This window comes from Equus quagga, chromosome 14 (assembly GCF_021613505.1).
Source record: "Equus quagga isolate Etosha38 chromosome 14, UCLA_HA_Equagga_1.0, whole genome shotgun sequence".
NCBI lineage: Eukaryota > Metazoa > Chordata > Mammalia > Perissodactyla > Equidae > Equus > Equus quagga.
Genome location: NC_060280.1, coordinates 61,197,585 through 61,718,750, shown reverse-complemented (window position 1 = coordinate 61,718,750; position 521,166 = coordinate 61,197,585). Strand labels below are relative to the sequence as shown.

Here is a 521,166-nt window from a genome sequence, read left to right as displayed (position 1 = left end):
AATGCATTTTGCATTTATTTGTCTCTGAATAAGCTTTCTCTTTGGGAAAGCTGGGGGGAATTGCTTCCCCAAAGCTTTTCATTGCATTTACTTATTTTTATCCACATTCTTAACGTGATTCTCCAGAACTAATCAAAGTGCTGCTTAAACTTGAGTACAGTAAAAATGTATCTAATTTAAATGAATCAGGTTAGAGATTGTCTCAATTAGACATAATTCTGAATTATATAACATTTTAAAAGCAATTCAATTTTACTGCTTTCAAATAACTTCAGAGCAACAAGCATCCGTAGGTAAATGTTTTGCAGACCAAATTTGGTGATAAATAAAAATTTGTTTTCATTCAAATGTTTCTTTTGAAGTGTCAACAGAAACTTAATTCCCTTAATTGGACTTATGTGCCTCCAGTGTTATATAATTCAACAAGGATTTATTGAACATCTGTTATAAATAAAGTATTAGGGGGAAAAGTATATGGCAGATTTTGCCCTCAAACAGTTTCTAATCTTGTTAGGGTGATAAAATGTACACTGTTAAATCAACCTCTGTCCATTTTATTTACCAATTCACGTCCTTATAACAATTTTTCTCCACAGTTGGGGTCAGGTAAGTGACACCTCAACTTCAGTCTGACTGATCCAAACTGCTGAACTAAGGAGGTTACACCGTGCTGGGATTTATTTATCATTAAATCACTGTCACTTCCCAGGCTTTTTGACTTCCTAATGTCCTGTGCCTTCCATTCAACACTCGTCCTCCACGTACCACAGTGGGACGTTCTTAATTGTAAGTTACAGAAACTGGAGCTGATGAGAGCTCTGCTGCATCTTCACCCTCTTGTGAATGACAGGGCACCCAGTTCATTTCACACAGGTCCGGCTGACACATCCTGACCATCAATCACGTCTGCCAATCTGCCAATTTTTCAGGCCTGAGCAACAGAGAGCTCCACCACACACAAACCCAAGTACTTTTCAAAGAAAAGGTCAGAGGTGACATTTTTGTTTCAAGTGAAGAACTATCAACCTTGTCCTTTCATTAAGTAGTAGATAATAAACATCTGGGTGATGGTTTTTACCTGGCGTTCCAGGAAACTAAGCTCGTCTGTGATACAAAACTGAGGTATTAGGGATTTCACAAACTCAAAATTTCTAGGCCCATGAGCTATCCAATCTACCAGTCATAGAATCTTAATCAAACAGAGATTGATACAAGAAGTAAGAAATTAACAGGAGAGTAACCCTGACGAGTTCAGACTACCATCCAAAAGCAGGCTGGACAAATCCAGTGGTGGCAGAATCCCAAGGTCTCATGGGTCACTTCATTCCACTAGTTTTCTCCTTTATACACAGAGAAAAGTGCCCAGTTACCATCAGTGATGTTCTGGAGCTGACTTACACTATGGAGAGAACTGACTGTGTGTAGCTCTTCTCAAGTCTCCCTTCAATCATTTCAAGTTGGTAGCTTGAAATTGGGCCATGGTGAGCGCACTTACACCATGGAATTGGCAAATGCTCCATACGGATCAGCTTCCCCCACACCCCGACCAGAGCCAGTTGTCAGACATTTACCAGCACACCACTGGTACCATGTAGTTTCATCTTATTCTGATTTCACAAGGTTAGTGGCTACCGTTTCCTGAGAAAACCCCAAGGACACAGTCTTGGCTCACTGACCTGGGCTCGGTTGGTGTACAGCACCTTCATGTCCTTCAGCTTCTCCAGACCCTCACTGTAGAGCAGGATGGCCGTTTCATAATCACCTCTGACAAACGCTTCATTCCCCTTTTCTTTTAGGGCTGTGAGAATAAAAGCCATACAGGTGAGCTCTCACCACACAATGGAAAATTCTTTCAGACTTTATTCCCCTGATTTTCCAACTCTAAAGGTCATAGCTTCCATTTATCCTAAGGGAACGTGTCACTTGTTTCTCTCTGCAGATATTTCAGGATCGGTTATTTTTTCTCCAAATCCACCCAAGTCTTCTAAGTAGCTTCTCAGAAAAAGTAAATGTTTCTGCCTAAAGGCTCAGAACCACTCCAAGCCACAAAGATTAAGTCTACACATTCAACGTCTCATGGGGTAGGCCAAGCAACTGACTTTCTAGCAAATAGGGAATCATTCAGATCTGCAGCACACGTACCACCGGGTAGTACAAACCAGGTGCTGAAAGCATCCTCTGTCCTATATGTCCCCCGCCACACACACAACCCTGTCCTTTTAGTTTACGTCTCCTCTCCCTTCTCACATTTTTGTTTTCCTGTTTCATTTTCTTTTTTTACTTCTTCAACTATGCCTCAGGCTAGCCAGGGGTACCTCACTCCCATCCCTGCCTACTTGTATTATTTAGTACTGCTCAATCTGATATGCTAAAGCTATCTACATGCTTGAGAAAGAGGTTTGACCATGGAGGCTGACCGAGGGCACGGCCGACTCCCTGTCTGTTGTAGCAGAAACAGAGAACAGCTCACCAATGGCTCCTACCTGGCTGGGTCCCACTGCCTCAGGCCCATCATGAACCCACCGTCGTTTTAAAAATCTCTCTTGGTAACAAACGGGAAGCTTGATATCCTCAAACATCAGCACATAGACTCCTGTGCACTTTCTAGTACAAATCAGCCCAGCTCTTGCAAAGTGAAGGCTGACAATTACCATCTGCTAAGACTTTGTTTTCCCTTCTTCTCTTGGCACGTTCCTTTGCATCCTTCTCCATCGATGCCAAGAAGGCCTCTGACAGCAGAGTAATTTCAAATATTAAAAAGAAAAATCCAAATACTATAATCAGTTCTTTAGCTCAAATTCAGAAGAAAGCTACCTTAGAGCTTTAGAGCCACACTTCTCATGCATACACATGAAGGTACGTGCACACACGGGCACACACACAGAGATTCTGAGGCAACTAAAATGACATTTTCTTAATTTGACATAAAATGGTAATCTGTGTGATGTATTATTATATATGATGGCTATGTCTGTGCTTCAAATATGAATTACACCTTTTAAAAGAGGTTTTCTTTGAAGACAGACTTTTTTGTTCCATTTAGCATAATGAGCTTCTGAGCCGAGCAACAGAGAAACTATCTGGATCCCTTGAGCAGCTGAGAGTAAATTGGATGATACAGAATAACAGTTCAGTTTACAAAAGATTGGCCAGGAGAAAAGAGAGAAAAACCTCTGAGTGCCATCCCTTCTGACCACTAGGAACAGAACTGGGTGATGGGTAGGTTCTTGTTCATGGGGTGTTTCTAAGCCTAAAGACTATAATTGAAGCGTCTGGAAGCTACAATCAATAAACACTGATCCTAAATAAATTAATACACTTTAGAAAGCGAGTTATTGTCCTTACCTGAGTTTATTTCATCTGCACTCTGCAGGGCACAGGTCATCATAAAAACAAAGAAACAAATTTCAAAAACCGCTCTCGGATTTACACATATACAAACCAAGAATGCAGATCAATTACAATTGTGGAGGGGGGTCATTTCCTTTCACTATCAATTCTGAAGGGCTCAAAATGCAGGGGGCTTGCTTTATCAGGACATTTAATCATGGGCACAATTGTTACAGGGCTAAGTCTGTAGAAATAAAGGTGAGTAGGTCAAGGGATACCAACTGTGCTGTATGAGTGGAAAATATGAGTTAGTAGAATATATTATTTTAATAGCTTAAATGTGGCCACAAGCTCAGAAGGTGGAGAGGCCAGATTTTCATTAAAACAAACCCAAAGAGTTGTTTAAAGATGACCCAGAAGGACCAAAACAACCAAAAAATAGAATTTGTACTTCCTTGTGCAAAATAAATCTAGCGAATCTAAAATACAAAAGACTATTTCAGCCTCACCAGATATTTTGAGATTAAACTACTACTCCCTCTGCTTCAATAAGGACCTCCTCACTGTATCCACTTATACAACTCCAACACAGAAAAAGGAAACCTTTGTAGGAGCTTTTGGAGGACTGATCATGGTCTTGTTCAAGGTGGTCCTGCATTCGTCCTCCTCTTGGTCTTCCCCTGTAAACAGCAGTCTCTTTTCTGTCTCAAGAACAGCTTTCTCTCGTACAGCTGGGTCATCAGAATTCATCTCCTGGATTAAATTGGCTAGAGGAGAAATTAGATGTGAATCATTCAAACAAGATCTTAAAAAGGAAGGACAGTTCACTGGAACTTTTATTTTTCCAGTTTTATTGAGATATAATTGACATATGACATTGTGTAAGTTTAAGGTGTACAATGTGCTGATTTGATACATGTATATATTGTGAAATGATTCCCACAATGAGGTTAGTTAACACATCCCTCTCCTCATATAATTACAATTTTGTGTGTATGTGAGAACATTTAAGATTTACTCTCTTAGCAAATTTCAAGTATGTAACACAGAATTGTTAACTATAGTCACCATGCTGTACGTTACATCCCCAGAACTTATTAACCTTATAATTGGGAGTTTGTATTCTTTGACTATCTCCCCATTTCTTAAAGAAGATTCTGAATAGAAAGCAAAAATTAGAGCAATTAGAACCAACGAGAAAAAAATTAAGAATAAGGTTTGCTTTGCCTGGAAAAGGCTGCAGAAAAATTTAACTATGGCCTTCAATGAACAGAGTTTTAAGCCATTTATTTAATTCCACAATTTATGCAGAGCTTATCATGAGTTAGATATTATGCTGAATGCTATAGACAACAACGATGAGCAAAAAGGACCCTTATATTTGAAGAACTTAGTTTTGTGCGAGAGACAAACAGGTCAATACAGGCAGCTCTGAGATCACAAAACTACAGCCCTTTAACTCTGCCCTTACCTGTCTTCCCTTCCTGCCCAACCAGCTTCGATCATAAGGCCATCACTTGGCTGCCATCCCACCTACATGCTTAATTCCCTTGTCCTCACACCCCCACCTACCAGACAAAACTCCATCTCTAGATGAATCCAACTCGTCACTTCTCCAGGCCTCTGTTAGGGACGCTGAAAACTGACAGAGAAAGACAGACGGATGCCCAGGGGAAATGGTCCTAACTCAGCTGGACTGTCAATGATGCTCAGCAATCCTACTATGTTATCCTAGGCAAGTCATCCTATCATCCTCCCAAAGACTTTTACAAAATTGTCTCCAATCTAAACCTGACCATCTCAAAAAGATGACCTTGCTTATTAATGTAGGGAGGAAAGAGATGCCATCAAAAAGGAACTCCTTCAACTATCCACCATCAAAACTAAAAATCTACATCCATCTTTACTTCCTACTACTATAAGAAAAAAATGTCTCTCTATGTGAAGTTAATCAATCACCCTATGCTCAGGACACCATCATCCCATTTTGCACAATCATAACCTTGCATTAACAATTAATTACCCCATTTTTGCAATACTTTCAACCTCTCCCATTCTACCAGTTTCTTCTCATTCTTATTTATACACTTTAAATCTCTCCAATGCCCTACCTCTCCTCCTCACAACTAAACTTCTTAAAGGCATTTTCTGGTTCCTATTTCTTCATTTCCCACTGAGTCTTCAAGGAAATTCGCTTTCACATTTTTTAGTTGACAAATATTTCAAAACATACAGAAAATAATATCACAGACATTTTTGGTTTCCACACCATCTGTAAGGTAATATGTATCCTTCTCCAGTATGTTTAACGCTTAGTATTTGTATCATTTAGCTTTTGCTGCATTTGGAGCTTTTGCTCCAAAACTCAGTGGCTTAAAACAACTGCGATCTATTTAGTTCACAATTCTCTAGGTCAGCAATTCAGCCTGGGCTTAGCTGGCCAGTTCTTCTGGTTTCAGCTGGGCTCATACACATGTCTATGGTCAGCTGTCAGTCAGATAAGTGGCTGTGACTTCTGAAGGTTGGCTGGCTTTTGGCTGGGTAACGGGAGAACTCGGGAAAGTGTGTCTCATCTTGCAGCACGAGAGCAAGCCCTGACGCACATGCGCTTTTCAGTCTCCGCTGGTGTCATCTTTGCAAACATCCCTTCAGCCAAAGCAAGTTACACGGCCAACCCAGATAGAACGGATGGATGGAGAAACAGACTCCACTCTTGATGAGAAGCAGGGAATTTGTGACTACTTTTGCAATCTACTGGAGCATTTGTGTATGTATATGTATTTAAACATCTTAAATAAATGGTTTTATAAAATGTATTCTTTTGCAACCTACTTTTTTTCTTAATATACTTTAGAGATTTGTCCTTGATAGATGTAGTTCCAACTGATTCATTTCAGTCACTGTATATCCCATAGTTAATCCATCCTCTTATTGACAAACATTCAGGTATTTTTTCATTTTTTGCTAGAGCAAATAAGAGAATATGTGTGTACATATTTCCTTGTGCAAATTCTTCAGGATGTGGCTGCCCTAATTTTTGCTTCCTCAAGCAGTATTCAAGAGTTCCCATTCCTCCACTTCCTTGTCAACACTCGCTATTATCAACCTTTAAAATTGTTGCCACTATAATGGATGGGAATGGTATCTCATTAATGTTTTGATTTGCATTTTCCTGAATATGATTGGGATTGAGCATGCTTTTATTGGATTGTAGGCCATTTGGATTTCCTCTTCTGCAAACTGCCTGCTCCTATTCTTGGCCAATTTTCTATTGGATTCTTTGTCTTTTTCTTGTCATGATTTCTTTATGTATTCTGAACTGTTGCGTGTATTTGCAAACATCTTCTCCTTGGGTATGGTTTGTTTTTTCATCTGTTTTTATGGAATGTGTTATTGAAGATATTTTCTTTTTAATTTGTTAAATATACTAATCTTTTCCTTTATGATTTATCTTGTTTGTGTATTTTATGGTTAAAAATATATTCTCTTGTATTGTTTCCTAAAAGTTATAAAGTTTCACTTTTCTCACCACAGTATTTAACACACGTGGAATGGACTTTTGTGTAGTGCACAAGCGCCATTTATTGAAGAGCCCTTGACTTCCCCACTGATGTGACCTGTTGTCCTTGTTAAGCGTGTGAATCTGCTCCAGGCTCTGCACTCCATTCTGCTGGATTACTCGTCTTTTCCAGCACCAAAACTCCCATGCATGTTCCTGTAGCTTTATAACAAACCTTGAACATCCAGTAGGGAGAGTTGTCTCATCTTCTTATGTTTCTTCAAAATTGTCTTGATTATACTTGGTTCTTTGCTTTTCTCTGTGAATTCTGGAATAAGCTTGTTGAATTCTAAGCAAAACACTTTTGGAATTTTGATCTAAATTATACTGAATAATCTGAGAACTGACATCTTTACCAAATGAGACTTCTCATCCATGATAAAATATATGACTCCATTTATTTAGATCTTTTATATTTTTTAATGAAATTTTTTTATTAACTAAACTCCATATTTTATTCTTATTTCATTACTTTCTCCCTAATGTCCTTTTTCTTTTCTGGAATCTCATCCAGGATATCAGATTACATTTAGTCTTGTCACATTGGGCTGTGACAATTTCTCAGTTTTTGATGACCTTGACAGTCTTAAGGAGTACTGGTCAGGTATTTTTTGTAGAATGTCCTTCAACTCAGGTTTATCGGATGTTTTTCTCACAGACTGGAGTTAACAGGATTTTGGAAAGAAGACCATAGCACATTATGTCAGGGGCACATGCTGTCAACATGATCTATCGTGATGTTAACCTTGATCACCTATCTAAGGTAGAGCTTGTCAGCTTTTCCCACCTCAAAGTTACCTTTCCCCCTCCCTTTGCAGACTGTACTCTTGGAAAGTAAGTCACTAAATGTATCTCACATTTAAGGGGTGAAGAGTTATGTTCTACCTCCCAGAGGGGGTAATATCTACATAAACTATTCAGATTTCTGTATGGGAGATTTGCCTTTTGTATATATGTATGTATGTATTTAGTCATCATTAATATTGGTACGGACTCGTAGATATTTATTTTATACTTTGGATTATGATCCAATACTATGTTGTTTATTTTGTTGCTCAAATTCTTCCAGCATTGACCATTGGGAGCTCTTTCAACTAAATCTTATAATTTTCTCCATAAAGATTTTGTATATATTTTGTTGGATTTATTTTGGCCTGATAAATGAAGTCTAACTTGAAATTACCTCTTTTCACCGTTGCCAGTATATAGGAAGTATGTAAGAATACAACTGAATTTTATATATTAATTTTGTATCCAACAATCTTCCTGAATTTCCTTTTTTACTTTAATAACTTATTTGTAAATTTTCTTGAATTTTGCTCTGTAGACTCTCACATTGTTCAGGGATAATGATAGTTTCATCCTCTCAAATTTTTCTAATGTTTATTCATTTTTCTTGTCTTATGTCCAGAACATCCAGTAAAACATTACATAAAGGCAATGATAGTGAGTATTTTTGTCTTGTTCCCGACTTGTAAAAGAATCCTTCTGTTTTACCACTAGTATGATGTTTTCAAAGGAGTTTCAATCAGTATTCTGTAAGTTCCTTTCTATTCTCAGGTAGGTATGGATTTTTATCATAAGTGGGTTATGAATTCTATCAAATGTTTTATTTTTAATTTTTGTATCTGTTAAGATGATCACATGGCTTTTCTCTTTTTGCTTGAGGAAGATTGTTGCTGAGCTAACATCTGTTGCCAATCTTCCTCTATCTTTTTTGTATGTGGGACACCACCACAGCACAGCTTGATGAGCAGTGTGTAGGTCCATGCCTGGGATCCAAACCCATGAACCCTGGACCACCGAAGCAGAGAGTGCGAACTTAACCACTGTGCCACTGAGCCAGCTCCTGTCTTTGCTCTTTTAAAATGTTAAAATAAAATATCATATTAGTAAATTTTCTAGTGTTAAGCCATTCTTCAGACGAATCAACTTGATCATAATAAATTATGTTTTATTTCATCATTGGATTTGGTTTTCTAACGTATTTAAGACTCTTTAACTATATTCATAAATAATATTGCTGTGTACTTTCTTCTAGTAAACACATTTTTCCTTTTGCTGTCAAAGGGGTCTAGCTTCATATAATGATTGGGGAGTATTCTCTGTTTTCTATTCTTTGGAAAAATTAGTGTAAGATCAGAATTATCTGTTTTTTGACTATTTGGAGGGACTTGGCTGTAAAACTATATGGCTCTAGTGCTTTTTTGTTTTTTAAAACAATTTCAAACACAAAAAAGTTGAAAGTACAGTACAAGGGCCTTTTTTTCCCCTCTGAATCATTTGAGGGTAAGTTGCTAACACCCTCAAATGCTTTAGTGGGCATTTCCTCCAAATAAGGACATTCTTGTTTTCCTCTATAACTACAATACTACCATCTAAACCAGCAAGTTCATACTGATACATTACTCATCCTCAGTTCCCATTCAAATTTCATCTCTTGTCCTAAAAACTCCTTTACAATAAACAGACCCATTCAGAATCATGAGACTGCTATTAGTTGCCCTGTCCCTTTAGTCTCCTGTAGGCTGGGACAGTCCCTCAGTCTTTCCTTAATGTCCTTGGCCTTGACACTTTAATATGGGCCAGCTATTTTGTACAAAGTCCCCAATGTGGGGTTGTCAGATCTTTCCTCGAGATTAGACTGAGGATTTGCATCTTTGGCAGGAATATCACAGAAGTGATGCTGAGCCCTTCTCATTGTTCTACTCTCTCTATTGGTGGCTCACGATTTCTATTGTCTCATTATTGCTAATGTTCACCTTGATCACTAAATTAATGTGATATTGGTCAGACTTCTCTACTGTAAAGTTACCATTTTTTCCTTTGTAACCAACATATATTTTGTGGGGAGATACTTTGAGACTAAGTAAAAATCCCATTCCTCATCAAACTTTTACATACTTCTTAATTTATATCAGTATGGACTTACGGTTTTCCAGAGATTTGTCTATTTAATTACTAATTTCTTAGAACCAGCTTTTAGCTTTGTCCATCTTTTCATTTTATTTTTTTCCATTTCATTAATTTGTTGCCTTTATTATTTCCTTTCTTTAGGTTTATTCTCTTTGTTCTTTTTCAAACTTTCTGAGGTGGATAATTTGCTCATTAATTATGTGTGTCTTTATTTCTACACAATCATTTATGGTATACATTTCAATTATTATCACATCCCATAAGTTCAGATACCATTCAATTCTAGACATTTGATATTTGATAAAACAAAGTATGTTTTATCTTTGACTCATGTGTGACTTAGTTATTTAAATTTTACATTTGACCCACATCTAATACAGAGGGTGGAGGAGAGGAAAAGGTTGCTTATCTTTTTCTAATTGATTTCTAACTCAGTTGATTCATGGTCAGAGAACATGGTCCATATGATACAGATTCTTCAGTATATGTTGCTTTGTGGCCAAGTTCACACTTTTTGTGAACGCTCCATGGTTTTTGAAAAGGGAAATCGATGGATAGAGGGCTATTTATCCAATAACAAAGCTTATTACTTGTGTTGCCTAAATCTTCTAAAATTCTATTGTTCTTTGGCTGCTCAGTATTTTAATCTCCCATTATTCTGTGGATTTTTCCTTTCTTCCTTATAATTTTGCCAAGTTTTGCTCTTAGATTTTCTTTTTTAATTTATTTGTGCTGTATAGATTTTAAAGCTATTTATCAGAAGGTTGCAAATTTAGAATTTTTGTATCTTCCTGGTGAATTTTTCCTTTTAAATTATAGCCTCCGCTTTAAAGTCTATTGTGTCTGATGCTAATATTTAACATCTCCTTTCTTTGGACAGTATTTGCCTTGTGAATACTTTTCCATTTGTAAAGTTTTGACTTTCCTGAGTCCTTAAGTTTAGGAGTGTCTGTTTTATATAGCACAATAACTGGATTTTTAAAAAGCTATCTGACAATCTGGAAACTAGTTTATTTTATTATGGTTACTGATATAGTATTTGCACTAATCTCTACCATGTTTCATGCCTTTCACTCCTGTGATTCTCTCCTTCCTTTCCTGTCTTCATTGGATTCATGGAGCTTCTTTGTTCCCTTTTTACTTTACAAGTTTAGATCTTACACTTTATTTCTATTCTTATAATGGTAACCTCTATCATTTTAGCAAACATACTTAACAAAATTGAAAGTTTGACGTCTATGATGTTTTACCCAGCCTTTCTAGATGTTTGCAGGGGGAGAGTTTTTAGATTCTATCATAAGTAATATTGCTGGAAATGGTAGGCCCCACTTACTCTTCAACTCACTAAAATTTGGTTTCTCTTGCTCCAGTACGGCTCCCACCAAAGTTACAAATGATCGCCATGTCACTACACTTAGTGAAGCTTGGTTGGATCCAGCTCTCCGAAACAACCAACAATGCTGACCACTTCCTTCTCTATGAAATTATCTTTTCCCTCTGCTTCTAGAACACAAAATTCTCCCCATTTTTCTCTTGCCCATTGCTTTTTGGTCTCCTTTGCTTGCTCCTGCTCTCCCTTTCCTACCTACGTACCTCTTAAATTATGTGATCCTCAGGGCTCGCCTGAGCCATCATCTCTTTTCTATACCCCTTTTCCAGGCATTCCTGTTCTCTCTCATGGCTCCAAACACCATCTATATGCCAGCTCCTCCTAAATTGACATCCCCAGCTATAGTCTCTCTCCTAGGCTCAGATTCACAAAGCCAACTTCCTTCTGGACATCTTCACTGGGATGTCTTACTCACCAAACCTGACCTGCTCATCTTCTTCCCCCAAAAACTGTTCTTCCTTCAAATGCCCCTTCTCTCAGCAGACGGCCCAACCTGTCCTTTGACCCAAAACCTTCAGGACTCATTCTTGAGTCTTTGCTCTCCCTCTGCCTTCACAGCCATCAAATGCTAAGTCTTGCCAAGGAAAACTGCTAAATATATCTCGAGTCTGTCTACTTGTGTCCATTCCTACTGCTACAACTCTAAACCCAGCCAGCCTCTCTCCCTGGAGCACTGTGAGCCCCTCCTAACTGGCCTCTCCTCCCCTCCAGTCTACATCCACCCCATGGACAGACTTTCTAAGGTATAGACCTCATCATGTCCCTGCTCTGAGTAAACCCTCCACACGATTCCCATTGCTCTCTGGGTAAACACAAATTCCTAATCATACCTTCCAAAGTCTCCCAGTTCTGGCCTTTCTGGACTCAGATGGGACCCTTCGCTCATTGATCTCTTCTCTCCAACCATATGGAACTTTTTATTCTTTCAGTTCTCAAAAGCACCACACTCTCTCTTAACTCCCAGCTTTCCTACCTCCCTCTTCCCACTTAGAAAACTCCTCTGCCCCTTCCCCGAGGGCCAGCTCCTACTCCGGCTTCAGACTTCTGTTTAAATCTCATTCTTCAGGGAAGCCTTAGTTGACTCCTGTTATGCACTGAATTATGCTCCCTCCCCGAGTTATACACTGAAGCCCTAACCCCCAATGTGACTGTATTTGAAGAAGGGGCCCTCGAAGGGGTAATTAAGGTTAAATGAGGTCATTAGAGTGGGGCACTAGACCAATCGCACTTGTGTCCTTATAAGAGGAGGAAGAGACACCAGGACTACACACACACAAAGAAGACTACGTGAGGACACAGTGAGAAGGCTGCCTGCAAGCCAAGGAGAGAGGGCTGGAGACATCTTGATCTTGGGACATCTGGCCTCCAGAACTATGAGAAAATAAATTTCTGTTGCCTAAGCCACCCAGTGTGTGGTACTTTGTTGCAGCATCCCAAAGAGACTAATACAACTTCTTAACCTGAGTTAGAGCCTCTGGCACTTTGCAAGTCTCTCTTTGTATCATACATCACACTGGAAATTGCTGGTTTAGTATCTGTTTTGCCCACTGGACTGTAGATATCATGAAGGAAGGTAACTCTTGTTTATTGTTACTGTACTCTCCAGTGCCTAGCAATACTCAAAACGTAACAAGAGCTCAAAAAATGAATGTATAGACTCTATACGCATGTGGCTATAGAAATTTAAATTAATTATAAATGAAATAAAATTAGAAATTCAGTTCCTCAGTGGTACTAGCTACGTTTCAAATGCTCCATAGCCACATGTGGCTATTGCATACCAAAGTGGACACTATAGATTATAGAACATCTCCATCATCACAGAACATTCTGTTGGACAGCACTGGTATAAATGACACCTGAATGAACTCTGAGTATGAATGAAAGTTAGCCAGGTAAAGAAAGATGGGGAGGCGGAGGGAATGACAAGGGCAACACGCAGAGATGAACCACCGGGGTATGTGTGGGCAACTGGAAGCAGTGTGTTGCTGCTCAAGTGTGAGTTAGGGAGAGGCGAGAGGTAAGGACAAGGTCACGGGAGGACTTAAGTCCTGATGAGAGCTTGAAATTTATTGTGACTGCGGAGAGAATCCAAGCAGAGAAGTGTCTGGGTCAGATTTGCATTTTAGATACATTACTCTGTGGGGAGTGTAAGCCTGGAGGCAGGAAAAACAATCAGGGGGTTGTTGAAAAAGTCTGGGTAAGAGAACCAGAACAAAGGCAGGGTTGGAGAGGACAGAGCCGGAGAAATAAGCCAAAGTCGATGGCTGATTGAATGTAGGGCTGAGAGATGGGAAGAGTCCCATGTGACCTGTAAATTTCTGGATGGTGGTGCTACCAACTGAGACTAGACTGAAGAGGAAGGTAGGAGAAGTGGGTTTTATTTGAGAGGAGGAGGACAGAGGGGGAAAAGATGATCAACACCATTTTGGACACATGAAGTTTGCAGTGTTTGTGGGATACAGTGGATGTGATGTTGGCACAGAGGCTGAGGCTCAGAAAAGAAGGCTGGGTGGCAACTGAGCTGTGGGGATCATCAGCAAATAGTTGTGAAAATCATGTGCTTGGACTATATCACCTGAAGGGAAAAGCAAGCAGTGGACCAAGTCCAGAACTCCAGGGAATAGCATTTAGGGATGAGCAGAGGAGAGGCCCATGATAAGCACAAAGAACACATTATGGATATATCATTTATGAAGTTACCCAAACGATTTTTCTTTTTGAGGAAGATTAGCCCTGAGCTAACATCTGCTGCCAATCCTCCTCTTTTTGCTGAGGAAGACTGGCCCTGAGCTAACATCCATGCCCATCTTCCTCCACTTTATATGTGGGACGCCTGCCACAGCATGGCTTGACAAGCAGTACATAGGTCTGCACCTGGGATCCGAACCGGCAAACCCCGGGCCGCCGACGCAGTACGTGCAAACTTAACCGCTGCACCACCGGGCCTGCCCCTACCTAACTATTTTAAAACTGTTCTATTCTTTGGACCCCTCAGTCTTCTGGAAGCAGCAGTTTCAACATATTTCTAACTGGTATGTAAGGTTTGTTTGATGTTTGGTTGGCTTGTTTCCATCCCCGAACAAGGTCCCTGAAGTGTGATCAGGAACTGACTGCTCTGGAATCTCCTGAATGTGATCTGTGGGATCAGAGAATGTCCTCTGAGAGCCCACCTGTCTGAGCTGGGGAAGGAGTCTTCTTGCCCAGAGGACGAGAGACAAGGGTATGACAACCAGGAGCCACCCATAGAATCTATGGAGCCGGAGGGAAAGTCGTTTGGTTTTGCAGCTCAAAACCAGAAATGGTTCTGCCCTAAAACAAGAGGGATCCCAGACTGATCAGGGGCTCCTGAGTGATCCCCTTGAAGAGAACAGCTAGGCTGACTGGCGATGGGGAAACTGCAGCTCCTTTTGACCTGATTCTACACGGAAGGGGACAAAATATGGAAGAGAGCTGTCAGCCTGAATTCCAATCAGAATGTTAGCAGTTCTCTGATAGCCATTAACAGCCAGACAATACTACCCCCAGGCTCTAATATTACTTGACTCTCAATACCCTTTCTGTTTAATTTCGATTACATTTTTTCTTGAGTCATAAATCTGTCAGGCAACCCAGGAGTTAACTTGGAATAATGCTTTCTCTTTAGTCACTCCACCTCTCTAAAAATTTAAATTTAATTTAAGAATTTAATTTGTTTATGATTTACTGGTACTTACTGATTTCATCCACATTTTTAAGAAATTTCTGCAAGTCTTTCTCTTGATTGTCAGCCATTGTGAAACAGAACCCCTGAGGGAGGCAGCATAAATGATGAAAATTAATAATAATAAAGCACTAAACAGAATTTGTCAGGCTGATTACCCTTCTAAAACTAAGAGCCAAGTGATTATTTTTAAGATGGATTTGTGTTTACAAATGTCATGAAAAGCAGCAGGGTGATCTATCTCACTCCAAGTGCTGGTGAGGCCAAGGGACACTCATTATTTGTGGTGATACTTCCGGAAAGCTGCCAGCCCTCCCTCCACTGGGGAAGCTGCTCTGCAAAATGTTCCTCCGAAGCCGACATCAACCATTGTGATTCAGGGACCCAGCGTGAAGGAGCCCAGGAGGAGAGCAGCCGACAGGCCACCAGGGATGGAAGAGGATGCTAGCGCCTGACTTTGATCATGACAGGCTGTCCCAGACAGAAGCTGGGAGCTGGCTGTGCAACAGATAACCAGAAACGGGACAATTTACATCTAAATGTCCATACTTGTTTAAAATATAAGCTTCTGGCTTGTTTCTGAGGACTGGAGAGAAGCTACAAATTGCCTGAAGGGATGAGAACTTGACGGCAGCCGCATCTGCGTCTCTTCTCCTCTCCAGGTCCTTTAGATTTACTACCTCTCAGCTGTTTTTAAGTGAAAAGCCCTCAGGGTGTACCCAGTGGTTCCCAAAAGTTCATCCATAGACCATAAAAATCATCCGGAAACTTGTAAAATATACAGGGTCCTCAGTCTTAGTGCCAGAGCTTCTCAGTCGGTAAGCCTGAGAGTAGCCAGAAACGCAGTTTTAAATACCCTCCAGCTGATTCTGATTTACAGCTAGGTTTAGTAGCACTGTAGTCGTGAAATGCACCTATCACTGGGAATTTGACATCTGCCGCAAACAAGCTGTGAGTTATTTGATCTCTCTGGGGTGCCACCAATTACAAGCTGTGTGACCCTGGCTGAAGTCACAACCTCTCTGAGCCTTAGAGTCCTCATTCATTCTATGGAAAGGTAGTAGAAACCAGGAGGGCTATTCTGGGGATTAATTTAAAGGGCCAGGCACCACGCAATGAGTAGTAAATGCGAGGCACCCTTATCTATAAAACGGGGTGGGGTTATGTGGCTTAAATAAAAGACCACTAGGGTTCTTCCCAGCTCTAACATTCTACACTCCCCTCCTACACTAGGAGGCCTAGTGAAGTGAGTTAACTCGCCCAAACTTACACGGGCAGAGGGCAGGCGCAGAACTTCCAGGGCAGGCGCCAACCCCTCTGCTCCCAGAACAGGGGTCTAAGGGCGCGCACTGCCTGGGCAGGGAGCCCACGACAGGACAAGAGGCCAAGGCAGAGGGATGCCCAAGGCGTCCGGCGCTCCGAGGCTCACTGAACAGCAGCCTGCAGCCGGCCAGGACCAGGGCGGGAGCCCGCCGACACGCTCGCCACGACGCCCCTCCCCGCCCGGCGCAGAGGGGCGGGGCCGATGGCACCGTTGCCCGGCAACCACTCCTCAGCGTCCACCGGCCCCCCTGCCCGCCAGGGAGGGACCAGCCCGCAGCCCGCAGCCGATACCGTCCTGTCTGCTGGGGCCCAGCCCAGCGTCCTCTGCTGAGCTCTGACGGCCAGATCAGGACCAGGTCCCAGGGCAGACCCCGGGCCACCCCGCTGCACTGACCTGACGCGCCCAGGGTTGCACCGGAAATGGCGGCTGTGGGCGGGCGGGGACTGACCTGGGCTGGGGTGGGCAGTGTTCAGGGCCTAGGGGCGGGGCCAAGGGCCAGGGGTGGGCGTGGCCCACGCTCAGACGCACAACCCTCGCACTCTAGATTCGGAGAGCTCAGCCGAGTTCAAGGCCCAGCTGGGGTCTAGGATACCCGGTGGGGGCCCGGGAACGAGGAGGAAGCGAAAGAAGCTCAGACTGATCCGCCCTGGTCCCTAAATCAGCGCCAGGTTTTCGCCTCCTTTTCGTCTAAGGAGTGCCGTCTCACTCCCATAATATCCATAGAATCCATGGCCCAAAAGGATGAAAATCTCAAATGTACTTGAGAGAGCCAGGCTTGGGTGTGAGTCGGTTTTGCTTCTTGGGAAATGTGAGGCTTTCGGAGAGCTGTGCAACCTCTGTGATCTTCCGTTTCCTCATCTTTAAAATGGAGAAATGGCACTTTCTCCTAAGTTTTATGGTTGAAGCACCAGGCACCTAGTCAGTAGGAATAAGTGGTAGTTACTATCCAGAAAATCATAGAATTTAGAGCAGAATGAGACAATGGTCACACTTTGAATACTCACACACACCCTTAAAGAGGTTGCAGTCTACTTTTTTTTAATGAAAGTTCAGTATTATATGCCGGATTAAAAGGGAGAAAAGCAGTTTTGGGAGAAAGTCCCATCTTGAGTTTAAGCTGATGTTCAGAAACACCTGGGACTTCTTGGCAAGTTTGTGGGTTTTTTACAAAAACCTGTTTGGTAGGGCCTGAGGGGCCCCTTGGGGATGGATCTTACTAAGAGGGGAGTGGGGCCGGGCATAGCCAGCTAGATCAACATTGATTCTGAGTACAGACTGTGGCTGTGTCCTGTGGCCTAGGCCCGGTCAGATGCATGTCTGAGCCCCGTGGAGAAGAGGGGCCTGTTTGACTGACTCCCCACAGGTGCTGGTGCTCGTGCAGTCCCGCGTGGGTCCTCCCCCAGGGGACTCCAGCACAAGGTGGCCAGGGCATTCTCCTGGCAGCAGACCAGGTGCAGCTTCGGCAGAGTGAGTCTTTTAGCACATCAGCTGCAGCAGGAGGCCATGCGGCCTGGGGGACCCAGCAGTGCAGTCGCAGCAGCTGTCCTGAGGGACTGAGATGCCTCATGAGAAGAAGCAGAGAGTGGTGGTGTCTGGCAGAGCAGCATTGTTAGTGCCTTCTGCACCCTGGAATTCTCAGGAAGACACGGGGTACTTTACGGTGACCTTATAGCCGGTGGGAATTGATGGAGACAAGAACCAGCGACAGGTTATTACTGTTAGTATCACCTCATTTTCCTTTCAGGCATAGAGAGGCCTTGAGCACACACAGGCATAGTCTCCAACCTCAGGGTCTTTCTTGTCACTTTGGGGCTGACAGTCTTAGTTCCAGATCACTTACTTCCTATTCCGCTACTCTTTTTACCAAACTCCTGCACCTGGACTCCAGAGAGGCCTGCCCACAACTGACTACACCACACAACCATTCATTCATCAAACGTGGATGGTCTGCCGTGCACCAGGTGCTGTAGGAATTCCCCGGGGTGCATGACACATATTCATCATACGCTGAGTGGCTAAGAGCTGGGGCTCGGGAACCGTTCTGTCTGGGTTCACACAGCGGTCATTAAAATATTGCTAAGCACCTCCCAAGCTTCTTTTACTGAGCTAGGTGCTGGAGGCCTTTTTTTCTTCTTTACTTTCTTCTCCTATTCCTAGCTGTGGACCTTGACAGATTATTTAATCTTCCTGTGCCTTGGTTTCCTCATCTGAAAAAATGAAGATGGAATAGGGTTGATCTCATAGGGTTGCTGTGAGAGGTAGATGAGTTAATATAGGTCAGGTGCCTAGAAAACGCCTGGAGCGTGATCAAGACTCAGTAAATGTTATTAACTATTACTCCCGCTACTGTGATTAATACGCATTAGACCACTGCTTTGGAACCTGGATTGTGCATAAGAATTCCCTGGGGAGCTTGTTAAATTGCAGATGCTGGTTCAGCGGGACTGGGGACAGAGATTCTGTAGTGATAGCTCTTTGTGGACTGTGGGCCACAGTGAGCAGTAAAGGGCAGACACTTTACTAAATGCTGGGGATGCAATGGAGTACAAGTGGTACCGTCTTAGTCTGGGGTCTCCAGAGAAACAGGACCAGTAGGAGATATATCTATAGATATAGATAAAGAGATTTACTGTAAGGAATTGGCTCACATGATTATGGAGGCTGAGAAGTCCACGATCTGCAGTCCGCAAGCTGCTGGAGACCCAGTGAGCCAGGGGGGTAAGGTCTAGCCCGAATCCAAAGGCCTGAGAACCAGGAGAGCTGATGGTGGAAATTCCAGTCTGAGTCTGAGACTGAAAGCAGAAGACTGACGTCCTAGCTGAATGCAGCCAGGCGGAGAGAGTGAATTCCTTCTCATTCAGCTTTTTATTCTATTCAGGCCTTCAACGGATTGGATGAGGCCCACCCACATTGGGGAGGGCAGTCGGCTTTACTCAGTCTACTGATTCAGATGTTAATCTCACCCAAAAACGCCCTCACAGACACACCCAGAATAATGTTTAAACCAAATATCTGAGCACCCCGTGGCCCAGTCAAGTTGACACATAAAATGAAACATCCCGAGTACCCAGTCACCAGACCCAAGGAGCTTATCACCTAAGGGGGTGAAAGGTAAGTAAACAAATAATCATTGAAATGCTCACTGCAATAAGTGCTATGAAAAGTAAAGGTTGCAAACAAAAGTAGCAAAGGATGCTATGAAGGCCGAGTGTCAAACCTGGGAGATTTTCCCTCCCGACATGGTGTTTAAGCTGAGTGTAAGGGGCAAGCAGGCATCGCCCAGTTGAAGAGGGAGGTGGAAGCAGAGGGGACAGCACGGGCGGTCAGGAAGGAGCCTGGCATGGACGAGGAGCCACAGGAGGCCAAGCTTGGCTGCTGCTTAGAGAGCAGAAAGCAAGCAGTGCAAGAGGAAGCACGGCCCAGATCACACAGGGCCTTTGGAAGGTTCTCGGTCTTTATCCTAAGTGCCACGCGCAGCTTTTGAGGGGTTTAAGCAGAAGAGTGACATGCTCAGACTTTTTTTCTTTTTAGAAAATCATTCTGGTTGTAATGTGGAGAATGATCAGAAGAGGGCAAGGAGGACACTGGGAGACAAGTTAGGAGGTTGCTGACAGTGGGGACTGGGAGAGGGGATGGAGAGGATTAGATGAATTTGAGATGTATTTTGGAGGGAGAATTGACAGCAGAGAAATATCAGCAATGACATTAGTCTTCTGGCTTGAGCCGGAATGGGGCTGTCTATTGGCTGAGATAGAGAAGACTGGAGGAGAGCCAGGTTTGGAGAAAAGATAATGAGTTCAGATTTGGCATATGCAGTTCAAGATGCCTATGAGTTATTCAAGTGTAGATGTCGAATAAATTGAAAATTGTCCCTTAATATTTATTCTCTTCTTCAGATCCTCCAATTTTTAGCAAAGCACAAGGTACCTAAAATAGACTGTATTTCTCACCTTGCCTTCCACATGACTAAGTTCTGATCAATTAGATATAAGCAGAAATGGTGGGTGCTACTTCTAGGAAGTGTCCTAAAAAAGGATTCCCTTCTCCTTACCTTTCCTTCTCTTGTTGGTTAGAGTGTGGACACAATGGCTGGAGCTGGATCAGCCATTTTGGACCATGAGGTAGAAGCAGTATGTTGAGGATGGAAAGTGACAAAGTAGAAGGAGCCTGGGTTCTGATGGTCATAGGGTTATCGTCCTGGTTTTGGACTGCCTAACTCCAAATTTCTTTATGTAAGAGCCATTTAACCCCAACAGTATGTCAGGCTCTGAGAATATAAAGACTTCTGTCTTAAGTCCCTGTTATGTTGAGTTTTCTGACACTCCCAGCCAAACCTAATGTTAACTGATATCGAAGGCACTATTCATTCATTCAACTAATACTTTTTAGGTTGATGTCAAATTTTTTTCATCACAAGTCCAAATAGTCCAAATGATGTTATGCTGGCCTAATGGAAATATTTAATAATAAAACATATCAATTTTTAAATAAATTGTGTCCAGTGGACTCTAAATACCAGTGCAATTTGCCACTGAGATCATGTAATTAAGAAGCATATGAATAATGTCTTCTTTATGTTAGAAGTTATTTTTATGGTTAGAGGTTATTTTTTTCTCCTTGAAGTCATATTTCTATTTTATACTCCCCCCCACACACACACACTCAGAATACTATTGTAATATAGGATATTTTTATGCTTGAATCTCTTTCACGGATCATCCCATCCATAATTCTCTGCCACAGAAATATCAGTACACATTGCTGGAGTGTCTGCTTTAACCAGACACCATGCTACAGGTCAGGGGAACAGCCTCTGTCCTCAGAGAATCCGCAGTCCAGTGAGGAAGATAGTAGATGCATAAACAAACTATTATCGAACAGTGTGGTGATGGCAGTGACAGTCTAGTGCTTAAGGAAGCAGGAAGGAGGAGGAAATGGTGTCAGGCAAGGCCCCACAGGAATAGGAATTTACGCAGTGAGTATAGAAGCTGAGCATGCATGGTGTGCTCCTGGCAGAGGGGACAGAATGAGCGGAAGTTTAGAGGCAGGAAACATCCTTCTGTGTGGGAGAAAACGGGAAAGTTTAAGGCAAGAGTGGTGAGGGGTGAGCCCAGAGACGTGGGTAGGGCACAGGGTATCAGGGAAGGAAGCAAGGAAGAGATGATGTGAGAGACAGGGCAGGGGATGCAAACAGGGGGCAGGTGTGTTTGCTCCTCGGTGAAGCTGGAATAACAATTCTCAGCAGCCACAAATGCTTGTGGCTTCTTCAGAAGTCACTTCCATCTTGATGACTCCTGCGTGAATCTCTGTCGAGCCCAGACCCCACTCCCAGCCCCAGCCCTAGCAATCCCACAGGATAACTAGACTATGCCCCTCTTGGGAGTAGGGATTTTGTTTTATTTTGTCTTAGTATTCTCCGCACTGGTGCTTAGTTGGAGCTAAATAAAGATTTGTTGAATAAGTGAGTTAATCCCTTGCTCTGAATGGAGGAAGGCTCAAATCTAAGTTACTCTAATGCAATAGGAGCAAGGGTATTTATAGTTTCTCTACCTCGGGCTTCCCAGAGAGGTCCATCCCGGAGGACAGACATTGTTACACAAAATATGTTTTAGGACAAATCTCATACTTGACAGGTTGGTCACTTTAAAATGTCAGAAGCCTTGTAAGCCCCAGGTGGTCACTGGGCTATCTGCAAAGATTGCGGTTTTCCTCCATCCAGGCACGTGGTAGGATCTCGCTTCCCTGTGGCCACGTGGCTTGCTTGTTCAATACCGTGTGGGAGGAAGTGAAGTGGGCAGAGCCTGTGGGAGCCAGTGTGTGACTCACCATACTCAGCCAGCCCTGCCCTCTGCCGCAGCAAGCAGATGGTGGGGGCTGTGTCTGCCTCAGTGCTCGAGTCCTCACGTGGACCAGAGACGCCTGATAACTTTTGATGGAGATGTAGCACGAGTGCGCCATAGTCCTTTCTTGTTATAATCCACAGAAATTTTGGACCTGTTTGTTATGCAGCATGACATACCCTTTCATGTCTAACATGGCCACTCAGACCGTTGTTCTTCCCTTGCCACAATGAGAAAATCTAGGGACCTGGTGCATGAATGTACCTCGATTATGATCTTTGTGATTGACCTTTTAAGTGTCGTCTGCATTTTCATACATATTCGAACACACAGAGGAAAACAGACGTTTAAAATGCGTGTGACTCGCATTTCCAATATATCCCTCCTAGACAACCTTTATGAGTCATACTTTCACAACTGCTACTTCTGCCCAGCCTACATCCCTCGTGTGGTACTTAAGGTTTACTTTTTGTTTATGTCCTCAATAAAAATTGGAGAACATTTGGTAACCTTCCACTGTGCAGTAAATCTGAGATGTAGAGATTATTAAAAGCCATCTCTCCTCTCTTTTACTCTGCTCTCCCTTTTGTGTAAACAATTCTAACTCTTTGCCTTTTCTTATCAATCATACTTGATGAACTTAGGAGAGACAAAGAAAACGAATTTTTTTCTCTGAGGACAACTGTGTGAGGAATAAAGGCATCTTACCTTTGGCAGTAAAGGGTGTAGATGAGGTCAGCCTGGAGCCAGGAGCCAGACTACAAGATGTCCTGTTGGACAAAACCCCTCACCATGGATGCTGGGACCACAATTCACTTGCTAACTTTGACTTCAAGATTTAGAGGGAGGGGAAGCTGAAGGAATTTAGCACTGTCTCTCACCTTAAAGAAAATTAAAAAATCACAGTGAATTTTCTCCCCGAATGGATTTTCTTCACTAAAAAGAAAAAAGTAGTTAAAATTCTTGCCTCTCGGACCCACTCTTTGCTCTTTCAGTTCCCATCTTATTATAGATGAAGAAATAATTTCAAGATCTAGTCACAGACTCGGTCTGTGTGTCCACCCGGGGCAAGAATCTTCCTTGGGATCTCTATACATAATTAATAACACCCCAGTTGTTACCAACAGCAACAATAACAACAAGAATGATAGCAACTAACACTCACTGAGCTGCCATGTGCCCGGCATCATGCTCCATCCTTGACACACATTGTCTAACTTAGATCTCTCAATGGCCCTACAAGGTCTCGCTCCCATTTCACAGATAAGAAAATGGAGCTGGCGAGGTTACTTGCCAGAGGCTGAGTCACGATGTGAACCCTGGTCTGAGAGTTCCCTGCAGCTCACACTACGCCATCTCGCCACACTGCCTCCCCTGCCCCGGAGAGCTCTGTTTTAAACTACTGTGGCCAGTGACCACCCCGGCAGCCTCTGGCCCTAGCTTGGCCTCATGGATGTATAAACCTCCATACAGGGTGCTCCGTCTACCTCACAGACTGGACTAAACCTCCAAAGGTGATGGATGCATCTTTCCTATAGCCAGAGGGCCATGTCTCCTACTCCGATAAGAAAGACGGGGTGACTACAACGATGCCCTCCTTTGGAGCCTTTCTGTGCATCACAGGACTTCTCCACTTGAGAAGGAAGGGGCAGTTGGGCATCTATCTAGTGCCAGGTAGAAACTGGGCCTACCCAACTCTACCTAGTGTGGAGCAGCACTGCCACCGTGTGGGCAGACTGGCTGCACCTGGACAACCGTGGAGGCAGAGAGGCGGGGACTACATAAGCTGTCGGCCAGAGGCCAGGTATTTATTTAAGGTTTGTTGAGCACCTACTGTGTGTCACGTACTTGGCCAGGCTCCTTCTGTTGCTGCTGCTGAGATTCCGTCTCTGGCTAGTGAATTAAATGATGTCAACAATTTAGGCTCTAGTGAATGTTTATTTATTTGTAATTTATTTGAGGCCCTTTCATCTAGGGGTGACTTAGACCACTCAGAAATTATACAGATGCATCAACTTTGTGTAGTGGGATTTTCTTTGCCTCCAAGGTTTAGGGGACAAAAGGACACAGAGAGAAATATAGGACTCCAGAGTTAAGTACTGTCCTGATATGGGCTCCATCTCCATTGTTACGAAAGAGTGGGGATGTGTGTTCCTAGCAAAAGCCTTTGCTTCTTTTTGTATTAACAGCTTAATAGTATATTAAAAGCATATCATAGAAAATTAGAAAATAGAGAAAAACAGAAAATCATTTATAATCTTTTTTTACCCCAACACCATCACTATGAGCATTTTGAAGTATTTCCTTTCTATCTAGTTCCTGCATGTTTTGGCAAAGATGTATCCATGCTTACATTTGACTTATGTTTTACTCGATTGGTACAGCACAGTATCATCATAAAGATAACAGCCGATACATTCTGAGCACCTGTGATGTCCCAGGCCCTTTACTAGGGGTTTTAAATGTCATCTCATGAAGCCACATAACAATCTTAGGAGATGGTATTATTCCCCCATTTATAGACAAGGCAACTGAGGCTCAGAGGGAGTCCCTCCATCTCTCACCTCTCGTAAGTCTGTGCCGCATTATTGCCTTCTTCTAGAAGCTATCATTTAGTATCTGCATCCATTCCATTGATCCATGCACAGCACTTCACCTGACTATTTGCCATCATTTTAGATCTTTAGTTGCTGCTAATATTTTTTGCTTATGTAAGTATTGCTGTGACAGGCATCTCTAAATATGACTTTTATATATCTAGGATTAATTTCTTAGGGTCCCTTCTCGGAAGTGGGTTTCTCAATCAAGAGTTTGAATTTTTATGCTTGTTAATATTTCCTAATTGCTTCTCCATCGGGTTGCATCAATTTGCACACATTAGCCTGGCAACCAGTAAGGTAGGAGACTGTCAGTTTCACAACATCCTCACCAGCACTGAGTGTTAAATTTTTCTAATCTCAAAGATGATAAGTGGAATGATAAATAAATCTGTGATATGAAAAATAGATTTGGCTTGTTTTGCATGTCTTTTGTTATTAGTGAGGGTGAAGTCTCTTTACTGCTCCCCACCTGCTGTGGTACTTTCCACCTCCTTTTGCACAGTCGTAGAACACCTCTGCTGTCTTGGCCTCTAAATCAGGGGTTCTTAATTGAGAGCCCAGGGACCCTCCCAGGGGCCCATGCATAGACTTCAGGGGGTCTGTGAACATGTTTTGGAAAAAAATTATATCTTAATTTTGCAAACCTGTCACTGAAGTAGCACTCCTTTCATTGTTAATGTGGGCGGCAAGCCACAGTGGCATTAGCAGTAGCTGTGACACCATTTATGCTCAGCAACACTTTGAAACTACAATCAGTATTAGACATGCTGCTAGAACTTGTGTTTTGTTGTGTTAATGAACAAACACATTTATTACCATATCACAAATTTATTTATAAAATATTTTGATAATTGTATTTCAATATAAATTGTTTTCTTTTGTAACCCCTTGTTTTTTTAAATAAATACATTAAATTTTAAAACACTATTTTGATAAGAGGTCCATAGGCTTCACCAGTGGGGTGATAGCAAAAATAAAGTTCAAAATTTCTGTCCTACAAATCTTCATTCTAGAAGAATTTCAAATAATGAATGTAGATACTACCATTCCAGGGGATAGAAGTCAATTGTGCTCCCTTTGAGTGTTCAGTGGACTTAGTGATGCACTTCTAAAGAACAGCACATGGAAAGGGAAAGAGTCACTCCACAGTGGGGAACCCTTCAGACACTACCTGAACCCGGTGACCAAGGTCAACATGACCAGTGAGAAGTGTTGATGGCACGCATCCCTGATATGATGCAATGAGAAGGCACTTTATCTTTGTGACATTCTTTCTGCCAAATCCACAACCCTAGTCTAATCATGAGGAAACATCAGGCAACCCAAATTCAAGGACACTCTCCAAATTACCTAACCTGTACTCTTCAAAGGCGTCAAGGTCATGAAAAACAAGGAAAGACTGAGAAACTGTATAGACCTGAGAAGACTAAGGAGAAATAATGGCCAAAAGCAACATGGTAGCCTGGATTAGATCCTACACAGAAAAAGACATTATTAGAAAAACCGGTGAAATCTAAAGTCTATAGTTTAGTCAGCAGTATTGTAGCAATGCTAATTCCCTGGTTTTGATAAACCTACTGTGGTTGTGTAAGATGCTAATGTTAGAGGAAGCCAGATGAAGGATATACAGAAATTCTCTGTATTATCTTTACAATTGTTCTGTAAATCAATTTTTAAAAACCTCCTGTCCCAAATCAGTCTCTCCTCCCAGTTTCCATTTTACCCATCCATTCATTCATCCACTCAACAAACACGTATTGAACAGCTACTCTGTGGCATGGAGATTGGGCGGAAGTGTGAAGATAATGATGAGAAGACAGGAACTTACAGTCTTTCATGCAAACTGACAAGACCTGCAGGCAGCTAAGATGCAATGTGTTGAATGCGTCAGTGGAGATGTGTGCAGTGTGCAACACAAGCTTAGGAGAGGAAAGAGAAGTAGAAAGCTGCCAGGCGAACAAGTCACTGTGTGTAGAGTGGAGAGCAGGTGTAAGGATGGAGGTGTGAGAGCATAGTGTCATCAGGAAACCATGACTAGTTCAGTCTTGTAGGAGGATGTAGTGCAAGGGGCAGTTGTGCTCAGTGAACCAGGGAGGAAGGCAGGTGCAAACATTCCAGGGATTTAAATTTTATCCTGTGGGTAAAGGGGACCAACTGGAGGATCCTGAGCAAGTCAGGCAGAGATTTGCACCACAGAGGGATAAGTTGTCATGTGCACAAAGGAGTGGACCAAGGTGGGGGCTCCCTGGCCACGGGATAAAGAATGAGCCCAGGCTCTTCTGCTGTGAGTCCTCTCTCCTGTTATGTCCCTCTGGTCTGGGCCCTATTGCCTGCACACCCTTATTCTCCTCTCTCTCTACCTCAGAGCATCTACACAGCCTCAGATCGAGCACTTTCCTGTGGAGATGGCTCTGCAGATGTACACTCATGCCCTTTACTCAACTCTCACTTCCTGACTTCTTAGTCCTGTGGCCAGTGCTCAGCCCCCTGGCCTTTGCCTGTGCGTAAGGAGGTACAAACAATTGCAAAACCACATTTGGATAAGTGATGAGGGCCTAACCAGGTCAGCAGTTGTGTGGATTGAGAGGAGGAAATGGATACAAGAGATGTTTAGTTGGGCAAATCAATAGAAAACATTGACTAGTTGGAAGTGGGAAGGGAGAGAGGGGAAGGATTTGGGAGTGATGCAAGCTATCTAGCTTAGGAAGTGAGTGCATGGCCATGTCCTTCTCTGCAGTTGGGAACAGGAAGAGAAGGAGGAGAGATGAGGGAAGGGATGATGAGGAGCTTCAATGTGGGATGCAGGGGAAACAGTTATCTGTCCACATGTGGGCTTTGGAAGAAAAGTTTGAGATGGAGATAAAGATGGGAGGTTGTCAGCATATTTCTAGCATCCTGTCACAAGAGGATACATGTAGGCATCCTATACATATGCATGACTGTTTCTCTCAAGCCAGCTTTAATTGTGAAAAGTAAAGAGCGCTGGACTTGGAGCCAGATCGATCAGGATCCAAGTTTCAGTTCTACCACTTACCCTCCGTGTCAGGGTTCTCCAGAAAAACAGAACCGATAGGAGACAGACATATATAGATACAGATAGATACATAGATATATAGATACGATTATAGGTATAGATAAATGATAGATAGATAGATAGGTAGGTAGATAGATGATAGCGATAGATAGGTAGATTCGTTTTAAGGAATTGTGGGGGCTTACAAGTCCAAAATCCATGGGGCAGGCCAGCAGACTGGAAACTCAAGTTGATGCTGAAGTCTTGAGGCAAAATTTCTTTTCTTCAGGAAACCTCAGTTTTTGCTCTAAGGTCTTTCAACTGTTTGGGTCAGGATACTGTCCTTTACTTAACGTTGGGTGATTATAGGTGTTCACCACATCGACAAAATACCTTCACAGCAATGCCTAGGTTAGTGTTAGGTTAAACAACTGGGTACTGGAACCTAACCAAGTTGACACATAAGACTCACATCACACCATTTATGTGACCTCAGGCAAGTTACTCAAGTTCTCTGAGTCTCAGCTTCCCCATCTGTAAAATATGGTGAAAAATTGCTCCCCAAGGAATATGTCTTAAGCCCTCCTTTAATGAAAGTATCAGAAAGCCATTTTGAACTCAGACTAAGAAAGGAATTTACTGGCTCATTAGTGAAAACTCTAGAGCAATATCTGGCTTTGATCACAGTTCAATTCTGGGTCTCAAATGACAACCTTAGGGCTCAGGTTGTGTTCCCATTTTGGCCCTGCTTTTCTCTGCTGGCTTCATTCCCAGTCATGTTCTTCCCACACAATTCAAGTCCCAGATATCCAGCATCCTCTCCACCTGGCAACCTCAATGGAAAGAAACCTTTCTTTCCTAGGAGTTCCAGAAAAAAAAAAAAAATCAGAATTGTCTTTCATTGGCTTAATCGGGTCATCTGCCCATATCTAAATAATCATAAGGCCAGGAATGGAAATAGGCTGACTGGCCAGGCTTGGGTTGCATGGCCACCCCTAGAGCCTGGGTCAGCCCTACTCAACCCAGACGGACTGAAAGTGGGGAAGGGTGAATTCCCCAGAGGAAAACCAGAGTGTTATTACCCCAAGAAAGGGAAACACATGCTGAGCAGGAAAAAGCAATTCCACTAGAGTTCATCGCTTGGCTGCCCAACCCTCTATACACCTTTCTTCCCAAGTAATAATTGGAAAAATGCTTCACCCTTATACCACTAAACACTCACTCATTGTCTGCCCAAAGGGAGATGGTCCAAAGCCACCTATTCTTGGATGTCAAAGCTCCAGGTCCGGGGTCTCTGGGTGATGTGTGCTTTCCTGATCAGGTCCAGGTGTGAGTCCTCATAGTCCTGCGGCCTGTAGCCAAGTGATACATGTAATCAGCCCTGGATGCTCCGTGTGTAACAATGGTGGGAAGGTTGGACAACTGCAAATGAAAATTCTCATTGATAAAATGTGAGCCATTGAGTCACTGGTCCATAAGATATATCCCATCCTGCAGTTTGGGAACGTGAAGTAGTCCCTGCCTGGAGAATGGAGTGTGTTACTTGACCAGCCAATCCAGCTGCCCCTAGTCACACTCTCTGGAAAGCTATCGCTTGTCAACTCTGCTCCTTGATCTCATCTAAGAAGGACATTGGAGGACTTTTCCTTCCTGGGGTCTGTGCACTACATTAACAGCTCATTCGTCTTTGGTATGGTGGGGGCAGGGATGGGGATAGGGTGGGCGGATCTAGAATTAGCCTAGGGCTTCAGCAATCACCAGATTTTACTTTTTCTAGACTTGAACTTTCTCTAGCAAAACAGCACCCTTAAAACTTTAATATGGCTTTTACCCTCCCCACCCCTGTTCCTGAGCAATTGAGGGCTAAAGCCATTACAGGAAGGCCAGCCACAGTGGCCCAGAGTAGGGTGTCTGAGCCCAAGTAGTGTGAGGAAGGCATTCCTGGGAAGAGCCAGGCTGGAGCAGTGAATGTGCACCTGAGTGAGGAAGGTGTGGGTGAGGCGGGTGGGAGGGAGGACAGCCTGGCCTGGGAATCGCAGCATATGGCATGCAAAGGGCATCTCTCCGAGGAGGTGGAGTGGCCTGGCACGGAGTGTCAGAGCAGAAGTAGGATGGAGAAGTAGGGTCCATGCAGCATTGGGGATGTGGTTTGGCATGGGTGTCAGAGCCCGGGTGAGGTAAAAGGGCATTCTGGCAGCGGGGTGGGCCAGTGCAAGCTATCAGAGCTTGTGCGGAGTGAAGAGGGTATGGTGAGGAGTGGCCTGTCCTGGGGAGCAGGGTGTCCCCATAGAGGAGTCGCCTGGCCTGGCAGGGTGTGTTAAATTCCAAGCAGGATGAGGAGGGTGTCCTCTTGGGGAGATGGCCGGGAATGGGGAGTTGGTGCTGGAGAAGGGACAGGAAGGTATCCATGTGTGTGTGTTTGTGTGTATGTGTGTGTGTACACATGTGTATGTGTGTGTGCACTGAGAAGCCCTGGGAGCAGCCTCACCTCTTGCCTGCAGATCTTAGAACCAGGGCTCCTTGGAGAAATGGTTGCTTCCAATGCTGAGGTGGAGAAAGTACAAGATGAGCCTAGAACATCTTATCTTGTGCCAGAAAGCAATGAAGTATTCAAAAAATGGTGGGCTTCCACTGAGTGGCCAGACAAGGGACAATTTGAGCCTCAAAATAAATAATGAGAGTAACAACTCACTGAAAAAAACAGAAAACTGTTAGTCTATACTGATACAAACAAAGAACAAACCAATGGAAAGTTTAATGAGATATGGGATATTTACAAATTTAAGTACCTCCCCGCATATTAAGCCCTCAATTAATGATGTTTACTTCAACGATGAGCAAATACTTATTAACTGTAAAGGGAGAAAAGAGGAATTTACGGGGGAGAAGCTTGGCAGACACCACCCTAATCAAACGATCAAAGTGAACCTGATCAGATACAGGAGAAAGGAAACTGTCCACCTTATGGGATGCAATGAGAAAAACCCATTACCACTCGTGATACCCCAATTAAAGAGGCTGTGCCTGAATTTTACTGTGAGAAAATTTCAGACAAACAAAAATCAAGAAACATTCTACCCAAAATAAGCAGACTGTACTCTTCAAAAATGTCAAGATCATAGTAAACAATAAAGAACACATCTTCTAGATTGAAGGACGTTAGAGTCATGAAACTAAATGAAACACGTGTTCCTGGAGTGAATGGTGGACACAAAAATTATTTTTCTATAGCTTTAAAGATCATTAGTGAAACAACTAGAGAAATAGGAATAAGGACTGCAGATTAAATAATAGTATTTTATCATCATTAATTTCTTGATTTTGATTCTGAGTGCGGTTAGGTAGGGGAGGAAATGTTCTTGATTGTAGGAAATAGTAAAATGTTTGCTCATAATGGGGCATGAGGTCAGAAACTGATCTTCAAATGGTTCAGTAAAAAGAAAGTTCTTTGTACTGTACTTGCAACTTTTATGTAAGTTTATGATTATGATTGGGAGGGGCTATGGCCAGTTTTTTCAATCTAATAAAAATATTGTGGCTATTTTTTTTTCAATCTACTACAGTGTCCAAAATAGAACTCTTGCTTCCAACACTAGATATGCTTCTTCTTGTCTCAGAAAATGGCCCCCAACATCCACTCTCTTGTTTAGGGCAAAATCCTGGGAGTCATCCTGATTCCCCTCTGTCTTTCACTCTCCATCCAACCTACCAGCACGTTCTACCAAGTCCATCTCCAAAACAGATCTTGAACCTATTCCCTTTCCATTGCTGCTACCACCTCTTTTTAAAGGCCACCACCTCCGTGGGGCTGTGAAGGAGACATTCATAGAGAGGTCCGTGGGAGGCTGCTCCCTGTGTCTGTTCTACAGCCAGGTGGCAGAGGGCCTGAGGCTGTGGTTGATCAGAAGGATGCTGATGGTCAGTTGGATTTGCGTGAAGGAGAGCAAAGGTGTGATGAACTCACTGAGTCCCAATGCATTTGCCCACCCCTGCGTGCGACTGCAAAGAGTCCTTAAGAGAGTAATGGACACTGGACCACTTCTGCCTTCAAATCTCACACAAGTTCTTCTTTCGGCCAACTCTAATTGGAACCATGCAAGGAAGGGGGTTCTGGGGAATGTAGGTCCCGGGGTAACCAAGCTGACAGAGTGCATTTCCATCACACCAGTCCTTGACCACCCAATCTAAAGAAACCCCCTGGTCATACTCTATCACAGCACAGAGATGTTTTAATGTTTTCACTCTCTGCATGGCACTTCCCGCCCCTGCTATTGTCTGATTTGTTTGCTGTGGCATTCCCCACGAGAAAGCCAGCTCAGGAGAGCGTGGATCTTGTCTGTCCTGGTGCCCACGTTCTATCCAGTGCCCAAAACAGGCAGCAGCAAAGGGTGTTGAAAAAATGTCCCCCGCCGCCTTGACTTTGACAATTCCCTATTTTGGGATTTGTTACTTACAATGCCCAACTTCCACATGCTAATCTCTTTTACTAAATAAGAATTAATAGCATTCTTTTGGTTATGAGTTAAAAAAAAAAACCTCCCACCCAAATAGACTTAAGTAAAGGGGAATATGTTGGTTCACGAAATGGAAAAGCCCAGAGACTTTTTCAGGCACGGCTGAATCCAGGGGGCTCCAAAGCCACCGAGGTTTGTTCTGCTCCTTGTGCATTCGTTTCAGTCTTGGACAGGGGATGCTCAAAACTTCTATTCTCATGGGTTCAGTGAGAATAGAGCTTCTTTTTGCCAGTAGTTTCAACAAAAGTCCTAGGAGCAGAAGGGGAATCCCCCTCCAAAAAACTGAGGTTCTGTGGAGAGAAAAAGGAAAACTGGAAGCCGGCTGGGGAAATATGTTTGTTCACTATGGATTTGTTGTGAGGATTAAAGTTTCTGGCACATAGTAAGCCCTCCATTAATGATAGTTTCTATAATAATAATAATTAATATTGTCGTGTAATTATTATCACTGCTTGAAAGCATTTTGTACACTGCAGGGTACCAAACCAATGTTGGCTAGCATTCTCTCATTCCGAGGTCAGCAGATCGGACCCAGTTCAGGAGCAGAGAGGAGAAGGAGCGCTCACCTCCCAAGCGCGGGGAGGCCGGGCTTTCTGCCTGGGCGGCTTGGTTGAAGTCCTGGCCCCCATGTAGTTCTCGAGATGGCCACTTGGTGGCAGGCTTAGTCCACTCTGCGCCTCCCCAGCCAGGTCCTAGTCCGCTCCCCGGCTTTCCCAGGAGCCTCAGGGTCCCCACTCCTCCTCCAACCTCCTGCCTGAGACTCGCCCTCGTGCTGGAGATGGAGGGTCACGTGTGGACGGACGCACACCACGGACTTCACAGAGGTGTCGGGGTGGCAGGGTCTGGGCTGGGAGGCTTTGGCGAGTCTGGGACATCTCCACCGGGAGTTTTCAGGGCTGGCGAAAGACTGGCTGTGTATTTGGTGAACAACCTGGGTGACGGATTCCAGTGGACATTTGTCATGTTCTGGTGCATAGCATTTGTGGAACATCCTTGCTTTGTCTTTGTCAGGGGGCGGGGACTGGGGTGAGGGTGGGGGTGGGGCGAGTTCCAGCCTTCTGAGTCCTCCCTCCCCAAAGTTGGAACCTGAGCGCTCCACTCCCAGGATTCTTTGCAGCTACCCTACGGAGCCGAGGTGAGACCCAGGCCCCTCCGACCAGACTCACGGGTGTGAGACCTCAATCTGGACATGGGGCAGCTTGAGGAGAGAGGTTCTGTCCGGAACCCATGTAGCGAGGCGTTGGCGTTCTCTTGGCGGTGGGGGTGCGGAGGGTAGGTGGTAGCAGTCGGAAGGTCTGTTGCCTGACCCAAACGTGGCATTCCCGGGGAAGAGCGGGCAGTGGTGGCTTTCTCATCAGGCGATTTTGGCAGTATTGTTATGGGCATTGCTTTTAGGAGCTTGGTCTAAAGCCTTGTTCTCCATGCCTCTCACAACTGTGTGAACGACCTGATATCCTTTTAGTAAAATCCTATTTTGGTTTAATCTGCCAGAATCAGCGTTGGTTGCTTGCAGCTAAGAACCCAGACTAATATAAGTACGAACCCTGATTTATCACATGCCAAGTCCTAGGCCTCTTTTAAATTTCAAACATTTCTCTGAGGTAGAAATTCTCATTTTGTAGATGAGGCAAACACACTCAGAGAGGTTAAGTACTTTGCCCATGGTCACACAGCTTGGAAGTACCAGGGCCTCAAGTCCAATGCAAGGTATGTTGCTCTCTGGAGTCCATGATCTTTCCAATGTGCTGGACTCTGTGCCGTCAGGACAGGGACATTATCTGTACCCCCATTACCCAGGTTGGGGCCTGACACATAGTAGGTGCTTGATAAATATTTGACCTTAATAAATACTGAACAAGTGAATAAATGAAAATACCGCAATCTTTTTGTTCTCAGACTGTGGGTGGACTTGAAGCGTTCCTGGGATGGGGTAAGCCCTGGTAAGATGTCAGGTGAAATCCGTCTTTGGAAGGTCTGCCCCCTCTCTTTAGATCCCCTTCTCAGCTCCCAGGTCGTGCTTGCTGGCCCAGCTCCAGCCCCTCTGCTCCACCTGGATCTCAGCTAACTGCTGTCCCCGGAAGGTGAATTCGAACGATGGCTGTGATCACGTTGACAGTTGGCTTCTTCTATAGTCAGTGTTCCGGACTTTGGTGGGAGCTCAGTTGTTGCTATCAAAGGAATCCAGAATCTGAACAGAATCCTCTATGCATCCATCTCCTCTCCCTGTGCCCAAGGAGTGGCCACCTAGCCTTTAGGACTGTCTGCCTTTAGGGCTGTGCTCCCTGAGACAACAATCTCCCTTTGGCGTGTGTGACGCCAGCTTCCCTATGACGTTGGTTCTCCTTGTGCCCTCGGGACTCTTACATATTAAGCCCTCCCTTTTGTAGTTGATAACCCTTCAATTGTGTGCGGGCAATCATTTGAAGTCTCCAGTATTCTGCCCCAGGGCCCCCCTACTCTGCTGCCGGGTAAATGTACGCACTGCCTCCCCCTGCTCCTCCTGGTCTTGAGTCCCTTCACCCTCCAGTGGTTCACACCCAAGTGGCCAGTGCTGCTTCTTAAGTGTGGTCTGCTCAGGGCAGAGCGAGCATTGGTTCACATTTTCCTTGCTGTGGATAACCCATAACTGGGTTCAAATTCTGGCTCTGCTTCCAACTGGCTGTGTGACGTTGGGCAAATTATGAAACCTGTCTGCCTCAGTTTCTTCGTCTGTAAAATGGGGCTAATAATGATATCTACCTCATGGAATTATTACAAGGGCTTACAGAGTGAATATTTGTTAAGTGCTTAGAACAGTGTCTGAGATGGTGTTATAGAAGTGTTAAGTAAAAATAAATAAGCTGTCAATGTCAGTGTCACATGTTTTTGAATGTCTACACTGCATCTTCTCATACTGAGTTTATAGTCAATTTAAAACTCATAGTCTTTTTTCTTTCTTTTTCCCATGTGCTCTGCTGCTAAGCCCCAGCCCTGGGAACACACGTTTCAGCAGCTGGATTTTTCGAGTGCGTACAGGAGTTTACATGGGTCCCTCTGACATTACATCATCTCAGTGGCTCATTGCTTCAAATGGCTGGGCTCATTTGGATGCTAACTCTGCCTTCCAGCGTGTGTGGTGAAGAGTGCTGAGTCTTAGGAAGTGTCTTGCTGACATCCACACCCTCCACTTCGTCTACACCACTTCCTGTCTGTCCGTGTGGTACCGCAGAGCCTCCTGCAGGAGCATTTCCCCAGCCCTCAGCTGGACGGGGCTGGGTCCTCAGGCCAGGCTCCACATGGCAGAGATGTTGAAGTGAGATGCTCCCTAGCCACCTGCCTGCCAGTGTTTCTCCACGCGTGGTCTGAGGACCACCTGGATGGCATCCCACTGCCCCAGACCTGCAGCCTCAAGATCTGTGGGGCTGGAATCCAGGAATGCGCAGTTTATGTAAGTGTCTCAGGACACTCAGGAGCCCGGTGTCGGGGACGATGGGGAGCTTGGCCAAGTGTGACTGAGGACCAGGGCTGCCGCTCACTTCCCAGCCTGGGCCACGTGGTGCGCTGGTGGCTGCCCACGAGAGACCTTCTGCTTGTCTTAAAGGACCCACTTTCTTTCCTCCTTCAGCATCAGGACACGGAACTATGGAGTGTGGTGGGACTTGAGTGCTGGATCCGTGGGCTCCGAGTTGTGGCTCCCTGGGAGAGTTTCATCCCCTCTCAGCCTGGGAGACCTGCCCAGCTTTGTTCCTCATGCTCACCGCCCTGTTTCCAATAGGCTGTTGACGGCCATCCTGACGGGAAGAACTCCAACTGGCCAGACCCCTGTGGGTTGTCTTGTTCTGAGCTGGGGTTGACAGCCAAGTGGCTGGGCTCACCTGCTCAGGAAGAGGACTTAGCATTGTGCTGTCCCCTGGAAGCCAAACCACCGGCACCTAGACCTGGGGACCAGCAGACGCTTCACAGGTCACACTGCGCTGTTCTCCTTCCGTTTGCTCTTCCCCAGCCTCACAGCCCAGAGTTTTGTCCCCGTCGAGGAAACTCCATGGAAGCTTTCCTGGTTTTGCTTGGTCAGCCTCGTCCATCCGATAACCGTGGCTTTGAGTAACGGTGAGGGGTAGAGCCAGCGGCAATGTTCCTGGCTTTCAGAGTCTCCAAACCCAAGTCTTCCCAGCCTGCCCCCGTCACACAGGTGCTGCTCACTGCCTGGGCATTGTCACCAGCCTGGAGGAAGGTGGGGGCCATGATGACCCATGATCAGGGCCTGGGGCAGGCAGCGCAGACCCTCTCCAGCCACATATGAGCCCTGTGATGGGACCCCACCCTGGTCCCCCGTGTAGACTTCCTCCAGGATACTGGGCAGTGGGCACTGCTGGGGGGCTCAAGTTCAAAGGCATCTTCTTGGCCGGGTATAGACCCTGTTTGCATTCACACACACACACACACATGCACACACATACACCGATGAACATGGGCAGGTAACCACGGCTGGTGTCTATATATATGATCACTCCACCCGTGCATTCATTCACTCAGTCATTCACTCAGTCAGCACTATCAAGTTCCTCCTTTGGGTCGTCGCTGTCTGAGGTGCCGGGATAAAGGAGTGAATGAGACAGACACAGAGCCTGCTCTGGAGGAGTTCAGAGCCGGTGGGAAAGAGAAGCACTAAATCAGAGATTAAACAAAGTGCCTGGTCTTGGAAGATAACCAGAGGGTATGTTAAAATATTTTACTGATTGTGTGCGTGGATGCCAGCTCTGGCAGCCGAGCAGAACGCTGGGGATACTCCTCTGGGTCAGGTGCTACCATCTGAGAGGCGAGATCTTGGGGCCATCTGAAGGACCCTATGAGGGGCGGGCTGACAGCAGCTACTTACAGCACTGAAGAAGCGTTTCAATATTTTAACAAGCTGGTATGACTGCACCTGCGGGCGCCAGCTGTAGACTGGCCCTGGGCAGAACAGCGGGATAGGCAACCTGGATCGGGTGTCGGGAAGGGCTTATCTGATCAGGAAATAGTTAAGCTGAGACCCGAGGATGGGGTAAGAGTCAAGAATGAGTGTGGCCATTAGGGGGTGCTGGAGGGGGTTCCAGGGAAAGCGAGAAGCACTTGGGCACACAGGGACCCAGAAGGGAGGAAGAGCATGGCGAGTTAAGGAAATACATGCACAGACTGTGAAGGGAGAGTAATGTGAGACGGGCACGGAGAGTAATTAGCGGTCTCATCAGCAAGAGTGAGAGGGTGAGAGGTGGGACCTTAATTTGATAGAAATTAAATTTCTACCACCCCACGGAATGGTAGATTGAAGGAGAAATTAAGTTCAATATTAGAAAAAAAATTTCATATTTGCCTGGGAGTCTTACCTACCATACAAGCTTGGGAGAGCGAGGCCCTCAGTACTTGGAACACACTCTCTCTCATGTTTTTAGGTCCCTGCTTAAATGCCACCTCCTCAGAGAAATCTTCCCTGATTACCCTATGTGCAATAGCAGTTCCTCCTTCATCACTTGCTAGCCCCCTTACCTCACTGTGTGTTTCTTACAGCACTGTCGTCACTGGCTTATTGGATATATTTCTTTAGAATGTAAGGTCTGTAAGAGTAGGGTCTTTGTTTCCGCAGCAACTAGAACAGTCCCTGGCCTTGGTAGGTGTTCGAAGAACGTTTGTTGAGTGCATATTAAGTGGATGAAGAATGATCCCGTGAAAGCATGAGAGTGAGGGCCGTGCCAAGGAAAGAGATTGGCTTTGTTGTACAGGAGTGAAGGTGGGAGGGATGATAAGGACGCAGGCGGCTTTGTAGATTTGGGGGTGGGGGGGCTTGCGAATGTTCCTTTCTGCCAGCTTCTTTTTTCCCTTAGAAGGAGGAAGCCAGACCACTGGCTGAGATGAAAGGAGCGGCTGAGGGTGGGGGTGGTTTGGGGAAAGTGAAGACATTTTTGCAGAGGAGAATATGAACAGTTGTTGAGGCATATTAGGCTTGTCGGGCAGAGCTGGTGTCCGAGCCTCGTTGAGGGGGACTGTCATTAGCTGTTGGTACTAATGTGCGTGGTTGTGTTTTTTTCTTGAACAGCACCCAGCTGTCCAGGGGTGAGCAAAGAGACAGCAGCCAGGTGATTTTCTGGGGCTAGAGTTATACAAAACAGCTGCAAAGTGAGAACATTGAGGCAGAGGAGTTTTTCGTACTGGTGAATGAGTGGTTGATGTGCTGGGCAGGGGATTGAAGTTAAGGGAGGGGAAGTATGTGGCAAATTAGAGAAAATCTGGGACTTGTTAAAGCCCCAGCAAGGACATAGAACTGATATATTGGGAGTAGCTGAGTGAGTGAGTTGGATGGGTCAAAGTATGTGCTGGAGAGCAGGAATCTGCATTTCTGATTCAGGCTGGATGGCTGGGGTGATAATCGGGTCTCGGGTTTGGTTAAGGGATAAGGTGGCTTAAGTGATGTTAAAGGAGAAGGTCCCTGGAGAGGAGGAGGTCAAACTTAGGGGCCTGTGTGTTGGAGGGGTTGTCCACATAAAGCACCAGAGTCACCCAGGGTGTTGGTGGAACTTCAGGAGAGAGGAGGACCGTGAACCGAAAGCCAAGGTCTTCTCAAATGAGGGGCACCGTCAGGAGTCTGCACAAGGTGATGACCGCCTGAGGACTCCAGGGAACAAGCCTCAGAGAACACCAGCCTTGCCGGGCGGTGAGGGAATGGTCATTTGGAGGGGACAATCAGGAGCAAGAAAGCCGTGCCCCTGCCCCCAGATCCTAAGGTACAGGCTCCAGGAATTAATCTCCAGGGGAGAACCAGTAACGATGGGCGGCGTAGACACTCTTCGATGGAGAAGGTGAAAGTGTAGGGAAGTTTGCTAATCGTCTTATGGGAATTCCAGAGGCTAGGAGAAGAATTTGGGAGGGAGCAGAGAAGTATAATCTGAATGTTTTCTCTGCCCAGTTCTTCCATCCTTTAGAATTACTCTTAATCATTACTCCACCGCATCTAGTCGGGAAGGCAGCCATGCTCTCACCCTTCTTTCTTTCCTTAGTTTTGTTTGAGAATAAGTCAGACTTGTAGGGAGACAGCAAAGAGAAATAAACCCTAATGCATAGCTTTGCATACAATTTACCCCACGACAATTGCCCCAGCACATGGGTACATGCCGCCACACTGCAGAACTTCTACAAGTAAGCTTTCTAGAATATTCATTGAATCAAGAACCTAGCACAAAGCACTAGACCATGTGCTGCCCTGCCTTGGAGAGAAAGTCTTTTCCTGAATAGTGTGCAAAGTACTAGCCTGGTCTCCCTAATATCCTCTGCTGCCATCACTACTGGGCCCACCACCCGCCATCATCATCCTGCCCCGTTCAAGACCATGAGACCCCTTTCCCAAGAGCCCGGTGCTCAGCTGGAGGCCTCTGGCTCGCCCCCTGGGCCAACAGCAGACGTGGGCCCCCATGAAAATGTGCAGGGAACGTGACAGGCTCCATGCCCTCCTGGGTCTCCGTGGTCGTATGGAATGCCTGTGCTGCCTTTATCCCAACCTCGCCTGGACCCAGGCAACTGAGCTATGCTTAGGAAACTCTGTTAAAGCCACCATAAGCTGTGTGTTCACTTTCTAAATATAGGTAAAAAGTGTTTAACAATTCCAGGCATTGCAGGGAAATGAAATACAATTTGTGTAAGTTCTTAGAAGTAGGAGAAAAGATGGATCATTTTAGGACCCACAAGTAGGGCAGCGGGGCTAGAGCAAAGAATACAGTTTGGAGATGTGCTAAGAATGGGCTGAAGCAGTAAGCAGGGCGCGGAGCCGTGACCAAGATGGGTTTTGTTAGCCTTGTTAAGGGTTCTGCATTTTCTCCTGAGGGTAGTTGGGAGCTATTGAAGATCTTGTTGGGAGGAGGGGGGAGTGGCATCATGAAATTCACATTCTGCACAAGTCATTCTGTCCAGGGTGAGGCCAATGCATTGGAGGCCACCAGAAAAAATCCAATAAGACCCCTTCATTATCCAGCTTCTGCCATCCAAGCTCAGAGGTCCTGGGGCAGAGATGTACATGGGAGCCTTGCTTTCACTGGCCATGTTGAACATGACTCTCATCACTCAGAGGCACCCTACTCTGCCTGCCCCAAGCACCAGGAATGAGGCTGGGGCTCTACTCATGCATGGCAGTCCTTGCAGGTGACCGCATCAGAGTGTTTCTGAAGACCGTTTGGGAGGAAGCAGGGGTGGAGGGCCTGGACAGCAATGGAGGGCACCCACTGGAGTGGAGGTGGGCATGCAACTACCCAGGGGAACAAGGATCCCAGGACATCTTTTTCTAGCCACAAGTCAAAATCTAGACTCTAGAGCAGTGACCATGTGTGCCAGCCAGCAGGACAGATGGAGGCAAATCCTGTTAGGAGAATAAGAAGAGGAGGCCACTGTGGGAAGAAGACACTGAGTCACTGTCTCTCCTCCCCTTGTCCCCTGAGCTGAGGCTGCACATGGTGTAGCAGGATTTTCTGACGGTTCTCCTTGACCTAGAGCTGCCTGTGAATTTTTTTTTTCTGGGTTCCCTGCTTAGTTCTCTCTTCTTTTTAATCTGTATTCATTTCCTTGGTGATGTCACCAAGTGCCAGGGTTTCAAATACAGGCTCTATGCTGACAGCTCCTACATGTGTCTCCAGACTGGACCTCTGGAACTTCCGCCTATTCAGAGTGTCCACTGGGGTGTTCACAGGATCCGGACTGAGAGCGTCCAGAGCAGACTGTACATCCTCCAAGTCTGCTGCGCCTTCACTCCTTTTAGAAAGCAAGTGGCAACTCCATCCTTTCAGTTGTTTAGGCCCCAAATCTGAAAGACATCCTTGATGCCTCTCTCAGACCCCGCTTCCAGTCCATTATCCAATCTTGCTGGCTTTACCTTCAGTAGGTAGCCCGAACCTGGCCATTGCCACCCTCCACTGGAACCAGCTTGCTCCAAGGCCACCATCTTGTCCCATCTAGATTATTGCCTCCTAATTCGTATTCTTCCTTCCTCTCTTGGTCTGTTCTCCACCCAGCAGCCAGAGTGATCATTTCAAAAATAAAGTCACGTCAGGCTTCTGCTGAAACTTTGTCTTTGGCTTTCATCTCACTTGAAGGAAAAGCCAAAATTCTGATAACAGCCCAGAGATCCTGTGCAATCTAACTCAGAATCCCTCTGACTTGTCTCCTACCACTTCTGTCTCTGCCCCACCCCATCCTTTGCTCTCCAGCCACACTGGCCTCCTTTCTCTACCTCAAACTCATGGAGAAAGTCCCCACCTCAGGATCTTTGCACTTGCTGTTCTCTCTGCCTATCTTCATTCAGATATTTGTAAAGTTCAGGCCCTCACTTCTTTTAGGTGACTGCTCAAATGTCACCTTTTCAGAGAGTACTCTGATCTCCCCTGCACCTGGATTTACTGTTATCCATAGCACTTACTGCCCCCTTATTTAACCATGATAGGGTAAATAATGCTATGTTAACAGATCCTAAGGTCAAAGGACTTATAACATAAAGGGTTACCCAGCTTATACTGGCTCAGGAGAGCCAACTGTTAAATTTTGAGGAAATTTGTGAGCTAGTTGTTAACACAGTCATTAAAAGTTAAATTACATACTTACAATTAACAAAATTGTATTAAAAATAAAGGCCTTGGGGCTGGCCTGATGGCACAGCGGTTAAGTTCGCACGCTCCACTTTGGTGGCCCAGGGTTCGCCAGTTCAGATCCCAGATGCGGACCTATGCACCAATGATCAAGCCATGCTATGGCAGGCGTCCCACATGTAAAACAGAGGAAGATGGGCATGGATGTTAGCTCAGGGCCAATCTGCCTCAGCAAAAAAAAATAAATAAATAAAAATAGAGGAGAATCACGGCTGATGTTAGCTCAGGGTTAATCTTCCTCAAAAAATAAAAATAAAATAAATAATAAAAATAAAGGCCCTAAATACTCAAAATACATCACTTCTCAATTATTTTACTATTAATCTATATTAATAGTTTATCATTACTACATAGCTATTATCTCTCTGCTTGAGGTTATTTGTATCTCTTTTATCCGTGTGGTGGAAATACTATATAATGATGTGCTGCTGTGCATCTCTGCCTAACTCCTTGTCCAGTCACGACATGTTCAAATCAGCCACATTGGGAATATTTGCATACCACTGAAATCAGTAAATGCTACAAATCAGGGCTTGATTGTTTTTTTGTGTGTGTTTGTCTAGACTTAAGGAAATTATGCGGAAAATATTTATGATGCAGATTAAACTTAAAAATGTGCCATGCCTGCAGCCATTACACTGTGAATAGCACAAAAAGCTGAGGCACTATTCTAGTATTCAACAACTAACACCCAGCAATGAGGCCGCTCACACCATTGAGGAATGAGTGAAGTTCCGACACATACATCTTCATCGTTTCACTTTCATCGTACTTGTTAACATAAATGAAAATATCAACCAAATTCTTGGAACTACGCTCACTCATCACTTGTAACGCTAGGTTGATTATGGGTGCAAGACTTCAGCAAAAATGAACCAGAGCATTCTGTGAGTATCAATTGGATATACGGAATTTCATTATAGAGTACTGTATCTTTTATTATTTGTCAATTGCATTCTTTATATCAGTAAAGTTTATAATAAACATTCACACACACCATACATATATACATCCCCTTTCCCTCCCACCTTAGAGAGCTGGTTGTTAAACATTTACCAGACCACCCCTGGGTTTATCCCTCATGCAGACTCTGTGTCCATCATGGGTCATCTGTTCCCATCCCTCACGCTGGGCCCGGGCAATGGACTTCCACTACTTGCAGCACTGCTGGTCGTTGTGGCAGAGGATGAGGGCCAAGTCAGACACACACTGGCTTCTAAGGGCTCTGCCTAGAAGTGACATGCACCACTCTGCTCATATTCCATTGACCGAAGCAAGTCACATGGCCACACCTACTTTAAGTGATCAGAGAAATGACATCCTATCACGTGCCTGGAAGGAGGAAAAGGAGAAGTGGAATACCGGGGAACAGTCCGAAGGACCAGCACAACATATTAGGCACTATGCACTTATTGTGTGCCCCACCCTCACACTTGAACTAACATTCCCTGAGAGTTTTGTTCCCTGCTATATCCCAAGCACCTTGGAGAGGCTCAATAAATACTTACTGAGTGAATCTGAGAGGAGACTAGCCTGAAGGAAGAAGGCTCTGGAAGCAAGCCCTCATGGATCAATGGAGAGGGTCATCATTTCATGATTTCTCCAAATCTGGGTAAGCAATGTGTTTCTATCATCCCCCACCCCACCATATGCAGCTGGAAATTTGTGGCCCAGGAAATCACATAGATGCATGTGGCTCTGTGTCATCGGAATAGGCCCTAGGGCTAAGGAGTGGATGACTCCTGGGAATGGGTGCGGACAAAACCCCTGAGGGAGGCCACTGACCCAGCCTGGGACCAGGGAGAGGCACACAGGACACAAGAGAAGGAGATGCCTGAGACTAGTGTAGGTGCAGGGTCGGTCCTGAGAGGGCCTCCTTGCCCCAGGCCTTGTCTTGCTCTCAGGTGCCTAGCTTGCCTCACCCTAGTCCTGGCCCCGTGGCCAGGTCTTCTCCAGGAACTCCCGATTCTACGGTTTAATAGGTAAGTTCAATGCCATCAGCTATTTCTTCCCAACACAGCCGGACAGAGCATATGCAAGAGAATTCTGAGCTGAGGCAAAGTTTCCTTCACTCGTTGTCTAGATCCAAGACTTTAATAAACTCCAAGGGCTGAATTAAGGCTCTGAGTGGTGAGAGGTTTGGCCAAGTCATAAGGAGAGGCATCATGTATTCTAGAATAAGCCTCAGGTGTCTACGTCAGTGTTGGAACCTTGAAGCTCAGGTGTAGATTGTTGTTCCATTTGGGTTTGCTGATATCACACACCTGGGATGCCAACAGCACTAACTCGCACTAGTTGGTGATAAAGACAGTACTACACTAGGCTTTCATACATAGCCATGCATTGCTTTAGGACGGGTGTACATTCTGAGAAATGCATTGTTAGGTAACTTTGTCATTGTGTGAACGTCATAGAGTGCACTTACACAAACCTATATGGTAGAGCCTACTACACAGCTAGGCTCTATGGTACTGATCTTATGGGACCACTGTCATACGGGCTGTCCATTTTTGACAGAAACGTCGTTATGTGGCGAATGCCTGGCTTCATTCGTTAACTAGTACCTCAACTCTGTTAGCTCGGTATTTCCTGTTTGTCAAAAGAGCAAACTGAGTCTTGGAGAGATTAAATAACTCTTCCGAGGTCAACAAGGAAGGGGGAGAAATCGGGATTTGAAGGAAATCTTTCCGATTCTGATGTCCGGCCCTTCTAAACGAGGACTCCTCTATCAACCTGAGAGAAAAAATTAGACACCATCAGCCAGGCAACGTGAACTCAAGACACGGGGTTTAACTGACCTTGTTCACAAGGTTGAAAAAACACCACTAGCATTTCCACATTTCATTCATACGACAGGCTCTCACTGAATTGAAATAAATCCCAGTTGGACCATAACAGCTTTTTTTTTCTTTCAATTTTTATTGAACACAAGTATTCTGACAGAATGCAAAGTCAAAATTCTCAGTTAGTACTCAGTATTTACACCAGTGAGAATGGAAACAAAGGTGGTATTGATGTTTCACTTGGTAAAAAGTTTATAACAAGAGAGAAGGCCCCCGAAGTAGGGAATGCTGGGTAGGGATGTTAATGGAGGTCTGAAAACCTCCATCCAGACAGACAGCCTAGGGTGAAAACCTGGGATTTGGAAGGCTCCATAGAAAAGTGTGAAAAGAGAGTTCCACTTCAAAAGCTGCACTAGATACACTACAGCCCTTCAGGATTTGGAGACCCCGCGCACGGCACTCGAGCGCCCCTCCAGCAGAACTTGGCCATGCCAGCATTTATGTGAATACATATGTACGGCACATACACATATAGACACATAGACGTGGGAAACTGGTAGAGTTGATCTTGCCTTCAAAAAATTAAAAAAGGAAAACTATAAGCTTTTATCTCTTAACATAAAAGATAGAACATCTTGAAAATAAAGTGACTCCCTCTTTGATTTTAGAGAAAGCATTGCTCTGTTTTTTTTCGGCTTTTTTTTTTTTTTTTTTTTTAAAGAAAGGGAAGCTCATGCATGCAGAGACGAATCTATGTATAACTGGGCAGGGGCAGACCAAAAGGTGGGCAGAATCTTGGGTTCCAGCTAATGGCGGAGCCAGGTTTCTGGGCGGGTCAGGGGCTCGGCTGCCCTGGGCCAGGTTATCTGAGGGTTGACTATACCTCTTTCTCTTCCTAAGCATCAGAAGCAAAATCAGTTTGCCTAACCACAACCACTCGGAGTGAAACGCACAGTCTCGATGAGGTATGGTGTGAGCTTGGCCTAGGTAGTCAAAGCCGTTAACATCACAAGATGCAGAACTGATTCCACTGACATCCTGGAGACGGGATGTGCCCACCACGCCCCACTGGGTCCTCTCCGTCTCAGACCCCCACGGCTCCCATTCCGCCGTGTGCTCTAAGAGCCATCCTCACGTGGCTTGTTCCTGAGGGCCTGGGCATTTGAACCATAGATTTGTGCCAGCCCTAGAATCAAAGGAGCCAGAACTGGGTACAGTGGGATCCTCCATCTCCATCCCCAGGAGCTGAGAAAATGCAAAATAACCCGACACTGAGCAAATGACAAGACCATTATTTTTTCACAGTTTGAAATGAAAATCTAGCATATTGCCACTGATCAGACTGCAGAAGTGTGAGAACATGGGGGAGCGAGGCCCACACAATGGACTCGGGGCAGGCCTTCCCCTCGCCTCTTGCTGCTTTGAACCTTAGGAAAGGAACACGTGCCAGGGGGCTGGCTTCTGTTGACCTAGCATCATCTTTATCCTCATCATCACTTTTATTCCATTTTCTTTGTTTAAAGGCTTCAATTCCTTTGAAGAGTTATTTTTGTTTCCTGAATAGTTTTTTTTCTGAACTATCTGCTATACCTTCCACAACCAAACTATGTTGAAGTTTTATTTCAATACTATGACAAAAACACGTTTCACACTAAAATATTCACGCATCCACAGTGCACAAGCTTGCAGGTCTAAAGTAGAATGAGAAAAAAAAGCAAAATTTCTATACAAAGGGCTGGCTTTTCCCTTTTCCCCCCTCCCATCCCCCTTAAAGTTTCTGTATTTTTTTCTCCCACTTGGTTTCCAATCCAGGAAAGTTGTGTTATGACTCCAGACAGCAGGTCGTTTTTTTCTCTTTTTCTTTTGTTTCTACAAATGCTGCCTAAGGGAACAGAAGGCTGATGTTACTTGACTTCAACAGATTTCCAAAAAATGACACTAATTCCCTGAAGCGCACATCCTCTTTGCTCAAATCTAGATTCTGGGCTCAAAAGGAAACTGTATGTATATATTTTATTTGGCTTTCTACAAAAAGGGGATGTTGGGGGTAAAAATGTGTGTTCACCAAGACCAGCCCCAACTATACAATCTTCTCTGCTTCATTCAACAAAGCCTAAGAAGTCCTTCAAAAGGAAGGACTTGGATGCCTGGGGAGCAGATCCTTTTCACAGATACAGGCCAGGTGGTGGCTAATCAGAAAGTGGTCTAACCCCCGAGGAAACACACAAAGAACCGAGAACGAAAAAGCAAAACCATTCCAGAACGAGATGGATTTTCACCTGAGTTGCACACAGGCAAAAATTTCCAATGAGACTGGGGGGAAAGAGCCACTGTAAACAATCATATTTTGTAAAGTTGTCCTGTGCTAAAGCAAGCCTGTGAGGATCCTGCCCGCCTCTAGGCAGTATGTGTAACTTTAAAAAAAAAAAAAAAAAAAGGCAGCTATTTTACACGGATATTTAAACACAACCAAAGTCAAACATTTGTCAATTTGTAAACACTGGAAAACAAAGTTGGCAGAAAGGGGGAAAAAAAACAGGAGTGAAAAAGAAAAGGAAAGAAAAAGAAATCCAAATACTGCAAATTGAGATCTACCCCCAGAAGCTGCAATTTGGCATTTTTCCTACAAAACGAGAGTCTACGTGGGAACTGAATTCAGCTAGAAAGGGTGACACACTTTGCATACTGAACAAATTACAAAGTGAACAGAAATTATAACTTATTTATGAGGTTTTACAGAGTTCAAACTCGACTGAAAGTATAAAAATAAACTTGGACTTTGTTCATTCGGTTAGTCTTAGTGCCTGGAAGTATTTCTCTGCAACTGGTCTGTGCCAATCGGGCAACACCACGTGTGGTCTTCCTGAACCTAGATTTTTTTTTTTTTTCTGAGCTTCCTAGATTCTTAATTTGGGGTCCTTTTGTTTGATTTTTAAATGGTTTCAGGGAACGGAGTGTCCTAGTTTGGCTGTGGGTTTAACCTTTTTGTCTCATTTTCTTACAAGTGAGTGGGCAACAAAGGAACCCTTTCTATAAACCTACAAAAAGGAGATTCCATGTTTATCTGTTTAGTTTTTTTTTTAAAGGCAAAAGACACTAGAGGAATGAGATGTGTTTGTGTGTGTGCGTGTGTGTGTGTGTGATATTGGAAATGCTCTGGTGAAGCTGTTGTGTCACTTTTTCTTTTTGATCTTTGCTCGTTTCTCATCACCCATCATGCTTTGCTCTCGTTCTCCTTTGTTTGCGTGGCGTCGTTGGGGACCGTCTTGACTTCGGCTGGCGCTGGCTTCGTTTCTGTCTCCTGGGACTCCGACTTTGCTTCTACGGGGCCCTTCCTGCAGAGAATCAGAAAAACAGCACTGAGACCAGCGTCTGCAGTAACTCACCCTTCAGCCAGTCCCTCGGGAGGGGCTCCAGTCGGAGCGCTGGTCTCCAGCCTTGGCTGCACGTTGAATCACCTGGGAGCTCTAAATATCACTGACACCTGGGCTGTACCGCCAGAAATCCTGATTTAATTGGTCTGGACATGGTGACTTTTAAAAGCACCCAAATGATTCTCATGTGCAGCCAAAGTTGAGAGCCACTGACTCAGAGGAATGAGACCTTTCTTGTTCTAGCCCTAATGCAAAGCCAGGGGCTTGGTCTTTACCTGGGTTGGTGGAAGGGGGTATAAGATGACATCTTTTCCTCACGCTCATTGGCTGCAGCAGCCCAGCTTGGTATAAATGAGGCATGCTGGGCTGGGCTCCCCAGGACTGATTCCAGGGGACCCCTCTGTAAACCACCTGCTCTGCCTGTCCCCACCCTCACCTCACTCTGTGCTCTGTGTTTCATGGTGACGCCTCAGTGGCTTGCCTGGGCAGGGTGAGAAAATGCTCTTTGTTACTGGGAGTCTGGTGAGAGGCTAGAGTGGGCTCCATGCTATGGGGGGAGATGACTGGGGTGGAGTGGGCAGGGCTATCGGAATCCTTTTACTTCCTGACTGAGATTCAGGGCTCCTGGTGAGGGTCCCCTTGCAGCTCTTGGGGGCAGCACCACAGCTTATCTGGTGGCAGACACAGGAGCCTCTATAAAAACCCAGGCCTGACTCTGTCTGGATCAGACCCAGGAGCAAGAGTCTGGTCTAAGGACGCACTGGTGCAGGCTCAGACCCCAGCCCCAGCTGGTGCCGCAGCATTTTGGCATCGCACTTAAGAAACCTGTAAGCTTAAGGATCTTCCTTGAACTTGGAACTCCAACAATCATTCGGTGTTCAGGAGTTCTGAGTCTTCCCGGTTGCCCAAGATCAGGAGAAGCAAGAGAAGGTGGTGTGAGTGTGAGGGGCATCTGGTGGGAGTGTGACAGAGCCTCCTGGACCAGATCTTCTCCCCATGGGCCTTGGGGTCTGCCTTTTCTTCCTGCATAACGGTGCCATTCCAATGGGGACTCAGCCTGGCTCTGGATAACACACTGACTGTCTGTGGGCCCCAGGGTGGCCGATAAGGGCACCTTGGCCTCCTTAGCTCACTACCCAAGCTATGCTCATCAGTGGCCCGACTGCAAGGGCTCCCCCAGGGAAAACAGAAGCCACCACTAGGATGATAAGGATAAGACATAATTAACATGGCCTAATTAGTGAGCAGGCGGCTGCTTGCTGGGCCCTGCTGCTGTCCCCGCTCTCTCTGCCTTATCCCAGCCCCTTGGTTGACAGTCGCCTCAGAGAAGCCCTGGATTAGGCTGAAGACGCATCTAACAAGGAGGACACAGCACAGCACAAACGCACACCACCACGGGACACAACCCGACGACAGCAGACAAAGAGAGGCCGTACTCGGTCTTTGCTGGTGCAGGCGAAACAGAGCTGTCTGCAGTGGAAGGAGCAAGCTCAGGGGCTTGTCCACTGGCCCCAGCGGCGGGAGCAGGAGAGCCCAGGGCTGCAAAAACATCCTTTGCAAGGTCAATATCTGGGGTCTTGAAGTTCCCTTCGTCCATTTTAAAGTCCTCGCCCTGGGCAGGGTTTGTGGGGCTGACGGAGGCAGCCTCCTCCCTCTTTGGGCTAGTGAGGGCTGTGGCCGCCTCGGTCGGGCTCTTCACCACGCCTGGCTGGGTGGGCTCGGGGTCCGGGCCTTTGGTGCTGGGAGCCTCCTGCTTGGCCTGGGGGGCTTCTGTGGCAGGAGCAGCTGCTGCTGCTAGGGGACTGGCTGTCCCTGTGGAGGCAGGGCCTGGTGCAGGAGCCGGCTTGCTTGCCGGAGGGGCCTTGGAGGCCTCCCCGACACCGGCAGGGGTGCTTGGGCTGAGCACAGCCCCCTGGTTAGCCAGGACACTAGAAGACAAATTGCTGGCAGCAGGGGCTGAGGTCGGGGTGTCGCTCAGGTCAACGAGGGGGGCAACCTTGGGGGCTGATGCCGGGGGTGGGGAGGAGGCAGTGATGCCGGGCCCCTTGGAAGGGGTGGCCTGGCCAGCGGGCACAGAGTTTGAGTCAGGTGTGGCCGTGGCTGGGGGGGCAATACTGGAAGTCAGGGTGGTGGTCTCACTGGTGGGGCTGTTCTGAGCAGTGGCAAAAGTTTCGGTGATAGTGTCAGAGTTAGCGGTGACGGTGGTGACAGAAGGCAGCATGTCCTCGACAGTGGCTGTGGTGTCAGCAGGCAGCCTGTGGGGAGGACAGGAAGTAGAAGAGAATAGACAATGAAGCTGAGACGACACAGAGAAGCAGGGGGAAGGAGTGGGCCATGGGCAGAGCATGCAGTTATGCACAGGCACAGACACAGGCCCACAGAGAAACAAGGATGCGAGAGGAAGCACATGCCCAGGCGGGCAGAAGAGGAGACAGGAGACGACAGAGAACGCGGGAGTCTAAGAGGGACCTGCTAGCCCTTCCTCCCTGCTGACTCCCCTTCAGCTCTCTGCACAAGGCTCCCTTTCCCTACAGCCCCGTCGGGGTCTTTCTGATCCCTGCCTGCATCTCGACTCAAGGAGAGGCAAGCTTCCGTTCAGCATCCATCACTGCAGGCGTCCTAGGTCCCTGAGGAATTGGGCCCAGCTGCCCTGCAGGGCTCCACAGGCAGTGATGGGGAAAGTCAGGAATAAGGCAGCCACTGAGTGCTCCAAATGGCCCCTAACAGCCATGGGTTCTCCAGCCAGAGATTTTGTGCTTCCATTAAACTCCATTCCCTTCAAACTAATGGTACCCATGACAGCCAGGCAGTCATTACAACCACAGCTGGACATTGTCTCTGACTGCAGGTCCCCGACGTTTCCCAGAATAGGAGGGCCAGGGAGCTTGACCAGGTCCCCAACTTCCCTCACTCTTTTAGAAGGAATGCAGAAAACCTAGAATTCTTGGGAATTCTCCTAAATAGACTCTGCTAAGCCTTGCAAAGCTCAGCCTCTCTCATTGAAGTTCAGCCACCTGAAGCCATTTTCAGGATGTGTGTGTAACTTGGTAACAGGGTTTAGGGACCCCACTTATCCAAGGAGCCCTTTAAGGGCACCCACAGCCATCCAGATAGAACCAAGAATGCCTTCTCTCTAGGGAGAGAGTGGGGTCAGGCATTTCTCAGCCAAGGCATTTCTGGCCAAGGGCTCCAGAACTCTGGCCTGCAATGTCTGGCTGGGAGCTGCGGGTGGGAAGAACGAGAGGTTTGGGTAGGATGGTGAGGTGGGTGTGGGGCTCTGCTGAGGAGGTGCCAGCCCCTCCCGCCCACGTACTCGGGCTCCGTCAGCGGTGTGGTCTCGTTGGGCTCTGTGTGTTTCCCTCCATCGTGGTTTGGGGTCCGCTCCTCCTCAGTTCGCACCTCCACAATGGGCTCCTTGGATTCATCTTTCCTGTGGAGAGAGTTCTGTTGGTTTGATCCCAGGGAGCCGGGGAGGAAGGGGGCTCCCAGAGAAGCCAGCTGCTACTGAGGCACCAAGGCCTGACCCAAGGCTGGCAGGGTGGGCATCTGGGGCCAGATCCAAGTGCTTGAGCCTCAGTCTCCACTCTTACAACTCTGTGACCTTGAGCATCTGATGGGTTCATCCTTGCCTCCATTTCCTCATCTGTAAAATGAGGCAAATAATAGTCTCTAGCTCACCTGGCTGTTATGCACATTAACTAAGATAATGAATGTACAGTGTGTAGGATGGTGCCTGGCACAGATAAGTGCTCAAATCATCTATATTGATATACACGTAAGCACGTACGTGTGCATGTACACATACGTATATGTATATATGATGCTGGCACGTGCAGTGCTAACAACTTATTTCCTTGCTCTATCCCTTCTCACCTTGTTCCAGCTCAGCCCCACCCAGTGATAGTCTGTGAAGGCGCCTGCTAATTGGGATCTGTTCTCCAGAGATGCTGGAGGCGATGGCCCCTGGATCATCAGCTCCGGGAGGACAGCAATTTTCTCTTTCATTCCCTGCTGTACCCTGTGCCTGGGAAGAGTGCCTTGCCCACTGTAGCGGCACGATAAATATTTGTGGAGTGATGTATGAATGAATGAGTGAATACATGAATGAATGACAGCAAGGCAAATGTGTCTCTCAGATGCCGGTCCCTCCATGGCAACTCCCCTCCAGGTTTAGCTCTGACAATTCCCCTCATTTTGACCTGTGCAGGTATTTTCAAACTTCTGTGGGATTCTAATACACTAGATGTGGGGTTGGGCCCGAGAGTCTGCTTTTCAAACAGGCACTCCCAAAGACCATGCTTTGAGAAACATTTCTTTTTCCCCCTTGGGGTTTCCAAATGGGGAAACAGAAGGGGCTCAGTTGCAGGGGCCCCCGGGCTGGGGCAGATCCTGGACCTCAGCAGTGGTGGGTGGGTCTCTACTCACGAGAAGGCGGCTTTGCCCTCCTCCATGTCCTTGCCCTTGGCTCCGGGCCCAGCTTTTCCGCACAGGTTGACGGCGATGCACATGAGCAGGCCACACTTGTTCAGGAAGTAGCAGGTGATGTCCACAACCACAAGGAGCAGGACAAAGATGACGATGAGGATGCCCACGATGGCCCCGGTGCTCAGGCCTGACGTGGGGCTGCCATTGGCTTGAGTGGGAGGGGGAGAGAGAGATGGCCGGTGGTTAATACGCTGAGATGCAGACCCCTGGACTCTGCAGAGCAACAGCCCCTGGGGGTGGGGTAGAGCCCACAGGACAAAGTCATGGCATTTGTGTCCAGGGTGGCACCTTCCCTGGGGCCTTTCTATGCCCAGGTGTTGAGACGACGGGGTCTCTTTCTATCTTCAATAGGAAGGGATGGCAGCCTCACCTCATAGACTAGGGGACAGAGGCATGAGAGCAGGGGCTGGGAGCCATGTCTCCATCCCCGTCCTCAACTTCTGAGCCTCCTCCAGACTCACACTCAGCTAATCTCTGCGTGAGCCCTGGGAGCAGCTGGTCACTCATTTCAGGCTGAGCTATGGCTCCTGGGAGTAGTAAGGGACAGGGTCCCAGATGGGAGTGGGAGAGGGTTCCCAGGGCTTAATTTGGGCATGTGGTGACATCAGATACAACAGGATGCCCAATACCTACCCCGCTCCCTTTCCCCCTCTTTAGGAACAGCTCCAGAGGATCCCGATAGGGGACCACATCAGCTGCCTGGCTTACCCTTCTTCACTGCACCCAGGAGGACACATGAAGCCCGTTTATTTTGGAGACATGGAGGCCTCCCCAGACCCGGTGGGTGAGGTGAAAGGTTCTGGAAATACTCACCATCTGGGAGTCAGGCACACTTGGATCAGACTTCGGGAAAACCAGCAGACTCACCCAGAGATGCATACCCACATGGACAGGCACACTCACACTCAGGACAAATGCCCACCACTGATGGACACACATTCTCACATTCAAGCAGTACCTAGCACCCTCGCTCTGTCTGGGCTCACTTTGAATGACTCAACCCCTGTGTCTTACTCTCCTGGTGTAAGGAGAATACACCCACAATCCCCCTCAGGGCCTGGGCTATTGATGGTATCACAGAAGGACCCCAGGCTCAGCTGCCAGGGCCCCCTCATGATGAATGTTAGTTGGCTGAGTTGGACTCACTGGCCACTTGGTGATTCTCACCAGTGTCTGGGAGATGATCAGGCATGCTACAGGAAGCGAGAACCCCTGTGGAGCTCTGCCTAGAAGCCAATGTGGAAACAATGACCCCAGACTGAAATGTGGGCCCCTCTTCTTTGTTTCTGCTCTTCTGGGAGGATAGGGTTCCAGAAATGGTAGCCCCACTCCACCACCAGAACTTGTCTGAAGCTTCCTGTGCCCACAGGACCTACTGGGATTACCCAGGTCTGTTGACTGGAGGCAGGAACTGTGGCCAACACTACCTGGGGCTCTCTATGCTTTTGCTGAGTGCCAGGCCAAGCCCAGTGGCCTGCCAGCCACATATCATGCCAGATAATGGAAGGACCATGTAACCCAAGGTAACGGGTGCCATAGATGGGCCACATGTTCTTTTTTCCTGCAGTCTGTTCCAGGGGGCACTCCTCTGTCTGCCCCAGGGGTCCCCGCTCAGGCATTGCAGAGCTTCTTCAGTGGCAGTCCCACTCTGCTGGTCCATATTTCAAACTTCAGTTCCGGGTACAGGCCACCAGCCCAGTTGGCCAGAGATGACCACTCACAACCTAATTTCCAGCACCCAGGGAGCAGCTGGGCCTGAGCTGGTGGAGATACCCAAGCTCTTGAATATTTTTGGTCCCTTTGGGACCTGGGTCTTGCTTCCCAGTCTTTCCTCCTCAGGCTCTCTTGCTGGCCTTTCCACCTCTGCACTGAAGATCCCAGCCTTCCCAGGAACACCCTGAGACTGGCAAAGGGCCCTGTGCTTGGAGGCCCCAGCTCTAGCCCCCTTGTCTCTGGGCTTCGGCAGCAGGAAACTGGTCCCCAGCCTGCGAGGTCAGCTAGAGCTGGTCTTTTTCCTGGTAGCTCACTAAAGCAGCAACAAAGCCATCCACTCTACTTCCCCGCAGTCCTCGTACATTCCACCCAAATAAGCAAAGAAAGCAAGGCACGCCTTCCTGATCGTCACAATCCCAAAGCTGTTTCCCAAAATAGAGAACAAGTATCAGCTTTGGGCTTTCTCTCCATCCCATGACACTGGGCTGGGAGTCACTGCAGTCTCTGACATCAGCACCCAATAGGGGTTAAGTGCCTACTTCCTGAAGAAGGAGCCTACAATATTTTTGTTGGGGAGAATGTCTGTATTTTTGGATTCAATGACACTAACTCTACATTCGGAAATTTATTCACAAATATGGTTTTAGGGGACTAATCATATCTCTAAAGAGGAAAAATAAACCACTGCAAGGCTGCTCTGTGTGTGAGAGGCAGCGGCAGGGCTCACCTGGCCCAGCTGGGAGGCTATACTGGTTCTGAAGGCCAACACCTCGAGCATGTTCTGGGAAGGGCCAGGATGGCAAAGATGCTGACTGTGACGTAAAACAGAAAGTAGGGCATTGTCTTCCCTTTCATTGGATATAAAATTCCAGTTCTTCCTCCTGGCCTAAAAGGCCCCGCGTTTGCTGTGGCTCTCCCACTCTGACCATCATAACTCGTGGCACTGACCTCCTACCCCATCCCTGTGTCTCAGCCAGGTGGGCCTCCATTCTACCTGCTGAGCACACCTAGCCCGATCCTGCCTCAGGGCCTTGCTGATCCCTTGCCTGGAACACTCCATCCCCATCTTCCCATGGGGAGCTCTCTGTTGTCGTGCAGGCCTCAGCTCAGATGTCGTGTTCTTGGAGAGGGCCCCCAGGCCCTGCTCTCTTATCTGGTGAGGAACCTCTACTCCAAATCTACCACATTACCTGTTTTATTCTCTTCTTACCACTATCTGCCATTTTCTGTTCATTTACATGCTTTTTATCTGGCTGCTCCCTCTAGCCTATCCCAGCCGGTATTCCATCTATCTTATGTCTCCCCAGCATCTAGGACAATCCAACTTATAGGAAATGTTAAAAGAATATTTGTTGAACAAATGAATAGGTGTTTCAACTGGAGATGAGAACACTGTCTCCAGATATTTAAAGAGATGTCACAAGAGGAAAGTAGTCTTGTTCAGTATCACCAATGGATGGAAACCGTGGGAGAGGGAGGTGGATTTCAGCTTTATACAAGAAAGAGGTAACAAACAGAGCTACCCAAATGTAGTGTGGGCTCCCTGTGGCTGCAGCAGAGGCTGGACAGCCCCTTGGCAGGGATGTTGTAACACCATGGATGAGGTTCCTGCTCTGGGCAGGGCCTAGGATGGAGGGTGTCTTCTTCAGCCATAGAGCCTGTCATCCTACAGTGCCCACCATGTGGCACGGATTCCCTAATATCAACCTCCTCCAGAGCGGGTACTGAGAAGGACTTTTTCCCAGAAGACGAGTGCTCGGCAGGTCCCATCTTTATTGTGATTTTATTTTTACAAGAAAAATAAATACCTTGTAGTGTAAGCTTTTTCCATTTGCAGCAGAATTCCTGGGGTGCTTTGTTAAAAATTCAGATTCTAGGGCTCCCCAGTTCTATTGAATCAGAATCTCTGGAGGTGAGGCTCAGGAGTCAGGATTTGATCAAGCACCTGAAGTGATCCTTATGCATCCTAGAGTTTGAGGACCAACGTTTCCAGGACTTCTTGTCCCTGCATTATAATGAATAACAGCTGTTCCTACGACGCATCACCCAAGGATGAGCTGTGGATTCTCACCTGGTGACCTTGACCTAACTGATGTACTGGATGGATGAAGAGAAAGCAAAGATTATCTCCAAAGGCAAAGGGACCACTCAGTTCTAGACTTCAGACAAAGTCTAAGAGTCCAGACTGTAGCGGAAGTGAAGTGCTCCTCAAGCTGGGGAAAGAGTGTGCGTAGCTTTTACAAAAAAAGCTGTAAATAAGGGAAACAACAGGATACCAAGAAAAGGGTATTCAAGTCAAGCCAACACTCATCATCTCTCGGTGGATGTTACAGAAATGTTTAGTCCAGGAAGGTGAGAGGGACGAAGGGTATCTCCTGCATTTTATGTAGCACTTTACAAAAGGAAGAAGTAAAAGCCTTCTGGGGTCTATCTTTGCATGATCTTCCCCCGACCTCCCTTGTCTAACGTGCCTGCACACCTGCGCGCAAAGAATGCTTCTGGGGAGCAGTTCCTCCATAACTTCTGGGGTCAGAGCCGCCCCGAACAGTGAGGCAACGAAACCGGGGCTGTCCATCTTCTGTGGTTCCTGGCATGGGAGGGGCTGGCACTGACTAGGGAACTGGCTTGCCCCATGACTGAGACCCACATATGCCTACTGTCTTAACTGGCTCAAAATGGGAAGATGGGTCCAGATGCGCAGGTGGGCCTGAGTCATTGTGCCATGGATCTCGGTGCAGCAGGAGTGCCCCCCACCCCCGACTCAGAACCGCTGAGCTGGGGTTCTGTTTCACTCAGAAACCCCTTACACGGCTGCTGGCTCCTTCCTGGAATATGCTCAACAGATGGCTGGTGTCCAATTAAGTGTGATTAGAAACAGCATAGGGTTTGCCAAGAGAACCTTCTCTCAGGTTCTCTCTATCACAAGGTCACTCTGTGCAGCCTCTGTTAGGGGATTTTAAAGGGAGCTGCAAAATTGGGAGACCTTGCTAGAGTTGTGTATCTTGTGGCCCAGAGTGTGCCTCTGACCCCAAAGTGATCACCTCCCAGTTCTGTAAAGGAAGGTCCCCCTCCCCCGCCTGCTGGGGACTAGGAAAGTCCAAGGAGGCAATGACCCACAACAGCTCTTAGGATCCCGAGAAAAACAGATAGCTCTCCATTAGGAAAGTATTTCTTTTGCTAGAACTTCACTCAGCAGGCTACAAGTTTGGGATACAATTTAAATGCTCTCTCGGGTAATCAAAGCCAGCCCTGGTGGTCTGGTGGTTAAGATTTGGGGCTCTTATCACGGCAGCCTGGGTTCATCTCCTGGTCAGGGAACCACACCACCTGTCTGTCGATTGTCACACCGTGGTGGCTGTGTGTTGCTGTGATGCTGAAAGCTATGCCACCAGTATTTCAAACACCAGCAGGGTCACCCCCGGTGGACAGGTTTCAGCGGAGCTTCCAGACTAAGAGAGACTAGGAAGAAGGACCTGGCCACCCACTTCTGAAAAAACTGGCTATGAAAACCCTATGAATAGCAGCAGAGCATCATCTGATATAGTGATAGAAGGTGAGAGGACGGTGCAAAGAGACTGGGCAGGGCTCTGCTCTGCTGTACACAGGGTCCTAGGAGTCGGAATGGACTCAAGGGCACTAACGACAAGTGGGGTAACCAAAGTTATCCAGCTACACATGAGGCGGAGGGAGAGGACTTTTGACACTTTGTAGGACACACACTATCAAATAAAATCAGAACACGCCAGTGAGTTCACATGAAATGTTATTTCCTTTAATAATGCAAAGGTGTAAACTTCATAAAGGCCTCGCTGATTATCTACACAACAATGTTAGCATTCTTATTAGTAGAAAAACGTGATCCAAACCTGCCATATAAATATTCCAAAATGAGCAGAGAAACCCTGTGGCGCGTGGAGCCTGGGCAGCGCGGATACAGAGCACAGGGGCAGCTGAGCTGGGTGGCGAGCGCTCACTCCTGCAGGGGTCTCTAAAGGCCACTCTCAGGGATTCCTGGAGCGTTGGAGGCTGCAGCCATCACTGAGAAGTCAGTGTCCAGTGGGAGAGGGTGTGCCCCAGTGCTGTCTCCTGAAGGGATCCCATTACAAACCATGGGCCCGCTGTCTGAACAGGCCCCCTGCAATGAGCCCTAAGTTGCTTCAGCTGAGGTCTGCTTGGCCCCAGGGACAGGGTCATGTCAAACCTCCCCATACTTTGGGCCAGATCTCCAAAGACTTCCTTCAGAAACACTGACACTGTCCCTCACCTATGGGTAAGACTGGGACCAGGGTAGGGCAGACCTCTTTGATGGGCCCTCCTGGGGGAACATATGACTTCTGCCCAAGATGATATAAAGAGCATGCCGGGAGCCAGGAGGACAGGGACGGGTCGCCTGCGTGAGGACCGATCTCTAACTCTCTTGGCCTCCCTCCAGCTCTCACTAATTGACCTGGGACTCTTACACCATGTGCCTCTCCTCATCGCTCTTGTGCCTGAGAACCAAGGCTGCTTCTGCTGCCCTGATGAGGACGGAGGTCAGGGAGCCAGGAGGCGAGGTTTAGGAGCCAGGAGGCGAGGTTTGCAGCGGGGCTGGAGGCAGATGGGGCTGGGACGAGAGGCACCACCCCACCTGAGCTGTTGGGCCGCTTGCAGCCTCCAGGGTCTGCACTTGAGCCTCTAACTGTGAGTGCTGGGGATGTGGGCCTATACTAACCCACACAGGCAGCCCTGCCCCACAGACCATGGGATCCTCTGGATTCCCAAAGGGAAAGGCTAGTCTTTGAACATTAAAAAATAACAGCAGAACTGAAAAATGAAGAAACTGAAAAGAACAAAAATCAAACTTCCGTGAAGATGCTCAGAGATGAGATATGTAGAATGATATGTGACTACAATGGAGGGAGGGAGTTTTTATTCAGTGGAAGGTCCGTCTGCAAGCACACACCCTGACGTTACTGAGCGTGACTCCCCGACTTTCCATGTGGGACTTTAGCAACACTTCCTCTCCTGGGCACATGGGAGGTATACTCCCCAAGAGCAGAGAGGAGTAGCTGGCTTTCGCCAGAGTTTTAAAAATGCCACTAAAGCCACTGACCAACAGGGAGGTTGGGGGCATTTGGGAAGTCTGACAGGCTGATTGAGTCTCAATTGATCGACACTCCTGGCTGGCCAGTCCGGGAGTGGCCTGTCTCCCGACATCTGCCCTGCTGAGCAGGTATGGGGAGAGTGCAGGACTCACGCCTGATTCACAGTGGATGCTTCCAAGCGGGGGGAGAGAGGCTTATATGATAACAGGGTCCATGTTGGACCACAAGCCCCGAGACGAGAGGCTCTGTGCTGATCTGCAGGCATGCAGCAGTTGTCACTCTGTCTGGGAGACACGACCTTGGAGGCTGACAGGTGTTGGGCATATTACAGGAGGGCCCTGTTCACAGAGCCAGCGTAAGGTGCCGGTTATCATATAGGACCAAAGCGCCTCCCGGAACGTTTGATCAGCCCCAGAAAATACCCAACAAATCCAATTTCCTTCACTGTAGGGGCAACAGAGTGACTTAATTTGCCCATTGTGTCAGCAAAATGCTCAGGGGAATCACAGTGGTCTGGCTCCCTGACATGGGACACTTAAATGTAAGCAATGCCAACTACTTATTGAAGGGCGGAGGAAGAGCATGGGGTTAGACTGGGCGGCACGTGGTGATTTTAACCATCTGATGCAAGCTTTAGAAGGTACTTAGAAGTCCTCTTCTGCTACATCGTTGTCAGGTAAAGACAAAAAAAATGCCACAAGTAGCAGATATGCAGAAACTTCTCCGTAAATCTAGCCTAACACGTTTTTTTATAGTGTTTAAAGAAAAGAGCTCTCAAATATTTTTGTACTGCCAAGAGAAAGGGGGCAAACTCCTTATGAAGTGGCACAAAGGTATCTGTGAATGGTAGAATGTCTGGAGGTCCAGCTTTTTCCAATTGCCAAGCCTTCCTGGTTCACATACAGTGCTCGGTGGCACGGCCGTGGCAGTCCTGACAGGTTCTTCCAAAGGGGGGCACTGATCATTCTCATAGGAGCTGAGCTGGGCTTTTAAGCAAATTTAATTTTTTTTGTGTGCTCAAGTTCCTAACAGAGCAAGAGGAGAGTCACTGCGGAGAAAAGCAATGAGACAAAGGTGTAGGACGCGGAGGAGGCTCCCAAGGTCGCTGCAGGCGCCAAGCAATGGGTCCCCAGAGAGAATGTGGTTGTTTAAAAACAAATGTGGCAGTGGGGATGTCCCAGTGACGTCCAAGGTGATATGTGTGACGACAGACACAGGAAGGGGAGGGGGAGAAGGAAAGAGAAGGTAGAGACAGAAACAGAGAAAGAAATAGATAAAAAGAAAAAAAATTAGGTCAAATATAGAAAACGCGAGAATCAAAGGTTAATTCAACTTAGTAAATTAAACTGACAAAGGTTAGAGAAGAGTTCAGTGCGGGCTTATTGCCATCAGGCCAGTTCCGAAGCTCAGCAAGGCCAGAAGCAGCACAGCAGGGTGAATTGGGGGGTTAGGGGTGAGCGAGCAGATGAAATTAAAGTGAGAGAACAGAAGCCTCCACAGTGGAATACAAGACTTTGATTAGGAGAGTGTTACTTTGGACTAAGGTGAGGCCTCGTAGATAGAGTCCATGAGTCTACCCATAGCCTTCTGGTCTCTAGAGCAGTTTACACATAGTGGTAGAGATTCATTTGATCCCTGCACTATGTGTAGCAAACGGGGCAGGGATGGGGACTGCCCTCTTAGCGCTAAGTCAGACTCCTCTTCCTATTGCACATCCACATCCCCATCCACAGTGCTCTTAAAGAGAATCTACTTCTGCGCCCCTCACCTTCTACCACCCCACTGACCACAGAATTCCACCAGGAACGTACATCTTGTAATTCAGATGTTTTATTCTTGGGTTCCAATACAATGGCCAGGAAATCCAACCAAGCACAGAGCCACCATATTCTAAGACCTGGCCAGTAGAACCCCAGAGCTCTCCTGGGCGAGATGAGCAGACCCTCCAACCTTCTCCTGGCTAACGGGGCACCTGGGAGATTAACAAGAAGAACCCTGACATCTCCAGCGGGTACGACTCTGGAGGACAAGGTCTTCCCAGAATTTGTGTATCTGATACACAGTGCCCCCAACTCCTCCCATCCCAGAAGCTGATGCTGCTGGCAGTACCCAGCATGCGAACACGGCATGTCCAAGCCACCTGTCTATGGAGTCTTACTCCAGGAAACACATGCCATCAGGAATCTGTCTCATTGCAAAGAGATTACTCAAGCTTCTCACTTTCCCACCTCCTAAGAGTCCCACAAAGGCTGGCAGATCTGGACACTCACACCAGACTGTTGATTTCAAGGAAAAACTGACCAAAGAATGCAGAGAAAGAAGGGGCAGAGGATAGACAGGGCCACTGCTATTTGGAGATTCAATCAAGCAGTAATGAGAACATTTCTTGCAGCCACACCCAGGTGCCTTGCCTTCATCACTGACCATTTGACCAGTGTCTGCGGAGACATGCCCATCCCCGCACGAGCTAAGGGGCTCCCTGACGATGCAGAGGGGAGGACCAATCGACGCTTCTGATCACTGGCTTCAAACCCAACTGCCAACTCCCTGGAGGCCCCCACATGTCTCTCAGACACACATTCATGCACGACCAACCATCGGGAACCACACACTGTCTCATATTTTTGCTTGACTAACCCACATTCACACTAACCCACTTTCACAGCCCTGTGTTGCAGGCAGTCCTTGTCCTTTCTGGCCTCTCTCCCGCGGGGAGGAGCAATTGTGACAACTGAGCTGAGAACCAGGGCAAGCACTACAGCCGGGACAGGGATGTCGGGGGCCAGACCAAGGCTACCAGAGATCGGACATTTCCATCCATACTCGAACACGGCAGGGAGTTTAGGCGAGCCCCTCAAACAGGCTGCAGCTAATTGTTCTATGCCCACCTCTCCTGCCCATGGTTGGCATTGGCCAGTCTGGGAAATCAGAGAGTAGGCTGAAGATCTCTTTCTGCTCTGAGGGATTTGGTCAATGAGGAGACTGGCCTTGAGCAGCAAGGTGGCTGGGGGCCAGAAAGCAGAACTCTCACTTTATTCCCACACTTGACTTGGTGCTGGATCCCGAGAGATGGGTCTGCATCTCCTAGGAGAACTGCTCCCATCATGGTCTCTAGCAGACCCGAGTGTCTTTCATGGATGGGGTTTTCCAGCATCCACTTTCGCCACTTGTTCTGTTTCAAGTGGTTCAATTTAATCTTTGTTTCAATTGAGAGGCTCTTGGCAGATAGGATTTTTAACTAACTGGGCACCATCTCTTCCTTCTCTTGGGGGGCCCCACAGAGAAGAGATTTGGACCATGGCTGTGCAGGTAAGCAAGCATCAGATAGAAAGCGCTTAAAAACATTTATGTGGTCCTTGTATGAAATGGTAGACGGCAGATAAGGTCTCAAAAAGGATCCTTACTCAACCAGCTTCCAAGGCTTTGCTGGAGCTGGGGCTTTTCCCATCTGACAGTCCCATGGACTGGCTTAGCATCAGTCCTTCAAGGCCAAATGACACAGGACCTTCTCCCCAGGATGCTTGGCCAAGCCTTCCTGGGGGTCCAGTACATCTCAACCTACTGCACAAATAGGTACAAAGCAAAACTAAGCTTTGCATGGGCAACCAATCATGAGGATGGCTGTAAGCAAGCAAGTTGTCAGGGGTTGTTCAGGCACATTAGGAGGTGCAGCACTGTGCATTAATTCAAAGCGGGAAACTCACAGAAAGCAGAGGCGCTCATACCTGGGATGGCCGTGGGCTGGGCCGAGGTCCTGAACACAAAATGAGCCGCCTTGGACTTTCCCTGTTGGTTCTCAGCCACCACGTAGACCTCATACTCAGCATTCCAGTCCAGGGACTTGAGCATGACGTGGTCACTGCCAGATGGAAGCCTGATCTCTGGTTTCCACTCGGAGGACGGCTTCTGGGAGAAATCGGCAAGAAGGACATGAGACACCAGGAAACTTTAGATGAAAATGCTGCTAAGACAAGCTAACAGTAAGAACTTAAGGGAGTCAATAACTACTGGTGCAAAAGAATAAAACTAAAAACCAATGACGGGACATGGTCTTTATTCTTTGCCAGCCTGAAAAACCCTAAGGACTACGCAGGTCAGGAGATCAACCTTGCATGTTTGCAGAGAGAAATGGCGGCAGATGCCAGTGTGGCATGGGGTCAACCCTTCAATGTCCTGTCCTATCATCTTGAGGACATGCAGGGACTCAAGTGCCAACCTGTGTCCCCCAAGCTACACTCTGGAATGCCAGGCAAATAACATAAGGACGCCCTGGAAGAGTAATAAAACAGCAGTGTTTCTTGTCCTACTTCAGAGTGGTGCTCACACTCAGGGGTGTGACTCACCTCTCTGCCACAGGGACACTGCATGGATTCCACTTTTATGAAAAATAAAAACTAGCATTTATTGAGCACTGATGAGGCACTGGACTAAAGGCTTTCCACATTTTCTCACTGTATCCCTACAACAAGCCTACGAGTGGTGTTGTCAGGCCCTTACTAAACCTGATGATGGGGAAGACAGAGAGGGCAGGTGACTTTCTAAAGTCACACGGGGAGTCGAGGTGGGAGCCAAGTGCATCTGGGCCCTGAGCTGTGATCTTTCTTTTTCATAGCAGGGAACTCAGCAAACATCTGTTGAACTGAACTGGATTTTTCTATTGCATGCAGTGTAACCTGGTTTCTACGACTGGGGCTGGTGGCATCTCGGGTGTAAATTCTGCTGTCAGGTCCAATGTTGGATGCTCAGAATGCCCACAGGGAATGGTACACTCCCCTTGGCATAGCTCCACCCCGTGCCTAATTCAGGCATGAAGCCGGACTTACAGGTGCCCCCTTTTGCTCATTGAATGTTCTTTCCAGTTACATCCTACACATTTGCCAATGAGTTTGCTCTGGGTGGAATTTTCAATGTTAGGTGACCACTTCCCTAACTCAACAGTTGCGGAAGGAGGTTTGAAGACTTCCTGAGAAATCTTCAGATAGTTTCATAATTGCACAGCCCATCTCTTCACAATCTTTGGTCTTCTCACAAGCCATATGAGAGGTGTATGCTGGGCACACAAGAAGGCTTGACAAATCTTTACTGGATGATGGGCTGCTGCTCTGAAGAGCAGAACATGCTGACAATGTCACCTGGATGGTGGCTAACCCATGGTGAGGCTGGAGGAAGAGTTCTATTACTATAAAGCCAGCCACCTTCTTATGCAAAATTATTTGCTCCAGCCAAAGACATGCCTTTAGGAATGTGACAGCGCTCACGTCATGGCCGTGATTATTGTGGAGAAATGCTAGAAGGGGAAAGTCAGTTTCCTCAGAGTCTAACCAGGAAGCCAGGACATGCTATAAGTTAGCCTGCCTATGTCACCATGTGGCCCTGTTTTAATTTAAAACTACAAAATTCAGCTCTCTTTTCCCTTCTTTCTCTGAAAGGCTTCTTTCCTTGGCAAACATCATTACAAAAGAGACAACCAGAATATAAAGCAACTATTTAATAAAACTAACATTAGGTTATGTAACACATTAATAATATATAGTAATAATATCTACAGAACATTCAGTTTTTGAAGTGGAAGAGACAGAACAGTTAAGGCTGTTGAAATCTAACACATCTCAGCATCTTGTGACAGCTGTCTTTTTATTTTTTTTCCTTCTTCTTCTCCCCAAAGCCCCCTGGTACATAGTTGTATATTCTAGTTGTGAGTGCCTCTGGTTGTGCTATGTGGGATGCTGCCTCAGCATGGCCTGATGAGCAGTGCCATGTCTGCACTGGGGATCTGAACCAGTGAAACCCTGGGCCGCTGAAGTGGAGCACATGAACTTAACCACTTGGCCACAGGGCCGGCCCAGACAGTTGTTTTTTTAATGCAGACCTGCCTGGCATAGGAAAACTTCTGGAAAACTGACATCTGAGGTGGCCTCGCACAGGAGGGATTTCCAGCCCTAGCTGGCTTCTCAGCAGAATTATTATAATTACCATGGATATAGGTTTCCAAGTGTCAGGAACATTTCAAGTTATTTGCATATATTATGACTAATCTTTACAATCATTTGACAAGCTATTTTACAGACGGAGAATGGAGGTCTTAGAAGTTTGGTCAACCTATTCAGGTCCCATGCTGGTAAGTGGTAAAGGTGGAATTGGATCCCATGTCTGTCTGGGCCACATCAGCGTATCAACGGCCAGAGGCATCCCTCTCTGCATGCCACCCACTTCCAGTGGGCTATGCGGGCCACCTGCCCAGCCCTTGCATCTTCCTCCTCTCACACAGCGATGCCTCTGGGCTGGCCCTTAGAGAAGTCAACTGAGGTTCTTCCTCCATAGCAGGCTCATGTCTGGCCTCACAATTAAGTAGGAAAGGCCAGAGTGGAATGACACACCTGCTGAGCAGCGTGCCCCGTAGGACTCTGCTGTATGGAATCTCCTTAAGCCTAACCAGGTAAGGGCTCACCTAGCACTTTGATGGTGGCTGATCAAAAGGGAGAGAGGGAGGAAGTCAGCTTCCTGGAGAAAGCCTATCTTGGGGGCTACTGGAAGAAAGAAAACTGCTCTCCGGTTCACTATTTTCTACTGATAAGAAACCCTAGCAAGAGGCTATTCCCAGTGCTCAGACACTGCCTCTAAATCTCTCAGCAATTGATAGTGCTTGGCAATGGCCAAGTGTCATTCTAAAACCAAAAAAGGAGAGAGTGATTCTCAATTTGGGGGGTTGGGAATGAAAGGTGGAATGACAGAAATCTTAGATGGGTGGTGAGCAAACCAGGAAGAAAAGGCATAGGGCCAAATTCATTGTTGCAGGGTTAGAACAGCTCAGGAGGGGTGAAGAGCAGGTGAGGGAACTGGCATGCTTCTGGCATGCTTTAGGATCTTAGAGCAGCTTGGGGCAGGGGCTGAGAGCCCAGTGTCTTCAGTCAGACAGACCCGGATTCAAACTCTGCTCCCCCAGCTATGTGAGGTCAGGCAGTTATTGGCTGCGTAAACTCAAGGTACTTCCTCTGTAAAGTGGGGATACTCCTAAGACCAACTTCATAGGGTTCTTGTGGGGAAAAATGCATGTGATCACAATGCCTGGCCCGTAAAACCCACTTTATCAAAGATAGTCATTATTAGATATCAGTGCATTATTTGCAAAAAGTACCGGGTAATGGCAAAATAACTTTGTAGAAATGTTCAAGAAGCAGAAAAATCAAGCATGGTTTGAGTCTGTCACCACCATGATCATTTTAGAGGTTTTAAAATGGTCCCAAGGTGGACATGGCCTGACAGCTGCCTTGGGATTTAAAACCCTGACCAGGGCCCATGAGCCACCTGCAAGGCACAAGGTGACTGTCTTGCTCCTGCCCAGCCTGGGCTTTGCTTGTTGTTGCCCCATCAAGGTGGGTGCGAGGGTTGCAGGGCATGGGGCGAGGACTGGGGGAGGACGCCACTCACCGCTCGGTACTTGACCAGATAGTGTCTGATGGGGGAGCCGCCGTCGTCCTGCTTGATCAGGTTCACCTTAATTGAGTTTCCGTCCTCTCCCATCTGCCCTTCGAGCTTAGGTGCGCTGGGTTCCCCTGAAACAGCCAGTTAATTCACATGACATTTTCATCCACAGAACGAAAATCCAATCCGTCAGAATGGGATGTAGTGATGGGGTGGGGCTGGACCCTTTTCTGGCTTTCTCAGAAATTCAAATGGTTAAAAAGCAATAAATATACAACTACAAATTCCAGTAGGATGCCTCAGACTTGGCCCAAACAGAGAGACCCTTTCTGGAATGTTCTGGGCAACACTCTCCCTGTGAGCACAGTCCTTTTACTATTTTAGAAATAGGCTTTTTTCTGTCTCTCGCTGGTGCTTGCATTTCCTTTTAGCTGCTCTTACAACTGCAGATTTAACTTTTATGAACATGATATATCTTGAGGAATAGCCTGAAATATGGGAAAATGTAAGTGTTTAAGGAGAAAACTTACACCCATAAAATAATTTTTCAAAGCGGCTGAGTTTCTTCCCTGGATATATGATTTATACCGAGGGTCCGGGGGCTGATGCCTAACGGAGGGCGGACGGATGATGCTGCATTCTTGTGACCAGTTTTTCGTGAGTTAAATTTTATTACTTAGATTCACTAAAAAAAATAACAAGTTTCCAGTGACTAAATAAAGCCCCATTTGCCATAGGCAAGTGTCCTGCAAGTATCCTGCATTGACGGCTCCACTGCCTGAGTGATAACCCTGGGCACCTTGTCTGATAGTAGCAATCGTGACAGTCTTTTTCTTTGTGAGAAGAGAAGGGAAAAAAAATGTCTTTAGTATTTCTTAATGGAAAAAACGTTGATGTTTCTTTTTATTTGCTGTACGTGCCCAGCTTGGAGCACGGTGGATCCAAGGTCAGAAAGGAAAGCGAGCGTGTGTTTGACAAACTGTGAGGCTGGGATGGTTCTTCGGTGAGCAAGGTACTGATTGACTTTAGGAGAAACTATTTCATGAGCACATGCCAAAAGCCATGAGGTGGGATAAAAGCTATGATCTGATATAAAAAGTTAAAATGAAAATTTAAAACTCTTGGGAATCTGGCACTTCCTGTGAGGAACTGTCTCTGGATCTATTTCATGACCGCAGACAGAAAATTCAGAGAGCCTATGCAACAGTTACCGTCTGGGTGGTTAGTCTTGGCTTGTTCTCTAAAAGACAGAATCACGGACTTGTGACAGAAGAACCAGGAAAGGTGGTCACTAGGTTTTGGACCTTATCACCGGAGGTGTACCTCTGGCCATTTATGAGAAGGCTGCTGGAAAAGCCAGTCCGGCCTGCCCTCCTCATTCAGCTACTTTGGGAACCTAACAACGGCCCGAGGGTCTGGCTTCTCCCTTCGAGACAAGGAAGAACCAGAGAAAGAAAGCTAATGGAGGGTCCTGCTCCTCAGCCTGGGCCGGCAGCGGCACATCACCGGGGAGCTCGTCAGAAACACACGCTCTTGTAACAAGATCCCAAGGTGATCCGTGTGCACATTTAGGTTTGAGAAGTAGCGGTAATGGGGACACACAAACGCTGCAACAGGGAGGATGCGTAATCTTAACGTCTGAGGGACACAGTATTTAGGACAAGTTGTGCTTGTGATTTGTTTTCTTCAATCAGTAATTAAGGAAAAAGAAAAACCAGAATAAGACGATAAATGGGCTTCCGGCAAAAACTTGTCCTGTTTTTACACCACTCTCTAGCTACTGGCCCCAACTATTTAGTGGAAAATATTTAGAAATTTGGTTTAGATAATGTCAAGGCATGCACGTTTTTTTGAGTTCTTTTGGACTGTTCTAGGTCTTAGACAATAATTCCATTATGTCTTATATCGTTATAAATATCAAGCGCTAAAAAGGAAGTGCACGTGGAGCGTATTATAGAGTAGGGCGGTTTGTGTAGATTCACCATGCTGAACAGATGGAAGGAGGAGTGCAGAAGGACTTTACAAATGCTGGTCCCTGACTGAATTAGGGTGACTAACTCATGCTGCTTAGACGGGGACTTCCCAGGTGTTAGCACTGCAAGTCCTACACTGGACAGTTAGTCCCAGGCAAAACGAGATGGTGGATGACTCTAGACTCAACGGAGGTGGATTTTAATCATTATAACTTTCTGTATTTAGAATTGCAACACTGACTCTGTGATGGACAGTCTATTTGCCTTAAGAAGGAGGGAAGGAGTTGGTGTCAGTGGCCCTCCCAACACACCCACCAGGCAAGGACCCAGTCCTTCCCCCAAGGCCTCTTTGGAAGGGAAATAGAGATGAATCCACTGCGGCTGCTCTGGCTACACCTTCCTTATTACTTCCTCTCAGATGTGAGCAGCGTGGGTTTCCAAGGCTGAATCGGTGCTGCAAAACACGGAATTCTGCTTTGGGAAGTATCTATTTAGAGGAGGTGCTCTCTCTCATGTTTGTGAAGATCCCTTTAAAACTGAGCACTAAGGATGCTGCAGGAGAGCCCAGAGGGTCTGTTGCCTCAGACAGGTCACTGCCTCAGTCTCCACATTTGCAAAATACGGGCACTGGACCATCGGGTGCTCTCTACAGCTCCTTCTCACTCTGCCATCACTAAGACACAGTGACAGTCACTGCGCTAGGATGGACCATCAAGCTCACCCTGGCTATTTTCATGACACTGTAAAAAGACAGAACACAAAATATAGGATGTCCAGACAATTTTAGGGAGATGGAGCCCAAGATCAACAATTCCATATCTCTAAGGCACAGAGTTGTCAATTTTTGTTTTTTTTTCACAATTTTTAAAAAGTTATCTCAAAACTTTTTTTGAGAAAAGTCTCATCTTTGAAATCTCTTCAAAGACATATGAACAAAAATCTCTCCAGGGAGTCCCTGCAGAAACCAACAGCCCTGATGAGGGCACGCTCCTGTCTTTGCATATGTTTCAGAAAAAATATAATTGGAATCACAGAGAAACCACTAAAAACTGTACTATTGTTAGCACATAGTTCTAACATTTACCAAAGTTTGAACACTATAATTGCTATCATTTTATCTACTTGATGATCATGTTACTCTGATAGGTGTGTATTATTTTCTTACAGAATTCAGAGCATTTTATGTCATATAATATTCAGGTGTACCTTTTTGAGTGCTTTAAATATGATTTATTCAACAAATGTATATTGAGTACCTACTAGATACCAGGTAATCGATTAGGTATTGGAGTTTCAAAGGTGAATAAGGCATGGTTTTGTTTGCCAAATGAAAACAGTTATGATCAATTCTTTTAAAAAAATGGTGGGGTCCTCGTACAGAAACACAACCCTTCCTATGACAGTATAACCTACGACAGTATTTGTAAAGAAAGATCATATTCAACTAACATCATAAGGATTCTGATCAACTTTGTGGCTATGGAACTGACTGTAAGTACACAGAGAAGTAGAAGGTGCAATATTTGTTTAATCAATTGTGTGATTCATCCTCAAATGTTTACTGTCGGCCAACTGTTTTAAAGACTAGAAATGGGGTTAAAGAAACTATTTCTTAAGCTCTCTGCAAAAAGAAGGCTCCAGCCACGCCTGACGAGGGAGGGGCTGACACCAAAGAAATGGGGCCTTGGCATTCCAGGGGCTCACTGCTTTGCTGAGCACATTAGGAAGGAAATGATTCAGAGGGTCCCAATGTGCACTCCGCTCTGAGATGGCTGCTCTGATTGAAATCATTACGGGTAATTTTCACAAAACCAATATTGTAATTATTGGTAAATGTTGGTTTGTGATTCAGCAGCAATCGGCAGTTGCTCCAGGAAAACCCCTGGGGTTAATTATACCCTCTGAGTTTAGCTTCAGCTATGAAGTCAAATTTCGCCCCCAAAATATTTGACGTAAAGACCAAAACAGTACTCTAAAAAATAAACCTTCCCAGTAACAACTATGAAATATTAGGCAGTTCTGCTATTTTTCTAGAAGAATGTAAATCACGGATGCAAGGAAAAAGAATGTACCATAGAGACCACATATAGCCAGAAATATAGGCAGGCCCTATAAATTCCCCTGGGAAACCATAATTGAAATGTGTATTTCTGGCCATGCACATCGTAGGTTCTTCTTTGTAATTATTGTGCTACTGGGCCCTAACATTGAAGTCGGCATCATGTCTTTCCCCCCGTCACCCGAAACCCTGGGATCAGAAAACTACTGCTGGATATCTGAATTTCACAACAAAAGTTAAAGCAAGCCCAGGGTGTTGGGACAACAATTGTGAATTTTAGAAGGAAAACAATATTCTACATCTCACTCAAAAAAGCCCAAGGACCCAGAGTCTGCATTCTGAATGATGCACTGAGGTGCCGATGGGCATCCTGAGACAGGCTTGACCTGGGTCCATCTTCATCCACTTTGCTTTCTCTCCCTTAGGGATCCACACAGAGTCTCGGGCATCTGAGTGTAAACCGATGATGGATGGAAGGCCTGCATTAGAGCCTTTTACATTTGCTGTCACATAAGATTGTCTGGCATTAAAGGTGCTGTTCATTGGTTTATCCTAATTCCTGTTCCCGTTTATTGATTATTTCTCATAAGCAATTTGAAACTTGTATATTTCTTTCTATTATTTGTTTGAAACAGTCCAAAATGTATGATTTAGCTGTTCAAATATGAAGTCTATTTGATTTTTCAAACTCAGGAACATTCAAAATTACATCAAAGGTTTGAAGTTTGACCGGTCCTTAGAGGATCAGCAAACAACTTAAGGGAATTAGGATTTAGAGTTATTAGACCACAAACTTGCCTTCCTGAGACCAAGCTCTTCGCCCTGGACGTCAAACAAACTAATGTGATTTATGCTGCATCCATTCTTGGACCCTCAAAATCTCCCTGATGCCTCCTTTGGCAACCTACATGCTATTCTGTTCTGAGATGGTTTTTGGACAGTCGCAAGAGCAGCCGACAGTGCACGGATGACAGTCAATTTGTCTTAAGCACAGCTCCCCCGCATCAGGCCTTTGGAGTAAAGTGTTCTTTTATCTCCTGAACGCTTTTCTCTTAATTGTTAAGGATTTGCTTGTGCTGGTGCCCCCTGACTCTTGGCCATCCTAGTCTCTGGCTCCAGGGAATGCTGGGGTACAGAATGAGCAGGTATGGCATGGCTTTTACAGAGAAGGATGCTCAGCTCTCTGCGGCCAAGCTCACAGAGGCATCTAGTCCAAAAATCCTCTCCAGCATCAGTTTTCTCAGGAATCATGAAGGTGACTGTGTGCAGGGGGTGGGGTGGGGAGGGCAAATGGGAGCATGGAGCACAAATTAAACAGCAACAAATGAACTCTGACAGACTGAACCACAAAAACACCAATTCCCTTCTCGTGGGTGTCATGAAAACATCAACAGATTAATTGATCAATTATCTTTGTTTCATCATCCTAAAAAGAAAATACGACCACAAAGGTATGGCTTGTGGTTATGGGGCTGATCCAGGCTGAGGAAGTTATGACAGAAATAACTGCTATCACCAACAATTAACTCAGCTCCTGCCTCCAAGGCCACAATGGGGGTTTGCGCACACCTTCAACATTATTTCATGGACGTTAGATTACTTATTAAGAAGTATGAGGCTTCTGGGAGGTTTCAGCCCTCATCCTGGTAAACCCTAGGGAAATGGGCACTTTCCAAAGCCCCCGATCCCTGCCCACAGGCTTCGGGCTGATACACACCACTGCCTCACTCTTCAGTCTTTTCAAGCTAGCTCTCTACCCTGGGAACCACCAGTGCAGGGAATCCTTAGGAATAAAGGCAATTAGAACAGAGCCCCTGGTGCAAGACTATGTCGACCTGCCAGAGACTGTGGCAATCCAGACACACAGCTGTAAAAAATAAAGGAGGGAGTGGAAGGGGTGGTTAGTGATGTTTTCAATCTAAGGAGGAAGAGTGGGTGTTAAAGAGTTTAGTTCATCAGAATCAGCATGTCCTAGCACGAGTCAGTGTCAGTAGCTAAAGAAAAAAAGATCATTATGAATGGGTGGGGAGGGAGTCATGCTCAAACATGCAACACGCTGACAGGGGGGTGCAGGGGGCTTCTCATCACACACATGCTGCTCGTGGGGAGGGGGCAGGGGAGTTCCCATTTGCACAGAGTCCTCAATAGCTTTTGGAGCCAGTGGAGGAAGCAGGCCCTGCAGTTACCGGATGCCATGCTATCAGAAATAACTTTTGCAACGGGGGGCATTTTAGCTGGCCACAGCAAACCCACTCCTGCACTCCTGGGACACGTGCCTGAGCTTCCCTGTCGTGAATCCCTATATGCAAAGCTCTGTAAGCTGGGGAGCCACGTGACCCTGGGGCGTGGTGCTCAATGTCTGTCTTTGCCTCCCTTCTTCTTCTGAATCAGTACTGCTGGACTGAGCAAACGCTGTGGACGGGAACCTCAGGCGCATGGAACATCAGCATGTGTTAAGCGCATCCCGGGTAATTTTGGGGAGGAGGTGGTGGTGGACAGGGACACTGGATCTCATCAACTGTGGGTGTATGACCCACTGCCAGGAGGAAGACTCCTTGCTCACTTAAACCTTCCTCGTTTAGGCCTAACTCACCTTAAACCTTGACCAACACCCAGAGAAGGGAGGCAGGAAATAACTCTCCTTAACGAAGCTCTTATTTCTCTCCCTTGTAAATTCTATTTGTTCTGAACTCTCCATACCCTTAAATTTTATTATGAAAGGACAATTCCTGCTGCTTGCTGCTTATCTGAATAACAAGTCCTCTGCCTGTCCCTTTGCCAATGGCAGGAGAGCGTCTGTCACAGACAGGATAGCAGTTTGTTGAGGGGGTAGTCATGCTTAGGAATTCCATCGGCTCTCAGCGATTTTTTTAGTACTGGCCACATTTTTCTCTGACAGCCAAGACCACAGCTCAGGTATGCTTCCAGGGCAACTGCAGGAAGCATCTTCCAACCTTTCTTGCCTTGCTTGAAATGTCTGGGAGAGAGCTCTCCTTCGAGGTGTGAATTCGTTTCTACCTTGATAACACTGCACTTTGCTTCATTCTGACTTACAGCATTGCACAGAAATGAACAAATTTGTTTTTAAAAAAGAAACTAACGGGTTTCAACCTAACATCTGCTCATGCTTAACATTTCCAGGGGAAAGTTCAGGCCTTTGCCCAGAATATCACCCTCCCAGCAGTCACCACAAGCCTGAAAGAGCCTGGTCCCTCTTAGGGAAATAACAAAACCACAATATTTTGGGTGGGGCTTGGGGTTTAGAAAGTTTTCAGCTCCCAATATTCTCTGCCTTAAGACTCACAGATTAAGACAGTCTTTTAAGGCAGGTCAAAATTCCTAGCACTCAGATGTTCCCCTGCTTGCGGGATATTTCTACTTTATTTCATACAACGTCAATAGCAAACATCTTTTCGGAAACGAGGGCAGCTCTGATCTAAGCTTCTGTCCAGGAGTCTGGTTGTAAATGGGACTAGACTGGGGCACAGTGGCCGCACCCAGAAGTCCTGAGAAGTGACCAATGGGGAGGGTGAGCGAAAGGGAACATTCGCGAGGCTCATACACGTGGGGAGCACGAAACAAAAGGACAGACCAGGAACAAGAACATGCGAGACGAGCTGTGGATGGTTTTGTTTGCGTGGATGTCGCCCATCAGTTCTCAGAGAAGTGAGGTCAACCGGGGGAGCCCTTGCATGCACGGGCACCCAGGGCGGTTACTGGTGTTAGTTCTGCTTTCGTGATCAATGCAGCCTCTACGTGTCTCAGGGTGTAAACATTGAAGTAAACATTTTCAGTTAGAAGAGAAAGGGATGCATATGACTCCCAGGGCAGGTTCTGAAGAGGTGTTTGATTTTACTGGGGGACGCTGTGAGCAGAGGCTTCCTTTTCTCTTTATGGGAAGCGAGAAATGTTTGCACAAGGTTGTGACAGTCGCCATATTAACTAATTATTTTGTCACTGCTATGCGCTTAATTAGGCTATAATTTTATTTCCTTTGCTGCAAGGGTCAGTCATAAGCTTCTTGATTCCAGGGAGATCTCCAGTCGTGGTAATTGCCAAGTGACTTTTGCTTTGATTTTCTTTCCTCTCTGTCTGGGGGAGGGTCACTCTGGAAAAGTGACACCTCAGCAACCACAGCCAAACTGCTCTAAATCCAAAGTCTTACATGTCATTTCAGAAGGTCCTCGATTGGCATGAACCTTTTGAAGCATTCTCACTGGTTTTGAGCAAATACAACCTTCGCAATTGATACATTTCAATGTTGTAAACAGATACATTTTCACCGAAATCGACTCATTTTAGAGCAACTGTGGCTTTTAGAACTACGGGATAAAGTTAAACAACAATGCTGTAAAGCTAATTTACAAAACTGCTTTCTGGGAAATAATTTTTATGAATTATCTGGTAAAAATTCAAGTTTGCAAACTGTGTTGTGGCGAAAGTGGCTTTTACTGTAGACAGCAGTTTGCGTGGCCAACTTTCTTGAAGCAGAATATTAAACCAAAGGCTTTCATGGTATCAAATTGTCATGTCAGGGCTGCAAAGAATGATGAATTCTGGTGGTGAATTGAGAGCAAGAGAAAACCTCTCAAATGGTTTCGCTTAGGCAATCTGAGACAGGAAGAAATGAGTGGGCCCTAGGTGCCAGGCTGTGGTCCCAGATTTATTGCACTAATCAGAACAAAGAGTTTTACCTTCTGTTCACCAGCGTGGACGACATCGTCAGCACCATGCAAGCCACATGACAAAGTCACATGATACGCACGCACATGATTGGTTGAAAGGAAAGTGGAGGAGGTCACATGGAAAATACAAAAAAATTAAAAACTGATGTAAACAATGGGCAGGGAGAAAAATCAACAACCAAATCACAGACTAAATAAAAGGAGAAATCAAATTAAATTAGCAGCATATATAGGAAACATTGGGAGGACAGTAAAACTGCCCGGAAATAGAAGAATAATAAATCAGAAAGAGCAACTGGTTAACAACACCAATAAGCATTAGATACGGCTGCAACACTGCACATTAATACCACAGCAAGGAGCACGTAAACTTGTTTTGAAATAGGGAGGTGTTTCTGTCAGGACCCAGATGTCAAAGTCATTCCAGGAGACTGTTGAACGAAAAGAAAAAAGCAAGTTACTATTCACAGATTCCAGAAATGTCTCGGCATCCTTGGGAAACAAGCGCGATGAAAGAGAATACCGGTCATGAAGGAAAAGTTGCAAGAGTTTTAAGGCGTAGACTCTGTGCCCTGTAAGAATAAAATATTACGTCACATCAAGAAAAGTCATTTCATGTTTCCTTTGGTGCAACGAGGAGAGGGGGCATGGGCTGCATGAGCTTGGTGGATGCGGGCCAGAGAAGGAGCCCTGGGGATCTTTCCTCGCTTCCCTATTCATCTGCCCACATTATCCTGGAGTCCCCAGTGAGATACCCTGGTGGAGATACAAACGAAGGAAGAGGCCAGTGCACAAAGGGACTAGGTTCCCTCTGGAGGTTGAGACACCGGCTCAGTCAACAATAAACAGTAGAAACTGAACCCACGGCCCAACGAGCTGAGAATCCGACATTAAACTAAGGCTTGGGCATTAGTGGATACAGCTCTCTCTTTAGATGTGTGGCTACACCGATAAGACACGAATTTGATTTTTACGATGAAAAAAAAAACAGTTTTCTTCTTTGGATTTATCTACATTTCTTTTTGTTCCTATGCTGCATTTACATTCCAATTTGCTGGATTGACCTTGCCTCGTTAAAAGGCATTCTGGGTCTCCAGCCTCAGCCTTCACAGGCCAAAGGAGGGAAGTTTTGGCTATTGCCAGTTGAGGCTAAGAGAGAAGAAAGGCAAAGAAGGGAGGTGGGGATACATTTCTGCCCAAAGCACACCACTGTTTAAAAACAATTCGAAAGAACCTCTTTAACCAAGTTACCTATTCCCTTGCCACTGTGAGCTGACAGAACATATGCTTTTTATTATCTGACATTACACAGGTTCTGGCACATTCCAACCAAGGGTGCCCTGCAGGGACTATATACAACTGAGCAGTTTCTCCTTTGATTTTTACTTAGGATAGCTTCATTCATTCATAATTATAAATGCATCAAAATAGACACACACAAGTGAAAAGAGGAGACATTATTTATTTTCAACCCTACTGACTGACAGAGGATCGACTTTTCATATGCTTATAGCTGCTCGGCTATTATTTCCACTGCAATTCACAGTTGCTACATTTTCCCTTGCTGTTGAGGAAAGTGCTCAGGCTAAATACAAGGGGCTGCCCAACTGTGACCGTCTTTCCTTTATCCCAGTATCCACTGAGACCTACAATTTGGGTCAGTAGTCAAGTTGTTCAAAATAAAACAGACTCAAACTTTCTTCTCTTTGGACGGCACTACTAAGCATTTTATCTGTGGGCAGAAATGTCTGATATTTAAAAATTAAACATACGTCAAGGGTGAAACACCTAATTCCTTAGGGAAAAATCTGGACCCAAGATTGTGTTTTACTTGCAGAGAAGACCAACCTACAGTGAGACACCGTAAATAGGACACGATTTGTGCAAGTGCATGATGCAGCCTTCTCCTACTATGCCTGGCACACACACTGCACCCAAGCTGGAAAGGACAGGAGCATGGCTGTTAGAAGAAGAAAGGGTGCTGTTTGTTGCATTCCTTTTCCAAATGCAAGAAAACCCAACATCCACATTAAATCCACGTGAGCACAGTTCATTGTCACCCGCTCGGCTCTGCTGACAAAATGAAACCTCAAAAGCATCAGGAATTAAAATTCATTGCAGCATGCACACACACACACACACACACACACACACACACACACAGAACACCAAGAAAGCAGACCCTTAGCTATGCTCCGCAGTAGAGAAAAGAACCATTTCACACAGCACGCAGAACGGGGAAAGTCTTTTCTTCTCTGTTCAATTATGTATCAGAAACCCTGGCCCTGGGAGCAGGAGCTGTACTTCGCATACCTGCTTTCTGCCTGCTCATCCTGACTACCGCTCAAAGGAACACAATTTTATTATTATTATTTCTTTTCTTGCTGAGGAAGATTGTCCCTGAGCTAACATCTGTGCCAATCTGCCTCTATTTTGTATGCGGGATGCCACCACAGCATGGCTTGATGAACAGTACATAGGTCCCGCCTGGGATGTGAACTTGTGAACCCTGGGCCCCCAGAGCTGAGTGCACGAACTTAACCTCTATGCTACTGGGCCGGCCCTGGGGATGGGTGTTATTTTTTCTGTGTACTCCAAAATGCTATAAAATCTAAAACTCCCACACAGCTGTGGACACACACTGTAAACATACACACACAGTTGACTTGTCAGGGGATTTAAGGCCACGACACACAAGCTCACTTCATTAGAGCATTATAAAGACTAGCTTGGAATGTGTTACCCTTGTGATGAAGTGTGATGTTTCCACAGTAGAAAAGATGATACAGTCTGGCCCTGACTCTATCATCAGGAGATGAATGCCAGAACTTTCATCTGGACTCAGCAGACAAACTGGAGAGAGCCTGGTTAGGCTTTTTCCGGCCTTATTTTTCTACCCTGAGGAGGAGGCTTTTAAGGATTGGAAATACCTCTGCTTCCCACGTGTGCTCTGTCTGCATGCCTGCTCCATGACGCGGCCAGCGAGACAAAGGAGGGCATGCTGTCAGGAAGCAGCCACTCCTTCCTACTTTGCATGACCCTCTACCTTTCCCCAAGCAGCCATTTTTTCCTATTCTTTCCCGTGTTCTCAGTCGTTCAGCTACTTCTGTATTACCGTGCATGTGTGAGCGTGTGTGTGTGTGTGTGCCTACGTATTTCAGAGGGGAGAGACAACAAAAGCTGGGAAGAGATTCTGTTCTTTTGTCTCCTCAGCATTTCTCTAAGCCTTTTCTATTTTTAACTTGAGAGTAAATTTGGAAAGGCTGCCTCTGTGCACATAGTAGTCTTCAAATAACCACCCTAGTTCTTTTGGTGACGCTGGGGCTGCTCTCTCAGCCAAGTGGACAGCATGCTCAGGAAACCACACCAGGCGAGGAGGCTCCATGCATTCACAACTATTGCTTTTAATACAAGAGAAAACCCCGGGCAGCGCTGGGACCCAGAAGTCAGCTCTGCAACAAGCGGCAATCTGGCCAAGAGCAGCTCAGCTCTGTACTCACTAGATGGTTCTGTGGTTGTAAGAGCAGGAAAAGGCCAGGTTGCTATGGAAACATGACAGACAGAAAGGGCACAGAAAGGTGAAGGAGAGAACGGAGAGAAATTCATAAATAAATATATATGTACTTTTAAGGCATTATCATAAAGAAAAGAGAGATGGTGAAGAAGACATTCTCTCACTCCCTTCTTCCCTGATTTATCAATATAAATATAGAAATTTTAAAGAGATTATCAGAGATTTGCTGACAAATTACTCTCCTGCAGCAAATAATGACATCACTCATTTATTCTTACCAAGAATCCCAGCTATTATGTGCTGGGCACTGTTTTGTGCTTTTTGTGTTTAATGGTTCAGTTTCAAAAACACCTAGAAAGCAGGTAGAATCTATCCTTCATTTGAGAAATAAGAAATCTGAGGTTCGGGGAGGCTGAGCGACTCATTCAAGGTCGTGGAGCTGTATACAGAAGTAGTGGAGCTGAGACTGGAACCCAGGGCTGCCTGGTTCCCAAGCCTGAGCTCCTGCTGCTACAGTCCACTGCCTGGAAGCACTGTGCTGGGTGGTGTGCCTGTTTCTGAGTTATATAGATGCAGCAGAGGGCTCCTGAGCTCGGGGCTCCAGTTGCCTCCTGAGGCTGCACTCAAAGTGCAGGGGCTTCTGATGGACTGAGGGAACATGCCAGCCTCGCCACCGTCTGCTGCTCTGACCACATGTTGGCATGACACACTGGCCTCACTCAGCTGCGGTCTCACTTTGCTCCTTCCCCCAGAAAGCTAGGTTCAAAACTCCAAATCGTGGCAGGCCTGGGGCTCTCTGGACTCCCGAGGACTCAGGAAACAAAAGGACAGGCAGCCAAATGGAATGAGATGGTAAATGAGCGAGGCTCAGTCAGGATGACAAAGCCTGAGACTGACCAGGGGATGTCACCGTGAGGCTCAGTGACACTGCTCTGGGAGGGCAAACACAGCTTGAGAAATGCTATAATGTTTGCTGGGTTTTGGGGGGATGGGAGCGGGGGAGGAGGGTGACTACTCACCCTATTTCGTAGAGGAGAAAAAGGCTCAGTGTGAAGGGTTAAAAACTTGCCCAAGTGCAATATTGCCAGGCACATCTGCAAGCAGACACTGTTGATTTCCCCACAAATATTTATGAGAAATGTATGCATTTATGGAGAAAGCAAAAGCTGCAGGCCTCGCTATCTAATTTCAACGTCTGAATCCAACTGTGCCAATTAAAAAGAAGGGCAAACACACAACACCCAGAGCATTTCTTACGACCCTGCGGAATAGGTATGTGCCTCGGCAAATTCCTTTGGCTTCTCCAAATATCAGCTTTGGTCTGGCCCACTAAAAATCCTGAGGACAAGGCTGCGCTGCTGCGGCCTCAGGCAGCCTGCCTGCAGGCATTTCTGTCCAGAGCAACGCTTTTCACTTGCCTCCCATTCGGGGAGTGCTGCTTCCCAGGAATCTGAGAGGCCCTGTGCTTATTTCTCCTTTCATTTGCTTCTCTAAAACCCGGCGCTGTCTTCCACCAACAGAGTTGAATGATCACCTGGTGAAGGAGATAACATTAAGCAGACCCACTGAGGCTGGTGGAAAGCAACCTGCAGGGAGATGGATGAAGAAAAAGATACTCACTATCTGGATGAGACAATGGAACAGGGGTGGAAGAGCTAGCAGGAGCCGCTGAGGAAAGAAAAATGAGGGTGACCAAAAGAAAGGGAAAAAAGATCACCCAGGCGCATAGATATCGAAGGACAAAATGGATGAGCCAATCCTGGGATGTCAGTACAAGGAGCTGAAGCAAGTTAAAGTGGGGAAGAAGAACACCATGCATGAGAACAGGTGGCCGGAGGACTGCACAGAGCAGGGCTCTCGCACTTCAAACCATAAGCCTGTGCGCCTGCCAAGCCCTCTGGTGCAGGTTAGGGATTGGGCCAGGAACAGCTGCAGAGGCCTCCAACCCTGTCTAAAACAAATAGCCAATTCAGCAGGACCAGCTGTCTCCATAGGATCAGATGTATGGGAGGAAAGGGAACCTGGACCTCAGCTAAAGGTGAGCAAGTAAAGGAGAAAAAGACTTTGGCTTTTCGTGTTCCATAAATGTGTTTGCATATAGGCATATATTTACACTTATGGCACATATTCGTAGCAAAACTTGTATGTCTTACTCTCTAATTTCAATATCCAAATGAAATGGAAATGATCCTCCCACTTACTAATGTTTACTATTTGGTGAGGTTCACGATTGTCTGGCATCTTGATGATAAACGACCACTGCTGCCCTCCAAAGAAACCCTAAGAATGTGGTTCTCTGGATGCTGCAGTGTGTATGGAGAGCGATGCAAATAATACTGAGTGCTATTCTAGCTAAACAAGTAACATTATCCAACTTTCTGCATGGAGAACGATTAGAAACGGTGCATCCAGGACATTTTGGACAGTGAATGGATCTTTAGCTTTTCATTGGCAAATATTCAGAAGTTGTCCCATTAATGATCACAAAACGAAATCCCCTTGGAGAGTTAGAGGAACATTTGGGAAAACATCACCATTATCTCCATCACTGCCTTGACACACCTGGGTTCCGTCTTCCCTTTATGTCCCAGATGAGAGCACCTCATTAAACCGTGTGAGTACATTGTCACTGGCATCAGAGCATGATAGGCCACTAACTCATCCTGACTTGATGGTCTGGTTAATTCAGGTAAAATGTATCTCTCTCTCTTTCTCTTTTATTTTTTTGGCTTGAACTGTCTGCATAATTGTCCATAATATTCTGGTGAAGGGATGGAGTTTTCTGTGCTTTAACCACAATGTATTACAATGCATTTAACTTATACTTGCAATGTGCCATCTAGGGGGCAAAATGGGAATAGAAAAATCTCAAGATGCTTCTTTTAAAAAGCAGAGACTCACACGTAATCTTTATACCCTGAAACAAATCATCCATTTCGCTTGATGGTTCAGAAGCAAATTAAGAGGTAATATTCAGGCCACGAAATTCTGAAGGTGTGTGGCTCAATCATGGGGGAAAAGATTCATAATCAATTATCACACCATCTCTTTAGGGCCTCAGCAGCTCTGAGAGCAAAGCAGCCCTTCCCAAGGCAAACAGGTCGTCAGCTTTCCACCTAAGAGCATCCTGACAGCATGAAGACACTTGGCTTAAATATACATGAAACAGGAACATTTTCCCAGGTTGAAGCTCTGTTTGTTTGAGTCACAGCTTCCTCGTTACCGTCACACACATTGATGAACCACACACAAAGAACCTCCAGACAGGTGAGCCAGGCCTGCTAATCTGGCAGCTCCAAAGCAGGAGTCCTTGAGGTATTTGTGGCTTTGCTAGTTTCACCTGCTCATCCCTGCTTTGACATATTCATGTTAATGAACGTGGTGAAGTCTATTCAGGAGCCAAGGAGGCAGTCCCATGATTGAGACATCTCAACAAACTTCAAGTGATGAGCTAATGCAAGATGCACTGGCTGTCACCTTTACCTCCTAAACCCAGGGTCTGGCAGCAATGACTCTCTGTCCGGTATGCCAGCTCCCGTTGATCCTGGGTGAGGGAGCACCCAGGGCCTAACTCCAGTGTCACAGGATCAGGCGGTGCATCTGCACCCCAACATTACAGGATGGGAATGTACCGTCAGTGGCCAAGATGAGCCAGTGACAGAAACCAACGCCGCTGGTTGTTGGGCTTGGTGTAAGCGTGCAGCTGAACTGATGACTGATTTTGTTTACCTGAGTTCAGGTAACCTTTGTGCCTTCCAAGGAATGGGAGTGAGAACTCCGAGAAGGTCCTTCCTAAAACGCGTCCTCGCTTCCTAGCAGCAGTGAGTGGGTTTCATCACGGTAGTGGTAAAAGCTGGCATCTTCCTTCCAGCTGTATCCTTTTTTGGGCCGGGTCTGGGACAACAGGATACTCCCAGGGCTAGGCCCTCACTTCAGCGACTCTAGGAAGGCTAGGAGGGCACAAGGCCTGACCATCATAACCAACTTTAGTGAGAGTGTGACGTTGCTGCATATTTCCCATGCACGCTGTCTCTTATCCTGCTCAGTTCTTGAAAGAGGCACTCCACTCTAAGGATGCGCCATGGTTCTCCTTAGCTAAAAGGAGTCTGCTTTTTAATACTTTAAACGACAACTTTATTGGATGACCAAGATGATCATGCCACTAGCAACGCCTGCTACGGCTGTCATTCATGATCTACTTAGAATGGAGAGCTGAACTCACCATTTTCCAAATGGCTTCTTGGAATCTTAGTTATCGGTTTTCATACTAGCAGACAACAAACAAAAACGTCTAGAGGTATCCCCTACCTTTTTTTTTAAATTAAATATTGACTTTTAAAACATAGCATCTGCTATAAAAAGTCTCACCTTTACAAGGGCTGAGCTGGCAATGAACGAAAACCACTGTGGCCTTTGAAGTCCAAGACCCAGTTACTCTGCTTCAGTACTCAAGCCCCAGTTACGGGTTAGAAACTCGCAAGAAGGCCTCATGCCAGCCTTCCCCTCTGGAATGTAACAGAGCCAGCATTCATTTACTGATAAAATCCCCAAGCGAGGAAACCCAAAGACTCAGGTTAAGGATCCAGGAGGAAGATGCTCTCACGCCCAGAGCTGCTCCCACTGAATTCACGCAGGGTGAATTCAGAGCTGCAGCCCAGAGCAGACAGCTGTCAGTGCTACCTGACAACTCCACCCTCCCAGGCTGACTCCTTCCAGAACCAGTTCATTCAGGAACCAACTCTGCTGAGATAGTGGATTTAGCACTTGCTCAAAATCTCAGAACGCCTACACTGAGCTACTTGTTTTCTGCTGTTGCTGCAATATTTCTGAATAAATTTTAAAAAGATAAGCTTCCCTGAGTGCCTTTCAGGAGCTAGGAGCTTTTTATGAAAAGAGTGTGCAGCTTTCTGAATACCTTTTCTTCTGAGTCTCTTCCCTCCACTTCCCACTACCCACAAGGGTAACACTTCCCTCCACTATTCTGAGCTCAGCCCAGGAAGAAAGAGCCACACTTCAGCAGAAGTGAAGTCCGGGGGCCTCTAGGCAGGCTGAGGAGATCAGACCACAGTTCTGCTCCCAGAGCAGCAGACCAGCTTCCTGTCACCTTTGCTCCCTATGTCCGCTATTTACAGCTCACACGATTAGAGTGTCTTTCCCAGGGAGGATGAGCCTGTCTCCACATGCTTGGCAGGAGAGTTACTAAGTAGCTGGTCAGTTTTCCCAAATGTGGAAATGCACATTGCAAGGAACCTAGTGCTACAGAACAGAGTTGACTGAAATTGGAAGTTTAACTCCCCAGCAGCCCTGCAGGATGGCCCCATCCGTGACTTGGAACCAAAGTTCACGCTACTCCTCACAATGGCATCTGCTGCAGGGGCTCCCTCCCAGGCCTCCTTGTGCCCTCCACCTGCCACCCTGACGGACACAGAAGGAGCAATGAGCTTGATTCTTTTATCTTCTAAAATCAAATGTGATTTCCTGTCAGGCTTTTTTCCCCATGAAGGGATTCTGAACAGAGAGGTCTGTTGAGGCTGTGGTCCCTTTCCTGGCATCCTGGCTAAGGTGAGCAGGTGCTATACAGTGCTCCTGAGAGACCACCTGCAGACCCCCACCATGCTTGGCGCAGCAAACATCATCTCTGCCACAGGGCAATCATCACACACACAAATTAATAAATAAACACAATTCCAAAAGACACAAAAGTTGCATGCTCTAAAACAGGACGAGTGTTAGCCTCTTGAAGTAACCTACGGACATTAACAAGTGCACAGCTAGACTAAAGGTCAGTGTGGTTAGGGCCCGGACGGTATCATCTACTTCAGCCTCTAGGGGACAAAAAAGGGACTGAACTAAATTAAGAACTAGGACTAGCGGATGTTAACACTATGGAAACAGGTGACGAGGTAGCAAGAGGCACTTACGTGGAAGAGGGCTATCTGCATTTCCCATGGGTGGAACACAGACGAAAGGAAAAGACAAGAGACAGACCCAAGAAAAAAAAACACAAGATGTAAAAGAAATGAATAGGATCCGCAGAGCACACGGAGCTGGAAACTCAAATTATCAAATTACTTCAAATCCAGAAAGAAGCAATTCCTGCAGGAGGAAGATGAGACAGGCTTTCTATTTCTGGGCGGAGGGAAAGGGAGCACTTTGCAGGTCTGTGGCTTCAAAGAGAAGGAGGCACAAGATTCCTCTGTGTGTTTTTTAATTCCAGGAATCAGAGCGGGCCCAGGGAGCTCTGTGACCACTCAAGGAGTCGGTTCTACAGCATCTTCTTCAGCTGGGGGGACTCCCAATCCTCCCAGGGCAGGAACCCAGGTCTGTGGAGGGATGTTGCTAGAACAGGGCTCGCCCAGAGCCTGGCTCTTTGTGGGAACGCTGGGAAAAGCAGAGCCAGCATAGTTTAAGGAAAGGGGATGACGGAGGAGAACAGAGATGCAACCTGAATGGAATCAGGAAGAAGCAACTCTTGAAAGAGGCGGTGAGGGAGGGAGACCCTGACATGTGCTCGTGGTGTGGGAGGGAGAAGGAGCAGAAGAGTCAAAGGCCTCGGCCATCCTTTTCCCTTTTGTATTGCTGGCATTTTGTTCCTGCTCACATATCCTACGGCAGCCTCTGTTTTTCTGTAACTTCGTATCTCTGCTGCATCAAAAATCCCACAACTAATTATATGAACTGTCACTGCCGGTACCCGCTTCCTTCAAGTCACAGGGTGCTTAGGGCCTTTGTGACCTGTGTCAAAATGCAAACCTCCCACATCCCTCCACGATACGCTGCTGTGTTTCTCCCCATTCCCTCTGATAATGTGTGGGTGGGTCTCCTTCCTGGCTATTATTCTAATAAGCTGGACCATCTACTCTGACAGTCACCAAGCCCTTCGAGAAAGAGAGGATAAAGGGAGTGGGTATCAGCCATGACTGAGGGCCAGAGAACTAGGAGCTGGGACCACCTTGACCAGAGGGATCTGAAAGACAAAAAGCTGTCATCTGAACAATGGACCGGGCCAGCTCAGGATCCCCCACTGCCCCCAAGGAGAAGAGGGTGGGTGGGGAAGAGGCAGGGCAGCTGGCTTTACTTACGGACTGGCTGTGTCTTGAACTCGGAGGCTGCGCTGATCTCGCCCAGACCCTTGCCATTGAGGGCTGCCAGTCGCACGGCGTACCTCGTCTCAGGCTTTAGGCCCACGATGGTGACGATGCCCTCCATGTTGGCTGTTGTGAGAATATGGGAAGGATCACAAAGGATGAAAAGTCTATTGGTAAAATGGTGCAGCCGCTGTGGAAAACAACATGGCAGGCCCTCAAAAAATTAAACACAGAATTATCACTTAATCCAGCAATTCCACTTCTGGGTATATACACAGAAGAATTGAAAGGAAGGACTAGAACATATATTCGTACACCCATGTTCACAGCAGCATTGATCACAATAGCCAGAAGGTGGAAACAACCCAAGTGTCCATTAATGGATGAACAGATAAACAAACTGTGGTATATACACACAATGGAATATTATTCAGCTTTAAAAAGGAGGGACATTCTGATATACACTACAATGTGGATGAACCTTGAGGACACTACACTAAGTGAAATAAGCCAGACATAAAAGGACATATACTGTATGATTCCACTTATATAAAGTACCTAGAATAGGCAATTGCAGAGAGACAGAAAATAGAATGGTGGTTGCCACGGCCTGGGGCGAGGAGAGAATGGGGAGTTATCATTTAATGGGTACTGAGTTTAGGATGACGACAAAGTTCTGGAGGTGGATAGTGGTGATGGTCACACAATAACGTGAATGTACTTAATGCCACTGAACCGTACACTTAAAAATGGTTACAATGGTAAACTTCACGTTATGTATATTTTACCACAATAAAAAAATAATTAGAAGTGATGTTAAAAAAAAAAGCGTGTTGGACAAACTGTAATATGGGATCAACCTGCCATAAAGTTGGTATGAGGTTCCAGAGGGAAGTTGGGAAGGTAAAGGGATTGTCTTCTTCATGCTCTGTTTCTGATTATACGGAAATTCCTCTCGGCCCCCTCCAACCCTCCCCAAAGCTGAAGGAGTGATGCAAGCTTTGCAGCAGAACACATTTGCAGTAAGACTGGGTTGGAAGCTGTCTTTGAATGGCTATGACACTGCGCCCCAGCCCATTCCCACTTCCACCCTCGTTACCACATATCGGGCCAGGATTAAAGATTTCTACAGAAACAAAGCATACTTCACTGAGTTAGTCCAACTACACCCCAAAGGGAGAGTTAGACATTAAATATACTCAACCCTCAGGGAAAGATAGTCTGGGCTCAGAAGTTTCAAATTGCAGTCATCCAAGGGTCATTTTTTAAATCTTTAGTTTGGAAATATATCACAGGATTGATTTAAGGGCAGACTTGTCTGGCTGGCTCTGCTTATTTGGCTAATATCATAATTACACGACAGTCCTTGAATATAACCAAGTAGGATGGATGGGTGACGTCAGAGAACCCACAGCACACGTAACCCAAGTGTGCAGGGTGTGCTCATCCAATTGTGCTCGACACCTAAGCAGGGCTTCTGCTCTGGAATGTGCTTGACACGGTCTCATCCATCCTGGCAGATGAGAACCAGGTCCTGAAGCACAAGGGGCAGAAGGACGACCACTCTACATGAGATGTGACCATGTCCCAATTCTGGGAGGACAGTGATGGTGCTGCAGCAGAGGGACATGAACAGGATGGCAGGTGCTGGCACCTGGCATCCCCCAGTAGGTGAGAGTGATATGCCACCCTACCCAAAAAGGCAGCCAGGGTGCAAGGATCTGGAGAACGCAGGGGTGAGTGTGTGCCCAACATGGAGTAACCCTTCCTTCTAAAGGAAATGATGACTCTTCCCGACTTACCTTCTTTGGCATCATACCACTTGAAATGCCACACTTCCTCACCCATGGCTCTCCACTCAGCCTTGTATTTGAGGATGGGCACCCCGCCTGTGGCCTCTGGCTCATCAAATTGCACCTGTGCCGTGCTGGAGTATGGCTCCACCTGGTCGATGGATGGTGAGGATGGGGTGTCTGTGGAGAGGACACATAGGGAGACCCAGGTGAGCCCAATTTGGCCCAGGACACAACTCCCAATGATGAAGCATGTCTCTCTCCTTTCTGCTCACTCTTGGGAATCTTGTTGCCTGTATACTGTCCTCCTGGCCCACCCCCCTATATAATTCTCTCCCAACATGCTCCATGCCCAGATCCTCAAGCCTCCATTGGCTCCCTGCTCCCTGATCCTCTGGCTTTGCTGGCTCTGGCCCTCTCTACTTCCTGCTCTCTTGGCATCATCAATGGACACAGAATGGGCCAGCAAGGGTAAGGGTGGTGCAGCTGTAATGGGCGCTCACCTGCTTGGACAAGGATGAATTCTAAGGACTCCTGTCCAATGCGGTTCACTGCAGTACAGTTGTAGTTTCCAAAATCATTTTCAGAGTCCGGGGTCACCTTTAGAAAGAAGGAGTTCTTGGGTTACAAGTATCCCATGGAATGCCCACCAACTCAGATCCTTACTTGTTGGGTTAAATTAGCAAAGAATAGAACCAATATTACATGAATCATTAGCTCTAGCCTAGCCTCAAACCAGAGAGAACAGAAAAGGGCTGTTGGGAGAGACATACTCTGCCTCCCAGGCCCTGATGGGGACACAGGAAGAGTGAGGTGGCTGTGCTGAGGCTCAGTTTCTTCTCCAGCCATGGTTCTCCTGCTCAGGACATGCCAGAGAAGCAACAGAGAAGATTACAGCTGCATACAGGAGCCTATCCATTGTCACACTGTGCCTTCTCCACCCTGTGCCTGTCCCCACCCCGACTCACCTCCAGGTAGCTGGCGGAGGGGGAGTTGTAGATCTTGATATTGCTGTAGTTGGAGCTTGGCAGCAGTTGGCCATCTCGGAACCATGAGATTGTGGCACTGGGGTAGGCGAATACCTCGCACGTGATGTTCACCTGGTTCCCCTCCCAAGTGTACACAGCCACGGGGCCCTGCAGCTTGGGGGCATCTGCAATGAATGGCGATGACTATCAGGAAGACTGCCATGATCATGGGGCCCCATAGATCCTGCCTCCTGGCACTGGGAAGGTGAGTGTACACAGAAGCAGAGCTAGCGCTGGCACACAATAGAGGTCGGCCTGTGAGCTACATGAGAAGACTGAAGAGCATGCAGGCTTGTAGGAAGCCTGGGAATGGTGTGAGGGGGGTGACCCTGGGATACAGTGCTGAAATGCCCTAGGGCCAACCAACACAGGGAATGTGAGCAGAGCTCACAGGGTGCAGCTCAGGTCCTAGCTGCTGCTCCTCCCTTTCATGCCAACCCTGCCCGGCCCTTCTTCCCCTCATCTTTCCGCAGTTATTCCTCACATTGCACTTCGAGGTACATGGACTGGGAGTCCTGGCCGATGGTGTTGCTGGCGGTGCAGATGTATTCTCCAGCGTCTGTGTACTGGATGCTCTTCAGGGTCAGGGACGACACGCGGGCATGGCTGCGCACTACCATGTGCCCGTCCAGAGTCTGCCGGGGGGAAAGGGAGAGTGTCAGAGCCCGAGGCAGGGCAGGGGCTAGGAGACCAGGCCATCTCTTGTCTGTGACCAGTCTCACATCCTCTCTCCTCTCTGTGCCAATGTCTATGTCTTACTTTAAGTACCAACTAGCAGGGGAGGCTCTGGAGAGCACCATGGGAACTTGGGTGTATCCAAAACAGAAAATGGGACTCAGTTTACGGCAAGCAGCCTAGACTATGTGCCAAGATTGGTTTGGGGCAAGGACAACCAAGGTCCCCCAAGACGACTTTGTTTAGTATGTCTAAAATGGAAGCAAAAGCCCTGGGCAGTAGATATTCTAGCAGCAACAGCCTTGCCCCATGAGATTCTGGGAAACCTGCACCCTCCATCCTCTCCTTCCGGCAGTCTGCTCCTCTGCCAGTTCCACGGTGCCTGCACATGTAATGGGAAATCCGAATGTACTCAAATATAAGAAATTATACAAGAAAAGTGTATTTCTGCAGATGCCTCACTTTCCTGGATGCTTCCTTCAAAAAAAAAGTCCAAGAACTGAGAGTTCAGGAGCTGTTGAGCTGGGAGGCGCCCTCCAGGGACAGTGGTATCGACTCACAGGCAGATCTGGGATCCTTGACACCACAGTCACCACCATTTTCTAGCCCTTGATACTACGAGTGGCTTCCTGAGTGTCTAGAATTACAGGGATCGGTCAAGAAGGGAATAAACACATGATCCCTAAGCAATGGGAACTGAAATATTTCCAAGGGGTTTCCCCCCTTGACACTCTAAGTAAAATGATTGATGGCCTAGGAAAAGTCTGAGCATGTGGCCCCAGTTCAGAGCCTTAAGAAAGTTGGTAATCCGAAGAAGGAGTCTTGGTTCTGGTAGGCTGGGCCACACTCTTATCTCTAGCATATGATACTCTGTAGAGACGAACAAGTGAGTGCTCTGCATTTGGCATCTGTCATCCCATGGGGCTGGGCCTTTAAAGAGTGAAAGAACACTCGGCTTCAGCTTCTTTTGATCTGCTGGTTTGGAAGCCTGAAATGTATAATTGCAGTGTCACACAGCAGCCAGGATGGGAAGCCCAAAAGTAGGCACCACTGGCCTTGAGTGCAGTCTCAGCAGATCTATCACAAGAAGTCCCTTTTGCTGTCCTTGATAGATCTAATCCACTTAAGCTCCATCACATTTCACTTCTGGAAGCTAGAACATAAGTGCTCGCAAGGAGGCAGAATGGTCAAGCACAGTCATCACTGCCTGCTGCTGCTGGGAGGGCCACTCCTCTCTGAGAGGAATGCCCGGATGCCTGTGGTTCTCAGCTCCCATTTGACCTGTAAATCTGTGAGGCTGATGGGTCAAGAAGTTCCAACCCAGGAGATGCTACACCTTAATGAGAGATGACAACATACAGGTGTGGAGGACTCCGTCAGAAAGCCTTAAGACATCCAGTTTGTTAAAGAAACTAGAGCCTGGGACTCCTTTGCTCATGGGCTGACAGGGTTGTGCTGGTACATCCCAGGGGCGATTCTCATGTGCCGTACAAAATCTTTACCCATCAGTCTAAACTAGTGGCATTGAGAGTGTGAAGCCATCCCTGCAATTATCTCTAAACGGCTGACCTGCCCTGCTTGTCACTCCTATTTGCCCAAAACACAGCAGGACAAAGGCAGAGGGGGTTCAAGTCCACACCTAGCCTTTCTGGTTATCTCAGTGAGAACACAGGTTCTGCTGACAGTGACACCAGCCAGTGACTGAACTATTGTGATTCTTTGTCACACGGACAGGACTTGTCCTGGGGCCACCACGCACAAACATGGAAAACTGACCAGAATCTTTGGGAAGTCAAGAGAATATTTCTGTAAGGAAGAGATATTGCAGCAAAAGAAGCGAAGAAAGTCATGTAGGTAAGAGGAGAACATTAACAGATAACAACAAAGTGGGGCATGAGCAGTCTTGACTCAGAATAATCTAGAAAATGGTTGAAGAGAAGCTCAAGAAATGGTTGCATTGACAGCACACTTTTTTTTTTCCTTCTGTCTAGTCTCTTTTTCTAAATTTCTCTATGTGGAAATTTTTCTCATTTAATGATGCCAACAGACCAGTAGGCAGCCCTCTGTAGAGAATTCTTGTTTTGCAGTGGCTCATGACAGGACTGATGACCGGATTATGCGCCAGATGCCTGGTTCTCCCTCTGAGGGACAAAGATACACTCCAGTGTGACCAGACTATGTCTCTCTGAAATGCTTTATTCTGGCACCAGGACAAGTGCCACCTACAAACCATCTAGACCCAAAGTCATGTGGATGGTCCAGGCTCATGGAGGAAGCAGATAAACTCTGGGCAAGAAGGCAAAGATCATTATGGCAAGAAGACCCCATTTTGCAAAATAGCATGGAGGGAAATTATGATTATTCTTCTCATCAAAACATTTTTGTCTCCTTTCTTCCAGACCAAGTACTAAGGCTTTTCAGAGCTTACAAAGTAAAATTAGCCATAACCCAAGTCTTCTTTTGAGCTCCTCTGGACTCATGGTCTTCATCTCTGAATGAGACAAGTAGGAGGGAATGGAACTTCTGAGCCCCAGGGGTGGCACTCACTTGAAAGTCAATTATGTCCAGAGTGAGCTACTCAAGATTTAAGGATACTTCTGGAAAATGGAGTGAGGAGTCTGCTTTCCTGGGAGTAAACCTATTACTTCTGCTTATAATAACAATTCTCTTAACATCTCCTTAATACTCCTAATAAATCTTACCCTCTCCTCTAGCCAGGTCTAAATCACAATGACAGGGGGAAGATGTACAAGGCCAAGCAGAATGAGATGTGTAGCTGCTCAGGGGTGGCTGATAATTAACCTTCGTTCCCTCCCTCCCCCAAGCCCAGTGGGTCCGTGACTTTGGGGCAGTAGGACACCAGCCTGTGATGGCAGTAAGCGATTCCTGTGCCCTAGGAGGAAAACATTTCAGCAAGGATGTGCACTGAACTCCAGTCCCATGACATGGAGGAAGGTAGGACCCAAAGAGAGCTTATAATGAACTAGATTTGACGACAGCAGTGTTTTCATGTGGAGAAACTAATGTCAGTGCTTGGGGACAGGCAGTCAACTTTTAAATGTTAAACAGCGTTAAATATTTATAGCTATGACCTGAACACATGACTTATGTGTGCTGAAGAATTATAATTTCTAAGACTAAGAGGATAAATTTACCTAATTAAAATACAGTCTATAGGACTGTCATATTCTGCATTTATGGTATCACATAATATCAAAGTTCCATCTGGAGAAGAGACAAAACCCACTTCTTTAAAAAGTATTTATAGATCAGATCCTTGAAGCTCATCTAAGGCATTCTGTTTTTTATTTCACTCTCTGTCAATCACACACATCAGGTAACAAATGGCAGGCATGATCATAAGTAGGGTCTTGGTGTAGGAACAAAAATCTAAAGATTAATATTTAGCTTCAGTTTTCAAGCTAAGTCCCACATTACCTAAACTGAAGAAAGCAGTCTGAGAAATTTCAAAGGTTAATTGCTACTGACTTAAAAAAAACCAGAACCATTTGTGCCAAATCATTTTAATCTCATAAATTTAATGCTCTATAAAAGTAACATAGATATGTTTAGCAATTTGGGAAAACCAACGAGAGATGTCATCTGCATTGCTTCAAGATGAAATGTGATGTGAAAATTTGCCAAGGCCAATCATTATAAAATAAGCGAGCAACAAGATGAGTTGAGCTGGAAAGAAAAGGTCTGAGTGGGTTTTTAGATCACTAACACTGTGACTTTATGATCCAAAGCCACATCAACCAGGGGAGAGTCAAAAAATTGCATCATTTCCAAATGTCTGGCCTGGGAATTGGGGCAATTTATTGCTAGAAGTATAATTACCTGGATGTGATTTTACCAGCACCAGCAAGAGAATAAGATCCAGTTTTAAGAAATAATAAAGATTTGTTCATCCACTCCCAACACAGCTTGCTTGCTCATCCTAAAATGACACTATTACTAAGTAATGTCTACCACTATTGACCTATTCTGTATTCTAACTAAATTACTAATTAGTTTAGCATGTCTGGTTATTAAAGCGTAAGGGTGAGTTAAACTGTAATGCTTTCAAAACTAGAGACTGGCTAGTGGTCAGGTAAGCTATACCTCTTGCTTCTCGGGTCGAGTCCACGAAGCCTGGAGAGAACAAGATATAAAACACAACAAGAAAGCAGTAAAATTTTACAACATGTTGCTTTAGAGAATTGATGTATCACACTGCATTCCGTGCACATGCAGCTTCTTTTTAATTCAGAACTTTTTCCAAGGCCCACTTTCAATGGTGTGTTTATTACCCAATTTAATTCAGGACTTAGCTCACATTCAGCTTTTCCCCCCTTATGCACATTATGATGTACAATTTAAAGGTAAAAGCTTTCCTAATCTTTGGTGGACATATGTATGGATACCAGCTGACATATTAGACTGCTCCTCTCCCAAAACATCTTGAATATTCCTCGTAGTATTAGGTGACACTACTAATTCTAATCACATAATCTAGAGATACTTATAGAGTAGGTTTCCTCCTTTGGATTTTATTAGATGGCTTATCACAAATATACTAATGCCATTTTGTGCTCATGCATTTTATAACTGCATGCATCCTATTCAAAATCAAATTTTTATTTTAAAAAAAGGAACAAAGAAAGGAGCAGAGAGGCACATTAGGAATGAGAAGCACGAAGTCCTTCAGATTATGAGTCAGGAAGTTTTGAGGATACCAAATTGTGAGTGTTGTGGTAGGGCCCCGGTCATTCTCAAAGGCAGAGGATGTGCAGACGGCATGCGGACTCAAGCGTGCACCCTCGTCATCAAATGCGGCATTCACAAAGGAGTGAGCCAACTCAGGAACACAGAGGTTTGGGAATTTTCCTACCCACATCTAGATTTTTTATTTATCTGGCACTGGGGAATCTATTTTGCTTACAGTTTTTCTGTTTTCATACCGGGAGTCAAAAACATCCTACCTGCATTGTTCTTTTATGAGATGGCATGGCTGCCTGATTGTTCCTGACGTTCAGATGGAAAAAGGATAGAAAAAATGCCAGAGACACAGCAATGCAATCCCGGGAATGCAAATGAGTTAGCAAACATTTAGTAAGAATCCACTAAATGCAAGTAGCTTTTGTGGGAAATGAAGATGGAAATGGTGGATGATGTCACATGATGATGAAAAGAAGAAGAAAGTGAGAACAGAGGAACATGCACAGACAAAAGTAACAGTGGGCCAATGTGTCAAAGTGGTTCCCAGTTCCAAATCACTTAGAAGCTTGTCTGTCACATGCCAGGGCTGCATGAATCAAGATATTTTGTTTTAGGGGCTATATCATATGGAGTTGTTTGTTTTTCAGATAGGATTCTTCTTCTGTCTCTCCCAAATCATTATGGTTTTGTGGCTTTTAGAATAAGTAGTTGCTAGTAACACGATGTTTCTAGTAGCCTGACCTCCTGCCTGCGCTCGGTGGAATGATAGGATGTGCTTTGACCCTGACAATTTGGTGAGGGTGTGTGGCCTACTTTAAGACAACCTGACGTGCAATTATACACGCATAAAATAAATTAGGATATAATTAGTACCGCTCCAAAGATTGTTAGTGCCAGGTTCTTTTAATAGCCCCATGTTTTATTATCTTACGTAAGTCTGCAGGAATATGTACATAAACTAAAGGGAAGCATCTAGATACTAACCGTAGAGCATTCCTTGTTAGACTTTTGCCCACATCCTGGATAAGCCAGACCCTTGATTGCTAATGCAGGCATCTTTTCCAACGTTTAAAAGCAGGCACCTGGTTTGTATTGAATGAGGAATTCTTCCAGGTGACAAAAAGCTCCAGTTTTCAGAGAATCTGTCTTAATTGTGGGATACTCTGTCAGCTCAAGATTGAAGGCTCATGAAATGCATTTCATTTTTTCTATCTCTTTTGGTCTCAACACTTCACCCCTCTCCTTTTCCTTAGACGTTAAGGCTTCATGTGCTTTCCTTTACCAGTCATTTCAAAGGCACAGTGATGTTCAAATAAGCATACAATAGATTCATTCTGCCAGCGAGAGAGTATGCAAATCACCATCCAGGGGTCTCACTCAGTATGTAAATGGTCCCAGGAATTTAGCACTGCTCACTCAAATACCTGGCAATATGTAAAACGAGTCTGGGTAAGACGAGTAATGAAATGATATGGATGCACAAACCATCTTTGCAAAGTCTGCAATGACCTCCATAAACATTGATCAAACTGACCCATTATGACATTCAGTTTTTTTTTGGTCCACATAATAGTGACCACTAAGAAATGCATTAACTTTCAGACAGATGGTCTACGCTAATGACTTCAATGATTCAAACTTAGCCTAGCTATTATCAGTTGTTGATGGAAACCAACTCACCTAGCTGACGCTTAACAGATTGATAAAAATCAGTCTCAAACGAGGGACTGGACTGAACCTAGAGACATGATCAAAGATAGGGGGTGACATCCAGGCTCACTGCACTGGTTTTTGTTTGTTTGTTTTCTTTTACTTTTAATGAAGAAGAGCATCAATATTCCATTAGAAAGTCATTAATATGTGTCTATGATTGAAAGCCTTTTCTCCCTTCTTTTCTTTCTTTCTTTTTTTTCTCTGAGGAAGATTCGCCCTCAGCTAACATCTGTTGCAAATCCTCCTCTTTTTGATTAAAGAAGACCGGCTCTTAGCTAACATCTGTGCCAATCTTCCCCTATTTTGTATGTAGGACACCACCACAGCGTGGCCACTGATGATTGGTGTGGGTCCGTGCCCGGGAACCCATGAACCCATGTCGCTGAAGCAGAATGCACTGAGCTTAACCACTATGCCACCAGGCCAGCCCCTCTCTTCTTTTCTTAAGAAGGTTAATACTTGACTCAACTAAGCAGTGAAGCACAAGACAAAGCTGCTTTCATTAGCTTATATTGTAACTAACTTCATTAAAGAAATCACTGAGCCTTCCATGAAAGTCATCAAAATCATGACAGGGCATCTGGCATTAGGTGCTCTGTCTTCTGAGCCAGTGTCCCAGAGGGAAGCCTTGGTGGCATTCTAAGGGCTCTGTACTTGACTTTGTCCCAGTCAACATTTTTACCAGGGACTTGGACAAAGATATTTCACATAAGTGTTCATATACGTTTGGAAGCAATAGCAAATATAAACGTTAGATGACAGTTGCATAGGAAAGGCTACTAATTTGCCTGCCCTTTGGCCTTGTGCTTAGGCTGGGGTCACCGCTGACTGCTAGACCTCATTACTTTTAATATACGTAAATAAAATAGGGGGGGCATGTAGGTTGAAATGCTCTGGACCCACAGACCTCTAAGGACAGTTCTGATGAAAGTCAGTCTTGACTGGTTGGAAAGACAGTTGCTTTCAAGCCAGGGGGTATTTGTCCATGTGGCATTTTTTATAATCACGATGATTAGAGGTGGCTACTGGCATTTAGGGGGAAGGAGAATAGTGGTGCTAAATATCTTGCAATGTACAGGATGCTTCCAGTGTGACCCCAAAGAGAAAGACTGGGTTGCAACAAACAAAATCCAAGTTTTAACAGAAATAAATATAAAATTCTGCATGATTGGTTAAGCAATCAATTGCATAAAGAATAGGATAGGGGCTATGTGGCTTAAATGCAGTTCATGTGGAAAAGACCTGAGCATTTTAGTTGACCACAAGCGCAATATGAGGCCACAGAATGAGGAAGCTGCTGAAGGGCTGATGTAACTTTAACTGCAGGATAATGTCCAGATCAAGGGAGCAATTACCGCAGGGAAGTCTGCATTAGTTTCACTGGGCACCACAAAATTTTAGGGCAGCACTAGTGAACTAAAGCTATCTAGTACAGGACAACTAGGTAAGGGGTGTGGGAACCATGATATAGGAGAAACAGGGAAAACAACTGGGTGTGTGAAAGGGAAGAAGAGTAGACTGACAAAAGGAAAATCACGTAGGATTCGAAATTATTTAGTGGCTCTCCTACAAAGGACAGAGTGGCAGAGATGGGAAGACAGAGAAGTGAAAGGGGCGGGGAAACAGATCTCCCTGACTGTCAGCATTGGCCAAGGCCCTGCTGAGGACTGACACTATCACCCTTCAGGGAGGGGCAGAGTGACTTTCTAGTTGATGTGCTTGAAATGGGTGACAGACGGGGCCAGGTAATCTCAAAGGGAGCCTTCCTTCCAACCTTCTAGGATTCTGGCATTTTATGAGATCAAATTCTCAGGAGGCCACTTTGCCTTAGCAGATAGATACAACTGTCTATCCTTATCTGCTTAGCGTATCATCCTGATTTCAAAAAGAAAACTGTTTTCTTCCACTGCCACAATTCAGCGACTCTGATCCCTAATTCTATATAATGCAACTTCAGGTGGAGGAGAACACGAGGCGCGGCTGACAAAGTAAAGGGGAAATTTATTATCTGGAGTCCGCCCCACCCACGAATAGCCCCCTTTGTTTTCTGAGTTATTAGCTATCCACTGTATAAGATGGACATCATGCCTCTTTGATGTCAATATTTAATTCATGAAAATGGCAATTTTTCTATACAGGGTTTCATTTTGGCAAATATGTTAATCTGGTGTCACATCACCGGCTGATTTGGAGGACTTGTTCTAACATTGATTCACTCATGTTCCAGTCACGTCACTTCAAGTGACGTGAAGGCCGTCCACAGTAAAAGGAACCACAACACAACCTTGTGGCTGGGCTTAAATAAGTATCTCCAATTGAGACAAATGGTCTACACTGATACCTGCATTATACAAAAAGCGAGTCAGTCCTACTTGGCTTGAGACAGTCTCCACTGGAGACCTTCGGTCTCAATATTTAGTAAATATGAGTGTGTATTAGTGCCTGGTTATTTGATCTCATTCTGCAAAAGCGAACTCACAGATACAAGCCAGAAGTGCCAACCCATTAAAGGACCTGAGGCAGGCACAAATCTTAATAACCCTTCTAGTCTAGCTTGGTTGTTGAGCTATTCCTAGAAAAGATATAGAATTTAAAAGCATCATTCACCTGGGATAGATATTATTTCTGTCCTTTGCTGTAGGTCATAGATATACACTGGGCCATTCTGGACAAATCTACTCTCAAGCATGATGTGGAAACATCTGTCAAGCAGCAGCCCTGTGGTTTAAGCCCTGAAATGTACATTCAATCCAAGTAGCACACACAATGGGAGCTGAAATCTGAGCTGAGGGTTTAATCCCAATGTTGATAAAGTATCCAAGTCAACACCACATTTCTTAATCCAGTTGGTTTTCACAATATCAAACAGCATATGCAAGTTTCAAAAATACTTAGCAGTTCCTCAGTTGGTCTTTCATTAAGTTGAATTCAACTCAGGAGGTAAAACTTGCAAAAAAATAATGGGCTTTTTGGAAGAGCAATTTCTGTTCCTTTTGTTTGACTTTTCTTTCCTATTAGTGGGACAGAAATCAGTTCCTCAAATGCAGATCCCAAATTGGGTTCTGGTATTTCACACTATCCCTTTTTGGCTTCATTTGAGTTTACCCTCTCTATGGATTTTCTTTAGGCAGGCAGAAGAGTGAAGATCCATCATTTTTGACATTCTGGTCAATAAACGATCCATTATAAATGTTCTTTAAGGCTAAGGCCATTACTCCTGAATAGGTGACAAAGCTTTGGCCAACTAAAATGAGGCCCATCACTACAGGATACACGAGATGAAATTGGAGAAGTGCCACAAGAGAACCAGTTAAGTTGCTTTAAAACCAAACTGCTTCCTCCTCCTGCTTTTGGCCCACTTAAGAGCAAAGGGCTGCCTGGTGTGGGGTCACCTCAATTTTTATATATTGTCAATAATAAAGATGGCTTTCCGGTGCCCTATAAATCAATGTGCTTTAAAGCTAAATCTTCCCAGTCATTTTAATTCGCCAGGAAGGTTGCTAGAATGTTCTTAAACTCTCAGTGGACATACTGTAGAATTCAGTGTAATCATCATCATATCGAAACTGCTAATTATTTTTGCCTTTAGAACAAAATGATACCCAAATGTGACTGAGAATACAGGCAGACACAAAGGCAACCAAGCTTTTGTGCATATAGTGCATGTATAGCATGAGTATACAAAACACAGGAAAAGAATTAATAGGGTCGTTCTGATCCCTACTATTTCCGGGAGACACTTTCTTGGGTGCTCCTGAGATGATGATAATATCTCCTGGTGCACCAGGATCTTGGCTTCTCCCTTGTTCCTCACAGCTTCATAACCCTGGGTTTGAAAATCACCATCTCCTTCCTCCCCAGAACGTCTAACTTGACCATGCCCATTAACATCACACCCCTGCAAATCTATGCAAGGAATTGTGCCCCTTCCATTGCCAGGGGATGCTGACCAGGCTACATCCAGGAAGGCTAGGGGAGAGAGGCCATAGGACCAGGCTGTGGCCTATGGTGACCACATCCCATGTTCTGGCTCACCAAAGAGAACCGGGCATGATACAGACTCAATTCGCTTTGAGTCTGCGTTCCATTGCCCTGAAACTCTTGGGCGACATTATACCTTTTCTGCGCTGCTGATGTTTCGGGTGGAAGTTCTCCAGGTGATAGAGGGAATGGGGTCTCCCGAGGCTTCGCAGGTAAGAGTGACTTGTTCCTCCAGTTCCATAGCCGTCTGGTTCTCTACATACGTGATTTTGGGTTTTGCTGAAAAGGCAAAATATTTCTATGAGTTTATCTGATTTTTTTTAGCTTTCTTGGTTTATATTATAACATGCACCCATTTAACAAAGGTTATCTACTTACTAAGTAAGTATAAGGCCTACTCTAGGTGTTGTATGAGATAAAGAGCTGAACCCCAAGGAGCTTACAATGGAGCAGGCATATGAAAACATCTAAGTGATGGTAATAAAAACAACATCCTATATAATAAAAGTGCTAAGGGCAGTGGATGCAGGAGGCACCGAGCAGAGGATGAGCACTCCTCTGGCTGGAGTCTTCATGAGGAGACAGCTTTTGGGCTGGGCCATGAGGTTTTCGGTAGGAGGAACTTTAGGTTGGAGATGGAGTTATTCCAAGTGCAGAAACTTTTGAATAAAAGCAAAGAAGCAAGAACATGTGAGGAGAGGGTTGGGGAGAGAGCAGCGTGGCACAAGTTGCGTGTTTGTGCATCAGAGCAGAGGGAAACAATGCTGGACCAGGCACAGAGAGCCCTGACCGCCTGGTTAAAGTGCTTGCTTCAATTCTATACTGTGGCTGGTGGAGCCCCACCGACCGCGCTGGATCAGAGGAATGAAACGATCATTTGTATTTCAAGAAGGTTAATCCGGGAAAAATTCAAGATGACGAAGCATGGAGAAAACCTTGAGGTGGGAAAACCAATTTGGAAGCTCTGGCAATGTCCCAGATGTGGTGTGATACAGTCCTGAATGAGGTGGTTGGGGGTGGGGTGAACAGAAAGGAAAGGGCAGCTGAGAGAGAGAAGCTAAAGGAAGGTTTTATAGGATGTGGCAAGTGAACGGAGGGCAAGTAGGGATGGCAAGAATCAAAAGAAGGAATGAGAAGGGGTGCAGATGATTCTGAGATTCTTAATGACTAGAAGAGTTGTGTTAGCATGAACTCAAGTAAGGAAATGCGGTGAGTAACTCTCTGGGGGCTTGGGGTGGGCTGGGACCGGGAAGGGATGAGTGGAGATGAGTTCATTTTCCAAATGTTTTAGGTAATGTAAGAAAACACGAGCGTTCAAAAGCTGAGTTAAATGTTAAAACATTAGAGAAAATTGAATTTTCCCAATTTAAAACAATTATACTCTGAAATTGCCAAACCTTCCAGAGAAGAGAAAAGATAATGCTGCACAAATGTAACTTATTTCACTAATAGAGAAAAAGGCCAGGCTAGATAAACAAACAAAAAAATAAATAAATCAGAATTATAGATAATTTGTGAAAGAATTGCATTTCTTTTGTATTCAAAGTCATACAGTAATGCCCAGTGGGCTCATAATCTACTGACTGTAGACATCCTCCAAGTTGGGGCCCTTGATTCTTTAATAAACAGAAAACAATGATAGGGCTGTGCACTTTCTGTAGCAAGTATCTGCTTCTATATAAAATTACCCAAATAGTTCAAAGATTCTCCTAAAGTTAATCTGTCCTAACAGCCTGCTGAGCAAATCCTTTTTTTGGCAGCTAGCACATGGGCACATCTCAATCCACTCTGGCCACACGATCATGAATTTGAATTGATGAAGTCCGCATGCCCATTGGAAGGCTTTGTTCCTCTCTTGATAAACAGGAGGAGGTCACAGCTCCCACTGGATGGAGGAAGTGCTCTTGAACGGGACGTTTTAGAGAGGTAAAATAAAAGTTGAATTTCTATACTGTTAAAATCATAGATTGAAAAGTAGAAAAAAAAAATCAGCCAAACAACTGAATTCACTAAACTGAACAGCTGTCTTGGGGTCTGGAGGCAATCATAGGAAGGCTGAATTTCTGGCCTCCTGAAATCTAGTCAGATGTTCTAATCTAGACAGCGAGTGCTGACCTTCTCCTGACCCACAGCACTTTGTCCCTGCAGTGAGAGGTTAACAGAAGACAGACAAGGGACAGTTAACATCTGTTAATATTTGGTCTTGGTGGCTCCATTTCCCAGATGGTGACAAAGGGTGCATTGTGCAAGCCTTTAGAAAAAGGCAAACTATATTCTTATTAAAAACATTATTAACAATGGCTAATTTTGTATGGTCTCCAGAAGGCTGTGGAAGGAAGGCAGGCTTCTCACTGATGACTTAACCTCTCTGCACTCCAGAAGCAAGGCTATTGTCAGAACTAACTGAAGGCTTAGAGGACGGCCTTGGAAATTGGATAGCGATATAATTTATGGTCCAAATCAGGGCACTCTTGAGAGTGAAAAGGGATGCTCTGAATAATTACCCTGGGACAATGGGCATCATGGGACAAACAGGGACAGATGCAAGGTCAATTCCCTCTGCAAACCAGCATGTAGAGGAAGCTGTCCAGGTTTTATCTGCAGATGGTACTTGCACCATCTTAATTAGCCTGTGTTGTGGGCCCCTGACTTTGGATCCCTGTTCTAGTCTCCACTGCCACTATGGGACTTAATGTCTCAGATTGCTCCATCGTGTCTCTCCCTATGTACTACCCTGTGAGCACAGCCATCCTAGTGAGTTTTCCAAGCACGCCTGTTCTCCTCTTTGGTACGTCCATGGTGCTGCACCCCGCCACTTACAGCCAGCCTTGTCTACTCTCACCCCAATCCAGGCTCCTGCAACCCTGGCCCAAGGAGGGCTCTGGAGCCCTGCTTCCCTGGACTGAGAGGTTGGACACGACCAGGTGCACCTTCCTTCAGGCCCCCATTTGTCCTCTGCTGTAACTCGCAAGGGCTGCTGTGGTCCTAAGGGGTCAGCTAAACAAAGCTTCTGCCCATTGGTGAACTTGCCTCAGCCCACAGCAGCATGAGACCTCACGAGCATTATAGAGCATAATAAGCATCTGTGGAGACAAAAATACTTCTTCAGAAGGGCCCATGGGGAGCAACGGAAATTCACTCCCAAATTTAAAGGAAGACAGGATGCAAGTACTTAGTCAAAAGAGATTCTAGCAGATAACTAGGGCAATGCATGCCAGAATGTGTCCCTTTCTTAGGAAAAAATGATGTCAGTTAGGTACAACTATAGCAGTCTCTAATTTAGATATGTCCCTTTCTTACTAATTGCCATCTCCCTTTTTTTCCTCCAAAGATTGGCACCTGAGCTAACAACTGTGGCCACTCTTCTTTCTTTTTTTTTTCCTGCTTTTTCTCCCCAAGTCCCCCAAGTATATAATTGTATATTTTAGTTGTGGGTCCTTCTAGCTGTGGCATGTGGGGTGCCACCTCAGCGTGGCCTGACTAGCGGTGCCACGTCTGCACCCAGGATCCAAACCAGCGAAACCGTGGGCTGCAGAAGAGGAGGATGCGAACTCAACCACTTGGCCACGGGGCCGGCCCCCTGCCATCCCTTCTTGAAGCCACAGGAGTTTGGAGCGCTTCCTCACTATCTAAGCTACAGGTTTCTTTCCCCCTATACCTCACTGCTACAGACTGCTGGGGAACCTGCCGCATTTCTCACCCTAGTGCTGGTGTCTAGTGGCAAGTCAGAAGGGGAAGGAGAGGGAGAGAAAGGGCGGAAGAAAGATGAAGCCTTAACTAGCAAGCCCCTCCTCACCTGGTTCTCTGGCCCTCATATCCATGTCTTAAACCAATGGGGGAGGCAGGCCAGAAAGAGGAGGAGAGAAAAGAGGTCAAGAAGGTGAAATGGAGAGGGGAAGGAGACCGTATATGGGGTGCCAGGCTACTTCGAGGAGGCTGTGTGAACTCTCCTTGGGATGCTACAGAGGAAGATTCTCATTCTGGATGGGGGCTGGATTAGACATGGTCCCTGTGAGTCTAGGATTTTCTTACCTGTCTCTGCAGGAGTCTGCCCACCCCTCCTCTTTTCTCTCCTGGCTGTCTAACGTACAGTCTCCCAGTGGCAGTCTTGGGAAAGAAACTGTGGTAATAGAGTGTGAGTGTGTGTGTGTGTGTGATGCAGGAGTGGATACATGCAAGGGAGGAGGTCAGAAGACAAATCCTTGCCACCATTCCTGCATCCTGCTTTCCCTGCCTTGTCAGCTCCTCCCCTGGACCTCACCCATTCTCTTCACTTTAGCATAGCCCCACACGTCTCCTGACTCACTATCCACACCTCCTGCCTGGGGCAGCCATCACCACTAGAGAGGCTTGGAAGAGAAGGCGAGATCTGTTTTTGACCAGCTAAGTTAGAACTGAGTGTACTTCCACAGAGGAACCAAGTCATCCATGGTGCTAAAGGTCGAGCACACAAATTTCAGAGTATTACTAGTCACTCCATATGTAATTCAGATATAGGATGTGTTCAATTGGGTTTCATGGAGTAGTAACTACCATTGCTAGCTCAGGGAATAGACTTAAAAGCCAACAGCCTGGGTTTGAATCCTGGCTCCTTGGGTGGGGCACTCAACTCTGTGCCCATTTTCCTCATTTATAAAATAAGGATAATGAAATCTACCTCATAGGGTTGTGCTGAGAATTAAAAGAGCTAACTGATAGATATCATTTCACACAGTGCTTGGCACATTTTAAGCGCTCACTTCAGGCTGGCCATCATTATTATTACTTTATGGAGCTAATATCTAAAAGAATTTCCTGAGACAAGCGATGATTACACATTTCTAGGCTCGTCTCCCTGCCATATACCTATGCTTCATTCCCATAAAACTAACTGCTATTCACTCATTTATTCAAATACTAGTGCCTATGATATGCCAGGCGCTGTTGTAGGAGCTGGGGGGACATGTGTGAGTAGAACAGACACAAGTCCCCGTCCACAAGGAGCTCACATTTAGCACAACATGGGCTCTTCCTGTGTCTGTCCCTGTGCATGTGCGGCCTGAAATGCTCACCCACCCTTCTCCATCTGGGAAACTCCTACTTGTGAAACAGCACATGGTTTGTGAACACTTATCTAACTTCTGAGCCACAGGACCAGAGGTCTTCTTTTCCTATAAAGCACTGTGCATACTGCTATTATGAAGTTATTATAATGGGTTGTCATTAAACATTTCAGTGTTGGTCATCTACATTAGCCTGTGAACCCACTGATGAGAAGAGAGTACAAGTTATTCATCTTTGTAAACTTGACAATGGCTGAGCCCATAGCAGGCACTCAAACATTGCTGACTTGACACTATCTATTATAACTCATATGCTTATATGTTTATCTCCCTCTTTGTGCTTCTTAGGGTCAATGGACCATCTCCTACTCATCTCTGTAGCCCCTTGGTCCAGCAACAATGGTGCTCGAGAAATATTTGTTAAATGAAGGAATACATTAACAAACGCATCTGTCTTTCTCTATAATATGGAAAAACTTAAAATCAGAGAGATTGGGGAAGACCAGTCTGAATTAGAGAAAAGACTGTCAAGAATATTTCCCAAGAAGGTTAGCTTTCACTCTCAAGTATATACAATTAATTTGAACCAAACTGATAACCTGTTTCTAAATCCAATAGTCATTAATGAATAAATAGGATCTGTCTGTGATTAGCAGGTCCAATTGCACACAAAAGCTTGCTTTTCAAAGGTCTGTGTTTACAAACATAGATCACTTCTCCTGATCAGGCTCAACAAGCAGGTCCCGAGCAGGTTCCCCAGGCCCACTGTAACCACCTGAGAGCTGCACGCACCACAGCTGCCCCTCCGGCCTCTGTCCTCCAGTAGCCCTGTCAACGGTGTACCAGCTTATCTGTGTTTTTTAAAATGAGCAGAGAGAGTTGAAATCCACTAGGTTAAACATTTCTCCACCATAATTTCTTTTTCCAAGGTCAGATCAAAATGCATTTCAGTTCTAAATGAATGGAAGTTAACTGAGTTTATCAAGATGAAGTGAGTAGAGATGTGGGGGCTCTTTTCAGGACCTCTATATCACTGTTTCATGCAAGCCAGGGAAAGAAGCAATGGGAGACAGAGACAGCCAGCCAGTGTGTCACTAATATTTACCAAGGGCCTATTATGAGTCTGGTGTTGTTTAAAGAGCCAGAGATAAAACAATGTATCACTCGGCCAGTACTCTGCCATCTTGGAGTTTACATACTTAGTGAAGGAGGAAGGCAAACAACCCCCCAAACCAATGTGTAAATGAGATCGGTGCAGCTCCTGATGAGTGCAATGAAGAAGATGCAGTAAGATGAATGCAAGAGATTAGTGGAGGTGGATGGGGGTGGTAGTGGTGATAAGGGAGCTGCATTAGCCAGGCAGTGAAGGAAGGATTCATTGAGAAGGCGAGTTGCGTTGAGATCTGAATGATGGATGAGAAGGCAGCTCGGAGTGGATCTGGGGGAATAATATTCTAAGCAGAGGAAACAGTAAGTACAACGTCCCTGAGATAGGGAACAAGCTTGGAATGTGTGAGGGACAGAAAGAAGGTCTGAGGGGTTGGCGAGCTTTGAACGTGGAGGAAAAATGAGGTTGTAAAGGAAGGCAGGTGCTAGCTCAGGTTTGGTCTTGTGGGCCATGGTAGGGAGTCTGGATTTTATTCTGGTTGCAATAGGAAGCCATTTAAAAGAGGAGTGATTTAGGTCATTCTGGCTACTGTAAGTAGCAGAGGCTAAAGGGGACCAATGAGGAGGCAGAGCGATCGGCTAGGAGGCTGTCTCATTGACCAGGAGAGGAGGAAGATGGCTCAGACTAGGCCTTAGGTGGTGAAGACGGCAAGAAGTGGTTGCATTTGGGAAAGATTCCGAGGCAGAGCAGACAGGGCCCTGCTGTTGGAACGAGTGTGTAGGGTAAGAGGAATTGTGGCAGAACAGAGACCTTGACCCCCAGTGTCCTCACCAAAGACTTTGAGGTGGATGGACGCATCCTGCTCTCCAGCCTTGTTCTCGGCAATGCAGATGTACTCCGCCTCGTCATTCTTATCCACCCTCCTGATGGTGAGCTCCGAACTGTCGTCGCTGAATAGGTACTTCTCGTCTTCCTCATTCTCTATCTGTTCTCCATCCCTACAGGGTGCAGAAATGAAAGGCACCATGATTTTGACCACAGAGGTAAGATGTTTATTTTTAATTTGTTTCTGTAAAATGCAGACTGAGCCCATGGGAAAGCCTCAGTCTTCATAGAAAGTGAAGAGCCAAGCTGTGCTTCCACATACAGAAGACCTCTGATTCCTCTACCCGAACCTCTGACTCTGTCCACAGGCTCTAAACCACACCCACAAAACTTCCAAAGAGGGCCTCCACTGCCACGACCTTGGTTCTGCCCCACAAACTGAAAATGAAGGAATTCAATGCACAAGGCAAGAGAACCTCAGAAAAGAATCCATTGTGCACCAGAGTTGATATTCCCCAGCAGGCCATACCCTTTCCATTGAAATGCCAACATGGAGCAGGCCCGATGATGTCCCCTTCTCTGCTAGTTAGTGACAAAAGGCACGAACAGTTTCTTACTTTGTCCAGCTCATGGTGGGCTCTGGGAAGCCTTCAGCATCGCATACCAGGGTGACGGACTGGCCAAGGTTGGCGGTGGCATTCACTATGCTCTGCCTGGCCTGGACGGTGGGTGGCACTGAGGGAAAGAAGGACAGTCAGGGGTGGTTGTGAAAACTTGAAAGAACCCAGTGGCCTAGAGAACAGGCACTTCTAGGGGACCCCAGGTCAGAGGGTCACGGTCTGGGAGTCAAAAGTCCTGAGCAACTGCAGAGTTAGTGTAAGGGATCTAAATGGAGGTGTATACTAAATAATTACTGTACACTGACTAAATAATTCACACACAAACATGCATTAGTGTTTTTCAACAATACATAACATTGTTATATGTATAACAATATATAACAATAATGTTTTTCAATAGCACAGCTTTGAAGCTATATTAATACATTTTATTCATTCTAAAATGGTATTCAATTTATAGTAGCTATTTATCATTGTATATTTTCTCAATGAACGCATACTAAACTTACAACTACCATAGTTGGTGGAAGTTGACGTTCAAAGGGGCTCTTGATACTGTAAAAAGTTGAAAACTCCCACTCACGGTGGTTAAATGGTTAATACCAATTTGAAATGTACTAGCTCACCAAAGAGTGACATTTCTCTGGAACTGTCATAAACAGTCCTGTGCACAAAATGTTTTTACCAAAGGAATGAGAGGGGGAGAGTTTGGCAAAAAATATGTATCAATTGCCAAACAATTCAACCATGATTTACTTATTTTCTTAGTACTGACATTATAATTTCCTGTAAACAGCTTGTAAATGTCAGATCGATTCCACGAGTGTGTTTATTTGACACTGCAAATTAAGATTAATAAGCCCATGGACCATGATTCTGACTATTCTGAGGCCTGAATTGATTATAATATTTTCTTTGAACATTGAACCAGGGGACTAACTTCACAATTACGGTAACATCAAGGACAATGAAGGATGAATAAGAATTTATTGGTAAGCACGGGGACAGTTTCTAGTGCTGCAAGACAATGAAGGACATTCCAGAACTTCCCCCAGAGTTGAGGGAGACCCAAAATGCAACTATATTTAAAACAAACAAACAAGCCAGAGCCCACAGAGGGTCTTGGGGATTCAGGTGAGATGGATGAGTGCGTCAGGACAGGATATATTCTATAGAGCAAAGAGAAAATTACAGAGAATGTTTTTGGGGACCCAAGTTGTAGCAACAGAGAGAGCAGGAAGAACGAATCGCCTCACCATTCACAATGACCTGAATGTCCTTGAAGTTGATCTCCCCCCGTGCCAGGATCCTGCCCTCACAGCGGTAAGTGCCTTCATCTGTTTTCTTGATGCCCCGGATCTGCAGGTAGTTGTTGGACAGGACTATGAATCGGACTAGAAGAGACAAGAGGCAGGTTCATCCAAGGATCAGTCAGACAACTCTGGAATCTGCAGGCAGGTGGCTGAGCCCTTCCTTTTTCCTAGCTTCAGTCTTACGGGGTGGGGATTTAAGCTGAAATAGAAAATGTGTCCCTGGCTCTCACACAGAGCCAAGAGCAAAAGTCTATTGGAAATCTGTCTTTTTCTTTCGAGAGAAAGTCAAGCGACTGAATATACAAGTCATAGACATACACCCATTCAGGACCTGGGAATTGCATGTGGTTCTGGGACACTGGAACCTGAGTTTGGATGAGATGCCTGAGAGGCTGGCAGAGGTGGAAACCCTAGGGGACCTGGTGGCCCAGGGGAAAAGGCAGCTGCCAGGGAATTCGGGTCTCACCGTCTTTTTTCAGGATGACATCTCGGCCTTTGTGTTTCCAGATGATGGTTGGTGGGAGGGAGCTGACCACATCACACACGATTACGGCATCTTCCCCCTCCCTGAACTCCTGCGGGGTTGGTGCATTCTTGAACATGAGCTTCTCTGGAAAATGAGCAAGAGAAAAGTGAGGGAAAACAGCTGGTTCTCCTACAAAGATCCCTTTTCACTGGAGCCATGCTGCCTGGATTTGAGTTGAGGGCAATTCAATCCATATATACAGTGGTACAAAAGGGGGCCCCACCCAGTACTTGGCCAAAGATGCCAGGCGGAGCAGCTGGCACAAGTAAGAAAATATGTTGTTAATGTTTGGCAATCAATGTCTATTCACTGACTGCTAAATTTATCACACTTTGTGCAGAAAAGGGTCTATGAAGGGAAAGGAGTGTCTTTACCAAGGGTCCCTTGCTGTGTGGGATGGTGCCAGTGAAATCCAACACACGGGTGGGATGAATTGGTAGAATACCTATTCTACAATGAATATAGGAGTCATCAGTCCTTTCTTGTCTCCCACTCTGTCTGGTACCCCAACCCCAACTTTCCTACAGCAGAGAGAATTTTGAAGAACAGAACAGAAGTAAAGCAGGCTTAATGGCAACAAATACTGTGGCAATCAATACCGTTCCATTAGCTGTCATCCACCATTACATTGGCCAATGAGACAGATGCAAGATAACAAGGTAATGAGATGCCACCTCCAGACTGGGTTTCAGTGGCAATGGGAACTGCCTGCTCTGAGTGGCACAGTGTTCAGATAATAATCCCTCACTCAACTGAGCCTTTGGGCTCCATTACCAGCAGGGGAGAGTGAAATAGTAAGGGAAAAGCTGAATTGTGTCACAGTCAGTCAACACTCAGGGAAGGGATAGGGGAACCCATAATAGCCCTGTGGGAGCTATGCAATTTCAACTTACAGATTGGTGGCCAGTGGGGAGGTAGCTGTGACCAGCATGAACTGGGGTTGTGAGTTCTGAGATGGACAAGGATCATTTAAGAATATACTGAAGCTCTCAGCTCAATTCGGAGAAGACTTAGGGAGAGGAAAGGAGAAAAGGGGCCCTGTCAAGCCCTCAGCCTGTCCTCTACTGCCATCCCACTCTGTCTGCCACCCGTATGTCTTCCTGGCCAGAGGAGAGGACAGAAAATGGAGAAGGAGAAGGCTCTTACGGAAGATCTTCACGTTGACTGTGGCCTCTGACTCACTGCCATCCTCGCCAGTGACCACACACTTGTAAATGCCGGCGTCGTCAATGTTGGCATTGTAGATGGTGAGAGTAGAAGAAAAGTCATCGTTCCACACCACTGAGATCCGCTGCTGGTTCGGGGTGAGCTTTTCTCCATTGGGGGAGAACCAGGAGATGTCTTTATCTTTGGCATCTCCTGCCACTAAAGAGGAAGAGATTGTTTTCAAAGAACTGAAGTTGAAAAAGACAAAGTCCCCTCCAGGTTGTCAGTGACTACTCAGGAAGAGCTACTGAACAAGAGATCATCAGACTTGATGATCAGAGAGGGATGACCATTTGCACTAGAACGTGACGCAGCCCCTATTGTGGCTTCTGTGTTTAATTGTTATATGTATAACACCACTTAGAGTACTAGGAGAGAACTCAAGGCCCACTTGTCTTGGCATTTCTAATAGTGGTTCTATCCTTAATGAGGGAAGAGAAGATATGCTTGTTGAAGCCAGGCACCAAGCTAGGAGTTTACAGTCTCACAGCCTGAGGGACAAAGGAGTTAGTGTATCTAGGACCTGTGCTCCAGGTCCTCGCTGATCTGAGCCAACTGAGCAGCTCGTTTTTGAGGGCTTAGATTATGGTCTCCTGAGCAGAAGATGAGACATCGGCTAGTCTAGGAGTGTGGATTCCACCCACTTTTATTCTAGCATCTGCCCGCACACACTGGCATGACTGTCATTTCAGCACCCCCTGCCTCAGACCGACAAATTCGTCTCCTTAAATGCCGTAAAGGAGATGCATCCTAGGACGGGCAGATGCTGCTGCTTAGCTGTCCCAGACACTGAGCTAGAACAGGCTGCAGGGCTCTTGGATCCGGCGGACGTGGCTTCGCCCTGCCTCTCTGCACGGCGCCCTTCCCTGGCCCACACCACCCAGCCCTGCACAGATGCTTAGTATGGAAATGAAGCAGTCTTCCTTTCAGGGCCCATCATGCTTTCATAAATATTGCTATTTGCAAGATGTGCTGTGGGCTCCACGGCTGCATCTCCAGATCATTTAAACTGTGGTAATGAAGGCAGAGCTGGAGGGAACACATCCAGCGACCACAAGCCACCTCATCCAACGCAAATCATAATAGCGTTTAAAGGCCCCTCCTTGCCAAAAGCGGCTTGCTAAATGTCACAGTTCACACCTAGCTCAGCTCTTTCCTGGTTCTTCCATGTTCCAAACCCCAGTCACGTCACATACAGGGAATCCAAAGTCTAATTTGAAGCCTTTTCCTCCACAGGACATTTCCTGATAATTACCCGAGCTGTGGAAATGGGGCATATTTTCTAAACAAAAAACAAGGACACTAGGTCCGACAAATCCCGGAGCTGTGGGGCTGGGGGAGAGGGGAAATGGGACAGAATATTGGTATTCACAACAGACCCTGAAAGCCCAGGATACCAGCAAAAGAGATATCAGCACTCAATTTTCTTGCAGGCAAGTTTTAGACCTTCTTGGACTTTCCTGCTCCGGGGGACTCTAAGAAATAAGCCTCACGTGGACCCACTGATGTATTATTTCTGAACCAGCACTGCTCTCCATCGTCATTTACAGAACTCTGGATGCACACAGAGTGGGGAATCTGGGGGCGATTCACTTTTCTTGGAGTTTTGCTGACTTGCCTAAGAAAGTCCCTAGAGCTCCTCCATCCCCCAGCGGAAGTCCAGATGATAGACTTCACTGTGTTGGGGCAGCCTGTGAGGGGAGAAGGAAGAGGGCCTGGGAGATTCCCTGGTCTCAGGTCACGCTATTGACCCTGAGGTTGGGCAACCGCAAGAATCCCAGGTGCCGTGTGATCGGCCCGCACACACAGCCCCACTGGCTTCTGCTCCGCTGGGTGGGTTTCCTGAAACGCAGTGGGACCCGGGGAACTCGCCTTGGCATAAGAAGAATTTGGACTCTCCAACGCTGATCTCCCCTTGGCTGGGAACAATATCCACCTGCAGAGAAACTGGAAAAGACAATGTCCAGTGTAAAGACGCGTTCGAAGTTTTGAGAATGAAACCCACAGCTTTCATTCAAAAGCGGAGTCCCTGCGCTCACTTGAAGAAAGGGAAGGGAGGAGGTTGTTTGGATTTTGAGAACTTGTCACCACCAAAGTACCCACGGTTGTGCAAGCCAAAGCCAGAGTGGACAAGGTGCAGACTATTCCTTGCGGAACTGCCACCCCCCTATCAGATAGTGTGAGGGCCCCTGGAAGATCTGGGGTGACCTCTGCCCTAAATGTTTCTGACCCGTTGAGAAGGTCCTGCCCGAAGCAGTCACACTTCTGGGATTCACGGAGATAGCAGCCCAACCAGTTACATTTGGATATCAACCTGAAGTGTGCCCATGGCTATGTTAAGAGGGAAGCCTGCCACTCCAGAACCCTGCACAGGGGTCTCCTGGCAATTCCCTCAAGCCACCATGCTTAATAAGGACGGAGAAGGACTCAATATGAAGATGCAAACTGATTTTGAAGAAGGGGATGCCAAATGCTCAATGCTCACCTCATCTCCTGACTTAGGACCAACACACCTCTTTCTGTAATGGGAGACAGCATCAAACATCCTCATCCCAATTAGTCAGACTCTTCTGAAATGCTGTAGTCCATGCCCTGAGGAACTCCCTGTGTCCCTTGGCTACTTGCACTGCATTTTTATTTGAATATCCACATGCTCTGTCATTCCATTCCACCGATAAGACAAAACACATTGCACCAGATTCACAGATTCCTGTATTCATTCAGTTCCTCATTTATCTGCTTGGAGTAGATAACTGTTTCTCATAAAAATACAGTTTTAGGGTAGAAAAAACAGCTTTTATTCATTTGGATTCAACTTCCTTCTGCCTCTGCTCTTCTAAGGTGAAGTAAATCTAAAAGCTAAAGGCTAACGGATGTTTGGTTCAATGCATGTAGCTTCTCAAAGCCGATAGGAAGGAGGGGCCTGCACAAAACAGGCTAGGTATAGAGCCTCAGAGCCCTTGCCCAGAACAGCCATTTTCTTTTCACAGTGGAACGAGGGAATGCTGGTTGCCATGGCGACTGACTTGCAGGCAGAGCTGCTGCAGGTCTCAGTCTGTGCTCATTTGATGAAGGGACCACAGTTGTGCTCAGTGGAACAGAGGGATCAAAGGGCCTGCTTGGGGCTGGGAAGGGGGAGCATGGGGGCAACCCAGTTATTGGGGGTGCAGCCTTCCTAACCACCCTACCAACAGACAAAGCAGATCATGGAAAAATCCAGCAGAGGCTGCAGAGAGAAACGGATGGCTGGGTGGAGACAGGAATGGAAAAGGGAAACAGTGAGAATTCGGGTGAGGAATCAGGCATGGGGGAGAGGCTGGGAGATGATGCTGACCACTCCACTGTGAGAATAAGAGGTGGGAACCCAGAGACTTCCAAATGCTGGTTTGGAAGAAATATTATAGTAGTCGAGGGGCAGCCAGGTTCTCCCTAATTCAATTTGCTGTTGAGTACACATTTGGGGCCCAGGACTGAATTCTTCCTGAGAGCAATGAAAGGTCTTCCCCTACCTTTTCTGAATTTCGCCTGTAGCACCAGAACCACAATGGAATATAACGCCGTGGGGGGCGGGGTGGGGGGGGGGCGGGGGGGGGGGCATGCATCCACTGTGTGAGTTGTGACTAGCCGAGGCTGAGTCTCCCCTCCCTCTCTCTCCTCCAGCTAAGTTAGGTGCCACTCAATTCTAAACTGAGGGAGTGGAAGGGGTCTCAACCACCACCATGTCCCTCCTCCTCATTTTTCTTATGAGAAAAGAGAGGTAAAGTGACTTCCCCAAGGTCACTTCTAGCTAGCGCCAACATGGCCCCAAGAGCCCAAGCCACCTAGCTCCCAGGTAAGTGTTCTTTTCATTTTTCATTGCTGCCTCTGCGAGTAGAGGCTAAAATGTTTGCATTCAGTCTAACAGACAATCTGGCCTACCTGAGGAACAACCGTCAGATTCATCATCCCCTAACAGGACAGAGCAAGCCCGGAGCTGATAAGGCCCCATAGGATTTTGGGGAGCACAAGGCCTTACAGAGAGGGCTACAGGCCAGTGCCATCCATCCTAAGGCCAACCAGGATCTTTTCTATCCCTTTCTGTGGCGCACATTCTGCGAACAACGGGCCTGTGAAGCCTGGAAGCTGTGTCTGTGCCATCCGTCACCTAAGCAATGGTCCTTTCTGGAGTTTACTGGGGCATTTTTAGAGAATGAGAGGCATATTTCTGCCTGAAAAGTTCACTGGCCCATATGCTGAGCATTAGCAGCCGGCTTCAACATATGGATCCTGTTACTCTCACAGAGCCCTGACTGCTTTGAGAAAAACAGTCTTATCCCAAGCGAAAAAACAGCCTTCATTTTTCCAGCTCTTTTCAAACAGAACACGACTCTCAGGGGACAAGAGAAGATGGCGGGGCTGAAGCGTTTTCATACCCAAATGTGGCCAGTATCCTTCTCTGGGCGATGGAGAGACACAAGCAACAAGACTTTCAAAGGAGTTCCCAGCTTCGCCAGACCCCACGCACACATTCATCATCATGGAAGTTTTTTAAAGAAGAGCTATCTATCCATGTAGAAGCCTGACCTTTTGCACATATGGAAAACACAGCGAACAAGGGACAAAGCTGGGCCAGAGGAAGCCCAGGCTCTCTGCAAGTCAGCGCGCGGAGGTTTTCCACCGTAGTACAATGGCTGGTTATTCTTCCCCCAACGCTAAACCTTGAATTATTAGGTTTAATAGTGGTAAGTGGAAATCCTGCTCCAAACTCAAAACTCCTTCCCAACACTTCTTGGGCTCTTTCCTTTCTCGTTCTGTTAGTCCTTTCATTGTTTCCAATAAAAATTCCTACCTCACCTGTCACCTTTCTCCAGTTGCAAATTTCCTAACCAGGCGTGACCCATACCTTTAAAGAAACTTATGAAAACAGTTCCCCCAGAAAAAGTACCTCATCTCCTGCTTTGAATAAACACTCTGCATAAACACTGCTTGTCATCCTAGCCTCAGACGCATCGAGAGATGCATCTTACAAGCACAGGGGTTTGGACCCTGTGGGACCCAGAGGCATGGCTGAGAGCAACTCCATTCCCATAAGTACTGGTTCCCCAAGGCCTCTGGCAGCTTGTTCACACTTTCTGGTTTACAAAAGACACTCCTTATTTAATCTGATGCTCACAATAGTTCTGAGATATAAAAAGGTCAATAATGTCTCCATTCTACAAAAGAGGAAATTAAAACTCAAAGAAATGAAACAAGTTGCCCAGGGTCACTCAGCTAATGACGAAAAGTCACCTAATTATAAGGCTTCAGCTCTTCCCCCTACACTCCACAACTACCACTAGCCTTCTGTTGGCCTCCCAATAATTATTACCTATTAGTTACCACTGGCTCTCTTCCCAAGTTATGGGCTAGAAAGAGCAGAGCATACAAACATCTTATAATCAACTTGCTGCCGTGATTTCTACCTTGGTTAACTATAAAGGGCCTCTTTGCTCACAGATAATCATAGCTTATAACTCCCATTTTACAGAGGGAGAAGTAGAGGCTCAGAGCCATAAGTAACAGTCACGGTGGAATCAAGATTCAAACCCAGGGGAAATGGAGTCCAAAGCCCCAGCTATTTTCTCCCACACTATTCCATCCCTTGGGAACAGACAGAAAAAAAGGTTCTCTTGAGCATGGAAGGCTCTCCCTCTCTTCATCTCATTTAAAAAGTAAAATAACCCAGTGGGAGATTTATATGTTTTAACATGAGTTTTCTGTTTAAATGTCTTTTTAAAAAATTGATGTTATGTTCTGAAAGATATGCCTACTTGTTTAGCAAACAGCTTCAGGTATAGACAGAAGTTTTCTAACTCCCAACTTCCCGGCATAACAAGCTGTAAAGTCTTAGCTGCTAAAGAAAAGTGAATCAAAATTTCTGGTCCTAAAAGACGCCAAGGCACTTATCAGAAGAGGTGGAAATCTTACCACGGCAAAGCAATGGAGAAAAAGTATTCTGATTTCAAAAATTAGATTATAGATTTCACTGGAATCAGCAACTTCTGCAGCAGTTTAATTTTACTGGCGTTCTTCTCAGATTCTAATGTGCTTGAGGAGGTAGGAGCTGAAAGCAGAAAGTGAACCCAGCTCTCTCCATGGCTGATTGAAAATACTTTCTTGTTAAGAGGTCATACAGACACTGGCTGATGAGGAAGACAGACTGCAGGTGGGCAGCAGGCCCTGGGAGATGCCTGGTCACCAATCTAAGAGAAGGGTGGGCACAGTGGATTAAGCTCATCAGTGACTATGCATCCCATGAGGGAATTTCCTAGAAGCCATTTAATAATGGCTAAGGATGTTTGAAAAAGGCATCAAAGTGTAGCTAGACATTTATTTTGTTAGCCATTGTTCTAGAGATGAGCCTTAAATATCACTATACTTAACCACTTTAATGGAGAGTTGTTTTTTTTTAATAAAGTACACCTGCATGCTAAAGTCTCTTTCCTTTGACATACCTGTGGGAAATCCCAATGTCTGACCTAAGGTCATCCGCACTGAGGCACCCCCACTTGCCCGTGACAGTTTGTTCTCACTATTAGCAAAGGACTCGAAGGGAAATAAAGGACAATCAAACTCAGTGAAAGTAAAACCCAAACTAATGTGGCAGTACTACAGAATGGTTAGGGCCAAGGACTCTGGGCCAGATTGTTGAGTTTGAATGTCAGCTTGCCATGTACTAGCTATTTAATCTTAGCCAAGTTATTTACTCTCTGGGTGCCTGTTTTCTTATCTGGAAAATGGGGAAAAACAGAACCCTCCACATAGGGCTGGTGGAAAAATGAAATGAATTAATATACGTAAAGCACTTAATGTCTGGCACACGACAAACATTTTATCCTTGTTGTGTATTATTGTTCCTAATAAACCTATATTAACAACCCTTCCCGAAGAAATGATTTCAGTTACTATTTTCGTGGGAAGCAATGTTTCCCTTTATGGTTTAAGATAAAGCAACTTTCCCAAATGATCCAACTGGCAGTCAGGTGGCCTGATTCCACTCTGCAGTCATTTATGACATTTTACTTGCCAGGCAGAACTTTATTGGTGTAAAAGATGACTTAATCCAATCAAAGCCAAAGAACAATAACGCGGGTGCTCTAGACAAGTCACTCCCCTTGGCCTCGGTTTTCTTATCTGTAAAATGGGGATGATAACAGAACTGAATTCGTGTGGTTGGATTGTCATGAGAATTCAACAGTCAGGAGTGAGTCATAGTTAAGAGTCAAAGGGGCCTGGGTCAGGGTTCCAGCTGTGACACTTGGTGCCTCTGAGTTCCCAGGAGAATCTCAGAGCCTGTTTTCCACATTTGTGAATGACCATAACCACCCTATCGATCTCACAGGGATGCTGAGATGATTTAGGAAGGTAATGTATGTAACGCACCAAACACGAGGACAGGCTGTGTTGGCTGTTTTTTAAATGACAGTACATAGATGATAAGACTTTGAACTTACGCAGACACACACATACACACTCTCTCACACACACCCCAAACAAAATCCCCAATAATGCTTGTGATGAGAATGAGACAGCAGGAACCTCTCGTAGACTACTAGATTCAACCTGTCTGAAATCTATCAAGGGGGACGTGTGTGTGCATTTATGTCTATGTGTATGTATGGGAACATCCACTGAGAGCCTGGATAAACATGCATGTGCGTGTATGAAAAGAATAATGCAAATTGTCAGATTGCTATGGTTGCAGGAAGCAGCTGGACAGAGGTCTATCTATCTCATTTTGGGGGAGAAAAATGAATAAACAATTCAGGATGACAAAGGAGTCTCGTTCACGCCTGACAGATGAGGCCTATAGTTCTGGCTTGAGCTACTGTTGACAGCAGCTGAGTAGAAGAAGAAAATGAGGTAGACTGTTTTACTTTCAAATATTAACCCACAAGTTAAATGTCATTTTAAAGGAACTATAAAATACTTGTTCTTACAGATTTCGGCTTCAGGTTCTGCATAATGGCATCATAATGGTAGACATATTCTAATTGCCCCTGGAAGCATCCTCATTGCTTGAAGCTGGCTCACAGCAGCAAGTGAAATCACCTAGAAGTCATATTTAGGGCTGCCAATCTTTTGATCAGCCTGGTTAGGCCCCATCTGTATAAATGCTGAGAATTCTATCTAACTCCCATCTAAACCTAAATATCCAGAAGTAATCTAGCCAGGGTTTCCAAGCCAACCGAGCTAAGTGTACAATCAGACCCTTGGGAAATACTCTGTGTGAAGTCCCCACTGGACCCTGGGCCCCTGGCTTCCCCTGATGTGTCAGCCAGCCTAGAGAGCAAAGAAAGGCCTCGGGAAAGCTGTGGTCCTCCCTGGTTGAGAACACGAGCACACAGCAGATGTGTGAACGCACAATTCAAGACTGGAGGAGGAAGGAAAGATGACTCTCGGTGGTGGTGGTGGTAGCTTCATTTTTTATAGAGAAAACAGAACTTCCTGTGTGAAGACAAACTACACAGACAAGCCAGAGATAGTACACAGACATTTCAAAACCAAATTCACTTGAAAGAGATGCTGGGGTCATATACCAAGCTGGTTTCCAAAGTCTTTCATTTTAATAAAGCCACCAAAACTGAGCAATATTTCATTACACAAGTGATGTACCGAGTAGTCCTGGTGAAAATTCTATTTACTCTCCTCAAATCCCATGACTCTTCCAAACAGAGCGATGGGGGAGGTATGGACAAGGGGAGTATGGCTTCAGAATCTTCAGCTTTCTATGCCATAAGATACCATAATATGATAGTAAGGAAGAAAAAGTATTAAGTACCACTGCACAACTGAGGCCTAGATGATTAATCTGATATCCCATTACCCCAGACAGTCTATCCTATGGAATTCTGGTAGCCAAACAACAGAAACCAACTTGCCAGAAGCAGGAGGCTCTATTTCTTAGCAACATAAACTATATGAGCTGCTGAGAATGAGGAATAATTGGGTACTGGCTCTGGTTCCATGGCGCTGGCTTCAAATCAGGACACAGAGCCAAGGCAGATCACAGCTTCAGTTCCCTTGGCCTCACAAGTTCCCTGGGTCAAATTAGCATTTCATTAGGTCTAATCAGATGGTTTAGTTTTATAGAAAAAAAAACTCAGTGGTTTCACACCATGGTTGTTGTCTCCACAAACCACCTAGAACTTGACTAATGTCGCATCACACAGGGTCCTGCGCTTCTGGTTATAGGGCAAGAAGATCTACATGTTGGTTTCATCTGCTCAGAAGTAATAGATTCATGCTGTTCTCCAGGCCCTCACTGCCATTGCCAATCCGCCTCCCCAGAAAGTACACAGCTCCTACCAGGAGCACTCTGGAGCATCTTTAACGGGTAGTCAGAAGAAATGACTCAAAGGAATACTAAGCAGGGGCATGACCCTAACAAGTGCCACAGCACCCCCACAGATCAGATGTAGGAAGAAGCCAGCCTGACGCTGACGAAAAGGAGTTTGTTTATTTGTTCGTTTGCTTGTTTTAATAGAGGATCATACAAGGAAGGAGATGCATTGAAGAATTTACTATATTTTTTTTCCAAAGCAGCAATAAATCAGAAGTATCTCCATAAAGCCACAAAAGTCTCAGATTCCAGGCCAGAAGTGAAATCCGTTTCGAGCGGGGATCAGCCCAGTCTCTTACAGTCCACAAGTGAAGGCGAAGGCAGGAACGTTCCACAGCCCCTCACACTGCGGAGCACACCGGTGAGGGCACGAGCATGTGCCGAGAGGTGGCAGATGTGGTCTAGTTATACCACGACTTCTCAGTCTTCTACTACACTGGATTCACGGCCAGGATTGCAGAGCCATTTAGTAACAAAGAAGGTTAGAGACAGAAAGGACCCGACACATCGTCTCCAACCCCTTCATTTTACAGACAGGAAACTCCAGGAGCACAAGCCCAGGGTCCCTGCAGCAAAGCTCGGGAGCCATGGGACTGGCCCCACGTGCTGACTCTTGACATGAGGCCTCTTCTTGTTTCTGTGTCTCATTTTATTTGTTAGTCCTCAGTAGCTATTTGGCCAACTGTCTTCTCTTATCTGGTTTGCCCTAGTCTCACCTCTGTCCCCAAAAAGCAAGAGTCATCAGATAGAGAGAACTGCTCTCTTAAGTGCAGGTAAGAAAATTGGACAAATGGTAGGTGCTCTACTAGTGCTGCACAAAGCCAATCAAAATGTCTGGTACTTCCAACACCAGGGGCCCTTTCTAACAGCTCAGGTTCCCTGCTTCCTTCTCAGACTGCCCTTCCTGTTTCCGTTTTCCGGGCAGACCCTGACGGCGGGCCAACAGCACGGAAGAAGCTGAATTACCGAAATGCAGAGCGAGGACGGAAATAGATGTTTGGATCTCAGCCAATAAAGTTCTCCAAATAAACAATGAAAAATCTATCAATCTGCCCCGATAACCAGGCCTTCTTAATCAATTGCTGCATATTATGTGACAGCTTCCAGGACGCCCCTGACAATGTTTTCTTAGGTCTGCTCTCCTGAAGCCTCGCCTTGACAAAATGACTCATCGAACTTCTTTCTTCCAGCTGTAAAAAGGTACTGATCCAAGGCAAATCGTTCCCCTCCCTCTCACAGCTTTTGCCAACACGGCGAGAAGTTGGAATTCTATCTTTCAATGTTTGTCCAGCTGTTGTTTGCAGATGTTGCATTCTTTACACCCAGAAAATAGAAATTTAGAGAATGCCAGCATGCAACTTCATCTTGAGAATTTTAGATCGTGCCCATGTCTTTCAAAAGTGTCCTTATGTGCTCATAGCTTTAAGCACATCTGGGCTATTGAGGGTACAAAGGCTTATAATCTCTCAAACAACCAGTGCAAAGAATTGTTAAATTTGGTTTCTCTCAAGTGAAAAATTCACACTCTCAAAGACACACACACACACACACACACACACACATATATATATATATACATACAATGATTATTACGTGCCAGTCACCACACAAAGCACTTTATTGAATTCATGTAATCCTGCTAACAATCCTATGAGATAGGTACTGTTACTGTCCTATTTGACAAATGAGGAAATTTAGGAACTGAGAGGTTAAGTAAGTGACCCAGGATCACAAAGCTGGTTAAGTGGTAGAGCCAAGATTTGAGCCCAGGCTCCATAGTCCTTGATCTTAGGTATGTATTACTTAAAGTTGGTCTCAATCAAAGTCAACTTTCATGGAAAAGGGGTTGATTTTGTGCTGGATGAGCTGAGAGACGAGCATATAAGTAGAGAAAAACACTATCTACTCAGAGGTATACTGACTCAGACCCTGGGATATACTGATTCTGAACAGGGGCTGGAAACTGAGGTTCCCTGAATTCTGAGTCCACCAGGCCACACTCCTCTCCCTGCTGTAGCCCTGCCTTCATCTTGGGACTGCATCCCCTGTACCCCATCTCCTCACCACCAACCGGTCTGGCCTCCATTCCCACCTGCAGCCCTTCTCTGCTGCCACTAACGCTCAGCACTGGTGGCAGCCACCAACAGGGATCAGGCCAGAGGCTGCAAGTCTCATCTTCCCATCAATAGATTACTAGTTATCCCCTAACTTGGATTCTGGATAAGCCATATGATCCCTTATTAAAATGTTAATCTTAGGGGCCGGCCCCGTGGCTGAGTGGTTAAGTTCGTACGCTCAGCTGCAGCGGCCCAGGGTTTCGCCGGTTCAGATCCTGGGTGTGGACATGGCACTGCTCGTCAGACCACGTTGAGGCAGCGTCCCACATGCCACAACTAGAAGGACCTGCAACTAAGATATACAACTATGTACTGGGGGCATTTGGGGAGAAAAAGCAGAAAAAAAACAAAAACAGAACGTTAATCTTAAAATTATTCTTTGGTAACACATAAGTTGTGACTGGTTCTTCACTGCTCTGCAGGGTAGACATCTGAAATGGATTTTTCACATGTCTACTCAGCTGGTGCTTTCTCAGAGTAGTCATTCTCCCTAAGAGGTCGTCTGCAGAGTGTCCATGGAAAGAGAGTCCTATCAGAGGTCACACTCTTCTCTGCTGGGTGGAGACTCCATTCCCTCCCTCTCAGCCACTGTCAGCCCTAATCAGATGGAGCCTGACCTGCTGGATAATACATGGAACCACATTACACGAAATTTTGAAGGGGACAGAATAGAAGAATACCCAGCCATTTAAATAATAATAGTTTTACAAATAGTATACCCATTATTCTGGGAAATAAAAAATGGTATTGCTTTCTTCAGTTAGGGAACAAATAAGAAAGCTGTTGCTGGCCCCAAGAATTAGGGTCAGGGCTGCAATACCATGTCCATCACTCAGTGCCATGTCCATCACTATGGCTTATCAGGAACTTCGACCTAAGAGCAGCCACAGCCCAGGTGGGTGGTGGAGAGGGGAGAGGAGAAGAGGCAGTGGCAGATGGTGGCCGTGTGGTGGTCCAGGCACACCTGAAGCACATCCTTGCTCCTAGTCTGCAGTATTACTTCCGCCAACCTTATGATCCATCCATCCATAGAATTACCCGTAACATCACTTTCTGATTCTCAGTTAAAAGTTCTTTGGCTGCACTTATGGCCTCCTCTGTCTTCACACAGTGTGATTTCAGGGACCAGAGGAGTCCCACACGCTTGCTCCAAGCCCCAGGCTGGTTATCTGTATTCTATCTTCATTCTCGGTACTCTGACCTTAGGATTTGTATGCCGGATCACAGGAAGGGCCTCAGGCTGCACCCTAGGTGACAATCAGTCTTTTTGACTTAGAATTAATCAAAGATTTGGGTAGAGTTTGTTAAAGGGGCTGGGAAAATGGTCCACTGGGGAGGAGTAGGGAGGCTGGGAGAAGACAACCAAACATACAATGTTGTTCCCCTCGTCTTGGTAGCTGGGACCTCGCCACGGGCTAAGTGTGCTCCCTTCTCTCCCAGAATAATGCCACAACCCTGAAGGATGGATAGTCAGTCAGAAAAACTAAATGTGGAATGAGATCCTTATGACAGCCTTTATAGTTTTTTGTTTGGGTAGGGTTTCTGTAGTAGGGTTTTTATTTAAGCAACCACAACTTTCTTTCATTCTTCTCTCAGACGCCTTCCCTCCCCAATCCAAACCCAACTGTCCTTGACAAACTCACTTTGCTTTATCCAATAGGCAGGAGAGCCTTTGAATCCCAGTCTGTGAAATCAAAGACAGAAACATTAAAGAAAGTCCCCCCATGGCACCGTGTCGTAATGGGCTTTGATGTTTCAAGGACTAAAATGAGTGGGATCCCAAAGAGCCACTGCAAAGGTCAGGGGCAGACACGAGGCTCACCCACGATAAACAAACACACGCCAAACCCCTCTGAGGGGGGCAGAATCTTCTTTTAGGAAGGATTTCACAGAGGCAATGCTTCTTTCCCCTCAAGGTGACCAACTCTAGTCAGGAGCCTCTTTAAAACCAAGTAACTAAACTTTCTTAGTCCTGGGTCCTCATCTCAATAAGAAGGAAAAGCTGCCATGAGACAAATTTTCTCTTTAGGGGAGGTTTGTGGAAAACCGCTGGTCAGCTTCAGGAGACAAACCCCTTTCCTGGCCACGGGAGCTCACAGTGCACGCTGGGATCCGGCCTGGCAGTTCCTGCACCGAGTCTGCGTAAGGGATTGGGTGGGTCACAGGGGAGGAAAAACACACACACACGCACGCACGCACACACACACGTTTCTTCCTCACCCTGTCTGCCTGGACAGTGAATTCTCCTCTGGGAACTACCTTTTGAACTTTCAAAATGGTGTCAAGTCACAGTGACCAGGCAAAACTGGATTCTTTAAAAAGAACTCAGGTCACTGGTCACTGAATTTTCCTTCTTTCAAAATAGAATCAGCCTCAACAGTAGCTAAACTTGGGAGTGCAGTAACTGGTTTCTATTCCAAACTGGACTGGTAGCTACCAACTTAAGACCAGCGGCGATCTGAACATATTTAAATGCATGGAGCTCACACATGACAGTGTTCTCTTGTGTTGCGTTTCACTTTCAGTTTTCTTACACCCCCATCAAAAACTCCCCAAACAGACTGCAAGACAAACGGAGCCAACAACCAGTGCAGCAATCACTCCTGCCTTAGAAGCAGTCGTGCATCTGTCTGCTTTCAGGGTGACTGTGTTATCCTGGGGGTAACTCAGTAGGTCTCTTCGAAGCATGGATCATGACAGAAGGGGCCACTTGTTTCACATGGGCTGGGGTCTCCCAGACAGGCCTGTCTTTGTCTAATGGTGTCCCTGCATTTATCCTCCTTCAGCCACCTCTCTCTCCACCCCACCCCACCCCACCCCACCCCACCCCAATTCTCAGGGTCGGCCTTCTGAATATTCCATACGACAGAAGTCCTACACACTCAATAACAACAGCAACAAACTTTGGCCAAAAAAGAGAAAGCACTGATACATATGAATAGATGCCCCCCGTTCACACATCATACCTTATTTTGTAACAAGGCAAGCTGCTTTTATTTCTATAAACAAGTCGTAGCTGTAAGCATCACTGTCTGACCTTTAAAGACGCCAGTATCTTACAGAAAGCTATTAAACACTGACAGTCTACTAATGGGCCAGAATTGCCCAGTAAATGGCTAGAGTGAAAAAAGAGCACACAGCCCCAGCAGCAGCTCTTCAACTCCTGGGGGCAACGAATTTGCCTCGGCATTTCATCTCACTCTCTGGAGGGATAATAAGCCACGACTCTCTCTTCCTCTTTTTCATTATGGGATCTACACGTAGGTTTACATTTCAAGAAGCATTTGAGTTCATTCAGGCAAGATGACACATTTTGAATAGCCCACGCAGATATCACCAAAACTCAGTCTAAGATCCCCAACTACAGAATCTCAGCCTCAAAAGTCACTGGACTGTGAGTTCAGCGCCTGCTTCCTAGGGAAGGAGAGGATATGGTGAAACCCAAGCTGTTCCCCAAAACATCTAGGTAGGTTATAAAGCTGAAAACAAACAAACAAACAAACAAAAACAACTATCACCCTCTCACCCTCTATGTTCTGTCCTTTTTCCCTGAACCCTTGGGGTAAGGCTATTAAATGATCCAAATGGGCTCAAATCCCAGGTTGGCCTTATCTTGGACCAAGACCCTTTTGTAATGTCACAAGAAGAGAATGACTCAGAGACCAAAGCCTGAAGTCAAGAGGGCTGGGTCTAGTTTCCCCACAGAGCAAAATCTGCTGGAGTCAAAACAGAGTTGGACTCATTCTTGCCTCTTAGCCAAAGGCCTTGCTCTCCTGCCCAGAGCTGAGGCCTCCTCTCACAGAAGGGAACTCCCTTAGACACCAGTTGCAAGAGGCAAATCTGCAAAGGTGGGACTGGGTCAAGAAAGAGAGCTGACAACCGCAGTGTAGAAGGAAAGCCTCATTAGGGTAAAGAAAAGAGACGCAACTAACCAGATGACATACTGGTGCCGCGTGCCTGATGGCATCTAAAGAAGCTGGGTAAGGAGCCACCGTATATGCTACTGCTATGGTTTCTCACAGCCTTCTAGAAACTACCAACTATGACATCAGCTTAACCCCCATGCTACGTGTGAACAGCCTCTGCCCTCCGATTGTGTGCTCTAGACTCAGAGGCTATCGCTGGGACCTTCCATGAGACCTTGGCTGTCTGCACAGAGGGTTGGCACAGCCTAGACCGAACAGAGTACAGGGTGTTTCCTTATAATCTTCAAATAGGGACACTTCTGGATTCTTTCTTCCATGGAAAATCAACCTGGACTACTGGAGAGCTGATCTGGGGCAAGGCTATGAAATGACCAAAATGGGCTCAAATCTTGGGTTGGCCCTGTCTTAGACCATGATCCTTTTGTAATGTCACAAGAGAGAATGACCCAGAGACCAAAACCTGAAGTCAAGAGGGCTGGGTCTAGTTTGCTGGTCTTAACTATCAAAATCTGACCCCATGATCCTCTAAGGTCATGGGAAGGCATTAACGGGAAGGCATTAACAGGAAGGGACTTGGAGGTAAAGAGATAGAAAGGTCACTTCCTCCTCTGTGCCTCCATAGCAATTAGCTTGCACTTCCATCACAGCGCCACTGGGTTAAAATGTAGTGCATCAGAATCCGTTTAAATGACTCAACTCTGTAAGGACTGAGCCTCTGCATTCTCAGTGCTCAACACAGTGCTTGGCCCACAGTATGCCCTAAAACATATGTGCTGAACTAACCTGAAGATTCTTTTTGGACTATTCTTTTCTGAGGTTCAGGCCAGGCTAAAGGTTCCCAAATGCATGAGATGCAGGGGTTCAGGCCATGGAATAGTATCAGCCTACCTGCTTAAGAATTACCTGGAGAGCTTAGGAAGAATCAACTTTCTTGCAGTATCGCTGAAGATTCTGATTTGCCACCTCTGCAATGGAGCCCTGTGAGTCTAAGTTTAAAACGCTCCTCAGACAATTCTGATATGCAGCCAAGTTAGGGGTCACTGGCCTACTTGGGGTAACTGATGAATTGCAAACAATATCAAACTCATTTCAACTCTTCAAGCTCATGCTTGAAGTGTTTGATTTTTGCAATCATTCTTATGTTGCCCTGCTACTTTGCCATTTATCACCTTAAGCAATGTGACAGTTCTATAGAAACTCCTATTTCATTCATTCATTTTCAAGTTTGTCACACTAGCACTTTAGGAAGTATAACCCTACACTCAAAACCCGTATACATGTAAATATCTTGTTTTTCTAAAACAGATATGTCCTGCAAACAAAATGGATATAATACTAAAGGACAGGAAGTTACGACCAGGCACCACTGCCCTTAACACACAGTTTGACATCCTTGGTCCATCTAGCTCAGGATGACAACTTGTGTGCTACAAATGGAAGGTCTCAATAAGTGTCAGCTGATCAGTTCAGCAACCTTTCTCTTGCTTTACTAAGCAGGTAAGCCCGAAATGTTCCCTGTATAAGCCACATTTAAAGCTCCTACAGATGAATGTGCTGATCACTAAGTGGATGTGATGTGAGAAATCTATCCCGGATGCTCAGTGTAGACCCTCATTACCCATAAGAGAAAAGAAAGGTATGAGGCATCCGACACTATCTGCCTAAAATGAGTCTTCGAGGTTCTAACTAAAAAGTCTTTAGAAATTTTGAATTAGCTATAAGTCATAAAACAAGATGAATCACTGTATAGTATCTTCAAAATGGCGGTTAAAAAGGATACCCAGAACTAAATGGCAATCTTTTAGTCTGGGAAGCTTTCTGGCCCATGGCATAAGGAACTACCTCCCTCTTACCTTTATTCTGTTATAGTGATGAATTTCAAACCTCTCCAGGAACATTAACCAGGCCTCTCAATCCCCTGCTGAACCTGATAAAAGAAAACTCGCAATTGTTTCAGACAATTCCTTGATGAATTCATCTTGCTTTCAAAGCTGCACAATCCCAAGGACAAATGCCCCTCTTATATGCAAAAGATTATTATTTATTCTTAATATCTCTATGCTTGCTCATTCCTTTTCCCCCTCCCTATAGCATACGCCTCACTTTAAAAGAAAAAGCCATTTGATGATTCATTAGCTCTTCTCTGAATGGAGGAACACATAACCACCACACAAATGCAGATGCCTTTTCCACAGAAGTTATAGATCTTTCTGACCACTCAATGCAGATCTCCGTGTCTTACAGACTCCCTACAAATCGCCTACACATAGGAAATAGAGAAGAAAGCATATAATTACATTTTCCTATAAACTCATTTGTTTCCTCTATTTTAAACTATCAAGAGAAATTCAAATGACCCAGAAGAGACCGTCACCACAGCTTGCTCTCCTGATGACACTGATCCACAGGACCAAAAAGGACACCCTGTGTACCACATGGGGACCTTACTTGCTTTTCAAGTGGCACATGAGCACAGGAGAGCCCCCAATACTCAACTTCTGGCTGGTTAAATAATTTGTAGCTGAAAGTTTCTTGGTCTTAAGATTAGAAGTTAATAACACTATTTAAGAGATGACTCAAGTAATAGACTGGAGGAAAAAAGGGAAGAAGAGGATCATTCGAAGCTGCTAGACTATGAGCTACCTAGAGTGAGGTCAGGTCTTTGCTGTAATTTCAAAGCATCTCCTACTTGGTTTTATACCTAGCAGGTTCCAAATAAATGCTCTCCACTGCCTGCGAGCAATCTCCTTTCATTTAGGTTTTATCTCCCGAGGTGAATATTGTTTCTTAAACTACTTGGTTAAAAGAATGTATTTTAAAATTGTTTTGAATGGAAATGCCTGGGTCGGTCCCTAAGAGTGAGGCCATGAGGTCCAGTGGGAAGAGAATGACTGCTCCCACATGGCAGGAGATCCGGATTCTGGTTCTCATCGCCTTGTGTGTGCTGTGGCACTGGTGCCCCAGCTGTAAAATTAGGATAAAAAAAGAGGCAGAGGGTAGCAAAGTGGGGAGAAGCTGATGAAAAGGAACCAGAGAAACCAGGGTTTTCATTCTGGCCATGCCCCTAAGACACCCACAGAAGTTGAGGCATGTCATTTCATCTTGCCAGGTCTCAGTTTATTCACTTAGAAAGGAAGAGGTGGCACCAACTGATTTTTAAGGTCCTTTCCACCTCCATAGTCATACGACTGGGCCCAAGTTGGCAATTCATCCAGGGGTTTCCCAATGTTCACATCTCCCCGCCAAGGCTGGGTTGTCCCAGTGCTGCCAGGTGGGGTGGGGGCGCTCTGACCCGCAGGCACAAGTCTGTTTAGTTCCCGGGCCAATCAATCCTTGCTGACCCCGGCAGCTCAGCGGACGCCCCAGCCCCACCTGGGGAGAGGGTCTAAAGCCAGTGTTGCCACGGTAAGCCTGGGATCCTGCAGTGCCTAGGAGGTGCTGGCCTCTTGCCAGCCCCCTCCTGAAGTGGGGCCCTTGTCCCTTACTCTGCTCCTAGCTGAAGTTCTGGTCCAAACCAGACAGACCACCCAGAACACGATGCTGCCTCCCACGGAGCCAGAAATATGCTCCTACTCCAAGCTCCTCCCGCTGCTGTTCCCACCCCAGTCACCCCCAGATCCTCCTCTTTAGGGAAAAGAGATGGCAACACTATCTGTTCCGTAGAGCAAGTGAAACGACCCACGAAGTGCCTTGTGTGTAGTAGACACTCTACAAATCGTAATCATTACTATTAATAACCCCAACACAAGGCAGAATAAAGCAAGTGCCAGGTTGCTGTCAATGACACCATGGGAGAGCCCAGAAAGGAAGCCTCAGGGTCAGCCGATGGGTGAAGGAGCAGACCCACCTCCCGCACCCCTTGTTTGACCAACATTGAGAGCTGGACAAGCTGCGCCTGGGGCACTTCTCCAGTGCATTTCCAGTCGTCCCTGGAGGTATTACCATCTGGTAGGAGAGAGAGCTGGAGAAACCCAGAACAAGACAGACTAGTCTTCCATCAAGGCTTTCACTCCCCTTGGGGCACAGGCAAAAAGCTGGATGCTTCTTCAAGTGCTAAGCAATCCCTATGGGCTTCAGGGAAGACATATGAATAACTCCGAGGACAGTAAGCTGTGTTTTGCCAAATAACATCATTACAATGAGGGCTATAAGAAAAACAAGGAGCTAGAAAGAAACTGCTGTCTCCATTTGTCTTTTTCCCTTCTTCTTCTTGGGTTTACGTAGTAGTCAGCTACTTAGACACGTGTATTCCAGAGGTACCCCTGGGGCCTATTTCAAGCAATACTTTTTGAAGCTAAAGTGGCTAAGTGGTCTCGTTCAAAGAATTTTAAACTCTGGAGGCTAGTATGTCAAAAATGGAGTGGAGTCCCTTAGTCTAATCCCAGGTGGTTTCTGTCAATATAATGAAATCATGAGAGAAACAGAGAAGCTGAAGCAGCCAAGCACCGTCACGCCCTCCGGATGGCTTCTGAGGTCCAGCCCCGTTTGTGGCCAGGAGAGGGAAGGTCACCCGGGTTAAAACAAAGCGGTAGGCCCCACCCCAAGGAAAATCTGGGCATGTCAGTGTAGGCCTACCCACATTCAAAGCAGGTACCCGGGCCTCAGAACCTGCGTCTGCCAAAGCCAGACAGTCTAAATCCCATGAGACAGAGCTCAGGGCGCCACGCTGACTTGGGCAGGGTGGAATCACGAGGCTGAGGGTGCCTGAGAGGCCGCCCAGGACTCCCACAACACCCATGCTCACACCAGAACTCACAAAATCCTCCGTGTGGACGCTCCCAGCCTCAGCTCTAGGAATCTCTCTCTAAGGTATTAGTGAAAGCGAGAAAATGACAAGGAAGCTCCGGCAGGAGAATCAGCATTGTTGTTCCAGGTCAGGGGTCTTTTCATTCTTGTTTGAAAATGTGCCAAGTAGTAAAGAGAAGCTGCAGTAGGGATCCTAGACAAGGCACTCACAGCGGCCATCAGGTGTTTGAACTCTGGGCCAGACACTTGACGCCCATCCTCCCTGGGAACCAGCACAGACCCTGCATGCTAAGAGTGACGGAACCTCGCCTCCACCCTCCATGGAAGGGCACTGTTACCCGACTTGACAGCTGAGGACACTGAGGCTTCTAGAGGTTAAGTAACTTGCCCAACATCACATGGGATCTGAGATCTCAGGGTTGTTCTGCTCCAAAGTCCATCTCCTTTCTAACACCATGCTGCCTCCAGTGATGCAGCGGGGCTTCAAAGGGGAGGCTGATCTCTTCTACTTCCTCTCCTCTAAGTCCAGGTCCTCTCTGTTTATAGCCTTAGGTGTAGAGAGAAGAAAGCAGGCTTACAATGCTCCAAGGAAGGCTGTCCCCTGCAATGGGCATTCACACATCATGCCCGTACTTCCCAGAGATCCGGGGTTTCCTTAAGCATGCTCTGCTCAGGGCCAGGCTCCCAGACATTAGGCTTTTGTAAAGATCATTCCAGAGAATGCCTCGTAATTCTTTTAGTAACAAGTCTAAGAAGAACGCCACCCTATAGCCTTTATCTCTAGAGGTTTATTTTCTTCTTTTAGCTACTGCTTCCCAAAGAAGCTTTCTGCTGCCTTTCAACCCCAAAGCATTTAACACACTCTTTTTAATGGGGGATTTCTTATCTGCAGGATGAGACTGTAAGCCTCTTCAGGACAGAGGTAATCCCATGTTGTTCCCTTCATCCTCCAAGTGCTCAGCCCTACCTGTGCCCAGCAGACGTCCAGTGCACATCAGAGGAAGCGAGACGCATGGAGGACGTTCAGCACAGCCCCTGCGATAGTCAGTGTTCCACAAACACACACACACGCACACACACACACACACACACACACACACGGTGGGAGGGAGAGAAGAGGGACAGCAGATGTTGCTGCTGCTCCTGTGTCACCTGGGAATTCAGGGTCCTGTTCTGCATGCTGACCTCGGGGAAGTCACATAACCTCCAGCTCTCCCGTTTCTTCATTTATAAGATCACAAAGATTGAGTGTGAACATTCTTTGACTCTAGAATATTAATGAGTTGGATTCCTCCCCATCTAATTTCTCCTATTTCCCAAGATGCCGCTTAAAGACACCCTGTCACAAAAGCCATGTGTCTCCATATTTTAAGAGAGACAATTTAAAAGCAAAGGAAATCTCGGCATTTCATGCTAAGGAGGTTTCAGACATCCTTATATTTCTAGCAATTTCCATGTGGTTTGTTGTAAGCTCTTTCTAAAATCTTATTGGTAATTGTCTATACTCTATCATATTCCCCCGAGGGATGGGAGAGAAGAAATGACCCAAGTGTTGATAGAAAAGCCACACAAAGGCTGCCTGGCAGCATCCTTATTAGGCAGAGAGAGGAGGAGATGGCTAAGTCATGTACCTGCCTCTCCCTCCTCACCGTGCCGCTGAGGACCACACAATAGCTGCTTTGGAAGCAGCTCGCTTGTCAGCATCATTCCTTTGCACAGCGGGTGAGCTGAGGCAAAGATAATTTTCCAGGCTGTTTGGCTATCAACAGACACCAAATTGTCTAGCTGGGCAGACGTGATTTCCTTCAACTTGTTGCAAAATTCTTAAACAAACCTTGAAAATAGAAATGTGTTGTCTTTTTACTTCATAACTAAAGGATGGTGAATTCTTTACTTAGAAATCAAGTTGAGGGTTACGCATATAAACATACTCTCACACAGAAAACAAGACTAGGCTTTAAACCCATTAAAAATGGGTAATTATATATAATTTAAAAATATATGATGCACTCTCATCACACTGACCTCCTGCCCAGTGGCATGCATGTAAATATTTATCAAGTGGCTCTTGGTGGTCAGGGAGCCCTAATTTGTAGCACTTGCAGATTTCTGTGGTGTAAAAACTCCCACTATGAAACTTTGAGCTACCAATGTGATGTTTCTGAATGTGAGTTTGGAAAAAATGCATACAATTGGCTCTTGGAAGCCAGCGGAACGGCGTTGGCGTACTGCTGTCTGTCTTGCCTGACATGCAAACTCTGATCTTGGGCTACAGGAGTGGGTTGCTAAGAGCCTGTTTCTTCCTGCCCAGCATTAACAAGCAGGTGAGTGAGCTGATGCAAATCAGACGAACGCACCTCAGTGCTTCACAGGTCAGCCACGCGGAACACTGAGGTCTCACTGAAATCTTCCACATAGTTATCGCTCTCTGAACCCATGCCCAGGTTCTTCATTCTTTAGAAATCCAGCAAACACGTTCTGTCCTGAGGTCAATCAGAGAGCGACATGCCTTCTACTCAGGAAGAAATTAGCCTTCTTTCTTTTGTACTGAGCTCTTTCTCCTGATCCCAGGAGGCAGCCTTGCTCTGGTTATCCTGCATCTGCCAAAAACCAGGCTGCTTGTCAGGAATTGCAAAAAAGCAGAGTATTAAAAAGTTTGCTAATTGGCCCCCAGGATGAAGGAGCTTCCTCAGAGCCCCATGGATACGAGGCAGGGCCAGCCTGGATGCACTGTGACAATTTCCAGGCAGTTGGCTGATTCCCCAGGTTTCGTCATCCTTATAATGAAATATACATCAAACTCCAGATCGTTTCTAAGGGCGAGAAGCTGGCCTGGTGATGGGAGGTAAGCCCTGCAGCCCTGTTCAAGTCAACATGTTGATTCACTAGCTATGTGGAGTGCCGCGAGGGTCTCCAGGTTATTTCACTCCTCTCCTACGCCTTTCTTTCCATTTGACTCCTTTTTTTCTGTCTCCCTAACTCCTTCTCCTCTTTCTGTCTCTCCTCTTTCATTTTTCTCTTCTAAGATGGAGGCGTGGAGAGAATGGGATGAAGAAGAATGAAGAAAATTCATCATGCAAGGACTGTGTTTGCATTTATTTCATCTGGACGGTCTAACTCATGCGTATTGCTTGGATTTTAAATCGCACACAGTGTGTAAGGAACTTCTTTGCAGAGCTCGACTATCCATTTATATAGTTGCTTTTCTGAAATAGCATTCCTCCCACCCAGTCTCCTCTAGTACGTTCTTCTTTCACTGTACTGCAGGCTTCCTTTTTGAGAGAGGAAGGGGAAGACCCATGGAAGGAAGACTATGAAGGTAACAAGCAAGAGCGACAGATAAAAGAGAAAAAGCAGAAATGGAGAGACGGCGGGGCAGTCCCAAGTGGGCTGCCGCTGTGCCCCTCTCAAGTTGGAGCCTGCCCACGGTGGCTCCCCATTTCCCAGGTTGGCCTCATCTACCCACTGACACCGGCTCCCTTCGCTCCCCACCACAGGGTCTGACCCGCACTCTCCCTGCTCCCCTCAGGTTTGTATTGGGTTACAAACTATACAAAAAACGTGGGGCTCCCTCTCCCAGATATCTTGTAACTGTGGCTTTTTGAGGACAATGTACCCTGTCTCACTTCCCAGGGGAATTTCAGGCCCCATAAGGTGGTTCTGGGGAAGACAGGGGCCTGAAGAGCTGTTGACCTTCAAGCCACCCCACGTAGGCAGCTTAAGCCGGGCGTACTCCACCCTGAGTGTGATAAACACCAGCATCATAAACATTCCAACTGGAGATATGTTTAAATATGCAATCTGTGAATCTGCAGCAGCCAGGAAAACATATCCCAGGATGTGCTTGAGATAACATTTTATGATCTTGCCAATGGCCTCCCACCACATTGTCAGATAAGAAAGTCTACTGAGAAGTTCGGAGAAGATGAAGCAGGACTATAAATTCCAACTTTCCAAAGCCAAGTTTATCATTCCCGGGGAACCCAACGCAGCATATCACTTTCATGCCCTCCCACATGTTAATTTTTCACCGAGGATGCAACCCTCATATGAGGTTGACGGACAAGCCTTCCTCAACAGGCTGGGAAATAAATGGTGTATTTTTTTTATGGTACAATGGAAACATTTGGAAAGCATTTGTTGCATTTGTCTTGAGGAATTTGTTAAGCTAAATTTGGCCCCATCCCAATGACCACAGAGAAAAATCACATAAATTAAATATACAGAAAACAAACAATGGGGAGATTTACAGATGTCTCATATCTTAAGATGTAACTCAAATAAGAAAATTAATCTTTGCAAAAACCCATAACATCTCCCTTAAAAACCATGGAGGGTTTTGTGTTTATCCTTCCCAGACCAGTGGGTGTTCTCAGAGGTGGGGTGGGGATGTGACCTCAGAATACACCAGATGGTTTTTCAAGATGCCAGAGAATTGGATGGTGGTCAAATAGGGCTTTACCTACGCTCCTGTAAAAAATAACAATTCAATCAATAGTGGATGAAATAGTTTTGAGGAGCTGTAGGATACATACCATCCTTTCTGACCTTGAGCCACTTCCTTATACTAACTCTCCAGCATGATCAAAGCAGAATCCAATTTAGAGTAACATAAGGAATCTTTACTACACACTTTCACTTTTAAAAAGCTACCAAGCACGCTGCCTAAACCTATAAGCCTCGCAAGGGCCAGCCCTGTCTTTGATTTCTGTGTTCCAGGACCAGCTCCATTCTTGGCACACAGCTGGAGCTACACACACTTGAGGAAGGGACTTGAATGAACCCACCATGGTCTCTGGATTCCCAGCTCTGTGTTCTTGCCATTAAAGTTTCTGATGATTAGATCCTCTTCTACTAAGACATAGTATTTTATCAAAAACACCAGCATCTGGTGGTTGTTTGAAAGACCACTCACATTCTTATCATCCTCTTTTCTTTAGGCACTCATCATTTCCTTTTCTACCCACTCACCAATGTCTGCATTGCCTCCAATTTACTTAAATAGCATTCTCATTTTCATTATTCTTGCCTTTTTCTTCTTTATATGTATAAAAATACATATATTTTTATATACGTATATTTATATACATGTATAATGTGTTAGGTTTTAAATATAGGGACATAAATTTGTGTACAGATATGTAAGGAATATGACTGATGCTTTTTCACAATGGCAAATGGTATAAGAAACACGAAAACAAAGATATTCTGTTATTTCTCCATATGAAGACAAAGAGAAAAGCTCAAGGACTCATCCTTTTCAGCGTCATAACTACCTCACTAGCAACACACTATCCCTAGATCCTGGGGGCTTACAGGCTAAGTCTCTAGAAGCTTAGGCCTGGCCTAGGTCTAAAACCAAACAGATACATGCAGTATATTGAAATATACCACACCTCTTATTGAGGAACGGAACTGATGTGCAAAACTCCTAAATCAAAAGAGCTTTCTACAAGGTGCATACATGGTGAATAAATCAATGACATACATGTGACCAGTGGGGCAAAGTTTCCCAACTAGGGTTGACGTACACAATTCAAGCACTTTCCAAATTGTTACAAAATGCACGACTCACGTTCTACTCCTTGCCACCTTCATTCAAACAGTACACATAGCCTCCATCTCTTGGGCCAAGGGTTATTGTGGTGCTGTCATTCACAAATCAGCACAACTGGTAAACTCTATTAAACTTCCATCAACATCTCTTGTTGCATTAGAGACCTCAGTCAACCTTTTCACAACAACTGTAAATGTGTCCAGATGGTTAACATAGCACATCAAAGTTAGTATTCAAAGGCTTCAGTCAATCTAAGAAATACAGATCTCCCACAAAGGCATGACATCACCCAGCAACCCCAGTTGCCAAGGCACCTCTGGATACTTTTATTTTGTAGGGGCTGCACAGAGGAAGCCTTTTGGCCCCAATCGATGTGCAAACACAACACACACACACAACCTTCTCTTGTGGATGCATTAGTTCTGTTCCCTGAGGATGGAGACATAGTTGTTGGTGGGCCTGGAGTGGGTGCAAATGTGAGAATAACAATCGCACTTCTACCTTTGATGCGATCCACACAGGGAAAGCTTTCTTGCTGGGATCCCCGCTACCCTCATCCACCTTCCATGTTGTTTCCTTCCCTTCACCATTTCTTTACCTTATTGCTATTTCTGTACCTTAATGAAAATATGACTGGCACCTGGTTTCTCTATGCTATGTGGAAGTGAAAAATACTAAGCCGAATGTGAAATTTTTCACATTCCCAAATTTCCAACATCTTTAAAATCTGTGCCAGCCAAGGGTGGTTAGAAGAGCCAGGTGGGGACTATTCCGTGCCTCTGGGCTCATGAGGACCAGACAGGCTGCAGCATGAGCTGGCGGGACCAACGTGCTGGGTGACTGGCTTCTGTGCGCCTGAGACCCGCACACCAGGAGTCATACCCTACCTGTCGGCAACATTTACCAAAACAAATCACTACTACAGATCTTTTGTTTTTTGCTATATTTTTTCTATTTTCACTTAACCTCGCAAATTTATTTTCAGATGCAAAGAACCTTTCTACACAACCTGTGCTCCTGGGCATAATCATTACTAAACAAAACTGAGGTTGCTCAGAAATACCTGGTGTGTGATGGGGAAATGGAGTCAGCTCTGAAAGAGAGATCTCAGTACAACGCGTGAAACACAGCAATCAGTCCAGAAGTCCTGAGGGGGCTGGCAGCTGGCAGAACCACAGCAGGGAAACGAAATCCTCCCATTAGGGTCTTCTCAGTTCCTCTGGTTATGTTAAAAAGGATAGGACTGCCAGGAAATCTTCAGAAGGGGATATATATTCATATTTATATATATGTTTAGGATTTTCAATTTCTCATCTCCTAGATCAAAGCAGACCATAATAAGAACTCCATTGTCTAGTTAAAGGCATTATTTTGCTACACGGGGCACAGAGCATTTACACTAAAGACACACTGACAAAGGTAACTTGCCACAGAGATATTTTTTAACATCAAGTACCTTCACTGGAGATAAAGGATGATTTGGGAAAAGTGGCCTCTGGCATTGAGCTAGTCAGAGGCAACAAAAATTCTAGTTCGGAGATCGACCCTTCTGCACCATCTCTACTCATAACCTACAGTAATCCCCTGCCCCAGACCAGGGCAGCAGCACTGACCCCCAGGACTGCTGGATTCCTTCCACGGGCCCTGCACATCCTATTTTCTGCTATTCTGGAGATAAACGAGCAGAAACTCTGAAGGTAAATCCAAGAACACAAGCCTTGAACTAGGAAGGAACCAACCTAGAGGGAGATTTTGTTTCCTCCCTCCATAGCTTTCCCAGCATATCATGCTGCCCCTAAAACGTTTATGTTTCTAGAAATGTGCACTGTTGGCCATGCATTTTCCACCCCCATAACTAAGTGCTCACAAGCCTGAAAAATGTGCCTGGACAAAATGCCGCTATTAAAACAGTGGAGGCCACGCACACAGCAGGCTCCGCATCCAGATTCCCATTCCAGCCCACGGTGCCGGCAATTTGCACCATCACGCAGTCCCTTCTTATTGTACTGCTGGGGCTGGCGTCCAGGGAAGTAATTCCAATTAGACCCCAGGTTTATGGAGATTCTTAACATAGTTATAAATATTCAAATCAGGGCTGGATCTTGGCAGAATTTTTCTAATTAAAATTTCATTCAAATTAAATCAGCCACATTTTGATAGACATGGGAGACAAAAAGCTTTGTGGTTTTCTGAGGGATTTTTTTTTTCCCCAACTAATCAAAAACACGGCTAATGCAATAAGAGCGGGGAAGGGACTCTGTCCACGCTGATGGCAGTTACGCGTGAGCAACGAAGTGAAGTTGCAACCAGAAGCCATTGTCTTCCCAAGTTAACACTGTTTTAAAATTGCCTATTACTTAAAAATCTAAAACTCGACAGACCTGAGGTGAAGGCTGGAGCTGCCACGAGCAGTATTTTTAAAAAGTAAAACTTGACAGCATCACGGGAAAACGATTCGACATCATTTGCATCTCAGTTCGATCCCAGATTAAGCCTTCAAAACACAGCTGCCAGGCTCAAATTTGCAAATACAGACACAAATTTCCTTTTTATAACAGTCAGACTTGTAAAAGGCAAACAAAATAGACAATGCAGCACTTAGAACATTTCCAGCTAGGAAGGAAAAAAAAAATCCATTCCAGTATCCAAGGCAAAATATCTACTTTTCATGGTAAAACAGCTTTATTCATTTCCACTTCCTTCACCGAACACCATTTAAACTCCACATAATTTTTGCTATCAAGCCCTCTCCCACAGACTAACAGCTAAAATGCCAGGCTGTCTCCAACGTAATTAAACAAAATGTGCAATCTTCTAAAATCTGTGAATAAACAATATAAGGCAAAATAAAAGACCCAGACAAAAGAACATACCGAGATCAATCCTCAAGCTGTAATATCCTGACATCCCGCCACGGAGTCCTCACGGAATCCACTGTGGCATGGAAAATAATAATTCCAGAGCACAATGAGGACAAGGCTGTTGGGAGGAGGGGGGTCGCTCGGAGCACAGGTGAGGACACTCACTGGGAATGCAGAGGGATGAGCTTTATTTTGTACATGAGACAAGATGGTTTTGATGACAGCGCCTAGAATCTGCCGTAAGTCCAAGACAGCTTGGAAGAAGTTCCACCAGCCCAGCCTGGAGTGAAGGGGACGAGACTAAGGACCTCATGGAAGAGATGAGCTATACCGTGTGAGTTTGCTAGTGCTGCCAGAAGAAGGTAGTGTAAACCGAGTGGCTGAAACAATAGTAATTCTTTGCCTCTCAGTTCTGGAGGCCAGAAGTCCAAGATCGAGGTGTGGGTAGGGCCATGCTCCCTCGGAAGGAGCTAGGGAAGCGTCTGTCCCAGATGCCTCAGCTTATTTCTGGTAGTTCCTTGCCTTGTGGTAGCATAGCTCCAAGCTTCGCATGGCGCTCTCCCTGGGTACATGTCTGTCTCTCAATTTCCCCTTTTCATAAGGACAGCAGTCATATTGAATTAGGGACCCATCGTATTCCGGTACAATCTCACTTTAACTGAACTAATTACATCTACAATAACCCTATTTTCGAATAAAGTCTGAGGTATTGGGGGTTAGGACTCCAACATATGAATTTTGGGCAGGACACAATTCAACACATAACGTGTACCAAGGAGATGAATTACCAAATTGGACAGTAAGCGATTGTTAAATCTAATTCACTGTTAGCCCTGCGAGGGCAATAAGAGATCCCTTTTCATGATGCATCTCAAGCCACCTGTCTTCCCCAACTCCCCTTTGGGAAACAGTGTGGGCGGATGGATGGAGCACGGTCTTTGCAGCTAGAGAGACCTGGGTTCAAACTCTGCCTCTGCCACATAAGAGCTGTGTGCTTTGGGAGAAATTGCTCAACCTCTCTGAACATGTTTCCACCTCTGTAAAACCGAGATAATAATATCTACCTGACAGGTTTATAGTGGGGATTGCATGAAATAGCATAAATAAAGTGTCACATCTTACGGCACCAGGGGCAACCTGCACTCATTAATTCACCTTCTCTTTCCCTCCCCTGCTTCTCGAATCCTGCACTCCCTACAGAAAGCAGGGATTCTGAAAATCAAGCCACTGTATTTTACTTTTAATGACCCTACTGCAGATTTTCTAAACACAAACACAATGCAACACCACCATCAGCTCAGATTACCTGGCCCTTATTTACAGCATAAATAATTATTTTACTGTAATTAGCTTTTAGCAGTGTTGGAAGACAGGCTTAATGATTTTTTTCCACCCACGAGAGCTCTGATTCACGACTTCCAATGTCTATGCAGTGTAGTATGAAAGGAAAATGCCTGCTTTTCCCCTTAGTTCTCTTAGTCCCTTTCCTTTATGAGCAAATGGGCCAGGGAGATATGAAAATAAAACCCAAAGAAGCAGCCCGAAGATGAAGAGGTAAAACGAAGCAAAACAAAACAACAACAAAAACAATAATTCCGCCATCCTTCCTCACTGTCCTCCCCTCCCACCGAGACTAATTTCTCAAAATGATCCTACACGTTGTTTTGATCCTTGGACATTTTTTCAAATAACGAGAACATAAGGTTGCATTTTTATACCCTCTTAACATCTGGCCAGTGCATTTCTTATACATTATCCTTTAAGGTTAAATAAGTATTAGACATTAAGTTCCACATCACATGCAGAAATATCTCTGTGGACAGGCCTGCCTTACAGTTTTGGGCTCTAGAAGTGTCCTAGATGTAAAGAAAGAAGGACATCATCTGTCCTCTCTCCCTTCCAATATTTCTGTGCTTTTTTGCTCACTTGTTGTCACATATGTACTGCATCCTCTGTCACAGGGAACCAGAGAGGATGAGCAGGCCGAAGGACAGCAATCCTATTTTAAGAGTGGGTAGAATTTTAATAGGGGGGAGAAATTGTTTGAAAAAAACAAATTCAATAGCAAACTGCTGTGAGACTCATGGGGAAAAGGTTGGGGTCTAGGGGCTGTGGACCTGGTGTGATGTCCGGCCCCCTCTCCCTCAGGTGGCCACGGAGCACTGGGTAGATCCTTGTGACTTCAGCCTTCTCCTCCACGAAAGGAGAATGCCGGCATCTGCCCTTGCTGATTTCAGGCTGCTATGAGTTCCCAATGAGACAGCAAATGTTCAAATGCTTTGAAAAACACCATGAAAATATAATTTTCAAGAAAAAAAGCAGCTTTTGGTCTACAAAAGAGGGGAAGGAATGGAGACACATAAAAATGAAGACACTTGGGAATCAGAGAAAGGTTCTAGACATGTTATTTCATGCCTCTTGGAAAAAACAGTCAATCAGACAAACAAACTAATGAAACAAGGTTGTGAAAAATATTTCCCAACCTACTCTGAAGCAGCCATGCAAAATGACCAGGACCAATGTCTTCACAGAAACCATGTCATCTTACTCACACCTAAGATCTAAAGGAAAATCAGGGAACTTACGACAAGTGAAAATGTGTATCATCTGTTCTCCTGGTCAGGGGGAGGTAAAACTCAAAACAATATACTTTTAAGGACTGTCACAGAGACAGAAGAAGGAAAGTTTTAGCTTTTTCCAAGCAAACAGCTTTTCTCTCCGCATTATTAACGTGAAGCCCAGCTGTACACCTGATGTTACACTGGGGGAGAGTTCAACCCTAATTGTTCCACCATTCAAGGCAAGTTGAAATGATCTGCTAGCATCATAACATGAGTAAACAGGTCTGTCTAGTTGCCCATTAAGCCACATAAATAATTGTCCCCCGTTTGTGTTTTTGGTATATGGTTGGCATCAACTCAGTCAGTCTTGTCCTGGGTTTCCCAAGCTGGTTGTTATTTCTGCAAAGCAATCTAGAGATGGGCAAAAAACAAAAAAAAAGAGAGAGAGAGAGGCAATCTTTGCTCTCCTCTTTAATAGGCACACGAGTACATTTACATTCCGTCTCCAAGTTCATGCAATAAAGGCCTCTTTAGTATCCCGTAATAACTCCATTAAAAAGCTTATACTTAATCACACAGTTAACATTTTCATGTGGAATTGGTTCCCTGGCCTCCCCCCATCTGGATTCCCAGCTCCCCACCTCACACAAGCTAAACATTTCCCATTGATTAAAAAATGCTGTTAGCGCAACTTTACTATCATCTGTGGTTAAATATAATTAACTCAGCGTTTCAACAAAGAAACTGGATCAAATGGCCCTGCAATTTTTGGTAAGAAACAGGATTTCTTCCCACTGTGTACAGACTAAACCAGGAGCAGCAGGACAGATCCGAGAAGTTAATAACACACCTCCAACAGAAGTGGGGGAAAGTACATTAATTACTGGGTAATGGATATCAACGCTGCAACTAACTACAATTACACATGCTTAAGTGACGCTGGGTGTAAAGTGATCTTGGAGAACAGAGGCTGTCCCCTCTTTTTCATAAGGCACATGAAGTGGGAATGCACTGAACCTCAGAGACAAGCTAGTCATGGTGGCCGTTAGCATGGAGGCTGCCACCACTGGGGAGTAACCGTCCAGGGTCCCTCCCAGAATAACAGTTGTGAGCTGGAATTACAAACCAGTGTTTATAAAGCAATAGAAGTGAACTGGGCAAAAGCACCAGAGAGCAAATACAAACAGAACCCAGACCACAAGATTTGGGTTCTCGAAACGCAGACGGATACATTGTGTATACAGCACCTTCACATGAGGCAACAGTTTCCAAAGAAAATCCTTCAAATGGATTTGAATTAACTTGATTACCCAGCCTGTCCTGGAAGAAGCCTTATTTATCTGATTCAATTTTAAACAGAATTCTGAATTCAACTCCCTTTCCTTTTAGATATGGAAAAATGAGTACTATGAAATTCTGGTTTCGGAATCCAGCCACAATCCAACTTGTCTATATAGTTTCTAAAGAAGTCATATAACAAGTGCCTCAAGATTTGGTTCAACTTTTCAAAGAGTGAAGAAAAAAACCAAGCTGTCGGATAAGAACCACACACACACACACACACACACACACACACACACACGCACACACACGCACCCCTAGCTATCATATTATATCATGAAACCACAGCAAACTGGTCACACTAGATCAGTTCCAGAAAAGTCTGTTTATAACCCTGGCAGAATGCTGAGAATTAATGCGCACGCACATTCTGAGCTCACATTATGTGAACCCTGGGTAGACGCTGATCCCGACATGGTACGAAGGCAGGAAGGCCTGTTCTAGGCTGAAGACAGACCCAGCCTCCCCTCAGGGAGCCGCCCGCAGACTCCTGCTCTCCTCTAGCTCAGCCCTCACACCCCTAGGGGCCTGGCTCCAGCTGTGAAGTTTGAAATTGAGGCTTTTGAGTAACTGCTGAATGTTGAGTAAGGGTTTGCTGAAAACAGTTTTTAAAAATTAAAAAATCACTTTACCACTCTGAAATACCAGGTGGTAGCCGCCATAGTAAAGTGGCACCCTCCCTCGCAGGGCAGCCTTCGGAGAAGTGGCTGGGCCACTGTGCACGATGAGGTCAACCCCACATCAGGGGACTTTGGGAGGGCAGACTCTGGAAGGTGGTTCCCCTCGTGGCACCTCAGATGGTGGGATTTTATAACGCTGCCCCTAAACCATTCAGAAACACAGCATTTTTTCCAAGAATGGAAGTGAGGAAGCTTAGAAAGATATATACACATACCAAGGACACTTAAGCCTTTTCCAGAAGTGAGGCAAATCTGAGGCCAACGACTAACAGGAAAAGCTCAGAGTTCTGGCTTCTTTACACCGATAGGTCTGTGTACCTGACAGCTCCTCTGATTACAGAAGGATCGAGACTGTGTACTTAGCACGTCCTATGTGTTCCTCAACGCAGTCATCAATACTGCAGCCCTCTTGTCACACAAGTCAAAACCCATCACATCAAATTCCGAAGAGCCAGAAATCTAATTTGTGTTGACTGAATGAAGGAGGGAACGAGTGAGCGAATCCTAAAGAAGCCATTTTTAAATTTGAAATCTGATCTAACCCAGCTGAATTTGCATATTACTAATTTTTTTTTTTTTTGGCCTACGTGGAGACCTATATTGTAAAGATTGCCCACAGTAAGCAAAACAGAGTCAACTTTTTTGTCCGACGATGACTGTATTTTCCAGAGATAAGAGTTCAGGATTTCCCTCTATGACAAGTCATGTGTCATGAATCCGAGGATCTGAAAGGCTGCCTCGTTACCTAACAAGGTCATATTTGTTATCATCACTCAGTAAAGTACAGGCATAATAACAACCTCCACCCGTGCTTTATACTGTTCTGTGTATCTTGTCATAACCTCTCATATACATCATCTCACTTCACCTTAAAACAATCTGCACTTCAGGTAAAATGCACCTGCTTTATAAGTGAGGAAATAGAGCTTATAAAAGTTTAAAATGACCCACCCAAGGTTGTACAGTGATTCCATGGGTTTGCAATGGTCCAGCCGCACTTCAGCCGGCTCACTGATGTGGAGACAGGCAGTACCCACTGGTGGGCCCTTCATTTTATTAACTGTGTTTTCTTATGGCTTTTCAGGGTCCCTCATCTGCAAATTCCTTTCCCATGTCTCGCCCCTAGCAACCAGGCTGCCGGCCTTGGAAGGCCAGGATCATGGCCATGATCCAGGCCCTGTGCTCCTCCTCCTTGCTCCCCGCTGCTGCCTCTCTGCTAGTTTTCTGATCATTATCACCTCTCCCAGGGAGAAGGCGGGGAATATGAAAAGGCATGGAACTGACTCAGTCAATTTTGCTACTTAGGAGCAACAGACGCAGGGGAGCGGGCAAGAAGCCAGTAGAGCGAATGGTGGTCTTCTCCACACTGGAGTGACCACGGAGAAGCCAGACAGCTGGGCACCTCGCAAGTGGCCGACAGTGGAGGCTACCTTATTCACTCAGTGGCGGAGGAGAGGCTCCTAAAGATGTGCAAAAATATTCCAAATAGCTAACAGTCCAGTCAGGGGCTGGGAGACGAAGTCTTCACAGATCCCAGCCCTGGCCAGATGTCTCAGGGGTTTAAACGTCATTCATTCTCTGGAAAGCTGTTTGTTAAATTAACGACAGGTCTAAAAAGTGGTGGTGTTTAGTACTTCGCAGTCTCCACCGCCTATGAAACAGGCAGAGAGCCTGTGGCTGAATCAACATGGAGTCAATGCGGCTACTACGAGCCCAGAGACCACATCTGAGATGCTGGATCTTAGAAATCATCTTTCTGAACTAGCGCTTCTGAAAGCTCCTGGCCTGACCCAAATCCATCGAAGTGGACAGAGGTGGTTTTGCTTAACTTTCCTCTTCTTTCTTTCTTTTTTAAACAAGGTAAAAGTATAAATTACTGTTTATCATTCTAATTTTAATATCTAATTCTGGTTTTTTTCTTCAGACTATTGATTGAAGCTTTCTCTCCCCTTTTGGTTTTTCTCTCTCTTTTTTCTCCCCTCATGATGGTAAAATGTAAAACTAGCTTCTCTGTCTATATTTAAAGGAAACATATAATCAAGTTATTGGTAGTTATTTTGTGAAAGATCAAATGTATAAATTTTAGAAGTTATAAAAGCAACAGTAAAGAAAGTACTGCCATTTGCATTGCATTTATTGGCTGACCAAGGATAAATGAAAGGGTGCTGTAAGTGGGAAGGAAATAAATGTCCTCTATGGGGCCCTAATGATCTTAGGGACCATTCTAATAGCTGTCCAGCTGGTCTTCCTGTCTCTGGTTTCTTCTTGCTTCACTCTGGGCTACAGATGCCTGTGGCATTGATCTTTATGAGAAACCATGCTGGTTTCCATCTAACAATTATCCATTATCCTCCACCCCCTTAAGAAAATAAATAAGTAAATAAAGAAATAAAACAAAACACTAAAAGCCTTGTAAATTCCCAGACCATCTTCAATCTGGCTACATTGAATCTTTCTGACTTGATTTTCCTCCGTAAATCCTCCATGCCAACCAGATTCCAAATCACTGTGACCTCTAAAGTCTTCTGCTTTCCTACTGATGAGTTTTGGTTTATTCACTTATTTCCATTTGTCTTTTCATCAATCTGATCCTCTCATTTCTAAGTCACTCCGTCTTGTGGAACGTGGGTCCCTGGTGGTGCTAAGGTGGGGCTGACAATGGCAGAGGTTAATTCACGGCTGCCTTTCTCTAGCATCTGTCCTCTCCTCCGAGAGACTTGCAGTGACACGCTGGGCCCTTGTCAATGAGTAAGCAGCGGGGCCCATTCTCCACCATCAATGCACAGTGCAGGTGCTCAGCGCAGACAGCAGATCTCACACACCAGAGGCATCCGCTCAAAGGCAACAATATCTCCACGTGGAGAGTAACGAGTGCTGCATTCAGCCACATCCACTCTGCTGACTTGATACCGAGGTCCACCACAGCCAGGATCAGGTCCATGACGGCCCCAGGGGGCAGCAGGGTGCTCTGTGACCCTACCCAGAGCCCACATGGGAACATACCAATTGGAGGGCCCCACAGGTGGCTTTCCCCATAGCACCCTGCACTTCCCTTTGGAAACACTTCTCAAACTTTTCTTTGTCTTCACCTCCTGACTGTACACTTTAGGATGCCAAGGTCAGCAAACTTTTGCACAGCTGTAGATCCCCAGCACTTGGCACAGTGTGCGGCATATTAATGGAACCTATGACTGCAGGGCAACTGAACCCTGACATTTTGTTCCTTAAATCTTAGCCAGGTCTGAGCAAAACCTTTCTTTAACTCTATTCTAGATTTTCACTTCTTCTTCTTCTTCTTTTTTTTCTTTGGTGAGGAAGATTGGCCCTGAGTTAACATCTGTTGCCAACCTTCCTCTTTTTGCTTGAGGAAGATTGTCCCCGAGATAACATCTGTGCCAATCTTTCTCTATTTTCTATGTGGGACACTGCCACAGAATGGCTTGATGAGCGGTGTGTAGGTCTGCACCCAGGATCCAAACCCATGAACCCCTGGCCACCAAAGTGGAGTGTGAGAACTTATCGACTAGGCCACTGGGCCAGCCCCAAGATTTTCACTTCTTATTCAGCCTGTGGCCCACAAGAAGCAGAATGCTCAAAACATGGTCTTCCCTCCTGGCAAGCAAGCGGCATTCCCTACTGGCCTCTCTGAGACGGGACAGGATACATCCTTCCTTGTAGAATACTGCCTCTCATAGGAGAGAGGCTTTGTCTCCCACAAGCTACTTTCTATAAGGCTCTTGACAGATTCCAAGAGCAGAACCTCAGACCCAACTCAGAATATTCTAGCTTTGAGGACCAGTTCAATAGAGAAACATGCAGAGTTTCTCTAAAGCTGCAACATCCTATTTTCATGGGGGGAACAAAAAGGTGCTGGAGTAACAAAAGCATTAAATCTGCATGGTAGACCAGGCGGCTGAGCCCAGACTGACGAAAACAGCAGCATGAGTGGGTTTTTTCTAGACTCTTCCAGCACTTTCATGGTGTTTATTTTACAAAAAGAAAAAGATGTGCCACAGACTTAGAAAACTGCATCCCTGACTTCAATCCCCAGGGGTCCCTTCTGCTTTTCTTCTGGGAGGCAAGAAGATTTCTCTCCAGCAGAAGAACGTGGGCAGGGCAGTGAGGGTGCAGGATGAGGCTGCACGCGAGTTCTAAAGCGGCGCTTCTCCACCCTGGCTGCATGTTAGACCACACGGGGAGCGTGGAAAATACCGACGCCTGGGCCCCACCCCTGGCCCGCAGAATCCGAGTGTGCAGGGATGGGAGGGGTGTTAGTAACTGTTCATGCTCCCAGGTGATCTTCACATGCAGCCTGGGTTAAGAGCATCTCTCCCAGAGAGCCCAGGCAACCAACTGCAGGGCCATTCGAATCTACATGAGCGGCCACTAGGGTGGCTTGTCGAATCATTAATGAGCTTGTGTCTCCGTTGCCTCGGCCTTGCGTGCTGCCTGCGGAGAATATGTCCTGTGACTGTAGCAACAAAGGAAGAACAAACAGGGCAGAATCCAATAACGTTTCTGGTGGAGACAAACATTTGGACAGTCCCACATTCATTTTTCCCTTTCCCCATCACATTACGGCTATCTCTACAAAGCAACTCATCTTTATTTTGAAAAGCCATTAAAACAATTTTTTTCAGTGGTATTTGTTCAAGGAGAGTGATGTCATGGGCTTGCTTTCTTTGTAATTTAGAAAAGAAAAATGGATTCTTCCATTTTCAGCCTCCGGAGTAGTTACTAGGCCAGGATGGGCACAGAGAAAACAATCTCTACAGATAACAGCAAGCACCCCGCTCCTCTCACTTCCCCGTGAGCAGCCAGCAAAGGCTGCTTGTCATGCAGGTGCCTCTGTTCCTATGACGTGGCACATGGGCGTCAATCCTGAGCTGGAATTTTTGTTTTTTAACAAATAAATGGCGAGACAAGGGATATGCTTCGAATGACTGGAAACCAAGTAGACAAAGGGGTTGCTCTGGGATGCTGTTTTGATATTTTTCACTCTGTTTGCAAAGGCTAAATTACGGTAGGAATCTGGACCCGTTCCTTTAGCAATTGCCTTGGAACACACCATAACCATCTAGGGCTGCTCCCCCTCCCCAAGGAACTACCACTCAAAATTACAGATCCTACTGCAGTAAAACCCCCTAACTGCTTGTTTGTTTGTTTTACTTAAACGATCCTGACTTCCTACCATAACACCCTTGAATTCTGAAAATATCTTGAACAGCAGTTCACCTGGCACACACGCAGATTTCACGTTGTTTGCAGGAAACAATCCAAGCCAAGGTGTCAGGGAAAAGATCAGTTCAGGGGATACACAAATATGACCAGCTGCTCCCTGGCATGGTAAACTGCAGAAACCAAGCCTACAGTATGGAGCCAAGCCACAGGCCTGCTGCTCCCCTCTCCTCTCCTCCAGTTCTGCCACGAGCCATGTAATATCATAAGACTCCAGTTTCTGTTAAATGCTGAGCAAGGGAGGAGGGGAAAAAAGCCAAACAAAGAAGAGTTTCTTTTACAATATCCTCATGTTTAACAGAAAAGGTGGTGACCTTCTTTACTTGCCTAACATACTGACTGAACTCAACAGGCAGACAGATTCCATGTATATTTATCTATGATAAACGCACTCAATCTTTTTTTTTTAAAGAGCTTTAACCTGATTACAAGATTGATCAGTCTCAGAAATGAGCTGTGCAGGGATGATAACAGAATCAAGACAAGGAAGCCCAAATATTTTTGATAACTCAGCAACCACACATGTGGCAGTAAGAACACACTCCAGCAGCCTCTGATGATACCTGGGTCTCTTTTGGTCGCATAGACTTTAGTGATAACAGCAAGAAAAACAAGGGATTCTGACTCCAAGGTATGAGGTCCAGCAGCTTAAAAATGCCATGTAGGGATAAGGGGCAGGAATGAAACATTCTGAACCAGGGAATAAAATGTTTTGAATTAAGACTTCAAAAACTGACAAAGAACTGCCTTGTAGTATACAACCTCCACTGTGGAAGATGAAAGTGATCACCTATTCCGGGGCCACTTTGATTCCCTGTCCTCTTTTCCCCTTGGTAGCACAGATTTTCATTTTCTATGGACTGGAGACCGAGATCAAGCATAATTCAACGATCTCGTCCCTCAGTTCTCTCCTGTCTGAGAAGAAAGGGACAGCAGAGCACACCTGCCAGGCTCCCTCCGTCTTCCAGCGATGGAGCTTACACAGATACACACACAGGACGCGGGAGCCACATATCTCAATGGATAAGAACACAGAGCTTAATCCAAACTCTCAGAAAAGCCTTTAGGAGCCATCAGGGAAGCAGACAAGGCCCAGACAGAATTTATGGTTGATTTAACCTTGTAAAAATTCCCTGGGTCAGCAGAGTCCAGCGTGCTTCATCATACAATCTGGAGTGAATTCCTTCCAGAAACCACCCCGTACAAGCAGCACCCTCCATGACCCTCTTTGTTTGGAGGTGGTATCGCATCTGCAACGGCAAAAGCAATCATTTTAAATATTCATGATGAACACCTAGGGCAAGCACTGGCACAGGACCACGAGCAATTTCCAAGAAAAAAATGCCGAATTCCACCTGGGGTTGAGGCTGTGCACTGGCGGCTGTTGGCAGAAAATAAAGCCAGTTCAGGGGAAGAAATGTTCTGGAGTTTCTCCTCATTGAAGATCAATGAGAGTGGCTGTGTCTGATGCTTTCATAATTCCTGCACAACTCTACAGTTCCAAGTTCACTCCCACCGCGCAAGATTTGGGATATTGTACTGGTGCCAGGAAAACTGGGCAACATCACAAGGGCCCTCGGACTTCATGTCTTGCAGCTGGAACAGCCCCATGGAAACAGGGGCAGTTGGTGACCTGGAGTGAAGCAGAACTAAGGAGGAGGTGCAATCTCATTCTCTGAAACACCGTTTAGCTCCATGACCACATTCAGACTGTCAACTCCAATGTGGGGAGAGATTGTCCAAGGCCACGTCTCTAAGCTTGGTGTTCAAAGGCTGCCTGAGGGGACTCAGCAGGGTCTGTCTCTGTGTGCGACCTCAGGGGCTGAGAGAAATCACATCAGCTGTAAACCAGAGCCTTCTGGCTGGCCACAGTCTCTCCAGGCATCGCGCACTCATGGCACCGTCGACACGCGATTAGCAGGTACAAGTGGGGCATGTGTCAGGCACAGTGGGAAGGGGAAGCTACATGCATTAATGAACAAAAACCCACTACTGTTGGGGGCATTTAAGATATTAAAAAAATCAGATTGCTAAAAGCTTTGACTGAATTTTCTCTTCTGAAATGCATTTAGTAGAAATAACTCTCTCTCTGTATGTGTTTATATAGTATATAGGAAAACTCTAAAAGGACAGTTAAATTCTTAACTGTGAAGGCCACACCACAGACTTCTCTATTGTCTTCACAGCATCTAGTACATTTTACCCAGATGTATGGTAGATGCTCAGGGCAGTGGTACCAGATAGGTGATTTGAAAACAGACACTACCATAAACATCTCTGCAACGGGATATTTCCCAATTATCAAGTATTATTTTATTTCTCATGGATGCCTACACACATAAGAAGTGAGCTATTAAATTATATAAACAATTAATTTAAGAAATATATCAAATTTGAATATATGAAATACAGATTGTAACTTCTAATTACAAAATGCAACATTCTTGACCATCAAATTTGAGGAAATACACTATTGTAAGTTTTTAAAAGTTATCTTGTTACATTTGACAAATAAGCTGCAACAAGCCTCTGATTATATTAGAGCCTTAATCTTACGAAGCTCCCACAGGCATCTATATATAATTAGAAAGATTAACTACATCACTCTATTCAATAGAGGCCCATGCTCTATCTAAAAAATACCACATTGCATTGAAAGAGACGCTGAGTTTTAGTTTTCAATTGGTGGTGTTGGTCTCTAGAGATAACTATTGTTAGAAATAGCATGTTGCTGTTTACTATTGAAGAAACACACTCCAAATACAAACTGGCTATTTTAGATAAGTAAAGTCATTAAGATGTTTACTGTTTTGGGTGAGGTGGCTTGTCCTAATAATCAACTAGGCAAAAATATGCTCTAAGTAACCATAATTAACCCAATAGATAGGAAAGGCTCTCAGCAATTTCATCCACCCAGTGTTCACTTGACAACCAAATACTGTGTATCTACTACACATTTAGGGACAATGTACTAAGTACTGAGAAGTCGCAAGAAGTCTAACGTGTGGCCCTCAGAGGATGCCATAATTTGGCTAGTAAAACCATGCCTTAAAGAGACTATTTTACAAAACAAGCAAGATAATGTACTATCTTGGATTGTCTTATAGTAAGGATAAAGACAGGGCACAGGGAGAGAAGAATGAAAGGACATGCACATCTTCTTAATGTTCTGTGTGACAAAACGGGACAAGTGTATAAGGCACCTCTGAGGTGAACTGAAGTATGATGGTTGCTTGAGGAAAATCACTTGTGCAATGGCGTCGTGAGCTCAACTAGCCCCATTTTTCATGGATCATCATTTTCACTTGAAATAACTACTCACAGACAAACTAAGGTTATTCAGACTTGGGTATCTGGAAGACTTTCCTCAAAAATGAATGAAGTGAGCCTGTACTTGACAGTATTTGTGGCCAATGATAAAATTCAAGCTTTCAAGTGAAAATTAGCATTTTGGAAAACCTATATCTACCAACGTGAGCTTAACAGATTTCCAACACTTAAAGGCTTTTCTGATAAAATCTTGGGGATATCAACGCATACAATTTTTAAATATTATATAATAAAATGCACCATATTTGGAAGGTCTGCATAACTAACTCAGTGAACCAGTATTTTCTAAATTACCAACGGATGTTAAAAATCTCATGCATGAGTAAATGATACATTCAAAGTGCAAGATGAACCAAAGGATTTAATGTCACAGAGTGCAAAAAGCCCACTGATAGCGGGGCTGGCCTGGTGGCCTAGTGGTTAAGTTCACGTGCTCCACTTCAGTGGCCTGGGTTAAGTTCATGCGCTCCATTTGGTGGGTTTGGATCCTGGGCACGGACCTACATACTGCTTGTCAAGCCAAGCTGTGGCAGCATCTCACATATAAAATAGATGAAGACTGGCACAGATGTTAGCTCAGGGACAATCTTCCTCACCAAAATAAAAAGCCAATTGATACGAATTCAGATTCCACACTGCAACTAACATTAAGAAGCTGCCACGTGTCAAGTTTTGGTATAGTGTTAAAGGATATCCACAATTATCTTAAAAGTCTATTGAAGTACTCCTCCATACATAGCTGTGTGATGCTGGATTTTCTTCGTATACTCCAACCAGAACAGTACATTACAACAGATTGAATGCAGAAGCAGGATATAAGAATCCAGCTGTCTTTTATTAAGGCAGATACTCAAGAGATTTGCAAAAATGTAAAACGATGCTGCTCTTCTTAATTGTTTTTGTTTTGGAAAATTCAGTTATTTTTCATAAAATATATTACTTATGACAACATATAATGACTTATTACTGCTATTTTTAAATAAGTTAATAAATAAATATTTAATTTTTTCAATTTTATTTTTTATTACCGTAAGTATGGATTTGTATAGCCAATATAAACAAAAGAGCTTGGGGGAGTGTCATAATTTGCAGGAGTGTAAAGGAGCCTGAGACCAAAAAGATGGAGAGTTGATGATCTAGACGGAGGTAAAAACAAAAAAGCAGACTTCCAAACAACAAAATGCTACTAAATGTCAGGTTAGTAGGAGCATTATGTACCAAGGAAGGAGGAGAAAAGAGGATGAAAGGATGCATTGGCAACTGCTCCCAATATAACCAATATGAATACGAAATTGTCATTTATTTGGTTGTTTAGGTGCTCCAGCCCTTGGAGCCAAGCATTGCTCTATAGGACCCCCCAGCGCACGTTAACGTGCTGCATGCCTCAGGCAGTTAAGCAGAATAGGCACGTGGCTCTTTGATTCGTGTTTGTTTTCCTAATTAGGGAATCCTCTTTCATCTTTAAGTCTTCATTGCTTCCCTCTCTCAACACTGCCCTGTCTGATGGACCCCCTTTCCCACTCCCCAGAGCCTCTGCTCTCTCTGGAAATGACTGTTTCTCTTTTACCAAGAACACTGAAGACCACCACACTGCATGTTTCTCCACCTCAACATTTCCCTCTTCGCCAGTATTTCTCCTTCTCTTCCATCTTCTCTTATTCTTAGAGGAATAAGGATGCAAGGCAACATCAATGACTGAATAAATTACTAATGTCTTAAGGTAGATCCTCTTATGCCCATTTAATTTATGAGAAAGCAAAGCTCGGCGTGGTTAAACAACTTCCTCAACATCACATAGCCAGCATAGTGTTAGGGCCAGGCCTCGATCCAGAGCTGATAAGCTGTGTTCTTCACCTCCCCCTGCTACCATCCCTGCTCCATTACCCTCAATGCCGCCTGTGCACACGAGACACACTCCCACATTTACATGTCTAGCTCAGGCTTTTCTTCTTAGCCCCAGATTCATGCCTATACTGTCCACTTTAAATTTCCACCTGAAAGGCACCTCCAACCAAACTACTCATTGTCTTTCCCAAAGCTGCTCTTTCACTCATATTCTTAATGTTGTCACCATCTACCTGATGTCCAAGCCAGAATCCCGGGAAACACCCTCTCCATCACAGCCTCTATACACACCGCCCCCCCCCTCCCCAGTAACAACATTCTGTCACTTCTCCCTAGAGACCTCTTCCATCCACCCTTTCTTCTAAAGCACTGTACTGCTGTAGCTCAGGCTCTCCCAGAGCTCACCTGGACTACCGGCAATTGGATCTGTCTGGCTTCCTCGCTGCTGGCTCGACCCTCTAGAAATCACTCTTCTCACTTAAATCAGAGTCATCTTTATAAAGCACAAATATGATGATATCACTTCCTTTCCTAACACTTTGCAATGACTTGTTGTCCCAGCCAGTGAGATAATCAAGTAAAAGCTCCTAATATGGGATATAAGGAGCTCCATGGGTTCATTGCACCTGTGTCCCCAGCCACTCGTCACGCATGCTCCCTGCCCAGACATCCTGAGTTGCTGACAGTTCCCTGCAGCCATCACGCTGCTTCAGATCACTGCTGCCTCTGCACACGCTTTCTTTTCTGGAAGGAACACCTTTCTTCACTGTAGTCTTCCGCATGAGCTCCTACACATACTGCAAAATCCACTCTCCATAACAAATTCTTCCCAGATCTTTAAAATCCTCTTTCAAGCTTCCCCAGGCACTTTGTAGTTTCTACATAGAATATGTCACACTATGTGTCAATTATTTGTTTACATGCCTCTTTCCTTGCTATATTGTAAGTTCCTTGAGAGAGGCACCAAAATTTTTTATCTTTCTATGCTCAGTACCTAGTAGCAATGGGTGTTCAATACAGTTTTTCTGGTTGAATAAATAGAGTTACAACTGCTCCATGTTCCTATAACTGAGAACCAGTGTCACAGAGAACATGAGCAAAAGGAAAATCAACTTGGCTACAGATGGGCCTGTTACATAAAGACCAAAAGCATGTAAAGGTAACGCTTGTCTGCCAAGGCCAAGTGCTCTGAATGAGAACACATCAGAAATATGCATTTTAAAGCATTACACGAATAATTTTAGAACCCATTAGACTGACTTGTTTCATATGTTGGCTTGGAGAAGAGAAGATGCCAAAGGGACGTGTGGCACTTGTAGTTTCCGTTTGTTAAAAAAATAAATGGAAACCATAATGCCAAAAGCAGAAATGCACAAATGCAGTATGGAGGAAATGCAGCCAGTCCACAGCGAGATTTCTGCAGCCTTTGCATCTGGACTTCGTTTACCACAGCAGGGCTGTCACCCATGCATGGGGTATGTCAAGGAGAGAGACCTGAGCTCTGATCCTGAAGCTCAGACAGCAACTTTGCTGTTTCCAGACACAAATGAGGGATGTCTTCCTATAGCTCATTAAAAAGATTCTTAAATTTTTGGAAGCTTCCAACCATTTCTTATCTTTCTCTTGAACTGACTCCAAAGCGGCCCTCAGATGATCCAGTCCTAGTGCGTATCCTCTGCTGGAAGGCAACATGTTCCAGAGTTAGAGGTGATCAAACACCCAGTGCATCTCCTCTGTCCCCTTCACCTCCCACTCTCTGAGCCTGTGGTCCTGCTGAGGATCCTCATGCTGCATGGATGCCTCTCAAAATCCATTTTCCATCCTTCCCAAGTCAGCTGCTGAGCCCAGTAAGGTTCTGGATGGTGGGCTCAGGGGATCTAGCTGCACACTCACTGCACCCTGGGGGATAAGAATAGACCACAGTGACTGACGAGAGTGACGAAGTTAAGTAAAACCAAAGGCTGAGAGCCGCTGGTGTGGGCCTGGGTCTTCCAGCAAAACCTTGGCCCTACTTGAAGAGCCTTCCACAAAAGCTGACGACAGAAGTGGAAGATAAGGATGAAAGCGACAGGTACAGATTCCCTTTTTCCATCATTTCACCTTTATTCAATAGAGGGCTGAGTGTGGGCTCTCAGAACATGTGCCCCAATCAGGTAATTCTATAGCTTTTTCTACCCAATGCCAAGCTGGCTTAAAAGTGAAAAATTCACTGAATTTGTCAAGCAGTGGAATGTCTCCTGACCATATCCAATTGACTAGTCACTTTCAGCCTCCCCAGCAGAAGACATCTTCACTTACAAAGAATGATTTCAGGATCATGAAAACGGTCAATTCGATTTGGCTATATTTTCTCTCTCTTGAGCTCCCACGTGTACTGCCTGACTGGGCTGTGGCTTCTGCACATTGAGAAGGGGCCCTCAGCTTCAGTCTCTCTTTCGCAAGAGCTTGTCTAGATGGACCCTATATTTCTCTCAATTTGCTTTCAGCTGGCATTTTCAGGCAAAGTCCATTTCCCCTGTACATTCAGGATTGGTTCTTAAAGAGCCAGTCGGAGGCACATCAAAGTAATTATGCTTAAGCTTGCCATCTCAGAACATCAATGTAGCTAACGATGTCCCAGTGAGGAGCACCAGCACCCTACCTGGCTTTGCTTCTACATCTAAAATTTTGTGCTTAATACCACACTGTCTTATCAGTCATATGCTACTCCTATTATTTCTTAGATCCAGACTAGATCCCTTCACCAGGCATTCAAGGCCTTCAAACCATCTCAACTATCTAAACTTTCTCTGCTATAATGCCTGATGTGGACACTCCATCTGCAAGCCTCATTCAGTCTCCGGTCTGAGCCTTGGATCATCCTTTCCGCCCCACACACAACATCCTTTCCCATATTCCTAGTCTGATGACATTCTACCCTGAATCCATTCCAACTCATTCCAAATACTTCTTCCTTCACAAGGTCTCCTTTAGTTCACAGAGATCTCTCTCTTTTCTGGTGTCCCCAGAGTAAAAACTGCCTGACAATTTGGGAACAGATCATACTCTATCTTTTACCTTCTCTGATTGACTTATACATGTTAACCTTGCCTCCCCAACTGAATGACAAATTCTTTAATGGCAGAGTAAGTCATATGCTTCTTATCCCTCCCAATGCCTAGACTGGTCCTGGCATATGAGAGATGCTTAATAAACACCCACTGACTTAACCCAATATAGCAACTTAGATCATAAATGATACTCTCAACAGGAAATACCACGTGAGCAGGCTGGTGTCATACCTCACGAACTCCCGAGTGACTCATTCAGTTTCCATATTGACAGGGCCACACATGCCACCAATCATTTGCTGCAGCCAAATGGATTGATTTTCAATCAATTTAAACTACTATGTGCAACTCAATCCATTTTTTTCTAAAAAGTGCATTTACGTTGCTTGATATCTTAATTCACACTTTCACAACTAGAGATATATTCATTTACATTGGTCCTTCCTAAAATAGTGATTTACTTTCATATTTTTAAATTAATTTTTACCATTGCACAGTTGATTCAGGTTTTGCATTCTTTATTTTCAGTGAAGCAGACCTTGTATTGTCTTTCCTTTCAGTGCTAAACTATCTGCACAAATGGTATACACTGTTGCCTCAATTTTTCCCACTGCCCACTTTCAATCATTCCCATCCTTTTAAATTCTGACCTTTATGCAATTGACTCCCAAACATATGCTTCTCAACTTCACCTTTCTTCTGAGAGTCAATTCCACATCTACTACCAGAATACCTCTTTTTCAAATAAAACGCAATAAAGGATGTCGGCAACTCTGTTTGCATTCCAAAATTCTATTTGCAAGCCTGTTTGAAATTTTTAATTCATTTTCCATAGAAACTGCATTATAAATAGTAATTCAGTTAGTTCTCTGGCTGGGAACAAAGCTTAGCTAATCCATCTGCAATGAAAAGTAACAGAAAGCAATATGGTAACAATATGAGTAATTAAATGAAGCACTAAAAAGTGAATGTAGAAAGATAAGTTTATCTCGGTTTAATATTTGAAGAAAAGCACTTTTCCTTACAGGACAGAGAGACAGAGATTGCGGAGACCTAGAAGACTTCTTTTATGTCCTGTCACCCAATTCTAAAACTTTGCAGATTTCAGACCCACCTCGTCAACCCAGTTACCAGTCCTTCTGATTCTACCTTCATCTTACCTCTTCCTTTTATCCATTCTCTTCCATTCCTTCTGGCCCTGTGCTCAACCACACATCATCCTACCCTACCTGGATTATTATAATGGCTTCCTAGTTGGTTTCTCTGAGTCCAATCTCTTCTTTAAAATCTATTTTGCCTATGGCATTCAGATTAATCCTTTCTGAACTATCTTTCACTCTATCACTGTTCTGCTCAACAGTGTTTTATACCATCCACCCCCATCAAGTCAGAAAGACATAGACCTGACCAACCTTTCCATGGGGATGTGCATTCCAGTCTTGGAGAAGAGCCCCTGTACTGGAAGGGCCCATGCAAAGTCCAGTGGAGTACCGATTCCCATAGTCTAGGCACCCAAAATGACTTCTAGGATTCTTGGTGAGGAGAGAGCACAGGCTCTTTCCCTTTAGAAGTCTCTGAATAGTCGATCTGCTCTGGAAGACCAGAAAGTGATGGCCCCATTTGGTTACTACATAATTATTTTAGAGAGGAACTAGAATGCTGAAGCTCTTAGCCAAAAGTGAGAGGATGGGGAAGTGAGACTGTCACCCACTGGCTTCTGTTTGATCTCGGTTACCAGATCCATCACTACGACCATACAGAGGAGCAGCATAGTAGTGAAAGAGGCTTGCACTGGGGCAAAGGTCCTTTTCTGAGACTCTGCAGTGTCTTCATTTTGCACAAAAGGGACAGTAATACCCACCACCCACAGCTGCCATAAACATTGAGGGAGCGTGCTTGAAAGGACCTATAATGGTGCCTGATAAATGCGTACATACAGACAGGGATGCATTAATTAAATCAGAGATAGGGAGATAAACAAAAGCCTTTGCTCAGAGCCTCTGACTCCTGATGAACCTCCAGCAAATGTTTTCATTTGGACGAATGCTCACTTCATCAACTTTGGGCTGGAATTCAAGCAGAATCTTCCATGTTGTTCTACATGCCATCCTGACTCACTAAGAAATATCTGGGTAAAGCAGAATTACTGGCTTACAATTCAGATCCAAGAAATACTCAGGAATTAAGACGATAGCAAATCCAAATGAGACATGGAGTCTGCTCTGGTTAATTAAAAAACAAAACAAAACAACACCTCCTGCCTCAAAACAAAAGCCAAACAGACCAACAAAAAATAACCGGGCCAGAGCTGGCCCAGGCCCTGATCTGGCCAGCAGGAGCAGAGCGGCTGCCTGTTGTCATGACAACGCAGGCACTGTAATCCAGGGCCTCAGAGAGCAAAGACTGGGGCTGCAGCGTGGAGCCACGCCCAGGGCTCTGTGGTCTCTAACTCAGGCTTCTCCTCTCAGATTCCAGCAAGAAGAGTGAAAGGAGGGTTGGGAAGATATTCATTTGTTTTCATTCTTTGTGTGGTACTCACAGAAATACTAGGACTAATTGTTATGAGGCTTTATATTTGTAGAGGATTTATCCATGTTCAAAGCTCTTTTACACACAAAATTCTAACAGCAGTTGAGGTATGATGGTGTTAGTCCCATTATGTAGGTGATGGAGCCTAGAGTAGCAGCCACAGGACAGGTCAGTTAAACCCTCTGAACCGGGGGTTTTTGTCAGCATAATGTGGATAATGTGACTTACCCTGACCACATGAAACTGTAAATGACATAGCTCTAATTCTTACAGAAACGTCACCAGGTGAACTCCTGGCCAGTGCTGTTCCCATATGCCCCCATCTTTGCTCCTAAGAAAAGGCAGCATCAAGTAGCGTCAGGCACTTAAGCGATACTCAATAAAGGATGTGTCCTATCCAGCTCTGTTATATACTTGTAGACAAGTTGTCCCTGTTTCTAGTTCCTTGGGCTGTTTGGAAACTATGGGGATATCTGGAAACAAAGACTGTAATTGCAATCTGCGTTTCTGAATCTCCCATTAGCAGAGTCATTCCACCTACTGTGCTGAGAGGTGACCTCATTAGAGAAGAGGGACCATCACTAGCAAACTGAAAGCCTCCTGAACCCTCTGGCAGTTGCGCCCGCGCTTGGGGAAGGCGTCCAGCAGCTGCCGCTGACAATGGGCTTCTGTACCCCACTCCTGCAAAAGCTTTTTTTTGCAGGCCTTTGCTCCTCCCATGAGCTCACCAGTTTTGTTTTGGCTTATCCTCAAGCAAGATGGCTGCTGATTGCAATGAGCTCAGAATAGCAGAAAGTAATTAAAAATTCATTTTAAAATCTATCGCGCATGTTAACATCTACATTAAGAACACTGCTGGGGTAAATAAACTGACATCCTCTTTAGTAAGGCAAGAAAAAAGAATTCAGGCAGTCTGTGGCACACAGTTTAGGAACAGTAGATAACATGAACTGGATTTCAGCTGGCCTTTGCACAAGTTTTGTCCAAATGCAAGTGGTCACGTCAGAAATCAGCATTTTTTGAGAGAATCTGGTAGCAATCTCATGGCCCAACCAGGATACTTGTTGATTGAGATAATTCTTCAGGAAAATGGATCTCATGCTTTCAATGAGCAGTTCTCTTTAGAGGCCAGTGACAAATAGTGGTGGAGAGCTGACATTTTAATAAGCCCTTTTTTCCCAATGATGTGGACCCATTGTTTATTACATGGTATTAGGAATTTATCTGTATTATTATCTAGAGTGTACACCCGCCCCTGACATGCAGACTGAACTGCCAAGGTAGTAAGAGAGGTGCATCTGAACGCTTGGCTTTCCTCCACCCTGCCACGCCCTCCTTGTGCCGTCTGCAGTCCCAGACCTGCCTGTGCCCAGCAACACGGCCACTGACTCCATCACTGCCCCTGTCCCCAAACCTCACTATTATTAACAACTAGAAGCAAATTCCACTGGAACATGGACAGGTATTCTCATTAAGGAAGTCCACATTCAAAGACATTTTTCGAAGAGTTTTTGTTTAACTCTAGCAGCAAAAGCGAAACTGAAGCACACTACTGACAAGAAGTTCACTTCCACTAAGAGGTCTGTATTTTCACCCATGAGCTATGTTTTCTGAGTCCAAACATTACTTTACATTAATTTTGAAGAGTATCTAGGTGGCAATAGGAATCTGATAATGAATACAATAAAACAGGTTCATTTAGCAATCAAATTACATTATTAACATGACCACATTACCCATTGTATTATAAAATTTATGTTCATTTTCAGAACCAACAACCCATTCGGCTCATTGCAGTCGAAGGCAGTGCACATATTTTATATTTAAAGTAACTTGTCGTATTCCAACCTAGGAAATAAATACCAAATCAATTTACTTTCTTCTTCTTCCCCCAACACTGAAAGCAAATGTCAAGTGTTATAAAGCTCTTCAATGATGCCAATAGTTTTATTAAAAATTGAGATTTAATATCTCTTCTCATATTCTTGATAGAGGCATTGAAGTAGGTTGGGCTATAAAACTAATAACCTATTTTTCACTGCAAATATTTTCATTCACCTGGGGCAGAGTAAACCAAGGCCTTTATGGCATCGTTAAGCCAGATTATGAGCAATTTTGATTAAAACCAAAGACACTGACATTTTCCAACCAAAAACAGAGTGTCTCCAGAGTCAAAGTCTTTGCCAATGCTTGTATCCAGACGAATCCTGAAGCTGGTGCAGGGGAAACTGCCTCCAGAGGGTTGGGGGCCTCTGCCTTTCCTTTAGCTGTGCCTAAATTATCACAAGCTCTGAGCACTTCCCGCCCTGATTCTAAGGGGGTGGAGGTTGGGGAGACTGGGGGAGGCGTGATGACAAGGAGGGACTCTATCCTCCTAGTCACACAGGATAATGCCATTCTGACCTCAATGAACATACACATGAAGCAGAAACAGAGACATTTCTTTATAGGGACCTGGAAAATACTAAAAGTTAAACTTTTTCCAATTGTAAAGCAACAAAGAAGACAATAGATAGGTCTTTAAAGAGAAGGGGAGGAAAGCAACAAGACAGAGTAATGATGTTCACCTTTCTCACTATTAGCAGTGTTGGAGTTGTCATCATGAAGATAGTTAAGGATATTTTCAAGTTTCTAGGATGAAAAATCGAGTTGAAGATTCTGATTTTTTTTTCTCATAACTGTTTCAGAAACAGATGCTAAATCACTTATAATCTCCTGTAAAATTATAAGTGATTGTATTGAAATGCTAGTGTTGGGCATGCCTCCTGAATTTTACCAGGTTTTCACCATTGGCAGTTTTTATATTTAGGGCAATATGCTTTGATCCAGTCCAGGTTCAAATATAAAGAATAATCATAAGATTTTACAACAAAGGTCTGTTTTGTGGATTCTTTGTTCATGTTATTACATGTTTACATTTGAAGACGAGACAGCTGCTGTTGGTATTCTCGGGGCTAGTAAAATTGAAAGAGTTAATGACTGGATGTCAGTCTTTTCAAGGCGGAATATTCGTGTAGCTTGAATTAGAGTATTCATATTTTTGATAATTAACTCAAAGGAGGTTTCTACTTTTCTTAGGTTATGAGTTAGTTAAGCGCTGCAAAGTCAATCTGGCGTTGTGAGGCATTTAAGACGATGAACACCACGTACTAAGTCTTGTTTTTTCATCATGCACACTGGTTAAGGACCTTCTACTCAGAAGGGAATTGCCAAGGATTCAGTGACACTCCAACGTCTATGATCATTAACAATTGTCAACACAACACCTACTATGCAGTAGGCACTTTACATATGTGATTTCTTTGCATCCTCACTACTCTTTGACATAGGTATTATTTCTATCATATGGAGGAAAAAACATAGCTTAAAAATTCTAAGAAACTTGTTAAAGGCTACACAGGACATATTCTGCTGACTCGCAAAATAAAAATACTGATCCAATCTTTATAATTAAAATTGAACACAACTTTACCTTGGGTAATGAGTAGGGTCAGCTCTTTTTCTCTTAGGTTGCTGAATTACCATGAATTAAGGGTTTTAAGCCGTAACTGTAATGCATTAGTGGTTCTACCATTTTTAAAATATGTAAATCTTTTTCTAATTACAATAAAATTTACCTTATTCTATCTGAACCCAGATTGGACTCTTCTGATTAATACAACATTTGGCTAACAAAGTGTTAGGGTCAGACTACTAATCTTTAAGACGTAGAACAAAACCGTATGAGCTTAATATAAACTAAGCGCACCCTTGGAAACTCAGGAAACACATGGGAGCCTGTAATGCTGTAGGGTCATCATGACAAAAGCCAGCTACAATTTCACAAGGGAAGTAGCACAGCACTGCTTCATAGAGACTTCTAGCTGCTAGAATCTTAGATTTGAAGTGGCATAAGGCACCTCAGAGACGCTCCGTCCAAGCCTTTCATTCACAGATAAGCAATCGGAGACTCAGACAGCCCAACCTCATCCAGGGTTCCACGGCAGCCACATAGTGACCAGAACACATGGTGACCAGTTTTGCAATGCTAAGCTGCTTCGTCAAAGTCATATTGACCCTCCTTATCTCATCGTAATTTAGAACAAAAGACAAAAGAAAAAGATGTGCTGTCGCTTGTCTTCTAAATTTGTTGATTTCCAAGTGACCATATATCTACTTTTTTTATGTTTTCTGTGACAGCTATTTCCTGGATCTTCATTTTCTTACCACGAATTCCATGGCACAACGAACACACCTGACGTCATGCTGTAAATGAGACACAGCAAGGGGCATGCCCTTTCTCTGAGTAGTTCCTGATTTTTCTCTCTTCTTTAGTGCAGTTTTTATTAGGATTGAAATGTGGAGAGGAGCTTCTACACAGCATTCAATTCCAGCCCTACTATTTAACTTGCAGGTTTAACTGGGAGATGATTAATCAATTATTTACTTTAGCTGGCACCGTTTTCCTGTCACTTAAATCATATTTAATTTCAATCTATTATAATCCATTATCAGTGCTGAGCCAAAACCCTTGATGCACTGTTTTCTTATGGGATGGTTTCACACTTACAGCATCAAAGCGCGAAGCATCCCATGCACATATACAGATGATGGACCGCCTCTGCTAAGCTGTGGTTCGTGTGCACACTTTAGAGATTTCTATATTTTACAACTTCAACATAGCCGGCGCCATTTACTACCAAGTGAAAAACCACCGGAACAACCTAGATCAATAGTCTATTTAATCTGAAAAGTCATCATTCGTGTAAAACGGGACTTAAATGTTTTTTTGAAAATCATCCAGATCTTTTATTTCTGCCTCCTTCGCAACAAAAAGTCTAAACTCTAAAATTACTTGATATATAAAGGCCAAATGCGACGTGTGAAATTTAATTGAATCTCAGTTTGGGGAAAAAAAATATATAAGACATTTTGGAGGAATAATTGCACTGGGTATTACATGATACTAGAGAATTAGTGTTAATTTTCTTATGTATGAAAATGGCACAGCAGTTATATCAGAAAAAGACCTTATTTTGAGGGTAAAATTCTTATTTTTAGGAGATGAAATAGTGAAATATTTGGGAATTAAATGGGATAGTATCTCAAGATTTTAAATAGTTCAGAAAAAATATATAGATGAAGCAAATATGACAAATATTAGTTTAAATTTATGTGGTTGGTATATAGGCATCCATTGTACTAGTTTTTACATTTTTTGTGATTTGTTAGAAAATTTACAATAAAATTTGGAAATCACTCAAATATCACTTCAGAAAAATGACTCAAAATTGCTTAGTTTATGCCCCCCATCCCACCGCTAGAGAAGAAGAAGCACTGTTTGGGGCAGATGGTGGGATGGTAACAGATGACAGAGAAAACAACTATTTCCTAGAATGATTCTCCAAACAGCAAACATAACATAGTGAAAAGAGGACAAAGCCAAAGGCAGGTGAGGATACAGCTACTTTACATGAGCTCCTGCTTCCAGGCTCTGGCAAATTCCACCTGGGTTGCTCAAGGCGCACGCATGTGCCAGTGTGGATACACTGATATCCAGCTCTTAGACACCATGATAAAAGGAAGAGCGAGGCACTATGATAGTGTAGACATGCAAATGACCCAAATCTCAAAAGGGGTAAAGTGTTATGTACTTGGAGAACACAGTGGTTTAAAACCCGTGCTTCATATATACAAATATTGAATCATTACGCTGTATACCTGAAACTAATATCATGTTATATGTCCATTGTGTATCAATTAAAGACAAACAAACAAAACAAGGAAAAAGACATGTTTCGCATCCGTTGAAGTCATCTTGCTGTTCACCCTAGAGACTTAGGTGGGAGACACACCCAAGTACATTTTCCTAATGACAAACAGTAATGTGGAAAAGTCTGCTTATTTCCTGCTTGGAGCTGCCCCCAACTTAACCCTTCTGGGCTTCCGTTTCCTAATTTGTAAGACAGAAATAAAATGCCTATCTCATCGGTTTCCCACAAGAATCAAATGAAATAACATTTGTAAAGAGCCCAGTACTGATCCTGTCACCGAGTTGTTATTACCACATGTGTGTCTAGAACCGCATGTCTTACCACAATCTTCTAGCCAACATGGAAAACTAGGGGCCGGTTGTCAACATAACTAGGCTGATGCATGTCTAGTTAAAAAACTGCACCTCAAGAGGGTTGATGAATGGATCAATGTCAACCTAGAGAGAAGACTTACATGTTCCAAGAATTCATCTTTATCTTTTTTTACTTCTCTTTTTATATGAGACTGGGATGAATTACCAAAATATAGATGACAGAAATATCATAGAGACAACTGCAGCACCGGAGAGAAGATGACTAAAATAGAGTGAGTACACCCCAAGAGGTACATGAGATTGTTCATTAGGGTGTGAGAAGGCACTGTTAGAGCTATTTCTGTCTATTTTTAAATTAAAAGCCAACAGTTAAGCTTCACTAATAATCTAAATGCCCCGACTGACCGTGATACTGTTGCGGGTCTACCATTGAGAGGACTGTCTGTCATGTGGGGCACACAAGAAGTCTGAAGGTTTCCAATACAACAAATGATTGAAGGGCCTTCTCTGATTTGTTCGCTCTCTTTCACTGTATTACCACACACAGCTGCTTAGTTGAGCTCTGTTAAGTGGATTTATGGATTACATTATCTAGTTTTAACTAAACCAATCTTCCCCAAATGGACAGCTGGCTTAAAAAAAAAAAAAGCTTCTGACAAAGAAATCGCAGATTGAAGATAATACCAATAAAGAAGGCAGACACGAAAATAAGAAAATGGCAGAGCAGACAGTCTACTGTTCTTAGTATGAGCTCTACGCCAGCCATACGAGATAAAAACAACAGTGATCTAATGAGATCTGATCAGAAATCAATAAAAAATTTGAAATCATCAAAATGACTCGAGATATCGATTTTGATTCACCATCTGAACCTCACCATAAGCAGATATTATGGCTTGAGATACTAACTAATGACACATGCATATAATTTATAAAATAGTAAATACACATATATTGAAGATGAATGCTCAAAAGTTGTTTACAGGTAGAATAAGCAATCAAAAATGCTTAGGGAAAATAATCAGGTCTCATAAAGTTCAAAACAAGCTGGAACATGGGTCAATTTTAACCATCACGAAATATAAATGAGATGAATGCAAAAAAAGTCCTACATTTCAGGTCAAAAAATCCAATATCCAAGTACGGGAGGTGGGAGACTTGGCCCCAAAGCCATTCATGTTCAAAAGGCCTAAGGTTTGCAGCTGAGCATCAGCTTCATGCCAGGTAGCAGTGTGCGGTGGCTAGCAAAAGATTGCACCAAATCTCAGGCTGCCTCCCTCGGGGGAACTCCAGTGTCTAGAAACAGGGAGGCAGCAGCTTCATTATATTCTGTTGGCCCACAGGTGGAAGACTGTGCAATTTTACCGGAAACATACAGGCTTCCATAGAGAGACTTCCGGCATTGGTAGGAGGCTGGAAGAGAAAACCTCTAAAGCAATCCCAACTCAATTCCCAGTCTGTGATGACACAGGGGCAGGATCCGGATAAGAAGAGGAGCGGAATTGAAACAGTTTAGCTTGCCATATGTAGTAGGTAGTGCTCTCAAGTGTAACCCTCTGAGAGTAGGATCTGTTTTTTTGTCTTTGTCCCATTCAATATTGCATTCCAACATCCGGGACAGTGCCTGGCGTCTAATTTGTGTTCAAAGTTTGTTCTCATGGGAGGGAACGTCTCATCACTTGATGTGTTCATGAAGAGGCTGCGTGGGTTTTTATCGCCAAGGAATTTCCACCTCTAAGGTGCTACAATTTTATGCTCACATACAACCTTTTCCTCGGAAAATTAAAATATCATTAGCAAAGATCTCCTCTGAGCCTCTTTACAAATTTTTAATTGAGCACTCCATATTTCTATGGGTGATTCTCTACTCAGACCAATTTTGATTCTTTTCCAAATAATTTGGAATTTTCTTTTAATCTTTTTTTTTTCTTTCTTTCTTTTTCACAGCCTCTTCTTTACTGAAAATGTACAGAGAGATTTTTGAAGTAAATTTGGCCAGGAATCTGTAAACAGTAATACTTTGTCTTATCTCTGTCTACCCAAAAGGCTGCATATAAACACAAAAGCGAATGTGGAACAACAAGCCTCTAAATATTCTAGCTAAGGTTTAAAGAAGAAAAAATAATTAAGGGCCATGAAAATACGTATGCAAGAAGAGATAGCAGACCTTGCCACATATCAAACTGATGATAGCATAAGGTCAATATCTGATGTTTCCTGCAACTTGACAGGACAATAAAGAATAATTCCTTAAACCATTTCAGCTTATTAGAAATTAGATTCTTTAAAAAAAGAACCTTCAAGTGGAAACAATTGGGAGAGAAAATCACTGCCCAAATTAAAAATATAAAACATACACATGAGCTGAATAGTTCAGTGGTAATACCGTGAAGTCACACTGAATATAGTATCTGTGCTGTATTTGAACTTCAAACAATTCTGCTCATCTCCTTTAAAATAAATATCAAAGATCTGATTTCCAGTCTGCTAGCAATAATCAGTCAAGATTTCCTGCAGAACATTTTTAAATGACACTAGTAATTGTGACTTTATTTTGAAGATAAGATCTGTCCAAGGAAATGCCTAACAAAGATGGCAGTCTGGCTGTTCTTTCAAGAAAGGCTTGGAGAAACATCACCCCCGACTATTACTCAAGAAAGGTAGGCTGAGCGTTATTGGGACAACGCCCCAGTGAGGAAGTGCTGTCAGAGAGGCATCTGCCATTTGTCGGGATACCACAGTAAACCTCACCATCCCCACGAGAGAGGCTGGGTGGTCATCTGTGATGGGTGGGGCAGGGGAAGAGTTGAGAAGACGACCTCTAAAGGTTATGCCCAACGCTAAAACTCTATGATGTTAGGCAATGCTGAAAATGTGGGTCTGCCCGATGATTTAATTCCACAGAGATTTCCGCAGCGTGTGGAAAACACATTGTTCCTTCAAGACTTAATCAAAAGGGCAAGAAAGCTGGTCATTTTTTATCGCTGTGTACCATCACCGAGATTAAAATGCAAAGAAAAGCACATTCAAACATAAGCATTTTATTTATATAATACAATCAAGTCAGGAGGTATTGTAAAAGAGCCCGGATGATGCCATACCCAGATTGGAAGTGGAGTAGAAGGCAGTGTCTATACCAACAGAAGTATCAAAATGAGATACAAAAAAATACCCAGCTCAACTTTGTCAGTTCCTGCTAATAGCGATGAGGCTGTCATTCTTGCTGTTTCCTATTCCAGGGCGTTGAGCTGTCAGGAGACACAGGCAACACCGTGGCTCCCCAGGCCTGGGATGACAGAAGCCCGGGAGTCCTCAGTGACAGATGCTGGACCGTGATAACCAAAAAGAATAGGAAATGCAAGAAACAGCAGCTGGGCCAGACAAATTCCACTTCCCACCTGCTGCTGATTTACACATTCATCTCTCAAACCCGATCCCCATCCATGGAAAAATCTGCCAGCACGTTGAGAAATTAATCAGTTTGGGGAAAGGGAGGGAGTTATCCACGGTCGATTTTATATTCTTTCTGTAAACACATTTGTGTAGCACAGAGGCAGCTGAGGGGAACAGCAGTGGCTCTTTCTGCTCTCTGCTGTAATCACCCATACACCTGGGACTCACACAGCTCTCACTGCTGTTTTCTTAGATGAGAATTTTTTTTTTCCTAGGGTAAAGCTGGCTTTGGAAACTAATTAGATACGTCTGTATTTTTTTGTTTGGCTTCTGAGGACACTACGGACATCTAATTTGCATTTCTGTCTTGTCCCTCCCTTGCTGCCTTTGCGGCTTTTCCTTTTGTCTGAATGGAGAACAAGAATGATTTCCAAACACGGCTGGTCAAACAGGCCACTCTTTAGAGTGTGTGTCTATATACGCGTGGAAAATTCGAGTGCCTCGTTCGCTGCAAAACAACCTTTATTCTGAAGAACATTTCAGCTCAAGGAAATGCTTTCTTAAAATGTGTAATTCCCTACTGTGATTTCCTTTAAAGTTCTAATTAGTTGTGCACAGTAATGAATTCCGTAAATTGCAGTGTTTCATTTAAAGCTTTTAAGGTACAGAAGGCTCTAATAATGAGTTTTGCCACGATAGGTCTTTGAAGAAAGTAGTTTTGAAATGTAGGTTTCACATTTTTAGAGATGTCATGCATCTTAGAAACAATCACAATGTTGAGTCTTGAATTAATATTTGTTGCTTACTGCCATCAAAATGTCAGATTAACGAGTAATTAACAATGCTTGCACATAACCTTATGTATGTACGTTCTTTCCACAAAGGCCAAAAGCATAATGGAGAATTCAAGCCATGAGACATCTTTCAACAAATACATTTTCAGAGTTTCCATTTTAAATAACTTACTACCAGGTCTATAATTGTCTTCGTTAATGGTCAGCAAACAGCTGGGTTTCTAGATAACGCAGTGAACATAAAATATTCATATTATTTAAGCTATTTCCACATTTCACTAATATTCTTTGATTTGCTGGTCTTGAAAGGAAAGAAATCATCACCATTGCTACCCCCTCGTGCACGCTTTGTTTTTTTTTAAAGGAAGGGTTTATTGGAACCAACTACCTCTTTCTGTTATGCCCTGTTTTAGGACAACTAAGCTACTTTTTATCCAATATCTGTTTACCAGTCTTTCCTTCTCTTCTTGGATTTAATTGACACGACTCTCTCTGAGTCCACTCCCCACTCGCTCACCCTTCCTGGGACAGGCCAGGAGCTGTCTTCCGCCTGGTCAGCATTAGCCCAGGCCTCCCCCTAGGCACCCTCTCTCCATGTCACTTCACACTGTACTCTATGTCCTCAGTCTGACCACATAGCCCTTTGGCCATTCAACTCCATAGAATCTGTTATCCGTCTTTTGTCTATACTGGCTTCCCCTTTCCCTTCCACAACTTGGGATTAATGATTTGGAAACCACCCCCTCTGGTAGCCCAGCCTCCTGCACTGCCCTGACATCTTCCTAAACCCCTCCAGTCAATTCCCAGGCCAAGACCATCCCCACCACCCATTCTGCCCCTTCCTGCGCCTGGGCCACAGATGACTGAGACAGACAGAAGACAAATCCTCGCAAACCTAGAGAGTTACAGATTCAAACACAGCCAACTTGGGAAGCATCAAGGCTGCTCATTAATCACTTCCTGCGCGTCTCGTGGTCTCCCTAACCCAGACCCCACAGGAACTATTCCAGCCTCTTTCCCACCTGCTTATACTCCCAGCTCCTCCTCACTCACCAGCCCAGGTCTCAGTGGAGGCTTCAGTGCCGATACCACAGGGAAGACCGAACCCACTGGTGTGCACACACCATTCACTCGCCCCACAACGCCCCTCCATTCTTCACTAAAGAGAGAAGATCCTCTCTGGACTCCTTTCCCCAAGAACTCAATGTCCTACCCCAGCCCACTCTTACAGTTATATCTTTCTACCCCTACCCTCCCTCTCTCTATTGAGCAGTTTTTCTGACACCTTATCTTTTAAAACAAAAACAAAACCCTTATTTGACCTACCATTATCCCTCTGACTTGTCAGTCTCTCACCTTCCATTTTTTGCCAAATCCCTTGACTATGTGCCCCCCACTCATAGGCTCCGTGGCTTTTATTCATTCCTCTCTTAACCTTCTTCCAGCTTCACTATTCTACTGAAAACGACACTGAAAGTTTACCGAGCACCTCCTTCTTCACAAGTTCATTAGCATCTCTTTCCTTCCCTCTTGATCAGTGGTTCTCAACACTGCCTGGACAAAAGGATCATTTATGAAGTTTTTAAAAAATATAACGTCTGGATTGGGTCCCACCCGTAGAAATTCAGATTTAATTGCTGTGGGGTGGGGCTCAGTCATTGGTATGTTTTTAAAAAATGCCCTAGGTGATCTACCGTGTACTAAGCTTGAGCCCCATTCTCAAGACTATCGCGATGTACACCCGGAAAGCTCTCTGTCTGTGCTCCAGGCACTGGGCCTGTCTTTGCTCATCCTGACTCCCTCTGGTCATCTCTTCTGATTCCTATGCTTTAGCCGTCCCCTGTGCATTTTCTCCAAGGAATACTCTCCCATCCCACATATCTGTTCCTTTTTCCCCTCTTGTAGGTCATTTATAATTCCTAATATGAATAATGCCACATCCTGTCTAAAACCTAACACTCAGTTCCGCAGTATGACTGCTGTGCGTTTCTACTGCACATTTTGCAGTGATCTGATGACTAAAACGACCTGATGTCTAAAAACATCTCCTTTCTCATCAGTCCCATTCCTACCTCTAGTACTATTATGTCTTACTTTTTTATTTCACTTTGTACTAAAATTAAATAAGTTAAGTGTCCACTGTAGAAGCTCGCCTACTTTCAAATTAATGTGAAAGTAAATGAAACCACAATGGAGATTCATTGTATTGTATCAACTACGTTAATTGTTGGACAGAACAAAAAAGACGTACTCCCCAGACCCACATAACATACACGAAAACCTGCTTTCAAATCTCCTCATTACCGGTCATCAAGAAATAGTTAGCCCTGGGACTCCCATCAAACATGCTGGTCATTACATTGATTCGTGAGCATTAAATCGCCTTACCTCCACGACATAGCAGGTGGACTAGGTACTTTGCATAGTCCAGCGTGGCCCTAATTTCCCACACAGAGCACAGAGGAATATACACAGAACATCTGGCAAGAAAAATAGTTCCTACACTGCTCTCAGTGGCTCAAAGTACCAATGACAAGAGACATCCTGGATTAGGAGCCCCAAGGGGCAGGACCTCTGCCTGGCCAGGGCAGATACCACCCAGCTGGTGCATGTGATGAAGACAAGCTGAGTTTCTTTCTCTTGCTCTGCAGACTCAAGTGGGTTCAACAGACTACACTTCTCGTACCCACTCTCTGGAGACCCCAGTGCCCAAGTTTGTTTTACGTCTCAAGAATCGATGTGCTCTCAAAACTGCTAATGATGGGGGCCGGCCCAGCAGCACAGTGGTTAAGTTCGCACGTTCCGCTTTGGTGGCCTGGGGATCACCGGTTTGGATCCCAGGTGCAGACCTAAGCACAGCTTGGCAAGCCATGCTGTGGCAGGCATCCCACATATAAACTAGAGGAAGATGGCACGGATATTAGCTCAGGACCAATCTTCCTCAACAAAAAAAAAGGAAAAGAAAAGAAAAAAAGAGGAGGATTGGCAGCAGATGTTAGCTCAGGGCTAATATTCCTAAAAAAAATGAATAAATAAAATCTATAAAAAAGAAAAACTGCTAATGATGCCCATTCCCTTGTCTTCTCAAATAATGATATGGCTACCATAAGTCATGAAAATCACATTAAGTAATAACATTTGATGCATATTCTTGATGTTTTCTTACAGACATAATATCTGTTTTTTAAAAATCAGAAAATGGTTATTTTTTTCTCAACTTGCCCATCCAAACGTGAGCCCCACCTCTGCCTACAGATGCTGCTCCAGCAGAATATCTGGGCCTGTAGTTAAACCAGGTTGGCTGACAAGAGAAGAGAATTCACCCTGCCAACTCACCTCCTTAGCTCCCACCCTTTCCACTGTTCTCACACACTGATGAGCACCCAAGAGAACTTTTGGAAAACAGTCATTTTTTGCCATCAGAACTTCAAGCCCAGAATGGGCAAGGTTTCACGCCTGCAGCTCTAAGAGAAAACAAGGTCAGGTGACATTCGCCGTTGCTGGACCCAACGTGCCCCAGCAGGGAACTGGCAGGAAAAGGCAGAAATTATCCGCCCCTTAGAATCCACAGGGCTCTCCCCTCCCTCTGTAAGAATTACTACAACAGAACAAGCTTTCTTCCATGTCGCAAGGCAACAAGACTGGTTTCATAACTAACGCTCAGCTCACATCATTTCCGTGAGATGACATACATTACCTGGAAAAGACTTGCAACTGTATGTTATAAACGGACAAGCATGCCAATGTGAAGGCTATGGGGGGTGTGGGAGAATATGTGCTTCCATAGCCTTCTGCCCAGAATTTATAGGAAAAGGAAGTAGGGGAGAAAAGGTAGTGTGAGTTATCTTCATTAGGTATTTATTAGGTAACTAGGGGATAAGAATTGGCCAGTCTCTAAGCCTCAAGATGAATGTTCAGCCAGAGGAGACACTAATGCTAGGTTTGGCTAGAGTTTGGCTAGGGTTTGGCTAGGCTGAAAATTTAATAATACGAGAGATGGTGAAAATTCACTTTGGGAATGGACATATACACTAGCGGAATTCATCTAATCGAAAGATATGGTGGGAGAGTTGTACACCCATGCTCAGAGAAGCACTATTCACAATAGCAGAGAAGGGAAAAAAATCCAAAAGTCCAACAATGGATGAACAAAAGGTGGCATGTGTACACAACGCAGTATTATTCAGAGTTAAAAAGTAAGGAAATCTTGTCACATGCTACAACATGGACAAAACTTGAGAACATTCTGCTAAGTGAAATAAGTCAGTCACAAAAAGACAAATATAATTATGATGCCATTTGTATTCCAAGTAGTCAAATTCATAGAAACAGAAAGTAGAATGGTGGTTACCAAGGGCTGGAGAAAGGTGGAAAAGGGGAGTTATTGTTTAATGGGTACGGAGTTTCAGTTTTGCAAGATAAAAAAGTTCTGGAAATTGGTTGCACAACAATGTGTACATACTGCACACTGCTGAACTGGACATTTAAAAATGATTAAGATGGTAAATGTTATGTTACCTGTTTTATACCACAATAAAAACATGCAAAAAATTATGATGAGTGTGTGTTTCTGACAGCTACAAAACTCTAAGTGTCCCCATTTGGCAGAGAATCTGAATGGTCCCTCCCCTATAATGCCACAAGTTTAAGAAAACCCCAAACCAGACTCATTATTGGCTGGATTAATCTTGCTTCAAAGGGTGAAGCTAAAGTGATATTAACACTCCTCTCACCTCCTTGTTACTGAATATTTCAGTCTTAATAGAGCTTAAGTGTGAAATGTCTGTGAATTGCTCTCCTGTTTGTGAGTCATTGACAAAAACTCACAAAGACCCACACACACCTGTGCCTGGTTCAACACCAGCGCCCAGGAGATAGGAAATCAACCAGCCAAACTTTGATACTAGAATGGAGGGCCTCACAATCAATCACTTTTTCTCTTAAAGTAAAACAATTCTCAGTGATCAAAATGCAATTCTTTTTGCTTGTTATATGAGTTGCTGCTGTTTTAGCAAATTAATACCATTCGCAGTTCCTTACCTTTTCGTTTTGATGTGGAATAGATGAAGGAATTTCATTGCAACGGGACACAGCAGCAGATCACCAGGTTGGCAAGCAAAGCAATAAAGAAAAAGGAGAAAACTGTTATTTTACGTCCTTGGAAAGAAGGACAAAGTCTGCTCCAAAGCAACATCTATCACACGAAGAACATAGCGATAACACAACACACAGCTATTTTGAAACACAGCGACGCGCTTCACAACAGCAACCTCTCTTTCCATCGTAATTAGAAACCTAATGCTTCCGGCACAAAGAACAAAAAGGAGTCTCTTAGCATCTACCGAGGACTTCCTCCCCGAGCTTGTCTTTTCTTAGCTGTTGATTCTGTTACTAAAAACACATAGGACATAATTCCTCCTTCAATAGCACAGAACAACAGGGCTCTCTGGGCACAAACTTCTGTCCTTCTAACACCTTCTCCGGAACCCAAGAAAGGAATTCTGCTCCCTAAACCCGTACCCAACATTTTGGCATCAACATTTCTATATTCCTCAACGTTTCTGGGAAGTGACCTGTGAAATAATCAGGACACACAGCCACAGCATTAGAGGCCTCAGGTGCAGGAAGGCGGCTACTAGTCTCCAGTCCCAACAGACGTGGAGCGGCCCTCTACGGGGTGTTTCTCTCATCCCAGTAATAGCTGTGCTATCACAAACATGGAGCAGGGAGAACGGACAGTGGTACTTACTCCCCAGCAGTGCCTAAAGACACACACACACACACACACACAACTTCCTAATATGCTGATCCCAAACTCATCTGCACCCTCCTGAGAGTTGCTGGCTAAGTTCAGGAGCAGGGAGTTGTGCGGACTGCCATATTGGGAAGAAACTGCATTGTAGAAACCATGAAAGGAGAGAAGGTAAAGCTTCATTCCCCCCAGGGATTAAGGAACACACATTGCCTAGTGCTGAGAGAGACTGAACAGATGTGATTTGGGGAGCCTGTCTTTTCTTCATCTTTTTCTTGTTAAAAAAGGCAAATTCTCACAGCCTGGCTCAAAATTTAGGTCAGAGTCTCCTGGGAACACTGCCTTTCCTTGCATATCTTACAGACATTATTTCAGTGCCTATTGTTAACTGTATGAGGTGAGCCCTGAACAGAATATGCTTGCCACTCAGTTGACCTTTCACCCTTGGAAAAGGGCAAGGGGCAATGATGGGCAACAGCTCTCAAACCAGCCCGATGGATGTTCCAGCAAGCTCAAACGGTGTCCAGACAGTAGGACTACAGGATTCAGACGAAGATGGAAAGGATGTGTGTCTCCTCTCTCACAAAGAAGCATCATCGGTCCCCTTCTCATCCTAACTAAATCCAATATAAAAGGACACACAGTTCTCTGTCAGGACGAAGGACATCGTTAACCTGGTTCCAGATGGATATGGAGACCCTGGTTGTGGCAGAGATTACTAACTCCCACAAACCCACATCCCTTTCCTCCTGGGCATACAGCTGGACTGCATTTCCCTGTCTCCCTTGAAGTAAGCCATGGCCATATGGCTCGGTTTTGGTGGATGGACTGTGGTGGAAGTGATATATGCCACCTCCAAGACTGGCCCACAAAACCTCCTGGGCAATCCTCCACTCTCCCTTCCCCTGGCTTCTGGCAGGACGGTAATGTCCAGGGTGAAGATGGTGGAGCTCTGTCATCCTGGAGCCCTGAATGACTGTGTGGCGCACAGCCTACCCCACCCAGCTACTGAAGTACATGAACATGAGAAACAAACTTCTACTATGCTAAGCCACTGGGGTCTGGGGGTTTACCTGTCACGCAGGTCCACGTCACTCTTAACTAATACACCAGTTCTAGTCCCTCATGAGGGACTAGAGACCAGATCTGAGCTTCTATTAGATGCCTCTGTGCTTCCAACGCATCCCTTCCTTTTCCTTTAGGCTGTTCTGAACATGAGTTGTTTCTCACAATCAATGAATCTCTGAGTAAACCATGGGCTTGAAGAGAATGCTGGAAGCTCAGGGAGAGGCACAGTTGGTGTCTCTGGTGGTGGGGAAGATGGCTTTGTGTCCTCCCTCATGTAGCCCAGAGGGACTGAAACCATCAAAAGAAGGGCTATTGACGGGTACTGTCAGGGCTCACTACTGATGACACCAACTAAGTTACTGGCCTCTACCACGGTCCACCTTGAAAAAGACAAATAGGCTTAAATTAATTTAGAAGACACATAAAAAAGAATTTCCTGCCAGCAACTGGAATATCTTGGGGCAGACCACAGGGTGTGACGCTCTTCAGAGCTAAATATGAATAGAGTGACAACTGCTCCCAGTTGGTTTAGGTCAAGCCTTTACTGACTGTTCCTCCTATGACTTTAATACTAAGGAAGCAAACTTTTCCAGAGGAAGAAAAAAGGAAAAACTCTCTGGTGGTTCTCCTCATAGTCCATGCTATGTGGCAAGGAGACAGTTACGAGGAACTGTTCATTCAGCAAAGGGGTGCAGCAATGCCACCATTACACCTCAGGAAACATAGGCACAATTACACACATCGCCATAACACACTCGATAGAGGCTACAACAGCCACACCCGAGGTCACATGTCCCTTGCTGATGGAGATGTATAAATTCACTTAATATATATGTATGGAGAGCCTATAATGTGTATAACACTGGAATTGGTGCTGTAGGGGAAGCCAGGACTTATAATTTATAGTTCCCGTCTTCAAGTTACTTACAAACTACTAACAGAAGCAGGCTATGAGCATGAGAGGTCAAATAAAATAACAAGACAATAGTATAAACGCTGTCACAAAGATCTCTACAGCCCCATCATCAGTCAGAATTCAGCCCATTATTTGTATCCAATTTGTTTTTCAAACCCATTTAATTTGCCAACACCACTGTTCCCGGGACTCCCAATTCCATTGCCCTGTTTGATTTATTTCTCCACTAATATATATCACTCTATGACACACTATTTAATTGACTCGTTCAATGTATTTACTAAGCTTCATGGAGGCAAGGATGTTCTCCACTCTGTCCGCCGTGGTACCCTAGTGCTTCACACAGCGCTAGGCACAGAGTGGATGCCTAATAAATACCGATGAATGAAAACTCCAAGTTTCTGAATACAGAAATTAACAATAGACAATCACTTTATTATTAAAAATATTCTTTAGCCCCACACAAAATATCCCAGTTTCTTCAGACCCTCTGTCGATAACTAGAGCCCCCAAGTCTGCTCACGGATGGAAATACAGAACAAGGCTACAACCTGATAAGGATCTCAAGTGTGAAACACAAGATGCTGCTACTTGGAAGAGGTGGTGGGCAAAACCTGTGTTTCACATGGCCATCCTGTTATTTGAATTCATCAGAGTATAACCAGGAAGGTGGTCCTTAGTCACCCCCTTGTCCAGAGGGCCATTAGGGCTATTAATGCCATTAAAAATATGGCAATAATATAATAAAGGCAAGAATGTATGCCTCAGATAAAATGCACATACGGATACAGCAGAATCTGAAGCTACCATAGCAATATGCTAAATCAGCAGCCTATTTACTCAGCTATCAAGGGGCTGGAAAGAATCTCAGGGGCAGAAGGAGTTGCGGCTGCTCACCCTTGCCACTTAGCACATCTTCTTTATTCAGGATGCCCACAATATTGTGCAGGCTCAGAAGGAATCCTGACATTCAAATTCTTGCCTCTCTCCTAGCAATCTCAGTGCCAGGTATTTATTCTACATTTTGTGCTCCCAAGGCAGGCATGGGGAAAAGTGGGTTTTAAGAAGTTCTTCCAGAATCACACTATTTAATCACTTGATGTAATGAACGGGATTGGCCTTGCTGACTCCCTGTGTTCATCTCACAGCTGTGACTGAGCGGGCATTTCAGAGAGTGAATGATCGATGCTCATGTATTTTGGTCACTGTAGCTGGCATAAAAAAAAATTCAGATCATTGTCTATAGAGTACCCGAGAAACAAACCAAAAAGGAATCTCATTATAGTGAAGACCAAGCCAACGGATATGGACGGAGCCAGTTCCACACGCACGGACAATTATGTAGAAACCAACCCTGCCAGGACAACAGTTTAATTTTCAAAAGCAAAACTTGGCCCTAAGATACCAAGCTAAGAATAGATTTTTATTAAAACTATCTTCATTTGTCAGGCAAAAGGGTCCTCTCTGGCAAATGAGAGGCCCTGCATCGAGCAGAACTGAAAGGAGAAAGTTGTCATCCTCCGGTAGACTCCCTCTACGGATTGAGTCTAACGAGAAGACCAAAAGTCTGCCCCCAACTGTGTGGCTCCCAGACAGAGGATTGGTTTAATGATTCTGCCCTCTTTTTTTGCTCTACATAATCTCCCCCAGGGTTTAATTTTTAATAAATTGTGTGTGCATGAGTGTTGGAGAGCATGTGTGAGCATGCACATACACAGAAACACACACACACACACATACACATATGCACACTTAGAGAAAGTATGACTTCATTAACTCTCCAATTGCTGGTCGCAAAGCATCAATGATCACAGACTACCCCCAATTACAAGCACTGCATTTACAAACCCCACAGCCACACAAACGTGGCAGCCACCCCAACCTGCCTCTTCATTCACTCCTTTCTCTTTGGAGGCCATGCTGACCGTGCTGAAGAGAAGCTCTAATGAAACCTGGGATACAAAGCCAAGTTTTCAGCTTGGAAGGCCAGGCAGCAGAGATATGAGCAAATCATCTGTAGGAATACAGAAGTCCAAAGGAGTGGGGCAGGCCCTCTGAAGAGGGCAAAGGATAAAGGACACTGTCACGGGAAGTGACAAAAGCAGAGGTCTTTATCACTATTTTCATCATGGGGTACAGCATCTTGTATCGTGACTTTTCTTTCTACACAAATGCCTCTCTCACTAGACTGTGAACACTTTGAGGGGAGGGACTCTCATAGCCAAAGCTCCTGGAGAAGAACGTATGTGCGGGATACCTTCACATATCCTATCTCACTGGTTGATAACTCATGGGTTGCTTTTATTCCCATACTGCAGAAGAACAAATCGAGGCATGCAGATCTGAAGTTGCTTGCCCAAGCTCACACAGCTAATAAGTGACAGACCTGGGACACAAAGCTAAGATTGCTTGGTTCCCAAATCTTTCTGTTAGGCCTCTCTGTTCCTGCATGCAGAACCTGTGCAATGAATAGTCACTGAATAAATGGGCAATGCCATGAGTAGTAGATGCTGTTGGAAGGCTGCCGAAAGTCTGGAGTGAACGGCACATGGATTAAGTCACGGAGCAGACATGAGACGAGGAAAACACAAGACCATCCCAGTGACAGAGAGACCACACTTCAGTGCTGGGCAGTTTGTGCACATGCCACAGGGTGTACACGGGGAAAATGACAGCTCAGCCACACCCAGTGTGATAAGCACCCCGCACACCACCGAAATCACTTCTGCCCAGCCCTTTGTGGTACAGGTGCCCAGCACAAAGGTGAAATTATCTTGTACCTAAGGGCAAAGATAGCGCATGTTCTAAACAATCAACCAACAACTGATGTGTTGAAATGCAACCCATCTCTAAATTGGGAACCACCCGAATCCTTCTTGCTTCCCATATGAAGGGATGCAACTCATCACCTGCTTGGGTTTGGTTACTGGGCACTAATCTAACTTAGCCTTTTATTGTTATAATTACTTTTTGGGTAGAGACTGAATTACCACATTTCAATGCCTTGCAACTCTTAATATTGATTTTTTTTTTTATTTCTATCCTGCCTGATTCCCAAATACCATCCCTGGAGATTCCGGGGTAGAACCCTGGAATATGCATTTAACAAGCACTCAGGTGAACCTATTAGGGAATAAGGCTCAGGAATCACTGTTCTAACTAATACACAAGACGAAGTGGAATAGAGACATTGTGTAATTCGCACAACCTGCAAAAATCCCCACCTCCTTTGAGTTTAACACTGGTGGAAAGGTAGTTAGCAGGTATCTGTATGCACCAGGACGTCACTGAAGGAGGCAGGAGGGAGGCACAGACAGCACACGGGAGGATGGCTTTCTCCTGGAGAGGAGGTTACACCCAGCCGTGTCCCTTGCATCCAGATCTGTCTGGTTGGTCTGGAATGAGGCCCGTGCTGTGAGGAAACATGGTGGATGTCCTGGGAGACACGCAACTATGGCAGGTCAGCCTGAGTGTGCCCCGGAGAGTAGCTGAAGTTTTCCACTGTGAATTTGCTTATTCTCTGTGCTGTAGGCAAATCTGCACTGTGTTTGCAGTGGGGGCTGGGGAGCTGAGCAGATTCTTATTGAAAAGTAACAATGTTGGCTTTTAGGAGAGAAATTTTCATCTAAAATGCATTTCAAAACTACATAAGAATGTCAGGGAGACAAGAGAGGCTCGATAATTTGTCAATCGCGTCCGCTAAGAACACAATTATGAGAAAAATGAACTGTAATGATATAATAGATCTTTCCGTGTTACTTAAAAGACTAAGCAATAAAAGAGGAGGGTGACAAGCATAAGAAGAATATGGCTATAAACACATCTGAATTGGTTTCATGACCATGCAAGGCGACGCTCACCCCATCTTCAGCTCCACCCTGGGACTGAGACAGCACAGAACTCTGTGTTTTGGAGTCATGACAACCTGGATTCAAATTCCACTTCACCAGCTGGATGAGCTGGCTGACCTTGAGTGAGCCTTGCATAAGCTCACTGAGCCCTCTCTTGTAAGAATGGTGTAAAGATTAGAGCTAATATTGAAAAGCACACAGCACAGGGTCTGCCACATAGCAGGCAACGGATAAAGAGCAGCTATGCACTATTATTATTACTTTTGTTGTTAAGGGTAGTTTAGGGACAGAGAGACTTGGAAAGATCCAGGATCAAGCTTTGCCATGGAGGACAAAAGCCAGCTTCACCGATTTCACAGATGATCTCAATGTATATTCTAATTTTGAAGGATGGGTTGGACCATTTGAAGCTCTGCCCCCACATCCAGCCTGGTGGCCCAGTGTCCTGTGATCTGCACAGGTGGTTGCCAGCAGGTCTCCACCTCTGCCAGACTCAAACATCAGTTTCCAGACCAACGTGGTGCAAGCTGCTGCTGCCCGGGAGACCCACTAACAATTCTGTCTGCCCAAACCCAACAGGGGGCAAAAGGCCGCTGTCATCACCCCCAAGCCTAAGTCTCTGCTGCAATTTGGATACAATCAAGAAGTAGGAAAAAGAAAAGTTAATCCAATGTAACTCCTTCCATTAATCAAGATAATTGAGATTTCTCTTGATCTGTTTACAACAATTTTTCTACTCTTTTATAAATGGAATACGCTGTCATTTTGCAGCATGAAATGGTGACAGGGATTGGAATTTCTAAGATGCTGCATACTCTGGATTCTCTTCAGATCGTATAAATCTTTCGCCTTTTCCTAAGATGCTGCAATAGTCGTTACAGGTGAAATGTGGTCTATTAGTTAATAGATGTAACAGCGAAAAAAACCACCTTGCCTGGAATCTTTGGAGGACATCAGTAAAGCCTGCTTTATCAGATTCCTTATTCAACCGTTGAAACACGCACTTATCGAGCAAAGTCATCCATTCAGCAAAATGTTACCAGTAAGTTACCATCCGACTAAGTGCTTTAGACGTCTGAGGGCTGCATTCTACTCTGCTCTAATCATATTACTTAAGATTTTCTAAGTTGTCTGATTAGAAGGCTGATTTAATTAGAGCGCTAACAGAAATGACAAACCCTACATATGCTCATCTAAAACCTTTCTCAATCATATTTGAGGTACCACAGTGTGATGGCTAATGCTGGGCATCCAGGCCTTTAACGACACAGGGCCTCAGCAATCTGCACTTACTTTTACGACACACGTTAAACATCAAACATACATTGGAAGCACTGCTGAGAAATTTAATAGAAGGATCGATTCATGCTCTTTTGCCAGACCCCAGGTTACCCAGCTGTCAGTAAACATGTTTTATACCAACTTTAATTCTGTAGTGAAAGCCAGATGAACACATGCAGGAGTAACAGGGAGATAAAAAAAAAATTTCCAAGTATTATATACCTCCCCACTCCTGTGTTTTCAGGTAAGATATTATCAAGGTAAGTTCTTCAAAAATAAATTATCATCAGAAGCTACCCTGAAGAATGCAATAATCTGCTATTTCTCACATATAATGAGCTTCAAGATAACAATAAGACTAAAACTGCACAAAGAATTTTGAAATATCTTGTGACTCTACAGTTTGCAATCTGAAGAACACACAACAGCTGCTTTACTGCACAGAGCTTTTGCCCATGCTTGGCAGAGTACAGCCAAGAGAGGCAGGGGCTGCATATGTCACTGTGTGGCAGAATGCTGAGCCGGCCTCAAGCCGCCGTCCCATACTGGTGACCAAGGAAGCGAAACCAAAGCAGAGTTGGCCCAGCACTCTCCATTCTAAAGAGTACAAATGGTTGGGAAAGACCCCTCCCTTCGAGGCTTAGGGAGATGGCAGAGTCACTCTGCCATCCCCACTCCTCCCTTGTCCCATCCTTCCCCCTCCTCAGTCTAGAGAAGACACAGGAAAAGAGAGCAGGAGGAGTCGTTAGTTCTGGACTTCTATCTGCCTAGTGAGAGCAGATATGGCTTCTCCCTTCATCCCCCTGGAATCATTATCCTCTCTTTCTCTCTCTCTTTCCCTCAAAGATAGGACTTTTACTTTGGAAGGGCCTGTGTGAAAGGGTACCCGGCATCTTGGTCCCCAGTTAGATGACTGCTAGGTCAGCAGACTTGCTGACCTGCCCTGAGCCTACCTGAGCAGGTGAAAAGAGAATTGGAGAGAAATGGCAGGGCAAAGAGGGGTAGCAGCCTCCTAGTGGAGGCAAGGAGGTGTGAGCCTCCCATGGGTCAAGTTGGCCTAAGTCCTCTTGCCAGGACGCTGTCAAAGAGGGCGGCCTGCAAGGAAAGGGACCTCAGGAAGGAAAGGCTGTGGGTTATGTCACCAGGTGGCTGGCTGGAGCAGAGTTGACACTGGATGTCCCACATCTGGAAACCATGCAATGGGGAGTCCCCTAACAGGGTTCTGCAGAACGCTCCCTTGGGTACCACAAGAAGGCCAGTATTTCGATGTCTGCCACCAGGCAGGCACCCACCATAAACCAGGGGTACCCACCATAAACTAGGGGTATCAGAGCCACATGTACCGAGAGAGGACTGCAGCCACAACCTGTGATATAAGGGACACTTGTCTCTCCTCCCCACCCTAGAATAAGGGAAGAGATGGAAGATGAGACAGGGGACGGTAAGAGTGTCCCAGAGCTAGAGTACATTCTTCTACCTTTCTCCAAGGTGTGTGTCGGGGGTGGGGCTGCAGGGGGCTGGAGAAGCAGCCCTGCTGCTCCCCCACTTCAAGTCCCTTAAGCCTAAAGAGGGCATGTGCTGGAGGGAAGGGGAAGAGGGCAGACTGACAAAGGATATGGAGCTGGTGCTTTAAACTGACCATCCTGAGTTTACTTTGTTGGTTATTTTGGTTTTTTTTTTAAAGGTTTTATTTTTCCATTTTTCTCCCCAAAGCCCCCCCCCGGAACATAGTTGTGTATTTTTAGTTGTGGGTCCTTCTAGTTGTGGTATGGGGGATGCTGCCTCAGCATGGCTTGATGAGCGGTGCCACGTCCATGCCCAGGATCCGAAACCAGCGAAACCGGGCCGCTGAAGCGGAGCAGCGAACTTAACCACTCGGCCACGGGGCTGGCCCCCACTTTGTTTTTTTAAAGATTGGCGCCTGAACTAACATCTGTTGCCAATCTTCTTTTTTTTCCCTTTCTTCTTCTTCTCCCCAAAGGCCCCCAGTACATAGTTGTATATTCTAGCTGTAGGTCCTTCTGGTTTTGCTGTGTGGGATGCCACCTCAACATGGCCTGATGAGCGGTGCCATGTCCGTGCCCAGGATCCAAACCAGGGAAACCCTCGGTCACTAAAGCAGAGTATGTGAACTTAACCACTTAGCCATGGGCCCAGCCCCCCTGAGTTTACTTTTAATTAATGAAAACAACTGGGATTCCATCAAAGAGGTTCAATTTCACGCATCTTTTCTGAGGTTCTGCTATGTGCCAGGCACTTTTAGGCACTTGGGTGACAATGACACGAATGAACAAAATAGACAAGATCCCTGCCCTTCCAGCTACCAGTGGGGAAGGGAGATTTAGCACAGGACAGGGAACGACAGTGAGCAGAGAAAAATAAAACCGCTGAACCACTACCGAGTTCAGGCCAGTCAATAAACCAGCTTCAACAGCTTTCAAAGATGAAGCAATTTCTTTCCGAAAGTTTTGCTTTCAGGAAAAACACTGCCTTCTGCACAAGTGCTCAGAGATTGAAGAGTGGCCTAAGAGGAGGAGAGGAGGGTTGAAGGGAGAAAATGACTAATAAAACAATGTATGAGTGCACAGAAATTAAATGTTCTAAGTGTCCTCAGGGAAGATCATGGTGAGCTTTCACAAGACAAGACGGTGGCTGTAATGTTGATGGATATTTGGTCCCATTTCTTCTGTGAAGACTCTCCGGAGGGGTCGGGCTCAGAAGGCGAGCTGGTGACACCCAGGAAACTATGGGTTTAGAGAGATGCTTCAGGACACTTGGGATCAGCTGAAATAGACTAGAAGGACCAGAAAAGAGTTTAAGATCTGCTTTAAATTACACTGAGGCAAGCACAAATGTGTTTTCTAAATAACTCCTCTTAGAAAGACATTATTTATACAGATCTAAGTCCACATTTATGAACAGCTCAAAAATCTTTGAAAAGGCACCTAAAGCTTCCTCCTTCCCTTCCCCTTCCTTTCTTTGCCTCCTTTCCTAGTTTCTGAGTTGATTCTACCTTCCCCGGGAAGGACTCTGTTTCCCCAGAATGACCAGACAGTCCCATCTGAGAGATCTGACAGGCGTGAGACCCATGGAGCCTGATGGAGACAAGCAACCTCCGGGCTCTTAGGGATGATGACTCTGAATTCCGCAGTAAATTCTGCTCCCCATTCTCCTTCCTGAAGCGGATCACCCCAGTTCTTCTCAAAAGCCCCTTTCTGAAGTGGAGTGCCTCTTTTTCTTGTAAAGTTGGTGTTTACTTCCTTGGCTGATTCCACCCAAGGCGCAGCTGTGTCTGGGCCAAGCTTTATCTCCTCAGGATAATAAAATCATCTTAAGAGGTGAGTCAGTACAAAGCATGACAACAGCAATGTCACAGGGAGCCTGTGGTGTTCCTAATGAGCCCGGGTTATAGTTTTATTTAATGGCGGATTATTACCCCGAATGACGCTAAAGGTTGTCCACTAAGGCCTCCATTCTCGGCTGTTTACAAGGCAGAGTGGTAGAGATGATGGTAGTTACTTTTAAATGGCTGAGTACTAAAAAAGATGAGGACACTTCTCCCCTGAAACCTTCCACCTTTCTGAAATGAGTTCCACTCTTAACACTGCCCGTGGATAATGTCAGTCCACAGGGTGCTAATGGCCCAGCGAAGCTGTAACACTACAAATTCTGCATCAGGGAAAAAGCACCAGCATAGCTCAAAATCCTTTAGTGAGGTTTCTATAAAATGCCTTCTCTTAATAAACCAGTAAATTTTCCAACCTGGCAGTCAAGGCTGGCTAATTCTTTTTAGATCACCAAGAGAACACTGTAGATTGAGTTCTTTTAGGAAACTGTGGGGCCTAATTAAGTCCAACAGCCGGGATGTTAAATGCAAATCTTCATCCTCCAGCAATTTAGTTTAAGCAGCAAAGCTATTTTCCTTTTTCTGTGTTCCAACTAAGTATTTTATCATGATGAATTGAGAAGAAGAAGAATAAACCAAGTCTAGGAAATGTAACTCCAGACAGGGTACTGAGTTGTATGTAGATGGATGGGCCTGACATTAATAAAATCCTGTTTATCTCTAATACATTAAAATAGCATTTTATAGGAAAATTTCAATGTGTGGCACAGAGAGGAGACATGCTGAACCCATTGACATTTAGCTAACAGAATTTTTAATAGAATTGAGCTGGCCCAGGAAGGAAGAAAAATAGGAAAGAAATGCCAACCAGACGACTCCCCAGAGAATAATTCATTTCGGCTTTATGTGACATTAAATATCACTTCCTCCACCAAGGTTAGACCCTGTATTAGTCTTAACAAAGCAAATTTCATCCATCCCAAAACTCCGTGACGATGGCCCCTAGATCAATCCAAGGGTTGAGGGCACAGCTATCAGCCAGTCTAACAAAAACAAGACAATTCACTGTGACTGGTGCCATTTTCCATTTCACTGTGCAGATGACGGGAGGGCCTCTAGACCACAAGGACCAGTGGCTTAGAAAATACTGTTTGGAATTTCTGTCCTCTTGGCCGAGTCTGACTTCTGGCTTGATTTCACCTGGTCCGTGGCGATCATCGGCTATTGCTCTGGACAGATGCTCTGCAGCTCTGAAAGCAGTTTCCCTCCTCTGGGACAGGTCCAGAGCCTGAACGGTGGTCACTCAACTGATGATATTTCACAGGGCAGGGAGAAGTCTCTCCAACCCCAGGAGGACCAGCCTTCAGAGCATCTTTCTTTCCTTTCCTCTCTCTCTCGGCCTTATCCTGCTTCCCCATCCCTTCTCCCTATTTACCTTCCAACTCTTCCTCTTCCTCCCATTTTCCTTCTCTTAAAAGTCGCCATAAAGAGATGCCTTAGCATTTTCCCAATATTTTAACTTTGTTCTCTTAATTTTAAGGTGATTTGAACATTTTATATTTGTCTCAAAAAAACATTTTTTAAAAGGAACTATTTTCAGTTGTGCTCTGTAATCACGAGATTTTAATATTTTAAACTTTTACTATTCTTGACTTGCTTTAAATACAAAAGTCCTTTTCTTCTCTCTTTTCTTTTTGTTTTTTAACAGCTTATTTTCATTCTCAATGCCTCAAATGAACACTAAAATTCAGTAGTCGAGACTCCAGCTGTTTTTCTTTGCAGATTCCTTTCACTCCCATAGACTCACAAGTTCAGTGCTTCAGTTCAGAACTCAAAATCTTTTTATTGAGCACCTACATAGGCCAGGAATAAGGCGAGGCACTGAGGAGTCATCATTCAACAAGACATTCAGCTTACGTTCCGGAAGGAGAGACGGACAGTAAAGGAGTACAGAATAAATACACAGAACAACCAGGGATGATGATATGTGTTACAAAGAAAATGACTAGCAAGCCACGAGAGAATACGCAGGAGGCCTGTTTGAGGTGGGTGGTCAGAGAATGTCTCTCCAAGGAGCTGGTTTTTAAGGGAGCCAGCTGTGCAAAGAGCTGGGAAAGAGAATTTCAGGGGAGGGAACAGCAAGCACAGAAGCCCTGCGGCAGGAGGGAGCTTGGGTCTTCTAGGAACCTGGAAAGAATGCGTGTGTGACTGGGGCCAGTGAAAGGGGAGAAAGCGACGTAGACAAGATAGTAGACACAGCAGGTACAAGCTCACAGGATGCTTCTGAAGAGCCTGGATTTTATTCTTAAGCGTACAAGGAAGTTGCTGAAAGGTTTTAAGCAGGGGAATGGCTTGACCTGATTTTTACAATATTTCTCTTTACACATCACTCTAGGAGAACTTGAACTCCTGACTTCTGACTCCAGGTGCAGAGCACTTTCCGTCAAGTTTCCAAGACCAAATTACTAGTAACATCTTCAAAACACACCAAAATGCTGAATCTACCCCCCAAATGAACACCACTCAAAAGAAAGCAGGACAATATGTGACTTTATGAACTCAAAGAGTTTTGAAGACATATAATCAACAGGACTATAAAATGACAGATCCGCCTAGTTTCTGAAAATTAGGATTAACAGCTCCCTGCCTGGACGTGTTTGTTTTTGTTTTATTTTTTTCTACATGGTCTCCTTAGAAATCACTAATGAGAATTTAAAATAATGAAATGCGTACAATAATTTCCCAAAATATTTCACTGAAATGATGAGGTAGTTATTTTTAAAAAATAAGAAGAATGAGAACACGAGACGTAAATAGTAACTAACCGCTACATATCTAAAATCAGTGTAACTACTGAATTTCAGGTGATAAGTAAGAAGGAAATGAAAAGAAAGTTAATCTTCTTTGGGAAACAATCAGTAACGTAAGGCCCCTTCCTCGCCTTTTATCCGACCCAATCAATCACACATTTATTGAGAATCACTCCATCTACCATTGATATGAACATCTTCTACCACTTTTTCTGCCACTGTTTCTTTATGCTATTGCTCCAACTCTGCCTGTCTGTCTGTCTCTTCTCTTTCAATCCCAGCCCTCGCCTTAGCCCTTGACTCAGAGCCCGGCTTTCCCTCAGGAAGGCTCTGGAATGGAGCAGGCCCGGTTCTGGCTTTTGAAAGCAACGGGGGCTATAAATGAGGCAGTGTCAGGACACTGAATGGATCTGGCCCAGCGAAAACCTCTCCCTACACCCAAGAAAATCTTTCCCAGCAAAGGCAGTGATTTTTTCTGAGGCATTTAACAGGTATAATTGTTCACTACAGGAGAATCATTTGGGCTCATTTAGGTTTTTCCTCTACCCATCAGGGCTAAACTGATAGCTGAACAAAGCCAGACTCCGCTCCAACACTGACACAGCTGAAGAACAAATGCTTAAGAAATAAGATTAATGTCCTCTGAGAGTACAAAGAGAGCAAAAAGATTTAACAACTTATTTTTAGATTCTAAGTACCTAGATACAATGATAAAAAGAAACCTCAGAGAAAGAAAGACAGTTGGAAAAATACAACAGTCTTATTTGCAGCGAGTTATTTGAAGAATAACACTAAGTATCCGAGTTATTTGAAGAATAACACTAAGTATCATTGTAACCTCATGATACCAAAATGGAAAATAAGAGATCATAATGCACTTAAAAAAATACATTCTCACAATTATTGCTATTAATCACTCAGTGTGAGTGGTCTAGGATGATCTTGCAAATGTGAAGTAAACAACTTCCTGAGATGCTTTATTTACAATATTTTATGTATTTAAAAATCTATCATCTTTCTTCCTTACCTCCCAAAATTTTAGACAAGTGGTTTGCTGTGATGACAAAAAGATGCATAATTACTCAACTTGCATGATCAGTTTATCCATATTATTTTCTGACTATAAACTAAAAGCTAAGAAGTCTCACACATTTATAAGCGTTATGAAATTTACCAGGATTTAGGTTGTTCTGCCAATTGAAATTCACAGACACAATTTGGTTTTCCCTCAATAAAGTTGGATAAAGTTTCTGACAAAATCAATTCATTTCATTATCCCCAAATTCTAAAATCCACAGGGAGAAATTTCTGGATGGTTACCAAGATTTTCGCAGTCCTTTTGGTTGGTTTCAAAGCAAACACGCCAATAAGACCTTTGACATGACAGGTAGATGGTCTGGGTTGGGGGAATTGGAGGAGGGGGCGCAGAAGGTACGGGTGCAGAAGGCCAATGGGAGAGGAGAGCTTTGTTCATCAATAATAGTGTAACTCACCTGAGGGCAGGACATCACATTCTCAAGTTAGGTTTCCTAGAACACTGTCGGAATATCTCTGGTTGTGGAAAGGAGACCAAAATGGAAATAATTTAGATCTGAGCACTAGATACATCTTGAGTTTTATCTCTAGCATATTAGTTTACTCCCTCGGTTTTTGCTAGCCACCAAATGGCTTACGCAGATGAGAAGAAATACAAAACACTATGTTTAGAGAGCATTAGGCAAAAGATATTAATGCTGCCCTAATTTTGTCACATTTTCTTGGCACGTGAAATATTGAAGGCCAATTTGCAAAGAGAAACATGTAATTTACGTATTCTCCCTCATTCTCACAAGGATTTGAGGCAGAAAATATAGAATTCATTTTACAGGGAGTGCCCACTTGAACTCACCAAATACAGAAAATGTAATCTTCTATCTTCATGAAGAGGCATATTTTTATAAACATTTTGCTATGAAATCTTACCTTATTAAGAAGGTTCCAGTCATAATACTAGATTTTAATCTGTTTTTTGGCCCCTTTCCTAAAACACAGTGGTACCTTTCCAAACAGGAAAGCCATCACAAGACCCTGAATGAAGAATTCTACGTGCATGGCCAACTGCATGGAGAGCAGAAGCGCTGAAGAGTATCACACTCTGCCAGCCAGCCTCGTCTGGGCTCAGCTTCCCCAGCACCTCCTTGAATAATATCTTTATTGATTGGTCTTGCTCTTTGAAATGAGCAGACTGATGTCTGACACGCTGAACCCAGAGGGAAACCAGAAGCTTTTCTCTCCCTGAGTCGATAAGTTTAAACAACTCCAAGTCTAAAATGATGCTAATCATTTGATGCAGACGGAAGTTTTCTTTTGGAATCACCTGAAAATATGTGCTAGCTGACCTGGCCTGGCTCTGATTTAAAGTCCACCGTATCTGCTGTGCTGTCATTTCTGCTAGTTGGTGGCTCTGCAAGGTTGCCAAGAGGTTCCTTGCAGAAGGGGTGCAGCTGTGGGCCCTGGTGCTGTCAGCCTATCACCTTTCTTTTCCCCCTCCATAATAAAGGCACAAAGCAGGAACTTTTCAGAGTAGTAGCACTGAATGGACAAAAGATTATTTACCAAAAAAAAAAAAGAAATGTAATGCTCAAGCAACAAATAATTTTTAAGCACTTTAGATTAAGGTACTGTGCTAAGTGCTACAAAGGACATGAGTTTCTGTCAAAACACTGACCCCCTGGAAGAAGAAGATGATCAGATATTAACTACATATAAGAAGATATTTATTACGTCCACGAATTTTTACAGAAGCTGTCTATTTCCAGTTTGTCACTTCAAACCTAGGTTTTTGTATTTTCTCCACACCCATGGCTACCTGGGAATTAGAGAAGTCGGTTTAAGTTTATGAAGGGAAGAAGAAATATTTTATTTTCTTAGCAGCATAATTCCTCTTTAAAAGAGATCCATCTACTAAAGTGTATGCTTAAAACTGGTTAGGATGGTAGATTTTACGTTATGTGTATTTTATCACAATCAAAAAGAGAGAGAGAGAGAGATCCACAGTGGTTCCTCTCCTATTGGGGAACACCTACCTCCTCAAGCTGTTTGCTCACTTCTTGGTTTCCTCCACCCTTGATCTTCATCCACTGTTTGGCTGAGCAGAATCTTAAGTCCAAGCTTGACCAGGTTCTTGTTATTTGTTTTTGTTGTTATTTATTTATTTTCCCCAGCTTTATTGAGGTATGATTGACAAAAAAATATTGTATGTATTTAGGTTGTATGTGGTATTTTTTTTTTTTTTTTTTTGGTGAGGAAGATGGGCCCTGAGCTAACATCTGTTGCCAATCCTCCTCTTTTTGCTTGAGGAAGATGGTTCCTGAGCTAATATGTGTGCCAGTCTTCCTCTACTTTGTATATGGGATGCCTCCATAGCATGGCTTGATGAGCAGTGTGTAGGTCTGCACCTGGGATCCGAACATGCAAACTCCAGGCCACCAAAGTGGAGTGCACAAACTTAACCACTATGCCACCAGGCCAGCCCCTTGTACATGATTTTTTTAAAGGTATTCAACATGATGATTTAACATATGCATACAATATGAAATGACTACCACAATCAAGTTAATTAACATATCCATCACCTCACATACTTGTATCAAACTAAAAAGCTTCTGTACAACACAGAAAACCATCAGTAAAATGAAAAGGCAACCTATGGAATGGGAGAAAATATTTGCAAACCACATATCTGATAACAAGTTAATATCCAAAATCAACAAGGAACTCATACAGCTCAATAGCAAAAAAACAAATAACCTGATTAAAAACTGGGCAAAGGATCTGAATAGACATTTTTCCAAAGAAGACATACAAATGGCCAACAGGTACATGAAAAGATGCTTAGCATCACTAATCATCAGGGAAATGCAAATCAAAACCATAATGAGAGATCACCTCATACCTATCAGGATGGCAAAAAGATAAGAGACAAATATAGGCGAGGATGTGGAGAAAGGGAACCCTTGTGTACTGTTGGTGTGAATGTAAATTGGTGCACCCACTATGGAAAACAATATGGAGGTTCCTCAAAAAATTAAAAATAGAACTACCACATTGTTATTTGTTTTAAAGAAAGACTGTTTCTCAGCTAACACATGCTAATAAAGCCTTCTTCAGAGCATCCACAAAACGGAAGAAGGATCCCTAAGTGTATGCGTGTAACAGAGATCTCATTGTTGTAGTTTCTGTTCTTCTGCTCTTACTTCTAGAACAATCAGGAAACTCACTTTGTTAGAATTAATTAATCCTGACTTTCTGGTCACCGTGTCCCTTACAGAATCTAAGACATTGCTAGCATCTTGGCAGTTGGGTGAGGTGGGTATCTTCCTTCTTGATTCTCTGTGGGGACGCCCATAAACTATAAAAAGTAAAGCCGATGGTAGGTGTTTTGAAACACAGAATTAGGAATAAGATACCTCACATTTGGTAATTCTTTGCCGGCATATTTTGAATGTTTACCAGGAATGTGGAGGCAAAATATGTTGGTCTAACCTTTGGCTTTCCATTGGTAATATTATCATAAGAAGAAAGCTTTATTTGCATGGTACCTATTTCCAGCCTGTTTTGTATGCTTTATGATAGACATCAAGATTAAAATAACTTTTTGTATGCATTTCCTCTGTACTTTAATCGGGTAGTAAGAGCAATAAACAAAATACCGAGATAATGGCAACTCAGAAACTCAGAAGATATAGAAGGTGGACCTTTGGCAGCTCTGCCCCAACCACTTCTCTTCCAGGATGACACCAGCTGTGGGGTGCTCATTGCACAGGAGCATCCTTTCAAGGTGTCCATTTATCTTTGTCTTGTGAAAAATAAGCTAAACTTTAAAACTATCTGCTATGGTCTGAATGTTTGTGTTCCCTCAAAATTCATACGTTGAAATCCTAACCCCCAAGGTGATATTAGGAGATGGGTCCTTTGGGACGTGATTAGGTCATGAGTGTGGAGCCATCATGGTTAGGATTCGTGTCCTATAAAAGAGACCCCAGAGAGCTCCCTCACTCCTTCCAACATGCAAGGTTACAATAAGAAGACAGCTGCCAATGAGGAAGTGGGCGCTAACCAGACACCCACACACGCACCATGATCTTAGACTTCTCAGCCTCCAGAACTGTGAGAAATAAAAGTTTATAAGCCACCCAGTCTATGGTATTTTGTTATAATAGCCGGAACAGAGTAAGACACTATCTTTTCTGAATTTTTAATTCCCTAATACTAAAAGGAGACATTGGTGGGTTGGGTACAATTCTCCTAATATCAAGTAAGATTTTCTTTTTTTTTCTTAATGAGGAGAGGGAAACTTATCTTAATTTGTTTCTTGATACTTGCACTACAGATAGAAAATTTCATGCACCACTGAAACACAAGTTCCACGAGGCAGGGACTTTGTTTAGCTCCCTGTTGATTCTCCATCCTTGACCAGTCAAGAAATACCTGTTACTGACTGACTGACCCAATGGTTAGGACTTCAAAATGGAAAGCTGAACAACTTGAGTGCACTTCCTAGCCTGGATCTTCTGCGTCCCTGACGTGAGGTGCTCTTGGAGCACTGTGGACCAAGTCTTCCACCAGAGGGAGCAGGGACACCACCACGGTGCTGAGGACACTTGGTGAAAAACCAAGGGAGGTGTCTGAAGAAGAAAACGGGACAGTCCCCAACCACAGCAAAAAAGAATCAAAACCAAAGTGAAGAAAAATAAAACTTAAGGTCCATGCAAATAAATGCAATGACTAGATAAAACTAAAACAGACTCTCCTTTTCCTGTTAGCTAGGGGGACCACCCAACCAGCTACATCTTTGATGGTTGCCCATCTCCTGGTTACTAGCATGGAGTTAGCCTTGGCACAAGGCACCTCATCTTAAAAGCAGAAAGGAGAATGACCACAGCCAAACCACTCTGAAATTCCCCACAGCAAAGCTCTGAAACATTTCTATTTCTGCCTCTCACTCCGGGGAAAAGATCCATTCTATGGGCTGTTTTTGACCTGGCACAAGTGGCTACGATGACTTCATTCCAAATTCTGGGCTGTGATTCCACCTAAGAACAAGTAATTCTCCACAAAACCACCATCAAATAACATAAAGGACAACTGAAGTTTAATATTCAACGTCTTCACTTTCTTCTCCAGACAAACTTAACCTAAAACAGGGCAACAGTTTGAAGCACTGGGCATCAAAACACATAGCTGGTTTAAAAGCAGATAGTTAGCGCTTTCTTGGTCTCTCAGCGCAGACGAGAAGGCTTTGCAGTGGACAACAATGTGCAGGGGGATTCAAAAGGACGGACATGGGCGACCAAGTTACCTCATGGATCACCATCCATAGATCATATGATTACAAGGTCTATTTCAAAGCCCTATACCATCCAAAAGGAAAGATAATCCATGGCAGGATCGAAAATGCACGATAATTAGAAAAAAAAAAAAGACATCAAACTAAAGAAGCAAGACATAAGTTTCATTTAGCTAACGAAGCTGTGGAGAGTAAATTATCCTTCCATGGCTGCTGAAAGAAGCAACAACAACAAAAGACACTCTCCATTTGCTAAGTGGTTCCACCCTATCCAACTCTAGATGGGACCTGCCAGTCCACAGACGGCCAATATCGGACGTTCCTGGGACCCTACTGATGGAAGAGACTGCTGAGCAGTCATAAACCAGAACATCCCAAGGAGTGAACGTGATACTATTTCAGGTTTGTTTTAAGGTGACAATCAGAGTAAACAGAAAATTATATATAACTCAAGAGAGAAATAAAGTCAACAAATTCAAACAAACATCATCAAGTTTCTACACAGCAAGATACTGGTGTATTTCTTTCCATTGCTTCTTGCCAGGCATATTGCCCAGTCTATAGCAAGTGGTCAACAGGGACTTACTGATTATCTAATTAAAACAAAAAAATTCTAAGGGCTTATCTAAAAAGAAATGAGAGGCCCAGCCCCTTTCTACAAAGCTACTAGATCAGAGAATAGCTACAGAAAGATATGAAAGACAGTGGCTAATCTAACGCACAAAGAATCAAAAATGCTTTTCAAAAGTTGAGGGATCCTGCATATGAAGAAAGTGGCTTCTTGTTCTAATCCTACTCCCCTGATATAAAGGCTTTCATGAAACTAACACGTACTTAAAGAAATCCACAAGGGAGAGGGGGAGGCAGAGAGTGTGCTTTTTGGGAGGAGCAGAGAAGGCTGGCCACACTCAGCAAGACCCATGAAAAAGCTCTCCCAACATTTGTGGGGAGATCTTTCTCTACATTAACAGTAAACAATGAGCCTTGTCAAATTTTTTCTTATTTTTCATTATAGGAAACGTTAAGTGTCACAATACTTCAAGCGTGTAGCGTGAATGGAAAACAAGATGGCATAGTGACTTCGCGACAATGGTAAATCAAGTGTTCTGTCTGGCAGGAAAAATGTCATTACCCTGTGAGGTGATCTAGCCGATGTCAGTTTTGAATCAGAGGGAATACGCCTGTTTGAATTGATGAGAGAAACAATCGATTTTATTTTGGCCAGCAACTTTTAGAGGTCAGAAGGAAAATATTTATTGTACCTTTTAAAAGAAATAACATTCATTATACTCTCTAAAAAGTAAGTTCAAATAAGGTACATATTTCCAAAGGCAAAATGTGAAAAACAGGAGTTTGTTCTTAAAAAATCAGGTTAGGAAAGACTAACATCAACCCTACTCCCAAATGGAGCATTAAAGCAAAACAGCTTATCACTCCTGCTCGCTCGCACAGGTTGGTCCTGCCTTAGCAGCACCTCCAATTCAAGGTCTGGGAAAATGCACCGAAAGTAAAGTCCACAGCCACCTAATGACTAGCAATCTAACAACAGACAGAATGTCCCCAACGAGGTTATCTAGGCAATTTACCACTTTCACTATTTTTCAGTCAAAGCAACTGCGTTCTGGGAGAAAGATTCTCTTTTTCGCTTAGTAAAGATGCACAGTAAAGCTTAAAAACAAGGTCTGCTATAAGAAAATTCAGACAAAAGCTAATTTAAATAATTCATAAGCTTTTTCACATGACCACGCTCATTTTTAATGATAGAGAAGAATTATTATTGATTATAAAAGATGCTTTTGACATATTTTTGAGTGAAAAAATAGGTTACAAGACATACAAGAGTACAGCAGTCCCCCTAGTCTGCAGTTTCACTTTCCACGGTTTCGGTTCCCCACAGTTGACACTGGTCCAGAAGCAGAGACCTTCCTTCTGACGCATGGTCACCGTGCCATGTCATTCACCTCACCTCATTTCATCACTTGGGCAATATTCTCTCACATCATCACAAGAAAGGTGAGTACAGTACAGTAAGACATTTGGAGGAAGAGAGAGAGACCACATTCACGTAACTTTTATTACAGTATGTTGTTAGAATTGTTCTATTTTGTCATTAGTTATTGTTCTTAATCTCCTACTGTGCCTAACTTATAAATTAAACTTTATCACAGATATGTATGTATAGGAAAAAACAGTACGTATGCGGTTTGGCACCATCCACGGTTTCAGGCATCCACTGGGGGTCTCAGAACATATCCCCCGTGGATAACGGGGGACTACTGTATAACCTATTTTTATAATGGGAATGCATAGGAAAATGTGTGGAAGGATACCCAACAGGGTGGTAATATTGGATTATACTTTCAGTTATGTTTACTGAGGAATAATTTACCTACAGTAAAATTCACTGTTTTTGTATACAGTTCTATGAGTTTTGACAAATGCACACAATCATATAACCACCACCTCAATCAAGATATAGAACACTTCCATCACTCCAGAAAGTCCTTTTGTGTCCTTCTGTGGTCCATCGCTCTCCCCAGCCCAGCCCCTGGCCACCAGGGATCTGTTTTCTTTCCTTACCATATTGCCTATTCCAGAACATCGTACAAATGGGCTCATACAGTAAGTAGCCTTCTGATTAACACTCTGTTTTTTTTCTCTAGAATATGGGATGTAGGTGGTGATTTCTTTATTCTTGTTAGCTTGTTTTTCTATATTTTCTAATTATTCCTTAAAAACACAATTACTTCTGCAATTTAGAAAAGTGGAAGTAAAAATTAATTAATTGTGATAGGTATTATGGTCAGTAGATAAAGCCAAGAGAAGGCACATGAGGACAAATGTTGTATAAGATACATAAATTGTGGGGTCTGGCCCAGTGGCATAGTGATTAAGTTTGCATGCTCTGCTTCGGTGGCCTGGGGTTCACTGGTTTGGATCCCAGGTGCGGACCTATGCACTGCTTATCAAGCATACTGTGGTGGCATCCCACATATAAAATAGAGGACGATGGGCACAGATGTTAACTCAGGGCCAATCTTCCTCAGCAAAAAGAGAAGCATGTCAGCAGATGTTAGTTCAGGGTTAATCTTCCTCAGGAAAAAAAAAAAAAAGATATCTAAATTGTGGGATTACTTCACCAGAGAGTTAACTTTGAGAGCAATAGATAGCCAGTTAGAGCGAGGCAGAAACCCTAGCTGGGCTGCCTACTAGTTGTGTGGCTCTGGGCAGGTTATTTACCATCTTTTAGCTTCATTGGCCTCATTTTTACAATAGGGATCCAAAAAGTGCCTCTCTCATAGAATTGTTACAAAGATTAAATGAGATCGTGCATGTGGGCTACTGGCACTTGGTAAAAATTTAGCACTAAAATTATATTTATTATTTATTTGGCTATTCTTATCACTATTACTATCATCATGGAAATCTTGGGAAGTGTCCTGGTATGAAAGGACATTCTAGGCCCCAGAGTAGAGACACGAAGAGAGAGAATGGCAAGTAGGGCAGAAGGAAGGGGGCCAGGTCACAGGCTCACGTCTTAACTCTCAAAACTAAATTCTAGATATTTCACTTGAGAAAACTTAAAACTTCTGCTTCTTCAAAACAAAGTTCTCATCATTTTGTTGTGATTTCTGAGTGAATTCACACACCTGTGGTCTTCTATTCTTGGAATTTTAAAAGTGATGGCTCATTATTCAAGGCACCTTGGCAAATGTAATATTAATAGTAAAGACCAACCACCCTTACAACTTTAATCCATCTTTTCTTACTGTTTAGAACACAACGGTCCTTTCGTGAAAACGTACATTTGTGTTTGTCTAACTCTCCCCCACAACTCCTTGAGAATGGCCCAAACCCTCTAACCTTTCTCCCAGCCACTACATGACTTGAATTGAGGGGCGATGAGGGGAGCCAATGATAAAGATAGCAATCTAAACAAGAACATGAAATTTAAGATCAGTGCACAGTGAAGCGAAGCAATTGTAAGATGTTTATCTCTGCAAGGTTTTTGTTTATCAGAGACTCTGGGGTGAGAACGAGTTCATAAAAAACAAATATGATCCACCTTTATCTTCCCAAGACCGTAACACACGCCAGGAAGTGAGTAAATCTGTCTCCATTGGGAAGCTCCCAAATGTTTTGATTGAAATAGAACATCTCATTTAATTCTCATCCTCGGGAAGAATTCATAATTTATGAACCGATCCAGGCTTTTCATAATAAACGGCAACTGAATTAAAAACATGTCTGCTGTCTTTGGCCAAACATATACATATGTTAAAAGCAGGACTATTGGCTTCATGCACTTTGGCCAAAAAACAATTATAACCACATTACAGTTAAGTTCATACACATACATTAATATATGTATGTCTCTTTGTCTACGCATGTGTGAACATACATGTTTATGTACGTACATATATGTATATGTAAGTAAGTGTGTATTTGTGTAAGAAAACGTTCATTGAACATTCATTATTGAGAAACCTCACAGGCCAAGGAATGATCTCCCCAGCTCCAGGCCCACTCTGTCGGTTGCCTGCTTAATAACAGGAGATGCTCCCTTTGACTAGAAAATCTGACCAGCTCCACATCCGACCTGGCATTTAAGACCCAGCTCAAGTACCACTTCTTCCTCAAGCCCTTCCCAGTACCCCTACACCAGAAACAACCATCTTCTCCTTTCCACCTTAGATTCATTATTTATATATACGTCTTCTCCCCATGACAAAACAAAAGGCTCCTTGAGAGCAGGGCCCACGGGTAATTCTTATTCGGAGCATCCTCCAGGCCCCCAGTGCCTAGCATAGCACTTTGTACAAAATAGAGGCTCGAGATAAATTTTCTGAATGAAATGAATGAATGATATTTTATTCCATTTTAATACAATAATCAATGTTTGCTCTCATAGGTTAGTAATAGCTGAACAGTTCAGAAAAGAGGACTCAAGAATATGGCTTTGGTAATATTTGAATTTCCAATTCCTGACAACTCCTGGTTCCTCTGGAAACCTTGCTAATATTTCAATGGACACATTGGATAGTCCACGGATCTCTGGACCCAATCTCAGTAAAACAGAAAGAATTTGCGTGTTGAGGGTTTAAGAAGAAACTCGTTTTGGGTGGCACAGAGTACATGGATTGGCATTTATGAGGGCATTAAGAAATGATTTGTCTTCCCTGTGCTTTCAGGTTAACAAAGAAGTTTTTAACCAGATATCAATACACTAATCACAGGTAGCTCCCCATTGTTAATCAATTAAATGACTTGCATGAGAGAGGAGTCAAGAAAGAGAACACGCATGCTCCCCTTTTCCCAAATCAAGTACGATGCTGGAAGGATAACTTCCTCCCCAAATCTGATAAAGCAATTACCCAGGAAGTCAGAGAGTTTGAACAATACTCATTCCAATTTAGCATCTCTCTTCTTTTTCAAAGTGTCAAAAATTTAAAACTTAGGGGAATAAACATGTGGTATCCTCTGGTGCCCCACTCCAAGGTGACATTCACTGACCACCTGATGTGCGGCTTTGCCTGCCTGTGCTCCCTCAGTCCTCATAACAAGGTACATTCCCACTTAACCCACTTTACAGATGACAATAGTGAGGCTTATAGTATTAAAAATTATGCATACGCTAGAGTCTATACAGCAGAAAACATTCCTCAAGGCAGAGCTTACGTCCTATAAGTTCATCTGTAAAGTCCAATATTAAAATTTGGGGGCTTATGGACAATGTTGGCCAATTCATTTTCTACTGACTCAAATGAACACAACCTATTTTCTAATTGCTTAAGAGTCTGGGGGAACTTATCTCCAAGTGGCCATAGAATTTCCAGAAAATTCTGAATTTCACCTCTGAGAAAAGGATAACACAGATTTAATATCACAAAAGCTGTGCTTACTTGTGGACTTCTCCTGGTTATGTCCCTAGGATCGCTCCTGAGGACTCCACTCCCTGAATTTACGCCATTTGGTCAACAGGAGGGGTCTAAGATTTCTAGGACTGGTCTTTTCTTTCTTCAAGTTAAACCTCAAAAGAATCTATTAAACGCTTACTCAAAAAGTCTGGAGCTTTGCACATATTATTCCATTTAATTCTTGCCACCTGATCAAATTGGTATTTTAAATCTCTTCAGGACCCTCAATGTCCATACAGAGAGGTTAATTTTCTTGGCTATGAGCACACAGCTAGTAAGCCAGAAGGGGAACTCAGATGTTCCTAACCTTAAAACCTAGGCTTTTTCAACTGCACCATGTAAACCACGCTCTCCACTTCCCCAAGCATTTCTGCCTTCTATACATCTGAGCTCAAAAGATCAAGTCCATCCAGCTTCTTTTCGGGACACAATCATTTTCTTTTGTTTTTTTCCGGGAAAAATTGGCCCTGAGCTAACATCTGTCGCCAATCTTCCTTTCTCCCTTTTTTTTTCCTCCCCGTAGTTGTATATTCTAGTTGTAAGTCATTCCAGTTCTTCTATGTGAGCTGCTGGCCACAGCATGGCTATTGACAGATGGGTGGTGTTCCACACCCAGGATCTGAACCCAGGCCGCTGAAGAGAGCACGCTGAACTTTATCCACTAGGCCATCAGGGCTGGCTCCACAATCACTTTCTTAATGCTCGTCTTTATCATTAAATAATTTACCAGACTGAACTGAAAGTTGCAAATACTTTAAGAAATCATTGTGTAAAACAAACTGACCGAACCCTGATTCCGATGCCATTACTTAGAGAACTGGGGGGAGGAACCACAAATAACTGTGATTGTGTATCTGAGGCCACACCAACAACTGCCTCTGCTCTGACTGCCATTTTTACATTTTTCTTTGGATTTTTTTAGAAACAGATGGGCTAGTGACTGGAGTATTATCAGTTCCAATTTATACAGCTGGAGCATCCCAGAATTGCAGAAATAGCAATCTTCTGAATAATTTCTCTTGCCACCAACAACTGCAGCTTCTGCTATTATCATGCCCTTCCTGGGCCTAGACAGCATTCTTCCCATTCCAAGAGCCGTGGCTGTTTATTTTAACCCACAATGTCCTTTTGTATTTCGGCTAAGAAATGCTTCAAACATGTGAATCACCTGATCTTTGTTTTGTCTTTCCTGAGGCGGAGAAACTAGATGATAATATTCGGGTTAAAGGACATTTTATCTTCAGCTGTCATAAGAAAAGAAAACCAAGATTGGAGGCAACTCAACTGTTTTTTTCTCTTCCTCATCAAGTCCAGGAGCCTCATGTGTAGGATTTCACACTGAACTGCCCACTTTATGACACCAACTCTTAGACTCCCAACAAGACAAACTGGTACAAACCACAAAGTCTGTGGACCATAGTTTGCCCCTGATGCCACGCATTCAGGAGTTTTCAGAGTTAAGATGTTTATCGTTCTGGGAGGAAAACTCTAGCTCTCTAACCAAAAATTTTCTTTTTCATTTGAGTGTTTTATAACCACAAAGTACTCATCTGATAAAATGGGACCTGACAATATTTAGAAATGACTGGAATCACAATATAAAGAATAATAAACTCACTTTGCTATTCATGGGACAAGACTTAGTTTTCTCAGATAATCTTTTCCCCGCAGTGGCAAAGACTATGCCAATCAGCCAAATAAATAAATAATTATTAAAACTATTAGATTCTTATTGAAGTTATACAGAGTGTATAATGCTGAAGAAACTAGTTAGTTTTCATGGATGACAAAGCTACATTAACACATAATTTTTCTATTTTTCAAATGCATCTTTTTTTTTTTTTAGGAAGATTAGCCCTGAGCTAACATCTGTCACCAATCTTCCTCTTTTTGCTGAGGAAGAATGGCCCTGAGCTAACATCCGTGCCCATCTTCCTCTATTTTATGTGGGAAGCCTGCCACAGCATGGCGTGACAAGTGGTGCCTAGGTCTGTACCCAGGATCCAAACCAGTGAACCCTGGGCCACCGAAGCAGAAAGTACGAACCTAACTGCCGTGCCACCGGGCCAGCCCCTCAAATGCATCATTTTTATAACAGCTTTTTATTTAAATAAAATATAATTCACATACCAAATAATTCAGCCTTTTAACGTTCAGTGGTTTTTAGTATATTCATAGAATTGTGCGCCCATCACCATCATCTAATTTTAGAACACTTGCATCACCCCCAAAACATACCCATGAGCAGTCACTCCCTCTTCTCTTTCCCTGGTCCCTAACAATCACTAATCAACTTCCTACCTGTACAGATTTGCCTTTTCTGGACATTTCATATGAATGGAATCATATAATATGTGGTGTTTTGTATCTGGCTTCTTTCACTTAGCATGATGTTTTCAAGGTTTATCCATGTGGTAGCAGTGTTTCAGTACTTCATTCTTCTTAAAGGCCAAAGAACACTTCACTGTATGAATGCACACCTTTTTATTTATCCACTCATTAGCCGATGGAAATTTGAGTTGTTTCCACTTTTTGGCTATCATGAGTAATGCTGCTATGAACACTGTATACAAGTTTTTGCATGGATATATATCAAGCATCTTATTTTTAATGAAAATTGCAATCAGTGCCAAAGAAAGAAATGTAAGTTATTTTATGCCAGTGATTGGAAAGGTTTTAGCAGTAAGAACTGTGAGAAAGCAGGATAAGTAGGCAGAACCTGAGTAAGCCAGACATGGGAATGCAATGGGAGGCCCATCCCCAGCCTGGTCTCATCCTGCCAGCATAGCAGCAAACAGTAGAGGCATCTCTCTGGGCATCCTCGACACTGCTGTTGAGAAAACGGGCCCTCCAACCTCTAGTGCACATTGCAGAGAGTGAGCAAATCTTGCCCACCCCACTCACATCCTCACAACCTGGCCTCATTTCCTAGATTGTGAAGTGGAAAGGGATGTTTGAGCCAAACCCTGATGACATTCTTCTGCAACATATGCTGATGAGGACTAAAGTGATCTCAAAATGTATTCTCACTAATGACTGAAGCAGGTCAACAGGCAAATCAGACTTTTATTAACAATTCCCTTCCATCATGATGTACCATCTCCTCCAAATGAAAAGAGCTCATTCAAGTAAACAGATAAGTTAACGAAAGAATAAGTCAACCTGTTTGATTAAAATATTCCTAGAAAAGGACCTCAACAGTTAAAATGTACTTTGTTTCTATGTTGATTAAATATCAAGGGTGTTTCCCAAGCGTCTGAAGTACTAGCCAAAAAGGTTATACATTAACTTCTTCACTCTCAAGGAAAATAATATTACAGGACTCAGGTGCAGGAGACTCAATTTATTCCCAAACTAGTGGTTCAAAAGATCAGTAATTACGAGGCTGTGTAGAACAAAGAAATGTTTTGCGTCCTCCAAACGACCAGAGGTAGTTTGCTAACTAACACCCACAGACAATGAGAGATTACCCCCAGTTCGGCTTTGTTCTCACTAGAAAGGACTTCAACCAAGCTAAAAGGCAGCCAGAGCCCAATAACACCAGAGCCAACCCCTGTTGTCTTTTCACAACTGGATCTGCATTTTTTCAAAGGAATACAAATCTCAAATAGACGAGTCTCAAATGCAATTATGCTCATTCACACATATATCATCACGGTCATTTCCATTAGCAAAATACAGTGTCTGAATTTCTTGTAATAATAATTTTTAAAAATTGCCACAAAAGCAGCATCAGATTCTATGTGTCTAAACTATTAACCCTTTTAATAGGGTGGTATAAATCACTGTTGCTCTTCTCCTCACTCCCACAAACAAAGCAGCTTCGCCCAGCCCTCCTCCCATCCCCCCACCGGGAAACGAAACCAAACAAAAACCTAGCTGGGGCCTCCACGCAGTCACAGAACCCACCACCGAAAGATATTGGGGACAGTACTGGGTTTGTGTTTAGAAAGCTGAGAAGAAAAGAGATCAGAAGGGGAAATGGACACACACAGAACAAAAGAAGAGTCTAACTCGGGGGTTGGCAAACTATGGTTCGTGAGCCAAATCTGCCCACTGCCTTTTTTTGAAAGGCCCTCAAGCTACAAATAAGTTAAAATTATCCAGAAAATATTTTTGAATTATTAGAAGAAAGTCAAAAGAAGAAGAATATTTTGTGACATGAAAATTACATAAAAATCTAATTTCAATGTCTATAAATAAAGTTTTATTGGAACACATCCCCACTTATTCTGTAACATATTGTGTAAGGTTATTTTCGGGCTACAAAGGCAGAGCTGAGTAGTCGTGGCAGAGAGCAGATGGCCTGCAAAGCCAAAACAAATTATTATCTGGCCCTTTATAGAAAAAGTTTGCAGATCCCTTGTCTAACCCAGCCGAAGAGTACATTTCATCCCAAATCTCTCAAATGGATCTCAAGAAAGACATGAGTCCAATCCACCCATAGTGACTGGATGAGTGGGTGGGTAGGTGGGACATTTGTGGAGGGAGGTAACTTAAGTGGGATCCCTGTTGCACCTAAGCAAAAAAAAAAAAAAAAAAAATCAGACATACCAAGTTTACTGGGTTGAGAGTTTTTGCCAAAAAACTACTTTTCTCTTTTTATAAATTTGTTTCAAGCAATACAGCTTATCAGTGAACACAAGAACACATTAGTTGCCCACAAATTAGCATTTAATACAATTATCTACAAAAGGGACAAGGAATCCATTTACATTTCAAATCTTCTTCACTCCATTTAGCTTGAAGCTTTTTTCAAGTAACAAATGCATCCAGGAACACTAGATAACTACTTCTTATCAATTTGGATGCCATTTTAATCCACCCTTTAATAATGCTCCCCTTGTGCGAAGGTGGAGGAGTGAAGCAACTAGGGAAACGGGTAACTGATGAATAGAAACTGGAAGGCTGGCGAGCTCGCTGACAATAGCCAAAGTGTTATGATGTCAAAGTTTCATTAATTGGATGTGTTAATCGACCACTCCCTATGTACTCATCTTTCCTTAACTCTATCCAGTGCTGACCAAAGAATGCAAGGAAGGTATCTTCTGCCTAATTCAAAAATAACATGCAGAAAAACGTCTGTAACCAAATTTCATACTCTAAACATCATCCAGTTTACTTTGTGTCTGATAATCAAGCAAATGTGTGTCTGTCCTTACGAGGGAAGAAAGGAAATAATCAAAATGCAAGACTCTAAATGCTTTCAAATTCTGGAACAGGAATTAAAAGACTTTCAATAGCTGATCTTGCCTTAAAAATTTTGCTCCAAAAATCTTAGCTATACTCTTCACCTTCCTCATGAAACTGCTAATCTCTGGTCTGCCTTTGGTGGCTCATTTATGTGCAATACTAGAATGATGGTCTAATTTTTAATCAAAATTTGCTCATGTTTAAACTCTTCGGTTCTTTTTTTACTTTTTTAATCATTCAAAGTAAATAAGTAAATACCAAGTTGCAGAGAGGCACAGACGGCTGGGGAATCTATGGGAAGACCAGATGGTGTATCAACATGCCCAGGAGCCAGCCATCCTATCGGCGGCTTCCAATCTGACAGTGGCTGGGATTAATATAACCTCCCCAGTCTCCATGCCAGCCGAGGGGCTCACAAGACTGGTGTTTGGGCCAGAAAAGATGCTGACTAAAGACACCCCGGGCTCACCTCACTGTCTGCAGCAAATTTGACCTCAAGTTTCATACGGACTGAAATGGCCCAACTTTCTTTGTAGCTGTTACAGGTCAACCTTGCTTCTAACACCACGTATGTGTTGTATGTGGGAACACATGTGCCCAGGTGTGCCCTCGTGTGGATTATAACCTCCAATTTTTCTTTAAGACAATCCCTATCACAGCTACAATTCATATTTCAGGGGAAAAAAATACTCTTGAAAAATTAAATACAGAGAGAATAATATTCCTAAGGAACTTTTTCATGTGACTAAAAAAATGCAAGTATTATTCCTGACATTATACAAGGGTAGACTTTATTACAATACTCTGAACAAATAATGAATTTGCAGAATTAGGAAATAATCACATTTCCTTTCATTTTTATCAGGTACTAATCTATACTTAGGGGAAAATAAAAGCAAACACACCAGTGTTCTTAATCTATTTGTAGAGAAGACTAACAGAACACCATGTAAATAGGCTGTGTACAAACACAGGAGGAATGCCCAGTGTTTGAAAATCAGCTTATTCATGTTATAAAATAATACAAATTATTTAGGAAGTATATCCCGGGAAACAGCAAATCCAAATTTATTAAGTTCTATAACCTGCTGAGCCTCAGTTTCCCAACAGGGAAAATGATCTCAAAGAGGAGACTGTGGGCACTAAATGAGTTAATACACTAAGGCGCCTGGCATGTTGTTAGTACTCAAAGCGTTAACTATTATGACTTAATTATTAAAATTATTCCTATAGTTTCAATCGCATTTTCTTTCAAAGAATTTTACTTTTCTTCATATATAAGGAGACAGAAAATAAATGGTCCATTCAATGAGCATAAACGCAGGCAAAAGAAGTGGGGAAATCAGAAAAAAAGAGGGGAGGAGGAAACAGGGGAAAGTGTGACGGTAGGATTTATAATTAAGGAACAATATACAATGCAACCACCACTTAGAACAGATTATACGTGGAGGAGCAAAGTTAAATATGGAAAGAAGTAGATAAGAAAATAACAAAGGAAAATAACGAAGCCATTAAAAACAAGGTCACACCTTTGGCGGTGCTAACAACTAACGAGGGAATTCAAGCCATTATGGAAGAATCCGCTGGCTCTTTCATATTTCATTTTAAGGCTTTTAATAATTATTCTAACTTCCTGGCACTGCCACAACAGCAGAGATCATAGGAGCTCTGGGATCATCACCAAAGAAAACTGTAGAAGTAGGTAAGTGCGCCACGGCAGAGTGACAGCAATTATAATGACTTCTTACCAGGTCAAAGGCAAACCTGGTAAATCTTTCCTTAAATCTCCCAAGAAAGTGGAGGTTCACGCCTCCAGGTACAACCTGAGTTAGACCCTACTAATTTGAATACAATCAGGTTCCTCTTGGGACAAAGAGAACAAGACAGAAAGGGAGGAAGTGATCTCTTTTATTACTTTCCCTTTTATCATCTGGAAGCAGTGAAGGCCCAGAAGCAATCTAGGGAAGCCATATTATAGTTGCCATAGCAACCCCCAAGGATGAGTTTAGAGAGTAAAAAGACAGGAAAGGGCACTGCTGGGTGGCTTCTACCAGGCACAAGAGGCAAAATTTAGGGTGGTGAGCTCTGGTTGATGAGAAGTTAGGATTTTTCCATAGACAGGACATCAAATAGCCTGTCTGTTCTCTAAAAATAAAAATCACTTGAAGCAAGAGTCCTATAACCAGCCAGGGAAGCCAGTGCTTTCCCTCTCTGCTGATGTGGGTTCGGGTGGCCATTTGCTTCTGCTGCTGCTCATCGTTTTCAACGCCTTTTGTCTTTTCTGGTTTGTTTGTTTGTTCACTCACATTGCTGTCAGTCAGTTGAAGAGGTTATTATAAACAGAATTAATTTATTCCAGCTACTGGTACAGGAAAGCATATGGTGAATGTGACAGGACAATAGTTATCTGCAACATGCAGTGATGAACTCAAGAGAAACAAATCAAAACGGGATGCCCCACCCGCTCACAGCAGACAATGAATTCATGACTTTACTCAACACCCTCCCATCTTCTCATTATGCTTTCTAGTACTCTCTTCAAGATTTCTCCAAGGTCTTATTTATCCTTTCTTGATAGACAATCCATTAGGCAGAATAACATAGTACTTAAGATCACGGACTCCACAACCAAGCTACTTAGATTTGTCTCTAAGCTCCACTAAATACATGTGATCTTGGGAAAATTAACGTCTCTGGGTCTCAGTTTTCTTATCTGAAAAACGGGAGGAAAATAATAGTGCCTACCTTCTAGTGTTGCTTTGAGGGTTAAATGAGTTTATATCTGTAATGTGTTGGAAATACACCCCACTGGTATTTATCATCGTTGGGGGATGTGTCAAGGAAGAGAAGCAACTTCCATAATGGTTTTTCTAAACAATGGTCCTATTCAATAGTTTTAATTATCTCCAGGACCCTGATGAAGTCCAATCTTCATCTCCTATGTCATCACTCTCCCACGCTCCTGATTCCTAAGCCCAACTGCCTGCTGAGCGTATATTCTTGAAATTCTCACGAGCCCTTCAGACCCAACAAATTAACTCAAATTGGAACACACTATGTTGCCACTCATGTCAGGCCCTTCACTCTAATCCACTTCTTCAGATGATTGTCATTATTCTGGTCTCAGAACCAATGCTACTTCCTTAGGGAAGCCCTACCTGATCACTCCATTTATAGGGGCCTCTCTCCCCTTTTCCTCACCCCTGAAATGGTTCCCTTTCTTAGTATACCCTGTTGTGGTTTCTTCATAGCTCTGGACCCTATATCTGACATGATCTTTCTCTTTTATTTCCTTACTTGTTGATTACATGTCCCCTCCATTAGAATAAAGCTCCATGAGATCAGGCATCTTGTTTTGTTCAATGCTGCATCCTTGGAACCTAGAGCAATATCTGGTACTTAGTACATGCCCAGTGTTTACCAAATGAATTTGTTGAATAAATTTCATGTCATGAATTTCATGACACTGCCTGAATTTCAGAAAATTTTGGTCTCATATACTTGCTTAAGAAATGTTTTCATCAATTATGTTTAAAATAAAAGGCCTTGGCACCTGGTAGGGCAAGCTTCAGCTATTTGAAATATTTAGATATGTAGAAAGCCCCATTGCCCCCGAAACAGAAAGTAAATGAAGTCTCTATAGTTTTCTTTCGTGTACACTTAACACTTCTACACAACACAGAAGCTTACACAAGTTCAACTTAAATGCATCTTGATGATGATAGCGATCCTACTGTTATATTAGGTATTTATGTCAAAATAAATGTGCATAAATAAGTAAATTTATTTTGACAGAAATCCCCTCTGTCCTTTAAGGACCACTCAATTGTTTTCACTAACAACTATCAAAAACGTGTTCTTAAAATAACAGTTACTAGTCTTGAGGACAAAAAGTAAAAATAAGCCCAAATCATTCCTTTGTCAGTTTCAACAAATGACAAGTTGATATGCTAACAGCTCCAATGAAACTGGCAGTCACCAACAGGTAAGCGGATCACTCCGCTAACGGGGGAACACATTTGTTGACTCCTCATTTGATAATCACTCTTTATATTAGCTCTATTCATTTCAGTTGAACTCAACAAACATTTACTGAATTTCTACCTGTGTTCCATCTCTCAGTTAAGTCCTGGACAGAACACTGCCTTCAGACGAGTTAATATTTGCACAGGTGCCTGGCATACAGTAGATATTCAATAAAAGTTTGCTGAATCCGCTAAATCAGAAGACAATTGAGATAAGAACATTAGAAAGATTCACAATGCGCTCCAAAGCTTGGATTTGGACTCACAGTGAGCCATGCTGGAATCCCAACTCTAAGGCTTCCTAGGCAAGTGATCTTCAGCAAACTTCTTAACCCATCGGACTCAATTTATCCCAAGTGAAATGGGGTAAGAAGTCCTACGCCTTGCAGGATTTTCCATTGGAGCACTGGATATGACATTTGTAAAGCACTGGGGTTGGCGCGCGCACGCGCGCGCGTGTGTGTGTGTGTGTGTGTGTGTGTGTATAAAACTCTATAAGGAAGCAAAGAGACAAACCCAGAAAGTGGGACGTTCTACAGGACAGTTGTAAGAAGCTCAACAAAGCAATGGCATGAAAAATACAAAGCAGGGGTTTGCTCTAGAGTAAAAGAGACCGAGGAGACATAACTAACAAATGCAACACGTGAGCCTTGCTTGGATCAGGACTTTAAAAAAAGGAAAAGGTAGCTGTAAAAAGACAGTTCTGAGACAGAGAAATGTGAACAAGGAGCAAGATATTAGATGAGACCAAGGAATACTATTAATGTTCCATGTGATAGTGACATGGTAGCTATGTAGGGAAATGTCAGTATTTTTAGAGATTACTAAAATATGTAGTGGTGAAATTATGAGATGTCTGAGATTTGCTTTAAAATACTTCAAGCAAATAACGAGGGGCAGATGAAAAAAGTAGGGCAAAATTTTGATAACTGTTAAATCAGGGAAATGGGTATATGGGGGTTGATTGTGTTATTTTACTTTTGGGTATTCGAACTTTTATTGATAAAAAGTGGGATTTTATTCCCTCAAAAAACAAAACCAATCAACCAACCAACAAGACCTTAACCACATCTTTTGCATCAAAAAGCCGTGCCAGTCTTGTATTCCAGTCACTGGCATTGTGGTTCACCCAACTGTGCTTAAACATCGGGATCCTCCCCAGGCCCTCGTCCCTTCTCACCCTCCCTCACCTCTCTGGGCTGCACCCACGTCTTCAATTACTATTCAGAAATGTACCCTTTGCCCCAGCCCTGACCTCTGGGCTGGGCTGCAGCTGGCATTTCTAATTACCCACTATACACATTCACCCGAATACAACACACTCTCCTGTGTGCAGATTTACCAGAGCGAACACGTTAACCTCCCACCTCTCACACTCACCCCAAGTGATTCCTCCAACTTTCTTCCTCCTCTTAGGCAAAGGTACCACCATTTCCCTAGGATAGAAATCTCCCATTCTCATCAGTTCCTCCCTGTCCCTCATTCCCTACTTATAGCTGATAACATGTTTCGTCAGTTCTGTTTCATAAAGGTTTCTCAGATTCATCCCCACCTTGGTATCCCACTGCCTGAGATTCAGCTGGGGCCTAGACTCCTCTGACAAGTGCCCACTTCTCTCCCAGCCAGCAGCCATCCCCATGCTCGGTCACCCCCCATCCTGGCATCCCAGTGCACTTCCTGAAGTCCCACCAGGCCCTGCCAGAGCTACATACAGACCCCCTGTAACTGCCTACCCCTTCAGGGCCCGATAGGTCTGCATCTGAATTCCTGTGGCTCTAAGAGCAGTAATTAATTATAATAAAAGTATTGAATATTCACCCTGTGACAGGCATCATACTAGGTACGTCATTGACATTATTTTATTTAATCCTTACAACAGATTTTTAAAAAAACAGATGTTATCCATTCTATAGATAAGGAAACCAAGACACAGACAGATCACAGAATCTGCTGAGGGTCACACAGTCAGTAAGCGGCAAGGCACAGTCTGTGAACCTGGATGGTCCAGCTCTAAAGCACGGGCACCGGCCCTCAAGGCTCACCTCACTGATTCCCGACTTAAAGTCAGCCTCCCTCAGACTCGTGTCTTCACCTGCAAAATGGGATTACAAAATCTGCCTCATAAGATCGTTGCAAGAATTCAATGAAATAACAACTCCAAAAAATCAGCTATTAATTGGATTGTTTCCAGTTTTTTGAGAAAGGATTTGGAGATTCTCAGCCCAGCGTGGTCCCCCACCCTCAGTTTCCCTAGTACGTTTCAGGACTGCTGGGAAAGAGCCCGTGTCTTCTCACTGGGTCGGCCTGGGTGTGGTGGGTTCCCCAGGTTAACAGAACCACATGTAAAATATCATTCACCTGTGTAGACATTTATGTGCTCAGCAGTGACTGAGTATGCTCCACTGTGCTGAGAATCAGGTGACTGGACAAGACCCCTGATCTTAGACGCTCAGTCTGTGAGTAAGATAAACACACACACACATAATTCTATGACAGCAGGGTAAGCACCGTATCAGAGGATGGGAGACGGGAAAAAGGAATGCTGAGAATGCAGTTATTAGCTCTGCTTAGGGGGAAATCAATGACATTGCAAATTCATCATGAGCACTTAACAAATATTAATTTATAATGAATCAGTTATACTGTTCTTCTCCAATCACATTCTCTTTACAAAATGATTGGGTTTGGGGGCCAGCCCAGTGGGACAGTGGTTAAGTTCAAGCGCTCCATTTTGGTGGCTTGGGGTTCCAGGGTCCTGATCCTGGGCATGGACCTATATACAGCTCATCAACAGCTACACTTTGGAGGAGTCCCACATACAAAATAGAGGAAGACTACCACAGATGTTAGCTCAGGGACAATCTTCCTCAAGCAAAAAGAGGAAGATTGGCACAGATGTTAGCAGAAGGCCAATCTTCCTCACCAGAAAAAAAAAGAAAAGAAAAGGAAAAAAAAAGAAAGATTGGGTTTTGACAAGACCCTAGCTAAACATCAAAGTTTAGTCCCTTTCTGTGCTCAAGGTTGTCAGGAAATCTTCACAGTGAAACCTCAAAGGCCCCATTTACTGTAAACAACCTAGTAGCCCAAAGAAGAGAAATATAAAATATATTTCTTTTTTCAAAAAAAATTCTTAGATTATTTAACAATTCAAAACGAGATACTATTTTCCTTTTTTATAAAAGCAGTCATATAAAAATATATCTATGGTTTTCTGCATATGAAATAAATATAACTTAATATTAAAGACTTCCTCTTTACAGTTCTCTTTATTTAAAAAGCATGCCAGAGATGTTCTTGTCAGGGTGATTTAGAAAAGACCAGGCCACAGCTAACAGAGCTGTTGGAGAGCCAATAAAAAAATCTCTCTTCTCCCTTCATTCCAGTTCAAATGGCCCAGACACAGTTGCTGACATGCCTGCCATGAGCCCATCAGGTATGAGCACGGTGGAGTTAGCAGGGCTAAAAAAGAACCGCCCAGTGCATCTCAGGCCCTAACTGCTTGTGAAAGATGGGAATGTCATCCAAATGTGGGCCACAAAGAACCTGTGGCTGAAGGAGGAATGGGATGTGCCCAAATGGGGGGCGGGAGCTGGGAGCAGAGCAGTGTAAAAGCCCTGGTCCCTTACATTCGCATGAAGATTCCCAAAGCCCAGCCAACGAGAAACCTCTCCACTCTAGTACAAAGAAGACTCAGGGAGCTAGTTAGTTCGAGCTTTGAAGACAAAACGGTCCAGTGGGTAGAGGTCCATACAGTACCCAAAAGCTGAAAATACCAAAATACAAAATCCATCATCTCAGCAATGACTTTAATCAAGCTTTCAGTCTGACGTCTATGGTGCCAAATGACAGAATTTTTTTCCCTACTGTAACATCCAAATCCATTTAACATTTTTTTCCTCGATGCTGTCCTTGTTCAACCCGGTTGGTCCACCACTAGCTATGGGCCAAATGGTTAGCTGTAGGACCGGTCTCTCCCCGAACCCCCTCCCAAGTCATCCCTCTTTGTTTTCGTAGTTTTTGTCTTAACCGCCTAAAGAAGACTCTGTTTTGCTCCCTGTGTTTGAAGCAGCATGATAGGACTTATCTGCTATTGATTGTTTTATCTATTCTTAACCCCCACAGAGGCAGCAGCAACCACAGCGGCCTGCAGGTGTGTTTGTGTGGGGGCTGGGGGCTGGGGGGTCTCCTGCAGAGAAACACAGCACACAGCAGCTTCCAGTTGGGCAGGAAGACTGTAGAGGGAGGGAGGACCCTCAGGAGAATGCAATGACTTGGTGGCCCATTGAGGTGGGGAGGCCATTCCTGAGTGCTTCCTCCGTCTGCAGAGTGCCCTTTACAATCATCTCTTTGCTCCAATCCGTCTACTTATTTGCTTTTAAGTAAAAGGATGTGAAACAATCCCTCCAGTCAGAAATGGAAGGACTTTCGTGTACCTGATTATGTTGGGTAGCTACCGAGCGAGCGTGCCTCACTTCCATAAAAGTCTGCTCCCAACATTCCTACCCAGAGAAAAGAGATGGGGCGTTCTTAAACTTTCAAAGGGAAGCCTTCCAAAGGCTTAAGAATAAAGAATCTCTATCCAGCTGTGCTCCGTAAGACCATAAATCTTAGGCTGCAGAACCTTCAGGAGGGAGCTGCGTTACAGTTATGGGGTGGGGGGAGGGAGGAGGACCAGGATGGAAACTAAGTCTGAGAATGAAATGAAAAAAAATTTCTCTTATTCCACTTGGTGCAATCAAACAGCCAAAATTCTGCAAAGCCTGCTGGATGGTTTTTCTCTGAAACAAGCTTTTCCCTAAGTGGCCTTCTCTGTGCTAAACGAGATGCCAAAAAGAAAAGCTATGTGTGCAGCGTGTGACCTGTTTTCCATCAAATGTCCTGTTCTGCGATGGCAGCTGGAATTAAGAGGGCTCCATCTGGGAGTTCAGTCGCTCCTTGAGGAACACCAAATAATAGTGATCTGCGTTATGGCTGCAAAAGAAAACTACAACCCTGAGCGTCTACAAAAAGATAACTGGGGCAGACCAGAGACTTTCCAAGTATTTTGTGTTTGGTATTCATTCACATTGTCACTCACTAACAAGCCAGGTTGCAGAGGCTCCAGAAGAATTTACAATGAAGAAATATTCAGTCGAGAAAATTGTATCCATACAGTCATTTTCTGAAAATTAAGATTGCCGTTATCTGTTTTTGCATTTAGTATTTTAGTATTGAATGTTTTAGTATTTTAGCATTTAGCATTTCATTACTAGTATTTTGTGCACACCTAGTTTGAGGACCAGTGCTGAGAAAACGTAATTGTAGGACCGCGTCAGTTCCTGCCGCTAAACAAAGACAGGATTCTTTAGTGACAGTTACAAGAGATGTTATATAACCCCACTTCTTTCTTCCAGTAGCGAGTGCAATTACTTATTTGTCTAAGATGAAAAGCATTTTCCACCTGGACCATTCTATTTAGATTTTATACTCCTCCACTAACAACCAGACAGGATGGGAGGGAGATGGTCAGACTTTCCTGACCCTCCATGTTCTCCAACAGGTAATTATCTTTAGAATTTAAAGACTATAAACAGACTTTTACATAATTGCAATTTTATCTGAGAATGGATTCAGTTCTGCCTGGATTTGAATCCTGATTGTACCACTTGATAGTAGCGTGCCCTTGGGCAAATTAGTTTAACCTCCCCATGCCTCAGTTTCCCCACCTGTAAATGAAATCCTCATCCTAGAAGCACCTGCCTCACAGTCCTGCTTCTATTTCCTTCCCTGTGAACATCTTCCTCCACGGTGTGCTGGAGCAAAGAGGCTCTACAGCCAGAGAATGCAGGTTTGAATTCTTACCCTGCCTTTGTAATTGTTAGCCAGAGAAGCCATCTCATCTTAAATCCATGAAATGGGGAGAATAAAACTCACTTTATAGGATTCAAGGACTGAATGAGATACTGCGTATGAGCTCTAAAGAACCAGCAGCACCAACGATTCAAGTTACTTCACTTCCTTTATGATTTATGACTTATTTACTGTCCTCAGTACCAACCCTGGACACAATTTTCTTGTTAAGTAATTATCTGCCGTAACCTCTGCTACAGTTCTGCCCTCTAACCTCCTTTCTTCATCTTAACATTTCCATCCTAGCCTTCTTATCCTCTCAGGCATGTCTAATTTCCAGTTATTATAAGCTGCTATTCCCGAGGATATAACTACAGCAATGAACTGTGTCCTGGCACTGGAACCTTGAGTGGCCTAGAAAAAGCGCGAGCCCAGTAAAACATCTGCAGCCCGCCATCCTGAAATCAACCATTTGGGCCAAAGAGATGCCTGGCAGAAAGCAACAGAAATAGGAGCAGTGAGCCGGCTGCGCTGGGAGGCAGTGGGGTATGATAAAGATGTTGTAGGGTCGACGGATTTCTCTCTTACCAATTGTTTGATCCGGGGCAGTTACTTAACCTTTTTGAGAAGCAGTTAATGTATAACTTAAAACAGATTTATTCTACGTAGTGTGTGTGTGCGTGTGTGTGTGTGCATGTGTGTGTGCCCGTGTGTGCGCGCGCGTGCACGTTGTGGGGGCTTCCATTATATGGGTTGGATCTTTTGGGAAATCAAACTTGTGGCAACTACCCACACGCTGTCCACCCCCACACGCACGCCAAATCACTCTTATTCTGTTCTACTCTTTCTTTTCTCATAGCTATTATAATTTTCTAACGTACTATGTAATTTACTCATTTATTATGTTTACTGCCTATTGTCCATTTCAATCCCCACTAGAATGTGAGCCCGAGAGAAGGAATCTTTGCTGTTGCTTTTGTTGATGTATTTCAAGGGCCTAAAACAAAACCTGCCTCACAGTAGGTGCTTAGTGAGCATTTGTCGAATGAATGAATGAATGAATGAATGAATGAATGAGTGAAGGAATGGCAATCAAAATGGAACACGGGCCAAAATACGTCGAGAAGTGCTAACTTTTTAGGAGTCGCATTTTGGATATAATTTAAGTTGGTATAAAGTTCTCATTATTTCTTCCAATTTTAATTGGAAACAATGTTAACTCTCCCTTTTCTCCTTTCCCTCTAGTGCACTGGAGCCACCGAGTTTAGGCTTTGTGGATATAATCCATAAGTAAGACATGCAGACTCCAGCTTTCCCCATTATTCTTCCAGCTATGTGACAACAGCGCGGCAACTGGGCACTGCATTTCGGTTAGGAGGACGGGGAGGAAAATAGCTCAACCATCATCCCCCACAATTACTTCCTTGCCCTTTATGTCTCACGCATTCCCTACAAGTTCAAGAGTTCATTCGTTGTATTTCACTACAAATTATGTTGCAGAAAGTGAAATAATGTGCGGTGTAGTTCTAAATCTTCTCCACAAACTATGCTGTCTTGCTTTATTGTTCAGTGATGCAAAACTTCTCCTTTACAGAAGATGTATTAGTCTTGATCCCATTAATATGGGTCAGTAATACTCTAAGTAATAATCCATGCAAGGCAAAGTCATCGTGAATGTTAACTAAAACATACAACCAACAATGTTTTTTCCTGTCAGAGCCTTTGAATTTATCAACTAATAGTCCATAGCATAACGTAATATTAATGAGGTCAGAGAGAACAGTTAAAATTTTTTTTCTCATAACTACTTGTTGAGATTATGAAACAAAAACAATTGGAAACATCGCAGTTTACTGATAACTAGAAAACCTCCAATTATTCAGTGCACAGAAATCCCCATAAATTCTGAAGATGTTCTTTTCATCAATCTAATACGTATATTTCACTCTGCATAATATTAAGTTGGATGTACTGAAAAATCAATTTCTTTCTCCTGTACCATAATCAAGCCTTACAGACAAGAACCCTGCAAGTTACTTTTGGGAGGAAAAATGCATCCAAATCCTTGGTTATGCTTTTTTGGGTTTAGTTAATCAAAAGAGCGAGCATTATAATCTTCCTTTGGAAACACACTTTCCTCATGTTATGATTATCATTATTATGTATCCTCATTTCTTCCTTTCTGAAATGTCTCCCCCATTGTTTTTTTTGTGAAACATTCTGTTTTCTTTCCCCAACACACAGTTATCTTCACTTCTCCAAACTCTTCCACAGGCTGGTTCTGCAGACTGCTGAATTACATGGCACTCCGAAATCAGGAAAGAGGAAAGAGGCTCAGCGCTTCTAAGCATATCACTATCTGGACCCACGGTGGCTCGTTTAGTAAATTTAAACCTAATTAATAGCTTTTACGCACTGATTAAAAAGAAAACCTAAATCAACTCTATTTTTTAAACTTTTAAGAGAAGAACCCAAAGCCTAATGAATTTTTAAGCCAAATGTGAGGTTTTAATGAAATGCATAGATTTGGCACATTCTGATTCTGATTTCTCAACTGCTTTGTTAGTTTTACATTTTTAATACACGCAGGGCCTAATTATAGCTATCTTAGCCCAAAGCAAAAAAAAAAAAAATTAACAATATTCTCCAACTCCTCCAAAGATGCTAAAATTCAACTGATTAGTCTTCTCCCTCAATTCCCATCCTCTAATCTGCCTGCCATTGACTGAGGAATAAACAGCATTCCCTGGAGATTTACTAATTTTACTACGATCTCGAGTTAAAGACAGGATTTCAATCCACTTAATGTTTACATTTAAAGCTTGAGGTGCTTCTCTCCTCAGTTCTACTCATTTCCAGCGAAGCAATTTCTAACAAACAAACTCAAGACTAACACTAAACGCCGATTCTTCCGTGTATAGTGCCCCTCCAGAAATATTTATTTTGCTAAAATAATTAGTCACAACATGGAAACAAAGTCACCACTTGTCAAGGTGGTTAAAGGTAAGCTTTCTTTTCAAATGCCATAGAAGGAAATTGCTATGACACCTGAAAAGCAGACTGGATGCAAGTGCTACCTGGCTGGCGACAGTCGTGCCGAGGATACACTGTTATGTCAGCAGCTAGGAACAGGTCATGTCCTTTGACATCCATAATGCCACAAGTCAATGGTAGGTGCAGAGACTGAGCTCCTTAAAGGAGGAGTAAATCTGCTTTCTGTCCAAAGGCCAGAAGAGCAATGCACAGACATTTTTATACAAAGCCAGTTCACGGTGATGATAAAGCCAACTATGCTACGAAGCCCTGTAAGTGATCAAGAGGAACAAACCGAGAGCTATTCACTCCTCATATTCATGCTCTCCAGGGGGTCAAGTCCAACAGCTCCTAGGAATAGGGAGTTCTGCACCCTCAAATTAGCTGCATCCCGTCAGGCAGGGCATTGCTGGACTCACTAACGTGTGGGTAACCTCAGAAGGGGACAGACAGAATGGGCCTGAATGACAAGCTGCTAAGATCTGTAACAACTATGAAGCAGAGGAGACAAATAACTTTGGATGTAAAAGTTTACTTTCAACTAAAAAAGCAAAAAGCCCAAGTCAGCCCAGGGCATCTGTGGAGGGTACTTTAGACTCTTCTGCCTTTTGGTCTTTCCATTGTTAGCCCAGAACACGAATGCTACAAACGTTGTGACGTATAGAGAAAGGTCAGGAAGCAGGAGATACATCCACGACCTGTCCAGCTCTGGTTGCAAAGGACTAAACAAAAGTCCTCTGGCCTCTGATAAATGATTCTCTCTCTTCTCACACGCACCGCCAGCAATGCACCTAGTTGATCTGTTTCCGAAGAACAACTCTCTCGAGAAAGACGACTGAAATACAAGTATGTGCTTTCCTTCTGGATAAAATTTTTATGTATAAGTCTTAGAAAAATAGACTCTAAGGTCTCAGTCAAAAAAAATATGTCTGTGGGCTTGGGCTAATCTGCAAGGTTTCTATGTTTTAATTATTTACACACCCTGTTGCTACAAAGTGGACTGAAGTATATTCAACTTATAATTACCCTTTAAAATATAAGGGAAGCTGTTCAGATATTCTAACTTAACACCTTACCGTTATTTTTCTTACATTGTATTGGGATTAGGATTTGTACCTAATAAAGACTCGACCAGAAGCTAGAAATTTGTCTAGTTTCCTCAATCCACTATTCTATTCACTCCTCTTCGCAACTTTCCACGTTAGAAATAACCCCTTTCACCTTAAATTGATGCAAAGTATCAGCCTGAACTGAAATGTGTGGCTCACACTTTCTGATGGGAAAGAGATAAATAAGAAAGTGCTGTACTTCAGTGACGAAGGAACTGTTAACACCGTCTTCCTTAAGAATGTTAATAGGACTCAGAAGGAGGACACATTCCTGAGAATCTGAACTGAGTCACTGCAAAGAGAAAGACCTGTCCGATTTTAAATATCAGATTGCTCTGCCCTTCCCAACATATGTCAACTGATCAATGAAACGTGTATTTAAGAATATTGATCCATTACAAACTTAGTAAGTGTTATGTGAAGACTAGCATGAAGTCAGGGGTGCCTTTTAGAGCATTCGTCACAAAATGTTCACCGAAAGTGTTCCCTACTTTGCCAATTCTGAAAAAACCAAAATTCTGTTTGTGGGATCTGTTGGAATCCAGGGCCCAGAGCCCTGCCCTGCCCGCTCCTGGTTTACAGCTGCAGCTGTGTGACGGAGGCTTCTCCCTCAACTTCTCTTCCAGGGTTCCTGTACCCCACTGCCCAGAACAGATTTTCTCACTGGTGATGAGGGTAGTGCAATGTGAGGTGTGTTATATGGAATCTGGGGTTAAAAACAAATTTCTCTGAACTCATCTATTATCATTTATCAAGGTATACCATTATTCCTATTACTGATATGTAATGCAGCTTAGAGAAATTAGATGTAATTTGCTTAACTGTGAGAGAACATCTTCCCCAGGTTTTGGAAGAGATAATCAGGAGACTGGCGCAACCCCAGATGAGCTATTATCTATCTATATGGTATATGTGAGCCAGTGAAATAAACCTACCCCAGCTCTAAGACTTGAAAAGTATTATGCCGGATGTGGCAGGATGACAAAAAAGAGTAAGCCAAGATCCCTTCTGGAAGAGTCCTCATAACCAAGCAGGAGACAAAGCAAGTAAACACATAAACAACCGTAATGCAGCCTGCAATCAATGTTGTAAGACAGCTACAAAGCACTCTGGGAGTCCAGCAGGAGAAACTATTTCCTGCCAGGTGAAGAGAGGAGGTCTGTGAAAGGCTTAACCCAGATTCCCAATTCACCTAGATAAACACAATGATGGTAAGAGGAGAAAGGAAAAATGGGGGGAAAATCTTAAGAATAAGTGTGAAAAACAATAGCGTTGTCCATATCCACCACATTCAAGACGACTGTGTTAGGCAATCACAGGACAGAACAGGCATGAGTGATAATTGCAGAGCGGGAGGAAAGGCAAGGGAGGCGTCGAGGTCACCGTGCCTCACTCCATGAAGTCTCACAACAAACCCACTCTAGTCAGAGCTCCGCAGCATCCTGTCGCAGGATTAGTGCTAACAGAATCGCGGGTCTAACCTAACAGGAAATCACAGAACTGTCACAGATTTCACCCGGTACAGCTCTGTTTGCAGACAGGCCAACATCTGTATCAGTCAAGACAAATCTTTGTCAATTTACACTTTGAACCTTTATGGATGGAAATTTTACAGTTTCCCTGGGTAGTCAGACTAAGGATTTAATCACGCTGTTACCCAGAAATCCGGTCCACCGTCTAACAGGACGCCCAGTACAGTGAAATTCACACTGCGCGCATGGAGCAACACCTGTGCAGTCACCATCGGGGTTCCAGGATGATTCAGTCAGCGCGACTGTCGTCAGCAACAACAGCACGTTTCCTGAGAGCTGACTGTGTGCTGCAACTGTTCTGAGTGGTTTGCATGGGTTAATTCCCTGCGTCCTGGCCAGGACACAACCAGGCAGTTAACACTTTTGTCATCCTCATGTCACAGAGCAGTAAGGTGAATGGACAGAAGTTATGCAGCCGGTACGTGGTAGAGCAGTCAAGGTCTGGAGCCCAGGCCCTTAACCACTACGCTAAGCTGCCTCTAAGAGCGTCAAGATAACCACCTGGACATCAGGATAGCCACGTCAGCATCAGGATAACCACATCACAAGGTACGCAGAATACAGAGGCAGGAGACCTGGTTCTCTGCTCCTGCGTTTCATAGTATATAAGAACCCATCAATTATAAGATACACCATTAATATTTTTTATACCACTAAAACTTTGTCAATCAAGTTATAACACAGTGATCAAAACCCACCAATTATAGGCAATCCTGATTTCAGAGATGTTGAAATGTGAGAGGAAATGTGCATTTTACAATCTATAAAATACTGTTACACTATTAATGAAGAAATCATTTAACCTGGGGCTCACTTTTCTACATCTGTAAAATAGGAGGCTGATGATTATTAAGGTCCCTTCTAACCTGACAACTCTACGTACCACCTATGTGAAGAACAGGGCTAGCACTAAGCCAGGGGAGCCAGGTGCTTAGGGGCCTGAAATTTAAGGAGGCATTCACCCTCAGGGTGCTGCAAGTCCAGGGTGAGCACCCGAGAGTGAGCGCCTCCTTAAAGCATGAGCCCTAGCACCCTGGCTTGCCCCTTCCTAATGGGGATCTGATGAAGAAAGCGATGTCAGAGCCGGACAATTTGTGTCCGGAGGTTTCCCATCAAGATCTTTCTAGAATGACCTGTTCCCACTTAAGAGCAACTTTTTCCAACTCTGTTCATCTTTCCTTGCCTTGGAGCATCTCTTTGTATTTCCATTCCCTCTCCAGCTTCTCCCCACTTCTATTAAAAAGCCTGATTCCAAGTTTATTCAGCTGGCTCTGCACTGTTTTACTGAGACCGAGGACAGATGTGTGAGCTCCTCTGGGCTGATGACTTCACAGTATCCCTCAGTTATAAACGGCACCCCATTTCATGGGAAACTCATTGCTGATCTCAAGGCACGGAGAGAGACTAGGCCCTTGCTATTCTGCCCACCAGTACCATCTTGCCTGTGAGCATCTCAGAAAAGCAGAATCTCATGCCCCACTCTGGACTTGCAGAATCTACATGTCATCAAGGTTCCTGGGGGACTCATAAGCACAATAGCTTTCAGAAGCATGAGACTAGGCAAAATCATGCCAGATACACAGAAAAGCAACTCCAATGCTATTAACTACTATTTATGAAGCACCTAATATGTGTCAAGCATTTTCCATACAGCAACTCCATTAGATGCAACAATGTCAATACATAAATGATTCATTTAAACTCGACAGCCCAAATGGAAATCCTTCCGAAAGTACGGTACACCAACCACGTCGGGCCCATAAGGCAATGTTTTGTAAACTTTTTTCTGCAAATAGCAGTATACTCACCTCCCATTCTTTCAGGACTTTCACTTTGCACAGGCTGATATTAACTGTGTGCCTTTGAGCTAACTATTAACTTCTCTGAAATTCACTCTCTTTATCAATAAAATAAGAGATGCGGGAGTATAAGGATGAAATTATATAAAGCATGTAAATCACTTAGCAGTGTATGGAATGCAGGAAAAGCTCAAAAAATAAAACATACTACCCCACGTGGACAGTAGCAAAGTCTGGTCAAACTAAACAAGCATAAATCATTGGCCTAACAATTTGCCCTATGTTTCAGTTTCTTCAGGAAAAATATATGCTCGCTGTGTTTTAGGATTATCCAACTATCTGCACAGCTTCTAGGAGACGACAGGCAAAGATACCCTTGTTGCTTTGAAAAACCTCTCTTCCAAGTAAAGATAGCTGGTGTAACTTTAACCATGACCGAAAACTCAAGCAGCAGCAAGTGTCCTCCTTGCACAACTGCAGATGTGCATAATGTGACAGCACAAAAGGCACCTTGCTCACTTATTGAACTCTGCGGAGGGAGTGGGTTGCTTTTGACAGAGTTCTTCAGCAAATAAGGATACTCATCGTTGCTGAATAAATTAAGCTATTCTTATGTGACCTTGCCAAACTAGGTTTGAGTGACCGACATGATCAGTATTGTCTCGTATTCATTCATATGATGTGTCAGGCATGCTCACCATGTCCAGACTCTTCTTGCCTTTGTGGCTTTTATAAAAGGTTTCATTGAATTGCTTATTAAATCGGCTGTATATAAAACTACTCCTTTGAAAGATTTCTCTGGCTTGGCTCCAGCTCAATTAGCAGACTACTTCCAGCTGATGAAAAGTAACAGTCAATATCAGATTATAGTTAGCAACTATTCACAAGAGTAATCAAATTAGATTTTGGTATCTATGGTGACACAATAAAAATTTCTACTAAGCCCTGTGGTTTTACAATAAGACTACCACAGCTTTATATTAAATTATTGTTAAAAATATTTTCTCAAAATTGAATCTGCACCTCAGGAGATACACATTCAAGTCTATGGGCATATCAAAAAATGTACAATCAGAGCTTTTCCAATTTAAATACTAAGTAGCCTTAAGGGTATATGGAAACAATATGCATGGATCTTAGTCTGTTTGCTCTTTCAACAACTTCTTCTCAATTATCAGTTGCACTTGGCCCTTGTCAAGCTGAAGTACCAACTGGTCTTTCAATAAAATTTACCAAACCTATATTCCAGAACTGGACCAAGTGGGAGGATAATAGGAAAAAAGAAAAGACAATCACAGCTTTTGATGTGTATATAATCTAAATAGGATATTAAACATATAAATTAAGACAATATAGCAGATTTCAATTCACACGCATATGGAGTAAAAATGTATATATTTATGTATGTGACATACAAATTATGTGGAAATTGAATATAATTGCAAGTAGGCAGAGTAAGGCCTCTATTGCAGTTTACTGTGTTTACTTCATTAAAAACAAACAACAACAACAAAAACCTTAGATGAGATTTTCCTTTACTAAAAAAAAAAGTCTCTGGTGCCTTGTGAGATGGTGTGCATCTTCTGGCGGACTTCTAGCTAGAGACATCACACAGCACCTCAGGAAGTGAGTGCCTCTTTGCCCACCATGCTGCAGATGCCCCAGCAAGACTGTAGGTCTCATCGTCTATGGTCCACGTCCAACTCCTTGACCTGCAACCATGGGTGGAATCCACCCTCTGTATTTCCTGGGAACTCAGATCTAGTTGATGGAAGCTGGGAGGCTGTCTTAGATCTTTTTTGCCCACAGACTCCCCCATCCTGCCATCATTCCAGAAATCTCTTTCCCCTGCTCTGACAGACAGGGTAGTAAACATTCTGGCTAAGCAGTCATCCAATGTGGGAACAAAGTGGCAGTCTGTTCTCTAACAGGCACCCCCAACCTTTACCAAGGATATCCCCTAACCCCTCATTAATTTCTGGAAGAGAAATCAGCACCTTTCGGTGTTGGGAGAATTAAATGAAATAGCAAAAGTAATTTCTAAAATGCAAAGGCTAAATAAATGTAAGAAACCATTATTGCAAGACAGTAAATGATTTTTTTTTAACACATGTACAGTGCTTATCTTCACTCAAATGCCAATCATCTTCTTCTGGATCCCAAGCAATATGCAAAGCAAAGTGAAAAATAGCATAGCAGAAGCCACTCCACTCTGTTCCCTTAATGACTTACATTTACCTTGGCAACTAAACACACAATGACTTGGCACTTAAGGCCCCCTTCAAGCACCAGGAAAACAAAGCCAGCATTGATACGACTCTACTGATGATTCTGTCTATACAATCCAATGTTTTGGCAATTTACAGTCACAGCCGTGTCTCTTTTCCTCTTGTCACTACAAAAATACTGTTATATGATCTAGCGCTTTAGAATTATATCAGTTATAGCCTCCATTCAAACAATTAACTTAATAATCCATGATCACCAATTAGATGCTCAATTGGACAGATGCTTGCTCTTATATACAAAAGCCGTGCTGCATATGAATACCACCCACAGCAAACTTGACTGGCAGGTCTTTTTCTTTTTTCTAAGTTAAAAAAAAGTCTTTTCAGAGCATTTAATTTCCAGAGTTTTGTGTGTCTGATTTGACAACCTGTATGTGATTTAGATGGAATACTTTGTATTTTTATTTTGCAAACCCAAATTTTCATCAGGAAACAGTGTTTCTTTAAGGACATTTCAGGCTTTGGGGAAACGTGCTTACCTGAGAGACCTGTTTCAAATTATCAGGTAAAGCACATTTCTGTAGTGGGCACTTGAAAATCACACCATATATTACTAACTCAATAGGCTGTATCATCTTCTGCCAGCCTCCCTTTCATTATTATATAAACGGATGAGAGAAAAAAAATGATAACCTATAATTCCACCCGCCTTATTCAACCTCAAATGTATTCTCTTTTCCAGAAACACAATCAGATATCTGAGAGTGTTCTCTGTAGAATGTCAGAATCTGAATCTCTGGTATCCTTGAATAATATACTGCAATATTATTATGATTTTAAATCTTTAAAGATACCTTTGTGCACAAAGTTTCCCAAAGAATGAAGACCATTCCTTTAGAAGAAAAAGAAAGCTGAAACAAGAGCTCATTTCTCTAATATGTCAATCTTGAAATACTTTTGTTATAATATAGCGGCCATGTCTTCCCAGTAAAGGAAAATGGCTGGAGAAATAGTCAACCCAGTGTTTCTAGCCACTGTGAAAAAGACTGATGGACTGACCAATTTAGTTGAAAAGTGCTAGAACATCATGGGCTGACATTCATCAAACACAAGTTTGTTTAATTTTTTAAAAATTTTAACTGATTTTATTATGAAACATACAAACACTTTCCAAAAAATATATCACAAAAACTACACAGCTCCATGGTTTACCACAGATTATCTTAATTTTCACATTAATCAGATAAAGAGTAAATCAAAAAAAACTTGGCAGTATTTAAAATTTATTACTTATTTGGCTAATCAATTCAGCATCTGTGCCTGGGACATAAGAAACAAACATACTCAGTTCCCTCAGGAGGAAAAAGAAAGGCTTATGAATCCAGGATAGAAAAACAGACACCAAAGAACAGAGTGGAGTAGGGAAGAGCAGTGGCTCTAGAGGTGGGTCTCAGGAATTTGATGCCTTGTTCGACCATTTACCAGTTGATTAACATTAGGCAAGTCACTTAACCCCTGTTGCCTCAGTCTCTGCAACTATTAAATGAGAAACCATCAAATAATATATGTAAAATGCTTAATACACAGTATGAGCTTAACACACAAGTGTTGCATAGGTACATTTTTCATGGAAGTTCAAGAATAAGAAGCACAAATCATAGCCTCATGCAAACTGGAAGGTGTTTGGGATCAGAAGTTGGTCTTTCTGAGGCCACAGGGCCACCCTCTCTCATGGTGCCTCTGCGTCTGTCTGCATCTTGCTGGGTCAGCTCTCCCTACTGACTGGTTTCTCACAGCTCCAGCTGGCACATGGCCCACCAACCAGCCCAGGTGGGCAGAACTCCTCGAGACCTTTTAGTGGCAGAGTGTACTGCCAACTACCTCAGTCTCTTGAGTTTCAACACTCAAATTGCTATGAAAGAAATATAAGTAGACTACATCAACTTGTCAATACTGGACGTTTATGAGTTGGTTGCCCTTGGGACAGGTCTCCAACCCAGCTCAAATCAGCTGTGGTCAGGAGTGAGATGCTGTGGTCTAGAGCATGGCTGTGTGGGTCAAAGGAGCTGTAGGCAGACCACACTGTGTGGTCTAGATGACTCATGAAATGCCATTTCAGAAGACTCTCCCTCAAAACGCAGTGAATAAGAAATATACATATATATATGTATCTTAACATACATCTTTAAAAATCTTCTCTCACCAGTTTCCTCCACTCCCATTCCAACATTGCAATGAAAATAGTTATCTGACCAAAGCTTTCTATAATTCTGATACCCTACTCAGTCTTAGACGCTGGAAGGGACCCTGTAGTGGGTGGAAGAGTAACTCCCCAAAAGTTATGTGCATGTTCTAACCCCCAAAGCCAGTGAATAAGACCTTATTTGGAAAAAGTGTCTTTGCAGATGAAATTAAAGATCTCAAGATGAGATCACCCTCAATTTAGAATGTGTCCTAAATCTAATGACAGGTGTCCTTATAAGAAAGGCAGAGGGAGATCTGAGATACAGACAAACAGGCCACTGGAGACAGAGGCACAGATTGGATTTACACAGCCCCAAGCCAAAGAACGCCTGGGGCCATCAGAAGCTGGAAGAGGCAAGGAAGGATTCTCCCTTAGAGCCTGCAGAGCGATCAGAACCAAGCCAACACCTTGATTTCAGACTTCTCGCTTTCAGAACTGTGAGAGAATACATTTCTGTTGTTTCAAGCCACCGAAAATTGTGGTAATTACTATGACAGTCCTAGGAAACCAATACAGACTCTAAAATAAGCATCTGTGTTTATCCATTCAAGAAGTACTTCCCAAGCACCAATACATACAAAGCCCTGATCTAGGCAGGACACTAGAGACACACTGGATAAGAGAAAGAAAAGATGGATTCAACAAATTTTGTACATGGGCTGGCATGGCATCCAGCTTCACGTGAGTGTGTGCTCAGAATGCAAGGAAAAACAGGCTCAATAAGACAGATGTACATGAATACAGCAGGCTGAGACTGTGGGTGGATCCTGGGGCAGGCATATCACATTTAGAGGACAAATGTGTACAATGGAGTTAAATTCTTATAGTGTGCCTAGGAGAAGCAAAGCGCTCTCCTAAACCCCATATAGAGAACTTCTTGGATTGTTCTTCCTCCCTTCTTTGCCCAGCAAATGTCTTTAGATAGAGATCAAATACCGTCTTCCCAATGAAACCTTTGCTGGCTGACTTCCTAGGAAAATAAGCAATTTCTTCCTCTGTTCATCACATCAGTCTCTTCATACCTTTACTACCATGCTAATCAAGCTGCTTTGTCATCTGTCTGCTCACAAGTCTGCCTCCTCCACCAAAGTACAGGTTCCCAGGAAGAAGGGACTATGTCTGATACATCCTGGGGTCCCTAGTACCTGGCACAAGAAATGCTCACTCTATTTCTTGAATGAATGAGTCAGAGTTATTTATTCATGAATCAGGATCGTGTTGAAACATGCATAATAATTAAATGTTAAAATATTTTGAGGTCAGATACGTAAGAGTAGTCATATTCACAGTCAGAATGAATCATATTTTTGTATCAAAATAGAAACCCTTTCTATTATTTTCTGCTCAATCATAACTCAATACCAACGTTTCAGCCTCCTTTGGTACATAATCAAGAGTATAGATACACATTTATAAATAAAGGACCCTGAACATGATGCAGCAAAAGGTAATGAAATAATTTATCAATTTCAATGGAGCTGAACAGAATTCTTTGAAAAGCTAGAAACAAATCTGCCATCTTTTTCTATGGAAGGAAAATGTACATATAAATGTCTCACTTTACTTTGCATTTACGTGAAGGGGATATTTTGATCAGACAGCAGTCTAAGTGGGCTAGTATTAGGAGAAATGGTTTGGGACTGAGGATTCAAAGAAAGGAAAAATTCACTCAACTATTTGGTTTTTAATGTCGAGACCTAAGAAACACCCATTTACGGGTACAAAAATGGAGAACCCATTCCTCTGCTCCCTCACATATTACTTTTTCCTCTAAGGGCAACTAAGCGATATGTTGAGGCCATGGCTATGCTCCTGGGGAAAGAGGCAAGAGAATGAACAGGTGGTTTTCATGGCATGTAGAACAAAAACTGGACCCCAGGGAAGGATGGACAAACGTGTTTTCCATGGCTTGTCACCAGGGGCAAGCAAGGAGGAGAGCTGAACTGCAAACTGCTGACTGCGATGGGCCCCTCCTTCTCCCCCCAAGCCCAGGAGTCCCTCTGCAGTGGCCGCCTGCACAGGGACACCGAGTTTGCTGATGCTGCCCATTCCCATCCCCGCCAGAGCCCCAGCCTCACTAGATACAAGTCAGGTCAAAAGAGGACTGGGGAGTTTTGCCCACTGCCTATTAGGCCATTTTCTTTTAGTCAATAATAAGATTTTGATTGTTCTAGACATTTCCTTTAGTATGTTAACTTCTCTTTTCATTTTACCTTCCTTTTTACTCAACAAAGAGTCAGAGGGAATGGACTCAAGGAAAACAGTTCTAAGCACAGACAGACCCTTCTCTGGTAACGATGATAAGCATTTAAACAGCATTTTGTCATTTACATTATTCCATTTGTTATTCCTAACAATCACACAGGCAGGAAGAACAGCGATTGTTTTCCCCTTTCATGTAGGAGAAAACTAAGTTTCTGGGAGATTTCATGGTTTACTCAAGATCATCTGGCTAGTGTGTGTTTCTGATACCGGATAAAGTTTTCCTTATCAGTACATGATCTTTCCTTTAATCCGAGCTGACTTGACAGAGACCCACCTAGGACCTTACAAAGTTCTTCCAAGTTAGCCCTATTCAACCTCTTAGTTGTAGAGGTAGCCAAGGAAAGCTGACAGCCTTACTCTAAAGACCCAGAACTAGTGATCCAAGAACTGCCCATCTTAACCTTGCCTTCTCCCCTCAACCAAGGAAACCAACAGCTGAGCTCCAAAGACAGCTAACAAATATGACTGAATAGGAGGGTGGCCGGTGATCGAGCCATCCTGTACTGATCCACAAATTCTGATGATGTGGAAACAAGCAAGTTTCCTCATGTCGAATGTTATCACCTCTAGAAACGTGCGAGGGGACACTCTGAACAAGAAGAGCTTATAGTCACAGATAGAGCACGAATCAGAGCACGGAGCGAGTCAGAAATTCAGGAAGCCACTCTCTTCTTAGACGTGTGCTATCCAGTACAGCAGCCATTAGCCACATGTAGCTATTTCATTTCAATTTTAATTAATTAAAATTAAATAAAATTAAAAATTCAGCTCCTCAGTTGCACTACCCATATTTCAGGTGCTGAATAGCCACACATGACAAGTAGCTACCGTATTGGACAACACAGATACATAACAGTGTCCTCATTGCAGAAAGTTCTGTTGGACAGGGCTGTCTTGCACTGTTTTCCTCTTGACAGTGGGACTGAAGTTTTTTCTTTTAGGCATAACTCAGAAAGAACTCAAGTTACTTTAGGCAGATGCCACTGCGGAGGGCAAAGTGAAGAAATGATTGCTTCCCCAGCCACATGCCTACACCACACCCAGAGTCACCACACTATACAAATCCAGGGGTACTGTTCACATTCACGTCACAATGTATGTGAGCCTCATCTTCTAGAGTCGTTCAGTGCTTGTCCTGTATCACGCCTGCCTATGGCAACCCTGATCATCCCAAATTCACAATTTCTTCTTCAAGTGTTTCATGTCATGCCCTCAGTATTCAGGAAAAATAAGGACCTTGCAGTGCTAAGCTCAAAAGAAACTTAGAGAAAAGGACACAGCAGCAGCATCAAAAAGAATTTTTAAAATAACTTACCTGAGTCAAGGTGCTTTCTCGTGAAATCCTATTATTACTTCTGCACTGGCAGTTTCTCCTTCTAAATCTCATTACAGATGCTTCTCTAACACCCACTGTTTACCCAACAGCAGAAATCAACTCCCACTCAGAAAACAGCCAGGCACCGCCACTCCAAGACTCATAGATATCAGAAGTAAATACTTTATAAGAACATGTTCAAAATTCATATTACAGGCGAGTATTTCAGATTTCCATCTGTAACTTTCTTTCCACCGGTGTTGCAAATTAATTGATCGGGAGAAAAAAGAATGACAGGTGTGTTCCTCACTTCTGACACACAGAAACTCCCACTACCACCATCCAAATGGGGTGTTTTGAAGTGTGCTATGTATATTTAAATGTTTTGTAAGAGGTTCTTTTCTCATTAGCTTAAATTGGAATAAGATGCTTCCATATGGCTGCAGGGCATTAAAAAAGTTAGCAGAACTTATAAAATAACAAAATTAACATAAAATAACCTTATAATTAAAAAATTGAGGAACACCATCCAATAAGTCAAATGCCATGCTAAGAATACTCCTGGAGTGCCAGAAGGTGGGGCAACTGCCAGAGAGGTGGAAAGAAAGACACACCACAGAGGTATTCCTATAATCTATGAGAAATGAAAATGTTTTCTAAGCTACTTTTTTTATTTTTGGAGGAAGATTAGCCCTGAGCTAACATCCGCCACCAATCCTCCTCTTTTTGCTGAGGACGATTGGCCTTGAGCTAACATCTGTGCCCATCTTCCTCTATTTTATTTGTGGGATGCCTGCTACAGCATGGCTTGATAAGTGGTGCATAGATCCATGCCTGGGATCCGAAACAGTGAACCCAGGGCCGCCAAAGCAAAGCACATAAGCTCAACTGCTACACTACTGGGCCGACCCCTCTAAGCCACATTTTTCAAGATAACTTTTCTACACATCTCTCTCTCTTTCTCATCCTCTTTAGTTGGGGGACTGCATCTTTTCACTTGGACTTGGTGTAAGGGAGCTGTGTTTCTGAAAAAAGAGGCCCTTTTTCTTTCCATAGACACGTATTTATAATCAGCTGGAGAAAAAAATAATAGTGTAAAAACAAGGCAAGATGCAATAGAAAACACTTAGAAATCATGATCATGGGTCTAAAATCCATGGAAGAAAGTTTATTTTAGCAAGACAGTAAAAAAAGATGACTCCAGCAACACAGCAATCAACTTGGGCACTGTGTGAAGTCTGCATCCTGAGTCAGCAAACATGTAAATCAAGGCACATATTATATTTAAAGTAGTACAATAAATGTGCACCAAATGAAGGTGGTCCCAAAATGTTAGCCCTCTATGGATAGACATTGTGTGAGAAATCTACACGATTAATCAAGCACGATAATTCAACAAAATAGGTCCAGATTAGGGATTTTTTGGCTCCACTTATCCCGAGGACCACTACAAAATCTCTATGAGATGCTCTATCTTCACTGTCCAGGCTGTTGACATTGCCACATCAACGGACAATGAAAGTAAACATTTGTTGAATTCTACTATAATACATTTATCTAAGACTAATATTTCATTGGTTGATTTTTTAACTTTAAATAGGGCAATGCCCTTTGTCTTCTCTAAAATGAATACCCTAATTCATTCTTCAATTTTACTCCTTATTAATAAGCTTAATCAAAATTAATGCAACCATTTGTCAAAACAACAAAATCCAACAAAGCTACTATTGACTTTCTGGAAAAAGTTATTAATTATCAATTTGTGATAAATTTTGAAGATAATTTCCAGTTACCAATGCAAATTTGTCCAAAAAACTGGCAACCTTCCAATTTTTGTTTAACTTCATAAGAGTTACAATTGAAAACTGCAATCCCGCAGTCCTCTTACTGCCAGCAAAGTATTCTATCTAGGCCAGTCATAAAAAGATCCAGGTTCTCAGTACAATTCCTACCAGCAGTAGCAAATCCCAAAGTAATACTCAGAAAGGTTGCTCAAATGAAAGGCCCCAGGGGATATCATGTTATCACTCAACAAAGTCCATGGCCACATCCTGGTTTTGTTACCCCTGGGAACTGTTTCACCTCTGTAATCTTAAATTCACATACCCCAATATCCAACTGCAATCCATTATCAATCCCCCTCTTTTCCACTCCCCTGTTCCAGCCATACCAACTGCCGCCATCTCTTGAGACTACACCTCTCTTCTCATCCCTCTTCTTCCAACCAATCAGACCCGTTGACTTCACTTGCCTCCAGTTCAGGGCTCCTTCACCTTCAAGTTAATTCCTCCCCTCACGCCCTTCCTGTACCACACACAGCCTACACATTCCCAGAATGAGTTCAATCCAACGTCCATCGATGCCTCTCCAGTGTAGGGTTTGCCAAGTGCTGCAGGAGAAAAATAAACCACGCAGACTGGACTAGTGATAAATGTGTAGTTTCTGGTTTCAGCACATCCTATAAATATTTTCTGGGGAGGCATCCAGGCAGTTCCCTTTCCCATTTACTCAAATATTTACTACCCTCTCGAGTACCTGGGTCCACCCTTTTCTCCCCTCTCTATCAGCAAATGACCTCATCTCTTCCTTTATGGTAAAAATAGAGGCCACTGAGCAATACATTTTATCAGCTTTCAGGCCCTCTTCCCAACTACCTCCAAATTTCCTTGTATTCTTGTCAATCCTTCCTACAGTTCCCCCAATTACAAAGAAAAAGCCATACCTTTTATTTAAGGCTTCCTTCTCCCACTTTTGGCCTTGATCTCCTTCTGTCTCCCTCTGGGATCATGCACCACCAATCATTCTCTCTTCTGTCTCTAACCTTTCCCCGCCCTCTGCCTGATTCCCTTCAGCCCACTAAAATGCTCATCTTCTTTAAAAGAAAGAACAGCTCTCCTTCGACCCCATGCCCTTCTCCAGCTACCTGTGCATTTTTCTCCTTCTGGGAAAACTTCTTCAAGGAATGATGTCTCTTCCTCTTTTATTTAATGCCAAATGCACTGCCGTCCAGCATTTTTCTCCACTTGCTATGACATCACTGTTTTTTCTATTTCCTTTAACCCCGGAGTCTAGTTATTTTCCGTATCCATTTCTCCCTGTAAATGCTGATGTTTCCTAGGGTTCCATCAAACATAATCACACCATTTATCAGCTAAACCAGGACGCTTTTAAGAGTGTCAGGCAGGACACGGCACTTTGCTAACCCTGGCTATGGTCCTCTCATTGGGTCACCCACATTCAGCCTGAGCCACCTTCCCTTCTCACATAACTCCCCCTCCCCTCAAATAGTCTGATGAAGTATCCACATCTCCAGCCCCTAGCCTTTGGGAGTACCAGAGCCATAGCTGCGGTTTTTTTTTTTTTTTTTTTGAGGAAGATTAGCCCTGAACTAACTAGGGCCAGTCCTCCTCTTTTTTGCTGAGGAAGCCTGGCCCTGAGCTAACATCGTGCCCATCTTCCTCTACTTATATGTGGGACGCCTACCACAGCATGGCGTGCCAAGCGGTGCCATGTCCGCACCCGGGGTCCGAACCGGTGAACCCCAGGCTGCCAAGAAGCGGAACGTGCGAAGTTAACCGCTGCGCCACCAGGCGGGCCACTGCTGCGTTTTTTTAAATTGCACAAATCCTACTGTAAACCTCACAGACACTTGAGATACAATAGACCCCCCCCCCGCCCCCGCCAACAGAATACACTGCTTCTCTCTCTGCCCACCACATTCCCTGTCTGTCAACGGCATCACTGTTCCTCCAATCATCAAAGCCAGAAACCTCAGTCATCCTTAATGTCCCTTCTCCCTCCTTCCCACCAAAATAACATCAACAGTAAACTGGCATCACATTCTGTCAATTCTCTGTCTTGAGAATCTCTTAAACCTCTTCTCACCTCTCCATTTCTAAGGCCATTGCCTTGTAAGTCCCTCTTCCTCGCTTAGAACAATCTTCCTTGACTTTTTGTAAACTCATGCATGTCCCTTTTTTCCTAAACAGAAATACCCCTCATCCTGCACCCACCCAGCCCAATCCTGAACGACTCGTCTCCTTTAACTGGTCTCTTGGCATCTACCTTGCTTCCTTCTGGGTCTTTCTCTATTCTGCTTCTAGTTATCTGCCTTAAAAGAAATCTAATCATCATGCCACAAAATCCTAAAACTTCTAAAATCCTGCAAAACTCCTCACCCTGTCTTAGAGGCTTCATCATGGTCTGTTCCTGTCTACATTTCCAATCTCATATCCCACTACTCCTAACTTACCCTTCCCCACTGCCCACTGCCACTCAAGGGTCCAAAGCCCTTTTCCCTTTTTAGCTGCCTGGCAAATTTCCACTCTACCTTGAAGATTCTTCTGCTTCGGTTTGAACGCCACCTTCTCCCTACAGACCTCTCTGTTCTCCACAGCACACCTGTTTCCACCATACTGTGATATTCGCACCCAGGACTGCCTCCACAAGGCGGCTCTCAGGCTCTGGGGGCAGGGGCCCCTTCTTATTCCTCTTTGCCTTCCCCACGCCCAGAACACAGGAGGCAACTATTAAATAGCTGAGAATCAATAAGTGAATTAGTTAATGAGTAAAAATGAAATAACATGAGCCAGGACGTCTGCAAATATAGCACAAATATGAATCACATATAAACTACGCACATCATCAAGTGAAGGGGGTACCTCCTCCTCTCCATTGATGAGCCACATGTTATGCTTTCTGGACAGAATACGACTGCATAGAACTATGCAAATATAAAGGGTTCTCGATAATATTTGATACCCATAACAGTACAACTGAACAAACGAATTACTACTTCTAGGTCCAAAGTGTCAAAACTCCACATTTTCCAGAGGTAAGGTTCCTAACGGTAGCAGGGGCCCGTTACAGAAACTGAAGAACTGGCATTTATACAAGGGATAGAAGATCACGTCATATTAGCTATATTAGACTGTGGAGTAAATCACAGGAATTTATTCTTGGCCTCATCTGTAAAACCAGATGAAACGAGTGATCGATACAATTACAGATCAGCATTTCCAAAACTGTGTTTTGCAGAAACTGTAGTGTTCTCAAAAATATGAACAATACTACCACTAGCTGTCATTTACTAAGGATACTCCATGTGCCAGGCACAGTGCCAAGTATTTTACACACAATTATTTAATTTAATTTTCATAATAACTCTATGGACATCTATTATTAGTATGCCCCCCTTTAAAGAAACTAAAGCCTAAATGTATAACTTTTGCTGAGTTCCATAGACCAGATGCATACGGCTGTAAAGCCAGAGTTGTTAACCATTGATGCCATACGAATAAGCTCAAGCTCAGGCAAGCTTTGCAAACTTGGGACATGAAGGTCCCCTGCTTGGAGGTTACAGTCCCATTAACATTATAAAGACTCCCACAAGTTTCTCAGTGAAGAAAGCCTTTTATCATTGTCTAACACATTCCTCAAGCTTATTTGACCCCAGGAACCTTTTTTAATGGAGCCATTTGTAACATATCAGGGGGCACATGTTTTGCAGAATACAATTTGGCTTTAGATGATAACCAAAAGGATTATGAACTCACTGACGCCAGAAAGGAGAAAGGAGCTAATTGCAGTATTCGTTACAGGTGATAAAGCTAGTGAGGCATTTGTGTCACAATCTCAAATGCCAGGTGACATAACGATGGTGACAATATTCGTGAGTCAAATGAAAAGTATTTTCCACTCATGGAAGTAGACGCCAATGCCCTTGATTTGATCCCATGAATTGCAAAGCCAATCCAAGAAGCCAATTTGCCAAAGGGACAGTGGTGGTAAAGGTTGCTTGACTAGTGGCATGGTTTTCAAATTTTAAGGTCACACAGGTGCTTGCTTGTGCTATTCTCTAGTCTTGCCACACTTCCTTCCTTTCTAGGACACTCACAACCTTAAAAGCAATCCTGGGCTTCCAATAAAACAGATTATTCTGGGAAACCTAACAGTTAGAAGGCTGGAGAACAAGTGACTTTGTTACAAACAACTCACTTGGCAATTCCACTGTATTGCTCTCTATTATTCATTCAAATTCCAATTATTGACCACCTACTATGTGTCAAACCCTACACTAAGAGGGAAAGACAGCCTTTCCCTCAAGGAGCTCACAGCCTGAAGGGAAGAAAGCAACATACAGAGATAAAGCAAGAGACTAATGCAGTGCTGTCATAGAAAATGGGCAGAATGCTCCGTGTTCTCTCAGTCTGATTCTTTCTAGAAGGGAAGAGGATTCGAAAAGTCTTCATATTCCTCATCCTCAAAGTAAGTACATCTATAACCTGCCTTCCAAAATCTTAAGGGAAAATGCAGGTTAGAGGTAGAAGAGAAAAGCAGATTAAAGGAGCATGCAATTTGAAAGGCAGCCAAAATGTTCATGGTGGGCAAAGCCCAGAAACCAGAAATTGAGATGCCTGCAGTCTGGTTTTGATCCTGAGTGACCTTTGCCTCTCTTTCTTCTATCCTACATGGATGCAATAGAGATAAATTAATATAAGGTGATGGGCAAAGCTTTATAATTAGTGGAGTAAAATAGAAAAGACAAACAGCTCATTTAAGATCCACTATAACAACTATTACAGAAAACAAATATATTTCTGTATATAAATAACCTTAATAACTTTATGTGGACTTTACAAGATTAAAATTAAGTTACAGAATTGCTTCTTGCCTACAGACTTTGTTTTCCACTGAACCGTTCATCTTCTAAAGTCAGATGAGTTCAAAGGGATCTTTATATAACTTCCTTTTCCCAAAATTACCGACAATCTCCGGTTAAATAAATTCACATCTACATTCCACACTCCCAGGATACATGAGATAGATGCATTATGAAAATGAAGGGACAAGAACCAACCAAATGATCTTCTCTCATGAATCACACTAAAATGCTCACATGTTCTTTCTTTAATTATCATTATTGATAGATTTTATTTTTAAAAACAGTTTTAGATTGGGAAAATAGTACAGAGTTCCCACATACCCCATCACAAAGTTTCCCTATTATTAACATCCTACATTAGCGTGGTACACTTGTTACAATTAATGAACCAATTTTAACTCACAATCATTAACTAAAGTCCATTATTTATTCAGATTTCCTTAGTTTTTTCCTCATGTCCTTTTTAGGTTCCAGAATCCCATCCATACATTTAGTCGTCATGTCTCCTTAGGTTTCTCATGGCTACAATCATTTCTCACTTTCCTTCTTTTTTGACAACCCTGACAGTTTTGAGGAGGACTGGCCAGGTGTTTTGTAGGATGCCCTCTCTATTGGAATCTGTCTGATATTTTCCTCGTGATTAGACTGGGATTGTGGGTTTGTGGGAGGAAGATCACAGAGGTAAAGTGCCATTTTCATCAGTCATGTCAAGGCGACATGATACCAATATGATTTATGACTGTCGATGTTGCCCTTGATCGCCTGGCTGAGGAAGTGTGTATCAGGCTCATCCACTGTCAAGTAACCCTTTTCTCCCCTTTCCATACTGTAGGAAGGAAGTCTCCGTGTGCAGCCCACACTTAAGGAGCGGGGAGGTATGCTCCCCATCCTTTAGGGCGCAGTATCTACATGATTTATTTGGAATTTGTTTCTTCTCCTGCATATACTAATTTATTCAATCATTTACTTGCATCAGTATAGACTAATGGATACGTATTTTGTACTTTAGGTTATAATCCAATACTACTTTATTTTTTTGCTCAAAGTGGTCCAGCTTTGGCCACCAGGAGCTCTTTCAGTTGGCTCCTGTCTTCCTTTGACATATCCTCATCAAGGTGGTTCTTTTCTTTCTTTCTCTCTTGTTGAGCCCTTCCTTACTTTCCAGCAGTATAAGATGCTCCAGGTTTATCTTGTCTATCTCCTGCCCCGATCCTAGAATCAGCCATTTCTCCAAGGAGTCCTGTTTCCTCTCATTGGAGAATGGTGTTAGAAACTAAGATCTGGGCACTAAGTATGCTTGTTGCTACTGAGGTGTCATTTTGTTTAAGCCTTCTCAGATGACACAGCAAAGAAATATAGGTGTGTTTACTAACCTGTATGTGTGTGTGTATATATATATATAAATCTTTCTATATGCAGCTAACTTTTTATATATAAAGTTAAACATTACATATTTTTTTAAAGAGATTATGCCATTCAATTTTTTTTTAGGTAATTTTTGTTTTTTTGGCAGGGAAGATTCTCCCTGAGCTAACATCTGTTGCCATTCTTCCTCTTCTTTTTTTTCCTTCCCCAAAGCCTCAGTGTGTGGTTGTCTGTCCTAGCTGTAAGCCATTCTAGTTCTTCTGTGTGAGTCACTGCCACAGAATGGCAACTGACAGACAGGCGGTGTGGTTCCACAACCAGGAAGCGAACCTGGGCCACTGGAGCAGTGGGCACCGAACTTTAACTGCTAGGCCATCAGGGCTGGCTCACATTATGTACATTTTAATTCTCCAGAAAATGTCAACTTTCTTAAGTTTTATATTTAAAGTGTCTCAGAAGAAAACTATGTCATTCACATTTTAAATTTCCCACGGCACCTAGCACTGAGTGATCCATGAGTTCACTGATCTGAAAGTCAGAGCTCAAGACTGGGTCCAGATCTGCCTGGCAGTAGTGGGGAAGCCTCAGTCTCCTCGCCCATAAATAGGTATAACAATGGTACCAAGTGCAAAGGATTGCTGGAGAGTTAAATAAGATAATGTATGTCAATATTTAGAACAGAATCTAACACACTATATGCATTTAATAAATGGTAGATAAAATAAATTTCCAGCTTATGGGAAATATTTTCAAGAGTAAAAAATAAAATGGTATGATTTTAAGTTTAGACTTCTTTATGTTTGGTTGTGTTATTCATTTTTACCACCTGACTTAAAAGCAAGCATCAATTTAGACATATTATTTTACTCCCAATATACTCTTTTGAAAGACTAAGCCAGCAATAACGTTACTAGTCATGTTACTCCTGCCTGGCGGCACTAAGGAACTGATTCTGAATGCACACTATCACAATCCATTTCAAGGAGTGTTAATGGGTTAAAAACAGGTGTCACAGTGAAGAAGAGAGAGCAATGAGACACGGGATTGCAATTTCCACATCTCCCCACTCCATCAGAATGTCAATCATTCAACACCAGGCATGCCATTTAATAGAAGGGAGTCAGGGTTCCCAGAGAAAATAATTTCAATTCCTACAGCTGATTAGAACTGTCTCAATACTTGGAAGACCTGTCTCTGTAAATCTGGCATAACATGATCAGAAATGTCTTCCATCTTTGATGAGAAGATAGATAACTACACTTGGCAAAGAAACTGCACTATGTCTACTTGAAGGGCCAAATGAGATACGAGTCACACATAGTAAGCATTATGTTTTCTGAGGACCAATTTCAAGTTAATGTGCATGAGTCCTTAATGCATATTCTGGTGCTTTTAAAGATCACTTAGACAGTCACTTAAACTAAATCTGATTTTGTATTTTTTCTACAAGTCTATAGCCTAATGGTCAGAATGGGCTAAAGTATCATGCTTGTTTAGCATAGACCATATGAGTGGTTTGACGTTCTAGCAAAGCAGGCTTGTGGTATATAAGACGTGAGTGGTTCCTGGGAACTGAGCAGAAAGTGTAAACCCCTCATCAAGTCCAGTCAATGATGCAGGCCCACTGGGTACCTACACAGCACCATGGAACGATGCAGTTCATCTGAGGAGCTCGGCATAACCAGTCTAGATTAGTAATGCTGAGTGGTCTACAGAGGAGGCAGGGCAAGGCCCAGAGATGGCCTGTGCTAGTGGGTGGAATGTCAAGTTCAGACCTCATGCTGAAGACGGAGACTTCTGAGCACAAGGCTTGTCAACAAGTGCAGGGCCAGGCTAGTCAGTGGCAGAGAACAGAGTCTAAATCAAAGAATTTAGAAAGCTGTCTCAGAATTAACAACAGCCAGCACCCAGTAGTGTCCTAGGATATGGCTAGGAATCTCAGTTTAGGGCTGTCTGCCCTCTGCAAACCCCTGGAACAGCCACTGACTGGCCAGTCCTGCCCTCATACTCCACACAGCACCAGGTAAATTAGCTCATGTGCCTTCTCTGCTTAAAACGTTTCATTGGCATCCCATTATCTTCAGATTAAAATTCAGAGCCCTACCTGCCAGTCTCTCCAGCTGCTTCAGCCACATTTTTCTTATTTCAGAGGCTGCAAGATTCTTTCCCACCTCTGGGCCTTTGCACATGCTATTCCTTCTCTCTGAAACTTCCTTCCTGCCATTCTTCACAGGCCTGGTTCCCACTAAACTTTCAATATTCTACTTAGATGTCATCTTCTGGGAGAGGTCTTTCCTGATCTTTCTCAAGTATCAACCCCCTCCCCCTCCTCTTTCATTATCCTCTGGCCCAGTTCACTATTTGTTTTCTGTATGGCAGTTAGCATTGTTTAAGGTCACTTTACTTATTAATTTATTTACTGGGTTTGGGGTCTGATTCTACCACTCCAGCAGGAGACTCACGAGGGCAGGGAACCTGTTGGTTTTGTTGTCACTGTATATCCAGTGCCTAGCACATCACAGGCATTCAGTAAAAATCACTTGTGTTAAAAACATTACACTCAGTGAAAGAAGCCAGACACAAAATGCCACATATTATATGATTCCACGTATACAAAATGTCCAGAATAGACACTTCAGAGAGACAGATCCAATCCAGGGGCTGGGGAAATAGGAGGATGGGGAATGGCTGCTTAATGGGTATAGGGTTTTCTTTGGGGGTGATGAAAATGTTCTGGACCTAGACAGAGGTAATGGTTGCACACTACTGTCAATGTGATCAATGTCACTAACGGGAAACGTTACATTACATGTATTTTACCACAATAAAAAAATCGGCAGCGTGAACAAGTCCTTACATCCTGCTCACACCGTCTCCCACCTTTCCGGCAGACGACAGCCAGGAGGTATGGTGCGTCTCCTCAGGGTGAGGCCAGGCAGCACACCTGCCGGATATGACTGAACAGACTGGCTGCTCATAAACTGAACCATCGAGGTGGACTCTCCACTTTTATCAAGTGAATTAATCCAATAGAAACCATATTCCGCTTGGGTTGTACATATACACAGTCAAACATGGAAGCCTGGTTCAAGTTACCTAATGTTAGTAGCCGAACCAGACAACAGCACAGCCAGTCGCTTCATTTCTACCATCGTCATGATCAATACTAATCGCCACGGCCAAATTAAATTCAAGACAAGCTGCACCGACTGTTTAGAAGCAGAAAATGAATCAATTACCTTTGGTGCAGTTCATTCATTTTACACACACAGAGGACAGGATGTGAGTTCCATGTATTTGTCCCATGTTCAAGCCAACCAAGCTGGCCCCGAGGGAGAATGGGAAACGGGAAACAGGAAATTTCAAAGCCAAGGGAGATCTCTTCTGTTCCCTTCCCCCTCCTGTGGACTTCTGTGAGACCCACTGCCAGTGCTCACGACCAGAGGCTTGCCTTCACCATCTAAGAGCTTTGTTGTTAGTTGGAATATTTACTTCCATAATTCACCTACTTTTGCGATAACAGGTAAAACACAGGTTGGGGGTGGGGGCCAAGGTACTGGAAGTAAAATACACTTAAATTATAAAGTTATAAGGAGCTCTCTGGTGAAGTGTATCACTTTCCTGCTAAGACTGATCAGTCACTGAACCACCATTTTTCATGGATTCCTTCACTGCCTTTCAACATCTTCATCAGCCCCCTGTGAACTCTTCCACAGTCCTAGAAAAAAACCAGAGTGACTAGTGACAACAACTAAAACTGCATATCCAGGGAAAATATTGGGGGACACTGAGGAAATGAAATGCAAAAGATATATAAACATTATGTTTCCAACTATTGACATTTAAGTATAGGAATTTTAAAAATAAAATTTGCAGCTCAAAAGTTGAGATTAGCTTTTAGGACAAGGAGCAATGGGAAACCTTCTGAATCTCCCACAGTGTGTACCCTACATAAAACACAGAGCCTTTGTAGTACTATGAATAACTGAAACTACTTTTATGAGTTCACAGAAGGGAGACTCTTTCTAAACCAACTTCTAAAACTAGAAAGATAAGAGAGAAGCTGAACCTTACAGAGACAGAAAATTTAAAGGAAATATACATACTTTCTTAAGGACCTGAATTAGGTCTTTAACATGAAAATGGCTACATTGTAGAGAAATGAATATAAATATCCAAATTTAGTTCATAATGCCAAAAACAAGACACAGATGCTCAATTATCCCCGAGAATTAGCCACCACAATATCATAAAACATGATGTCTCAGCCAGAAGGGTTATACATAACGATCATATTAAGTATCCTGTCTGAAAATGCTTCTAAACTGTCTTTAAGAGAAGCAACCAATATCTATAAAACCTAGAGACAAATTTAAAGTCATGAGGGCCAGAGCCAGTGAACTAGTGGTTAAGTTCAGCATGCTCCACTTTGGGAGCCCAGGTCCAGTTCCCGGGCACAGACCTACACCACTAGTCTGTCAAGAGCCATGCTGTGGCAGCACCTCACATACAAAAAGAGGAAGATTGACAGTGGATGTTAGCTCAGGGCAAATCTCCCTCAGCAAAAAAATAAATAAAGTCATGAAAACAATTAATTTAAAAATATTAAAGCTTTCTACTTCTATCAGACTGTTTTGAGACTCTCACATTCAGTATTCAATCTTCCATAACATGTTCTTATTCATCTATTCTACCTCCTAAGTAAAACACCCCACTCTCCATAGAATTCTGGTGAGGAAAGAGGTCTTGGCCAATCATTTCTGTCTGCCTGCTGTTTCCACTAGATTAGTTATAATGTATCATTCGTTAAGCACTTAATGAATTTTCATACATTCTCCCAAAACCAAGCTTTTCCTCCCATTGATGGGAAGGAATCACTGGCTGTTACACAGCATACTTTACAAAGATAGCACAATACCTCCCATCCCCCATGCTCTTATGGAATGTGGCCTTGCCATAAAGAGGTGGGACCTATGGTGCCTTGACCAATACAATATGGTGGAAACGATAATGACCAGTTATAGGCCAGGCCCCTAAATGGCCTGGCGGCTTCCACTTTCTGCCTCTTGAAAACCAGTGACCACATAAGAAGTGACCTCCCTGACACTGTCAGGCTGTGACAAGCTCAGGCCCCAAGGAGGGGCCCTGGAGGAGGAGCCCGATGAGAGAGTCCAAGGAGCACCGAAGCATCAGATGTGGAAGTGAAGACGCCATCTTGGAAGTGGACCCTCCAGGCCCAGCCAGCAAGACTGATGCCATGACGATCAGGCACAAACTATCCAGCCAAATCCTTCCTGCCTTCCTGACTCACAAAATCATGAGCAAAATTAAAAGGCTGTTTAAAGCCACTAAACTTTGGGATTGTTTATTAGACAGCAATAGAGAACTGTAACATTGTCCCATGGACCCTTAGCTCTTGAAGAGTCTTAGATCTGAAAAAGATTTAAAGAGATTCTGGTTGAGCTCTCTGTCTTAAGTGCACCAAAGTATAATTTACCCCAATTTACTAGGAGAGCAACTGAGGCCCAGAAAGTTAAGTGGTTGCCCAAGATAGCAGAGCTTATCCATCATGTTGTCTTAGGCAACCAGAGGAAGAAGCCTAGTACTCTGTTCTCTTGCTTTTTTCTTGCTATGCGGCCACTCGCCTAGTGGCTTCTTCAAGCTGTTGAGCAGAGCATGAATGTAACAGTGAAGTAAATGGAGAACCAAGGCCTTGTGACTCAAAAAAAAAAAATGGCCAGTAACAGACATAGCAGATTTCAGTTCACCAAAGCCACGTTTCTAATTTAGCTGAACCTCCAGAAGTGAATAATGACTTCCCCAAATTAGGGTGACTTTGTCAGGTGAGTCCACTCTGCTCTCAGTAGCATCAGGGGAAAGGCTGTGGAGCATCCTGAGACTGAGCTGGCTACAAAAACAGTTGCAGTTAAGCTGATGGAGTCAGTGGGAGAGGCATGAAGAAGCAGAAATGGGCTGGTGACTGGCCTCTACTCTTCACAGTTCCTACAAAGGTCAAGAAGAAGCAGTGTTGCACCATCTGCTCAAAACAGCCACAGAATGAAAGCCAACTGAAATTCTGAATTTAAAAGTAGCAAATTTCAAATTGCCCCATTTAATAAGCTGGATGTATCCTCTTCAATCTCCTCAAAGATTCTATACACATGGGAAGACATGAAGAAGCCAGGGCTTCACGGCACGGCTTCTGCACAAAGGAAGAACATATTCTACTCCTGTCAAAATGCACTCATTCCCTCACGCTCCAGGTGCCCCTTCCACATTGATCCCACTCTCACAACTCCTTCTAGCATGGCCTCTGGAAATCCTTCTCACTGAAAACACACCACCCTCACTCACTGTATTTGATAACACTCTCTCCACATCCAGCTCTTAATGGCAACCAGGCTCTTCTCTGAGGACAATGCCTCCCCGACAGCTCTAGCCAAGGAAATCCACGTGTTCCCTCACATCCTCTGCACTACAGAGCCATAAAGTGAGGTGAGGAATAGGAAGTCTTACAATGTAATGAACAATACTATCAACTGCCTATTGAACATATTCAGCTTGGGTATCCCTTAGGAACTCAAATTCAACATGGGGAATTCTCCCTCTAAAATACAAATGTGTCGTCCTCATTCCGTTTAAATTCTTCAATGGTCCACTCTGCCTAGAGGATTAAACCCAACTTTCTTAACATTGTGCACTAGATCCCCTATTATCTCAACCCTATCCAGCCCTTTAGTATGATATTTCACCCCTTGCTTTCTCACTCTGTTGCCTGTAGCTCCCAGAACACTTCATGATGTTTCTTATCTCCACGCCTTTGCTAATGTTGTGCCCTCTCTGTCTGGGTGCTCACCACCTCTCCATCCTTTCCCACACTTCACCTGGTTATCTCCCAGTCACCATTACATAGAGTTCAGCCGTCCCTGCTGCTAGGAAGTGAATACCTGATATCACCCTTCATCTTTCACCAAGTATAGGTCAGGTTCCCTGCCTCTGTGATCCTGTAAGAGACGTGGATGACTTCTATCACTATAGCTCTAGCACCTTATACAATACTCATTACTAATGTAGTTTAAAGATACGAGGATTTACTCTTTGTTTCTCTCGTACCTCATACCAAGCCTGGCATTATAGTAGATGCTCAAGAAACTTTTAATGAATGGATGATTAAATGATTATATGGCTGTAAGACTCAGAGGATAAGTCTGTACCAAAATGTATCAGTTATCTATTACCGTGTAGCAATATTACAACCAACTTAGTGGCTTAAAAGAATACACACTTATTGTCTTATAGTTTCACTGGGTTAGGAATCCAAGTACAGGTTAGATGGGTCTTCTGTCCCAGGGTCTCACAAAGCTGCCATTAAGATGTTGGCCAGGGTTGTGGTCTCATCTGAGGCTCGACTGGGGAAGGAGCTGCCTTCAAGCTCACGTGGTTGTTGGCAGCATTCATTTCCTTGTGGACTGTTGGACTGAGGGCCTCACTGAGCTGACAGCTGGAGGTAATTCTCAGTTCCTTCTGACATGGCCAGAATGGGAGAGGGTCTCTCAGTAAGACAGACATTACAATCTTGTGTAATGTAACCGTAGAAGGCCTTGGCTGGATTATATTGGTTAATCACAGGGCCCACACACACTCAAGGGAAGGGAATTACACAAGGGCATGACAAACAGGAGGTGAGAATCACAGGGACCATCTTGGATTCTCTTCACCACACAAAAAAAATGGTTTTGAGAGAACTCACCAGAAAGGCTGTGTAGCTAAAACTGCAAGGAGAGGACTGAGAACAGCAAGAACACGTTAAGTATCTTTAAAAGGAGTATGTTTACATGCGAAACTTACTGCACAATCTTAAATAACTTTTTTCTCTTTATGGAAATAACTTTTAAGTTACTAGAGAATTCTACAATTAATAAAAAATTTATTTAAAGCATAGCTCAGGGTTTGGGGGCAAATATTAAATTTAAAACATTGACCGTTATCTACTTCTACATTCCTTTCAGCATCATTATTTTTGTAACTGCCTCTTTAGATGAGCTAGAACCTTCTTAAATCATTTATTTTTTTCCATCCATTTTACAGGGTGCTTAGGGCCCAGGAGGCAGAGCTTTATTTAATATATCTCAATAATTTATAGCCAACAATACACTAAGGGAAATGTCAACCTAATAAAAACTGAAATTTGAAAAGTGAGAAATGTTCAAATTTCCCTCAGAGAAAGAGAAATTTATGAAAATAAGGCACGTCAAGGAAGTATATTAAAATATTTCAAAACAAAGAATGTGCTCAATGCATTAGCCATTTTTAGATGTGTCCCTGTGGGCTATGCCACATCTATAACAAACACGGCAGCCTGAGACTAAGTTATGAGTGGGCCTGTCATTCTTCAGACAAATCAGCACTGAATGTGGCCAATGTCACAGCAGTCACTTCAAGGTAGAACTTCATCTCAAGGCCTTCCTGTCTCCTCCCTTTAAAGGGCTTTGATCCTGTTTATAAACGTCATGTTTCCCCCCCTTTGAATGGTCCTCTGCTCCCTCGGACTCGGGGTTAATCAAAACAGCATGGAGAAGTCCCCAAATGCTGTCCAAGCAACATTATGAATGAGGGGGAAAGAAAAAAAACAACTCTGTTTTTCCACCAAAACATAAAGCTACGAGCAACCATCTACAGAGACTTGGGGGCCAGGCCATCCTGGTCCCCCAAAGCCAAAGAGGTCACATTCTCCACAGTGGAAACAGCCTCTCAGATCTCTCTTGGGTTCAGTGTAAGAGAACTTTCCAGTAAACTTTTCAGCCTCTATGTAAGTTCTAGGTGCAGCCAACATCTACAATTCCATTTTCAGGGTTTACCCAATGAAATTCAACAGCACCCTGAGGATTCAAGGGGAAAAGCCCCCTTCCTCAAGGGCAAAACCAGGTTGTAGAGGGCATGGCTAATGCCTCGGGGGAGGACTTCAATGCTGAGGATGTGACTTTTCCATTAAGCCTGCAATTCACCAGCCCTGGCGCAAACCTGGCTGATGTTGGGCTCATGCTAAGTAACAGGGACTTAGAAAAAGAGCATGAGACATGGGTTTTAGGATCAGAACAGTCATCACTTACTGACTGGATGGGTTGTTCCACTTCTCTGAGCCTCATTTTTGTCCCCTGTTAACTGCCTGTTTCATAGACTGGTAGCCTGAATCGGGTTCAGACATCTCTGAGCACATTTGGTGAGCATAGGTGAGGGGGAGTCTGTCAGATATACTATGCATGAGAAATTGGGGTGCTTCCAGGAGTTTATCTGAATTTATCAAATTTCATCCAGAATTTTATTCTGGAAATTTATCTGAAGGGGAGAGAGAGCTAGCTCACCAACTTGACTCAGCGTTGGAGGTGAGCAGTGCTTCTGAATACAGCAGATGAGAGGCTGCACAGATCCAGCCCCAGGCCAGACCCATGAGCTTGGCCTGGGCCCAGAAAAGAGAAGGGCAGCATGGAGAAACCAAAGGAACCTTTTTCATGAGGGGCTCTGGGTGACATGGGAGCATAAGCAAGCTGCTCTGGTATCCCTGAGGCAAAGGATGCCAACGAACCTGAGAGAGGAGCAAACTCCTTGTTTGCAGGTAACAACCTAGCCCTATTGTAATGAAGGCTCTGAGGAACACAGAATATTGGTCCCCAGAGGGTGCATTCAACAAGACTCACCAAACATTAGCTGAGCACCGATCTTACACTGTGCTTGAAAGTGCAGAGACAGCACCCGGAGAAGAAAGCACCAGAAGCCAAGGCAGAAAGTGTAGTGTTGGAGTCAACAGGAGTGCAGAGGGGGCTCAGGGAACAGACAGGAGAGGAGACACCTCCCAAGGGACCCCCAGGTACTTGAGGGGGATTTTGCCATGGGTGAGATGACATGGTGCACCGTGGAGACCAGAGTCTCTAACATCATTACTACCAGTATGACCCTCATTGTCATTATACAAGCAGGGCAGGCTAGGGAGATTCGGGTCATTAGCACAATTATTCATACGGGGAAAAGTTCGGAAATTTTTTTTTATAAATCCAGATTTCACAAAATTTTCTTTAAAGCAAACCAGGAGAAAGGAAAAATATTCCTTCAGTTATTGTGAGGCAAGAAACTGCTCCTATGATCAGACCAAGACCAATTTAATTGTGCTAATTAAATTTCCTTTCAGTGACATGTTTTGGTTTTCCCAGCTCATCTACTCAGGGCTTCCTCATTTACTCACAACCCCATGCGAACCCCGCTTCTCTGGGGGAGCAAGGGGGGCTGCTGCAAGGCTTCTGTTTCGATGAGGCACAAGATGGAAATTCAGGTCACATTTCCTAAAAGATGACTTCTGAGAAATACCCAATCTGCTCCCCACCGCTCAAGAGTTCTTCAAACTCCATTTTAATTAACCATGTTTCAAAGGAAAAGTCCTTTGTCTATTTGTTCTTTAAACAGGGAGTTCAGGTCTTCTTCCATTTGAAATTGTTTTATTGACTCGCCTTGCAACAATTCCCTCAGGTAGGCATCACCAGCAGATGCAATTCAGCTAAGGACCGGATTCGATTACTGTCAGGTAAACACCTTCCCACCCACACCGACTGCGTCCCAAATGAAATCCCCATGTTATTGAACCGAACACTTCTCTACGAAGGAAACCGAAAAGACTCTCTCGCCAGAAGGTGCAGCTGGAGGCTACACAGCAGAACAGTTCCCTGAGCCACGTGGACTCCGCACCTGGAAAACCCAGGAAGTACGAGGCAGGAGGCAAATTCAGCTCTTGAATCGACCTTAGAATTACCTTTCAGGAGGGCAAGTTGTGATACGGATCACTATGTCACGTGTCTCAAAAACGTTTAGACCCAGCTGTTCCATTTGTAGGAATCTGTACTAAGAATAGAAAGTGAGCGTAGAAAGCTGCAGGGAAGTTCATCGCAGTGTTGGTAACAGGGTGATGAACTGGAGGTAAACAAAGGTCCAGTGATAGGAATGGGTTAAATAAATTAGCCGATTAAATATTCTACAGGTATCTTCAGACACTACAAAGAATACAGTAGAAAAGATATAACACATGGAGAAATGACGCTGGAGTGAGCAAAGCAAGTTATAAAATAGTTTGCACTATAACACAAACACTGCAGTTTATAAGATGCATTTGTACAAAGAAAAAAGATCTGAAGGATAGACCTTCATCCAAAATGTTAACGCTATTTATTTTTAGATGGTAGTTTAATGGGTAATTTTAATTTTCCTCTTTTGTTTGTCCCAGTTTGTAAATTTTCTACAATCAAAATGTATTACTTTTTTACTAATAAAGAAGTATTTGGTGGGGGGTCAGCCCAGTGGCTGAGTGGTTAAGTTTGCACGCTCTGCTTCAGCGGCCCAGGGTTTTGCCAGTTCGAATCCTGGGCGTGGACATGGCATCGCTCATCAAGCCATGCTGAGGCGGCGTCCACTGGAAGGCATCCACTAGAAGGACCCACAACTAAAAATACACAACTATGTACCGGGGAGCTTCGGGGAGAAAAAGGAAAAAAATAAAATCTTAAAAAAAAAAAAAGTATTTGGTTAAAGTTTTAGAATTAGAGGAGAACTTAAAATAATCTGATCCAACCTTTCATTTTACATATAGTGATGCTGTAGCTTAGGAGGTTGTACTGGGATAAAAAAAGAAAAAAAAACTCTATCATCAATAAGGGAGAAGAATTTCTTAAATTGCTATTCACATTAATGTAACCTCCAAATTAAATTTGTGATTAAATGAATTACAAACTTATCAAAATAATCTCTAACTTATGAAACTAGAGACCCTCTAGAGGAGTAAGTAGTTCTTCAGCTTTTCTAGGTCACTGAGACTATCTTTGAAATATTTGATGAATGCCATCAATGCTATTCCAAGAGAAACGTACATGAGCTCAAATAAACAGAAATTTTGCATGTTGTTTCAAGCATTCACAGAGACCCAAAGCTGGTCCATGAAGTCCTTACAACAGTGTGTTTTATGCTGTATATTGTGACATGAAATCATACGACGTGGAATAGAAAATGATAAAACAAAGAAAAATAAAACAGAATAAAATACATCACGCATATATAATGGTTCAGTAATATTTTGTGAAATTTTTGTCTCATAAAATTATTTTTAAAATCTGGATAGACCTAAAGAATATTGAATTCTATAAGTTATTGTTGTGTATGTTTGTGAATTCTAGATTGTGATATAAAATCTATTTATCACCATAGGATAAAGGAATTATTCCACAAGCCCACTACCCAAGCTAAAAAAAATCATGCACTAGAAGGGCAAATAGCATCAGGGTGATTTGCCAAACATCTAACTATACCTTTTAGAGGAAATAAGGGGAATTGGAATTTCTTAAACCTCCTATAAAAATTATCTATTGCTATTTAGAAAAAATGGAAGTTAAAAATTTGGGTGAGGGCCTGGGGAAATAGTTTTGGATTCTTTAGAGTCTATATTCCATGAGCACTTAAATGCTTTATTCCTAATTATGATTTATTTACTACCATTAAGTATGGACAACATTCACCCATTTACTACTTTGATTCTATGAGAGTAAATCATATCCTTCCACATGTAAACTCATTTTCTCTCCCTCTTACTCATTCTCTGTCTCGTCATGCCCCTAGCCCCCACTCTCTTTCAGAACAGAGCAATGGCTAGAAACGGAAAAATTCCACAGAATTGATTGGATCTGAGACATCCATACCAGCCACAAGGAGACAGACGTCTGTTTCAGACCGTCTCCAACTCATGCCAAATGCCTGAACCCAATGGATCTTCATCAGAATGGTGGATTTGTGTCCCATTAAGACAACTAATTCAATCAGGCTTTCTCTCACACCTGCTCAGCGCGAGCCACTGAATAACCCTCAAACACTCCTTGTCAATAGGACACACACGTTGCTCTTTAATTTAAAGGGAAACTATCCTAGTGTTTTAGTTCTAGCTCAGGGGAGTGTAGAGAAAGGAGGAAATTGGTGCAAGGGGACGCCTCTGTTCGAGCCCCTGCGATTTTTCGGGTCTGTCTTTCAGAGCTTGAACACACAGGCCTACACCACTTTTGGCAAGACAGCCCAGGGAAACCAAAGCTGAGGCCAAGTTCACCTTCAGCACTTTCAGCCCTTCTGTTCCGTTCCCTGGGTGCCCTCCGGAGAGTATCTGGGAAAAGGATCATTACCCTACACGAAAGAGCAGAAGCAGAAGTAGAACTTGGGGCATCACTAGGAGATGCAATTAATTATTGTTAACTCATTACAGGTGGAAAGTGCTCTCTCGGATATCTGAGGTCACGTTACACAGGCTACCATCTGGCCCTCACCAGTGAGTTTCAAAGGCATTTCCAAATCAAGGAAGGGAAAAGTCAGGGAAGAAATTATTTAAGGTCAGTAAGAATCAGGCCCAGGATGAACCACAACTTGGGGTGAAGGCCAGGATGCTGATGATAGAATTTTTTTTAACTGAGGCAAAATGCACATAACACAAAATTGACTATTTTAAAGTGTACAATTCAGCAGCATCTAATACAATACTGTGCAATCACCATCTATATCAGGTTCCAAAACATGTGCATCACCCCAAAAGAAAACCCCATACCCTAAGCAGTCACTCCCTGATCCCAGGATCTTGAGCTTAAAAGCGGGTCTGACACTGTGAGGTCTGTTCACAATACGTCTAAGCTGAGTGCAATGTCAGGCAGGAACTTTGCCTGTCTCGTCCGTCACTGTATTCTCAGCCCACAGGAGAGGCTGAAAGAATCTTGAACAACTGGGAACCAAACTGAGGAGCAAGCAACTTGACTTGCCACTAAGCCAGTGCACCACTAACCCCTCCCGCCCACCCCTTAGACACCGAGCCAGCCCAGGCCATTGGTTCTGGAATCTAGAGATCTGAACGGGGCTGACACGAAGGTAAGAGTTAAGAAGAACCATATTCAAGGATGAGGTTTACCTGGCACCTCCTAAGTGACAGAAGCTTTACATTATCTCATTTAATCCTCCATGGGGACACCTGATGCTTAGAGAAGTAACTTCTTGAGTGAGGTCACTCAGGCCGTAAGTGGCCTAAAACCCTTGCTTTTTAACACTAGACCATGGCCATTTCACAGATGAGGAAACTAAGGCTCAGGGCACAGCCCTTCACCATTTTTGCAAAAGCAGCAGAAGCCAGGGAATCAGAGACACTACGGGCCTCTCGACACTTCATGTCAGGATGGGCGGGAAAGCTGCCAAGCAGATGGGAGGGCTTACATGCGAGTGCAAAAGGGAGAGTCCTCACTCTTCAGCCAGCCACTCACCAGCAAGAATGCAGTTCCCAGTGGTCACTGCAAGGTGGACAGACGGTATGGTGGACCCAACGGTGGTACTAGAAGGCAAACCTCATCTATAAAGTGATGCAGGAAAACCACTTACGTACTGTCGTAAAGTAAAAAGTTTAAAATCACTTCCTAACCACCTAAAACCCTACCATTTCAACAGCTTTCAACGTTTCTGTTAAAAAGAATATGCTTACAGCAGATGAGAACGTCAGGCCAAACAAATGGTCTTTTCCCTCCTCAACTTTTCAGAGCACTACGTTTTGTCTCTTCTTCTCAGGGAAGGCGGAGGACAGAGCTGTCAGAGGGTCTGATTACTGAAGTCGCAGCAACCACCCTCTGGAGTAAACACTGCTCTTATGCCTATTTCCAGACACGGAACCTGGAGCCCAGAGAGGTTAACTACAGCAAGTGTCCCTGCAGCAAGCTGGCGCCTTTGAGGACAGCAGCCAGGGGGACCAGTACATGTAACATTAGGAGAAAGTCAACTGGTACATGGAGTTGACTTCTAGGAACGCCGGGAACGCGACAGAAGAATTTTCACCACCGCAGAGCAAGTGCTACAGAGAAACAGTTCTGTGACTAGACTGACAACGGAAATTTTACCTTCTACCTGCTGTGGCCTGAGAAGTAGAGGTCATACTATTCTGCAGCTTGTCAGGAAAGCCCAACACATTATTAATATTTGAAATTTTCTTTCCTGTATTGCTTTACCTGAGGTTAGAATCTTAAGTCATCTGAAAATATTTTGTGTGATTTTATTTTCTTTTTATTTTCAGTGGGATTTTACTCTTCATGATGATTTTATTACATGTAGGATGAGAATATATGGAAGTAAATAAATATTCAATTACATAAATAAGAGAATCTAATGGGAAAATAGGATTCACTTTGTTCATCTATTACCACCCAGAAAAAAGTGTGGCACACTGGAAAAGTTAGGTCCTATTAAGGGCCTTGCAGGAACCGAGGTGTTCCAGTAAAAGTTTCAGTAGTACAAAGTCACAAATCCTCCAAGTGCCCAGGCTAGAATCCACATGGGTCACATGAAAGCCTAAAAGATACAAGGCTTAAAAGATGAACAGCAGGTATCCTTTCACGTCTATGAACTGTCCTCTATCTATCTATCTGTCTGTCTGTTCATCCATCTATTCATCCACCCATCCATCCACCTATCTATCTACCTACCTATCTGTCATCTGCTATGTTGCTAACATAAACCATTTAAGACTGGACAGATCAGCTCCCGGCCAGGTATCTTCGGCCCTCTTGTTGAAAAGAGTCAACTCCCATGAGCCTAGAGCTGTAAAAGCAAAGTTCCAGTTTAAGGGGACTGAGAGTTGTGTGTAAACATTAAGTGGCAGTTACAGGTTCTGTGCTTTGGGTCAACGATGCTTTGGTCCTGCCAGCATGGGCTAGGGAGGAAGCACAGCACAACAGTTTAAGAGCGTAGCTCTGACATTTAGCCACCTGCATTCAAAGCCCGGCCTCCTCTCTTCCCAGCTCTGTGCTCCCAGGCACATTACTTAACCTCTCTGCGCGTCCCTTTCTTCCGCTATGAAACAAGGTGATATTAACATCAACCCCCGGGACTGGATTAAGTGAGCCATCTAATATGATGCTTAAACAGCACCTGGCACCTACTGAGCACTCAGTTATTTGATTCCTCTGTCTACACATCATTTTATATCTGGTTCTTTAATAGCAATCAACTCAGTATAGACTAATGAGCACTCTTCTTATAAATCATCAAATTGCTGGCTCTCCCACATTATTTTCCCCAAATGCCATTAGAAGCGATGGAGTAAGTCTTTTGAAACACACGATTCATCTTTTATTTCATATTCACCTATAGCTTTGTAGCTCTATTCATCTCACCACAGAGCTTTAAATGACAGAACTTCTAACATTCCCAAAGCCGATCGTCAAATAATGTAACGCAGCTAAAAAGCCAGTTTAAAAAAAAATAAAACTCTTTTATTCAAAGAAAAATTTCCTTGAGTTGAGCCACTTCACTCACCTCAAAGAGAAAAGCATATTTCTATAACATGCTGGCCAATTTTTGCAGACAGGATGAAATAAAATAAAGGAATTTATCCAGTCTGAATCTATCACCGGGGGGGAAGAAGAAATATTCTCTCTCTCATTTAAATTCATTTGCGATATATTTTCGTATCAAGGGGTATAAATAATGCATGACGGCATTTCGGAACCTCAGATTAATGCTCCAGTGTGTTCTATTACCTGCCATGCTGTAGTCACAATACGTGTGGTCCTGTGGTGAGCACGTGAATGTGGGTCCCAGGGGGCTGTTTTAGAGAGGAAAGTGGGAAGGGAATTGCCTCTCCCAGTGCTCTGATGTGTCTGAGTGCACTTGCTTCCTCCCACCTCTGTTATTTTCCCACTTAGGGGCTCCCTCACCTGCCGAGTTGCTGAAGCCTGGTTGTGACCCACTGGGATGTCCTTGTGAAAGGATCTAATGGCCCAGCAACAATTCCACAGTCCTCGCCCATTCCCTGAAAATAGCCATCGTCTCTCTCTGCCCAGGAAAGCCAGCACTGTAAAGCAGAGAGAGTTGCCCATGGCTGGCTGCCCACCGAGCGAGGGAGACCAGTCTTCTTCCCAGCTACGTAGGAAGGGAAATACTTAGACTCTAAACAAATTCTCATCTTCCTCTCATGTAAACATGTGTGCCTTTATTTCATACATATATTTAAAGAATACATTACAACTGGAGACATTTTAGCTCAAAAATATACCACTCTGCTAGTTCCTAGAAATAAAAATCGCGAAAAATCTCACAAATGCATTTTGTGTCTAGGTTCTACAAATCCTGCTTTACAGCCTCTGTGTGTGTGTAGTAAGAATCAGCACAATGAAACAACTAAAAACAAGTTACTCTCTTATCTTCCCTCAAAAGTTTAGTACAGGTGAGTATGTCCATCTTGGTGTGTGACCACGTCCTCAAGAAGTTATCAGTCCAGAGTTTTTCAGACAATAGTGTCCTACGGAAGAGCATGAAAAAGAGCAAGTAGAAAGGAACCAGAGAAAGTATTCTCACCTGGGATTTGGGGGAGAAAACTATCCAGACTCAGTCGATCTCCAGTTGACCCAGCAAAGCCTTATTTCATTTAGTTAAACAGATTTTATTGAGCTTGGCTAAATACGGCCAATGCTAAACATTATAATGAAAATATTGCTAAAAGGGGTGATGCTCAGTAACCTGCTGTGAAATGTTAAAACATGACAAATACTCAAAAACATCTCCATCACATTTAAATTCACACAACCATCCGCAGAGCACCTGCTGTGTGGAGGGCACGATGCTGGGCACCGCGGGGCTTGGAAAGCTGCCTTGGACGTGGGCCCTGCAGAGCGATGAGGGAGAGAAGCCATGAACACAGGCACATACCACCAGACAGAGCGTTGCAAGTGTTCATAGCGATGTGTAGACTCTGAAATGTTTGTTACCAGCTCGAGAGATCGCAGAGGGTTTCTTAAAAGGAATGGTATTCTAAATCCACCTTCAATTAAAAGTAATATTCCAATAGGAACAGACAGGGCAGGGGACAGTGTGAGTTAGACTTGGCGGACTTCATTGGTTGTGCCCAAGCACATCATGCCTCTATTTAAAACCTTCCACGCCACCCAGGGGATGGAGTCCAAAAGCCTGCTTAAAGTCCCCCGTTGATCTGTCCCCTGCCCCGTTTTCAGCCTCATCCCCTGCTGTTCCCTATTTCTTATCTGGGGAAGGAACTATGTACACTTCCCCTGTTTTCCACCCTCGAGCTGTTGTACACACATCCCCCTTCCTGGAACGCCTTTTTCCCACTCATTTCCCAGCTCCCCAGTACACCCTGGCTTTCCAGAGTCCTTCTGTTTCTTCAAGCTCAGTTTCTTCCATGGAAGCTTCCTCATCATCCAAGTAGAGTTAGCTCCAACCTCCTTATGTCCACAGTACCACAGTTGTATCTTCTGGTTTACAGAGCAGCCCTGGCTTGTTGAGAGTATAAAAATGAAACAGGTTTAGGGGGCCGGCCCGGTGGCATAGCAGTTAAGTTTGCGTGCTCTGCTTTGGCAGCCCCAGGTTCACCGGTTCGGATCCCAGGTGTGGACCTACGCACCGCTTGTGGGGCCATGCTGTGGCAGACATACCACACATAAAGTAGAGGATGATGGGCATGGATGTTAGCTCAGGGCCAATCTTCCTCAAAAAAAAAAGAAGAAAGAAATGGGTATATATTTTGCAATCATTACCTTCCACTACACTCTGTCAAATCTCCCCTTCCCATTGCTTAGCTACATCAGCCACAGGCTTCAGAACTTTCCAAGCACTTCCAGTGAGTAAAGTTAGTCCACTCTCATTCAAAACTCCATTTCCAAGCTCTTCACTCTCTCTCCTTCAGTGCAAGTTCGAATGCGGACCCTCTCCTGGAACTCTGGCTACTGGCACGTGGGGGATGGCGGAGGATGGGGAGGTAGGAGGTTTGTGCCAAGGAACCTTTTCTCCCTCCCCCTCTGTCTTACCTCTCTGATGTGGGCTGAGGGAAGAGAAGACCAAGCCTCAGAGAGGATGAGAAGGGGAGGCAGGAACGGTCATGACTAGACCATGAATGGTAGTGAGCAAGCAGCGAAGTCTCACCAGGCTCTCTCTGCCTCCTCTGCCAGTGTCTTCCAACTTTGTGACGATTTCCATGAATATTCTGTAGCAATTCCTGTAATAGGGTTCAGCTTCTCCCACATCCTCTGTACCTGAGAACCCCTCCTAGAGAGGCAGACTTATCTCCCTACAGCCCCACCCCTTTCCTGACCCCAACCCTCCCTCCAGCACCCCCTCACTTGGCAGCACATCCCCAATTCCTGCCCTCGTCAACTCCATCCTCCTTTACAAGGGGTCAGGGGAACCAAGAAGCCTGCTCTGCACCCTCCCTGACTGCAGGGAGCTGAGGAGGAGAGTCCACCCTTCATCTGCCTTCCAGGCACTCCGTGGTTCAATCCCCTGCCGTGTGGTACAGGCATCTCCATCAACTTCCTGCACGGGACAATCTCCAGAGAGCAGTGGGCTCTTGTCTCTCTGCTCAGGTGGGCTCCCACTTTTAGGGGATACAGGTTGCGTTCTCCAGAAACTCTCACATGATCTTCCACTCTGCTTTGGCCCACTCTGCTCCAATGGCCACACCAGGGAGGGCCTGCATGTTTGGAAGCTCAGCATGCATCCTGATGGGGCATGAGACACCGCTCTCCCCTTCTGCAAGCAGAAGACTGATTCTCCTGGAGCCTCCGCCACGCTGCTCTTGGCCTGGAGGAGAGGGGAGCAGCACCAGAAACCCACCATTCCCAAGGCCAACAGAACCAAGGACCCCATATCCCCGTCCAGGGCTCTCCTGATGGATTAAAGCAGGGCTGGTTCCACTGCCTCTTGGTTAGCCCTACAGGGAGGGCTCTGGCCCAAACTGTTGGTAGTTCACTTTAGAAACGCAGTTCTTAACGCCTTTATCTCCACCTCTGGTCCGTAGTCATAATTCCAGGAAAACAGTAAAATAAAGGGCCCCTCAGCTCTCTGTTACACCTATTATAGAATCTATCATAGTGTGTCCCCCATTCCTGCGCATGCATCTGTGGTCCCTACTACACTGAGAGCTCCCTGAGGGCAGGGACCATGCTTCACTCATTGTGCTGGCCTCGGTCCTTGTAAGCAATATGCAATGGTGGAAAGTGGGAGACGGGAGAGCAACAAATATGTAATCGAACAGTGGAAAATAAAGTAGAAAAGAAACTCAGCCCAGATTGGAAGGCTTTAAATGGCAAATTAAAAAACTAAGAGTATAGATGGTGAGGAGGAAGGGGAGGAGGAAAACAGCCCATAATTACTGAGCGCTTACTACGTGTCAGGCGCTGTTCTCAGTGCTTTACACCTGTTGTCAGTAAGCGATGAGGAGTCAAGGGAGATTTTGGAACAGAAGAGTGGTGGGATCAGAATTATCTTTGACGAGGATTAATCTGATAGCAGCAAGTAAAAGAGGCAAGCTGGGGAAGGGGTGGTAGTGATCCCACAGAGAGCATGCATGGTTGTGGCAAAGGGAATGGAAAAGTGAAGGTGGAGGCAGAGCTCGAGGCCCTCACAAGGGACAGAGTGACAGGTGAGGAAGAGAATGAAAGGATGATGATGGCCTTAAAGCAAGGAAGGCCGATGATGGATGTTGTTAGGGGTATCAGATTCGAAGCGCTACCAAACAGGCACAAAAATGTGGACTGAATGCAGATGAGGGAGGAGAGCTGAGACAGGCTCAGGTCCAGACAGGCGGACGCTCTGCAGCCACGACAGGCTCTCCAAAGGTGCAGAGTGGTCAAGGCAGAGCCTGAGAAGGGGCCGCCGAGCTTGGTGACTGGGAGGCTATGCACGTGGTGTTCCGGGGTGCAATTTCAGTAGACAGGTTGTGGAAGCAAAAGGAGGTGATGACGTCCTTCTGAGACACGTGGGAGGAAAGGAAAGAGGAGGAGCAAAATGGAGGGCTGTTTTCTCTGCTTCTCTCAAGCCCGAGCAAACCTTACGATGTTTGAGGGCTGGAGTAAAAGGTCTGCTGGAGGAAAACAGATTTCAAATGCCCCAGGGAGAGGCTTAACTGATGCAACAAGGTCCCAGAGGAAGTTAGAGGAGGGAGAAACAAGTGACAAGTGCAAAATTCAGCTTCGGAAAGGTAGTTTTTTTCCCTAGAAATTAGAAAGAGGAGGAAAGTGGATTAAGAATGAAGGGGTCATTTTGGGATGGAGAGGGAGATGCTGAGGGAGCTCTTTTCAGAGAGCTTTTCCTTCTTGGTGATGCGTAGGAGGGATGGAGGGGAAGACAGCGCTTGGAGAAGGCGGGAAGATCTGAACCAGGTATTTACACGGTGAATGGACGAGTCATCAGTCAATCACCAGATCACCAGGCCTAACCACTCCAGACTGACCCATGTCCAGAGGGGTTCAGAGCGATGTTGTGTCACTACTGTTTTATATGGGTGAGAACAAATCTCAAAATGGTTTTTTTCCAAAGACACAATAAAATGACATAACGAGAAGAAACTTAAAGATGTTTTTATCTTCTCTCTTTATATTTTCCTGTTACACTCGAATGAGCAGGTGTACAACTGGTTCACATAAAGGCGTCAAAACAAATCTGAAGACAGTCTCCATTACATAACCACATGGCCAATTCACGGCATAGCCACCGTCCCAGCTTCACAGAATACAACAGCACACTCCCCAACGCCACAACACAAACACCTTCCAGCACTCCCGATGTGAGAAGTTTTTTCAATTTTTTAAACACAATCACAACAACACACATAAAGGCATGTACAGGTCTATAACATCTTATGTACAATTTAGGAATGAAAAAATAAGACAGTATAATCCTGCATCTAGCTATTTTTTTAACTGAATATTAAGGGTAAAGTATGTTTTATGACATATTTTAAGGAGATATTCTATAGTTGGAATCTGTCTCACCATACATTCTGTACCAATGACTATTTCCCTGTAGCTGAAAACAGTTTAATTTAAAACAAATTTATGGAAACTATTTCATGCTATTTCCTTGAACATTTAAATTAAAAGCAAAACCTTACAAATTGATTTTTTATAACATTAGGCAGAATCATAATTTGCAAAGAAAGAAGAGGATCTTACCTGTTGTAACATAATAATACAAGTAGGAATGCAACAGCCAAACCATCCAGAAATGTTATATTCCAGCCAGAGGAGAGGAAGCAGGGGGAGAAAAAAGTTGTGATCAACAGTGATATAAAAACATTTCCTTCTCTAAACAAACAAACAAACAAACAAATCATAACAAAGTGAACATCAACAGTAGTTTTATAAAAGAGGAAATAAATTATAGAAAACACTATTTTGCTATATTTGTTAGTTTCTCAATGCAAATAGAATTATCCAACATAGAAACAATAATTCTGAACAGAAATGATTTTTATTTATATGATAGAGCAATTTGTTTTAAACTTAAGAACTGAAGTAGGCAAATTGCGGTCCACTATCCAAACCTGCCCACCACTTGTTTTTATAAATAAAGGTTTATTGAAACACAGCCACACCCATTTGTTTATGTATTGTCTGTGGTTACTCTTGTGCTACAATGGCAGGGCTGAATAGTCGCCACAGAGTCCATATGACCCACAAAGCCTAAATATTTACTATCTGGCCCATTACAGAAAAAGTTTGCTGACTCTTGTTAAGGAATAATGATAAAATGATTCCTTTACGTTTTTCCTTCTCATGCAGTCCCATCCCACTCGGCCTAGACATGTGCTGTTGAATCTGGTAACCACTAGCCATGTGTGACCACCACACACACAAAATGTGGCTGGTCGGAATTGAGATCAGCAAAATAGGCACCAGACTTTAAAGACTTAGTAACAGCAACAACAAAAAGTAAAAATCTCATTACTAATTTTTAAAGTATTGATTACATGTTGAAATGATAATACTTTTGACATATTGAATTACATAAAATATATTATTAAAATTAGTTTGTCATTTTTTAATGTTTTTCACGTGGCTACTAGAAAATTTTTAAACACATATCAAGCTCACATTTTATTGCTCTTGGACAGTGATGGCTTAGAGTCTAAAGCCCTGAACAAATAACGCTCTGAGAACTAGGACTTTCCAGATGGAAGTTCCACAATTCAACCTACATCTGTGCCTAGGCTATACTCGTACATGGCAAATGACAGATAATTAATGTGCTTTTTGGCTTGCTTAGTAACAGAATTGTACAACTTGTCTAGCTAATTTGGTCCTTGAGATGGCTAAAGGAAATGAGTGAGAATGTTCAATGACTGGCTACCTACAGACACAGTTTAAGTTGCTGGGATCGAACTGTCTAGGAGCAATAAATTCTGGTGGAGGCCAATTACATCCTTTCATCTTCCCCCATGACATACATAAGAATAATGCAAACCCTCGCCTCCTGCAAGTTCACTGCAGCATATCAATAAGTAAGGAGAGGTGAGAGGGAAGAGCAGAAAAAACTCTGCCAGAAAAAATCAAGCTCATGTTAGCCCATATTGGCCAAATGCAAAAACAAATGTGACCAATAAAACCTATCTTACATAATTCATTAATTATTATTTCAATGTCACACATATTCTGCTCAATATTTACTTCAGTTAACATCCAAAGGTCAATAGATAGACAATACATAAATTTTTTAATCAGCGAGTTTTCCTTTTGGTTAGGCATATTATTTCCATGTAAGTCTTTGTGGTATAATTAGACAAATTGATGAGCATTTACACAGACGATTAGAAGTCGGAAGCCCTGGATGTGACTATTCACCTCATCATGTCCGCAGTATTTGTGAAATATAACAGCACTTCCCCAAGGTAAACACCCATTTCTCCCCAGGCTGCAGAGAGCCAGCCACATAAAATGTGACTGTCATGGAAGCAGGCTGATGGCCACCACCCCGGAAGCAGTGTCATTTCTCAAACACTGAGCAACCGCCCTGGGGCAGGTATGGTAAGAAACGGCAGGAAGTAAAGCTTTTATCCTCCACAGCATCTCTATGACATGTTTTAAAAATTAAGGTATTTTTAACTCAGTGGAGGCCAAATCGAAAAGTTCTTTAAGGGATGAACTAAAGCCCAAAGTGCCCAAGAGGCTGGTCAGAGCTTTCCCTAGCACTCTTTCTGGCATGTTTCAACTATCCAATCACCAAATTGCTACCAGTTCCAGGCCAGTCCTGTCCTCATAGCTGGATGGTGAAAGACACAGAGGTAAACGAGACACAGGTCTGCCTTGCTCTAAAGATACTTAGAATTAGAAGGGAGATAAGATGAATACAGAAATAAACTTGATGCAAGGCAGACCTAGGTAAATCCAGGGCAGAGAAGCAAAATGCCAGCAGCGTTACAGATGCGGATGCCTCTGCCTTTTCAACTAGAGAAGAATCAGGGAACTGCTCGTGGAAAGGATGGCTCAAGATGAAGGGTGATGAAAGGACTCCGTGTAGAGAGAGTTGCCTTAAAAAGGCAAGGAGGCAAGAAAGCAGTGGGCATGGTGAAAGAATGGTAGGCAGCACATTTTGGCTGGAGCATCAGTTTAGGGATTAGTGACAGATAATTAGAACAGCATGTTGGAACTGGGTCATGGAGAGTATCTCAATGCCGGCCAAAGGGACCCGGACTTCATTTGGCACGAATCACTGAAGACTTCAGATCAGGGGAATGGCCCGATGTAGAAGGACACAGAGACAGGAGCCCCGAGGGGGCATCAGGAAGCTCTGAAGCAAAAGCGTGCACTCCTACCCATAGAGGAGACCCTGGTCCTCTGGGACCATGTTTCAATTTTTTTTTTCTTGGTGATGGGCTGGACCAGACAATGTCTAAATTTCCCACATGCTCTAAGAATAAGTGTGCATCCAGGAGGAGAGCTGTGCTTTAGGAAAACTGATCTGGCATTAGTCTAGCTTGAGGTGGAGCCTGGGGACCAGGTAGGAGGCTACAGAGACACTACAAGCCACGTGCGGAAATGAGAACCCGAGTATGTGTGTGTGAAGCAGAAAGAGAGAAAAGCACAAAAATACCTGAGGCATTTGAGAAGAAAACTCTAGAGGACTTATTTATTTAAAGTATTGGTAGAGCAGAAAGGAAGGGGTCAAAGGTTATTGTAAGGTTTGGGCTCTGGGTGCATGAGAGAAGAACTGCACCCTTGGCAATTCAATTGAAATTAACAGACACTTAGCAATAAACTCTTCTATGCAACAGACATTGTGCTGGGCAAGGGTCTTGGAGATGAGTAAGACAGGGTCCTGTGGCCAAGCAGTTCCATACCAGCAAAGTGTGAGGCTGCTGTTGGTTTGCATTTTGTTTTTGTTACTGTTTGTGGGGAGAGCAGAGGGAGCCAATGGCAGTTTCAGCCTTGGATCTGACCCCCGACAGCCTACAGCAGTAAAAGGGCAACAAGATCTGAATTCACAAGCCCAGCTCTCTTATTTTCCTCCAGGTGCCACCTTGAGCAACTCCCATAAGCTTTCTGAGCTTCAACCACCTCATGTATGAAAGGTGGATGATAACACCGTCCTCCCTAAATTATGAAGGAGATTAAATAAGCGTGTATATGTGGGAGCACTTCGTGCATCTCAAAATGCTTTACAGATGTTATTTGCTGTGATTGTTAATTCTGAGGCACTGACGTGGCATCCAGGTACCCAGTAAAAGTCTAGATATATAGATTGAAGGAGGGGTCCAGCGAAAGACAAGTTTGCAAGACATATTAATTAAGATTGTAATTAAAATCATGAGAACAGATGAAAGGGCTAAAAGGAAAAGCATAGTGAAAAAAGCTGAGAAATAAACTTAGGCCAATGCCTACATCTATGGACTGGAGGAAGGAAAGGATGAAGAGAGAATATAAGTGTTCCACTGCGGGCATGAGAAAAAAAACACTGGGTTTGGAAACCCAGCTTCCAGTCCAGACTCGCCTCCTTATTAATGACTTGGCTTTGGGAAAATTATTTAAGCCTACAGGTTTTGAACTTAGATGCAGGTACCCCTGGGGCATCAGAGACGTGCAGAAAGGTACCGAAATCTTAACCTGTCAGTCACGTCAATTTCCTCCAAGATTTGAGGCAGGGAGTGAGGAGCAGGGATGGAGCAAGCTAGGATGAGAACAAGAATAGTGAGGATTGCGATAAAATGCAGAGAACCCTAGGGAAAAAGGCTTCCAGGAGGGAAAAGTGGTCAGAAGTACCAAATCATGTGGGCAAAGAGGATGAACCATAAAACAGCTGAAGGATTAAGGGATTCAGAAGTCATCAATGACGGTAGGGAGAAGGTATCTGAAAGTAGTGGGGACAGGGGTGGATGGCAAAGATGAAGGGGGAGGGGAGGGAAGAGCAGAGGTAACTGAGGAAGGAGGGAAAGACGGCACAAGGAAGCAGTGGAGTTCACACACGATTCAGGCTGTGCAATGGGGGAGATGCAGTGTTTCTGGAGAGCAGAGAGGTAGAGCCAGAAAAGCAAGAGAGAAGGGAAAGCTGACGAATCAGTTACTGAGGAGTAGGAGAGAAAGCCCCTGTGCAGAGTTCAGCCTTGAAAAAGAGCATGGGTGGCTCTTCCGTTGAGACAGGAGGAAGAAGAAGGGTTAAGAACATGAGAAATTTGCAGGAGGAAAACAAAAAGCAAGAATCAGTTCACATTGGAGAGATTCAAACTTCCACACTGGAGGCGAGGTCATTTGCTAAGAGTAACAGGTTTGGGGCTCAGGGCTGGTGCTGGGGGAGGGTAGAGATGGTCTGGAAGAGCCCATGGGGACTCTTCCACTCTGGGGACTGAGATAGGGAATCAAGGAGACACAACTACAGGGACTCCCTGAGAACTGGCCTCAAATCAGATACTTTGCCCAGGCAGAGGTGACTGGGTCACCCTGAGGAGAGGCTAACAAGGCAGGCTCTCAGAGAGACCTGGACTTTTCAGGCAATGGAGTCATGTCTTTCGGCTGCCTGGTCTATGTTGCATTTGGGCCCTCTGGGAAGAGGGGGAGATGGTCTTCTTTCTTTCTGATTTTCCTCTGTCTTGGAAAGATAGATGTTAAGAGGGAAAAGAAAACTAAAGAAGAGGTCACAGTAATCACAAAATAACAGTGGGGTACTAATTATTTAGACAAAACACAGTTAATAAATGCAAATACAGTGGATTGGAGCAGTGTTAAATTCAATCTAAAAAAGTACACCAACGCTCCTCTCATCCAGCTCTGCCAGATGATGTGGGGTTCACATACATAAATTTACAAAATAATTATGCTTTCTTCCTAGGACACCAAGGCCTTTAAAAAATAATTTTAACAGCACGTTCTTAAAATAGAACCATACATTTCCCTACTAGGCTGAGCATAATTTAATATCTTCCTGGTGTCTTGGAGTCATCATCATAAAATCTGGCCCTATGCTGGACTGTAGGATAGGATAATGTCTTGAGGGGTGCTGAGATGTGCAGAGTGACTTGTCCACTTAATAAAGATCCTAGACCTCGATGTCATTATGGTTAGTGATTCTGCTGTCTCCTTCTCAATTGTCTTGCCTCAGGGTGAGATATGTCTTATGCTGTGTTGTCCACATAAACTTGAAAGAACTAAAGGTTCTGGGGAAAAACATATAATTAAGTTTGCTAAACCAAGACCCACTACTTTCAAAGAATTATAAGGAAGTGGGCTCCAGCTCAAAGGTTTAGGGTTTTTCCACGTGATTTGTACAAAGCAAAGTACATGGGTTTTGTATCAACTATTTCACTTAGTGTTTAGATATTTCAGTGTCTCATTTTCTTGTTTCTACAAACTCAAAGAATGAGGTGCTAAAAGTCTGGCTCCCAGGTAAACATAGTATTATTTTATTGCCTTGCCCATTATAAAAATGCCGGAGAGTCTTGATTCAAGGTTGTTAGCAGGGTCTTCTTAACATAAACTCAAGAGTATTTTATTATAGTAATAGAATATATCCCTTGTGTTCTTAAGTGTCTAAAGAAAATAGAAACTATTTTACGGCCTTGAATTTCTCATCATAAATGGTATCATGATAGCCTAAATCACTAGGGTTCTGGGTTTGGCTAGTCATGCTGACGCTTTCCAATAATGAATCCCTTATTTAATATTTATAAACCACAAGCTATTTGTGAATCCCTAAAGCTGCTGACGACCAAGGAAAGGGAATATTAAAACAATATTTCATCTTCATCTTCTGTCCATCCTACACCATGAAACGTTAACATATGGGAACCGTCACCCAATCGCACATCTTCTAGGTCTAAAGAAACCAGGGCCATTAAAAAGAAGAGCAAGAAGAAGAAGAAAAAACCACAAAACCTCATAAGCAATTCACATGCACAAATAAATAATCTTACTTTTGGAATGTGGCTGGATATTTACACAATGATACCATCAAAAATAGCTTGCCTTCTTAAAAAAGGAAAGAGTCATGGTAAGCAGCAAGACTCCCTCAATTCATCCATTGGTGTGTTTCATACCTTGAACACTTCTAGGCTACAAGAGGACCTATAGGGTTTTCTTTTAAATCTATGTCCCCAATTCACAGCCCCTTAAGGATAGGCGAAAGTGAAAAAAGAAAGCTATCCATTCTGACTCAAGAATAATTCACCGAAAGACAAGAGTTTCTCTCCCCAGGTGCTAATGTGCAACCGGCCTGTGTATAACTGGACAGATGGACAGCGAAAGAAACTGACCCCCAGGACACGTGGGTGAGTTAAGCTGGAGCCTAATTACCAAGACTGGATTTGAGGTTAATTCCCCTTTTCTGTCAATAGCACAAAATAAAAGTCAGCTCCTCAATCATATAAATTAGCATAGCCCTCAGGCCAAAGCCTCAAAGAAACTAGGTCAAATCTAACAGAAATCAGAATAAATTGCAAGTCAGAACTTGAGCAAAAGCAGATTATAACTCTCAGCAGTTTTTTCCTTCTTATGGATGCTCAATGATATCAAACAGCATATGTCTAAAACAGTAGTAATAAGCGGACCAAGGCATGAAAATGTTGCTGGTCAAGAGACTTTATTCCTGCAAGGTTTGTAAGATTGATCTCAATTTCTTAGAGTCATTTCTTCAGTGGCCACCAGGAGTGCTTGTTATAATGCTATGAACTCAGTGGATATTCAATAAATGCTTATTAACTAATTATGGACAAGCAGCGGATGAAAGTGCTTTTTATAAGGGTGAAACCCAAAATTCATAAAAAAAGAATCCACAGTCTGTTTCTTAATTATATGTTAGGGACAAATTAAACACAATTTCCGCATTTCTGCATCTCCATCAATTAGAGATGAAGGGCTATGAGATAAGAGAGGGAGAGGTGAAAGAAGATGTATACTCCCAATGGAAAGTAGGAACTACAAATACCAAATGCATAACATTACTTTAACATCGTGACCCGTGTGTTTGGGTAAGTGTGTATGGCATCTTGCGTAGTTAACATTCTATGAATTAAAAAAAATTTTTTTAAGGGTTAATATACAAAAAGGGTGGCCTCTCAGAGCGCACACTTTACCAAAATGTGTAAAGAAGCTGGGAAAACCTATCCCTCAATAAAGACAGCTCCTAAGGGAAGACCAGGTCCACGGTCGTATGTATAGCTGTGCGCCTTTAATTCGTGTGAGCTGCTTAGTTGTCCTGAGAATAACCACTGTCCTCTTTGCAGAGGAGAGGAAAAATATATTCCCCTGCTGCTGAAGGGAAAATTAAGCGAACCTGGTATCAAATTTAGAATTGAAAGCAAAAGGGAGAAATCTCTAAATTTCCATTCCAATTGTTCAGTCCTCTCCCTCCCGTCTCCACACTTGTACATGCTGAAGCCAGGGCCCTCCCAATCCCACCCCCATCTGTACATTTCCTGTGCTATTTTCAAAACCACCACCACCACTGTTTGTACCTCCACTACTTCAGTGTAGAGATGAAGGCAGGAATCTGCTCAGCCCGGCCTCCCAAAGCAAGTCTGATAATATTACTGATCACACATGAAACACAGCCTATTTCAGATGCACAGTTCATCCTAGAGCTGCAATTACTGGTCCTAATTCTGAAGCCAGAAGCAGTGATGTGTCTGAATTCCGAGGAGATGATTGAATGGAAATGTTCACATCTGATCACCTCTCACATACAAATTACCGTGTATGCCAATCTGGCAATTACCTCAAAAGTAATAGTAAAAGCCATGCAATCAAATTCGTTATTATGGTTGCCTTCAATTATGGGAGGCAAGAACCTGAGTGCAGAAAATTTACCGAGGGGGAAAAAATGAGTCTCTGTATCTATTTTAATTTTAAATCAAGTCATTTCATTTGAAAAACTCTTTTAATTTTGGGAAAGACTCGGTTGAAATACCCGGCTAAGGATAAGAAAATAATCAGCTCATTTTCCCTGGCATACAAGGAAACTTCTGCTGCATGGAAAACAAAACTTCGACTCCCACTCTTTTCTTCAACTGAATCCCAACACAGAGGCTGTAAGTCCCTGGTACTTCTTAAAGGGACACAGAAAAATGGCATAAAAATATAAGAATGCATAAAGATATGATTATGTCCTCTTGTATGGTGTATGACAGAAAACGCCATATGTTCACCAAACCCTACTCCTTTTTCTGCTTGGACAAATAAAAGAATATTTCCCAGCCTCTCTTGCAGTTAGGTGGGGCCAGTGGAATGTGGATGGAAGTGAGGCAAATCACATCCAGGCCTTGTCCCTAAAACCTCCCACATGGTCCTCTACACTCTCCCCCTGTGCTGACAGGATGCAGGGGATTCTGGGAAGGACTCAGAGGATAGAGCAGCTTGAATCCCTGAATGACTGTAGGGAGCAGAGTCTGCCCCACCCCCACATCCCTGTTGACCTGTGTTAAATCCCTGTGACCTAGCTGGGGGCAGGGGGTGGGGGACAGGGGTTGTTTCAATAGATGACACATCCTAACTAAGCCAAGGGCAAAAAGCATAGGAATTGGTTCTACTATCTATTTGTTGCATGGAAGTTAGGCAATTCACTCAGTTTAAGCCTCAATGTTTTATTTATTTAAAAAAAGATAGCAGTTGATCCTTACTGTTCGTGGATTCCAAATCTGCCAATTCACCCTAGCCTCCAAATCAGTGCCTGTGGCACTTTCCAGGTCAGTCAAGGACATGCGCAGAGGGTCATGGGAAACGCGTTCCAGCAGAGGTTGAATGAGGCGATGCTCTCCTTCTTGTTGCAGCTCTCCTACTGTAAACAAGTGTCTTTTTCACGGTCTATTTAGTGCTACGTTTGTTTTCGCATTTTTGTTCTCTTTGTTGGTGATTTCGCTGTTTAAAACGGCCCCCAAGGTAGTGCTTAAGTGCTGTCTAGTGCTCCTAAGCACAAGAAGGCTGTGATGTGCTTGACAGAGAAAATACACGTGTTAGATAAGCTTCGTTCAGTCACGAATTAGTCATGCTGTTGGCCATGAGTTCAATGTTAATGAATCAACACTATACATTAAATAAGATGTCTTCAAACAGAAATACACATAAAGCAAAGTCACATAGTGATCAGTTGGCAGAAATATTGTGACCAGAAGCTCAGAGGAACCTAACCCTGTAGCTCTTCCTAAAAGCAATGATCCCATGTTTGCTAATTCACTGTTCCTGGTGACTTCATAGAATGTAACCGCCACAAATAAGGAGAATTGACCATAATAGTTTCCTTAAGAGCCGACGTGAGGATCATACAAGACAAAGTATGCCGAAGGGTTCCATACATAACAGGGTATAAAAATGTTGGCTATTCCTTCCTTCAATATTTCAGCCACACAACTGGGCCAATGAAATTGCTTTATTTACTCTCCATCCTATCTCAAATTCCTAGTGGAACAAGGATTAGCTATATGTTCTTTACGTGATAGCAAGTGGAAAATATAATGCAAGAGTTCAAGTCAAAGGATATCAAAGGACAAAAGGATTTCTTAAAATCTTAACAAGATCTGGAAACCAAGTGAGAAGTCTAATGTACAATTGATTTTAACGCCTTCCTTACCAAATACCTACAGACCCTGCTTTCTTTCCAACCAGATTGATAATTGCACTGAAAACTAAACAAAAGAATAAAATGTATCATATTTATTTATCACTTATTCAATATAAACCAACAATGAAAGATAACATCTTAATTCTGGAAGGGACTACGTTTGAGATGGTGTCTATAAATGATGTTCCTCCATACTTTTTCTTCCAGTGCTAAATCCTATTGTCATAGAGTCGAGAGAATTTCCAAGGTATACTCCTACAGCATACTCCAATACATAGTTAAGAAGTCTGGAATTATTGCTTTCATCTTTTAGAGGCAAGAGGAACTAAATCAAATACCTGGTCAGTAGTATGGCTGAAGCAACACGGTTTAATAACAATAGCAAGCACTTGCTGACTGTTTATAAACAGGCATCGTGCTAGGGGCCGCCCACAGAGTACATCTCTCATCATCACAACAACCCCACGAACAGGTTCTACCATTACCCGTGTAAGAAACTGAGGTGCAGAAAGTTGAAATAACTTGCCTAAAGTCACACAGCTTCTGAGCATCTGTCTCCCCAGGTGTCAGGTAAAAACAGTAACACCAATGCCTTAGGTACACAGCAGGTATGTACATAATGGCACCACCGCCAACATCCACAGACACACAGCCAGTAAGGGGCAGAAAGAGGACTCAGTGTTAGTCTCTTTGGGTCCCAAGTCTTAACACTTTTTCCAACATACGCTCGTCCTTCCAAAAAGACAGTGGGGGCCAGGCCAAAATCAAGCATCCTTAATACAGCTGGCAAAGTTTTCCTCCATCATCCTTACAATTTCAGTTTACCTGACATTTTTTAAACTGCAGCATAATTTTTAATGAAATATTCCATTAAATTAATATATGCAATGTGGTTAAAAAAAAACAAATAGTTCAGAAAGTCCTATATTAAAAATCAGTGGTACCTTGTCCCACCCTATCCCAAACCTCATGCACTCCCTGGAAGCGAACTCTGAGTCTTTAAAGAACTTTTTCCTCAGATTACCTCCATCCCTCTAAATACTCTATTTAAAGGCACATTTCTTGATTTACCCACTTTAGATGCCTTTTAACTTCCTGCCATGATAGATGAAGATGTTTTCTTACACCATCCCCATCTCATCAATATAATCATGTTCTTAATTTTAAGTCAACAAGGTTGACATCATTATGAGTATATAATAAGAACTGTACTGTTCAAAGTCAAGCAAAGCATTAGGTTAAAATTAATTGCCTTTATTATGTAGTTTTTTACATAGCTTCCAGAAATCTCTGTCTTTTTTCTTTTTCCTTGCTTTATTTACCTTTAACAGAGTTGAATTATTTTCCTAGCTATTTAACCATATCTAGTATTCTATGGACCAGAGACTGCCTTTTCCCCAGAGTCCACTTGCCAGGAGCCCTGCATGCTCTTGTTCTGATCTCAACTGGCTTCTCTCCAACTCTGCTGTTGTCCTGAGACTTCCCTTCACTGCTCTCCACAGACAGATTTTTCCTGAATTCGCATCTTCTTTCTTGGTTTTCTCTCTCATTTTGCTGAAGCATATCTCCCAAACAACTTCCAAAAAGCACCAGTCCTGTGATTACGGTCACCTATGATGCTGCTCCCCCTTGACAGTATCATCACCTTGATCATTACTGCCTAAGTTTCATTCCACGTGCCCGAAAAACACTGACTTCTGGGATTTACATTAGTCACCAAAAAGACTACTTTCACCATTTCTTTGCGAGAGCAGCAGTGTTAGCTGGGTTAATTTTCAGCTCTGCTCACAATGCATCCTGCCAGGATTAATAGATCACTTCCCAACATTGAAGAAACGTGTTTGCAAGTTATATTTAAGATGTGTCATTTTCTGAACTCTAGCGATATTTTTAGATTCTAGCTAAAGGAACTATATCACACGTTGCTGAGAATAAAAAAGTGGATGTAAAGTCAATAATCTGAGCAGTTGTTATACTATTTAATTTTATGCAGATATTATACAGGAAAAAGAAAATGGCCAGTTAAAATGATTGCCAAATAACTTAGAAAGGGCAAATCACCCTCCTATTGCACAAAGGTATAGATACTAAGTTGCTTAAAATGTGCATATACACGAGTGTGATTTATTAGATAACCTTATAATAATATAGTGCAAAGCAATGACAAATGTAAACACAATTTGACAAAGAAATCTGAGTTATTATACAGATACCTTTTTTTCCCCAGAGATCACTCTCTAGAAATCATGACTTCATAGATCTGGTTTGGTATGAATCAAATCCACATTCCAGGTAATTTAAGAATAAACAGTGCATCCTTCCACCATAAGAGAATGCCCTTCACACCGTGTGATTCTTGTCCTCCACTCCAATACTGGAAAGGGCGTCCCATTCTAGCTCTACGTATAGCTATAACCGACAGGTAGGTTACATTAGCACCTAGACTAGGAACATAGAAAATCTGATTTAATTTACCTTAAATTGAAATAAAATCTTATTAAAGAAACTCAAGTCATTCTCAGAAAACCTAGCTCACTGAAGTCATATGCTTCAGGTCATTGGTTGTTTGGAAGTGTCTAGCCTAATGACTTCCTAGATTGAACAGTTCAGGTGAGACAGTTTCTTACACATTTAGGTGAAAAGTCCCCACTGTCATTATTAAATGCCAAGAGAAGTAGTTTGAGATCAACCGTCATGTGGATGACTTATCCACACCAACAATTTCTCATTCAGCAGGTTCCTGGTGGTGGCAGGACAATGATTTCGAGAACTGAAATCCAGGAGATCACCTTTAAGGGTCAAGATGAATCCAAAATTAACCCAATACTGAGCAGCAGCTTTCATGCCTGATCCAGAATGCATCATACTGGAATGCGGTTTCACTTGCACAGCATCTTTGTTGTGTGATATTTACATCTATTAGCAAGGTCAGTACCTTGCTATTTTAAATTCCTACAACACTGCTTCTATTCAGCTACCTTTAGTCATTTCCACCTCCATGAGCATCAGTATGTTTTACATACTCTTTAACATCCCAAATGTCTTTCCGTCAGGTTGGGAACAAATAAACATATATTTCTCATTTGTTTTTTTTTTTTTTTTTTTGAGGTAACAGTGGAAGAGGCTGTCAAACTTAAAATTTAATTGTTCAGAAAATTAAATTTCGTCATCTTGAATTGTTCCTTTGTTCACACAGAATCTTAAGGTGATCTGAGGTCCTTGGATGTAGCAGGGAAAAGCACTTAAAGAACACATCTCCCCTTTGGGCTCCACCATCCACACACAGAATCTTACTTGCCACCTGGGAACGAACTATAGGTGCCTACTTGTGAAAAACACCGAGCTCAAGAAGTCCTTCCTAAGGACGGCTCCATCAGGAAGAATACTACAGTCCTCTCCTCTACCAGCTGAGCTACGGAAGGGAGCACAAGAAGTCCTTTCTAGGAGAGCAAAACTGGAAAGGGGGAAGCTCGTCAGGACCATCATCCAGAAGAAAAATGGGAGAACAATACAGTACAAAATATAAATGGAAAAAAAGAAAGTTTTCTGCTGACAAAAGTTAGGAGACACAGCTTGTTGCTCTATAATAGCTTATAATCTCCTTGAACTATGTGCTTTTCATATCTTCAATGATAGCACAGATTACTAACTTACAGGCAATTTAATGTTTGAAAACAGTCAAAGGCATTCAGAGCGGGGTCTGGTGACTAAGAGTCTCTTGGAAGTGCTGTCAATAACCCTGGAGACTGAAGAAGTGTTCCTCCTGTAACTGCCACCGCCCTTTGCTCCCGACTCTGGGATCCACCCCACCACACTCAAAGGAAAGGTGTGACACCGGGACCAGACGTTAACCCGTGTGCCCATCACCCATTCACATGGCTTGGTACAGGATGACACTTAATAAATACTAACTAATAAATATCCACTGAGTCACTGTCCTGGTAAAGAGACTGACTCCTCTCTCTCTCCTCTCGCATCTCATAGAACTTCTCTAGAACAGCACGATTTCTACGTGGTAAGTCTGCCTGTTTGATCTCATCAAGGCATGTTCACAGTTTGACTACAGGCAACGAATCTCTGGCTTTCTGCAACAGTTTTATTGGTATTTTATGTACCTATTAAAGACTCTCACTCTTGACAACTCACCCTACCTCATCATCATTATTATCACTAGGAATGCCCAGCAGCAACCTCATCCCCGCTCTGCCAGCCCAATTAGCAGCATTTTGCATTCACTCTTGATAATCTTCATAACAAGCCTGCAAGGTAAACTGTGGTGGGGGCAGAAGACCTTGGAGGCCCCGGGAACTGGGTGTGAGTCCAGCTCCGCCATGCACTGAATATGTGACATGGGGTAAGCTGCCTCCTCACTCTGAGCCTGTTTTTCCAGTAATAAAATAGAGATTAAAAACTTCCAACTTAGCATGGCTGTAATGTATGTTAAGTGCCATGCCTAACAGGTATTTAATAAATGATAGCTAACATCATTATTATTATGATATTAAAGATGAGTAAACTCAGGCTCCAAGATGTTAAGTCATTCATCTAAGCATCTGTGTGGCTGGTCCCAGTGCCTGTGCTCTCTCTCATGCAAGATATTTAATCACACAAGGACACTTTACAGTGTCCAGCATCTTTTGTTGCTACTGTTTATTTTATTTTTATTTTATTTTGAGGAAGATTAGCCCTGAGCTAACTGCTGCCAATCCTCCTCTTTTTTCTGAGGAAGACTGGCCCTAAGCTAACATCCATGCCCATCTTCCTCTACTTTATATGTGGGATGCCTACCACAGCATGGCTTTGCCAAGCAGTGCCATGTCCATACCCGAGATCCGAACCGACGAACCCCAGGCCACCGAAGCGGAATGTGTGCACTTAACCGCTGCGCCACCAGGCCGGCCCCTGTTGCTACTGTTTAAACTTTACACAATATTTGTTTGTTTCTACTTTTTCCAAAATAATATATTGATTATTCCCCACCTGCATCCATGAGGTTGCCAAGAAGTCTGTTGCATGTGTTCCTTTCTATGGAGACTCCTCCTAACGTTTCCACAAGGCACCCAAGAATATAGGCACCTCTCAACATATAACAAAGACATTCAGTTTCCCCAAAAAGCACAAAATCCTGTAGAACCAAATTAGCCAGTGAAAATCCTAACTACTAAGTTATTTCCTTTTCGGTCCACTATGATTTCATGTAAGTGCTTAACATGAGTCCCTGCCCATCTCTACAATTCTTATTAGTTGGGTAATGAGAAAGAAAATGATTGCCCATCTGGTTTAATCTTTTGGCTTTATATGCGATATCTGAAATGTACAGCGCTTCTCTAAAAAGGCCCTGGAGTTTTCCAAGTTAATTTGTAATTCCTTTGAAATATTTCCCTTAAACCATAGAATCGGATCTTTTGAACATCCTTGTAACTCCTAATTCAGTGCTCTGCACTTAATAAGTGTTCTTGAGCACAGCAGGCTCTCCATAAATATTTGCTGACAGTTCAATAAACATTAGCTGATGATGGTAACCCACTTAAAAAATATATGCAAACTCTATCGAGATGCATGGTGTGGGCACAGCCACATAATAACTCAAAAGTTTCCCTAAAGCAGCCAAGCCATGCTGATGTTTCTCTTACTCTATGCTTACATGTTTGCAATGCTCTCTCCTCCCTCCCTCCCTCCCTCCCTCTCTCTCTCTCATTGCTGGCTCCTTCACATCATTCAGGTCTCATTTCCAATGTCAGAGGGAGCTTTCTTTGACTATCCTCTCTCTGCCCACTTACTCCCTATGGCATTGTTCCATTTTATTCTCTTTATAAGACTTCTTCCTATCTCCTTCATTCACTCATTCGCTCATGGACCCTTTCACTGTCTATCTCCTCCAATCACAGAGACGGCTCTGTCAGAGCAAGGTCTAGACTTACAGGTGACCACTGAACCCCAGCACCTACAAGGGTACATGGCACATAGTAGGTGCTAAACAAATAATCTGTGAATGAAGGAAGAAAAGGATGAATAAATATAGCTATAATTGTAGTGGCTCTCCAGTTATGTCTCATAACCAAATTCTAACCCAACACATGGGCAAGAGCTTGTTTCCATTTATTTTCTATCTCTTAAAGTCTTCAGGACAATTCTATATATACTTTAGGTACCTAACAAATTTCTGATGAAAAATGACTTGGGAAATATCTAAATTACTCTGTTAGTTAAGCAAATTATTTAATTTCAGTGGTTCACATACTAAATGGCTGAACGTTTTAAACACAAAACCTTTATTAACTAACTACAGCATTTCCTGAAACCACTAATGAGACAATTTGAAAGATGTTGGTCGGATATTTCCAGTGAGATTATATCAACATTGGTTCCAACAGCTTTCCCAAATTGTCTATGTCTGGCAGATGGACGGATGGTCCAGGAGAGCACATATATATTATTTGAAGCAATTACTTAAGATTTTGAAAGCATCTACCACTTGCAGCGGCTTACTCGCTTTTTCATAAGGCAACTAGTGAAAATATCCAAGACAGCCATGGTAACATAGTGCATATTTAGGCAAAAAATGAAGGGGAGTAATTTCAAATTCTCTCCAGTAGGCATTAAGTACAACACAAGTGGTAAATTACCCCTGGCTTCAATTGGTTCTTTTTTTCACCATTTCGTAAGTCTGAAGCTTCACAATCCTCATTTTACTGCTGAAAATATAAACCTCATAACATGGTGAAAAATATATTCTTATATTATTTTGCAAACAATTTGTTAGCACATGTTGGGGTCTAGAAAACCGTCCACTAGATACTTATTAGACATAAAAGCTTTCAACACACTGGCTGGCACTAACCTCTTTTTTTAGATTACACTAGACTTCTAGAATAGTAAACAAATAAACCACTCCAACAATCACAGAAGGAAACGAACAAATAACTAAGAAGAGACTACAAAAGTGGGTAAAATGGTAAACTACAGACCCAAAAAATATATCAAAGATAGAGCAGCCCTGATTAGCCTAGAGGTTAAAGCTCTGTGCACTCCACTTGGGTGGCCTGGGTTGGTTTCTCAGTCATGGAACCACACCACTTGCCTGTCAGTAGCCATGCTGTGGCAGTGGCTCACAGAGAAGGCTTTACAACTAGGATGTACAACTATGTACTGGGGCTTTGGGGAGAAGAAGAAAAACAAAAGAAGAGGAGAGATTGGCAACAGATGTTAGCTCAGGGCAAATCCTTCTCTGTAAAAAAAAAAAAGATATGAAACTTAACACATGTAAACTGGATATAGAATGGGACTTTGTTGTTGGATCTAAATTCTAGCTAAAGCTCAAAGCTGAAGACAGTGGGTGAGAAGTTATTCTGGCCTTAAAGACCCATCACCTCAGGCCCTATTGAGAAGTACCTACACTGGCCTTCAGGCCCTCCACACCTCCCTCCTGCCTCTATAAGAGACTGGAGGTTGTGGGGGAGAAGGTCCTCCAAGAAAAGCAATTCACACGCATCGCTGACCTTCACTCTGAAGCTGAGTAATGGGTGCCCCGAGGCAACCCCTAGAAGTGATAAAGGGTACACACAGTGAGGAGAAACTGGACCAGACATTTTCAATACTGGAAAGTGACTGGAGAACTAGGTTTACCCAAAAAGTTGTTAAAAACCCACGTTTGAGGTTTTTGCAGAAGATGAGACCAAAATTTTGCCCCATCCATTAAACTGAGTTTACTGACCCCCAACTGGGGAAAATATGCAGTTTACTGAATGCTAAAAGCCTTGTCATGTTTTTGGCAAGGTTATTTTAAAAGAATTTCCTCTCATTTTCTGTTTTCATTCGACATCATTAAAACAAGAAAAGAGATGAAGCCCCTAATTCTGTAAAATTATTAACTTGATCTTGAATATGCATGTATATATTCCTATTGATTTAGATGCCAAACACACAAACACACACACACACACACACGAGAGCCCTAAAATTTCTAATCACACATAGGTGGTTTTAAGCTATTTCATTTTTCTTTCCTTTTAGAGGAAAACTCCTCTGTTCATACTCCTCAAGTCCTTCAATGGGTTTTCTTCTTTCAGAATGTGTTTTTCCTGGAGATGGTCATTGAAATGAATGAGAAACGGACAAGCCCGGCCAAGCAAACTCTTGGCTGTAACTTCCTTGGGGAGTGCTTTGTCGGGTAGGCAGCTGAATGAACTGCTATAAAAGTCACGGAGTTGGCATTTCATCATTTCCGTTTCTCTGTTCCTGGGCCACATCTCTCCTTTTTTGCTTGCATAAGAAATGTCAGGCTCTAAGAGGAAATTGATGTTTTAATGTCCAATTTCAATCAACTACTGAATATTTGTTTTCTACTAAGAGTTTCTTGAATAAATTTTCTGTTTTTCTCCATGGTGAGAAAGGTAACCCACATCCAGGGTGCCACCTTTTTATTAAAGTTCTTACAGCTTGACTTCTGTATAAACAGCAGAGTATCTAGTGGTTGTACTGGAGTCTGCTCTCTTCCTTCTCCCTATACTCTCTTGTCTCTTCTGTAGTAATAAGACCTGGATGTTCAGGAAGGTACTGCCACTCAGCTACAAGCCTACATTCTCTGGCTGTCCTGCATGGGTGTGGTCAAGTGACCAAGTTTCAGAGATATGCAGCTTCTAAGAAGCCTCCTTATGGGGGAGGGAGTATTGCTCTTTCTGTCACTTCCTCTTTCCACCGGCTAGAATGCAGATGTGATTTGATGGAGCTCTAGCAGTCATCTTGGACCATGAGGTAGGAACCTAGTAATTAGGACTGAGAGCAGAGAAATCGAATTCTGGGTCCTGGTAGCATAATGAAGCCATCCTACCAACCCCGGACTAACTACCTTTGGATTTCTTTTATCTAAAAAAGAAATAAACTATCTCATTGAAGCTACTATTATTTTAGGCTTTTGGTCACAAGTGGCCAAACCTAACCCTAACTGATATAGCATTCTACTTGTGCTTTGTTGGGCAATTTCTCTACCAAATTCTATTCTCAAACCCATTTATGTCCAGTTCTAAAATATAGGGTCTACAAATTCTACCAAGCAGATTTATATGAAGTATTAGGTAAATTCCTTCATGCCACAAGTCCAAGTGGCAAGCACAGTATTATCTTAGAATGATATTGGAGATCATCTATGCAATCCCAGAAGAATTTATCCTGTCCAGTTTGGAAACAACAAAGGTAGAGATTCACGGTGGTGTTCCAAAATGTGCTATCCTCTTCACTCGCCTCACAAAACCAGTGAAATATTTACCTCTGAGAACTATACACGTCTGGTTTCCTAAACTATGAGCCAGAGAATTAGACTCACTGTCCCAAGCCAATGTGTTTGCATTGAGAGCATTATCTTAAATGACGTCAGTCAGTCAGAGGCCTGTGGGCTTAAACGCTTAGTCTCAATGTCTTTTTCTTCCAATGTCTTAGTCTTCCAATATACGCTTAGTTTTGCAATATACACTTAGTCTCAATGCATCTTTTTTAAACTCAAGTCCCAAGCTAGTGGACTAACACCACACTCACCCATTATGAGTTTCTGTTAATTTCATTGGATTGATTATATGATTCCTATTAGAAAATATTTTTGCAGATCACTCTCCGCACTTCAGTGATAAGCTGGTTCTGCTTCAACACATTACCAGCCTGCCTATTTCTCCCATTGCACAGAAACAACCACTGCTATATATATATATATATATATAACCACAGCTATAGCTGTGGCTGAACTTAATTCTTTACCTGTGCTATTCCAGAGGTTTAGTGCAGTCCAGTAAATGATGCTATCATCCTGAAGGTTAGCCGAGCAAAGCCGAATGGCCTACAGCAGGTTTTTAAAACCCACAAAGATTTTTTGTAATACTACAACCATGCAAAGTGACAATCTGTAAACCTGCATAAGCCACCAACTTATTCAGTAACGTGACAATTAGAAAATCACCATGACATTATTAGTTGCATTTTGTATAAAAGAGATAATTCTTCAGGGATTTAACTGAGATAATGGATGAACAGAAAACATTTTTCTCACATCCTTAAGCATAAGAGAAATTCACAGAAATTCCTAAAGATGATTGAGGTTTAGGAAAGATGAAAACATACTCCAATTTGTCTCTTAAGATCACTTTCCCACACCAACGACTGTCTGACTTAAACCCAAACAAATAAGCAAAGGACGTTATGGCAGCTTCGGTCTGTTTCCTGTTAGAATAAGGCTTCCAGATGTGCCCCTAGACACATGTACAGAATGTCTTGTCTGTTCATGGTTAACTTCCTGGACTCCTGACCAGACATTTCCATAACGCCATCCTAACAAGTGATGCCATTCACCGCACATTCCATAAGGGCGCTCTGTGCATCTGGATGGACAGAGAAAGGACCACAGCATGCTAACTCTTGACCCTCTGGAGCAATGGCCTGATTCATTCAGTCAATTCATACACTCAAACATGAGTAAAGCACTTCGCATAGTACCCGGCATGTGGGAAGCACTCAATTTTATTAGTGTTATTGCTATTATTACTACTAATTTCTTATCCTGTAAGTTAGTAGTTACTAGCTCGTAGGAGCCATCAACTAAGAAAATAATAACCAGCAATACATCACCAACTACCTGATATGAAATAACGAATCCAATAAAATGATGGATATAAAATGCTTTTAAAATCCTAAGTCATTTCATGGGCAAAGACAGGTCCATATACCTCCGTCTGGAGCAAACTAAGTTGTGCTGGACTTTGTGTAACTACCTCCACAGGTCTCCACGTCCTTTCCAATTAAAACATCTCTACAGCCTCTAAAATAAAAATGAAACTAAAAAGTCTAAGGGATGGGGGCCTGGCCAGTGGTGCAGCAGTTAAGTTTGAACGTCCTGCTTTGGCGGCGTGGGGTTTGCCAGTTCGGATCCTGGGTGTGGACCTATGCACTGCTTGTCACGCCATGCTGTGGCAGGCGTCCCACATAAAATAGAGGAAGATGGGCACAGATGTTAGCTCAGGGCCAGTCTTCCTCAGCAAAAAGAGTCGGATTGGCAGTAGATGTTAGCTCAGGGCTAATCTTCCTCAAAAAAAAAAAAGTCTAAGGGATGGTTCAGAGGCAAGGTGCACAGGATCTTTGTCACCAACCAATCCCACAGTGAAGAGGGCAAGTGGGAAAGCACAAGCTGCCTTAGCACAATATTGCCTGGAGAAGTGAGCACTGATAGGAATACTTCCCACTGAAACAGCCCTGCCTCTGCTCGTGCCTCTCCCTACTCATCAGCTCAGGGCCATAATCAGTCTCTTCCTGACCATCAGATGAGGTAAATATCCAAAGGTACAATGCAAATGCATGAAAATAACCACAAATCTCACAAAGATGGAGTATTTCATAAAGGCAATGAAAGCAGTGCCGAGAACCAGTTTGAACCACAGCAAAGCTGTTGACAAGAGTGGGACCAGCTCACAACTGAAGGGGTTGAAATTGACTAGGACAATGACAGGATGGTGGCTTCCAAAAAGAAGGATCTAACTCCCACAGGATTTAGAGGGGCCCTTGGGAAACTGATGGTGCCCTGAAGATTGTTGCCGAAATGAGCCTCTTTAGAATTGTGGAGTGGAAAGTGAAATGTGAAGCAAAGAACATCATATCATGTTATTACTCTATTTCAGAAATATCAGAGGAGCATCAACAATGATGGCTTGGTCTGTTTGGGCTGCCAGAACAAAATAACACAAACTAGGGGCTTAAACAATGGAAATTTATTGTCTCACAGTTCTGGAGGCTGGATGTCCAGGATTAAGGTGTGGGCAGCTTTGGTTTCTCCTGGGGCCTCTCTTCCTAGCTTGCAGACAGCCTTCCCACTGTGTCTTCACAGGGTGCTCTGGTGTCTCTTTCTCTTCTAAGGACTCCAGTTCTATTGGATTAGGGCCCAACCCTTAGGACCTCATTTAACATTAATTACCCACTTAAAGGCCAAATGCAATCACATGGAGGTTAGGGCTTCTACATACCAATTTTGAGGGACATAAATCAGTCTATAACAACAACCAAATAGATAGGGAATAACAGAGATGGAAAAGTCAAGGGCGGCTTCCAGAATTCTGGCCTCACAGAGATCAGGAACACAGAAAGGAACTCAGTGTATTACAGTTGAGGAGAAGGAAGAGAAAAGCAGATGGATGAATTCTGTATTGGACATATGAAATTGTAAGTGTCTGTGGGGACTTCAAATTGTTCCATCCAAGAGGGAGTTGAATATATGGGGCCTAGAACTCAGATGAGGTTATCTGTTCAAGTGTAGATAGACAGATAGATAGATAGATAGATAGATAGATTTGGAAGTTATTAGTGGTATTTGACACCATGGGAGTGGCAGAGATGGCCTAAGAGAGTGTAAAAAGAGAGACACCAAAATAGACCAACATTTAAGGGATGGACAGAGAAAAGGAGGCAGGGGAGGAAACCAAGAAGTAACAGAAAAATAGAAGCTATTCAAGAGACAATGTCTTGGTAATAAGGATAAAAGTGGAAATGAGCAAGTCTTCAAAAAGGAGACAGCATCTGGACAGAGTTGATCCCCAGCTATCAAAATCAGGCAAACATTAGAACTAAGAACTCCTCAGACGACTGTTGACAGCAGAGCAGAGCCCCTTAATACCTGTGGACTTATTAACACACCTGGGCTAGGGTTTGTTCTTGGTAGGTTAATTGGGCATAGAGGGACCACAACCTGCCAAACAGTCTAAGGGTGTGCTGACAGTCAGTTGTCAGTTTAATGTCTCCTCTCCCCAGGCATGACCAATACCATGCTTTACTCAGGGCATTCCAAATAGAAGGGCTCCTCTCTCATCTTATGGCCAGAGCACAGAAGGGTAAACACCTTCTTCTGACACATATTCTCCCACCTTTCTTCGTCATATAAATCTATAGAAGCGTCACCCTCTATTCCTTATAAAGAGTCCAACATGGAAAAATAGTAATGTTTGTAGTGAAAAGTCCCCACCAAAAATAATAGTCCAATAAAACAAGACCACTTAGCAATTTTATAATGACTTTATTAAAACAGGTCTTTCAGGATAAAGCATTTAAGACTATGACTGTTTTAAGTGACTTTTAAAAAAAGTAAAAACTAAGCACAACCAAAGCTCATACATTTTATTGTTTCTGGATGGTTGTTTTGGATGGTTGCTTGAATCTAGGCCCACCATCCGTGTGATCGATCATTAATAGAGACAAATATTTCAAGTTTATTCTGCAGTGGCTGATTTAGGTATACTAAACGGACATGGCTGAGTCTACACGGCTAAAATCAGGTGAACTATCTGACAATTCTAAGAAGCCCCATCCAAGACTTGAGAGTCATCAGAGACAGAATCAGCGACGCCCACTAAGAGCACGGTGCACATGAACAACAACACTGTCCTAAGGGAAGAGCAGATGAATAGGTTCGTCTACGTGGCCCAACTGGTTCACTGTTGAGGAATAAGTTCTCCTGAAAAAGCAGATGCCTTCCCCACAAAAATCTCCTTTTCATTCTTTACTTTTTTCTGGCAAAAATAAAATTTTTAATGTAAAAGTAAGAGAATGGCATGGCTATTGCACAATATTGTGAATAAACTGAACACTATTGAACTGTGCACTTCAAAATGATTAAGATGGTAACTTTTATGTTACGTGAGTTTTTTACTATGATTAAAAAAAATCTTAATGAAATGCAAAAAAGAAAAAGAGGGAAAGGCCAATGGGACAGCAGAAGAGATGTAAGATCTACGTCCCAGGAACATTTAGATTTATACACTTTGTCCAACGGAAATTTATTCCAAATATAATTGGTACAAATGGCAGCACACAGGCAAATAGAGAATTTTTTGGTTTGTTTGATTTCTCTTTTTTGTCTTCCATATGTTACGTCTATTGGATGGAAGGGAACAGAGAAACCCTGTTTAACTTAATTTCACTCTTACTACTTGCATTAGAAATGTCAAGACCACTGTTTTTTCAAATTGTGTGATATTGGGAAATTTTAATTTATTGAGACAAATAGGGATGTTGGCACAATATGATAAAAATACCTGCTACAACTACAACATATACAGTATATCATTGCCATAAATCAAAAGGGGGAAAAAGCCTTGCATTTACCTTGTGTATATTCCTTCTCTTCAAGTCCAAAGCTTCTGCTAAGAGTTCACTCATATATCAAGGTGTCCTCAAGTTCTAGACGCACACACATACATTACTCATGGCTCATTTGACTATCAACAATAAGTCCAACAGTCATCTTTTATTTTTTTCGACACAAGTGAAGGATGTTTTTGTTTGTGCATGAGATCCATTGATGAAGTCACCATAGCCCTGGGAATTACTCACTAGCTAAATAAGCTTGCTGTGACATCAGGGGAATACAAAGCATTGTTTTTTCCAGGAGTCATGGAAATTGACACTATTTCTACTTGTTCTTACTTAAAGGTTGAAGAGAAGGAGAATCTTGGAAAATAAATTCCAAAGATTTGAAAAGCATAACTTTACGTCTGCTTTTAAAAAAAAAAAGAACTTTGTACATATCTAAACACAATTACTTCTATTCCAGTTCATTATCTATTATTATCATTGCTTTTGTTTTCCAGGCTGCCTCATTCACCTCTTCCAGCTCTGAGGGACCAAACAGCAAACCCTCTCAAGCTGTAGTAAGAGAAGAACTTCTCTCAAGTCCTCTGAGAGAAGGCGGAGCGATTTCTTTTACCTCTGTCCAGACTGCACAAGATGCAAGGAAGGTAACAAATGGTCCAAACTCATGGTGATTGAAACAGCCCGACGACACTCTGAATTAGAGAAGGCTTAACACTCCAAACCAAGATACACCTGGGTCAGGTCTCTTCTTAGCCCTAACTAACTCCCTTTAATACAACAATTCACTGGAAGCACCCTCTGCCCACCAACACTCATCCTGAAAAATAAGCAACAAAGAAGTAGGTTTGTCTGGGCACCAACAGTTTGCCTGGTACATGGCAAAATAATCTGTAATTTAGAAATGCTTGCTTTCACACATGACCCCTGTCTTCTTTCTGACCTATCCTTTTATTCCTCCAAGTGACTTATAAAGTTTAATGTTGACCTGCCCTTTCTCTCAGAGTACACTAGCACACATCCTCCAGAACAGTCAGAAAGAAGACAACGCTCCCACTCACCATCTCCCTGTTGCTGCTGGGGACTGTTTGTTACCTGCAGGGCCATCAGCAAAGGCTCTTAGGAGATATCATACTGTTACCCCAGCTCCTGGTCCCATAAGATATTCACCATAATCTGCTTAGAACAAGCCTAACATATTACCTTTAGCTCACAGGAAATCACAAAGAAAGGAAGGAAAAGATGGTTGAGACATGGGCCAAAACTAGTTAAAACTGGTTGAAGGCAACATGGCAGTCCCACTTGACCTGACATAGACCCCACAGCTTATTATACATTCATTGTAATACATTACCATACTAATCACACACCACCCACTGCCATGACGGGAAACACTAGAGCAAATAAGGAAAGAAAAGAAGTGGCCCCCTATTCCTACAAAAAGCTGCCCAGTTCCCCAAATAACTATAAATATTCCTTCCCTTCATTACCTTGACCCCTTCTAACAGCTGCCTGCTCGCCCCAAGAGCTAGAAGTTGATTTGCGAACTGTGTTCCCACTTCTCCATTCCTTGGCCATTGAATACAGCTTGTGCTGATGAACGTTCAGCTTCAGTCTGGTTTCAAACTTGCAACACTGAACAGAGAAAGGACCCTCCGAGGTTGGGAGGAAGCTCAGCTGGTAACAATACAACAAGCAATAAGCACACTCTAAAAAGCTCTGGTGTCTGCCCCCCAGCATCTGCTTCTTTCCCGTTGGAAGCTCTTCCAACAAGCTCTGCACCGCGGTATGTATTCCTGCCCTAAACCACTGTATGGAACCCTGAAGGCTACACGGCGAATCATCACTACTTAGTAAAAGCTGCTTGGATTGAGGGAGGTGGCAGTGGTGACCGCACTAGAAGAGAAGGTCCCAGTGTCCAGCTGGGTCACTATCTTTGTGACCTGTGAAAGTTGCTTAATCTCTCTAAGGCCTAATTTCTTCAGCTGTAAAATAGAGACACTAAGTACAGGTGTCCTCTAAAGGTTGTCCTGAGGATTACACAGGTCAGCATGTGAAAGTTTTTGGCTCAGTAGATTGATCACAATAAAGGCCCAATACTTATTGTCATTGTTTGTACGAACTCAACCTCCTAAATCGATCCATGAAGGGGCTTAATAAACTGAACCATTTATGGACATCTCCTTGAGTTCCTCCCATTAAAGCTGTTATCAGTTTCCAATCAATGTTAACCAAACATTTAAAACTTGGCAGAGCACTATCACCCTGGTCTGGCTCTTCTCACAGGAAGCCCGCTCGGCACCTGATAACTTCAGGCTGCTGGAGCAAAGTTCTCTCATACGACCACCTTGTCTCAAAGAAAATGTTCTTCCCTATGTCCTCCATTTATGACAAACACCCAAAGACAGAGGGACCAACTCTGACATTAAAAGTTTAAGTGTAATGCTTATTCCTGGTTACCTGTCTAGATCTATTAAATTAAGAGTGACCCAAGCCATCTACCTTCAAGTGCCTATGACACCAGAGGGTCACAATGAAAATGCTTTCCAATATCTGGATGTACCAGATATGTCAATCACAGTGTCTTCCACACATGCAGCTCTTGCAGAAGGAAGCAGCTCAGGTGACTATAGTCTGTTTCACCTAACCCCCACTGCCGACCAGCTGCTGCTACTTGGAGCAGGGGTGGGCACTGCAATGACATGGCCTGGGACATGGGGCCATAAACCTATCTCTTTAGAGATCTGAAATAGAAGATACTGAAAGAGTGAGAGGGGAAAGTGCAAGAAGAAAAACTGTAAGGATGAGAGAGAGTGGCTAGAGGGGCCATGATGAACCAGAGATGCACAGGGAATGTGAAGAGAAACAAGAAATTAGGAGGTGGCAGAGACTGCAAGGTAGTGAAACGGAGAGTAGAAGGCAGGAAGCCAGCTGGCAGAGGCACACCAAGCAGAGGGTTGCTCAGTTACATTCACTCACAGCCTTGGAGTGAAGATCCAGAAACACCTGCTGCCATGGGCCCCAGACCAGCAGCTCTGGATTCAGAATAACCCCTCAAGCTCCCAACTCTGTGAGGCCCAGCCCCGGGTTCCCGCTCTCAGATTTCCATGGGCTTATGTTTCACTTAACGCCTCATGTGCGTGCTTACATGAATGCATTTCTGTCCTTACAACCAAGAGAGTCTCGAGAATCCGGTGGGTATTTCCAATGCTATGGAGACTCAGTCTTTTACTGCTACAACTTACTGCTCAGAACGTCTTTTAGTAAGGGGTACATTAGAAAATGTACCCTGAACTACTTCAATGACCTACTTTTATAACATATAGTTTTGTGTTTCATTACAACATTCTTTCTGCATCACATCACACTGCCCCATAAAAGTCCTTCTTTACGGCAGCATTCGTCCATCTTAAAGAAATGAAGGAGCCACATGCCTGTTTTGTTCCGTGTCAGGGGTGACCCTGGGCATTCAAAAATGAGCCCCATGGGAATAACTTTACAAGCTGGCTCTCCCACCGTTAGACCAAGGCTCTGCGCACAAACAAGTCCCCCTGGTCCCCTCCAGCACGACATGGAGACAGAGCTATCTGCTTGGAAAGCATGCTATTTCCATCTAATGGCCTGCCCTGAGCTAGGATGTCTCTCAATCCAAAAGCTGCATCATATTACATTTTGCACAGCTCTGTTTTGTTTATTTCAGGAAATGCCAAGTACATTGCATTTTATAGTCTAAAAGTATTATCAACTAAAAAACAAAACATATTTCAAACTTGTTCCCCAGCCTGCATAGTATAGCACTTATATGCAATAGTATAAATACACAAAGTTCTAAAAATTAGAGATGTGCAAAAGGTATATATATGTGTGTGTGTGTGTGTGTACATATATAGTAATATATACATATAACACATAGTTTTATATATATATGTATGTATATATTTTGCTGAGTGCTATTTCTTTCAGGAACAAAAAATCATGAGGGAAAATCTAGACTTTTATTTGTCTTTAAGAAACAGTTTAATGTGGGACATTCAAAGGGACAATTAGGTCAGCTCTTACGTACTAAAATCTTGGGCAAAATGCCAAGCATTTAACTTGAACAACAGCTTGGAATTCTGATAAATTTTTTAAACTATTTTTATAAATATGGATAAAGCATGGAAGTATGACAGTAGATTTTTTCTTCTGTTTTAAATAAATGAAGTAGACATTAACCTGGCTAACATAACAGAGCTTTGCAATAGTGTATTCATTGAGGCAGCATGTTTTCAGCTGAAAGAAACTAAAATCCTGACTCAAATCTGCTTAAGCCATTAAAAAAAAATTCCCATAATGAGAAGAACAGAGGTAGAGTAGATTTCAGGACAGGCTGGTAATCGTAACAGCAAAAAGCCCTCTCTCGATTCCACCATTCTCGACCCGCGCTGCATCTTTAGATTTCCAGCAATGGAGATTTAGCGGTTTCAGGCAAAATTTCAGACATGACAATGTCCAAAGGAAAAAGGTACATGATCTTTTTTTGTGGATTTTTCTTTTGCTTCTCAGATAAGTTTTTATTCTGAAAAACCTCAAACCTAACAGAAAAGCTACAAAACTTACACAACCCATATATCCTTCTCTGAAACTCACCCATTGTTAACATTATTTCACGTTGTCGTCTCCCTCTTCATATAAATATACTTACACATAATTTTATTATTATTGCTGAACCATTTGAGAGAATGTTGCAGATATCATGATCCTTTCCCCCTAAATATTTCAGCATCTATCTCCTAAAAACTGGGAAATTCTCATATATAATTTGTACTGGGGTGAACAGCGTCTCCCCACAAATTCACCTCCACCTAAACTTCAGAAAGTGACCTTATTTGGAAATAAGATCTCTGCAAATGCAATTAGTTAAATTAAGATGAGGTCACATGGGATTAGAGTGGGGCCTAAACCCAATGACTAGTGTCCTTATAAGGCCATGTGAAGACACAGACACACACGAAAAGGCCCTGTGATGACCATGTGCAGTGACAGAGCTGCAAGCCAAGCAATGACAAGGATTGTCAGCACCCGCCAGAAGCTGGTAAGAAACAAGGGAAGATGCTCCTCTAGAGCCTTCAGAGGGAACATGGCCCTCCCGACACCTTGATTTCAGACTTCCAGCCTCCAGACTTGTGAGAGGATATATTTCTGTTGTTTCACGCCACCCAGTTTGTGGTACAGCAGCCCTAGGGAACTAATACATAACTACAACGCATTTATGAAGTTCAAGAAATTTAACATTGATACCATGCTAGTATCCAACACACAGCCTATATTCAAATTTCATCAATTTTCCCAATAATGTCCTTTACAGAATTTTTTTCCCCCAAACCAGGCTGCAATCCAGGATCACACATTACATTTAGCTGTCATGCCTCCTTAGTCTCTTTCGAACTCAATCCGTTCTTCAGGGTTTCACTGTCCTGCAACACCCTGACATTTCTGATGAGTACAGGCCAGTTGCTGGTAGACCAAAGTAGATTGCTTAAGATCTCCATCATCTTTAACATCATCCCCATCTTACCATTGCTCATGCTATGCATGGTACCACTACCAGCAACCTCTCTGTTTATCCACCCTCCTCCTCACCACCTGGAAAATCCTACCCCTAATTAAAGGCCCAGATTAAGGCCTACCCCTACCAAGAATCCTTTACCCACTCCCAATCGTATTATTCCCCCCTTGTCTGGAATTTTATAATAGTTACTCTCTCAAGCGTTCATTTGACACCTAATGATAACCTGACTTTACCGTCATTCAACTTTTCAGACATACGCATCGTATCTTACCAAAATGCCCCTTAGAGCTAGTATTATGTACTCAATATGTGTACCACCTGAATTTAAGTAAATTAATATTTTCAATAATTAATATACAATTAAATCCTTGGTACTCTCACCAACTGACTTACTGCTTGACTTGGGTACAGCACAAAAGAAAGTAATAAGGAGCAGATCTTTCCATCTCAGAAAAACCAGTAGTTATAAATCAGTAATTATTTCCATAAGAACAATTATTCTTTCAGGATTACAGCTGATGTTTGCTCATTAAGAGATGCACTCCAGAGAATAGAACATGACTCATAAATTACAGGTAAGCCGGTTTTATTATCAGCCATTGTATTGAAAAGCTAGATGATCCTGTTATGCATCAGAATAAGGAAAATGAAGCAATTAGAATCAAGCCTCACTAATTCATACTTACATTATTGACAGTCCATCTGACTAAAATAGAGAAGTCTGATTTATAGAACATTTCTGAGGAAATGCAGTTTAATTCCTTCAAGTATAGAGAGTCGTTTTTTTTTAAAGCAATTCATAACAAATTGCTCAGATGAGATCCTACTTTAATAAATACATAAGAAGGGTCTGTAATTAGTGTATCACCACCAGAGATATGAATCAAATAGAAAACTAATTTAGTTCAGGATCAAATCTGAGAATGCTTTGACACCGTAGTTTTCTTGTGGTTTCATACTTCCAGAAAATAAGAAATTGGTTCATTAGATGGTTTTGCTTTTCCTTTTTAAACTGAATTAACAGTGCAATTTTGGTTCAAAATGTGATTCAACTTCCTAAGTCGAAGAAAGCTTTGGCATCTTTTTAGCCCATACGCTGACCTCTGCTAATGCTGGAAATTGCAGGCTCTGTGCATAAACAAGAGTTTCGCCGTGCTTGAAGATGAGGCATCTTGTCCCCCTTCTGCTCTTGTTTACTTTATTCCCACCTCAGCCCCCTTTTCATCCATGTACCAAAGGAAGCATCACTCCAGGCTTTTTGAATTATCGCAAATAACTGAATCTTCCAAGCTGGTATTAATCTCTCCATCTTCTACAATCCCAAAGCATCTCTAAGACCCTGATCTTGTTTTTCAAACTCAAAACTTGCATATACGGTCTATGAAAAAGTTCGTTCTGATCTGTGAATGGATGTTAGTAATGAGTCCTACAGAGGAATAAACACTAAATCACATGCAGTTGCACATTTATTGAGACTCATCCTCATTAGGTGGCCAGTTCTGCTTACTCTCACATACAACGACAGTTGTTTAAAACCTTCCAATTAAAGAAGCCCAGTGAAGACTTCCTGCTACCACAAATTTTAAGGTCTAGTCTGACTGAGCAGGTGAAATGTTTGCCAGTGTATTAATAATTCTATGGCCACGGTCTTGCATGAGTCCACTTTATTTTGGAAAGAAGAAACAAATCGAGATGCCTAGCATGTCAAACATAATGTCTACCAGTTTCCTCCTTTCTCAAGTCCAAAGTTCAGTGTCTCAGGCCAGCTCAGGTTCGTCATGAATAGCCTTTAGACTAGGTTATTGTAACTCTTTCACTGTGACACCCCTAAGTCACCCATAAGAGGCCTGTCAGGACAATGTAAGACAGTCTGCAGCTTGTGCTGACCTTTCCTGTGCACAGGACGCAGCTATGCTTCAGGCTCAGTAGTCCCACACGGACCCCAGCAACTGCTGTTTATATCGAGTCTGCAGCCTAATAACACAGTTTAAGGAAAATCATCACAACGGATGAGAAAACATTTCAGTGTGTGAAGTCAGCATGTCTTCTGGTTCTCTGTCTTCTTAACCTTTAACTTACTGATTTAAAACCAGAAAGAGAAGTAATCTCCAATGTTTTTAGTTTCACGATTTGGACAGACAGTTGGCATCTCCATGGAACTCCTATTGGGGAAAATGGCTTCAATTTGAACACCGTAAACTCAAAATCACAATTTTTGGAAGTAGTTCTCCAATATTAAATGCCTTATAATCAGCAGCTCATTTAGGGGTACATTTTGCAACTAATTTATGGGAAGGGTTTTGCAGGAAATAAAATTAGACATGTGAACCGATAAAATGTTTCAACGGTTGAAGTTGGGTCATTAATCCTGGTCTGAGTCTGTCCTGGCAAAATCCATCATAGCCGTGTATTCCCACCCCTAAGAAATTGCTTTTATTGAGGTCTGCTTTGGAGAAATCCCCTCAGCTTATACCAAGCGAAGCTATAAGAAATGGCCACGTAAAACTTACTCCATACCTGAGATTACTTTTAAAGCCAGTATTAGTGCATGACCATACGAAGGCCTAACTTTGAGGATAAATGTACTGCTCCTCCACTGAAAAATTTCATTATTTACATTCAGAATCCATGGTGATGAAAGCACACTGGACTAAGAGTATGAAGAAGACACACTTTCAGCAACTCTTAATTACCATAATTCACGAGCTGTAAATCTTCATGTATTATAAGATGAGCCATTATTTTATGTACTAAGAAAGAAATAAAAATTGTCTATTAAATTATGATACAATGCCTTATCCCTTCAAATTTTTATTTGGCACCGATTAAGGGAGCTCTTTTATACACCATTTTTATTATATACCACCTTTGCACTTAAGTAAAAAGGAAAATATCAGAAAAATAAGTATCCCTAACACTTCCTCAGAAGCCACCTTTGAATTATGTTTTAACTCCAAACCATTCAAATCCATGTTTTTCCACACAATACAACCTCTGTGCCATCAAGAGCACTGGTGATTCAGCATTCTGTAAGACTGCTCCACTACTGTCTCTGGAATTTCCTTCCAAGACGCTGACACTCATGTGCAAATTGTGCCGCTGGTCCTTTGCACAGGCAATCACAGCTACATCCCCACGGCTGCATGGCTGAAACCAGCTGTAGGACACCACGGACTAAAATAAGCAATCCTGATTTCGGAATTGTTAAAACAGAAATACGTGCATCTTAGAATCAATAAAATGTGGTCCAGTCCCTTAGTGTGGATTTCATCTGCTAACTGAAAGGAGTATCCTAGATAAGCAGGAAAGGCTCCCAGGGTTTTAACATTCTAAAACTTTATTTGCACTGTTTTCTTTAGGCAGACATGTTCCAAACAATCACATGAGGCTTTTAGACTATTTGATAACAAATGGAGAATACAGAGCGACCTAAAACTCTCTTGCTCTCTTCATTTGGCCCCACCTGATAAGACCTACGGATTACTTCTAGATGCTTTTACCCAAGCCTAGCTGCACTGCACAGATTTTTGCTTAAGGATATTTACTTACTTGGTTTTTAAGAAAGTACTGCACCTAGAGGGGAAAGAGAAAGGCACCAGTGCCCATGAGAAATTGTTTAGTAGGAGGAAAAGCATGTTTCGTAACCTAGTTTGGTTCAAGTCACAGGTCTACCACTGACCAGCTCTGTGAGTTCAGACAATTATGAAATGTCTCCGTGACGTTCTCAAAGTCCTTCTACCTAAATAGAGACGATAGTTCCTGCCTCAGCTTATTGCAAGGAATACACACCTGGCACAGCATCTGGCATAAAGTAGACTCAATAAATGTTTCCCTCAATGGCATGAATCCTGATAGAGTCTTCCCTAAATCCTAGGTCCTAACCGAAAGTACAATCATTTGGAAAGTTGCCTTGATTAATGCTTTGCTTCCTACTCGATGACTAGAGGAGAGGGGAGCAGGCTTTGAATTTCTGTACTCTTCAAAATGTTGGTCATGCTCCTGAAGATAAAATGAATTCTTCCTCTCATAGCAGCTCATTTGTTTGGGGTCTTTTTGTTTTTTCATGAAAGTCATAAAGATTGGAAAACTTAGCACCCTCTAAATACCACAGCTATCATCTCCTTAAAGTGAAAATGGTACACTCCTTTCGTAAGATTATATTATGCAAGAAATCACCAAAGCCAGTGCTGCTGCACCAGCTGTCTCAGGGCAAGAACCTGTGACAGCTCGGAACTCCCTGGAGCCCCAGAGGGCCAAGCTTTTGAAAATTATGTTTGTCTTATCACCTTAAGAAGCATTTTATCTGTTTTTTGTTTGTTTCACTTTTGATTACACAAAAATCCACTGGTTCAACTTTCTACCATAATTGCAGTTGATTAAAACTTCTGTTTACAAACACAACTACTCTCAAATCCAATTCATCATAGTACAAAAGTAACAAACATCATCATGTTTGTTCCTTTGTGATAATTACTTATTTACTTGTTTAAAGTACAGTGATTTAAAAATTATATTTGCAATTGGGAATGCCAACTGTGGGTTTAAAACAGGAAATGAGAAATAGAGGTTTTAAAACCATGCAAATGTGCAAGACAATGATGAAAATTAATAACCACCTGAAAGTATTGAGGCTTGAGACAGGCATAGAATTCACGTCCTTGAGGGTCCCCACAATGAGTTGATAGTGACAGGATTCCCTTGACCACAATTTAGGGAGTCAATCAAGATAGCATAGACTGTTTCTGTAAAATATGTGTTTTATTATGTGGAGATGCAAATGAGGCTCACTTCGATAACTCCTGTGTGCGACAACATGCGCAAGAAGTGCACATAGCCATTCATTTTAGAATGACATCTTATAAACCAATCCTGCACAGTCAGAAGGAAAACTGCCAGAATTCTTTGAAATCAAAAAGGGACATGTATTGGCCAGGCACAATATGATATAAAGCCCAATCAAGTAAATAAACAAAAAGATTGCTCAACACTGCCTTCAAGATCGCTTACAGAATCTCTTCAGAAGGAAAAATTCACATATTGAGAGAAAATCTGTTGAAGCTCTAGACTGGAGATATGGTCAAAACAGTTTCAGGAAAAAAATAGGAAAAAAAAAGAATAACCAACTTGAAAAAAGGCACCATTGTTGAATGACGCTGCTAAAGGACATGTTTGAATGATGTACTTAACTTCCATACTCAAGACGAAAGACTGAAATGAGCAGTCAGGCCTGCAGGTCCCCATCCCAACACTGTAGTGAAGCAACCACTCCTCCTCCAGCCCCTACAGAAGACATGAGACTAGACTCAGGAGAAACTGCATTGCAGACACCAGGCACAGAAAAGGTACAAGTGGGAATCGAGAAACATGCCAGGAGATTAAGGGAATGTCTGCAGCTGAACAAGGAGGCTCCTCTCCTCTCACCCCCTTCCTCCCCCAAGGTCCAGAATGCCAGAGCGAAGCGTCCATCTCCCATTTTCTCCAGGCAGAAGACTGGAAGATCCTCTCCAGGAGAGACTGAACCACTCCAGAGAAAAGATCTACAGACATGAGAAGTCCAGCTGGCAACTCATAACCCTACAGCGAAGCTCATCATTCAGCAAGTCTCAAGCATCCACACAGGGTCCTACAGCTTTTCGGTACCTCATATGCTTATGAACAGATAGCCAACGGTCACCAGAAGCTTGGAGAAAGCCTCTCACATGAAAGAGATACACCAAACCTACTAATAGAAGAAACTATGTCTGATCAATGGAGACTTGTAGGGAGCAGAAGAAAATGGAAAATAAACAATAATTAGAACCCATAGGAATAGGGGAAGATAGTACATTCATAAAATAAGAACTGGAGGGGGCGGCCAACACCAAGAAAGGGCTCTTGGAAATTAAAAACCACGATAGTAAAAATTAAGACAAACCAACAGTGGGCTTGGAAGAAATCTCTTTAAATGTAGAAGAGAATGACAAAAAGATAAACAAGAAATAAGAAAATTAGAGGCTCTATCCATAAGGCCCAAAATCTGAATAAGAAGAATAAAAAAATAAAAAATACACAGAGAGACAGAAAGAGACAGGGAGGAGAGAGAAAAAAACAAGAAAAAGTTATCCAAGAAATAGCACAAGAAAAATTCACAGAATTGAAGTCTTGAGTTTCAGACTATAAAGGGCTTCACTAAGAGTCCAAAACAATAAATGCAAAGAAGCCAGCGAGCCACAGAACTGTGGAATTTCAGAATAATACCAGGAATAGAAACAAGATATTAAAACCCCCTCAAAATGGAGAACTGGGCACACAGAGAACAGCAGGAATCAGACAGCCACTGGACTTGTTGACAGCAATAGTGTAAAAACATACAACTAGGTACTGGGGGGCTTTGGGGAGAAGAAGAAGAAAAAAAAAAGATTGGCAGCAGATGTTAGCACAGGTGCCAATGTCAAAAAAAAAAAAAAAAAGAAATACCTCCAAAATTGCAAGTGAAAATTTTCAATCTAGAATTTTCAAATGACCCTCATTTTAGCAAAAAAAAAAAAAAAAGAAAGAAAAGTATATATATATGTATGTAAGTACACATGGGAAAATAAAAAGGAAAAGACAGAAAGAATATACACAAAAAACATTTATTACCTCTTTGGTGTATTTACAATGAAGAGGTCTCTGAAAACATTTGTCGTCAAAATTCTTGAGGTAAAACCCTCAGGTGAAGAAATCTTAAATAAAATGTATGAGTTTTTAGCAAGGCTGATACTGACATATATCAACATGTAAACAAATTTGGACAAATTTATGAAAAGAAAAACTTTTTATGACTACCGCTTACTTCAGCATCCACGGGGAACACTCCTCAACGAGTGTGACATCCAACTAGCTCAGCATGTTCAAAGGGACCGTTATAATTATTTTTAATATATGTGTATTATAAATTGAATACTTCTACAGCAAATCGGTAATGCACACGTAAGTGGCTTTTATGTTGGCTGAGCAGAAAGGCACTAGTCAGAATTTTTGAATGCAAGTTTAATGCTTATTTTTCCTCATAGGGAAAAACACCCCATACTAATAAAACTCTGGATAAGCTGAGTGAATATACTCCTCACCTTAAGGATGCAGTGGTTCACAGAGCTGGCTACTTTGACAGACTTAGACGCATGCCACAACTGAAACGTAAAAAAGGACAACAGCAAAGCTGACTGTTTTTGCCACACAAGACAAGACAGCCGCAATAAAAACGAAGTTTGAAAGTTGGATGAAAATTTCTGATCACGAGGATGATGAATTATTTTGGACATTTAGTTCATTTACAGGTGATTAAAATGAAAACATCAGTGATAAAATTAAAAATATGATCATCAATAACCTCTTGACACTGAGAGTCCTTTGACCATGTTTCTTGATAACAGAGAGAGGCGGGGAGCTGTGATGGACCAGAGATCCTGGGAATGACTTACTCCCTTAACAAGAAGAGACACATCCTCAACACTGCATCCTGCCAGCCCCTTCAGCAATAGTTTAAGCTTTTCTTCTAAGTGATTTTGAAGCTTCTATTTATGTGGATAAACCAAGAAACCAAGACTAAAGGAAATGCGTGGACCATGAAACCGATTTGTGATATCAGCTCACCTCAACTCAAGCCAATCTTCCAAAATTGGTAAGATTCAATGAAACAGCATCTTTCTGTTTAAGACCAGCAAGAAGCATTTTTTGGTTTTGTTTTTTTCTCCGTGGTAATTAACTTTAAATATTAATTTATTAATCAAAGGATCATGTAAATATCACAAAGCATAATCCAAAATTTGCATAAAGCTTTCAGATGAAACACAAGACTTCAAAGAAATTCCACTTGACTCCCTCCCTCAGGAGCCCTCGCGGTGTCTACTCCTCTCTGCCACAGGGGACTCAGCTGGAAGGAGGCTTGGAAAATGCAATTCCCTCATTACTTACCTTCCTCTTCCTCCATTACCCCAATATGTACCCCAGTATATGAGGGGCAAGGGGAAAGTGACACAGAAAGAACTTGATGGAAGCTCCTTCAAACCCTCATTGTTCAAAAAAGGAGCATTTAACTTTTTTCCTCTGTAGAACACAGACTATATCTTCCCTCACAAAGTTATTCATTCGTTCCCATATTCATTAAATTAAAATGAACTGCAGGCTTAATATGTGCCCCAAATTGTGACATCTTATTTGTAGATACTCTTGTCCTCTCTGAAGTTTCCCTAGAACAGAGCAGGCAAATTCCTTCCTTCTTTCATTCGTTTATTCAACAAATATTGATTGAATACTTTTTGCAATGAACACGGGTTTCTGCCTGCCCAGTATCTCTGAGGGAACCATTGTCAGTTCACAGGGTTCGCGGGTGGTCGACACCTCCAACTTCCAGGCCCTGTGTTAGGGACGCCATCTCCTTGGCCCAGTAATTGTTTCAGAAATGGCCATTTGACCCAAACCAAGCTAATGAGAGTCACCCCTAGGGCTTTTGTTAGGATAGTTGGAAGGGGACAACCTCTTATTTCTGGGCTCAAGAGTCTGGAGTTGCTGGCTGCTCTAATTGCCTCCCCATGGAGAGTCTGCCTGGGAAAGAAGCCAACACAGAGGGAAGCACAGCCCAAAGACGGAAAGAAAGGAAGTGGTGATGGCGTCATCTGTCCACCTGTATCCAGCCACGTCTGCAGGGCTGCACCTCACCACTGGAGTTTTTATTGTACGAGCCAATAAAGTCGGCTTTATGCTCACACCAGTTTGAGTCACGTTTCCGTCACTTGCAACCAAAGGGGTGCTAAGACGCCTAATGCAGGGCCAGGCACCAAGCCCGACTGCGGGGCTGTAACAGCAAATGAGACAAGTTAGTAGGTATCTGTGAGGCCTCGACAGCCCGAGAATAAACAGGGACAGCAGAGAGGCCAGCTAAGAGAGCAGGCTTCACAAGCGGATGTTCCCAAGTCCAGAGCCTCGCTGTGCTCTTTACTGGATGCATGACCTTGGATTGTCCCCATCCATAAAATGGGCTTACCCAGACCTACCTCTTAAGGCTTATCTTAAGAATTCCATGAGATTCCAGATGGAAATCACTTAGCTCAGTTACTAGCACATACGATAATGCCAGATAACATGACCATTATTAGTAAGGGAAGCATGACTGAATCCTACGCCCGCCATTCCATGTCAGTTGTGCAGAGTAGTGAGTTCTCTTCCGTGCAGTGCTCCCTTACTCCAGGGCAAACATTCCCAGAATAATGTCTAGGCTCTAGGGGACGCTGCTGTTCATCAGCCAAGCGTCTCCGTGCTCACCATCCACAGAGTTGTGTGGGGTGAACACCAGCATAATGAGGTTATCACCCTAGAGCTAGGAGAACACCAAGGGGGTGTTTCCTCCTATCACCCTGCTGCACAAAGAATGTGCAGGCATACGCGCGCGCACACACACACACACACACACACACACACACAGAATGGCTGCTGTAAAAAGCAAGCCGAGGACTCACAAATTCTCTCACCTCTATGCGACCTCTTTAGAGAATTTCTATTTTCAGATTTAGGGCAACCTGCTTTCAAACTTCAGGTTGCAGACCTGGGAAGATTCCTTCTTTCTCATAATTGCAAGCTAAGTGTCTAGATCCTACAGAGGAAGGCACAACTATATACATAGAGATATACACATACATATACCCATACCTGCATAAAATATGTAGACATAAATACGCATGTGTGTATGTGTCTACAGATATGTTTATGTCTGTACATGGAATTCTGTAGGGTTGGCCCCCAAACATCTAAGAGCTTAAAATAAAAGTAGTTTTAAAATTTAACCACTAGAAGGCAGCCTTCCTGCGGCAGCTTTGCCCCATCCACCTTCCAGGAGCAGAGCGTTAACCAGGCAACACTCAAACATCCATCAAGGTAACACCCACTCTCACACCTAGAAGAAGACAAAACTGTACCTTGGGAAGGCTGTATTTTAATTCCTGGAGTCACGCTTTAAACCTCCTCAACCGTATTCACCACATTTCATGACCTCGTCATACAACCTGCAACTACTTGTCTACACTGCCTGTCCTCACTTGATCACGGTTTGGTTTGCCATGACATCGTCATAAGACCAACGACACTTCCAGCAATGCTACTGCCATTCACGTGCTTCCTATGTGCCAGAACCTAAAAAAGGATCCAGTATTACCCCAGTTTTACACATAGCTCCATAGTCTTCCTGTTCCTAGCACTTAGCACAAGGAGAGCTGTATCATTTATGTAATTATCTGTTTAATGCCGGGCTCTCCCACTAAACCATAAGCTCCAAGAGATCAAGACCAGTTTCTTTTTCACTCATCACTTTAGTCTCAGCACCTAACAAAGTGCCTGGCACACAGCAGAGACTCCAGGAGTATCTGCTGAATGAATAAAAAAAGGAGTGTGCAGATAGTGACACTAAGCCTAAAAAGTAAAGTAAAAGAGACGAGGTCACACAGCTATTTAATTAGTGGCAGAATGTCAGGCCAGGTCAACCTACAGTGTCCAAGTCTTTCTTCTGCGTAACTATGCTTCCTATTTATCTCAGTCTCCAGTAATTTGAATTTATTTTATAATAGAGAGTGTACCAAGTAACTGCTATAGTGACGAACAGTGTTTTAATTTCAATCGGCTTTGTTTACTCCTTACAGTGAACAACAGTGACAAAGGTGAGACGTATGCAATAAGCACACACCTCATGCTACAATTCAGAACCACCCAGACCTCTCCTACAGTCTGACAGACGACACAGCTGTTTGTGATGGGCACGTTCTCCCAGGGGAAACATTGCCTGAATGTGATTACCTGGAAATGACATCATGATTTATGACACCATTTTCTAAATTCCAAACCTGTAATTTATAATGAATCAGACAATATCCATATGGGACCTGGTTGCTCTTAATTGGGGTTATCTGCATTATCCACTTTCTTGTAATTTTTTTAATTAAAAAAAAACTCTCCTGCAGAACATGAAATGCAAAGTCAAGGTTTCAGTAATTAAAAAATCTATACCTACAGAGTTATAAAGAAAAGAGGAAAGAAGAAAGAACGTTATTTTAGATGGGATTTTTTTCAGATTCTCTAGAAATAAATAAGGAATAGAGAATGTAAATATTCCGGAAAACGTGGTCCATTTTTAAAACTTTACTGTTACCTTTTTGGTGGTACTTTTTTTCCTTTTGAACAATATGTAATAAAAATTACCAATATGCGCCCGACCCGGCTACAAAATGAAGAGATCCTAAGTTTTATTTACACCAGTACATTTTTTACTTAGAAGACGTAGGGCTTTTTGATAGATCTTTTTTGATACAATTACTAGTACAACATAATCAGTATTCCATAAAATATCAGGCAGAGGTCAATTAATCACACTACATATTTTTTAATCCTTGTTCCAATTTTAAATATTTGTTTCATTTCAACCTGACGGTTACCCCAAAATATAGTTACCCCTTTGAATCTGACCCGATCTGTAGTTCAGTTAGGACCTGAAGTGAGGGAGTTTATTTTTATCTTTAGTTTTGGCTCAGTCCACCAGGAATGAAATTATGATGCTATGTATTGGAGGGAAACCTGTTTAACTCAGTTTTTAAAACATGCTATTTTATTTGGCAGATTCCAAATATTCAAAGGCATTTTTACTAACATGGGGTCACTGCTCAGAGAGCGAAGTTCTAGACAAGAAAGTAAAGCAGAGACCTGGGCACCCTTATTATGTGTGCACCGAAGGCAGTCAGAATCAACTGCAAGAACAGAGTAGACATCAGTTTTGGGCTTTTGCCTAAAGTGTGGTAACTTAAGCTGGGAGAAAATAAAAGCATCTTAGCGTAGAGAGTCACTTGGAAAGCAGTCAAGGCCGGTGTTCTAAGTGGTGGTGATTACAAGCATAGAAGAGACGGGTCCAGAAGCTGAGGCTGGGGAAGGAGGTGGAGGAAATCTTCGGAGAATTAGAGACCAAGTTCTACATTTGTATCTGGGATTTTTTTTTTCCTTTTCTTAACTAGGACTCAACACAATTTATTACTAGAACATAAAGGTTAAATATTTATTCTATTAAGTCAATAATGAAAGAATATAAAAATCAGATCAACTGAATAGGAATCCCTATTTCCTTCCCATCCATTCTTAAAGAAGTCTAAACGCCTACAAGGCTCTTAGACCCCATCTCACATCAGTTTCTAGTCCTACAGCCTGTGCCTTGGTGAATTAGCCAAGGCTCAGAAGAAATTACCCTGCAATCTCAACCACTTTTATGATGAAAACATCACGTGGCACCATGAAAAGAGCTGGGATGTTGAATCAGATGGCAAAGGTTCCAGTTGTGCCACTAATAAGCTGTGTAGACTGATATGAACGCTTTTCCTCTCTAAGCCTCAGGCTCCTCATTGAGCCCTTCCAACTCCAACACTTAACGACTCCAGGACTTAATGAAATCTAACCCCAGCTCTGCCCTCTGCTGAGCACCCACTCTGGCACTTCCTTCTCTGTGACGTTGCAGACTAAGGTTAGGCAAGCCAACCCACCTCTTATGGAAAGGTTAGAAAGGATCTAGAAAAAGCAAGGAGTCTTCAAAGGAAAAAGAGTCATGTTTTAGGTCTTCATAAGAACAGAACCAAATATCCACAAAGCTATTCTATTCAAATCTGAATCATCATTTAGCTACAACCAAAATATACTGCTTTAGACTTGAAAATAATCTTTAATGAGATAACTTCTTTATTACTTAATTTAATTATAGTTCTTGTGAGAGATATTCCAGGAATGAGCAGCCCTAAATAATTCTTTTATGTCTTAACTCCCTTTTGACTCACTCATTTACTTGCCATTTATCCTCCAGCCACAAAGAGAGAGAGAGAGAGAGAGAGAGAGAGATAAGGCGGCTTATATACGTTTACGTATATCTTAGTGGCTAATAAAATAAATCATATGTTTCAGGAAAAAATTCAACTTTTTCCTAGCCCTGAACTCTGATGACTTTATCACTTGGATCTTTATAGAAGGAAAATTGAAAATAATGGGCAATGTCCCAAAAGCAGTTTAGCAAAGAATGCAAAAACATTATTCATATGGCCATTTTACGTGGCCTCATTAACCTCTCTTTTGAAAATGCACCCACTAAAAACCAAGAAGACCTGACAACACCTATAAATCTTTTTGTGGTGAATTAATACACTACACAATTAATTAATGTTCCTTCATTTTAATTATTCCTAGTTTTTACGTTTGACTTTGGTGGAAATAAAATAGCCTTTTAATTCTGAATAGTTATTTTCTCAAAATAATTGTTTCTGTGACCCAGTCAGTGTTCTTTAACACCCACAGCCCAGGATGGTAATTACCGTTTTTCTGATTAACTTTTGCATAAACAGGAGGAGGCCCAGGAAAGGGCCAGAAAAGTGCCTGGTTCATCCTTGCTGCCCCCAGCTCCCCTTCCGACATCTGACCATGCTTCTCATGCCCACTCCTCTGCAGGACTGTTCCTGTGCTGCTATGATTGGAAATCAGACTGATAACATAATCCTCACACAGGGTTCTCTGCTAAAAACTTGACCTGTGTTACCCTTATCAGCAATATCTGCAATTTAGTTGGAGGAATCTGCTCTAGAAAAGCCCTGTGTTACGAGCAGGGCTAGAGAAGATGGGGCGGCCTTAAAAGATACCGTATAACTGAAATTTGCTAAGAGGGTAAACCCTAAGTGTTCTTCACCACCAAAAAGAAAAAGACAACCAGGAGACCTGATGGATATGTTAATTAGCTTGATTGTGGTGATTATTTCACAACGTCTGCATATATCAAATCATCAAGGTGTACACCTTAAATACATGCCATTAAAAAAAAGATAAACAGACTAACCCACATTCAAACTTTTTCCATACAATTAACAGATTCCGCTACAAGTACAGAACTATGAGCTCTCTATTCCATAGGTACACACAAATGGGAAATCGCTACAGGAACAAATGTCCAGCCTCCCTAATAAAGAAATGTGGAGTAAAACAATTGCACAGTCCTATCTTTCTGGAGACCAAAATGTCTGCATAACTAAAAGGTAAAAACATAAAACCTAATAATCCCCCTTTATAGAGGATATAGTCTAAGAAAATAATCTGAAAGCAAAATAGTCTTTTCTATGAAGATGCCTATATTAATACTGTTTATGATAATAAACAATTAGAAACACACCAACTCACAACAATAAGAGAAAGGTTAAGTATATCATGGCACATCAATGTTATGGATACTTCATCCTTGTTAAAAACGGGATGTATGAAGTTTCAGTACGCAAGATGAACAAATTCTAGAGATCTGTTGTACAACATTGTGCCTATTCTTAACCATCCCATATTGTACACTTAATTTGTTAAGAGGGTAGATCTCATGTTAAGCGTTTTTACCACAGTAAAAAAAACAGTACATATGGAAGCACACAGTTTATAAATTATATATAAAACAATGTTCAGTAGGAAGAATAGAGCATTGTTGCTCACTGCTTACAACTTTGCAAAGTGTACAAACACACACAGACAAAAATTGGAAGTAACTTTAAAGTGATAAACAGAGATTTCAATTAATTATATTCCCTTTTGGTCTACCAAACTGATTCAGTGTATAACGACATGTTTTAAAAACTCAAAATGGTGGCCAAAGAGGAAGAGGACATGTCCCCAAGTACATAAGCCACCAGGAGTTTTGACTTACACAAAGAAAGCCTGGTTCTCATGTTCAATGACAACTCAATGTCTGGGCCCTTCTGGCAGTCAGGCTCCACCACGCTCCCACCCCATCAGTCTGGGTTGATTGATTACCTCAGTAGAACTAGCCAAATAGAACCAGATAGGGGTCAGTAGGTTTTTACCACTGGGGCCATATTACATTTATATTTGAGATATGTTCAAAGATCTTCACAGCAGGCATCCATCCTCTCCATTTCCCTAAAGCTATGTCTACACTAACCAAATAAATCTGAAAATAATCATATGCTAGGCAGACTTGCTCCTTCGCTCCTATTGCTGTTTAAGGTTCACAAACTACGCATTACAAAATCATTCCTTCTCCATTTAAAGTACAAAAATAGATGACAGTAGCATGCTAATTAGCGGCTTAATCCTTGTTCAAAATAGCACAGCTTAAAAAACAATTGTGGCAGTTCCCACATTATCATATCAACAAAAACTCAAACGTGGAGAGCGCTTTACAGTTTATAAAATGTTGTTGTAAACATTAGTTTATCCCACTACAAGATCCTCGTTAGTCAAAATTCAGCTTAGCTTACGTTAAAATGAAGTGTCAAGTTCTAGCAGCTTTCTAATTGCAAGGAAAAACCAGGCAATTAAAAGATAGATACTTAGAGGAGGTACTTCTCAGACAGTTATGACATGGAAAACGAAATCACTAAAGCTAGCAATTCTCTCAATCTAAAGCAAGGTGGATGGGTACCAAATTCACCATAATATCTCATTATTTTTCACATGTCCTTTAAACGCTTTTGGATTCGGGGTGGGGGGGCCAGAGAGAAAATTTAGTATTCATTCTATTAAAGTCTGATCAAAGTTGAATATAAAGAGGTTACTTTATCTTTCCTAAATACAACAATTCAATTTTCACATCTACTGTAATTCAGCAGACATTTATTCAGTGTTGACTATGTGCCAAGCTCCCGCATGCATAAAAAGATGAGGAAGACGGAAGACAAGGTCCCCAACTTCAGTGACTGAGGCAGGCTCACAGGACGACCCAGCAAGCTTGTGATCCAACTGAACCCTTCCACCTTTGAGATGACAGAACACACAAGTTTACTTCTCCTCCCACTCACGTCTTCATGATAATAAAGGGATATTATAATACTCCTTATAATAAATGGGCAGAGTTATAATGAAGGGAGCATGAAAGCACAAGAGCAGAGACTGGGAGGGGGCCATCGACAAACAAGCACTGTAACAGATCTCTACAAAAGCAGGGAGAAAAGGGTGCCAGCAGAAAGTATCCCTTTGGGGGACCCACCACCCAGGAAGGCGCTGACCTTCCCTGCAGACACCCAGACAGACTCAGGGTGCAGTATCCCTAGACACTCTGGAGAAGGCACTTGCTTTCTCCTCTTCCCCACCATCCTATTTCTAAGGGCTAAATTATCAGGCTTCTGGACCTTGGGCTAATAGAAGAGGATTCTCAAAAATGAAAGCTCTAAGTTTTTTCCTTACAATGACCCATCAAGTCATCAGGAAAATGAATTCTGAAGGCCCACACTTAGATACATTGTGTTAGAATGTTCAGAACACCAAGGATGAAGAGAAGATCCTATAAGCTTCCAGAGAGAAAAATGAAGACCCCTACAGAAAACGAAAAATCAGACTGGCATCAGACTTCTCATTAGAATCATAGAGGCTAAAAGATGACAAGAAATGCCTTCTAGTTCTCACAGGGAAATTATTTTCAGTCTGGAAATCATATCTAGTCAACCTTGTAACCAATAGGACAGAATAAAGATGCACGGCAAACCAGAAATGCGTGGGCAAAATAGACATTATTAGAAATACGTGGACAAACAATGCATAAAGTTTACCTTCCATTCACCGTTTCTCAGGAAATTATTTGGAAATTGCTCAAATAAAGCTAAATGGTGAACAAGGCAGGAACAAAAAGGCATCAAATTCCAAATACTGGATTCAGTCAAGAAGAGCAAGGAAGGGTCATCTTGGGGTGACAGCTGTGCAGCCAACCCAGTCAATCAACCCAGACAGAGGAATCAGAGGTTTCTCTTCACAAAGGATTCCACAGACTGGACACTATCCTTGAGACCCGGAGACAACCGGTAAACTTAGCAAGGTGATAACAGCCAACCAAAAACAAATAGAAACTTTAAGAAATCCTTCTAGGAAACGAAATATAATCATAATATTCCATCTGCTCCTCAGTGAACAATATTTACTTGGTCATCCTAATGTAAAAACTTTTTATTGATTTTTCAACTTTTAAAATTTAAGCTATAAAGAAATCGCTGGAGACTTAGTTATGGGTAAAGAAAAGAATGTAAATGTTATCCACACTGATAACATAAAAGGAAAAGGACAGATGTTAAAGGTTGGGAGAAGAAAGATAATGGGGAGAGCTGAAGGGAGTGTACGGGTTCTAATAACCCCCATCCATAGTTGACGACATGAAAAGCAAAGTGTCAGTTGATTGACTAAAGTTAGGAACTTAACCAACCAAGAATTATAAATAGTGATGGACCTGTTCTGGAAGATGGGCGTTAGGTGAGCTAGGGGGATGGCAGGGCGATGATTACTTCTTTTATCATAGCAGGAAGTCAACAAATAATGACTAAAACTCATCAATCAAGTAAAGACAATAAAAATTTATATAAAAAGGAAATACATTTTTGCATTTGTTTGTATATCAATATGAAGAATTTTCTAGAGGAAACAAGAGTTAACTGATTTTTCTGATTTTTCTCACTGGGGAGATCCTCAGGTATAGGACAAAGAGGTAAGATTTTTCACCATACACATTTTATACTTTTCATTTTTGAACGATGTCAAGTGAATTGCCTTTTCAAACAATTAAATGTGTTAACATTTAAAACATAAAAAATATTATTTAGCAATATGGAGGCAACCACACCAATTAAAAGACGTAAAAGTGGTTCCTTCTACAGACGGCGTTTAGTAACCAGGAAACTAGTGCTTTTCGTTATAAATCCACCTGCAAAATACTTTTTAACAAAAATTTGTGCATATCAATTTTCATTAAAAAATTAAATGCATAAAAACAACAAACAAAAAACCTCAGATGGAGAAAAAGTTTTATCTTTAAGAAAACATGCCTTTAGGAGGAGGTAGTTGCCACATAAGACTACATATAACGAATCACCCTCCACAATCCTCCTCTCCCACTTTTTCCTTGGCTTCCTCGTCCCTAGTCCTCCAGAGAGGAATTCATAATAACAATATGATTTCCAACAGAAGATGCTCTAACATTGAAAATAATCCAGAAATATATTTAATGTGTTAAAGACTTAAGAAAAGTTAACCAAAATGAATATTTCTCCCTTAAAATTTTCATCAACGAGGCAACAAACAGATGTAAACTGTTATATTACTCATCCTTAAAACAAGTGGAAACTTCAAATTATTTTATCAGCTTTTACAGACTATTGTGAATCATAATTATGCATAATTACTAACTGATGATACTACAAAATACGTCTAAAATTACTACCAGAAATATTTTTTCATACAAACATAAAGTAAAAAAAAAACACTCACATGAGAGTAAAATTAAGAGTCAGGAGAGTCCCAGCCTATCCTGGTACCATGAGCTGTGCTAACTGGGCTGGGTTTCCTATCCCCTCTTTCTTCATCTCATTTCTTCCTCTATAAAATAAATTAGACAAACTCAATAACCTCTAAGATCTCTACCAGCTTCAGTCATTTTTTTGTTTTACCTTTCAAGCCATTTACTAGTGAAAATTTAATAGCAAAGGATCAATTAGTGGATGCAACCAATTCATAACAATTCACATCCGGATATGGTAAGAGTCTGACCATTTGTCATAGTCTGTCATGAAATATCACATTTCTGTAGCTGGCAGAATACTGTTGACCCTGAGTGAGGTTACCAAGGCTTTTTCAAAGTGCTGCCACTAAGTTCTAGTTTGTTTATTCAATTGTCACTTGATGTGTACTGCGGAAAGACCAAAGGACAGTCCCCAAACTCAAACTGTTCACAGCGTAGAGGGGGAAAGCGGCCAGTAAACAAGAACAGTGCAAAGTGAAAAGTGCTCTGGCAGAATGAAGTCTACGGTGCAAATGGAACACAGAGAATAATTAACTCTGCTCAAGGTTGTGAAAAGAGGACAGGCAAGGGGAGAAGAGCATTAGGGGACATCTTTAAGGATCCAAGTGTGGATTTTGCTTTTTCATTCCTGTTAGATTTCATCATGTTAAATTTAGCTCTTTAATCCAGCCTATTGAGATACTGAATACTGGTGCTATTAAACCACGATTTAACTCCCAACCCCAATCTATGCCACCTACAATCTATGCCACCTACAATCTATGCCACCTACAACCTATGCCACCTACAATCTATGCCACCTACAATCTATGCCACCTACAATCTAAGCCATCTATTTCCACCTAAAATATAGATTAAAAAGTTGAATATGAAAGTACAGGTAAGTCCTGCAAAATGCAGAAATCTTGTCAAAGAAAGAACTGAGGTCTGACATAACTTGTTTATAGCAAACCTATATGAGATGCTGGCCCTCTCCTCTGGGCTCATATAACAGATGCTTAATTCTGAAAATTTTCTTAATTCTTAAAATATTCCTAAAACTTGTCTAGGACGGACAATAAGCCCACCAGTGTGAAGCTGTAAATAGAATCCACGTTCTTCCCACTTGAAAAGAAAATCAGAATTTTTGTTCATTTTCATGATTTCTCAAGGTCATTCTCTCATCTCCCAGAATCCTGGAATATAATTCCATGAATGCCAGGGTGGTTGATATCAGTGAGAGCTATATAATCTCTCATTTATCAGCTATGTTATTCACCACCAGCACTAAACAATAAAAATCCCAACAAGAAATCCGTATGGACTGAAAACAAAATTCTTCATTACAGGGGATCCAAAGTGAGCGGAGAAAGAAGAGAGTAAGAATTGAAGGCAGGAGCATGGTGTAAAAACGGCAGTTCTGTGGTTTTACTTTTTTGGAAATATGCAAAACAGCAATCTGCTTAAATGACTCAGTAACTGTTTCTACTAAACATTACAAATAAAAACTGCCCATCCCCAGGGTGTGGATGTTTGGCTAGACCGTGCCCTTGGTCCTCTCCACTTGTCTCTCTAAATGGACTCACCCCCGAGACCCATAGACTATTTAAAGATCAAAAGTTATTTGCAGGCTATGCAAAATCTATGTCACCAACCTGATCTCTCCTAAGAACTTTAGGCTTCTATTTCCAGCTGTCTACTCGGCTTTTCTTTCTAGAAAGTCCACTTTAACCTCAGGGTCAACTTGCCCGAAGCCAAACGTATCACCTTCTGAAAAAACAAAAAGTCCCCCTCTTCCCCAATCCCAGTTCTGCTGTTAGTGTCATTCATTCTTCCTGTCACCCTAGACTGAAACCCAAATCATTGCCGCTCTTCCCTCTCATCCATATCCAAGTCAGTCAAGTTCATCCATCTTTCCTCTGTAGTGTCTCTTGCATAATCCCTGCCTTTAATTCTCACAATCAAAACTCAAATTCAACCTCCTATCACCTCATACAGCCTCGCCCTGACCAGTGTAATCTCTCTCAACTTCCGAGAGAAGGGCCACAGATCCGTCTCTCTAAAACATCACATTCCCAGGCTCCAGCGCATCCAATGACCCCCCAACTTCCCCATCTGATGAACACGGCCACCCACAGTTGAACCTTCAAGACCGTCCATCCTTGTTCACTCACTGCCACCAAACCTTTGCACACATATTTCCAGTTGGAATGCTTTCTACAATTCAATTCAGTGACATCTATTTAAATCTTTAAATTCTTGAAATCTTACCTCTCAGTCAAAGGCATAAAATACACGCAGAATGCAGGAATGAATGAGTGCTACCCATAAAGGGCTTCGAATGAAACTGAGTCAATTGGGAGCTTACAGGGCACCTTTTGCAAGACATTTTGCTACCCACTGTCGAGGATATGACGGTTTGCATCATATTCAAACATTTTATAGAAAAATGCATCCTAATTTCCAATCAAAGTAAGTTACAGACCTCTTGGGGGAAAAAATCCTATTGTAGGCTGGGCGCAGGCTGTATCATAAAATAAGTATGTCTCAAAAGGCACATCACAACGTGACTGTTTTCTTTAATAAATATTAAACTCACTCTAAAAAACGAGAGCTACCTAATGGGAGTCAACTAATTTCATTACAATTCAAATAACCTTTGATCCTTAACCTCCATCCGTATGTCTCAGATGTCTTATTTTTAAAGACAGATTCTTATCTGAGATGTTTGTGAATTTTGCTTTAAAGAAAATAATTTAAATAAGATGAACTTTCAGAAGTCCTCTAAATGCCTTAATTCCCCAGGGGTTAACTATCTCACATGGCTCCTCTACACGATTACGGGAATGGCAGAGCCAAATACATCTCTTTACAAAGCATCCTGGAGGAAAATCCACAAGCTATCTAGAGCAGTTCCAATTAGTCAAGACCAGTAGTAAAGATTTCTTCTTCTTTTAGTGAAAAGAGCTATCCTATCAGAGATTTCCTACCAGTGTTCTAGAAAAGCAATGCTGTGTTTGCCAAGCACGATGAATGCCATCTAAGAATTATTTAACCATTTTCATATTAATCACCACAGCATTCTCTAATTAATATTTTATTTAAGATCACTGAGGAAGTATTATATGCCAGGAAATACATCTTAAATCCATCTTAGCCTGGCTTTAAAATGCAACGATATGTATTACGTACTGCTTTATAATTAACAGGACTAAAAACAAACACCTTTCTTCTGCAATTCATAAATGAAAGATTATAAAATCCTGGAAAACATATCATCCCATTTTTCTCCATACACAAAGAATGGATGATAAAACTTTAACCTATCAAAATGGCGGGGGGCGGGAGGGCGGTGTTGAGATCAACAATTGATGCACATAGCATAAGACAGTAGCATAATACCACTATGAAGGTCTCAGGGATGTGGGAGGAGTGATTCTCCTCTATCTTCTGCCATCCTGAGTAACAGCTCCAGAAAACAAAAGGAATGTTTACCCCAGAACAAAGATGACAGAAATAGAAGACATGAAAGCTTCCCTTCTCCTGGAAGATGCTTTCAGGTGCTAAGTGTTTTCCTTTGTGCCGGAGGTAATCCTAGCATGCTCAAACTAAACAGTTCTTTCAAGAATATCCAAATAAAATTATTTTAACTATTCTCATGAGGAAGTAATGCACACAACCTAAAAGTTAACAAGAATGAAAGATAAATATTAACAAATACTAGGATTTACTAGGATTAAAGTCAAGCTTCATGGTTACAAAGGAGCAATGACTAATGCAATTAAGGATCTTACAGGACTAAAAAGCAGAATTTTCACACTGAAGTATCAATAACCATGATGAACTTCTTTATTTTTAGCTTAATATCTTATAGACCAACGAAAAATAATAAAAGAGAAAGAAATAATAAAGAGATGGAAACAGCTGACTCCTCCATCAGACTGTGAGCTCCCTGAGGAGCTCCCTCTCTCCTTCATGTTGGATCCCCATTTGCTAGCATGGTGACTGGATTTAGTAGAATAAACAAACAACCTAATTTTCTTCTTAATGAACAAAACAGTAACAAATCTATGAAATATCATAGAAGAATTAAGTCATAAAAGTATTATATATGCCACTATTTAAATAAATATTACAGAATTGTGCTCTAATCATTTTAAAACATCACATGACCCAACCTCCTATGAACCTCTTTACAAACGTTAGAAGTACTTTGCTAATAAGTAAACATGAGTAAGTTATAACGTTCACTATCAACTGTTTTCTGTTAGAACTGAGGAGGGTTTTTTTGTTCTTTTAACTGGCTGTCATCTGATTTCCAAGTCACTGGTCATGCAGTTGATCCAATTTAGTCTTTTTAGTTGAAAACATTCCCAATCACCATTCATTCGTGCGTTCATTCAACAAACATTTATTGAGCACCTACTATGAATAGGGCACTGTGCTACTCTGGGGAATATAATGATGGATGACCAAGACTTGTGTGATATCTACCATGACAGAACAATTTGGTGGGTGAGACTAACAATTAAGCAAACAAGAAGCTATACCACAATTGATAAATACTATGCTAAATATGACAGGAGGAGTATAGGGGCGCCATGGAAGCCCATGGAGGAGGCAGCACCTAACCCAGACTGGATAGGTCAGAAGATACTTTCCTAGAGGAAGTGATTTATAAACAGAGGGCCAAAGAGCTTAATAAAAATTTGCTGGGCAAATGGAAAGTGAAGATCTACAGAGGTACAGCCCAGAGTCACGGCATGGAAGTAAGAAGAAGCGTGGCCATAGGCTACATGCAGCCCACGGGAGCAGGGGTTGGAGGTGAGGGCTGGGGACTGGTGAGAGTTGACAGTGAAGAGATAAACACAAGTCTGATTCTGAAGGAGCTTGTGTGCTACACTAGGGAGGTAGGATTTTATCCTGAGAGCGGGAAGCAGCTACTGTTTCTGAGGCCTGGGTGGGAGAGGTCGCTCCATCAGATCGCTCTAGCTGTAACATGGTGACTGGATTAGAACAGTGGTTCTCAAAGCATGGTGCCCCGATCAGCAGCCTCAGGAACGCTTGGGAACATGTTAGAGATATAAATTCTTGGGTCTCACTCCAGACCTACAGAATCAGACACTCTGGGGGTGGAGCCCAGCATCCATGTTTTAATAAGCCTTCCAGGTGATTCTGACTAAATTTTGAGAAACACTGCATTAGAGGAAGGGGGTTACTGGAGACTGGGAGGAAAAAAAATAGGAGGGTGATTTGTAAGCTAAGCAAAGGATGATTGTAGCCTCCTAACTACAAAATGGCAGTGGGGATGGAAAAAAATAGAAGTATATGAGAGATATTTAGGCACTAGTATAGCTAGAGTTTGGTACATGACTGGATATATTAAGTGAGAGAGACAGAAGTCAAGAAGTACTGCCATGTTTCTGGCTTGGGCAAACGGTGGACGATGGTGATATTTACTGACATAGGAAGCACAGGAGTCCTAGATTTGAGCTGAGGATAATGGGTTCAGCATTAGCATGTGAGGTTCAAGTTGGACATCCATGGGGGAATTCCAGTAGACAGGCTGGATATATGGCCATATTAGAAGGTTAGAAGAGGTATGTGGATGAAATTTGATGCTGGTTAGTATAGAGATGGTAACTCTCTATGGAGAGTTACGATACTACCCAGAGAAAGTGTAAGGGATAAGAGAAGAGGGCCTAGGAGAGCCCAGGGGAACACCAATGTTTAAGAGATGAGCAGGGGAAGAAGAGCCAGGAAAAATAAGCTTGAGAGGGAGCAGCCAGACTTTAAGAGCAAAGGCAGGAGAATATAGGGCTATGGAATACAAAGGAAGGCACTAATAGGGTCAAGTCTTTTGAGAAGTCAGGTAAGATGAAGACTGAAAAGCACCTCTCAGATTTAGCACCGAGAAGGTCATCAGTGACTTTGCCAAGAACAGTCTTAGTGGAGTGGTGGGGCTTGAAGCCAGACTGTGGAGAGGTAAGAGATGGCACAGTAGCTGGAAGAGGCCAAGACATAAAGGGAGGGTATTTTTAAGTTGAGGAAGACTTGGTCGTGTTTAAACGATAGTGAAAGGAGCCAGTGGAGGGAATAATCGACAGAATGAGCTCTCTAAGGAGGAAGAAGGGATGTGACCTAGTAAACAGGTCCATGGGATCAGCTCTGGACAAAACCAGATCACCTCAGCCACCGTCACAGCACAACGAAGGCAAAGATGGGTGTGCGTACAGGTCTATTTGTAGGTTTGGGGAGAGAATTTTTTCTGAGGGTTTCTACCTCCTCTGTCAAATGAGAGAAAAGGTCATCGGCTGAGAGTGAGGGGAGGGGAGGCGGTGGGAAAATGTTCAGAGTCTAGATATGGCCCATATCAGAGTGGGACAAAGCTGACAGCTGGGAAACGTTCCAGGAGAGTGAGTCACTGATCCACATGAGAGACGATGGTGACCGAACCAGTGAGACAGTGGCAGGAGGGATGGAGATGAAGATACGGATTACAGAGATATTATGGAAGAAGGATTACCAAGAATTGTTGATTGGTGAGTTATGGGAAATAAGAGGAATTTGTCTAGAAATCGTGTAGAAGATGCCCATGCACTGACACAAGGGGCAAGCTTCCTTATCTGTGAGATGGAATAATAATACTTCCTTCACACGTGGTTCCTGGAGCAGCCAATGAGAAAATATACATAAAGAGTGTAATCTGGTCCTTAAGGAAGCACACAACAACTGGTAGCTGTCATAATTATTTTGCTCTTATAGCAGAATACTTTGACTAGATTAAGCCCTCATATTTGTTGAATGATGACTGAGTGAATGAACAAACAGATGAACAACGAGCACAAATAGAAGGAGGCTACTATTTTCACCAATGAGGATATGATAGTTATTATATTAGACAGTGGCTTTGTTATTCTTTATTTATCCTGTGGAATGGGGGTGAGGGTTGTTTTCATAAAATATGTTTCAAGTATAGATTAGTATTTAAAGAAACAAATCACGTTCTCTCTCCTTTATTTACATCCTTACCTTGGGGATAAAATGTGTAATGTGATGCTGCTTACTCAAATTAATAACCCAACACACACCGATGGCCGCACTAAATGGCACAGCTTCCAGCTCTGCTCCCGCAGCAGCATTCCATCCTTCTCTCACGGCAGGGCCTTGCCCATCCCGCTCGCTCTGGCTCGTATTCCACCACCTCCCCCTGTGCCTGGCCACTTCCTCCTCATGCTGCAGGTCTCAGCCTTAACTTCACTCTTCCAGAAAGCCTGAGACTGCATTGGGTGCCCTTCCTACATGCTCTTGCAGCGTCTGTGTTTATTCCTAATGGCTTTTCTCTTCCTTATACTCTTTACCAAAATGGGGCATAAGGGCTGTGAGCTATAAGACAAGCGCAGTCTATCTGCCAAAACTTATCAATTCTCTCTGAAAAATCAAATCTGTCTCCTCCCCTCCAGCCCCTCTGCCAGCGCCTCCCTCCCAGCTTTCATCACCTCCACCTGCACCACGCACGGTCACCAGCCTGCAGCCTCTGAGCCAACCCCTACAAGGCCATTCCTGGCTTAAACTCCTTCAAGGGCTTCTCAATGCCACCTTCCTTAGCCCGTGCCCCGTTTTTCTTTCCCTTTTTTTGTTGTAATAACTATATAACATAAAATTTGTCATTTTAACCATTCTAAGCGTACAATTCAGCGGCATTAATTATACACTTACTGTTGTGCAACCATCACCACTATCTATTTCCAAATTTTTTCATCACCCAAAACAGAAACTCTGTAGTCCTTAGGCAATAACTCCCCCTACCTTCGGCCTCTTTAATCTGCTTTCTGATTAGATTAGACAGGGACTATTGTCTGTCTCTAAGAAATTGCCTATTTTTTGTTGTCAGTGCAGGAGTCATTTCTAACTCCTAGCAACCCTGTGTACAGCAGAGCAGAACCCTGCCCCGTCTTTCTGCGCCATCCTCTCACCTCCCAGCGCTGTATCGGACAACGCTCTGTGCTATTCATAGGGTTTTCATGGCCAGTTTTTTGCCTATTCTAGAAATCTCATACAAGTGGAATCATACAATATTTTTCGTCTTGTATCTGGTTTATTTCATTCAGCAAAATGTCTTCGAGATTCATCCCTGTTGTAGCATGTATCACTTCCTTTTATGGCTAATATTCCACTGTATGTATATACCACATTTTGTTTATCCATTCACCTGTTGATAGACACTGGGTTGTTCCTACTTTTTGGCTATTGTGAATACTGTTGCTATGAATGTTGGCATTGTTTGAATTCCTGTTTTCAACTCTTTTGCGTATATGCCTAGTCATAGAAATGCTGGGCGGTACGGTAATTCCATGTTTAGCCTTTTGAGAAACTTCTCTTTTGATAAATATAAAAATCTCACACCTACTTCAAGACCCTGATATGCTGCTTCCCCATCCCCCACATGGACTCTCTCCCTTGGGAATCACTCATCTCTAGCGAACATGCAAAAGCCTTGGCCCATGGAAGATGGCCCATGGTCTGGCCCCTTGCCTCCCTTTCCTATCTCACCTCCTGCCTCTCCTATGCTCTAACCACAGCGAATCCGTGTGATTTCCAGACGGTTGTGCCTCTGCACATGTCAGCTCTGCCCTTTCTTTCTCTTCCTGTGCCCACTCTTGCTGGAAGAAACTGTTCAAGCCTTTCTGGACACTCTCAGGTCTCCCACAGCACCCTCTATGCACCAAGAGGACAAAAATTACCACGATTCTGAACTGTTCAAAAGAATAAACCCACTTTGGCCTCCTTCAGTCCACACACCCTGCCATCAACCAAGCCTACATTGAATAGAAGCTCAAGAGAGTCTAAAAACAAAACTTCATTGGCATACAATTTCAAGACCAAATAGACTACAGTGAGTTATCCAAAGAAAGCTTCATCTATTTAGTGTAATAAAATTCTAGTGTAAATATGTGCTATTGATCATCAAAATACTACTAAATACCAAGTTTGACATTTCATTTGACTGCAAATGTCTCAAGGATAGAGAGTGTATCTTTCTAATTTAAATCCTTTGAATTATGGAATATAACACATATAGAATAACACATAACATGAAAATATATGGCTAATGAATTCATATAAAAAGGAAACCCAAGTAACTGCCACCTAGTTCAAGAAACAGAATATTATTAGCCCCTTGAACCTTCCATATGACCCTACTCAACTTACAACTCCTTCCCTTCACATAGTTATCTTTAAGGGAGTCTATATCTTTGAAAAATAAAGAGTTCCATCCTAGTTGGGCAACTGGAAGTTTATGAAAGAATAAAGCAATGTTCATGCTTGTATACCATGGGATCTCATGGTATGTCACCAACAAATGTGTTGGGTGATGTTTAGTTTCACAGGTCTATATTTTTTACCATCTTTTGTTTCACTTTCCAAAATTAATTTCAATAAAAAGACAAATTTTAAGTCTTTGGTAATTTTATTTTGGCTTTCATAGATTCTACTAGGAAAAAAATCTCTGGTTTGCTTATTTCTCTCCAATTGACAGCAAATACCAGCTGTATGTGTATATCAGCTTCATCGAAATATAATTCACATACCATACAATTAACCCATTTAAAGTGTACAATTCAATGACTTTTTAGTATATTCACAGAGTTTTGCAACCATCACCACAATCAAGTCTAAAACATTTCATCACCAAGAAAAGAAACAGCTTACCCATTAAAAGGCACTTCCTATTTCCCTCCAACCCCCTAGTTGTAAGCAACCACTCATCTATTTCCTGTCTCTATGGATTTTCCTATTCTGGACATTTCATATAAATGGAATCATACAATATGTAATCCTTTGTGACTGGCTTCTTTCACTTAGTATAATATTTTCAAGACTCATCCATCTTGTGATATGTATCGATACTTCATCCTTTTAATTGTATGGATATACCACATTTTGTTTACCCATTCATCCGTTAATGGACATTGAGTTGTTCCTACTTTTTGACTATTACTAATATGCTGTTATGAACATTCATGTACTAATTTTTGCACAGATGTATGTTTTTTGTACAGATATATGTTTTCACACTTGGAGGAGCAAAATTGCTGGGTCATATGGTAATACTGTTTAAGATCTGCCACACTGTTTTCCAAAGGAGCTACACCATTTTACATTCCCACTGGCAGTATAGGGGGTTCCAATTTCTTCACATCATTACTAACACTTGCTATTATCTGTCTTCTTGATTACAGCCATCCTAGCGGGCGTGAAGTGGTATCTCTCTGCGGTTTTGTTTTGTTTTTTAATTATTTTATTGAGGTCATATGGGCTCACAAGATTCTGTAAATTTCAGGTGTACACCACTATATTTCAGTTTCTGTGTAGACTGCATGGTGTTCACCAACAACGCTCCAGTTTTTATCTGTCTCTATACACACGTGCCCCTCTACCCCTTCTGCCCTCCTTCCACCCCCTTCTTCTCTGGTAACCACTAATCTGTTCTCCTTATCCACGTGTGTGTTTGTTTATCTTCCATGTATGAATGAAGTCATATCGTATTTGTCTTTGACATATTTCACTCAGCATAACACCCTCAAGGTCCACCCATGTTGTTGCAAATGGCACAGTTTCGTCTCTTTTACGGCTGAGTAGTATTCCATTGGATATTTATATTTTTATGACAGCTAATGATGTTGAGCATCTTTTCTTGTGCTTATTGCTTTTTGGTTATTTGTACAGATTAGCTGGGTTTTTCATAGATAGCCTTTATCAGATTGAGGAAGTCCTTTCTACTCCTAGTATTGAGTGTTTTTATCATGAATGGGTGTTGCATTTTATCAAATGCTTTTTCTGCCTCTATTGAGATGAGCATGTGGGTTTTGACACCAGCTGCTTTTGTTGGTAAAAAATTTTTCATACTTACGAAATCTACGCAATCTAAAACTGTGTGATGCATTTCATATTTTTATTAAAAAGTTCAAGTTTAAATTAACTATAAACTGCAAAAATTATATCCATAACAGAAATTGTAGAGAAGCATTATCAGTAATATATTTATTTTGGAAGAAAATTTACTATGAAATCTATCTAGGGTCTTTTCTTCTACCAGTCTAATTTTTGTGCTCCTACTTTTTCAAACTACATCTTGGCTAGTTCAATTCTTTAGAACAGCAATCCAAGTACACACTAAAAGTTTCTGGAATACTCTGCATAATCCCAAATTAAACACAATTTCCATATGCATGAATATTGCAGAAAGGAATTCAAATAAAATATAAATGGTATCATCAGAGAATTTGTGTTCAACTATCAAACAACCAAATCCATACAATATTAAAACGGGGAATAAAAAGTAGGTACACTGATAATCAAATATAACCAAAGCCAAGTGGTTTTTCGTAAAACCTGTGTACAACCTTTTAAATCAGTTAACTACCTTCTAATATTTAAGAAAACCATTTAGAACAATAGGCTCTGTCTCTATGATTACACATAATCCTTTTGTCAAAATATGTATGCACAGATAATGGTGTATTCCCTCCCTTGGAAAATTCAATGTCTAATTGGGATGCCATGCACTGGGCAGAAGTTTTTAAAAGATGCTAAAAACAAGTAAAGGGTTTTAGACCGCTCCAAAATGACTAAAGTACATGTTGAGGTTTTGGAAACCATATTGGCCCACATGGCTGGAACTAGCCATGTTCCAAACCATATTGGCTCCGGAGAGAACTAGCTCGAACTAAATCAGGAAAAGGCTCCATGAAGGAGATGAGTTTTACCACGGAAGAAGAAAAATATGTTAAAAGTAGCTCGTCTTATGAGAGCTCATTAAAAGAAAGCTTCAATAACATTAAGAACATTTCTGCTGTTTATTATCAATGTTTTTATTTAACCAATGAGTCTTAAAATACAATAAAGCAAAAAAGATGCCATTAGTATTAAGACAATTTCAAATATATCATTTCAAATCAATTTTGGGGAAGCAAATTATACCTGCAACGTGTTAACTAAATCATATATTCCCCCAAAATTAAAACCACTACTACACAATTTACTTAATTTTATAGTGTATGTCCCCACCCTTGCCCCCAAAATATGAACTATCAAGATTCAGATTTTTTTGGTTCATGCTTATTTCTCCTGAGATTTCCGACAATGCATATACTGCCAGAGTTTCAGTTTAACTCTTTTTCCTTACAAAACAAGGAGAGGGTCTAACAAAATTATAGAGATCTATAGGAACGTAGATTGCATCCTAGGAAGATGAGGCACTTTCCTCTTCACCCAATGTTCAGGATCCTAACACACTGGGATTGCAACACACAAGATGCATTGGCCAAAAGGGACGCTTCTTCTACAAAACACTGCACTAATTCTCCAGCATTCGGCTTTTCCACTTGAATGGAATAAAAACCCTTTTGAGAACAACAATTACAATCCCCCCATTTTTTTCTCAGGCGCACTATTGGACTTCTTAGCGCGGGCACAATACAAATAAGGCAAGCTCCCTTTCACAGAGTGATTAATATGCAAAGACAGCCTGCTTTTTTAGTAGGATGTGAAGAACCACCAACAAGCTTTTCTAAACCCAGAGGTTTCTACAATTATTTCCACTGTTTATTTTTAAACAGAAGATTACACAATAACACCAAGCGCTTTAGCTCTAATTTGCCAATATTTTGTAAACAATGACAATTTAGATTTTTAAACCCTTTGTATCATATTTAAGTCTATGGTCAACTATTGATTCCAATATATTCATTTTTTTCCCTAAATCTAGGAAACTCACTTGTATGAAACCAGATTCAAGCTATACTTTCTTTTTAAGAAATTGCACTTCATTTTTAAGTAGCGAGTGATCTGTCTGGCATGTACCTTTGGAAAACTTGTGATTTCAAAGATTTATTATAAATTCCAAAATAAGACGAAGAAATTACACTTTAATGCGAATGCATCTAACTTATACGTACACTTATAAAACTTGTGTTCCGAATTATTGTTAAAGTCAACATAAGGCTATGTTTTGATAGAAAATCAAATTAAAATTTGCTCAATAAAACAATGCTACAATGAAAATGGAATCTTTGTACTCCAGATTGCATACACATGCACATTTATTCTCAATAGGAAACATTTCTAATCATGATTCCTTGGTGATTTTTATCAAAGTTCCCCAAAAAATGCAAACCTACCAGATATGATGTTAGACTTTCCTTAATAAAAATTTCACTTGCCTCACCATCATATTTTTTTTTTTTTTTTTTTTGCCTATCTCCATCTAGAAAGTCTCACTTACAGGCACTCAAATATATCTCAATTTTATTACGATCTTCTATATACAATTATTTGCTACTGAAAATTGAAATAGTAAAAAAAATTTTTACAAATCAAATTTTTGAAAACTAGAAAATCTAGTTAACGCACTCTGCTCTGATCACGCTCTAGCCAAACCACCCAATGTTTTCTTTATATTCTTTCCACACAAGTTACTTTGCTTCAAATTCGAAGAGATTCCAGTCATACACATACCTGGCATTTCCACCTGATGTCTCAAACAAAAAAAATCATCGACAACTCAAACGTTTTGTTCTGAATATGAATTTTTTAATCAATGTATTAAACATCAAAATGTAAATTTGATTTTTATGTTCATTTATTTAAAAAGCCCTATAGTTTTAGTTTTAAGATAAGATGTTAGATATGGATGAGATTTGTGACTTCAAAATGAATTTCAGTCCAAAGATTTTAAAAATATATGTAGGCCAATCCTGATTATGGCCTTAATCAAAGCCATTTCTCACCAATAGTCCCAAATCCCAGGACATGTGACTCTACTGGCCAATAAGGAGTCAACTGTGATATCCACATACCATCAGTTTTCCTCTAAGAAGATACGAGCATCTTTTCAGGGACATCAATACATCATTCAAGACATCTTTGTTTCCTTGTGAAGTTCTGGTACCCAACTGGAAAGTCACTTATGCACCTGGATTCTTCACACAGCATCAGATACAACCCACCCCATATTTGGCATCACCAAATTCACTGTATTTTTCAAGTGTTTTCTTCTTTTGTACTTTTAAGTTCTAACTTGAGATATTTTTCATTGAAAAAGCAAAGGAACTGATTTATTTTTGTTCTAGTCTACAACAAATAAAAAGATGAAAGTGAAGACTAAATTAACAATGGAAGTCATCATTTTAAATCTCTCCTTTTGAGTTAGTTAAAAGAATATATAATTTTAAACCCACTTATCACAAAAAGTTTAATATTTAGAAATGCACACACAAATTGTTGAAATAATTATATCTATTTATAATTTAGGACTTCTTAAAATATCCCCTACTATACATTTATTGTTTTGGTGTTTAAATAAAATAATTTAACTATCTGAGGTCGTTCATGATAGCTATTCTCTTAAGATTGCACAGGGCAGCAAAAATATCTTAGAGTACTGTATATACCTCCCAGGGATTTCAAAGGATCTATTGTGAATATCTCTGGAAAAGCAAATAATAAATAAATATTCAAGTTTCTTACTTAGATACAAAACTACTCTTCAATACCTAAAGCAATTAATGTTGAAATGTTTATCACTGAGAAAACAATGCCTATATCTAACTTGGCTATAAAGAAGTATAAATGATAAAAATGTTCTCTTTAGTAGAAGGAAGAAAGGGGAATGAACTGCCTGCATGACCAGTTATCTTAATTGAGTCTGACTGGTAATTTAAATTCTGATTCCAAAACCAATTTAGCTCAAAATGCCCTCAAATTGTAATCTAGGGCAGTTAACGGACTCATTTTCAATATCTTATCATCAAAGAATATCACACAAGGTCCCTTTTCTGCTTCATTATGACAGATGGTTTTCTTTGATGAAATTTTAAAGTTTAAACATTTCATGGGTAACTTTAAGTTACATACACAAAAGGGAAAAATCTAAGAAGGGAATAAATTACTCAGTTATGGAGGCTGTCTTTGGTGTCATTCCACAGGAATAAATCTTAAAAATGTAACCAAAAACTATTTGGAAAGTAGTCCAGAATATTTTACAAAGCTACTGAATATGTTCATCTTGTATCTCCAACTCCTAGACCAACAACATGGAACACAGGAGTTATTCCACAAATACTGGATTAAGTGAATGTTTCTAGTAAATGTTCCTGCTACCCAACAAGTCTGGGACACAGCCATTTGCAAATGTGTTCATGAAACTGCTCTTATTCTGGTTCACAGCATCACTGCCAAGCCCTTGTCTTTCTATCCAAGAAATGTGAGATCTCAGGCCACCCTGGAATCTTTTGAGGACTCCTTAGTTCAGAAAATGTTCTTCAATACTCAAAGATGGGCCCTAACTCCCAGAATTCTCAATTCCTTTGAAGTTACTTTAACATTCATCTTCTTCAGTCTTTGCCTTTGCACCCCTAGGGCATTTACCTTTTCCTTTAAGAACTCTACAAGTTTCTTTCAATCTCAGAAATTCCATGTGAGATAAAAGATTTCAAAAATCGACTTTGACTTGTAGCAATTATGAACCCTGAAAGAGACTGGTCATCAGAGGATCCTAAGAGTCTGCTCCACAATTAAAGCTAACAATTCCTCACACACACACACACAACTGTGAGCTACGAGAGGGTAGGGCCATGTATGTCGTCTTCCATCCTACATCCTTCTTCACGCCACCATTTTTCAGGAGTGATGTCAGCATCATGGCAATGTGAGCTCCTCCCTTAGACCCTTCCCTCTAAGATATAATGAAGAGGACATTCATATACCAACAGAGGACATTCACACAACCCAGCAGATGTCTGAGAGGCCCATGCAGCCATACATCCAAAGGTGGATGCACTGGATCCTCTGGGAGGTAGTGGCAGGAGGTAAAGGGATATCCTCTCTGTTCCCCAAAGGCAGAGACCTAGGGCACAAGACCACACATGGCCCTGAGAGGTGAAGGGAGAGGGAGCAGTCCTCTGCAGGAACACCTTCTCTCTCTGAGTTTCCTCACAGCTGGTGGGAAAGCTCCACACTGAGGAGAAAATGCAATCACAAGGTTGTATTTGTGAAGCCAAGCAGCCCAGGAAGACAGATAGTGAGGGCTCAGCAGGAGTACCACTGGGATTGCATGCAAAAAACGTGCCCCTACCCCCACCTGGCTCTGCTGGTCAGCCAGGGCAAGGGATCCCGGTGAGCGGGCAAATGGAGATGGACTCTGTTAGCATAGCTAACAAAAGTCAGGCACAGCTGCCAGAGATCACAGAAGGCTCAGAATACACAGTTCCTGCCCCACTGCCCCAGTGGCAGTAGGGGTAATCTGCAACCAGATACATCCACTATGTGAAGGCACAAATCCACCCCGTCAAACAGTATGAAGAAGTATATTAATACTCCAGATCATAAAGAAACTGACAAGCACCTAGAAATCAATACTTAAGGCACAGAAATTTACAATCTAAATGACAGAGAATTCAAAATAGCTATCAAAAAAACCTCAACAAGCTACAAGAAAATTCAGAAAGTTCAATGAAATTAATGAACAGAGGGAATTCTTCACAAAGAGACTGAAATTATAAAGAAAAGCCAATCAGAAATGTCAGAGATGAAAAACACAATGATTGAGATAAAGAAAAATCTAGAGTCCTTGAATAACAGAGCTGATGTTATAGAGGACAGAATCAGCAGTCTGGAGGACAGAAATATAGAAATGCTTCAGATGGAGGAGGAGAGAGAACTAAGACTAAAAAGAAATGAAGAAATTCTACAAGAAATATCCTACTCAATTAGGAAATGCAACATAAGGATTACAGGCATTCCAGAGGAAGAAGGGAAGGAGAAAGGATCAGAGAGCTTGTTCAAAGAAATAATAGCTGAGAACTTCCCAAACCTGGGGAAGAAGCCAGAATAACAGGTAAAAGAAGCTAACACAACGCCTAAGTACATCAACATAAAAAGACCTTCTCCAAGGCATATATTAGTAAATCTGGCAAAAGTCAATGACAAAGAAAAAATGTTAAGGGCAGCAAGGCAGAAGAAAATAACCTACAAAGGAACTTCTATCAGGTTTTTAGCAGATTTTTCTGCAGAAATCTTACAGGCCAGGAGAGAGTGGAATGACATGTTCAAAATTCTAAAGTCAAAAACTTTCAGCCAAGAATACTCTATTCAGCAAAAACATCCTTCAGATATGCTGGAGAAATAAAAACTTTCCCAGATAAACAAAAGCTGAGGGAATTCACCACCACGAGAGCCCCCACAGAAGATTATCAAGAAGGCTCTCATACTTGAAAAAAAAAAAGAAAGAGAAAGGGTTTACAAAGCCTTGAGCAAGGAGATAAACAAGCAGACAGAATCAGAAAATTGCAGGGGCCAGGCAGGTGGCATAGTGGTTAAGCACACATGCTCCACTTCAGGGGCCAAGGGTTCACAGGTTCAGGTCCTGGGCATAGACCTATAGACTGCTTGTCAAGCCATGATGTAGCAGCACCCCACATACGAAAAAACAGAGGAAGATTGGCACATATGTTAGCTCAGGGACAATCTTCTTCAAGCAAAAAGAGGGAGCCTGGCAGTGGATGTTACCTCAAGGCCAATCTTCCCCGCCCCCCCCCCAAAAAAAATCAGAAAATTTCAGCTCTCTATCAGAACAGGTTAGCAAACACTTAATTAAAGCACTGAAGATAAAGGGAAGGAAAACATCAAGACCAAATATAATCACTACATTTTAAGCACAAACTCACAATACAAAACAGGATAACTTGCGACAACAACAAATCAGACAGGGAAGAGGAAAGATATGGAACCTGCTAGACTAAGGAAATAAGGGGCTACCAGAAAACGGACTATCTCCTCTACGAGATCTTTTATACAAACCTCATGGTGACCACTAAACAAAAAAATCAGAACAGAGACACAAATGATAAAGAGAAAACCATCATAGAGAACCACCAAACTGAACTGGCAGTCCAAAATACATGGCATGAGAAACAAGGGAAATACAGAACAACCAGAAAACAGGAGATAAAATGGCAGCATTAAGGCCTCATATATCAATAATCACTCTAAATGTAAATGGATTGAATTCTCCAATCAAAAGACACAGAGTGGCTGGATGGATTAAAAAAACAACATCCAACAATATGCTGCCTCCAGCAAACACATCTCAGCTCTAAAGACAAACACAGGCTCAGAGTAGAAGAGGATACTCCAAGCTAACGGCAAACAAAAGAAAGCATTTGTTGTAATACTTATAGCAGACAAAGTCGATTTCAAGATAAAAAAGGAAATGAGAGACAAAGAGAGGCAGTATACAATGATAAAAGGACACTCCACCAAGAGGACATAACACTTATAAACATATACGCACCTAACACAGGAGCATCAAAGTACCTAAATCAACTATTAACATACCTAACAGAGATATTAACAGCAACACAATAATAGTAGGGGACCTTAACATCCCACTAACATCAATGGATAGATCATCCAGACAGAAAGTCAACAAGGAAATAGTGGAATTAGATGAACAACTAGACCAGATGGACTCAATAGCTACATATAGGACACTCCATCCAAAAACAGCAGAATACACATTCTCAAGTGCACATGGAACATTCTCAAAGATAGACCATATGTTGGGAAACAAGACAAGTCTCAATAAATTTAAGAAGACTGAAATCATATCAAGCATCTTTTCTGACCATAATGCTATGAAACTAGAAATCAACCACAAGAAACAAGCTGGGAAAGTGACAAATATGTGGAGACTAAACAACGTGCTACTGAACAAGCAATGGATCATTGAAGAAATTAAAGGAAAAATAAAAAAATATCTGGACACAAGTGAAAATGAAAACACACCATAGCAACTCATATGGGATGCAGCAAAAGCAGTCCTAAGAGGGAAATTCATAGCAATACAGGCTCACTCTAACAAGCAAGAAAAATTTCAAATAAGCTATCTTAAACTACACCTAACAGAACTAGAAAAAGAACAAAGGAAGACAAAACTCAGAAGAAGGAGGGAAATAATAAAAATTAGAGCAGAAATAAATGAAATTGAAACAAACAAACAAAAAACAATAGAAAGGATAAATGAAACTAAGAGCTGGTTCTTTGAGAGGATAAACAAAACTGACAAACCCTTAGCCAGACTCACTAAGCAAAAAAAGAGAGAAGCCTCAAATAAATAAAATTAGGGATGAAAGAGGAGGAATTACAATGGATACCACAGAAATACAAAGGATTATAAGAGAAAAATATATGCCAACAAATTGGACAATCTAGAAGAAATCGATAAATTTTTAGACTCATATAACCTCCCAAAACTGAATCAAGAAGAAATAGAGAATCTGAATAGGACAATCTCAAGTAAAGAGATTGAAACAGTAATCAAAAATCTCCCAAAAAATAAAAGTCCAGGACAAGATGGCTTCTCTGGAGAATTCTACCAAACATTCAACGAAGATTAAACACCTGTCTTTCTCAAAGGAGGATCAAAATTCCAAAAAATTGAAGAAGACGGAACACTTCCTAACACATTTTATGTGGCCAACATCATACTGATCGCAAAGCCAGACAAGGACAACACGAAGGAAAATTACAAACCAATATCGCTGATGAACATAGATGCAAAAATCCTCAACAAAATTTTGGCAAACTGAATACAGCAATACATTAAAAGGATCATACACCGTGATCAACTGTGATTTATACAAGGGATGCAGGGATGGTTCAACATCTGCAAGTCAATCAATGCGATATACCACATTAACAAAATGAGGCACAAAAACCACATGATCATCTCAACAGATGCAGAGAAAGCATCTGACAAGATCCAACGTCCACATCTGATAAAAACTCTCAATAAAATGGATATAGAAGGAAAGGACTTCAACATAATAAAGGCCATATATGACAAACCCACAGGCAACATCATACTCAACAGGGAAAAACTGACAGCTATTCCTCTGAGAACAGGAACAAGACAAGAGTGCCCACTCTCACCACTCTTATTCAGCATAGTACTGGAGCTTTGGCCAGAGCATTTAGGCAAGAAAAAGAAATAAAATGTATCCATATTGGCAAGGAAGAAGTGAAACTCTTGCTGTTTGCAGATAACATGATTTTATATAGAGAAAACCCTAAAGAATCCATCAGAAAGCTATTACAGATAATCAACAACTACAGCAAAGTTGCAGGGTACAAAATCAACTTACAAAAATCAGTTGCATTTCTATACTCTAATAACAAACTAACAGAAAGAGAACTCAAGAATACAATCCCATTTAAAATTGCAACAAAAAGAATAAAATATCTAGGAATAAATTTAACCAAGTAGGTGAAAGACCTATACTATGAAAACTGTAAGACATTATTGAAAGAAATAGATGACAAAATAAAGAAATGGAAAGATATTCCATGCACATGGATTGGAAGAATAAACATAGTTAAAATGTCCATACTACCTAATCAATCTACAGATTCAATGCAATCCCAGTCAGAATCCCAACAACATTCTTCATGGAAATAGAAGAAAGAATAAAGAATCTTAGTAGTATTTAGTATTTAGCCCCAAATAGCTAAAACAATCCTGAAAAAAAAGATCAAAGCTGGAGGCATCACAATCCTTAACTTCAAAATACACTACAAAGCTATAGTAATCAAAACAGCATGGTGCTGGTACAAAAACAGGCACACAGATCAATGGAACGGAATTAAAAGTCCAGAAATAAAACCACACATCTACAGACAGCTAATCTTCGACAAAGGAACTAAGAACTATTATGGAGAAAGGAAAGTCTCTTCAATAAATGGTGTTGGGAAAACTGGACAGCCACATCAAAAGAATGAAAGTAGACCATTATCTTTAGCAATACACAAAAATTAACTCAAAATGGATTAAAGACTTGAAGGTAAAACATGAAACCATAAAACTTATAGAAGAAAATATAGGCAGTATACTCCCTAACATTGGTCTTAGAAGGATCTTTTCAAATACCATGTCTACTTGAGCAAGGGACGCAAAAGAAAAAAATAAACAAATGGGACTTCATCAGACTAAAGAGCTTCTGCAAGACAAAGGAAATCAGGAACAAAATGAAAAGACAACCTACCAACTTGGAGAAAATATTTGAAAATCATATATCCAACAAGGGGTTAATCTCCAAAATATATAAAGAACTCAAACAACTCAACAACAACAACAAAAAAACCTGATTGAAAAATGGGCAGAGGATATGAACAGACATTTTTCCAAAGAAGAGATACAGATGGCCAAAAGGCATATGAAAAGATGTTCAACATCACTAATCAGCAGGGAAATGCAAATCAAAACTACATTGAGATATCACCTTATACCCATCAGAACAGCTATAATCACCAAGACAAAAAACAACAAATGTTAGAACGTGGAGAAGAAGGAACCCTCATACACTGGTGGTGGGAATGCAAACTGGTGCAGCCACTAGGGAAAATAATATGGAGACTTCTCAAAAACTTAAAAAGAGAAATATCATATGACACAGCTATCCCACTACTGGCTACTTATCCAAAGAACTTGAAATCAACCATTTAAAGAGATCTGTGCACCCCTATGTTCATTTCAACATTATTCACAATAGCCAAGATATGGAAGCAATCCAAGTGCTCATCGACTGATGAATGGATAAAGAAGATGTGGTATATATACAATGGAATACTACTCACCCATAAAAAAAGACAAAATCGTCCCATTTGCAACAACACGGATGGACCTTAAGGGTATTATGTTAATTGAAATAAGCCAGACAGAGAAAGACAAACACCATATGACTTCATTCATATGTGGAAGATAAACAAACACATGGACAAAGAGAAAAGACTAGTGGTTACCAGAGGGGAAGGGGGTTGAGAGTGGGCATAAGGGGTAAAAGAGCACATATATATGGTGACGGACAAATAATAAGGTACAACTGAAATTACACAATGTAATAAACTATTATGACCTCAATTTTTTAAAAAAAGACTGCATTTTTAGTAACTGGAGAGGTTAAATTACAGGAATTTTGTTCTTGGAGATATGAGGCATTGTTGAGGGCAGAAGTGCCCCATTGAAAATGGGAGGATTAAATGAAACTTGCCTACTGAATAAAATACCCCCAAACCATTTCTGCCACTCAGCTTAGAGTAAAACAGTAGTCAGACTTATACCCAGTAAGCTGCAAAATGTTGGATTCTCTTCAGTTGACCAGCTCAAGAGAAAATGTAGGTCCTAATGAGAGGATGTGGATTTCCCTGCCCCGTGGACCAGGTCTCTGTGCAATCACCCTGCAGGGAAGCCCACCCACACAGAGCTTCCTCACAGCTCTTCAGCGCCCCACTCCTAATCCCCGATAGACAGCCAAGCACCACTAGAATCTGAGAAAGGAAATAAAGATGAAACACAAGAGAAGATCCTAAAATAAACCATAAAGAGGAATTCCCAGGGAAAATGACACAATGCTAGAAGCAAAGGAAACTTTCTAAAACGCTTAGCGATATAAAAGATGTTCCATCAAGAAACAAGGAGAGGATGCTGCCGAAAAGATATTCAGACATCAAAAAGGAGCTCCTAGAAATTAAAAATACGGAAGCAAAAAAGACAACTCACTAGAAATGTTGGCCAAAAGCTAAGAAAACCTCCTGGGAAGTAATGGGAAGGGTGTTGGGAGGACAAAGAAATGAATAATAGGAGAGAGAAGATAAGAAAAATTAGATGAGCAATCCACCTTCTGAGTAAGAGCTCCAGAAAAAAAAAAAGGAGAAACCAAGAGATATGAAAATATCAAATCAATAATATAGGGGCATTTCCCAGCACTGAGGAACATGAATTTCCAGACTAAAATGGCCCACTGAGAACCTACCCCAAAACTAAATAAAAACAGACCTTCGTCAGGGCACAGCACTGTGAAATTTCAGAGCACTGTAGACAAAGATACGATACTAAAATCTTCTAGAGGAGAAACAAACAAATTTCATACAAATTATCAGGAATTAGAATGCACTGGATTTCACAAATGCAACACTGAAAGCTAGAAAACATAGAGAAAAATCTTCAAACTTCTTAGGGAAAATGATTTCCAATCTAAAGAAATATATATAAATTTTTTTCTCTATATATAAATATATATTTTTGTTGTTGTTAGTGCCATCGAATGGATTCCACAACGCCATGTACAGCAGAGCAGAACCCTGCCCAGTCTTTCTGCACCATCCTTTCATCTTCTAGCGATACATCACAGTTTTCTTGGCCAACTTTTCAGAAATGGATGGCCAGGTCCTTCTTCCTAGTCTGCTGAGTCTGGAAGCTGCACTGAAACCTGTCCACCATGGGTGACCCTGCTGGTATCTGAAATATGGGTGGCACACAGCAACATGAGGCCGCCACAGTAGGACAACAGACAGACGGGTTTTGTGATTTCCTGACCAGGAAATGAACCCTGGGCCACAGCGGTGAGAGTGCTGAATCTTAACCACTAGACCACGAGGGCCGGGTTAGAGAATTATATACCAGGCAAATATAAACTAACTCACACAAACCTACCAACAGTCTAGACTGCAGAGGGCGGGTAAGGTCTAGGATACAGGTCTCCAGAAGAAGAAAGAAAATAACCATGCTCGAACATAAAGGGGGGATTTATATTTCAGTCTGAGAATTTGATGATGAATTAATGACAGATATATAGAAAATGAAGCAAAGGAAAACTGAAGCCATTATAAACTCCAGGAAAGCCAGACAATTATATAAAAAGGGGATAAAATCATAGAACTGCTCAAGGCTCAGCTGTGAATAATATTTACATGGTTATAATAACGTAAACATTAAAAAGTCATTTAACCAAAAACAGAAAAATCATTATACTATGAAACTAAGGTAAGGGAAGCGGGACGGAGTGGGCAATATGTAAAGAGTACTAAAGCCCTACAGGAAAAAGTCAATAAATAATACCTAAAACTGAAAAAAATAAGAAAGTATAAATATAGAGATTAAAAAAATGTAGAAACAGCTAAATGAGTAGAAAGTGGTTGCTTCAAGAGAGTCAAAATCAAAGGTAGGAGGGGTAGAAAGGGGCAAGAAGGGTTAGGGCAGGGGACCAATGTTTTTTGTTATAAGTCACGAGTCATTTAACAACAGGATTGCATTCTGAGAAAAACATCCTTAGGCGATTCTGTCATTGTGTTAACATCATAGAGTGTACTTAACACAAGCCTGGATGGTATACTCTACTACACACCCAGGCTAATACGGTACTAATCTTATGGGAGCATCGTTATGTGGTACCATACTGTATTGAACTTTTAAAACAAGGTAGACATTTGATTTTGCTAAAAATAAAAATTAAATTCAAGAAAGAAGGGAATAATGTCAACCAATTCATTCCAATTGCTTGAATAGTTAGGATCTTTAATCTCAAGATATACTTACTACAACTTAGCAGAGAAGAGAGAAACTGGCTGACCCATCTTCTCTTACTAGTAAAAAAACAGCTATGGACTTCAATCCAAGCTATATATAACAAAGTCACTCTGTAAATATAAAATAGGAAATCTCCTTTGTCCTAAATCCATGGGGATTAGAATGTTTCATGAGTGAATTTTCCAGATGAGTAACACTAATTGTAATTACAGTACCTCCTTTATTCCAACTTGCCATTGATGAAGACAATGGTACCTATGTTTACGTTCATTTTATTTTTCCAACATTTTGGAAATTCCTTGAAGTCATACCTCCAATCAGCACCCAGCACAGAGCTGAACAGGAAAGACACATGCTCAATAAGTGAATCCATATAATTGCCGCCTACCACTTGAACGAGCTATAGTTGGCTCTTCCAAATGAGGTACTGCAGTGTGTTACAGACAGCCCCGTGGCATTTTGTGATACATAGGGCTGTCTTTTTAACCAAATACTAAGTGGCAAAGACCAACATGCTTGTTGAGTTCTGAGTCTGCTTTTCATAATTTTTCCATCCATTCGAGTTACTACATCTTCTTACTATCAGAGTACCTGTACCTAGTAGTCATGTTTCCTTGATTCTAATCTGAATCTAGGAGTCTTTGTAAATGTGGTAGAAGCTAGGAAATTAATTAAGAGCATATGGACTCTTTCTTAATAAAGGTTTAAGGACTTCCCTATGTGTCAAGTGCATACAATCCAGTGCTTGGACTTTGGGGATCTCTATTTTGGCTATCCAAAGCCTTCTTTCCTTTACTTCTTCATTCTTTCCCTTAATTGTGTTCCGAAGAATAAAGGTTGCCAGATAAATGACTTCCAGATTAATGAAATATCCCCAATATGGTCTTTATCAGCAACCATTACTTAAACACACTAAATTTTATGGTTCCACCATTGTGGTGAACTGACAGGTTAATATTAACTCTATGCAAATAAACAGCGGAATCTATACAAACCAACTTGTTTCTTAAAATTCCACTTCTCTCAAAATTAAAATCTACTAGATTTTGCTTTCACAGGAGGTAAAATAGCTCAGCCATCAGCCATGGCATTTCTAACTCAGTTGCAACTCATGGTGATGCTGAACTCTCAGAGAATGAAAAATAAATGGAAAAAAATGTGATTCTAATTATAATCAATACTTAAATCCAACACTAATTGTACATCCTTTCACTGTGAACTTCAACAGAAAGAAGGGAAATGGGAAAAAATTACTAAGCTTACTACGTGCCAGACAGTTGTATAAATTACCTCATTTCATCCTCACAATAACCCTTTTAGGTGGGCATTATTATTCTAGTTTCACAGATAAATAAACTGAGTGTTGGAGAGATTAAATAGCTGGCTCAAGGTCATGGAAAGCAGGAAAGCAACCACTCAAAATGCAAATTTGATGTCAAAGGCCCACCGGGCGCCCCCTACCGTATGCTCTGTCTCTACAACAGCAAAAAGATAAGAGTACTAAATTAAGAAAGGAAGATAATTTATAACTCAAATCAAACAGCTTGCATTGGATTTACATCTTCTTATGACCGTGACAGCAGATCTTTAAGGTTTCTACAGTGTACCCTGAATCCAATTCTCATACAGGAAGTGCAGCTAAACTGGTGATTGGAAGCATCTCACGTAGATAGAATGGACACTCCCAGATGAAATATGAATAAAAGAACATTAGAAAGTAGTCACTCACAATCATTTCCACTCCTTTGCCCGTCTGATAAAAACAATGCATCCCATTTGTGACAAGTAGAACAAACTTCAAAAGATTTTGCGTGACAAGTAATGACTAATGGGTATGGGATTTCCTCTGGAATAATAAAAGTGCTCTGAAACTTATAAAAAGAGTTTGCTACACACACAAAGATTTTTAAAAGGTAGAGAAATAAAGGTATGAATATCATGGGCAATGATGCAAGACAAAACTGTCAAAAAATTATCACCTCACATGATAAATGAAATCACTGGGGAAAAACCCTCCAACATCTTCACTTCCTCTCTCGTGAACCGGTCCTGCTGTCCTTTGCAAGGTTTGTCACCTTTCTCCTCTCTCTTGGCTCCGTTCCCTTGGTGTGCAGGTATCTAAGCCCAAATGGCCCTCAGTTTGAAGCCATCCCCAACCTAACACCCCTTCTTTCCTTCTCCTTGGTCAAGTATCCTGGATGTCAGCTCTTGCTCAGTTTCTGACTCTAAGAACTTGAATTTCTCTCTCCAGCTGAAATTACTGTGAGATCCCCACTTTCCTCTGAAACAAATCCAGTTTCTCCCTGAGTCCCATCTTCCTTTAACTCAACCACGGTAAGTACTGCTGCTTTCCTTTTCATGGCACTAATTGTTCTACAATCTGAAAATAAAGCAATATATGCTCATTAGCGAAAACTCAGACAGTATAAAAAAACTTAACTTCTTCCAGTCTAAAGAAGTGACAGAGATTTTTTAAACGAAATTGGCATTATATTTCTATAGACCATTTGTTTCCAACTTTTTTCATTTAACATCATTATTCTTCTCTAACCTAAGCATTCACACATTAGGTTCTGTTTCAAACCCTCCCTTTGTTCAATAGCACTTTCTGAATTATGGACAAGATACCATTCTAGATGCTACATAAATACTACAACATAAATACTTCCGGGTGTGATAAAGACGCCACAACGTACCGATTGTAATTTATGGTGTTTGCTCTCCGCTGAAAGAGGATAAAAATATAGATTACTACGACTTCTCAGTCTTCTTGGTCTCCTTAGCTGGGCTCCCTCCAGCTTCCTCCCAAACTTGCAACAAGTAACCTACCCTCACCCACCCCAAATCCTTCCTTTAAAACCTCCTCCGACTCTCACTTACATTGAGAAGACTTCTCCAATCTCCCCTGGTGCCCAGGTCATCTGTGTCCTGCCTCTAAAATCTGAGCCACATATTTGGCTTTAAATGCTACCTGGGACTCCTAGTTACCTTTTCATTCTCCACTAGACAGTAAGTCTCTTACTGTCAAGGTATTGTACTTTAGAGTTTTCATTTTCTGTTTTATACCTGTAGCTAACAGATTGTGTAGATGCTCAATAAATATTTTTGCTGTCATTGCTCCTCCCTCTCCCCTGAAATCCATTAAATCTCTATCCTGGAACTCCTCTGCACTAGAGATTGTTTGACCCTCTCTCTATCCTATACTCCTCCACCTATGACATTAGCTTTCTACTATTTTGACCTGAGCCATAAGAAGATATACGCTTTCCATCACAAGCGGGTCAACAAAAGTTTCACAAAACAATATTTACCCTTCCTACATAAGATATACTCTCTTTCCTATTCTATTCCATTCCTTCTTTCCTCCTTTTTTTCTTCTTCCCTCTTTTTCAATGCTAGTAGAAACCAACTAAACAGATTTCACCATCAACAGTTGAAAAATATTGACCTACAAGTTAAGAAACTAGGACACCCCAATTTTTTCTAAAACCTAATGTGAACCGAGATTATCCATCTTTCACCCAAGGTACCCCTTTTCTGAATTCCCCCCTCATGTTGACAGTACCATGATTATTTCATTCCCTCCGGTTTGTCACTTAAAAAACTCCTTTCTCTCAGTCGTCCACCATTTTGGACGTATCATCTACCCTTGCTGGTGTTGTCATCTCTAACATCTCAGCTGTGTGCCTTTTTTATACTTATCCAAAGCCATTACAAGGGTATCTTTCCAAGATTATCTGCTTTATAAAATATATCAGTTGAATTTAACAAGCCCCTCTGGTACATCACAAATTTGATTTTTATAAGACTATTTGGCTACATGCCCATTAATAAAAGGTATAGTTGTGAAAGTATTTTGGTTTACAATGCATTTCACTTATATTATTTTATTTGATGCTTATAATCAAGTGAGAAAATTATAGTTCAAAGAGGTTAAGTAACATATAAATTTACTTGGTTACTTGGTAGCAGCGCCAAATCTTTAACCCAAAATCTTTTTAACCTAAACCCAACAGGAACTTTTCCCCCCACACATGTCTTCCTATCAGATAAAGCAAGAGGCTTTCATTGGACTTCACTGGCCTCCAAACCAGCTTTCACTGGCTCCCATCTTCCAGCCTCTGAGCCCTCCATCATCTAGCTGATTTTTCATAACATAGCAGAAATCCTTTTACTAACCCACAATTATGTCCAGCCACTATAGTGGCTGCTACATAAAACCAAACTCCCCTTAAGTACTGCACTGATCCCTCCCGATTTGCTCCTCCCTCCCTCTCTGCTAATTGATAGCTGGCATCAAACACAGAGCCTAGAACAGCAGATGTTCAATTGCTCTCACTGACTATATTCTTTTTTTTTTTTTTTTAAAGATTTTATTTTTTCCTTTTTCTCCCCAAAGCCCCCCGGTACATAGTTATGTATTCTTCGTTGTGGGTTCTTCTAGTTGTGGCATGTGGGACGCTGCCTCAGCGTGGTCTGATGAGCAGTGCCATGTCCGCACCCAGGATTCGAACTGACGAAACACTGGGCCGCCTGCAGCGGAGCGCGCGAACTTAACCATTCGGCCACGGGGCCAGCCCCTCTCACTGACTATATTCTTAAATATTTTTTAAAAATGATTTCTTGGGGCCGGCCCAGTGGCACAGCGGTTAAGTGTACACGTCCCGCTTCGGTGGCCCAGGGGTCGCCGGTTTGGATCCCGGGGGCGGACATGATACCACTTGGCAAGCCACGCTGTGGTAGGCGTCCCACATATAAAGAATAGGAAGATGGACACGGATGTTAGCTCAGGGCCAGTCTTTCTCAACAAAAAGAGGAGGATTGGCGGCAGATGTTAGCTCAGGGCTAATCTTCCTCAAAAAAAAAAAAAAAGATTTCTCTAACATCTCCAGCAGCACCCCCTCCTTTGTGTAGCATTTAAGATTTTAATAAGACCTGCCCCAATATCCAATCTGCTTTCACTGCTCTTCACTACCAATTCTCTAGATAGGCTCATCTCCTTCTACAGAGAAATAGGTCTTTTTTTCTCGCTAATTATCCTTATGTCTACGGACGTCCAGATCAAGTACTAGGCTCCTCCATACCCTTTTCCAGTCGTTAAAACCAACCAAGATGAGTTTTGCCTTTCTAAACAAGTCTCACAATTAACATCTGCCTCCCTCTTTTAGGCACTGATTCACATAGCAGCTCTCATGATTTCCTAACTGTCTGAACTAAGGAAGTATTTTCTCTCCCACCATCTGAAAGCCTTCGCAGGACCAATATAATATTCTTAAATTTGTTTTGTTTTCCCCTTCAGCCTCCAGCACAGAACTTTGCACATCATATTCGCAGTACACCTGTTTAATATAAACATTTCAAATAAAATCTCCACTCAAAACGAACTTTTTAAGAGCACATATTGAGTACCTACTGCGTATCACCTGTTTTACATATGTGATTTTATTTAAGTTCACCAAAACCCATAAGGAGGTGTCATTATCCCCATTTTACAGACAGGGGAGCAGGCCCAGAAGCCCAGCAACTTGCAGAATGTCAGTTACGACGAGTGGACTCAACCCCGACCTGCCAGACTCCAAAGGTCCTGGTACCGCCCCTCCACCATCACTCCTCCCTCAATCCGGTCAGACTCAGCCCAGAAGCCAAGCAAAATTACATCTGCTTGGCATGTATTCTGATGCTATATGTATCAAATTATCCTAACCTTAGAAAAGGAGGCGATGCAGCCAACTGATGTACGTTATGGTCCCAGCTTCACGCGTGTAAGTCACCTATCCTTTCTCAGCCTCAGTTTCTATTGCAAGACCTAACACAATCTGGTCCTATAAAGTTTTTGTCTCCTAATCTCTGGTCACCTCCACCCTGCTCTCCAAGACGACTGCATATATTCACATCTCACTATGTTAGCTCTGCCTGAGTCACCTCTTCGTCCTGCTCCCTCCCGTGAAGCAAACTCATGCCCCCTGCCCAGCTCAAGGGAGGCCCAAGTAGAGTTAATTGCTCCCTTCCTTGTGCTCCAACGGAATTTAACTCACGTCTCTATCTATAAGTATAGTCTGTCTCTCTCCCACACTAGATGGTTAACTCTGGAGGCAGAGGCAATCTTACTCAACTTTATAACCTGAAACCTTCCACAATGCCGGAAGTTATTTGACCTTCTCAAAACTTCAGGAAGTTTTGCTTCAGGAAGGTCTGCTGAATGAGGGAATTCAGGAATGTTTGTTGTGGTTCAATGTTTGGTGAATCAAGTAGTCGATCAACTATGGCTTAAAGTGAGAAGACCACCTGTCCTTCCTATTTCTGAGTTTTTAATGCTACCTCCTCTCCTCCCCATCCACCCAGTCAAAGGCGGATTTGCCCCTGACAGTCTCTCAGAGCACCCTGTTCCTTTCCTTAGTTTTCTTCAGAAAATGTAATTATAAATATATGTGTGTAGTGTTTAATGTCTATATTCCACTGCACTATTACACTGGAAACTCCATTTAAACAGGGACAACGTATGTTTAGTTTACCACTGTATTCCCAGCACCCAGCACCACGCAAATAGTGAACATTTACTGAACAATGATGTGAAGATTAAATGACATAATGCACACCAAAATCTCTCTGAATTGACTAGTGATGATTAAGATAGAATTATTGGGATTACACATCCAGTTTATCTCCCCTTAGATAGCTAAAACAAAATCTTCAGTCTCTCCTCCAACATCATATGCTTTTAGTTGGCAAAACTACTTCCTGTCCTGCCTTTACGGCACTTGTGTCTGACGCATTTGAATAATAATAGCAATTACTTTATTTAATTCCAGTTAGTAATTCACAAAAATATCAGCAGTGAGAAAGATTAAATCACTTCAGATCTCACTTGATTTCTTGTAAAATAAAGGTCAAATAGCTTCTTTTCAAAAATAACTTTGATTTTCATACCTGATCCTAATCTTCTAAAAACAACACAAACCACCTTTATGAGGTACACGTTTAACAAACTGGAACAGTGAGCCTCTATCCTCAAGCGAGTGGACCCAAGTAGACCAAAACACCATTGCTAACACAGGTCAGAGGTCAGAGAGCCCCTCCCTGAATGGGGTCCTTCTTGGCTCTGGGGAATGGGGACCTGACAATGTGTTCCAATGGTCATATGTTTTCTAAATTTCACAAAAGCAAGAGAGTTCTGTATTTTTCTTAAACGGGTGCCTCAAAATTGTATACCCTTCATGCGCCACGAAACCTAGATCGACCCCAGTGCTAACGGCTTTCAATCACAGAATGAGACCTCTTTTCTCCGTAAGGGGTTCATAACCAACACAACAGTGCAGGGATATTTAACAACAGATTGTTTGTAAGTCTGGTTCTAATCACTGAAAAAGGCATGCTCTCACAATAGCATTTTTTAAGTCCTTCTAAAAAGAGAGCAATATGGCTGTGTTTTAGATCCATATCCATCTCTTTTTCTCATTAATAAACACAGCTTATTGCATGCATTAAAGTCCTGTGATCTCTAAAATATTCACAACAATGCTAACAAGTAGATATTACTAATTTTCCCATTTCACAGAAGAGGAAACTGATACTTCGAGAAGTTAAATGACTTCCCCAAGATCAGATGGCAAATAAGGGATATATATGGCTAGCGTTTCAACGGTTGTCTGCCACCCTTAATCTCTGAGCTATATCACTTCCAGGGTTCCTTGACAGAACAAATTACGTCATCTCAGTCCTTTGTAATTCCCCACAGAGCGGATGATAAAAAGCTGGCCCTCAATAAACATATTTGATCAACTATTTAAGAGAAAACCTAATGTAACACAATCTCAAAGCATGTGACATTACTACGAATATTCCTAAATGATGAGGTAACCGGATACCAAAAGGCTTTTCACATGTTATCTCAGGAATGACACAGAATGGAAAACAGAGGCAGATGTTGCAAGTGTTTGCAGCTACAATCAAAAAAGTACTCAGTGAGAACGCACAGTAGAATACAGGTAATAGAGAAGACTTTCCATACAAGATAAGTGATGTAATCTTCGAATTGAAAGTACATTTACATGTATCTGAGAGAAAAAGAATGCATAGCAGGTTTATTAAAACCTTCACAGATAGACCAAATGGCTTATCCTTTTAGTGCGGTCCTCTTTGAGTCTCTGCTTGCTTGGAAGCTAAATTAATACTGCAGAAAGGGGGAAATGGGTCATCATAACTGCAAACGGTGAACTCAGTGGCTGCAGGCAGACATGGCCTAAGAGCGTTTTAAATGTAATGTATTGAAACTGGCTCAAAGATCGCCATTTGGCACCCAGACCAACATCAAAAGGCAATGCTCCTAATGAGCATCTTCAGCTGAGGGACAGCATTTCAACACCATGAAATGAAAGGGCATAATGGCACCACTGGCAACGACAAATAATTTACATCCCTTTACACCAGCAAATGATTATAAGGTTTGGCACCACACGTTAATAACAAAAAGGGCTAGAGGTGACATGCCTGTGACCTTCAGATTAACTTCTAGATTTTAGTGCCCTACAATAGTACAGGCATGTACCTGTATTACTGATAATAGTTTCACTACACTGTTTTTTCATATTAAAAACTCTGGACCTAATGATTAAGATTCAGAGGTCCTTGGGCATTTCTCTCTTCCTAAGAGGCCATCTCTTACAATATTGCTCGGAGACTTGCTGAGTATTCTAAAAGATACATAAAATTCTCTTCTGAATTTTTACTCATATTTCTTCCTTTTCAACTAGAGGAATCTTAACCTTAGCCTTTTTTATTCAAAATTTTAATAGCCATTATTATTATAGAGCCAGTTGATTCATGGTTTCAAGTTTGTTTAATGTGTAACCCATTTTTAAGACTAGTAAAATACTACTTGTAATTTGCTGCCCTTTCTTTTAAAGTTCCAGATGTTTCTTAGCCTATATCTTCATTAGATCACTGAACCAAAGAATTATCCATGATGGAATTTACATCAGAATATTTATCTTGACACCATAAAACACTCGTGTGCTCAAAAACTCAACACTTAGCTTGTACAGGGGAGCCTTCTGAAAACGCCTTTGTCTCCTCCCAGGCTGACTGTTTCCAGGAGACTGACTGTGGCAGGTGCGGTCCCCTCTCTCCCCTCCCTGCCAATTGGTTCTGCTCTCCATCACCACAAACCCAAGATCGGTAGCGAAAGTTCAAACTGTTCTTTAGCAACAGGTAGTCAATCACTTATCTTACACAAAGATCGGAAGGACTGTCTGTAAAATATCTTTGGAGGCCTGCCAGTAGCTTTGAAGTCACTTTCAGTCTGGAAAGCGGCCACAGTTCTTTAACACCGAAGATGCAAAATGTGGGAAATTCATCAACTAATATTAAATAAAGGATTTGTCGCTTTAAAAAATTAAGTGGTTGCATTGGAAATTCCAAAGTCCATATTTCAAGTAGTATAAAGTTTATAAGAATCTGTCTATAATTTAAGAAACTGAGTTCATTTAGTGGGGGAAAAAAAATCTATCATGTCTAAAGATTAGTTTTTGAATGACAAAATGGTGCTATTTATTTCGAAAAGCAATTAAGACGTTGTTCCCTGTAACAGAAAAATATAGACATAGATTACTTACATTAAATTACATATTACGTACGTATCTGAGGAATAAATATATTCCAAAGAGAAGCAATGAAAACTCTTAGAATTGGGGGGTTCCGTGTGACTGATTTCTCTTATTGCTGCCTTGAGTAAGGACCCAAAGTCCCTGGGAATAGCACACCCCCACCATAATTTTTTGGGTTCTTTTTGGTTTTTTGGGTTTTATTTTGGCAAACAATTACTACCTTAATTCTTGAACTATCAAGTTCAAGAAACCGTCACCAATTAATCAACACATCCTTAATCAATTACCAAAGACACCCAGATGAACCTCCTTTATGGAACAAGAACATGTCCTTGTTCTATGCTATTCTAGTGTTATTAAAAAAAAAACAAAAACGATCCTGGGTAAAGGTATCTGGAAAGAAATCAACAAATTCAACCTGTTGAAGGAAAAAGGAAGAGTTACTTGAAAAATTGACTTAAAAAATAATGTAAGTTTTAGACTAATGAAAACTTAGCCTGACTGGTAAATCTTTAGAACATTTCTAGTGGGAACAGTAGCTCAAAAACTATTAAATAATGACAGGCCACACTCCCACAATGTCTGGATTATATTCTCTTTTTGTTGAACTGTTGAATTTTAAATAAATTCTAAGTTATTTTCAATATTTTAAAATATGCCAATAGTTGTTGAAAGAAAATTAAATTTTCGGTTTTTGGATAGAGTTGTGAAAGGTTTTCCACATTCTTAAATATGGCTTTATTACATTCAGTTCAATTTTACTCCAAAAGACATATTTCTGATCTTAAAATGAAAATCAATGAAAAAATACAGCTCACCATAATTGAACTCACAGCAAACTGCTGATACACTTCTCAATTCACCTAATGAGGAACGTCACACACCCACTACGTGTGTGCTAGCTGGCGTTGGTAAGGTAGCACGGTGTTCTTTGTTCTTAATCTGGTGTTATCTTGTTAGAAAACCAGTCCTAGCCATTCCTTGACTCTTGCGAGTTAAATTGGCAGAGGACTGTAAAATTATCATATAAATGTATGACTTCACAACCATTCCAGATCATTCAATCAAATAATTTTTCCACAAACATCCAAAACTGCTGTTAGAACAGACTCAAATTTGCTATGTAATTCCACAACCTTTCGCTTTATTCCTAAAGAGCAGAAGACACCAACATAAGACAGGGGCAGCAGACCTGACCCGTCTGACATACTAAGGTTAGCCACTTTCCATCTAAATTTTCATACTCACCAAGTGGGCCGGACTGAACGACTACTGTCCCTGGAGATGATCCAACATTTGTGGCCAAAAATGTGTGTGTGTGTGTGTGTGTGTAAGTTATTGTTTTTATTTTCGTCCTGACTCTTTGACTTGAAATGCTCAATTTTCTTAAACTATGGTAGAAACTTTAATGGAAAATTATTTCTCTTTGAAAAGCCGCTCAATTTCTTTCTTTTGTTAAGCAATCTTATACGTTCCACGTTCTGCTTTCTTCCTATCTTGAGGGCACTAGGGTCAGAAATGAAGCAGCTTTCCTTAAAGGGAACGTTGGTCAGAATGTCACCCTTGCCTGAGCAGCCGCGAACATTCCAAGCTGGGATTCCCTGAGTGTGCAGCGCATACACCTCCCTGGGGATCCAAACACCGAGGGTTACACCCATCACGATGACAGAAAGGACTGGCTTGCGATCCCCCAAAGGCCCACCCAATATCAGGTCTCCATTGTCAAGCCCCCACCTAGACGAGAGGAGGTCCCAGAAACACAAACCCCCGAGCAGGGAGTTCGCGCCGCGGAGACCCAGAGGCACGACGGAAAAGGGCATGCCCGGTCGCCCCTTGCCAGGTGGCGGCGGGGGACCCAGCGACGTGCGGACTGAGTTTGGCCTTCTGATGGGGGCCCCCCGCCCCCGCCCCCAGCTTTGCCCCCGGCCCAGGGCCGGCCGGTCGGCGCACGCGCGTCGGAGCGCCCTGCCACGGCGCCCTCCGAAGCGACGCGCTCAGGCCGGGACGACGCGGCGCGAGTGTGTGTGCTGGAGCGGGCGGGAGGATGCTCCAAGTTGGCGTGAAAGGGGCGCGAGTGGGCGAGCACCTCCTGGTAACCACCTAGACTCCATTTTATTTCCTCGGAAACTGCGGGGCAGGCTGGGGACCGGCCGCAGGGCGGGGTTCCTCCCGGCGGGGGATGAGCGAGACCGTTACGGCTGGAACACCGAGAGACGGTCCTGGCAGCTCCGGGGCCGCCACCCGCGCCGCAATAAAAGCCTCTCGCGGCTTCCCGCCCAGCCAGCCTCGCTCTGATTGGTCGCCAAGGGAGGGACCTGAGTTGGCTGGAGGCGGCGGCCGAGCGCTGCTCTCGTGCCACCCGGGGAGGGGGCGCGCTGGGTGCTCCTCGGCCCGCCCCGCGCGCTCCCCAACCCAGGCTCGGCCGTCTAGGGCAGCTCCAGCGGCACCTGGCAGCGGCGACCACGACTCACAGTCCTCTCTGCTGGATTTCTTCGGGCGCTTCTCAGCACACGCCCCTTGCCCAGAATGTCCGCCCACCCCACCCAGCTCTCTGCGGCCCCTGTTCCTTTTCTTATCCCTTCCCTTCCAAAACACAAATCCTAGGGTGGGGTGGGGTGGGGTAGGGGGGGAAGCTGGAGGGGAGGGTGGGCACGCACAGAAGAATCTTCCAGGGAGGCCAGGATGGAAATACCCAAAATGAAATGAACCTCCCTCCCGGCCGCCGAGCTTCTCTGGGCGGCGGCACAGCCCCAGCCACCCATGGCAGCATCCCTACTGTCTTCCTCCCAGCTCCCTATTGTTCGCACTTTGCGAGGATAAGGAACCTCGCCCAAAGAAAGGAGACTGGGGCGAGGTGTTTCGGGCGGCTACCTGCCATTCTTCTCTCGCACCGTACAACACGGGGCTCGAGGTGCGTGTGCAGGCACACGCGCGCACACACGCGCGCGCACACACATCAGGCATCCCGGATCACGCCCTCCTCGCCCTCCGCCCCTCCTCACTTCCTCCTGTCAAAACGCGGCGCTCGACCCTCCCATCCCTCCGTGCTCCCGGCCGAGAGCCGGCTTTGCAACTAACCAGCAATTTGGCAAATGAAAAACTAACGTCACGTCGACGGGGGTGCAACAACGACCACACAGTCCTGAGATTCTGCCCATTTCGCCCCATTTTGCAAACCGCTATTCGGTCCGGGGCGGGGCGGGGGGGACGCGAAGGTGGCGAGCCCCACTTTATTAGACCCAGGGAAATAACGATCGGAGGCGGCTGCCCCGGCCTTATTGTTCACTCTTCCTGGAGCCCGAGCTGACAAGCCTCTTCCCAGCGGAATCGGAGCCTGTGCGGCGGCACCACCGAGCAGCCGCATCCCCCGCCCCGCCGCCCGCCTTCGGGGAAGGAGCACTGCCCATCACCGGCGCGGTCGCAGCGTCCCCGGGAGCGGGTGGCTCCGCTCCCAGCACCGCGGACACAGAAAGTGGGAAGGGCGGGCGCGCCAGAGGGGCGCCCGGCGCTCGCTGCGCCGGGAGGCAGCCCGTGTCCAGCGCAGCCCTGGAGGGCGCGGGGTTCGGCTGGGCAGCAAGGGCGATGCGCTCATTCCTCAGCTTAACGAAAATGACCACCCTTAGCATTCCACATAAAACCCCCCCAAATAACAGTGTTCTTCGGGGGAAGACCAGGGGGAGGGAGGGAATTAGTGAATCAGACTGAGAATAATAATAATTTAAAAATGTACCTGCAGTTCCCAGGAAAAACAAAGTCCAGATGAGATCCTTAGTTTGCAGCATTGTAATCTGCTGGCTGGGAGGGATGTTCTTGCCGCGGTAAATTCTGTGCCCCCCCCCTTGCAGCGAGTGTGGACGGCGGCAGAGCAACAGACCTAGGGGCAGACAATTGCCAGGCTGAGTATGATTATTTTTGCAGAATTGTTTCCTGCCAGCGGCTGCCGAGCTGCGTTCACGCGCTGATCGGAGAATGAGTGACAGTCCCAGCCTCAGCACACTCGCAACTCGGAGATCCTTGCGCTGGCCCGGGTTCGCTTTGATGGAACTGGGGATGGGAGCGAGGGGCGGGGGGCGGGGGTGAGAACCTCACTGTGTCCTTCCACCACGCCGGCCACAAATAGTGCCGAGCATCAAGGAGGTAAGAGAGACAGGGGAGGCAGATGCGGCCGCTTGCAAAACGCGGCCTGGAGTTAGCGGAGGAATCGGGCTCTTTCATATGCGGTTCCCCAGGCAGAGCTGGGATTTCTTCTTTTCACACTTCTCCCCAAGGCCTCCGTGGTCCCTCCTGCCATCCAGCCTTCCTTAATCAGGAGACTGGATATTTTAATAGCTAATAAATAATAAAAACAAAATCTTAGGTTTGGTTAGGTTTTCAAAGTTGTCAAATCTCCATTTAGATCCTAAGATTCTTGAAACAAGGAAATCTTAGGATTAGTTTTTTGTTTTAAGTGCAGGAAATTAGAAATTTGGAGAGGGATAGGAATTGTTGCTTCGGGGTTTTGTTTCGGTTTTGTTTGTTTGTTTGTTTTCTTCCAGCTATGAAGTTTGCTCTCCCACAAAGAGGAGAGGAGATGGGAAACAAGTTAGAAGAAACCGCAGATGTTTAGAAGGAATTTCCAGAAATAACTGAAGGAAAATGTTTTCTTGTTTATAAATGCTGAAATCCGTGGTCTCTTTATGAAGATCACCAAGGCTTTTTAGGTAGATTTTATGGTAGAGCTGTGATAGTAAATAATATTTTCTTACAAGGTCACGCAACCTCAATTCTTAAAGATATTAATGTAGAATAGCATTGAGGTACCAATGGCAAAGCGTTTCAGTTAGTCTTACAGCTGTATTTTAAACAGAAGAAGGTGGGGAGTAGGGCGAAAATAAATATGTTTCAGCACCTGAGCAAGGCTTGAGTGTTTAAGGAGCAAAAGGTGACAAAGAGTCAGGAGCTCCAAGTGTTCTAGATGCTGGAATAAGCTATTAGCCTAGCGCCGTGCAACCCTCCCAGAGGAAGGCCGCCAACGTTCCACGCACCAGTGCGCCAACATTACCACGTACTCCCTTTTTCTTTAAAGGTCAGGCTCTCCACTGCTGTACCACTCCTTACAAACCCATCCTCTACTGGCTGACGAGCCTGCCTCCCTTCCTGGAGGGGCTGGCATCTCCTCCCCCTTTCCTCCAGGGTACTAGACCAAGCGGCCACGCCAACACACTGTGTCTTCACCGACCCTTGATAAGTACTTCCTCCCCCAAATCCATCTTTCACAACATTTACTTTTATAATATTTATCTCATACCAGTTGTAAGTAATTCAAATATACAGAAAAGTAGAGAGAAGGAACTAAAAATACCTCTAAATTCCACAGATTGCAGAGATACCCACATTTTCTAAGTCTTCTGTATAGGCATATGATTTTTATAATTGATACAGTATAGCAGCAACTTAAATCCTGTTTATTTTCCCTCATGTTTCATTATAAGCATTTCCCCATTAGGCAAGGCCATTAAAAAGGCTTTCGAAGTATTTTTATAGCTATGTAATATTTCTTCATATGGATGGTTCTTCAATGGTCCCCCACTGTTGGATATTTAGATATTTTCCAGGGTTTGATAATATGATGAATGCTTTTTAAACATCTCTCAATAAATATTTATTGAATAAACACTGTGTTTAGCCCTGTGCTGAGTACAGTGATTATATAGATTTTTTTTTTTAAAGATTGGCACTTGAGCTAACATCTGTTGCCAATCTTCTTTTTTTCTTCTTCTTCTTCTTCTTCCCAAAGCCCCCCATTATATAGTTGTATATTCTAGTTGTACGTCCTTCTATTTCTGCTATGTGAGATGCCGCCTCAACATAACCTGATGAGCGGTGCCATGTCCACACCCAGGATGAGAACCTACAAAACCCTGGGCCACTGAAGCAGAGCATGTGAACCTAACCACTCAGCTACGGGGCCGACCCCTAGAATTTTTTTTAATGGTTGCTATATTTAAGCATCCTTGGCTTCAGACCTGAGCTTCTGCTAACATGTAAAATTACCATATTAAGCCTTATAAACTTATGTGGATAAATAGGTTAGACTCTTTCCTAAAGAAAAAGTTTTGATAGTAGGGAAAGATGCAGAGAACAGACCTCTGGGGAAAGGAAAAGAGTGAAGGTTGGGAGACCCAAAATAAAATTTTTCTATTTCTAATTTTATCAAGAGTGAGAGACACACCTTTCTCTGCAAACCTCCTTCCTTATAGCCCATGTCAGTAGAATTAAAAGATTCCTCACTATTTTTCTCCCCAAATGTCCCTATTTTTAGCTTTTCAATGTAAGCAGGTGTGGAAATCCTATCTCACTTCAGCATGACTAAATTTCTTTTTTTCTCTCTCTCTCTGTTTCTCTCCAGCCCCTCCCTGTCCTGGCTGTGGATCTCTCTTGTAATGACTCATCCTAGAATTCGACCCCACAGTCATTCCAGTCCACACTCGGTATGTCTCTCCCATGTTCTTTTAATGGATCCATCACTTGTTTCCAGTTCGTCAGCTCTCCACTTTGAAATGGGACGAAACTGGGGTCCTCCCCAGATTTCTCTCTCCAGAGGGAGTCTCAGGCTGACAGGCCCACATTGATGAGCATCCGTGGGGCTGAAGCAGAGGAAGGAGCCACTCAGGACTGTTTTAGAGAAGGGTGTTTTAGAGAAGGAACCCCTTTGGGACACCAGAGAATGAGCTATAAAGACAACCACGGCAAGGAGACCAGCCAGGAGGCCATGACAGTGCTCTGGATGGGATGGTCCCAATCTAAGGCAGTGACAGTGGGAAAGGAAGCCAACAGGAGTACGGATTTGAGAAATATTTCCAAGACAAAAGCAGCAGAATGTTGGATCTTTCTGAAGATTGGGGTCTGAGGCAGAAGAAGAAATCAAAGTTCCTTTCATACATTCAACGAACTGTTATTAAGTATCCACTAAGTGCCTGGCACTGCTCTAGACACAAGGGATATGGTGTGGACAAAACAGAATCTTTGCCTTCATGGGCTTCCATTCTTAGGGAGAAGATAGAAATGAATCGATAAATATCTAGTATGCATATGGTGGTATGTGCTAAGGAAAGCCATAAAGATGGGTACAGAGATAGAGAGTTCTGGGGTGAGGAGGAATTAGCATTTTGTTCACAGGAACTAGGGAAGACCTCTCTGATATGGGGATATCTGACAAAGATCTAGAGAAAGTAATGACTAAAGCTTCCAATGTGGGCAATTGAATGGCTGCTGGTGACATTGTCAGCGAATGGAAGAGGAAGGGCCAAGTTGGACAAACTGATGAGGAAAGGAGCAATGATGTCAGCTCCAGACATACTAACCCTGAGATGTGTGAGGGACATCCAAGCGGAGATGTACAGAAGACAGACAGTCAGAGAGGACCCCGAAGAACATGAATATTTAAGTTGTGGGCAGAAGGAATTGCCAAAGAAATAGTGAAAATGCAGTCAGAGAGATTGGAAAAGAATTGAAACATTACAATGTCACCAAGTCTAAAGGAGAAGAAAGTTTAGAAGGGATCAAATAAGATTATTTACAAGTTTCCTGGATTTGACCATTGGAAAGTCATTAGGGGTCTCTGAGAGAACGGTGGGGAAGGAAGACATCACCATGCCAGGAACGAAAGGGTAGCTTGGCCAGGATGAAGCGGGGGCTGTAGACTACTCTTTTGAGCAGTAGTGTGATAATGGAGGAGTGTGATGATGACGATGACAGGAAGGCAAGCTTGAGGAGGAAGGAGGTTTTCTTCTCTTCTCTTTTAATATGAGGATTTTATTATTAGGCTATAAAGTAAATTAAATTGGTTGCTAACTCCTGCTAACCACCACCACCACCTTATAGTCTAACTTAGACTACTTGACAAATGAACTTAGTCTAGAGTAAAGTGCCCTCATAGATTATTTTGCCCCATATAGAGCTTCTTTTGTGTTGGTGTTAGAAAGGAGATGCCAGGCATGATCCCAGATATCCCAGATATCCCAGGAACTTTATTTCACATTTGACATGGGCAAAATGCATTCTGGGAAATACAGCAGCTTAAGACCAAAGCAAGAGAGAGTGACTTGGGGCTAAGAGAGGCTGGGGAAACAGAAGCGTGCCCAAAGAGCTGAGCATGATCCAGGAAGGTGTTAGGACCAGGAGTAAAATCGAGGCCACAGTGCTGAGGGGGGAAAGTCTCTAGGGAGCCCTCAGAGTTCCCTCCTAGCTTCTCACCTTCCAGATCTGGTGGACACAAGGAATGACTTCTAAGTTCTACTGTGTGATGGGGCTGAGGCAACTGACATGCTTCCCTCCCTGTGAAGGCTGGCTCAGGCACTGGTTAAGGTCAAGTGGACACTCGTCAATCAATCCAGCTGAATGGTGCTGGGGACCCCCAAAAGCAGAGGAGAGAGATGGGGTTGACACCAAGCCACTGCTTCTTTGTGCAGGTTGTACACTGCACAACTTCAAGGGGCACCTTCCAAATCCCACTCATATATTTATATAGTTGTTATGACAATTTTTCTGGCAGGTGGAAGTAAAGAATCCAGGAAAGGGTGCTGTTTTCCTATTTTCTTTCTCTCTCTCTCTCTCTCTCCCTCTCTGTTTCTATCACGCAGGAAGTTTATTAGGGAGTGCTGTCAAGACCTGTATGGAAATGCAAGAAAACAGGTTGGAAAGAGGGAGAAACTGGGCTGCAGTGTAGGCACAGGGGCCTCAGTCAGCCCCTTGGGGCCTGTGAAGCTAGTTGTAATATCCTCGCATTGAGCAGTCATCGGATTTAGGCTGCTCTGGGAATGGAATCTGACCTTGGGAGAGGAGGCTGTCTTCAGCCAAGGGAAATGTCTCGAGGCTAACAGCTGAGAGCATCCCCAGCATCTGGGGGACTGTGTCCCTCAATCCTGAAAGTGGCATCTGGTCAGCGTAGCACAGCATCCACTACACAATTTTAGCTGTAAATCAAAAAAAAAAAAAAAAAAATTTGAAGGGGAAGTTAAACTTTTTTCTTTTTTTTTAGTGTAGTAAAATATATGTAACATAAAAGTTGTCATTTTAACCGTTTTTAAGTGTCCTCTCCTGTGGCATTATACACATTCACATGGTTGTGCAACCATTGCCGTTATCCATCTCCAGAAGCTTTTCATCTTCCCTAACTGAAACTCTGTACCCGTTAAACACCAGCTCCCCCTTCCCCCTCCACCCCCAGCCCCTGGTACCCACCGTTCTACTTTCTGTCTCTATGAACTTGAATACTCAAATTACATCATACAAGAAGAATCACATATTTGTCCTTTTGTAACTGTCTTATTTCGCTTAGCATGATGTTTTCAAGGTTCATCTAAATTGTAGCATGTGTCAAATTTTCCATTGTATGTCTATACCACATTCTGTTTACCCATTCATCCATCAGGAGACAACTGCTTGCTTCCACCTTTTGGCTATTGTGAATAATGCTGCTATGAACGTGGATGTACTAATATCTGTTCAAGCCTCTGCTTTTACTTCTTTTGGGTGTATACCCAGAAATGGGATTGCTGGATCATATGGTAATTCTACATTTAATTTTTTGATGAATTGCCATACCATTTTCCACAGTGGCTGCATCATTTTACATTCCCACCAGCAATGGGTTCCAATTTCTCCACATCCTTGCCAACACTTTTCTTTCTTTTTCTTTTCTTTTCTTTTTTTTCTTCCTTCTTCCCTTCCTCCTTTTCTTTCTTCTTTTTTTTTTTTTTTGATAATAGCCATCCTCATGCATGAGAATTCATATCTCATTGTGCTTTTGATTTGCATTTCCCTAATTAATATCTAGTGATGTTGAGCATCTTTTCATGTACTTATTGACCATTTGTATATCTTCTTTGGAGAAATGTCTATTCAAGTCCTTTGCCCATTTTTTGATTGGGTTATTTGGTATTTGCTGTTGTTGAGTTGTAAGACTTCTTTATAAATTCTGGCTATCGAGCTCTTATTAGATATGTGGTTTGCAAATATTTTCTCTCATTTCACGGTTGCCTTTTCATTCTGTTGATCCTTTGATATGCAAGTTTTTAATTTTGATGAAGGCCAGCTTGTCTATTTTTGCTTTTGTTGCCAGTGTTTTTGGTGTCATATCCAAAAAATCATTGCCAAATCCAATCTCTTGAAGATTTCCCCCTATGTTTTCTTCTGGGAATTTTCTAGTTTTAGCTCTTACATGTAGGTCTTTGATCCATTTTAAATTAATGTTTGTATATGGGTAAGGTAAGGGTCTAAATTCATTTTTTTTTTTTTGCATGTGTATATCTAATTTTCCCAGCACCTTTTGTTGAAAAGACTGTCCTTTCCCCACTGAGTGGTCTTGGCATCCTTGTCAAAAATCATTTGGCCATATATGCAAGAGTGTCCTTCTGGGATCTCTATTCTATTCCATTGGCCTATAGTCTGTCTTTATACCAATGTCACACTGTTTTAATTAGCATAACTTTGTAGTAAGTTTTTAAATCAGGAAGTGTGAGACCTCCAACTTTGTTCTTTTTTTCCAATATTATTTTGGCTATTTGGGATCTCTTGAGAGTCCATATGAATTTTAGGTGGATTTTTCTGTTTCTGCAAAAAAGATCATTGGGATTTTTGGTAGAGATTGAGAGGTGCTATTTTCTAATCTTCCCAAAGTTGTTGTTTGGGCTAGTATTGGAGCCATGCTGATGTCTTGATGATGAATATGTGTTAGACATCTCACTCCAGAGCTATGGGAAACTGAGTCACAGGGAACTATCATAAATTGCCAATGTGGGTGATCTATTCTTTTCAATGTAGATGTGGAGAGATCAAATCACAAGTCAGGCCATGAAATGTATGGCCAGCTTAGGGAAGTTACACTGACCTAGCAAAGGAAAGATGGGTTTAAATGGTTTCTTGGTTCTGAGCTCAACTCAGACCTCAGGCTGCCTAACTCTCTGTTTTGTCTTTGAAAAATACCATCTGAAAAAGTTGATTTAACAGACTGGAGAAAGAATCCGGGGTCTCCATGTCAAGATCTTGTAAATCACAAAGTATGACTGAGCTAATGTTCAAGATATGATAACTTCCTTTCTCCCTCATGCACATCCTTCTACACACCCCAGCAGCAATAAATTGAAGTAGGTGAACACTCAGGTCCTGGAGTTTGACAATCCAAGTTCAAATGCTGGCTTCTCCACCTGTAGGTTCCGTGGATTTGGGCAAATTATTTCACACCTGTAAACCTTGTTTTTCTTGTTCGTAAAATGGAATTAAAGCAATATCTATCCTTCAGACTTCTTTTGAACATTAATTAAAATAGCATACATAGAGGGCTGAGGCCTGACGATCTTTCATTCAACAGGTATATATCGAACACCAATCACATGCATGGCACTGCGTTAGTAGTTAGTAGTGGGGAATCAAAAGAAGTGAAGAGAACACATGTGTTTACAGTCTTGTCAAGAAATAAATAATTAAACCAAGAGAGTAAGACAATTATAAATTGTAATTAGAGTTATGAAAGAAGGAAATAGGATTCTTTGATAAGCAATGACAGTAGAGATCTATTCTAGATCAAGGGAGGCTTCCGTGAGGTGGTGACAGGTAAATTGCAACCTAAAGAATGAGAAGTAGCCGGTCATGGAAAGAGCAAATGGAGGTACATTCCAGGAATGTGCTAGACTCGGAGGTCAGAAAAACTTGGGTGATTCTAGAAACCAGTGGAATGTGAATGTCCAGGATGAAAGAGCAAGTAGGGGAGACACGAAAGATCAGTCACACACACAAGCCACCTTGAAGGCTAAAATCAGGAGCTTGTATTTTATTCAAAGTTCAAAGAGAGCTCTGGGAGGACTTTCAGCAGCAGAGTGACGTGAGTCATTTTACACGTTTCAAAAATCACTCCAGCTGCTGTGTGGAGAATGGCTTATAGGGAGGCAGGAGTGGGTGTGGGGAGGCCAGGTAGAAACCACTGCAGAAATCCAGCGACGAGATGATGGAGGCTGGGGAAGAGATGGCAGGAGATGGAGAGGAGTGGAGAATTTGCTGATGGATGTGAGGAGGAGAGAGAAGTCAAGATGCAGAAGGCACCAGGAGGGTTAATTTGGAGAGGAGGGGAAATCAAGAATTTGATTTTGGACGAATTACATCTACCTGTGAGACATCCAAGTACAGACGTCAAGCTGGTGGTCAGATATGAGTATGGAAGTCAGAAGAGAAAGGGCTTAGCGGGAGATATAAATTTTGGAGTCATCAGCATTAATGATGTCTAAAGCCATGGGAAAGGATGAGATCCCCCAGCCAAAAATGTGGAGAGAGAAGAGAGGAAAGCCCAGGCCCTGATCCTGAGAAACACCAATTTTATGATTCAAGTGGAGAACGCAGAACAAGCAAAAAGACGGAGATGAGGTGCTAGAGAGATAGGAGACCATCCAAGAGAAAGCAGAGTCTCAGGACCAAGAGAGAAGACACTTGCAAAAACGAAGGATGTCTCTCTGTGATGAACGCTGCTGAGAAGCCAAGTAAAAGGAGAACAGAGAAGAGTGTCCACCCGATTTGGGAATACAAGGGTCATTAGTAACCTTAGCAAGAGCAAATTCACACTCTGGGCTCAAGGGGAGAGCCTAATGAATGTTAGCTACGACAATAGTAACAGGCTTCCTACTCATTCCTTCTGTGAGCTTCTGTGATAACAGAAAGACGTTCCAGGACTGATCAGGGCACAGAAGTGCAGCGTTCAGTGATTAGCAATTCACAAGTAGAAGTTGCTCTTATTTGAAGGTGTAAGCTGGGACATCACTGGCCTTGGTGAATAATCGCCATAGCAGCTGTAGACAACTAACGCTCCAGAAGATTTGGTTGCACCAATACTTCAAGTAAGAGGGAAAAAATAATTACCTCTCTCCCCCTGTTGTCTTTACTTCTCCAATTTAATCCTGCCTCTCCCCCTCACCCTCGTTCCTCTGTGTGTTCTGTGGCTGTGCTGCTTCCCTTGGTCACACACCAGAACGCCGACAGGTATCAGCACCAGCACCAAGGAAAGGAGCCTAGTAGGCAAAGTCAACACTAAATTTAGGTCCCTCCAGCTCAGCTGGATCTTTGGAACCAGAAAGGAGCCCATCCAGGGAGCCTGGGCCCACTGTGGCACCTTCTGTCCCAAGCACACACACCTTGGGGAGTGAGAAAAGAGATAAGAAAAGGAGGAAGCAAGATGGCAAGCATTCTTTGCAGGCTGCAAAGGCTTTCATCCATTCCCACTGCCACTTTGCAAGAAGAACCAGACTGTTTCTCTCCTGACACAGCCACTGCAGTACATCTCTCTTGAGAATCCTCTGGAACCGTCCTGAAGAAACACAGTGCCTAAGAGGATAGTGTTGCTGACTCTATGCTAGTGACATAATCCCAAAGAACTCTGAATTTGAGACAATATGGGTCTAAATGCCCCACCATACACACCTTCTGAAGACTGGTAGCCCTTTTTATCCTTGCTCCTTTACCCCTTGGGTGCCAAGAGTTCCACAGAGCCTGAAAGCTCCCGGGACTCCTAGGAGACACAGTGCTCGTTCCAGTCACTGTCTCCAAAAGAGAAATTCCCTGTTGCATCAGCAAGAACTGTAGAGTGAGCCAGGCATGTTCCAGTACAGGAGGCTCCCCCTCAACCACCATCTATCCTTGCATCAGCAAAGGAACAATCAAGAAGGATGATTCCACTCAGTGACTCTCTGAGCAGGGGAGAAATGTGACAAACACCAGACCTCTGGTCTGAACTGCCCCTTCCTGCCCCCGCATTGCCCCACCATAAATGTCGTTCTAAATGTTTGTTGAAAGAATGGGATCAAGAAAGGGCTCGAGGCTCACTTCGTTCTGGAACATTGGCCTGGCATCTCTTCCTAGCTCCCATAGCTGTAGCTCAGGCCCTCATTACATCTCACATGGACTTCAGCCAAGCTTCCTGACTAATTTTCCTGCCTCCCTTCTCCCCCTTCAGTCCACCTCCTCCCACCCCCAGAGCCATCTTCCTAAGAAGAATATTTATGAAAAGCTGAAAGTGTCACTTCCCCACAGAAAAGTATTTAATGGCTCCCCATTTCCCTCAGAATGAAGGCCAAGCCCTGTTAAAGGTCTTCCCAGCCTCACTTCCTATCTCTTCCTATGCCCCCTTGCATCCTGAGTAATTGCAGGCACCATCCTGCCTGGATGTCTACTGGTTGCCTGGCTGACTTCTGCTCATCCGCTAAGACTCACTTATGAGGTCATCTCTTCTGGGACCTTCCCACCTCTTGCTCCTTACCCCTTTCCCCTGGGCTAGGTACTCTTCCCAGATGCTTCCAGAACCCCTTGGGCTCACCTCCATCATTGCACTCACATCCCACGTTGCAGTCTAATGATCTATTTCTTTTTTTTTTTTTTTTTTAAAGATTGGCACCTAGGCTAACAACTGTTGCCAATCTTCTTCTTTTTTTTTTTTTTCTGCTTTATCTCCCCAAACCCCCCCGTACACAGTTTGTGCATCTTAGTTGCAGGTCCTTCTAGTTGTGGGATTAATGATCTATTTCTGAATCTATCTCCCTCACTAGCCTGTGACATCCTTTAGGACAGAGACTTTCATTCTAATTTCTGTGTCACTTCTACCTAGCTTTTCCCTGGCACACAATAGGTATTCAGTGCTTATTGTGGAAGTAAAGAATAAACATCATCAATGACTTCTTCCTGGCCCCCTTGTCATGAATGTGCTCAAAGCTACCTTTCCACCATGTGAGAGTTGCTCAGGGAACAAAGTATAACAAGGAGACAATTGTAGGTCTAATGAGTAAAGCCAAATTTCGTCTTAAGATGTCTTACAGAGAGCTTTTGGCCTTAATATCTCAGGCAAGCCTCCAAAACCAATCTTTCTTGGTTCTGACCCTTCTATCCTTGATTAATTGGGAAGACTCTATTTTCTCTTCAATTCCATCCTGTTTTTGTCCGCGAAGCTCAGGCACCATGGCACTGAGCCCACCTCCTCAGTAGCTCCCTCTGGTATCTCAGTTCCTCCTCCAAGCTCCAGGGTAGCAGCCTCCAGGTGTCTGCAGAAGTCTGTCCTGCTCCTTGGCTCCACAGCTCATGACTCCCTCCTCTCTTTCCCTGGTGGCCTTCTCTTCCTCCTTCCTAAGTTTGTTCCCGCCTTTGCTAATTTATGAAAATCTGACAAAATTCCATGTTCCTGATTTTCCATCTTTCCGTCTTCTAGACATTTTCAGGTTGATTTTTCCCCCTATGATTTCCAAACAATTGAATGAGGAAGTGGACTGCGCTTGTTAAAACATCGTGGGCCGCGTCCCTAGGACGTAGTACAGACTCTGGTTGATTGGATGACAACATTTTACTCACTTTGTCCACTAAAATACTGAGAACACAAATAGTTTCTGTGTTCAATTAACCTTACAACAGCACGAGGCAATTTGGAAGAATAAACAATAGCTTCCCAACTTCTCAGCATCTTGCTCTGCCTTCCGTTCCTGCCCACCTCATGTGCCACTGGTGTGCATTCCAGTTTGTTAACGTCCCTCTCAAATGTGATGTTGAGGACAGAGCTCAATACTCCCAAAAGTGTTCTGGAAGATGCAGAGGTCAGTGGGGCATTGCCACCTCTGCTCAAGATGCTGCAAATTGTCCCATTCAGTCCAAGGTCACTCAGGATAGAACCTGGCTGAGCCAGAGTTAAACTCCCAACACTGTGTTCTCTCTTCCTCATCCAACCTGTCTCCTTGTCCCACTGTGCCTTGGAAACCCTGATGTAAGGAAATGTACAGAAAAAAAAATGTTTGTATTACAAAATGATTCTAAAGGATCTTTTGAATAAGTCACTCTCTAAGTAAGTCTAACTATTTCTATGTATTCATTTATTTATTCAAGCACCTTCTATTATTCCAGAGCTTATAGTAGGTTATAATCAGGTGGTAAACAAGAAGCCATCTCTCTCCTCACAGGTAAAGGAAGATATGGAGAGATTGAGGAAATAAACATTGTTATATGCATTCTCTTTGCTCATATACTTTTATTTAATCCTCACTTGACTCTCTGAGGTGGTTGGAGAAGTTCCATAATTTGTTCAATGGTCCAAGCCCAGGCTTGTCCAGCCCTGAACCAGTCAGGATAAGCTAGGTTCTGCAGGGGTAACAGCCAACCCCCAAGTCTCAGTGGCTTCAACATAACATGATTATGTTACGTGAGTTGAGGCTCCTCTTGTATGTTCTCTTCCCTAGGGGACCGCATCTGAGGATCACTCCATCTCCATGCTTCTATGATTACGGAAGCAGAAGAAAAACGAATGTGTGATAAGGCAAATCACATGCAGGCTCCTAAACTTTCCACCTAGAAGTAGCCACACCACTTACACATTCATTTCCTTGAACAAAATGAGTCATGTGGACAGCCCTACCTTCAAGGGGCAGAGAGGTGAAAATCTACTATGGCTGGAAGGAGAATCAGAAATGCTTAACGAACATCCTAATAACCACCACAGGCTTCAGAGCCTGAGTTCTTTTCCACTACACTGTACTCAGAACTAGCAGGGAAGATTAACTACTTTCAAGGAGGCTAGGGGCAGGGAAACATAAATCCAGAGCGTTAGAAGCCACTACCAACGGAAGATCAGAATCAGGAATGAAGATAAGTTATCCTCGAAATCTACATGGACGTCAGTGAGGAATGGGATCCTTTTGACACAATTCAGATATACCTACCAAATTTACAAGCACCTACAGAATACACAAGAAATGAGACCCTGCTATCATGAGATCTTTTAGGATTTTAATAAATAGGACTTGGTTCAACGTCCTGCTATATAATATCCTATTTCTAGTTAAAATTTATATTATGACAAGGTTTCCGAGTATAAGGAAAGAGCCTGCCACCTCTCCTTAGTTCTTTCTCTTGCGCTTTCACTGTAGATGAGAGCACTGAGGACTTGGGTTGATTTCCATTTATTTCTGAAATAATGTCCTAGGAATTAGCTGTAAATTTAAAAGTGATAAATATGTATAAGAAAGCCAAGCTTTGGAGGACTGCAAAGCCCCCCACACAGATAGAGATAAGCCATCAGCAGAGCTGCATAATTATGGAAATCCTTCTAAGAATCTAGGGCTCAAGAGCAAACCTCGCCCTTCCCTAGGCATAAATGTTGACTCATAGGTGGTCCAAATTAGATCATTATGCACCACATCAGGCAACACCACATAGTGTTTGTCTCATAGCATCATGCTTAGTCACTGAGGAGTGTAATTGCTTAAAATCAGATCCCAAATATCATGAACGAGCCCTCCTAGGTCATCCTCATTTTGAAACACACACACCCACACACACACACACCCCTCTTTTCAAGCTAGGGAGAAAATTTTGCATTCTGAAATTGCTCATGAGTTTAAATCCCAAGATTGCAAAATGATGCAACTTCATGGTAATACGGGCCACCACTTTGGTAAACATGGCTGCACCACTTCCGTCAGTGGACTTGAACTGACTGGACTGTTTCCCAGTGCCAGCTTCTCCAGGATGCACTAGAATAAAGGGGCTTGTTTGGCTTTTAAAGAAATGTCACCCATTCAGTTGCTGGTCCTGGGTATAGGTTGTCTGGCTGGTGATGGATGCATTTCCAAGCTACCATCTACTGTCATCATTTGACATGTGCTCTCAAATGCCCTTACTTTAAAATTATTTTACATCTCAGGGAATTAAAAAGATAAGCATCGTGATATAAATATATGTATATGATCTGTATTCCACACACAGATACTAAAGATCTTTCCGCTTTTAATTAATTTTTTAATCTTTTCATCTTCTAAAATAAGAAGTCACTGTGTTTACATCTGAAGCCTGCTGTAATCCTGTACTCATGTGAATTACAAGAGCCGCTACCTATGTTGTGAACAACTGGTTAGACTTATTCAGACTTGGTTTATCCTAGGTGAGATATTTGTTTACTGCCTCAGTAATTTATGAAAAATTCATTTACTTAAAATAAAATTAGAAAGACACCTTCAACTCAGACTATTCTGTGTTTTTATGCATGTAAGTGTCAGCTATAATAAATGAGATGTGGATTTGTTAAGAACATGCTAAGGAAGAAAGCAAGGTCATTACCTGTACTCGTTTTTTAATGAGAAACCATGTCTACACTAATCTTCCTAATCGAATTCTTCTTTTCACTGTCGCTTCCCTACCTGAGAAGTGGACAGGGGCATTGTCTGGGGCAGCAAGCCTCAACTCCCCTTTCGGGGCTTCCAGCCTCTCCCTATCTTACTAACTTAATTTCTCACTGTTTTCTGGCATGAATTCTCAATTAAGGTCAAAGTGTTCCCCTCCTTCTCCCCCTCCACATGGCCTGCTAATTCATTCAGCCACTCAAAAGACGTTTATTGAGGGCTTGCTTTACATGCGAGGCTGTATGAGGATGCTGGAGATGAATAGGAGGCAGTTTTTGTTTTTAAGGAACTCACAGTCTAAGGAGTGAGGATGGGGAGCCAGACCCACAATTAAATAATCACAAATCGCACACAGTGTACTCGGGGGCCCCAGAGGAGGGAATGATTGTGGGATGTGGAGAGGGGTGTGTTGAGGGAGAGGTCAAGGACATCTTCACAGAAGGGAGGCTGGTTGAGCTGACCGTTGGACATTTGCCAAGTGAACAAGTGGGGAAAGAGTATTTTGGGCAGAGGGAACATTCTCTTCAAAGGAATGTTGTATTAGCTCATGTTGCTCCTCATGCCATGCTCTTCCCTCTTGTCTGTGCTACTAAACTCCAATTCATCCTCATTCCTGCTAGCAGCAAGCATTCTTAAGACTCGTAGGAAGCCTGGAGATCCTGCAGCCCAATTCCCACATTACACAGAGGTGAAGTTTGAGGCGTAACATGTTGAGTTGTGGATCATGCTTTGACCCATGCTCCGCCGTCACCAAGTGTGTTCATTTATTCAACATCCATTTATGGAGCAGCGACTATGTATAAGGCACTGTGAGCCACACAAGGACAAATTGAACCTGCCTTTTTTCCCCTCACAAGAATATATTTCTCATTAGAAATATATGACCTGGAGGTTTAGAGCACTTTGCTGTCAGACCTGAGTTCGACGCCTAACTCTGTGACATTCCTGCTGGTAACCCTGGCTTAGTTACTCATCCTCACTGAAACTAAGATTCCTCTTGTATGAATGAGGATAATAATAGAACCTTCTCCATAGGTTTGTGATGAGAACTCAGTGCGATCAGACTTGCAAAGCACTTAGCACTTAATAAATCTTAGCGATTAGTAATATAGCCTTAATACAATGTAGAAAAATTAAGTGAAGGCACAGAGTAGGTACTCAATTTAAAAAGAGATGTATGATTAATTAATTAAAGTTTCAATTCCAAGGTCTTTACCTGATCAAAAATTAACATATCGTTGCTTTAGAATCTGGGATCCTCAAAGCTTTGTGTCAAGCCAAATTAGAATGGAGATTTCCCCCCCTAAGGTCCAATAACCTCTTATAGTATAATGAATCCTAATTACTCCATTAGTATCATGCAATCTTTAAAATTGGTAGGTCTGAGCAGCATCCTAAAAATCAACTGTTCCATAAGAGAAGAGCTCCTTCTGTTTTTTATGGGTTAGACCCATTTAGTCATTTATACTCTGCTTCATGCCATTTGGGCTCCACAGGTAATTGTGAGACCATTTCCTGCCATCTGAAACCAGGATGAAACAAGATGAAGAGGAAAAAGAGCCTGTCACTCTAGAAGAAAGAACAAGAATTAAGGAGAAAAGACATGAGGAGATTCCACACAAGATGAAACTTTTGAGCAATGAAAGACCTCCACAACTGGAATGGACTGGCTTCTAAGTAGCATATGTGTGTTTGGTGGGGGGGGGGGGAGGGGGGAGGGAGGGGAGTTTCATGGCTGCAGGGCTTCCAGAAGATACAAGACCAGCTGTCATCATTTTGTAGAAGAGACACTCGAAGTGGCTGGAAAGTAGAATCAGCATGCTTAGCTCCCTTCCAATAATAAGCTTCTATGATTCTATGAAGCCATTCAAGTAAATATTTATTGATCACCTATTATGTGTTGTCTTCATTTAAAGTGCTAGGCAGACAGCACTAAATAAAACAATGTGCTTGTCCTTTGGAGATTACATTCTAGTGAATTGCTACGAATCCCTCAACAAGGTACCAAACAGTGAGGTGTCAGGACAACTGAGCTGACTCTCCTTTAGGTATGGAGATGCGAATTGCCAGGTCACGAGAGGATGAATCTTCTTCAATATGTACCACTTCTCCCTACGAAAAGTAGGCAAGAGAAGTAACTCAGAGTGTCATACGTAGAATGAATAATGAACAACTGGAAATGCTGGAGCTAAAACCATCCCTAACCACAGTGGTAATGCTCGAATCATCAAAATACTCCAAGATAAAGTTACAGGCCATGACTTAAACATTTGCCTGGTTTTTATTTTATGTGCTGCACAGTCTAACCCCAACCTTTGACTCTGTAACCATCCCTGATTTGAGTTTGGGTTTGAACAGCTGCCCAGCCCATCAGTGCATCAGTGCATTTGAGCAATAACTCATGCAAAGACATTTAAGAACTCACAAGTCCTCAATAGACTGACTAAAAGCAGAGAGAAATAAGATTCCATAGCAACAACATGTCACTCTAAATCATGGCTGTTTCATGAACAAAGTGAGGATTGAAATAGAAAATATGGCAGGGACCAGTTCAGCAGATATGATCGACTATTTTCTGGGAATTAGATCACTTTGGTTAGAGAGACAACACTATGCTCATTTTTATTAGCTGAGCTGTTGAATTCTAAGGCTAGAAAAACTTGTCCTTATTTGTGACTTTCTCTTTCACTGAGACAAGGGTTTTATTCCCTTCCCTTGTTCTTTGCATCTAGATATCAGTGCTGATGGAGACAGCCAGCATGAATTCAGAATGAGAGAACTTGAATACTGCAATTGAAAACCTTTGCTGATTTGATTAAAGTTTTGCTTATTATGATAAATATTCCAGCAGCCAAAAAGTAGCTAGTAAACATTTAGGGGATTGAGCTGGGGACTTACCTCATTGCGGGATTTGCTAATCATCCATTTTTGTTTAAAAAATGAAAATGTATCCAAAATGAGCTCTCATATACATGAAAGCTGGGAGTAAGCTTGGCTCAGTAAGGACTCTGACCACAAACACTGCTCAGAGTAAATAAAATCTTAGGCAGAAAGAACTTTCCAACATAAACAGCAAAGGGAAGCCTCTTGGAAATTACTTGATAAACTGTTAAAATAATAACGCTTATCTTAGAGTTGGCTCAAGACTGCAAATGTTGGAACTGATACAGCCTTAGATCAGAGCAAGCATTTCCTGCAGTGTAGCTGGACACGAAGGTGGTTTTGTCTCAGTCATTTGTTTAGGAAGGACAGGGGAAGTGGAATCAATTCTCATGTATGAAAAAGAAGAGGATTCATGTATGCTCGTATATTCAAGCACTAATAAAACTGACTCTGATTTTAAAATTCAGATAATTTCTCTCTTTTTTCCCCTGTTCTGACAATAGACAGCTGTGACCTTAAATGCGTTCCTTTTAGGAAAATTTTGTTCTAGAGACTCCTGTGTGCTCTGAAATAATAAACAGGCGTTATTTTGACTATCATTTTCACCACAGGTGGCTCCAAGATGGCTGGGCTGTCCTACAGGTATCCTTTATGTCTATAAGCAACTTTTGTGAAAAGTCCCTCTCAGTTTTATCCCCTAAGTTTCTTCACAATTGTCTGGGGAATCTCTCATCTATGGGGGCCTCTCAGGTAATAATTTATCAGAGTATTATGTATACATATAGTGCTATTGTTTTTTAACCAATTTTATCCGGCTTGACATCTTGGTGCCGTTGTTGGGTAGTTTATTCTGCCATCTTTCAAGGGGATTGAATTTTCAACAGCAAACGTTTATTGAGTATGTATACCTAGGGATATAAAATAGATATTCTTTAAATTATTTATCATCTTTATATCACAGAGAAAAGAATGCAATTAATCTCCTTTATACGTCATACGTATTATCTTTTTAATTTTCTCAATAACACTATGAAGTAGGCTTTACGTATATTGCCTGTGTTTTACAAATTAAAAAACAAACAAGGCTGATGTTCAGAGAAATAACTTGTCTTTGGGTTTATTCTCCACATAGCAAAGTAGTCTTTAAAAACATAAGTTGGAATGGTTTCATCCAAGATGCAGTAACTGACTAGATTTACCTTCCCATCTGAAACAATTAAAGACCAGACAAAATATGTGAAACAATTATTTTTAAGAAGTTACGTATCATGTAACTAAGGACAGTGATTCCTGACATGGGAAACAGAAGAGATGATCCCTATAGTGCTCTAGCTTACTACTTTACTGCTGTGTATGGTAAGGTTCAGGGACTCCCTGAGTTGAGGAGGCAGAGCTGGAAGTCCATGGAGGCCAAAGGAGCTAAAGTTCTTAGAACAAATTATGGGAGAAGAGAAAGGGTATGGCAGGCAACTCTGGTGATCTGTAAAGGGTTCCAACAATTCTTCAGCCAGGAACTAATCAGTTCATGCATGTGAGGAAATTGTCTGAGACTGGGAAAAGCACCACAAAAGGATTATAGGAAAGAGTCACTGGAGATCACACAGGACCAGGAATAGTTTCTTTTCTCACTAGCCAGAGTGGAAAACCTTATAATTAATGGGGCACTGAGGAGGTCTTGAATAGTATACTCAAAAGCATTTTGCTCCAGGAGTGGAGCAAAATTAGTCCTAGACAAAATGCTACTCTGGCCTCACTTAACAAAACTTAAAAGCAAGAAACAGAAGGATAAAGATGTTTCAGAGTAACTCTACTGTGTATCAGACCAAAGCTTAAGAATAGCTGTAGGAACACAAAAATATCCAGCATCCAACAAAATAAAATTCACAATGTCTATCATCCAATCAAAACTTAATAAGCATGCAAAAAAGCCAAAGAATATAAACTCATAATGCGGAGAAAAGTCAATTAATTAAACTAACCCCAAAATAACACAAGTGATAGAATTCATAAACGAAGACATTAAAACAGCTATTATAATTATATTCCATATGTTGAAAAAGCTAGAAAAAAGACTGAACAGTTAAGTAGAGACATGGAAAATAAAAAAGGCCCAAATTGAATTTCTAGTGTTGAAAATTATAATGTCTGAGATGAAAAATACACTGGCATGGAACGGGGGGATTAACAGCAGATTAGATAATGCCAAAGAAAAGATTAGAGAACTTGAAGATCTGGTAATAGAAACTATCTCAAAATAAACAGAGAGAAAAAACCCCACTAAAATAGCAAAGCAGCAGTGGGCTGAGTGCAACAACTTCAAACAGCCTAATATACATTAATTAGAGGGACCAAAGTGGGACGGGTTGAAAAATGTTTGAAAAAATGATAGTCAAATATTTTTCAAATTTGATGAAAACTATTAACCCACAGATCCAAGAATCCCAACAAACTCTGGGCACAAAAGGTATGAAGGAAACTTTGTCAACACAGCATAATCCAATTGCTTAAAATCAGTGATAAAGACAATATGTTGCAAGTTCACAGAGAAAAAAAAATACGTATTACATAGAGTCAAGATAAGAATGAAAGTAACAATGCAAGCCAAAAGATAGTGAAGCAGAAGCTTTAAAGTACTGAAAGAAAAAGATAATCCATTAATCTAGAATTCTAAACCCAGTGAAAATGTTTTTCCAAAATGAAGGCAAAATAAAGCATTTTTCTGAAAGAATTTATCACCAGTAGATCTACCCTACAAAAAAGTGTTAAAGCATGTCCTTCAGGCAGAAAGAACTGATAACAGAGAAATCTGGATCTACTCAAAGGGATGTAGACCACCAGAAATCGTAACTTGGGTAAATGAAAAATTATTTTTCTTATTGTTTATATCTCTTGAAAAAATAATTGACCATTTAAAACAAAAATAATACAAATATACATGAGGATTATAACATATAATACAAAATGAATGACAAAAATAGCACATAAGCAAGGAGGAGAGAAATAGAAGTAAACAGATATAAAATTTTTACACTACACGTGAAGTGGCATAATATCACTTTTGGGCAGATGTTATTAAGTTAAAGATGTATATTATAACCTTAAAGCAACCACTACAATAACACATATTCTCACTTTACTCTCAAAACACTCAATTTCTTAAAAGGAAGGAAAAGAGAAAAAAGGGAGAAAACAAACATACAAGACAAATAAAAAGCAAATATCAAGATGGTAGATTTAAACCCAAATGTTTAAAAAGACACATTGGGTATAAATGACCTAAGTATTCCAGTTAGAAGGCAGAGGTTATCAGATTAGTTAAAAAAGCAAGAACTATACTTTGCCTATAAGAAATCCACTTTAAATATAAAGATGCAAATAGGTTAAATAGAATGGAGAACTTACACTACTTGATTTCAAGTCTTATTATAGAGCTAAGTAATTAAGACAGTGTAGTTTTGGTGTAAAGTTAGACAAATATATCAAGGAAACAGATAGATTTCAGAAACTGACATAGACATATATAGTCTACTGATTTTTGACAAAAGTTAAAAGGCAATTCAGTGGAGTAAGGACAGTCTTTCAGGAAATGGTACTGGCACAACTGGATATTCATAACCAAAAAAAAAAAAAGGACTTGATCCATATCTGACACGATATAAATAATTAACTCAAAATGAATCGTAAGCTTAAAGTTAAAACCTAAATCTGTAAAATTGATGGAAGAAAACATAAGAGATCCGTGTGACCCAGCGTTAAGCACAGACTGCTTAGGTGGCAGAAGCATGATTCATAAAAGAATAAATTGATAAACCGGACTTCATCGCTTAGGAACACTTTCTTTTCCAAAACATTGTTAAAAGAATGAAAACAAACTGAGATATTTGCAAGTCAACTATCTGGTAAACAACTTACATACAGAATATATAAAGAACTCTTACAATTGAGTAATGAGAAAACAACCCAATAAGAAAGATTAGAACAGACACTTCGTCAAAGAAGGCATACAGATGGCGCATAAACATATAAAAAGATGATTGACTTCATTAGTCTTAGGAAAATGAAAATTAAAACCACAGTAAGATACCTACTGCACACCTATTAGAATGTTTAAAATTAGAAAAATTTCACATATCGAGTATTGGTGAGGATGTGGAGCCACTGGAACTCCCTTCACTGCTAGTAAGAATATAAGATGGTATAACCATTTTGGAAAACAGTTTCTCAGTTCCTTAGAATGGTAAGCATCCATCTACCATATGAGCCAGCCATTCTACACTAGGTGTTTACCCAAGAAAAATGAAAGCAAATGTCCATACCAAGATTTGTACACAAATGTTCACAGTGGTTTTGTTTGTTTGTTTGAAGACTTGAAACACTTCAAATATTCATGTACAGGTGAATGGATAAACAAATTGTGGTATATCCATGTAATGGAATACCCGTCAGCAATGAAAAGGAATAATCTATTGATACATTCAGCAACATGAATTAATGCCAAAATAATTATGCTGAGTGAAAGAAGCCAGACGAAATGAGAACATTATATATGATTACTTTTATATTAAATTCTAGAAAATGCAACTGATTGATAGTGACAGAAAGCAGATCAGTGGTTGCCTGGGGATGTGGGTAGGGACTGGGTAATGAAGAAAAGAGGAATGAGGAAAATTTGGGGAGTGTTGAATATAGTCATTATCTTGATTCTCTTGGTGGTTTCATGGCTTTATACATATGTCAAAACACCAAATTTCACAGTTTAAACACATTGAGTTAATTGTACCTCAATCATACCTCAATAAAACTGTTTTACAAATATATACATTGGAACATGTTACTCCCTTGCTTAAAATTCTGAATAATTTTCTATTACATTTAGAAGGAAATCCAAACTCCTTACCACGACCCACAGTGAAAGCCCTGCATGGCGTTTGTTTCCTGACACATCTTATCCCACTCTTTTCTTGATCAACTGGTCACCGTTGATCACTGCTGGTCACACCTGCCCCTCTAGGTTCTTTCAACACACTAAACCCTCTCCCACTTTGCGGTATTTATGTGCTGTTTCCTTTATTGGGGACACTTTACGTATTTCATATGGTCGGCTCCTTTTCATTTTTCAGCTTCAATAGCACATGATCAGAGCGGACTTCTGTTTAAGTAGCCTTCCCTCCAAAATTATTTTTTATTATTACACCTTATTTACGTTAGTCAGAACACTTAGAAGTTATAGTTATACATTACTTATTTGTTTGCTTTTTTATGATCTGTCTCTCCCACTAGGCTGTGAGTAGACAATGTCTTATCACACTGACCACGTCAACGACACATTAACTTCCCACCGCCTGCATGCTCCCGTGTACCCCTAACCCAGCCTGACTATTCCCCCTCTAGTAATAGCTTTCCATACCAATCACCTTCAGGAGAGGGCACATGCAGTCATGAATGAAAAAATAAACTGATTTTCTGAATGTTTTATTTTTAAAATCAGAGCAAAAATCAATAGCTTTAAAAGCCAAAGCTGTGATTTGCAAGAGCTGAGCTTTGGGAGAAAAAAAGGTATTTTTCCTCTTTGTTTGAACTGATGCAGGATTTACATCCAACAAAATGTACAGATTTTAAGTTTTGAGAAATATATACACCTGGGTATCTCCCACTGCATTTAACATAGAGAACATTCCTTCACTCAGAAAGGCCCGTGGTGCCCCTTTCTAGACAAAACTCTCCCCACCTCTCAAGCTATAAGAATAGCATGGTTTGTCCATTCTAGAACCTTATATACATGGAATTCTACTTTTGTGTCTGGCTGATTCCATTCAACACAATGTCTTTGAGCTTTGCCCATGTTGTTGCGTGTACAAGCAGTTTGTCCTTTTTTACTGTTAAGCAATATTCCATTGTATAGACATATCACAGATCATTTATCCATTGTTCAGTTGATAGATACCTGAACTTGCCAGTTTTTAGCTATTGTGAATAAAACTGTTATGAGCTTTCCTGTACAAGGATTTTTGTGGACATATATTTTCATTTCTCTTAGGTTAATACCCAGCAATTGATAGGTTAGAGGGTAAATGTAAGTTTAATTTTACAAGAAATTGCCAAACTGTTTTCCAAAGTGGTTGTGCCATCTTGCACCCCCACCATCAGTGTATGAGAGTTCTGGGTGCTCCACATCCTTATCTCCCCGAATATTATCAGTACTTTAGATTTTAGCCTTTCTAATGGATATGAAGTGGTATCTATTGGTTAATCTGTATTTCCCTGATGACCAGTGGTTTTCAGCATCTTTTCATGTGCTTATTGGCCATTCATGGGATCTCCTTTATGAGGCTACTCTTCAAGCCTCATGTTTGGCCACTTTTAAAAATTGGATTGTTTGTCTTTGCATTATTGAGTTGTAGGAGTTTTTAATACATTCCAAAGTGAAGTCCTCCATCAGATATATGTATTGTGAATATCTTTTCCCACTCTGTGGTTCTTCTTTTATTTTAGCAGAATCTTTTGAGATGAGATTTTCAGTTTTGACAAAGCTTAGTTTATCAACTTAAGGGTACCGAGAACCCAAAAGTTGAGTCCTAAAGAGAGGAGAATATAAAGTTTATGCCACAACAATATTTTTTTAAAGAATTTATGATGATTTAGGAGCTAGTCTTCTTTACTGCTCAAGAGGAGATGAAAAGTCTTTTCTGAGCTGAAGAGAAGGAACTTGATGAATGTGAGAGGAAAGAAAGATAAAAAGGGGGTCCACGGGGCCCTCCCAGTGGTGCATTGGTTAAGTGCACACGTTCTGCTTCGGTGGCACGGGGTTCACTGGTTTGGATCCCACGTGTGGACATGGCACTGCTTGGCAAGCCATGCTGTGGTAGGCGTCCCACATATAAAGTAGAGGAAGATGGGCACAGATGTTAGCTCAGGGCCAGTCTTCCTCAGCAAAAAAGAGGAGGATTGGCGGCAGATGTTAGCTCAGGGCTAATCGTCCTGAAAAAAAAAAAAAGGGAGGGTCCTACACTCCCACCCCCACAACCTCCTGGGGTGAGTGATCCATGCCTTGGTCAATGTGTGAGGATCCCAGAGTAGGGGAGGCATATGCCTTGCTTTCTCAGGGATAACCCAGGGACAAAGAAAGCCTTGTAGAAAGCGTCGTAGAAGGGTGGCAATGGTGGGTGAGGGATACAGGCAGATGGGCCTGGGAGAAGCCCTGAGAGGTACTATTAGTTTCAGGGAAGATGAGGAAAGCAGACAAAAGAGAGCTCAGATCCACCATGGGGGAGAGGAACGCTGAGAGAAGGTGGGCTAACTCAAAGTGGTCTGGATTTGGGACAGGGAAGACTCAAAGTGGTTATGCCTGGAGTCCAAAGGCCACTGTGAGAGCACGGGCATCAGGAGTGAAGCCTAGAACCTGAGGGTGAGGGAGAAATGAGGCGAGGGTCAACCCAGTGAAGGCCAGTGTGGACAACAGACCATTGAGAATGAGACACACTTTACCCTGGAATTCCCTGGAATGTAAATTACTCCCTGAGGGAAGGGGAAAGGGGAGGGAGGAAAACTTGAACCAATTCTTCACCCCAAAGAGACTTTGTTTTAATCCAGAAGGAAGTGAGTTTTACCTTGAATCGGCAAGATTGTTTCCTGCCATGAAAAGGATATGAGGGTCTGAGAACTAAGTTAAATTAAGTTATAGAGAAATAAAGTTTCATATCTGCAGTCCTGAGTTTCACGACAGTAAAAGTACCCCAGGTGTAATCAGAAGGTCTTTAGGGCAGGCGCCATTTCTGGGTTGCTCACCACCTGCTACTCAGAGTGTAGTACCGTGCCAAGCACACAGCAGATGGTCAAGCAATGGTTTTGAGTGGATGAAAGAAAATGACCCAATTCTGGTGGAGTGAGATGCGTGTGACCTTAAATTCCCCAATTTTCTAGCTCTGTGCTTCCTCCTTCCTTACGTAGTAGTTGAGGACAAATTAGCCACATACTTAGAACATAGCAGCAATGGGAATAGATGTTTCTTTTTCCTTTGCTTACCAATTGGGAAGCAATAATTTCCTTAAACCTGCCTTTATAAGTGGGGAATTATTTTATCTATTAATTCATCTCTGGAGGCCATACCATATAAAAATGATTACTTCTGTCTGACTCAATATTCTTAACTCCTTACACATTTTGTGGCCCCTGCAGTGTTCTCTATGAGTTTTAAAAAAAATTAAAAATAGACTTAAAGTAAAAACAGTACTCATTTGTTTATTTATTTGTTGTTTTTTTTTTCATAAGCTGTGCCCGACATTCTTATGTTTCAGGATGAATTCCCAAGAGAAACAAACGGCTGTTTCTTAAAAAACTTAAGGACGAGGGTGGGTGGGAAGAAAACGTCGTAATTTGTAAGGGCATATAAAGGATGCTGAGGACCTTCCGATGGCACTTTAGGGAAGAAGGCTGTGAAGTACTTAAGAGAATGGCTTTGGAATCAGACTTTATCTCACATCCAGGCTCCACCACTTACCCACCATGGGAACTTGGTCAAGTTGCATAAGGTCTCCAAGCTTCAGCTGAGTCACCCCAGGGCAGTTTAGCCTATTAAATGAGATAATATGAGCTCAGCACAGAATCTGGCATATATCAAGCCCACAATTCATTTTAGCAACTTTATCATTGTTATTTTTATTTTTATTCATTGACATTTTGAAACTGGAACAAAGCTGTGACATACTTCTTTTCTTCAAAATAGCATGTCTGAGACTGGCTATGGTGAGATTGTTGAAGCCTTTCCTTGTGCCAGGTGTTAGGTTTTCAGGAATCAGTCATAGACCCAGGCACCTCTGTAAACGCATATGAAAAAGATCAGGAGTGAAGTCATTTCCAGGGAGCACCGTTTCTTTGATGGCAATCTAAACGATACCTTAGGGTTTAGAAAAGAAGTTTAGGCTTCTCCTGGGGAATGAAAAAATGCACAGAGGTAGCAACACTTGGGCTAAACTTGTGTTTCTTTATGTAAGTGCTATTTGAATTCTTTAATGACCAGCTCTACTGTGGCAGCAGGGGCTATAAAGAACAAATGGGCTCCTGACTTCCCCCGTAATCTAGCGAGGGCCTGTGGGCTTTCAAAATCATTTGAGAGGACACCCAAATTTAGGCCAGAATTTATTGGCTGACTGATGAACCACCGGTAAATCTTTAGGCAAACAAAAGTTGAATTTGAACCCATTCAGAAAACATTCTTCATTTGATCCTCCTAAAACCTGTTATCTAAATATAATTCAATCAAAGAGAGACAGCTGTCCCAGAAATCAGAAAACGTCTACTTGTTTCACATTGGCTTAGCTGCTCTTCTGTTAGAGAAAGGACCTCGAGGAGGGCGAAAGCGGTGATTAGGCACATGTGTGTGGCGGTGGATTGTAATTGGTCTTTGAGCGGTGAACACGACGTAATCCACACAGAAATCGAAACTTATAACGATGTACACCTGAAATTTATATAACGCTATAAACCACTGTTACCGCAATAAAAGAAAGAAAGAAAGAAAGAAATGACCTTAAGGCTGTGGAGACAGCATCCTAGGCTCATTTCAGGTCTTTACACAGGGCAGCTGCCACAGCCATGGCTCCCAGGTGGCACCTTGGAGCAAAGACAGAGGCTTTGAACTAACTAAGAAAACAAAGGATTGGAAGCGGGAGAGGGGATGGCGCTGACTTCTTTCCAGCATAGGATACAGAGGGATGTGACCTCAGTAGGATCACGCCATTGAAATAAAGCTTCAGAAATAGCGCTGGTAGCTGCAATGATTTGGATAAGAGAGGTGCCCTTTAAGAAAAAGAAGTGAATATCCCGGCTGTCACAGGAAGAGAAAAGGACAGCTTGAGAGAGAAATGTGAGCAGTAACAGGTCCAAAAAAGAGCTTTCTTAGTCTACAGGCAAGCCTGGAATATGCCCCCCATTTGTAAGTCTTTGCATAGCTCTTAAACACATTTAGCACCAACTCTACTGTCTAGAAATAGATTGCTGGAGGCTCTTGTCTCTCCCAGATGTTATTCCACCTGACTTGAAAAGTCTTTCATGAGTCCAGGAGCTCTTGGCACAGTCATCTAGTGCTGTGGTCCTTACGATAGTGAGATTCTCAATGTACATTTTAACCATTATTTACCCACCAAACCATGTTTGTTTATTTATTCATTCATTCAGCAAATGTTTATTGAGTATGCCAGGTGCTGTGGGAGGTTCTGAGATTATGGTGGAGAATAAAACAAGCACCACCCCTTGCCTCAAGGAGTTTACATTCCGGTGGGAGAGATAATCAAAATACAAGTAAACAGACAAATAAAGTAGATACAAAGTGTGACACATTTTAGGAAGAAGACAATGAGTTAAGATATAGAATAAGGGGAGGTAGAGTATTTTTGAAGTCTAGGGAAAGATTCTCTAAGGCTTAGGGAAGGAGTATAAAATGGTGTTGCCATTCTGGAAAGAAGACCATCAGTATTTACCCAAACCGAGTATGTGTGTGCCTCTGACCCAGCAGTCTCGCTCCTGGATATGTATGCCAGAGATAATCTTGCTCAAGTCATAAGAAAATGTGTTCTAGAATGTTTATCATGATAACGATTGTGATAGGAGGGAGTTGGAGGGGTCCACGGCTATGGTGAATGATTGCTGTGGATTACCATAGAACGCTAAGAGCGAGAGGCAGAATGAACAGGAATACGGATGGCTCTAAATGTCATAATGTTGAGTAAAAAAGGCAGAAAATAGAATGACTCAAAGAACAATGTCTTTTATGTACACTGAACACACACACCAGAAACATCACAACATACTTAACAAGGATAAATTGGAGCCAATCTCAATCCCTTCTATGGGGAGAGAGGAATGAGAGTAAGGACTAGGAAAGAAGAGGGAGATAATTTTTAACGGAATGAGAGAAGAGCCTTGAATGGTTTAGTTATGACATGGGCTGTGACTCAAATCTGCACCCAAGGTTAAAACAAAACTAGAAAGAGGAAGAGCTGGCCAGGCGGAGCGCTGGGAGGAATGCTCTGGGAATGGGAGTGGCTTGTGGAAAGGCCTCAAGATAGGCAAAGGGCTGGCCTGAAATAAGGCTCGTGTGATTGTCTCATCAAGAGCAATGGGGAAAGGGATACAGGAGAAAGTTGGAGAGAAAGGAAGGAGCTTGACTCTGCAAGACTTCAGCAGGCCATGGCAAGAGGTTCAGATTTTATTGAAAGTGCAATGGGAGGCCACTAAAATATTTTAAGCAAAGAGGTGACGTAACTTAGTTGACGTTTTTAACAGGTCGTGTCGCCTGTGGTGGAAAGTATGGACAAGAAGGAGAAAGAGTAAAACCAGAGACACCATTGAAGAGGTGTTGCAGTAGCCCAGGTGGGAGATGCTGGTGACCTGGACCAAGGTAGCTGCACGCATGGTCGGACATGTTTGAACACACCTGCACACAAACACACCTACGCTTCCTCACTAGGTAGACAAGAAGAATCAAGTCTTTGCACATCTCACATTCCTACTCTTACACGATGAATATAGTCCAGTGTTTCTTCTCTGTTGGGTCTTTGTTGGGAAAACATGAAGGCCCAGGATGCCATGGGCTTCCCTCTAGCCCCATCCCCTACTCCAGGGGCCCCAAAGCTTGGTGTGCTCATAGAGGTTTGCCTCCTAGTTCCAGTTTTTGCCCAGCCATGAAAGAGTCACACAGGTCTCCCTGAGTATGTCCGTGGTCAGCATGCTAATGAGCTGGACTCTGGAGCCTGGTAGCCTGAATTAGATTCACAGCTCTACCATTCATTTACTAGCTGTGTTACCTTGGACAAGTTCCTTTGTGTCTCTGTGCCTCAGTTTCCTCATCTGTAAAATACAGATAACGATAGTACCTATTTCATAATTAGGACAGTATCTGAGATCAAATACATGTTCCATTAGAGTTTGCTATCATTATTATTACAATTATTATTAGTGGGGGGAGCTGGTTGTTTTCCCCACTAATATGTGTAGTGCTTACAGCTCTTCCAGCAGAATCCTTTCTGATAAGCATCAGCCAGGGATACTGCAACCCGTTCTGCCCTGCACTCCACCTATATTTTGAACAACCAAGTTGCTAAACATGAGTTAATTTTTTAATAAACTCCAAATTACCTGTATAGCCCAATGCTTCTCAAGGAATCCAAAATTGTACACAAGGCTGAGAATTCTAAAACTTTTCTAAGGTTATAAGGAATCTGTCATCCGCCACTTTTATGAGTGTATTTTGACACTTCCCATGAGAGAGCTCAAGAAAAGTAGCCTTAACACTAATATTATACATTGTGTCTCTGCTTCAGGTGATGCTGATACATTTCCACACACTTTACATGATGTGGCCCATGTTTCAACCCACAGAGCAGCCTACCTCACATTTACCAGGTGTGACAGTCAGGAATTACCTTTGTTTATCCCTGTCCCATTGTTTTCTGTCCAAACTCATGCTTCCTGACACACCTTTGTGGGATTTTAGGCAATCTCATTAAAGCATTCATAACAGGTTTGAATGACCAGTAGAATTAACCTTGGCCCTCTCAGTTATTTGCATTTTAAAAGGAAGTTTTTACTCTGAATAGACCTCTACTTTGTTGATTGTGAGGAAGTACACTTTGCAAATGTCTCTGAAACAGGGCTAGGCTAGACCTTAGGTGCCCTCTGGCATTTTCACCATACCTCTGTCCTCCTCCAGCCCCAGTACCCACGGTGTTCCTTGTGGACTTCAGGACTAGGTGACGCTTGCAGTGGCCGCCTCATAGCCTCTCAGCCTCTCAACCTCCTCCTCTAGCCAGGACTGTAGCAGCCTGCTACACCTTCCCGAGGGTGTGGTCTGCCAGCACCTCATCTTGGTTCCGCACATCCCTCTCACTTTCTGCCCAGGTTTCTCTGACTTGGGACACCTGTCGGTGCAGCCTGGAATCGAAGGTGCTTTAATACCCCAGGGGGCAAGCCCTGACCAATGGAGGATGAAGCGGTGGGTAAATCCTCTTCTATCTTGCATACGGACAATTCTGAGGTACATTCTGCCTGGTTTCCCAGAATCCTGGTGGTGTAGAGGACCCATGGTCCACAGAGGTGAACCAACGCAAGGAGAACTCACCCTTGAATCAGCTTTCTCCCTTCTCGGTTCCCCACTCCTGTTTCCTTGGATCACTTATCAAAACAGACTACCTGCCTTCAGGGGAACCCAGGCTAAAACAGTGCCAAAGACCTCTATGGCTTCACCTGGCCATTTACATTTGTGCTGTTCAGGGGAGGATTAATATGTTAACAGATTGCAATTTATAAAGCAGAAATTTGTCGGAGTATTTGCAAATGATTAAGATAAATCTAATTGTTTGAAATTTCATGCAATGAATATTTATTACAGTTTACCTAGTGCCAGGTGCAGAGCTAAGCTTTGGGCAGACAATGGCTCCATCCCTCTGCCAACGATTCCTCCCCGAGAGAACACGGCAGTCCATCCTGGAGAGGAAAGGTAAACAGGTCTCCAGGGCAGGCAGCCACTCTAGGGTTAACAGCATGGATGCTGGAGTCAGGCTGCATGGATTCACTTCCTCATCCACTACTTCCTGGCTGGGTAAATTACCTAATCTCAGCCAGCCTCAGTTTCCCCCTCTGTGAAATGCAGAAATCTTCTTAGAGTGATTGTGAAGACTAAATGAAAAAAGATGTCGTAAGGATCTTGTTATGCTGCCTGGTGTGTCGCAGGTATGCAGCCAATCCTGGCTCTGCAGTAAGCTGTTGATTTCCACGTGATGTGTGAGTGCTGTGAGGGTGTTGGCTTTAGATGAGAGGAGATGGAGAGGAGGGGCGTGGAGGGGGTGTTATACCTCTGCCCACCCTGGGTCCAGTTTTAATATAAGGAACATAAAATGGAAAATCCAGCTAAGAGAAAGGTAACCACAACTAATTATTTTAACAGATGTTAAACTTTTGGCCACTTTTTTGTTCTAGCAATTTATATCATGTTCTGTGTTCCTAAAGTATCACATTGTGTTTACACATTTAGATGACTCCTGTAGGATGACAAATGTGTTCTTAAATGTTGGAAATAATTTTAACTAAAAAATTCACATTCTCATACATTTTGTACCACATTTTGACTAATTATCCTAGTCAGTCAAAAGTTCCTTATATGTTCTATTTGCAATGTGTGGCTAATTCTAGTGTATCTCTGAAAATTTTTCTACCAGCCATTTTGTCAGAGAAGGCTAAGGGGAGAGAAGCAGCTCCTAAACTGAAGGATGAAAAGGGGTAGATGAGCAGTGGGAGAAAGGAGATTTTGAATGGATTCAAGAGGTAGAGCTGATAAAGAGCAGTATAATACTACTGAGAAAAAGGATGTCTGTCTGTGGGCTAAAGAAGCCATCTTGGATATGCCCTGCCCCTTCTGCCACTTTCCTGGACACCCGCACCTGCCGCCAGATGCTTTGATATCTCCCTCTCACGCCGAGCCTTAAGTTCTTCTCTGAAAGGTTTCACATTGCACTAGCAAAACTGGAGGGCAGACAGTTTTCCTTTCCTTCTGCCCGCTCCCATTTCTGTACTCTTCTCCAGCCTCCTATTCTTTCCCAGGCAACGGAGAAGATATTTTTGGCCAGTGAGGGCATTCCCAGCACTCTGCCAGATGAACAGATGAAGAATGGGCCAGAGGAATGGGTGGGTAGCGGGGGCTGGCGTGAGGGGGAGCCGGCAGTGTCTTTCTGAATTACAGGGAACTCGGGGACCCTTGAAGAAGATCTCTTCCTTCCCAAAGTCTCTGATCGGCTTTTTTAAAACTCTAGTACCTCCTGAAATGAACCAGAGAGTCGGTATAACCAGATGATTCTCCTTCAGATGAATGGTTTGTTGTATCGTTTACAGGTGTAAGAAGATTTATTAACTCATAATTTTATCAAGTAGTAATGTGTGAGTAAATGTTTTAATAAGGTCACTAATTCCATTATGGTATGTTGTGTTTAATAGACTTTAAAGGTGATATAAAATTATCGGCTCTTAGTTACTCTCCTCCAATTATCTGTAGACTTAATGAGGGGTTTTGTAGAAGCCCATGCCTCCTTCAGCTCCCTGCTCCCTTCCTGCCCCCACTTCCCTAGCACTCTGCTGCATTCAAGACAATATACAGTGTAGTGGTTTAGAACTAACATTCTGGAATAAGAAAGATTAAAATTAAAATCCTAGCTCAACCACTTAGTACCTGTGTGACCTTGGAAGAGTTCCTTAGCCTGGCTAAGCCTCAGGGTGCCCATCTGTAAAATGGGATCATGATCCTACCCCATACAGTTCACCTGAAGACTGGATGAGATCATTAATACAAGTACAGTACTAACAAAGTGCCTGGAAGGGAGTATGAGCTGAAGCCATGTTAGCTACTGTATTAGTTATATATTGCTGTGGGACAAATTATTCCAACTCTTAGTGGTTTAAAACCACAAACATTTACTATCTCAGAGTCTCTGTGGGTCCGGAATCTGGGCATAACTAAGTTATGTGCCTCTGCCTCAAGGTCTCTGAGAAGGCTGTAATCAAGGTGTTGGCCAGGCTGCAGTCTCATCCGAAGGCTTGAATGAGGGACGATCTGCTTCTAAGCCCACTCCTATGGGTGTTGGTAAGCTTCTATTCCTTGTGGGCTGCTGGAAGAAGGGCCTTAGCTCATCCCTCGTTGCTGGCTGGAGGCCTTCCTCAGTTCTTTGACATGTAAGCTTCCCCATGGTGCAGTTCAAACGCAGCAGCTGGCTTCCATCAGAGTGAGCAAGCAAGAGGGCAAGAGGGAGCCAGCAAGACAGAGGACACGGTCTTTTTGTAACTTAATCTCTGAAACGACATCCCATCATTCTTGTTATATTCTGTTCATTAGAAGCAAGTCTAGGCCACATTCAAGGGGAAAGGGTCATACAAGGGTGTGGACACCAGGAGGTGGTGGTCAGTGGGAGACATTTTAGAAGAGGCGTACCACAGCTATAGTCATTATTCCTGTGAAAGTAACTTACCATTTAACAGTATCACATTTTACCAGGCCTCTACTTGAAAATCTTCTTTTATTCCTTTTCATTTATCATATAAAATTCACATGCCCTGCACAGCATATAAGGCTTTGCAGTCCAGGTCCCTTTTGCTCTTCTAGGTTTTTTCTCTGCCACTCTCCACTGCTCCCTTTAGTCTATTCTACCCATATTTCTTATATTGTCCAAACATGCCAGGTTCTAAGAGCTTCCAAGTGGTTCCTCTGAGATTCACAGTGATGTTCCAGGACATTTATGTCATTGAAAGAGGTGATGGTGTCTGTTTCAATTCCCAATATTTTAGAAAAAAATCAACACGTAAAATTATTTACATATTTTTCCCTTTCAAAACAGAACAGGAGAGCCTTAGAGTGTGTAGCAAATGAGCACGTGAGGTTTGAGAGTCAAAAGAGGTTGGGAGACATTGCCATGCATATTTATGTCTCCGTGTTTGCAGGTGCTGTTGCCTCTCTGTTCTCTCTGGTGGACTCACACTCAACCTTCAGAGTCACACTTAGATGTCACCTTTATTTGGTGACCATATCTTCAAGCCCCCAGGTCTTACCTCTGCCCCATCTCTTCTGTGTTTACCCATAGCATTTTGGGTAATCCCCTCTTAGGGATGTTTTGTTATAGGTAGTGTGATTAGAAAGTGTTCCACAGAATCCTAGTGTCCCATACAGGGATGGGGATGAGGATGGGGATAGGGGTGAACTTACTTTTTTAAATGGGTGGTCTTTTCTGTTTGTATTACCTGCCCTGCCCACAGGCCCCATCTATGAAGACTTATTTTTGCTTCTGGACCTCGTTGCCCAAAACATCCTTGCCTATCTTGGGGATGGACCCTTGTCTCAAGGACGACTCACCTCATTGCAGGAGCGCTGGACCTGCCTTATTAGGTAACATGTCCAAGTTCACCAGTGAGAAGGTGGTGGATCTGGGATTCTAACCCCGAGAGTCTCATTGCATGGCCTTGCTTTTACCCTTTGCTTTACACAGCTACAGACATTGGAAGGAAAATAACTCTTTAAGCACCTCTTGTACTCAGGCCTTTGGGTTCTGACAGACAGGTGCTTCAAAGGGTGAGGAAAACATGGGATTTTTCCATGCTTCAAAACTGTTTGAAAACCAACACTGAGTCAAAAATGCTTCCCTGAGGAGCATTTACGAGCAATTCTTACTACTCCTGTCAATCATTCACAAGAACTCTTTTTCTCCCTGCATCTTTCTGCAACAACACATTGCTTGTGTCAGGCCACTCTTTTTTGCCTTCAAAATTGCCCTTGTACCTTGGGTTTAACAGTTTATTACATATTTGTCTCTCGGTTGCAGATTCTGACCTTTGTGTACATTGAAGTCTTTCTCTAATTCTATAAAAACAGACAATTCAGAATGGAAACGGATTCCTGTTGCTTTTTTCTGCTCAGCACCCTGCTTCTTTTGGGAACAGCACTTCTCCCATGCCAAATGACCCTGGTGGGACTACCCATGAAGGTGCCCTAATACAACCCCCGCCCACAGGCCTAGATCTGTGATCCAGTCTACGACCCTTGACCCATGGTCATGCCCATCTGTATGGCAACAATTATAGAAGTGAGCACAAGACATAAGCTATGCCAATCAGAATTGCCTGGATTGATAAGCAGAAGTTGGGGAAAAGAAATACTCTGATTGTTAAGCTGGGAACAAACAAACCTGCTATTGGGGGAGCCTACCTCTCCATGAGGTGGAGAGAGCTGGGCTGTGGAAAGAAGCCAACAGGGAAGCAGGCCTGAGAGCTGGAGAGAGGGACAGAGACCTCGCATGTTGACGGAGCTCTTGAATCCATCAGCGCCTGATGCCAAACCCACCCCTGCAATTCCCAGGCATGTATGCTAATAAATTACCTTTTATCTCTAAAACTAGTTAGAATTGAGTTTTAATCATTTGAAAGCCCAAAGATGATCAATAGAGAGGTCAGGGATGGCAAGTCAATTTCAACTTGCATGCAAACCACAAGAGTTGCCAGAGAAAGTACAGGATCCCCAGTTACATTTGAACTTCAGACAAATAACGAATAATTTTTTAGTGTAATAATTTTCAGTGCATATATTTTTTTAGTTTGAGTATGTCCCAAATATTACATGGGACATACACATACTAAAAAATTATTCATCGTTCATCTGAAATTTAAGCATAACAGGGCATCTTGTGTTTTTATTTACTAAATAAATAGCAGTAGTGGCTGCTTCTAGCACCATGTTGAGGATTCTGAGGACAAGTTAAGCCTCATTGGGAAAGAGTATGGTTGTTGATTAGTGATGTCTGCTCTGTATGTGGAAGAAGACTGAAGTGGCATGTGTGCCATGTAGATACCATCCCTGGTTTATCCCAAGTGTTTAGAAATGTTTTTCTTCTGCAGCCTTAGGCAATGCAATGTATTTTAATAACAATATAAATAATGGTAGCCACCACTTATTGAGTCCCTTTACTCTTACTAAGAGCTTTACATATGTCATCTAATTGAATCCTCATGACAATATTTTATTGGCTGTATTTCACAACTGAGACTCAGCGAAGTTAAATTCTCACAGACAGTAAATGGCAGAGCTGGGATTCAAACCCATGTCTGACACCAAAGCTCATGCTTTTTCCAATGTATCATTCTGCAGGAGGCAAATATTGTCCTAACAGCATATACACAGAAGTCATCTTAAAATGCTATTTTAAAAATTGCTATATAAACACTTATAAATCCAGTTCTTGGCCCAAAATGGTAAACTGTCCTTTCACGACAAAGAGCAGCAATTCAACAACAATTTGGAGCCTCGTCTGAGATGGTATTTTGGCAAACAGATTTCAACAGTTGACACCAGAGGAGTGCCAATTGTGAAAACTGGTTTTAGGCAATAAATGACTATGTAAAACCAGCATTTTGACAAGGTGGGAGGGAATGTGTTTAACATGTAGCTGGGGTTGGGGGTTAGATGAGCACCACATGAAATTTAGAGCGGGCCCTTCGTGGGGCTAGAAGCCTTGTGGATATCGATTATCTGCATAAGCTGCTATGTATGAGAGCAATTTGTGTTTCAGTAGATGGAGGAAGAAGATGGCACGTGTGTCTGCAGTTGTTTTTTTGGTAATTTTTCGTGTATTTGATGTTCAATGTTTTTTGAGCTAGGATGTACGATAGGGAGAGGATAGACAGGCAACAATGCAGAGGCTGGAATAGGATGGCACCTATCCCCTACCTTATTCTTGGGAACAAAGGACGAGAGAGAAAAGCTGAAGGAAAATTGTGTGATTGGGCACGAGCAATGCTGTTTCAGATGCAGTGGAAAAAGGAGGCAAGGAACTGTGGAACAGCATGGTTTCCACTTTGGCATGCTGCCCTGCACCTCTCTGGGACCTTGAGGGCTAGAGGCTTGGGAATCATTGACCTGAACATTTTCATGCTTAGGAAAAGTCTGATTAGCCCTTGCAAGGGTGTGACTTCCCGAAGGTACTGCCTGCGCAGAGAACATTGACAATGGGGCCAAGGATCAAGTGGCGGGTGATGAGGTTGACAAAGAGGTTCATGAGCACATGCCATGGCAATTCTTAGATATTCTTAGAGGACTTCTCAGGAGGTCTGGAGGCCCATGTGAACAGGAAGTCTTAAACTATTAGGATTAATGGGACATCTTTTGTACCTACAGATCATTAAGACGTAGGGCACCCAGTTTACAAGCATGAAGACTAACTAGAGAGAAAGAATAGAATAAATAGAAGGAATTTTGACAAAAATAGAGGCTTAAATAACCTCAGCAGAGACAAGGGAATCTAAATGCTGGATGAGGCAATTCCCATCCATAAAGGAAAAGAGAATCTAAGAAGGAAAATACAATTTCCTTTTTTCTTACCTGATCTCGGAGGCACAGCTGTCCTCAGGGCTGTTTTGAGATCCATGGCCTGACCTTGGCGGTTAGCTCTTCTCCCAGGGACGGCTGGGGCTTTGTTATCAGGTATTCAGAATCCCTATGCTGTGTCCCCTCCTTTTGCCCCTTCTCAGAGGATCACTGTCACCTTTAGGTTGTTCTATTTTAAGACTGCAGAGTACTTTCTGAGATCGGAAGGCGCCATTAACATTTCTCCAACATTGCAGGTTGTCCCTGGGGGACTTTTATTTTATTACTCTGAATCTTATGAGTGGGATGAATATTTCATTGTGGTTGTTGCACAACAGTCCTTAATATATATTATTAAGCTCTAATTTCCACGAATGCTCTATAAACCCGAATATGGCTCGGCTTTGGCCTCCACTGGGCCTACGTCCTTTTAGACTTATCAGCTAGGCACAGTAGGCATTTCTGTGAAAGAATAAAGGAGAACTAAATCAGTCAGTAGCTCACGACATTTGGAGCAGAATTGGGTTTTTGCAAGCTTAAAATGAGTGTTGGCATTTATAACAGCAGGGAAAAATGAAGAAGGGGGGACATTTCTCGTGGTTTAGAGCTATGTCATGAGCCAAAAGCCAGTTTCTTTAGGATACCTTCTGACAGTATCTTGCCTTTCTCAAAATGATGCACTGGCTTTCTGCAGTGGACAGAATCGCAAGTGCAAACTCTCAGTCCGACATTTGGGGTCCTCTGGGCCCACGGTTCAGGCTGTTTCCCTGAACCTCCTTTCGTGTACTTCATAGTAAATAAGCAATCTGTTCAACGTCCCTGAGCCTTCCTGTTTCTGAGACTTTGCTAGACCTTTCCTTGCACCTGGATGGCCAGTTCTCCCCACTCATCAAGGCCCGGTTCAGTGCCACTTTTTCTACTGGACCTTTGTGATGTCCACAGCAGGAAATTCACTGCTCCTTCCTTGGAATGTCTATAACACTCTCTCAAGTGGACTGGATCAGATTTTTTGTGTTTTTTTTTTTTAGGAAAATTATCCCTGAGCTAATATCCACCACCAATCCTCCTCTTTTTGCTGAGGAAGATTGGCCCTGGGCTACCATCTATGCCCATCTTCTTCCACTTTATATGTGGGACACCTGCCACAGCATGGTTTGATAAGTGGTGTATAGGCCCATGCCCAGGATCCGAACCGGCGAACCCTGGGGCCACCACCAAAGTGGAGTGTGCAAACTTACCCACTATGCCACAGGCCAGCCCCTGGAAGACTTTTTTTTTTGAGGAAGATTAGCCCTGTGCTAACATCTGCCATCAATCCTCCTCTTTTTTGCTGAGGAAGACTGGCCCTGAGCTAACATTCGTGCCCGTCTTCCTCTACTTTATACGTGGGACACCTGTCACAGCATGGCTTGATAAGGAGAGTGTTGGTCTGCACCCAGGATCTGAACCAGCAAACCCCAGGCCTCCAAAGCAGAAAGTGCGAACTTAACCATTGTGCCACTGGGCTGGCTCCCCCAGAGACTTTTTCTAATGCTTATTTCCATGCCTGCCTTCTCTCCTCCACTAGACTGTAATTTCCATAAATATAAGGTCCATATCCTGTCTTCTTTGTGGCACTCCCTGCTTCCCACCCTATAATGCTGATGGCATAGTATTCGACACAACATATGTTACAATGAATGTTTAGGGGATGAAAGAAAGAGAGAACAATCTCTGTAGATTTGGGGATAGCAGTGGCAAGTCCCTTTGATCTCTGGAAAAGTTAGGTCTGGGCTACCTGCTGGTGCTACAACGTGAACTCTCCATCCCCCTTTGCACAAGACATACTAGGTAGGATGTTAGGGTGTATGAGCCCTGACCTGTGTGTTGCAGTCAGAGGAGGAGGTTGAGGAGCTGTAGTGCACTGGGGCTATTTTGTAGAGTTCTCTCCCAGGGCAGTGGGGACGCAGAAGTGACAGAACATCTGGAGCCATATTCCTGATTTGTGGCTCCAGCCTGATTCTCCTGCCTCTGGTTTCCCTCATCTCCCGCTGCCACACCTGCCAACCTCACCACCTGCCAGAGCACCAGCTCCTCTCAATTCTAGACCAACTCAAACTCAGGGCAGCAGTGGGCAAAGACAGTGCTGGCTGGAGTGGGGAGGGCCTCCTGCATGGGTTCCAGGTCCCCTTTGTTTCCAGACTGACTGGGACCCCAATTAATGTAGTCCATGGAATCTCAGTTCTGTCCTCTCAGTGACATGTTGTAAGAGGGAGTGCCCATGTCCCCTGACTGTCCCACGCACCTGTCCTCCTGGCCTACTGGGGACCCCAACTCCCCATGAATGATACATGATTCTCTTTCCTCTATCCCAGTCCCAAGCCCTAGTTTGGGCCTCATTGTCCCCTATCTAGACTACTGACTGTGTCTTCCCAATTGCCTTTCCTCCAGATCTGTTCCTGCAGATCCATCTTCCATATAATGAAACCAGACTGGTTCCTGTCACACCCGTGCATAAGACATTCAGTACTCCCCATCACCTACCGAAGAAGGTGCAGCCTCTTTACCATGGCACAAGGCCCTGCATGAACCCATCCCTTCTACTCCTCCAGACTCAGTGCTTGCCATTTCTCACCTGAGCTTTAGACTCCAGTACCCCCTGCCCCCACCATGCTGTTTCCATGCTTCTCTGATGCTGTCATCTTTGTCTCTGGATACCACCTCACCTTTTATACTTCTTATTTGGCCAACTATCACTTTTTCTTTGATTCCACTGAAACGTTTCCTAATCATGATCCCCTAGACCAGGTGGGAGTAGATGCCCCTCTTTTGTGCTCCTTAGTATATCTTGATACATGGCTCTGGCAGACCAACACTTAAAACTCCATCCAGAGCAGGAGTCTCTTGATATCTTGCTGCTAGTGTTACTGCTCAAATCCACACATGTCCCCCTTGCCATCCCACATTAACATGCATCATGGTCATACAGTTCCCGATTTGCCAATGCAAAAATTGCAACTCTGACTTTTTTCCATACCCTAATAACAAAAGGACCTTATAAAATGTTCTAAGATAAAAGAGTATGCAGGATGTCAGTGGGTGGCAAATACCACAGGTAAAGACACTCAGGATGTTAGAGATAAGCACTAAGAGTCATAAAAGGCACTATTCAAGGGAACTGAAGGAGAAGGAACCAGTGAAAGGAGTGGCCTTGAGATATCCACTGCAGAAATATGTCCTCTGAGCCCAAACCGGATTGCTCCATAACTTTAGCCAACTCCTCCACATATGCATGCTTTGGTTAGAAGGGAAGCCAAATGAAGGGATGGGACCTTTCCAATATAAACACATTGTTATTATCAGAAGGAACATGGATGCAAAGGAAGTGATGCACCTCAGAGGCATCATTGCTCTGAGGGATATGAAGGAGAGTGGGTCAAGCCTGTACTAAATTCAGAATTAAGTACTTGTTCCGTCCTTGACTTCATTTATAGCCCAAACCAACTGAACCTTCCATCCATCTTGGTCTTTTGTAATACTGGTCTAATATAAGAGATTAAATAAAGAGTTCCTCTCACCTTCATCACTACAGAAAACAACATAGTCTCTTCGGCCCAATTGAAGATCGCCTTCTTTTTAAGAAGGTTGGGAGGTCCCATCAATAGCCTTCTTTACAATGTCTTTCCCCTACTGGTGCTTCCCATTCCGATTGACTTATTCACCATCAGTTGGGTACTGGAGATTAAGTTAAATTAGTACTTAATGGGTTCTAAACTGCTCCTCTGTGGATTAGAAGACCATGGCACTTGCTCTTGATTTAAGCAGTAAATTGGATCGCCATTTGCCAGCATGGTGATTTGTGTTTTGGCCTCCTTTGCAGATCCATAAGTAAACTAGTAGATTTTCCTGACACAGTAATCAGCCTTACTGTCTAGAGTCATCACACATTTTTCTTATACATTAAATTAATATAGAGAAGCAGGATGGTTGATGGTTTCATTTGTTGTACCATTAATGAAACATAAAACAGATGTGTGAAACACTGTCTTTGTAATAGAAACTGCATTACAAATTATTTATCTGCAGAAATCATGTCCTGAATGTAAGGCGGGAACAAAATGTAGTTTTTCTCTTGACAGTACTAGGTCAAACTATATTAAAAAACCTATTAAGCATAAAGTCTCTTGCTGCAGTTAAATATAAAACAATTTGTTCTCTCAGTTTAGTGCAGCACTAAAATCTTGTAAAATCAACAGTACTTTGGCCCCACTTGTGTGTGACTTTCACTTTCCTTTTTCCTGGTCACTTCCCAGGTAATTCACTTGAAGACAAGAGAATGAGAGAAACATATGTACTCTCTTACGTTCTGCCTGTGAAGACCATTCTGGCATTGAAGTGTTGTAGGAGGAGATAAAGTCAGCCAGAGAAACTTGGCAGCTATTCTAGTACTGAGGGAACGTGTCCATCACCTCAATTCTCATCCTTTAATATGCAAAGGAAAACAAGGCACACTAAACTCAAGAGGGAATATAAAACAGCCTTCTAGAGAAAGGCTTGGCAGTACCACAAGGGAGGGGTTGTAAATAGCAATGCTTTTCTTGACTTGGATCGTTAGGAAAGCTGGAGAGATCAGGCACTCAGGTAAAGTTATGCCCTTGGACACCAATGCTCATCATCAGCACCTTTCTAAGGAAGGGAGGGTAAAGGAGAAGTGGCAGAGAGGGCTCGAGTGGCTCAGGATGTTCTGCAAACCCTGTCCTTCTGGACCCTTTCCTCAGTAGTCCTTACTGGCCGCTCTAGGCATCATTGGACATTCCGGATGGAAGATGTGCAGGGGCATTTTCCAGGCACTGATCCCAGCTCAGTTGCCCTCTCTTCCCCTAAACTCTTATTCATAGACCTTGCCCTGAAATCATGTCTCTCCACAGTCTGGTCCCATGCATGGTAACTCCTAACAACCTTGACCTGTTCATTTTATGAACAGATAATCCATGGATTTCAGCCTCTGCCTCCAAGTTTGGCTCTGCCTGCCTCAATCCATCTTTGCAGCTCTTCTTGCTTAGCATACAGTTAATCGGGACCACTCTCATTCTCTGTGCATCCTAGTATCTTCTACATGAATTACGTGTAGAATTTAAGCTATTATATTAAAATTTACATATATTTGTAAAAGATATTCCTCTTAGTTGACTGAATCATTGAAAACAGGGACTTCCAAAGTCTGTATTTATCAGCATCTTTCATAGTACTTGGCACATAATTGGCACTCAATAGTTAGCACTGAATGAATGGATGAATGAATGATTATATTTTGGAGAGAGGCTCTTTTCCCTACATATCCATCCCCTTCTAACAGAAATGAGGGGACAATGAGGTTTGCCAGGAAGCCTACTTATTACTGACAGGTACCTCAGGACTAGTGTGGTGCCTGGACCCTTAAATCTTGGCTTTCTGTTTACAGTGAAGGGGCCTGAATATTGATGGGGATCACACCCAGGAGCTCTGGCTCATGAGGACCAAGGACAAGGGTGGTTTTCTCTGGAAATACTAATAAAATTTCCAATCGAAACTGATGATGATCTTAAAAAATAAAGATTTCATGTGGATGAATAATTTGAGTTTTAAATAGTTTGACTTGGAGAAGGAAATTCATGCATGCATGAACTCATTCAAAAAAATTATTGAATGTCTGTTAGGTAGTGGGCACTGGAAAACCACAATCCCTTTACTTTAGGAACTCATGACTCATTTGGGAAACAGACCTTAAATGGGATGTGCAGGAGACCTGGTTGTAACACATAAAGAAATTATTATGATATAATACAATACATGTCTGAATAGAGATGGACACGATGCATTGCTAGGGCAGCCTAGAAGCAGAAGTCCACAGAATAATAGAAAGTTTCACCCAAGACAGAGCTTGAGCAAACAAATGAATGGTTAGTGCACTTCAGCTATATTTGGAAAAAAAAAATAACAGAAGGAAGAAAGAAAGAAGGAAGGGAGGAAGCAAGGGAAGGAGGAAAGAAGACAGAAAGAGAGAGAGAGAAAGTGATAGAGAGAAGGAGGGGAGGAAGAGAGAAAGAAAGAGAGAGAGAGAGCATTAACTGCTCTAGGATGAATCTCCTTTCTGATAATGTCCACCATTCACTCGTCTGCTATCATTACCTTTACTTTACGATTACTTCCTCTGTTAAGTAATTACACGTGGGAGTCTACAACAGACGGTAAAGAATTACTTTTTACCAATTGTCCAAGCTCATGTTTTCATTATCAACGATAATTAACGATCCAGGCAATGGCACTAGCGACGTACTGCAGCAAAAGTCTTCCGGCTGCCTGGAATTTTCGACTCATTCACAAGAGCACAGAAAAAGGCAGCTGGAGAACTACCAGAGAAGGGATAGCGTCAGGGAGCAGAACAAGATTTGGATTAGCTGGAAAGGTCAATGCCTGAGTGTCCACTTCCACCGTTTCCTCTCGCTAGCTTTAAGATCGTTAGCTACCCACAGTGTGTTCGAGGCTATAATCAAACTCCTTGATAGGTATTTGTTCTGGCAATTTAGAGACATTTGAAAATGTTTATTAGCCCCCTTAAGGAAATAAATTCTGGGACATGAACTCTAAAGTCTTTGCTTATGTGTGCAGAGAAATCAGACTCACCAAATGTCACACCCGGATTGGGACACCAGTGTTTGGGGGCAGTGGGTCACAGCTGTCACAGGGGGACAATACTGGGTGTGGGAATGAAGGGGAGGTGGGTATTTTGCTTCAGACAGATTTCTCCTGGGGCTGGCCTCGTGGGCATGTGGTACCTTTCAAGGCTGGATCAAAGACGGTTTGGAAAGGCGTACTTGGGAGAAGACCTTGCATGGGTGCTGGGGCAAAGCTGTTTGCTTACATTGTGGGGGAAGGCATCACTCACGTTACTAAAAGTTATTTAATGCTGAGCAAAGGAGAAAGGCAAAGGTTCTTTGGAATCCTTACACCAGAAGGGAAAGATCTGCAGTTTATTGAACCATGAAAAGACCATCTGAAACCAGCCTTTCCAACATACTGCTGGTAGCTCAAGCCCCCAGGTAAGAAGGCAAATTCTCCCTGCGTGCAAAAGAAAGGCTAAAATATTTCCTGGGCAGCAGGAAGCTTCTTTTTCCAACTCTGTGTCTGTTCAACTAGAAACGAGCCCGTTGTCAGTGATCATCCTTTCTGTAAAAGCTTCTCCGAACACTTTCCTTTCTGGTTCTTTGACCTATAATCTTTGAGGAGATGCTTCTCCCCTCACACTGTTTTGACAACCTAAACATCAGCTGTGAATGCCAGGGGCCTCACAGAGAGCAAATCCTCTTCTGAAGAGACGTCCATGGGTCTAAACTTCGGCACTAAACCGCCAGTTCTGCTTCCCAGCCAAGGAAAATCGATCCTGTTCCTTTTTCAGGAGCAGTGATGTGAATACGAGGCAGTCTGCATTTAATGGGGTCCCGGGAGGTGGTGGGAGGAGGAGCTGGTTTTTATTTCCCTGGTGCCGGAAGTTCACCAGGCGTGGTTAATGGGAGAACAGAACGGGAGAGGAGGCCTCCCTCCTGCCGGTTTTCTCCTTTCTGCTGCAAATTCTGGAAAAGTTGAAGATTCAGGGCGTGTTAGTGAGTGGCCTTGACTGTGAAAACCAGCTTGAAGAACTCCCAGACTGAGGCATGCAATCTCACTGATGACTCTTGGTCTGGAATTGAGATCCTGTTCCTGATACCACGGAGGATAAGTGTTTCCAATTCTGCCATGTTGAAAGTCCCAATCCCCCAAGGACGCTGATTTAGCAGTCCTTATTTGCATTGGGTCATCAAATTCTTGGCCTGGGCAGGGCCCTGAATTCTCATAGGGAACTAAGAGGAGGCAGGAAGTGGTCACAGATAAGCCTGGAGAGATTGGCAGGGGCCAGGTTTGGAGAAGCTCCCAGGCCAAGCTAAGGAATTGACACTTAATCCTATAGATGATGGAAAACCATTGAAGAGCATTTAGCTGGGGAATAACACAGTCAGACTGGTGCTGGAGGGGGAACATTATGACAGCTGAGTGAGGATGGATTTAAGAGAGACAAGACAAGGGACAGGGAGACTCGTTAGGGATCTCTATTAACAGTTTAGGGGAGAGCCCCAGGACTCAGGTATATCCAACCATTACCTATTGGACACTTCTACTTCAGTTTCCCCAAAGCAAAGAAAACTTTATCCTCTTATGTCAAAAGCCTACTCCTCCTGAATTCCCTATCTTGGTGAATAATTGCCCAATCACCCTAGTCAGAAACATGATAATCACCTTCATACCCTTCCTTTCCCTCCTTCCCCATATTCTGTCACCATGTCCTGCCCATTTTACCTGCTATCTCAAATCTTCCCCTCCACTCCATTGCTAAAATCATTGCCCAAGTTCAAGTCTTCACCATCTCCTCCATGGACTTTTGCAGTAGCCTCATAAACTGGAAAGTAGCGGTCCTTAGAGGGTCTGCTCTTTCAGAGAGAGCAAAGAAATGAGAAATGTCCACCCTTTGCAGATATAAGCTCCTAAATAGGAAGCCTTATCTGAACCCCCCAGTCTAGGTGAGGTGCCCATCCCCTGCTTATCATAGCATTTTTCATATTTTGCTGACATTATCTAGTTATATATCTGTTGTTCCCTCTAGATCAAGAGCCAGCAAACTGTGGCCATCTCTGGCCCGCCACCTGTTTTTGTAAAGAAAGTTTTCTTGGAAGACAGCCACACACTAGTCATTTACACACTATCTATGGCTGGGTTTTGTTTTCTTTCGTTTCTACTGCAATGGCAGAGTTGAGTAGTTGCTACAGAGACTGTGTTCCACAAAGCCTAAAATATTTCCTACCTGGCCGTTTACCGAAAAAATTTGCCAGCCTCCGTTCTAGATCAGAACTTGTCAAGAGTAAGGAGCTGTGTTCATGGGATTGTGTATCCCTGGGACCTAGCACAGTGCTTGGGACATAAATACAATATGCATTGTGTGTGCATTGTATGCATGCTACATGAGGGGACAATCCTATGTGTTGTGACTCAATGGTACTGAGGAGGAGAATTTGTGGCCTGATTGCTATATGTACATGAGCAAATGCTGAGGCTACTGATTTCCCTGTCAGATGGCAGCCTCCATTGTGAATTACTCCATTGTTATTATTAACAGTGCTTAACTCCCTTTAATAGTGGAGTCCTAAACACCTTGACTCATCATGCGCTCACCTGCCTGTAGCCCATAGGCCCTAACAGTGCAACCCATCCTTCAGCCAGTGCCTATAGATCCTGGCTACTGTCCCTCCAAACGAGGAGAAAAGGTTAGAGACTCTTATAAGATGTAGCAATCCTGGTAGATTTTTATAGTTGCATTGCTGTCAATAAGTTTTGATGGTTGTCTAATTTGGGGAGAGAGATAATGGATTTCATTGTTACTTTCTACAAGCACAGCATTAACCTGACACGACCTGTCTGTTGGTCGTGGTAGGGACTGGGCCCTGGGCTGGGCACCCGGCACGCGTTGTCTCTGTACACCACTTCTGCTCACTGCTGCAGCCTATGTCTCTAGAACTGTGCCTGATGCATGGTAGGTGCTCAACAAATATTTGTTAGTGAAAATTCACTTGAAATTATCTTTTTTGCTACTCTGTGAGCTGTGCCTTACTAGCCCCCATTTCAGAGAGGAGTAGCTGGGTCAGGGAGACACCGGTCTCCCTGTGTAACACAGCTAGGCAGTGTCACGGGCAGCATTTAAATCCAGAGCTTTCTGACTTGCAAGCTGTGTTCTGCCCGTAACTTCAAGATTCAGACTAATAGGAGCTCCATTTTGGACCTAATATCCTCATTTTTGTTTTTACGGGATCAGAAATATTTGGAAAGACAAACTTCCCAGGTTATTATTTCCCAGGTTATAATCGCCGTGTTGTGATTTCAGAAGCCCAGTTTTAAAGATCTGAGGTTAATTTTTTTGCACAAAAACAGTACAAAGGCCCCTGGGAATTCTGTGTTGCCTGTGTGGATTTGGCACAGTCTCTGAAAATTCTGAAGACGGCAACCCCTCTCCCATGCCGCTGGAGAGAATCGTGTCTCCCTAAGGCTACACGGTGTTCCATTCAAGCACAATGGGAATCAGGCAATTGAACTGTACCCCGGCTTTTCAAAAGGCTCCAGTATAATGTAGCGATTGTGTCATCGACAACAATAATAAAGAAAAAAACTCCCAGCCAACTTTCTTCACATGACTGGACAGAGAAAACAAGCAAACACAAAACGAATGGAGCCTCCCCCAGCCCTCCTCCAAAGGCAGGTTCTAGAACCACTGCTGGATTCCCCATGTCACAAATGGAATGAAGATTGGAAACTTCCCGGCTACCCAGCACGGCAAGTGAATCTAATTTGTGATGTTCATTTCCTTGGCTCTGAGCTCCATTTACCGATGACCTTTGGTGTCACATCCATTTCCAAACTATATCATTAAGTAGCAAAAACCACCTCAGCAGGTGAGATTAAAACTGATCATGTGGAAGTTTTTACTTGTGTTTTTACCCAGGCTGAAAACCAGACTTCATGCTTTTCGTCTTCCAAAGATAATCTTCACTTTAATGGGCTACAAAAAGCAGCCTGCCAGCAACAAAAACAAACATTTATTAAAGCCTCAATAAATAGTAATTCACCGAAGATAAGATTCTTCCTCCTGAAAGTCTAAACGCCTTCTAAAAATTATTTCAGAAATACATCGCTCAAGGATTAAAATAGATCGAGTGCTTACATCCTCTGTTGCGCATGTTCTACTTGGTTTTCCCTTGAGAATATTAAACCAAACAGGGAGAAAAAAGCTACGGAGACAACTACTGTAGGATCTGATATAAACTCCAAAGAGAGAGGAAATGAGTTCTGCATGAACCTTCTTCTCTTTTGCCTTCTCTCCCCCGCAATCTTTCCATCTTGCTTTTCATCTGGCCTGGTCACGGTGTGTCTTGCTTTCAGGACCTTGGAATGAAGACCAAGCAATACTTTGAGTGACTCTTTGAGATCGGGGAAGCCTCAGTTTATAAATGCTGGAAGAGAGGCTGGTGGGATGTAAATATAAGTTGCAAATTCTCGGTGGTCCGGATGCCTTCAGAGTCTAGCAAGCTCTCCCCAAGTTCTACTCATGCTCAGAGCTCATCACAATGCCCTGCTTTGGGGAAGGGACAGAGGAACAGGCAGGTAGAAACCATGTCAGGTAACTTTTCCAGTTCGTGTTTCTTGTTGTACTGGAAATCCTCTAGTAGGAGGAGACTCTTTTCCTTTGTTCTTAAACATAGTCCTCAGAATCAAAGGACAAGAGAGTTGGAGGGAATCTGGGGGATCATCTTGTCCAACTCCCTCACTGTATACCTGCTTAAAATCTCTTCCACTTTAAACAAAAAGTCTCCTTCTACCTTGTTCTCCAGCTACCTCCTTGGCATTCACGTTCCCTTCATGCCAAATGTACTGAAAAGTAGCCAGAAATCCCTCTCCTTCTCCCTCATCTTTCTGCAAGCCATCTTTTACATATCATTCCTGGAAACTGCTCATCGTAAAGTCATCAACAACCTTCTGGTTGCCAAAAACAATGAACGCTTTCCCAGTTAGTAATCACATTTTTGCCCCTTGGATGCTGCTCACAGCTCCTTTGGGAAACTCTCCCCTGCCGGCTTCGGTGACCCCCTTCTTCTGGTTCTCCCACTTTCTTGACAGCTCCTGTTCAGTCTCTCGCTGATTCGTTCACCAGGTCTTTAAACGCAGTTTTCCCTCCAGGGCTATGTCCTTGGCCTTCTCTGTGCACTCCGTGCATTCTATTTGGCTGGTCTCATCAGTTCCGACGTCATCAACCATAACCTCTTTGGATGGCTGTCATAGATGTGTCACTAACTCAGACTTCTCAGCTCATAGCAGTGTATTTTATTGCTGATGGGCATCTTCACCTGGCTGCCTCCTAGGCACCTAAAACACGACTGGGCCAAAACAGAAATCAGTTGTCATCTTCCCCCTATTCAGTCTTGCCTTCAGAGTCCTTGTTTCTCTATCAGCGTATCCAAGCCAGAATCTTTGGGGGTGACCTGACATCTGCTTCTCCCACCCATCTCACATCTAATTAATCGCCGGGTTCTTCCAATTCTTCATTCTCTGAGTCTTTTGACTCTGCCTGCTGCCCTGCTTCTGCCCTCTGTGTCTTACCTCCCTTTTTGCAATACCCTTCTTATTGACCTCCCTGCTTCTGCTTCCTCCCTCTCTAACCCATTCTCCATATGCAGATCAGAGTTATCTTGTATACACTAATCTAATCTGACAATGCTCCTGTTCACAAGCCCTTGATGGTTCTTCATCATCTCTAGGATCAAATGCAACCTCCTCAGCCTGACCTGAAAGGGCCATCATTAGTTAGCTCCTCTCCACCTTCTAACCCCATTGCCAGCCTCTTGTACCCTCTTACAGTCATTCCAAGTCATATTCAGTTTCTAGCTTCTTTCATGCAATTCTTACCCCTGCACCTTTGCTTATGTTATTTCCTCTGCCTTGGAGGCTCTTGATGCTCTGGTAAGTACTGACTCATCCTTGAAGATCACTCAAATATCGCATCCTCTGTCCATGCTTCCATGGTCTCCCTCAAGCACAGTTAATTGCTCTGTTCTCGGTATTTTCATAACATTTTGACTATGTCTTTCTTAGTGCGTATCCCGCAATTTTGTAATTGTTTATTTACAAGGCTGTTTCCCCAGCTAGAATGAACTCTGGGAGGGCAATGACTTTGCCTTTTTTATCATTTGAATTTTCAATAACCAAGTAGATAAATACAATTAGAAAATGAATGAGAAAACTTGGTTCAGAGAAGTGATGTGGATTTCCCCAGTCACACAACTAGTCAATGGCAGTTTCTGGGGTGGAACTGGGATCTTCCGACACTGCACTTGTGTCCCATTTGCCACACAATGGCTAGGACCTGAAATTCAGCTCTCTAATAGGATGGGGCACGGTGAGTTTGGGTGGGTATAAGGCATCCACTGATATCAAAGTGGATATAATTCGGCAGACAGAACCTGGCACCCAGAGGGGATCTGCACAGACAAGAGTAATCAGCACTCTAGGTTGTCAATGTTGGGGTATCACAGGAAGAAAGAGAAGAGCCTTGACTGGAGAGCACAGAACAACATTACAGAGAACCCAGGAACAGACAACATTCAGAAATCCAGGAGGACAGGAATTCAGGGAGGTGGCATGAGGTAAACTTATCAGAAGGCATAAGGGCTCTGTTCTCCAGAGAGAAGAACATAAGGGATAAGAGTTCTTCAGAGAAACAGAACCAATAGGATATGTCTATATCTATATCTATAAAGAGATTATAAAGTATTGACTCACTCAATTACGGAAACTGAGAATCCCACTATCTGCCATCTGCATGTTGGAGCTCCAGGAAAGCAGACGGTGTAGTTTGAAGACCTGACAGCCAGAGAGCCGAATGGTATAGATTCTAATCCAAGTCTGGAGGCCTGAGAACCACGAGTACCACAGGCAGGAGAAGAGTGTTGTCCAGATCAAGCAGTCAGGCAAACAGTGAATTCAACTTTCCTCTGCCTCTTTGACCTACTCAGGCCCTCAATGGATTGTATGGTGCCCACCCACGTTGGGGAGGGCCATCTGCTTTACTCAGTTCACCAATTCAAATCCTAATCTCTCCCAGAAACACCTTCACAGGCACACCCAGAAATAACATTTAACCAGATATCTGGGCATCCAATGGCCCATAAAATTGTTCATCACAAACTCCTATTATAAGCTGGGATTTGAAAGGTAGAAAGTCAATCCCTGAAGGAAGGATAGCAGCCAAATGAAGTCAGAGTCCTGGTCTCAAAAGCATAGGCTGATTACCAAGAGAAGGACTTGGGCACAGGCCCCAGGCTAGGAGGCCGGTTACCAGAATCAGGTTACCAAGTAGAGAAAATGAGGAGGGAGGTTGAGAATAGGGGAAGCTGTTCCCTCTCAGCTATGTCATACTCTACAAAGCAGGAGTCTTCAAAATAGACAGTCTCCCTAGTACTGTATCTCCATATTTTTATCCCAGGTCCATTTGCCTTTATTTCCAGCTGCATTTTTCAGTGTTCATTAAAAACAAACTGATACTGATTTTGGACGATTGGCCAGTGCCACCCATTTTAGATGGAGAAGGGTATCTGCTCATCATCCAAAGTCTGTTTAGAATTTGGAAGGTCGGCAGCTCCTCCCTGGAGCATTTCTCACAAGGAGTTGGAAGCCTGTGTCTGAGAGGATGCCCTTGGGCTGGGCTTCAGGTTCACACATCTGTTCACTTCTGACCCGGCCTCAAAAGAGGTATTAAAATATGCCTCAACCTTTTATTCTTTCCAGCCTAATTAACTAAAGTGTTTAATAAGGAACAAGGATGTTTCCAGTAATTTAGCACTTCATTAGTAATTTGTTCCATTATAATATGTATCACCAAGATCAACTCAATTCAGACAACCATTTGCTGCCTTGGCAAAAGATAATGGCTTCTAATTCCCATTACTTGAGCATCTTATAGACCTTCTAAGTGGTTTGCTACTTTTCATTAAGGTGTATCTCAGACAGATATTGGACCTTGCAAAAAAAGTAAATAAAACTCATGAAAATTGAACCACAGATAAGCAAATAAAATTGAATAAACACACCTAGAGCCCTTAGGGATATTATACCATGACTGTGCAGGGACAGGCTTTGTGTTTTTGCATAAAACAAAGTCCATTTCTTGTTAAGGCAGGGAATTTGAATTTTGCCTTTTCAGATACCTAAGGCAGCTCGAAACTTCCTCCCTATTTTGCAAAGATGAGAGCTCGTAAAATCAGAGAATGTTGTGAGAAGACATCTAAATATTCCATAATGCAGTTGAGAAGGATTTTGAAGTCAACAGACTGTTTAGGACAGAAATTGGTTCACATGGTAGCTTGTCCTGTGGCTAATAACTAATCGTGAATGAGGCAGAGATCTCACCTTGGTTTCTGGCTTGACATTGCCTTTGCCTGTTTGCATTACTTCTTGTACCTGCCCCACAGCATCCAGTACAGCACTGAGCATGTAGTAGGTAGGTTACTGCTCAGTTGATTGACTCCAGGTTGCTGTTACCTAATATAAATTGAGAACACACCATGTGCTAGTCGCTGTACAGAGATGTTCAATGTCACCTCAGTTATCCAGTAAATGGAGCTTACTCTTTTAAGCGGCAAAACTTTTACTATTTTATGTTAGCCAATTTTGACAGAAATTATTGCATATTTGTTTGTCTTCCTACAAACAGAAGACAATGTTACTTAGGTCCCTAAATCTAAGGGTCTAGCTGGAAAGCAGGACTCAAGATAAGAAGTGATAGTAAGAACTATGAAAGGAGAGCAGGATGAGAGGCACAATGGAGGGCAACATGAGAAGTGCCTGCAAAGAGACATTTGTTTCTCCATTCACTCCACAGATACCTGCTGATCACCTACTGTTTGCCAAGCACTGTGTACAGACCACAGATGTAGTGACAGGCCAAGCAGACCTTGTCTCTGTTCTCCCGAAGCCTCCAGTCTAGTGGGAAAGTCTGAGAAATGAATGTACCATTCTAATAGAGTGGAATAAATACTGTGATAGAGGAAAGATCTGAGGACATATAAAAGGAGGCAACTCAGAGAGGGGATCTTGTGGGAAGTAACGTGGATGGGTGCCTGTCACAGCTTTGCAGACGCTCCTAGTGAGAACTTGACTAGGTTCATTTAAAGAGGCCTGAGGTGAGCAGATGTGCGGGACACTGCAGAACTGACATCTCCTATTCCCAAAGAAACGCATAGGTCAAGAGACAGGCAAACGTGAAGGTCACAAGGCAGTGGAGATACAGCTTTACTTTTCCTATGAGAGCAGTTGTGGCATCTAACTGGATCCACGTGGATGGAAGCTGAGCCACTTCCCTCTCACTGGTGTGCTATCCTGTGATTTAAGGAAGGTGCAGCAGGGGCCCTCAGAGAGCCCTTTATCTGGCTCTGACATTTTTAAAAACAGCGTCTCAGCTAGCTATTGCTCCTTAACAAATTACCCCAAAACTCTGTTGCTTATTTTGGCTCATGAGTGTACGGATCTGCAAGGTGGTTCTTCTGGTCCAGCTGGGCTCACAAATGTGCTGGGAGTCATCTGTGGGTGATCTTGGCTGGTTTCTTGTACATGTTTGGGGGTTGACTGGCTATTGGTTGATCTAGAATGGCCTTGGCTGGACAAATGGACTTTCCTTCACATGGTCTCTCATCCTCCAGCAGGCTAACCTGAATTTGTTCTCATGCAGTGTCAAAGTTCCAAGAAAGCAAGTGGAAGCATGAAGGCCTCTTGATGTCTAAGCTCAGAACTGACATACTATCACTTGTGCCACATTCTATGGGCCAAAGCAAGTCAGCTAGCCCAAATTCAAGGGTAGGGAAATGCCAGTGGCGTAGTGGTTAAGTTCATGTGCTCCACTTTGGTGGCCCAGGATTTGCTGGTTCAGATCCTGGGTGCAGACCTACACACTGCTCATCAAGCCATGCTGTGGCAGCATCCCACATAGTAGAACTAAAAGGACTTACAACTAGGATATACAACTATGTACTGGAGCTTTGGGGAGAAAAATAAATAAATAAGTAAAGTAAAAGAGGAAGATTGGCAGCAGATGTTAGCTCAGGGCCAATCTTCCTCAACAAAAAAGTATACCTTAAAAAAAAAGGGGGTAGGGAAATAAACTCCACTTCTTCATGGGAGGAGCTACAAAGTTATGTTGCAAAGGGCATAAACTCAAGAAAGGGAAAAATTTGAGCCATTTTTGCAATCAATCTTCCACAAATAGCAACCTTGAACATGCTGGAAAACCCAATGTTTCCCACAACACATGACCCTGGTGTCCTCTGGGCCTCATCATGAATGTGCATGCCCACTCCTGTGAAAAGGACCCAGATATCAGGCCCCTAAGACTTTCCTCAGGCTTCTTTGTAAGGAGTCTTGTCTTCCCACTTGCACAGAGTGGAAGTCAGCCAAACCAAGAATCACAAGGGCGAATGCCCATTAAACAATGCTGGTCAGTTTTACTGACCATAATCATCATATTGATCACTGATATTGATAGATCTGCCCTGGTCAAGAGACCAATTCATTGGAACAGAGTGGTTGGCAGGTCGCCACATCCAGTGAGTGTGCCGTGTGTGCTGATGCTCCTTTAATAAACATTTAATACAGTGCGAGGTGCTGAGATGAGCTTGAGGTCACTGCTAATAGAAGCCTGGGCCCAAAGATCTCATATATTTGACGCAAACATGCCATCAGCCATTGGAATACTTCATGAATTCCATTCTCACCTCAAGAAATGAAAATCAGCTTTTCTTAGGTGAAGATAAGAGTCATCTCTGTATCCGCTGATAATCTTTTGCATTTTCATACTCTGCCCCCTTGGGAATTCACACTTTCTTGACTTTGCACTGGGAGAAAGATTGCCTTCTCTTCCTCGGTTTCAGTTATAGAAATTCAAGAAAGGCTATTGTGAATAATGCTGCAATGAACATGCGAATGCAGATATCTCTTTGAGGTCATGATTTCAATTCTCTTGGACATATACTCAGAGGTGGGATTACTGGTTCATATAATAGCTCTATTTTTAATTTTTGAGAAACCTCCATTCTGTTTTCCATAGCAGCTGCACCATTTTACATTTCTACCAACAGTGTACAGGGTTCCAATTTCTCCACATCCTCACCAACATTTATTATCTTTTGTCTTTTTGATAACAGCCATTCTAATGGGTCTGAGGTAACATTTCATTGTGGTTTTGATTTGAATTTCTGTGATGATTAGTGATGTTGAGCATCTTTTCATGTACTAATTAGCCATTTATATGTCTTCTTTGGAGAACTGTCTATTCAAGACACATTTTTTAATCAGGTTGGTTTTTTTCTATTAAGTTATAAAAGTTCTTTATATATTTTGGATATTAACCCCTCATCGGATTAGTCACAATAGCCAAGATACAGAAACAATCTAAATGCCTATTGACGGATGAGTGGCTAAAGACAATGTGAGACACAGACATGGAATACTATGCAGTCTTAAAAAAGAAAGGAACCTTGTCTTATGCAATAACATGAATGGACCTGGAGGATGTTAAGCCAAATAAAATAAGCCGGTCACAGAGGGACGAATACTGCATGATTCCACTTATATGAAGTACCTAAAATAGTCAAGGTCATAGAAGCAGGGATTAGAATGATGGCTGCCACAGGGGGAAGGAAGGGGGGATGGGGAGATGTTCATGGGTATAAAGTTTCAGTTATGAAAGATGAGTAAGTTCTAGAGATCTACCTTATAACATAGTGCCTGTAGTTAACAATACAGTATTGTGCACCTAAAAAACTTGTGAAGAGGGTGGATCTCAGGCTAAGTGAACCACAAAACAAAAAAAACCCAAACAACACACTAAAGGGGCACAAGGAAACTTTTGGAGGTGGTGGATATGTCTGTTCCCTTGATGATGGTGACGGCCTCACGGGTGCACGCATATGTCCAAACTCATCAAATTGTACACGTTAAATATGCACAGTTTTTCTTCATCAATTATATCTCGCTAAAGCTGTTAAAAAAAAAAAGGAAAGCTGAGAGAATGCTCTGATGGTATTGGTTTGGGCCTGGGTGCCTCCCACAGTCAAATCAACTGCTTCGGGGGGGTACCAAAGCACTAACTGGACGTTATCTGTGGCAACCTGTGCATGAAAGAAGGATCAGTTTCTAGGAAGATGAAAGGGTTTGGGAGAGCAGGGGTGGGGGAGGAGGGTTGGAGGGGTAGCAGCAGGGCAGGAGGCACGGTAGATAATCTAATGATATTTCTCTATTTGAGGTAATCCGGTCTATTCAGGCTAGCTTGCAGGTACCATTTGACTACACAGACAAGTTTTCAATTAAAATACAATAAATACTAAAATAAAAGCTATGTATGGTATTTATTATGTCTTTGATTATAAATATTTAGGCATCCTTAGATTCTACAAGGAGTAAAGATGAATTACTGATTATATTCTGAAATGTGCTTTTCTGAAACATCCCTAATGTCAGCTTTCTAACTTGTTGGTTTATATCTTTTTGATAAACTCTATGTTAAAATGGTTATTTGAGATTTCTGGTTTGTTGAGATGCGGATTGACGGGGGTCTATTTCGTTCGTAGCATTGGCCTACTGGCGGACATCTTGACATACCCAATTGCAGCAGAGGCCTTTGCCATGCGCTGTTTACCTTGCCCTGGCCCTCCCTGCAGCAATCCCCGCTTGCTCAGCTCCAAGCAATCTCATGAGCTCTCAGTCCTCATATGGCCCATCTGTTTGCTGTATGGGTGGACTCTAAGGAAAAGAGTAAGAACATTATGGCCAAGCTTTACAGAGGAAAACAAGCTAACAGTTGTCCCCATGGATAACTATTCTGTTACCCACTCCGTGGATAGCGGTCCAAAGGAAGTGTATATAACAAATGAGAGGAGCAAAAGAACTGCTGCTTAGGGCTTTAAATGCTCTGACTTCAAAAGACTCTCACTGCTAGATGAAAACATCTCCAGCGCACAGCTCCAAATGATTCTAGAAAACACATGAGAGCATCTCATGTGCCACATTCAGAATTTAACCCCTTCACCATTGCCATTTTCTTGAGGTTCCCTAAAGTGTTTCATTCCAATCTCCTCCTCCCATCCTCCTCACAGCACCTCTAGCTCCTGGGATGTCACTGGCTGTCAGAGTCGGCTCATCTATTTGACATTGGTATTTCTTGCCAAGAGATAACAAGTAAAACTTGATAGATCCGGCAGCAGCAGAATTGTTCTGAGCAGAGCTGGTGGGTACTTTCTTGGTTAACTACAACCAAAGGAGGTTAAAAAGTAAACAAATAAGACAGCCAACACTTGCTCTTTTCTTCTTCTTGCCCTTCCCCTTTCCTCCTCCTCCTCCTCCTCCTCCTTCTCCTTCTTCATATTAGATTTCCTGAGTAAGAGTTGGGTCTCCCATCATCAGATTGCCCTGTGAGAATTCAGGCCCCATAATATTAACTGAATAAGCATTTGCAAGTCAGATATTTTTGAGCATCAGCAAAGCACAGGATTTTCCTGGTAAAGGCTGTTCATCTTGGCTTACCCTGGATTGAGATCTTCCTTGGTTGGCACAAAATTGCTTCTGCTGTCTCTTCATGTACCTGTTGCCTGTCCTGGAAAGGGTATAAATATTGACATGTAAGCTTGTAGTTCAGGCTTTTCTTATGGCTCTATTTCACCTTTTCCTGGGTGCCAGGAAGGCCTCCTACCCCCGATGCAATTAGCATCAGTGGCCTGCTTGCTGGCACTGTTAAATATAAAACGGAGGAACTGCACCGGTTTCTGCACTTGTGTTTGCTTATTGTCCCCAGTTTGCACACAGAACATAAGAGGACCCGTACTAACTACTGCTGTTAAGCCCTGATTGCTGCTGACGTGTTATTAAGAACGACAAAGTGGGAGTCCGTTTGTTCTTTGCTCTCTCCAAGGGAACAGCCAACTCAGTCCTTCCCTACTGAAGTCAGATGCTCTCCCTGCTGCCATTTCACACCTACTTTGACTCCAAAATCATGCGTTTGAGCGAATGAAATAGTCTGAGGAAATTTCCATCGTAGAATGTTTTGGTGCACTGGTTTGGTTCATCTCATTTTATTTCAACAAACATTTGTTTAGGACCTTTTCTACACTTGACTTTGGGGTTGCACGGAAAACCAAATCACCATCACTGTCTTCAAGGAACCCAGTATTTATTGTGGAGATAGGGATGTAAATAAAGTAAATTAAAATGAGTTTGAAACAATCTACAAGAAGGCACATAGAGGTTACTGTGGAAGCATAGCGGGAGGAGGGGACTAACTCCACCAGGGTAAGATGGAAGTCTTTCTAGGGACAGTGAGGATAGAGCCAAATATTGAAGGAGGAGTAAGAATTTTTCAAGCATTTGTTCATTCATTCAACAAATAAATTTCCCAAGTGCCACACAGATGAAGACTCCAGTGACTATGTGGATAGGACCTGAGAATGATGGTTGGCAGATGGAGAAACGTCAGGAAGAAGGAAGACCACAGAGAGAGGCATAGATACATGAAAGAAGGTGCATTCAAGAAACTTCTAAAGGAAAGGTGCATAGAGGAGAGTGATAAGGCAGGAGGTAAGACATAAGGGATGAGGAGTCAGTGCTAAAGAATTTGCACTTTATTCCAAGGGGAAAGGAAATTATTAAAGAATCTTAATAGTGACACAAGCAGATCTGTGTTTTAGCAAGGCAACACTGTCCTGTTTAAAAGATAGTCTAGGGGGAGACAAGACTTGAAAGGAAATCAGTTAGGAAGCTTCTGCTATAATTAATGGAGGAGAGCAATGGCTCGGATCTGAAGAAAGGCAGTAATATTGGATTGGAGGAGAGGGCATCAATGCGAGACACATTTAGAGTTTAGAAATGATAAGGCTTGGTGCCTGATCAGGAGTAGGAGGTGAGGGAGAAGGTGACTGAGAAGGCTCCGGGATGACTCCCAGTTTTCAGACTTGAATAGACAGTTGGAAGAGAAGCCTTCCACTGGGTTAGAGAAGACTGGAGCAGGAGAGGTTTTGGGGAAGGAAGACAATGAGTTGCCGTCTGAAGAACTTAAGCTTGAAATGCCTGTGTGGATGTTTTTTGGGAAGTCAGAAGTGTGAGTCTAGAATTTGGGAGAAAGGCTGGGTTGGAGGTACCATTTGAGGAATCACCTCCATAGGTGGTAATCAAAACCAAGGGGGTGAATGAGAACACAGGACAGAGCTTGTGTGGGAAGAAAACATGGGAATGGAAGAAGCCCAAGGACAGCAATACTTAAGGGATGAAGGCTGTTGAAGAGAAGCCATCAAGGAGATCAAGATGAAGAAGAAATTAGAGAGCCTAGGGGGACAGAAGACATCATTCTTTCAGAAGCCAAGGGCAAAGAAAGTTTCAAGAATGTGGGAATGCAGAAAGAATTGCTTTTAAAAAGAAATAAAGAAAAGAAGGAAAGAAAGAAAGAAATGCTTCAGAGAGGCCAAGTGGGATGAAGATTACAAAGAAGCTCTTAGGCTTGGTAATTAGGGGATCACTGTTGAAGCTAGAAAGAGTAATTCAGTAGAGTTTTAGAAGACATATAGACTCCTTCCTAGTTCAAACTTGTTCATGAAGATTTTCCTTGAAAGAGGCAAAAAATCCCACAAATGAATGAAAAACCCCTTTGATTTAGTTCTTTAAAAAAATAAAACGAGGTATGCCCACACCGCAGTTTGATTCGAGCTTTAGTAGAATGACCATGGTTCCATTCGCTTTTGGGTCACAGTCCACTGCAGTTAACACCTGCCTCCTGCCCCCCCCCCCCCCATGCCTCGCCATCTTCTGCACTCTCGTGTGGCAATGGCTGGTTCCTGGTAATAGACTTTCTCTGGAAAACCTTCCTCCAGCTGGTGAGCTTGGGACTGGAACGGCTGATCTTGTCACGTCAGAGGCAACCTTCTGTCCACAGTTCTGATTACAGAATTTTCTAGCTCACGGGAAGCTTGCTTCCAAGACTAATACCGTGCTTCTTTGTCTTTTCTGTTTTGTTTGCTTTCTTCCATGTCCAGGAGTAAGTTTTAGGGCTCTCTGTCAGAGGTATTTCATAAAGTAAACTGGGAAGCCATAACATAAAGTACAGGGGAAAATTTATCAAGGAGAGAAGGAAGGAACTGAGAGTGGCAAAGGCATCACAAAAAAGATCCATAGATGAACCACGGAGCCAGAGAGACAGTGGAAAATAAACAAGAGGAGGGAGAAAGGATGGCACAGAGAGATACAAAAATGAAGGCAAAGTATTTCATGGTAGGTGCTCCTAAAATGTTTGTTGACTAAATGAATAAAAACAAAGCAGGTGAAACATGGGGCCACATTACCACTGCCTCCTTTGCGACCCTCTGCTCATGGGTATCCTTTGTCTTCTCCTGTTTGCAATCCATAGGAAGCCCCAAGTTGTGGAATAAATCCCACCCATTCCAGAAGGTGGAATGACAGGAGTTCTGGGCAATGTGGCTTCTGGGTAGTAAATGACGCCCCTGAGTTTGTATTGTGCAGACATGGCCAGCTTGGTTGTCTTTGGAAACTAGTGGCTGAGATGCCCCAGAGGTAAACCCAGAGTGGTTGATTCAGAAATCTTCCTATCATCTCTCAGAGAGAAACGCCTGCATACAGATAATGAGCTAATTCTGGGGGTTATCTAGAATGCCATATAGAATGGACATTGTATTGCTTACCCAACATCCAATGGGCATGTGAGATGTAAGAAGTCTTCAGCAGGGGTTATTGTCTGACATAAGCAAAATACTGGAAGAAGAGAGGTGAAACTGGCCTTAGGCACCACTGGAACTAGCAACTCACAGTCCATCAGGACTGTGATGTCTCTCTATCTCTTGACTGGTCTGTTTAATTATTGGTACCATTCTCTCAAGAGGTGGTGGCTGGTGGCCAGCGGTCCAAGTTAAGATCCATATGGTATGATAACCAGACAGAGAAGTGGCTCTTGATCTAATCTTCAATTAGAAAATCCCTGAGGAAGAAGTGATCAGCCTGGTTTGGGTTATAGGCCCATCCAAAGACCAATCATTGTCGCCAGTGAGATGAAGTTCTATGATTAGCTCATTTGGGGTCAGGTACTACTCCCCCCTCAATCCATCACTAGCCAGACAGGCACAGTCCCATAATAAGACGTCAGCCTCCAGCAGTTCCCAAAGGCGGTTTGCTGGAAGAGAAGTATCCTTGCTTTTAACAAAGTGCCACCTGAAGAAACTCTCTCTCTTCTGGGTATTGGACATATGTTTGTGAGGTATGAGGCTGCCAAAGCCATTTTGCAACCACAAGAGAAGTCAAGAAGCCGCAGAGGAGGGAACATGTGAGAAAATGGCAGAGACACAGAACTGGAGCCTCTAGACTGATCCGGTCCCGAAGCTGCCCTTCCTTGGGCCTTCTAGTCAAGAACTTTTCTTGTTCTTTGAGTCAGCTCAAACTGGTTTTTTTGTAACTTGCAGCCTAAACCATCCTAACTGGTATGGGTGAATGAGGATTGCCTCTAGAAAAAATAAGGGATGTTGAGCAGCCAAAAAAGGTTTACTAAAATGAGGATGATGAGCATGTCGCCTGGAGGACATCTATGATCAGGCTTAAGTTTGAGGGAAGAGCCCTGGATTTTTGTGGGTGTTCAGTGGAAATGTGGGCAGGGGAATGCGGTGAGGCCTCCTCGTGATGACTGATTCTCACAGCAATTCCTCACTACCCGCCACTACCGACTCTGAGAGTAGGAGGCTGGATCTGAGGGCCAGGAGCTCTTGGCTGCCTTTCATGCCAGCTCTTGGTCCTTGGGGCCAGGCAAGCTGGGGTCTTCCTTTCTGGATAGGGATCTCTGGGGAGATGAAGCTGGTATTCAGGATGGGGACCCAGGAGTTCCTACACCAATGCCCCTTCTCTGCTTCTCCAGGACTAGCATCCAACCTGCTGTAAGAGCTACGAAGGGAAAGGCAGGTTAGGGATAGGCCCATTCAGAGGATGGAGGGCAGCAGGGCAAGTCTTTGCATCAGTCGGAAGACTCCAGCTTGGCCAGCTGCCTGGGAAGTTGTTCTTCCCCAGGTGCCAGTTTCTCTCCAGACCTTGTGGCCCAGGAAGCACTCTCATCTCTCTTTCTCTCACTCAAGCCTCAGGACAGCCCGGGCCCAGGGGACAATGCTGCCTTGTTCCTGAGCTGTGATTTCTGAGTGGCCTCTTGTTTGGAGGCCCAGGGAGCAAGAAGAACAAGCTGTGAAGCAAGGAAAGTACTGCCCTGGGAGCTGGGCTGCAATTTCTTTGTGTTCCCTGCCAAGTGCCCCTCCAATCTAGGACAGAGGGCCCGCTCCCAGCTGGGAGTCAGAAGGGGCCCTGGCCCTCAGGCCCTGAGGAAGTAGGACCAGAGTTAGGAGTAACAAAAGCCTCACAGATCCCTCAGAGAAGTTTGAGGTGCCAGAGTCTGAGGATTGCTCAGTCCAGCCTGACTAGTGTGTGTGTGAGTGTGTGTCCATGCGTCTGTGAGTGTGAATGTAGGTGACTCTATAAATGTATATATTCCCTCTCCCTGTGACCCCTTGATTATGGATAAACAGAATTAGAACCTAAAATTTGGTAGGTTTGGTTTGTCAGAAATTGACCTAACCTTATACAAACCTGAATTGGATCAGACTACCAGTTCTTGGCCATATGGGTTTGTTCTGTAGAGGCATTATACTGAATTGACTCAATGTTGTAGGCAAGCTCTGTTCACTTGACAAATAAGGCCTGACTTATGTGTTGCTTGTGTGTATACACTTAACAGCTCATGTGCCTTTGCCATTGTTTGTGCATGTACACTGATTCTGAGATGGGGTACGGATGCCCAGGTGGTATAGTAGGTTACATTAGGGGGTTCATGAACAAAATTTTTTTTTTTTTTTAAAGATTTTATTTTTTCCTTTTTCTCCCCAAAGCCCCCCGGTACATAGTTGTATATTCTTTGTTGTGGGTCCTTCTAGTTGCGGCATGTGGGACGCCGCCTCAGCGTGGTTTGATGAGCAGTGCCATGTCCGCGCCCAGGATTCGAACCAACGAAACACTGGGCCGCCTGCAGCGGAGCGCGTGAACTTAACCACTCGGCCATGGGGCCAGCCCATGAACAAAATTTTTTAAAGTAGTTATGTACTTATTTTGTATATACTAGACAAACATAAATAAGACATAAAACCTGTGATTATTTCTTAGAACAAGACTAAGTTTTTGTAAAAAAGGAATAGTTTTAAATTTACTTTAAAAATCGCTATGTAAATAGTAGTACACTTAGTACTTGGATGTGGCAAAAGTCACTAAGTGATAAGCGAATGATGAAAGGAAGGCATTCAAGGCCCTCCCAGGCTGGCCCCAACCTACCTTTCCAGCCTTATTTTTTCCTCCTCCATAAGGGCTCTCTGCTTTGTCAAAAAGGCTTCAGAATAGTCTCATACATAGGGGTTCCATAAAAACATGGGTTCTAGAACTAGTCTACCTGGCTTAAAACCAATGGCCTGTCCAAGTTCAAGGGGAGGAGGCATAGACTCCATTTCTTGATGAGGGGGCTGTGACAAGGTCTGGAAGAAGACGCAGGATGGATAATATTGTCATGGCCAATTTTGGGAAATATAATCTGCCACAATCCATTTCATGGATTTCATATACACTTCAAGATCTTCATATACATATATAACTTAGGTTTGGGATAACAGGCAAGAAATGCTCTCCTCTCCCTCCCTTCCATCATGACAAAGACCTGGGGATAATTCAGCTTGACAGAAAGGCCTCTATTCAGTTGGCCATTTAGACCAATGTGGACAGGGTTTTGGCATCTTCCTTTCCACCTGTGGAAAGTGTTAGAGACCAACACTGCCAGGCAGGAGCAGATGATGGAGCATGCAGTGGGTCTGGCTATATTCCCCTGCACACCAATCCTCTTCCCCCTGGCATTACACTTTGGCTCCTGGAGTAAGTTTCCCTGGCCATCGACTTCTCTCCCTCTGCCCATGTCTCTAGGGGGAACATGCAGAAGCTGAGGAAGGGGGACAGTAACCACAGGTCCCTGGGGAGTTAGCGCAACATGGTGATTAAGAGGGTTGGTCCTGAAGTCAGATGGACTTGGTTTTGAATCCCAGCTCTGTGTTGAATCCCAACTCTAGGGCTTTGGAAAAATTCATCAATTCTCTAAGACTCTTGTCCATCACCAGTTAAATGCAGATAATGGCAACATTATGTGTCTCAGGGTAATTGTGAGGATTAAATGGAATAAGGGAGATAAAACTGCTCAGGTGTGTTTGTGGCAAGGGGAGGGAGACTGTGACAACTGGAAGAGTCTTGGTATCACCTAACAGTAATATCACACCTACTGAGTGTTTACTGTATGCCAGGCACTTCACATACATTGACTAATTTAACCCCTAAAGTTTCATGAAGCAGGTATTTTTATCTCCATTTTTTTTTTCCTTTTTCTCCCCAAAACCCCCGGTACATAGCTGCATATTCTTTGTTGTGGGTCCTGCTAGTTGTGGCACGTGGGACGCTGCCTCAGCGTGGTTTGATGAGCAGTGCCGTGTCCGCGCCCAGGATTCGAACCAACAAACACTGGGCCGCCTGCAGTGGAGCACGCGAACTTAACCACTCAGCCACAGGGCCAGCCCTTTATCTCCATTTTAAAGGTAGAGAAAGGGCTCAGAGAGATTAAGTACATTGCCCAAGATGGGACAGGCCAAATTTGAATCTTGTTTTTTCTGACTCAGGCCTCAGTGTGGTTCCCACCTTGGACGGGGCTTCCCTACCAGCAAGTGTGTCTAAGGGGCCTCTGAAGTTGCTCTGGGTGACAGCGAGGCTGTCAGGTGGTCACGGCCAAGTTTGCTCTTTCACAGTTCACTACAGATGGTACTTGGGAGCTATTTGCCATTAACCTCAAGGTCACAGAGAAACATAGCTGCTGTTGTTTCAGGACGCAAATGTGCTTATTTACTCTTGCCAGTGGGAAAATGCCAGTTCCTGTGGGAAACGGTGGTGGGTCAAGTGTGCAGAGGGGTGAGTGGACAGGGTGTAGAGAAGTGATGAGGGAGAGGGAGATGGGGACACTGGTGGGAAGCACTGAGCAACGTGACATAGTAGTCTTTAACCTTCCCAGAACATATCTGTGCTCTCTTAGCTCGGGGCCTTTGCACATGCTACCCTTTTGTCAGTATTCATTTATTCATTCAGTAAACATTTGTGAGCCTCTTGTGTATGCTAGTACTATGATGATGCTGGGCAAGAACATTGGACAAGACAGACAAATCATGAACCCTCTTGGAGCTTACCTTCAACTTGTAGGGGAAAGAGGGAGACAGAAAATCTTCATGTAAATAAATGAGTGGAAAGACAATCCCAGATTTGTGATGCGTTAATCACTAGGAAGAAAATGCACAGGGCAATGGAAAACGGAAGAGCTGGAACACTTCCCAGACCTAATTATCCTTTAGGCTGTAACCCAGATAGCACGTCCTCTAAGATGCCTTCCTGGCCCAACTAGTCTAGATCAGCTGAGTCTCTAATGACCTACCACTGTCATTGCATTACACTGTCTGCTTGTTTACTTGTCTGTCTCTCACACTAACCTGTGTGCTCTTTGAGTACAGGGACCAGATGTGGTCCCCAGAACCGGGAAGGTGTCTGACACAGCATAAGTGCTTGACAATTATTGGTTAAAGGAATGGATGGGTGGAGGGATGGATATGTCTGGTGTTCTTCAGGGCGAGACATCAAGCCTATTTTTAGCACAGTTGTGTCCTCAAAACTGTGTGATCTGATTGTATTCTTCCTAACTGCTGCTGGCTGCTCTTTTTTTTTTTTTTCCTAACATATTTTGGGATTTTAATGAATGAGAATGATTTGCACTGCAGCATATGGCTACTTTAATTAAGCAAAGGGTATCATTTTAGTAGCATAATAAATAGTGGGTGATTTATCAGGCCTCATGTGTATTTTACAAGTATACCATGTGGGCTATATAAATCTGTCTATATTTGGGAGGGGTGAAAAGAATCCCTATTGATCTGACACAAAACAGAGCATGGAAAAAATGAGCTGAACATCTTGATTGCCCCCAAGGAGGCAGCCATCTATGCTGGAATATTCTTAGGGTTCCCCGGGCACCCTGAAAAGTACGGAAACTAAGAAGGGAGAGTGGGAGCGGGGAAGGGCCATAAGCGAGTATTGTGGAACCAAGAGCAACCCTCTATGTTTGGTCCTCACGGAACAAAACACATTAGTACTCACTGAAGAGGTAGGACTCTGCAAAAAGAGGTGATGCTCAGAGAGTTGGAAAGAGGCCCTGTGCTCCTGGGCTTTGTTGCTAAGCATTTGCTCAGAGCTGGAGAATTAGAATCCACCCAGGAGAAGAGGCAGACTAAAATTAAGGTAGAGGGAAAGCAAGCTGAGCTCATGTGTGAGATGGAAACTCAGTGAAACTGAGATGCAGCAAAGAAACACCAAACAAGTTAGAAGCAGACCCTGACGTCGCAATACAGACGGACGGGGCTGGCTAGGGCCAGGATCTTTCGGTGAGCTAGATGCCTCTGACCCAGAACAAGGTGCCCTGGGCCTCTGAGAATATCTGGCACTGTGATGGGGGCTTTTCTGGGTCAGTGCTCCTCTTCTCTAGTGACAAGGACAACTGTGTCCAGAGCTGTGGGACGCCGGGATGGTGAATGTCCAGGCAAATGGAACCTGGAGAAGTGGGTGTTCTATAGAATGAATTTTCCTTATGAGGCTCACAGACAGTTTCTCCAAAAAACCAACCTGTGATTTGCCCTCCGCATGGGAGTAGAACAGAGAAGGATTCATGGAGAAAGCAGAACGAGAACCCGGGTCTGGTAGGCTGAGTCATATCAGATACATGGAAGGAGTAGAAGAAGGACCTTAGCAGAAACGGAGGGGCAACGTGTCACATACCATTCCTTTTACGATGTTTTATATGAATCCCATGATGGAGATATCAATTCTATCTCTCCATCATCTCTCTAGCTATTCCAGAGGCTTCAAAGAGATGTATGTTTGGGGATAATGAAGAAACTGATCTGGCTGAGCAGAGCATTTGTGAGCAGGGCAGATCAGCCTATTCCGATTTCATACACTTTGGGAAGTACAAAATCAAATTGAAGACTAGATCTGGAAGAGATCACAGAGAACCTTGAAGGTTTTATTTGTAAATTTTAAAATAAAAAAATACATTTCCTGGCACCTATTTGCAATTTGCAAGGCACTATATTCAGGGTGGGATGTATCAAAAAGTATATGACTCAATCAAATGGCCCCCTGGACAGCTCCACCTGGATGTCCTACTGGCATATTAGGGTCCACATGGCCCGTGCTCTACTCCTCATCTGTCTACCCAATCGAGCTTCTTCCCCTCTACTCCCTTTCCCAGTTAAAGGCACCAGCACGCACCCAGTCACCTGAGCCATAAACCCAGTATTCATTCTAGACACTTCCCTCTCCCTCACTCTGCATGTTAAATCAATCAGCAAGTCCCATCAGTTTCGCCTCCTAACTCTTTCTCCAATCTCTTAACTCCTTTCTTGGACTCCTGCATTAGTCTCCTAACTGGGACCCCTGCCTCCAGGCCTGCACCCCTCAGTTTCAGACACCGCACCACCACCATATGATCCCCTGCTTAGAACTCTACAAGGACTCTACATTAACTAAAGCAATAATAGTTGTTGGTCATTTTAAGCTTTGGAAAATTTCTTTTTCAAATGTAACTCCAATATATATAAGAGGTAAAAGCCAAAATGCTCCAATGAGTGTCCCACGTGCTCATTCTTGCTCCTTATCCCAAGGCACCACAAAAGAGCCCCAGTGCTCCCACACACGCAGTTTGAAAGTTCACAGGAAATGTCCAGGCCACTTAGCATGGTTTCTATATCCCTCTACTCTGGCCCTGGCCATCTCTCTAATCCCACTTCCTGACACTCTCTTCCTCACATTTTAGGCTCCAGTAACACCGGCCTGCATGCGATTCTTCCTACACATCTGGTGCTTCACTCCTCTATCCCCTTGCCTGCAGGACTCCCCTGCTTGCATCATGCTGCTCTCTTCGCTGACCCCATCACTCCATTGATCCCTCTAGATTCTGTTCAGACATGAGCTCCTACTGGAACTGAACCCCCACGCAGGGCCAGCTGTCCTGATTCTCTATTATCCATGGCTGTGACTCAACCACAGCCCTATACTGGATTACGTGTGCCGTCTTTCCCAGGAGACTGTAAACTCCTTGAGGACCGGATAGTGACTCATTTGTCTCTCTCCTTGGCTTCTAGCACACTGCCAGTGCCTGGCACCTACTGGATGCTCAATAAATCTTTGCCACACTGAGCTGTGGAACAAAAACCAGGCATCTCCCCTGCCTCTAAGGAGACTGTGCAGAGTCCTACTGTGTTGCCTTATAATCTCAGCAGTCACAGAATGCCCCCTTGAGCCCCATGGTAGTAGACTGAGGAGACCCAGCACCCTCCCCAGGGCATTCAGGCTGGCCTGTGTGGGCCCTGCTTGATGGATGACCACTTTGCTGGCTCTCTCTCTGCCAGACCCAAAGGAAACACCAGAGCTTATTGCAGATAAAGTGACTTATCAAATACCTTGGGCATGAGGCCAGTGAGCAGGGCCGACGAGCTGTGGAAAGAGACTGTTCCAAGACTCTAATCAACAGGCAGCTTTTTGAGGAGAAGACGCATGATGAGGCATTTGCTTCAAGAGCCAGACGCAGGGCTTCATCATCCCTCTCATCTGACAGGAGCGGGTCCAAGTCTGAGTCAACCAGGCACTTAATACGGTAGATTTAGAGGACAAAAGGCCCCTGGTTGCTGTGCGCCTTGGGGGAGAAAGTGGCTAACTAGGGGCTTCACAGTAGTTGTGGAAAATGATGGCGTTGTGGGCTGAATTATCCTTCCCAAAATTCATTTATGGAAGTTGTAATCCTCTGTACCTCAGAATGTGACTGTATTGGGAGAGAAGGTCTTTAAAGAGGTAAAATGAGGTCATTAGCGTGGGCCATCGTCCAATATAACTGGTGCCCTTGTAAGAAGGGAAAATTTGAACAAAGATATAGGTACAGAAGACATGTGAAGACACAGGGAGAAGACGGTCATCTGCAAACCAAGGAAAGAGGCCTCAGGAGGAGCCAACCCTGCCGACACCTTGGTCTCAGCCTTCCAGCCTCCAGAAGCGCAAGAAAACAAATTTCTGTTGTTTATACCACCTGTGCTGGTTTGTTATGGCAGCTGTAGCAAAGGAATACGGGTGGATACGGTGTGGTGAGGGTCTCGAGTTACAGTGCAGGTCCTTTGTGTGTTATGACAGGCCGCAGAGTGCCATTATCCTCCTCTCCGAGGGAGGGTTTCCTGATCCCCTACCCCCATGAGGTTGTCAGCTCTCACAGTATCTTGTACTTCTCACCTGGCTCGCCTCCCACTCTAATGGAAGGACTATTGTGTTTACTTCTGGCTCCCCCACTAGACTCTGAGCTCTCCGAGGGTAAAGGCTGTGTGCCTCTTACACCTAGCGCCTGCCACAGAGGCAGTGCCCCGTCAATACATATTTGTGAGATTGATGAATTGGAGCCGGGCTCTGCCCTGGCTGTTTCCATCAGTATCTCTTCCCCAGCCCTTCTGCCAGAGTCTGTTCCTTAAGTTGACGTGGCTTGAGGCTCTCAGCTCCCCCTCCTCTCCTGCTTCGCTGGCCACTGGCAAGGCTGGTAAACAAGCCCCCAGCAGGGGGAGGTTTGGAATGAAACGGCCTAGATGGGGGAAGCAAGATGATTGGTCCCTGTCCTGCCGAGCGATGTAATTGGCTGTCTGTCTGAAAGGGCTCCTGTGATTGGCTCCCCAAGCAGTAAGTGAGGTTAATGAATCCCTTCCCTTCAGGCGTTTCCTGCTAGCTTTCTGGCTGGGAGAGGGGGCTGGCTGTCTCTGAGCTTGCTCTGCTCTAGTGCCTGTTTGCAGCAGCCTCAAGGTACAGAAATGCTCACAGCCCCAGCAAACAGCCGTTTTCTAGACCTGCCGGGAAGGGGATTAGCCGCGGGTCAGTAGGGGTCTAACACAATCTCTTTCTGTTGGGCAAACAAAACAACTATTGATATACTTGCTCTCTGGACTTGACACCTTTAACTCAAGGCAGAAAATCAAACCACCTCGCTGTGATTCGATTCTAGCCACTTTCCTTGCTCCTCTTTTCTTTTGGTTTCCCTCCTGGGGTTCGACCTGTATTTTCCTTTTTCTGCAAGCTGAAAATGTAGGTTACAGGCTGGGCTGTCAAATCAGGAAGGACTGGCAGTTAGAATGAGTGACTCTCCTACCCTTCGAGGATAGAAATGTTCCTTGCTGTTCCAGCAGCCCCGGTAAGATTTGGGAGTCTACAGTGATAATAATAATTATTATTGTTTACACATTGTAGCTGCTCACAGTTCGCACATTATTATAATTCATTATACAGTTTTGATCTTGCATGAATAGGCGTTATTCCTTTTGTCCTCAAAACCCTGGTGCAATTTACATCTTTTGCTTCATGTTTTACATTTTGAGGATAAGGAAAATCTTGGCTGGGAGGTTAAGGGACTTGGCTAATATCACAGCCCCAGGGGGAAGCTGGGACACACTGGGGCTTACAGTCTCGTCAGGAGGAATTGTCACCATTGTGGAGGGAGAACACGTTGTGGGAAGAAGGAGGCCATTCCACAAGATTTAATTCTGTGGACTGGAAAATCAACATTCAGCCTCATTTTCTAGTCCAGCTTCCAAGAAATGTTAGGTCTGGTCACTCCCAGAGTGAGCTTGTCTCTGCTCCCTGAGTTGTTACTGCCCTGGACAGGCCTTGGCTGGGTGACAACCTCTGTATGTGGTAGGTGAGGGCAGTGACCAACTAGAAAGTGTCTCCCTTCCTTCCTGCCCTGCCTCCTCCCTTCTCTTCTGCTCAGTGCCCTGGTACAAGCAGGGGAAGGGGGGACATAATTTGCCATTTCTTCACAAGGACTTTTCCTCTGCTCCTTGCCCTTTCCCCCCTCTATTTGAGTAGGGGTCCCTGGAGGACTTCTCACATCATTTGTTTTTAATAGGATTTGAACAGCTGAGCTGGTATTACTGTGCCTCAGGTCCTAGATACTTTTCTAGTCTTTTCTGCACCTTTTCTCATGCAAGGTAGCTATTCTGTTTGCTTGTTTTAATCTTGTGAAAGTAGCACCAACTTAAAAAAAATAACCAAAAAACTACTTCATAGAAAAAGGGAATGAGGGTGAGTAAGTGGATATCTGTGAAGGGAAATAGTAGTGTAACTTTTAATTCCAGGGCAGTAAGTCACTTTGAAAAGTAGCCAGCCCACCCTCATTTCCCTCAATTTTGGCGCACTGGGTTGGTGCAAAAGGAAGGCATCTTCTTTTGGAGACCCTCAGGAGCTGCAGGGCCTGCTTAAGGGCAGCCGTACATGAGAAAATCCTTATAAAGTGCTTGACACACTGCCTGGTAAAGGGCAAGTGCTCAATAAATGATAGGTATTACTATTATTATTATTAATCAAAATGAGTCAATGAAAGAAAAAGATGGAATTTGTGTCCTTTTCTCCAAATCCCTGAGATAATCTCTCTCATTTGGGGTTCACACTGTCCATTTCAGGGCATAAGGAATCTCTACTGATGGTCCAAGAGGACAGTGGGACACCCTGGGGGTTGGGGTGGCAGGTGTCTGGCTCTTGAACCTTCCATGATGTGACAGCTTCCGTGATCACTCTGAGACTTGCTTATTTTCTTCCAGGTGTTTGATTCAAGATTTCATTCCCAGACGGAGTCGGAGATTTTACCAAGCCCTGAGTCAGGGCGGCTGCGGAGAGCTGTGGATTAGTCACCTGGAGCTATCGTAACAAGCACCACAAGCCGGGTGGCTTCAAACAGCAGCACTTTATTCTCTCGCAGTTCTGGAGGCTAGACGTCCAAAAAGGATGGTGCTCCTGCCAGAGGATCCTTGCTTGCTCCGTCCAGCTTCTGCCAGCCCCAGGTAGTCGCTGGCTTGCAGCAGCATTACTCCAATCTCTGCCTCCACCATCACGTGGTTGTCCTCTCTGTACCTGTCTCCTCTTCTCTAAGGACATCAGTCATCTTGGATTAAGGGTCCACTCTACTCCAGTACGACCTCATCTTAACTGATTACATCTGCCATGAACTTATTTCCAAATAAGGTCACATTCTGAGGTACTAGGAGTTAGGAATCCGATGTGTCTTTTTGGGGGACATAATTCAACCCCTGTTAGGGCTCTTCCATTGTCCATCCCAACAGGCCTTGAAGCCAGCAGGGTTCTGGGACATGCCTCAAGCTTCGCTTCCAGATATGCTGCACCAGAAAGAACAGGGGGCTGACTGTGATGGCTGTGCTTCCCCTTGCCCAGCTTCAGGCCCTGCCTGGCCAGGGCTGATTAAGCGCAGCACACAGATCATCCCACTGCATCCTACGCATCCTCGGCTCAGCGAGCAGAATCCAGGGGTCCACTGAGAGTTCTGCTCGGGGCCACTCCTCCATGCCAGTTAGAGCCCCTCCAGCCTGAGAGGGCCAGCCTGCTGAAGTGCATATGACTTATCCGCTACCCTTTCCATCCTCCTGCCACTCCCCACCTCCTGTCACCCCACTCTGCTGTGAGTAAAGGTTGTCATGGCATAGACACTCTCTGAAATCCTATTGTATGAAGAACGGAAAGATTGGCTCAGGTTGAGTGACAGTCACAGCTGAGCAGAAAAGGGCAGAGAGAGAGACAGAGACAGAGACCAAGACAAAGAACAGAGTGGGAGCTTGAGCTCAGAGAGACAACATGGGGGATGGAGGGTGCTGCTGCCCCTGACTCCCCTGATGCTGACGCCACCGCTGCAGCAGCAGCAGCTGCTCTGCATCCTCGGAGGGAGCGGTGGCTCGGCTTCCCAGCATCCTCCTCCCTTGGTCTGCAGGGAACTGTCTGGCCCGGTTACCCAGCTACTCACAGTAATTGTGGAGCCTGAAGGAAGGGACAGAGCAAACTGTGAGAGCGCCCTTCCTCGACTCAGTGTTGTTTATTATCCTCCCGGTTTGCTTCAGAAAGAGACAGTCATTGGCTTTTATTATTTTTTTCCAGAAAGATCTACATGTACTCTAATTAACCTATTAGTTTTAATTATACACTCGTAGTCATTTATTTGCTAATCTGAAAAACGAACACCCTAGATTCAAAGAAAAGATTCCCCACCAACCCCCACCCTCTTTTTTCTTTTCTCCTGTGAAGTGTTTAAATCACTTGTCAACACAGAGGGAATAATAATAATAAAAAGAGTGACATCCGATCAGAGAGCAGGGAGTGGTGGAGAGAAACAAAGCCCCACAGGCATCAGCTCTGAGTGAAGGCTCCTCCATATTCATCAGGGGAGAAGCTGTTGCTCCTCAGGGGAGGGACCGCTGGGGCTGCCCAGCGTGTGAGTGGAGCCCTGGCTGGCCTCCTCCCCACCCTCCTGCCCCCTGCCTTTGGGACCTCATGGCTCAGGTCTTACATAGAGACCCCTGGACCACATGGATGCGGCTGCTGTCAGCTTCCATCCTCCCTGACATCCTTGACAGATGAGCCCCCCCGCCTGAGATACCCTCTCTCAATGTAGCCAAAACGAGGGGAAAAGACACATAAACACACACACACGTACATTTATATTTATTTTGCGGGGAAACAAGGCATTATAATAAGTTGTAACCATCACAAATATTATTAGCACATCCGTGATGATAACTCGTTTGTAGATGTGACAAAAAATAAGATAAGCCGCCATTATTGCTATTGCTTGCAATTCCGCCTTTTTCTCTCCTTAGTACAGGAAAGCCTGTCAGAATAAAAGGCAGAGAGGGTTTAGTTATTACAGGCAGCCTCTTGAATTTCTTTCTATGTGCAAATACACTTATGAATACGGATACTAATTTTAGCCAACATTTATTGTTAGCCTCTTCTATGCCAGACTTGGCACGTCTTGTCTCGGTCCTCACGGTAACCTTTCAGAGGTAGATACTATTATCATCTCATTTTACAGACAGGTAGATTGAGGGTTGAAGAGGTGCAGGAAATTGCCTGAGGGCACAAAAGCAATCAGAGAGATTGCTTTTGCAATTCTGTTAGAGCCAGAATTCAGACTCTGTTGGGCTCCAAAGGGCCTGCTTGCAACAATTTGGCTATTCTGCTTCCAAACTAAATTTACGATCAAGTGAGCAATTTGTAAATGTTGATACTTACTTTCGGTAGCGGATTACTTGTGACATCCCTCACAAATGATGCTGAAGCCTGCTGGTGTGGGGAAAGGGAGTGGGTCTGAACGCCAGAGGCGCAAGTTCCAGGCTCCCCATCATCGCTCCAGCCTTGGAACCCTGGGCACTCACTCTCTGACCTGCACAGGTAACCCTAGAGGGCCCTGGACGGTTCCATGTGGCTTCAGCTGCCTGGCTTTATTTGAGAGAAGGGGAGAGCTGAGGCTGGAGAGAGGAGCGCCTGGTCTGCAGGAGGAAGTGTGAGAGCTGCCCTGTGAGTTAAGAGACCTCCAGAGAGTCTGGGGACCTGCAGATGTGTGGGGCTCAGGTCCGTGCCTGAGGATGACTCGTCCCTTGTCAGAAGGGAACAAGTGTCTGCAGAAGCCCAATCAAGGAGAGAGGGGAGCAAAAGGGAGGAGGATGGTGGTCCCTCAGGATGTCACTGCGGAAGAGTCCTAATGAGCAGTTCAGAGTCTATGAACAGGGGATGGCAACCAGGGTCCCAGGAACGAGGCTGGACCTGGAGAGATGGTAACAAATGCAGGGCAGAGAATAAGAAAGCTGGTAAGACAGGAAGCCAAGACTTGGAAAGGCTCTGCTGCTGGGTTTTTTGACCAGGACTTCAAGAAGAGTGGGACTCCCATGAAATTGAATGCAAATTTTGTATGTTCACACATTTGGGGCTCCTAGTAGCCCTGATTAGATTCTCTCTGGGGGAGAAAGACCCCATACATGGGTGGGACCCCAAACGAAGAAGAACCACCGTCCCAAACTGTCCCCAGCAAAGGACAAGTGTTTGTCTAATTAGGTATGGCAGCTTTCCTGGAGCCCCTGGAAGCAGGAACTACTCCCCGACAAGTCCAGGAGAAAGCCGTTGAGTCCCCCCACCTTGAGTTGCAGGGCTCCTTGGCAGTGCTGTGTTCACATAAGTCAGCTCCTCTCCTCCAGCTCCTTTGGAAGTCTGAGGACATATATTCACCCACACACCCTCAGCCTTTCTCACAGATTGACCATTGTCCTGAAGCTCTTGCTCCATGGGGATTTCACACCTGTGGATAAATGATATGCTATGTTGCAACCGTGCGAGACCCATGAAGGCAGAATTTTAAAAAATAATTAAATGGGTAATTTGACACCTGCTCCTTTCTTCCATCTCTGTTCACTGAAGATACATAAAACCTAATGAATCGCACTTTGCTCTCGATCTAACCATCTGCCATTTCAAGCTTGGATGTCTTTCCTCCCCTCCTTTCCCCTTGCTTGCTTCTAGGGGGTGGTCCCAATTCCTGGGCTTTGCTGGGGAGCTTCCCCAAGAAGCCCAGCATCTTTCCTTTGGAGCGGGATTCATCGATAGTTTTGTTCTCATTCACCCCATTGCTTAAAACAGACCCACAAGTCTAGGGACTGAGTTTAAGTACAGTAATGCCTCATTTATCTGGGCATTGTTAGAATTTATACAAACTAGCCAGATCACTGAAACCTATCCTTTCAAGAGCCAAAATCGCTTCTTAAAAAAATTAATCATTTTTAGTAGACATTTTTCAAAAACGCATTACACACTCTCTTTCCTCCTTAAGCAGAGGCTACTGATCATAATTTCCTGGAGCTGTAATCAATGTCTGCACCTGCTTTCTAGTTGCTCTGACTCCTCTTTTATGTCAGAAGATCAGCTTTCACTCCTCTGGCTGGCAGAGGATCCACCTCTAACGGGCTCGCCGCCTTTCTGCTTCTGGGCTATTTCTAGGTGTGCCGCTGTCAGCTTTGAGAGCTACGGCAGCCCCTACCTCAGCTGGCTGCATGTTAGAGAAGAGTCAGTGAGGCCCTCAACAACGTCCTGAGGAGTTAGTGCTGGGCTCAGCAGAGGCAGGGCTTTGCTGTTTGGGGCAGTCGAGGGCTTTTTGGCTTATTAAATTGGATGTTACTACCTTATCGCACTGAGAGAGACACCAGGGAAAGAACGTCTGCTGAGAGGCAGTCACCACATATTAAAGCCCTCAGTCATTTTTGCCTTGTTTGGGTGGCAGGATGTCCTGGAAGAGAAGACAAGGTAGAAAAGTGGAGCCCACTGAGCATTTATTCCGTGACGAGCACTCTGCTAGGAGCATTCGCATGCTGTTTCACTTACGTCTCACTACAGCTCAGAGATGGAGACATTAGCATCCCTATTTTACTGAGGAAAAAGCAAAGGCTTAAAAATGTTAATTAGTAAGTTGCAGAATCAAGATGCCAGCTCAGGTCTGTCTCACTTAAAAACCTATTGTCTTTTATACTTTTTATCCTTTGCAAAAATTTAGAATTCTTTCTTTTTAATGCTTTTTAATCTTCTTAACTTGTGATTAATGAAATGTTATGTGAAACTCCAACATAAGAGAGAACTGGGGATGCTCCTGCTGATGGCCTGGGTTTTTCTTGGCCCCAAGATACTATTGGAACCCTAGGACCCAATGGAACCCAGATTGAAAACCATGCTTGTGGACTGGGAGTCCTCAAGTAGGGCCTAAATAAAATTTTCTCTAATCATGCCCAAGAAAGGGAAGGGGTAGACAGACTTTTTCCAGAGAGATCTGTAAATGAGGCATCCCTCTCAGTCCAAGTCCTCTGCCCTCCCTGGGCTCTCATCTCACTCAGCCTAAAAGATTTCTTTGACATCTGATTACATTTGGTTGCTCTGATGCTGCAGACCTAGACAGACTGTTCTCCAGGGAATTCACTGCTGGTGGACTGGGGTTCAGCCCCCTTGGGACCTAAGCTTTCTCCTTCTAAATCCTTCTTGTAATTACCCTCTATTCCTTCTCTTCATCACCTATTGTGTTCAGTTCATCAGGCAGCAAAAATTATTTTATTAGTCTATCTGCCATCAGTGATGTTTAAGACATGTACAGGGACCCCCATACCCAGACTCAGAAGCAAAAGGAAGTGGCAGGCCTGGTGGAGGGGACCAGTGACCTCAACAAGCAGGTTTGGCACCAAACTGGTTGTGGCTGCAGTATGGGTTAATAACAGAGGCAGTTAGTAAGGAGAGTGTTTGAGAGTTTGGGCTCTGGAGTCAAGCAAAGCAGGATTTTAATTCCACCTCTGCTGTTTCCAGTCCTGTGACTTAAGCAAGCGCTTTAATCTCTCTAAGCCTGAGTGTTCTGAGCTGCAAAATGGGGATAAAAATACCTCCCTTACTGGATTGCTGTGAGCGTTAAATGGGATGATGCACAGAAGGCGTTTGTCACAGTGCCTGGCACATAGTAAGAAATTAGTAAGTGTTAGTTGCTGTTATTATTATTATTATCATTAATCATTATATAATCAGGCAGAAAATCCAAGGAGGGAGAAGTAAGCCAAGGCAATATAAAGAGCAGAAAGCTCCTTAGGGCCTGGTCATAATGTTTCAATGAGTTTAATAATCATTAGTCCAATGGTCTGGATTTTATTAGGAGACCCCAGGCCTGGGGTTGCTCTCCAAGCAGAAATGCTAAGTTGTTGGGCATTTGAATTTGGAACACAGAGGAGCCGTCCAGGAGTCCTCAGCGTATAGATGGTATTAGTCATGGGGCCAGAAAAATCATTTCTTGAGAGATGGGGATGGAGACAAGAAGGGGTCTGACGAGGTGTGGGAATCATAAAGGAGGCTGAGAAGGAAGAGCCATCAAGGTAGAAGGAAAGCTGAGCGTCCTGTGAGCCATGAAGAGAAAACAATTCAAGAAAGGAGAGGCCAGCTACATTGAATGGTGCAGAGGCTGGGAAGGGACACTGTGAGTGACAGTGTGAGGTTGTTGGGTCCTTGACAGGGACAGTTTTATGGGGGAAGAGCAGCCAAAGCCTGATTTGGTGGCTTGAGGGGAGAAAGGGAGGTGAAGGAGTCTCGACCATCAGTACAGACAACTCTTTGAGACGTTTTGCTGAGATTTCTCCTTGAGACTGTGTAGGTGTGAGTTCTGTTGGTAAATGTGGTGATGAGAAGGAAGAAAGGAGAACCACTCCTCAGAGCCATCAGCTAGTGAGGCATCTTCTGGGAAGCTTGTCACTGACTTGCTTTCTTCACAGAAAGCAGATTTCATTGGAGGGTAGAAATGAAGTAAAAGCTGCAAGGCTATGGGAATCAATTTCCCTCCAACTGCCGGTGTGGCTGGTATAAAGGAAATGAGGCAGAAGAGACAAGCCTTGCTGGACAGAATATTCTTTCCACCCATCATGCTGCATGGTCCATAGCCGGGCGTCAGATGGGGCATTGTCCCAGCCCCTGGGACACTCATCTGCCCTGGAGAGTTTGAGGCCACGCCCAGTCTGGTCTTACTGCCAAGTGCCCTGGGACAGGTGGCCTGGGATGAATCAGAGAGCTAATTAGCACTCTCTCCCCCATCTAAAAGGAGCCAGAGACACATAAATTGTTCCCAGGAGGGAGGGAAGGAGGCAGAGAAAAGGGAGGTGGGGAAACCAACAGGGGTTACATCAGAACAGCAACATCATCCAAACAGCCACACATCCCAGATCGGTGCTCTTCCTTCAGTAGGAGTGGCAGAGGCAGCTGGGACCCGGGGGACCCCTGAGGTGAAACACCTGTGTCAGCACCTCATTATCAGCAGGGTGGATGCTGCCTCCCTGCTCCTGGTAAGGCCTGAGTTGCTCTCTACGCTGCGGGTTGGTGTCTAACATCTCTGCTCTTTCGTATCACACAGCCCAGATAATTTATTACAGAATGTCAGCATCCAGCTCTGTCTTCAGAAACGGGGGTTTCTGCCCGGTAAGAGTCACATTGAGACAATAGCCAGTCCAGCACAGTGTTTTAGGAAAGAGAGCAACAGGGAAAATTCTGGAGAGTTAGAGTCTAGTCATGGCTGCATGACCCTAGATCAATCACTTTACTTTTTTTTATTTAATGTAAAGGGAATATTAAATTTTTTTACTTTTTTAAAAAAAAATTGGGATCGTATTGTCTTATAACATGGTGTAAATTTCAAGTGTACATTACTATATTTCAGTTTCTATATAGACTGCATAGTGTTCACCACCAGTAGACTATTTTTTATTCAATCACTTTACTTTTTAGCATCTCAGAAATATGAAAGTTTGGGCTACATAATATCTCTAACACTCAGGAATTCTATGAGTTCAGCATCCTTCCAACCAAATTGTTTCTGGATTATTTATAGAGGCATGCCTCTTGTTTTTTGTATCCTTTCCATCCTAACTGTTGAGAGCCTAGCATTCCTGTTGATCTCAGTTCTATGTGGGCAGAGATAGTGAGAAAGAAACTGGAGGTGGGCAGAAGAGCCAAATAATTATTCATCTGAGATATGGCAAAGGAAGTCTTAAGTCTGTAATTAAAGACAACTGCCCACAATGAGCACATCTGGTGCCCCCATCTTGGTTTTTAATACGGTCTTCCAATAAAAGGAACCAGGGTTCCTTGGAGAAATGGCTGATTCTAGGCTAGGGCAGGAAATTTACATGATGAGCCTGGAGCATCTTGTAGTGCTGGAAAGCAAGGAAGTGCCACACGCACACACGCACGCACACTGATGGGGATATGTCAAGGGGACATAGGAGCCAGCCAAGAAAGCTCACAATGGCCAAACTGAACAAGAAAATAAATAAAGGAGTCTTGGATCATAACCCAAGATATAAAATAAATATTCATGAGTCTATACAGATATAAATAAATGACTAAATAAATAAATAAGGAGAAAAGACAAATCTCCTGTGCACAAGAATTACAAATTATTTGGATAGATATCTTACCTTCAAGGTTGTGGAGCAGAACTCTCCACTCTTTGATTGTGGGCTGCACTAGTGACTTCCCTCCAAAGAAAAGAAAGAGGGGAACCCTGACCAACGTGACCTCAGCCAGGTGATCAAGGTCAACATCAACAGGGATAAGTCATGGTGATAGTATGTATTCTCGACATGATGCAATGAGAATGGCACTTTACCTCTGTGGTCTTCCTCCCCCAAACTCATAAGCCCAGTCTGAGCATGAGAAAAACATCAGACAGATCCCATTTGAGAGACATTCTACCAACTGCCCAACCACTAAGCCGAAAACTGTCAAGGTCGTCGAAAACAATTAAAGCCGGAGAAATGGTCACAGCCAAGAGGAGCCTAAGGAGACATGATGAGTAAATGTAGTGTAGGACCGTGGATAGGATCCTGGAACAGAAGAAAGACACTGGATAACAACTAAGGAAATCTGAATAAACTGCGGACTTTAGTTAATAACAGTGTGTCAACATTGGTTCGTTAATTTTAACAAATGTACCATACTAATGTAAAATGTTAACAACCGGGGAAACTAGGTGCTGGGTATATGAGAATACATGAGAGATATATTCATATATGCGAGAGCATATATAAGACAGAACTTCACAATTTTTCTGCGAATCTAAAACTGTTCTAAAAAATAAAATTTATTTAAAATAAACGCTGCCCAAATCATGTGTTTCTAATTAAATCATTTGACTGACTCAAGCCTGAGTAGAGTTGCTTTGTAATTTTCAAACTGTATTTGGGTAAAAGATTGTGGTAGACATTGCTTATTGCCTACCTAATTTGTATTTATTTCTTCTTTATGGACAGAATACCATTTTGATTTTTTTTGTTCAGGGGGGCAATGTGTCCAGCTAAAAATACTCATTTTCCCTGGTTCTCTTGCTGTACATGGTAGCCATGGACACAGATCCGGCCAATGAGTGTAGGAGGATCTCTAGGAAGAGCCCACCCTCTTGAATAAAAAGAAAAAGAGAAATCTTCATTGGCAGGAAGGGGAGTCCAGTTATCCTCCCCCTTCTTCCTGCCTGCGGTTTAGACACGTGACCTGGAGGTGCAACAGCCATGTTGTAACCATGAAGCCACCAGCATGAGAATGAAACTCTACTCATTATGGGTGGCAGAAGAGAAAGATCGAGACACCCTGGGTCCCTGGTGGCATTGGTGGATGGCTGCATAAGCCCTTGACTGCCCATCTCTAGACTTCTTCTTGGGTGAATCAAATAAACTCTTATTTTTTAAAAAAAACGCTGCAGTAAGTTAAAGCTTTTATCACTTGCAACCAGATATAATCTTACCAATACAAGGACCAACTCTTACATAGGTAAGATGAGAATGAGGACATTGAGAGACAAACAAAATATGCCAGGCAAGTGCAGTAGCAAGGATGCTGTAGAAAAGAAGCTGAGACATTTGGGGAGAGAAAATTGAGTTTTAGAACTAAGAGCAATAGAAATGATATTAAATATTAAGTATCACTATGGAGTATTTATTTTACACATGAGGCTTTCCTAAACAAGATAAGGTTATTTAATCTACACCTCCAACTGGTGTGGATATGAATTGGTATCTTCGTTTGTGAGTCTGGGACACTCAGGCACAGAGGGAAAGTAAACTTGCTCAAGATTCAAAATAAGTAAGGGGCAGAGCCAGGAATGGAATCCAGGTCGCCTCATGCCAAAGTGGACAGGTGTCCCTCTGTACCACTTTGGTCTCTAGGGAGCTCAAGTGTGTGCTATCTGAGTAAGGCAAGGAATAGAGATGGTAAAGAGACCAGAGCTTGAGGAGAGAAGCTGGTCCAGGTCTCAACTCCACTTGGGGCTCTGGGGAGGAGAGAGGTCAGGACATTCTGGTCAAACTACAGGAAAGCAAACAATCAACTTGGGGTTCAGGTGATCATGAAGAGAGCAGTGTCTACATGGAACTCAGGTTTTCAGCTAGAAAGGCTACGGTAGCCCCTAAAGACCTAGGGTTAGGAGATCAGCCAACAGTCTTATGAGTGAAAGATGTTGGAATAGGAAAATCCAGGCTTCTGGGGATTTTTATGAAAAAGTTGAGCATAACTGCCTATTGTTAAAAATTCAGCAAGTACTTCTTAAGCATATGCTATGGGCAAAGCATCATGTTAGGCAAAGTGAAGGCTACAAAATTAGTTCCAGCATGGTGTGACCTGATTTACAGGTGGACCAAGTTACATGAGAGAGTCTAATTGGTGCATAAATAGCTTTGTATTTGGAATTGCATTCACTGACAGATTGGAAGTTTTCTTTTTCTCCTGAAATAAGGGACGAGCACAGGGCTGCTATGGTGACTCCAGGATGTCTACAGGAACCCAGAATCTTTCAATGTTTTCATTCAGGATAAGAGAAGCCTAGACACAAAACGTTGATGGGCCTCCAGCATTCCATCTGTGTCCTACGTGGGCAAAAGGAGGAAGGCAAAAGGCAGGCAGCTGTATCTACTCCTCTTTTAGGGAGCTTCCTGGAAGTCTCACACTAGAACTTCTGCTTACATATCATTGACAAGAGTAGTTTATTGCTATAGACTGAATATCTATGTCCCCCCCCAAATTCATGTGTTGAAGCCCTAACCCCCAATGTGATGGTATTTGAAGATGGGGCCCTTAGGAGGTAATTAGGTTTAGATGAGATCACAAGGGTGGGGCCCTTGTGATAGGATTAATGCCCTTATAAGAAAAGGAAGACAGATCCTCTATGTCTGCACACATGCATCAAGGAAAGGCCATGTGTGCCCATAGTGAAAAGACAGCTGTCTACAAGTGAGGATGACACTAGGAACCAAGCCTTCCTGGACTCTGATCTTGGGCTTCCCAGCCTCCAGAAATAAATGTCTGTTGTTTAAGCCACTTAGTCTGTGGTATTTATTAGAGTAGCCTGAGCAGACTAAGACACCTATCTACAAGGCAAGCTGGGAAATGTGCCCCTTTGACGCCCCAAATAAAATCCGTGTTTAGTTAATACAGTTGAGGGGAGAAGAATGGAGATGAGGCAGGTGACTGGTACTCTCTCCCACAACCTCTAACATAAGGGGAGGCAGCCCAATTTGCCTTACATCCATGCATTGCCTTTGGGTAAGTTGGTTGATTTTTGACCAACTGAATAGAGTAACGTAGGCTGACTAAGTTAAAGATTGTAAGAGAGGTAATAAAAACTAACTAGCATGTTATTCTGCAGAGTAGCATTTCCCAAACACCTTGAGTTAAAGCCAGTACCTACCATATATCCCTATTTTATCCTTTCTCATCAGTACCTAAAATTAGATAATTGAATCATTCATAGGTTTATTGTAAGTTCCTTGAGGGGTGCTGCCTGTCTTAACTACTTCAGTGCTAGAACAGAGAGTGACATATAGGAGGCACCAGGTATATATTTGTTGACTGACAAATTTTTATTAAACACCTATTATGTTATTCTTTACACAGGTGATTTTATTTAATCCTTACCATCATCCCCCGAGGAGAACATCATTATTGATTCCATTTTACAGAGAAAGAAACGTTGAGTCATAAAGTTGTAGCTCCTTGTTCAAGGTCACACAGGAAGTACGTGGGTGAGCTGGGTCTAAATCCACAGCTGGGGGTCCCAGTCACTACCCCATGCACTAGGGAAGTAGAATTCTGCTCCCAGAGTGCCCCAAATGCAGAGGACCTAGCGCTCTGGCTAGACCCTAAAGAGTGAGTAGAATTTTACAGGTGTCTGTAGCAGGAGACTAGGGGAGAGAACCCCCCCCCCCAATTAGAGGAAACAGTTTGAACCATAGAATCTAAGAATGGTTTGGGAATAGCGAGTAGTCAGATGCCTCAGCAAATGTGCATCATGGTAGGTGAGACTAGAAATGAAAGGTGGAGTCCAGATTTGAAAACCAAGCCAAGGAATCTCGATTTTATCCTTTAGCACAGACATTGGGGAACCTTCAAAGCTTTTCTAAGCATTGGGGAACATGACTAGATCTGTGTTTGAGCAAGATCACTGGCAGAAGTAGGGAGCCCAGATGTGAAAGGCTTACGGCTGGAGACAGGGAGAACAATTGTAAAGTGTCAGAAAATATACAGGCGAGAATCTAAGAGGGCCTGAACCTGGATAGTTAGGTCTGGAATGGAAAGAGGAGGGAGGATGAGATACCAAGGACGTTACAGATACAGAATCACAATCCTCTGAGAGCTGACTGAGGGAGGTGGAGCGGGCACAGATGAAGCCAGACCATGAGAAGTGGAAGGAAGAGAGAAGATGGGGCAGGCTCTGGCCAGAGCCAAGGAGACAGGAACCCATGGATTTCTTGTGTGAGGTCTGCTAACCTGACAGGAGGTAAATCAGGGAAATACCATTTTTAGAGAATCTCAGGTCGCTCTTTTAACGTTTGAGTGGTGATACCCTGGTCCTCTGCCTGTAAGACTCGATGCAAAATTCTGGTGAAATGAGCCGGAGCTCCAGACTTCAGGATAGAGCCTTGGATCAGAGGAACTGCTGCCAAGCTGAACCTTCCTCTCTCCTACACTGGAGTCAGGGGCTGAGGACATCACTTGCAATCACTGCCAGGATCTGAGGGGACTTCACTTATTTTAGGGTCTATGCAAAGGCACTGGATTGAAGCTGCACTGACTCTGACGAAAGTAAAAATGGACAGAACAGGAAGATGTGGGCTTTATTCATTGTAGGATATATTAGCTCAGACCCTGAAGAATGCCCTAAGAAGATTTAGAATGCACGTGTCTAGGAATGCTGTAAAATCTCCATCTTCGCAGGTCTAACAAATGAGGAATAAAACTCCTTTGCGTGGCCTATGACAGCTATTGTTCTCTGGCGTTAGTGTCTATTCCCACTGCCATTACGCCCCAGTCACGGTGGCCTCTTTTCTGTTCTCAGTCTCAAAAACAGTATCTCTTCTCAGAGGCCTGCCCCTGCTTTATGATTCCCTGCCACAAACCCATCCTTCTTGTTCTGCAGGTCCTGGTTCCAATATCACGTCTCAGAGAGGCCTTCCCTGACCACCCAAACTCCCCACATAACCCCCACCCCACTCCCTCTGAATATAGTTCCCTAATTTATTTAACTTGACCTTAATTTACTTCTTCAATTGTCTGTCTCACCAGGAGAATTAGCTCTAAGAGAGTGGGAACTCTGCTGTCTGTTTTGCGACATTTCTGCAGTGTCTAGAATGTTTCTCCACCCATTGTAGGTGCTCAATGAAGACTTGGGGAATGAAGGAGATAAACTGCTCGGGAAGGGAGCATCATTGTTTCTCCCTCCCTGCCCTGTCCTCACGTTGCACCTGTCTTCATGCCCTCTTTCCAAACAGGGCCAGATTTTGCTCTCTTCTGAGGATGAGGAAATATGAATTACCATCCCCTAGCCAGCTCCTCCCTAGCAACGCCCCTCCCCTCTGCCCGGTAATCAGACAGGAAGTGCAGGTAACTTTTGGACATCCAAGTACGCCTTGGAAAAAAGGTGTGTGTAGGGGGCAGACAGGACAACATGCCTGACAGGAAATGCGTGCCTTACAGAATGGGGGCCAGGGAAGTCTGTGCATTTCAACATGAACCGAAGGCATGTAATCATGTGCAAATCAAGTGCCAATTCATGTCAGTCCATGATCAGGTCCACAGAGGTCCCAGACTGTAAGTCCCCAGCCGACAAGGGCCCTTCCTCACACTCAGTGCCGCGGAGGCTGGGAGCCAGCGTGGCAGGTGCATGCCGGGAATCTGATCAGCATTCAGCTTAGGCAGCATCGGGGCCTCATTAGTTTTAATGAATTAGCACTTTGGAACAGGAGGGGATGATGTTACAGCTAGTGAGTGCGTATCAGCTGCCTTCTTTATGCCCAAGAGCCATCTTCTTCCTTCGTTTTTCTTCCTCCTCCCAGGTGTGGAAGCCCGAGACTTCTGTAAATGCTCGAATCAAAGGCCTCTGCTTTGTCTATACTAACGTATTCTCCAAGCTGTTTATAGACCAGAATCACAGCAATTTCGGAGTTGATGAAAAATGGAATCATCCAAGCTGGGAGCTCTGTTGTCTGGTGTGGGACTCAGAGATGCTAGTGACCACAATACCCTGTGCAGCCTTGTCTGTCCTCCTGCTGCCCCAAATCCTGCCCCCTAAGCCAGACAGCTGCCCCTCGGGTGGGAGTGCCTGGAGCACCACCCTTACCAGCAATGTGGACAAAAAAATTCTTCTGCTGCAGAACTGGCTAAAAGGGGCGAAATCAAGAATCGGTGAAAGTAAAGGATTTTTTTATCTGTAAGCTCACGTCTCTTTCAAAATAGGTGGTTCCACTGTAGGTGGGAAGTTGTCACCTCATTGTGAAAGCAATTTTGCTAAAGAATAAAAGGAGAGTGACAGACACAGACAGAGTTGGTCAAAGAGAGAGTAGGCAGAGACAGACCCACAACAGAGAGAGAGGAACAAAGAGGTGGAAAATACTCCCGGACAGGCAGCCAGTGGCTGTGTGAGACATTCATCAAGACAGCGGCACATTTCCACCAGGGAAATGTCCTGAGGATCCACTGATTTTGCCTGAGGGGCCTGTTCTTTCCTGTTTTCTGGAGAACTGCTGTGATTTTTTGATGGCAACTGAGCCTGGGTAGAATCCAGTTGCAGAAGCTGAATGAAAGTCTGATCTGATGGCTGTGAATAATCAGAGCGGCCAAATGAAGAGAGTTGGACCCAGATCACTGACTGAGGAGGATATTATTCCTCATTCTTTGGATTCCCTGTCGGTTGACTGCCCGGTCACATGGTTCAAACCCTGGTTCTGCAACTTATTAGTGGGTGAACCTGGGCAAGTTACTTAAATTTTCTGTGACTAATTTCCTCATCTGTAAAACAAGGATAATAATAGTCACTGCCTTGTAGGCTCTCGTGAAGATTAAACGAGAGATCACATGTCAAAAACTCAGAACGGTGCCTGGCACACGTTAACTCTGTTATTATCATCAATGTTATGGCTGTTATTATTGTTATTGCTCTCCTTTTCCCGGTCTGGGGGTTCCCTGTGGAGCAGAGCTGTAAGCATTCATCATTTCTGAGCCCGTGTACAACGTGCTGTTGCCAATGACCATGTTCCTCCAGCCACTGGAGTGAGGGGGATGGGCCTGTTCTTCACAACTAGGGAGGGACCTCTTAACATTTCTGTCTTAGAATACTATGATGTTCTGGTGAATTGAGATTGTGACAAAATGAGTTTGGATAAGAGGCAAATTGGTAAGAGAACCGGAAACCAGGTAGTCTAAATCTTAACCATGTTTAAACTAAACTTAACGCCAGTTCCAGATTCAAAAAGGAAGGAGGTTAACAGCCATTGAGAACCAATTACGAGCCAGGGGTTATTCTAGGTTATTTTACGAAGGACATTGGAATTAGTGCTGCTTTGAAGCTTTCAGGTAGTTATCAATTGCTCTCTTACAGATGAGTTAACTGAGGCCGAGCAGGGTCAAGCTGCTTGCCTAAGATCAACAGCCTGGGGAAATGTATGTGGTAGATGAATGCTGCTAATATTCTGGTTATCCAAGCAGATGGTGCATAATGAGTGTGTTCATGCTGTGGTTATGGAACCCAAGAGGTGAGTGTGAATTATGCTTTTGGACTTCTTTAATGATGTCTCTGTAAATTCCAAGTTTCAGTACAATCCCTTTGCCCCAAACACTGCTATAACAAATAAAATGTGAATGAGGAAGCCAATGAGAAAGAGAAATCAGTTGGCTCAAAGATAAGATAAACATTTCTGGGGACCAGAACCAGAAGAAAACACAAGCAGGTTGCCAATTCCAGGTCAGAAAACAGTGATGAGATGGGGAACAGTACCAGGCTCACTGTTAAGGGTGGAGCTGACCTGGGTGAATGTCTCCATTCATACAAGGATGCTGAAAAGGCAATCATTGGCTAGTTGCCTGGAGAGTGACTGCAGTGAACGTGGCTCAGAACCACCAGGAGGACTTGTTAAAATGCAGATTGCAGAGCCCCACCCCCGGAGTGTCTGATTCAGTAGGTTTGGGGTAAGGATTTGCATTTCTAGTGAGCTTCCAGGGATGCTGATGCTATTGCTCCAGGAACACACTTGAAGAACCACTGTTTAACAGGAAGCTGCGGGCTCAGGGAGGAGGAAGAAAATGGACAGCGCCTGGTGAGCAGGTGCTGTGTCAAGGCACCCACCGACTTCGCGTCTGCGTCTGCAATATCCTCAGTACCGCTACAGATGCAGCAGTGCTGTTATTGCACAGCCTTGGTTCTGTACTTGGGCCCCAGGGATTAAGTGGAGGCAAACACTAAATTACTAGGTAGGGAAAGAGGTAAGAAAAATATAAAACAAAACAAAAATCATCCCATGCAGAGTGAACCCTGCAAATCACAACTCCAAAACACGTGAAGAAATCTGATAGTAAGAAAAACAGCCAGTCAAATAAGCAATTAGAGCAGGAATTGACTCCGAATGAAATTAATTACATGGATCTAACAAAGTTTTAAAAAGAAGTATGCATACAGTCCTCACAGATAAAAAGAAGTAACGCCTATTAAAAACGAACAAACATTATGAAATAAAACAGGCAAAATGAAAAAAGAATAGAAGGCTGTGAATTAGAACTAGTTAGAAATCTTGTAAATGAAGAATGGAGGTAACAGCAGAGAAGCAATATTTGAAGGAAAAAAATAGCTGATATTTTTTCCAGAATTGAAGAAAGACATGAATCCTGCAGTTGAAAACTTGTTTTGAGTACAAAGTAGAATAAAGATCAATACACACTTAGACTTGCAGTTATGCTATAGAACATGAAAAGATAAAGAGAAATATTAAAGTTATCAGAAAGACAATATCCTGTTCTGCAAGGAACAGCAATTAAACTGACAGCAGCTACCTTCTTTGCAATAGCAGAGGAAGGAAAACAATGGAGTCATGTCTTCAAAATGCTAAAGAAAATTAACCATCAACTTAAAATTTTATAGTCAGCTAAACTATCATTTGCTAAGCAAAAACTAGGAGAATGTACCAACCACATACAGAAATTATTAAAGAAGGAGTGGAAGATTCCAGAGAGAAGACATGGAATACTAGAAATGAAGGTGGACACAGAAATGAAGAAAGTAGTAATAACTTTAATTAACCATCAACTGTTTTAAAACAAAGCACCTCATTTTTGTATTGAAAAAGAGCAAAATTAAAACTCGAGATCAGGGGTCTGCAAACATTTTCTGTAAAGGGCCGGGTAGTGCAATATCAGGCTTTGCGGGCCATACAGCTTCTGTCACAATCACTCAAATGCACCATTGTAGGATGAAAGAATCCATAGAAAATGCATAAATGAATGGATGTGGCTGTTTCAAAAAATCTTTATTTACAAAAACAGGTGGTGAGCCAGCTTCGCCCATCCCTGCTCTTGATGACAATAGCAAGACACAGGGAGGTGTGCTGTTCAGTAGATAGACATTTTACTATCTTTGACATGTTTAGGAAGAGAATAGAAATGTTAAATAACTTAGATATGTTTAAATATCACATATAATTAAGCATGCCTGTTAAAAAAATTAAAAGTAACCACTCAAAATTAAAAGCCTACAGCTTGCAAGTTACTAGAAGGGAAAAGGAATATAAACAAAGTACATACCAGTGAAGGTAAAAAATATGAGGCCATATAAATGGTCACTATCTATGTCCTACCTGCCCAGTTGACCTGAGTGGGTAAAGTATACTAGAAAGAAAATTGACCATTTGGCACCCACCTCTGACTTGCCAGGGGGCCTGGTTAGACTGAAAGAAGCAAGCTTTAGTTGGTGAATAGGTCTCCTGGGGTGCTTTTTTGAAGGAGAGACATCCTAGCTAATACTTATGAAGAGACAGAATCCTATGGGAAGCAGCTCAGACAGTTGTCAGCCATTCAACACTTACCAGGTGCCTATATAACATAATACTGGGCGTTATGTCAAGCATTGTGGATACAAAGATAAACATCATAGTCCCTTCCCTCAAGAAGTTCATAGTAAAGAGGTCAAGGTCTAAAGGAGATGCTTGCTGCCCGTACCCAGGTTATAATTTCCCAGGTAAGAAAGTTTCTTACTGATGCAGGGGCCCTTTCCCTGAGAATGAAATTCGGTAGCTGCTAGACACCTTGCCTCTCTACCCTCAGTGTCCACACTTTTCCCAGAGGGAATCTGTTCTTACTCTCCTTTTTCCTGGTTTCTCTTTCTCTCCAGTAGGAAAATGCTGACCAAGGCTTGGCTATGGAGCTGAGGTAAGAAGGGCTAGAGAAAGGCTGAAGATTTGGAGGCGTCAGGAGGGACCAGAAAAAGGGAATGGTAATAATGTTCCAACCCCTGTGCTCACAGTCTCTAGGATCTTAAACGTGCAGTTCCCTCTGTCCAGAATGCCCTTCCGTGTCTTCCTTGCTGGTTAGACTCTACTCACCTTGACATTTCAGCTGAGATGTTATCTCCTGGGGAAACCTTCCGTAAACCTCCACCCGCTAAGCTAGGTTACGTGCCGGTCCAGCCTGCCCCTGTCACGTTGCCTGTGTTCTGGTCTGTCTGAGCTCCTCCATGTCTTGCTAATCATTCCCCTCACCTGTCGCTTGTCCAGAACCACATGTGCTTCCCAGAATGGACCAAGGTAAGGACTCTTGATCACTAAAAATTCTCCTTCCCATAGTACCTCCTACCCCCATCCATGCCACAGATATCAGCTCAGACAATTCCTATTCCACTTCTAGGACTCAGCCTGGACGTCACCTCCTGCATGAAGTCCCCACATGCCGCCCCACCACCTGCTGAAGGAACAAACCAAGACTGGACTGCATGCCAGTCCTTGATGCTCCTAGAGCACCTGGTACTTGCCTCTCTTGGTACCCTAATAAATTTCATTAGAAATGGTCTATTTCCTTTCCCTCACGCGAAGCTCCCTGAGGGCAGAACTTTCTGGTTCACTGTTGCATTCCCAGTACCCAGAAGAGTTCATGTTCAGACAACGTTGAATGAATGAGTGACAGACAAGCATTAAGTCATAATCTTTGAGGGAAAAAAAAGAAAATTTTTTTGCCTTTCAGAAATTTAAATTGATTTAGAGATTTAAAACTTAGGGAAATTAAATAATCAGAAAGCGTCACACAATTAGACACTAAGTGTATACATGTTCTAGCAGGTGGGCAGATAGAGGATGTGAGCTGGACTGGAGTAATCATTGGAGGCTTCATGGGGGAGGTGGGCTCTAACGGCAAGGCAGGGTTTAGACAGAGAAGGTGGAACGAGAAGGTCATAGCTATTATTTGGAGATGCCAGAGAAGGCAGAGCTGGGGCTAAGATGCAGTCAGCCCTCCGGAATTCGCATGGAAATACTCATTCCACAGTCAGCATTTTGAATATCAGCTGTCATAGTAATTAAATATCAGTTCTGACAAATCTGCATGTATTTTTGCATTTGCTTTTATATCTGATTGGCTCTTGTGTGAAGTAATTGTGGAAACTTCCGGGCAACAAGAAAATCCAATGACAGAAACGGCTTGTGTGGTAAGAGCACTTGAAAGCCAGACACTGAGAGCTTCCAGAGAGGGCTGGCGGTGGGGCCCAGAGTCTTCAGTATAACCACCCTGTGGGTTGTACTCTCTGATTTGTGTTTGGCTGCCTCTCTGCCTGGCATGGGTATTTCCTTATTATTAGCTGATTCACCCACTTCATAGAATGTGTCTTCTGATATTTTAAGCAGCCTGTAATAATCACGGACCAGGATTATAGGGGCTGGTCCTATAAGGCAGATCTCAGGGGAAGAAAAGCCCTTCCCAGGTTCTGGATTCTATCTGGGGAGGTTTAGAGTTCATTGACTGGCGGTGGGCGTAACTAGAAATGGGCCCTGGGGACCCACCTGGGAGGACGCCCAGCACGGGTTTACAAATCCTTGAGCCCGACAGTAAAGCTAAGGAGATCGTCTCTTCCTTTCGTTCTCCCCACCATCTCCAAAAGCACTTAGCCCGGTGCTGACACCTTGAAGGTGCACAGTGATGTCTGATGAATTGACCTGGCAGGTTGGGGGTGGTCGGGGTTAAAGCTGCTGACTCAGCCGTTTTCAGCTTTGGGGCTGGAAGTGGCTGCCAAGACCTGTCTTGTTTGGAGGACAGAAGCCTTGACTCCCCTTGTCTTCATATCCCTCCCCTGCAAATGGCCTAATATCACCACCAATCGAGCTCTTTTGGAGTGAGGAAGGAGGATTAAGTGTCTCTGGAAAGTTGTAAGTTTCTCCTGTTATTTGTAAATGGCCCTTTTGCATTTTTTCGTTTTGTCTGTGCCTCCAATCTTGCATAGGGATTTTGCTCAATCTCCCTTAATCACTAAGTCTTACTTTCTTGTTTCAGTTGACTTTTCTATGGCCTTTCATTCTGTTACTAACACCATCTAATTTTACGTGAGTCTCCCTCTGGCTTACAAGATGCTTTTACTCATCTCTTGAAGGCTCTGCAGTGTATTCCCTCAGCATTATTGCCAGCCTCAAGTCTTTTCAAGCTCATACACCTCCCCTAGGGTAGGGGTGACTTCACCTCCTTTGCAAAGGCTGAGGCCACTGCACCCAGGTTCTTCTCTTTCGTTTCTATTCATTCTGTCTCTATTTTCATGCTCTCACCTTGTCCAAAGAGAACTGTTCTTCCAACTTTCAAGGTTACATCTCCTGAGCAATGCTCATGATTCCTTCTCATTTGGTCTGCAATGAATTCTTGTTTCATCTACCCTCTCCACAATATTTCCCCTGTCCCCTTCCCGTATGTGTGCCAGGATGTTCAGGTTATGCCTACTGGAAAGCAAAGCAAAATGAAAGCTCAAACAGGCAAACACAAGACCTCTACCTGACTCTACTTCCCCTTTTGTCTTTCATTCTATTTTTCTCATGCTTTTCTGTCTCAAATTACCAGTCAGCTCACTAAGCCTCCACATTCTTACCACCAGCAAACATTTCCCCCTGCAATCCGATTTCTGTTTCCAGCACTCTAGAGGAAGCGTTCTCTGCAAAGCCACTGGTGCTTTTATATTTACCATTTCTAACTAATCCCTAACTAACCAACTAAGTTGGCTTCCTCTTGGGTACTTGCACGTCACGGCCATGAATGTTACTATGGGTAATCGTGGGCTTCTCTTCCCTCACTCTAAACACCTCCACTATCTCCTTAATCCACTGAAACCTGCTCCCCCTTCACAGATTCATGGATGCTCGTCTGCATACGATTACCAATGGCTTACCAATTGTCAAATCCATAGAATAACTTTATTCTGGACCTCATTGGATCTTTCTACTGCGTTTGATCCTTGGTCCCCCTTGCCTTTGCAAAACTCTCTGCTCCCCTCTTTCGCTTGTTAGCTTCTTATTCCCTGGTTGTTCTGCCCTTGTCTCCTCTTGCTCCTGTCCCTCAACCTCCTCTTGAAAGGCTGATGTTCTCTGCAGTTCAGTTCTTGACCCTTTTGTCTTCTCATTTTATATGATCCCCAATGGTGATCTCGCCAGCTCAAGTTCTGACAGGTAACTTCCAAATCAGTACCTTCAAACCCAGCCTCTGCTCTGAATTTCCTTCCAGACATCTTCCGCCAGTCTTATAAGTTCCTCAACATATCAAGTATGGACTCAGCATTTTCTCCCATAAACACCCCCCTTCTCATTTCCCTCTCCTAGTGACTAGCTCCCCTACCTATGCAGCCTCCAAGTCAGAATATTCAGAACACTCAATGTCATCTCCTTTCCTGTGATCTATTCACTATCAATTACCAGTCCTGTCAATTTAACTTACTAAGTATTTCTCAAAAGTCTTTCCTCCATTCTCCCCAGAACTTCTGCCCCAGTTCAGGCCCTTATCGTTTCTTGCTTGGATTCCCAGTAGGTCTCGATGCCCCTAGGCCTTCCTTCTCAAATCAGTCCTCCTCAGAGCAGGAGGATCTATTTTTAAAACATGACTCTGACCCTGTTATTCTCCCGCTTTAATCACTTGGATAAAGTCCAAGCTGCTTAACATGGTGTAAAAGGCCCTTCATGATCCGTCTCTGCCAGTTCCTCCACCCTCACCTCCCATGGCAGCCGCCTCTAATCTTCATTCTCAGTAACACTGACCTGCCTGTGGCCACCCCTCCCCTTATGTCTTATGCTCCAGTTTACACATAGCCTCAGCTGTTGCTTATGTCTCTGCCTTTGCTCCTGCTGTCCTTCCTTCCTGTAATGCAAGCCCTACCCCACCATCATTGGCTGGATGGGTCCCACTGGGTTAAATACCCTCAGGGCTGTCTTAATACCGACTGTCACCTCATTTACTGCCCTGCCATAGTGTCTGATAGCTTTGATGCTTGTCCCTTATTTTTCTGTTTCCCAACTATGCTTTGAGTTTCCCCTTAAATGGAAGCTTAAAGATTCCCAGATTGCTTTTGCCCAGCCCAGAAATCTATCTACTGGTAGCAGACACCTTAAGGGGTATAGTGTTAGAAGGCATAGTTATCCTCCCTGACACCTGTCTTTCTTTTCTTTTTCCTTTCAAAAAAATTTATTATATGTTTATTATGTGCTTTGCTGGAAACTGGAACTCAGTGACAGAGTGATGGACGGGGTCTTTAATCTTGCGATGTTTACAGATATGTGGGTCCCCTTGGTAGTCCTAGCCTATTGGCTATTCTGTAGCTCAAAAGTTATCCCAGTACATTTATATTTTCTCCCTCTATCATCTTTTGAGATGACAAATTCTATAAATTATTATGCGCTAGGTGGAGTAAAGAGCAGACTAGCATGGAAGTTGAGAGCTTTAGATTTGGAAAGTTTAGAGTTCAAATCCGGCTCTCCCACAGGCTAGATGTTTGACTTTGGTCTAATTCTTTAACTTCATTGAGCATCAGTTTCCTTATAAGTAAAAAGCAGAGACTAAGAATACCTAACTCCTAAAATATGTGTGGGTATTATATGTGATAACATTTGTAAAAAACGCTCAGCTCAGTGCCTGGCACAAAGTAAGTACTTGGTGGTAACCATTGTTCCTATTGCTCAAATATCAAAGGGTGTGGTATAGAAAAAATCATAGGAATTAAGACCGTAGGCAAATCACTGAAACTCTCTTGGCTTTTAGAAAGTAAGGGAGTGGTAGATGTGCTAATCAATGCCTCCTCACCTGTCACCCTGCTTAGAGAACCAACGCACCTCAAGTCTTGGAGCAGCCCTTTGTGCTGCGTCTCTACTTGCCCTGATCACAGCTGATGGAAGCAGAGGGGGACTCTTGACTCCAGCTGGGCCAATCAGATCTCTTGGCAGGAATTTGAGATTTGGATACCGAGACACTGACTCAGATGAGGAGGAGGAAGGCATGTAGTTGTGATGGAAGTCGGAAGGTTAAAGTCGTGAGTATAAGTCTGGGTAATGGGAAAGCCATGGAGTATATATAGAGCAAGTATGTGTGAAAACAGAGGACAGAGCGGAGAGGAGCGAGGATGGGAGAGTGGTCATTCTGCTCTGAGGATGGATAAAGAAATTTTGGCACCTGAGATTCCAGCTTGAGTTCTGGCCAAGCCTTGTTTCCTGTTTTTGTGTCACTGAAATTGACTGTTGTGTCATCATAGGAAGCCCCTTTTCTTAGACTAGCTTGAACAGGTCTCTGTCCCCAGCAATTAAATGATCCCTAGTCTCTAAGTTTCCTTTCCAACTCAGAAACTGTGCACTATGGTTTTACACTCTCCTTTTACTCTCCTACCTAAGGGTTTGGTAAAAGAACATTGTGGTGACTTCATTTACGTTGTTCTTTAATATATGGATTTTGGTCATGTCTTCATACCTACAGAGTGAGGAATCTTGAACTTTTAAAGTTTTTCTTCAAATGGATCCTTCCTCTTCTTTCTCCTGGGACTTTTTTCAGTAGATCTCCCCTTCCATGTTTTTTCCCAAAAAGAGAAAAATAAATGAATTCTCAGAGAACTTTAAGTTTAAGGGAAGTTAAGTTTAAGGGAAATTTAAATTTAAAAGAGTTTAAGTTTAAAGGAAGACTAATGCTTGCTAGGATTTCAGATGCCCGTATTTTGCTGATCTTTTGGGCTGTGACAAGCAGGCATTGAGCTCAGAAATAATCTTTGATGAATCCAAATTCCCTTCCCTGGATTTGGCTCCAAATCCTTCAATTTATTTAAATATTCTAGAATTTTTATCCCTAAACATTGCCCATATTAAAACAGACCTGTCACTTTTCTTCTTAACTGTCTCCTGAGTGGGTTGGACCTGGAGTATTAGCAACAGCGTGTTGTGTGGGGACACAGGAAGGGAAAGCCCATGCACCCTGGGGCGGGCAGTGCTGGGGGAGGCTTCTTCTGTGCTATCCGAATGGTAGCCACATGCAGCTATTTCAATTCAAATTAATTAAAAATAAATAAAATTAAACATTTAGTTTTTCATTTTTACTATCCACTTTTCAAGTCTTCAATAACCAAGTGTAGCTAGTGGCTACTGTATTGGATAGTGCGGATATAGATTTTCTCCAATATTGCAGAAAGTTATGTTGACAAGGCTGCCCAGAGGGACCTAGTATCCAGTTCAAGGAAGCCTGCCATAGGAGACGAGTCTAACAGATTTAGAGACTGAGTCCTGAGTGGAAGAGAGGCGAGATGGTGGCTCCTGGAACAGGTGATATTTGAAGACGTCTCTAGGTAGCAATGGCCCAATCAACCAGCTGGAGTTTAGAGACAGGTCTCCAGCTCCTGGGGAGGAGTAATGTGTTAGACAGTATAGACTGGGCTTGGTTGTGGAACAAACCCCCAAACTCAGTAGCTTAACACATTAAAGGTTTATTTCTCTATCATGAAGTCCAATGAGGGTCAGACAGCCCTTTTCCAAGGTTGCAAGTGAATTAAGAGATGGAGGATACTCATAACTATGTTGACTCAGAAGTGAAAACCTTTACTTCTGCTCACAGCCTATTAGCTAAAGCTAATTACTTGGCTCCAACTCATCTGTAAGAGTGGCTTGGAGATGTAGGGGATCATATGCATATTTGGTCAGCACTAACTATCTCTAGAAGAACTAGAAAGAGCAAGGTAGGTCCCCAGCCCGTAAGCAATGGTGTTCTGTAAGGTAATAAAGGCAGGGACTTTCAACTGTGAGCTCCTTGGGGGTGGAGACTATGCCAGCAGTTGCATGGCACCTAACACATAGAACGTACTTAATAAATAATTGCTGGATTATGTTGACCCAAGTACCAGAGCTGGGGTCCAGGGTGGCCACTGGGTCCCAGAAAGAGGGCAGACCTGATGCTGAGGTTAGGAGGTTGGGCTAAACTTGTAAAGGCCCTCTCATTTCAGATGGAGGCCCCAAAGGCAGGACTGAGCTGGCAGTTCAGGCCTCAGCCATGGGGAGAGGGAGACTGAAGGGACTGAGTAGCCAGCACCATTGTTGTGTTTTGCCCATCCACACAGGTTCCCTAGGTCTCTCTCTAGCCTAATCTCTTCAGCTTAGTATTTTACTTCCGGAAATAATTTAATGTTGACTGCAAAAGTGGAGATTTTATTGGAAATGCCCTTATCAAGATCATTGGTAAAGACCTAGTACTGATCCTTTATGTTTATCGCCCTGGAGAAGTGACCATCCATTTATTTGTATCCTTTGTTTTCTGTTTCTGAACCCATTCCTTGCTTCTAACAAAATCACTTTCCTTATGTACCCATCATGCCCTGATTTCTTATAGTCTTTGAAATGGAATCTTCCCAAAGGCTTATTGAAAGTCTGAGTAGATTATATCCACCAGTTCCCTTATCTACATGTCTATTTATTCGCTTCTAGAACAGCCATAAATAAACATTGGCTCTGTCCCAAGGTTCAATCCTTGGGGCTCTGTTCCTGTCTCTTTATTCTCTCACTTAAGGATCAGGTCTACTGTTAAGGCTTTAACTGCCTCCTCTCCAGGGATGATCTCTACAACTCTGCCCTCTTTCCAAGCTCCTATTCTGCATCTGCAACTGATGGCTCCCTCTCTATATATCTAAAACTGAGTATAACACCTCCCCTCCAAAACTCACTCCCCCTCTTGGCTTTCCTATTTCTGTCTATTGTATCATCAGCTTTCTAGTCACTCAGGCTTAACACCATGACTCAGGTCTGACTCCTCACTCCCTCCCTGTGTTCCCATCCCATATCAATTAGTCATCAAGTCCTGAGCTTCCTTTGTCGTGCCTCTCAGATCTCTTCCTTTCTTTCTCTTTTGCACTGTCATTACTTAAATTTAGGCCCCTGTGCCTTTATTCTTGCAGCATCACAAGAGCCACTTTGCTATGCTTCCTCTTCTACCAACTCATCTGACATTCAGTCATATTAAGCCACTGGGTTTGGAGACATCTAGACCTGTATTCGAATCCTGGTGCTGTCACTTATAAGCTGTATGACCTTGGGTCATCTCTCTACATCCCAATTTTCTTTTCTCTAAAATACAATTAACAATAATTAAGAAATCAGTAAGTGTTAGCTATTATTACTGTGTTTTAAGCATTGTCCTAGATGTGGTGGGCATTATCTCATTTAACCTCCCACAATAGCATTATGAGTATTATTATTATCCTTATTTTAAAATGAGGAAGCTCAGAAAAATTAAATAATTTGTCAAAAGTCACATAGCTAGTAAGTATCAGAGCTCATGTTTAAACCTAGGCAGTTTGATTCCATCTAACAACTCTGCTATTCTCCCTCCTAACACAGTAGGTACTCAATAAATGTTCATTATATTGATAATCAGCATCCTAGAATGTAGCTTTGATCTTCCTGCTAAAAAGTCTCCAGTGGTCATACATTGTAGAATAAAGTCCAGTAAGTTTAAAATTGTATGACAGTACCCACTGCATAAAACATTTCAATATCTTCCCATGAGGATTATAATTTAAAAAAATCCATCACATACTGATGCTTCTGGTTGTGATAGAGTTATTATGTATTAGATTAATACTCCTAGTAACAAGCATAAAAGCTGGGTAAAATTATACAATGGTTACTTGGAAGTATAAGAGAGCATCCAAGGCAGTCAGGACATGAAAGAGTTAAAAACCCTAAAGAGATAAATTTATATTTTTAAATGCATATATTAGAAAAGAAAAGCTTAAAGTCAATTATCTAAGTATCTCTTCCAAAGAGGCAGAAAAAAACAACAATAATTAATCCCAAAGAAAGTTAAAGGAAAAAAATAAAGAGCAGAAACCAATAAGTAGAAGATAAATGTACAATAAAGAAAATCAACAAAGCCAAACTTTGCTTCTTTCAAAACTCTAATAAAATTGATAAAGCTCTAGCAAGACTGATTGGGAAAATGGGAGACAAAAAAAAATGACCTAAGAATAAAAAAGGAGTCATTACTACAAGCCCTATAGATATTACAAAGATAATAAGATGATGTAATGAATGACTTGAAGCTAATAAATTTGAAAATTTATATGAAATGGACAAATTCCTAGAAAAAACAAATTTACCAAAACAAACATAAAAAGAAATAGAAAATCTAAACAGTTCTATACTATTAAAGAAGATAATTCTTATTTTAAACCTTCCATAAAGAAAACTCTAAGCCCAAATGACTTCACTGGTAACTTCTTTCAAAATTTTAGAAAAAAAAAAATGCCAATCTTAAACAAGCCCTATCACAAAAATAGAAAAGAAAGAAATACTTCTCAACTCATTTTGATGAGGTGAGTATAACTTTGATACCAGAACTTGACAAGGATATTACAAGAAAGGAAAATCACAAACTAATCTCCCTCATGAAAATAGAGGCAACTGTAATAAAGAAAATATGAAAAAAGTTTAATGCAGCAATATATAAAAAGAATAATATATCATGGCCTTGTGGGGTTTGTTCCAGGAATACAAGAATGAACTTAACACCTAACATTAGAAAAATCCATCTATGTAATTTATCATATTTAAATAACAAAGAAGAAAAATCATATAATTATCTCAAAAAATGCAGAACAAGTCAGCCCAGTGGCATAGTGTTTGGGTTTGCACACTCTGCTTCGGCAGCCTGGGGCTTACCGGTGTAGATCCTGGGTGCCGATCTAGGCACTGCTTATCAAGCCATGCTGTAGCAGGTGTCCCACATATAAAGTGGAGGAAGATGGGCACAGATGTTAGCTCAGAGCCAGTCTTCCTCAGCAAAAAGAGGAGGATTGGCAGCGAATGTTAGCTCAGGGCTAATCTTCCTCCCCCAAAAAAAGCAGAAAAAAATGACAAATTTCAGAACTGTTCATGATAGAAAAAACTCTTAGGAAATCGGGAATAGAAAGGAACTTCCTTTCCTGATAAAAAGTATCTTCTAAAATTCTACTCAATGGTGAAATATTGACAGTTTCCTACCTGAAATAATGATACTAGTATGACTGCTATCATTGTTTCTATTCAGTATTGTATTGGATATACTAACCAGTACAATAAGACCATGAAAAAATAAAAAGTATATGGATTAGTAAGAAAGAAAACAGTCACTATTTGCAAATGACATGATTGCTATGTACAATACCCAAAAGTATGTACAAATAAATTGTTAGAATTGATAAGTAATTTTAGCAAAATCTTAGCATTTCTATATATTAAGAGAAAGTAATTAGGAAATGAAATTAAAGAAAGATGACATTAGAATAGTATTAAAACTATCAAATTAGAAATAATTGAATCAAACAAATCTAAAGAAAACTACAAGACATTACTGAGAGAAAAAAATAAATGGAGAAATATTTTCATATTGAAAGTCTCAATATTATAACTTTGTCAATTTTCCTTAAATTGACCTATAAGATTAATGTGATTTCAATCATGATGCCAGTAATATTTTGTTTGTGAAAATTAACAGACAGATTCTTAAATTTACATAGAAATTCAAAGACAAAAGTAGCCACGACATTCTTGAAAAAGATCACAGCTGAAGGAGGACAAGGTTGGATACCAAGATTTATCATAAAAGTAAAGTAGCTAAGGGGATGTGTTGATGGTACGAGGATAACTACACAGATCAAAGGAGCAGCGTGTAGAGTCCAGAAGCAGACCTACATGAATATTGTTCCCTGATTTATGGCAAAAGTGCATTGTTGTCCAGAGTGTAAAAGAGGGTCTTTTCAATGAACGGTGTGAGTTCAATGGGTATGTATATGGAAAAATGAATCTCGACTTCGATCTCACACTAAAGACAAAAACCAATCCAAGGAGGATGGTGGACCTCAATGTGAGATGTGAAACAATAAGGCATTCAGAGGATCACAGAAAACTATCTTCATGATCCTGATGTAGGAACCGATTTCTTAAGATACACGAAAAGAGCTAACCATAAAGGAAGAGATTAATAACATTAAGTTCTTCTTTACATGTATACACATATATCACAAAAAGTCCTTCTACAGAATGCTTAAAGAATGTCAAAAAAGGAAATAATGAGCGGAAGAAAGAAAGAAAGATAAAAAGAGAGGAAGGTGGGGAGGGGAGGGGAGGGAAGGAAGGAAGGAAGTAGATACGCTTCTTCCCCCATGGGCAAAAGCTTGGACACACACTTTGCAAAAGGGAATATCCAAATGGCCAATTTGAGAAAGTGCTCAACCAATGAGTCACCAGGAAAACACAAACTAAAACCGTGATAAAACATCACTGTATATACAAGATTAGCTAAAATTAAAAATGAGAGAGACAACATCAAATATCGGCTTGGCATAGAAATGCTGTAATCTCATATACTGCTGATGAGAGTGTAAACTGTACAACCACTTTGGAAAACTTTCCAGGAGAATCTACTGTAGCTAACTAGACCTCTGACCCAGGAATTCCAATTTTGGATGTATGACCAAAAAATAAAATAAAGTAAAGAGTGCATATTTAGGACAAAAGATTACACAATTGCTCCTAGCACCTATTTATTTCTAAAGATTTTTTTATCACCCAAAACAGAAACCCTATATCCATTAAGCAATAATTCCCCTTCCTCTTTTGCTAGCCTCTCTGATATTCTTTCTGCCAAGGATAGGGACTTTTTGTCTATTCTAGATATATCATGTAAGTAGAATCATACAGTATTTGTCCTTTTGTATCTGGCTTATTTCACTTAGCATAATGTTTTCAAGGCTCGTCCTCATTGCATGGAGCTATGGTTCATTCATTTTTCATTGCAGTATAATATTCCATCATATGACTATACTACATTTTATTTACCCATTCTATTGTTAATGGATAGTTTTTATCCTAGTTTGAGGCTATTACAAATAATGTTGCCAGGAACATTCTTGCAGTCTTTGGTGTTCATATGTTAGAGTGTGCTAACTTTGTGAAAAATAATTGAACACTTAGGATTCGTGTCCTTTCCTGTAAGTCATACTTCAATAAAAAAGTTTATTAAACAGAAAGTGAGGGAGAGAGGGTGGAGGAGAGGAGAAGAGAAAAGAGAAAAGAAAATGCATAGCATGGCCTATAAAGCCCTATTAAGTAAGACCTTGAACAAAACCCTGGAGATCTTGGAGTGCTGGCTCAACAAGGCCACTTTGGTTTCCTGCTTCTTGTTGCCTAAAGACCCTGGAGAAGACACAGCAGCTTCCTCAGGACCCTCCTGAGCAAGGAGGTGAGTGGTGGAGGTGGAAGGCGAAACCAGCAGTCCAACTGGACCCTCTTCATTCAGAGCTGGCCAGCCGTGTGGCTTCGCTTATCTTTTTGCAGCCCCCAGGAGAGCATGAGGAGACGAGACCAACACGGCTCGTTTCTATGGGAGCCGCCCACGTTCCCTGGAGCTGTTTGTCTGGGGCTCTCAGTGCAGTGAGGGGGGGGGGGGGGGGGACCTAGCAGGCTGGCAGGGTCTTCCCATTCCCAGTCAGTCGTGGGCTGGGCTCCACTAGCCTCAGCTTGGGCACTGGGAGGTCTCCACTTGTTTCTGTCTTCCCTAGACCCCCATGAGTCGAGAAGACCCAGCCTCATCCTTCTTTTTTCTCTCTGTTTCAGACCCACTGGCCTTCACTCCATCCCTTACATATTTCTTGTCCTTTCCCACCTTGGGATCTTCTCTTGTGTGGTTCCTGCTGCATAGAATACTTCCGCTTCTTCTTTTAGCCTGACCCCTCCCTTCCCTCAGATGTCAGGTCAGTCCTCACGTCTTCAGGAACACTTGCTCTACTGGCATCTTTTAAGCACTCTCATCTCATCGCACTCTTCTTATCATAGCTCTTGCCAGTTTCAGTTTGTGGATATCTGATCCGTTTCTGAGTCTCCCTGTAGACTACAAGCTCCCTGAGGGCAGGTCTGTGCAGCTTTTGTCCACCATTCAGATCTGATGGCAGCACATGCTTGGCAAAGAGTGAATGCATGCATGAATGAATGAAGGAATGAATGGGTGAGTTAATCCAAGGCTCAGAAGGAGCCTACAGTCACGTATCCAACTATCAGACTCAAGCCCTGATGGTTCCTTTAACTTACCTCTGTGTTAGGCCACTCACCCCTCCACCAGCGCACACACACACACACACACACGTACGTATATTCCCCCCACACATGCACACCCACACTCACACCTAGCTGAAAGCTGGGCCACTGTGTTCTCTTTCCTTCCTCCTCTCCACTTCCTTCAGCTGTTTTCCGGCTGCTTATTGGCACGGGCTAACATCATGATGCTACAGGTGGGACCATGTGAAATTGTGTGGCGCCTCTCCCTGCACACCAGTCAGGACGAGCCGCAGTGGCGGTGGGGTGAGCTGACTGTGTTCTTCTGACTTGCTTTTTGATTGATCTCCTTTGCGCTCATGGGCCTGGGCGGCTCTTCCTGTTGCTCTGGACCAGGCAGGAGGCACGGGAACCTTTTCAAGCTGACACTAGGACAGCTGACGTGAACTTTAGGCGGGTTGTGAGTGCCTGTTGCTTCAGCCCCACCCTGCCATCAAACTCCCATCTTTCCAGTGAATGACTTTGCTGTTCTGGGTCATGGTTTCAGCATTCCAGTCAATTTCCCACTCATCACATGGCCCAGTGGACCGAGACTCAGAGCCCAGGATCCCAGCCCCTGATGCCACCCCCACCCAAACCCACTGCCCCCCCACAAACTGATGGTGTTTCTGAAAGCAGGAACTAGAACATCAGGGATTGAGGAGCTGAACAAAGAGGCAATTTATTAAGTGTCCTGCAAGACAGGGGTGATGGGGTGGGGGGGAGGCCAGAGTCCTGTCTCCCTTGGGCAGGCGGGACCCTCCAGAGGCTGCCTGAGCACCTTCCAGATTCGAGGTGGGCCCCCTCCTCCCTGACCCTGAATGACAGATGGATACGTGGTCACACTGTTGGCTCATCCCCTCCAGAGCTTCTCTCCAACTTTCACCCCTTGTAGCCAAACTCAACTTCTTTTGCTTTATTTAAACGTTGACTCTGTTTCTTCCATTCTGGAGACAAAGAACGGTTGCTTTAACAGCCTTCGTTCATTCGTTCGCGCTATGTGAATACCATGCGCCACACCCTGTGCTGAGCGAGTGGCGGCAGCACAATGGACATGGTCCCTGTCCTCACGGGGTTTCAGATTAATTAACAATAAACAGGCAAATAACTATGGATTGTAGCGGATGAGCTGAGGAAGAAAAATTAGCTGTTGTTGTAGAGAGCGAAAGGAGGAAGAAGGGGGAGACAGAGGGAGTGGCTGCTTTAGATCTGGGGGCCAAGGAAGACTTGTCTGCAGAGCTTCTCTGCAGAAGCTGAGAAGGAGCCAGACACTAAGCATGAGCAGTGTGGGGAAGAGCATCTCTGGGGAAAGGAACAGTGTGTGTGAAGATGCTGGGCAGCAGAGGTGCTGCCCCAAAGTGGGCCCGGCCCTTCTACAGCGGACGCGGTGTACCCTCCCGCCTCTGTCCCTCCAGACAAATGCCTCTTTCTCCTCCAGCAGAAGCCTCATGCCAGCCCACCCAGCCCTGCCAGCAGTGTCAGCTGATCGCTGGGCACTTACAATCAACAAAGAGGGAGAGAATTAGGAGCAGGGAAAATTCCCACCAAAGTCACCGAGGTCATCTGGAGCGGGATACAGGCTGCGAGGAGAGCATTCTTTCTGCTTGCATCTCTCCCCACATTCCAACGGCCTAGGAGTGATACTAATCGCTGCTGCCACCACCACAACTGCTTGCATTCCTGTGGCATTTTACTGTTTATAAAAAAAACTTTTACGTGTATTTGCACATGTGGTCTTCCCAACACCTCTGTGAGTAAGATAAATAGGAATGACCACCTCCTTTTTCTGATGAGCATGTTAATCTGCCTGGTGCTGGCGTCTTCCCTTAGACCCACTCTGCCCACTAAAAACCCCTTATTTTTACTTCTTTAATTTTGCTAGTCCCCCTGTCCCCATTCTCTCCCTTTCCCTGAAGACTTCTCCGGAGAGAAGGCCTGGCAATGGGGTATGGGGTGGTTTGTACCCATCTGTGTGGCTGTTGTTCGCTGCCTGCTTTTCAGCCATTCCCTCCTTTCTTGCTAATAGAGTCCCAGTTTTTCTTCAGGTGGAAATGTCCCCAGCCCCAGGGGATGAATCATAATTGGCTTACTCCAATCACGGAAATCTGATCCCCATTGATAGTAACTGGTTCAGGGACGGGCATGGGACCCAGTTCTGGCCAATGAGATGTAAGTAAACGCTGGGGGATTCTGAGAATGGTTTTACTGCCTGATAACAAGAGAGCTAAGGGAAAAACTAATATCCTTTTTTTGCCCCTGAACTCTTTCTTCTAGCTAGGTGGGTAGGGATGCAGATTTGTGAGGATGTGATGCTTGGAGCTTTGGTAGCCATCTTGTGATGATGAGGGTGGCACAGCCAAGGATGGACAAAGCCTGGTGTCTTCACATCAGTGAGCACTGATCCAACCCTGGGGCCACCTATCTCTGGACTTCTTATAAATAAGCAATACGTGTGCTTGAGGTTTAAATCTTTAAATCTTTGCTACTCACAGTTTGAGTCCTGGACCCAGAGCATCAGCATCACCTGGGAGCTTGCTAGAAATGCAGAATTTCAGGTTTCATCCAGGCCCGTTGAATCAGACACTGCATTTCCAAAAGATCCTGCAGGAGACTGGTATGCACATTAAAGTTTGAAAAGCACTGGTTTAAGACAATTTAAGTGGGTCAGATTTTTCTGAAACTTGCAGTCCACAGCATGCTGACTGATGGCATGCCTCATGCTCAGGTTTTCTTAGAGCTCTTGGAGCGGTCATCTGATTCCCAGACTCCTAAAGGCAGGGGCTCACCCCCATGTCTCCACCCAGGGTCTGAGCTCCAGGAAGAGCAGTTGAGAGAGACCATTTTTGGTCTCTTGGTGCTGCCCTGATGTAAGGCAGGGGTGCCCCAGGGAAGAGAGAATAGCTGTTGATGAGCGGCAACCCCCAGGCCTAAAAGGAAAGGTCTGGGCAGGCTCCAGGGCAGAATGCAGGGTTAGGAGCCAATGACTACCCTTTTGCTGAATAGAGTGGACTACACAAAGGGCAGTGGGAACTGGCCCAGGAGGTCTTGGGGAACCTGAGGGAACATTCTTCCCTCCCAGAGATTGAGGCAGGAGCCAGGGTTGAGAGGAGGGACTCTGGGGGCCTGGGTGGGATGGGCTAGCCCATGAAGATGGCCTGGCTCTCTTTTCTGAGGCGATTGCAGATCTGGCTTTGGAACCTGGTAACCTTTCCAACCCTTGGGGATGCACCCAGGCTTTCAGTTCTGTTTTGCACCCCAATAGTTTTGCCTGTCTTTGCAGAGGGGATAAGAGAGGCTCTGCTTGATATCAGGTCTCTGAAGAAGGTCCATCTACTTTCTCATGCCCAGTTGAACAGCAGCGTCTGCCTTGGGAGAAGGAGAATTGGTCCAACTTCTAAGGGCATTAGAGACAGTATCTAATAGCGCTTTTATGACCGGATGTCTCAGCGCAGGACCCGGGACACACGCATTCATGCAGACTGTCCCACCCATTTGCTCTCTGCCTGATAGATTGTGGGTCAGGTCCCCCTTTCCTCTCCCCAGCTACTTTATGGGGCACATGGTGATCTGCTTATTCTGGGAATCAACATAACAAAGTAGTTTAGAGTGTGAAATCTGCAGTCAGACACAGCTGGTTGGAATCCTGCCTCTATTGCTCATTAGCTGTGAGGCGTTGGACAAATTAACCTCTCCGAATCCCAGTTTCTTCATCTGTGAAATGGGAACAACAGTACCCCCCTCCTGAGGTCGGTATTAAGACTGAATGTCCAGCCCTCAGGAAGCATCCAATAATAGCGGCTGTCATTATTAATACTCCATGTGTCTCTGAAAGTGACTGTTGGTGATCCCGTGTGCCTGGGAACGGAGGCACAGGCTGGGAACCAGAGTGCGCCTGAGGAGGTGCAGGCTCAGTGCAGTGAGGGCGTCCGGGACACTGGAGGGCACTGGAGGCTGGATTCCCAGGCTGGACTCATCCTGACCACCTGACTGGATGAAGCAGAGAGAGAGACAGAGAAGTGGAAGCTTCTTTGCTGTCCCAGAAACTATCTCCTCAGCATGGCCCCAACCCATCCAGCTGTGAAACTGAGCTCATTACCTGCTTCCTCACAGCTCCCTCGACTGTTTCTCTCCTCATTCTCCAAGCAGGTGCATGTGGGGGTGGAGGGTGGGGAATGCCTCTCAGCCCTGATTCCTGACTGGGACCCCTCTGGAATGGGCCTCTGTTTCCCACAGGGAGCTCTCTGCTGCGGTCCACTCTCTCTTCCCTATGGTTTCCTTCTTTAGGAAAGGACTTCCACACCCTCCCCGACCCGCCTCCGGTGGCCCCCTCCTGTGCACACCCGGCTCACTATTCCTCCATTCACTCAGTCTGCTATTATGAGTCATCACGTGCCTGGTATGGGGTGGGCGCTGTGCTAGATGCCGGGGACACAACAGTAAACAAGAGGCAGCTCCTCCAATTACTCAGTGGTCTGACAGACGCTGGAAGGGATTCAGGGCGTGACTGGGTTTGATGAGCTGCCGGGTCAGCAGGCAGCCCCCTCTTCCAGTGGCAGCAACACATGGAGAAGGAAAAAGGGGCTCCATCTCAATTTCGGTGAACCCCAGCATGGTGTGGGTGTAGGAGTTGGCTCCTCCTGGGTGCTGTGGCTTTGGGAGCCTGGGGCCCCAGCAGGGAGGCACGGGAGGCACTGGAAGAAGGGAGCTGCCCCCTGTGTGGTTTGGGGGGCTGTGAGAGGCAGAATGTGAAGAGACTGTTTGTGAGCACAGTTGAGGCCCTCTGGGGAGGCCCAAAAATAACCAGAGGGGATGTTGGTGTGGGTGAAAGGGGCTGAGATCTTGCAGTCCTAGAAATCAGCATGCCTTCAGGCATCCCCATTAATGTGTCCTCCTGTGTACTCTAGGCTGCAGAAGACTCGGTGTCTTAGTCTGCTCCAGCTGCCCTAACAAAGTACCGCAGACAGGGTGGCTTAAACAAGGGACATTTATTTCCCACAGTTCTGGAGGTTGGGCCATCCAGGACCAAAAGCCCAGCAGATTCACCTCTTGGCAAGGGCTCTCTTCCTGGCTTGTAGATGGCGACCTTCTCACTGTGTCCTTACATGGCAGACAAAGAGGGAGGAGAGGGAGACAGAGAGAGTAAATGCTCTGGTCTCTCTTTCTCTTCTTATGAAGACAATAATCGCATCATGGGGGCCTCAGCCTCATGACCTCATCTGAACCTAAGTACATCCCAAAGGCCTGACCTCCAAAAACCTTTGCATCCGGGGTTAGGGCTCCAACATATGAATTTTGAGGGGACACAAACCTTCAGTCCATGACACGCAGGAAATATGGGTTGCCCCGGAACAGAGCCACATTGCATTCAGAGCAGAGATTCACCTGCCTCCTTCCATTTTCCCCTCTTCCTCCTTTCCCAGCTGGTCATGTGTGGTTGGCACAAGGGGCTTGATGCCACCTACCTCCCAGAAATATTCACCAGAAAGCAGAAATCAGCCTTCGATAGAACCTTGGTTTCCAGGATGGGGCTGCATCAGTATAACTTGCACCCCCACACGTGTTCAGAAGGCAACTATCTCCCCTGGGTGTGATCCCCGTGGTCCCCTCTGCTTCCAATCCCCGTCCTGCTCCTTACTCATGTGACTGTTCCGGAAGCCATATATCCCAAAGGGCTGGGGCTTTGGGAACAGGATTCCTCCAGATGGCTTTCCTGGGGCTCAGTCATCTATCATCCCTTCTCTAGCCACACTTTCTCATGTGGCCAGCTGATCTCATCCAGTCTCATGACTCTAAATAACGTCCTTTGGCCAATGACTCCCAAGTTCAACCACTTACACTCGACGTCTTCACTTGGATGTCTAATATGCATTTTAATTCAGCTTAACAGAGCTTTTAATAGCACTTCTCTACCCCAAACTGTTCCAGCTCTTCCCCACAGCAATAATTAGTATCCCATCTACCCAGTGGCTCAAGACAGAAACTTTGGAGAAATCCTCGATTCCTCTCTTTCTCCCATCCCCTACCTCTACTTCATCAGCAAGTACTGTTGTCTTCACTCCTAAAATATCTCTAGTACCCTAGTACTTACTCTCTTATCTCCTGCTTCCTCCCTAGACAAAACCACACATCCTCCCCTGCACTCGGTCAGGGTCTCCTAGCTCATCTGCTTCCTTCCAGTCTTGCCCTCTTCAATCCATTTTCCAAATAGCATTCTGAGAGCTTTCTAAAATGCATTATTACTTCCAGTGGCTTCCCATTGCTTCTAGACTAAAGACCAGTGGCCTGGTGTGGCCTCCTCTGTCCTGCCCGATCTGCCCCGCCTGCCTCTCTGCGCTGTTCTCCTTTCAGCTGTCCACATTCTCACTGAATGGAACGTCCTCCCTCCAGATCACCACGTGGCTGACTCCTTATACCATGTGGGTTCACCTCAAATATCCCCCACTCATAGAGGCCTTCCTTAAATCACATTTAAGCAGCCCCCCATGCCAACTCAGCCACTCTCTACTTCATTCCCCCTTGGGCTGTTTATTATTGTCTGTGATTATTTGATTTCTCCCCCTCCCCACCCCATGTGTTTACTCTCGCTCCAGCATTTAGAACAGGTGTAGAACAATCAGTGGTCAATAAATATTTACTGAGTGAGTAAATAAATGAAGGAATGAATCATGTGAACACTTTTAAAAAGCTGTTTGTGGTAGGAAGATGAGACTAGAAGAAGAGGCTCAGTGCCAGAAGGGACCTTTGTCTAACGAGAATTTTCCCCTCTTGAACACTGTCTACATGCCAGTTCTTATGTGTAGTCTCACCGAATCTTCGACAATCTTAAGAGGTATACGCTATTATGACTTTCATTTTATGTATGAGAAAAGTGAGAGAGACAGAAGTATAAGAACTGGCTGAAGCTCATACAGCTAATGAATGGTACAGATGGGACCCAGCCCCCTCCATCATGTGGCTCTTGAGGAACTTTCTCCTCCCCCACTCATATGCTCCCTTTGAGTCTGGGGGAGTCAGAGTGTCATAATGCCAATCTTGGGGGATGCCGGCTTCTGACCCAGGAACAAAGAGGATGGTAAGTCTTGCCTTCTGTATGCCTTGTGGGAGGTTCTAAGGTCAGGGGAGCTCTGCAGAGGCCACTCTACTTTTCTTGAGCTTTGTACAGCAGAGAACTGCTAAGCTGCTCTTTCCCTTCCTCTGGATATGAGGCAGCACACAGACTTGAGGACAGGAGGACAGGAGCATTAAGTGACAGTGATTCCTAAAGTCGAGGAATGGATGAAATGATTCTGTAGGGCCAGATTGAACCTGTGAAAAGTAAGTATACATTAATCTGCACCGAGGCTCTAGAAATGTCTCCTGCCCGGCTGGAGAGAAATGACCAGTAGATTGACCACCTGCTCTTGGTCTGTCTCAGTTCTGGCTGCTGCTCAGGGCTGGGGCTAGAGCCCATGACCTTGGGAGGGGTCCCCAGGGTGTATTCAGGAAACAGCCCGTTGAGTAATGGAAGTCTCAATCAGAGGCCGTGATAGATCTGTTTTCAGCTGCTCCCTGTTGGGATGTGATTGATTCCCAGGGAACCTGTATCCCTTTTCTTACTTATTGAGTGTGGGTGATGGATTTTTGACAAGATTGATTTTGACCTGAATACTGCTGAGCTAAATGAATCAACATTGTCAATTTCTCTGCCTGGTCCTGAAGAATAGTTAGGTGGATAAGGACATTTTTCTTTCTATTGAAGTACTTTAAGCTTCCCTGGCTGCCCAGCAAAGGCTCCCTCTGCCAGCACCCACTGGCTGCCCTCACAGCAGTGCCTTCTCGGGGGCGCAGATGAACAGGTCAGCTTCCCCTTTCTTCTTTGTTCTGTCGAGGCCGGCTCCCAGATCACGCCTACTCTCTGTGCGTGTGGGGCCCTGCTTCTTTCACCATGATCCAGCCAGAAATATGAGCTGAAAAATGGGCTTGGCTGTGTGACGAGGAGAGAGAGATTTTTGTCTCATCTCTTTCTCTGATAGCGGTGATTCCTGAATCGGCATATTACTTACTTTCCCCCAAACCTATGATAAATATCCAGTCTTTAAGGCCTTGCTGATGGATGGATCCTAGCTTCTCGGGATGGGATTTTCACATCAATCTTTTTGTCCTCAGCGTCTAAGCAGATAGTCACATGAACAGTCGGTCCTAAGACATCTCAGTTCTCCTGGCCCTCTCTGCCTTCCCAGATTCTCACTGCTGCGTCTACCGCTGGGCTCGCCTGTAGGTTCCTGGGTCCTGACTGAGAGAGGAAGGGGTGAGGTCGATAGAGAGTGAGCTGGATGGCTGGCGGGGAGAGGGATTTGGGGCTGGGGATCTGGCCTTGCTCTAGGCCTCCTCTGAGTCTGAAGAATGGTCACCCTGAGAATCGGGTATCGTTCTCATTGTATTATTCATAATAGTTTATGGTAGTGCATAAAATAAATGAAATTATCGTGACAATTCACACAGGAGAACTACCATTCAGTGCTAAACACTATTTGAGGGGCTGACTGTCTGTTACCTCTGATCCTCAGAACTACCCTACAAAGTACCATGTGTGACGTTTTGCGGATGAGCCAACTGGGGCTCACGGAGCTTCAACAGCCAGCTCAAGAGCACCGAGCTGGGGGCCAGCCCGGTGGATCAGCAGTTAAGTTCTCATGTTCCGCTTCTCGGCAGCCCGGGGTTTGCCGGTTCGGATCCCGGGTGCGGACATGGCACCACTTGGCAAAAGCCATGCTGTGGTAGGCGTCCCATGTATAAAGTAGAGGAAGATGGGCATGGATGTTAGCTCAGGGCCAGTCTTCATCTGCAAAAAAGAGAAGGATTGGCAGTAGTTAGCTCAGGGCTAATCTTCCTCAAAAAAAAAAAAGAAAAGAGTACCCAGCTATCCAGGGGATCCAGGGACACCCGTGCTCTTTCTACAACGCCCCACTGCTCTGCCCACCAATGGAGATTAGAGCTGAATGACACACACGAGTCAGACAGCCCAGGTAGGATGACAGCCAGACTCTCCTCGGGTGGCCAGACTCCACAGGATGCTGAGCAGACCAGGACCCAGGCTTCCTGCGGAGGAGCCCAAGGACCTGTCAGGCTTTCTGGTCCCTGCCCCTGCTCTGGCCCTTCATCCTCTGAGCTCTCCTCTAGGACCTGCCCTCCTGCTGAACCTCAGGGTATGGGTGCTGGCTGAAGCCTTCAAGCTTCTTGGCCCTGTGGACACACTACTGCTTCCCGGGCTTACTTCCAGCTCCCAGCTCCCCTTTTGGCTCTCTCATTCCTTAGCCCATTCTCAACTTGCTTTCTAAACCCATTATTCTTTAACAATTATTTTAACAATGCTTTTAGCTTCTAAGGAAGCTCTTTAACTCATCCTCTGAGAGACCTTAGTGGCCAGCGGTGTAACCCAGCCTTCACAGAGTTCAAGAAAGGCACAGCCTCTGGCCCTGGGGTCCATGTTTAGTTAGTGGTCCAAGAGTCCAGGACCCAGGACTCTTGGGTCCAAGTCTGAAGCTTTTTTCATGACACCACATTTCCACCTCTATCTATTGTCTCTTTCCCCACAAACAACCCATTCACATCTCTAGGCTTTGCTAGACTTTGCTCACATTGTCCCCACTCTAGGGACACTTGTTGAGATGCTCTGGGTAGGTGGGGTACCCTGAGTGCAGACTTAGCCTAAGGATTATTACATGGCAGAATATTCTAGAAAGACAGGGCCCCTGCTCAACTGTGGGCTGTAATGAAACGGACACTCCTGAGTTTTTCTAATGGACAGACGCCTCTGAGCTACAAGCGGGTCATGAGCAAGGCCCTGGGAGGGTGGCCCCCCTGCTTGCTGAAAGAGTTTCCCTGCCCCGGCCCCCATCAGACACCCTTGGGCATGGCCGGGAGAGAGGGACTCAGGAGAGTGGTTCAGGGGCTGCGAGGGGAACCAAGGGCAGGGGTGGAGGGCTGCAGCTGAGGCCTATAAATCTGCAGGCCTTTCAAGAGCACAAAGCCTCAGGCAGTGAGCCTGTGGGGTGTTGGGGGAGGCCAGGGGCAGTGCTGTTCCACTGGGCAGGAGCTGGGGGTGGGGAGAGGGTGGGAGAGGAGAGAGCCAAGGCTGGCTACATGGGTCCTCCCACGGAGTGGAGGCAGGGAGGCCCCTGGTTCCTGTCAGACTCTGGGGAGTTCAGCTTTTTTGGATCCTCTCTCAAATCTGATTTCCTTACCTCCCTCTTAGTTAACTCATCTCCTCTGTGACGGCTTAGGTAAATGAGGGGGCTCCTCATGCAGCCTTACTAAGCCAGGGAAAGCCAAGTTACAACTTTTCTGGAAAGTTAACAGATTCTCAAGGAAAAAGGACAGAGATTCTAGACCAGCTGGGTCCGAGCACTCTTCTTTCAAAATCCGTGGTTTCAGGCCCCAGGGGTGGAAGGTTCTGCCCTGGGCCAGTGCCTGCCCAGCCAGCCTGTGGAGGGTTGCAAACCCCTCCCCTGGGCTCGCTCCCCTGCCCCACCCTCACTCTAAGTGATTTGATTTGTGCTGAGAGGAGTACAAATAACCCTTGGGATCAGAGTGGATAATTCTGGACTGCATCCATTGGGGTCATCTTACTGACCGGTTTTTCATCTGGGTCCAGGGGGAGAAGGGAGGGGGAGGGGGAATGCCTGGCTGTCCATTAACTCCTTCACTGCTGGCCCGTCCTCTGCCTAGTTAATGTAGGAGCTTCCTGACATGCTTGAGGCACCTGCTCCCCAGGGCCGGGTACAGCCATCCCACGGTGGATCTGACCTTTCTGGTCAGGTTATGCATCTGGTCTACCTGGTTGGCATCTGAAGTAGGGGTGGGTCTCTTTTCTGTCCCCCAGTCTACAAATCTAGTCCAAACCATCTAAGGAACTCTTGGACTCAGCTTCTTCAATGTCTTGCATTCATCGGATATAGAATAGGCAGGTTATTAAAAAGACAAATTATTTGTAGAGAAAAATTTCCCTATGCCAGGAGAAGAAGCAGACAGAGATAAATGAAGGGAGCTGCTTTCTAAGATCCTTAGTCACTTCCTTTCCAGGGGCCAGCCAGTCTTCTTTCACCAGAGCATCCTCCTCCTAAGATGCAGGTGGATGAAGGTGAGGCTGCAGAGGGAAATTCCAGGCAAAGAAGGATATGAGAAAGATATAGAAGGAGGCGTCAAGCCCTAGCTGGGTGGAGAGAGGAAGAAGCCCCTGGACTTTGCCCAGGGGGTGCTGGCTCTCAGGTGTGAAAGAAAAGGAGGGAGAGAATGGTCCTCAGGCTTCTGACTTTGACCCTGAGCACCCCCATAACCCTCCTCTCCAGTGCATCCCACAGCAGCCAAGCCACCAGCTTTCACAGATGACAGCTTGCACTGAAATAGCTTGTTCTAAGGGTAGTTGGTGATCAATGACTCAAATTAAACCTCAGAAAACACTTTTTTCCTCTCTGACACTTTATGGGTTTCTCAGCTTATCTCCTCCCTAGATGGCTATAGAATCGAGATGATGGCTACCTTAACATTCTGGAAAAAGGTGAATGTACAGAGAATTCAAGGCGTGAGTGAGTTCCTAGATGGAATGAGGGTGGGGGGTTCCACCTCCCCACACCCAAACCCCAGCCATCATCCTTTCTAGGCAACCATCCTGTACCTTTCCACCCAACACCCCTTTCTCTGTTTACCGAGCCTGCCTTCCTGGGTTAATAAGAACTATTCCTGCACCCCAGCCTCCCTCCTCAGCTCAGATGGTTTCAGCTTCTAAATCAGGTTATCTCTCTGGTCTGCATTCCCGGTAACTGAATTATCTTTGCATGAGTACACAGAGGGCTGGGCAGGGTGGGAGGGGCTGTCGGGGCTGGGGCCTGCCTTCCTGGCTGCTCCCCAAGCTTGGTCTTAGCACCCTTCTAAATGATGTCTTGGTCCCTCCCCACCCTCCCCAGCACAGCCTTTCAGTCTGGGGGCAGAGAGGGCAAAGCAGTCTTCCAGGGTACCGCCTACGGCCCAGCCAGGCGGAGAGCCAGTAGATCAGAGAGGTCAGCTCTGTTCTTGGCAGGAAATGAAGGGCCAGCATGGAAATGCCACCCAGGCTGGGAGTAAGATCTGTGGAGTGGCAGCCCTGAGTGGGAGAGGTGGAGGAGGGCAAAGGGTGACCCCAGCTTTCTCCCTGGCCCTCTCAGTCCATGGGATCTGCAGTGGTCAGCATCCCACCATTCTGGGCTGGGCCAGGCCAGGGAGACTTGCTCTTTGTCAATGACTCTCCAACTTGCATGAACCTCTGAATCACCTTGGGAGGGGGCAGCGTTGAAAAGACTGTTTCCTAAGCCCAAAAGTTGGAGGCAGCAGGTTACATGTGGGACTTGAGCATCAATCTTTTAATAAGCCATTCAGGGAGGAGCGAACTTTGAGAAACACGGGTCTAGGGATTCAGATGAGAAGGCTAATAGGGTCATTGAAGCCCTTTTACAGACCAGAGTGGGATCAGCACATACTTCCCCAACCTTGAAAGCAAGATTTTTCCAGCATCATCCTTGGACGCCCCCCTACCACATCCCCATAGCCACCCACTAAAATCACTAGGGGTATTTGCTGAAATGCAGACAACTGGTTACCAGTATAGACGTACTGAATCAGATTCTCTATTGGGGAGGCCTAGAATGTGTGTTTATAATAAACACCCTAGTAAAAATAATGATAGCCTAGGTTTATATAGCACTTACTCTGTCCCAGGTTCTTTAATCTATGCTAACTCACTTAATCTACACAACAATCTGTGAGGTAGATTGTGCTATTGTTCCATTTAGCAGATGATGAAACTGAGGCCCAGAGAGGTTAAAGAACCCGCCCACGATCATACAATTACTTGGTGATCGAACCCGGATTCAGACCTGGGGCAGCACTGGCTGGAGCTGGGTCCTAACCATCACAGCACACAGCCCTGCTGCTTCCCGTGGAGGCTAGAGCTGCAAATGCCTTCTATCAGTCATGCTTGTCAGCTTGCCATCAGCTCTGTATCAGAGGGAGGAACTGGAGTGGGCTCTGGGGCTGTGGGCACTGAGGATACAGGCCAGGATGCAACCTGATGGTCTGGGAAGATCACTGAGCTGGGAGTCAGAAGGCCAGGGTATGCTGTCAACAAGCTGGGTGAGTTTAGGCAAGGCATTTCTCCCCTTGAGGCCTTGGTTCCAGCCATCTGTCAAGAGGACACTAAGCTGGATGACTTCTAGATTTCTTCCTGGCTATGACATGGAAAAATATGTGCCTTTCCCTTCTCTGAGCAGCTGGGCCAGTTTTCTGGGAGGCTGTGTGTGTGTAGGGATAGTTATATGGAGAGAAATGTCCCCTGCCCAGGACTGGCTGGGCAGTGGTCTTTGGCTGCCATAAATCTGGGTATGTCTTAGGCCAGGCCAGTGGGGACAGGTGGGACTTACGCAGGCAGAATTTGTGGTGGCACCAGGGCTGTTTCTGTCTTGGCTGTTTGTCCAGTTTTGCTCTGAAACAATGCCCTTGGGCCCATCTGGGGAGAGAATGAGAGGAAGAGAGACTGGGAAAGCTCATGGGATAATATGGAAAGAGCTTCAGGGAAACAGGGGCCCAGAGGAGGCACCGGCTTGTGACTGACTGTGCAGTCTCCTTCCTGCTTAGAAGCCAGTTCCATGCGGCCGGGCATTCTTTTGTGGTCTAACTCAGTTCCACGGGCAAGACCAGCCCACTACGCACTCCATGAGAATGTTCCACCGGGGACAAGCCGGCCCCTCTTGGTCTTGCATCATCCTCGTGTAGATGCAGCTGTACCACAGCACGTGCGATAGTGACTACCCCTGGGCCTTCTTTGATGCTACAGCTTGCTCTGGAATCCTTTAACCAAAAGAGAATGGCTGGTAGAAAGCCCACCCACACTGATTTCAGTGGTGCTCTGGTGAACAGAAGCTGTAAGAAGAGGCTGCAGTATGTGCATGTGTGTGTGGGGTGGGGGGTGGTTGGGCAGCTCCTGGGGTTTGATGAGAGGCCACTGGTTCTGTGGTCACCCCTGCAGGAAGAAATCAACCTCCAGCCTTAGTTCCTGCCCTAGAGCGCAGAGCACTCAACACTCCCAAGCTCCGTGGGGGCAGTCAGTGGACTCCGGCTCTTTCCTGGTGCTCTCCAGGCTCTCTCCTTGTCCCAGGACAGTTTCAGCTTGGACATGGCTGGTGGCAGGGCAGGAACTACAATGCATCTAGAGGCTGGGTGTTGGCCAAGCCATCATTTCACAGGGTTTGACAAGAGATTCTGCTTGAACTAGAGAACCCTGACTTATGGCCTATCAAACATCGTACATCTGCTTTAACCATTAAAGTAAAGAATGCACTCTCTTAAGCTAAGAATGCATGCTTCCCCTCCTACACCCTATTGGTAATGCCTGTATTAGTCCCTTTCCCCACATCAGGCTCATATTGACCTGCTAATTTGCAAGTGAATTTTCAACCTCTTTGAAACTTTGAAAATGTATCCTGGGTGTGTTTAATGTATGCTCTTTGTTCTAAAAATATGTAAGACTGTACTGAAAGCCATGCTTCTCCGGAACGCTTTCTAAGGCCTTCCTGGGTTATAATCCTCACTCTGGCTCAAGGAAAACTCACCTATTTCTCTTATCTATAGAATGGTTGTTGGTTATTTTGCATCGACAGGTTGAAGGGTTCATTTTGAGCCAGCATCTTGGCTTAGTTCAGGCTGCTATAACAAAGTTCCATGGACTCAGTGGCTTAAACAACAGAGATTTATTTCTCATAGTGCTTGAGGCTGGAAGTCCGAGATCACGGTACCACTGTGGTCAGGTTCTGGTGAAGGCGTTCTTCTGGGTTGCAGACTGCTGCCTTCTCCTTGTGTCCTCACATGGCGGAAAGAGGGCGAGAGAGCTCTGTGGGGTCCCTTTCATAAGGCACTAATCCCTCCATGGCCAGTCCTGGTGGTCTAGTGGTTAAGATTCAGTACTCTCACCGCTGTGACCTGGGGTTGGTTTCCCCGTCAGGAAACCACACCGCTGGTCCGTTGGTTGTCATACTGTGGCAGCCTCATGTTGCTGTGATGCTGAAAGCTGTGCCACTGGTATTTCAAATACCAGCAGGGTCACCATGGTGGACAGGTTTCAGCAGAGCTTCCAGACTAAGACATAATAGGAAGAAGGACCTGGCCACCCACTTCTAAAACATTGGCCATGAAAACCCTGTGATAGCAGTGGAGTATTATCTGGAAAATGTCAAGATGGAACGAAAAGACTGGGCAGGGTTCCACTTTCCTGTACACAGAGTCACTAGGAGTCAGATTCGACTAGATGGTAATCACAACAAAATCTCTTTATGAGGGCTTCACCCTCACAACTAACCGCTTCCCAAAGGCCTCATTCCTAACACCATCATACTGGGGATTGGGCTTCGACATATGAATTTTTGGGGGACGCAACATTTAGTCATTGCACAACTCTTGGAGTCTGATGAGAAACCATTGGCCCTGTGGCTCCGTGCAATCAGCATCCGCTGGTGGGTTGGGAGCTGGGGAGGACCTCGGAGGCCTAGAAGAATGCTGAGGTGAGCTGAGGGGGAGATCTCTAAGGGAAGCCAGTCCAGGTCCCTGCTAATGGAGCGATTATTAGCCTGCCGGTCTCTAAAACACATTCAGTCCCCTGAGGCAGCATCTTTCTCAGATTCCAAGTCTGCTGCTTCAGAGGAGGAGGAGGAGCTAGGGGAGCCAGACTTCTCCCGTGGAGACGAGTCTGTTGCGCAAGGCCCCCGGTGCTTGGGCAGTTTATTTGTTCCTCCTCTATGGAGGCTTTCTTGACTCCCCTGCTTCGGCCTGAGTGGTTCTTCCCTTACACTTGGCTCTGTGCCCCTTCATTATCACAGTAGCATGATTGCTATAGGTCAGTCTTCATGTGAACTCCCCAGAGCAGAGACCCCCATCTCATTCATCTTTGTGTTTCCAGCCCTTGGCACTGGGCGTGGTTCAGCTTAGGAGCTCTATTAAAGCTGATGGATGGTGGGCAAGTCACTAGTAGCTGCCTAGACAGGCCTCCAAAGAGGTCCTTTCTTGGAAATTCACCCCTTCTCCCAGGCGCTGTGGTAAGGAGGGGGTCTGCACTGAGCTCAGAGAACCACTTCTTCCAAAAGGAAAAGATGGCTGAGCACATGACGATTATGGAGAGGCCACTTGGGGCTGACAGCTGCTTGGTTGAATCATAAAAATGGCACCCTTGTTGAGTGAGGACTCTGGCTGCCCAGTGCTCCACCCAGGGTTGGAATGAGAACCACGGGCTCCCTCCTGTCTCCCTCCCAGGCCCCTGGATAACAGTCCTCTCAGCCTTCCTCCAGCTGGCCTGTCCAGGCAGAGATGAAGCTGTTGTCTGGCATCAGAGATTTTCCTTACCATGAGTCAGGTAGAGAAACAGCTTGCTTCCCAAGAAGAAAGTGAAACTGTGGGTACACAAGGGTAAATATTGAGTGTGATATGCTGCTAATTAGCTGCAGAAAGGCCATTAGCATTAATGAGATCTGTCTCTGTGGCCGATCCCTCTGCAGTAAGCAGGCAGCACCATTTCTCTGGTCCAGGCTCACTGGCTTGGTGCTCTAGCTTCTGCTGTGGATCTTTGTGATGCTTTCCTCTTGAAAGAAAAAAAAAAAGACAGCTAGAATCCGAACAAAGCCCCTTCTCTTTCAACATTTCCTCGGAACAAAAGCAGAAACTTCAGGTTAAAGAGGCACTGAAAAGATTTAATTTATTTCCCATTCCCAGCCTTACTCATATCCCTTCCTCCAGACTTTGGAATCTGTAAGCTGGAAGAGCGGAAAGGCACAGGAAGGAGGAAGGATCATAACCAGATTTTTTTTGAGCACTTACTATGCACCAAGCACAGAGCCACGTGTTACCTTATGTAAGCCTCACAACAACCATGTAAGGTAGATTCTATTATGATCTTCATTTGGCAGATGAGGCAGAGTGGGGCTCAGAGGAGTTAAGTAACTTGCCCAAGTTCCCACTGTTAATAAATGGAAGAGCCAGAAAGGCTCAGCAATGCCCGAACCCAGAGCCCATGATCTTGACCACAATGCTGGACTCCCTTGAAAGGGAGTGAAGGACCATACTGAACTGTCTTGTCTCTTCAAAAGTCAAGGAGGAGAATTAAATAAACCAAAGGATTTGGTCATCATTTATTAAAACAATTATCTATTTACAGTTTATTTAATGTGTACTATGTACTGGGTTTTGGGGATATGATCCACTCCTCCTTGTTCCCATGGAGACCATCATTAAGTGGTAAGACAATGGAAACAGATGGCTGTAAGACGAGGTAGTATGATCCATGGTAAAGATAGGCTCTGTGCATGACGAGAGCACAAACGGGGGCACTGAAATGTACCTGGGGGCATGGGAAAAATGAAATCATCTTTTAATCTTTTTCTCCCAGTTTTATTGAGATATAATTAGCATACCATATCATGTAAGTTTACGTCATACGACCTATTGATTTGATACATTTATGTATTGCAAAATGATTACTACCATAGCATTGGCTAACAGCCCCATCCCATCACATAACTGCATTTCTTTTTTGTGAGAACATTTAAGATTTACTCTTTTAGCAATTTTCAGGTATATAATACAGTATTATTAGCTATAACCACCATGCAGTACATTACATCCCCAGAATATGTTAATCTTATAACTGGAAGTTTGTACCCTTTGACTGACATCTCCCCATTCCCTCACCCCCAGACCCTGGTAACTACCAATCTACTCTCTGTTTATGGGTTCAGCTTTTTTTACATTTCATGTATAAGTGATAACATATATCTGACATTTCATTATAGCATAATGCCCTCAAGGTTCAGCTAAGTTTACACAAATGGCAGGATTTCCTTCTTTCTCCGGGCTGAATAATATTCCATTATACATATCTTCTTTATCCACATCTTCTCATCCATTTGTCCGTCAATGGACACTTAGGTGCCTTCCATGTCTTGGCTATTGTGAATAATGCTGCAGTGAACATAAGGGTGCAGATATCTCTTCAAGACCCATTTTCATTTCCTTTGGATATATACCAGAAGTGGGATTGCTGGATCATATGGTAGTTCTATTTTTAATTTTTTGAGGAACCTCCATACTGTTTTCCACAGTGGCTGCACCAATTTACATTTCCACCAACAGTGCACAGGGTTTCCTCTTCCCCACATCCTCTCCCGCACTTACCGTTTGTCTGTTTGATGATAGCCATTCTAACAGGTGTAAGGTGGTATCTCATGGTGGTTTTGATTTGCATTTCCCTGATGGTTAGTGATGTCAAGCACCTTTTCATGCACCTGTTGGCCATTTCTATGTCTTCTTTGGAAAAAGGTCTAATCAGGGCCTTTGTCCATTTTTAAATTGGATTATTTGTCTTTTGCTAACGAGTTGTATGCATTCTTTACATATTTTGGATTTTAACCCCTTATCAGATAGATTTGCAAATATTTTCTCCCATTCTATATGTTGCCTTTTCATTTTGTTGATGGTTTCCTTTGCTGTGCAGAGGTTTTTAGTTTGATGGAATCTCATTTATTTATTTTTGCTTTTGTTGCTTCTTTTTATCTTTTCAAAATGTATTTAATATGGGGAAGTAAACTGTAGTGGATAGGGAAGACTTTCTGGAGGAGGAGCTGCAGAGCTGAGCTTTAAAGTAAGAGTCTGTGCCAGTTAGATAAAAATAGCAGGGAAAGAGCATTGCTGGTCAAGGTGTCACTTGGAGCAGTGATGTGGAGGTGAGAGACAGCAAGGTCTGTGAAGGGAGAACTGTAAGTGTGTTTGTGTTTGTAGAGCATGAAATTTGAGACAGGTAGTAGTGAGGAATGAGGCTGGCGGGGTAGTCAAAGGTAGATCACAGAGAATTGGAGACGCAAGGCAATTGAGCTTGGACTTTACCCTCAGCAAATGGGGGCCACTGCAGGATTTTTAATCACAGATGTGGAAGTGGAAGATGAGATGAATGAGGGCAAGAGTGATAGCTGATGGGTCAGTGGTAGCCAGAGGCTGTTGCAGTAACTTAGGAAAGAATGGTGGTGGCCCAAATGTGAGTTATAGTGGTAGGGATGGAGGAGGGTACAAATTTGATATGTGTTTAGGAGGTAGAATTGATAAGTCTCAGATGGTGACTAAAGGCAAGGGGCTTGAAGGAGAAGGAGGAGTCAGGGATGGCACTGAAGTTTCTGCCTTGGGAAGCTCTGTACAGGTAATGAGATGCTGTTCCTTGAAATAGAGGACGCTGAAGGTTTGGGGACAGGGTGTGGTTCAATTTGGTCCCTGTTGAGGGTGGTGTGACTGAGGAATACTCAGGTGGAGACGTCTAATGGGCATTTGGTTGTGAGGTAGAGAGTCTAGGAGATCCACTTGGGACATCCTGAGCTTGATAACCACTGAGACCCTTAGCATGTTTGGGTTCACCCAGGATGGATATTGGTGAGAGAAGAGTCAGTGTGCATCACGTGACCACAGCCACCACCCCCATCTGCTCACCACTCTGGTCCAACTCTGACTACAGGAAGGAATCAAGTCCCTGACTACAAGACCTAGATTCATCACTCTGATCCTCCCTGAGCCAGAATTTTCCAGGTCTTCTACTCCACAAGTCTAGACCCCTTGGGGTTACACTGGGAAGATCTACTGGCAGCTGTAGAACTCTAGAAATCCTTCCCCATGTCTCCTGGCTTAGAAATGACAAGGAATTGCTGGATCTGGTAGCAATGCTGGCGGGCTGCTTACTGTCTTCTCTCTCTCTATGCTTCTCAAGTCTTGCAGCTCCTCCTCATTCTGCTCAGTTCTCTTTTTGTTGGGTCCATGTTGCAGTAGAGGCTGAATCCTGTATCAGTTGCTATCACATAGGGAGTCCTGCTGATTAAAGAGGGTTAGGCACAGCCTGCCCTATGCATTGAAATTGACTTAATGGTTTTTTCCTGCTTCTAGCACTAGCCCTTTTCTCTTATTCCTCTTAATACCATCAGTCTGGTCAAAGGTGACCAGGGCTTCCCATTATGGTTCTCCCTGAGCAAGACCCTTACATTTTGGCGAATTATATTTCATCAAAACTTACCTGTTTTTTGTTTCATTTTGTTACATCACTTCTTGCTGCTTTCTGGACAGCTCCCTAATATGACAAAATCCTGATAATTATATCTTGGTCCAGCAGCAGCAGGCCAGATGGGAAGAGAAGAGCAGCAGAAGAGTTGGTAGAGGTACCAAGGACGTCCATACAAAAGCAGTGCCATGAATTCAGTCTAAAGGTTGAGCTAAGGACAGAAACAGAGAAATGAATAGCAGAGTTAATAGTTGTGAGAATCAGAAGAAGGGTGGATCAGAATTAAATAGAAAATGCGTGCTGATGAACTGAGACCAACCCCTGCCTGCTTCTATGAGGAAACGGATTTGAGGATCGGAAGGAACCTAATGTGAGCTGGTTTCTGCCATCCCTGATGGCTCAGGCACAGCCACTCACAGCTAATGTGATGGCTTTTATAACGTAAGCCAGGCTCGGAAAGGGGTCAAAAGCTGCTTAGTGCAGTAATTCAAGGGTAATTTTTCTTCAAGGAGCAAAGTCAAAGATACATTAAAGGGAAGGCTCTGCTTTCTTTAGGTAAGGTCAGACTAGGGGAGAAATGGCACTCGCTTAGTGCTTTTGATTCTAAGATGACTAGTATGGAAACTGGTGCAGAACAGTGGACTGAAATTAGGGCACTCACCATTTCCATTCCTCTTAAAACTAGAGAAATCCCATGATTAGCATCTTAAACTGAAGGCTCTGAATTTGCAAGACTCAAGAAGCAGAGGAGGAGCAGACACCTTCCTTCAGAGGTGGAGGGGTGTTTTTCAGAGGGAGGGGTGTGGGATAAAGATTGGAGGGCTTGAAAGGGGTGGATGCAAGGGATCATCCAAGTGGGATGGATTTTTTCCAAAGACCTAGCTCTCCTTCCCTTGTGTGATAAAAAGGAAGAAGCAAGATAGGAAGAGTCATAAGCTGAGGTCCTCCTATATCACGCTGGCCTGAGAGATCTATCGAGTGAAAGAATGGAGAATATATCAACCGTAGCCCAGGATGTGTTATATCTGGAAAGACTGGTAAAGTAGGAAGTATGTAGGAAAAAGACAATGCTTTTGCATTGCACAACTCCAGGGGTGCCATGCACATGGAACTCAATGTGGTTGATTCCTTCTAGGGTTTGGTAGCATGGCAGGACTGAGTAAGGGACAACACTTGCTTCCTGTTCAGCTTGTGGGGTGAGGTGGACACTGGTTGTTTTTTTCTGCCCAGCAATGTTTTCCCTCCTTTTGACAAAGAATACTGATCTTTCCTTTGGGGTCTCTCCATCCTTCTGCTCCACCACTCTGACTCTGGATTCCATGAAGTCTTCATGAGACTATCAGGGGCTCAAGCTAGCCAATCTCTCCTTAGAATCTGAACTGTGAGTAGAAATATACAAGGTCATAAATTGTTGGAGCTGATGTATTTTTGATGGCAGCAACCTGAGAAGATTGTTTATTACTTCCAGGGCCACTACTAGCTCTTTGTGGTATTTAGGAAAGGCACACAGCTAAGGCAATTGAGACACATTTGAGCAAAGAAAAAGCCACCCGTTCTCCAGGTGGACAAGAGAAGCAAGGCTTGATGGACAGAGAGCAGGTGAAGTCCACTCTAATTTGCCTGCTCCACTGGGCGCCCCATTACTTTCAACCTCCTAGATCTCTGGAGTGGTCCTGCTTTTTTATCCTTCCTGAAGCCTGGTTGTGCACACCTTCTGTCTATCCTATGTGCCGTTGTTGGACATGCCACCACGTGCATTACATGTGTCATTATCATACCCTTCAACTTAAGTTAGCTGGAGGAGGTTTCTGTTGCTTGCAATCAATGAACCCTAAGGGATGCATGAAGAGAATACAGCAGAGACAAGGTTAAATTAGCATCAGTCCCCATTGTGAATTACTCAGCTGAGGCAGCCCGGGGTCTTAGTGGTACCGGGGATATTTATAGACATCAGTGGCCAAGACAATAACAGAGGCACAGAAGATTATAAAAGTCAATTTCTTATTTTTTTTCTCATAGATTAACATACACCCTGCCACACCCAGGTCATGTATGGCCTTCTGTACCTGTTGAGGGGGCAAGTGAGGGAGGAGATGAAAAAGAACTGTGCCAAGTGGTTTATGCCAGCCCAGATGACCTCAGATCTCTTAAGGTCCCTTCTTGCTCTGGAATATAAAATTATTTATTTCCATCATGAGGTAATCAGTTCCAATGGATTAATGAATTTCCCTTTCTCCCATGACATATTTGTACTATGTCGGGGCATTTTGGAAGCTCAATCTACATTAAGACTGCAAAATTTTTCTTTATAGACGTTTGTCTGCTTCTAACAACCTTCCTTCCATTTCTCTCTCCCTTTCCCCCCTGATACTCAATGTAAGAGGAAGGAGGACCTACAGTTGTGGCTTTAGATTTGAGTATCAATTTGCAGTTGACTATATGACCCTAGGAAAACGATTTGCCCTTCCGAGTGTGTTTTTCCTCATCTGTAACGGGACATGATATCTGCAGTGGGTAGTTATTGTTTTTGCCACCCAGGGTCTATTCCTCTTTCTTCTGTAACAGGAACTCAATTTTCTCCTGAGAATCCCTTCTCCTGACACACAGGCCTGGTGCTTTGCAAAGGTAAGGTCATTGATGCCATACCTTTTATCTCCAGAGATGCATGTGTGACTCAGGCCTGCCCTATTAGTAAGGGCCATTGTGTATCTCCTCGTGCAGGGATTGGTTCATAGGTGACCATGTGACCCAATCTATGCCAATGAAAATCAGGCCTGGGACCTGAATTCAAATCATTGAGGAAGAGAAGGTGTTCGGTTTTTTTCTTCCCAGACATGAGTCTGGAGCTGCTGAGGGCTGCCAAATTGAGGAAGGCTGTCCCAGGGTGAGTCCAAACAGGGGAAGGCAGAGATGAGAGAGGCAGAGACCAAGTCCTGATGACATCGTTTGAGCTGTTCAATCCAGAAAAGCCTGACACCTAAAATCCCTGGATGTGGATCTTTTGAGTTACATAAATCAACATCCCCTCTTTTTTTGTTAGTCTATTAGAGTCATGTTTTCAGATATTTATACTTGAAAGTGTCCTCACACATGTGATATTGTTACTGGCGTATTGGGTTCTTGTTGACCCCCAGGATAGAAATCAAGAGAGACAACAAACGGGAGCAGAAAAGTAAAAGTTTAGTAGCTTGTGCACAAGGGAGGCACAAGGGAGCCGGTGTGGAAAGGAAAGAGGCAGGTGACCGGCTTGTTGGGGAGGGGGATTGTGAAGCTTTTTATTAGGCAAAGGCTGGGGAGGAGGGCCTTGTCCTGGCATGTAGAGGTGAGGTTTTTCTTGCACTTGCACTGTTGTTGGACATGCTACCACATGCATTGTGCATATCATTAGCATGCTAGCTTTCCACCCGTGAGTGTGATTTTTACTATGCTAATTGGGCTAAAGTCACTCTCAGTCAACTCCTGGGTGCTTGGGAGCTCGTGTAAGCCCAGGAAAGTCTGAGGCTACAGAATGTGGGTCTTGATGGTCTCTATCTGATTCCAATAGCTTGTCGATTGCTTAGGGACCTTATCTTGTTAGGCCAGGGGCCTTGCAGATGACCCTATCTCTTTAGGCTGGTTCCTGTCTCAATATCATTTATCTTTAAGGATTTTTATAAGGGTTGGAATTAAAATATCAGCAATGTCTATACATAGTAGAAGGTCAATAAATGGTGGCCTTGATTATTTTCATTGTTCTTGTTGCTTCTGGTATTTTCACAGGGGCTCCAGGGTCCTTACCTCTTCCTCTCTCATCTCCTCAGCTAAACTTTCTTGAGAGACTCTAACAGCAGGCATTTCTAGCAGTGTGACAGGACCTGGGCGGAGAAGGCCAGAAGTCCCTGCCTCAAAGTTTACTCCTGGCCTCCTTCTGCTATCACAGGTCCAACCTCACGGCAGTAGAAAGCAGAGTTCAGAAGCTGCTGCTGAGAATTGGCTCTCTAAAGACAGTCATCCTGAGGAACCACCTGCAGTATATGCCTCATGTCTCTCCTCCCAGCCACAGCTCCCTACCACATCCTGGACTGTGGACCTGGGATGGTAACACTGGGGGTGGAATTGAACATTAAATGAGCGGCATGCTAATTCCATGCAAATGAATATGCATTTTGAATCAGCAGCTTGGGCATTTTTCCTAGGAGGGCTGAGACATCAGGAATCCAAAGGGAGAATGGGAGGGATTGGGGCATCTCTTGGAGGTGTCAGAGAGCACACTGGGGCTCCTGACAGAGCAGAGGCTGTCTCCTACCCACAGCCCCTAATACTATTTGATCTACTCTTTAGCAAGCATGAAACACTGGGAGTTGAAAAAGGTAAAAAGAAAAAACCAAAACAAAACTCTGCTGATGAAAAATCTAACAGATGGAGACTTAATTCAATTTGCATCCAATCCACCCTAGTACCAAGGACTTGGTTTGCCTAACAATGGAGGCTGGAAACAAGGAAGGGTCCTTGCTGCAGAGGCTGATGGGGGAGGATCCCAGATCCCCTCCGCCACCCTGCCCCCATCTCTTTATGGGAACCAGATGGGTATTCTTGTTTTAAAGCTCTTCTCCCTTGAGCTTATCCTGAATCCATTCTCTGATCCAGAGAGCAAGGTTCTTTGGAGAAATGAGGTTGGCATTTTGTGTTGCAGGGCAGGACGGGGGAATCTGGGTAGCAGTAGCAGCGTGGCTTGAAAAGCCATGTGGGACCCGAGGGATAAGCTTAAGGTGACCCCAACACACACACATACATGCAGAGTGAATCAGAAGGCAAGGTAGCTTGGGAGCTGGTACTCAGATAGAGGTCTGCCTGGCTCCAAAGCCTGCATCCTTTCCACCATACATCCTGCTCCAAAGCCTGGACCCCAAGCCTTGCTCTGCCGCTGACCAGCTGTTTTGATCTTCACCAGGTGACTGAATCTCTGGGCATTGAGATTCCTCATTTGATAGGTGAGAAAAACAGCCAAATGGACCTTGCCACAGTTGCTGTGAAGCACATACCAAGTGTATGAATGTGGAAGCTTTGTGTAATCTTTGCAGTTCTGTCCAGGTTCTCACGTTAGTGACAATCATTGTTAGGGTCCAGGGTGTCACTCACCTCCTCCCCTCTAGCTTGCTGACAGATGGGGTATGTGCACAAAGAACAATAACCAAATGAAAAAAGAAGTACCACTTTATTAAACAGCATGGCAGTGCAAACACTGGCAAAAACCAATTGGAGGCTGTGGCTCAGGCTGAATCCTGAAACTGAATCCTGGGACACAAATCACACTTCCCCTGGCACGAAGACAGGGCACAAGGGACTGGAAGAAGAGATACTGGACTGGCTGCCACGTGTACTCAGTGGACCAGCCACAGGGCAAGAGGTGTAGGCCTGCCTTAGCATCTCAGGTGAAAAAAGGAATAGGGAGAACCAGGGTGGTTAAGCCTGGTTCTAGAAAGAACCAGATGTGTGTAGAGGAGGAGAAATTTTTTCCCAATACTCTCTTAGGTTCTTTGGCTGAACCTGAGAATTAAGCTGACATAAGACAGATTAACAGGAGAAAAGCATACAAATTTTATTTAATATTTTTACAGGCACACAGAGCCTTCATAGGAAAAATGAAGACCCGAAGGAGTGATTAGGACTGAGAACTTATATGCCTTTTTAACAAAGAATGATAAATTTGTGGAGAAGTGATAAGACAAAGGCAAAGGGGTTTAAGCTTCTGGGGGTGGTAAATTGTAGGACAGTGCCTACGGAGTATATGGGGAACCAGCAGAAGATCAGGATTACTTTGGTAGGTCTGTTTGTACAGATCCATTTCTGTGATGGCTCCCAGTCTCTGGTGATAAGAATGTTCTCTTCCTGGTCCAGGGAAGCACTTTTCTCAATGGAAATTTTGTGTCCTGCTTTTAGGTAGAAAGACAGAGGTCAGAGCACCCTTCCTGCATCTGCTGTGTCTCAAGTGCCCTCAGCTCAAAATCATCAATATGCCGAAGTGGCAGATTTTGGGGTGGCATGTTCTGAACCCCTTCATGGGCTTCTTCTGGGTACGATAAGGAAAGCCCTCTGCCTCTGCATGAAAGAATTGGAAAAGGAAGGGACCATGTGAAAAACAGGAGTGAAAAAGGACCTTGCTTTGAAGGCCCAGGATTTGCATCACTCCTAAGTGATGTGGCTAGCGCCGTATTAGACTTGGCCTATCAACCTCCCACCTCATGTTTTTATTGGGAGGTGGGGTCGTGCTTCTGACTTTTCTTCTTCTTGCTGTATAAGAGCAAGGGACAAGCATGAGACCTTCTTGCCTCAGCAATATCTAACCCTGATCCAGAGAGTTTGACCCTGGGGGCCTAAGAGTCAGAAACCTCAACTCAGCCTCCATTAAGGCTCTGGTACTATTGGAGATATCTGCAGGAATCGCTCACAGTCTCCTTTGCCAGAAGTATGGGGAATAAGAAGGACAAGGGAGGGCGTTGGGGAGGAAGTCAGGCCTGGGAATTCAGGCCCACCTGCCAAACGTCCCATAAATCAGTGTTGCCGAAGATGAAAGGCTGCCCTGTTAGACAACTTCCTTTGTCATTTCTTTTCAGTGAAAAGAAAATGAATATTGATTCTGTTCTTGGCTCCATGCTGGGCCCCTTCAAATGAGTATGATTGGGTTTCCCAATTTAGTGAGTGGCATTCAAGCATTTAGGGGCAATTGCACCTTCTTAGAACTCAGCCTTTGAATTGGAAGCCTGGTGGGGTGAGTGAGAGAGTACCCTGGGGTCATTGCAGGAGAGGAGAGAGAGCTTCAGGTCTCAGCTGATGTAGGACTCATCTACCGCATTTTCAGGGTGAGGGGTGGGGGAGGGGGAGGGGGTGGAGAGGGAGGGGCAGGCTTTGAACCCGAGTCGTCTTAGAACTGGCTCAAAATACGATTGCCAAGATGCTAAAGATTGGTTCCACTAGATCCTTGGAAAAGGTTAACCATTACAAAGAGTGTCAGGCCCCAAGGAGGTGGGAATTGCTGGGCAGAATCTCTGTTTTTTAGTGAAATAGTCCTAGTGGAGAATGAAAGGGTATCCTTAGTCTGAAGCTTACTGCTACAGGCACAAAATTCCTTTTAACCTTGTAGAGTAGTGTAAAAAGTTCTTGAGAATTTTGCATTCTCCCTCATAATATAAATTTGTTTTAATATAAAATAACGTTCTGAATCTGTTAGTATCCAGCAAAGCCGATAGGAGTGGGAAACGTCTCATGTTTACGCTGTAGCTTGGAGACCCCCTGCCCTGCCCCCGGGGTATGTTATTTTAAGAAGCATGGTAATGTTTAAAGGCATGGGCCCCCTGATTCTAAGCTTTGTGGAGGTCACTTCTGCAGCATAATTGCTTCCTGCCTGGGTCATCTTCTCACTGGGGATGAGAAAGGAGTGTATATACTCCCATGTCTCAAACTTCCCTGAATTCGGGAAGGTTGTCCCCTTGGGTGTTCCAGAGGCATTGCATCTGGTGCCCCATCTCCAGGCAGGGATATCCCTCTTTCAGTCCATACAAACAGGCTCACACACACCAAGAGGGCTCTAAGATGGTGGGGAGACAGTGGATTTTGATGGTGGGGCCACTTCTCTGCTAAGCCATGAATGCCACCCACGTCCTCTAGTAAGCCGGGGGTTAGGGACAGCTATAAGAGGAAGCAGAGCACAGGACTAATGAAAATACAACTTTTGTTTCTCAAATTGTCCCTCTTGTGTATCTAAATGGACATTTATTATGTTTCCATAGTTACAAGTAGAAAAGGTAGGGGGAAAAACCAGTGGAAAGAAATTGAAAACGCTGACTTCGACGTCAAAACTTATATCTGGATAGTCCCCCCCTGCCCCCTGCTGCCCTCCCCACAAACTCCCACACACACGTAGGGAGAGAGACAGAGAGACGCTCGTGGGAGGCTAGGATAAGAGGAGAGAAAAAGAGGTTAGAGTTGACACCCTAATTCTTCTGTTCAGGTTACTAAAAATGCCCCAAGTGTTTGATCAAACTGTGCTCTGGAACCTTATGGAAGTAAAATGACTGGGTCTGTGTCCCCCTCAAGATCTGCTCTCCAGGGAGAAGTGAGGTGAATGTGCCATACATATATATGTGTGTATATATGTGTGTGTGTGTATATATATATATATATATACACACACGTACCAGGCTGAGGTGTGCTTGGGGTGGCACAGAGGCCTGAAAGATCCAGGGAGGAAGACCCAAGGCCCTTGAGATCCATAAGACAGCCTGTCTGTCTGCTATAGGCAGATTCTCAGGGTACACTTGCTTTGTCAGGTTATCATCACTGGGAGTCGTTTCTACTCTTCCTGTCCTCCCCAGTCCTGCCTGGCCAGCTGGGAATGCTGTATGTCCACGCTGCTTCTGTACAGATAGCACTGAATTTCTGTTGCGTGGGGCTGGAGAATCTGGCCTAATGAGCTATAGGTCTATTTGGCCTGCACTGCAGGGAGCCACTGGTATAGGAGGGATTCTGGCTGGAGGCAGGATGGTCATCTGCATAGTAACCCAGCCCTAAGGCTCTGAAGCCAATCACAGGTGCTCTGGAAGGCATTCATCCTCCTCCTCAGGCTCTGACACTACACCTTTTCCAAGTATGATAGGCAGTGGGACACGGTGAGAAGAATGTGGAATTTGGTCTCAGAAGGGCTGGCTGTAATTCACACAGAGGCAAGTGGTGGCCCTGTACTTCACAGGATTGTTGGCAGGAATAATTGCACACACATGTGGAACATTTGCGGCTGAGTACAGATGGTGCCAGGACAAGGACATAGTCTGGGGAGGAGTTAAGGAAAGAAGCTCAGTTTTCAGTTTTACCTAGTTCTTTTTCCACACACCTGTTTCCTCCAGATCCTGGTCTAATGACTGCATCCCTAGGAAAGTTGATCCTGCGTAGCTGAGGAGAGCATGGACCCCTCCTCTCTGAAACTCTCCGTGTCTCTCTCTCCTCAGAGAAAATTAGGAGTTCCTCCACCCCCAGCATCTGGCACTTACTTCTGTTTTGCTTTTAAAGCAATTACTTGTTTACTCACCTGTTCCCATCAAAAGACGGAGCTCCATGAGGGCAAGGCCTCTGTCATACAGAGTAGCTGAAAATAGTAGGAAATCACTGAATGTTTGGTAAATGAAAGAACGAGCAAGGCTGAAAGGAGCAGGCTTTGCTGATCTGGGGACTTGATGGTTCGTCTCTGGTATTCTGGGCACTTGGTTCCCCCAACATTTTCACAGCTTTTCCTCCATAAGGAAGAGTGAATCTGACATGCTGAGCGATAGGAAACCCATCAGGTATCATCGTAACAATTCTTATATTTCCATAGAGTTCTTTACATTTTCAAATCAATTTCACATTCATGATTTCATCTGATTCCTATTAACAAGTCAACAAAAAATCCCAAAGGAAGCTGAGATTCAGGGAGAAGTCAAGAGACTTGTGCAAGACCATATAGGTAACCAGTGATGGAACCATAATTAGAATTCTGATCATTTGCTTTCCAGGTGCTCTTGAGAGGAATCTATAATGTCACTTACCAAATAACACCTTTAAGAGGCCGTGGGGAACAACCCACCAGGTGTGCAGAGGTAGCCACTTTGCTCAACCACATTTCTTGAATATGTTCTGCATGACTCCCTGGGCCATGCACTGTGATAAGCGCTGAGGATATAGAGAGGACTACAACACAGCCTTGACTTCAGGGAGTTTGGGGTCCAGTAGAGGAAGCAGATAGATATCTTGGACCTGAAAGATTGGAGGTCTAAATGATGTCTAACGATAGCATGGTGGGAGAGAAGGAGGGGAAAAAAATTGGTCTCTTGGAATTTGCATTTCCAAAAGTGGAAGAGTTATGTGATGATAGGGTCTAGAGTATGGCCATGGGAGGGTTGGTTGAAGCTAATGTGGATGAATGTCGTTGGAGTTGATGATGTCAAGGAATTTTGAAGCTAAGACTTTGGATGGACGGTTGGTATAGATGTGAAACAGATGATAGTAGGGGCTGAGGAGCAAAAGAAATTTTTGAGCCAGCTAATAAAATCTACAATGAAGGAGGGAAGTGAAAAGAAGGCGGAAGATAATGGTGACAAAGATGAATAAAAGAGTTGAAGGATGGTGAACCAGAAGATATAACTTTCTAAGAAAGAGGCTTTTTTGCAAAAGGGTGCAAAAGGAGGGTTGGAAGGAAGACACTGGATTGAATTGATGTTATGGGCTGAATGCCTGTGTCCACCCCTACATTCACATGTTGAAACCTCACTTCCAATGTAATGGTATTACAAGATGGGGCCTTTGGGAGGTAATTAGTTTTAGACAAGGTCATGAGAGCGGAGCCCCCATAATGGGATTAATGTCTTCTCAAGAAGAGGAAGAGCGACCAAGCTCACTCTCTCCAGATGCACACATCAAGAAAAGACCACATGAGCACACAGCAAGAAGACAGCCATCTGCATAGGAAGAGGGCCCTCCCCAGACAGTGAATCTACTGGCACCTTGATCTTGGACTTCCCAACCTCCAGAACTGTGAGAAATAAATTTCTCTTGTTTATAAGCCGCTCAGTATGTTGTTATAGTGGCCCAAGCTGACCAAGACAATTGGTAAACCTAGTCTGTTATGTTGGCTAAGGAAATCACAATGGCTTAACACAGCCCAGATTTATTTCTCACTCACATTACCTATCCAACACTGGTTAGGAGGGAAGGAGGGAGCACTGTTCCACATGGGCATTGAAGAACTCAGAAGTCCTTACAACTTGAACTGTACCATCTGGAACAGGAGACCTTAACAGTCACAATTGCAAGGGAAAAGATGGCCAGAGACCTGTGCACTAATACTTAAATGTTCTTCGTCACTTCTACTCACAGTCCATTGGCCTATCCTAGTCAGTGGCCCCACTTACCTAAAGGGGGCTGGGGAGGTAGAGGAGCACGTGAGTATTCAATGAGCAGTAAAGATCTCTGCTTTCCCTGTAGCAGACGCCACAGACCTCTTTCATTTATTTATTCAACAAATATTTGAGTGCTCATTTGTGTCAAACAATGTGCCAAATGCTAAGGATACATCAATGAAGAAGTGGTTGTGGTTCCTCTCCAGGGAGTTTTTTGTCAGCCTTTGACGTCTTCTTGTTCTCCTGGTTCCTGACTCTGAGCCCTCTTGGACTATTTCCTTCTTCATTAGACTCTTGGTCATGACTCCTGTTAAGATATCCTGTCTTCTATTCTAGACTCTGCTTCTTAGATCAAATCTCTGCAAGGCTACCACATTACATAGGGTAGAATAGACATAATTCTGGTTCTATGAGCCATATCTTTTTCAGTGTTTCAGCTTCAGGGATGTGGGAATAAATAGTTCAGGACCATTTGGTTTCTATTGATGAAGAATGGGGTTTTGACTCCCTCTGGCTAGGCATGTCCCAGGATACTGAACCAGGGAGGAGCTTCTCCCATCTTGCTCAGTTGCCTAGTTTAAAGTGGTGGGTGGGATCTGGTGAGCTAGGAGTGGCTAAGTTTCAGGCAACCACTGGGACTGTAACACTATTCCATGGGCCATAATTGAAAATCTATTAACTCTGGAAACCAGTATTGCACATAAACCTCCCCAGCCCTTGCCATCCTGCAGCCAGCACTCCCTCCCCATTATTCCTATAAATCACCGGAGATAGGCTGGGAACAGATCGATGAGAAAAAATTATGCCACGGCATTAGATTTCATCATACACAACTTGGACTATTACTTTTCTGTCCTGTGGTATGAGGAATCATGAGAATTAATAGTCTTCCTCTTCTCCAACGATGGGTTTATGGCGCAGTGTTACCTACACTCTATTTCTTCCTTAAAACCATCAATTAATTTGGGGTACTTACAACTACTCAGTCACTTCCTGAAATTAGCAAGCCCCCACCTCCATAGAGTCTTAATGGGATTTTTAAATAATGATATGCTTTCCCAGTTTTGGCTTCCTTCAATGCTCGATTTAGAACAAGTTTCTGCCTCACAAGACTCCTCCCTCTTATCTTCTCCCTAGACTTGTCTAGGCTCCATACTTCCAGGGAAGTATCTGGTACTCTACCCCAGTCTGCCTCTTCTCTGCAGAAAGTCAGGATAGGCGAACCTAGGGTCAAGGTGATTTCACACTTACCCTCCTTCTTTTGCTCCAACATCTGATTTCCTTGCTCTCTGGAATTTCCTTTCTGAGCTCTAACTCCTTTGAAAACAAAGTGAAGGAGTGGAGTCCTTTGAGCAAATAGCCCTGGTGATACCTTTTTGGGCAAATCCCAGGACCTGAGTGACTATAATGCATATAGGTCAACTGGGCAGATGGGATAACAGGAGGCTAGGTGGCCCAGGACATGGAGATGTTGCAGGATCAATATGGAGCCAGGTGTTTAGTGTCTCTGAGTTAATCTGCAAACATTTGCTGAGCATCTTCTACGTGCAAACCTTGTGCTGAATGCTATTTTAAGCTTTTACCTTATTTGTGTATGAAACCCAGATTTTCTGGGAGGGAAGCAAGAAATTCTACCCAAGATCCATGAGTGTTTTTCCCTTAGTCATTCTTAGGTAAGTTTTTAATAGGTTCAGAGGGAGGGGAAACATCTTCTGGAATCATTTGTTCATGCATTCATACATAAATATAATTAATGTTATATGTAAGGCAGTGCTGGGGATGATCTGGGGTATATAAAGATGACAAAAGCATAGCCCCAGCCTTAGGTATTTGCAATTGTGTATGAAAGGTCAGACTCTTAGGCAGGTATTTCACAACTCAAGGCAGTATGAGATAATTGCTTTATGATGGATGGAAAAGAAGCCTTTACTGGTGGAAGAGGTGAGAAGAGAGACCTTCTCTAGCTGGCCTGGATTCTGTGGACTTTTGCACAAATCAGAACCCCATCACCACCTTCCAATTCCACTAAAGTTGAAGTTTGAACCACCACGTACATTAGCACAAGTCCAAATGATTGAAGAGCTGGAAAAGGGCCCAGCGGCTCCTAGCACCTGCTGCCTGCCCTCTAAGATTTTCCACCTCACACACAATCCAGGGCTGCAGAGGAGCTGCCTTGTTACAATGAGTCCCTTTCCCCAAGTGGAGTTGATTGGTTGAGGTGAGGGCTTCAGAACCAAGCTGATCCCTTGTGCCTCTTTCCCCAGGGTTTTTGGTCTTGGGCCTGACAGAGTGGAAAGTCTCTCTTTTTTGTGGCTGGACCATGAGATGTGTATTTTGGGAGCTGCCAGCAGCTGTGTTTCCCTTGCCTGGACCAGAGAAGTGAAGGAAATAAGTCAGCTTGCAAAGATAGAGGAAAGAATGAAGCAGAGGCCAGGAAAGAAGCAGTAATGCCAGATGTAGAGAGTGTCCTGGGGGAATTTGAGGCCCTGGTTATAGTAATTCCTAAACGCCAGATGAATTCATACTCTTTGGTTCCATAAGACATCCCAATGTCCTTACAATAAATCCTCCATTTTGCTTCAACCAACTTGAGTTGGGTTGAGCATCTGCCACTTGTGTTACAGAGTATTAAATTGATTGAAGCCCACTAGGCTTCATACAAAATTTATGAAAGAATTATCTGGAAATCCATTATCACAACTTTCAAAGTCCCTTACCCACAATGAGGGAATCATATATTGTGAACTTGTGAGAAATCAAGAGAGGATTTTAAAACAGAAGGCCTCTGAGGTGAGCTGTGCTTGGAGCTTCCCTTCCCCATAAGAGGGAAGGCTGGAAGGACTATTCGTGCACCTCAAGTCCCAGGAAAGCACCCCTTGGAGAGCTTGATATTTTCCCCTGAAGTTAGGGGATCCAGGAGGCTGGTGTCTGACTCCTGCCCATGAAACTTTGAAGGCAAGAAGGCCTGAAAGCCAGCTGCTTTCACTGTGAAGCTGAGGAAAGTCACTGCCACATTGGGACTGTGCTGTTCTCCTGGGGTTTGTCAGAGCAAAAGAGGCAAGAGGGTTTTCTACGGACCCTGTAGTCACTAGTGGGAGAGAGCACTCTCCTGCATCCATTTTAAGTCTTGCCCGACGGGGTTGCAGTGGAGATCCAATAGGGCCTGCGGAGGGTTAGCCAGTGGGAAGGCAATGCAGAGCCTGAGTCACGGGAAACACAGTCAGTTGTTCCCAGGGGGGGTGCTGACGAGCCATGAACACACCCATGAGAGGGAAGATAGCTCTAGACATCTTCCAGACCCAGAGCCCTTGAGGCCATTTTACTACAGTACCTGTCAAGAGAAAACTTCCTGCTCTACTTACCTCCTCTCCTTCCCCATCGCTCCACCTCCAGAGGAGTCAAAAACAGTCCAGCAGAGGAGAGAGGTCTGAGAAAGAAAGAAGCGAATGACACCTCCCACATGCACACTTACTCTGTAGCAGGAGCTGATTGAAGTCAAGGTGGGGGTGGGGGAGAAGAGTTATCTTTACTGGCAGACAATGTCATGGGTTCATCAGTTTACCTTCATCTTTCTTCCTTCAAAGGCATGCTTCTCAGCCCCCCTGAAGTTAGGTGGGACAATATGATTAGTTCTGGGGATGGGAATGTGGTTGGAAGTGATGTGTATTATTTAACACTGAGGCACAGAAAGGCTCCTGTATGATTCTCTAGGCTCTCCCTTTCCCTGAGGGACATGGAACCCCAAGACCAAAGTGGCCTGGGTCACTGAGTCACCGCATGAAGGACATCCACCTAGGATAGTCTCCTGACCTTTAGGGGGCTCTGAAGGAGTGAGGAGTAAAATTTATGCATTAATCACTGAGCTATTAGGGTTGTTGGTTAGCACAGCAGAAACCTATACTATCCTGATTACTATATCTTTGTATAAAGATTGATGTGTTGATTACTATGTTGAACTGGACACTTTAAATTATTGAATCTAGATATTATGTTGGAGACTTAAAGTGACATATTCTCTAAGAGTGAGCAGAAAAGTCAGAGATTTTACCCAGGGTCAATAGAAAGAACTAGCCATTGGATCTGTTTAAGGGGATAGTGGCAAATGAACACAAATCTGCTTTTTGAATATATCTCATGGGTCCTGTTTATTCAACACAGTGGTTATGCTTACAGTGGGAATGATAACCTTTGCCTCAGAGAGTTGCTGTGAATTGAAAACAACTTGGCCTATGTTAGGTGCTTACTAAAAATTGGTTTCTTTCTCGGGGGAAGACTGGAAGAATCTGAAAGTGTAGGTGAGAAATGTAGAACAAGGAATGCAAGATGTGGATGAAAAACTTCACCAGCTTTATCCTTCTGCCCAAGGCACGATATCCCTCCAGGCCTAAGATCGATCCCTTCTAGAGATGCTGAAAAAAAAAAAAAAAGAAAAAGATAGAGGTTTAGAAAAACCTCTGAAGTTTAGAAAAAGACTTTCTTGAAGATTCCAAATAGGAAGACACCCATGGAAACAGCATCACTACTGGCTAGGCGACCTTAGCTAAATATTCAACCTCTGGAGCCTCAGTTGTTGCTCTAACATCCACTCCAGGATGAGACAACTCATGGAGGGTTGGGAGGGCAGGTGGTCTAGCACATGCTGCCTATCCTTGGGTGCACGGGGTTAACTGATTTAGGACGGGAAGCTGGACTGGAGAAATCTACAACTTCAGGCTGTGCCCATCCAAGCCCAGGAACTGTCTTAATCCTCAAGTCCAAACTACTTTCTTGTAAAGCCACCAAGACAGTACACTTTCCTGTAGCTGGCACAGCACAGCCTCCAATCTCCCCAGGCCTGGTCACAAAGTGGGCTCAGGCTCCAAGCTGTGCGTGCGAATATAACACAAATATTTATCCTGCCAGTCAAGCACCATGACAAGCTGCCCACTGTAGCTGGGCCCCCGTGGTCTTGACAGGCGAACACTGGCTACAGCAGGCAGCTCTGGGGCCCTGGGGCCCTGCCCTGGGTAGCCATGTTCAAAATGGACCCAGCTGTGGAGGAGGATTTGCTACAACTGCAAAGGGCAGATTCTATTTCAGGGCTATGGTGTGTGTGTTTCTTACTGACTCCTTTTCAAAGCCAAATCAATATCAGGCCAACCAGGAGATTTCCAGGGACATAAACCACCAGGCTGGGAGGGCGCAGGGAGGCCTTTGCTGTGTGATCAGCAGAGCAGAGCCCTCTGGGAGGCCCTGATCTTGGCTGACGGTAGCGCTCACTACGCTGGGGATAAAGCTGAAATGTTAGACTGTTCACCCTATTTTGATCACAGTAACAGGGATTCTCACGAGAGCTCTAGCTTGCCAGGGTTGGGGTGGGATAGGGGAGGTTCCACGGATTTGGGGGGTTGTGGAAGAGGGTGCCTGGGACTTCCTGGTGTACACATCTGGGGGATGACCCTGCCCCGGGAGGGGAGGAAGCGTTCTGCTCCCTGTCCTCCAGCAGGGGGCACTGCTCAGAGCAGGATTTTCTACTGGCCTCTATTGACGCCCTTCCAGAGGGACTAGTAGCCAGCATAGCGATAGAGGGGGAGTTTTCATGGGGACCAGACTTATGTAGGTGAAGTGGATTCTAGCCGTCTTGTCTGATTTCAGAGACCACCCACCAGGCAAAACCCCCTCTTTAACCATTCTCCCAATTTGCCTGACACCCCACCACTAGAGACTAATTCCTTCAGGCTTCTGTGTAAGTCCAGAGCCCCAAGGCAGTGGCAACACTACTCACTGTGAATAAGTTGTCAGGTCATTTTCTTTCTTGTTTATTCATTCAGCAAGACTTCTGTGAGCACCCACCACGGGTCATGCCCTAAGAGCCAAGTACTATGCAGGGAATCACTGGAGAAGATGGAGGGGAGAGAGGACCTGGGCCCTGGGTGCCTGCGGGCTCAGGAGGCGGTGGTACATAAGGAACTCAGAGAAGGGAGGCCACACTACTTCATCACCCTGAGTGGGCCTGACATGGAGACCTTCAGAGGGTTTCCTATGCAGGGGTCTGAGGCAGAGGCTTCAAGTGCACCCTGAGCTTCCAGCTCTTTGTCTAATTCCAGACGCCTAATTGGTGCTCATCCCATGAGAACTTGGGGCTCAGACATGGAAGCCTCCAGAGACAAGACCTTGTGGAGGGGATGGAGAGGATCCTAGAGAGGGGTTCCAACCTTGTATTGTTGTTCTGAGACTCCCAAGTTATCTCTCTCTGTCTCTGTCTCTGTCTCTCTCTCTCTCCCAGTAACTCTATCAGAAGGCTCTGGCAATAGATTGAGGATGTATAGGGTAGGCGACTTGTCCTCTGCTCCCCAGTCTCTCTGCTACCAGGGCAAGAGGAGGGGAGGCTCCCAGCCCGCACGCACTCATTCTGCTGCTGTGACCAGTCAGAGACCGTTTTCTCAGGGGAAACAAGGTCAGGAAACTTTCCCAGCCAATGCCTCCTCCCAGAGCAAATTTTACCAGAGTCGATTTGTTATTAATGATGTTCTAAAAGCAGCGTTTTGTGGTCAGGGGAAATCAATTGGCCAGAGATGTGACAAAAGGGGAAATACTCCACAGCATATGAATGCCTGAATTATTGATGCCTTCAGTTTGAGGGTTTCAGACACCAGTGCTGGGCTGATAAACAGCAAAGTGCTCTCTCTGCCCGCTCTCCCCACCCTGCTGGCCCTGCCCAGTTTGGAACCCATGGAAGGTTCTCCCTGAAAACAGGTGTGATCCCAGGGCCCAGGCCAGGGATGCATCTGGACGCAGAGAGGGAGGAGTTCAAGGGAAGTGAGTTGGCCGGCTCTCTGAGGCCCCCACTCTGGGCCCGATGGAACCACACTTCAAATTGGGGTTCCACGTCTTTTCAGACCAGAGCTACCATCTTGTTTCCACTTCTGAAGCTCTGACAGTCAGGTCAAGGCCACCTGCAGAATCTACTTTCTTCCTCCTTTTTCAAGGGGCTTGAAATTTCTGGAGCATCACTTGATCTTTACATGGGGAAATAAGAAAAATTCCTCAGCTACAAACAAAAAACAAATCTTGTTCCTTTTAATCTAGAAACCATTATCTCCTCCATTCAAGCTTTCAGATTCCAAGCTAATATACAATGCTAATAGTTCCTGAAGGATGTATAAATTCAATTCTGATGTCTGCTGTGGTCTGAAAATCATTTGTCCACCGGCTCCGAGAACAACAAGGTCTCTGGGGGTTGACTCCCTCCCTGCTCCCTTCTCTGGCTTTTCAAGTCTCTATTTTTCGCCAGCTATTGCTATTGCTCATAGCTCTGTAAATAATCTCATTGCCACATAAATGCTGACTCCCTCTAAGAGGATCTGGTAAATCCTGATTATGAATTCCTGTCCCTTCTTCTAACCGGCTTGCTCACCCCCCTGCCTTGTTCCTGCTGGGTGGAAATGCATATAGGAAGCTCAGTTACAGGCTGACAAGTTTAGCAAATGAATGAACACATTTCCTGTCTACAGGATAGGATTTCACTTGGAAATAGTCCCTGGCCTGGGCCAGTGCATCAGGTCCACGTCCCATTTTGGGACACTTCAAGGGAGCAGAGGGAACAGCTGTTGTGCAGATGAAATGCTACTTGCTGTCAGCACCTCTCCTCAGCCACCTAACCCTTTCCCTGCCGGGTCACTGCTCCGAGCCCTTGTCAGGCACGATCTTACTGGCTTAGAGTCACTGGATTTTCACCATCTCCTAAGCAGCAAATACCAGAGGCGTCTGATTTCTGAGCATCTGCTAGAATGAATGAATTCCTCATTCAGGCTCAGTGCTCCCTCCTTTAGGATTTCTTGCTTCACCTTCCACGAAGAGTGATCAGAGAGAGGCTGGGTCAGGAGGACCTGAGGGAGAGGTGTAGAGGCCCACAGTGGGAGGAGATGACACAGGGGCAGGAGCCCCTGCAGACACTGCAGGGAAGGGGCTGAGGACGAGCTGGGAGGTGAGCGAGGAATGCAGTCTCTGGGTAGTTTCCCTACTGAAGCGAAGATCTAAGCAGGCCCAGGTGCAAAAGCAGCAGCAGGGCTGGAGAAGCCAAGCTCCCAGGGCGGGGCCTCCAGGGCTTCCTGCTCTCTGCCCTGCTGCTTTCCTTGCCTGGAGAGACCGGCTACTTCTCTGGGCTTTCTGGAAACAGTGGGCCTTCCTCTTTGCCGCCTTGGGTTTCCTTTCAATGAAGCAAGGAGCAAAGAGATCTACAAGTCCTAGCTCCCACCAGGCTTGTGCTTAAATAATCTAGCTCAGAGCTAACTCTTGAGCCTTTTTCAGCTCTGGCTTGCCTCAGTTTCCCCATGAGGTTAAAGTGAGTGGAGAGAAAGCAAGGTCAACTAGAGGTAGTGTTTAGATTACTCTAGGCAGGAGCGCTGTTGCCTGCACAAAGCCATGTTTCCACCAGCAATGACCTAAGTCAGGAAGGTCGCCCACCTGTAGCGCGGTCTGCTCGTCCCTTGCTCCCCTTATGACCCCTCTCCCCTGAGACTGTGCTGGTTCTTTCATCCCAGAACCACCACAGCCCCACATCACCATCCTCCCTGGTGATTTCCTGCTGGGGAGCTGCCGCATTGCTGGGTCTCAGATCCCCCACGGATGCTTGGGCTGCTGTAAACAATACCGCAATTTGCCTGTAAACTGCCAAAGTGGCAGCTTCCCTGACACCCCACCTCACACCTCTCACCTCTCACCGCAGCAGCAGAAGTGAAAAGTACGCAGGCTCTTAGACAACCTGGCGCAGGTCCCTCTCGCCACGCCTGGGCGAGTGCACCTCCTTAATTGCTGTGGCGGAAGCTGCCTAGGCCGGTGGGTGCCTGGCACAACCACACACAAATCCTGCCTGATGAATCTGCTTTAGTGACAGATTCCGGCTGGTCGGACAGGCTGGTGCACAAGTCCACTCTCCATGGAAGCAAAGAGGAGGAGGGGGCTCCGGGAGGGGGGTGGTGTAGGGAGGAGGCAACATTAGCTTCTTCAGAAGAAGGGCGTGCAGTGCAGCCCAGCCTAACTGACCCTAAATCTGACCCCCATCCTGCCGTGCGACCTGCTTCCATAATGTGACTTTGGGCAAGGTTCTCAGCATCTCTGAAGTCTCTTCTTTTCACTGTAAAGCAAGAATAATAAACCCTACCTCATCTACTTGTGAAGATTAAAGATAATGTGTCCAGTACATAATGGATTTTCAATAAATGTTAATTTACCTTTCCATCCCTCCCAACCTGATGTGGTGATTCTAAGTGGGGTAGCGATGCTCAATCAATATTCCTCTCTCCAATCAAAGCCTTTTATACGCAGTATGTCTTTAAACAACCATTAGAAGTCAACTCGCCAACCATCTGCTCGTACTTGATTGCCGACTGTTCTATTTCTTGTAGGTGGCTTTTGAGCCTCTGCTTGAACACCTCTAGGGACAGTGATCTCATTAGCTCCCAAGATAGCCCTTTATTTTTAGATAGAGCTGCCTGTTTGAAAGTTCTTTCCACGGAGCTGAAATTCACTTACCTGTAACTTTTACCTGTTGGTGTCAGATCCCCGTCAAGAACCACCTGGACCGATTCTGAGTCCTCCCGTGCTTGGCACTGTGGGGGTCACATAGAAAGCATAGACCTTGCCCATGAGAAGTTCAAGGTCAAGACAGCAGAAGGAAAAGGCTGGGACCTTGCTGCTACACTACGTGCGTTTTTTTGTGTATGTGAGCTATGGATCCAGGGTCCCCTCAGTGGGGTTCAGCTTCTAGCTTCCCCATCACAAGCCTCCCTCAGAATCTGGAGAAGAGGCAGACCGGTCTACTTGTACTGAGCTCCTGAGGCTGGTGTGGGATACAGTGAACCCAGATGACCTGGCGTCTGAAGGACGCATCCACATCACATGGTGCTTAACCTCTTGCCTAGGGGGCCAAGGGCCCCAGGAGCCATGAACACAGAATGGCTGCAGCAGCCGGGCAGGTCCTGCCTCCTCTGTGGTAGCCAGGATCCCTGTGGTCCCTGGCAACACGGCCAGCTGGCAGCTCTCAGAACTATTTTATGGAAGTGGAATTTATTTTGAGATGCAACCAGGCCTATGCTCTGTGCATGACAGCCAGTTGCTTGGCAGCAGGGTCTACTCTCCTGTGGGCAGCTGCTTGTTTTGAATCCCCTAGAAAGGAGAGTGCTCAGGGTGGACACCTGGGCTTAGGTAGGGTCATGTCTGAGCCCCAGGAGTGTGGTTTCTCCCTGGGAGTGAGGCAGAGCCATGGGAGGACAGTGGTAAGAGAGCTCCACTGTAACTGGGAGTCTCATCAAGGAGCAAGATGGAGGGTCCTGCAAGGAGACAAGAGGAAGTTGGTGGGGTCGGGGCTCAGATGCAGCACCCATGCTTGAATGCCCTGTTTCCAGCCCAGCCCAGCCCTAAAGCAGAAGGCACCGTAGCCTGCTTATGGGGGGATAGGACAGCTGGTGCTTGTGACCCTGCAATGTGGCCAGCTCTGAGGAAGAACACCTGTGACATCAGGAAGTTGTCTCGGCTCAGAGGTGGGCTCAGATGTTGCATGGGTTCCCCAGGCCTCTCTGCAATCCTGGCAACTCCGCAATCCTGGAGCATACCTCTGCACCACACCTACTGCTTGACCGACCCTCACCGCCCTCCAGTGCCTGGCAGTCAGCCCCATGGAAACAGTCTGTTTAATGTGACATTACCCCTGGAAGCAGCCTCTGCCACACAGCCTTTGTCAGCCTCCTCTGTGCAGGGACGGGCACCTTCATGGCCCAGAAATGTCAGTTCTCCTCTACTAGGGTTTCCTCTGCCCCACCCCCTTTCTATTTTGGGGAATTTGTGTCTCCAGGGGGCTGTCTCTTCCTTCTCTCTGAGGTGGGAGTGACTTTCCGGCCCAGGTCTGCATCTCAGGCCTGTCTTCCAGAAGCCTCTGAAGAAGGTTCCTGTTCTTGTTCTCTGCATGGAAGAGGGATCCGTGGGGTGTTTCAGGGAATTAAGACCCCTGTTTTCACAAGTATATTTTCTTAGGCCCACCAGACGCAGGTACCGAAATCCCCCCAATTCCAGCCATTTTGTGGTTAAGAACGATTTTCCTTCAGAAAAACCCTGTCAAAATGCAAATGCTACTGGAGAGAAGTAACACATGAACTTATTACCATCCATTATCACTTCAGTGCAGTTTATTAGCTTCCTAGCTGAGAACAGGGCCCGGGGAGAGAGGAGAAGGCAGAAGAGATAAGGTCTCACACAGGGCAGCGCATGGGAAAGGCTGTGAGAGAGGAGCCTTGGGCAGGATGAGGCCCCGGACAAGCACGGGGCAGGGAGGGGAACTGGAGGTGCCAGACAGGCAAGAGGCAGGGAGGCCCAACATGGCCCTTGATGGTGACACCATGGGGCTGCTTCTCCAAGCCCTAATGTCACCTCACTCTCAAGAAAGGGCATCCTTGGATAAAGATAGCCCCCTCCCTCTCAATTATAAATGAAAATGACAGAGCTTTGTGGATTATTTGGAACTCACTGCATTTCATTTTGCCATACACTATTTTCCCTCCTAACCATTTTCTACTTAAGCCAACATTAATATTAATCTATATTCTCTGAAGATGCACTGACTGATGGAGAGGAAGAGGAGACACACACTAAATGGCAGGGAAAGTCAGACTGAGATGAAAATCATACTGAAATAAGGTAATCCTCAAAGAAGGTCCCCCACGCATGGATGACAGAGTGAAGGCAGCCTTGGGCAATTTTTCTACCAGCCTCCAATGGGGATTGCTGCCCAAATTTTCCCTCTTCTTGTTTCTAACAGCCATACCAGATAGATATTTTGTGTTTGTTTCCTTTGCAAAGAAAGGAAATGATTGTGCTTTACAACTATAATGTCCTTCTAAGAAAAGTAGGTGCTGTGGCAGACAGTGTTGGGTGTGGAGGTAGAAAGGCGGGCTAGGGACAGAATTAGGAGCAGGAGAGAGAGGGATGGGCCTGGTGTGAAAGGGAGAAGAGTTTGGAGTTCGGGAGGCCAATGCAGAGGAGGAAGGTAAGAAGGATCAGGAAAGGGAAGAGGGAGAGTGGAGTTAGAGCAAGAGGGCCCGAGGCTGCTGCAGTGCAAAGAGGAACGGAGCCGCCTCGCGAGGCCTCTGGAGGGAAGCTGGTGGAGGGCTTGGATAATATTCTTTGTGAATATATGTTTTTGGCGGGGGTGGGGGGAGTACTGTTCAGTAATGTGTCAGGTAGTTCTTTGCCATAAGCATTTTTGCTGCAGAACTAATTGGCTGCAAGGCAATTTTGCTGTAAAAGATAAAATCACTAATTGACAATTTTGTTGTTGTTTCATTTCTCCATTGATGAAGTTCTCACAGTTACTCCCATTTTTATATGATATAAATCTTGGCTAGCCCTCATAATGGTCTATCCAGTGAGAGCAGAAGTGGTGGTGGTAATCTCAAAATAGTTAGCATTTCTTCCAGTTAGCGACATTATTGATGGCTTTGTCGAGCTGACGGATGACGGATGAGGATGGTTCCCCAAGAGTTGGTTTCTTATTTTAAACGCATTACATTGAAGGAGAAAGAGGGCTTGAGGGCCTCTTTGAGGGCGTAGAGTTGAACCCACATTTCCCATAGAACGAAGACTAGTGCTTAGTTAGGACAATCCTCACACACAAGAAATAAAATCAGTTTTTTGTGCAGTATGGTCATGAATCTACATACACACATTTAAAATGTATTCAAATATTTTGTGTTTTGCTATAAAGTTCTTCTAACTTTGTTAGTCATTTGTTCATGTTTCACCATGTCCTTTTTAACTAATGACCCTCTTTTATTTTTCATGATTTTATCTTTACAGCAAAATAGCCTTATGGCCAATTAGCCAACTAGTTACAGGACAAAAATGCTTATGGCAAAGAAGCTTGCAGGAAATCACCTAGAACCCTCGGTAACACCCTCCTTTATCCCTGACAAACCTTCAGTAACGTCTGACCCCACACAGAAGCGTAGTGTGAATGCAGTGTTTGTCAATCCTATGCAGGGGCTGAATCCCACATCTTGGTTGATGTGGCATAAGAAGGGGACAGTAGGTGTGGTCAGCAGTATGGCCATAGATTGAATTAATTCAGAGAGAATGATGCTCTGTCTGAGTCAGAGGTGACCAAGAGAACATAAGCCTCCTGAGAACTTGAAGAAATCTTGGGTGACTTTTGACTTCCACAGGGTGAGGAAGCAATCAGTCCAACTGGATTCTACAGCTATGCCTTCAGGCACAGGGAGAACCCCACCTCCCCTTGTGGGAGGAGGCAAGCAAGGTATTGAAGGAGTAATGATAAACCCAGAAGGCAGTTCTTGTATTTTGTGTTTCAAAGGCCTAGCCCTCAAAGTAGCACAGAGAAAACCCAGGACAAATATCAGAAGATTTGGGGCAATATGCCATCCACCAGAGCCAGTGTATCCCCACCCCTCAGAATCAAGATGTATCCAGATGGGTTAGAGGACAGGAGGAGAGGTGGGGAGCAAGAGACTTAGTTCCTGGTGAGCACCCTGTGAAAGGGTGTGCACCCTGCCTAAGCCTCCAGGCTGAGTCCAGAGGTGGGATGTGTAAAAATGGGACTTCCAGATAAATGTGGGGGTTGGGGGGTGGAACAACTTGTGTCCCCTTGTTAACCCCCAAGTGGGCTTGTCTGCTCGCTGTAAGACATGCCAATAGTCAGGAGGCAAGGTGGTAGGAGAGAAAGGACTTCATTACAGCTTGCTAGCAAGAGGGAAGATGGCTGACTCATGTCTGAAAGAATCATCTCACAGAACAAAGATGACAGGCCAGTTGTATACACAGGCTGGTCTCCAGGTGGAGGAGGGCGCTGGTCTCCAGGTTGGGGAGGTGGCTGGTCTCTGGGTGGGGCAGACATCTGGTCCCAGTTCCTGACAGTCCTTTGTTTCACTGGATATGCATCAGAGAATGGAGCAGCGCCCTATACCCTGATCTTTCAGTTGTCATTGATGATGGTTATCAGCATAGGCTCTCTGCCCAGGGGTCATCACATTCCTAAGGAACTTGAAAGAACAAAGTTATCAACTTATAGCAGCTGGGAGGGACCACAAAATCTACAGAGCATGTCTGCGCTAGTTAGTCAGAGGTCATTTAAAGTTACAATATGGTTTCTTTTCTACAATATGGCTTCCCTTATGTCAACCTTGTGTTGAGCTGGTATCAACCTTCCCCGGTGAGAGGAAAGTAGAAATTTCCAGAGTTTCAGCATGCCTAGCCTGGAGTGGGAGCAGAGGAACCTTCTATGGAGTATCCAGGCTTATGGAGAAGCAGCTTCCCAGGGTCCCCATGAAGCAGAACGTATGGTGTGCAGCTGAGAGCTGTGGGCACGTGACTCAGAAAAGCCCATGAACCTGGAAAGGCTCTGTGGCTGGGAAGAGGAAGACCCAGCAGTGACCAGTGTGGCCTGAGGGCTGCAGCCCAGACAGGATGACGATGCATAGGGGAGCCAGTTGGCTAAACAGGATGAGAATTTAATCTCCACCCCTTGCCCCCAGTCCATGCAAGGGCACCAGGTAAGGCAGCTTCCCGCATAGTGAAAAATGGGAGCCCTGGAATTAACTGAAGTTAACTTCCTGCAGCAGAATATGGACTCAAAATGGAAAATCATCTTAGTTAAAGAAAAAGTAGTTAAGTTTCCTGTGTAAATGATTCTGTGAACTGAGGTGCTTATCCACAACGACATTTTGCTTGGAGAGTCTCGGATCTTGGCCCAGTTGGGGGATACCAGTGAAGGTGGTGGTAGGGGGTGCCACAGGGGATCCGACTTCCCTGGTTCCCCCTTTCCCAAAGGAGAGGAGAGCAGAGGGAGGGCAGGGAGCCCCTTGCTGAGGTTCACCTAGAAGCAGTGTGCTCGAACTCTGGAGGAGTCAGATGCCTTCTCACTCCTCTCTCACAGGAACTCGCCATTGCACCCCCAGAGTCACACTATTTCAGCAAAAAGGATGAAACTGATACAAACCAGATGCTGGTATTCTCTACCAACACGAGTGCCTGACTGCCCCCAGCGGGGCTCGAGGGGGAGTGGCTCACCAGCAGTGAAAATGGCCAAACAAAAACAATAACGAGGCAGTCGGAGCCACCCAAGTGTCAGTGGAGAACGAAACTGTCAATGAAGGAACCCAGCATGGCCCCACGATAGACACCCCAAAGCTGAGGGGTAAAATCGGGGTCACCCCACTTGGCAGGCAGTCGGCCCTCACCCATTGGCAGTGGGCGAGGGGACATGGGGACATCTGAGCCTCCTCAAGTTGCCCGATGTTGACATTCACAACATGGGTCACTGCTTTGGCAGGCGGCCCATCCTTCTCCACCTCCTCTTCTCCAGTCTGGAGAAAAGGCTTTTCTCTGGGCTCAAAGGAGGTAGAATTCCTCGCCTTTTACTACCTGCTTCTTGCTTCAGTGCATTTTTTGCACCTTTTCACTTTGGTGAGTGGGGCCATTCATCCAGCAAGAATTAACCTGTCTACAGGCGTCCACTCCTTCCCTTGGCTGCTCTTATTTTCCTTTGTCTGCCCTTGAGGGTCTTGGGTTCTGCTGCCTCAGTCCAAAGCTGGAGAGAGAGAATTTCACAAGGTGCTTCCGGGACTGACTTTGAGGATTCAAGGCAACAGGGGAGGGAGTGTTTTAGCCTCTGCACCCCAACTGGAAAATTCACCTTAACCTCCCAATGCGGGGCAGGGGGGGCGGGGGTAGAGAAGTGATGGCCCAAGCATGGCACCAGACTAAAAGGAATATCCTCCTCCCCTCGCCATCCCCAGAGAGTTCTCAGCCCCCAGAGGTCAACCATTAATCACCTGCTGCAAGCCTGTTGTAGGGGTTGTAATGGAAATGACCCAGTCGTCATGGTAACCCTGGCTGGCCTGGCGGGGGCTGCTCAAGGCCTGCCCAGCTCTTCTGGGTTTCAGGTTTATTTAACAAGCTGCGAGCCCCAGCTGGGAAGGTCTTAAGAGCAGCTCCTTGTCATCAGGGTCCCAAGGGAAAGGCTGGGAGCAACCTAGGTGTAAACTAGTCCCTATTCGACAATATGGTTCCAAATCTGGCTCACCCATTGGAGGAAGATGAGACTTCCACTATCCTACTGACTAACATCCTGCCCATTGATTGGTTCCGCCCACAGATGGGCGGGACTGTTTGTGTGAAAACACCTGGGCTTCGGAGCAGACACACCGAGGTTTGAATACAGGCGCAGCCGCTCAGCAGCTGCATGTCTTTGGGCAAGTTACTCACACTCTCTGATTTTCAGCTTCTCTTTCTCTAAGCAGGGGTAGTAATACCTAGTTCACAGTGTGACTGTTAGAATTCAATAAGATAATTATATAATATAGGAATGGCAAACTTTTTCCATAAAAAGGCTAGACGGTAAATAGCGGAGGTTTTACAGGCCATATGGTCTCTGTTGCAACTGCTCAGCTCTGCCTTTCTAGCGGGAAAGCAGCAGAGCCAATCTTAAGTAAAGAGTGTGGCAGTGTGCCAACAAACTTCAGAGTCCGCCGCCCTCAGGTGGCCCTCGGCGGGGAGTCCGGGCTGAGCGCGCATTCTGGGCAGGAGCTGAATCCCAGTGAGTGATTTGCGTCACGGCCACCGCGGAGCAGGGACTCCAGCGTAGGGCGGCACTGTGGTGACACAGCCGAGGGCAGGATGGGAAGCTCAGGCTAGCTTCAGAGTCAGGCTCTGCGCAGCCGTCCGCGTCTCCGGGGAAGGGTGCAAATAGCCCAGCGGCCTGTGTGCTGAGCTGTGATTTATTAATGCTCTTAACCCAGGGCCTTTCTCGAAGAGGTTTGCTGGGAGTGAGGGAAGGATACGAGGATACCTAACCCACTCAGAACATTCTGGTTTATACCACCTCCGGGCAGTGGGGTTTCCCTAGACCCTCCAACAGCGAAGGGGATGTAGAGCCCTGTTTTGCTTCTGTGTTCACTGGTTCCCAACAACCAGCGGGTAGGGATGCGCCAACCTTGTTCTGCCCCAATGGCTCTCAGACTTGCTGGGGGATAAGCAGGCCTTAGCAATCAGCCCGCCTCCCCTCCCTGTGAGATAACAGGGGGGTCCTTGGAGCCAGGAGGCTGCGGGCTGAAGTACATCCCTCCTCTCAGAGTGCTGGCTCACAGCAGGTCGGCTGGGGCGGCGACCTGCTTTCAGAACTCAGGCCAATGACTGTCCGGGCTGGAGGCTGGCTGGAATCAGGCCTGTGCTTAGCAGCCGGTGTCAGGGGGAGCAGGAAGGAGGCAGAACATGGTGCAGGTCTGGATAGCCTCCATGTGCCCATAAGGAAGGGCTTTTCTTTCTCGGGCCTCATTTTACCTCTCTGTAAAATGAGTTCCTCTCCCCTGCCCTGTCAGCCCTCTGGGAGGCCGAGTAGGTGAGGGGAGAAGGCTGGCTGGTGGGATCTGTGGGAACAGGTGGTGCACGAGATCCAGGGTTCTCTTTGTGTGGTGTGTGCTGATGACACCGTGTTTTCTCCTGACGAGCTCTAGAGAGCGCGGAGCAGCTGCTCCTCTGCTCCCGCTCCCACCCCTGTGGCGTTGTTGCAAGGGGGCGTATTTCTAGTTCTCACCGACAGCTTTCTTTGCCATGGGAGGCTTTAGTCAGCTCTTTAATACCAACGTCTTCCGTGTGCATGGTGCTTCACAGTTTACAGAGCAACATCAGAGACATCTTCTGATTTTATCTCCGTAACAACCCTTTGAGGTTAGCGCAGGAGGCTGGTCTGGTCCCAAGTTACAGATGAGGAAAACACCCGTTACGTGCGAAGATTTAACCCTGTGCCGGCTTCACGCCACCAGTAGGGGGCAGAGCTGAGACCAGGACCGGTGCACACCCTCCTCCCTGGGCTGCCCTGTTGTCAAAACTTCTCAGGAAACCTGGTCCTCTTAAAGAAGTGATTCTTCTGGTTTACGTCTAGCTTTTCACTGTAATAAAATATCAAAGAATAGTTTACTTTGGAGGGGCAGTGGGAAGTAATAAAAAAAAAAAAAAAGATGAGGGTTTTTATTCTGGAAAACTGCCTCTGTCCCCATAGCTGAGCCTCCTGTCATCATCACCCACTCCAAATAAATTCCATTTTTGAATGTGACTTTCCCCCCCGAGCCTTCCAAAAACTCAAGCCAGACAGGTTTGAGGGAGAGTGAGCTATTTTTACCACCATCTGGGGTTCTGCCTATTCGTTGTTGGAGGGAAAAAAAGACAGTCGAAGATCCTCAGGAATTTCTCTGGTTGTGAATTTGCCCCCAGCTGTCTCCACGCGTCCACACCCGCAGGCAGGCCGGCTGTTCTGGCTGGTCTGCCCTGAGTTCAGCACTGTTTTTCTCTTTGCTAGGCTTCCTTAGCTCACCGCCTCTGAATGACCGTTGCAGTGATGACCTAGCAATGCCTGAGGTTGTGGGCACCCTCGAGGCTTCCCAGGCTTCAGAAGCTTGGACACAGCTCTCTATATCCAGGTGGGCAGTAAGGGAGCTCTGGCCCCAAAGTCACAGCTTCCAGGGAGGACCACTTTCTGAACTCCTGCACCGGAAATGCCCTGGCCTTCCACCCTGCCTCCCTGTCTTCTCTAGGACCCGCTTGAGTGGTAGCCAAGATTGTGAGCCGCTGAGATTAAAAAAAGAAAAAAATGATAGGAGAAAGCCAAACCCATCAGAATGAGCCAAGGCTCCCTGACAGCAAAAGGCCCCTCTGAAGGAAGTGAAAATGAACACAGAGAAAACCCTGCAAACAGCCGTCCTTTTCCCACTCCTGCCCCATCCCCCCCTTCATCTCTATCCCTTCCTTCTTTTGTCTTTCTTTCCCATTCTTCTCCTCTACCTATCCTTACTGAACAGAGAGCCTATACCACAGACCCTTAAAAATATTCCCACCTACAACCAAAGAGGTTTGTGTCAGTTTTAACTCTAGGTTAAATTCTGTGAGAGGGAACAGTGAATTCTAAGAAACTGTCTACATAATTTCGTTGTGTTGGAAGTTTCTGTAGCAAATGTTGCTAGCAAAAACTGTGGATGAATCTTGGATATCTTTGAGGCCACGGAAGCGTTTTTATTGTGAGGATATTTGATATAATGTGTTGAAGGGGTCTCTTGGGTTATGGCATTGACCCTCTGATCCACAGAGCTTCACCTGTCACCCCACCAGCATCCTTCCGAGTCCTCACACAGGCTTCAGTTCAGCAGCTGTTCCTCACAGCTGTCTGATCTGCTTGATTTCATTATCTACCTAGGATTCCTTGAGGACTTCCTGTGTGATTAGCACCTGCCTGGGTGCTGAGAAGAATTGCCCAAACATAAGACAAGATTCCTGCCCTTGTGGTGTTTACAATCTAGATGACGTAGATGCACCCAATACACACATGACTAAATTGAATAGAACAAGGTAGGATCTAGTTAAGTGCTGAACCATGTGGACTGCACATGCTGCCCTCAGTCTGTCTACCATGTGGAGCCATCCTTCTAGGCACAGGTGAAGACTAAGCCATCCTTCCCCTCCATTGCCACCCTCCCCATGCCTCATAGTCCTCTGCATATATTGTACAAGTTCTACTATAGAACTTATCGCACTGGGTTGTATGCTGGTTATTTTCATTTCTGTCTCTATAAGCATTTTGAACTCAAAGGCTCCATCTTGCAAAGGATCTGGTGGGGAACCTGGCACATAGTCAGTTTTTGAGAAACTTTTTAAATGTTTCCTGGTTGTATAATGTGAGCTAAGGACTGGTGCTAGAGAACTATTGGCTGGCTACCCTTCCACGTGGGATTCTGTAACATGGCTGTGCTGTATTTCATTCTTCTTTCAAGGTGTATAAGAAAAGGAGTGGCTCCAGAGGCCTGGGTGTGAAGTCACAGCATGCTCGTCTTATGAAATCCCATGTGGAAGGAAATTAGAATCCTGAGGGTTGCTTCCCTATGCATAACTTTGGGGTCAGGAAGTCTAGTTTGGAGCAGTCAGAGGTGGAAACAGGCCCCACTGGGCCCCTCCAGCTGCATCTTTGGGAGAATTGATGTCTGCATTTTAATTCTCTCCAACATGTCATTAACCCCCCAGACACCATTCCCACTGAGACAGGACCCATGATGAGGGTTGGAGGAGGAGAAAGAACCCTCTTTGAGGGTCCTGTCCTTTGCTCAGTGAGAAATGATCTATTAGAGGCTGACAAATCAATAAAGGCAATTTAAGCCCCTTTCTTGGAGTCCGTGTGACTTACAGGAAGGCAATGGTGCAGCGCCTGGGTGGTGCCATGGGCCCCTTGCTCCTTCCCCTCTCTGCAATTATAGCAAATTTGCCTAATGCACTAAAAGCCAATGAATCATGTTGACTGGTGATGGGATGAGGAAGGCGAGAGGGAAGATGTCGGATGCTGGCAGATGCCCTATTAACCTTGGTTTTAATTAGGTTTGAGTGAATAACAAACAAAACAATCCTTCATTTGCGACAATCGACCATGGTGAAAAAATCGCCCATAGCTGCTTGTTTCAAATAAGCGATATCCCAGCTCTCTAGGGAAGCCAATATGGCTTCTCCATTATGGATCACATCTTTGGAAAGGGTTGGGGTTCTACTTAATTGGTGGATTTGGACCCATTTTCCCCAAACTGAGGCCTAGGTTTAACACATCCTAAGTGTTTTACTTGTTCCTTGCAGTGGGCTGGGAATCCTATGGTGATTGGGCTTGCTAGCATTAATCACAGAGAGGAAGTCATACTAAGGTTAGAATTTTAATAGTCTGAAACTTCAGTCAGAAATTCTACAAAATAACTGGCCTGTATGGATCAACTGCCAAGGTCAAGAAAGAAAAGGGAAGACTTAAGAACTGTTCCAGATTCAAGGAGATGAAGAGACATCATGACAACTGAATGTAGCCCATAATCTAGAATTTTCTTTACCTATACTGAGCCCTATTAGAATAATGGGAGAATTTGAATAAAGTCTGTAAATTAGCTAATAGTATTATTACACTGCTGATTTCCTAATTTTGATTATTGTACTATGTTAATGTAAGAGAATGTCCTTTTTGTAGAATATACACACTGAAGGGATAATGTGGCATCATATCTACAACTAACGCTGAAATGGCTAAGAAAACAAATGTATCATCTATCATCTATCTATCTATCTACGAGAAAGCAAATGTGGTCAAATGTCACCATGTGCCGAATCTGGGTGAAGGGCAAATGGGAATTCTTTGTACTAATTTTGCATCTTTTCTATAAGTCTGAAATCATGATAAGGTAAAAAGCTTAAAAAGAAAAATCCAATCAGTAAAGAGATGGCCAACTATGACCAGTGGAGCAGTAGGTTTCAGGTCCCTTTCTCTTAGCCTCTCCCCAAACAATCCTTCCCATCCCCATTGTGGCTGACTTTGTGATTTAAACCTTTGAAAACACAGGGAGTTGTGGGACCCCGTTGATTTCTCTAGATAATGAGATTTCTTACATGATGAGGTTACATGAAGAAATTTGCACAAGGAGCCAATGAAAACTGAAGGAGTTGGGCTAGATGATCACCAAGCTTCTTTCTAGCTCCAATATTCTATGAAACCTCTGAGTCCAAGAAGTAGGAAAGAAAACACTGTAATAGCTTGAGGCCTTTAAAACAATGCAACAAGCCTCCTGCTTTGCTTGTGCTGCTGATATTCCCTGAGACCCCACGCTGCAGGGGAAGTGGCTCTTCCTAGTTGCTGCCATGTGGAGGGATTCCCTCGCTCCGAAAGCCCAAGGCAATGGTCTTCCTCCATTGGTCTCAGAGAGCCCACCCCAGCTCCTTCTCCCCAGATAACCCCTGCTCAGTCCTGCTGACCTAATGGACTTCAGAGTTCCCAGGAACGGAGACAGTGAGAACACACTCAGTTAAGATGCAAAGGGTTTGTACTGATACTTAATATATTATCTCGACATACATAAGGATGTACACATACATTTTTCTAAAACCAATCTCCATAATTGTAATTCCAGAACAGTTTTAAAAATTTGTCCTACATTATAAAATATTCTTTTAAAAAATATTTAACAACTGTCACCAGTTCCAAGTTTCTCTGGACTTAAAGACAAAACCATCTGCCAAGAATGGCTGTGGCATCTTCATAGATGCTGAGTGATGCTTTTATACTTCTGGAGATAACCCTAGGGATGCTCAGCCCCAAGCCACCAGCCAAGAGTTGATTCTCCTTCTTAGAGGCAGGAACTAAGAAGTAAATTCTTGGTTAGGAAAGAAGTGGCCACAATGTGTGACAAATGCTTTGGTGTACATTTTTTTGTTTTTGACTGCCTAATGGGTAACTATGGCTGACGTTGCTAGTTGACTTACCTAGTATCCATTCTCCTCTTCTTCCCTATTATCAGAATTCCAATTTTGTTTGAGATTTCAATGTTCCTTGTTAAAAATATTCACCCCCCAGACTGTCCTGAAGCTAGGAGTGCTCCTATGATCTCCTTTTGGCAGATAAGAGGTAACAAGAAAATTCAGGGAAGGTTGTTTTTCCTGATAAAAAAAAAATAGACTCAGCTGGCGTGAGCCTTTTTCCCTTGCCCTTTCCCCCTTCTTCTTGCCTGGAAAGTGTCTGTGATGCCCCGATTGTAGAGCAGCCATTCTTGGAGCCATGAAGATGACAGCCATGAACAATGTTGGTGCAGCAGAGGTCTAGGAGCCTGGATTCTTGGCTCCTTCCTGTACTGCCTTTGGACGTCTCATGATATGAGAAAAATGAACTCCTTATGGTGAGGTTCTTACTACCTGCCTCTGAACGCGATCCCCAACAGAGACTCCACCCCCACCCCGCCCCCACCCCTTGGTCCTTGTGATTTTCAGTGGCTCTGACTTCACACTCAGGGCTCACCCTCTGCTCATCGGGCTATCACATTCTGCAGTCTACCCTGTTTGATTCAGGAATGGGCCTCCAACTAGGCTGGAACAACACAAATAAATCAGGACTTTGGTACCAAAAAGATAGATTTTCTTTACCCGTGGATTTGGAGTGATGATAGCGCAAAGTCTGGAATTGTGGCAGCATATGGTTGTTGTGAGAAGAAAACCTGCCAAGAATGAAGCTAACATTTAAGACCACCAATTCCAGCTGAGAGATGAAGAGACTGGGTTCTTATAACATCATTTGAGCCTCTACATCAAACTGTGCCTGCAGCCAGCCCTAACCTTGGACTTTCTAGTTATACAAACCAATAAATTTCCTTCTTCCTTAAGATAGTTAGGGTTTCCTTGAGCCAGGTAGTACTGAAACAGCCCTAAATGATTCAGAGGTTCCCTGGGGGTAGAAACTGACTGAGGGGAAATTCTTCGCAGTAGCTTTCTTGGATACTTGGAAAGAGTCTTGTGGCTGCTGACCTGGGCTGTGCTTTTCAGGAGCAGGGAGCTTAGCTCTTAGTTTAAGGAAAATCTGAGTCCATATCAGCGTCTTTCTTTATCCCAGTTGGACACACATTTTAATCTTTGGGCCTAGTGAGAACAGTTTTGTCAGCTCTGAAAAGGAGACCCGTCTTGGAGAAAAACAGGGGTCTGTCTTGTTTGGCTTGGGGGAGGGTAATGCAGGCTAATGGAACGTCCTGTGGTGAGTTATCTGCTCATCTTTCAGGAAACACGATCGCCAGGGACAACACTCGCTTTCATAAAATTGTCTCTGACACCACCTTAATTCCACAAATTGCTGTCAACTGGAGCTGTAAGGAGTTATTTTTAAACTAAATCTACTTGGCAGGCCATAGGGCAGGAGTTCAGTGTATAGCTCATAAATGGTCCTAGTACTTTCCAAGTGGAATACCTAGCACTTTGTATGTAGTTTTAACCCAAAAGAGATAGGAGGGACCCTGGCCCAGAGCAACGGAAGGAAGTCTGGGGCTCAGAGGGCCAAGGAAAAGCCTGTGTCCTGTGGACCCAGATCTCTTCTGCCCTATTATCTTCTAGGATGAGCCAACCTGAGAGCATAATGTGTTTGCTGCAGGAAAGATGGGAACCACAGTCCATGACAAAGTGCACCAGGGCAGGACCCAATGTCCTGCAGAGTGTCTCTCCTTTCTTAAACCATCACCTGAGAACAAAATGTGCTTCAGAGCTTACTTTGTCTCCTTTCTAAGCCTACCATGCTTGGATCAGCACTGAGCCCTCGGAAGCCACATGTGCCCATAGTGTTAGGGTTTTTATCACCTCATTCGGCCTTTTGGGACAGCAGAGACGGCTCCCTAGGATGAAGAAACCCAGGTATTTCCTCCTGTCCCTCCAGTCAGAGACCACCCATCCTCTCCAGGGCTCAAGTAGAAAAGGCTGGGCTTTCAGAATGATCCACGTGGACTGCCCCCTCCAGGCCTTTCTTGGGCTTTACCTGTCCCCATCCTCCTCTACTATGCTTCCTCCCTTTCTACCTGCCACCAAAGGGCCAGCCACGGGGAGAAGAAAGGGCTCCAACTCTGGTACCAACGAGCAGCCCAAGAGCTCACAAGCTTCAATCTCTAACCAAGTCTTGCTCTTTCTTTCTTCCCATCTCTTCCCTTCCTTTCCATGTTTCTCAGATTTTCTCATTTAAAGACAAACTTATTGTTCAATTTAACTATCTATTGCATAAAACTGGGGGTGAGGGCTCCTGTAAAGCTGCCATACCCTTAGCCCAAACCCCTTAGGGATGTGCCGTGGGCAGTCAGAGAGCAGATTCTCACAGAAGCCCCACGTGGTAAGTGTGGTGTCCTCTACTTTGTAAATCAGGAACTGGAGCTCAGAGAAGGGGAGGCATTTGTCTTGGGACCCCCAGCTTGTGACAGGGCTAGTTTCTGACTCGGAAGTTAACATTCCCAGCCAGCCTCAGTTTCCCCAGGAACCATGTGGCCAGAGCAGCCGGGCCTTTGTGGGCCTGGGGCAGTGTGGGTAGGGTGAGGAAGAGTGGCCGCAGGTTCCCTCGGTGTGCTGTGGGGGAGATGGTGCTTCTCCTCCTCCTCACTCACCTCCCTTCTCTTAAAAAGAAGAAGAAGAAGAAAAAGAGCTTTAGCACCTTTATCTCTGACCCTGGTCACAGCTGGAGAACACAAGTGAAATAGAGTCCTTGTGGCTCTGAAAACCTCTGGCTGCTTTCCTGGGATTGAGTCATGTCTCCGCTTCAGGAAGGTGTCATTAATTTGGTGCAAGAAATGAACAAATGCAAGTACAGTGAGGCATAGAGCTCCTAAACAGAGCCGAGAACTTTCTGGGTTGTATCCACAAGCGTGGGCTGAAAGCAAAGATTACAGAAGGTGTTGATGGGCCTGGAGCTTGAAAACATTCCTTTGGAGCAATTAAGAGGCAGCTTAGCACCTCACTGGGCTATATGTTCTCTGAAAATGCCTTTAGCTAGATCAGGAAGGTTTTTTTCTTCAAATAGTTCTTTCTTTTGAATTATAATAGGTTGTGTGGGTGAGACCAAGGTTGGGCTCATTCCCTGGGGCAGTTGCCCAAGGGATGTACATGGAGGTAAGTGGGTGGCAGGAAAAAATAAAATAAAAAATCATCCTTGCAATTTCTGTCTTGGAGATGGCAGGACACCCTGCAGGATGTGACATGGTGTCATGAAGATGGTGACACTTTTGCTTTTCCATCTGAGAGTCTGAGGGTGAAAGCAGCACCTCCCAGAGAGGATTCTGATCCTAGTCTACTGTTTGCGGAGGGCGGGGGAGGGACGTGGGGGAGGGACGTCCAGGAAGTGCCTGCTTCTGAGGGGTGGCCCAGGAGAGTCCTTCCACATGACATTGCTGGGGCTGTGTCTCAGTGCCCAGAGGAGCCAGATCTGATCAGACCGGGGACTTGTGCCAAAGCCAGAGATGACTAGCCCCCGGGGGTGGCAGGACATTGGTTTTTGCTTTTGTTTTTATTATTGTTTTTTAATTTATTTTTAAAATTATTCAAATAAAAATTGTATATATATATCTAAGGTGTACAACGTGATGTTCTGATATACCTATACATTGTGAAAGGATTACCACAATCAAGCCAATTAACAAATCTCTCAACTCACAGTTACTGTTTTGTGTGTCTGTGTGGTGAGAATACTTGAGATTTCCTCTCTCGGCACATTTCAAGTAGATAGTACAGCATTGTAACTACAGTCACATTGCTCAACATTAGGTCTCCAGAAGGCATTCATGCTACGTGACTGAAACTTCGTACGCTGACCCACCGCTCATCTCCCTCCACCACTGGTAGCTACTACTCTGCTCTCTGCTTCTATGAATCTGACCTTGTTAGATTCCACATATAAGTGGGATCATTACAGTATTTGCCTTTCTGTGTCTGGCTTATTTCACCTAGCATCATGGCCTCCAGGTTCATCCATGTTGACACAAATGGTAATATTTCCTTCTTTTTAAAGGCTGAATAATATTCCATTGTATATGTCTACATCACAATTCCTTTATCCATTCATCACTTAGGTTGTGTCCATGTCTTGGCTATTGTGAACAATGCTTCATTGAACATGGAAGTGCAGACATCTCCTTGAGATCCTCATTTCATTTCCTTTGGATATATACCCAGAAGTGGCGTTGCTGGGTCCTATGGCACACTGGATGGTGATTAACCCAGTCAGATACTCTCTTTTGCTGGATTGCTCTAGGAGCACAGAGATTGGACACTCACCCCAGCTCAGACCATATTGCAGAGGACCCCGACCTACAACAGCTCTCGATTTCTTGAGGTCACTGCAGGTCCTGGCACTGATGTACTGGACTGTGGAGGGACTGTGGGACTGAAGCAGTGCCTTGTGGTATCCCAGGACCCCTGGCAAGCTGGCTTTCAATAAAGCCTCATGCTGCAAGGGAAAGGCATGACACCTCCCTTAGGAGAACAACCTCATACTCCATCAGGGACAAAGGGAAAATAACCAGTTTATTCTGGACTGGAGCCTCTTATCTGCTGACCTAAGACTCTCAAAGGCCGCTTTCTTCTCTCTTACCCCCCCAACCTCCTCCTCTAATTCGTTCCCTTGCCTCCCCCTTTTCTAACTGTGTATAGTCCAACACCTAGAGAGGCCTTCACATCTCCTAAGGGAGCCACATCCCAATCCTTCCTTTCCCTTGGCTGGCTCTGGAAGGCTCCTGGGCCACAGGACCCTGGGCAAACCTTCCAAATGCCTACCAGCAGGTGTCCAGCAAGAGCCCACCTGAGGTGCTGCTGGGCTGAGCAGATAAGTCAATGAGCGAACTGCCTCGGACCTAATGCTCGCTGACCCACCCCCAAAGGCCCTGCTGACACAAGATCTATCCTGAGCAGTGACTTCAGAGCAGGGCCAGGAGTGAACCCCGGAACTGGAGGGACATCCAGGTTAGCGCTCACCTTTGGCCGCCCGCCTGCCACCCCGTTTCAGGGCCCTTGAGGTCGGCCTGCACGCTGCCTTCTCCTCATTCAGCAAGCAGAGCTGGCCACTTTCCAAAGAGTCTAGGCCCTGGACCCAGACCGTTCTCCTCCCCTTCCTCTTCTGCACCCTAGAGGGCTTTGATCAAAGCGAGAAGAGAAGTCAACGGGTTTCATGGAAGCACAGTTGTGCAGAAAGGCTGGGAGACATGGTTAGCTTATCTGTCAGCAATTTAAACTTAGAAGGTTTCCAGAAATGGCTGAGCTGGGGAATTGCCCCTCAACTTCCTGGACTTTTGCCAGTTAGAGGAGGCCTAGGAAGAATGGGGCTGCCGCCTGTGGCCCAGAACATTATCCTCCAGGAGAATCAGCCCTGTTGTTCCAGGGCTCAGGACACCTAGGGCCTTCCTCCTGGCTCCAAATTCCTGCAAGGATCTGTGCCTACCTGTTAAGAATGAGACATGCTCAAGGGTTTGCTCAGACCCTCTGTCAGAGCCAGTGGCTTATCCCCCTTCTCCATGCACCAGCGGAGCATGGCATGTGTTGCCTGGGTGAACATGGGGTAAAGTAAAAGGTGCTTGTCAAACACCTGGGAATCCTTAAGTGGTGACGAGCATGGGGTTGAGAGCCAGACAGATCTGTGTGCCAGTCTTGGTGGCCAATGATACTGGGCAAGTTGCTTAACCACCCTGAGCCCCAGCTCCCTTGTTTGTGGAGTAGCAGCAATATCGCCTACCTTCAGGACTTTTGTTGTGAGGAATTAAGTGAGCTAGTCTGTGTAAAATGCTTAGCACTGTGCTTGCCACAAAATTAGAGCTCAAAAAAATGTAGCTAGTATTAATTGGTTTTCTAGTATTAGTGACTTTTTAAGTAGACCTTGAGTTTTATAAGCAGGCTTCAAATGCCCAGGAATTTCATTATAAAGGCTTTGTTTACCTACTTGTAACGTTAGAAAACTTGCCCCTTCCCCTGCAGGAGGTACAAGAAGATGGCACCGTCTTACACCTGGAGGGCTCCAGCCCCACCTCCTTCCCATGTCCCCACTAGAATTTCTACTGGAATCCCACTACCCCACACATCAGGAAGCCTCAGGGCTAGAAGAAATCTTTAATTTTATCTCCCTTATCCTCCCAAATGGTTCTTAGCCAAGTCTACAACATCTTCTTTGCTGCCTCACCTAGTGTATATTTAAACCTCTTAAAGATATGATATCCATGCATCCCTCCATTTATGCAACCAATAAATAGTAATTGATTACCAGCTAGGCCAAGCATATAATAATGAGCTAAGGACACACACAATATCCATCCTTGTGAGTCTAGTGGGGAGAGGCAAATACTTAATCCATGATAGCACAAATATTTAATTACAATGATCATTAATGTGATTGTATGCCCCACGTCAATGGGAATGCCTACAGTCTGGATAAAATCAGCTCACATCCCCAAACCACTTTCTGCTCTCCCCAGGATTCCTCATGGTCAGCGTTGGAGCCAAACTTCTGCTTTCTCAGTTCATGGACTACTTAATTCTTTTATGTGTGCTGTTGCTGTTCCATACTGTATCACCCAGATGTGAAACTCAGCCTCATCCTCAATTTCCGGGAAAACTCTGTTTATATATTTGGTAATGAATATACAATGTATCAAGATGTAAATTCTGACGTGAAAAACATAAAATATCTGTAGGGGGAAGTGTAAAAATGTAGAGCTTTTGTATGCTTTCAAAGTTAAGTTGTTATCAGCTTAAAATAAACTGTTATAAATATAAGATGTTTTATGTAAGCCTCATGGTAACCACAAAGCAAAAGCCTATAGTAGACACACAAAAGATAAAGAACAAGGAATCAAAACATGCCACTACAGAAAATCATCAAATCACAAAGGAAGAGAGCAAGAGAAAGAAAGGAACAAAGGAATTACAAAATAACCTACCAGAAAACAATTAACAAATTGGGACTAGTTTAAGTCCATACCTATGAATAATTACTTTAAGTGTAAATGGACTAAATTCTCCAATCAAAAGATATAAAGTGGCTGAATGGATAAAAAAAACAAGACCCAATTATATGCTGCCTACAAGAGACTCACTTCAGCTTTAAGAACACACGTAGACTGAAAGTGAAGGGATGGAAAAGACATTCCATGCAAATGTAAACCAAAAGAAAGCAGCGATGGCTATATTCATATCAACAAAATAAACTTTAAGCCAACGACTGTAACAAGAAACTGAGAAGGTCATTATATAAAGGAATCAATTCATCAAAAGGATATGACATTTGTAAATATTTATGCACCCAACATAGGAACACCTAAATACAGAAAGCAAATATTAACAGATCTAAAGGGAGAAATAGACAGTAATACAATAATAGCAAGAGACTTCAATACTTTCAACAATGGATAGGTCATCCAGACAGAAAATCAATAAGAAAACATTGAACTTAAACTATACATTAGACCAGATGGACCTAACAGATAAATACAGAACATTCTACCCAACAGTAGAGGACTACAAATTTTTCTCAAGTGCACATAGAACATCCTCCAGGATAGATCTTATGTTAAGCCATAAAACAAGTCTTAATAAATTTAAGAAGATTCAAATCATATCAAGAGTCTTTTTTGACCACAATGGTATGAAACTAGACATCAGTTATAAGAAGAAAGCTGGAAAATCACAAATAGTTGAGATCATACAATATGCTCCTGAACAACTCCTGAACAATATGCTCAAAGAACAAATCAGAAGATGAATTTTAAAAATCTGAAGACAAATGGAAATGGAAACACAACATACCAAGACTTACGGGATGCATCAAAAGCAGTTCTAAGAGAGACGTTTATGGTGATAAATGCCTACATTAAGAAAAAAGAAAGATCTCAAATAAACAACATAACTTTACACCTCAAGGACCCAGAAGAAGAACAACAAACTAAGCCCCATGATAGAAGAAGGAAGGAAATAACAAAGATTGAAGTGAAAATTAATGAAATAGAGACTAAAAGACAATAGAAAAGATCAATAAAACTAGAGCTGTTTTTTTGCAAAGATAAACAAAACAAACAAACTTTTATCAAGACTTACCAAGAAAAAAAGAGAGGACTCAAATAAATAATATTAGAAATGAAAGAGGAGCCATTACAACTGATACCACACAAATACAAAAGATCACAAGAAACTAATATAAACAAGTATATGCCAACAAAGTGGACAACCTAGAAGAATGGATAAATTACTAGACACACACAATTCACCAAGACTGAACCATGAAGAAATACGAAATCTGAACAGAAAAATTACTAGTAAAGAGATTGAATCAGAAATCAAAAACCTCCTAACGAAGAAAAGAACAGGACCAGATGCTTCACAGGTGAATTCAACCTAACATCTAAAGAAGAATTAATGCCAATCCTTCTTAAACTCTTCTAGAAAATGGAAGAGTAGGGAACATTTCCAAAATCACTTTACAAGACCAGCAGTACTCTGATACTAAAGCCAGACAAGGACATTAAAAGTAAAGAAAATTACAGGCCAATATCCCTGATGAATATAGATGTAAAAATCCTCAACAACATTAGCAAACTGAATTCAACAATACATTAAAAGAGGCATAAGCCATGATCAAGTGGGATTTATTCCAGGGATGCAAGGGTGGTTCAACATCCACAAATTAATCAATGTGATATACCACATTAACAAAATGATGGATAAAATTCATATGATCGTCTCAATAGATGGAAAAAAAGCACTTGACAAAATTCAGCATCCTTTCATGATAAAGACTATAAGAAAACTGGGTGTAGTGGGAACACACCTCAACATAATAAAGGCCATATATGACATGCCCACAGCTTACATCATACCAAACAGTGAAAAGCTGGTAGCTTTTCCATTAAGATCAGGAATAAGACAAGGATGCCTACTGTCACTACTTTTATTCAGCATAGTGTTGGAAGTCCTAGCCAGAGCAATTAGGCATGAAAAAGAAATAAAAACATCCAATTGGAAAAGAAGAAGTAAAACTGTCACTATTTGCAGATGACATGATATTATATATATAGAAAACTCTGAAGACTCTACCAAAAAACTGTTAGAACCAATAAACAAATTCACTAAAGTTGCAGGATACAAAATCAACATACAAAAATCTGTTGCATCTCTATATACTAATACCAAACATCAAAAGAGAAATTAGGGAAACAGTCCGTTTACAATTGCATCAAAAAGAATAAAATACCTAGGAATAATTTAACTGAGGTCAAAGATCTATACAATTAAAACTATAAGACATTGATGGAAGAAATTGAAGACACAAATAAATGAAAAAATATTCCATATTCATGATTCGAAGAATTAATATTGTTAAAATTTCCATGCTACCCAAAGCAATCTACAGATTCAATGAAATCTCTATAAAAACTCCAATGACATTTTTCACAAGAATAGAAGAAAATCCTAAAATTTGTATGGAACCACAAAGACTCTGAATAGCCCAAGCAATGCTGAGAAAGAACAAATTTGGAGGCATCACATTTCCTAATTTCCAACTATACTACAAAGCTATATAGTAATCAAAATAGTATGGTATTAGCATAAAAAACAGATCCATATCAACAGAACGTAATCAAGATCCCAGAAATAAACCCATGCATATACGGGCAATTAATTTTTGACATAGGAGCCAAAAATATACAGTGGCAAAAGGATAATCTTTTCAATAAATGGTGTTGGGAAAACTGAACAGCAACATGTGAAAGAATGAAACTCAACCCCTATCTTTCACCATACACAAAAATCAACTCAAAATAGACTAAAGACTTGAACATAAGACCTGAAACCATAAAACTCCTAGAAGAAAACATAGTGGATAATCTTCTTGACATTGATCTTGACAATGATATTTTGGATTTGACACCAAAAGGAAAGGTAACAAGAACGAAAATAAATAAGTGAGATTACGTCAAACTAAAAAGCTTCTGCTCAGTAAAAGAAACCATCAAAAAAATGAAAAGGCAACCTATAGAATGGGAGAAAATATTTGCAAACTGTATATATGATAAAGGATTAATACTCAAAATATACTTGGAACTCATACAACTCAGTAGTGGAAAAACAACCCAATTAAAAAATGGACAAAGGGCCTGGATAGACATTTTTCCAAAGAAGAGATACAAATGGCCAACAGGTACATGAAAAGATGCTCAACATCACTAGTCATCAGGGAAACACAAATCAAAACCACAATGAGACATCACCTCTCACCTCTTAGGATGACTATTATCAAAAAGACAAAAGGTAACAAATGTTGGCAAGAATGTGGAGAAAAGGGAACCTTTGTGCACTATTGGTGGGAATGTAAATTGGTGTTGCCACTATAGAAAACAGTATGGAGTTTCCTCAAGAAACTAAAAACAGAGCTACCACATCATCCAGCTATTCCACTGCTGGGTATATATCCAAAAATAAAAATAAAAACAGGATCTCAAAGAGATAGCTGCACCACATGTTCATAATAGCATTATTCATAATAGCCAAGAAATGAGGCAACCTCACCGTGTGTCAATGGATGAGTGGATAAAGAAGATGTGGTCTATATACTCAATGGAATATTATTCAGCCTCAAAAAAGAAGGAAATCTTGTCATTTGGGACAACATGACTGAAACTGGAAGGCATTGTGCTACGTGAAATAAGCCAGACAAAGAAAGACGAATACTGTGGACAAATATGTGTATAATCTTAAAAAAAGTTGAGCTCATAGAAACAGAGAGTAGAAAAGTGGTTGCCAAGGGCTGGGGGTTGAGGGAAATAGGGAGAGGATGGGAAAAGGGTCAAACTTTCAGTTATAAGACGCATAAGGTCTGAAGGGCTAATGTATAACATAGTGACATAGTTGATAACACTGTATTGTATCATTTAAAGTTGCTAAGAGAGTAGAACTTAAATGTTCTCATCCCCCCAAAAAGGCAAATATGTGAGGCGATGGATGTGTTAATTAACTCAGTGGGGGGAATCCTTTCAGAATGTATATGTTTATCAAATCACTATATTGTATACTTTAAATTATGTCTTGTAATTATACCTCAATAAAGCTAAAAAAAAAAAAAGGAAAAGAAAGGAAAGCTCTGTTTATCTAAGGCAATTTGTGGGTTGTAGGACCCACCTGTAGATTTTTGTAGGAAGGAGGCGGTATCAGAGTAGGGGTTTATATCATTGACATCCAAACAGGTTCCAATTGGACACCAAGCACCCCCTTTCTTAAAATGTCCCCCAGACATCCCAGCACTGAAAACTGTCACTCACCGCCTGCCCCCCTACCCCGTATCTTACTCAGAGTTGACCCCAGCCTCACAGCATCTGCCTGACTCCTCCCCATAGCCTCCTCTTCTCTCAGAGAAATACAAATTTCTCTCATCTTCTCATACAGAACGGTTTTGCCCTTTTCTGTCTGTTGCACAGGCTTCTGCCAGTACCCTGAGGTCCTCACCTTCTACCTGAAGCTGATCATCAAGGTGTTGTCCTAAGCAGAGGACTTTCTACCCAAGAGGCCAAGTGCTGTCAGCTGTTAATACATTTTTGACCCTGGTCATGCAATGAAAAGTGCAGGTTTCGTGCACATGTATCATGGGGTGGGGATGCCTGCCTTGATTTAGGGCTTAAAGACGACGAAGGACATGTGAGTCAGCCAGAGAAGGTTGAAGGAGAGACAGAGAATTTGAAAGGCCATTGTGGCTGGACCACAGAGAGGAAGGGATGGAGGATGGAGTTGAGGATGAAGCTGGAAAAAGATGCCCTCCCCAGAAAACTGATTTCACTTCAGAAAGTCCTTTAGGTTCTCCGTCGCTGTCTACCTGTCACTTCCACCCCAGTTCTGCCCCCTGGGGCTCCTCAGAAGGACAATTACAGCTGGATGGCAATCCTCTGACCCTGTCCCTGGCATGTGTGACTCTCAATGATAACACGATTTTTAAAGAAAGTTCTTGAAATGCAGTCCTCCAAATAACGTGCTAGCCGGCATCTTCCCTCCTTGTCCCCCATCCTCACATCCCTCATTCCATGTGAAAACTCACAGTGATGAGCCAGCCTCTGGTGAGTCTTCTTTCTGCACACTGCTCCACTCGGATCAGAGCCCCTGGGGAGGAGGAGCGGGAGCCTGACGGCTGCCGCGCGGCCTCTGCTGGCTGCTGGGAGACCCCGGCAGCTTCGATTACAGTCAAGCTTCTCTCCCTGCAAGCTTTCCAAGGCATCTTAACCTTCCCTGTTTCTGAAAACCGGGACTGCCCCCCGCCCATGCTGAGCCTTTGTGTGCATTAGAAAGAGCCATCCCCTTGGGGCAGATGCAGCTTGGCCAGAGGAGCCTGGGCTAGAGTTCAGCGCCTGCCTGACCAGGCCCTGTGGTACAGGCTGCAAACTGCACAACTGAATGGGGCAGCCCTGTTTATAACAGGCCTGTGAGGACAGTCAGGGACATAAGAGCCCAGCCTTACTGACCAGGCTCAAGTTGGCCCTGAGCTGAATTAGTGCCTGCATTGCCCTGCTCATGGTTGAGGCAGATTTGAACACAGTACCCTATAGGAGAACCCTGGTTCTGCCTGACAGGATGCAAGGAGCCAGACAGATGTACGCCGGAATGTTGCCTCTTACTAACGGTGTGAACTTGGGCTTTCCAAAGCCTAGTTTTATATCTGTAAAATGGGGATAAAATTCTTATCACACAGGGCTGCTGTGAGGGTTAAATGAGAGACTGGCTATAAGTTGCCCAGCTTAGAGCTGGAACACAACCCATCTGCCCCCAGTACTGGGATGAGAGAGCAGACCCAGGGGAGCCATGAGGCGGGTGATGAAGTGCGGGGAGAGGGAGGAGGCGGGAGCCGGGCGGCGGTGGAGGCTCCTTCTCCTGGTGACTCACAGCCTGGTGACTAGCGAGGCTGGGAGGCAGCACATCTTGGTGGGGAGGAAGCCCCCCCCACCAACTCCATACAGTCAACATATTGTGGGGGGTGGAGGGCAGCCTGGTAGGCACCACATGGTTCCCGAGAAATCCGCCACAGTTTGGGAAATACAGAAAAACAGGAAATGCTCTGGGCAAATATCAAAATGAGATTTCCCGTAGTAGGAGGATTTGAGGATGGGTCCTGGCAGAGGGTGAAGGATCAGCGGTGCCTGTGGCCCAGAGGGGGCTCCTGGGCAGACGCTCCTCTACCAGCCTGGGTGTGGAGGAACCCCTGGGCTCCACCAGGCCAGAACCTCAAAAAGGACGGGGGAAAGCCAGTTAAGACACTGTCCTCCCACACTACCTGGAGTTTCAAGTCCTATTGAGGCAAGAGGTTGATTTCCTGTGTCCCGGGGACCCTGCCTCAGGCTTTGGAGAACTGGGTGAGTTTTTCTAGTCACTCATGTGGCTTACACAGGAGGTCTGATCTGTGCCGTTTTATTCATTTGTTAAAAACAGATTCATTGAACACCTATTTTATTCCAGGCACTGTGCTAGACACTGAAGTTACAAATATAAATAAGATGTGAGGCAAATCCTCACTTGGTTTTAATTACTAATGTGTATGCCTGTATGAAAGTGTCTGTGTGTGTGTGTGTGTATTTGGTGTCAATCTTTGTGAGTTTATATATATAAGTAGCTATGTTTGCATATATGTTTTCATATACATATCCATATGCAAGTCTATGTGCGCATGTGTGTAAATGTATGTATGTGTTTAAGTGTTTATGATTATGTACGTAAGTCTGCATGGATAAGTCTAAGTATTTAAGGGTTTCTGTGTGCATCCCCTTCTCCAATAACTAAGAAGAAAGTATAGGGAGAATTCTCTGATGGGTCTGAGGTTTATGTCTATAGAAAGGAGGAGTTATTGTTGAGGAGCATTTTGCTCCAAGGATTCTGGGAGCTGGGAGTTTGTGCTGCCTTGCATCACACTCACCTCATGTAAGGTAGAGTGAGGACCCAAAGAGCCAGATAGACAGAAGGGACTGACCACAGGTCAAGGCAAGCAAGAAACCAGGACCCAGGAAGGTAAGACTGGAGTGAAGGAATTTGCCAAATCTGGGGGCTAGAACTGGCTGGAGGTTAGATCTCCCAGCAAGAGCTGAGGCCTTGGCAATTATCAGAGGACTGGAGGAGTTAAAAACTAGGAGTGGACAAGAAAACATCCAATACCCAGGGGCCCTGGCAAACTGGGCCAAGCTTCCCACAGCCATCAGACCACAAGGTAATTTCTAGACAAAGGCTGTCTCAGGGAGAGCCTCATTAAAATATCCTGCAAGGTAGCAACCAGCTCCTGACTTGGGAACCAGTAAGAGATCAGTCTGAAGGTAACTTGGCTCTTCCTGAGACATGAGCCATGGATGCCTCCAATGAAGATTGAGACTGTGGAGTACGACAGGGAAAAGGTGGCTGAGAAGACCCAGAGGGGCTCAGAACAGGCATGGGGGTGTGGCTCAGGCAGGACGCTGAGGTCACCTAAAAATGTATGACCTTTGTTTACTGTTCTCCTCCGGGTGGTTTGTCACTTAGATGGGTTTCTTTGAAATTTGTGCATGCATAATATCATTTTTATTACGCAGTTAATCACAAGAAGGAAAGGAAGAAAGGGAGTGTGTCTGAATGCTTCTATTTCATTTGCTTAATGGAGCACTCAGAGTAGGAGAGAGAAAGCTCCCTAATCATTTATTTCAGTAATCAGAGTTATATTCAAGAGATTCTGACAGTGACATCCAGCCGCTCTGGCCAGGGAGACCGACTGTCTTTATCTGGGTGCCCATGAACAGAACCAGACATGCTTCAAAGCCATGCTGTCCTCTGGGAGTGCAGATAACGGCCTCGATAAGAAGAGCAGGGCTGAGGCAAACGGCAGAGGCCCACTCTAATCCTCTCAGAGCTTGGAAGAGAGTTCAGTGTTCCTTCCCACAGTGGTCCAGATTGCTGGCTTCTGGGCTGTGGGAGGGATTTTAGATGTCAATTCCAATCTCTTCTGCCTGTAGCTGGATTTCCTTTCACTTGCAGGCTTGTGAAATCGGGTTGGTTTGCCTGGTTGCCTGGGTCTGTTCTCAGCACAGGGCTTGCAGCGAGGAGGGTAGGAGCCACTGGGGGAGGCCCCAACGGTGAAATGTTTCTTCTCTGACCTCCTTGGCTGGATTTCTAGGCTGCGAGTTCACATTTCTCGTCCAAACCAGGGATAGTAACGTGTTAGTTGGTAAGAGAGCCGGCTGTAGAGTCAGACTAACCAGGGTTCAAATACTGACCCCCTAGTGGGTAGGGCCTTGGACAAGTGACTGGGAATCTCAGCTGCTAGCACAATGACAGGCAATATAGCATGGTGGTAAAGATGGCGGACTCTAGAGCAGATGTTCCGACGCGTACTTGCCATGTGACTCTGGGCAAGTTATTTATCTCTGTGTCCCAGTTTCCTCATCCATAAAATGGAAATTGTTATAGTACCTACCTAATGGGATTGTGGTGAGGCTTGAGTGAATTTATATATATATATGTATATCAATAGCTTGGAACAGTGCATGGCACACTAAGGATCTGATATTGTTAATCTGACCATATCTATAAAGTGAGGATCACCATGGTACCTACCTCATTGGGTTGTTATGAAGACGGAGGCAGTTCTTCTAAAACGCTTTGCCTAATACCTGGCAAACAGTAAGCTCTCGATAAATATAAGCAGTCGTTGTTGCTAATGAAATCAGCCTGGACACTGGGGTCAGGGCTCAGACAGCAAGGCGATCCTGGCGAGACTAGCCATCCCCCTCTCGCCTCCCCTAATTGGGAGGAGGTCTGCGCGGGCTGAGCCTGGTTACATCATGATGGCTGGTACAGAGAAACGCATCTGATCTCCTTAGCTGACTCCAGGCCTGGCTGAGCGGCCCTTCTCTTATCGACCCAGGAGGCGTCAGACTGAGGGGGCTGTTTCCTTCACGTAAGAAAAATGCCTGTGCCTCTGAATTCCCGCTGGGTGCGAGACAGAGGCGGAGAGGGCCAGATTGGGCACGGAGCCAGGGAAGGAGGGGTGAGTGTGTGGGAGGAGCCGAGAGATGGCTGAGCTCCCACCGCTGGAGACAAACACACCCTGTCTGGAGGTTCGCTGGATGCTGGATCCCTGCCTGGCGCCTATAAAGGCAGCGTGAGTGTATGCGGGTACCCTCCCTCACCCAGAGAAGACTCACTTTCAGAAAGGGCCCTGGCAGGGCCCCATGCCAGGAAAATTGTGCCTATGGGTCCTGGGGTTGACAGTCTGGGCCCCCAGCTCCCGAGGCTCAGAGCTTCCTTGCTCATCCTCCTGAGGAGAATAATGGTACAGATAGGAGTGGCCAACACAGAGAGGCCTTACCTTCACGTTGGGGATGGACCTCTTACCCCGGGGGTCCCCGCTGGGTGAGCAGCCGGGGTAACCTGGTATTAGCAAGCCTCCCAGGCTAGCGCTTCCCCTGTGACCTGAAATCTATCTTGATCCTCCCATGCCTTGTCTAGGAGCAAAATCAGCTTATCCTGCCCAAACAGCCAGCCACATTTCAGTATCATGCAGCCTAGTTATTTAGCAAATGATCATAATAATGAGCTGCCATTTAGCCAACGTGTATACTAGCCAGCCTATCCTGGTGGTTTCTGTAGGGGGCTCTGCGCTCGGATTGCTGGACTCTACCCCTTACTAGCTGTGCAACGTCAGGTAAACTGACTTATTACTAAAGACTCCACACCTATTAGGTCCCATTGTGAGGGATTGTTGTCTGGAGGATGAAGGAGATACTCATGGGTGGTAGACACAGCACTGGGCCACCTGGATCCTCTTTCAAGACAGAACCAGTGGCCCACCCATGGGGAGTGTGGTCAACAGTCAGCCTCCCGTTGTCAGCTCCTTCAGGGTCTGCCTCAGCTGCGTGGAGTTGCTTTGGCGGAGGTCACGCCCTTCCTGAGTAAGCCCTGGAGGCCTCGGCACAACACATGTGCTCCAGACGGTGAGAGATACACCCCAGGAAGACCCAGGGACATATAAGTCTTAGAGATCCAGTGCTGGGATAGCTCCTTCAAAGTAAAAGACAAGTGACTGAATCTTAAACTACCTGTCATGATAATGGAAGCAAAATACGTGGTGCACCTTTTCAGGTTCCGGAAGCAGCATGTTCCAAACATAGGCACACTGCTCTGGCCCACATACCAGAAGACATGAAAGGCTGCCAGCTTCAAGTGAGGCCCAGAGCAGGAAAAGGGCTCT

The 521,166-nt window shown here is 43.8% G+C and overlaps 2 protein-coding genes across 20 annotated transcripts in view; both read right to left on the bottom strand.

The window, feature by feature from the left end:
- The window catches only part of TTC12 (tetratricopeptide repeat domain 12), a 50,017-nt gene extending 33,370 nt beyond the window's left edge, over window positions 1-16,647 (bottom strand). For 3 of the 5 annotated variants that reach the window (XM_046684859.1, XM_046684857.1, XM_046684855.1), the window contains exons 1-6: window positions 16,169-16,521; window positions 14,912-14,984; window positions 3,934-4,097; window positions 3,346-3,367; window positions 2,652-2,729; window positions 1,677-1,798 (exon numbers count right to left, since the gene is read on the bottom strand). In XM_046684859.1, coding sequence (XP_046540815.1) covers window positions 1,677-1,798; window positions 2,652-2,729; window positions 3,346-3,367; window positions 3,934-4,097; window positions 14,912-14,969 — 444 coding nt within the window. In that variant the 5' untranslated portion in view covers window positions 14,970-14,984; window positions 16,169-16,521. Of the gene's footprint in view, window positions 1-1,676; window positions 1,799-2,651; window positions 2,730-3,345; window positions 3,368-3,933; window positions 4,098-14,911; window positions 14,985-16,168; window positions 16,522-16,615 lie in introns of those variants that run through there. The other 2 variants (XM_046684856.1, XM_046684858.1) reach the window with 2 other exon arrangements.
- A 28,112-nt stretch (window positions 16,648-44,759) lies between these two features.
- NCAM1 (neural cell adhesion molecule 1) lies at window positions 44,760-347,713 on the bottom strand. Of its 15 annotated transcripts, none has more exons than XM_046638569.1 (23): window positions 347,369-347,713; window positions 112,408-112,482; window positions 110,476-110,694; window positions 109,270-109,413; window positions 108,747-108,884; window positions 107,488-107,605; window positions 106,877-107,043; window positions 100,032-100,174; window positions 93,605-93,634; window positions 89,310-89,460; window positions 88,766-88,950; window positions 88,301-88,397; window positions 87,807-87,977; window positions 85,999-86,130; window positions 84,838-84,852; window positions 80,537-80,584; window positions 78,903-78,944; window positions 75,412-75,414; window positions 66,692-66,816; window positions 62,989-63,169; window positions 52,407-52,614; window positions 51,295-51,411; window positions 44,760-47,942 (listed from the first exon to the last, which is right to left on the bottom strand). In XM_046638569.1, exons 1-23 carry the CDS (start codon window positions 347,418-347,420, stop codon window positions 47,822-47,824), a joined length of 2,682 nt encoding a protein of 893 aa, XP_046494525.1. In that variant the 5' UTR covers window positions 347,421-347,713; the 3' UTR covers window positions 44,760-47,821. The 15 variants fall into 15 exon arrangements, with proteins under 15 accessions (XP_046494525.1, XP_046494526.1, XP_046494528.1 ...); XM_046638570.1 differs by having other exon boundaries at window positions 62,989-63,166; XM_046638572.1 differs by lacking the exon at window positions 78,903-78,944.
- Between the last annotated feature and the right edge of the window lie 173,453 nt (window positions 347,714-521,166).

Excerpts from the sequence above, each read along its gene's own strand:
- NCAM1 (XM_046638569.1), bottom strand. The coding sequence starts at position 347,420 with ATGCTGCAAACTAAGGATCTCATCTGGACTTTGTTTTTCCTGGGAACT. Across the intron at positions 93,635-100,031 it reads ACATCAGCAGCGCAGAAAAG|GCTTCGTGGACTCGACCCGA; the intron begins GTATAATGTCGC and ends TGTTCTCTCCAG. Across the intron at positions 89,461-93,604 it reads CTCGACCCGAGAAGCAAGAG|ACTCTGGACGGGCACATGGT; the intron begins GTATAGCTTACC and ends TCCCCCCGGCAG.